General features: G+C 40.4%; 10 protein-coding genes across 16 annotated transcripts; 6 read left to right on the forward strand and 4 right to left on the reverse strand.

Annotated features, from left to right (window-relative positions):
- The first annotated feature begins 15585 nt into the window (after positions 1-15585).
- tenm4 (teneurin transmembrane protein 4) lies at positions 15586-196367 on the forward strand. 4 transcript variants are annotated; one of them, XM_087795860.1, is made up of 32 exons: positions 15586-15896; positions 66366-66658; positions 66733-67005; positions 98058-98307; positions 99598-99672; positions 99813-99899; positions 102214-102449; positions 109251-109412; positions 114746-114960; positions 117002-117212; positions 123308-123409; positions 124173-124367; positions 125113-125313; positions 133486-133671; positions 135075-135101; positions 139847-139993; positions 140917-141136; positions 146456-146575; positions 151533-151794; positions 151868-152135; positions 152207-152350; positions 155649-155898; positions 156032-156052; positions 159169-159401; positions 159474-159628; positions 165696-166573; positions 172841-173013; positions 177368-177603; positions 183841-184137; positions 185204-186818; positions 190029-190171; positions 193746-196367. In XM_087795860.1, exons 2-32 carry the CDS (start codon positions 66436-66438, stop codon positions 194502-194504), a joined length of 8364 nt encoding a protein of 2787 aa, XP_087651986.1. In that variant the 5' UTR covers positions 15586-15896; positions 66366-66435; the 3' UTR covers positions 194505-196367. The 4 variants fall into 4 exon arrangements, with proteins under 4 accessions (XP_087651986.1, XP_087651987.1, XP_087651988.1 ...); XM_087795861.1 differs by lacking the exon at positions 135075-135101; XM_087795862.1 differs by lacking the exons at positions 135075-135101; positions 156032-156052.
- Positions 196368-204315: 7948 nt separating this feature from the next.
- On the forward strand, positions 204316-211017 carry nars2 (asparaginyl-tRNA synthetase 2, mitochondrial). Its single transcript, XM_087795419.1, has 14 exons — positions 204316-204591; positions 205606-205715; positions 206010-206130; positions 207292-207432; positions 207563-207643; positions 207733-207824; positions 207983-208115; positions 208280-208378; positions 209212-209249; positions 209313-209379; positions 209449-209586; positions 209748-209845; positions 210762-210788; positions 210847-211017. Exons 1-14 carry the CDS (start codon positions 204433-204435, stop codon positions 210989-210991), a joined length of 1449 nt encoding a protein of 482 aa, XP_087651545.1. The 5' UTR covers positions 204316-204432; the 3' UTR covers positions 210992-211017.
- A 1116-nt stretch (positions 211018-212133) lies between these two features.
- Positions 212134-257563, forward strand: gab2 (GRB2-associated binding protein 2). Of its 3 annotated transcripts, XR_015711850.1 has the most exons (11): positions 212135-212354; positions 233141-233441; positions 245199-245421; positions 249472-250037; positions 250111-250208; positions 251266-251545; positions 251610-251700; positions 253445-253547; positions 253653-253775; positions 254711-255577; positions 255644-257563. XR_015711850.1 is itself a non-coding variant. In XM_087795531.1 (10 exons), exons 1-10 carry the CDS (start codon positions 212283-212285, stop codon positions 254852-254854), a joined length of 1998 nt encoding a protein of 665 aa, XP_087651657.1. In that variant the 5' UTR covers positions 212134-212282; the 3' UTR covers positions 254855-257563. The 3 variants fall into 3 exon arrangements, 2 of the variants coding, with proteins under 2 accessions (XP_087651657.1, XP_087651656.1); XM_087795531.1 differs by having other exon boundaries at positions 212134-212354; positions 253656-253775; positions 254711-257563; XM_087795530.1 differs by having other exon boundaries at positions 254711-257563.
- Positions 257564-260638: 3075 nt separating this feature from the next.
- On the forward strand, positions 260639-318494 carry maml2 (mastermind like transcriptional coactivator 2). Its single transcript, XM_087795882.1, has 5 exons — positions 260639-261571; positions 299353-300516; positions 316367-316501; positions 317438-317543; positions 317611-318494. Exons 1-5 carry the CDS (start codon positions 261176-261178, stop codon positions 318333-318335), a joined length of 2526 nt encoding a protein of 841 aa, XP_087652008.1. The 5' UTR covers positions 260639-261175; the 3' UTR covers positions 318336-318494.
- A 1951-nt stretch (positions 318495-320445) lies between these two features.
- yap1 (Yes1 associated transcriptional regulator) lies at positions 320446-344123 on the reverse strand. The gene is made up of 8 exons (XM_087795526.1): positions 343577-344123; positions 341587-341822; positions 330722-330840; positions 329648-329761; positions 325537-325670; positions 324443-324570; positions 323200-323312; positions 320446-323120 (listed from the first exon to the last, which is right to left on the reverse strand). Exons 1-8 carry the CDS (start codon positions 343775-343777, stop codon positions 322888-322890), a joined length of 1278 nt encoding a protein of 425 aa, XP_087651652.1. The 5' UTR covers positions 343778-344123; the 3' UTR covers positions 320446-322887.
- A 3214-nt stretch (positions 344124-347337) lies between these two features.
- LOC148075254 (uncharacterized) lies at positions 347338-352601 on the reverse strand. Its single transcript, XM_087795583.1, has 6 exons — positions 352287-352601; positions 351643-351729; positions 351423-351568; positions 351301-351370; positions 349290-349395; positions 347338-348488 (listed from the first exon to the last, which is right to left on the reverse strand). The coding sequence occupies exons 1-6, from the start codon at positions 352367-352369 to the stop codon at positions 347667-347669; spliced, it is 1314 nt and encodes a 437-aa protein (XP_087651709.1). The 5' UTR covers positions 352370-352601; the 3' UTR covers positions 347338-347666.
- Positions 352602-353145: 544 nt separating this feature from the next.
- Positions 353146-362661, reverse strand: LOC148075255 (uncharacterized). Its single transcript, XM_087795751.1, has 11 exons — positions 362430-362661; positions 361198-361317; positions 360793-360932; positions 360641-360710; positions 359641-359761; positions 357046-358564; positions 355966-356045; positions 355653-355719; positions 353437-353559; positions 353331-353365; positions 353146-353260 (listed from the first exon to the last, which is right to left on the reverse strand). Exons 1-11 carry the CDS (start codon positions 362453-362455, stop codon positions 353234-353236), a joined length of 2328 nt encoding a protein of 775 aa, XP_087651877.1. The 5' UTR covers positions 362456-362661; the 3' UTR covers positions 353146-353233.
- Positions 362662-367624: 4963 nt separating this feature from the next.
- Positions 367625-373148, forward strand: trpc6b (transient receptor potential cation channel, subfamily C, member 6b). The gene is made up of 12 exons (XM_087796484.1): positions 367625-367931; positions 368264-369019; positions 369349-369534; positions 369597-369761; positions 369883-370099; positions 370191-370418; positions 370599-370863; positions 370920-371115; positions 371221-371427; positions 371520-371570; positions 371695-371770; positions 371825-373148. Exons 1-12 carry the CDS (start codon positions 367800-367802, stop codon positions 371959-371961), a joined length of 2616 nt encoding a protein of 871 aa, XP_087652610.1. The 5' UTR covers positions 367625-367799; the 3' UTR covers positions 371962-373148.
- A 2538-nt stretch (positions 373149-375686) lies between these two features.
- Positions 375687-384526, forward strand: pgr (progesterone receptor). The gene is made up of 8 exons (XM_087796485.1): positions 375687-376281; positions 377533-377642; positions 379651-379767; positions 380612-380914; positions 381753-381897; positions 382733-382863; positions 383852-384009; positions 384080-384526. The coding sequence occupies exons 1-8, from the start codon at positions 375743-375745 to the stop codon at positions 384233-384235; spliced, it is 1659 nt and encodes a 552-aa protein (XP_087652611.1). The 5' UTR covers positions 375687-375742; the 3' UTR covers positions 384236-384526.
- Positions 384527-387455: 2929 nt separating this feature from the next.
- On the reverse strand, positions 387456-474563 carry arhgap42b (Rho GTPase activating protein 42b). 2 transcript variants are annotated; one of them, XM_087795865.1, is made up of 25 exons: positions 474308-474563; positions 447012-447107; positions 440090-440151; positions 418590-418661; positions 410455-410556; positions 410286-410396; positions 408904-409008; positions 407427-407556; positions 406330-406430; positions 403941-404050; positions 402256-402312; positions 400757-400835; positions 400025-400064; positions 399778-399840; positions 399644-399718; positions 398543-398627; positions 398418-398476; positions 398231-398336; positions 397992-398151; positions 396946-397090; positions 396393-396776; positions 395133-395289; positions 390563-390625; positions 388499-388578; positions 387456-388103 (listed from the first exon to the last, which is right to left on the reverse strand). In XM_087795865.1, exons 1-25 carry the CDS (start codon positions 474459-474461, stop codon positions 388015-388017), a joined length of 2685 nt encoding a protein of 894 aa, XP_087651991.1. In that variant the 5' UTR covers positions 474462-474563; the 3' UTR covers positions 387456-388014. The 2 variants fall into 2 exon arrangements, with proteins under 2 accessions (XP_087651991.1, XP_087651992.1); XM_087795866.1 differs by lacking the exon at positions 402256-402312.
- Between the last annotated feature and the right edge of the window lie 19788 nt (positions 474564-494351).

Raw genomic sequence — 494351 nt, forward strand, 5'->3', positions numbered from 1 at the left:
TGGGACTCTGGACTGAGTCTAAATGTGGGATTCTGGACTGCATCTAAAGTTCTCACAAACGTGTGGGACTCTGGACTGAGTCTAAACTTGGGATTCTGGACTGTGTCTAAAGTTCCCACACACGTATGGGACTCTAGACTAGTCTAAATGTGGGACTCTGGAATGAGTCTAAATGTGGGACTCTGGACCGTGTCTAAAGGACTCACACACGTGTGGGATTCTGGACTGCATCTAAAGTTCTCACACAATTGTGAGACTCTAAACTGTGTCTAAAGGACTCACACACGTGTGGGACTCTGGACTGAGTCTAAATGTGGGATTCTGGACTGAGTCTAAATGTGGGACTCTGGACCGTGTCTAAAGGACTCTCACACATATGGGACTCTAGACTAGTCTAAATGTGGGACTCTGGACTGAGTCTAAATGTGGGATTCTGGACTGAGTCTAAATGTGGGACTCTGGACCGTGTCTAAAGGACTCTCACACGTATGGGACTCTAGACTAGTCTAAATGTGGGACTCTGGACTGAGTCAAAATGTGGGACTCTGGACCGTGTCTAAAGGACTCTCACACGTGTGGGACTCTGGACTGAGTCTTAATGTGGGACTCTGGACTGCATCTAAAGTTCTCACACAATTGTGAGACTCTAAACTGTGTCTAAAGGACTCACACACGTGTGGGACTCTCGACTAAATCTAAATGTGGGATTCTGGACTGTGTCTAAAGGACTAACAAACGTGTGGGACTCGGGACTGAGTCTAAATGTGGGATTCTGGACTGTGTCTAAAGGACTAACAAACGTGTGGGACTCGGGAATGAGTCTAAATGTGTGATTCTGGACTGTGTCTAAAGGACTCACACACGTGTGGGACTCGGGACTGAGTCTAAATGTGGGATTCTGGACTGTGTCCAAAGGACTCACAAACGTGTAGGACTCGGGACTGAGTCTAAATGTGTGATTCTGGACTGTGTCCAAAGGACTCACAAACGTGTGGGACTCGGGACTGAGTCTAAATGTGTGATTCTGGACTGTGTCCAAAGGACTCACAAACGTGTAGGACTCGGGACTGAGTCTAAATGTGGGATTCTGGACTGTGTCTAAAGGACTCGCACACGTGTGGGACTCGGGACTGAGTCTAAATGTGGGACTCTGGACTGAGTCTAAATGTGGGATTCTGGACTGCATCTAAAGTTCTCACAAATGTGTGGGACTCTGGACTGAGTCTAAACTTGGGATTCTGGACTGTGTCTAAAGTTCCCACCCACGTATGGGACTCTAGACTAGTCTAAATGTGGGACTCTGGAATGAGTCTAAATGTGGGACTCTGGACCGTGTCTAAAGGACTCACACACGTGTGGGATTCTGGACTGCATCTAAAGTTCTCACACAATTGTGAGACTCTAAACTGTGTCTAAAGGACTCAAACACGTGTGGGACTCTGGACTGAGTGTAAATGTGGGATTCTGGACTGAGTCTAAATGTGGGACTCTGGACCGTGTCTAAAGGACTCTCACACGTATGGGACTCTAGACTAGTCTAAATGTGGGACTCTGGACTGAGTCTAAATGTGGGACTCTGGACCGTGTCTAAAGGACTCTCACACGTGTGGGACTCTGGACTGCATCTAAAGTTCTCACACAATTGTGAGACTCTAAACTGTGTCTAAAGGACTCACACACGTGTGGGACTCGGGACTGAGTCTAAATGTGGGACTGTGGAATGAGTCTAAATGGGGGTTTCTGGACTGTGTCTAAAGGACTCACACACCTGTGGGACTCTGGACTGAGTCTAAATGTGGGACTGTGGAATGAGTCTAAATGGGGGTTTCTGGACTGTGTCTAAAGGACTCACACACCTGTGGGACTCTGGACTGCGTTGCAGTGACTTCTTCTTCTGGACGAGTGAAGAGTTGAAGTTGGGGGGGCAGACTTCAGATGTGTCTCCAGATTGAACTTTTAAACACAAATGTCACATGCACGTCTCAGTTTCCTGTTCTTGGTCGTCATGGACACGTTTTTTTTTCTTCTCCATGACGGCTCGTAGCCTGGAGGGCTCTTGTGATACGACAGAATTAGACTATAAAAGACGGTAATAAGCAGGAGCGTCATGAATCCAACTCTCACGTCTCCCCTATCATTATGCAGTAATAATATCCAAACGGTCATTATCCGCCGACCGCACTTGAGCCGGTTCTGAACGATGACGTCCGTGACGTCGTGTAATTGCTGCACGTTTTCTTATTAAGTGCAGACAATCACGAGGCCCTCGGAGCCAGTGAAGGAGCAGGAATGAAGCTGGAACGTTCATGTGCCCACGTTAATATTCAGCTCAGGTTCAACTGCTTCTGCTGTGCTTGTGCTTTAATGACACTGTTTGTGTCTTATTTATTCTTCGCCTGAACAACACAACTGTTGGACTTGAGTCACAGGACTCACTTTAAGTTTGACTCAGTCCAGGGACTCTCTAGAAAACTACCTGTTTTTGACCTAGAAGTTCAACACGGTCACTTCAAACACCCCTGACCTGAACCGTCGAGTCACTTATTCTGACTCACTGTAACTGACTCTTAACAGGGACTCACTCGGAGCCGAAAGAGAACTTTGAGCAACAGGTGGAGATCCTGGTCAGATGCGATACCTTGAGTTTGATCTACTCACGAGAAATAAAGAAGATAATGAAGCTGGACTCGTTCAGTAGCTGCTGGATCTTTGAAGAGATTGACTAATGGAGGTAGATTGGTTTCTTTTTTATTCAATAAAAAAAATCGCTTCATTAAAAAATTGAAACCAACAGGTTTTGAACACTTTTATCAAAATTGTTTTTTTGATTTAAATTGTACTTATTTCGTCTTGTGTTTTTTGTGTCCCAGTTATTAAATCCCTAAAGTTTAGCTTGAATCAAGTGATATTTTTTTTTAATAAAAGTTGTTAAAAATGGATTAAAGTCTTTTTGTTTTAGTTATTATTAAAGCAACTTTTTTAAAACTGGAAACATAGATATACTGACTCACAAATGTGTGACTTCACGAGTCCAAGTTCTATAGCAACTCCAGTCGCTTGCTCTGATCTTGTGCATCCAGTGGGACCATTGCACATTTTTGGCCGGATTTCCCAGATCGGTTAAGAAGCTCTTATGTGCTTTGATCTTCTTAGGAGCGCTCTTAAGAACGCTGTGAACGAATGATGCGTTTCCCAGAGTTGCTCTTAGCTTAAGTATCAGGATATCTACCAGGCGAACCAAAGAGCTGGTGAGAGTAACCAGCAGACAACTTTTACTAAAATAATATTAATAATTAAGAAATAAACAACTATTTACTGAATAGAATCGACAAAACATTGAAAACCCAGAGTTCGAAATATCCATTTATTTCAACCGAACTGGGGAATAAAACAGGAAACAAAAGGGAACCTGGCAACAGAACAAAAACAAGGAGAAGAATGAAGAATGAAAAATAAACAGGCACTCAGGCAAAGAGACAAAAACACAAAAAATCCAACAGAAATACTCACACAAATTTCCCCTCCCCCATCATCTATTTGTCGTGCGTTGAATGTTTGTCAATGTTGATTCAACGACAGATTTTATAATCAATGGAAATGGGCGAAATGGTATCAAAGAGAACAGGAAGCGAGAGAAGGAAATAAAAGCAAAATAAATAACATTAAGTAGATATTTCACTGAAAAGAAAGTGTAAGTTCGACCCGCTCTTAATTTGACTCCTTAGCGACCAAATGCTCAATGATGGAAAATAACTTTGATTGTATATCACTATAACACAATACTAATATGACTAAACCGTTAAATATGAAATAACATTTATAAGTTCAATGAATCTGTTAAACATTAAACTCACCATTTGGATTTATATGCACATGAGACTGAAAGAAACACAATCTTTATCTCCACCCATTGTAATACGCAAATGATGCATTCGAGGGCATAGGAAATGTATAACAAATTTAGAAAACACACTATAACTAACGGTGTCCACTCCAAAAAAACAAGTAAAAAAAGGTTAAACGTATTGTTTTTCTAACAACTACATGATTAAAAAAACGTTCAGAACGGTGTGGAATTTCACAGATGTCAAGAAAACAGATTGTTCCGAATAGATTCTACCTTAAGATGGCGTTAACAAAGTCCACATGGAGATTTTAATGAAGCTTCTTTGGCTAAATCTGAAGGTTCTCCTAAGTAGGCAATTAAGAATGCGTCTGGAAACACCTGTATTTTTGACTTCCTTCTTAAGACCCTTCTTGAGAGTTACTTACTTAAGAACGAGTCTGGGAAATGTTTATGTATGTGTTCGTATGGAAAGTTTTGTCTCCACAATAGTGTATTCTCAGGTAAGACTAGTCGAGCCTCGATCGGTTTCTAGGGTGCCTCACAGTAAACGTGGTCAGCGGCTCTGAAGATTGTTTCTCCACATCCACTGAACCTCGACGGCACCAGAGGAGTGATTGTCGTCTTCTGTCTCTCGCCATGTTTCCAGCGACGTGGCCACAAAGAGCTCCGCGGGAGCCGAACGATCCTCTAATCTCGCATCAATCATTCTGCTCCTGATCCTCCCGATTGATCGGAGCGAGGGAGACGCTGCCGAAGTTTCCGTGAAAGTCGGGCGGGAAGTTTTTTGCGTGATTTGTTTTGCTGTTTAAGAATTTTCCTCGCCGAAAAACAAACAGAGCGTCTGTGCTCAGAGATCAGACGGACTGGAGGGTCCAGAAATTGTTTTCTTGGCGGTGAAATTGGCTAATCGGTGAGGCGAGAGGCAAATCTAATGCAAACTGTGAAATTACAAAGTTTCTTTCCACTTTGTGCCCCAAATGGATCGGAGCCACTCGGACGCTTCGCTGAGACGTGGACGACTGAAACGTTTTCTTCTTCTTCTTCTCTTCCTTATTTAGTTTTAGTCTTTACTTTATCATTGCTTTTAAGTAACAGTTCCAGTTCTTGTATTCTACAGTAGGTTTGGTGTTCTTGTTTTAGCTCTACTGCTGACAAAGTTAACTTTTGGTTGTAGAATTATTTATCTATTTAGATTAGATTAGATTAGACTTTGGGAAATGAAGTGCGGCCTTATGACTGTATTTATGTGGCCCTCGTAATGTCAAAGTATGATCATGTATAAATGGTTCTAATGCATTTAAAAAGTGTATTTTGTATTTATTATTCATTTACATTTTCACATAACTCTTATTCAATTTTTCTCTCCTTTTTGTGAGTAATTTTTTGAGTATATATTAAACCCTCAAAACATTTTTTTAAAGTCAGTTGAAGAAATGTTTTGAAAATACATACATAACAAACAACATATATACAAGAATAAAAGTGCAGCTTATTTAGCTTAATAAATGTTACGGCCTAATGACGAATGTCCTATTTTTTTTAGGGATTTCCTCGTCTTTCTTTTTGCTCGACGGCCCCTAACAACATTCACAGAATTGAATGTGGCCCCTGCGATAGATTCATAAAAAACAAGAACAAGAACAAAGTTTCTATAAAAAGACAATGTAAATCTAAAGATAAAGAACATAGATCCAAAGAAAAATAACAAAGGATACAAAGATAAACATGGAATAAAATCATCTTTTCACTCCACTCCTGCCCCCAAACTCAGAATTAAACAGCCTAAATGCACGAGGAATGAATGAGTCCCTGAGTCTATTAGTGTTGCATCATTGGAAGGAGCATTCGTGCGCTCCATCTGCTTCTCTGCTCACTGATGACAGTGTTCAGAGGATGACTGTCATCATCCATGATGGACAGTAGTTTGTCCAGTGATCTCCTCTCAGCAACTGTCACCAGTGAGTCCAGCTTCAACAGCAGAGCCAGTCCTTCTGATCTATCATCTACTGTTCGTAGGTTCGAGTTCTCCGACTGCACATGTCCACCTCCCAGGAGTCGCATGAACACCACTGACGTGTCACCACCGTCTTCGAAGTTGCAGGTTCAACTTCTTCAGGGACCTTGTCTTCCAGCAACTCTCCTAATCCCTCATTTCTTGGTGCGGAAGCTTTGACTTAAATTTTCCCATTAGGGGATTAGAAAATGTTCCCCCGGAGCCTTTGTGATCTTGTCCGACAGGATTTGAAACTCGGGAGCGCCGGGTTTTTGCTGAAATGAGGATTACATCTCTGCTTTTTTTTTGTGGATTATCTTCCCGCACTGATCTCTGCAATATCTCAATCGCTGTCGATGAGTTTCCCCGGAGAGGCCCTAAAAAAATAAAGCTTTGACTCAGGGAAGTGGACAAGGATGTGGAGTGAAATGTTTAGATCTGTAAGTGAATATCACAGAAGAGCTGATGATGAAATAAAGACTTCTACTGCTTCAAGGCTGGAAAAAATAAACAAATGAATCTTATTTAATGTGCAACAGGTTTTCAGGTCAACATGATAAAAAGGGGAATTTTTATTCACTTTAACACTTTCAGTTAGTAACCTTGTAGCTCAAATATATTTTTTTTTCTCATAAATAAATTAAAGGTTACAGCAGAAGACCTCAGCAAGACGTGTTCCAACAGAAAGTCATCATTCAAAATAATATGACCATCAGTGCCTTCATCGTCTTAGAACCTCTTAGCTTGTATGCTAGTGTTAGCTTTTACCCTTGTGTTTGCTCATCTTAGCATCTTTGCACTTGTGATGGTGTGGTGAAGCTTCATGAAGCAGTGTCAATTTTTTTTAGAGGTCAGTAGGTGGCGCCATCACTTTAAAATGATGTGATGTTTCATTAGAACAGTTGTTCAAAACAAAGGAAAATAGTGCAGAGACCGCCATCTAGTGGACTCTGAAAAAGAATGACGCTAGCTTGTGCACTTGTGTTGAATCATGTTAGCTTGTAGGTTCATTTTAACTCGTGTTTGTTTACTCATATAAGCTCATACACTCATGTTAGCTAGTCCGCTCGTGTCGGCTAATATTAGCTTGTACACTTATAATTGCTAATGTGAACTGTGGTTAGTTCTCGTTTACTCTTGTAAGACCATACACTTGTGTTAGCTCAAGTAAGCCTATACGCTGGTGTTAGCTTGTAACCTGGCTTTAGCTTGTACCCATGTGTTACCTCTTGTTATCTAGTACATTTGTGTGAGCTAATGTTAGCTTGTAGGCTCATGTTAGTCTACGCTAAATAGTATACTTGTGTTAGCTCATGTTGTAGCATGTTTATTTGTACCTATGGGTTAGCTGTTGTTATTTAGTACCTTTGTGTTAGCTAATGTTAGCTTGTATGCTCATGTTTGTCCACGTTAAATAGTATACTTGTGTTAGCTCATGTTAACCTGTGTGCTGGTGTTAGCTTTTAACCTGGCTTTAGCTTGTACCCATGTGTTACCGCTTGTTATCTAGTACATATGTGTGAGCTAATGTTAGCTTGTATGCTCACGTTAGTCCACGTTAAATAGTATACTTGTGTTAGCTCATGTTATAGCGGTTTATTTGTACCTATGTGTTACCTCTTGTTATCTAGTACATTTGTGTTAGCTAATGTTAGCTTGTAGGCTCATGTTAGTCCACGTCAAATAGTATACTTGTGTTAGCTCATGTTGTAGCATGTTTATTTTACCCATGGGTTAGCTCTTGTTATTTAGTACCTTTGTTTTAGCTAATGTTAGCTTGTAGGCTCGTTTTAGTTCATGTTAACTAGTATACCTATGTTAGCTCATGTTATAGCATATTTACTTGTACCTCTTGTTATCTAGTACAGTTGTGTTAGCTAATGTTAGCTTGTAGGCTCATTTTTGTCCACGTTAAATAGTATACTTGTGTTAGCTCATGTTAGCTTGTAGGCTCATTTTAGTTCATGTTAACTAGTATACTTATGTTAGCTCATGTTATAGCATCTTTACTTGTACCCATGTGTTACCTTATTTAATAGCTAACTTATGGTAGCCTATATTAGCTCCAGGTCAGAACTAAAACTAGTAAGTAAAATAAAAATGTATATAAAAAGTTTGCAGCCCTGACGTCCTATAAAATATTATTTAATAAAATATTAAAAAGGAATTCCAGACAGCGATCCAACGACTGTTTTCATCTAAACTGTTTATCCGAACAACAAAGCCTGAAACGCCTGGTGTGTTCTCAGCGTGGCCCTTCATTCACAGATGAAGGACGGCAACAAAGTGCAGAGCCAACAAACGAGTCGTCAATGTTGGAGTCACGACACGGATCGTTACCGAGTTTATTATAGACTGAAATCTCAGACTGAAAATAATCAGATCACTTGTATCGATGAAGCACGAGCAACCCAACACGGCTGATTATTTATTCATTAAACTGGATCAAACGCTCGTCACGGACGCTCAGATACTATTTAAAGTGCACTGGGGGGGGAGTCGAACCTTCCTACGACTCTTTTGCTGGTGACGACGGGAACGGTCGAGCGGTCGCGTCAACGCTGGCGTTTCTCTCGGCAGGATCCGTCAGTGGAACAGCTGCCGTCGTCTGAGAGCTGTTTTATCTAAACATGGCTGACGGAGTTCAAGCAACAGGAGTCGTAAAGCGACTCGTTTGAATATTGAGTCATGATTCATTTTACTTGCAGTGCAATCAGACTCACAAGTCGTCACTAAACCACATGGTGGCGCTGATCAAGAGAAAGAAGGAAGATCTGAGCAAGTCCCAGAGATATGGGTCGTAACATGTACCTGAGTTGCCTGACAGGAAGTAGGTTTGACTCATAAAAGCTTCAGGTCAAGAAGGTCCAGATTATTGGACAAGTCCGCCCTGAGTTAGAAAATGAACTAATGACTTTGTCATTAGTTCTTATATTGAGTCAGATCGATAGCAAATTTCGATTAATCTGTCCTAAATGTTATTTGTTGTAAGGGAGTAAAGCGATATTGTCATGAATGTTATGAATTAAAAGGAATTTGAAATCCGCAAATGTTGTTTTATTTTTTAAATTCAACTTACACGCTTTACTTTTATCACTTGTTTCCTTCCTGAATTAACATTTGATTATGGGGCAATCATCAATACGATGACCTACTTTTGAGGTTAATATAGTCGTGTGATTGAGTTGTTAGGGCAATAAATAATACCCTTTATCTTTTTATTCAGGCATTACTAATATAATAATAAGTGAGATTCTTGATTATATAGTTAATATTGGAAAATACTAGTGATGGTCTGATGAAGCTTCATGAAACAGTGTCATTATCTTCAGAGTCCACTAGATGGCGGTTTCTGCACTATTTTCCTTTGTTTTGAACGACTGTTCTAATGATGGCGCCACCTACTGACCTCTATACAACATGACACTGCTTCATGAAGCTTCATCAGACCATCAATATATTTTTTTGTTCAGACATGAATGATAAGAATCAGAATCAAAAACTTTAATTGCTAAAAATTGGATTTTTTTGTGGTGGCAATATTGTTTATTCTAAGGAATATTCTACCTACATTTTTTTTCTACTAGATGATATATAATACATTGTATTTCGTTTAAAATGTGTATATTAATACAGAACTCCTACAGATCATAATGTTGTGGATTTCGTTTGAATTGCTTAAGATAACTGAATATATTGCTTTTAAACACAAAGTTGTTCTCTAGTGTATTTGTTGGTAATTTACAAGTATATGAAGTTAAAAGCCTAAAAAAACTCTTGAAGAAAACTCGTAAAAGTGTTCTCTTTTTGGAGATTCTGAATATGGTCACCATGACTGAAAGGAGCAGACCATCTGGCAAACTAGTCGGCAAGTAGTATAGTAGAAATACTAAATGTTGGTTTTCTAAGACAAAATAATTGTGAGGCCCTTTCGGGCCCCTGAGCCTGGAGTCCGCGCTCCGACCAGCTGCTCCCGGCAACAGTAACTCCCTGTGAATCCCTGAAAAGGTGTTGACGCGAGGCAGCGTCTCAGCAAAGCATGTTGACGAGATGCGTGACGTCTCCGAGAAAAAAAAACAGATGAACTGGATCCAGACCGGCCTCTCACGTCGGCACAAAAGCAGTTTTACATCTGAAAGCGTATTTAGCTTCCTCGGCTCTGCTGAGACTTCGCCGGCGAAAGATTAGCTCCCGGGCGGACAATGTGGCGAATTAAAAAGGCCACACATGGCTCCGGCTCTTGTTCTGTGGGCGACCCAAACACACTTCCAGGGCCGGGAACTTTTGACTGGTCCTTTTGACCTGCGAGGCGAAGCTGCGACTCGGGTGAGTGTGTGTCGACGGATTTAAGGCTCAGAAACTCCGACAACAAAAGGCCGACAAGCTCATTTTCTTCACTTAACCCTTTGGAAGGGGGTGTCGGGGGGCTCTGGTGGAGGAGGGGGCGCTAGAGAGAAACTTGACTCCCATGAATGAAACTTTATTTATGTTGCACGTCAGACGGAGAAGAATCTCGACGAGAGGGGGAAAAGAAATCCGTCACAGGTGGATAACACACACACATGCACTCATGGACACACACACACAATTGGACGTAAAAACGCACACACACTCTTGGACACATTCACATAAATCATGGATACCCACACTCTCGGACAAATATCTACGCACTGTTGGACACACACATGCACACACTCTTGGATATACACACACTTTAACACACTCTAAAATATACACACACACACACACATGCTTTTATATACAGGCAAAACAAATCTGTAGACACACACATGCACACACTTTAACACATTAAGATATACACACACACACACACACACATACACACACCCAAATGCTTTTATATACAAGCAAAACAAATCTGTAGACACACACATGCACACACTTAACACACTCTAAGATATACACACACACACATGCTTTTATATACAGGCAAAACAAATCTGTAGACACACACATGCACACACTTTAACACACTCTAAGATATACACACAGACACACACACATGCTTTTATATACAAGCAAAACAAATCTGTAGACACACACATGCACACACTTTAACACACTCTAAGATACACACACACACACACATAGATGCTTTTATATACAAGCAAAACAAATCTGTAGACACACACATGCACACACTTTAACACACTCTAAGATATACACACACACACACACACACACATGCTTTTATATACAGGCAAAACAAATCTGTAGACACACACATGCACACACTTTAACACACTCTAAGATATACACACAGACACACACACATGTTTTTATATACAAGCAAAACAAATCTGTAGACACACACATGCACACACTTTAACACACTCTAAGATACACACACACACACATATATGCTTTTATATACAAGCAAAACAAATCTGTAGACACACACATGCACACACTTAACACACTCTAAGATATACACACACACACACACACACACACACACATGCTTTTATATACAGGCAAAACAAATCTGTAGACACACACATGCACACACTTTAACACACTCTAAGATACACACACACACACACACATGCTTTTATATACAAGCAAAACAAATCTGTAGACACACACATGCACACACTCTTGGATACACACACAAACAGACACTTCTAGGTTAACACGCACGTGTGCAACACATCCTTTGACCCACACACACACATACACACACCCTTAGATGTACACATACATTCACACACTTTAAGGTGTACAAAACCCAGCACATTCTTCTGCACTACACTAAGATATACACACATATGAAAAATATTCTTGGATACACAAATGAAAACACACACACAGTTTTAGCAACACACACACATGCAACACACTATTGGACACACACACACACTTTTAGATACATTCTCGGACAAAAAGAATGCACACGCTCTTGGCTAACTCACATTTTAGATACACACACGCAACACAATATTTGACACATATGCACACACACTTTTAGAAACATGCAAACACACAAACACATTTATAAGAGAATAAACTAAAGATAACACACAAAATTCCAATAGAAAAGCAGAACAAAGCAACAAGGTTTGCACACACTCTTGGCTAACTCACATTTTAGATACAGACGCAACACAATTTTTAACACATATGCACACACACTTTTAGATACATGCACACACACACACACACACACACACATTTATGAGACCACACAAGCAACACAATATTTGACACATATGCACACACACCTTTATATACATGCACACACACACACACAGTTGTTGGACTACACATGCAACAAATTATTAGACACATACACACACACATCAGAATCAGAATCTGAAACTTTTAATGCAAGTGTTGTAAACACAAAATGTTTTTTTTGTGTGGTGTCAGTAGAGAATAAACTAAAGATAACACACAACATAGCCATAGAAATACAGAACAAAGCACCAAGGTTTTGCACACACTCTTGGATATACACACTCACACTTTAAGATGCACACACACGCAACACATTCTTGAACACACACACACACGCACACACACACAAACACAGGTGCACCCGCATGTTGGAGACGACTGAACAGTCAGATGTGGGATGGGTAACAAACAAGATGGTGTCTCAAACCGAGCGCCCCCTAGTGGGGGAAGATCAAAGGTGATCATGAAAACCGAGGGAAAGACTCTATTAATAAAATACATTCTTACAAGCATTATGAACAATATTTTAACACAAGGAAAGTTAAAATTGTCAGAGACTATAGTTCAGTGATATCATTAAAATAATAATAAATATGTTCAAAGTTAATAAACATTTAAACTAAGTTAAAGTAAAACCCGAGAGTTAGTTCTTGTTTAAACACTTGTTATCTCTTCACTCAGGTATAGACTGTAATGACTAAAACTAGCTTCTTTGTGAGTCAATTCTTATCTGTCGTGTCTTCTCTGAACAAGTCACGACGTTATCAGTCTAAAGCGATGTCACGTGACCAGCTGAACTCGCTGTTTAGTTCCTGCTCCAAATAGTTACGTAAGACTTTGCTCCGGTCACTATGAAAAACAATCTGATCAAAATAAAATAGATCAAATCCAAGCATGCCCCGCCCCCTTTTCCAATCTTCTTATCATCTTTTCCAATCTCTCCACACGCTGAGCGAATATGTCTGTAGCGCTGAACCTTTTTGGTTTAGCGGAGCAAGGTCACGCAGAGGTCGAGCCACGAAGCTAATACCGACTCCGAGTCCGAGTATTCCCATTTGGGCCTCGGCAGATTACAGAGGCGGGACGTCTGCCAAAGATGTTCTTCCTGTCAGCCACAATAACTGTAAAGCTGTTTTTATTTATTCATCTTTCTCCCGCTGTTTATCCGGAGCGAGGTCACACCACGAAGTCCGGGACCTGAGAAGGCCGGAGGGACGCTCCATCACCGGCGCCGACGTATGAAGACGGACAGCTACTAGCGAGCCCGTTCGTACCTGCGGCGGTTTTTCTTCTTCTCACCTGGAGGGTGACGAGTGTTGATGGTTACGGGAAAATGTTGTTGGTCTAAGCAGCAGTTTGTCTCCTTAACGCATTGAAGGAAAAAAAAAGATTTTTGCGGCTTCTTTCGTGACAACAAACGAGATATATCTCAAGGATACAAGGACTCAAGATTCTTTTTATTGTCACTCACTCAGTCAGAAAGAAGCAGAGTCTGTCACCGAGGCAAGAATTATAAACAATACAAAGGATAAAACAATAAAAAATACTCATTAACCTCCATAGATGTGGAAAAATACTCATGGTCAGGTTAAAGGAGGGGTAGGTGGTCTTTGTGAGCCAATTGAATATGTTATAAAAAAAATGATTCTAGCTGCAGTGCTTACATTTTCTTTATGCTATCATAGTACATACAGATACGACATAAAACATTGATAAAATGTTGAAATACCTTTGAAAGTAAAATAAATATTTGATTCAAAAACATTTCCAAAAACATCTGGTGACAAAAAAACAATCAATTCAATTATTTTACTGACAGTTATCTCAATAAATACATTTATTTTAAAATATTCAAGCAATAATAGATATTCCATCCTTTCATTTTATACTAGAAATTATATTTTGTAATAATAATCAACATGTCAAGTTTGACGAGGTGGTAGATTTTATGTCACAGGAGCTAGCTTAGCTCAACTAGCAAGTATAGCTTACAGTTTAAAAGGTCCATCAGTTTACTTAAGAGTTAAAAAAAAAAAGTTATAACCATAATCTGTTACTGGGCGTTGAGTTAGTGCTTAGGGTTATCGCCACTATCTAACTAAAAATGAGACAAACTGTATGGCAACCTGCCTGCTGGAGACCTTGGCTCCTGTAAGAGTCATAATTAAAACTGAAGGACAAATTTGTTTTTATAAAAGTAATTCGTAATAACGTTTATTAAGTATCTAGCATAAGTGCATCCCACAAATGTATTTGGTATTTATTTATATTTTTCATTACCAGTTAAACTCAAAATATGGCAATAGTGTATTTATAAGTGATGGTCTGATGAAGCTTCATGAAACAGTGTCATGTTGTTTAGAGGTCAGTAGGTGGCGCCAAAAAAAAGATGTTTCATTAGAACAGTTGTTCAAAACAAAGGAAAATAGTGCAGAGACCGCCATCTAGTGGACTCTGAAGATAATGACACTGTTTCATGAAGCTTTGTTTTACGGTAGTGTTGCCTCTCAGAAAGGTTTAACCTTTGTGACCAGCTGGCCCGAAAAACAAACGTGTTTGAGGTATCCCTTGTGTTGTGTTGGTATCTCTCTGCAATTGCATATGAATTTATGGAAGCCGGGGAGGTCGTTCACTTTGGACCCGGATGCGACACAAGGGATACCACAAACACATTTGTTTTTCGGGGCTTCGGGTCACCTTGACCATGAGGCAACACGTGTGTTAAGTAGTTGTTTAAATTTTTATTTAATATCAGATTTAATAAGTAAACCATACATATAGTGTATAATACAATCAAATCTTATTTAAAAGATATTTAACTTGAATAAATTGGATTTATTTTCTAATTAGTTTCTGTTCTCAGCGTTATAAAATGTGGACCCCGAGGTAATGTTCTTGCCCCCCCCCATGATCTAATCAGTCTTTTATTAATGACATTTTTTTTTTTTTAATGTTAAGAGGGATAAAAACACATTTGATAGCCGGTACTGAAGGATATAATTGTTATACTTCTACTGTGACTTCACCTCCAGTTTCTGTAGATCATCTCCGGGGCCATGGATAAAAAAAATAGTATCTCAGAGACACGTTTTTATTTACATCACGACGTGAAAACAAGAATATTTGCGGGCAGTTCGTGAATCAGAGGCTTTGCTGCGGGGGACTTTATTCTATATTCTAGCACCAGAGGGGGCGACCACGCTCTCTCTCTCCCTCTCCCTCCCTCCCTCTCTCTCTCCCTTCTCTCTCTCTCTCTCTTCCTCTCTCTCCCTCTCTCTCTCCCTTCTCTCTCTCTCTCTCTCTTCCTCTCTCTCTCTCCCTTCTCTCTCGCTCTCTCTTCCTCTCTCTCCCTCTCTCTCTCCCTTCTCTCTCTCTCTCTCTCTCTCTCTCTCCCCCTCCCTCTCGCTCTCTCCCTCCCTCTCTCTCCCTCCCTCTCTCTCTCTCTCCCTCTCTCTCCCTCCACACTGGTGATGCGAGAACGTCGTTCCCCCGCACACACACACACGCGCACACTCGGCGCGTCACCTTCCCCTCCTCGCACCTCGTGCACGCGGAGTGTCTCCTCTCTCCTCCCGGAGGATCGTTCACCGCGTTCAATTAGGCGTGTTCGCGTTAATGAGCGCGTTTGGACGGAAGCCGCGAGCATCCATGTGAGGAGGAGAAGAAGCAGAAGAAGAAGAAGAAGAAGAAGAGGAGGAGGAGGATTTCTCCGCCGTGTCGAGCACACTCTGGAAATACCACTCCCGCGACTATCGCACCGAGAGAGAAAAAACAACGGAGGATCCAGTCCAGGGGATTTTATAAGGAGCATCTGGAGAGTCTAGCGTCGCCCGGACAGGCCTGACCGTCGTCACGATGGTACGTTTGTGTCGTTTTTTTTTGTCGGGGAGGTTTGGGGGTGTTTGTTGGGCGGGTGACGGACTCGCCCGTGTACCTGTCGTGGAGGACTGTGGGAGGAATACACACAAAAAAAAAGAAAAGTCCACAGTGTCTCCTCCAGTAGCAGGAGGAGCAGGAGGAGCGGAGGTGTCTCCTCCGCAGTGACGGACCTGGACACGCCGGGGATGATGGTCCTGCTGCAGGCGAGGACACCGTGTGTTGGTCCGGCGTCCAAAAAAACAAACAAACAAACAAACAACAACAAAAACACATCCATGATCCGTCATTCAACGGGTGACTCCATTAACTTTAGCGGGTGTTAGTGTCTTTAAAATGAGAAATTAAAAATGAAATAAATCACATTGAGTCGAGAGGAAAACACGATGTTGCGATGAAGGTGTGTGAGAGAAGCTTGATATAAAAGAAAGAAAGAATAAAAAAAAAGATAAAGAATTATGCTAATCACACTTAACGGTAAACACCTATTGAAGTGTGTGTGTGTGTGTGAACAATGAATGACCCCCTAGGGTCCACACACACACACACACTATTCAATTATGTTAATTCAAAAATATTGGACAATATTGACCTGTTTTTATATTTGTTAAAAAAATATAAAATAACCTTTTAATGTTTTATTTTTTAAAGTATGTAGCTGTGACCCCTCTAAAAATAGGACCGCAGCAGTTTAAGTGTGTGTCCCGTGAGGTCTTCATTCTGTAAAAACACAAGACACACACACACACACACACACACACACACACACCCTGCAGTAAAGACCAGCTCAGCACTTTTATTGATAAATTGGAGGATATTTGTGTCAAAACTCACCTGCAGCTAAATGCTAGCACTGGTGTTGTTGGCCCACAAACATAATTGTATTTTATTTTATTAAAAAAAAAGGATATTTCCATTGATTTTTGTGTAGCAATAAAGAATAAGCAAATAAATCAGAAATAATTACAACTTTAACCTTGGACACCATTGTGTTCCGAGGCTCACACGAACACACTCATAGTACTTTTATTAAAAAAAACAAACATGCACAGTAGCTGTCATGTGGCGTTAGCTCAGATGCTAACGATCAGTGGCTGTTGCTCTCATGAGTCAGTGTTGGGATATTATTGAGAACAGAATTTGAATGTTACATAAAAGCAGAGTTTCCGTTTGTTCTCTTGGAATGTATTTGTATTATTTTCTGCACACACTAGGGTCGTCACGATACTATTTTTTTTTTAACTCTCTACCGAAAATATTTGTTTCTTAATACATTTTTTAGTACCACAGTACATCTGTTAAAATAATCTTTTGAATTTTATTAATACATTTATTTACCAGAGAAATACGGAGACACACATATGGACACACATATAAATACATAGGGTATGGATACTTAAAAAAAACAAGTACTTTTGACAACCCTAGTACACACACAATACACAAGATGGCTGCGAAATGTACCATTTGTTGTATGAAACAGTGACTCTGTGACTCCTTGGGTGGAAATATCTGTGATTTCTGAAGTAACTCTGGATCTCGTAATGACTCACACTTTTTTTTTCTACTGTAGGGACTCATTAGAACATGCTAGCATTACTAAGCAACTCCACCTTTGACTCAACGTGACTCACGGGTTATTCTAACTCTCGCTGTAGAACTAAATAGAACTAAAAGACGCTTCACTGTGCCTCCTGTGGTGCGACTGACTCACACAAAAAGAGTCGTGGCTCTGGTACCGGAGCCGGGTCTGTAACCCAGAGAACAGCAGTCAACGACTCCTTTGTTTTCGGAACCGTGACTCTCTCTGAACAACGTAACACTCCGGCGATGACTCAGAGACGGAAGGTTCATGTTCTGCACCGACCAGGGGAGCTGGTCTGGATCTGTCATTCATTACAACCTCCATGTTGTTACAGATGTGAGTCTCGGAAACTCTTGCGTTGGTTCCGCGTGTCGCGTGTGTCGTGTCGCACCCGTCGAACCACTGAAGCCTTCAGAACATTTGAGTACCACCAGTGGGTCGATGAGGATTTTCATGGTGGGAGGTTGAGATCACACACACACACACACACAGAGCCAGAGCGGGGGGGATCAGCTCCGCTCCGTGATTGGCCGAGGTGTAAGATCAACACACACACACACACACTGGCTGTACAGATGTAGTGGTATTCTGGCAGCAGATTTCGGGGCTTTACCCTCCGAAGGATTACCGGCGCTACAGTCTGGACTGCGTTTCCAATTAAGGGGAGGGAGAGACAAACACAGGAGTTTCTGAACCAAAGTGCTTTAATGAGTGATTATCAAACGACAAAAGGGCTGATTTAAACAGATGTTCTGCCAGCTGCCGGTGTGTACTGTAGCGGTGCTGGAGTGAGCCCGTCACTGTTGGCAGGAACTATCGATCGTTCTCGCCTCTCGCTGACGTGACGTCACGGCCGTACACAGACCGGTGGATGTCAGTCTTTCTCCGGTTAAATGTTGAGTAGAACGCCAGAGGAGAACAGTCAATAAACACCTCTGCCAAGGAGGTCATGTGATCGGCATGTTCACCTGTTCCAGTAACAAGGAAACCCAGCATCGTAGGAACCTCGCAGTGATTCACTCTTTGACTACGTAGAAATATCAGCAACTCTTCGAATCACTAACTCTTTGTACGACTCGGTAGAACTCTCTGTAACCATAGTTACGATTCATGATGACTGTCGATTACAGGGACTTTTATTGTACGATTGAGAGGAACTCAGGTGGTGACTTTAAATTCCCAGTGTGTCTTGTTACAGTGACTCGTTGGCATTCTTTAGTGACTCTCGTTACAAAGACTTGTTAAAAATCTAAATGACTCTTGTTACAGTGACTCGTTGGAACTCTTTAGTGACTCTCGTTACAAAGACTTGTTAAAAATCTAAATGACTCTTGTTACAGTGACTCATTGGAATTCTTTAGTGACTCTTGTTACAAAGACTTGTTGGAACTCTTTTTTTAATTCACTCATTAAAAATCTCAATTACTAGTTACAAATCTATCTTGTTACAATAACTCGTTACAACTCTCTCTGACCCTTGTTACAATGACTCATTATAAATCTTTGACCCTCGTTACAATGACTCATTATAAATCTTTGACCCTCGTTACAATGACTCATTATAAATCTCTGTGATTTTTGTTACAATGACTCATAAATCTCTGTGACTCGTGTTACAATGACTCATTATAAATCTCTGTGATTTTTGTTACAGTGACTCATTACAAGTCTTTGACTCGTGTTACAATGACTCATAAATCTCTGTGACTCTTGTTACAATGACTCGTAACAACTCTCTCTAAATCTTGTTACAATGATATGATATTACTCTGTGACTCGTGTTACAATGACTCGTAACAACTCTCTCTAAATCTTGTTACAATGATATGTTATTACTCTGTGACTCGTGTAACAATTACTCGTCACAACTCTCTCTAAATCTTGTTACAATGATATGTTATTACTCTATGACTCGTGTTACAATGACTCGTCACAACTCTCTCCGGACTCACTAATGGGGGTCAACACACTGGTCAAGAGTATATTGACGACGATATAACACATGAAAACATTTTAAACCAAAGTAACCCTGATGAAGAATATTGACGAGAGTCTTAAGTTCGAGGGATCCTCAAGCTTGTGAGGAGCGTCTGAAGTTCTATTGGTCTGAAGTGGGGATTGTATTCTTCAAGGTCACAGTTGGTGGCAGCAGGACCCCCTGACCCCTGGTATTAGAGGCTAAAGCCAGGGCCCCCGCACCCTTCACAGCCTCAAGTTGTCGGGGTCGACCTCTGCTGCATTCTTCCACTTGTCTTTGTGGTGCTGATGAGCTCAGCAGAACCGAGCTTCGCTCGCTATTGTTGGCCACAGATGAAAAATATGTTGCGGGTCTTTCCTCCCTTTTGTGCCGCCTTGATTGCGAGAGAGAGCGACCGCGAGCGTTTTTTTCCTCCCGAGGCGAGCGGATCGCGAGTAAAAGAGTCCTCGTTATTTTCGGTGCGAAACGATTGTCGAGTTCCGGACTCATGTTTTCGTCCTACACGAGGCAACAATGGAGCGGCTGCGTCCCAGAGGAGCGTCTGTGTGGGACGTGGTGGGATTCAAGGCCCAACGGAGTGGTCATCAATGAAGAGGGATGTTGTGGGCGAGAGGGTTCTGTGGGATTTACTGCAGCTTTGCAGATGAAAGAAATAATGCTGGAAATGAAAAAAAAACAACATGACAACGAGAGCACGTGAACATGACAAAAGCTGATTACGATTCTAAACGTGATAATTCCCTGATGGCAGTTCGCGACTCCGTGTTACACAATATGAAATTGAATATTACAGAAGCCTCAGATGAATAAATAATTAAAAAAGAAAACACACACACACACACACGGCTTCAAACGAAGAGCCGACGAGCCGAAGAAAGAAAGAGAGATCAGCAAAGTAAAGGAGGACAAGAGCACATTTTACGCTTTTATTTTAGGATCTGTTTTTCACAATGTGCTGAATCATTTCAGGTCCAGAGGGTTTTGTTTCAGGAATAATTGAAAATGACATCTGAGAAATGATTTCTATGACCTATTCAAGTGGAGCTTCAGATTATGGAGTTTTTTTTTCGTGTGTCTGGGAAAGCGAGGAAAAGGATACTTTTTTTTTAGGAAAAAAAAAGGATTTTTAAAGATAGCTAGCCTGATCTAGTTATGTAATGAAGTGTAGGATAAGAAGAAAAATAAACAATTTCTGAAACGTGCAATTGATCATCATTGTTGGGAAATATAGTAAATTTGCAAGTTTAAATAATGAAACATTATAAAATACTAGATAAATATGTGCATTAAATATATTCCTCATGTAACCTACAAAATAAAATAATAAAAATAAAAATCATTCAAAACTTAGCGTTAGCTCGGCTAGCGTTAGCTCGACTAGCGTTTTCCTTCTTGTGGTCTGTCTTTAAATTTCAGGTTGTACTATTTGTAAGTGTTGTATCATGCACTGGGCGTTTAATTCTTTTCAACAATGTCTTTTGTTGTAAATGTATGCTAACCGAAACTATCCTGTTTTTAAGCTCAAAAGTTTTCAAACATTTTCTGGAATTTGGAAAAGTACGACGGAAGAAGTTTGGTTGAGTGACTGTTGAAGTTTCTGTGGAATTTTGTGTTAGAAATCACTTAACAACGTGTATAGTACTAGAAAAGTACGATATTACATTTTTAAACATCATTATATCAGTGCTAATATCAATCATGAATTCAATCCTGGTCTTACATTTTGGGATTTCCGAGACGGTTTGTTCAGGTTTCACGATGAGGTTCCTTCATTTCCAGTAGGTATTCGATTAGGATGTCAAAGCTTCGAAGTGTGTGCCCAGTAATCCAGGATGATTGTCGAAGGTGTGTGTTGGTGACGTAGGTGGTGACGTTGGTTAAGTGCCATTGAAAACGCAACAGATTTCCCTTCACATCTTTTGGATTTAGCAGATTTTTGTGCGAGACTTAGCGACCGACCGTATTTTACTTGCAGATCCTGCAAGAAAGAGGAGATTTTCCCTCCTGTGTGGCAGCTCTTCGAGCTGATCTCTCCTAATAAAATGGAATAATTCTGTGATATATTTTAAAAGCCGGTGAAATAATCTCAAAGGAAATAAACTGATTGAAGCCAAGCACTGTAGAAAAATCGCTATTCTTGAATATCAATGAATAATTGATCACCAAACACAAGTGATTCAAGCACATTATTGTTAATGATTAGAATCATTAACTACAAATAATTTGCGGTTAATGAGAGTCAGAGCTTCACACTTATTGTCCACTTGATGGCGCAGTAGAGCAAATGAAGCCTCATAAAGCCCAAGGATGAATTACTCTTCATCTAAGCTTCAGTGGTTCATGAGGCGTCATCTCGTCATCACTTATTTCCAGTGATCACTGAATAATGCTGTCTGTTTAAAAATGAAGTGGGGCTTCGACAGCGCCACCTAGTGGCCCTTTGAAATGAGTACACTGCGTCTTGAAACCTCATTTACCATTGTTTACCATTGGCCCGTTGTCCTGACAACCTCACAAGTCTAAGAGATTCTAAATCCGACTGGTCATAACTGTCAATTGATATATATATATATATATATATATATATATATCACAGTACAGATTAGAATCCAGTAGGATCTGGAATTCTACTAGTACAGATTGGAATTCTATACTGAACTGGGATCTGAATGTTGGAATTCCAATCTGTCCTAGGAGGCTTCCAGATTATACTAGTTAATTCCAATATCTACTAGGAGAGATTGCAATCCTACTACTGAACTGGCATCTTAATATTGATATGGGTTAGGGTTTGATACATCAAAATAACACCAGACTACAACAGAACCGCGGGGGTCGTGACCCCGACGTCATCGTACCTATTTGGCAAAGAAAACATTCATAACCGGAACAAAAAAATAAATAAATCGGAGCCAATATGGCGACAGCGTTAAGTTTCCGTCAAACTAGGAAAAAATCCGGAACAGAAACCAAATTTATCCTATTAGAATTGGAGATTGTCTTGGTAGACTTCCCATTTGTCCTAGGACAGATTGGAATTCCAATATTTAAATCCTAATACAGTAGTAGGATTCCAATCTCTCCTAGTAGAGATTGGAATTCTCTAGGAGAATCTGGAATTCTCCTAGGAGAGATTGGAATTCCAATATTCAGATCCCAGTTCAGTAGTAGTAAGGATTGGAATTCCAATCTCTATGAGTAGGATCTGGAATCCTCATAGTACAGATTGGAATTCCAATATTCAGATCCCAGTTCAGTAGTAGGATTCTAATCTGTACTAGTACAGATTGGTATTCCAATATTCAGATCCCAGTTCAGTTGTAGGATTCTAATCTGTACTGGTACAGATTGGAATTCCAATATTCAGATCCCAGTTCAGTAGTAGGATTCTAATCTGTACTAGTACAGATTGGAATTCCAAATTCAGATCCCAGTTCAGTAGTAGGATTCTAATTTGTACTAGTTCAAATTGGAATTCCAATATTCAGATCCCAATACAGTAGTAGGATTCCAATCTCTCCTAGATCCTACTGGATTCCAATCCGTACTCTAACATATATATTTTTTAAATCAGCCGCAATAGCAGTCATTGTGTAGCCATTAACACGGCAGTGTTAGCCGAGCATCAAAGCGAGGAGGTGACTGGTTGCGTAACACCTGGATTAGCATGTCAGCGAAGGTTTGCTCACGACTTTCTCCGGTGATTTTCCGTCTCCGAGGATGTATTCGCTCCGTAATCGGGTGTTTGTGCCTCGTCATTATTAAGAGTCTCACACCGAGGAGAGGTTTATTTATTTTTCTTTTCTTCTCGTGGCCCGCAGAGTTTAGTGGAAGCGGCGAGACTGTCATCTGATGATTTATCACACGCGCGGCTAATGGGTGGCTGTCACCATCACAGCCCTTCATTGGACATGAACGTCGGGCTGTAGCTCAGCCACACAAATACACACCCTGACGCTTGTTAGCGGCGTCTTCGCAACACGCGTGTGCAGCGAGTCCATGTGTGCGTCGTACGTCCTGGACTTCAATTACCCGGAGGTCATGAAAATTGATTCGTGGAAGTTAGATGAATAAACTGGTTGAAAAACAGGATAAAAATGTTTTTCTCGCAACGTTTGTTTTATGCGTTTCTAATATTAAAAAAATGTTTTTGATGTTGTTTTTCCGATCGATTTTTCTCGTCTTCTACCGCAAAGAAATTGATGAAACGTTCAGCTCAACAGTTGAGGCGTCATTACTAGTGTCGGTCCGACGGACTCGCTCGTGTTCTGGACGGTGTTTTGGGATGGAATTGATCGACTCCATGTGTGCTGATGGAGGAGAAGAGAAGATCCTCCATCACACGTCGCCACGGCGACTACCAGACCGTGATTGGAAGCATGTGTGAACACGCCTCTGAGGACTTGCACATGTATGTCCACGACGTGACTCGGGTCAGACTTGTTGATAATAAAAAATATATATATATATATAAGTAAGTAAATAAGTAATTCATTTTTATTTGTATAGCGCTTTTCCAGACCAGGGTCACAAAGCACTTAAACAATCAAAACAATATTCAATAAAGTATATACTTTAAAGGTCAAGATAAGACTGATAACACAACAGGAGTTCCAGAAAATCAAGGAAAAGCCTGAACAAATAAAAACGTCTTAAGATGTTTCTTAAAGGAGTCAGTAGATCCATCAAGCGCAAAGATGTTAATAGTCTGGACTATTGTAACAGTTTGTTTTCATGTCTTAACAAGAAGGATCTGATTCGCCTGCAGTTAATACAAAACTCTGCAGCCAGAATTCTGACCTGCTCTAGTAGAAGAACTCACATTTCTCCGATCCTTAAAACTCTTCACTGGCTTCCAGTTTCTTTCAGGATCAACTTTAAAATTCTGGTTCTTACTTTCAGATCTATTCATGGTCAGGCTCCTCCTTACATCAGTGATCTGATCCAGCCTTACACCCCAGCTCGGGCTCTGAGGTCTGTGGGTCAGAATATAACTACCAAAAACACAGTCATGTGCAAAGACATAAAGAATCGGTTAAAAAAGTAACACCAAAAAAAAAACCAACAAAATGTATTTACAATGTAAAAGTTATGCTGAAGTTATGTTCAAATATGCAATTGTTAACAAAATAACTTGGTTAAGAAAAACCCCGTCATGTGCAAGGAAATAAAGAATACATTGTTAAAATGAATATCGACCACAACAATATTATCGGAAAAAAAAACTAAAACAGATTTACTTACAAAATGGCAAAAAACAACTACTAATCAACAATAAAAACATAAGATAATCACATCAAAAGTTATGCTGAAGTGATGTTCAAAAATGCAATTGTTATTATAATAATAAGGTTAGGAAAAAAAAACAAAAATGTGCAAGGAAATTAAGATTAACTTGTCAAAATCTCAAAAAAATTAAATATCGACCACAACGTGAATAAATTGGGAAACCAAACTAAAACAGATTCACTTACAAAATGGCAAAAAAACAACTAATAAAAACATAATACAATCACATCCATCACAATAACAAATTACTTTATGATCCATTGACTTATTAAAGTAAAGTAAAGAAATGTTTTGGTGAAAAGGAAAACTTTGAAAAAAAGGGGACGAACTTATAATGATGTTTTCTCTGTTCTTTAATTCTCTTTAATCTTCTATAATCACAGTGGAAAATCGTGAACTGACAACAACATACAGGATGAGCTTGACATGAATAAATATGAATAATGAATAATATTTTGTTAAAAACTCGCTCATATCATTTGTTAAATTTGAAACCCACGTTTCCCGATGGCGTCCACTGAAGGTCGACCGCCGCCCGCCCTACTTCTCTGACTCAGGACCAAGAATCCCGGTTCATCCTTCTATTGTGTGATGTAACCATGAGAAGAACATCTGAGCTCCGGACTCGTCAGTTGACGTCTTTTGTGCTCCTTCTCTCTCTGGCTGTGTTTCCTGCACGACGTCTGCTCCAGACGTGCAATCTTACACCTGTTTGCACGAACACACTCACTTGAGGGGTCGAGTTCAGGGGTTCGGAATGATGCACCTCAGACTCTGGGCTCGGGAGTCGAGTTTCTCCTCCTGCTGGCGGTAGGAACAGACCCTCTTTTGTTCCCTGATACGGCTCCCGATCATGTCGGCTGTTACGACTCGTGCTGCCGCAGAGCCTAATGGCGACGGGGCTGGTTGTGGAACTCATTATGGGAAAGTGCTGCACTTTGATGCGCGGTTATGGACGTGACAGCAGAACAGCAGCTTGTTTAATCTTCCTCCCAAAGTCATGTTGTCCTTTTCTGGGTGGTTCGCGGCTGCTTTGGATACGACTTTTATTTTCCAATTCTGATAAAATGCTTTCACACTCTGCTCAGACGTGGAACGCTTGTTGTTGTTTTTTTTCGCTCCCGTCAGTGGAAGCGGCGGCGCAGAGGCACGTGTGTCACAATCCAAGTGTAACTCTGAGACTAAACAGGTTGTTTATACAACGGTGTCCTTCAAATGTGTAACATTCCAAACGTGGTGTGTGTTAAAACATTATTGCGACAGAGGATAGTTTAATGTCGGTATCGCTTTCACGGGCCTGACCTTGAGATCAAAACAGAAACAATAAAAATAGCACGAGTGGCAAAAAAAAGGAATGTTAAAAGCATGAAAAATACATAACGCTGAATATTGAACTTGTTTTTTTTCTAGTATAACCGTTTATTTATTGATCAAAAAAAATTAAAAAAGTTGCTTTACGTGAAGTCCTGTCCTTTTAAAAATAATACTAATTTCAGACGGTTATAATAAGGGGTGTAAAAAAAATCAATACACTTAAACAATAACACTAAAATCTTTAATAGATTTTTTATCATGGTTATTTTATGTTTTATAATTTAAAAAATTGTGAATACAATCATTATTATTTTTACAATTTTTAACAATTTAGAAGCAATTATTCACGCTGGCCGCTAGATGGCAGCAGTCGGTGCTTCCCTCGTAACGAAAGGAAAAATGAAAACCTGTGAGATCCAGGCAACGACTGAGGATGAGAGGATACAGTGGACTTTCAAAAACTGATGTTTGGATATATTCTGTAGACTACTTGAGAGTCAATTATTCAGACAATGTTAAAATCGTTACGTTTTTGCTCCAGTATTGCAACATATTAATATATTAATATATTAATATAAATATATTGTATTGTTGCCCATGTATAATGATGCGTATCGTATCACCAGATTTTAGCCAATACACACTCCTAATATTAATCAATACGACAGTAATGATATAAATGACAAGTTTCTTAAACTAAAATATAATCACAAAATTAAATAAAAGTACTTGCTCCACTTAAAAACACTTCAATGTACTCAAGACAAATGATTATACCGTCTGTATATCAATAATATAAGAATATAGAAATACATTTTATTGTTGTTTACACGTTTTTCTATTCATTAATAGTTAATTTCATGGGAAAAACACACATCCAGGTGAATTAATATTATGTTCCGCGTATTTGACGATAAAACATTTCCGCCATTTTGCTGAGACCACGACGATTTTTCCCCTCTAAACGTTCCTCTCTCCGCAGAACAAACAACATCCAGGTCTCCCCGGCGTTTACAACATTAATATTGACATTTCATTGAACCCTCTGCTAATCACGATCACGCTCGGCTGCGATCATAACACCAATAACACGCCGGTCTGGTATAATTCAGCGTGAAGGTGACGCGGCGCCGCCGTCTGCTTCATACATGTTTCACGGTGAAATCCTCAAGGGTTTAATTACCTCGCCATGATCTGTCATTTCACTTTCTTGCATAAGATTATCTCCATCATGATGAAACGCCACCGGGGACAGTGTTCTGACGGGCAGAGGAAACGCAAGTTTGTTAGTCTCGACTGTAATGTTTACGCCGCCATCCATCAACCTGAGACATGCCGGGCTTTAACGCCTGTCGTCTCCTGTGGCGGCTGTGAGGTCAGTGCAGAGGCAGGGATCAGAGGGATCATGTTTTCTCCTTCCATTCTCCTAGAAGAATCCACAGCCCTTGTGCTTGATTGAAGGTTCCGACAGAAAAAGTAGTTTGAAGGGCCAGCTCTGCTTGATGAGGTTTTTTAAGATACAGCTCTCAGTAGGTGGCGCTCTCATGAGTTTAGAGCAAACGGTGACATCTCGTGTCCTTTGGGAATGAGGAGAGTGGTTCCTGTACAGGTGTGAGGAAACAAGTGTTACACCTGTATATATATATTTATCTTTTTCATGTTACTGTATCCATATTCAGAGTCACTGCATCGTATACATATATTTATTCATTTTGGTGTTATTAAACTTCGGCTGCTAATAAAGCAGTCATACTGTCCTCTGCAGCAAAGGAACAATGAAGTGAGATCCCAGCGATGACTGAGGATGAGAGATAGAATTCAGTGTCTTCTAAAATTGCTTTCGAAAATGATGCAAGTGTATCGAAATATATCGTGTTGTGAGCTGGATATATTGTATTGAATGGTATCGTGAGCTGAATATATCGTATCATGAGCCGAATATATCGTATCGTGAGCCGAATATATTGTATTATATCGTATTGAATCATATCGTGAGCCGAATATATCGTATTGAATCGTATTGTGAGCCGAATATATCGTATCGTGAGCCGAATATGTCGTATTGAATCGGATCGTGAGCCGAATATATCGTATTGTGATCTAAATCTATCGTATTGAATCGTATCGTGAGCCGAATATATCGTATTGTGATCTAAATCTATCGTATTGAATCGTATCGTGAGCCGAATATATCGTATCGTGAGCCAAATATATCGTATTGAATCGTATTGTGAGCCGAATATATCGTATCGTGAGCCAAATATATCGTATTGAATCGTATCGTGAGCCGAATATATCGTATCTTGAGCCAAATATATCGTATTGAATCATATCGTGAGCCGAATATATCGTATTGAATCGTATTGTGAGCCGAATATATCGTATCGTGAGCCAAATATATCGTATTGAATCGTATCGTGAGCCGAATATATCGTATCTTGAGTCAAATATATCGTATTGAATCATATCGTGAGCCGAATATATCGTATTGAATCGTATTGTGAGCCGAATATATCGTATCGTGAGCCGAATATATCGTATCTTGAGTCAAATATATCGTATTGAATCATATCGTGAGCTGAATATATCGTATTGAATCGTATCGTGAGCCGAATATATCGTATTGTGATCTAAATACAGTATATCGTATTGAATCGTATCGTGAGCCGAATATATCGTATCGTGAGCCAAATATATTGTATTGAATCGTATTGTGAGCCGAATATATCGTATCGTGAGCCAAATATATCGTATTGAATCGTATCGTGAGCCAAATATATCGTATTGTGATCTAAATATATCGTATTGAATCGTATCGTGAGCCGAATATATCGTAATGTGATCTAAATATATCGTATTGAATCGTATCGTGAGCCGAATATATCGTATCGTGAGCCAAATATATCGTATTGAATCGTATTGTGAGCCGAATATATTGTATCGTGAGCCAAATATATCGTATTGAATCGTATCGTGAGCCGAATATATCGTATCTTGAGCCAAATATATCGTATTGAATCGTATCGTGAGCCGAATATATCGTATTGAATCGTATTGTGAGCCGAATATATCGTATCGTGAGCCAAATATATCGTATTGAATCGTATCGTGAGCCGAATATATCGTATTGTGATCTAAATATATCAAATCGTGAGCTAAATATATCGTATTGAATCGTAACCTTCAGCCGAATATATCGTATTGTGAGCTAAATATATCGTATTGAATCGTACCTTCAGCCGAATATATCGTATCGTGAGCTCAATATATCGTATCGTGAGCAAAATGTATCGTATTGAATCATACCCTGAGCCAAATATATCGATCATGATCTGAATATATCGCATCGTGAGCTAAATAGATCATATCGAATCGTAACATGAGCTGAATATATCGTATCTAATCATACAGTGAGCCTAATATATCGTATCATGAGCAAAATATATCATATCGTGAGCAAAATATATCGTATCTAATTGTGTCGTGAGCGATATATTTATCGTATCGTGAGCAAAATATATCGTAGTGAATTGTACCATGAGCCATATATAACGTATCATGAGCTAAATATATCGTATTGTGAGCAAAATATATCGTATCGAATTGTACCATGAGCCATATATATCGTATCGTGAGCTAAATATATCGTATCGAATTGTACCATGAGCCATATATATCGTATTGTGAGCTAAATATATCATATCGTATCGTACTGTGAGCCGAATATATCTTATCAAATTAAAATGATTCTGGTATCATCAGCTGTTTTGTGAGACCTTGACAACTATTTATAATAATGTTGATAATTTCTTTATTCCTATCAAGTGAATCATAAAACCTCCAGAGTCAAGTACTTGAAGAATACTACAAATCTATCGTTGAATCTACAGTATCACAATATATTGTAATGCATGTCAACATTGCAAGGTGTCATGACTGGCATCTAGAAATGACTAATACAATTAAAAAAAAGTGTACAAAAGCGAGCAATATATTTAAAAATAGTTTCCGTTCAATAGGTTTGGATGATGTATTTATACTGTGGTTCAGCTGCGGATGAAAAGATCCATTATATCAACAAAAAACGTTGTTTTCACAGGCTCGGAATTAGCCGAATATTAATATTCCAATATCATCCGTGAGCGACGACTTGTAGTAACGCTGACTCTGTGGATCTCAGCGGCGTCTTGGTGAGTGGCAGCAGCTTAGGAGGGGGCTCACTGATCTGAGCTCAGTTTGTGTTTATTGATGAGACATTATTCCTGCCAATGAGATGTGAAGCCGTGAAAGTCAACCGAGCAGTTGGTGGACTGAGTGTGTGTGTGTGTGTGTGTGTGTGTGAGGCACTGGTGTTTGTGCGGACAGGCTGTTAACCGCACACGGAAAACAAGACTTCAGTTGGTGTTGCGTCCGAAGGGACGACGGAAGTGGATGTCGGGGGCGTGTGAGGTACATCTGCTGCTGACAGTCGGAACACGGAAGTGTGTCGCGTGACATCCGTGTGGAAATTGCCGCTTCGCCGTTTAAATCATTCAAGCCCGGCGTGTTGTTTGTCATCGACGTCTCCGTTGCAAAAGGTGGAAGATTCACTTTCCTCAGACGGAGGTATCCTGTTGAACATTGACCTTTGACCCGTGCAGACGAAGACTTGAGATCAAATCTCCGCTGTTACTTCTATTGTTTGCGAGGACGAAAGGCAGTTGCCGACACAAAACTTGTATCACATGTTGGAATTAAACATTTCAAATGTTAATTATCTCTTTTTCCTTTTAAGCATTGAATTGTTTATTTGAATAATTAAATTCAGTCATTTATATATTGAGGTTTCATTTGTTTTTATTAAATAATTGAAATAAATTTGAATATAATTTGAATATTAAAAAATATATTATTATTCCTTTTATTATATTTTATAACGTAACTTATTCCAATAATTTATAAATAAATGTTCTTAATTAAATATCTTTTCATTAATGGCTTTTAAAAATTCAATAAAAAACACCTTTTTTTTTGGTATTACTACTAGAGTTTGTGATTTTTATTCCAATGATTAATGAATTTTGTAATTTGAATATATATATTTTTTGATTGCCTTTTGATTCAATATAAAAATGTTGGTTTAATAGTGCCACCAGACGATATTGAATTTTAAAGACTATGTATTAAAAAGTATTACATTTAGAATGATCAGATTCAATAGATCAAAGTCTATTTGCATTTTTTTTTAATTTTATTTAAAAAAGAAGCTGAAATAAAATCATCCTGTGTATATACAAAATCTTGAATTTGAGTATTTAACCAAAACGATTTCTCACTATAGAAATGATTTATTTGAATAACCAGAAATCTCTCAACAATAATTAAACGTGACATTATTTGAAAATTCAAATTCAACTATTAAATTTTCTGATCCACGTCCATGTGACCTGCGTGGGCACCTGCTGAGCTGGAAACCGGAATGACCTTGCAGTTCTATAAAAACCAGGCCCCGGTCACAGGAGCCTCTCTTCACACACTGTGGAATCGCGGCACATCTAACTCGCCGCCGAACAAATCAGTTCGGCTTTTATGAAGCACTAAAAACTCCGCTCGTCCGTGACCAGCGCCGTATCCTGGACTTTGTATTCCGCTCACACACGCTCGTCGACGACGTTGTTATTCCAGCGAGACAGCCTCGAATGAAGAACGCTTAAAAAACGCCAACCTTGGTTTTTTAATTACATTTTTTAAGGTCTGACAAAAAGGGCCACTTGTAAAAGTTAAACTTACCAGAGAAAAAGGCTTGTCGGAATCGCCGGCTAATTTGTTTCCGGGGCTAAACTGTCTAAAGTCAAACTTCAGAGAACAAATGAGCTGGTTCAGCCGCTGAATAAGTCGTTCTGCTCATTTAGCTCGTTCATGAATTCATCGTCGCCGCGTCTTAATGAGCTTCTCCGAGCCGTGTTCGTGAAGGACGAGTCCAGGTGTTTGGAAGACGATACCTGTATCTTTGTGAGTTTTCATTTAACTCCAATACTTTTTTGTGTCCTGACCAAAATCTCAGTGTCACTCCTGCAGCTCGACTCACTTGCTCACGCGACACACAATTAAGCCCCGTAATAATACTGACAGAATGAAGCTCTGTTACCATGGAAACCGTGTTCAAGGTTTAATTGCGCTAGGTTTTACCTCTCGGTTAATATGTTGTTTTTATCACCTGCTAATTGGTCTAAAAACATCTCACTCTTCCTGCTCAAGAAGGTGTTTGCCGTATTTTCCGGCTTTGAGAAACAGTGAAGGTCACATGATGGACCTTTTTTTTTCTGGAGCTCCATAGACTTAGAATATAAAACATCAAACTCAAACCAGGATATTCTTCTCAAACGTTCTTTTTTTTTCTTGGTTTTTCTTGGTCCAGTTATATTCCAAACTACAAAATCACAGTTTAACGAGACAGTAGAAGTTCTAAAATGTATATCCAAAATGAATCCTGTCGGATATAATTTCTGGTCGATTTAATTTGTTGTGGTTTTGACAAAGTAAGTAAATAAGTAAGTAATTTTTATTTATATAGCGCTTTTCCAGACCAGGGTCACAAAGCGCTTAAACAATCAAAACAATACTCAATAAAGTATATACTTTAAAGATCAAGATAAAACTGATAACACAACAGGAGTTCCAGAAAATCAAGGAAAAGCCTGAACAAATAAAAACGTCTTAAGATGTTTCTTAAAGGAGTCAGTAAAGTATGCATGTTTTTTCCGAGTATTATTTTGGAAAAGTAAACATCTGCACTGTTTTTCAGTACCTGTGAGGTAGATACCCCCATTCTTTTCGTCGAAGTATGTGGTGTAATTATAGAAAAAGGGAAAAAACTAACAACCGTCATTAATATACATCATTAAAACCGTTGTTTTTCCTGCAGGATGTTGGAATCACAATTGTCTTTTTTCTTCTGCCGCTCGTAATCCTTTAAATCTCCGGTGTCCTATTTTGACAAACTATGGGATTTGTTTTTTTCTTCCACGCTCCTCCTCCTCTTTCTCTACTCTTCTGTCTCTAGTTTGTTGAAGTGTGTCGTCCATTAAATCTCAGTTTTCTTGGATTTCATGGAGGTTAACAAATAAAGTTTCTCGTCGGTGGTCATAATGTAACGGCTTGATTTGTATCCATTTCCAGAAAAACAAAAGGATTTGTTTTTCCTCTTCTTAAATTCTTCAGCCGCGGTCTCGATGCCTGTCGAGATAATCTGCGATAATTGGGGATTTGTTCGGAAGCTTCGGATCCGCTCCGAGAACAAACCTTCCGACGGGTTTTTCTCTTCCAGGATGACTCGCTAAACGGCGTCCGGATCGTGTTTCAGCGCCGACAGTCCACTCCTCGCCGCCGGGCGTCTCTTTAGGACCAAAGCCGTGGTGAAGTCATCCTGAGGTTTTCTTCTTCTTCTTCTCTCGCGTCTTCGCTAATCCAAAGCAATCACACGGCGTTCCAGGAAGGAAACGAGCGTTTGCTTTGATCACGCCGCGGCGCCCGTCGCTTCACGTTAGCGCCGAGCTATTGTTTACATCGCGGGTTGACGAGCGACACCGGAGAAGTCGCCGACGGAGGCCCCCGGGGCCAAAAAAACTTTTGACTAGAAAACTGGCTGCGACCGGCCCGGAGACATCAGCCGCTGCCAACGGAGCTTGTTTTTATCATCGGAGCAGACGCCGGGGCGACATCTGTGACATGACATCATTTTTTTTTTTTTTTTATGATGGCGTAACAGCCATTGATCCATTTAGCGCTCGCCCTTCGGCGACGCTGGCTCTTCTAATGCGATTTTCCTGTTTGTGGATCAAAAAAAAATAACAGCGGCGTCTCGTTCCCGGGGTCACGAGGAGCACCGGCTTGTCTTGTCGATATATTTTTGCAAGTGTGATGCGGGAACGCGAAGCGATCGCTCTCGAGGGGACTGACCTTAAGCTCTTCTGCTAGCATAAATATTAATAAAGCCCACAAGCCCGCCTGGAAGGAAGCGGGAACCGCGGGCCGCCGACTCCTGCGCCGGAGTGACGGCTTGACAAAGAGGTGCTAGGATGACATTTGGTGACGGCTTTGTTTTTTTTGTTTTGTTTTTTCAAATATGAAATGCCAGCGAGGAAAAAAAACAAAACAGGAGCCGAGTCGCTGACCTCGTCTTTTTGAAGACGCTGACACGGCAAACAATGGCTAGCTATAGCGTAGCCGCGAAGCATTTACATATTTGTTGCCGCGACAACAATGTGGTGATATTTAGTGTAGCCTCGGAGGGCAAAGTGTGTTTTTGTTTCACGGCGACAATAACTCTGGCTTTAATATAGTTGAAGTCACGGAAATACATTTAACAAAAAACTCCAGAGAGGTTTTTTTTTTTATATATCCCTGATTGGATAATATTTATTTCCTTTCCAGGAAGGAGTGTTTAAATAACAGCTTGTGGTGTGTTTATCACGAAAAAACATGGGCAACAGTACGATATACTGTGATACTGGAGGAACAACTTGACTCTGGCATTTCACTAATTCAAACCGCTCGACTCGACTTTGTTTGAAATCCGCTTTAAAAACTCCTGGACTCGACTGTATCCTCTCGTCCTCAGTCATTACAGGGCAACTAGCACGTTCCTCGTTCCTGCTGCCATCCAGCGGCCGGAAGTTTAAATGCAACACAAAAATGAACGAACGCAGTGAATAATTGCTTATTATTGTTAAATAGAATTGGTTTTTTTTTGTATACATTATTAAAACATAAACCATTAAACAACTGTGATACAAATATAATATGATTTGAAAGCTAAAACACATAAAAAACTACATTAAAACCATTCTATTGAATATCGATAGTATTGTGAAAACAAAAATGTTGATATTTAAGTGTAAAATTAAAGAAGTTTTTTTTTTTTACACACAGTCCGTTCATAATACTAGTATTATTCGTTTAACAGCTGGGTTTACTTAATAAATAATAACAAGTTTTCCATCTCTGGCGCCTCAAAGGTCAACATAGAAGTACCTCTTGTGTAGAAGAACTAAATGTACATGAGAGAAGTTTTATGTCTATGTTATTATCGATCTCATCTCATGTTCTTGCAGACGTGTACATTTGTCTCCAACCACCTGAACACAGTCCAGTTTCATGGTTGTTGGTTCTAATGACCAGACTTGAGGAATTGTTAAGGAAAACTGAGAAAAACAACATCATAGGATTGTTGCTACATCGCTAACTAGCATTAGCTCACGTCTAAACTGAGTAGACAGTATAATACTATAATATTAATGCTGGTTAAATATTGTAACAAAGCAGTTACTTTTGTTTTAATAATCTCTGGAAAAAGGTTATGAATTCTCTTGTACATTCAATAAAGATATTTTTCCAATCCGGTACATGGAGAGAAATGGCTTTTTTTTTTTTTTTAAATCACTTACTCAGTTTGTTCTACTCAGTTTGTTTGGACGAACTCAGCCCCGGGAGCTTAACGTGTTGAAAGAGTGTTCGTCCGAGCGTGTAAGTGTGTCCTCCCTTCAGGTGATCATGAAGTTTTTTTGGCCGACGGATGTTTAGCTAAGAAGCTTTCAAATCATCAACAAAAACGCTGGGATTTCTGCGGACAGGAAGTCCAGCAGTGATTAGTGGTTACAAGTTTCCAGAGATGAATAATTCATGTCACCTCTCAGGGAGGGAAGTGGCGAACGCATCGGCGCGGCTTTTGTTTGTAATGACTGTAATTTCACGCCGTAATTTGTGTTTCTTTTTGGTCCCGTGTCGCCCCGACATCGAGATCCTCAAACATTTCTCGCTGTGCGCTTCGGCGGAGATTTTTTTTCGCTCGTCCCTTTAATCAGACGACTTTAATTCGCCGGCGTACAGCCGGGGAAACGAGCGCCGCTGGTGTGCGAGGAAGACGGAGAAGATTCACTTAGAGTCCGGCGCCGTCCGGGGAGATGTTGGGATGGAAGTGAGCGAGTGACTCGCACAGTAGTGACCAGACCTGGAAAGAATATTGTATTTTATTTCATAGTTAAGAAGAAAACCAACAAACTATCTCTTAAACGAAATGTAAAAAAGTAGCAATAGTCAATAAAAAAAATCATATACAGTATACGTAGAAAGAATTGAAGGATATGTCGAAATTTTGTAGTGTTTTAAATATTTTGCCTTTTTCCTGTTATTACAAATATTTATTTTAAATTAATATTATATTGTGTCTTTAGAGATTTATACTGTGCACTTTTGTTGGGGGAACAAAGAAAGAATTTCATGGTACACAGTACCTATGACAATAAACGCTTTGAATCTTGAACCTTGAATATACTGAGTATATTGGTAGTACAGAGTTGTTCTACTTTAAAGTTTACTTCTGTCACTATAGACTAACGTTATACCTAGTAGTAGTACACTTAGTATAAAGGTCAGTATTATTGAAGAAGGAACCAGAGGTTGTCGACTGGAAATGAGTGAACCCAGACCAGGTCAACGGGATGATGGATTTTATTAGCTGTGGGTCGAAGCCCAGCAGATAATTCACAAGCAATCCGTACAAGCTTAGAATCCAGAAATCATCAAAGTCTTACAACATTCACATTGACTTTATAAAGTAAGGTAAGGTAAGGTAAGGTAAAACTTTATTGATCCCTCAGGAGGTCTCCTTTGGGAAATTGTTTTTTTACAATAGCCAGCAATTTTTCATAAACAATAAAAAATAATACATAAAAAATAAAATAAGAAGAACATAAAGAGGAAGAACAAGATGACACAATCTAAGTCTAAAGACAAAGACAAAGAACATAGGTCAAGGAAAGAAAAACAACAAAGACAAAGATACAAAGACTAACATGGAACAGAACATCCAGATACTCTCACTCCACTCCTGCCCCCGAACTCAGAATTGTACAATTTAATAGCCCGAGGGATGAATGAGTCCCTGAGTCTATTAAATGATTCTATGAGTCCCTGAGTCTGTGTAGTCTATGAGTACACAGTGGGGTCCGCCTTCCGGACCTCCTCGGCATGACGATGCCTGGACACTCGGCCAAGGTGATTTCACAAGATGTTTCCCAATCTCATTATATAAGATGTTTGTCTCTCAAATGTGTGTGTGTGTATTTCTGGTTTCTCCAGTAGCTGGAAAAGTTATTAGGATGATGTCAGTGATTTTGGACCAATAACCCTTTACGCCACAACAGTATACTTGAAAGTATACTTCCAATAAAATGTTCCAATTTAGTCCGAAATTTTGTAGTGATTTAATAAAAGTAATTACATTGTGTATTTGTTTTCAGTAACAAAAAAATGTGTGTATTTTCTAATCATACACAATTCTTGTGTAGATGTAGTTACATCACACACTTACAATTGTATACATTTTCCAAGTACAATTAAATACACAAATTGGGCGTAATGGCCTAATTATAAAGTTTTGTATATTTTAATAACATGGTATTTTCTTTCTGATTCATGATTTTTTTCATACATTTTTAAGAAAACAATAAATACAAATAATTTGTTTTAATGAAAATCTAACAAATGTAACAAAAGTATGTTTTTTTTTCTTTTAAAAAATACATTTTCTAGTTATATTCATAGCTGACGTTAAGAAATTGTCTCACTTTTTCATCCTAAAATAAAATACACAATAACATTTTTTCACTTTTTCTATTTCCAAACAACGTAACAGGCATGAAAATGCACCGCAATTATATTTGACATTTTCTCATTTTTAAAATCGTCGTTTCAAACAACTTCAACTAAAATCATCCAAATTATTACCCCGAAAAAGTTTTGTGTTATAAATGTGTAAATATATAGCAGATAAAAATGACAAAGAATATCTTAAAAATAAATAAATGGAGTAAATACTATATAAAATCAAAAATAAACACATTCTAAAATGATTAGAATATTTTCAGTATTTTATTTGCTTTTCTATCCATAACACGATGAATCTCCATCGTCCAACTCGGAGGTGCTGATCCTCATCTCTGTTCATAAACGAGAGGTTTTGTTGCCGGAGCCGCTTCTTCTCGTGTGCGTTCCCTAAAGACGTCTGTTTGTAAGAAAGTTCTTTTGTTTCCGTCCGATTGCTCCTCAGCGACCAGGATGTCGTGTCGCCGCTTGGCTGCGCAGGAAATCGTCTGCACTCGTGCGCTTCGCTGCACGCCTTCCGATCTGATCCCTGCTCGGGCAGAAGAGAAGTGGCTTCATCCAATCACACCATGTCAGAGAGAACTGTGGCTTTCTTTCAATTCACTTCCCGCCGATCTGTCGTGATGATGGGTCGATGATTGTGGGTCTTTGCGCTCACTTCTGTTGTGCGTTTGTGTTCTAGAGAGAAGGATCGACTTCATTAATCCGTCTACAAACAGAGCTGAGTTTCAAATTTGGCATGAAGTTCTTCGACAGCTCTGTGGTCTAGTTGTTTGTTACCATCATGATAGTTATTTTTCATATACTACTACACCAGTGTATACACCGTACAACTTATTAAGTTTAAAAATGAAATTGAAGTACTATACTTGATGTTTACTCTTTACATCCCTTAGCAAAAACAAGTGTACTATGAGTAGACTTCATTTAAAATGAAATTGAAGTACTGTACTCGATGTTTACTTTTAACATACTACGTTTCAAAATAGTACACTGTATTTATACTTATAATTGTACTCAAGTATACTTGTGCTTCAAGTACAGTCTACTACTTTTTTTCTTTGAGCAACTCCATTATTGTTCTGATCCAGAAGTTAACTGTGCAAAGGATTATGGGAGATTAGGTGATGAGCGTCAGAAAACAAAAAAACCCAACATAAAAGTATACTATACTAACTACGGTTTTGAAAATGATCGAAAAGCAGCAAATAAGTATCAATACAAAAATGTTGTATCTTAGGACAATACTCAAAAGTAAACTTCATCAGTTACAGTTTATTTTTGTGTATTCGTTTTTGTGTTATAAATATTTTTGCATTTTTCATGTTATTACAAATATTTATTTTAAAATTGGTTAATATTGTGAGAACGCTTGTATATTGCTATATATATTCTGTGTCTTTAGATATTTATACTGTGCACTTTTGTTGGGGGAACTCATGGTACGCAGTACCTATGACAATAAACGCTTTTAAATCTTGAATCTTGAATGTATCGAGCACACTGGTAGTACAGAGTTGTTCTACTTTAAAGTTTACTTCTGTCACTATAGACTAACTGTATACATAGTAGTAGTAAACTTAGTAAAAAGGTCAGTATACTTGAAAGTATACTTCAGGTTAACATTAAATGTTCCAATATAGTCCGAAGAAGTATTAAATCGGTATACTTTAAGAACAATATAAGTACAAGTACTATGCTTACTTACTACGCTTATACTTAGGGGAACTTTAATAAAAATAAACTTTAAGTATACTCCTTTTTGATAAGGACATGTTTCACTGACCGTCTGATATTCTCTTCTCTATGAACTTATAATTGAGTCTTAAATTACAAATAATGGATACTTGTTGACTTTAAAGTAGTTTTTTTCTCCTTTACATACAAGTTTTTGTGGGCTAAGTAATGAAAATGTACCGCATTAATCTTGTTCCTATTAAAAGATGTTTAAAACACTGCTTCGTTAAAAAAACAAAACCAACAAAACTTTTAAATATGAAAAAAGCAAAAATAATAACAGTAATAAGTACATTTGTTCAGTGGTTACACAGTACACACGCATAAAAATACACAGCTGTAGCTACTGATGTTGTTTTCTTTCAGGCAGCGAAGGTTGGAACTGATTCTGGAATGTGTGGAAAAAAGAAAGTTTTTCTTCCTCTTTGTTGCTTCAGGGTCAGCAGAGAAACAGTCGATCACAAAGTTCTGAAGAGACTCGTTCTCGGTGTGAAGATGAATTCAGTTCAGCAGGTCACGGACACGAGTCAAACTCCACAGTTCTGTGCACGAGAGAAACCTTCCTGCAGAAGGTTCTGTTCTGCTCCAGTCCAGCATGTGTTCTGCTCGCCCGCCACCACAGCTTCTCACAGAAGGTTGTCGGTACGAATCGAGCCGAACCCTCGGTTTCTGGTCCGAGCGAAGCGGCGTAAACGTTGAGAAGCTGGAGCTCGTTCGAGTCCAGGGACGAATCACGACGACTTGGTTCTTCTGGCGTCGACGTGGTCTTGTTATCGTCCTCACGTGGTGCGTCCGGCGAGGCTCGAGTCGAGCGGGTCGGACGGAGCTGCAGAGACGGAGCTTTCATCAGCGTCTGTGACAGAACTGGAGCAGGATCCGAGCCAAGAAGGCTTCGGGCTCGTTATCGTGTTGCTCTGAGTCGGGCCGGACGGTTCTGACGACAAACGGTACCAGTCTTCTTCCTGCCCAGTGTTGAACCTATTCATGAGTGTTGAAGGTTGCAGCAGAATACCAGACAGTGATGAACCCTCTTTTTTGTTTTAGCAAATTTATTGTGTTTGTTTTTTGTCATCACATAGTTGTGTTCATGCTGCTGTTGTGTTCATGCTGCTGTTGTGTTCATGCTGCTGTTGTGTTCATGCTGCTGTTGTGCTGCATTAAAGCTTGTTGTGATTTATAGTGTTTTTATTTTGTGTATTCATAAAAGTTGTTGTTGTCATGTTGTTAGACATTTTGTGATATTTACTGTTGTGTACCTGTTGTTAGAGACACTGTTAAAGTGTTCATGTTGTTGTTGACACACATGTGTGTAGTTGTGTTGCTAGTGTAGCGTCTGTGTCACATATGAGTGAAAGTGTTCATGTTGTTGTTGACACACATGTGTGTAGTTGTGTTGCTAATGTAGCATCTGTGTCACATATGACTGCTAGTGTTCATGTTGTTGTTGACACACACAGGTAGTTGTGTTGCTAATGTAGCGTCTGTGTCTCGTACTGTATGACTAATGAAAATGTTCATGTAGTTGTTGACATATGTGTAGTTGTGTTGCTAATGTATCGTCTGTGTCTTATATGACCGAATGTGTTAATCTCATTTTTGACACATGTGTAGTTGTGTTGCTAGTGCAGCATCTGTGTCTCGTACTGTATGACTGATGAAAGTGTTCATGTTGTTGTGGACATACAAGTGTTTAGTTGTGTTGCGTCAGTGTCTAACATGACAATGATGAAAGTGTTCATGTTGTTGTTGACACATGTGTAGTTGTTTTGTTAGTGTAGCATCTGTGTCTTGGACTGTATGACCGATGAAAGTTTTCATGTTGTTGTGGACATACAAGTGTGTAGTTGTGTTGCGTCAGTGTCTAACATGAGACAATGATGAAAGTGTTCATGTTGTTGTTGACACACACGTGTGTAGTTGTGTTGCGTCAGTGTCTTCCATGAGACAATGATGAAAGTGTTCATGTTGTTGTTGACACACACGTGTGTAGTTGTGTTGCGTCAGTGTCTTACATGACAATGATGAAAGTGTTCATGTTGTTGTTGACACACACGTGTGTAGTTGTGTTGCATCAGTGTCTTACATGACAATGATGAAAGTGTTCATGTTGTCGTTGACACACACGTGTGTAGTTGTGTTGCGTCATTGTCTTACATGACAATGATGAAAGTTTTTATGTTGTTGTTGACACACACATGTGTAGTTGTGTTGCGTCAGTGTCTTACATGACAATGATGAAAGTGTTCATGTTGTTGTTGACACACACGTGTGTAGTTGTGTTGCGTAAGTCTCTTACATGACAATGATGAAAGTGTTCATGTTGTCGTTGACACACACTTGTGTAGTTGTGTCTTACATGACAATGATGAAAGTGTTCATGATGTTGTTGACACACACGTGTGTAGTTGTGTTGCGTAAGTGTCTTACATGACAATGATGAAAGTGTTCATGTTGTCGTTGACACACACTTGTGTAGTTGTGTCTTACATGACAATGATGAAAGTGTTCATGTTGTCGTTGACACACACTTGTGTAGTTGTGTCTTACATGACAATGATGAAAGAGTTCATGATGTTGTTGACACACACGTGTGTAGTTGTGTAGTTGTGTTGCGTCAGTGTCTGACATGAGACGATGGAAGCCAGAGTGAGCAACGACATCTTTCTTTGCTCTATATTTCCTCTGAAGACGTCTGACAGGAAATCACTGCGAGACGACGTTACAAGTTATTTAAAAGAGCTACACACATGTTCCCCATCACGACGCAACAATGACAACATTTACTCAGTCGGGCCTCAGAAGTAATGGAGCCCAGAAGTGCAGCTCAGAACCAGCAGCTGGGCTTCGTTTTGAGTTCCTGCTCCAGCCCGAGAGCACATGGTCAGATAATCCCAGTAATCCAAACGCCGCCGCTCCGCCCCAACATCCTCACCCGTTTTTATCTTTTAACTTCTGACTCACCGTGAAGGCCACGCCCGCCTCCTTAAGAGGGGGTCCTGGAGGGGGCACGGAGGCGGATCCTGAGTTGGAGGTCGTGAGGAGATCCACACAGAACATCTTTCAGCTACACATGGTCTAAAAAGTTATTTTCGCTTCTGAAAACTACAGAATTGTGTTATGTATCTGGACGAGATCGTGTCGTTGTGTCACTGAATAAGACACTTTACTCCGATTGCTACTGATGGTTCAGCTGGTGCGCTGGGTTGCAGCCTACTCCCATCAATGTGTGATGGTGTGTGAACATTTGAATGCGTAACTTAGTGTAAAGCGCTCTGGGTGTTGAATAAAATACAAATCGTTTTAATAGGATAATATATTATTAATATATAATATATTCATTCACGTTTCTTTAGTGAACAAAAAAGAATATATATATTATTAAAATAAAAAAATATATATAATAATGTCGGTCCTGTAAAAAATTGTATTATAATCACAGCTATTATTATTTATTATTATACTTATTTAATTGTATTAAATAACTATATAGTTATTAATTATACATGCTGTATTTTATTCAATAGTAAACAAAATTGTGTTAATAGTACCTCTGTAATAGTAATTCTGTATTTTCTAAGTTCTTTGAAATTGTATTTAAAAGTGTTTTACTTGTTCATATTCAACCTGGTTTCAAATTCTACCTGAACTTTCGAGGTCCTGCAGGAAAAGGTTCTGTTCTATTTGTGTTTTTGGCTCATCGCCGCTGTTCTGTTTGCTTCGGCTGCATCTAATCCTGGATGATTCTCCATGATCTCGACGACCTTTCGAGCTCAAATCTGACCGATGTCTCGGGCGAAAACCGAAACTCCGGTTCGTGCGACCTTTTTTTTGGGGGCGAAAACGATCACCGTGGTTTTTCACGAGCGTGTTGCTCTCGCTGATGCGGGGCGTTTACGATGTTGTTCTGGAGCTCTGCTGAATAAGTAATGGAGTCTCCATCACCGCATCCAACTCCCCGGCGACCTCATCAACCTCGCCGGCCCGGCGCTTACATAAGTCGTACATGCCAAGATCACACGGCACCCCGCAGAGACAAGCACCAGTATTTAGTGGATCAATCGCGCTGCTGCGTCGGCGCTTTTCACGCAGCCATGCTTGTGCGTCTCGAAGTCGGAAAGCAAAATAAAAGAAAAATCAATATTTGCAGCTTCTGGCAGAAAATATGTTGCACACGTTGCAACTGCACATGTTGGCGGTTTTTTGGGGGGATGTTGGCTGTACTCCACACGAAACACTTGATAACACGGTCATGGCTATTTTTAGACGCTGCTCACGATCATTTAATAATGCCAGAAAAAAGGAGAGACGTAAAGGATGGCAAGATTCAATACTGAGGTTGTTGTCATGACAATGCTGAGATACACAACAACAACACAAACATTTAACGATCCTACTAGTTTATGTTAACAAATTGGACTCAGTGAGGTCACAAAATAAATATTACAAAGTATTCTTAAACTCACAAAGCTAGTTAGCATGCTAGCTTTCTTTGGACAGTTGGAATTGCTCTGCTAATGGCTACATTTGAAAAAAAAAACCGGTATCTGTAAATTGGAAAGGTTTGTGTTGCATTATATTGAGTAATATTTAGAGGTCTGCTGGTGGACGTGCAGATAGTAATCTTGTTAGCGTGTTTTTAAGAACTACATTTCCGAACCGACTGGTCGTAATTATAACACCATGGCAGTGTTTTAATCATGAGGGAAGCGACGCTGGTGCGTCTCTGCACACTGTGACACCCACTCGCTGCCCGTCCTGCTCAGCGTCTCATTGTTCAGTGCAGCGTTCATGCAACGAGTGTCCAGGATGTGGGTGATTCTGGCTGCTGTCGGCTCACTGTTCTTGTTCGTCTTGTTTATGCTAACGCAGCTCAAGTACACTCAAACGGTGACGCTAATCAATAGCTACAACCTTATGTATGCACATAATCAAGGGGGGCGCGGGCGAGACAATTGGGCGAGACGTGTCACACCTGCAATAAATGTAGTTAAAAAAAATGTTGTCTCATCACTTGCTGTTGTCAGCTTAATGAATTCAAGCGTTTGGGAGAAAACACATAATATCTAGTTTTGTTTATAATGTATAGAATCACAATCACCCTCAGTACATGAAGGTTTCTAAACTTGACACTGAGATCACTGAATATATTGTTACAGAAAGATACTAGACATTACTAGAGCTTTATGTTATCAAAGCGTCATGTAACTGAAGCATCATGTTACTATAGCTTTATATTACAGAAGCATCATATTACTGAAGCTTTATGTTACAGAAGCGTCGTGCTACTGCATCTTCATGTTATCAAAGCGTTATGTAACTGAAGCGTCAGGTTACTGCATCTTTATGTTACTGAAGCGTCAGGTTACTGCATCTTTATGTTACTGAAGCGTCAGGTTACTGCATTTTTATGTTACTGAAGCTTCAGGTTACTGCATTTTTATGTTACTGAAGCGTCAGGTTACTGCATTTTTATGTTACTGAAGCGTCAGGTTACTGCATCTTTATGATACTGAAGCGTCAGGTTACTGCATCTTTATGTTACTTAAGCATCAGGTTACTGCATTTTTATGTTACTGAAGCGTCAGGTTACTGCATCTTTATGATACTGAAGCGTCAGGTTACTGCATCTTTATGTTACTGAAGCGTCAGGTTACTGCATTTTTATGTTACTGAAGCATCAGGTTACTCCATTTTTATGTTATTGAAGTGTCAGGTTACTTCATTTTTATGTTACTGAAGCGTCAGGTTACTTCATTTTTATGTTACTGAAGCGTCAGGTTACTGCATCTTTGTGACTGAAGCGTCAGGTTACTGCATTTTTATATTACTGAAGCGTCAGGTTACTGCATTTTTATGTTACTGAAGCGTCAGGTTACTGCATTTTTATGTTACTGAAGCGTCATGTTACTTCATTTTTATGTTACTGAAGCGTCAGGTTACTGCATTTTTATGTTACTGAAGCGTCATGTTACTGCATCTTTATGTTACTGAAGCATCAGGTTACTGCATCTTCATGTTACTGAAGCATCAGGTTACTGCATTTTTATGTTACTGAAGCGTCATGTTACTTCATTTTTATGTTACTGAAGCGTCAGGTTACTGCATCTTTATGTTACTGAAGCGTAATGTTACTTCATTTTTATGTTACTGAAGCGTCAGGTTACTCCATCTTTATGTTATTGAAGCGTCAGGTAACTTCATTTTTATGTTACTGAAGCGTCAGGTTACTGCATTTTTATGTTACTGAAGCGTCAGGTTACTGCATCTTTATGATACTGAAGCGTCAGGTTACTGCATTTTTATATTACTGAAGCGTCATGTTACTTCATTTTTATGTTACTGAAGCGTCAGGTTACTGCATTTTTATGTTACTGAAGCGTCATGTTACTTCATTTTTATGTTACTGAAGCGTCAGGTTACTGCATCTTTATGATACTGAAGCGTCAGGTTACTGCATCTTTATGATACTGAAGCGTCAGGTTACTGCATTTTTATATTACTGAAGCGTCAGGTTACTCCATCTTTATGTTATTGAATCGTCAGGTTACTGCATTTTTATGTTACTGAAGCGTCATGTTACTGCATCTTTATGTTACTGAAGCATCAGGTTACTGTATCTTCATGTTACTGAAGCATCAGGTTACTGCATTTTTATGTTACTGAAGCGTCATGTTACTTCATTTTTATGTTACTGAAGCGTCAGGTTACTGCATCTTTATGTTACTGAAGCGTAATGTTACTTCATTTTTATGTTACTGAAGCGTCAGGTTACTGCATCTTTATGTTATTGAAGCGTCAGGTTACTTCATTTTTATGGTACTGAAGCGTCAGGTTACTGCATTTTTATGTTACTGAAGCGTCAGGTTACTGCATCTTTATGATACTGAAGCGTCAGGTTACTGCATTTTTATATTACTGAAGCGTCATGTTACTTCATTTTTATGTTACTGAAGCGTCAGGTTACTGCATTTTTATGTTACTGAAGCGTCATGTTACTTCATTTTTATGTTACTGAAGCGTCAGGTTACTGCATCTTTATGATACTGAAGCGTCAGGTTACTGCATTTTTATGTTACTGAAGCGTCAGGTTACTCCATCTTTATGTTATTGAAGCGTCAGGTTACTGCATTTTTATGTTACTGAAGCGTCATGTTACTGCATTTTTATGTTACTGAAGCATCAGGTTACTGCATCTTCATGTTACTGAAGCGTCAGGTTACTGCATCTTTATGTTATTGAAGTGTCAGGTTACTTCATTTTTATGTTACTGAAGCGTCAGGTTACTGCATTTTTATGTTACTGAAGCGTCAGGTTACTGCATTTTTATATTACTGAAGCGTCAGGTTACTGCATTTTTATGTTACTGAAGCGTCAGGTTACTGCATCTTTATGTTACTGAAGCGTCATGTTACTTCATTTTTATGTTACTGAACCGTCATGTTACTGCATCTTTATGTTACTAAAGTGTCATATTACTGCATTTTTATGTTACTGAAGTGTAATGTTACTGGAACTTTTTTTTACCTAAGTGTCATTTCAGTGCAGCTTTATGTTATTAACGTGTCATGTTACTGCATCTTTATGCTACTGTAGCTTTATCTTAACAAAGTGTCATTTAAATGCAATTTTATATTACTGAAGCTTCATTTTACTGTAGCGTTATCTTACTTAAGCATCAAAACGTTACCAAAACGTCATATTCCACTCTTCCAGAAAAATTCTCTCCTTACCAAACTCCGAAGAAAATAGATTCTTTATCGTGATTTGAACATTTTGTGCCTCCACCGAGTTATGGCAGCGGTAGCTCTGTGTGTTTAAGAGGAACACAGGGTTACTGTGGGTACAGTATGTGCCGACTTCCACTGTTTGTCGCCGCAATGATCCGGCGTTCTTTGAGTCTGAACGCAAGCATGATAGTGGAGGTTTGTTTGAGGGCTGCTGAGCGGACAGGAAGAAAATCATCATAAAGGCACTTAAAGCAGGGATCGTACATCACAGGAGGAACTCTGATTAGTTTTGTGTTTGATGTTGAGTGGTGAGGGTCAGGAGATGATAATAGTTTATAGCCAATAATAAGATGGCTAGTTCTTGTTGAGCTGTCATTTGAACTTGAATTTGCCGGTTCATAACGGCTCGACTTTTAAGCTTTATGATGGTTGAGGTCAAAAGTTACTTGCGATCTTCAGAAGAATTCTGGTGCGGCCGATGATCTATGTTCAGATAGTTGTCTCTTTGCTGTCGAGCTAACATGTTGCATGTGTGAACTACACAACTGTGACTTTTTCATAAGAAGTGTTGGCTTTTATATTCATGAAAGACATGTATTACATAAATTAAATTGATGTTCTGCAACTACTATGGATATGGTAGCATTTGCTTGAGATAGTCTTTCAGCTAGGTAGTGTGTTAGCTAACTAGTGTGTTACAAGTGTTGACGGACCAGCGTGTTAGCTATCTTGAGTGTTAACTAAGAAGTGCGGTAGCCAGTCAGTGTGTTAGCTATCTGGAGTGTTAACTAACAAGTGCGGTAGCCAGTCAGTGTGTTAGCTATCTTGAGTGTTAACTAACCAGTGCGGTAGCCAGTTAGTGTGTTAGCTATCTTGAGTGTTAACTAACCAGTGCGGTAGCCAGTTAGTGTGTTAGCTATCTTGAGTGTTAACTAACCAGTGCGGTAGCCAGTTAGTGTGTTAGCTATCTTGAATGTTAACTAACCAGTGCGGTAGCCAGTTAGTGTGTTAGCTATCTTGAGTGTTAACTAACCAGTGCGGTAGCCAGTTAGTGTGTTAGCTATCTTGAATGTTAACTAACCAGTGCGGTAGCCAGTTAGTGTGTTAGCTATCTTGAGTGTTAACTAACCAGTGCGGTAGCCAGTTAGTGTGTTAGCTATCTTGAATGTTAACTAACCAGTGCGGTAGCCAGTTAGTGTGTTAGCTATCTTGAGTGTTAACTAGCCAGTGCGGTAGCCAGTTAGTGTGTTAGCTATCTTGAATGTTAACTAACCAGTGCGGTAGCCAGTTAGTGTGTTAGCTATCTTGAGTGTTAACTAGCCAGTGCGGTAGCCAGTTAGTGTGTTAGCTATCTTGAGTCTTAACTAGCCAGTGCGGTAGCCAGTTAGTGTTTTAGCTAACTTGAGTGTTAACTATCCAGTGTGTTACACAGTTTGTGTTTTATATTACTATATTGGTGTGTTAGTTATCTTGAGGGTTAACTAGCCAGGGTTTTTGGCCAGATAGAGTGTTATATAGTCATTGTGCTTATTAGCTTAGCTGTTATCTTGCTAGTGTGTTAACTGTTGTGTTAGCTAGTCTTGTGAGCCAGCTTTCCTGACATGTATTCTTAAACTAACTAGTTGTTGAATGACTTGGCAAAAACCGGAAGACACACTACAGACGTATATTCTCTGTTAAGCTGTTCTTGGAGTTGTACGGTCTTTGTTGCAGTCAATTGCAGCTGAAGTTGTGTGTGTTTGTGTGTGTGCGCGTGTATGTGTGTGTGTGGGTGTATGTGTGTGTGTTGGTGTGTGTGTGCGCGTGTGTGCGTGTGTACTTATGCATGCATGTGTATGGGTGTGTGTGTGTGAGTGTGTGTACATGCGTGTGTGTGTTTGCGTGTGTGTGTGTGTGCGTGTGTGTGTGTGCATGCGTGTGTGTGTGTGTGTGCGTGTGTGTGTATGCGTGCGTGTGTGTGTATGCGTGTGTGAGCATGTGTGTGTGTGTTTGCGTGTGTGTGTGTGCGTGTGTATGCGTGCGTGTGTGAACATGTGTGTGAGTGTGTGCGTGTGTGCGTTTGTGTGTATGCGTTTGTTGGGTGTACGTGTGCATGCAAGTGTGTGTGTGTGTGTGTGTGTGAATGTTTGCGTGCGTGCGTACGTGTGTGTGTGTGTGTGTCTTCCCGGTAAATGTTCCCACAAACGTAACTCACACTCTCCCCGCCCGAGGCGGCGAGGTTGATGACAAAGTGAGGCGCTCGGGCAGGTCGCACACAGTCTCATTTGCATTTTACAACACAAGGCCAAGTGAAGATCTGACCCGGACAAGAGCCGCTCAAGTGCATTTGTGTTGCATTTAAGTGATGTCGGACTCACAAAAGCGGGCAGTGGGAACATCTCCCTCTTCACCCCGGCATACCAAGCAGCCGTCGGCACAAAGACCACCTTCATGACGCTAGGAGTCTTTCGGGGGTTCATGTGCAAACACGAGCGGGAGAAAGAAAAACCAAACAAACGACTGTTAATTGAACTTGTGTGATTGGACGTCCGCGAGAAGAATCGCGTGGTTCCAGATGGCCGGCTGTTATTTCACCGTGGCCTGGTAATGCTGCAGGACCGGAGGCTTGTAACCCGAGCGTCCCCCCGAGCCTCCTGCACCAGGAGTCCTGATGCTGCAGGTTTAGGGGGGAGGTGTGTGTGTGCAGAGGAAGAGGGGGGTCTCACACCAACGCTGTGTTTAACAAGTTTTAACACAAGCAAGGTTTTCCCGAAAATCCTCGACAGCCTTTCGACAGCAGGCTGAAGCACAACATCCAGATCGAGCCGCGGCGTCGTCCTGAGACTTGGACGAGAGCGTCGGTCCAAAAAATACAACATTACGTTTCAAAAAGACAAATGTTAGGAGAACAAATGTTATTTTTATCAGGTCAACACGGAGAGGTTAGAGAGAAAAGAAATACACTTATTGTTTTATTAAAATATTGTTGAGCAAAAAGAAGATGTGATGAAATAATAATGAGATTTAACATCAATAATTCATTTAAAAACACTGAATAATGAACATTTGTTTATATACGACAGCAGGGTAGAGTCGTGGAATTCTACTCGAGTCGTAGGTTTGATTCCTGCTCTCTGCCCTGCGACAGTCCAGGGTATCCACGGCCTCTCACCCCGACTCACTGGGATATACCTCAGCTCTCTCATTAAGAAATAAGCTGAAGAAAATTGATTCATAAATATTCTGAAATTAAAACTAGTAAAGCACTGGGTGAGCGCAGAACCCTGCCAAGCTGCTCATTTACAACCTGATTTAGGATGTGAAAATAAATCATCGCTTAAATGAGTGTTTCTGCTGCTGCTGAAGTATTTTTCCTACTTGAATACATAAAACTATGGAAGTGAAACCAGATGATGACAATGTTCCCCCGTCAGCCCGTCGCAGACCGCCGTTCGTAATGTTTGGGTCACGGCCAGACGACGACGACGTGGCCTTTTCACCGCTAATGTTCATATCGCGCTGACTTTTATGAATCTGTCGCACAAGCAGTTCAGGTTAATGTTTTAATTAGATATTCAAAGGCTCACTTTTGTCGCTCTCAATCACCTTCGCCTTTGTCGTGGCGAGCGGCCATCTGTTCGCCCGCATTTACATGGAGTGACGAGCGGCGGGAGGAGAAAAAGTGCTGTGTGCTGGCCCGGTTCCAGCGATGTTGAGGTGATTTTTTCTTTTTTTCCTTGATATAAATCCTGCTCTCGGTGACAGATGTCAGCTGAGTGAGCTTTTATTGGCTCTCTAGAAAAACATCCAACAGACATACTTTGCAGCGTCGCTTTATCTCCTTTCCACATCTGACGCCGCCGATCCGACGAACGCCGTCGGGTCTGAGCGAAGGCGTGATCCTGGTTGAACGTGACGACGAGTTTTTTTACTCTGCGGAGTCAGAAACTGAAAACTCTACTGAAGGTTTTTCTACAATAGCAACACACTAACAGAATGAAGAAGAAAAACCCTCCAAAAAAGACAAAATACAACATGGTAACCGCTGGAATACATAGTTTCTTTATCGTAGCCATTAAATTACCGTTAGCTGACGTCCATATCGTCTCTTTATTTCTCTTTGTTCTTGTTCTTATTTTATTTTGATTAATTTTTTATGAAAAATTGCTGTATTTGCTGTGGCTAATTGGAAAAAAACAATTGAACTCAATAAAGTTCTACCTACCTAAACTAGCTTAAATTTGACCAGATCGATGTAAGTATGAGTTTGTTTCGGCTTTACTTTTAGGGCCCGAGCACTTCCTACGTGATGACATCACACGCTGCAAATGCGACAGCTTTTTAAAAACGTTTTTTTAGAAGTGAACAGAATTTCAACTGAAGGATTGAGGGACTGAACATTTATACTAATTAAAAACCAAAAGATCAACCCATCGGCTCTTTTTCATCTGTCCGAACGCCAATGATTAGCTGAAACTAGTTGACTAAAAATATAAACTTGCAACTGCACAATATAAACATTCAATTTACTAACGGGGATTACCGAATAAATAGCTGTTAATTCATAACTCAAAAGCACACAGTACATTTAAACAGTTTTCGTTTCATTAGGTGTCGTGCGACTAACTGTCGTACAATCGTGCAGCTGAAGTTTCTTTAACTTAAAACAAACAAAAAAATGAACATTAGCGAAAAAGATACTTACACCGTCGTCAACAACCTGTGAGTCGTTATATTTTGGACTGACTTACTCTTAATATTAATCCATTATTGTTAGTTGTTCGTTTTTCACAATGAGTTTTTTTTAAGTTTTCTATTTTTACCTTACTTTTGTGATTTAATTATGTGGTGACTTTTTGTTGTTATCCTTTCTTTTGTTGTCTCCTTGTTATCATTTTTTTCTTCTAAAGTGAGAGTTTTTTTTGCCGTTTTTACGTGATAAATAAATGAGTGTGTCGTTTTTGATCCTACTGAAGCGTTTTCAGTTGTTCCCGATTTTTTTCTAGTGCTCTCAATTCTTTCAAAACTTGTTTTTCCAACATGGCTGATGTAATAACAGTGGATTCCTTTGAAAACGCGCTTGTTTCACGGTTTGTGTGTGGAAACTGCAACGCTGTTGCTCACACGATGGAACATGAAACCCTCTCGTGGTGAAACAAACTTTTGCCCCGTCAGTCAGCGGCAGCTGTCCATCATCACTACGACTGCAGATCAATATCATATATTATAAATGTTGCAGGAAGAGATGTTGAAACGCTTCAACTGTCTGAGCTGCGTTAACAAACGTCAGGAGAACCTTGTTTACGGTCTCTTGAAAATCCCTGATAGAAAGTCTTTCTGGTTAATGAGAGTCTTGACGTGTAACTGCAGTTCATGAGCGTCTGACACGTGTTTAACCGTCACGTCCCTGCAGTAGAACACGAGAACGCAGTGGAATGACCTAAAAAGAACAAGAAAGAAGGAAAACGAAGAAAAAATTGGAAAAAAAGCACTTGTTAGCATCGGCTAACAAACAAGGACTGCTAGCTAGCATCAGCTTACAGGCAAATATCGCTCGCTGGCATCAGCTAAAGAAAAAAATCAGTTAGTTAGCATCGGCTAACAAACGATAATGGAGCTAAGAGCATAAGCTAACAAACAAAGAGAACAACTAGCTAGCATTAGCTTAAAGGAAAGACGGCTTGCTGGAATCAGCTAAAAAAAAATTATAGAGCTAGTTAGCATCAGCTAACAAACAGTACTAGAGCTATCTGGCATCAGCTATACAACAATAATGGAGCTAGTAAGCATCAGCTAACAAACAGTACTAGAGCTATCTGGCATCGGATATACAACAATAATGGAGCTAGTAAGCATTAGCTAACAAACAGTACTAGAGCTATCTGGCATCAGCTATACAACAATAATGGAGCTAGTTAGCATCAGCTAACAAACAGTACTAGAGCTATCTGGCATCAGATAAACAACAATAATGGAGCTAGTAAGCATTAGCTAACAAACAGTACTAGAGCTATCTGGCATCAGCTAAAAAACAATAATGGAGCTAGTAAGAATAAGCTAACAAACAGTACCAGAGCTATCCGGAATCAGCTAAAAAAGAAACACAGCTAGCTAGCATCAGCCTACGAGCAAACACGGCTTGTTGGCTTCAGCTTAAAGACAAAAGAAAATGGAGCTAGTTAGCATTAGCTAACAACAACACTGGAGCTAGCTAGCCTCAGTACACAACAACACTGGAGCTCTTTAGCGTAAGCTAACAGTAAAGCTAACTAATGTCAGAAAACAAACGAACATGGCTAGCTTGAATCAGCCTAAAAAACTAAAAATAACGCTAGCATGGATCAGATGAAAAACAGAAAATATCGCTAGTTAGCATCGGCTAACAAACAAAAGAGGATATACGGTAGCTAGTTCAAGCAAACAAACACAAAGCTAGCTAAACGGCTGCAGTTTAACCTCCGTAATTCAGGAAGAAGCTTCACACATCTTTTGGATCTTTTGTCTCTTTTCTTACGAAGAATCCATCTATTCTGTTCACTGTTGCCTCAGAACAGAAAAGTAAAGAACGATTATCTTTTTCAAACCTGCTGACTCGACACAAGCGAGAAAGTTTGTGTGCTCGTAGCTCATTGGCCGAGACTGAAGGTCGACCAGAGTTGACCGGTCGAGGTCAGAGGTCGCGCTGAACGGTGCCGAACGGCGGCGTTGTGTGGAAGCGTATTGTCGCTGCACATGTGGAAGTGTGTTGTTGCTCTGACAGCAGGTCAGCAGCATCCATTTACTTAATAGATCCATTAAGCGGCGCGGCGTGAGTGGATTGCGGCTGCTGGTGCGGCGCCGGATGACGCCTTAATTCAGGGTAATTTATTACCCGGGCGTCGTGGGGGCAGAGCAGCCTCTGGCAGCACCGGACCGTCGTTCAGCGCCGACTGAAGCACGCTGAGCTTCGAACAACTACGCCGTCGAAAACAGCGGCTTTAATGGCCGAGAGAGAAGGGGGAGAGTCACCTGCGAGGGACTCGGACCGGCTCACCGCTGTCACCGGTTTATTGATGTTAGTCTCGGCGTTTAGCTTCACCAGCACTTTTCTACACGTGGCGACACGAATGTGTACTTTTGTTGCCTCAAAGGTCAACTAATGTGTTGATTTAAGTGTCACTTGTACTCATCAGTATGTTTTTGTACAAAACTGTTTTTTTTCATTGAAATATTTACTCTTAAATCTTGTTTACCCACTCTGTTGTGATTTGTCAAGCACCGAGGTTTGTCACCGGGTGTCATCAATCCTGGAAACTTCCACCTCCAGCGGACTCCTGCTATAAACAAAGCTGGGCTTGATTACAGCTGGCAAAATCTTTGACTTCAAACGCACTTTATTGAAATACAAACAACAGAAAATATAAAAAACAAATAGATACATTGCTGTTAAATAGTTGTGTGTGTGTGATTGTTGTGTTGATTGACATGTTTGTTACTGTTGTAATTTGATGTTGTGTTCACTAATTTGGTGTTGTGTTTGTGATTTGAATGTTGTGTTTAAAGACTTTTAGTCATTGTGTTTTGTGGTCATGTTGATGTCATGCTATGTCTTTGTGAGTTTTTGTGTATTTATCACATGTGCAGTGATGTGTTGTTGTTAGTTGTCGTGTCTTTTCATTAGTTAGTATTTTGGCTTTTTGTTGTATTTGTTCTATGTACCATGTTTATTTGTTTTTTTTCTTAGTTTTAACACTGTCAGTTTTGATAATTTGTGGTTGTGTTTAAATGTATGTACGTAAATGCGTTTAGTGGCAGGAGGTGTGTAGTTGCAGGAGGTGTGTAGTTGCAGGAGGTGTGTAGTTGCAGGAGGTGTGTAGTTGCTGTAGGTGTGTAGTTGCAGGAGGTGTGTAGTTGCAGGAGGTGTGTAGTTGCAGGAGGTGTGTAGTTTAAGGAGGTGTGTAGTTTCAGGAGGTGTGTAGTTTCAGGATGTGTGTAGTTGCTGGAGGTGTGTAGTTGCTGGAGGTGTGTAGTTGCAGGAGGTGTGTAGTTGCTGTAGGTGTGTAGTTGCAGGAGGTGTGTAGTTGCTGTAGGTGTGTAGTTGCAGGAGGTGTGTAGTTGCAGGAGGTATGTAGTTGCTGGAGGTGTGTAGTTGCAGGAGGTGTGTAGTTGCTGTAGGTGTGTAGTTGCAGGAGGTGTGTAGTTGCAGGAGGTGTGTAGTTGCTGTAGGTGTGTAGTTGCAGGAGGTGTGTAGTTGCAGGAGGTGTGTAGTTGCAGGAGGTATGTAGTTGCTGTAGGTGTGTAGTTGCAGGAGGTGTGTAGTTGCTGTAGGTGTGTAGTTGCAGGAGGTGTGTAGTTGCTGCAGGTGTGTAGTTGCAGGAGGTGTGTAGTTGCTGTAGGTGTGTAGTTGCAGGAGGTGTGTAGTTGCTGGAGGTGTGTAGTTGCAGGAGGTGTGTAGTTGCTGTAGGTGTGTAGTTGCAGGAGGTGTGTAGTTGCTGTAGGTGTGTAGTTGCAGGAGGTATGTAGTTGCTGTAGGTGTGTAGTTGCAGGAGGTGTGTAGTTGCTGGAGGTGTGTAGTTGCAGGAGGTGTGTAGTTGCTGTAGGTGTGTAGTTGCAGGAGGTGTGTAGTTGCTGTAGGTGTGTAGTTGCAGGAGGTGTGTAGTTGCTGTAGGTGTGTAGTTGCAGGAGGTGTGTAGTTGCTGTAGGTGTGTAGTTGCTGGAGGTGTGTAGTTGCAGGAGGTGTGTAGTTACAGGAGGTGTGTAGTTGCAGGAGGTGTGTAGTTGCTGTAGGTGTGTAGTTGCAGGAGGTGTGTAGTTGCTGTAGGTGTGTAGTTGCTGGAGGTGTGTAGTTGCAGGAGGTGTGTAGTTACAGGAGGTGTGTAGTTGCAGGAGGTGTGTAGTTGTAGGATGTGTGTAATTGCTGCAGCAGAGACACGGTTAAAACTCAGGGATCGTTTCTGTGCAGGATTGCTGGTCGAGCTTTTCTTCTCTAATGATGGTGTTGTTGTGCAGCAGGTGGACTCGCTCCTGTGGTAGAACCACGACTGAAGACCTGATCTGAGAGAGTCCAGAAGATGCCCCTGTTGTGTACAGTCACTAATAGTTGTGTAGTGACAGATTTAATATAAGATATGAATGATTTAGGAGAACATGGAGAATCATTTTACATGAATGTTGACTAATCCAAGTCTTTCAAGAAGTCGCTACATCAGTGGATCTCCTCGCTGTAATCGTGTTTTTTATCGCCACAATTTTAGTCCTTCCTCGCTACATTTGTGCTTCTACTCGCTACGTTTTTAGTTCCGTTAGCAACGTTTGTGGTTCTGATCGCTACATGTGAGATTGTCTCTCTGCATTTGTAGTTCTCCTCACTACATTTGTGGTTTTCCTCGCTGTGCTTTTAGTTCTCTTAGTTACTTTTTTCTGTTCTGCTAGCAACATTTGTGGTTCTCCTGCTACGTTTTTAGTTCTCCTTGCTACATTTGGGATTCTACTTGCTACATGTGAGATTGTCTGACTACATTTGTGGTTCTCCTTGCTACGTTTTTAGTTTTCTTAGCTACTTTTTTTTAGTTCTCCTAGCTACATTTTTAAGTTCTCTCAGCTCCTTTTTTTAGTTCTCCTAGCTACGTTTTTAGTTCTCTTAGCTCCTTTTTTTAGTTCTCCTTGCTACATTTGTGGCTCTCCTTGCTTTGTTTTTAGCTCTCTTAGCTACTTTTTTTAGTCCTCCTAGCTACATTTGTGGTTCTCCTTGCTACGTTTTAAATCTTTTAGCTACTTATTTTTTTAGTTCTCCTCACTACTCCTTGCTACGTTTGTAGTTCTTTTAGCTACTTTTTTTAGTTCTCCTCACTACATTTGTGGTTCTCCTTGCTACGTTTTTAGTTCTTTTAGCTCCTTTTTTTAGTTCTCCTCACTACATTTGTGGTTCTCCTTGCTACGTTTTTAGTTCTTTTAGCTCCTTTTTTTAGTTCTCCTCACTACATTTGTGGTTCTCCTTGCTACGTTTTTAGTTCTTTTAGCTCCTTTTTTTAGTTCTCCTCACTACATTTGTGGTTCTCCTTGCTACGTTTTTAGTTCTTTTAGCTCCTTTTTTTAGTTCTCCTCACTACATTTGTGGTTCTCCTTGCTACGTTTTTAGTTCTTTTAGCTCCTTTTTTTAGTTCTCCTCACTACATTTGTGGTTCTCCTTGCTACGTTTTTAGTTCTTTTAGCTCCTTTTTTTAGTTCTCCTCACTACATTTGTGGTTCTCCTTGCTACGTTTTTAGTTCTTTTAGCTCCTTTTTTTAGTTCTCCTCACTACATTTGTGGTTCTCCTTGCTACGTTTTTAGTTCTTTTAGCTCCTTTTTTTAGTTCTCCTCACTACATTTGTGGTTCTCCTTGCTACGTTTTTTGTTCTTTTAGCTCCTTTTTTTAGTTCTCCTCACTACATTTGTGGTTCTCCTTGCTAAGTTTTTAGTTCTTTTAGCTCCTTTTTTTAGTTCTCCTCACTACATTTGTGTTTCTCCTCGCTACATTTGTGCTTCTCATTCCTATAATTGTGGTTATTTGTGCTACATTTGTAACGTGTATTCGCTATGTGAATATTACTTCCCGTTAAATTTGTGTTCCTACACATTAAATATGTGATTCTCCACATTAAGTATGAGATTCTCTTCACTAAATTTGTATTTCGCCTGATTTTTCCATTGTTCCTATACTTATAGTCCACCTATAGTAATCAGTAATCCTTCTCATGAAACGTGTGGTTCTCGCAGCTGCATCTATGGCAGTCTTCGCATAATCCTGGTCTGTGTTGAAGTCTTGATATTTACCGTGTTCTCCAGCTTCTTTTGTTGTGTTCCACTGATGTGCCCCCCCCCCCCCACCCAGCCAGGGTCCTCTCCATTGAAAACACCTTTCTGTTGAGCAAAGACTTTTTTTTCAATAGGCCTGGCATGTGAAAGATTTCCTGGAAAAGAAGCTTTTAAGGTCCCTTTCACTGCTGATACCCCACATTCTCTCCTGGTCTGTAAAGATCTGTGCGAGTCCTCAGACCGTCGAGTGGAGACGACAAATACGTTTCAACTATAAATGCAACACAACCCTGACACACACGCACACTCGCCAACATCCAGGTGAAACTGTGGTAATTACCTGTAGTAACAGGTAATTAGCTTCATTTATACATTAATGTTTACGATGACGATACTGTCAACAAGGTTCTGTTTTCATCATGGAGGTCCCTTGAAGGCTGCAGCATCCATGTTAGTCATGGTATTATGACACACGCGTGTGACGTGTTGAGCTTGCACACCTTCCGAAAATTCCGCCACGCCGTCCGTCCACACGCCTCACCCCTCACCCCTCGGAGTGACTTTCCTCCGCCCCCCCCCAGAATCCATCAGTCAGTCTCCCCGCCGCTGCCGTCCTCGACCACATTATTAGCTCGCAGCAGCCTCGGCAGACAAGAGAAGCGCCGAGTCGGCACTTGTTTGTAAAAGCAGCGGAAAAACACGCCATCCATCATCGCTTTGTTGGAGGAACACAGACCCGGATTGATTTTGGATCATCGCGCAGATGTGCAGCTGGTTCTGGCGGCTCCGCCGGGCCGAGCTTCTGTGGAACTTTTGTGTTTTTTGGGGGGATTCGATCGAGACGTTTTTTTTTCTTTCTTGGGAACAATGTCGGTCTTTGTTGCTCCGCGCTCACCTGCCGACTCGCCGGCTTTCTTGTAAAGAGTTCAAAGGTCACTCTACACTGACAAAACTAACTAAAAGATTTCCTTCCATCCATCTGTTCTACAGTAGTAAAGTCTTGGCCCCCGGACCTCCTCCTCCCAGTTGAACACCATAAGTGTTTTCTCTGGAAGCTGCAGAGGTTCTTCACCGAGTCTCTCCTGGATGACTGAGCTACACTTTTGATTCTCTTGTCATCCTCCCCTCACTTGTGAACAAGACTCCAGGATATTTGAACCCGTCCACCTACCGAAAAATCGTCCACCTGGATGAGACGTGAGAACCGTGGTCTCAGATTTTGACTTTTTTCATGGCAAAGTCGGCGTTACTTGTCAAGGTCATTAAAGCGACGTTGATGAGGAAGTAGAGCTGATGCACTACAACGCCATCTACAGGCCTGAAACTTACATCGTCTTCAAGGTCCTTTTTTTTTTAAAGTTTTTGACAGGAAGTTGTTTAAAACCAGTGATAACTACCAGGTCCCAATAGTGTTTTTTCTGCCGTCAAAGTCATGCCTTACAGAGAAAAAAACAACTATTTAGCAAAAAACCTCAAATAGAACGTCTGTACATGCTAATGTAAGCTTTTTGCTAATGTTAATTCCATGCTTATATAAGCTACATGCAAGTGTTAACTATTGAACATGCTAATGTTAGCTTTTTGCTAATGTTAATGACATGCTTATATAAGCTACATGAAAGTGTTAACTATTGAACATGCTAATGTTAGCTTTTTGCTAATGTTAATGACATGCTTGTTTATCTACATACATATCTAAATTCCTGTACATGATAATATTAGCTTTGCGCTAATGATAATCACATGCCAATATTAGCTACACGCAAGTGTTAACTATTGAACATGCTAATGTTTGCTTTTTCATAATGTTAATGACATGCTTGTTTATCTACATACAAATCTAAATTCCTGAACATGATAATATTAGCTTTGTGCTAATGTTAATTACATGCTAATATTAGCTACACGCAAGTGTTAAGTATTGAACATGCTAATGTTAGCTTTTTCCTTATGTTAATGACATGCTAATTTACTTACATGCTAATATAAATTCCTTAACATGCCAATATTAGCTTTTTGCTAATGTTAATGACATGCTAACTTATCTACATGCACATTTTAATTCCTGAACATGCTAATATTACTTTCATACTTACTTATTAGCTATGCGCTAATCGTAATTACATGCCAATTTGAGCTACATGCAAATGTTAATTACTCAACCTGCTAGTGTTGGCTCAGTGCTAATATTAATTATAGGTTAGTTTTAGCTTAATGCAAATGTTAACTACCGAACATGCTAATAATTGCTACATGCTAATGTTAATAAAATGTCAACTTTAGCTACATGCAAATATCAACTACTGATCATGCTAATGTTAGCTAAATGCTAATGTATACGATTAGATAAGATTGACTTTATTAATACCTATGGATCTCAATTGGGAAATTAGATAATATTTATAAAATAACATTAGATAAGAGCACGTCATCATTATAATCCTAATTTAAAGTATTTAAAAAAAAGTTCAAACATATAAGTTTAATTTTTCCAACATAGTTGTACACATTTTTGTAATAGAATGGAAAAATATGAGGTATTTTTTAAACTCCCAGCGTGTTCAAAGAAAAGAAAAGTGAATAATGATGTGATGATCATGAATGGACACGAAGATCATGGTGTGTCTCTGATCCAAGGACCAGCAGGATCTCTGGACACCCTGTGTGTGTGTGTGTGTGTGTGTGTGTGTGTGGTGTGTGTGTGTGTGTGTGTGTGTGTGTCTGTTGGCGGTCCTGCTATTGAGGCTGCAGTCATTAATCACAGGATCCTTTCAGCTGTCAATACACACAAAAAAACAACCCCCCAAAAAACCAACAATGGTGTTTTGAGCGGCGACCGGGGGCAAGTGCGGTTCAATGAGGCGATTGTTTACCGGCCCGTCTGGCTGGAATCTCCTCGTGATGATGAATTAATTTGTGTGCGAGTGAAACAGTCCTTGTGCGACCTGAGCGTGTTAAAGATTCATGGATTCTTCCAGTTTTTTATCTCTGAAGAGGCTTTTTTTTTTCCTCCTCTCTGCGCTGCTAGTCAAATACCTTCAAGAGCAGCGAGCGACAGCCTGGGGTGGGAGTGATAAAGTTTTTCAGGTCATGATACATAATTACAGATCCGAGCGGCGCCGCAGCAGCTCCACGGTGGCTCCGCCGCACATCATTAATTCAGCCTCCTCAGTGATTTAGCGTCCGAGTAAACAGTTACCCTGCTTTTAATCAACTTTATATCCACATTGACATTTGATAATCCCGCCTGATATCCAGGCAGGTGCAGGAGGTGTCACACACACACACACACACACACACACACACACACACACACACACACACACACACACACACACACACACACACACACACACACACACACACGTGTGTTGGATAACATTTGTATTGTCTCTAATTATGTCTTTATTTTTGATTTAAAAGGATTATATGATAAAACTATTTAATTAAATGTATAAATACCTGTATTATAGAATATATAAATAAGTACATCACTTTCATACATTTACTTTTTTTCTTTTTTTTAAGGTCATTCAGTAGATAACACAGTCATTTTCCGTTTCATGATGGTTATCCGCGTGTTGACATTTACAAACGTATATTATTGATCATTTACAGCTGAGGAAGTTACGTGAAATGTTTTTTCAATTGTCATTTGAAATGAAAACGAATTTAACATACAGATGTTTTTTTTAAGAAATGTATATAATATTCAAACAGCTATATAATATAATATTTTTTTATTATTATTTTTATATAATATTTTTTATTTTTTATTTAACAAACGTACATTATTGATAATTTCCCCCTGAAAAATTTTAGTAATTCTATTTCTTATTAGTTTATAAATTACAACTTTTCATTTTGCTTGTTTTCTAATTAATTCGAATTTTACTTTAAGAAATGTAAACAATTATTTATTGTTATATAACTCATAATTTATTTATTTTTAAGTTTTTCTTTCTGCTTTCTGCAGTTTATATGATGGTTACCGGCATGTTGAGTTTTACTAACATATATTATTGATCATTTACAGCTGATCAATTCTAGTAATTTTATTTAAAACTAGTTTCTAAACTAGAAGTTTAAATAAAAAGCACATTTTGGTCTTTGAAATTAATAACACATTTTCATACACGTGAATTCAAGAAGTATGAATAACATCTAAAATTACATATTTTTTTGTTCCAGATTGATCCTTGTAAACATACATCATCATCAACAACTCTTTTATAATTTTATTGTTTATTTAGAATGGTTTCACGTTTATTTTAATTTAGTTTTACATATTATATATAATTCAAACACTCATAACTTCCATATATCTGTTGACTTCAGACTGATTTTCAGTTTCTGTCCATTTTAACGGTCATTATTGATCATTTACAGCTGAGAAATTCTAATAATTTTAGTTTATATCTGTTTTTAAATGACACATTTACATAAAAATGTCATTTCGGTCATTTAAAATGAATAAGAATTTAACATACAGATGATTTTAAGAAATATAAACACATCTATTGCTACTTGTCATCATCATATCACACTCATTAGATTAATTAGTGTAATTATTTCTGCAATGCATGCTGGGTCGCACAGACCCTCTTGCATATTAAAATGTCAGGTTGTTAATGCGTGTCTTGATTATTTATATCACATGGAATATAAGTTTTTATAAAAAAAAACAGTTATTTATCCGTCAAACGACACAGTAATGATTCAAGAAAACAAGTTTAACAGCAGTTTCCATGTCAACGGAAGCTTCTACGATTTCTCGAGTGATAAATTGTCCTGGTTTGCACCTGAACGCACCACGGGACTAAAAAAAAAACTGGAGGAGAAACTAATTCCAGGACGAGTGTGAAGGACTCTGTGTCTCCTCTGGTCACTTCAGACACAGACGGAATCATCAAAGTCACTCGTGAAGCACCGACGGACGTCTCCGAGAATATTAAAGCTTTTTATTAATATGTTTTATTGGCCGCGGGGCCTCGGTCAATAAAGATGACCGATGTTAGAAGTGACTCTTTTCCATTTTCTCCTACTTTAATTATCCGTATATTTCTCCTTGTTTACTTTTTTCTTTCCAATACTTTTTGTAAGGATCAACTGTCAGCGCTGGAGGAAACAAGATCATTTTCATTCTCGTCTACCGGTTGAAAAGCGGCGTTTTTTTTATGCTTCCGACTTTAATCATGTGCGCTGGTTGTGTAGCTGCTCCAGGCCCCGCCGATGATTTGTAACTTATAAACAACACAACTCACACCAGGACATCTGCCACGCTCGCCCTCCGGGGCGCCGGCGTTTCCGCTCGCCACATAAAAAAAAGAAAATAAAAAAAAAAAAGCGAATATTTGTGGAGGACCTTCACTGTAAACGTTACAGGTGGAAGATTTGTCGAGCTGCGTTTTTATTAAACTTTAATCCCGCCGGGGCTTCGCCCGCTGCTGGGCGGAAACATGATTCTGCATTTTAGCTTCTTTTTTTTTTTTTCTGCGGCTAATGTCGCGCTGTGAGAGTTTTGTCTGATCTGAATCCTAATATCAGATAAAGAAGCTGGTCGGGGGAGAACATCAAATGAAAAAGATTGCGGTAGATTGTACCGTACATGACACTTGTTCTGTGAGTTTACTGGCTTGGATTTCCCTAAAACGATAAAGAAGAAATATTCAAAAGTCCAGGAAACACACTTCATAGTAGAAAACCTGTTTAAAGTTCAACTAATGTGTTGATTTAAGTGTGTCTTAAATAGATGTTGGTCTCTATTGTATCGTCAGTATGTGTCTGTTTGTACAAAACTCTCTTTTCATTGATATATTGTCTTATTTCATTCTTTTATTCTGTACTGACACCACAAGAATCCCATATTCTTCTGATATTAACTTAAGCCCCGCCCACTGAAAACACTTTTTCTTAAGATAAAAATCATTTTTACCAAAGCCACACCCACTCTGCTGTGATTGGTCAAATGTCGAGGTTTGTCACCGCATGTCGTCAATCCAGGAAGGGACTTGTATAATTGTATAAAGAAAGAAGCAGTGCGTTCTTCGCTGCTGCACTAGCCATTATTACATCATAATGGCGGAGTCCATCTCTCATATCTCGTAACCTCTTGTTCGCTGAGATTTCAGACGGGGGAGAACTTTATAAAGTAATAAGTTCAAAGCGTTGTCATGATGAGGGACTATATATCTTGGAGAGGAAGACTTTAATATTTGAACCATGTGAGTCAGGAGAGTGGGTTTTTCACATTAGTTGACCTTTAAAAACGTTAATTTTAACAATTTATTACAATCTGGCAATTTCAACGCTTTCAACAATAATATTATTCATACGATGTCAAACAGCTTGTGTTTTCAACTCGATTTTTTTTCTGCTTTTTAAACGAGTGCAACAACAGAGAATCGTGCCTGGTTTGTTCACTCTTGAGTTGGTTTATGGTCTGTTTGGCAGGTTTTTGGGGTTTTTGTGTTCAGGCTCAATCATGCATATCTGGCAACCCATCTTGGATGAGAACTTCTCTCCTGCGGCTCCTGAACTCACTCACTCACTCACTCACTCACTCACTCACTCACTCACTCACTCACTCACTCACTCACTCACTCACTCACTCACTCACTCACTCACTCACTCACTCACTCACTCACTCACTCACTCACTCACTCACTCACTCACTCACTCACTCACTCACTCACTCACTCACTCACTCACTCACACAAACTCAACCATTCTGGCTTTAAAAAATATGTTATTATCATGTCGGTTCTTTGGAGGCACCGACCGAAATTCTTTTGGTGATATCGAAACATGTCTTTCCGTGCCAAATTTCGGTACCCACGTGTGGCTCGGATTTTTCAAAAGAGAAAACTGAGGCAGTGAACATCAGATTGATTTTTCACTTGTGTGACTTTTAACCGGTTATTCTTATTTACTGTTTCAGTAAGAAAACGGCTTGAAATGTAGTTTACCAAAACAAAAAAAATTAACTTGAGACTTTTAACAAGTGTAATGTAATTTTCTTTCGGTTAGAATTGATTAATGAAACGAAATCTATGTATAATTCCGCTCATATTTTAAGAGGAAGAAGAAGTATAGCTACGTCATTTTGGGAACATTTTCAGTGGAAGAATAAAGATGAAGTTCTAAAACCATTAAAAAACATAAGGTTTCGCTCCGACTCCCTTCAAAGATGGCCGTGGGCGGCACGATGAGAAAAGTTGACGGTGAACTTTTTCGTATCTCAACGTGTGTTCGAGTCACGATTCCACTTTGTTGCGTCTTAGTTTCACCGAACGGCAGACGGCGGGGAAGGACCTTTGCCGGCTCTATTTTTCTTAGAGAGATACTTGCTCACCGGGCTGAACAAGAGCCTTGTCGTCCTCGCAGCTGTCGGTCTACAAAAACATAATTAAATACAATTAAAAACATGTTTGTCACCGACGACAACAAGTGAAGATAAGAGTGTGTTTTGTCTCACGTGTGGAACTGATGAGAGCAGATGAAGAAGAAGTGGGAAAAAAAAGGAAAAAATGCAACAACAACGTTCTAATATGATAATGATAGTAATAATGCATTTCATTTAAAGGTGACTTGAGAGACACTCAATATAACAATATAATATAACTATACAGATACTTCAAAACAAAACGAAAAGTAGATGAAATGGCTAAAAAGTGGGAAAAACCATCATTACAATGTCATTACTTTTATTCTGTACGGACACCACAAGAATCACATGTCAATAAAATGTCCTGATATTCTGATATTAACTCAAGCTCCGGCCACTGAAAACCCCTTTTCTTAAGATAAAATCATTTTTACCAAAACCAAACCCACTCTGCTGTGATTGGTTAAAATGTCGAGGTTTGTCACCGCATGTCGTCAATCCAGGAAGGGACCTATTCTATAAAGAAAGAAGCGGTTCATTCTTCGCTGCTGCACTAGCCATTATTACATCATAATGGACTCCGCTCTCGTAACCTCTCGTTCGCTCAGATTTCAGACGGGGAAAACTTATACTAAATATCTTGGAGAGGCTTTAACATTTGAAACATGTGGGAAGAAGTGGGAAAAAATGCAAATGCAACAACGACATTCTAATATAATAATGATAGTAATAATGCATTTCATTTAAAGGTGCCTTGCGAGACACTCAACTATCATTACAATGTGATTAATAAACATAATAATATAGGAATAAATGTGTGTGAAATATTATCAGTGAACTAAATTACAATTTTTTACATAATTTATCGTATTTGTTGCCAAAATAATTCAATTAAAAACATCTTTTTTAGGAAAATTAAGTGGCAAATTAAAAAAAAATGAATATAGTATAATATAGTATTTGTGTAAGAATCATAGAAGGTAAATTAACAAAGCAACTGTGAGAGACTCAAACATGTTTTGTTCTTTCTCTCCGCAGACGTTCTGGTCTTAACTCGCCCAGCGTTTGATGTCGGCCAACAGCAGCAGCAGCAGCAGCAGCAGCAGCCATGGAAGTGAAGGAACGTCGACCTTATCGCTCTCTCACCGCCCGGCAGGACTCGGAGCGTCGCTACACCAGCTCGTCGGCCGACAGTGAGGACGGCAAACCCAACACCAAATCCTACAGCTCCACCGAAACTCTCAAGGCCTTCGACCATGACCAGAGGATGGCGTACGGGAGCAGAGTCAAGGACCTGGTGCACCACGAGGCGGACGAGTTCGGCCGACAAGGTCAGTCTTTTCACTCCATGAGTTAGTTGTTTACGGTTCTTTCCCATGTTTGAGTCTATCGCTGCGTCCTGCAGGGGCGGAGTTCTCGCTCAGAGATCTGGGCTTTGCGGAGGCGCTGCCGACGCACGTCGCCACCTACAGGTCGGAGATGGGAATGCCTCACCGCGACTACTCGGTCAGCGTGGGCTCGGACGCCGACACGGAGACCGACGGCATCATGTCGCCCGAGCACGCCGTCAGGTTGTGGGGACGAAGCAACACCAAGTCGGGCCGGAGCTCCTGCCTGTCCAGCAGAGCCAACTCCAACCTCACGCTCACGGACACGGAGCACGAGAACACGGAGAACGGTAGGAAGACTTTGGACCGTTCTGTCACTCTCTGGAGTCAAGAGTGAACTAATGTCGGATTCATCTGAAGCTTTTCGTCCGAGTCATGTTTTGGTTTCTATTTCTGCTTGTGATTTTAAGAGTTATAAGTTATAACTCAACATACAACATCATGAGTGAAGTGACGACAGTCCAGTTAGTTAGTTAGTTAGTTAGTTGGTTAGTTATAGAGTGAGAGTTAATGAGAGAGTAGGTCAGAGAGTGAGAAAATTAGTGAGAGTTATACAGAGGGTGAACAGTTATTATATTTATTAAAAAGAGTGAATAGTTAGTTGGATAATTATTGAAAAGAGTGATCAGTTAGTTTGATAATTATTGAAAAGAGTGAGTAGTTAGTTTGATAATTATTGAAAAGAGTGAGCAGTTAGTTGGATAATTATTGAAAAGAGTGAGCAGTTAGTTGGATAATTATTGAAAAGAGTGAGTAGTTGGATAATAATTGAAAAGAGTGATCAGTTAGTTGGATAATTATTGAGAAGAGTGAGCAGTTAGTTGGATAATTATTGAGAAGAGTGATCAGTTAGTTTAATAACTATTGAAAAGAGTGAGCAGTTAGTTTGATAATAATTGAAAAGAGTGATCAGTTAGTTGGATAATTATTGAAAAGAGTGAGCAGTTAGTTGGATAATTATTGAGAAGAGTGAGCAGTTAGTTGGATAATTATTGAGAAGAGTGATCAGTTAGTTTAATATCTATTGAAAAGAGTGAGCAGTTAGTTTGATAATTATCGAAACGAGTGAGCAGTTAGTTGGATAATTATTGAAAAGAGTGATCAGTTAGTTTGATAATTATTGAAAAGAGTGAACAGTTTGTTGAATAATTATTGAAAAGAGTGAGCAGTTAGTTGGATAATTATTGAAAAGAGTGATCAGTTAGTTTAATAACTATTGAAAAGAGTGAGCAGTTAGTTTGATAATTATTGAAAAGAGTGATCAGTTAGTTTGATAATTATTGAAAAGAGTGAACAGTTAGTTGAATAATTATTGAAAAGAGTGATCAGTTAGTTGGATAATTATTGAAAAGAGTGATCAGTTAGTTTGATAATTATTGAAAAGAGTGAACAGTTAGTTGAATAATTATTGAAAAGAGTGAGCAGTTTGTTGGATAATTATTGAAAAGAGTGAACAGTTAGTTAGAGTTATTGGTTGAGTAAGTGAATTAGTGATATATTGAGCAAATGACTGAGGGAGTGAGCAAGTTAGTCAGAGTGAGGGAATTGACTGAGTTAAAGCAGTGAGAGTGTCAGTAAGAGTGAGTTATTGAGAGAGTTGGTTAACTGGTTAGAGAGAGTGAATAAAGGAGGTCATGAGGGAGTTTGTGAAATAGTGAGTGAATTGGTAAAGAGATGACGTTGGGATCAACAAAAGTGAGACAGTCCTCATAAATAGATCTCAGGTGTTGGTGATGTTTGTTTACGGCTCAGTGACTGTAGTTCACGAGACTCATGTCAGCGATGATGAAGACGTCCTGAACCATCTCCACCACAGTAGAAGAGATTCATGGTTCTGCTGGACGAGGCTCTGTGTGTGAATGAGTGATGAGAGCGAGTCTCTGTGGCCGATCCGAGGCGGCGCAGGACGTTCACTCGTGCTACATAATTAAAGAGACTCGGCTCACGGGTCGGTCCTGCTGCAGAATCGGAACCACATCTGCGAGAGACAATCAAGATTCTCAGCAGCTTGTTATTCCACTTGCTGGAGCAGAAAAGCTCTTGTGTTCGGCGTTTGCTTGTTTAAAGTCTGATAACCTACAATTTATATATGGCAAGTTAATTAAAATCCAGCGAGCCGGTCTGCTTGTGTGTGTAATCTCTTTAAATCAACAAACCGTTTACTCCGCTCTAATGTGTTCCAGCCTCTGGCCTCCTCACGTGCCACTTCCTGACCCCCCACTTAATGCATGCAAATGAGCTGCTGCCTCATCCTGTGAACCCTCAGACCCTGGTGGAGGCTCGGATCCACTTTAGTTTCTTTTTGAAATCACGTTTGACGTCGTCCACCATCCACTACCAATGTTTGCTAACATCGCAGGCTACCATCGACTGCTAATGTTGTCCATTTACATCAACTACTAATGTTGTCTGCTTAAATCGGCTACCAGTGATATGTGCTAGAATCATAGGCTACCATCGACTGCTAATGTCGTCCAATGACATCGACTACTAATGTTTTGTGCTATCATCGTAGGCTACCATCGACTGCTAATGTTGTCCGCTTACATCGACTACTAATGTTGTGTGCTAACATCGTAGGCTACCATCGACTGCTAATGTTGTCCGCTTACATCGACTACTAATGTTGTGTGCTAACATCGGAGGCTACCATCGACTGCTAATGTTGTCTGCTTACATCGACTACTAATGTTGTGTGCTAACATCGGAGGCTACCATCGACTGCTAATGTTGTCCGCTTACATCGACTACTAATGTTGTGTGCTAACATCGGAGGCTACCATCGACTGCTAATGTTGTCTGCTTACATCGACTACTAATGTTGTGTGCTAACATCGTAGGCTACCATCGACTGCTAATGTTGTCCGCTTACATCGACTACTAATGTTGTGTGCTAACATCGGAGGCTACCATCGACTGCTAATGTTGTCTGCTTACATCAACTATTAATGTTGTTTGCTAACATCGGAGGCTACCATCGACTGCTAATGTCGTCTGCTTACATTGACTACAAATGCTGTTTGCTAACATTGGAGGCTAACATCGACTTCTAATGTTGTCCACTTACATCAACTACTAATGTTGTGTGCTAACATCGTAGGCTACAATCGACTTCTACTGTCGTCCACTTACATCGACTATTAATGTTGTGTGCTAACATTGCAGTCTACCAATGACGGCTAATGTCGTCCGCTAACAATACTGATTTGGCAATGTTTTTCATTAATGCAATCCACTTCTCTTATTGATGCCATCCACTAATGTAGAACACTGATGTTGGTGGTAAAGTTGAAAGATCCTGCTGTTTCTTTACCTTTGACCATTAATGTGGTTTTGAACGTTCACCACTTGTCGTTTGTTACATCGATAGATTATGCCGTTTGCAACATTTCCGGCTAATGTTCACCAACGACGCTGAAGCTAGAAATCCTCTAAACCTTTTTGCTTCTTCGCCTCAGATTAACAGGTGAATAATTGATGTTCAGCTAATTTGTAGCGACACACAAGTCCATTTTATCTGATTGTGGGGAACAGGTTCCACACTGTGTGTGTGTGTGTGTGTGTGTGTGTGTGTGTGTGTGTGTGTGTGTGTGTGTGTGTGTGTGTGTGTGTGTGTGTGTGTGTGTGTGTGTGTGTGTGTGTGTGTGTGTGTGTGTGTGTGTGTGTGTGTGTGTGTGTGTGTGTGTTGTCGGCCCCCACAGAGACACACTCTCCTCCAGCTGAGTCGCTGGATCTAGAGAACATCAACCTTTTTCTCTCTCATGATGTCCAGCAGCAAACGCAATACAGAACACACAGATGTGAGCTCGCTCTCCTCTCACTGTCATGTGAAATTAAAATACCTGCCTGTGGTCGTTGCTCACCTGCAGAGCAGAAGAGCTGTAGCTTCTCTGTAGTTATATCTCCTGCACATTGATCTGAAGCTCTGGATCTCCAAAGTAACGTAAACACTACATGGTCAGATGTTGGTTCATTACATGTTTGCTTGTTCACATGACCGGCTCACCTTGTCATTTTTATGTGGCCTCAAAAGCAAAGTAGATAAATGTTCATGTCGATATTGTTAACTATAAGATGCCAAGATAAGATAAGATAAGGAACAGATATTATTAATGTCTGCGACTATACAGAGAATAACGGCAAAACTGATTTTGAATGATAGGAATTTGTTGGAAATTTAATAATCCTTATTAAAGATAGTTAAAGACCTGGCAGGGACAGATTCTTAGTTTTCTTTGTCTTAATTTCTTATATTAGCGAACATTTTAGATTAATTCCTGCTACGAGGGGCGAATAATGAGGGGAAAGAAGGGTATAATGAAATCTAACCCTTCATAGTAGCAACTTTGTGCTCCTGTAGGTTGATTCCACAGGTTAAAAATCCACAAATATACGTAAACATCAACAGGTGTTTCTTTCCTCAAACTAGAGCTGAAGCAAATTGTTCTGCAGATGGTTTTCTTGACCAAGATCTGTCACATGCTCCCTTAGATGTTTAGTTTCACATAAAACGATTCTTTCGCAACGCGTCGGACGGAACGTTGGCCCGAGGTAAACCGGATCCTGCCGTTTCCATGGCGACATCTTCAAGTCGGCTCCGACGGTCCGGCCGTCTTCTCCCTTCAGCTCACTTGTTCAAACATGTCGTCTCTCCGGCAGGATTTACTCCTCCTATGTTCAGAGACTTCTCTGAGTCACTGCTTCTGTCGCCGTCATCCCGCCTGCAGCTTAGTGAGACGAGATTTCTTATGAAGACGCAGCCTCCCTCTCTCAGGCTTCTGTGACCTGATCCGCTGCAACGAGTGACTCAGAACCCAGTTTTGGGTCTCATTGTTCTCGGAGACGATGAGTAGCTCCACTCCAGCTGAGCAACTTTCTTCTCTCAAAGTGTACGAGTCGAGACTGAACGTTCGAGCGCTGAGGGTCAAAGGCCTCATGGTGGCGCTCAGATCCTCTAAAGAGTCAGGGGAGGTGTGCCCCATTCCCCCCCCCCCCAGCCCCCCGACTGGGTTGAAAGCGAAGTTCAACTCCACGGTTGTTCTCGGACGAGCTTCTTCAAACACCCCAGAGAGAGAACGTCGAGCTCTTCCTCCTCCGTGTGGTGCTAAACAGATTCAATAAAAGATAAAACAGAATAATACACGACCATTCAGAGTTGCTGCAGCTTCATGTTTTCCTTCACACGCGCTGCACTTTCATTTTGTTGCTCGCAAAATTAAGTTCAATAATCGTAAAGCTCCGCTGTCGGCTCTAGGGCGCCGCAGGAGTCGCCGCATTCTTCACTCTTATGTGGTTCTGCTGAGGCCGTCGCTGTTGGAGGCGATCCACCTCACACTCTGTAACAATCCAGCAAACTTTTAGAAAAAGTTTCTGGAGGAAACATCTGATAGTCCTCAGGTGATCCTGGTGCAGCAGCAGAAGAAGAAGAATCGACCGCTCAGATTCCAGTTTATAACTCACCACAAGGTGTTACACGATGTTACGGTCAGAAAAGAAACAACCCAGTGAAGATGAGAGAGAAGAAGAAAGAAAGAAAGTAGACTGAGGTTTGTTTGCCCAAGATTATTGTCCCTTTTTCAGCAAGTACGAGTACACTTACGGTATTCCGTAGCATCCACTCACAATGAAGTTGCTTGAGCTGCTGTTGTGCCCTAACTTCTATCTAACTTGAAATAGTAATTAGCTCATTCCATCTGCTCATCTGCTTATGTTCACTGTCGTCGTACACTGTCGTCCTACACTGTTGTCGTTCACTATCCTCGTACACTGTCGTCCTACACTATTGTCGTACACTGTCGTCCTACACTGTTGTCGTTCACTATCCTCGTACACTGTCGTCCTACACTATTGTCGTACACTGTCGTCCTACACTATTGTCGTACACTGTCGTCCTACACTGTTGTCGTACACTGTCGTCCTACACTGTTGTCATACATTGTCGTCCTACACTATTGTCGTACACTGTCGTCCTACACTGTTGTCGTACACTGTCGTCCTACACTGTTGTCATACACTGTCGTCCTACACTATTGTCGTACACTGTCGTCCTACACTGTTGTCGTACACTGTCGTCCTACACTGTTGTCGTACACTGTCGTCCTACACTATTGTCGTACACTGTCGTCCTACACTGTTGTCATACACTGTCGTCCTACACTGTTGTCGTTCACTATCCTCGTACACTGTCGTCCTACACTATTGTCGTTCACTATCCTCGTACACTGTCGTCGTACACTATCCTCGTACACTGTCGTCCTACACTGTTGTCGTACACTGTCGTCCTACACTGTTGTCGTTCACTATCCTCGTACACTGTCGTCCTACACTGTCGTCGTTCACTATCCTCATACACTATCCTCGTACACTGTCGTCGTACACTATCCTCGTACACTGTCGTCCTACACTGTTGTCGTACACTGTCGTCCTACACTGTTGTCGTTCACTATCCTCGTACACTCTCGTCCTACACTATTGTGGTACACTGTCGTCCTACACTGTTGTCGTACACTGTCCTCGTACACTGTCGTCCTACACTATTGTGGTACACTGTCGTCCTACACTGTGGCCATACACTCTGGACGTGCGCTGTCGTTGTACACTGTTGTCGTACACTGTCGTCGTACATTGTCCTCGCACACTGTCTTCCTACACTGTCGTCGTACACTGTTGTCGTACACTGTTGTCGTACACTGTTGTCGTACACTGTCGTCCTACACTGTTGTCGTACACTGTCGTCCTACACTGTTGTCGTACACTGTCGTCCTACACTGTTGTCGTTCACTATCCTCGTACACTGTCGTCCTACACTGTTGTCGTTCACTATCCTCATACACTGTCGTCCTACACTGTCGTCGTTCACTATCCTCGTACACTCTCGTCCTACACTATTGTGGTACACTGTCATCCTACACTGTTGTTGTACACTGTCCTCGTACACTGTCGTCCTACACTATTGTGGTACACTGTCGTCCTACACTGTGGCCATACACTCTGGACGTGCGCTGTCGTCGTACACTGTTGTCGTACACTGTCGTCGTACACTGTCCTCGTACACTGTCTTCCTACACTGTCGTCGTACACTGTTGTCGTACACTGTTGTCGTACACTGTTGTCGTACACTGTGACCGTTAACTGTTGCAGTACACTGTGGCCATACGCTGTCGTCGTACTCTGTGGCCGTACACTCTGGATGTAGGCTGTCGTTGTATGCTGTCGTCGTACTCTGACGTCGTACACTATTGTAATAAACTATAATCTAGAAGTGTGTATTGGCAAGAATCGACGATACCATATGTATCACTATACAGGGGCAACAATATGATATATTGCGATATACTGTGATACCGTAGAAACAAGGATATATATTTAGTATTGTCGAGTACTTGATTCTGGCGTTGCAGAATTTACCACATGACTCTTGACAAAAGTCGTAACTGCTGTTTTGAAATCTGTGTTAAATGTTTAAACATCAGCTATCTTTTAGGTGTATTACTCTTTTTTTCAACCCTACTATCATAGTCCACTATCCTCATCTGCCAAAGTCTTTTCAAAACTTCATTTGCTCTGCTGGCGTAATTCTCTTAATAGCACACTGAAAAGTCTCTACATCTCCCCCTGGTGGTTCAGTAGCGCTCATACTGGATAAGATGCCAGTCTTGACTTCTCATGGGAGCAGCATCGGAGAGAGTGTCATAATTGTGATATCTAAACTCATGGAGTCTTCAGACGGATCACTGCGGGATTCCTCAGGCAAGCAGCCGCTTATTTCCGTCCCAGTGCTTCTCACAAGTTTATTTATTTGTCGACTTTGGCAGCGTCAGACTATGGATTAGCAAAGATCTTCTCCGGCTCATTTGCAGGCTAATTTTCTGGGTTTAGCGGTCCGGGCGGACACTTCTGGGCCGTTATCTGCGGAGCTGCACACGCGCTACCCCAGTGTTGCTGACTGAACCGACGGAGCAACCAGGACTCGTCATCCTGCTGGGGATCGGAGCCCGGCAGGATGAGCCGAGGTCCGCCGAGGAATCGAACCGGCGACCTCTCCGCCCCTCCTCCCTCCATTAGGAAACCTGCCAATTATCAACGCTCATGTTATATTTATGTGACTTTCAGGAAAGACGAGTATCCCGGCAAAATTGGATCAGGTTAAGAGGTCTTTCACGAGCTGTCAATCTTTGACGGGATTAAGAAGATGACCAGGCCCTGGTGGCGGCGGACATTGTTAGAGTGTACTTGGACACTTTTACACAATTACCTCTGCCAAGGAGTGGCCACAAGTTGTACGTGAATTTCATTGAGGTATTTGGGAATGGTTGGACGTGGACTAACTTGGCAGTGAGTAGATTTAGTTGGTGATGTGTTTGTCATCTGGACTCAGAAGGGTTTTGAAGGTTTCTTCAGTAATTCGTGTGGCATTATTCACTTAAATAAATAGGGGAACGTTCAGTCGGTGAAGTTGTATGAGGTGTCGTCATAAAGTCACGTGAAGTTTGGGCAATTTTTGGACTTAGAACATTTCATTCACACCAGCCATGACAGTCTTTCTCTTTCTTTCTTTCTTTCTTTTTCTTTCTCTTTATTCCTCTTTGTTCTTGTTCTTATTTTATTTTTATTGATTTTTTATGAAGAATTGCTGTATTGCTGTGGCTAATTGGAAAAAAAACAATTTATATCAAATCAATAAAGTTCTACCTACCTACCTACCTACATCAAGTCATGATTGACAGCTGGATTATCCAATAAATCGACAATGAAATCAACCCATTGTTTACCTTTCTAACTAATAGAGGCTTTAAAGATATTAAGTTGTACATTTACACAGAAATCTGACGATTAACTTTAAACTATGGTGGTCTTCACAACCAAAACATTTCACCGTAATATGGGATGCAGTCTTAAGTATTTTTTCCACAAAATAAAATTGACGTTTCTAAATATTTCCGATAAAAACAAATCTGTAAAACCGCAGGCAAAGAGCTGTCTGTCTTCCCGTTACTTTTGTTTTGAATTTCAACTTTTAAAAAGTCTTAAAAAACCCTCAGTTTATCACAAAAATATAGATTTTGGAAGTGCGAGGGAAACAAGGCTACATTTTCAAGGACTCCACGTGGGTTTTCTCATCAAACTCGGGTGTCAAGACTTGGAGATGTTCAAGGATACCTGACTTGGCGAGGAGTCGTGATGACTGTTACTAGATGATCTGGCTTGTTGACATGATTTACCAGAAGAACGAAAGTGATCAAGGACACGCAGAGACGAGGAGTCCAAGTCCTTTCTTCTCGTCCAATGGTTTGTTTGTTTCCAGATTCTGTGAATCTGACTCGAGGACCCCCCCCCTCTCCCCGCCTTCCAGTCAGACCAATTAGCGACTGTAATGAAGGCGGCGGAGGCAGAGATCAGAGGAGCTGCAGCCCAAGATAAGATAGAAAAATAATTATGAGGATATATTTTCTTTAATTAGTGGTCACCTCCGCTCCTGCGTGCTCTCCGAGGAGAATAAAACTTCCGCTTGGCTGCTCCGCAAAAGACTCGATACTTCATTCACGGACGACTTGATGAAGTCGCCGGTGAGACTCTCGGAATGTTTGGGTTGATGTCTAACGATCTGTTGATATGAAAACCTTTATGTAACGACCAGAACTCTTGCTGGTTATTTTTAAAACTAAAATGTGCCAGGCATTTCAAAATAAGATCAAATAACGTATAGAGATATAAATATGAAATTACTGAGATACCTTGTTAGTTTGGACGAGTGATGGTCGGATGAAGCTTCATGAAGCAGTGTCGTGTTGTTTAGAGGTCAGTAGGTGGCGCCATCAGTTTAAAAATTATGTTTCATTAAAATAGTTGCTCAAAACAAAGGAAGATAGTGCAGAGACCGCCATCTAGTGGACTCTGAAAATAATAACACTGCTTCATGAAGCTTCATCAGAACATCTCCAACAACAAAAACATCAATTACCAATAAAGTCGATTTTTTTCTAGTAAAAATGTTCTTGAGTGGCAGAAACAATAAGAATTTCCGTCTTTTTGTCTTTTAATTCAATTCATCTTCTAGAACAGTGGTTCCTGAAGTACCTGTCCGGACTAGTACCAGACCGCGAGGCATTTGTTAAGAGAAAGAGAAAATAATTGATATAATTTCTGTTCTATTGATTAATATTGTCTTAAAGGTGTTTTTATTAAATCGTATTTAATCTTAAGTAACGTTAGTCTCTGACTTTTGATACATTAAGATGCTGGTTTCAGTCAAGTTTACTGAAAAAATCAACCTGTTAAGTGGATAAATGTTTTTAAATGAAGGTCGCTCTGTGAATATAAAGCCCACATTAAACCAGTACGAGGTGCAAAATAGGTTGATGACCCCTGATCTAAAAGATTGTGTATCATTGTATGTAAACAAGTGTTTGTAAACTGTCAAAACTTGTGATTGAAATACATAATTTAATAGTTTATTCTGGAGCACTAAGGTGTCCGAGTTGAAGGTCAAAGTGTCAAAAGGTGTACATTTATCGGAGCCTTGATCTCATGTTTGTGGCGGGAACACAGCGGCCATGTTTGTTTTTTATCTTCCTGGAGGGCTGTGTGGATTTCTTGAGAGGAAATTGAGAATTGAATTTAGCGAGCGTAGCTGAAGCCTGGACACAAATCCGAGCTCAGAGGTGTTCGTGACATGATTGGAAAATAAGATTGCGGCCTCGTAACACGACTGGACAATCCGACAACACTCGCTGTTTCTCAAGGCCTTGAGAAATGTTCACCGTTCCCCCCCCCCCAGAGGAGTGAGCTCGGCAGCTGCCGGTTTGTTCGCGGGGTTCGAGGCTAATGCAGCGCTGTCACGCCGAACCGCCGCTCTTATCTCAGAGGCACAAATTGAAGGCTTTTAGAGCAGGTCACTCGCCGAGTCGCTTCACAGCTGGCTCGGAGTGGAACGAAGATTTCTCGAGGTTACTTCGACGATTTAGGACGTTTTATTAGAGGTGAAGTAATGTGGGTTCGTCTGTCACCGAGCCGGAGAAAAGAAATGTTCATCCCAAGATGATGACCGAACATCAAAAGAGGTATTCGGCGAAATCACTTTTCTTGTCTTTAGATTATTGCTCGATACATTAAAAAAATAAATTGTTTATTGATGTAAACAAAATATATATTTTTTCCCCATTATCCTTTTTTTTCCAATTAAAATATTGATTTACTTTCAAAGGTTGATCATGACATGAAATAATTTAGTAAGATCTATAAATATGACCCAAGCTTTTTTTATTTTCCTTTTAAAAAGGCTAAAAAAACTAATTCGCAAAACCATCATCTGACATTTGAATGTGTGTATTATGTTACAGCTGTTTCCTGTGGTCGTGCTAGCATGACGAACATTTAGCCTCTGATTCTGTTAGCAATAATGTGGCTAATTTAATTAGCAGTAGCTGTAGAATTTCTATTACCTGTAGTTATCATAATTAATATTTCGTCAACTCGTGATGGTTTGATGAAGCTTCATGAAGCAGTGTCATTATTTTCAGGGTCACCACCATCACTCAAATTGTTTTTTCACAATAAATATGAATATGGTTAGACTTAAGATACAGGTGTGTATTGACAAGAATCTGGCGATAAGAAACGCATAACAATACAGGGGCAAAAACACGATAAATTGCGATATACTATATCGTGATATACTACAATAATACAGGAGCATCGATGTATTTATAGTATTGTCGAGTACTTGACTCTAGTGTTGCAGAATTTGCAGAACACATCACACTTGATGAAGTCGTAACTGTTTTAATTCGTTATTAAACCAAAATATGGTTAAGCATAAGCTTTAAAAGTAAGTAAGTAAGTAAGTAAGTAATATTTATTTATATAGCGCTTTTCGAGACCAGGGTCACAAAGCGCTTAAACAATCAAAACAATACTCAAAAAAGTACATAATTTAAAGATCAAGATAATACTGAGAACAACACTTCAACTGTATCCTCTCGTCCTCAGTTATAGGTGGGATCTAGTGCGATTTCTTGGTTCCTCTATCTGCAGAGGACGTAATGAATTATAGTGGCTGGAAGTTAAATTTGAACACGAGTTGAATGTCAAGATACTTAGATTTTTAAAAACCTGTACTCCTGAGGTCCGGTGAACCCCTGGGGTACAGTCTTCTTGAGGCAGCAAAGACTCCCCTCCCCGTGTTGCTCACAGCTTTTCGAGTCTTCTTCGTCATTCCAGCAGCACAGGTTTTGACATCCATCTGACACGCTCGGTGGGATTCCAGAAGCTCCATCACTGCTCTTCAGCTTTGTCACCAGCAAGTGTTCCGGCATCAGTCATCTTCGGTTTTTGGCGCCAGGGATACGTGTCAGCGTGCGACCTGATAACGTCACCAGCTGACAGTTTGGATTTTTGACTCGACCAGGAAAGCAGCCGCCGTTGATGCTCAGCCACCGTGATTGTTACTGGAAGTTTTCCGTGAGTCACGCGTGTGTCGACGCCTCGAGTCCGACGCTGCAGGCGGCGTCAGCTGAATCTCGCAGACAAGACTCGGCGCGACGTTGCCCTATTTTTTTTAAATAAATGATCAGTGTTTTTAAACAGTTTATTTCACAGATTTGTTAAAATTATCTTTTCCTAACAGGTGGTCACGATCTTTTCTGTTTGTGCGCGTCCAGTGTTGGCTAATTAAGCTGGTCGTAATTGTGTGTTACGACGAGTGAACGTTGTTAAAAATTTAACTTGATTATTTCCGCCGAGCGAAGTAAACAGGTTTCAGCTCATTAGTGTGTCAGCTAATTTGATTAACATTAATTGTGATGGATTTTTAATTGTGTTCAGTTGTTACTGGCTAGAAATGAGTCGCCTCGATATCACCGTAACTGAAAGAGCGTTTTCCGTTGTTTTATTCCCCGATCGACGCGGCCAATTAGCACGTGATGCTAATGTGTAAGCGCAGTCGACGTCACACACTCAACTGACCTTTAACTGGTCACATGACAGGCTTCAGTTTTCTCGAATGGGACGAGCCTTTATGTTCCTGTATCCAAATGAATTTGAAACTTCAGGAGTGTTAGAAATAACCAACATGAGCAGTGATGTGTTAGTGTTGTCGTCTAGTTCATCTGGAGACGGGAAGGTTTTGAAGGTTGCTTCAGAAGGGCTGATCAAGCAACATCCCTGTTAATAACAATTGAACAGCGTAATCTGTGGTTCCATACGGTAAAGTTGTCAAAAGTATAAAACCTCAGAAACGTATCAATGCTAAAATGTTGTATCTGTGTACGATACTTTTTTTTTTCTCCAAGTATCATTTCCATCTTATTTTTATTGTTTATAAAATGTTGTATCCGGATACAATACTCGTTTTCAAAAGTAACTTTACCATTAAATGGTTATTGTTTATTTATTTTTTGCACTATAGCTGCAGTCATTACGTCCTCAGCAGCCAAAGTAACAAAGGAAATCTTTGAGATCCTGGCGATGCCTGAGGACGAGAGGATACAGTCGACCCCAGCAGCTTTTAAAGCTGATGTTTGGACATTTTTTTAATTTTTTTAAATGAAAGTAGTTACGACTTCGTCTAGAGTCATGTCTTCTGTAAGTTCTGCAACACCACTCGGCAATACTACAAATATATCCTTTTTACTACAGTACGGCAATGTATCGCAATATATGGTATCAGATTCTAAATTAACGATACCATCTGATTGTTCATCATTTATTTTGCACTACCTTAGACCTGATACTTTTTTTTTATCATAGTTGTAGTTTCCATGTTGTAACAGAAGTTTATTTTCGCATTTACTAAATATTTTGAATCAATATTCATATTCGGTTGAACATGTTAGTGTCGATACAAACTCTACCATCTGGACACAGGAATGTTTTGCAGGTTTCTCTTTCAAGAACTAGTTAACACGGTGTAATCTGTAGTTCCATCTAGAGAGTATGGCAACTCAATAAGCTGTCTATACTAAAATGTTACCATTATCAAGTTTTGATATTGCATGGAACTTAAACTAAACATGTTTCGATACTCTGTACTACTCTTGTACTAGCAAGTGATTTCAGTGCCACAAAATAACAAAAGTTTGATCCCCTCCTGGGAGCGAACACTTTTGTTTTATTAATTTGATTTTATGTTTTTATCAAGTCACATGAGCTGCTTGGCAGAGGTATGTGCGCTCGAAGTGCTGCTCTATTGTCCAGCGATTGTTCCACACGCGTGATCACCGAGGTCCTTCATCCGGGGAGTGGTCTTTGAAATGCGAAGGAAGTTCCAGAACCTTCGGAGGAGCGGGTGTGAAATTACCTCCGAAAACCATCAACGCAAAGTGTGTTACGTAAGCCAGGATGGAAGCGTTGAACTGTTGTGCTCTCGGCGGAGGCTGTGAGGCAAATCAATTCTTCATCTCGGCATCAACTCAAAGAGCTTTTACGTAAGAGAGTGAGAGGTGGAACATGTCATGGCGACAGTAGCTTCTCCTGATGCTCGGTTACACATCACAGCCTCACACAGACTCACAACACCATGTTTCAGATCCTGGAAAATAAAAACACATCTGATGATGAGTTTAGAGCTCAGTCATTTAACAGAGACCTGGAGTAGAGTAGATTGGAACCGTCAACTGTGCAACTCTGTTTTTGAACCGCTCAAGTTTTGTATGGAAGGTTCCAAATGTAGACACTAGGGGGCAGCAGAGAAGCTTATTGTGTACATTATATACACAAAATATAATTTGTCACTTTAATCAATCTTGGATCCTTGAATCAGCATTTAAAGACATTCAATTAATAATTCCAAAAATAAGGGCTTAATTGCTATTAAAATGTATTTTAATCATGTTTTGAAAAGTTTTAAAAACGTGATAAATAAGAGTTTACATCTCAAATTTGAAAATATTTGGCTAAAATGTATATTTTTTAAATATATATTAAAAGATTAACTATTGTTTTAAATGGCTTGAACTCAAAGTTAAGCTTGACAAATTAACATTTTACAATAAACCTTAAAGAACAGTTTGATGTTAAAATAAACATTTGGATAAATTTTCAATATTGATTTATGGTCGGATTGGTCCTGAATTGAGCATCAAATGGTACAAAAAGTTGAATTTAAACGCCACAATTACACTTTCACATCTCAACACAGTTTTGTTTTTTTTCCCTTAGACGATTCTTTAAAAAGTATTTATCGTGATCAAAAGTGTCAATCATTCGGAAACAGCTCTGAGTGTCAATCATTTGTCAGCGGAGACCCAGAGCTTCTTGTTTTCATCACTTTTGTGTCGTGGTGGGAATAAAAGCTGTCAACGGTTTTGAAAAAAAACGGGTCGTTTACCAGCAACTTCCTGCAACGGCCGACAGAAGCCTGCAGGATGTTGTTAGCAGTCGGGAGGTGGAGAGACCTGGACTCGGTGTCTCTGAACAAAGACCCGCCTGGAGGGACGGGGAGCGGATCACGGTTCTGCAGACGCCCGGCTCTGAAGTGGAGGCCGGCGGGACATGGGCCGGCGTCTGAGGGTCGGACTGGAGGTTCAGTGAAGCTCTAAGAGTTGATTTGAGAATCTGACCCAAATTTTTTTGTCTTGCTTTGAATTCACAAAATTATAATTTGAAGACGTTGCCTTTTAATTCATAACATTTTATCTTCTAGCGCTCTGAATCAATGGGCGGAGCTTATGTCAATGAATGCCGCCCATTGGATAATATTCTACTAGAGGGCTGGTCATTTACACAATAAGATACCAGAGTCAAAGCACAATTGACAATGTTATATTTAGTTAGAGTAAATGTATTTATTTTCATTCACCATCTTAGCATCCTCTTCATAAGCAGGATCTTTATTACAGCGGTGGGCAAATAAACTTCCTCAGGGGCCACATTTTATACACTGGTTTCTCGTTGGGCCATCGCATAAAAATAATTGGAGCGAAAAGTATAAAATCAAGTAATAAAAAGCAATAAATATGATATAAAGTATTATTTAATTATCCATTTACATAACTAAAACTACTTTTTATATTTACTTAAATGTTTTCAAGGGGAAAATAAATACGAGAATGACAAAAGCATAGGAAAAAAAAACCTAAAACAAAACAATAGAATAGAAATACAGTAAATGCAAAAATGAATTGTTACATGAACTTTGACCTCATTAGGGCCACATAAATACAGTCAAAGGGCTGCACTTTGCCGAGGTCTACCTTTTTTCATTTGAATCCGTCAGATGTGTTGGCGCCCCCTGCTGGACTGGGAAGTGCCCCCCTTAAAAGCAGTTCCTGGGGGTCTCAGGGGCGTCGGATCGGTGACGTGGTCGTCCGGTCCTGGCTACGGCTGCTTCAGCGACCCCGGCGTCGTCGGCCCGGATGTTGAACAGAAGAATTGATGAGTCTCCGGCAATTTAAAAGCTATTAAATATCCAATTAAGGCACCTTGTCTGACAGAGGAGCTCGTGGGCAAATAGAAGTCAATTAATAAAGCATTATTTGGATTAGCTGCGTCCTAACAGGCCGAGTCTTTAGGCTAACGGCGGCGTCTTCAGCAACAAATTAGCAACGACCACTTTCGGGCCGGACACCGAGACGGCGCCAGAGTTGCGGACGAAACGCGATATTGACGTGAAGCAGGTGAACGGACTCGCAACTGCTGCACAAATCAAAAGAGACAAAAAGCGACTCAGCCCTTGAGGAGAAAACCAGCGTTTGCTTTGAGCCCACACGAAAATAGATCCCCGTGTTCTCCTCGCGCACACACTCCGCCTTCCTGGTAAACAGCACGCGGTGAAATTTCCACGTTTGTCTCTGCAAATAAACGGAAGCTCCTGTAAGAACGAGAGCAAACAGCCTCCGTCCCGATTCCAGGCTCTGGTGGCTCGTCACTCAAACCCCGGCTTCTCTAAACGGGCTCGTGACAAAGACGACGTGATCCCGATCGGCCCTGAAAAAAAACAACTGACAAACCCGTCACTCAGTCAAACCTGCAGCTCCATCGTGGACTTTTGGGTTCTGGTTCTGGATCCAGTTGATGGTTAAGGATGTCTCTTCTCAGAGTTCTGGAGTTTGTATGTTCTCCCCCTTTCCTCCCACAGTCCAACAACATACAGAAGTCGATTAGGAAATTGTGTCTTGAGGCAGACTGGCGTCCTTTCCAGGGTGTCCTCTGCCTCTCGCCTGAAAAAACCGGGATAGGATCCAAGCGACCCCCATAAGGGAATCAATGGTAGAAAATGAATGAATGAATGAATAATTTTATAGTGTGTATCAAGTTTTTCCATTTCGCTCTTATTATATAGAATATTATATCTCGATTTTAAACATGTTTTGATCATTTAAATATATATATAGGGATGTATATATCCTGCATTCAATACAGCGATATGATACGGTGATATTCACTGAAAGTATTTGCTCACGATATGACTGATTTATAAGAGAATTGTTATAACTATTTGAGGAATGTATACACGGAAATAACCAAATGATATAATTCAGTATATTCAGGCTAGAGTACTCTAATGTATTCACAGCAGTTCCAATGGATTATATGAGATGAATAACAATATCGCCTGAATGATAACATTCGTACAACTTTTAACAATGTAAACAAAATAACTTCAAATACTGGCAATTAAACAATACTTGTTTACCTCAACGTGATCTTTTGAACGAGAAATATTCTGGCAGCACCGAGTTCAATTCTTAAAGAATTTCAATCGTTTCTTGTTACAATAAATACTTAAAGGGTATTTAAACGTGGTCTTCTGAATCAGTGTGTGGTTGAAGAAAGTCTCTGTAGAGCTTCAAGCTTCATCTCATGTTCGCGTCGGTTCTGATGATGAAACGCGAGACCGTGATTGAGGGAAGTTGTTGTTGGTGTTTTTCCACTCGTTCGACTCGTGAGTCAGCACTGCTGTACTCCGGCTCGACTTCACATTAATATACTTTTCTCACGACTCCACCGCGGGATTGTTCATCGCCGAAGAAAACCGTCTTTAGCGGTCTTTGTCCGTGAGCTCCTCCAGGGGGCGACGAAGTCCTGCCATATTAGTAAACAACGTCATGTTTGCTTTGCTCCCACAATTAGCTGCTTAATGAGGTTATGATGACGCTTGGATGCCCGGCGTCTGCTGTCAGGCCCGTCGGGAAGTGTCTGGAGACCAAAACCTGTTTCTACTGATGCGTGTCTGAAGATGCTGGACTGGTCTGTGGAACACCTGTAACAACAGGGGGAGGGGGGGGTTTGGTGACAGTTTTTTCACGGTTGATCGGTTGATGGTTCTCATGGAAGGTCCACTGAGAGACTCTTTTAGGTAATGATATTGTTTACATTGTTTTGTAAATAAAACCCATGATTATAATATATAATATTTTCTGTATATACTGTATTCATAGATTATATGAAAGGTAAACACTTAGTTGTATTCTTTTGAAAATGAACAACAGACTTGAGTATGAAAAACACATTAAGCCATACTTTTAAATTTAGTACCTTATAATGCTTGATTTGACTGAAACCTGCGTTTTACTTTGACTCTTTTATTACTTAAAGTGATTAAACTGGCAATGCTGTGACATATATCGACTTCTTAATTTGACGTCCATGAGCCGTAATATTGTCAATCTGTTAAAGATTGTGTTACTGATAGCAGTTAATTTCTGTTGGTGTTATTCAGTTGTCCTTCTGACGGAATAGTTAAAGCGATCAAATTACACTCATTTTCTACTCACACTGATGTCAACTAAGAGTTGGGATTATTTTCACAGTATTCTGTTCCTTTTTAGAGTTGAATTGATTTTAATTTGTTAATTTTAATTAGTTCATTCAAATCCATCTTGTATTGAAGCCTGAATGAGAGGAATTTCTCCAAAAAAAACGGTAAAAAGTTTTAAGCTTGTTTTTAGCAAAAAGTTTAAAGAATAACATGTGACTCAAACATAAAGTACTTTGGGTAAATATGGCACTTCCACAATGTAGACAGTACTTAAGTTGTCGTACTGCTCATGCCAGGACGACCTTGCAGATCGTGACGTCTGATGAAGCAGTGTCGTGTTGTTAAGCGGTCAGTAGGTGGAGCCATCAAGTTAAAAATGATGGGATGTTTCATTAGAACAAAACAAAGGAAAATAGTGTAGAGACCGCCATCTAGTGGACTCTGAAGATAATGACAATGCTTCATGAAGCTTCATTGGACCATCGCTACTTGTAGAGGAACTCTTGAGACCCCCTTGTAAACATTCTTGTGATGTTCGTGGTAGAACTCTGGTGAGCTCTTGGTACGAGTCTTGATGCTTGTGGTAGGACCCTTGGAAAACTTATGGTAGGATTGTTGTCGTTAAGCTATTATTTTCAATCTTCTAAATTCCGAATCTTCTCTCGAATCAACATCTTCTCACATCCCTATCCTTTTTGCTAATGGACTTGTTATCTCCAGCTCCTTGTCTTGACTTGTTTTCAATCCAAAAGGGATCCAGACACGAGACTTTCGTTGGGATGCTCATTAGCATTTGACCCATGTTGGCCCTGGTGTGTGTTTATATAGTGCAGCGAGTGGATCTCATTCTTTATCGGTCGATATCGCGAAATTTAAAGGAAATTGATTGAATCTATTTTTACCGATCCCTCGGCGTGTCGTAGCTACTAGCATGTTGCCGGGCACACGCCGAAGCTCGATATAAAGCTTGCTCAAGGGACTGACCGTCAAGGCGGCGATTAACCCATTTGTTGAACCCTCTGGCTCCGCGCAGGTAAGCTAGCAAGCGGAATTACTCCATTCGTCCAATTAGTAACAAAGAGCTCTTTGTCTTTTTTTGTTGGACCGGCTTGTCGGTCCACCGGAGACGCTCCTCCGGGACGGAGTGATGATCGTCTCGCGATTATAAATTCTCTCCGTGCGAAGTTAAAAAAAAAACACGGCCATGCTAGCTCTCTGAGCTACGACGGCGGCGCGCTAATAAAGAGCGTCTGCAGCAGGTACTTGTTGTTTGGGGATCACACCGGGGGATTGTGCCGGCGGCTCTAATGATTCTTTCCCGACGTTTCTTCCTCCCAGATGCCGTAAATTTCGGCGGCGATGTCACAGTCATTAACCTGCAGCGTCTTATATAGGAAGCGCCGGCGGAACCCTCGGCGGGACGGCGGTCATTTGTTGCTTCCGCTGAAGCCGCGGTTGATATGTTAATATCGCTAATTGTTTCCTAATTAGATGCGAGTCAATGAGTCGTATTTTAACGCTCTTCGGGGAGCGTCCGGGGAGAACTTATCTCACGCCGGGTGACAAGTCCAGTCAGCAGGAATCTTCCTGATGGAGGTAAAGCTAACACTTGCTGTGAGTCCAGAACCTTCAGGTTCAGTCCAAGAGAATCTGTCAATCTTTGTTTTTTCTCCTGATGACTTTTTAGTGACAAACATCTTGAGAACAAAACATGTCTATTTTTTTAAGGCTCATCTTTTAATTCATTACGAGAAATCAACAACAACGTTTAAATGTAGAAAAAAAAACATAATAATAATGTGTAACACAAAAGGCTCTTGAAATAGAAGAAGAAATACCAAATAATTGTTGGTGTAAAACTTAACCTTGGGCAAAAGGGAGGAAAAAATAATGATTAAAAAGACGATGTTGTAAAACAGGCGCATCCAAATAATAAAACAAAATGATCAAAAATAAATCAAATAAGTGAGCCTCACAACAACCTGTCGCTGAAACATAAAAAAAGACATTCAACTGTAGCCATTAAAAAATGGCCAAAAGAGATGGATAATTGTCAATTCATATTTATTATATTTAATAATATTAAATTTTATGTTATTTTATGTACTTATTGTAATTTAATTGTTGGTTGAATTTCATATTTTGTACTGTGTGCTGTAGGAATGTAGAGCCACTTGACTGTTGCGCTTAAATAATAAAGAAAAAATGGATTCTGACCCTATAGAGGAGACCTAGACAAAGTGCGGCCCTTCGACTGTATTTATGCGGCCCTTGTAATGTCAAAGTATGATCCTGTATAAATGGTTCCAATGCATTTAAAAGTGAATTTTGTATTTATTATTAATTTACATTTTCACATAAAACGTATTTACTTATCCCTCCTTTTTCATCTGTAATTTTAGGAGTATATATTAATTCCTCAAAATATTTTCGTAAAATTAGTTGAAGAAATGTTTTGAAAAAAACTCATCTATACAACAATAAAATTGCAGCTTATTTAGCTTAATAAATGTCACGGCCTACTGACGAATGTCCTTTTTTTTTTAGGGATTTTCAGGTCTTTATTTTTGCTTGACGGCCCCTAACAACATTCACAGAATTAATGTGGCCCTTGAAGAATTATAATTGCCCACCCCTGTTGTAGAGCAACTATAAAAACTAAAAAATATATATATATAAAGTGAGCATTATCCCCTAAATTACAAACAAAAATGGTCACAAAAATAATAGAACAAAATCTAAATAAAGCAGATTGAGGTGACGTTTGGGTCAAAGGTGGTGGAGAGGGTCAGTAGAGGTCACTGTAGGTCAGGGATTGCGTCAAGATGTCAACTGCCCTTTTTATCTCGTGTTCGTAAGAAAGACTCTAGTTTCCTCGCTCACTTTAATTCCAGTGGTGACCCGGGTCTGTGTGCGTCTGAGGGAAAAAGGAAAAACAATGTTTGGTTAATGGAGTCTCGTCGAGCGACGCCAGCTCCGTCTTCTGTCGCAGTCACTTCTCAGTTTGTGTCGGGCCGGAGCCAAGTGGAGGAGACAGATGTGCTCTGTTTGTTTTTCATTGTCAGACTTAACTCGGTGTGTGTGTGTGTGTGTGTGTGTGTCGTCGTGTGGTGGATAATAACATTAGTTTCAAACGAGAGATTCTTTGTGTTCTTCGCTGCTAGAAAGAAAAAGGTGGCATCAGGGAGACTCACCCTCTGAGTCACGGAGCCAACAGAACTCTGGATCGTGTTGATATTGAAAGTGTGTGATGGAACCATGATGTTTGAGGATGAGATAGTGACAAAGGTTAAGGAGCCAGAGTGACGCGCGGAAATGAAGGTGAAGAAGAGAGTGCAGGCAGGGTGACTGATATGATGTTTTTCTAGTTTTTCTAGAGATAAAGACACAAGTTCACTCGTTTATTCATATGAAAGGATAATGATTACAAACATGTGAAAGGTGTGTATTTGTGTATAAATATTGCTGAAGATATAAAGGTATTTTGCTGCATCTGCGGACGAAGCCACACATGGACGAACACGACAATAATACATTTGAATTGTCATCAGGAGAAAATATCATCTTCCCTACATTAGTTATTGATTCATTCATGGATTTCTGGAAGGTTTTTAATTTCCGCGTCTTCACAGTCGGACGAGTTTCAACCTTTAAGTACGAAACGATCTGGAAACAAACGTATTAAAAATACAGTTGTATGTTGAAACTGTGGAGCAGGATTCATGGAGCGTCCTGTGATCAGATGAATGTGTTTTACAGTCACCGCGATCAATGACTCATTAGCTATTCAATTACTGCGGTGTGGGTGTGTGTGTGTGTACTTGTGTGTTAGTGTGTGAGTTTGTACTCATGTGTGTGTGTGTACAAGTGTGTTTGTATGTTTGTGTGTGTGTACAAGTGTGTTAGTCTGTGTGTGTGTGTGTGTGTGTGTGTTTACTCGTGTGTATGTGTGTGTGTGTACTTCTGTGTGTGTGTTGAAAATGTGTGTTAGTGTGTGTACTCATTTGTGTGTGTGGGGGGGTTGCACTTGTGTGTGTGTTTTTACTCATGTGTGTGTGTTTGTACTCATGTATGTCTGTTGAACTTGTGTGTGTGTGTGTGTTTATACTAATGTGTGTGTTTGTACGTGTGTGTGTTTGTACTCGTGAGTGTGTGTGTGTGCGTGTACTCGTGTGTGTGTTAAACTCATGCATGTGGTTATGCACTAATTGTGTGTGTTTGTTTTTTGTACCCGTCTTTGTCTGTTTTCACCCATTTCCGTGTGTTTGTGCTCATGCCTGTGTGAGTCTGTTTCTATGAATGTGTGTTTGTGTTTGTACCTATGTTTGTTTCTACACATGTTTTGTACGCATTTGAGCTTGCATGTGCTTGTGTGTGTGTGTGTGTGTGTGTGTACCAATGAGTATGTTTGTGTTTGTTGTGTATTTTTGACTGTGAAAGAGAGTGTGTATGTGTGTGTGTGTGTCACTATGTGTGTGAGATATACAATTTGTACTTGTAGTTTGTTTCGTTATACATGTGTTTGTGTGTGTGTCTGTCTAAGAGCCTATTTTTGTGTGCAGTTGAAAGAGAGATAGGGTGTGTTTGTGAGTTGGTGTGTGTGTTTGTATGCGAGTGGGTGGGTGTGTGTGTGTGTGTGAGAGAGAGACAAAGAGTGTGTGTCGTCCAAGGTGAGCGCGTGTGGGTGGAAGAAAAAGTGCGTGTGTGTAGGTGTGTCTCAGCAAACGAGTGTGTATGTGTGAGACGGAGAGTGTGTGTGTCTGTGTTAGTATGTGTAGCTCGGGGTGTGGGTGTGTTCCCTCCCACTCGTGACATGTGTAGTGGTCCACAGGTCCTCAGCTGCATTGCCCCCCCCACTACTCCCCCACTACCCCCCCCCCTGCAGCTCTAATGCCCGCCCCCTTTCCCTTATCGACCAATCGCTGCAGTGAAAGGGTTGCTAGGCAACAGTGTGGCTCAGCCAGCCCGGGACTCTGAGGATGAGTTTGGCCCCGATTCATTGTGAGTTAGCACCGGCTCGGGGACCTGTTCACTGCTGCTGCTGCTGCTGCTGCTTCTGCTGATGGTGCTGATGGTGAGTTTGTCTCCGGACCTGCCGGGTCGGGTCACGCCGGATTTTCACTGAGAAAGTTTGGGTCGATATATAGCCGCGGGACAGAGAGTTGGAAGTTTGTGGAGTTCAGTCTTGACTCGTCCAGAGAGTTGAGAGAGTCACTGATGGTCGACTCCTGCTGCTGGTTCTGTTCTGGGCTCAGACGGGTCCCAGAACACTTGTGACAGAACACATGTTCAAGTCTTCTCCACAGACACTCTGGAGTGAAAAGTAAAGTTGTGTGAATCTACATCTCTAGCTTCATCACTAACACATAATGTGTTTTTAATTTACTACTGAATTATTCAAACATGTCACTGAGCTAAGTGTTGTTAGCATGCTAGCATGTTTGTCTAGCTTCTGCCTCTGAGTTGTTGTTGTTGTTGTTGTTGTTGTTGTTGTTGTTGTTGTTGTTGTTGTTGTCATGTCTGTCTAAACTGTTCTTGGATCTTGGATACCTCTGCCAAGGAGGTCATGCCATCGTTGCGATTCCCTGTCAGCAAAATAACTCTATTATTAGTCGTTTCCGAAAGTTTTTTAAAGAAACTCTTGGGAAGTGTTGAGACTGAGGAGCAGATTGTGTTTTGTTGTGTAGTTTCATCTGGATTTAAGGTGGTTTTTGAAGGTTTAATCAGGTAAATGGATTCTTAATACTTCTTCTCCAGAGAGGAGACAGAGAAGTATCTGTGAAACTTCATAAACACAAAAAAAATGAATCAGTGATAATACGTAAACAAATCAAAACATGTATTGTTTCTCGTCAACGTTGTTGCTAAGTAAGAGCTAAGCTAACATTTAGATTAGCTTGATAGCGCCTCCAAGAGGTTAAATTCCTAGAAGTACTTCTGCTTGAGTACCTTTCTATTGTCTAGTAGGGCAGAAGAAAACACAACATCTCATCACTGAGTGGACAAATCTTTTTGAAAAGAGATGATTTATCTTTGGCACTCCTTAAGCTAGGTAGCATGCTAACTAGCTAGCCACCGAGCTGCCATTGACAACATCACCTTCAAACCACCTGTCAGGATATAAAACACGTTTTGAGGATTCTTCGATCAAAGTGAAGTTTTGACAGTAAAAGTACATGTATATTTCCTCTGTTGGTCTACGACAAAAGCATTAGCGTTTGTCGTGTTTGTGATTCTTCCTCTGGTGGAAGTGATTTGTACGACAAGTGTCTCCTGATGCAAGACGATGAACAGAATCTCTCACGTCTGCACGACTTTCACTCAACACTTCAGTACGATAATTAAGCGCCGCACGCTCACCGTTGAGCGAAGAAGTCTTCGTTTCATGTGACAAGTCTTCCTTTGTCTTAAAAAACCGCCGGTGAATAATTGATCAAAGTTGCGGTTCCGCTCGACACGCCGCCACGTTTCTGTTTTGCCGCCACGCCGAAAACAAACGGCAGATCTGAGACGTGTTGAAAAAGTCTGCGGCGAGCGAGGTGTTCTCCGACGATCTTCTTTTTTTGTTTTTAAAAAGACGCACTCGTCTCCCAGCGGTGCGGCAAAACAAAATAAAAGGCGTTCAATTATTGATCGGCCGCACAAGTTGACGACCCTAAGGGTTGAATTACATCAAACTCCGAAAGTCGGTGCTGCTGGCTGGTGGTGGTGGTGCCAGGGATGAGTTATTAATGCTGCTGAAAGTTTCCCACAATCCACCACACCCCCACTCAGGGAGATGAGGGTGGTGGGGTCGGGGGGGGGGCGTCGCACATTTGCCTTTAAACAATGACACGGATTAGCAAAGCTAGCGTTTAAGTCGTGCCTCGGGCAGGAAATCAGAGTCAGATTCCTTCACGGTCCGAGCCGATGCACCGACGAGTCAATCTTACATCCTGTGTGCGTTTGTCACGGAGACGACACGTGTTGTGTTGTTGATGGATGTATTCAAACGGAATTGAAAAATGTTTAGTTTTTACAAGAAATGCATGTGCTAAAAAAAGAAAAGCAGAATTTAAGATACATAAAGTAATACCACAATATTTAACATTATATTATATTAATAAAAACATACTTTTAGTTTCAATTCAGAAAAAACCCAGATTATAATGACATATTTTTAATTTTGTATTGTTTAACTTCTTTTGTTAGCATGTTAACACCGATTTTTATATTCCGTATCAGAAACTTTATTGCCAGTGAAACACCACGTATACATCTGTGGTATATATTTCAATTTATATTTATGAAAAATAGCATACAATTATTATTTGTATTTTGTTTAAAATGCTAATTATACCGGAACATTTTACACTTCTATAGAAAAGAAAAAAGAAAATAAATATAAAAAAGTCCAATGTTCAGAGAAAAAAAGCAGCTTTACATGGATAAAAAAACATGAATTGTTTTTAATATTTGGGAATTTATATAAATATATATATAAATATATATAAATATATAAAATACTGATATAAATGTCTTTGAACAGGTCGCCAGCCTTTCTCAAGGCACACGGAGACACACAACCACAACTCATTTACGCACAATTGTGAGAGTTCAATGAGCCTCTGTATGTTTTATTGATGTTGTTTGTTGTTCGCATGTTAGCAGTAAGACTTGATGTTATTCTAAGTGCTGACTCGCCAGGTTCTGGTCTCGCCCCGCAGACTCGTGACTTGGGTTCTCATGAGTCTGCTCCTCTAGAGTTTTCGCTCCAGCCTTCTTGTTTAAAATGCAGAAGTGTCGTTGAATGAAGCTCGTTCTGTTGGATTAAGTCTCGCGGTCGCGTCGGCTCCTGTTTGCTTTCTTCCTCTGGTGTTTTTTTCGGGGGCGCTGAAGCCTGACGTCTTTTCTCCAGCATGTGTTCCTCCTGCGGCCCCTCCGGCTTTCTCTGAGGGGCTTCCACCCGGGGAGGCTTGCCAGTGGGGTCCCGTTAGCACGCTGGGTCCCCGAGATCTGAGCCCCGGAATTAGCATCTCTTAATTCGGAGCAGCAGGGGGTCGGGCCGGAGTCGGGGACCCCGCTGCAGCTGGACGCTCTGCTGCCGATGGTGGGGGGGGGGGTGCTGACCGAAAGCCTCACAGCTGACCAAGCAGGAATGCTGAGCCGCCCAGAAGGCTGGAGGAGAATTAGAAGTTTCACCCGAGCTCTTAATCACCCCCCTAATGTTTGCTGCCAGGCGAGGCGGAGTGGTTAAAGCAGGTCGCCCCAGAACGACCAGCAGCTTCCGAGGGCCCATAATAATTTCATGAGCAGCACATGGCGCCCTGTTTTCTCGCTCGGGTCCTCGTCTTTGTGAGGCACGCGTGAGCAAACTGAGACGTGGATGGAATTAACTTTATTAGCAGTGTCAAATACGAACACAGATTATACATTTATATTACATTTTATTGAAAGAAGGTTCAGACAAATGGAGGAAACACTCGTGCTCTTAGACTCAACCAGGTTTGACCGACTCGCTGAGGTCTAGAGGCGTCGTCACAAGTCTTTTTGAGTGACAGCTGATCTCACTCATGTTTTGAAGATGTTATTAAATTACATTATATCAACAATTTCACTTAAACAATGAAGCTTCAAAATGTGCAAACTTTTAATTCCAAAGTTGTACACTTCATAAATAAATAACCGATATAATTGACAAAAAAGAGAGAAAATATATTATTTTTCAACAGAAATGATGTTTACCTTGGAAAAACGACCTCAAATATGGATCAGTAAAATATATAAAAATAATTTGTGTAAAAAGGATCAATGAAAAGCATTTTAAAAGTAATTTTAATCATTTATTGATTTTAGAAATACTAATAAAATAATTGAATAAAGTATCAATTATCGTCAGGTACCATGTTGCACTTTTATTCTTCTACTGCTGTTATAAATGTTGTTATTTGATTAATTACTGTTTTTGTTATAAATATGTTTTCTATTCTTTTTTAATATTTTTATTTTATGTTTATTATTTTTGGTGAACTTAATTGTGTGACAATTCGAATTCGAAGACTTAATATCCATCAATCAATTAATGACAATTTAAAACAAAAACTAAACTTGAAAAAAATTATAAGATTCTTCAGAAAAATCATATGTTTGATAAAAAACTTTTTAATGAGTTGAAGTGAAAAGTCATGTTTGGTGCAAACTCTCACGTAAGAATTAAAACAAATTAAAGGTGAGCAAAAGAGCGTCATAGACGAACTGTTCCCAGAGTGTCGTCATCACTCAGACATTCCTGGCCTCGCCCCTGGTTCCGGGGGGTCACGGCCCCTCCTGGCTAACGAACTGGACTTAATTACAGGTCCGGAAAAAAGGGCCGATGGGAGGCAGTCAGCGGCCGTACATTTGTTATGAAGAAAAATGAATCGTGTGAATGGAGCCGCGGTTCCGAGCCGCCTGTGAAAGTTGAGCCTTTGTGGCGCGAGTCCTTCTTCTTCTGTCGCCGCCGTAACAAATGAGTCGCTCGCCTCGTCTCTTGTGCACGCAGGTCAATGGACGACCATTAATTTCTCTTCTGTCCTCGCCGTGGTGAGTAATTGATGCTGATTCAACACATCTGCCGGGGGATGGGAGGAGGGGACCCTTTATCTCAACTGTCCTCTGTTCACCTGGAGGTTGAAGGTTTGACGCCCAGAGTTCTCAAATGTCGGGACTCACCGATAAGATATATGTGAGCGCCAATGTGCTACGTGTGTTCCACACTCAAGTGGTTTTTCGCATTTTGTCACGAATTTCTTGTTCAGCACTTTTCTATTTTCGTTCTGAAGGATTAATTCAAGATACTTTTGTCTATTTAAGTTTTTACTTTTCCACTTTTCCTCTATTAGATTGCATTTTTGTCATGTTTTTTTGATTACCCTATTTTCCGCACTATAAGGCTCACTGGATTATAAGGCGCACCTACTGACTCCTTTAAGAAACATCTTAAGACGTTTTTATTTGTTCAGGCTTTTCCTTGATTTTCTGGGTTTTCCTGTTGTGTTATCAGTTTTATCTTGACCTTTAAAGTATATACTTTATTGAGTATTGTTTTGATTGTTTTGATTGTTTAAGCGCTTTGTGACCCTGGTCTGGAAAAGCGCTATACAAATAAAAATTACTTACTTACTTACCGTCAATGAATGGCCTATTTTAGAACCGTTTTAATAAATATGGCGCACCGAAATACAAGGCGGTATAGAATAAAAGATACAGTCAAACGTTTGACTGGGGTTGTGTTATGCATCCACTAGATAAAGCTGTGCTAAAGGGAAAGTCAACAAAACAATCAGATAAAGTCAAACTATATTAAGCGTTCTGACAACTCCGTTCATTCCCATGGTAACGCTGTTCAAATGATGTTTAAAACGCTTCAGGCAGCAGCGTGAGCAGACAAATGTTGAACGAGCAGCAGTGAAGTTGAGCGCATGTATGACAGCTAGAGCGCGACATGTTGAACGCACGTGTATGACTGGTTGAGCGTGTGTATGAGTGATTTTGCGCAAAAAAAAAAGTTTTTAGTGTACAACAAACAAGACACACTCGCTCAAAACGGTGGCAGTAATCTTACTCCATGATGTGATGCGAGTCATTAATCCCACCCTGTGATGACGCAATGACGTAATTCCGCCCACACCGTGTCGGTTGTGTTTCTAAACAAGTCACCCACCAGGTAATGTTCATATATAAGGCGCTCTGGATTATAAGGCGCACTGTCTTTTTTGAGAAATTTAAAGGCTTTTGAGTGCGCCTTATAGTGCGGAAAATACGGTACTTTAATATTTATTAGTTGAATTTATTTTAACGTCTTTATTGTCTCTTTTCTTTCCGGCTAGCACCATGCTAATTATGCTATACATTTCTGGAGATCTTTTGTTTCCAGGATTAGATTTTTTACTTAAGTTATTAGCAGGGCTGTCATTCAAAGTAAAAAAAATACTTTCAAATATTCCGGTTTTAAGTCAAGAGATTGCTATTGTCAGAGACGCTTATTCAAGTCACGAGATTGAAATATACCACGTCCGAGGAACAGCGTCAGTGAAACCACCAGCGGTCAAGTTTGTTTGACCGTAACTCGTCGCGTCAGGAAAAACGCCGCTGACGGGCTCGGAGACGGAGAGCGACCTCGGGGGGGTCTGAGGGGAAACACAAGATTGTTTTATGGCACCATAACTGAAGAGGGCCCTTCAGAACATATTGCATCGTGATATTAAGTGAGTAACGGGCCCCGGCAGGCCCCGGGCCAAGGGCCCACGAGCGCGTTGACGTCGTCGTAAACTCTTCAAGTCTTATGAGGCTCAGTGTTTCAGTGTTTGCTCGTAACTTAGACTTTGTCGCCATAAACCTCCAGGAGAAAAAAAACTCTCTTATTTCTGTTATTTTCTCGTGCCTGTTGTGCTGCGAGGCGGCGCAGGCGGTGGCGTGGAAGCTCCTCAGGAAACAACGTTCAGCACTTGTGTGTGTGATCTTTGAAGACAACCCGAGTGGCGGACGATCGAAAATGTTTCTCGTCAATATCTCGCTCTCGTCCCCCTCGATTGGCAATTTACCGCCGCGGATCTCGGCGAGGAGCAGCGCCGCCGTAAATAAACGTCTCTCCAGCCACCGCCGCCGCCGCCGAGGATTGATGGACGCCGGCAGATGTTGAAATGAATGGACACAAAGTGTGTCGCTGTCAATCATTGTTGTTAGAGCGGCGAGGTCATGTGACTCATCGCAGACTCCTCCCCCTCTCTCTTATCTCGATGCTTCGAGATCTGAGTCATGTCGCCGACTGTTGTCGAGTGATGAGACGAAGACGTCACTCGCTCTGACGTAGGAATGTCTTGTTAACTAAGGTTGTGAGTGAAGTAAAGTGACGTAGATGAGTCGAGGTTTTACTTTGTATGAGTAGGAGTGAGCATTGGTAAGAATTTGACGAAACGTATTACGATACAATGGCAATGGAATGTGATATATTTGTAGTCTGAGTATTGACTCTTATAGACCTCACGACTCTTGTGAAGTCATATCGATTTAATTTGTTTTGAAACCAAAAGATAACATCAGCTTTTAAGGGTCTGCTGGAGTTGAATGTATCCTCTCGTCCTCAGTCATCGCCAGGTAGCAGTGCTATTAAATATCAATACTGTAACGTAAAAGAAGTATTGCGATGTTTACGTGTATCTATATTTTTCTATGGTCTCATGTGTTGTTTCGTGACAGTCATCGTTGATGTCACTTCCTGTTTTGATCCCAAGTCAAAAAAAATCTGTCGACTGTATCCTCTCATCCTCAGTCATCGCTGAGGACGTAATGACTGCTGCCATCTAGAGATCAGAAGTTTAATTGCAATACACAAATATCTACCAACCTATTGAAAATTTGCATTTTGATTGTAAATTAAAAAATATAAATATTATATTTAATGCAAACTTTGTTGAAATAAGAGTGTTGTTTGAATATGGATACAGAATATTGTGTAAAAAAAAATTGAAATGTTCTTACACTTTCATTCACAGGTGTTAAATTGTGTTGTTAATTTTTGTCGATTGTGGTTCCGCAAACACTGATGTGTGCTATCACATAGTTTCTAAACAAATTACTCAAGAGTGATGTCACTTCCTGTAGTGACTTTGGTCCTCCTACTTCCAGACGCCGTGTTCCAGAACCACTCCCGTCTGCGAACGCCGCCGCTGCCGCTCTCGCACTCCCACTCGCCCAACCACCAGCACCATGCGGCCTCCGTCAACTCCCTGAACCGGGGCACCTACACGCCGCGCAGCAACCCCAGCCCCGCCCCCACCGACAGCTCCGCCCCCCCAGAGGGTCCGACCGGCCCCCAGGACTCGGGCAACGCGCAGGACAACTGGCTGCTCAACAGCAACATCCCGCTGGAAACCAGGTACGACTTCCCGCTCGGTCCTGGCCTGACGAGCACTCCGGCCTGCAGGGGGCGTTTGCATTTGTGTGGGACACGATCGTGAAACGAGAGAAAATCTGCTCCTAGTTTTTAGTTTTTAGTTTTTAGTTTTTGGTTTTTAGTTTTTAGTTTTTAGTTTTTAGTTTTTAGTTTTAGCAGAAGTCAAGCATGTGTGGAAACTGATGCGATCGAAGCGCTTAGTTGGTAACAAGGTTATGTGAGCAGGGGTTGTAGGAGAAATATGTGTTTATTAAACACACTTTACAAATATAAATTACTTACTTGCTACAAATATAAATGTATGAAAACATTATTTTAAATATTTTTATTTCTAAAATATGTTGATTTATTTACCTATTCATTAGATAAAGTACAATCAATAAAGTGAAACAATTATTTTAAATTTAAAAGTATTTTTTAATTAAATTTCATATTATCTTTTTTCTACAGTTTTTAGTATCTTATTATTTTCGCTTGCTATAATAATAAATATCATTTTATTTGTAAATTACGTTTAAGTGATTTTTTTTTATTTCATTTTTTTTACTGCTAGCTCAACGTTTATTTTATTAGTCTGAACATTTTATTTTATATTTGATTTGATTTTTATTTTATTTTATTATTTTTTCGTTATTATTGATAACATTTAATCTTTAGAATTATATAACACTAGAGTTGCTTTTCTATTTCATTTTTTCGAATTAATTAAGATATATATATATTAAGAATATCTGTGTTTAAATTGAGACTTTTTATGAGGAAAAATTACATGCACAAAAATGAAATAATTCATTAATTAAATTTTACAAGTATTAAAAATGCAATCAAGATTCTTCACTTATCAGGAGAAATAATACACAAAAAATATTTTTGTAATTCAAATTTTAATTTTAGTTTTCTTTTGCATTACGTTATTTATTTATTTATTTTTTAAATTGCTTTATTAAAGTATCGAACAAGTCAAATTAAGTCGTGTAATTAAGATTGTTCTTGTCTATTCATGAGTAGAAACCGTACTGAAATAATGAATAATTAAGATCCTATTAATGCTGATCGTTGACTTGATTGATCGGTTGATCAGTTGATCTGTTATGTAGATGATAAAGAGGTTTCCTCTCGTCACTGATCGTGTTCTCTCATCGCATGTGGACAGTCCCTCCATCGTTCTGCTTCCGAAGCGAGTGTGTAACGCTGTAAACGTGTAACTGACGATGTGCGTGAACGTTCTCCATGAGTGACGCCCTGTTTTCTCCCCATCACCCCCCTGGCCAGGAGCCAGAATACGCTAATGTTTATCAGAGAAGAGCAGGACGCCTGCCGAGAGGGGCAGGGCTCGTACAACACCAGGTACGCCCCGAAGTACTGTAGTCCAGAACTGTGTCGTAGAGCTAGATCCACCACCAGGTTACCCCGTCCACCGTCTTTGTCTGTCCCCCGCACGAGCGTCTCACCTGCCTCACCTGCCTCATCTCCATCTCTGTGTGTAGAAACGTAGCAAAGCAGTCATTCCTAGAGAGTTTTCAGGACAACCACATCGAGATGGACATCCTGGCGTCTTCGCGCTGCGGCGACGGGTAGGTGGCATGATTCTGTGGCTCGCTCTGCTCTGCCGTGGTCCACGTGGTTCCGATCCGCCCCGGAACCTCCGGGAAATCTGTCGTCATCACCCGACGCCGAACCTTAGACGCTCGATCAGACACGGCTGTATGATGAGTTCCCTGAGAGGGAGTGAGTCAAAGAGAGTTGTGGATTATTCATTTAAGTTTTGAAATAGTTTTTATTTCGTACTTAAAAACTATCGTAACAAAACTTTGGTTTAGTTTGAGTTACACGGAGCCACTTGAGTCATTGTCAAGAATCTGGCGATAAAACACGTATCATGATACACGGGCTACTGTACGATACATTGCGATACTTTAGGAATAACAATATATTAGTAGACTACATGGCACGATATTGAGAAACATTGGTATACAAGTTTCGTCGGCTGTATCCTCTAGTTCTCAGTCATCACTGTTCCTTTGTCGAGGATGTTGACTGCTGCCATCTAGTGGCCGGATGTTTAATTTTAACCAAAAAAATGAACAAATGCCGTGACGTTAATTGTACAAATAATTATTTTATTTTATTCACACTTATTATATTGAAATATAAACCATAAACTAACTATAAACAAAAAATGCTTTCTTTTTTTTAAATATAAGGTAAGGTAAGGTAGAACTTTATTGATTTGGATTGTTTTTTTTTCCAATAGCCACAGCAAATACAGCATTTTTTTATAAAAAATAAATCAAAATAAAATAAGAACAAAGAGAAATAAAGAGAAATGGTATCTATACAGTGCTGTAGATTACAGTATAGTATAAAAAAACATATTGTAATATATCTTACACAGCTACTGTGTTGCTTCGTGACAGTCATACTTCCTGTTTCGATTCCCAAATTGTCTCAGCATCGGTCACGTGACCAAGTGTCTCTGACTCGCCGACCGGTCGGCCTCGACCGCGACGCTCGCTCCCCATCGGACGCCGGCCTCCGAGTCTAGCTAGCCTGAGGCGGCGAGTGCTGCTCTTGAACCCGGTCGACTGGGACTCACTCCGACATGCATAAACAAGTCGGGCGGTCCTGTAAATGATCTGGTATTGATCCCAGGATGCTTTACTGTTCACGTCGGGGTTACCATGGCAGCGGTATTGGATTTGCCGGCGCACTTGCTGACCCTGCGAAGATAAGGACGAACAGTCAGACCTGATGAAACACCTCTTGAAGTCGACCATTATTGTGCGTTGATCACGACACAAAGCGGAGATTAGGAAAAACTCCTCTGATCCGAGGTCCAGACCAACCTCCTCACTCACAGAGTATTCCCTGGCTGTGTCCCGGGGCCTCCTCCCGGGTGTACACCTCTACTGCCTTCTATTGGAGGTGCAGATGTTCTACTCTGTGCAACCAAACTTTTGATTGTCTTTCTGTGTCCCAGCTACCTGGGTCATGAGGCAGGCGACATATAGAAGTATATCAGAGCCAGAATATATATCAATATTGAATGATTGAATTTATTATTTAAAAATATAATGGTTTTTGATATTTTTAAATTAAAGTGTTTTTTTCAAGCATTTAATTATTTTATTTAATAATTTAATTTGTCAATTTCTATGTTGAAATATTGAATTCGGTTAAAAAAATTAAACAATTGAATTAAAAACATTGTTTTACATAAAAAAAAAGCTTTTTAGACATGTAATTTGATATTCTAATTGCAAAATTATAATATAGATATATATTTTCCAAATTCAATATAATTTGTTCTTGGCCTTTTAAATTCAATGTTTATTTTTATTGCCACCATTTTTATATTGAATTTAAAAATCTAAAAATAAAAATAAAATTTAGAAACATTATTTTTATTAAAAGAAAATCAGACTTTTTTATTAACATTATAAAGAAAAATCAAACAAATTTAACCGCTTCAGAAAACAAATTATTAAATAAAATTATCCAATAAGAACTAATTAAACCTTTCAATAAACAAAGGCTTCAATTAGTAAAAATACATCAAAATAAATAAAAAAAGCAGCAACTTTTCAGAAGAAATATTGAATATTTAATTCAACCAGTCAATATTCTTATGGCTCTGATACACTTTTATATTCTAAATCGGTTGAGTAGCGATTTAACTCTTTCAACGTAAACATAATAATAAAAACGTTGTTAGTTCAGTAAAAGACATCGGAAAATTTGACCGCATGGTTATCAGAAAAAAAGAATTAAAAACACATCGACAACGAACAAAGTATCTTCTCCGTGAGTGATTGACGGGTCGGGTGATGACGACAGACCTGTTGTTGTCGTTGTCTTCGTCTACACTGACGTCTCTACCCTTCGCAGGCACTTCCTGTTCAAGCCCGGCGGCACCTCTCCGATGTATTGCACGACCTCGCCGGGGTACCCCCTGACCTCCAGCACGGTGTACTCGCCGCCGCCGCGTCCTCTGCCGCGGAACACCTTCTCCAGGCCCGCCTTCAGCCTGAAGAAGCCGTACAAGCACTGCAACTGGAAGTGCGCCGCTCTCAGCGCCATCTTGGTGTCCGTCACGCTGCTGTTCCTGTTGGCATACTTCATCGGTGAGTCCCCCCTCTGACCGGGTCCTGGTCCAGTAGACAACACTGCCCTGTATCCAGAGGACTTGTTCTGTCAACACAAGTCTGTTTAATGTGGTCCGCAAGACTTATAATCAATCAAAATCAGATCAAATACTAACTAGAAAAGCACTGAAACAGTGTATACATCTGCCAAGGAGCAAATAATTATCAAAAATGTATCTTAATTATACAAATTATATAATCCAAATTTTGCCCGAGACATGACAGCAACAATTGTGCCGTGAAAGTGCAGCAACTCAAAGACACAATGAAGAAACCTTCAAAAGCTTCTTGCATCCAGATGGACTACACAAGACTACGGCAGAATCAGTTCAATGTTCTAGAAGATCCAGTTCAGTTCAGTTCAGTTCATCCTGAAGGTTTCAGCTAAAACGTCTCCATAATTCAAATTTATTATTGTCTGGTGCATCTATTTAACAACCATTTTTATATTGAATTTAAAAGAATACCAATGAAAAAATACAGTATTTGGAAATTTTAATTTATTATTATTGGAATTAAAATATTGTTGTTTTTTTTAGAGCACTTAATTATTTTATTTAATACTGTTATTGATTAATCTATATTAAATCACATTTCTTATTCTAAATACAATTCTAAATTTTTCTATGTGTAAAAAAATAATTCATTTTTAAAATTAATTTATTAAATAAAACACATAATCGTTCAATATATTAATTATTATTATTCAATAATTTAAAAAAAAAAATTGAACATTCCAATACACTGACAGTATAGTATAATACAGTAAAACCTTTCAATACATAAAAAAAATGTAAATCAATTATTCAATAAAAACAAATAAGACCTTTAAATAAAGCAATTATTAACATTTTTAGATATTATTACATAATATGTCAATGCTTAAAAAAACAACATTTCCATTGAAAAAAAAATTAAACGTTCCAAAATTCTTTAGACAGTTGATGGTTCGACTCTACATGTACTTTGATTAGTAAAACGTTAGCTTGCTAGTTAGCTGCTAAGCTAGCTGTGAGAGTGTGTTTAGTGATGGTCTGATGAAGCTTCATGAAGGTGGCGCTTTAAAAATGAAGTGATGTTTCATTAGAACAGTTGTTCAAAACAAAGTAAAATAGTACAGAGACCGCCATCTAGTGGACTCTGACAATAACGACACTGTTTCATGAAGCTTCATCAGAACATCAGTAAGTCGTATGTTGTTCTGCCAAAAGCTTCCACAGTTACGATGAGTATTTCAAGAGCAAACGTTCGTCAGTGCGAGTCGCTCCGGACAAGAGACATCTCTGGTGGCTTCACCTCCTCACTCCAGTGCAGACGTCACATGACTCCTCGCTCCATTAGGTTTCCTTCTTCATGTGTTCTAATGGTGGTGAACGTGCCCTCGCTCCCTCTCCTGCTCGCCCACTCACACCCGTCCACAATAACATTATCGCTCCGTCTCAATCTGCCGGCTCGGCTCTAACGCCGCCGCTAACACGAAGGACGTCAGAGTTAAGAATCGTCCTGCGGTTGAAGGTCGACACACTCGGACGTTCTGTCGACGCACGTCTTTAGGGAACAGGAAGTGAGGTGCAGGTTCATGGTCGCCCTGCAGGTTGAACTGTGATGGAGATGATGAACATCCTCGACATCCATCATCTCAGACCAGGTTGAAGACTCTGCAGAGAAGTTTCACTTTCATGGTTGATTTGTCTGAAGGTTCTTCCTCTTTTGAAGCAGAAGAAACAAAGATGTCTTCTCTAGCCTTCTTCCATCAGAAACTACGTCAACATACATCTATTTTCGTTTAGATTAATTCATTTTTCTTTCGTCTCTAAAACGTATATATTTTTAAGTGAAACACATTTGTTGATATCTGGCAATTAACTGTTTTTTAAGTGGCCTCAAAGCAAGAATTTAAATTTACATTTAATGTACATTTTAAAATATATAAATTAAATCATTAAAAAAAATTCTAGTGAAATATTTAATTTTTACATATTTGTTAATATATATTTTAATATATATAAAATACAGAGAAAAAAACATTTACACATGTTACAATATTTCATTATCCTTTAGAATCAAATGAAATATATATTAATTAAAAGTGTATTTTTTAAACTGTGGTTAAGGTTTAAAATTAAGGATAAAAAAATTAAATTAATTAAATGTTAAGTTTTTAATTAAATTAAATTATAAAATTAATATAGAACTTTGATGTTATCATTTATTTACAAAGCCATTTCATGAAAAACTCATTAAAAAAAATGTATACGCTAAAAAGATCTATACAATTTTTTTTATAATTTAAACATGTTCATTTGTGAACTATATATTTTTACACTTCACCCATTATTTGGTTTCGTATTGTCATTGGTAAATCATTTTATATAAACTTAAAAAATATATTTTGAAATTGAATAATTTGTTTGTTTATAGGCTATTAAATAATCCTAGAATATCTATGTCACGCAAAAAAAAAACAAAGCCTGAAAAACTTTTAACGTTTCTATCGTTCATTCATCACAGCGCCACCTGCTGTCCTGGAGTCGTCCAACAACATTGTTGCATAGTATAGACGGGAGTCAGGGTGACCCGGAGAATGTGGTTGTGTGTGGTGAGGGGGGCGGAGATCAGAGCTGGACCAGTAATAGTTATAGTTATAGATATAGATGTCGGACTCTCGCCGCCACCAGTCAGATTAATGAAACCTCCGCTCAGGACGTTTGCTGTAGATCGGAATCACGCCGTAACAATTACCGCCGCTATCATTTCAGCTGCTGCTGGAGGACGAAGGCATTAAAATCTCCATTAATAACCATCATCCGTCTGATTTATGGAGATGATTTATGTCTTCGTTTAAGAAGTGGAAAAAAAAGGCTCCGCTGGTCGCTGTGGAATATTTCCATTTAGCAGCTTCAACAGAGAGAGAGCTTGGACGAGGAGTCGCTCCTGCTGGACAGATATGGAACTGACGGTGGTGAAACCTTTAACCTGGAAAACTAGTAATGTAAACATGACCTGGACGCTAAATAACTCACTTTAGATATACGTTCTGTTGTAGCCACGCAGGTCAGACCAGTAAAGAACACCAGGTGCTAGCTTATTAGCATCGTGGTGCTAATGGCTACATTCGATGCGCAAAATTAGTTTCTAATTTAAACTTGTTTATTGTAAGTGTGCTGTGTCTGTGTGCAGTTTTCTGTCCTTGTGGACTCACCTGTGTTGTAGCCATTAGCCCGGAGGTCAGCTCCAGCTACCTTTGGGACATATGCACTTTTGAGCTCATGGCTACACTCTAAGAATGCAATTTATCAAACCATAAAAGTTGAGTTTAAACATTGAAACAAATATATGGTGTCAAAGGATTTCCTAGATTACATTTTTGTATTGTACTATTGTATCATCAGTATGGGTCTGTTTGTACAAAACTCTCTTTTCATTGAAATATTTACATTAGAAAATCTTGTTTACTATAACCACGCCCACTCTGATGGGATTGGTCAAGCATTGAGGTTTGGCACTGCGCGTCATTAACCCCATGAGTCTCCAACTCTAAGGGACTTGTTGTATAAACAAAGTGGGGCATGATTACAGATGGCTGGATGACGAGTGAAGCCATGATTAATGGTCTCTGCTCTTGTAACCTCTTGTTCGCTAAGATTTCAGACGGGGGAGAACTTTATAAAGTAATAAGTTCAAAACATGGTCATGATGAGGGACTTTAGTTGACCTTTAAATCTTAAGAATAAACAAAACTCACTCACATCACACGGAAGCTATGCATCAAGAAACACCCATGATGCAACTGACCAACCTTTCTGTCGGGTTAAATTAATTAGTTAACAATGACAGTAATAGCAGCATTTAAAAAAAAAAGGAAATTCGACCCAAGATATCCAGGAACTCAAAAAAAATCTTTATGTAATATTTCACCCAAAATTCAAATTTCACTTTTTTTTCTACTCTGTAACTCCATACAATCCCATCTCAACCCTTTGTCGACATGAGGGTGAGTAGAAAATTAGTACAAATTTGAACTATCGCTTTAACATGAAACTCAAAAACCCTTTTCAATGATCGTCGGATATAATACCATTTTTATTTGACTTTGTCTTTGAGGGAACTCTGATCGTCGTCGCATTGTATCTCATATCCTCAGTGAGAACCATGTCCTCAGACTCGGGGAGACGCCCGATCCTCGTCCCTCCAGAGACGGACACGCATGAACGTCTGTTGCCCCGGCGCTTAATCAACGTGGTCATTAAGATCGTCCCGGGACGCGGCGCGAGTCGACGCGTGGAAAAAAAACGTCAGACCTCACACCAAGATCTGAATCCCGATCGAGGCCGAGGCCCCCGTTTAATTAACGACTGATGAGGAAATACATTAAATTTCAAGAGCGATTAATTATCGCCGCCTCGTAATTGGGCGCCCGGGTGAGACGGCTAATGAACCCAATTTAAGCCAGTGACAGCTGTTTTGAATTTCTGTTAGTTTCACGGTAACTCTCCGGCGACGCCAACGTTTGTTTTCGCCGGCCAAGGACGGAGAGTTCCGTAACATTCCTTTTTCTGCCAGATCTTCAAACGTGGGATTTTTTTTTTTTTTTTTTGTTGTTTGTCGTCCAGCGACTGCAGGTCCAGCTGCTCTTTTCAATTTGTCCGCTTTTCATTATCCCGGACGAGCTTGTCGATGCGGGAGTGATTCTAACGAGAGAAAGTGCTCCGTCGTCTCGTTTTCTCCTCCGAGGTCGTCTCCTCTCGGAGGAGCCGATAAAGATTCGTCTTGATCAATCCGGACACTTTTGTTGAGGGGCTCGCGGCGAGAGTGTAATGAGCTGCAGTGATCTGATTATCGACCGCCTCGGGGTGTCGTCGCACTAATAAAGAACCTTATAAAGTTTTGCGGCTCCTCGTCACCACCCTTGCTGGCTGGGACTGCACCAGACAAACACACGTGGCGAAGAAAGATGCTGGCAGGCGTCGGCTCTGGCTCGTGCCCGGGGAAACCGACTTCCTGCCAAAAAGTGAGCCCAGAGGAAGTCGCAGCGTGAGCTCAGGTGATGATGAAGCGCCGGCGTGCTGACGGGTCAAGCGAGGACTCCTGCCAACATCCTCGTCGGATGAAGCCGCTCGCGACCTCCTCTCGTCGCTCGCCCAGATTCGTTGGAAGAGAGTTCTGGGCTTAAAAAAACGAAACCAGGACCGCCGCGAAGCGCTCGGAGAAGCAGTCGCCCGCTGGAAGGAGAGCGAACAAATTACTTTGGGAGTTGAATAAACGAGACCATCTGCTTCTCCGGCAGTCGTCGTTCACGGGAGAACTTCTTCCAGATGCTCGACACCGGTCGGGTTTTGATCAACGACAAGAATTTTTTTAGTCACGCCTGCTCTTCGTACAGTGATATGAGCAGGATGTTCTGACGATAAAATACAAAATAAATGTATATTTATAACGGCATCAGTCCCATTATAACTGCTAGAAACTCTTCACACATCTAGACGTATATTAGTGTCATCAGATTGTTAATGTTTAAAATGTAACATTTAAGTTTTCTTTGAAATTTAATTATTATTATTATTATTATTTTCAATATTAAATTAAATTAATATTATTTAGACATTTTAAGGATAAAGTTGTCTTCATTGAATAATAGAATTTGATCATTTATTTTATTATAAAAGCATCTAATATTTTTTCAACACATTCCAATAATTCAAAAATGCATTTTTTAAATTCTGTTTTTTTTATTCAGTTTCAGTATTTTAAATATAAAATTTAAAAAAAAAGTAGGTGTTATATTGTGAACGTTTTTTATATTGAATTTAAAAGGCTTTAAATGAAAAATATTACATTTGGAAAATGCGTTTTTGAACTATTGGGTTAAGAATATTGAACAATTGAGTAAAAAAACAACAACATTCATTTAGTAAAGTTAAATATGTTTTAATTAAATTATTTAAAAAACTAAACAAAATGTAACCTTTCAATATATTGAATTGTAGACGCTTAATAACTCACTTGTCCACTCATGGCTTCAGACCCGTATATTGAATATATTGTTGAAATAAGTTATTCCAAAAATAATTAAACGCGTAAAAAAAGTCAAGAATATTAAAAGTAAAAAAAAAACAACCACAACAGTAACGGACAATGGTTTTCATTGTGTGCCTCACTTCCCTCTCGGAGGATCATTAAAACCTGACCAGCGTTGAGTTCAGTCACCTCGAGGTTCTCCTCTTTAGCACCGTGGAAATCCTTCTGAACCCTCCGTGGTCCGGCTCGTGGCCCCCGGGGTTGTCTTGTCTACCTGTCATCTCGGCGATGAAGAAACCAAGAGCTCGGCTCCGGAGCCGCTCTTGTTTGCCGGGGCCGGCGGAACAGAACCAGCGAAACCAATCAAAGCGCTCGATTGAGTTTCTTGGCGGTTTCTGCTGACTGGTGACTTCCCCGGTGGCTTTTGCCTTGCTAAGCTCGTCTTGTCCATTCTCTTATTGGTGATCTGTCATGGTCGACCCCCCTCGCCCCCCTACACACACACACACACACACACACTCCTTCACTCGCCCGCCATTGTTCCAGAGGACATTTCTTTTATCAACCTTGTAGAAATATCATCCAGTCGTGTTCTCTTTGAAAGACTCTGCTGACATTCTTTTGTGCCACACTTTGTCGGGGTATACGGGGGGTTTTGCAGGTGAGGGGGGGGTGTCCATAGAGATGTCCCCCTGGTCTCATCATCTCCTAATGCAGCGCCTGAACCCTGTTAAGCGTCTCACCTGAACCTCTGTGTTGCAGTCATGCACCTCTTCGGCCTGAACTGGCACCTGCAGCCCACCCAGAGACTGTACCAGCTGTCCGAGGACAACACCAGCGGCCTGTCCTTCCCCACCGACCTGAGCATGACGCCGCTGGGCAACACGGGCCTGGAGATCGCGGACCGGCGAGGGAAGGAGGACGGTGAGTGGGGACCCCCCGATCTGTTCTGGTGATTCTGATGGAGGCTCAACAACACGTGTTCTCACTGTCACGGTTCATTCATTCATTTTCTGTGACGCTTGTTCCTTTATGGGGGTCACGGTGGGAGGGGGTGGAGCCTATCCTATTTTTTTTCGGGTGAGAGGCGGGGGACACCCTGGACAGAACTACAGTCTGTCGCAGGACACACAACCATTCACACACACAATCATTCCTATGGAGAATTTTCCCAAGTTCCAAATCGACCTCTGTATGTTTTTGGAGTGTGGGAGTAAACCTGAGTATCCGGAGTAAACCCACACAACACGGCAAGAACATACAAACTCCACACTGTCATGGTTGCCGTCTTTCCCTCCAATTAGACAACAGGAAGCATGTATTGATGACATCATCAGCTCGGTGAAGCTGATAATAAGAATGAATACAAACTGTAACATATTATTTTTTTAAATGTATTTAATGAATAATGTTTATTACGATGATAATTATAAGACTTGTTCAAATCCTCGTTAGTATTTTATAAAAAATATTTTTTCAATAAAATATATTCTGAAAGATAAATAATCCAAATCAAATTTTTGTTTATGATAATAATCATCATTGTCATATTTTTTAAATTGAAGAACGTTTATTAGGATGATAATTATAAGACTTGTTCTAATCCTCATTAGTATTTTATAAAAAATATTTTTTCAAATAAAATGGATTTCAATAAAATATATTCTTAAAGATAAATAATACAAATCAAATGTTTTTTTAAATAATAATAATCATCATTGTCATTATTTTTGTCTTTTTTTTTTTTGTAAATCAGTGAATATCTTTCTTTTCATTGTGTTTTCCTTTATTTATTTGTAGTTTATTCGTTCTAAATAAATATCCGATTATTCATATTTTATAATAATCATGAATCTACTTGTATAAATATCTCTGTATCTATTTGTTTTGTTTTCAAATTCAGTTATTCATTGGAATTCTGTATTAGTTTCCTAAAATCTTGGCGACATAAAACTTTTTGTCGTCTGTAAATTTAAAGTAGTATTTGTGTCAGTTGGATTTCTAAACCTCTCACCAAAATTGCTTAAAAAATCTGCATGTAGACTCTCAGTGGAGGTTTTGAAAAGGGAGGGCAACTCGAGTCGAGGAAATGAGGAATAAGACCCCCGTGAAAATGCAATTTTTTATGACATTTAAAGTATTTGTATAACAAACTAAGTGAGGAAGATCTACAGAATTTTAGCTCCATTTGTTAATAGTAAGGGGTCGGAAAGGTGGTCAGAAGTTCACGTTAATTATTGACTGCAGCAGCTACAGCTAAAAAAACTGCTGAAAACTTTGATGGTAAAGTTTGCGTCAGTCGTTGTTGAAACATTTGCCGTCTGAGGAAAGCAACAACGTGGAGGACGGCGTATCCTCGCTGACATTTAGAAGCGGCAGTAAGTTTTGTTTTCCGCGGCGTCTCCAGATCTGCTTGGTAATCCCATAAAACTAGTTGTAAGTGGGAAAGTGGCGTTTGTTCCTGGAGGGACGGCTTAGGAGCGACCACGATGGGACTGGAGGAGGATTAGCTACTTCCTCCTCTTCAGCGGCGACGTGACGCTTTCATCAGCCGAGGCCGAAGCTCTCGGAAGCACCGGAGAGCTCGCGAGGCCGTCGTCGTCGTCGCCGGCGCCGCCGCGCTCACGAGGAAAGTTCAATTCTCCGACAATTGGGCCAAAAATGCAAGTGTGTGTGATTTGCCACAGGCGGACGACAATGGCTGCGAAGATTGAGCATTAACATATAGATGAATTCAGGACTCGTCTTTTTTCATTTAGAAACAGAGACAGCCGGAGCCGCGGCAGGCGTGTCGACGGAAATCAATAGTGATCTAAATAAAAGTCTCACTCTGCCGCCGCGATGATGAGATCTCTGACGCAGACGCTGATCGCCGCCTAATCTGAGCTCCAGAGTCTAACGTGACAATTAAGTCACAGATATTCCGGGGAGCGTTCAGGAATAAAACTTGGCTTTAGTGTCGCTGTTGTTCGCCTCTGACTCGGGGGGTGATGTCGGTGAGTTGACGATCCATATGTCCGGCCTCGCGTGAACCAATTATACTTTAATGTTTAAAAATATATTTCTTTTTACTGCGGCTTGTTGATTTCTAGCTGAAGTACACAACGTTGCCTGTTGTTTTTATAAGATACAAAACCGTTCATGAATAGTATTTCATGAACTAGTTCGTATATTGGACGACAGTGAACTGAATTTTGCCTGATGAAGGCTTTAATGTAAGAGGCCCTTATATTATTGTATTAAATTCATCTTATTTTATTTACATTTATTTCATGTATTCTATTCTTTACTCTATTCTACAGAAACGCATACAATTCCTGTGATGCTTTATTTCTTGTTATTGATTGTTTGTGATGTGACAATGAAATGAAATCTGACATAGTTATATATATAATACTATTACAGGCTTTTCCTTGATTTTCTGGAACTCCTGTTGTGTTATCAGTTTTATCTTGACCTTTAAAGTAAATACTTTATTGAATATTGTTTTGATTGTTAAAGTGCTTTGTGACCCTGGTCTGGAAAAGCGCTATACAAATAAAAATTACTTACTTACTTACTATTAAACAAATATAATAATCACTGACTTTTGAAAATGTTGACCTAAGAACGAGAAACTGAACTAGTTCATTTTAAGATAGGTGAACTGAACTTTGAACTAGTTCACATAGAGATTCAACTTTCCCAACGTTGTATTTAGTCGTGATGAAGCTTCATGAAACAGTGTCATGTTGTTTAGAGGTCAGTAGGTGGCGCCATCAGTTGAAACATGATGTGATGTTTCATGAGAACAAAGGAACATACCGCCATCTAGTGGACTCTGAAAATAATGGCACTGCTTCATGAAGCTTCATTAGTCCATCACCAGTATTTAACTCACAAACGTTTTCTGTCCTTTTGGCTTTTGCAGATCAATGAAGCCGAAAACGAATCATGCTAGGTCATGGCGGCCATTTTGAACCCATTAGAATCCCTGTAGCCAAACTCCAAAGTGACAATTACACTCCTTGAGAACGTTTTATAGCCGCAGAGTCATAATCATCATTGCCGTCTCGCCTCATGATTTATTCAAGCAGACGATCGACTCGTTAATGTTCGGCGTAAACGCTCGGCGACGAGTCCTTCGATGCCGCGTTATGCAGATTTTCGAGGGAGACGGATTTTTTTTTTTTTTTCCCGTAAATTCCGTCTGCGCTGCCGGACTCTTGACAAGGGAAGCCGCCATCTGCCGCCTCGCTCTCCTCACGGAACCGTTGGTGCCACGAGTCCTCGGGGCTCGCCGCGGCGTCGGCTCCGGTCGCCCTCGCCGCTCAAATGAGCTCATCGACACGAGCGAGCAGATGTCGGCGTTCCCTCCGAGTGTGATAGAACCCAGCCTTCGGCAACATATGTGCCACTTTTTTAAGTCGGCTGATGTTCCCGTACCTAAGTCGGCATCACAGCTTTAATTACCGTTAGCGCTGTCGAGTGTTCCGGCGTCGGTTCAGACGTCCAGATGTTGCTTGTTTCTCTTAGTGGGAGGAAAAGTAAAGTTACGTTGGTTTTAATAGTGACGTCATGTGGAACCCTGCGCTGGACTCGGTATCGTCCAGTCATTCATTTTCTGTGCAGCTTAATCCCTTATGAAGGGTCGCGGGGGGCCGTAGCCTATCAGAGTTCGTTCGGGCGAAAGGCTGGGGACACCCTGGACAGGACAAGTTCCTAAGGACTCCGGTTTCCTCCCACATAATCTTGACTTCTTCGTGACATTCTTACGATGTGTTCAGGGACAATTCTCGTGAAGATATGTTGAAGTCCGACAGTGGAACCGAAGGGTAGAACCGGAGAGTGGTGTGCGAAAAAAGTGATATATATATCGCAATATTTTATTAAATGTATCGATATTGCTTATAAAAAAAAGAAGATTTTATTTATTTGAATATTTTGGGGGTGGCTCTCACATCATATTTTGTTTTTCATTATACTTATTTCATGATTTATGCATTTATTTTTGCAATTAAAAACACTTTTATTTACATTTAACAAGCAAATATTTACTTCAGCATTCGTTCATTTTTGTGTTGCAATTTAACTTCTGGGCCGCTAGATGGCAGAAGTCACATTGCCATCTGTAGCTTAAGAATCAATAAAATCCTGTGACATCCTGTCGATGACTGAGGACGAGAGGATACAGTGGACTACTGCAGTTCTACCGAAGGGTAGAACCGGAGAGTAGTGTGCGAAATAAGTGATATATATATATATGATATATATATATATATATTGATATATATATATATATATGATATATATATACTGTATATATCGCAATATTTTATTAAATGTATCGATATTGCTTTAAAAATATATACTGTATATATTTATTTATTTGAGTTTTTGGGGGTGGCTCTCACATCATATTTTATTTTTCATTATGATTATTTCATGATTTATGTTGCAATTAAAACACTTTTATTTACATTTAACATGCAAATATTCACTTCAGCATTTTTTTTTTAATTTTTGTGTTGCTGTTTTACTTCTGGGCCTCTAGATGGCAGAAGTCACAATGCCCTATGTAGCTTAAGAATCAATAAATCCTGTGACATCCTGTCGATGACTGAGGACGAGAGGATACAGTGGACTACTGCAGATTTTAAAGCTGATGTTTTAAAATATGTTGGGTTTCAAAGCAAACAAAAGTAGTTACGACTTTGTCAAAAGTTGTAATAAGTAAGTAAGTAATTTTTATTTATATAGCGCTTTACCAGACCGGGGTCACAAAGCGCTTGAACAATAAGAACAATATTCAATAAAGTTGTGTGTTCTTTAATTTTGCAACACCAGAGACAAGTTCTCAAGTAATAGGACAAATACTGTATATTCTTGTTCCTACAGTATCACAATATATTGTATTATTGCCCCTGTATTTTGATGGTATCGCCAGATTCTTGCCAATAAGAAACAAAAGCACAAACGTTTTCTTCCTCTCTCAGACTTCTGTTAAGATTTTTTACCGTCGTTAAAACACCAAAGGAGAAGCTTCTCAGTGTCTTCTGAAAGTGTGATGTCATCAAACTGAGCCATTAGTTGCTGATTTGTCCTGCAGTTCTTCGTTATGATTGGAGCCTCCAACTCCTTATTCAAACCCTCAACACAGCGTCAGTTCTGGTTTGATAAGAATTCATTTTAATATCTGGTGCACGACGTTGACAGGTTGAATATCTCGCGACTCAGCAGCTTCTCGGGTCACGTCATGTCCACGTCTCGTCCCGCAGGCAAACTGGACGGCCTGTTCCCGGACGACAGCTACATCGACATGGGCGAGATCGATGTGGGGCGCAAGGTGGCGCAGCAGATCCCCGCCGGGATCTTCTGGAGGTCTCAGGTCTTCATCGATCACCCCATGTACCTGAAGTTCAACGTGTCCCTCAGCAAAGATGCCTTAGTGGGGATCTACGGGAGGAGAGGTCTACCTCCGACGCACACGCAGGTGAGGGGCGCTCAAGGTGTGAGAAGATGCCAAACCAGGAAGTCCTGCATTTAACCACGAGATCAGTGTTTAGCGAGACTCCAGAGCAAGACATATGACGCTAAAATAAATGAATTATTTCCTCATCAACTCTTAACATTTGGTAAATAATGTTGAGTTAAGACTGACTTATTAGTTTCCACTCAAAAGGTCTGTAAATTAATGAACAATATGTTAAAAAATACTTTTTTAAATCTCACTAAAATGCTGCTAATACTCACATGAATGAGTTAATATTTGTTCCATATATTTAAAACCAAAGTTCACTCTTGCATGAGTTATTTGATGTGTGTTTCCTGATAATCGGTTCTTTCTCCATCAATATTTGCCAAATATTACCATAATTCATAAGTCATTATCAGATCTTATTTCATAATAACGACATTAATATGTATAATAATGAACGACTTCTATTCAAAATGAGATTCAGAATCATAATTACAAGATCGTTCCTCATCCTGTGACCTCTGACCCTCCCCGCCCGCAGAACGATATTCTTGTCGGGAATATTCATCTTGTTATAACAAAAAGGCTTCTTTAGTGTGTTTCCTGATGATTTATGTATAAATCTAATCGAACCTCTGGAAAGTCAGTGATGGAGGCTCGACCTCGTCTTCGGCTCCGGGATACAAATGCAGACGCCGTTGCCGAAGATCTATCTCTCCGCCGTAGAGCGAGTGCTCGGCGAATACCAACCAATTCATAAACCTCTCCATTGTTCTGCACGTCGCCCCCAAAAAAAACAGGATTTACAGCAAGTTTGGTTCAGGTGCGATATCGTCCATGAATCACGGGAAGATTCCAGACTTTTGCGGGCTTAAGAGAGAGATTTTTCTTTGCACTAATTTCCCATCTATGTGCAGCTCAGCGCGAGCGCTATCGTGTTATTAATCATGTCTGACTGGCTGCTCCGCCGAGTTTAGCTTTGTCTGTAAATGGAACTCAACAATTTTTTCACGCCTGTTTTCTTTGTCTTTGAATTAATGTCCGACGTGATTTATTCCGCAGTCAAAGATCCGGTTTGTCTCTCGAGCGCAACAGAAATGTCTCGCGTCCTCCGCGCGGTCGCTAACGGCTTCTTGTTAGCGATCGTGTTCAAAGTGTCGTTGTACTTTCTTGCCGAAATATTGCTTTCATCGAGCTGAAAACCCCTCATAGAAACCTCGCTCATAAACATGTGCTAACGTTTTATAGACATTTTTGCATTAGCATTCAAAGAGCTATTCTGTGATCTTGGTAAATTTGCCACTTGATTGTAGCTTAGCGTCCTCCGCGCAGTCGCTACCGGCTTCTTGTTAGCGAGCGTGTTCAAAGTGTCGTTGTACTTTCTTGCCGTAGTATCGCTTTCATCGAGCTGAAAACCCGTCATAGAAACCTCGCTAAAAATATGTGCTAACGTTTTATAGCCATTTTTGCATTAGCATTCAAAGAGCTATTCTGTGATCTTGGTATGTTCGCCACTTGATTGTAGCTTAGCGTTGCTAACGGCTTCTTGTTAGCGATCATGTTCAAAGTGTCGTTGTACTTTCTTGCCGAAGTATTGCTTTCATCGAGCTGAAAACCCGTCATAGAAACCTCGCTAATAAATACGTGCTAACGTTTTATAGCCATTTTTGCATTAGCATTCAAAGAGCTATTCTGTGATCTTGGTAAGTTCGCCACTCGATTGTAAGTTAGCCGCTCAGCTAGCTTACTTTACTACATCTTTCGCGAGTCCATTCCTCGTTGGATGTTCCCGCGTCGGTTATTTTGTTTGAGGTGATTCATCCTCGCCGCGGTGAAAGTGGGTAATTTGAGGCGGCTGCAGATTACAGAGCGACAGGCGAGTCGACTCGTCCTTGTGTAGATAAAAAATGAAAGAGGCGCTCATTAGTATTCATGGAGAAGATATGAAGCCTTGTAGATATTATTTGGTAAATACCAACTTCATTTTAGCTAAAAAATAAAGCTTTCATGTCGGGGCGTGAGGAATTATTATCCACCGTTGTCTGTCCTCCCGCAGTTTGACTTTGTGGAGCTGCTGGACGGACGGCGGCTCTTGAACCAGGACGTCCACGTCCTGGAGGGCCCGGCGGCGCTCCAGAGGAGCCTGGTCCCGTTCACCACCCACGACACCGGCTTCATCCAGTACCTGGACTCGGGCATCTGGCACGTCGCCATCTACAACGACGGCAAGGAAACGGAGACGGTGTCCTTCCTCACGACGGCGATAGGTGAGCGGTCATTTGATGTCATGAAGGGGGGTTCAGGGGCGTAACTGATTCACAAGTCTTCCAAAAAACCTGATGCCAGCGCTGGTAATCCGTCTGTTGCTGCGGCTGCAGATTTCGGGATGAATCGGAGGATAATGGCCACAACAAGTGGCGGTTAATCAAGGTGAAGATGAGAAATCCAGAATCAGGACATCAACTCTCCGTCGTGCCCCAGAGTGAGGCGTCGCTGAATCCTAATGTCCTCATTAGCCCGAGTGTCTTCCATGCGAATCAGGGGTCCAGCCGGCTGAATCCATTTGCATACAATTGAAAGCGACTCCTTCCCTCCTGCCAGCGCCGTTTCTGATCACTCCTTTGTCCCAATTTTCCATCTTTGCTGGCGAAATGAAAGCCATCGTTCTTCCCCCGACTGCCCGTGAGTGGAGCCTCGTCGGAGACATAAGTCCTTCTTTTGTGGAGGTTACTCTGTTCCGCTCGCGTCTCTTTGTTCCTCCTCGAGCGTCTTTGATTAGCGCGGCGGCGTTCGCAGCAAGGTGCGACGCCGCCGTTGAGGTGTCGGGTTTCACGGCGCCGGCAGCTGCGAAGCATCGTCTCGCACACTCTTTAATTAAAAGCTTCCGAGGGCCGGAGTCCATCTGTGACGGCGGGGCCGCGCCAGGCAGATCGATGATACCTGTCCCAGGTGCTATACCCCTACCGACGCCCTGGACACAACATCTGGGAGTCGATATTTAACGCGATGCCGCACAAAAATGTGACACTTTTATTTTCTCCTGGACAAGGTGAGCTCGCACACTCCTGGGGTTTGCAGCAGACGACGCTAATAGAGGCAGGAGTTTTGTGCGATAAACAGATGTGGATGATGGCGGCGGAGAGGAGTGGGACGCCACTGAAAAACTTGTTGATGTCAAAGGGAAAAGTCTTTTTTGAGTGGATTGTGTTGCTGTTTACTTTGAAACATACCATTTCTCCGGAGCATGATGGGGAAAACTTGACCGTCAGGCCAAACATTTGTAGATCGCAGGGGCAGCAACTGTAGCAAAGAGGTCCAACTCAACCCCTCTCCCCCTAAAAAAAACTTCCATTACTTCTGGGTCGAACACAAAAGCACTCTAAGGTCAAGGGTCAGAACGGATCTCTCCAATGTTTTCCGGGTCTGCAACAGGGTCTACCCTCAATCACGAGGTCTTTGTATCATCTGTCTGGTGCATAAAGAGCTGAGCCAAAAGACAAGCTCTCCATCTATTTGTCCATCAATGTTCCAAGAACTCTCATCCCAGTTTCGGGATGACCTCCTGGAGAACCACCCTCGGCCAAATTGCAATTAAAAACACTTTTATTTACATTTAACAAGCAAATATTCACTTTTATACACTGTTTGTTCATTATTGTGTTGCAATTTAACTTCTCGGCCGCTAGTTGGCAGCAGTCACAATGCCCTCTGTAGCTTGAGAATCAATAAAATCCTGTGACATCCTGTCGATGACTGAGGAAGAGAAGATACAGTGGACTACTGCAGATTTTAAAGCTGATGTTTGAACATATTTTGGTTTCAAAACGAACCAAAGCAGTTACGACTTTTGTCAAAACCAAAACCAGGAGGAGACCTCTATTGTCACTCAAACATGTGGAGCCTAAACTTGTCATGGTAAAAAGAAAAAGAAATGTGTTGCCACAAAATCCTGTGGCCTGGAGAGCGGAGGTCTACTACTGCGGCCGCAACACAATAATATCACTATAATAACCTTGTAACAAGGTTTGACTGCAGGGATCGAACCTCTTTCAGATTTAAGAGTGGCCTCTACTAATGGAGGTATATAGGTAGTGATGACGTGGAAGTATATAAGACATAAATCAAATTATTATTAGTATATACCATATTTTCCGTACTATAAGGCGCTGTCACGGGTGGAACTCGGCAGGAGACCCAGAAGCGGAAGTGGACAAATATCCTCGGAGCAAATGTTCAAGCAAAAGTCTTTTAATATTCTAAGCGGTCAGAAGGGACCGAAACAAAAAACAAATCAGGAACTCGGGACGAAGGCAGGACGCGGCTGGAGATCGGGATCTCAGATCCGGAACTAAAACAAAAGAGCAAAAAGACTCACGTGAGCAAAACAAGGCGCTGACAACGTCAGGGGTCTTCAGGAAAAAGTTCATAGGGAACACGAGCAAAGAGAATCTACGAATGCCAACCTAGTCTGGAAACTCAATTCTCTGGCGAGTTCTTCAGGTCCGCGACGCTCCTTTTCTGTGGGAAGAACCCGCCATTCAATCACCCCCAGCCGCGCACCTGCCAGCGTCTGTCAAGACAAAAACAAAGACACAAACCAAAACAGGAAACCGACTACAAAATAAAACAGGAAAGCACCAAAATATGACAGGCGCACTTAAAAGCCTTTACATTTCTTGAAAAACAACGTGCGCCTTATAATCCGGTGCGCCTAATAGTGCGGGAAATACGGTCGTCTAATTGTTGTGTCCCACAATTTGGTTTTGTCCCCATAAAGTACTTTTTTTTTTGTAAACTGTGTGAGTCAGCTTGACTAGAACTTTACTTCGGGAAAAGAAAAAAACCTGCTTGTGTTTGAAGATTGTGTTTTCTTAGCCCACTGATGAGATTCGACCTCCTGAATCTGACTCCAGAAGCAGTCGGAGCTTCGAGCTCCGGGTTGAGACGACGCTCACCGGGGCGCCGGCGTCGGCGACGAGGCCCCGTCGGCGCCCCGGTCTCATGAATCCCGAAGCGAGCCGCCGCAGTGCAGGATTGCAGCTTCTCAATTGTTCTTCAATTTGTTTTCTGCTTCCACTGCAAGTGAAGCCGTTCCTGGTAAATTAGAACCGCACCGTCTTGTCACATGCGCTCTGGGAAGTCGTCCGTTTCCTCGGCGAAGCTGACCGAACGAAACCACGTTGCCCTCCTCGCTCGGGAGAGAGTTTTCAGCGCCGCTGTCCGTGGGTTGGAAGCTCTCCAGCGGTGCCGGGCAGCAGGCAGAGGAGGGCCAGCCTTCTTAAATGGGTCACTGGTTAAATGCCCTTCAGCAGAAATTGAATCTCCAATCACCTGAGTTGTATCGAGCCACGGAGGAATGGGTTGACCTTCAGCAGGAGCCACCTGAGGTGCGGAACGTAAGCCAGCAGAACCGCCTCCTCCTCGCCATCCCACCCCCCCCCCCCCCCCACAGCACACGGGCCGGACTCGATCAACGTTGCGTTTTCACGGCCCCTCGTGTCGCCTGACCCCTCATACATTTTCATATCAACACGTGAAGCCGGTCTTGATGCCACGTGGGTCGTCATGGAAACAAAAAAGAGATGGAAACAATTCCAACAGAATAAACATGAGAAAGAACACGGTACGATTACATATCTTGTTTTCTTCAAACAACGACTCCCTCGGATTGAAGACGAAAGACCCGGTCGTGGACTCTGACGATGAGCGACTCACAGGTTAATGCGGAGCGAGTCCTAATGACTCCGGGCGTCCTCCGGAGACGCGGAAGAATCTCCATATTTCCTGGGGAGCGTCCGAAGTCTTTAATCAGGCCTCTCCTCGTTACGCCGGCGTCATGGCAACAGCGAACGAGTCCCGCTGAAATGTTTGCGAAATCAAAGCCCTCTGAAGCATGAAGCCATTTGTCGGTGCCAGACTCCTCCGAGCCGCCGAGCATCTCTCTCTTCTTCAATCGTCTGTACACATGCGGCATCTTTCAGAGGGTTCGTGATGAGACCTGCCTGCCGAACACGCTCGCACAATAGTTAGCTCCCCTGATATGAGGTGAGGGTGGGGGGGGGGGGCAATGAATTTCAATGAAGCCCCTCGTGAATCCATCATTGACGCGAGCGAGCGGCTCGCAAGATATTCATGGTCGGCCGGAGCCGACGCAGGAGCGGAAACACTGGAAGTCCAGAGACCACGGATCAGCAAACATCGTTTTTGAGAATAAGAAAACCTGTATTCGTATAATTCATTCAGCCTTACATTGCAAAAATGTCTCGTGATACACGTCTGTGTTGTGATGTCACAGGTGTATTTATATGGTGCTCTTCAGAGTGAAGCAAAAAACTTGCTGCTTATTATTATCAATTACTATTTATATTTTATATTAAGATCATTAAAAGTATTTTATTTCAGACAAAATCATATTTTCTTTATATATACTGTAGCTTTTAATAATGCTATTTGCTATGTTGCTTGGGTTTACTCCGGGCACTCCGGTTTCCTCCCACAGTCCAAAAACATACAGAGGTTGATTGAAAACTTTGGGAAATTGTCCATAGGTATGAGAGCGTGTGTGAATGGTTTACTGCCTTTGTGTGCCCTGTGACAGACTCGGGTCCTGTCCAGGGTGTCCCCTGCCTCTCGCCCTATGATACTGGGATAGGCTCCAGTCTCCCCGTGACCCTGACCTTGGGATAAAGCGGTAGAGAATGAATGAATGAATGAATGAGTTGCAATACCACAGTTTAACTTCCCACTGTTTCGTGCGAGTATAATATTCCAAAATGTACTGTATATTTTAATATCAGTCAAGGAAGGAAAATATCCTTGTCATTGTTAACACTGTTTCAAACCTGTGATTTATTTGAACAGCAGATACTCCTCTACACTACTTGTGCGAGACGCTAATTACAGCACCCTCCTTACTTACGGCGCCAACAAAACAGTGAACTCCCATGAAGCCTTTCTACACACGGCTATATTTAGATACATAGATAAACTTTATTGATACTCGCTACAATACTGTACTAAAATTCCACATCTATTTCGGGGGGGGGGTCGAAAGTGACCGACAGCTGTGATCGGTCGGCTGGGCGGCAAAGCGTTACAAAGTGTGAAGGTGTTTCAGAGGGATGGAACTTCATGCGCCATGTTCAGTTTTAGCCAATTCGGATTAATGTTGTGAAATTTGAACGTTGTCGATCTACTTTTTGTAATTATTAAAGGGCAACTAATGTGTTGAATTTTTGAAGTTATTACTTTAAGGGGAACTAATGTGTTGATTTAAGTGTGTCTTAAAGTGATCTTGGACGTCTATTGTATCATAAGTATGTGTCTGTTTGTACAAAACTCTTAATTCAAATAGTTACATTAGTAAATGTGATTAAGCCCCGCCCACTGAAAAACACAACTTTGTTTTTCCGGAGATGAAATCTTGTTTACCATATCCACGTCCACTCTGCCGTGATTGGTCAAACATTGAAGTTTGTCACCGCATGTCCTCACTCCCATAAGTCTCCACCTCCAAGGTACTCGTTGTATAAACAAAGCGGGGAGGAGTGATTACAGCTGGCTGGAGGAGGAGTGAAGCCATTATTACATCATAATGGACTCCAGTCTCGTAACCTCTCGTACGCCGGGATTTCGGACGAAGGAGAACTTTATCGAGTAATAACTTCTAAACGTCTTCAAGATGATGGACTTACTGCGTTGAAGAATTGAATTGAATTGAATTGAATCTAATAAAAGATGTTGAGGTTGTTGCGAGTGTTTAAACTGTGAGAATGATAATGTGGCGTCTGGGTATCACCTCAGTCACTCCTGCTCCTCTCGCCTCCCTCCGCCGTTTGACTGCAGAATTTGTCACAAACCTTCACAAAATGAAGATTTGCCTCCACCAGGCCGGAGGATAATCCCACCCTCCCCACCCTCCCTTCCCTCCCTCACTCCCCCCCCCCTCAACAACACGGCGAGGAAAGCCTTCAGCTCAGAGGAACTTCTCCGTCTCTGCCTCCTCACTGATGTCGGCTCTCCGGCGAGAGGAGATGCTTCGGCTCACATTTCCAGCTCCCACTGCAGCACAAGAGAGTCTTTGTTCCGCAACTTTCTGCCCGAGAGTTTCTGGAGCCTGAAGGCGACGGACAAATGGAGAGTTTTGGCCGCCATTTCACGAGCCATTTAGCCGGGGAAGCTGGTTTAAAGTCTTCCGCTGCTTCTGGAGATAAATGCCTCCATCGTCCTCGTGGTGGTGGGAAGAGAGTGAGAAGGAATAAATAACAATGAATATTTTGTTTGGTAGCGAGTTATTATATGGATCTGTCATGAATAAACTACAGTTTCTCACCAGAGATAAACGTGTCCTTCTTTTCTTCAGAGTCCATCGACAACTGTCCCAGCAACTGCTTCGGCAACGGAGACTGTGTGGCCGGAACCTGCCGCTGCTTCCTGGGATTCAAGGGCCCCGACTGTGGACGAGGTGAGTCAGTTATTTCTGATTCGAATGGTGTGAGAAGTGGGATTGTTGAATCATTTAAAGTGGTGTAAGCATACAGTTTATTTTCATGTCTTAACAAGAAGGATCTGTCTCGCCTGCAGTTGGTTCAAAACTCTGCAGCGAGAATTCTGACCCGCTCAAGTAGAAGAACTCACATTTCTCCGATCCTTAAAACTCTTCACTAGCTGCCAGTTTCTTTCAGGATCAACTTTTCTGGTTCTTATTTTCAGAACTATTCATGGTCAGGCTCCTCCTTACATCACTGATCTGATCCAGCCTTACACCCCAGCTCGGGCTCTGAGGTCTGTGGATCAGAATCTACTTATGGTTCCTGAACACGGTTCAGGACCAGAGGAGAGAAATTTTTCCAGGCTGTTGCTCCTAAGCTTTGGAACGATCTTCCTCTGTGTTTGATGATCTACTGACTCCTTTAAGAAACATCTTAAGATCTTTTTATTTGTTCAGGCTTTTCCTTGATTTTCTGGAACTCCTGTTGTGTTATCAGTTTTATCTTGACCTTTAAAGTATATACTTTATTGAATATTGTTTTGATTGTTTAAGCGCTTTGTGACCCTGGTCTGGAAAAGCGCTATACAAATAAAAATAACTTACTTACTTACTTACTTAATAGGGGCGAAGGAAAACATCGATGCACTTTTTTTTAAATCAAATTTCTCTGCGGTTTGAAGCTGCCTCGACAAACTGTTTCAGAAGTAGGATGTCATTTTTTTTCGTCTTTCCTCAGCTGCCTGTCCGGTGCTGTGCAGCGGCAACGGTCAGTACCTGAAGGGTCGCTGCATGTGCCACAGCGGCTGGAAGGGCTCGGAGTGCGACGTGCCCACCAACCAGTGCGTGGACGTCACGTGCAGCAACCACGGGACCTGCATCGTGGGAACCTGCATCTGCAACCCGGGATACAAGGGAGACAACTGCGAAGAAGGTGAACATCGTGATCTTTGTTTGCGGGCGGAACCGCTTCGGTTTTTTAGGCCTCAGAACCGTCTTGAAAACGGGGCGTCGTCATTGTGACAGGAATGTAAATCGACCCCCACATTGACGCCAAAACAACCGTTTACATTGAATATCTCAAGCGAACCCGCGGTGAGCGTCAGCAGACGAGATTGACGGAGTCTTTGTGCGCGTCAGCTCTGGTTCTAAGATGACAAATGGAGTCGACGGTTTGATAAATGGGGGTTTCTGACATCCCGGAGCCCCCCATTCTATTCTGGTAAGGGGTGGGGCCACAGGGAGCGGAAAAGGGAACGCGCACCAGAGCCCTTTGGCTCCGTTACCTTTCTTCGGCGCGACCTTCAGGCGCGATGATTAATCGCCAGGAGAGAGTTGGGTGTCAGTCGGCCTCTGATCCCGGCGCCCCCCGGTGCACAAACCATCTGCTGGAGTCGGGTCTTGTCTCTATAACGGCCTCCGGAGCCATTTGTGTCACGCTAAAGGGCGGCTGCCACAACAGGACCCGCGGTTCAGAACCGTGTTCCCGCCGTCCATTCACCATCTGCGGCGGCGGCGACGCGGGGAAGAAACTGTCATTGTTGAGACAGTTTAACATGTTCTGATACTTTATCAGCCTCGACCGCCAAAATAAAAGTTATTCCCTCAAACCATGTTACAAATACACACAAGTTACACGACAATACACACTCGGTTGACCCGGTTTGCTCTTCTTCCAGTGGACTGTTTGGACCCCACCTGCGCGGGCCGAGGCGTCTGTGTCCAGGGCGAGTGCCACTGTTTCGTGGGATGGGGCGGTTCCGGGTGCGAGAGCCCGCGGGCCTCCTGCATGGACCAGTGCTCCGGACACGGAGCCTTCATGTCCGACACCGGAACCTGCAGCTGCGACAGCAGCTGGACCGGTCACGACTGCTCCACAGGTGAGTGCTTGATTTGGTTTGCTTTGGTTCTGACCCATCTTTTTTTTTTAGCTAAGCATCGACTGCTGACCCAAGCTCAGCTTCGGGTTTAAATATATTCTAGGTCCTCCTAGTCCCTCACATGGACGTTCAGGAACAAATATGGTCTAATGTTCAACTGCAGTAACTGCCTGCTCTGGTTCTTCAGAGAGGTGAGGGTAAAATACAGTGTGGGTTCTTAATAGTTTTGGGTCTTAAAGGTTTGGTCCTAAATAGTTTGGGTTCTGATCGTTTTGGATCCAAGTGTTTTGATTGTCAATTTTTTTGTTTCTGAAAGGTTTGGTTCTTAAGAAGTTTGGTTCTAAAGTGGTTAAGTTCTAAGGGAGTTTTTTTGTAAGAAGATTTTGTGCAAAGATTTTAATTTTAAGAGCTTTGGTTCTAAATAAGTTTGTTCTAAAGGGGTCTTGTTGCTATAGGCTTGGTTCTAAGAGTTTTAGTATTGAAGAGGTTTGGTTCTAAAGAGGTTTGGTTCTAAAGTGTTTGGTTCTAAATAGATTTGGTTCGAAGATGTTTGGTTCTAAAGAGGTTTGGTTGTAAAGAGGTTTGGTTCTAAGATGTTTGGTTCTAAAGAGGTTTGGTTCTAAGATGATTGGTATTAAAGAGGTTTGGTTCTAAGATGTTTGGTTCTAAATAGGTTTGGTTCTAAGATGATTGGTATTAAAGAGGTTTGGTTCTATGATGTTTGGTTCTAAGATGTTTGGTTCTAAAGAGGTTTGGTTCTAAGATGTTTGATTGTAAAGGGATTGGTTCTAAGATGTTTGGTTCTAAAGAGGTTTGGTTCTATGATGTTTGGTTTTAAAGATGTTTGGTTCTAAGATGTTTGGTTCTAAAGAGGTTTGGTTCTAAGATGTTTGATTGTAAAGGGATTGGTTCTAAGATGTTTGGTTCTAAGATGTTTGGTTCTAAAGAGGTTTGGTTCTAAGATGTTTGGTTCTAAAGAGGTTTGGTTCTGAGATGTTTGATTGTAAAGGGATTGGTTCTAAAGAGGTTTGGTTCTATGATGTTTGGTTTTAAAGATGTTTGGTTCTAAGATGTTTGGTTCTAAAGAGATTTGGTTCTAAGATGTTTAGTTCTAAAGAGATTTGGTTCTAAGATGTTTGGCTCTGAGATGTTTGGTTCTAAAGAGGTTTGGTTCTAAGATGTTTTGTTGGAAAGGGTTTGGTTCTAAAGAGCTGTGGTTCTAAGAGCATTGGTTCTGAAGAGAGATTTTGTTCAGAGAAAGGTTTTTGAGAGATTCAGTTCTGAAGAGTTTGGGTTCTAATGAGGTCTGGTTCTGAACAGTTTTGGTTCAAAAGAGCTTTGGTTCCAACGTGTTCTCTTGTTATTCAGACCTTCATTGTCGCTTGAATTAAAACCCTTCAGGTGATCAGGGGAAGTGTTGGCAGCTCGGGTTGTTTAAACGAAAGAACCATTTGTCGACGTGACATTTCATCAGCGGAGTGACGGCCCGTCAGTCACCGTGACTCTACTGGCGGCCATTTTAACTTTGATCCCCGCAGAAAATATTCTCCTCGTCCAGAGACGACTCGTATCTCGCGAGCGTCCGCGGCGGCGAGCAATCAAACCCTGATTGATTCCGCTGCGAATGCGTTTCCTCCGTCTGCATTTATTTGCAAGCGGCGGAAATGAGAGGAAACACGCGGCGATGTTGTCAGACGGCTGATCTGATGAAGTTAATAGTCTGTTTGTTTCTTCGCCGCTCGGTCCTGGCAGAGGCGGGCGACGGCCGCGGCATAACAATGTTCTCCACCGGTCGGGCGGAAGATTTAATTCCAGGAAAGATGCTCACCAGTCGCCCAAAAATTACGGTGAATTCGAGAGGGTCAGAGGAGGCTGACAGTTGTAGTCACGGCGACGCTGATTTGTGTCACGGCATCGGTGAACAGTTATTTTCCACTCTGAGAGTCACTCACGATGCGTATGATTTGAGATGTCATTTTTAGGGATTTGTTACTGACTTGCGCCACTTATTTTGACTCGGTTTTTTCCAACATACAGTAAATATATAGTTAGAATTTTAGTAATTAAAAAAAACAAGCATAAAACCTTATGCTTTTAAAAAATAAACAGATGGATAAGGGGAACAATAGCATTGAAAAAACCCTCAAATGCAAGATTATAGTGGTTTTTAACTGGTCTTGCTTAAGGACCCACCATCTATCTGTAATGACCCAATTCAAGAACAAACTTTATTTAAATACGTAAAAGGGAAAACAAGCTGTTATTGTAGATAAACATTAACAATAACATTGTAACTATATTATTATTATTATTATTATTCACAACACTTTTGAGTGATGCCGTTATATGGAACAATCACAGTTTTTCCTTTCTTAAAAAATAGTTAGATGACTTTTTTACGCTTAAAATTGTCATCACTGTTTTACAAGATGTAAAGTTATTTCAAATTAAAAGCATAACCTTTTCTAGCCTGTGAACCACTGAAGCATAAAAGTAGTAAAAAAAAACAAAAACGTATTGAGTGTCAAATCTGGACGGAACATTGTTGTTGAATTTGGTTGATTTACTTTTACTTAAAGAAATATCTGATCGAGCGGTAAAAGTGGTCGTAGTCAGCAGAAAAGTGGACTCATGGGTAATTACAAAACATGAAGACCAAATGTTTTTCTGACTTAAGTTCTACCTGCAAACAAATACTTGTGTGGGTCCGGTCCATTCAGGAAAGGATCCTCATAGGCCAGGGGTGGGCTAAATTAAATGTCCTCTGGGGCCACATTATATACTGTGACTGTTGTGAGGGGCCATCAATCCAAAGGAGAGGAGCCAAGAGCTACAATTTGACAGAAAAAATGATATGATATAATATGATGTCATTAATTTCGATGGGCAAGAAATCTTCATAAAAGTAAAAACAAAAACAATCAGAAACGAAACAAATATCTATATATATTTAAAGTTAATACAATAATAAACGCAATATTAAATTGTAAGCTGTCGGAAATATGTGGCCCTTGGGCCGCACTTTGCCCAGGTGTGTCTTAGTCTCTGGTTCTACTTCCTGTCACTCCCGTTATTAGCTAATTTTGTTTCAATGAGTTGGTTACATTTATGCTAACAAATTAGCCAAGTTAGTTCTAATAAATAAGCTAAATTTGTGCTGACGAATTAGCCAAGTTTGTGGCAATGAATTAGCAACATTTATGCGAATGCTTTAGCTAAATTTCTGCAAATGAATTGGCTACATTTGTGCTAACAAATTAGCCAAGTTTGTGCTAATGAATAAGTTACATTTGTGGTTACGAATCAGCCAAGTTTTTGCTAATGAATTAGCTACATTTGTGCTATCGAATTATCCAAGTTTGTGCTAATGAATTAGCCTAATTTGTGCTAACGAATTAGCCAAGTTTGTGCTAATGAATTAACTACATTTGTGCTAACGAATTAGTCAAGTTTGTGCTAATGAATTAGCTACATTTGTGCTAACGAATTAGCCAAGTTTGTGCTAATGAATTAGCTACATTTGTGCTAACAAATTAGCCAAGTTAGTTCTAATAAATTAGCCAAGTTAGTTCTAATAAATTAACTACATTTTTGCCAACGAATTAGCCAAGTTTGTGCTAATGAGTTAGCTACATTGGTGCTAACGAATTAGCCAAGTTAGTGCTAATAAATTAACTACATTTGTGCTAACGAATTAGCCAAGTTTGTGCTAATGAATTAGCAACATTTATGCGAATGGTTTAGCTCAATTTGTGCTAATGATTTGGCTTCATTTATGCTAACAAATTAGCCAAGTTAGTTACTTTGCCCAGGTGTGTCATAGGCTCTGGTTCTACTTCCTGTCACTCCCATTGACAGGAAGTATAAATGACTCAAAATATAGATTTAGGGTAGATAGTCGGTTGACTTAAATCGATTTGTTTTTGGTCGGACTACGATTCTCGCGGGGAGTCGTTAAGAAGCCCGGTGTTTATATTCCTGCCGCGGTGACCTATTAGGTAATCCCCGGGATTGCCAGGGAAATGGGCAGTTATTCTGAGCTCTGTAAACGATGATCATGAGTCGACTCTTTATCCGTCTTTATCCAGCTCATTGTGGACCGTCCTGTCGTCTAATGCGGGCGCTTAAGCTCGTCGCCGCCGCTCGCCGCGTCGTAACCTTGACGGGAGGGAGACTGAAAACCTTTAAAATTAATCTTTCGAGATTCTTTAATCTTCTTCCTCCTCGCCAACATGACTGACTCGTCTTCACGTGGGACTGGACGACCTGAGCAGCTGCCAGCACTGGTCGCCACACCAGCGTCCTCCGGTTTTTCTAGCTTGTGGCAGCTTCTGGAGCGTCCTGCCTCCCCGAGGAGAGTCTGTTTACTCGTCATCATTGTGCGAATGGTTAGTGGCGTCGTGGGGGGACGATAATGAGTGTCGGCCGCTCGACTGTCTTCATCGTGGGTTGTTGAGGCACACGGCCGGGTGTTGTAGAGTGTTAGTGTTCACGGTGAGTTGTGCTGTACATGATAAGATGTGTTTGTAGTATTTGTTTTATTATTTATTCATGATGTGATTATTGTACGTATCTTATCTCATAGTTTGTGCTAATGAATTAGCTACATTTTTGCGAAGGAATTTACCAAGTTTGTGCTAAAGATTACCTACATTTGTGTCAGCGAATTAGCCAAGTTTGTGCTAATGAATAAGCTACATTTGTGCTAACAAATTAGCCAAGTTTGTGATAATAAGTTACCTACATTTGCCCTAATGAATTAGCTAAGTTTGTGCTAATGAATTAGCTATATTTGTGCTAATGAATTAGCCAGGTTTGTGCTAATGAATTAGCTATATTTGTGCTAATGAATAAGCCAAGTTTGTGCTAATGAATTAGCTACATTTGTGCTAACAAACTGGTCAAATTTGTGCTAATGAATTACCTACATTTGTGTCAGCGAATTAGCCAAGTTTCAGCTAATGAATTAGCTATATTTGTGCTAACAAAATAGCCAAGTTTGTGCTAATGAATTAGCTACATTTGTGCTAACGAATTAGCCAAGTTTGTGCTAATGAATTAGCTACATTTGTGCTAACAAAATAGTCAAGTTTGTGCTAATGAATTACCTACATTTGTGTCAGCGAATTAGCCAAGTTTGTGCTAATGAATTAGCTACATTTGTGCTAACGAATTAGCCAAGTTTGTGCAAATTAATTAACTACATTTGTGCTAACAAATTAGCCAGGTTTGTGCTAATGAATTAGCTATATTTGTGCTAATGAATAAGCCAAGTTTGTGCTAATGAATTAGCTACATTTGTGCTAACAAACTGGTCAAATTTGTGCTAATGAATTACCTACATTTGTGTCAGCGAATTAGCCAAGTTAGTTCTAATAAATTAACTACATTTGTGCTAACGAATTAGCCAAGTTTGTGCTAATGAATTAGCAACATTTATGCGAATGGATTAGCTAAATGTGTGCTAATGAGTTAGCTTCATTTATGCTAACAAATTAGCCAATTTAGTTCTAATAAATTGGCTACATTTGTGCTAATGGATTAGGAAAGTTAACACGAACAAATGTGTCATGTCTCAACTGTTGTCATGCTAGCTCTGAAACAGCCGTTGTTATGTCACACATTTAAACAGCGGAGATGATTCAGAAACGCAGTGACTTCATAATTATTGACTGTAATTTGTCCAAAAGTTACTCGAGTATACGTACAATATTTGAAGATTAGGCTTTTTACATTTATCTATATAATTTAAATTTTATTTAAATTATATATATAATTAAATTAATTTGTAATCTAAAAACAAATGAGGTTATTTGTTTTGGCTTATTTTTTTTATTTAAAAACATTAGAAATCTTTCTGATCACATTAAGTTGTTAATTGCAAATATATATTTAGATACCTGTCAATATTACTTCCTTACTTACAGTTACAAACTTTAAAATCGAAATAAAAAATAACCATTTTTCAAATCTGGCTTACATTAAAAACTAATAGGTTGTATTTAATAATGACAAAAAAGGTGATTATTGGTGAACAGGATTTCAGATCTGTGTCCGACTGTCCCTGACCTCAGCTGCGTCCGTCTGTGACAGCGACGTAATCCGATGAAACCTCAGATTGAAAGTTTAACAAACAAGCCTCATTGGCGGTGAGTCATCATCATGTGACAAGAGTTCTGGTTCTGTGTTCCCACAGCTGGCGGGCTAAACACGCTCAAATTGAATTTGGGGCTAAATCGACACTGTAAAGGAGCTAATTGACTTATTAAAAGATTTTGCCTCCAGTTTGTGGCCCTCGGGGGCCAAAATCTGAAAGACTAATAATCCAAGAATGCGCATGCATTGTTCCCGCTAAGCCTCTTTTGTGAGGGGCTGGTTAATAAAGAGGGTTCTCTGAGTCTTTTCTAATCTTGGTGGCGTCTCTCATCCGTCCTCGGACACCTCGGAGTCCACCAGCCGTGCACGCTGGGTTTTTACTAATCACTTCCATTATGACAAAAAAGAAACATTTTTATTCCACTGAAGAAAAGAAACTACGGTGGCCCTGAAGTGCAACCCACGTAAAAAACATTATGATGATTTATTTTTTTCATTTTTCCAGTTAAGTAAGACTCTATATTTGCTAAAGTTTCTTGGTCAGTCAACAATGTTTTCTCTTCGCTCGATGAAGTTGTTACCACAGCTCATTTCTTTCCCCCGGAAAACCTGTGTTCTTTTTTTTTTTTTTTTTTTTTCCATTTCAATTTTGTCCACAGCGAAATGGTTTTTGTGTTTAGCACTTCAGGGCCCCGGAGAGAAATGGTAGAAAACCACGTCTTAAAAAAATACATTGGTAGAGACAAACATTTGACCACGGAAAAGACAACAGAGAAAACAAAACCTACAATAGTCAAATAGAGAACAAAGAGAAAAATAGGACAAGAAAATAGAGTAAAAGAGAGAAAAGTTTCAGCCACCTGCTTCTCTTTTGCATTATTGAGACATTTTGTGTTTGTATTTCTAATTTTTGCCATCATAAGAGCTTTTAGCCTCAAGGTCAACAAGCATCCAGTGATATTTTTCCTTCTTCTTTATTTAGTTCTTCAAGAAGAGCCTTTAAAGATCAACTAATGTGTTGATTTAAGTGTTTGTTGAATATATCTTGAACCTCTATTGTATCATCAGTATGTTTATGTTGGTTTACGTATGTTTATGTTTGTACAAAACTCTCTTTTCATTACATACATATATTTACAAAATGTGCTTAAGCTCCGCCTACTTACAACGCCTCAAGATGAACATTTGTTTACCGTAGCCACGCCCACTTTGATGTGATTGGTCAATGTTCACCGTACGTCATCAATCCTGGGAGTCTCCACCTCCAAGGGATTCTTTTTATAAACAAAGCGGGCCAGAGGAAGAGTGAAGCCATAATTAGGTCATAATTATTTTGTCTTATTTATTTATTTATCTTATTTTATTTTATCTTTAGACTTAGATTATATCATCTTGTTCTTTCTCTTTATTTCTCTTTGTTCTTATTTTATTTTGATTATTTTTTATGAAAAATTGCTGTATTTGCTGTGGATAATTTGAAAAAAAAAAAACAAGAGACCTCATGAGGGATCAATAAAGTTCTACCTACCTACCTACCTAATGGACTCCGCTCTCGTAACCTCTCGTTCGCTGAGATTTCAGAGGGGGGAGAACTTTATGAAGCAATAAGTTCAAAACATGGTCATGATGATAAACTTACTGCATCTTGAAGAGGAAGACTTTGAGTCAGGAGAGTTGCCCTTTAATAAGTAAACAAGTTTCACACATTATGGACAACGAAATACTGTAAAAAGACTTTTGACTCTTAATACATATGATTAAGTTTAAAAACTTGTTGACTTAAATGTAAAAAATCGCTCATAACAGGGACGTCACCAAGTTGAGGTGTCGTACGAGTTGAGGAATGTTTCGTGTGAAGAGGTTCTTGGGGTCTAAGGGAGTCAGAAGTCGTCCCCGTACTCTTTGTAACTTATCAGACTCGTATGTCACAAAAGGAGGTGCAAAAGGTAGCCGAGCGTGGACGCCGCTTCCTCGCACAATAACCACCGGCGTTTTGTCTCCTCGTCCTTTTTTTTTTCGCTCTCCCACCTCGTCCTACTAACTCCATTGTCCCTCCCTCCCTTGTGTCTCCCACAGAGATTTGTGCAGCCGACTGTGGGGGCCACGGCGTTTGCGTGTCGGGCTCCTGTCGCTGCGAGGACGGCTGGACGGGCCCCGGCTGCGACCAGAGGGCGTGTCACCCTCGCTGCACCGAGCACGGCACCTGCAAGGACGGGAAGTGTGAATGCAGCCCCGGCTGGAACGGAGAGCATTGCACTATAGGTGGGATGAAGGTTTTGGGTGAGGGGGTTGTGTGTGTGTTGGGGGGCCCCCAAAAGCTGTCCGTCTGCCTGCTGATGTATGACGGCTGTGACGAGTCCGGAGAAGGGGAAGCATGCTTAATTGAATTTGTGCAAGTCGGTAAAGCATGAGCGGGTTTTTTTTCCTGGAGGATCTGAGCCCTTCATGCATTTTAATGTGGGAATGTTGCTAAGGTGTCCTTTCTTTAACTCCATCCTCTTCCTCATCCCTTTCTTTCTTCCTCTTTTTGTTCAACAAGTGAGTGCGAGTCAGACTCAACACCATCTCTCACCAGCGACTTCCTTTTTCCCCTCAAGTCCCACCGCTTGATGGAAAACTTCCTCCGGCCCGACGTGTTTTTTTTACGGGCTCGCGCCCAAACAAACGACAATAGGGAAAAAAAAGAATGGATAGCGATCGTGGAAAAAATGAGTGACTGTAGAAAATAAAAAAAAAGAAGACATCGATAAGCGAAAACGATTCACCATAGAACAGATAAATCTACTGCAGAAACTAGTGTCTGACGGAGCAGACAAAACAAGAAAATAGAGTGACAATAAATAACTTTTCTTAAAGTAAAGTTTTATATTTTTGTTTGTTTTTTCACGTTTTTTTGCAAAAGTCCTGATTCTCCTCCAGTGTTATGGCTAGCGTAGCATCCCGCTAGCTTCGATGTTAGCGGCTATTAGCATGTGCTCGGGTTGGCTAGATTTTACCTGCTAGCGATGCTTCTTTTCTCACGTCTTACTTACTTTTTTACGTCTTTACTTTCATTTTCATCTTGTTCGTTATCGAGATATGAGTTCAATTTGACTTGTAAATGAGGTCAAAGAGCCATTAGCCTCCGCTCACCCAAAATCTGGAAAGGTCACGATGAGGTTGCGGTTATGTGTCGATATCCCGCCCTCCCATCCCCCCCTCTTACTGTACGGCCCGGAAGCCCCTGGACTGAATGTTTTATATCATGTCCATACATCATTGATGCGACTCTTACGACGGCCATATTGAAGCTCGCTCTCCCCCCCGTGTCGTCCATTACGGAGCAAAAGATCCTAAATCAACGTTTCGTGACGAGAGGTCCGTCTGTGGGGTCGCCGGGTCTCGTCTAGGGGCCTCGACACAATCACCTAGATCTACTGCTCTTTAACTGGGACCAGTTGGAAATGTTCTTCCCCTCACTTTCTGTTTCTGTGACCTCCCTCCCCCACTCCCGCCTCCCCCAAAGTCTTCCCCCCTCATCCTGTGGGCTGGTGTTGTGTTGCTCGAACTGCATGAGTGCCTCGTCGACTGCGCTTCTTTCTTTTTCGCCCTGTAAACTAACGCCGCTGCTGTCCTTGTCGTGGAACTTGTTCCTCCTTTACATGTCCTGTCTTTTATCTCCCAAGCTCACTATCTGGATAAGGTAGTGAAAGGTACGGCATTTCCTTCCTTCTCTCTCCTCCCATCGCGCCCCCCGTCCCCAACATCCGTCACCGGCCCGACATTCCCACCTTCACGACTGACGCCTCTCTTGTGGCCGCGCCCGCCTCACCATCAACGTTTTTTTTTCACCACCTTCACTTAGCACCTCTCACTCCTGTCTCTGCTTTGTTGTCCATGTCCTCGTAAACCATCGCCGGACCTAGAGGTCAGACAGAGTCTTACTCGCGGTCCTCCTGCTGAAGTTTTCAGTGTCGAAAAGCTGCGTAATGGTGTTTGCTCACAAAAAAGGGTCTTATATCGGAGTCAAAAAGGCGGATGTAACTTACGGATGTAAACACAAAACGTTGCCAAGTTTATTTTATTTCTCTTTTTGTTGAATTTTCTCTCTCCTTAAATTTCTTCTTTACGAGTTAAAGTAAAATTTCCGTTTTTTCCACAGTTTGTTAACCCTTGTATTTTATCTCAGGGTCAAGGTGACCCATAGGTACATAGACAGATGTGTTTGTGGTATCCCCTGTCAACAGCCTCCACCACTGCAGTTGTATTTTATGAAAACCAGGGAGGTCTTTCACCGTAACCCAGATACAACACAAAGTATACCACAAACACATTTGTTCAAGGCTTTGGGTCACCTTGACCCTGAGATAACGCAAGGGATACCACAAACACATTTGTTTGGAGCCTTCAGGTAACCTTCACCCAGAGACAACACAAGGGATACCACAAACACATTTGTTTGGGGCCTTCGGGTCACCTTGACCCAGAGACAACACAAGGGATACCACAAACACATTTGTTTTCAGGGCTTCGGGTCACCTTGACCCTGAGATAACACAAGGATTACCACAAACACATTTGTTTTTAGGGCTAAGGGTCACCTTGACCCTGAGATAATGCAAGGGTTAAGGGTTATTTTATTGGAACACATTTTAACATCTAATCTTCAGGTTAGAATAATACTATCATCGTGAATACACAGTATCATGTATGTAACAAGATTATAAGAAACAAATATGTTTTTACTTTCGCAGAAGTGTGTGTTTGTCAATGACTTCAAAGTGATTGATGAAGAATTCCTAACTCAAAATACAACGTTTAGTTTAACCCTTGTGTTATCTCAGGGTTAGAGTGACCTGGAGGCCTGAAAAAAATGTGTGTGTGGTATCCCTTGTGTTGTGTCTGGGTCCCTGGCTTCCTTAAATACATATGAAGCGGTGGAGGTCGTTACAATCGAGACCCAGAGACAACACACTGGTAATTTGTATTCTTATTTTCGGGACTCTGGGTCACCTTGACCCAGAGATAACACAAGGGTTAAACCTGAATCAAATGCACTTCTCCGATCCAAGTTTGATGGTGAAAACTCTCAACACAGTAGCTGACCTCATCTCGGGGTATTTATGTGTTTTAATACATGTAAAACTACGATTATAAAACCAAATTCCCTGAGATTTACTCATCTTTGGTGTCGACACACAAAGGTAAGAAAACCATACAAAGCTTCCTCCGGAGCTTACATTCACGAGGACCTCCTGGATGTAGTTCCTAGTTCCTGCTGTGTAAACGAACACGAAGAAAGTTTAGTCCAGGTTCTCAGTATTAAAAGAGTTCATACAGAGAAAAAAAAGAAAAGCTTTCATCTTGGATTAGTCAGTTCCAAGCGTGGATGTAGTTAAACAGGTGCAAGTGTGTTAATGAGTTCTGAGGGAGTGGAGCTCGGAGCCGCAACAGTGCCGGGTCACTAATTGAAAGGGTTCACGGTCCGACGGTCCGCGGTGAGTCGGCTCTTGATGCATCCGCTTTCAATGGAGCGCCTGGCGGGAGAGCGGCCCACATGAAGGGAGTCTTTGGAGCCCTTTTTCGGGCTCTTTCATGAGCAGTTTTTTTCGGCAGTACCGGTGGATCTCAGCGGGGGGGGGGGGTGCTGGATTTAAATCCGACTACCAATTAAAGTGATCCACCGGCAACACAGTCGTGAGGACTCACCGACAGACTTCAGTGTTTTCTCTTTGCTGGAATAAAATCAATCTCGGAGCCGACCAGCAGGAAAAAGGAAGCGACTTCCTGTGTCCACCGCTGGATCCAGAACAAGTGTGTGCTACTCGTCCCCTTGGCCTCCTTTCTGTGTCTACACACAACTGCACACACCTGTCACCACTGACTCATCCAGGTCAGGCCCCCTGGTCAGACTTCTTCCCTCGTACCCTTGAGCAACCGCACACTCACCTGCGTTTGTGTTACGGTACCTCGGCGGATACAAAAGATTTTCCATATTTATTAGGACATTTTTTTGCAGTCGGACAAGACTTTCTATTTGTGTCATAGATTCACAAACAAATTCAGCTCAGCGCAGTACGGCGGGAGAGGAAGTGGAGCATAGTTACAAAATAAAAGCTTCCAGTTACTCTTAAAATAAAATAAAAAACGCTCATCATACTTTTCTTTAAGCAGTTCTAGATTTGTTCTGTCTCTGTACACAATTTAATGAAAGAAATATCAACCCTACGAATTTTGAAAATTCTGTGAATATTTTAGATCAAACGCAACATTCATGTACTGCAACACGCGCACAAAGCAAGAGAATGCAACCAAAACAAATGGATTGAAATGTTGGGCAACTTTACTACGACTGAAACCACAAACTAATTTGTTTACGGGGCTTCGGGTCACCTTGACCCTGAGATAACACAAGGGATACCACAAATACATTTGTTTTCGGGGCTTCTGGTCACCATGACCCTGAAATAATGCAAGGGTTAAGACAGATATTTCATATTTTAGCGCAGTTTAATGTCGAACCACCATGTTGTCCATCTTGAGAGTGAACCAGTGTCAGGAAGACCCAACGTTATTTTATTGGAACACATTTTAACATCTAATCTTCAGTTTAGAATAATACTATCATCGTGAATACACAGTATCATGTATGTAGAGATAATAAGAGATATTTACTTGCGACAAATATGTTTTTACTTACTTAGAAGTGTGTGTTTGTCAATGACTTCAACAAAGTAATTGAAATGTTGGGCAACTTTAGTACGACTGAAACGTACACATAATGCAAGTAACTGCTAACAATTTTAACTAAAAGTAACAGTTACGCAACCAAAATAAAACTGCAACACAACTGTAACGTAAACACAAAGGAACCACAATAATCGGAAACTGTGCTGAAAACTGCAGTATCTTCCTCATCCAGGCCCGTCTAGTATTCCCTGACTCTACGTAGCTCCCAGAATGAATCCACTATCTATTTCTGGAAGAATCCCCGAGCTGGTGCAGGGGCGCCCCCTACCCCTGGATAAGGCATCCCCCCCTCTTTCATCTTGCCGCTTCAGAAGCCGCTGCTGCATTCCCGTCTCACCTCCTCTCCGTCTAATCCTGTTTCCAACAGGAAACAGGATTAGACATCCACGATACAAATCCGATGTACTCGTTTCTCTCTTTAGCGCCTCCTAATGACTGAACACCTTCTGATGGTTTTATCGAGTTCCAAACTGAACGGGAGGATGAATCACCGGAGGAGCAGCAGTCGTCGTCTCTGCACCGTTTTTTCCACGACTGATAACCGAGTTAGAACGTCTGGCCACAGCAGCAGGCGCTCATCACCCGAAGGCTAATCCGCGCTAACGACTGCATATCGATCCGGGAAGATCCCGCTCGTCTCGATTTGACTGTCGAGGATTATGAGGAGCTTCACAATAAGTGCATCAAGTCAATCAACTGTGGTTCTGGGTCGGTCGCTGGGGGTCATGGGTGAACTCTACTGGGAGGGTTTGTGGGTCCAGGGTGACGTCTTGCTGTCAACCCACTAGATCTACTGTGATCCGCAGTAACCTCTTCCTCCCGGGTTTCCCCATAGTCTAGAATACAAAGACTTATCCTGAGCCACAACTCAATGAGTTTGTCATCGTATGTTCACGAAACTTCAAACTTAAAGCATATTTACTGATTGTAGCCATTAGTGCTCCAGTGTTGTTATAGGTTATTTAAAGCAATAGTTCACCCCAAACTTTTCTACTCACCCTCATGTCGATTTAAGGGTTGGGATTATTTTCAGAGACAAAAGTGTGTGTTCGTTTAAACCAAGCAAGTTGTCGTCGTCTTTATATTCGTCCAAAAAGTTTAAACTTTTACCTCTTTGGTGCTCGTCTGTTCGGCGGCCATCTTGTATTGAAGCATCCACATGAGGAATTGTTCCAGAAAAATCTTAAATAAATCTACATTTCAAGATCGTTTGTAGCATTACATTTAAAGAATAACAAGAGATACAGACAGGAAGTACTCGGGGAAATATTGCGAGTGCTTCCAGAGTATATACAGTATACACTGGAAGCACTCGCAATATTTACCTTTAGCACTTTCTGTCATTCGCTACATTAAAATGAACATACATTTTCGTCTATAACTCTAAAAAAGAACGGATTACTCTGAAAATAATCCCAACCCTTAGTCGACATGAGGGTGAGTAGAAAATGAGTAAAGTTTGAATTTTAAGTGAACTATCGCTTTAAACTTATGTAGTTTTAAATGTGAGGACGAGTCATCTTGTTCCACTGAACCATCAGTCTGATGTGACTCTTCACTCCATCCAAAGTCGCACACACACACACACAACAACACACACACCCCCCCACACACACACACACACACACACACACACACCACTGACAAGTCGTCTCCTTCAGCATCTGCTCGTGGCTACAATGACGACCGTCTTCCGTCTGTCCCACAGAGGGCTGCCCCGGCCTGTGCAACGGCAACGGGCGCTGCACTCTTGGCAACAACGGCTGGTACTGCGTGTGTCAGGTGGGCTGGAGGGGCAACGGCTGCGACACCTCCATGGAGACGGCGTGCGGCGACGTGAAGGACAACGACGGAGGTGAGATCTCTCAGATGATGTTGGTGGGTGAGAGCTAATCGTTAGCTTGTTAGCTAACAGGTAAGTAAGTAAGTAATTTTTATTTGTACAGCGCTTTTCCAGACCAGGGTCACAAAGCGCTTAAACAATCAAAACAATATTCAATAAAGTATATATTTTAAAGATAAAGATAAAACTGATAACACAAAAGGAGTTCCAGAAAAGCTCAGGGGAAAACTTGAACAAATAATAACGTCTTAAGATGTTTCTTAAAGGAGTCAGTAGATCATCAAACACAGAGAGAGAGGAAGATCGTTCCAAAGCTTAGGAGCAACAGTCTGGAAGGATTTCTCTCCTCTGGTTCGGAAGCGTGTTCAGGAACCATCAGTAGATTCTGATCCACAGACCTCAGAGCCCGAGCTGGGGTGTAAGGCTGGATCAGATCACTGATATAAGGAGGAGCCTGACCATGAATAGATCTTAAAGTAAGAACCAGAATTTTAAAGTTGATCCTGAAAGAAACTGGAAGCCAGTGAAGAGTTTTAAGGATCGGAGAAATGTAAGTTCTTCTACTAGAGAAGGTCAGAATTCTCGCTGCAGAGTTCTGAATCAACTGCAGGCGAGACAGATCCTTCTTGTTAAGACATGAAAACAAACTGTTACAATAGTTCAGGCGAGAAGACACAAACGCATGGATTACAAGATCCAGATTCTCAGTTGAAGGAAACAGTTTCTGGTCAGTTTCCTGCAGTGTTGAACAAGAGACATGTCTTTATCAAATACAACACCCAGGTCTCTCAGGCTCAGTTTGACAGACTGACTTAAGTTAAGTTAAGTTAGTGTTAGTATTGATGCTCCTGTTGTAACTGGACAAGAACCTGAAGAACATTATCAGGAACCATCTTAAAGGGGTGTCTTCAGTGATGTCATGTCTCTCCTCTCAGACGGTCTGGTGGACTGCATGGACCCGGACTGCTGCCTCCAGTCCGCCTGCCACACCACGTCCCTGTGCGTGGGCTCCCCGGACCCACTGGACATCATCCAGGAGACACACGCGTCCTCCTCCAAGGCCAACCTGCGGACCTTCTACGAGCGGGTCCGCTTCCTGGTGGGCCGCGAGAGCACCCACGTGGTCCGGGCCGCCAACAACCCCTTCGACGGCAGGTGAGTAACGGGGGCTCCATCTTCACGTCTTTCACGCTCCAGCCTTCACTGGTGAACGCTCGGGCGGTGAGTTCGCTGTGTCGGGTGTTTTAATTGGCTCATTAACGGCGGGTGGGGTGACGGTTGGGGGTTTTAATGTCGACCACGCTCGGCCGCGCTCTCGCTCGCTCTCGTCACTTTGATCCGGTCTGAAGGTATGACAGCCTCGGCAGGCGCCGAGTGACTTTCAATATTAACGCTGATGTCGCGAGACGTGAATAAATAAATCAGACTTTCGCTGGTGTTTGAACCACTTAGGTAAAGCACATGCGCTTTAATGGGTCTGGCTGATTAAAATAACATCTCATTACAGGAAGCCATCAATTATGAAAAATGCAGCCCGAGTTTAACATCCCTGCGGCGGCCATTTTACACATTCGTTAATTAATGACCATTTTCATGTCGCTGGAAAAAAACAAGGAAGTTAAACTGCCGGACTCCGGCGGGTTCTTGATGACGTATTTTTGATGTTCAAAACACATTTTCCTATTTCTGTTTCTGCGGCTGGTTAATATGACGTGAGACGAATACGTTTTTATCCAAAATATATGACTTTTATTTAAACAATTCTAAAGGACAACGATCAAGAAGACAAAATAGAATAAATAAAATCATCTTGGAGACAAAAAAGGTCTAAAAATGTAATTTTTAAAAAAAATAATTGATGCAAAAAGATTAAGAGTGGAAAACAGAAGAAAAACTGTCTTACAAATAATTATTTTTATTTAGAAAATCTTGATGGAAGACTAGAAAAAAGGCATTACTGTAAAAAAAAACAACAGTTTTAACAAAATGTTAATACAGTGATGGTCTTGTGAAGCTTCATGAAGCAGTGTCATGTTGTTTAGAGGTCAGTAGGTGGCGCCGTCAGTGTACAAATTATGTGATGTTTCATTAGAACAGTTGTTCAAAACAAAAGAAAATAGTGCAGAGACCGCCATCTAGTGGACTCTGAAGATAATGACACTGCTTCATGAAGCTTCATCAGACCATCACTAGTATATTCAAGAGTACTATGAGTATTCTTTTTTTTATACTCAAATTGAGGTACTGACCTGAAGTTTACTTTTGACATACCTAAGTTAATACAAGGATATTCAAGGGTATTATGAGTAAACTTGTTTTTATACTCAAATTGAGGTAGTAAACTCAAAGTTAACTTTTGACATCCCCTTAGCAAAAAGTAATCTATTTAAAAGTAATATGAGTGTACTTATGTTATACTGAAATTAAAACACTAAACTTGAAGTTTACTTTTGACATTCCTTAGCTAAAATATCCATATTCACTAGTACTATGAATATTCTTATTTTTTAATAAAATGGAATTAGTATACTTACAAGTTTACTTTTGAAATACTTAGACGAATACGTTTTTATCCAAAATATATGACTTTTATTTATACAATTCTAAAGAAGGGCAAAGCTCAAGAAGTAAAAATAGAATAAATAAAATCATTTTGGAGACAAAAAAGGTCTAAAAATGTAGTGTTTTTTTTAACAAGAATTGATGCAAAAAGATTAAGAGGGGAAAAAAGAAGAAAAACTGTCTTACAAATAATTATTTTTATTTATAAAATCTTGATGTAAGACTAGAAAAAAAAGACATTACTGTCAAAAAAAATACTAGATGATAAGAGAATAAAAGTTCTAGACTGGATAAGAAAAACAAATAAATGAGAATACTTGGAAAAAACAAACAATTGTGGTCGTAGTTCAACATAAAAAAGATTCAAATGCAGACAGACGTCTCCTGACGATCCTCCAGAAACATCATGGCTTCTCCCCCGATGTGTCGTCACATCCCTGAAGTCTCGGTCGTCGCCTCCTCTTTCCTTTCATCTCTGATCTCTTGCGTATGAAAGTCCCTTCGCATCATCGCAACTTCGCCGACACAAAGAGTGGCTTCTGCTCTCCGGCGGTCGACTTCAAACGTCACCGACAATCAAATTCTTATTTCACTAATTTTCGTTTTTTCCACGAAAGCTCAAGGTCGCGGGAGTCTTCGTTTCTTCCAGACGAGAAAATCCAATACGTTTCGGCCGCGACGACTTACGACCTGAGCAGACGATGAAGCGTTTCATGTGTTAAATGTTTGTGTAAAAACAAAATACAATAACCTTTGAAACTCAAAAACCTTCAGAGAATGAAAGATGAATTTTTCAGAGTAAAATAAGTACAACTGACAATATGTAAGATAAATGCTTAGTTTGAGGGAAAGAAGTACCTTTTAAAATATATTGCAAAATTGAAAATCACAAATAAAGATAGACTAATACAATAAGTAGACAATAAATGAAAAAAAAAAAATTAAATAAATGAAATACATTTCATCTTGTTGAGTATATTTAGAAAAAAAAAGAAAATGCATCTTTTTTTTTAAAAAAAACTTTATTTATTGATCAACTCACAAGTATATTCAAGTGTATTATGAGTATATTCTTTTTATACTCAAATTGAAGTAGTAAACCCAAAGTTAACTTTTGACATCCCTTTAGCAAAAAGTAGTATATTTAAAAGTAATTTGAGTGTACTTATGTTATTCTGAAATTGAAGTACATTACTTAGCAAAACTAAATATATAATATTCTTATTTCTACTAAAATTGAATAAGTATTAGTAGTCATTGTAAGAAACTCACATTTACTTTGAGGTATTACCCCTCTTTTAAATCTACATGTATTTATAGCAAATAGTATACTATATGTGCTCATTTGCAAATACCTTTATGTACCTTAAAGACATACTTTACACACACAAAATAAACAATTTAACCTTAAGAAAGTACTTAAATACTTAAAATATTTACATAAATAATTTAACAGATGAACATGCCAAACATCCCACCTGAGAAGAAATATATTCAAACGTAGAAACACTTATTTAAAATAGGAAATCAACTCATAAATAAACAAAATACATTTTAAAAAGCATTCGTTTAAGAAATTAAAGATAAATCTAAGATTAAAATAATTATGTAAAACTCTAAATAAACTGGAATATTAATAATCAACACAAACAGAGTTGACAGAAAGAAAATATGATTTATTGATCTCCTCACTAGGATTTCTGGTGTGTTCCGGAAGCGCCTGACAGGAGCGTGGAAGTGTCTCGCTCCATAAATAAGTCACGCTTGAAATCCCCTAAAAATATGATTCATTTATTATTCATCAGCGCGTTTTACAAACACCGTCCACAGGGGGCGCTGAACCCGAAGACACGCCCGCGTATCAATCTCCGCTTCATCTTCTCATGGAATGCGGCAGAAGCCGGTTGATGCTCGCGGGAATAAAACCCGCAACTCCACAGTTTTTTTTCCGTAGGGGCCCGGGATTGATAGCGACGCATAAAGGAGCCCCTCGCTTCACTCACGGCCCCTTTTATCACAATATTTACAACTCTTTTAGCATTAGCGCCGCAACATTAGCGTCAGCAGAAACTCCTGTTTGTATATTTCAGCCGCTAATCATGTGACCGAGGAGGTTTTTATTTCACACTCCGGCGGCGACGAGCCGGAACATGAAAGAACAAACACATTTTACTCACTTGATCCGAACGCCATCTTTTTTCATCATTTAAATCAAATGTAAATAGAAACCCAAAAAAAAACGAACTTTTTTTTTTTTTTCAATTGTAGCCATTAGCGTAGCCGTTCAGCTGTGGCTAACATATCTTCCGAGTCCTCACTAGATGAACTTATGATTACATTATAAAAAGAGGAGTCGCTCACATGTACTCAGAGATTAATCGGGCTCTATGTAGATGAGTCTTGTTTACGGGGGCCCGGACCCCGGACAGCCAAGGTCCCCTGAAGGAGACTCATTAGCATACGGAGTGCTCCAGAGGGGGGTCGCGAGGACGTCTGGCCTGCGGTAAGGACGCGTGGAGGAGCCAACATGTTAATTGTTTTTCGGCGAGTCCAGGACCCAGAAAGATGTTTTCGGAGGGTGACGGACGGAGCGCCCGTTCATTAACGGTCCTGGACTTCCTGCCATCGATCGAAAAGGATCGGATCTAATTTATGCGGCGGGTGGAGACCTGGAGCGGCGCCGCGATCTTGATAACGGGACTCCTTTATTTCTGCCTCTTGTTGTGGGAAATGGAAAAAGATAAATCCTGGTTTTAATTAGAGCGACTGCAGGAGCGTTATCTTCTCATCCGGCGTCGCTTCTGCCCCCTTTAAACACCAGCGGCACTTTGAGTGGACCGGAGTCGGCCATAAGATTATGACCAGATGGCAAATACTGGAATTGATTCTCCTTATCAAAAAGATGTATATTCTAGTGATGGTCGGGTGAAGCTTCATGAAGTAGTTTCATGTTGTTTAGAGGTCAGTAGGTGGCGCCATCAGTTTAAAAATGATGTGATGTTTCATTAGAACAGTTGTTCCAGTAAAATAGTGCAGAGACCGCCATCTAGTGGACTCTGAAGATAATGACACTGCTTCATGAAGCTTCATCAGACCATCACTAATATACTCAATAGTACTATGAGTATCCTTTTTTTATACTCAAATTGAAGTAGTAAACTCAAAGTTAACTTTTGAAATCCCCTTAGCAAAAAGTAGTGTATTTAAAAGTAATATGAGTGTACTTATGTTATACTGAAATTGAAGTTCTAAACTTGAAGTTTACTTTAGACATTCCTCAGCAAAAAGAAGTATATTCTAGAGTACTGTGAATATTCTTACTTTTTACTAAAATTGAATTAGTATACTAATACATTTACGTTTGAAATACTATACTTCAAAATAATACTTTTTGGTGTCATTGAAACACACCTTTACTTTGAGGTATTACCCCTGTTTTAAATCTACATGTCTATGAACCTGTACTTGTGGGGTTCAGGTTTATAGCAAATGGTATACAGTAGTATATGTGCTCATTTGCAAATACCTTTATGTACCTTAAAGACATGGTGTTATGTACAGGTACATATGGGTGCTTTTTTTCTAAAATAAGTACTAGAAGTTTTTACCTAGTACATAGGTAGTATAGAGAATAGTGTAATTTGAGTATACTTCTGTAAACTAAACTATAGACTCGGATTGTAAACCTGGTACTTGTAGTATAGATATGAGTGTACTTGAAAGTATACTTCTGTAAACTTAAGATATATACAAATTTAGTCTGAAGAAGTCTCAAATGAGTTTACTTTTAGTACATTTAAATATATACCTTAATATACTTATACTGATAGTAGTTGATCAAATGAACTTTTTTTTTGTTTTCTCGTCTATTGCTATTATCAAGTTCTTCTAACTCTCCCTCCTCTTCCTCAGTCACGCCTGCGTCATCCGTGGTCAAGTGGTGACCTCTGACGGGACGCCGCTGGTCGGGGTCAACATCAGCTTCATCAACAACCCCAGCTTCGGCTACACGGTGACGCGCCAGGACGGGAGGTGAGACCACTGTTGCTGAGCTCGGCGGCGGCGGCGCTAACGATGCTAACCGCGCAGCCATTGATCCGCTTTGCTGCTTCATTCCGGCCAATTGTGGAGTTTCTCGGCTCAATTCCCAGAGAAATCAAACAAAGCCCTTCTGGTGCACTCATAAGTTCTGCTCCAGCAGCAGAGGGTCGGGGGAGTGGGGGGTGAAATATGCCAAATGAAAGAGGAGAAGGATCAGCGCAGATGGACGTTATTTATTTGTCGATTTAGAATCAGGCTGGAAATCTTCTACCGGAGCCTTGTTTTGTTCTTCCTCCGGGCGCTCGAGTCGCGCTCGTGAAGCCATGAGTTACTGCTCAAGGGTTTTTTTTTTAAAGCAAATTGTCCTTCAAGATGGAGAGACACGTTAGTCAGAGTTGATGTGTGTGTTTGTGGGCGGAGCAGGAGAGTTCATCACGGATTGTTAGAGGTCAAAACCAGACGTGAAGGTTGATGATGATGATGATGGTGATGATGATGAAGACTTGAAGGTTGAATAAGAGGATGAAGATGATGTTTCATTTGATATAGTGATGGTTTGAAGAAGCTTCATGAAGAGGTGTCGTGTAGTCTAGAGGTCAGTAGGTGGCGCCATCAGTTTATTGTTTCATTAGAATAGTTGAATACCAGCAGCACTTTGAGTGGACCAGAGTCGGCCATAAGATAATGACCAGATGGCAAATGCTGGTGTTGATTCTCCTTATCAAAGAGATCTTTATTCCAGTGATGGTCAGATGAAGCTTCATGAAGCAGTGTCATGGTGTTCAGAGGTCAGTAGGTGGCGCCATCAGTTTAAAAATGATGTGATGTTTCATTAGAACAGTTGTTCAAAATAAAAGGAAAATAGTGCAGAGACCGCCATCTAGTGGACTCTGAAAATAATGACACTGCTTCATGAAGCTTCATCAAACCAGCACTAGTATATTAAAGAGTACTATGAGTATTCTTACTATACTCAAATTGAGATACTGAACTGAAGTTTACTTTTGACATACCTAAGTTAATACAAGGATATTCAAGTTTATTATGAGTAAACTTGTTTTCATACTCAAATTGAGGTAGTAAACCCAAAGTTAACTTTTGACATCCCCTTAGCAAAAAGTAATATATTTAAAAGTAATATGAGTGTACTTACGTTATACTGAATTGAAGTACTAAACTTAAAGTTTACTTTAGACATTCCTCAGCAAAAATAATTTTTTTTGACATAAACACTGCAAATACAACATGAATTCAGTCTAAAATTAAACATGCACTGCTCCAAAATATTACGTACAACTCAGTTTCAACTTTTTTTACAGATTTAAAAGAACTAAAAATTGTCAGTTCTCTGTTGAAAACAGACAAAGTTTCATGTTATACACAATTATTGCATCCATTAAACTTGTATATATTATGCAGGGGTCATTTCCCCCCATTTAGGGGCCTTAAAGGGCCCTAAAATGTCATCTGTGTAATCGTCTGCAGGGTGTAGATGCGAGTGTTCAAAGATAAACACCAGAAGAAGAAAGTTTTTTTTTATCTAGGAATCATTTAAGAGATAAAAGTTGGTTCATTTCCGTGCAACAGTGACTGTGTTTCGAGGGGCCCCGGGGACGACCCGGAATCATTATTTGCTGCTCACTGTGTCAACTGGACGCTCTTATCTGGGGCTCTCGCTATCTTGAGGTTCTGGTTTACGGAGCTCCAGAGGTCCGGCTCCTCCTGACACTTATCAGTCACTGACACACATCCGGATCTCTCGCCTTTTTCTTCCCGTCGCTGTCGTCTTCCTCGACTGGTTTTACAGCCGAAGAGAAGTGGCTCGTGGTCACCTCGACCTCCTCCCCGATCCGCCTCTGAGCCTTTCTCTGCTCCTTCACTTTATTTCTGGCTCCTTCCTCCAGCTCTCCATCTTCTGTGTCCCACTTTCACCGCCCGTCTAACCAGGAGCATCTTTTATTAACCCGTTTAAAAAAAAAAAGAACGTGACATGAAGCTGATGATGTCGTCGTGTGCAGGACAGTCTGCAGAGAGAGTTCAGAGTCTTTGCATTTGAATTAAGTTGCTGTTCCTTAAAGAAGGAAATGGTTGAACCCTTGAGAACCCTGACATGAAGGCTCCTCTGGAGCTGGAGTCTCCTCCTGTGGCTCATCATCATGTCTCACTCAACACACAATCAGATTAATTCCTCACAACAAGTTCAGCATCAGGGTCAGGTCTGGGAGCGGGAAGCCTCCCCCGAGGGCTGATCCCCCCCCCCCCACACACACACACACACATACACACTAACACACACACACACACTCTCCCACCCACGCTTACACGTAGTGTACGTTCACATGACTGGCGGCTGTTGTCAGGATCGATAACCAGCTCTGAGTCTGTGGACCAGAGGTGTCACAGTATGAGGTGTCAGAGGAGGCTTGAAGCTTCTGAGCTCTGGTCAGCTGCTGCTTCATCTTCATCATCATCATTAATATTGTCTTCATCTTCATCATCGTCTTCATCATCATCATCGTCTTCATCATCATCTTCATCGTCTTCATCATCACCATTAATATTGTCTTTATCATGATCATCTTCATCATCATCATTAATATCGTCTTCATCATCATCATCATGAACACCTTCATCTTCATCATCATCATTAATATCGTCTTCATCATCATCATCATCAACACCTTCATCTTCATCGTCATCATCATCGTCTTCATATTCATCATCATCAACACCTTCTTCATCATCATCGTCTTCATCATCATCATCGTCTTCATCATCATCGTCTTCATCATCATCATCATCTTCATCATCATCAACACCTTCTTCATCATCATCGTCTTCATCATCATCATCGTCTTCATCATCATCAACACCTTCTTCATCATCATTGTCTTCATCATCGTCTTCATCATCATCATCGTCTTCATCATCATCAAACACCTTCTTCATCTTCATCGTCTTCATCATCATCATCGTCTTCATCATCATCAACACCTTCTTCATCATCATCGTCTTCATCATCATCATCGTCTTCATCATCGTCAACACCTTCTTCATCATCATCGTCTTCATCATCATCATCGTCTTCATCATCATCAACACTTTCTTCATCTTCATCGTCTACATAATCATCATCGTCTTCATCATCATCAACACCTTCTTCATCTTCATCGTCTTCATCATCATCATCGTCCTCATCATCATCTTCATCATCATCAACACCTTCATCATCATCATCATCGACTTCATCATCATCATCGTCTTCATCATCATCAACACCTTCTTCATTTTCATCGTCTTCTTCATCATCATCGTCTTCATCATCATCAACACCTTCTTCATCTTCATCGTCTTCATCATTATCATCGTCCTCATCATCATCTTCTTCATCATCAACACCTTCATCATCATCGTCGACTCCATCATCACCATCGTCTTCATGAAAACATTTGTCGTCGCCTCTCTCTTCTTCATCACCCTCTTCATCATCAACAACACCATCATCATTGTTTTTTTCATCATCATCATCTTCACCAGCTTCATCATCATCATCTTCGTCTTCTTCGTCACCATCATCATCATCACCATTATCATTGTCATTCTCTCCTTCTTCATCACTCTCTTCTTTCCTCTGAGGAGGGGATGAAGGATGAAGAGGTGTGAACTCTGCACTGACACCTGATACCTCAGACGAGATGTTTAGGAAATAGTTCATCATTCAAGCCGGTGTGATTCTCCAGCAGATATATTTATAGCAAAGGAAAAACAAGTCCCTCCTCTGAGGTCACAGGGACCCCAGGTAGCTGGCTGATAATTGGCTCCTAGCAAGAGTCGAGAGGTGTTGCAGTGTGTTGCAGGTTCACTTGTTGTTGCTCAGCTGCAGCTGATGAAATGAGGACGATGATGTCAAGTCTTCATTTACATTTTAAATTATTTTTTATTTTTTGAATGTATCTTTCAATACAAGTAATTAATTTATTAAATGACATGTAAAGCTCATTATTTAAAAGTAAATAAATAATATTTTTTTTAAATCAAATTTTCTCTAGTTTAATTGTGTCTTTTCTGCACATTTGATAACAACGGAACAGAATAAATATAATATATATAGTAAAATATCGTCTTCATCTTCGTCATAATCATCTTTATCTTCATCATCATTAATATTGTCTTCATCTTCATCATCATCATCATCATCATCACCACCATCATCATTAATATCGTCTTTATCATCATCATCCTCGTCTTCATCATCATCATTAATATCGTCTTCATCGTCGTCATAATCATCTTCATCATCATCATCATTAATATGGTCTTCATCTTCATCATTAATATCGTCTTCATCATCATCATCATCTTCATCATCACTAATATCATCATCATCTTCATCATCACTAATATCATCATCATTTTCGTCATAATCATCTTCATCATCATCATCATCATTAATATCGTCTTCATCATCATCATCATCATTAATATCGTCTTCATCATCTTCATTATCATTAATATCATCATCTTCATCATCATCATCTTCATCATTAATATCGTCTTCATCATCATCATCATTAATATCGTCTTCATCATCATCATCATCATTAATATCGTCTTCATCATCATCATCTTCATTATCATTAATATCATCATCATCTTCATCATCATCATCATCATCATCATCATTAATATCGTCTTCATCATCATTAATATCATCATCATCTTCATTATCATTAATATCATCATCATCTTCGTCATAATCATCTTCATCATCATCATCATCATTAATATCATCTTCATCATCATCAACACCTTCTTCATCATCATCGTCTTCATGAAAACATTACAGTACAGAATAATTATACTTTTTTTTTTTGTTCATTACCTATCAATGAATGTGTATATTTTAATTTGATATTTCAACTTTTATTTTCCTTTTTCCGTTCCTCAGTTTCGACCTCGTGTCCAACGGCGGCATCGCGGTGGCGCTACACTTCGAGCGCGCCCCCTTCATCACGCAGGAGCACACGCTATGGTTGCCATGGGGACGCTTCTTCGTCATGGACACCATCGTCATGCGCCACGAGGAGAACGACATCCCCAGCTGTGACGTCAGCAGCTTCAGCCGACCCGCTCCGCTCGTGTCCCCGGCGCCGCTCACCGCCTTCGCCGGCTCCTGCTCCGAGAGGGGCGCCATCGTGCCGGAGATCCAGGTGAGCGTCCGCCCCTCTTCCTGTGAGAGCGGCGCCACCCGATGGTGACTGACGACCCCCATGCGTCCCCCAGGCTCTGCAGGAGGAGGTCCTGATCCCGGGCACCGACATGAAGCTGAGCTACCTGAGCAGCAGGACCCCCGGCTACAAGTCCATCCTGCGGGTGACCCTCACTCACGCCACCATCCCCTTCAACCTGATGAAGGTTCACCTCATGGTGGCGGTAGAGGGTCGCCTGTTCAGGAAGTGGTTCCCCGCCGGTCCGAACCTATTGTACGACTTCGTGTGGGACAAAACGGACGTCTACAGCCAGAAGGTCTACGGCCTGTCCGAGGCCTTCGGTGAGCATCAGAGGGCGCCCCTGAAGACTTGAACCCCTTGACCTCTGACCCCTCCATCATCTCCTCGACAGTGTCGGTGGGCTTCGAGTACGAGTCGTGTCCGGACCTGATCCTGTGGGAGAAGAGGACGGCGGTTCTCCAAGGGTACGAGACCATGGCCTCCAAACTGGGCGGATGGACCATCGACAAGCACCACGCCCTGAACGTGCAGAGCGGTGAGTCATGGGGGTCACCTGGTCCACCTGAGGACGGAACCTCTGCCATCTGGGCCACCGGGTTTTCTTTTAGAATCCATTTTAGGTCTTATAATATTTATTTGCGCAAGTAGATTTAAATAATTTAAAATAAAATGATTGTTTCTCTAAATCTTATTTCCTACTTTATTGTAAAATATGATCATATTTAATAATAATAATATGATCATGAATATAACAACATTTGATTATGTAAAGTAGCCAAAACATAGGGTCAAACAGGTTTTAACAATTTTAACACATTTTAAAACATTTCAAATAAAAGGTGTTTTATAAAATGTAATATCGAAAAATTTTACCGAGAGAAAAAACACATTTTTAATTGAAGAAATTATAATTTAAAAAGTACCAAAAAAGCTAAAAAAAAAAAATTCAAATTAATGCAGGAAAAAAATTACAATTTGTAAAAAAAAAAAAAATATTAATTTAATTGTTAACAAATAATTTTAATTTGAAAAGAAAAAAATGGCGATTCTCTTCAATTATTTATCTAAAATCTAATCTTTTATTATTTGTGTAAAATATTTTATTTTATAATTCATGTATTCTATTATTTATCTTAAATCTAATGTTTTATTATTTGTGTAAAATATTGTATTTTATAATTCATGTATTCTATTATTTATCTTAAATCTAATGTTTTATTATTTGTGTAAAATATTGTATTTTATAATTCATGTATTCTATTATTTATCTAAAATCTAATGTTTTATTATTTGTGTAAAATATTGTATTTTATAATTCATATATTCTATTATTTATCTAAATTCTAATGTTTTATTATTTTTGTAAAATATTGTATTTTATAATTCATGTATTCTAATATTTATCTAAAATCTAATGTTTTATTATTTGTGTAAAATATTGTATTTTATAATTCCTGTATTCTATTATTTATCTAAAATCTAATGTTTTATTATTTGTGTAAAATATTGTATTTTATAATTCATGTATTCTATTATTTATCTTAAATCTAATGTTTTATTATTTGTGTAAAATATTGTATTTTATAATTCATGTATTCTATTATTTATCTAGTATCTAATGTTTTATTATTTGTGTAAAATATTGTATTTTATAATTCATGTATTCTATTATTTATCTAAAATCTAATGTTTTATTATTTGTGTAAAATATTGTATTTTATAATTCATGTATTCTATTATTTATCTAAAATCTAATGTTTTATTATTTGTGTAAAATATTGTATTTTATAATTTATGTATTCTATTATTTATCTAAAATCTAATGTTTTATTATTTGTGTAAAATATTGTATTTTATAATTCATGTATTCTATTATTTATCTAAAATCTAATGTTTTATTATTAGTGTAAAATATTGTATTTTATAATTCATGTATTCTATTATTTATCTAAAATATTGACGATATATTCATAGAACAACATTTAATTCAATATGATCTAAAAATGACGAGTCAACGCTATTTAAAGTTCATCGCTTTGTCGGATCTTGAAACTTTTATTCCAACCGCTCCGCCGGGTCCAGCCGGGTCAGTGTTCTGCTCCTCCGAGGCTGACAAGCAGCTTTTGTCACAAGTTTATTTCAGAACCAGGCCAGTCCATCAGAGCAGATGAAGGTGCATTTATGAGAGGGGGTTCTGGGCCGCGTGCCACTTTTCACCGGCCGCTCTGAACCTTCTGCCCGCCACAGTCCTCAGAACTTGATTTAATGAGACGTGAGACACTCGGCTGACCCTCCTGGCGCGATGGACGCTGCAGCTCGGGTCAGCAGACGAGTTCAGATGCAGAAAATATGTACATATGTGAACCCAGCGGGTCAGCGGAGTCACTCAGACGAGTTCGTTCTGCTCTTTTTGAGGTCATGGAGACGTTTGATCGGATCTTTTCGCCAGTTTAAGTGTTTCGACTCAACGGTTTCTGCTCCATCATTTAGTTTATTTCAGTCGCTGGACGAGACCATCGAGAGTCAGAACCGAAACTGACAATTCTCTTATTAAACAACTCGAGTCGGTTGATGAGTTTTAAGAGTGAGTTCGATGTGTCATGTTGCCGGACAGGAAGTGAGTCAGTCAACTTAAACGCTGACTTGAAGGATTCACCGTGACTCACATGACTCAAATGTGTGTCACTATGACTCAGATGGCTTGTTAGTGACTCAAATGAACAACATCAACTCGATCAATCTCTGTGTTGCTTATTTTGAGTCAGACATGAATCAGTAATGAGTCACAGAAATCTGAGTCAGTGGGTCAGTTGATGAGTGACAGACATCTGAGTCAGTGGGTCAGTTGATGAGTGACAAACATCTGAGTCAGTGGGTCAGTTGATGAGTGACAAACATCTGAGTCAGTGGGTCAGTTGATGAGTCACAGACATCAGAGTCAGTGGGTCAGTTGATGAGTGACAGACATCAGAGTCAGTGGGTCAGTTGATGAGTCACAGACATCAGAGTCAGTGGGTCAGTTGATGAGTGACAGACATCAGAGTCAGTGGGTCAGTTGATGAGTGACAAACATCAGAGTCAGTGGGTCAGTTGATGAGTCACAGACATCAGAGTCAGTGGGTCAGTTGATGAGTCACAGACATCAGAGTCAGTGGGTTAGTCGATGAGTCACAGACATCAGAGTCAGTGGGTCAGTGATGAGTCACATACATCTGAGTCAATGGGTCAGTTGATGAGTCACAGACATCAGAGTCAGTGGGTCAGTGATGAGTCACATACATCTGAGTCAATGGGTCAGTTGATGAGTCACAGACATCAGAGTCAGTGGGTCAGTGATGAGTCACATACATCTGAGTCAGTGGGTCAGTGATGAGTCACATACATCTGAGTCAATGGGTCAGTTGATGAGTCACAGACATCAGAGTCAGTGGGTCAGTTGATGAGTGACAGACATCAGAGTCAGTGGGTCAGTCGATGAGTCACAGACATCAGAGTCATTGGTCAGCTTGAATTATTGATTCAAATGACTCATTAACAAGAGTCACTTCAGAAGATTCTAGTTCAGACTCCTGTGGTTCTCCTCTCCGGTTATTAAAACTACATGAAAGTTACGACTCGCACCTGTTAGCTCCTCTTTAAAAGCCCATCAGCTGGTCCAGGAGACATAAAAATATGATTTGCAAACATATTTAAGGAGCCATCTGTGCTGCGGCGCCGACAGAAGGACGAGCGAGTCGGCGCTGCTCGTCTCTCACGCAACTCCTCACACTCACTCCCACATCACGAGTCCGAAACCACGGATCCATGAGTCGCTCGTGTCTGTCTTCCACCAGGAATCCTCCACAAGGGAAACGGCGAGAACGTGTTCATCTCGCAGCAGCCGCCGGTGATCGGCAGCGTGATGGGAAACGGGCGGCGCCGCAGCATCTCCTGCCCGAGCTGCAACGGCCTCGCCGACGGCAACAAGCTCCTGGCGCCGGTGGCTCTGGCCTGCGGCTCGGACGGCAGCCTGTACGTGGGCGACTTCAACTACGTGAGGAGGATCTTCAGCACCGGCAACGTCACCAGCGTGTTGGAGCTCAGGTACCAGAGAGACCCGGGTCGGGTCCGAACGCTTTACGGAGAATCTTCCCCTCGAAACTAACGACTTGTTTTTTTTCCTGCTTTCCTTCACTAACACTGACTCTTCTCTTCTCTTCTCTGCTGCTTCTGGCAGAAATAAAGACTTCAGACATAGGTAAGCTTCCTGCTCTTGCTCCACTAGGGGGCGCGAGTGAGAGAATCAAAAGGAAAAAAAAAAAACGAATCATTTGAAAGATTTGTTGCTTCGTTCTACCTCTTTATTCTCAAGTCTTTCTTAACGGAAACCTGTCGTGTTGAACAGGAAGTGATGTCGTCACTTCTCTGACATTAACTAGAGATGCTTCTCCAACACACACAAAAATATAAACACACGTACATATACACACATCTGACATATACACTATAAACACACATAAACGGAAATACAAACATACAAGCAGACGCAGAAAAACACCAACAAACTCATACACACATTTATTCAAACACACACACGTGCACACTTATAAACACATAAAAGACTCAGAGACACATACATATAAACAACAAATACACACATGAACACTGTCTACCTACACTCAAACATAGACACAAATTTAAACAAACACATGCACATAAATACACACAAACAAAAATGCACATTAACAAACACTTGCACACAAACACATAAACACATAAATAAATGTACACATATACACAAACATTGGGACACATAATTAAATAATTACATGACAAACATTTACAAACACATGCATACACACACATATACACACACATTTACAGAGGCAATCATACACACACATACAAGCATGCAGATAAACACACACCAACATTTACAGACACAATCATACGCACACAAACAAACACGCACACAAACATGAACAAAAACGTCAACAAACTTACACAGATAAACACACATTAAGACACACAAATAAATAATTAATACACACACATTTACTGACACAATAATACACACAACTGTACAGACACAAAAATACATACGCATATACACACATATACAGACAAAACATACAAAAATATACAGACACACACATGTGTACACACACACATACAGAGATAAAAATACACACACATACACACACATATACAGACAAAACATACACAAATATACAGACACACACATACACACACATGTGTACACACACACATACAGAGATAAAAATACACACACATACACACACATATACAGACAAAACATACACAAATATACAGACGCACACATACACACACATGTGTACACACACACAGATACATACATACAGAGATAAAAATACACACATACACACACATATACAGACAAAACATACACAAATATACAGACACACACACACACACATACATAACGACACAAAAATACACACGCATATACACACATATACAGACAAAACATGCACAAATATACAGACGCACACATACACACACATGTGTAAACACACACACAGATACATACATACAGAGATAAAAATACACACAAGGGGAAATTAAATTTGCGAAAACTTAGTGAAATAATTGAGCTTGTGATCTGAGGTGAGGAACTGGTCGTTCTGCCCTCGACCTCCTCGTCGCCGACACTCTCTCCGTGTGGATAAGAGGCAGCGACCAGGGAGATCCTGCTCTTTAGATCCTCGTCTGTGTCAGAAGGCGATTGATTGATTTTCCCTCATGAGGTCGTGACCTCGGCGCCGGGAACACAAGAGTCAAACTGGGGATGAAAAGATCGTTTGAGTCTGTCTGCCGCAGCTCTGATCCCGCACGTTACTTGAGATTCATGGAGGAACGCCGCGGCGTGTGTCTGAAGCTGCTTCCTGCTCGACGGCGCAGCCAGGTGGGCGACACGTGCGTTGACCCCCGAGCGAGGAGATCCTCCCTCCGCTCGCTGCTGCAGCAGAAAAATCTAATTATCCTTCTCGGCGAGATGTGTTCGCACGAGTCACGTGACCCGGTGACTCATAAACCGATCTGTTGATGTTTGACTGTTTTTCGCTCCGGAGACTCGAGTCGCCGCCGAAGAAAACTCGTTTGTCTGTCGTTCTTTTCGTTCTACCTCTTTATTCTCAAGTCTTTCTCTTCTGAAACCTGTCGTGTTGAACAGGAAGTGATGTCGTCACTTCTCTGGCATTAACTTGAGATGCTTCTCTAACACACAAAAATATAAACACACATACATGTACACACATCCGCACATATACAACATAAACACACATAAACGAAAATACAAACATACAAGTATACAAGCAGGTACAGAAAAACTCATACACACATTTATTCAGAAACACACATGCACACTTATAAACACAAAAATGAACATGAACACTGTATACGTACACACAAACATACACACAAATTTTAACAAACACATGCACATAAATACACAACAACAATCATGCACATTAACAAACACTTGCACATAAACACACACAAATACACATACATTTACAGACACAATCATACACACACATACAAGTATGCAGATAAACACACACAAACATTTACAGACACAATCATACACACACATACAAACATGCAGATAAACACACACAAACATTTACAGACACAATCATACGCACGCAAACAAACAAGCACATAAACACACACAAGCATGAACAAAAACGTCAACAAACTTACACACATAAACACACATTAAGACACACTAATAAATAATTAACACACACATATAAACAAACAAACACATTTACAGACACAAACATACACACACATGTACAGACACAAAAATCACACGCCTGTACAGACACAAAATTACACACGCATATACTCACATATACAGACACAAACATACACACATATACAGACACACACATATACACACACATGTGTATACACACACAGACATACATACAGAGACAAAAATACACACACATGTACACACACACATATACAGACACAAAAATACACACACATGTACACACACATATACAGACATAAAAATACACACACATGTACACACACATATACAGACATAAAAATACATACACATGTACACACACACATATACAGACACAAAAATACACACACATGTACACACACATATACAGACACAAAAAATACACACACATGTACACAGACATACAGACACAAACTTACACACGCATACCAATATGCAGATAAACACATACAAACATACACAGACATATAAACAAACATACACATAAACACACAAATAAACACACACTTACACACTCCTGAGTGTAACTGTATGGACTGTATCTTCACCGTGATCTTCTGTCCTCGCAGCAACAGTCCGGCCCATAAGTACTATCTGGCCACCAGCCCGGTGAGCGGCGTCGTCTACTTGTCCGACACCAGCAGCAAGAAGGTGTTCAAGGTCAAGTCCTTGAACGTGGTGAAGGACGTGGCCAAGAACCTGGAGCTGGTGGCAGGAACCGGCGACCAGTGTCTGCCGTACGACGACGCCCGCTGCGGCGACGGCGGCAAAGCCACGGAGGCCACGCTGACCAACCCCAGAGGTACCGACACCCTGACCAAAACTTTGGGTCAGAGGTCAGAGGTCACGCCTGACCCTTCCCTTCCGTCCGCAGGCATCACGGTGGACAAGTACGGCGTCGTCTTCTTCGTGGACGGGACCATGATTCGCCGGATCGATCAGAACGGGATCATCTCGACCCTTCTGGGCTTCAACGACTTGACCTCTGCGCGACCTCTCAGCTGCGACGCAGTGATGGACATCTCACAGGTACCATGTGACGCTCATATTATGACCCTGTAACCAACAACAACAACAGGGTCGACGCCGCCGCCGCACATGTCCGACACACGGGGGGGGGGGGGGAGGGGATGGGCGGGGCTGACCTATAGCTGCAGGCCGTTCATGAGCGTGACCTTTGACCTTGTCGAGTCTCCCCCGAGTTCGCTGGAGTCCACGTTGCCTCAGGCAAGGACGCCTCACCGAGGTCGCTCCACGTTTCCTCGTCGTTGAAATCATTTTCGTGCTGACGAAAGTGAGAGAACGTGGCGAGAATGCCGAGTCTCCCGGCGTCCGGTCCTCGTCCGGGAAACTCCGGCTGCTCACTGACACACACACACACACAAATATACACATACAGACACACACACATACACACACACACACACACACAAATATACACACACACACCTACAGCTGCGGCGATGGTGACAAATGGCAGCAGCTCAGCCAGAGACACTCAGACGGTAAAAAACTCCCATTAAAAATTCATCTGCAGCTTCTTACTGGAGGAGCGGTGACCTCTCACCCTCTTCTTCCACACTCACCCTCTTCTTCTACACTCACCCTCTTCTTCCACACTCACCCTCTCCATCCACACTCACCCTCTCCTTCCACACTCACCCTCTCCTTCCACACTCACCCTCTCCTTCCACGCTCACCCTCTTCTTCTACGCTCACCCTCTCCTTCCACACTCACCCTCTTCTTCTACACTCACCCTCTTCTTCCACACTCACCCTCTTCTTCCACACTCACCCTCTTCTTCCACACTCACCCTCTCCTTCCACACTCACCCTCTTCTTCCACACTCACCCTCTTCTTCTACGCTCACCCTCTCCTTCCACACTCACCCTCTTCTTCCACACTCACCCTCTTCTTCCACACTCACCCTCTCCTTCCACACTCACCCTCTTCTTCCACACTCACCCTCTCCTTCCACACTCACCCCCTTCTTCCACACTCACCCTCTCCTCCCACACTCACCCTCTCCTTCCACGCTCACCCTCTTCTTCCACACTCACCCTCTTCTTCCACACTCACCCTCTCCTTCCACACTCACCCTCTTCTTCTATGCTCACCCTCTCCTTCCACACTCACCCTCTCCATCCACACTCACCCTCTCCTTCCACACTCACCCTCTTCTTCTACACTCACCCTCTCCTTCCACACTCACCCTCTCCTTCCACACTCACCCTCTTCTTCTACACTCACCCTCTCCTTCCACACTCACCCTCTTCTTCTACACTCACCCTCTCCTTCCACACTCACCCTCTCCTTCCACACTCACCCTCTCCTTCCACACTCACCCTCTCCATCCACACTCACCCTCTCCTTCCACACTCACCCTCTTCTTCTACACTCACCCTCTCCTTCCACACTCACCCTCTCCTTCCACACTCACCCTCTCCTTCCACGCTCACCCTCTCCTTCCACACTCACCCTCTTCTTCCACACTCACCCTCTCCATCCACACTCACCCTCTCCTTCCACACTCACCCTCTCCTTCCACACTCACCCTCTCCTTCCATGCTCACCCTCTCCTTCCACACTCACCCTCTTCTTCTACACTCACCCTCTCCTTCCACACTCACCCTATCCTTCCACACTCACCCTCTTCTTCCACACTCACCCTCTCCATCCACACTCACCCTCTCCTTCCACACTCACCCTCTCCTTCTACACTCACCCTCTTCTTCCACACTCAAGGGGAAGGAAACAGTTAGTGATGGTCTGATGAAGCTTCATGAAGCAGTGTCATGTTGTTAAGAGGTCAGTAGGTGGCGCCATCAGTTTAAAAATAATGTGTTGTTTCATAGTAGTGCAGAGACCGCCATCTAGTGGACTCTGAAAATAATGACACTGCTTCATGAAGCTTCATCAGAAATTCACTAGTTACAGTGTGTGTTTCTCACCGCTGAGATCAAGTTGTACCACTCCCCTGATGTATTGTGTATTGAACTAATGTATTAACCTATGAGTCACTAACTCAGACTGTGTTCAGTGAATCTAATTGTAAAAGCACACATTTATTATGACTTAAAGGTTCAGTAACAACGGTGTCCACTTCGGGTGTTTATCGGCAAGAATCTGGTGATACGATACTTATCACGATACAGGTTCAACTATAGTACTATAGTAGTAGTATTGTGGTGTTGTCCGAGTACTTGACTCTGGTGTTGCAGTATTTACAGACCACATGACTCATGATAAAGTCGTAACTGATTTAATTTGTTTTGTAACCAAAATATGTTCAAACATCAGCCTTAAGAGATGCTGGAATCGACTGTATCCTCTTGTCCTTAGTCGTGGCCCAGATTTCATTGTTGTTGTGGCAGAGGATCACTGCTGCCATCTGGATGCCAGAAATTGTATTTAAACACAAAATGACAAACACTGTAATTACTTTTATTTTAATTGTCAAATCAAAATTTGAATTTGATATTTTATAAACAACTGTATTGAAATATAAACAATAAAATAACATTAATACAGATAAAACTTGATTTGAATGTAAAAATAAAATGCAAAAATGCAGTTCTGTTAAATATCAATACTGTATTGTTGAAAATAAAATTGCAATATATTGGTTTATTGATATTTCATAGTGTCCACCAGGGGGCTCCCTCGTGCAGAATAGCTTAGCAACAACGTCCGTCATGCTAGTAGCCTTAAACGACGATCCTCATCAGGAAGTGACTCAGATTCGTTAAAATCTCAAAAAGACTCAAATCTCTAAGTGAGTCACCGTGAGCAGGCTGAGTTGATCACAGTCTTGACCGGGTTTAACTTCTTCATCCGAGCCAAACACAACCTCAGGTTATCAGATCTTTTTAAAAACAGCGACTCTTTTCCGACTCACAAACAGAAAGTACTTTTTTACAAACACTTTAAACACCTGAGCTAACATGTCAGCACGACTACACTTCCGCGACCGCATGTTCAGATCTTATTCCTCAAAAGATGTTCGTTTCCATGGAAATCTATTGTGTGGTCTCCAGCATGCGTGGTGAGGTACATGGTTGTGGACGCGTTAGCGGCTTCACACGGATTTACGGGGCGTCCTGACGGCGACGTGGGATCTGTCAAACACAGATAAAGTCGTCGCCTCCGCCAGCCGCGAGCAAACACAAGCGTTAACGCAAACGTCGCTCCGCCGCTCATAAAAATAGTTCGAGTCGATGTAAATCCACGGATCACCGTCTCGGCTGACGGTCCGCCCGGCCGGCCTCTGACAGCTGCCCGCTAAATAAAGGGGAGGGTGTGATCCGGTTTCAGCATATGGGCCGGCAGCTCGGGAAATATCCTCTAATCAGTCAGAGTGGCGTGAAAACCTCCTTCCAGGCAGCTCCCCAGAGCCGCCGCTCATGAAATATTTAACCAGCAATGTTGACAAGAAATAGGTTTTAAGAAATTGAAAGTCTCCCCCCCCCCTCGATCTCACGGCGAATGCACTCTCGTGCGGAACGTCCGGAAGCCGGGGCCCGGTACCACAGATACATCTGGTTATGTAATCGAGCTGCTATGTTATTTTGGATTTTTTTTTTTAAAACCTCAATCTAGGTTTTCATGATTTTCTAAGCATCTTGCTTTTTTTGCATTTTTGTTTTCAAATCCTTTTTCCACCTTTCTTGAGTATCATTAGCTGCTTGTGACCCTGGTCTGGAAAATCGCTTTACAAATATAAATTACTTACTTACTTACTTACTTATAATGTTTATTCATCATGTAGTCAATATTTTATAATTTTAAAATATGTTTTCTAGGTGACACATTATTAAAATTAAAATAAAAATAAAAATAAACTTATCTAATTTTTGTTTTTGTTTTTGTGACACAGTTTTCTTTTTTCCTTTGTCTTTAAACAAAAAAACATTCTTGAAATTCCGTTTAAAAAAGGATAAGAAAAAAACCCACATATTTATTATTTTTGTTTGACATTTTTTGAAATACATTCTCTTTGTTGTCTTTTTAATATGGTTGTATTATGTTCTTTTGTGGAATTTGCTTGGTTTTATTTATTTTATTTTGTTTTATATCATTTTGTTTTGGGTCTTTTTAAATTATAAAACACTTTCTTTTTTTAATTGATTTATAATCAAGTTTTTTTTGCTTAAAAATAGTATACAATTTTTCTTCCCTTTTTTATAACATACATTTTTCGTTCTGCTTCTGAGCATTTTGCGTTTTCTATTTTTATTTTATAAGTTGTTGTTTTTTTTAAATTGTGACTTTTTTGTCGCCTTCCCTGAGATTTTTTTACCGACTTAAAATATTAACTAGTGATCAATATTTTATTATTTAAAAATATCGGGAAATATCTAGAAAAAAAGACAAGAAAAAATCTTTTTTTGTGTGTGTCAGACACAATTTTAATTTTCTTTTGTCTTTATAAAACAACTGCATATTTCTTTTTGTTTATGATATGTTTTACATTACATTAAAAAAAGGACAATCTTAAAATTATTTTTTTTATTTTAGACATGTTTTGTTAACATATTTTATACTTGTATTATAAATGTTTTTTTGTGGAATTGGGCTAAAATTATTTATTTTACTTTATTTAGTTTTATAACATTTTGTTTGTATCATTTTTTCCTTTATACAATACCTTTTTTTCAATTAATTTTCTAAAATCATTGTTATGTTTTATAATTTCTTTACCTATAATAAATAAATAGCAAACCATTTTTTTTTTTTTACAGTTTTTTAAACCCTTCATTTCTTGGCGTGCCTACGGTTCTCTTCTTTCCATCCTTTATTCTATCTTTATTATCTTTATTAGTCCAGTCGTGAAGCTCTCAGTCCAGGCGGTCATGTGACTGAACCCTCCTGCTCCCCGACTGTTGTCAGATGCTTGTGTACCTGAAGTGATAAACTTTTAAGTACATTTCCGGGGCAGGATGAGGAATTAGCATCTCCGCTGGTGGAGGTGCAGCGATCGATGCTGAGGCAGCACTTATCTAATAAGTTCTCTCAAATCTCGTCTCCGAGGTTTCGCATTAATCAGTTTGCGAGCTGGTTTTAAAATATGGGACTTAATATTCGGGTCTCCCCTGAGGGATGCTCAGGCAGTCGGAGGCGGGCTAAGTGGATGAATCCCTTTCGTCCCAATTTGTTAAAAGCCTGAAACACTGTTAGCAGAACAATAAGTCTTAATTCGGGAGGCCTGGCTCTCATTCCCGCCGTCGCCTCTTTTCAAAGACGATCTCATTACCAGACGACGGAGTCTCTCGACTTCTGATGCCAGCGACGGTCAGATAAACACTGCTGTTGTCTTCGGTGGGTGCTGCAGTAGGAGGGTCTGGGGATAGGTGTCAGGATACAGGGGCAACAATACCATACATTGCAATATATCCTAATACTGTAGGATATATTTGTAGTATTGTCCAAGTATTTAACTCTGATGTTGCAGATTTTACAGACACATGACTCTTGATGAAGTCGTAACAGACTTAATTTGTTTTGGAACCAAAATATGTTCATACATCAGCCTTAAGAGATGCTGGAATCGACTGTATCCTCTTGTCCTTAGTCGGGGCCCAGATTTCATCGTTGTGGACGTGACTCTTGACGAAGTCCTAAGTGCTTTCACTTGATTTGAAACCAAAATTTGTCCAAATATGAGTTTTAAGGGTTGATTGTATCCTCTTGTCCTCAGTCATCCCCGGTTTCTTGCTGGATTAAAATTGTTCCTTTAGCTGTGGAGGACGTAATGACTGCTGCCATCTACTGGCTGGAGGTTTAATTGCTACACAAAAATGAACAAACGCCATGAATATTTGCATGTTAATTGTAAATAAAATCGACTAATTGTATCCCCGATATATCGTGTATTGATATTAACTCACAACTCTATAAGATTGTTATAAAGTCTGATATAATTTAGATTAACTACAAATACTCTTCGGCAAATCACCGGTGTTCCTAGGATCTGGTCCAGAGAAGACCGAAGGTCACACAGAGGTCTCGTAGTCATCCTGGTAAAAGCAGATGTTCCTGCAGCTGTTTGCTCTCGGAGAAAGAATGCTGGATCAATGAAGTCTTTGTGCTCCTCAGGTGCGTCTGGAGTGGCCGACAGACCTGGCGGTGAGTCCGATGGACAACTCCCTCTTCGTCCTGGACAACAACGTGGTGCTGCAGATCTCCGAGAACCACCAGGTCCGCATCGTGGCGGGCCGGCCGATGCACTGCCAGGTCCCCGGGATAGACCACTTCCTGATGAGCAAGGTGGCGGTCCACGCCACGCTGGAGTCCGCCAACAGCCTGGCCGTGTCCCACACCGGCGTCCTCTACATCGCCGAGTCGGACGAGAAGAAGATCAACCGGGTGCGGCAGGTGTCCACCAACGGGGAGATCTCGCTGGTGGCCGGGGCGCCGAGCGGCTGCGACTGCAAGAACGACGCCAACTGCGACTGCTACTCCGGGGACGAAGGCTACGCCAAAGACGCCAAGCTGAACGCGCCGTCCTCCCTGGCGGTGTGTCCGGACGGGGAACTCTTCATCGCCGATCTGGCCAACATCCGCATCCGCTTCGTGAGGAAGAACAAGCCGTACCTGAACCCGCTCAGCATGTACGAGGTCTCCTCGCCCATCCACGACGAGCTCTACCTCTTCGACGCCAACGGCAGCCACGTCTTCACGCAGAGCCTGACCACGGGAGACCACCTCTACAACCTCACCTACACCGGCGCCGGCGACCTGACCGGCATCACCGACAAGAACAAGAACGTGGTGACCATCCGGCGGGACTCCACCGGGATGCCTCTTTGGCTGATGGTTCCTGACGGGCAGACCTTCTGGTTCACCATGGGCACCAACAGCGCCCTGAAGACGGTCGCGGCTCAAGGTCAGGAACTGGCCGTGATGACGTACCACGGCAGCTCCGGACTGCTCGCCACCAAGACCAACGACAACGGATGGACCACCTTTTTTGAGTAAGTTGCTTTTTTTTTGTCTTCCTCTGAAAACTGTTGAAGCGGTTTGATCGATCACCTGACAATGACCAGTCACATGACCAGTCACATGACCAGTCACATGACCAGTCACATGACCGGTCACATGACCAGTCACATGATCTCACGAACATGAAACATGTCGGCAACAGATCAATACATATCACACCACAAAAATCATCAAATTAATTAATTCAAAATGATAAAACATTCTTGTCGTTGGTAAAAACATTATTAGTTAAAGTCCATTATTATGGGAAGTTATTAGATTAAGTGAAGTAAATGTTAACAAATAAAAGGTTTAAATTAAAGGAAATAGGGAGGAAAAATTGGGGGAAAAAAAGCGGAAAAGAGAAAGTTTTTTATTAAATAATGCAGATTAAAGTGTAAATTCCTCCATTATTTAGATACAGCAAATGAATTGTTGTAAAGTGTTTAAAAATCTTGGTAAACAAAAAGGAAAATGATATAAAAATAAATCAATTCATTACAGAATGTTAATAACATTTCAAAAGTAAAAATAAAAATAAATAACTTAAATGTATTACTCAATTAATAATGCATACTAATACTGTATATATAAAATAATGTATAAAATATTCCTGTTAAAAACCTTATTTTGCTATTATTTTTGTCATTTAATTATTTATATTTATAACAGTAATACAAGATTTAAATGTGTTAAAACAAAAGAAAGGTGGAATTGTTCTTTTTGATCATTATATGATTATAATTGATAATAAGTCAGCCGTGAGCAATAGATGCTTCTACAAAGTCGGATTTTGTTAGATTTAAAATCCAATCTAAAAAGATAAATCCGCACTTATGTGATTAAAAAGTGAAAAATCTGACTTTCTTCGAGTAATTATGTGGAAAATTCAACTTGTTTTAAGATGCTGGTGAAGTTTGTGCTTCTCTCACGACGAAGATTAACTGTGTCTCTTCGTCTCCTCTGTATCAACTTCACTATGTCTTTTAAAAGTCCCAAAGTTGGCGTTAATCCTGCATCAGAACCATCTGGTTTGTGTCTAATCCATACGTTTACACACTGAGCTCCACAGACGTCTATTTAGTTTCAAGTGTTTTGATTCCTCCTTGGAAGAAAAAAAAACACAAAAAAAACACTGCGTCTCGCTGGAGCCTATTACGGCGTCGAGCCGATTGATCCGTTAAATCCCGCGAACAGTGTGAGGCGGCATTTCCAGACTAGATTAAGAGATGTTGTGATGCCGGCGTGATGCTAACTGACGCTCGGCTGCTTCGGTGCCTCGACTGCTTCAGCTTCACCTGCAGCGACAGGAGTCGTCACATGATCAATTAATCAACAATAGTCTTGATCAGAAATTCAGGAGTTAGCGATCTGCGGCGATACATATGTTGTGCTAATGGCTACGTTCCAGAAATGCGATTTTATGTTTTATTCCTTTTATTTGCTCATTTTAATTAGTATTGTAAATGTAAACATATTGTTTCATTGTTTATTTAACTTATTTAACGATAATATGATTTGTTATTGTATTATATTTTATTATAATGATTTATATAAAATAATGTTTATATTTTATTTATATTTTACTATTTATTACTATTATTTAATTAATATTATATTGAATTAACTAATTTAAATCAACATATTCACACAAAAATCTCCGTCTCTGATGCTAATTATTATGCTAATTATGTTAGCATTTTTTTTCTCTTTCGTTTTTCATTCATATTGTGTGAATTTATTTTTTTAAATAAAAGTTTCTCTCATCATTTAAATCAGGGGTCCCCAACTTTTTTTTGCACGGCATAGTCACAGACCGACCCTTCAATTTAAAACAGTAAAAATAGAGTTTGTGCTTCACTCATTTTCACTAGTTAGCAGGTTTATTTTTACTAGTTAACTCGACTGAAACGAGTGTCTTGACGTGTCAAGAGTCACAAGCTTGTCTTACTATAGAAAAAATATGATTTAAAAACAAAACAGCTTTCAGACAATAATAATCAATAGAACCCTGGACTGGTGGTTGGGTTTTAAATTATATATTTTTTAATTATAATTATAATTAAATTATAATTTTATAATATTACAAATTAAATACTTTTCATTATAATACAATGCAACGTGACATATTTTCCTAATATTAAATGTGAACTTTTCCATTTGATTTCAACGTCAAAACTATCACGGCAGTGACATCTTCACTCCAAATCGTTTTGAACACAGTTCGTGTCGCCCGTCTGTGATTGACAGCTGGTGTCAGCTCCGTGATCGGACCTCTCGTGCAAAGACCCAGAACCCCGGAGGCGACTCTGAGACCCGCTGCAGTTTGATGGACAGACGTCCGGTCAGGTGTTTCGCTCGCCGGCGTGACGTCAGACAGTTTAATCCGAGCGGACGTCGCTCACCTGTCTGGCACCTGCTGCCGCGTGCGGTGCGTTCAGGGACCTGCTGCTGCGTGCGGTGCGTTCAGGGACCGGCGGCGCTCGGAGACGCAGGTGTTAGTGACGGCGCGTGAAACCAGTTTCAGTGGCAGCTTCGTGACTCGTGTCAGAACCTTCTGTTGGCCGCTGACAGAAACATCAAGTTGTTAGATTGTTAAAGAATTAAAGGAGAGGAAAAGAACAATTAGACATTATGGAACATTGAACAATAGTTAAAATATATAAATAAATAAGTAAAATAAAGTGGTGAAAAAAAAGGTCATTAAAAAACAATAATATGTTGATGAATAAAGATTTAAATAAAAAAAAACTTAACCATCAGAAGTTTTAAGGTAGACAAAATATTTATAAAGAATATATAAAAAAAAAATTAAATACATTTAATTGAATCCCTCGGAAATTATTAAACAAATATGATGAAAAAACCTAAAGATTAAAGATCTATTATTGAAAATGTTGATTGAAAGAAAACTTGAATAACAATGAAATAAATTAAAAATTGAAATAATAATTTGAATATTTGTTTTACAACTAGTGATGGTCTGATGAAGCTTCATGAAGAAGTGTCATACTGTTTAGAGGTCAGTAGGTGGCGCCATCAGTTAAAAAAATTATGTTTAATGAAAACAGTTGTTCAAAACAAAGGAAAATAGTGCAGAGACCGCCATCTAGTGGACTCTGATATTAATGACACTGCTTCATGAAGCGTCATCAGAACAACACTAGTTCTTAGGATCCTCCTGTGTTTGTTAGTGTGTGTTTTCTGCATGTATGTGTTGTGAATATCTTATTTTGTGTGTGGATGTACAATTGTGTGAAAGTTACTTTGCTGTGTGTTTTATTTTAGCAATTATGTTTGTAAATGTGTCATTTATGTAGTGTAGGTGTGTGAGTGAGTGTTTAATGAGTGTGTAAATGTGGTGATAGGGTCAAACTAAAGGAAAATGGCGTATAGACCGCCATCTAGTGGACTCTGAAAATAATGACACTGCTTCATGAAGCTTCATCACTATTTAATACCTTCAACATAAAAAGAGCGCCTCCTAGAGTCGGCAAAATTAAAGAAGCAGCTTCTTCTTTTAATCACATTGAGAATAAATGAACCTAAACTAAGCCATTTATATTTTTAAATATATATATATATTTGTATTGTATATGTACATTATAAATAGAGTTGTTGGTCAGTGAAATTCACGAGCGTAAGTGATGGACAGTCGGTCTCTCATCCTCGCGTCCCGATTGGTGGAGAGCCGGCGCTCTGGACAGCTGCTGGACGGTTTTGCTGGGGGCGCAGAAACGCGGCGTCCAGCCGAGGATTGGGCGCGAAAGGTCAGAGTGTCGACATGTGACACAGACGTGACGCGATCCCACTGGACTTGAGCGACCGAAGGGGGGAACATGGGGGAGAGAGAGAGAGAGAGAGGGGGAGAAAAAGAGGGAGAGAGTCGATGCAGATCGGAGCGAGGAGGAGAAGACGAGCCTGGAGGCATTTAAGTGGAGAAGGAAATCTTCTGCAGTCGAGTCGCTCTGTGGATGAAAAATTCAAAAACAATCAGCATCAATATTTCACATTTAACCGAACTACTCCCTTTCAACCTTCATGTTTTTGTTGCATTGTCATTTCCTGTTAGTTTACTGTCTTCTTCTTCTTCTTCCCTGTGCTCCAAGAAACTTTATTTTTCCACCATTTACAGAGACATTGTTTGAAAGGTTTTATTAGGTGTTGTATCACTTTATAGAAACCCTTTTTTAAACCTTAAATTAAATTGTATTTATTTATTATTATAAGTCAAAACATATTATGACAATTTTTATTTTTCGTTGTTCATTCTGTGTTTCACCCTTTTCATAAAAACGTTTTTTCTTTATTTAAATATATTTTTGTGAAGACATTTTTGCAGTATGACAGAAAATGAAGACTTCAGATAAATAGTCATAAAATAAAAATCATCACATTTTATTTATTGATATTTATTAGTGACGTTCTGATGAAGCTTCGTGAAGCAGTGTCATTATCTTCAGAGTCCACTAGATGGCGGTCTATGCATAATTTTCCTTTAGTTTGACCCTATCACAACATTTACACACTCATTAAACACTCACACACCTACACTAAAGCTTTCATAAATAACAAATTAAACAAACATAATTGCCAAAATAAAACACACACTAAAGTAACTTTCACACAATTGTACATCCACACACATGCAGAAAACACACTAACAAACACAGGAGTAACCTATGAACTAGTGATGTTCTATTGAAGCTTCATGAAGCAGGGTCATTATTTTTAGAGTCCACTAGATGGCGGTCTCTGCACTATTTTTGTTTTGAACAACTGTTCTAATGAAACATCACATCATTCTTAAACTGATGGCGCCACCTACTGACCTCTAAACAACATGACACTGTTTCATGAAGCTTCATCAGACCATCACTAGTATTTATACAATCATAAACGATCATAGTTCTGGTTGAATAAAGGACATTTTTAAGTGTCAGTGTTGAAGTCAGACTTCCTGACCTTTGACCCCTCACGCCGACCTCCCCTCCATGACTCAACAGGGCTGCAGCAGCTCCGCGGTCACATGGTTGCGACTCATCAGTATTCTGGGAGCAGAGCCTGCAGTGAAGACAATCGTTCGCTCGTGCTGCTGAAATAATCTGCAGCCGAGAGAAGCTGCGTCGCCGCTTTCATCCGTCATGTGACGTTTTAATCTCCAGCGAGGCTCCTAAAATCTGGAGTGTCTCTGTCGACGGTTGCATAACCCAGAGTCTTCTCCCGCTCACTCTCTCTGAGATGTTCCTGAGCCAGAGAGATTAGATCAGATCTTTGTATTTTGTTCTTTTGACGTTCGTTTTATTTGTTTCTTTTTTTGGTTTCACCTGCTTTCCATCAAGTCTTTCATTGTTTATGTTATTTTCATTCCAATATTTCTGTCTAAAGTCTTTACATTTACATTTTTATTTAAAAAATATCCATAATAATAATGAATTACTAAAATATTTGTAATTAAAAATGAATAATTATTGTACTAAAAAAAATGAGCTGACGCTCAAACTCCTTATCCCACATGAGATTCTGATCCTTTCTTCATTTTAAATGCATTTTTCTACAAATATTTCTTATACCTGTAATAATGTTAAGTCTCTTTTCTGTTTGTACTTTATTTTACTTCATAATAATTCATTTCAAAATATTTATTATTATTTTCCAGTTCATTTAGATTTGTATTATGGTCTTTAAAACTTCCAAATATGTTTTATATTGTTATGCTTTTTTTAGTTACATATATTTTATTATATATCTCTATTATATTAATTGATTTACTTTTCGATTGTCCTCGTACAGTCATTATTCTTTTTTAAAGTAACTAATGATACATATATTTCTGATTTGACTGAGATGTTTTTAACAGTTTTATTTAATTTTTAAAATGCTTATTTTACTTCTTTTTTTTTTAATTAAAGATATCGCATTGATAAAGAATCTTGTTTTATTTTGTATTAGTTTGTCATTTATATCTTCACTTTTTCTTTTGTTTTTTACGTTTATTGACTTATTTATGACTTTTTCTTCTTAAATAACGTTTTTTTTTCAATTAAACACCAAACATTAATATTCTGCATCTGTTTAACTGCACCTCCAGGCCAGCAGGTGGCAGTAGTTCCCTTCAGAATCTTCTATTCAACAGTTGTATTTGTCCGTGATCTGTCACTGTGACATCATTCTCGGTACCAGACGATGGCGCCGCACACCAGAACGAGGTCAAAGGTCTTCAGTTTGTGATGCTCAACCGTCCTGGTGTCTCTCTGCAGGTACGACAGTTACGGGCGTCTCACCAACGTCACGTACCCGACGGGCCGCGTCAGCAGCTACCGCAGCGACGCCGACAGCGCCGTCCGGGTCCAGGCGGAGGGATCCAGCAAAGAAGACATCACCGTCACCACCAACCTGTCGGCCTCCGGGACCTTCTACACGCTCATGCAGGGTGAGTCCTCCACGCACACACACCTGTCCGGGTTAAGACGCGGGGACTCGTCGTATAAACAAAGCTGTGGAGGAGTGAACAATGGACTCTGCTCTCGTAACCTCTCGTTCGCCAAGATTTCAGACGAACTTTATGAAGTTGAAAACACGGTCATGATGAGGGACTGACTCTTGGAGAGGAAGATTCAACATTTGAAACATGAGAGTTTTCACATTAGTTGACCTTTAATGGTGCGACGTGATGAAGTGCAGCTGCAGCTGATCTATCGCTCTCTCTCTCCCTCTCTCCCTCTCTCTCTCTCTCCCTCTCTCTCTCTCTCCCTCCCTCTGGTTCGAGCGCTGCTTTAATCAAGCGGGTGTATTAAGCTGCCAGCGCTCCACTTACACACGGCTCTCAGCAGGAAGTCTTCGCACAAACAGTCGCTCACGCAAACAAATCAACAGTTTGTTGTAGAGACAAATAATTGCGTTCAATCAACGACTGAATGTTACACAAAACATCGTCGTCGTCGTCTTCATCAGTGACGTGTTTATAACTGTTATTTTGTCACCGTCATCATCTTCATTCTTATCATCGTCATCTTCATCATCTTCATTGTTATTACCATCATCATCGTCATCATCTTCATCATCTTCATCATCTTCATTCTTATCATCATCATCATCATCATCATCTTCGTTCTTATCATCATCTTCATCATCTTCATCATCCCCATACTTATCATCATAATCTTCATTCTTATTACCATCATCATCATCTTCATCATCTCCATTCTTATCATCATCATCATCTCCATTCTTATCATCATCATCTTCATCATCTCCATTCTTATCATCATCATCTTCATTCTTATTACCATCATCATCATCATCTTCATCATCTCCATACTTATCATCATCATCTTCATCATCTCCATTCTTATCATCATCATCTTCATTCTTATTACCACCATCATCATCTTCATCATCTTCATCATCTCCATTCTTATTACCATCATCATCTTCATCATCTTCATTCTTATAACCATCATCTTCTTCATCATTATATCATCATCATCATCTTCATCATGGTTGTCTCCATCATCATCTTCATCATAATATCATCATCATCTTCATCATTATACATCTTAATCATGGTGGTCTCCATCATCATCTTCATCATAATATCATCATCATCTTCATCATTATACATCTTCATCATGGTTGTCTCCATCATCATCTTCATCATTATATCATCATCATCTTCATCATGGTTGTCATCTTAATCATGGTTGTCTCCATCATCATCTTCATCATTATACCATCATCATCTTCATCATGGTTGTCACCATCATCATCTTCATCATTATACCATCATCATCTTCATCATGGTTGTCACCATCATCATCTTCATCATTATATCATCATCATCTTAATCATGGTTGTCTCCATCATCATCTTCATCATTATACCATCATCATCTTCATCATGGTTGTCTCCATCATCATCTTCATCATTATACCATCATCATCTTCATCATGGTTGTCACCATCATCATCTTCATCATTATACCATCATCATCTTCATCATGGTTGTCTCCATCATCATCTTCATCATTATATCATCTTCATCTTCATCATGGTTGTCTCCATCATCATCTTCATCATAATAACATTATTTTCATCATTATATATCTTCATCATGGTTGTCTCCATCATCATCTTCATCATAATATCATCATCAGCTTCATCATTATATCATCATCATCTTCATCATTATATCATCATCATCTTAATCATTATACATCTTAATCATGTTTGTCTCCATCATCATCTTCATCATAATATCATCATCAACTTCATCATTATACATCTTAATCATGGTTGTCTCCATCATCATCTTCATCATTATATCATCATCATCTTCATCATGGTTGTCTCCATCATCATTTTCATAATTATACCATCATCATCTTCATCATGGTTGTCTCCATCATCATCTTCATCATTATATCATCTTCATCATGGTTGTCTCCATCATCATCTTCATCATTATACCATCATCATCTTCATCATGGTTGTCTCCATCATCATCTTCATCATTATATCATCATCATCTTCATCATGGTTGTCTCCATCATCATCTTCATCATTATATCATCATCATCTTCATCATGGTTGTCTCCATCACCATAACCATTAATTATGAAGATGATGGCGATGATAACAGAATTGTTATTTTCCTTAATCATTATCAAAACCTTCTTCATCATCATTATTGTTGTCATCATCCTCATTGTCATCCTCACATCCTCTCCACCTGTATCATCTCCATGACGCTCTTCATCTTCATTATCATCATCATCACTGTCTCTTTTTATGGTCGGGCCCTGCAGCAGATTCATGGTCACCTCACATGATCCTCTCAGGTCAGCTCCTGCTGTCAGTTTCCCTCCCACTTGATACCTCCGTCCAGCCCTGAAGTGTCGTGGTGATGGAGGGGAGGAGGGCTGTGGAGCGAGGTCACACCTGCCTCCCCTCTCCTCCAGATCATTGTGACGAGAAATAGAAAACATCTCTCCCATACTTCAGGGGTTATAATTCAGGTTCGTTGAGGAGCTGCAGTGAGTGTGAGGATGAAGGTGTGTCCACTACACACCTCGACGGCGTCTGAACGTGTGAGATGTTCAACAGTTTTTGAAAATAGCAAAGTGGGTATGAGTGAAGCTCTAATGAGAACCAGCTTCATCCACCTGCTGGTCCATGACAGCAGAGAAGAACCAGCACCAGACGGAAACATTAATCACCAGAGCTGCCCGACATTCAGCCGTCGTCACCTGGGATGGTGAAACACACACTCGTGTGTGTGTGTCTGTAGGTGTGTGTGTGTCTGTAGGTGTGTGTAGCTCCGGGCTGCAGGCCAGCCGAGCAGATCTGGTGGTTTTCATTCCTCCGGTGTCCTGCGGCTGCTGCAGCGACTGTAAAAGTTTACTGGCTCCTCCATTGATCCCGGTTGTCACGGGCGCGACATTAACGCAGTCTCGGTTAAATACTGCCCCTCCTGGCTTTTTTTCTTCTGCTGAGCTTCTGTTTTTTTCCTCTTTAATTTGGGATGTTAACAACAGCAGGAGAGAAACATTAAGTCGACTCTACGAGTGCGACGACCCTGAGCGCCGCGAGGAGAGCGAGGATTTATAAACCATCATCGCTGTGAGCTTCACCACTGACTGCTGTGAAGGACCCCTCGCGCCGGCTGACGGAGGAGATAAACGACAGCCCTTAAAATGATGGAGGGTGTCGAAAAGCCTACATCTTTTCATTATTAAAATGAAACTTGTTATTAAACGACACGGTTTTCAAAATAAAAGTTTCACTTCGTCCATAAAGATCATCATTTACGTCCCTTCCTGCTGGTTCACAAGACGCCCTGTTACACTTTCATGCTCCGCTACGATGTCACTGTTACGACATCACACATCACAGACGGATGAGATCATTCAAGTGCGGCCCGGGGGCCACACGTAGCCCTCTGACTCCATCTATGCGGCACACATGAGGTCAAATACTAATGTAAAGCTGACCATTTAGAAATGTTTCTGAGGGCTATCAAACTACTGTATCACTAGTTCAACTCAAAACTATGTGTCTCCTCTTTTCTTACTTTTCTCTTTTCTTTTCATAGATATTGTTTTTATAATTTTCATACTGATTTTATATGATTTTTTTAAATTAAATGTATATTAGATTAGATAGACTCTATTAATCCCTCTGGAGATTAGAGAAATTAGGTTTATATTTCACAGCAGACAATAGAAGGTACAGTACAAGTTTTATAAAAAACAAGAACGAAGTGCAAATAAAAAAAGGAAAGTGCAAAGAGATAACAAAGTGCAAATATAAGAGCATAGATCAAGGCGAAAAACACAAAGGATACAAAGTTTAAAATAGAATATCATCATCATTTCACTCCACTTCTGCCCCCAAATTCAGAATTAAACATACTAATATCACGAGGAATGAATGAGTCCCTGAGTCTATTAGTGTTGTATCTGGGAAGAAGCATTGTAGCGCACCATCTGCATAACTATTACACAATTTATTTTATGGCATTTTAGCACTTTTTAATGTCATTTAAATGTTTAAATAAATGTACTATATAATGTTATTAATTTTAAACCTTTAAATAAAACAGAATTATATACATTCAAATGATGTCAAGAATAATTTACAATTTCCTTTATTTATTTATTCGTTTTTTATTGTTCCTTTCCTTCTTTTAGCTTGATGGCCGTATAAAACTTAAACTCCTACAGGAGCCAAGGTCTGAAGCAGACACTCGCTCACTAACTTAACCCTCCATGTGTTTTTCCTCCTCAGATCAAGTCCGCAACAGCTACTTCATCGGCCTGGACGGCTCCCTCCGGCTGGTGCTCGCCAACGGCATGGAGGTGTCGCTGCACACGGAGCCGCACCTGCTCGCCGGCACCGTCAACCCCACGGTCAGCAAGAGGAACATCACGCTCGCCATCGACAACGGCCTCAACCTGGTGGAGTGGCGTCAGAGGAAGGAGCAGGCCCGCGGTCAGGTCACCGTCTACGGGCGCCGGCTGAGGGTGAGTCGGGCGTCGCCCTCGGCGACACACGCATGCTTCATTTAGAAATACTTGAGTGTAATGTGAGGTAGTGGCCACCAGGGTTGGCGAGGTCAATGCTGCTAGAAGAGTGGTTCTTAACCTGGGTTCGATCTAGGGTTCGGTGAGTCGATCTCAGGGGTTCGGCAGAGCCTCCGCCGCGGAGGTTTCAGGAAAAACACCAGAATTATGGGGTAAATTCGTGATGACACGCTACACTGCTTGGCCAATCAGTGCCGAGGGGAATTTAGTGCGCTCAGTAGTCAACGTGTGACTGTCGTGGTAGAACGTCGTGTGATTTCCTTGTTAATATTTTAATCCATACTAACTATGTCGGGCAAAAGAAAGAAAGTGGTCGGACGAATATGTACAACATGGATTCACATTTCTCAGATCCTTAAAACTCTTCACTGGCTTCCAGTTTCTTTCAGGATCAACTTTAAAATTCTGGTTCTTACTCTCATATCTATTCATGGTCAGGCTCCTCCTTACATCACCGATCTGATCCAGCCTTACACCCCAGCTCGGGTTCTGAGGTCTGTGGATCAGAATCCAATGATGGTTCCTCGCACATGGTTCAGGACCAGAGGAGAGAAATCATGTTGCTCCTAAGCTTTGGAACGATCTTCATCTCCCTCTGTGTTTGATGGATCTACTGACTCCTTTAAGAAACATCTTAAGACGTTTCTATTTGTTCAGGCTTTTCCTTGATTTTCTGGAACTCCTGTTGTGTTATCAGTTTTATCTCGATCTTTAAAATATATACTTTATTGAATATTGTTTTGATTGTTTAAGCGCTTTGTGACCCTGGTCTGGAAAAGCGCTTTACAAATAAAAACGACTTACTTACTTTACTTACATGTATCACGGAACTGATGGTAGTGAGCGCCCTGTCTGAATGATTCGCCACGCCAAGTTGCGCAACTCCAGTCTAGCACTGGAAAAACTAAAGGAAGACTAATAGGGGTTTAGTGGATGCGCATATAAAACTGGTGGGGTTCGGTACCTCCGACAAGGTTAAGACCCGCTGTGCTAGAGACTCGCCAGAAAAGAAATCTTCAGGGACATTATTGTGGCGTCGCTGCAGGACGACGACAACAACCGCCGATCGGGCGCCTACACGCCGAATAAATTAGCTTGACGTCGCCAACATATGTGTTTGCGGCGAGGGTTTAAGCGCTCGCGCTGCCAGAGGCTGAGTCGCCACGTCCAGGATTTAGTGTCGCTCAAGATGTTTGCGATTTAAAAAAAAAAACAGTCCCAGCGGAGGTCTGACGATGATGAATAAAATATGTGTGGGTTTATTTAAGCGAGGGCCCCGGAATATCAACATGTCAGGTCGGATTAGAAGATAAACAGGCGGCCGCGGTGGTTTATTTAACATCCAGAGCTGCTGTGATATTAACAAGCTGGGTAATCACCACGTGTCGCACCTCGGATAAACACAACACTTTGTTGCTCCGCTGTCCTCGCGAGCGGAGGAGGGGAAGCTAAAAACACAGATTCTTGACTTAATAATAGTTTATTATTCTCAGGAGCAGATGCTAGAAGAGTAGCTTTTTCTGGTGGTGTTAGATTAAAACTGCCGGTGGATTGTTGTTAAATGTCTCAGTGTTTTACTGAAGCTGCCTGGTGCTCACGTAATAAATTACCTCTGCCAAGGAGGTGATGCTGTCATCTGACTGCTAAATAACTTCAAAACGTCCCGCTTATATCGCAATAAAGCTTTCAGGTAATGGTTATAAAGGAACATGGAAAAGATAATAGCATTTTTTGAGTTGTGTTTATTCAATAATAAATAAATAATATATAAATTGAGATATTATTATGATAAAAAATGAACAAAAACTGTAGGAACAAGGTAGTAGTATTGCTCGCGTACTTGATTCTGGCTTTGCAGAATTTACCGCATGACTCTTTATCAGCTATAAAAGCTGGAGGAGTCAGCTGTATCCCCTCGTCCTCAGTCATCACTTAAAATCTCACAAGATCGTCCTTTTCCCTTTAGCTGCGGAGGACATGCTGCCATCTTGCAGACGGAATTAAATTGCAACACAAAAATGAACAAACCCTTTACTGAAATATAAACAATATTTAACTATAGTAAAAAAAATAAAATGTGACTATAAGTTGGTGTTTTTAAGTAAAAAATAAATAAATAAAAAACAACCAAGAAACTGAAAAAGTAATGTTGAATATGGTGGAAATTTCTTTTGCTATACAACGGTGTATTGAAATTTTCTTTCACCCCTAACTGTGATGACTTGTTTATTCTACATTGTTACTATAAAAGATGGAATAGAGTTTTAGTAATAAGGAAAAAGAGGAAATTCATCTTTTACTCAAACCAACTCTAGGACGAGTCTAGGACATTTTATTGATTACATTCTTTCAAAATGTCATGTGATGTTAACTCCTTGGCAGATGTATGTACTGTTTTTTTATTTTTGTTTTTACATTTTAACATGTTGCTGCCTTCCTGGCTAGAGCTCTCTTTGACATTTATTCCCAACAAGGCCTAAATAAAGATTATTGAGATGTTCAGAAAAATAACATTTGGTCTTTAACATCCTAAATACATTAGTTATCTGAAGGTTCAAGATAAAGACGACGCTAGTTAGCTAAGTGAGCTAACAAATCCGCTGAAGTCGTCGAGGTCTCGAGGAGACAAAGGCGTTAATGGGAATCGGTCGTAGGCTCTTCACTTAACCCCCTCCCCGAAAGCGAACCCCTCTAATGCGGGCGTGAGAGGGCGGCCCCGGGGCATGATGGGAAACGGGAGCAGCCCTAATGGCGAGAGCAGAGGGGATGAGCGCAGTCATTGAGCGACCTTGAGTGGCCTGTCAAGTGTTGTTACGTGGGCGGGCGAGCGGCGCCGAGAAATCTTCAATCACGGAGACGACCGGCCGCCCGACCCTCACGTCCGCCGTCGGCCTGCATGAGCTGCTCCGGCAGTGAGACATCAGCGCCGCGGTGGACGACAACTCCCGTCTCCATGGAAACACAACCGTGTTCTCGAGCGGAGCCAATTGTTTACCTTCGAGGAAAAAACTACCCAGTTAACCTCGCTGAAGCACTGCTGAATGTGGCTTCTTAAAAATAAACTCACCAAATCTCTCAGGTGAAACTAAAAGTATTTGTTTGTGTTGATTAAAGGGTGAGGGATTATATTTCCTCAGGGGCCACGTTTTAAGCAAAAATGAAGTAGCAAAAGCTTTAATATACTGGGAACACTCACATGTTTCAAATGTTGAAGTCGTCAAGATGCAGTAAGTCCCTCATCATGAACATGTTTTGAAATTATTATTATATAAAATATCTCCATTGTCTGAAATCCCAGCGAACGAGAGGTTAAGAGAGCGGAGTCCATTATGACTTTATGTAATAATCTTCTTCAATTCTCCTCCAGCCAGCTGTAATCACGCCAAGCTTTGTTTATACAACGAGTCCCTTGAATGTGGAGACGTCTGGGATTGGTGACGCGTGGTGACAAACTTAGATGCTTGACCAATCACAGCAGAGTGGGCGTGGTTATTGTAAATAAGATTTAATCTCCAGAAATACCAAGTGTTTTCAGTGGGCGGGGCTTTTGATCATTTTCTAATGTAATTATTTCAATGAAAGGAGAGTTTTGTACAAACAGACACGTACTGATGTTTTGAACTTATTACTTTATGAAAATCTCCATTGTCAGAAATCTCAGCGAACAAGAGGTTATGAGAGCGGATTCCATTATGACAGAATAATGGTCTTCACTCCACCTCCAGCCAGCTGTAAACACGTCAAGCTTTGTTTATACAACGAGTTCCTTGAATGTGGAGACTTCTGGGATTGGTGACGCGTGGTGACAAACTTAGATGCTTGACCAATCACAGCAGAGTGGGCGTGGTTATGGTTAATAGGATTTACTCTCTAGAAACACCAAGTGTTTTCAGTGGGCGGGGCTTTTGATCATTTTCTAATGTAAATATTTAAAAGAAAATAGAGTTTTGTACGAACAGACACATACTGATGGTACAATAGAGTCTAACATCTATTTAATACACACTTAAATCAATACTTTAGTTGCTCTTTTAATCATATTGACTTGAAAAGTAACTCTGATCCATTTTTATGTTTTTGGTGCTCTGGTTTTTAGGTCAAGCATCAGTTCATGACTCAGCAGGTTTGGATAAAAGCGGTGTTAGATTGTGGATTTACTCGGCAATATTCTTCTTCAGCTCAGATAGAAGCTTCTCGGTTGAGCTGCAGGGTCTGCAGTGAAGCCCGGAGATCAGCCGGCGGCGATTTATGAATGTTTCGCGGCACTTCATCAGGTGACTCTGAAGAAACAAAGTCACATCATGAGAGGAAGAATTAATTATACGGAGAGCCTGAGGAACAACGCGTGAAACCTCGCTTTCAATCTCTTAACAAAACAAACCTGAAAACTTTAATATTGTTTTTTTTAGATTGTAATTAAAGTTGCTTCACTCTTGAGAAAATCCAATCTGTTTGTGTACCTCTGTTCCTGGTGCCTGTGAACTGTGTACTTTTGGGGAATTCTCGCTGACTGGCATTTGCAATGAAAAATAAAATTAGTTAATTTTATTTTACTCGGTGTGCTTTTATGTGGACAACCTCAAAATCAATTATTTAACAAAATAAGGAAGAATAGCCCAAGCTAGAACCTTGAAAACAGGTTAGCATTGCTGCTAAAGCTAACAAGAGCAATGACCGGATCGTAGATCTAATAGAAAATCTCTTAATTTTTAATTTTTGTGTTGTTCTTTGTAAATACTTGAGATCAAGTGTTTAGTCGCCAGGTTTTCCAACGCATCCTTAGAAAGTCTTAAAAGGAATTAAATTCGTGAATCTAATAAAATGGCCTTAATTGGCATGAATTTAAATGTCTTAAATCAAAATGCCAAACATACCTTAAATGTACACACAAGATAAATAGGTTTTTGTTAGTTTAAAATCTCAAAATATTGGGTGATCAATTTATTTTTATTATAGATGTATGTGTGACCACAATAACATTGCTATCATTTTGAGTAGACGCAGTGTATTTTGTACAAGAATGTTTTCGAAGTGATGATCGAATATGATCGAAGTAAAGTCTTTCAGTGGACATAGTTAATTTAATGTTAAAATAAACAATACAATTGTCTCTAATAAACATAGTTGATGTGATGGTTTCGTCATTTTTGTTGATGAATTTGAGTCGGTTTTAAAATGAATTTGAAACGGTATGATGAGGATGAAGAAGATGATGAGGATGAAGAAGAAGGTGTAACCTGGGGTTCATTTTCAGTTTGAGGCTCTGCTGATTTAGTCGCAGTAGGATCCCCCCCCACCCCCCACCTCCGGCCAGCACCCACTCATAAATGTGGTCCGGCAGTTTCTGGACCTTAAGTAACAATTGTGTTGTCATAATGTAGTTTGCGGTTCCTGCAGTAATGTTCCTGCAGTCAGTGTTGGAGCTCCCGCTGCTCTCTGTGGTCACCATCGCTGCAGGGGAGGTTCATGTGAGACCACTTTGAAACTAGCCAAGTTAGGGTTTCCATGGCAACTCCGGCTGCCTCCCGGCTCCATCAGTCCGTTCTTCTTCCTGGTTGTAGAATTGTTTTTGTTTCTGCTCGAGAACTAAACGTACACAGTTGGTAGCGTTAGCGGTAGTAGCGTTTAGAGTTCAGAGTTTTTGAAATGTATATACAGTATATATATATATAGTTTGAGCGTAATACCAACTGAAGTACCAAATATTTATACAGAAAAGCATCTTAAGTCCATGTAAATAAGTTTTAAATATTTAATTGTCCCTTTAGCATACATGGTTAAAAGGGTGCTAGCTTCATTTTTTAGCCGATTGCGACAAATTCCGAAATTGGGGCCGAAGCTGCTAATGGCTAAAGGGAAGTCAAAAGTTTTGCCGGAATTTTAACTAATGAAAGGGTGTAACTTACCTAATATCTGACTTACAAAAAGCTTAAAACCTTCCTTGAAACCAGACAAAAAAAATGTATCTATTCTCGCCGTTGCACTAATAATAAGAGAGTTCGGCCACGACTGTTTTTCTGCCAAAAACTAAGATATAGTCCAAACCAATCCAACTCAACTGTTCCTTATAGATATAGTATTTTATAATATAGTGAGCCAAGTGAGCCAAGTGTAGCCCTCCACTGGGACCAGAAGTCTTGATGGGACCAGCAGCTAAATGGTTCTCCTCTCTTGCAGGTCCACAACCGGAACCTTCTGTCGCTGGACTTCGACCGCATTACGCGGACGGAGAAGGTCTACGACGACCACAGGAAGTTCACTCTGAGGATCCATTACGACCAGGCGGGGCGGCCCACCCTTTGGGCGCCGAGCAGCCGCCTGAACGGGGTCAACGTGACGTACTCGCCCGGCGGGCACGTGGCGGGGATTCAGAGAGGAACCATGTCGGTGCGCATGGAGTACGACCAGAACGGCAGGATCATGTCGCAGACGTTCGCCGACGGCAAATCCTGGAGCTACACTTACCTGGAAAAGGTGGGTTGACGTGTCGCTCGAAAAAAAGTTGAGCAGAGAAGATCTGAGTAGGTCGTGATTACAGAAGAGAGTGAAGATGAGAAACTTCGTTAGCAAAGTCTGATGGAAAAGTTGAAGCTGAAATGGCTCCGGTGAGAATAATGGAGAAAATGTCACGGTCCGCTCTTTAAATGAAGCTCAAGTGAGGAATGAAGTGGAGAGGTGAGACTCGGAGGTGTCAGTCTATCTGTTAATAAAGATCCCTCAAGTCCGGGCTTGTTTCGCAGCGAGCAGTGAAGGATGTGGAGAGGTCAGAAGAGTCGAGATGTCCAGGCGCTGTGAAGGAATCACTGTAATTATGTGACTTGCTATTCTTGTCCCTAACTGAGTTGACTTTATTTGTTTTATGATCTTGATTAGTGGTGAAAATATTGATACTCTTAAATTTCGCAATATTCTTTCAAGATACTGCATCGATATTCAGCATCACTATATAAATATAGATTTTTTTGCCTTTAAATCTTATTTTATATGATCATAGTTCAATAGTGTGTTTAAGTGTGAGGAAAATAAAAGAATTCCATTAATTTTTTGTATTTACATATATTCACACCATTTTTGTCTTTCAATTACATTTTTGGCCACTAGAAAGTAGCACTCACCCACAGCTAAATGAGAAATATTCCCATGAGATAGTGGCGATGACTGAGGACGAGAGGATACAGTCGACTTCAGAAGCCTAAAGCTGATGTTTGGACATTTTATGGATTCAAAATGAATAAAATGACATTGTCAAGAGTCATGTGGTCTGTAAATTCTGCAATGCAACAGTCAAGTACTTGGTCAACACTAAAAATATATTCTATTTTCTACAGTATTACAATATATTATATTTCTGCCCCTGGATCGTGATACGAATAGCCAGATTCTTGCCAATACACACCCATAATTTTGATGCAAAACTTTCTTTTGTTTGTCAGATGATGCTAGTGCTAGTTTGATGCAGCTGGCTTTATCTCACGCTACATTAAATGTGTTGGCTTTTCTTCCGACGTTTGAGGCTAAATGTGTTGTTTGTTCTTTGCAGTCGATGGTCCTGCTGCTCTACAGCCAGAGACAGTACATCTTTGAGTTCGACAGAAACAACAGGCTGTCATCCGTGACGATGCCCAACGTGGCGCGGCAGACTATGGAGACGTCGCGCAGCATCGGCTACTACAGAAACACCTACCACCCGCCGGAAGGGAACGCTTCGGTGCTGCAAGACTACAGCGAGGAGGGCCAGCTGATCCAGACCACTTACCTGGGCACCGGCCGCAGGGTCATTTACAAGTACGGAAAGCTGTCCAAGATGCTGGAGATCCTGTACGACACCACACGCATCGGCTTCTCGTACGACGAGGTGGCCGGCATGCTGAAGACTGTGAACCTGCAGAGCGAGGGCTTCACCTGCACCATCCGCTACAGGCAGATCGGCCCACTGATCGACAGGCAGATCTTCCGGTTCAGCGAAGAGGGAATGGTCAACGCGAGGTTCGACTACGTCTATGACAACAGCTTCCGGGTCACCAGCATGCAGGCGGTCATCAATGAGACGCCGCTGCCTATAGACCTGTACCGCTACGACGACGTCTCTGGCAAAGCCGAGCAGTTTGGGAAGTTTGGCGTCATCTACTACGACATCAATCAGATCATCACGACGGCAGTGATGACGCACACCAAACACTTTGACGCCTACGGGCGAGTGAAGGAGGTGCAGTACGAGATCTTCCGCTCTCTCATGTACTGGATGATGGTGCAATACGACAACATGGGTCGCGTGGTTGCCAAAGAGTTGAAGGTCGGTCCTTATGCCAACACCACCCGCTACACGTACGAGTACGACGCCGATGGTCAGCTCCAGGTAGTCTCCATCAACGACAAGCCCCTGTGGCGCTACAGCTACGACCTCAACGGTAACTTGCACCTGCTAAGCCCGGGAAACAGCGCCCGCTTGACGCCGCTGCGCTACGACGTTCGAGACCGCATCACCCGACTGGGAGATGTCCAGTACCGAATGGACGAGGACGGCTTCCTGAAGCAAAGGGGGAACGAGTACTTTGAGTACAACTCAGCCGGGCTGCTGGTTAAGGTGTACAACAAGGTGAACAACTGGAACATTCGCTACCGCTACGATGGCGTGGGCCGGCGGGTGTCGAGTAGAAGCAGTGTGGGCCACCATCTGCAGTTCTTCTACGCAGACCTGTCCAGCCCAAACCGGGTCACCCACATGTACAACCACTCCAGCTCAGAAATCACCTCGCTCTACTACGACCTGCAGGGACACCTGTTTGCCATGGAGCTAAGCAGCGGCGACGAGTTTTACGTGGCCTGTGACAACATCGGGACCCCCCTGGCCGTGTTCAGCGGCTCGGGCCACATGATCAAGCAAGTCCTGCACACGGCTTTCGGAGAGGTTTACCTCGACACCAACCCCAGCTTCCATCTGGTTGTCGGCTACCAGGGAGGCCTGTATGAGCCTCTTAGCAAGTTGGTCCACATGGGCCGGAGGGACTACGACGTTCTGGCCGGACGCTGGACCACTCCTGACCATGACGTCTGGAAGAGACTCAACAGCCATCACATAGTTCCGTTCAACCTCTACATGTTTAAGAGCAACAACCCGCTGAGCAACAACAAAGAGATCAAGTGCTACATGACAGGTGAGTCTTTTTTTAAACCTTTTTCGACCTACTTCTTGAACATGAAGTGGTGAGTTCAATACAAGACTCTCCTTCAACTTAAGCTAATGTTAGCGTAAAGCCTCTCTGTCCTTGTTTAAAGCAATATTACACAGAATGGTTGGATAAGACTTGAATCTTAGATCAAAGGACATTGTTATTCTTTTTCCATCTTGGTGGTAAATGTCTTTCCCTGGCTGGCGGTTACGTCACTCACCTGCTGCGCTTCATCCTAGAAAGTCTTTACTATCATTAGGGGGTGGCCCACTGTTGAGCAACGGTGTTTGGATAGCTGACTGGAGGTACCTGAATATAAATAGCCGGGCTGACAGATGTTGAAGCGCCCCCCTCCAGAGCCATCAATAATGCATGTATGTTTTCTGGAGAATGACACGTCTCGGAGGACGCCTGCTTTATGTGCTCCCACCTCCTGAAGTGACTCATTTCAGAGTCCCTCTCCTCACTCACCTCTCGCAACAGAAAGACAGCGTGACAGAGATAGATCTTTATGTCGTCGTGACATGTTTCGGAGGCTGTCGGCTCTTTGTCTCCCAGTCACATCTTCAATCGTCTTTTTGTCCTTGTTAGCTGTTAACGGCTCACTCAGCCTATCAAGTGAGAGAAGGAACCAGTCATTGGATGAAAGTTAATGACCTGATGACTTTTAAATCCTTTTTTATTATCGTCATGAACCATGTTTAAAACATCTAGAGGGGCTCGATTTGTAGAGGTAGTTAAACCACGTCAACGGAGTGAGCGACTCACGTCCGCTTTGTAATTAAGTAAGTAATGGTTATTTGTAAAGCGCCTTTCTAGACCAGGGTAACAAAGCGCTTTAGCATTTAAAAACAATACACAGTTAAAATATATACTTTAAAGGGCCAAGCCACATAAGACAAATACTGGAGTCCCAGAAAATCAGGGAAAAGCACAAAAAAGAATGTCTTAAGATGTTTCTTGAAGGAGTCAGTAGATCCATCGAAGGTTATGATCGATCCAAAGCTTGTGTTCAGGAACCATCAGTAGATTCTGATCCATAGACCTCAGAGCCCGAGCTGGGGTGTAAGGCTGGATCAGATCACTGATGTAAGGAGGAGTCTGACCATGAATAGATCTAAAAGTAAGAACCAGAATTTTAAAATTGATCCTGAAAGAAACTCTCAGCCAGTGAAGAGTTTTAAGGATCGGAGAAATGTGAGTTCTTCTACCAGAGCGGGTCAGAATTCTCGCTGCAGAGTTTTGTATTAACTGCAGGCGAGACAGATCCTTCTTGTTTAGACACATAAATAAACTGTTACAAAAGTCTAAAATAGAAGACTTAAATGCATGGATTACAAGCTCCAGATCGTGTTCCTAAGTAATCACAAAATAGTCACTAAGACAAACCAAATTTGTTAGGATGGATTTATTGCCGGAGTTTGACAAGTGAACATTTATGGTGGAGTCATTGGTCTTCTGTGTGACTTAATGAGGTGACATCGAGAATGCACGAGTAACATTTTACAGTCTGGTTTATTTGGTTTCTTCTCCCGAACATGTAAGGTTTAAAAAACGCTTTGAATCGTGTTTGGGCTTGAAACTATCATTCATATCTGGCAACCCATCTTCAAAGAGAAATTCTCCATCTGCTCCTCGATTTGTGATGTTTTTAGGAAACTAAAACAAGCGTCTCCAATTTACCACAAAAACATGAAAAGTGTTTTCAAAGAGCTTTACTTTGACTGGGAGGAAGAAATGTTTTCTGTGATTGAAAACATCATTTTCGTGTTAACAAAACAAAGAAATGTCCGTGTTTTGTTGCACCTGTATAAACAACAAAGTCCTTGAGTCTTTGTCGATGTCTGTATTGTGTTTGTATGATGATGAACTGTAGATTCTTGATCCGCCTCCAACCATCATCACAGACTAAGATTTTATAAGTTTAAGAGCATCAGATAACATTAACGGTTTGCTAGTAATGATTGCTTAAAGCTTAGCAATGTCATTAACTAGCATTGCGTATGTCTCTAACTAGCATTAGCTATGTCACTAAATAGCATTAGCTATGTCACTAAATAGCATTAGCTATCTCACTAACTAGCATGGGATATGTCACTTACTAGCATTAGCTATGTCACTAACTATCAATGGTATTACCTATATCTAGCATTAGCTATGTTACTAACTACCAATAGCTTTGTTACGAACTAGTAGGAGCTATATTACTAACTTAAAGGACCTATGTTACAAACCAGCTTGAGCTATGCAACCAACTAGTATTAGCTATGTTACTTACTAGCATTAGCTAAATTAGTAACTAGCAGGAGGTATATTACTAACTAGCAGGAGCTATGTTACTAACTAGCATTAGCTTAGTTACGAACTAGCAGGAGCTATATTACTAACTTGCAGGACCTACGTTACAAACCAGCATGAGCTATACAACAAACTAGCATTAGTTTTGTCACTGACTAGGATAAGCTATGCCACTTCCTAGTATTAGCTATGTTACTTACTAGCATTAGCTATATTAGTAACTAGCAGGGGGTATATTACTAACTAGCAGGAGCTATGTTACGAACTAGCAGGAGCTATATTACTAACTTGCAGGACCTACGTTACGAACAAGCATGAGCTATACAACAAACTAGCATTAGCTTTGTCACTTACTAGCATTAGCTATGCCACTAACTAGTATTAGCTATGTTACTTCCTAGTATTAGCTATATTAGTAACTAGCAGGAGGTATATTACTAACTAGCAGGAACTATGTTACTTACTAGCATTAGCTATATTATTAACCAACAGGAGCTGTGTTACTTACTAGCAGGAGCTATATTACTAACTAGCATTGGTTATGTAACTAACTCGCAGGAGCTATGTTACTAACTAGTATTAGCTATGTTACTTACTAGCATTAGCTATATTACTAACTAGCATTGGTTATGTAACTAACTAGCAGGAGCTATGTTCCTAAGTAGCATTAGCTATTTCACGAACTAAAATAAAACAACTTTTAAACTTTTCAAACGTATGTTTAAACCATGTTTAAACACAAACACGTGGGTTGATAACTACCGTGAGAAGATTCAAGGTCGCATTAACAAGTACGTGGAGACATACTACAGTTGTCCACTTAGGCAAGTGTTCCGTGATAAGAAAGTGGCGAAGGACACAAACCTTGTGGTCTAATGTTCTCTCTCGTCCACACAGATGTCAACAGCTGGCTCGTCACCTTCGGCTTCCAGTTGTACAATGTCATCCCCGGATACCGCAAACCCAACACAGACAGCATGGAGCCGTCCTACGAGCTGCTGCGCACACAGATCAAGACCCAGGAGTGGGACAGCACCAAGGTAACACCTTCCTCCACACCATTAGCAAAGAGGACATAGCCAGAGTCCCGGAGGTGCTGGAACATGACCCGGTGATCCCGGTCCGACACCTCCTCGTGGGCTCGAGCTAAACAGCTCTTGTAATTGTCCTGCCATCAGGGAGATTCACTCGCTCCACCGCCGCGCATCGATTCCATCTCAGCCTTTCGCCTCCAGTCAGGTTGAGAGCCACGACCGCGTCAGAGTCGAGCACTCGTCAGCCTTTCAAGTCGCCGCTTCTGAATTATTAAACAGGTCGCTGTTGATGGCCGGAGTTGGGTTACACGGAGGCTCAGGAACGCCGCCAACCGCGGCGCCGCCAGCCTCTTGTCTGGTGTGATCCGGTTGACTGATGGTTCCTGTTCCAGCTGCTTAGTTACTCTTTTCACTTTGGCCCAACTAATTGATCAGAACTTCCTGTTATCAAAAAATATGTCACCTCAAACTTTCCTGACTCAGCTCACACATATTTGAGTCAAAAGTACTTCCTGTTAAACTGCAGGGAGTCACAAAGAGGTTTGTGAGTTTACAGTGATTTAAGGACGGGGAAAGCATAACGAATATGACCCAGATATATATTCAATTTGAGATTAAGATCTACTTCCTGTTTTATAACTTACGAAAGGGGACTCACTAAGATGAGGTACAGTGAACCCATCAGTTGCACCACCACCGAACGAAATTTCCATTGCTGTGTCCCAAATAGCGTTAATATTTTGAGTGCACAATGCGTCCACATCGAGCAGTGTCCGAAAACGAAGTGCTCAATGCGCACTTAATTGGTGCACTCAAACGGCCAGAACATCGAGTGTGGATCGATGGACACTCTCCACCCTCAACAGCCGCCATCTTAGTGACGTACATGTTTTAAACAGTAGCTACGTCAGTGTCGACTTTTCTTTGGAGCAGATACCGGCGTAAATGTCTTGAGAAAACACTTATTTTACCACAAAACCACACAACAACAATAACTTTCGACTGACAAAAAGCGTTGTCAAGTGTTGGTGATAGTTTTTCCAACGGCTGGTCGCAATCAGGCTTAAAAACCTGACCCACTTCCGGATTTGAGACAGTACTACCCTGTTGAAATTTTACCGTAAATCAGTGCACTCGGAGAAGTGTTTGATTTGAGACACAGAGCACTACTCACAGCAAAGTGCACTGTTTTCAATTGATTAATGAGAGTTTTCTCGAGACATTTACGCTGGTCGTCAGTGACGTAGCTTCTGTTTAGCATCATCGACGCCTCTAAGATGGCCGCCGTTAAGGGTGGAAAGTATCCATCGACACACTAGATTTTGTGTCTGTTTTTTACACACTGCTCGATGTGGACGCACTTGTGTACTCAAAATAATAAGTGTACGTGCAGAAGTGCGTGATTTGAGACACACCGGGAGTCTAAGCACTGTCGTGACTCTGAGTCTAAATAACTTCCTGTTTAGTGATAATGAATCAAGGGATCCAAGGATTTCATGACTCTGAGTCACTTCTGCTAAAACAAGTCCCTCAGAAGTTTTGAGCTTCTTACAGAGACTCCCTGGATGTTTGCATTAAGCAGCTTCACTACAAGTCAATCCATGTGTTGTTTAACAATTACAACCACTTCCTGTTTCGAATATTGATCTTTTAGATCTATTCATAAATGCTTCTCAGGGATGACTCAGTAACTTCTGCTGCTTAAGGTCACAAGACATTCCGTTATTTCCTTCTTTGAGATCGGAGCGGAACAAACCTCCTGGACCGAACCGTACGCATCATTCTTGCCTGCAGCGTTTTCTGAATCCAGCGAGAACGAGTGGAGAGATCTCCGCCAAGAGATCTCGTTTCAAATCTGTCAGCGTGCCAGTGAGGCAGCGTCTCATGGCAGGAAGAAGAAACGACTCATCAAATCTCGTGAAGAAGAAACATCAGCAGAGATTTGTGCTGTCGTCTTGGAGAAGATGTGACCTCTGGTGGTGACGTGAAGCAGAAACGTTTGCCAGAAAATACAGATTAATGTCCTGAAATAGATTTTCCACTTCATTTAAACTCCGGATGTGTAGCTGGTTTGGCTCAAAGGAAGTCTAGACTTGTACCTGTTACTGGATGAAATACTCTGAGCTGATGGGGTTTCCAGCCAGAATTGAAGGCTGATGTCACACTAACACACACTAACACACACACACTCACACATACACATGGGCTTAAACCAACAATTAAACACTTGCACACGGACTACAACACACACTAAATCACTCACTCACTAACACACACATTACTACACTCACTCACAAACGGACAATCACACACACTAAAACAGTCAATCACACTAAATCACTCTCACACTAAGACACGCATTAAACACTCAAGAAACAGACACACACACTCAAACACTAAATCACTCACACATGAACACATGAAAACATTTACTTGCAGACATACAAACACACTAAATCACAGTCACACATGGAATAAAACACACACTATTACAATTACACGCCAAAACATTCAATCACACTAAAACACTCTCACACTAAGACACACATTAAACACTCAAGACACGGACAGACACACACACTTTAAACACTAAATCACTCACACATAAACACACACATGAAGACATGTAATTGCAGACATACAAACACACTAAATCACAGTCACACATGGAATAAAACACACACTAAGACACTTACAGCCCAAAACAATCAATCACACTAAAACACTCTCACACTAAGACATACATTTAAACACTCAAGAAACATACATACACACTCAAACACTAAATCATTCATACATAAACACACCCATGAAAACATTTACTTACAGACATACAAACACACTAAATCACACTAACACATGGACTTAAACACACACTAAGACACTTACACCCCAAAACATACACATGGGCTAAAACCAACACTAAAACACTCACTCACAAACGGACAATCACACACACTAAAACCCTCCCACACTAAAACACACATTTAAACACTAAAGAAACAGACATACACACTCAAACACTAAATCACTCCCACACTAAGACACACATTAAAACACTCACCCAAGACACGGACAGACACACACACTCAAACACGAAGTCACTCCCACATAAACACACACATGAAAACATTTACTTACAGACATACAAACACACTAAATCACACTAACACATGGACTTAAACACACACTAAGACACTTACACGAAAAACATTCAATCACACTAAATCACACTAACACATGGACTTAAACACACACTAAGACACTTACACCCCAAAACATACACATGGGCTAAAACCAACACTAAAACACTCACTCACAAACGGACAATCACACACACTAAAACCCTCCCACACTAAAACACACATTAAAACACTAAAGAAACAGACATACACACTCAAACACTAAGTCACTCCCACATAAACACACACATGACACAAAACATTTACTTACAGACATACAAACACACTTAAACGCCAAATTATTCAATCACACTAAATCACTCTCACACTAAAACACTCTAAAACAACACACTCATCAGTGACCAGCCTCTGACTTCACGCCTGCTCTGTGTCCACAGTCTGTTCTGGGCGTCCAGTGTGAAGTCCAGCGGCAGCTCAAGGCCTTCGTGAAGCTGGAGCGCTTCGCTCAGATCTACGACGCCAAGAGCGCCGGCTGCCCTCAGTCCGAGGGCGAGAAGACGTTCGCCTCCGTCGGCTCCATCTTCGGGAAGGGGGTGAAGTTCGCCATCCGGGACGGCCGGGTCAGCACCGACATCATCAGCCTGGCCAACGAGGACGGGCGGCGCATGGCGGCGGTGCTGAACGACGCCTTCTACCTGGAGCACATGCACTACACGGTGGGCGGCGTGGACACGCACCACTTCGTCAAGCTGGGCTCCGTGGAGGGCGACCTGGCGCTCATCGGCATGACGGTGGGCCGGCGCACGCTGGAGACCGGCGTCAACGTGACGGTGTCGCAGGTCAACACGGTTCTGAACAGCAGGACTCGGCGCATCACCGACATCCAGCTGCAGTACGGCGCCCTGCTGCTGAACACGCGCTACGGCAGCAGCGTGGACGAGGAGAAGGCCCGGGTTCTGGAGCTGGCCCGGCAGAGAGCCGTGGCCCAGGCGTGGGCCCGGGAGCGCCAGAGGATGCGGGACGGCGAGGAGGGCTCTCGGGTCTGGACCGAAGGAGAGAAGCAGCAGCTGCTGGGAGCGGGGAAGGTCCAGGGCTACGACGGGTTCTACGTGGTGTCGGTGGACCAGTACCCCGAACTGGCGGACAGCGTCAACAACATTCAGTTCATGCGACAGAGCGAGATGGGTCGCAGGTGACATGACGGGAATGCGCCGCACGCCGGACTCGTTGCCAAAGACGGTGAGGTACACGACCACGCTCGTCCCCCGGTTCTGTACACAAGTGCCCGACGTCTCCCCCGGAGGACCGACCCGACTCCCTCCTGCTCCTCGTCGTCCTCGCCTCCCGACCCGGTTCGACCTTCGCTCGATTCATTCTGCCTTTCTCTGCGCCTCAGCCAAGGAGATTCTCTCGTCATCTTCTTTTGATACTTGAAAACCCACCCGGCGGCGGACCTGACCCGGCCCCTCCGCCCCAGGACCGGGACTTCTGACCCTCCCCCCCCAACCTCCCCCCGACTGTGCATGTCCACGGCCTTCAAGGAACTTCTCAGAGACGAGCTCCGGCCGTAAAAAGAACAAACGTCACACTCACGGTTCTGTTTTATAAATATCTATAACAGTATAGCAAAATGTGAACTTTGAGGTAAAAAAAAAAAAAAAATGTGAACAAGTGTCGCTCATCGTTAGTCGTCGTACTTGAAAAGTCGGTTTGAGTTGAATCTGCATCGAGTCAGTGTTTGTTCGAGCTTCGTCCAGTATTTTCCCAGAGTCCAATTAAAAGTCACGTGACGGCGCCGGAGGGGGGCCGGTCCTAATGTATTGTCGGAGACATCAGAGGTTTAAATCGGGTCCGGCCCGCGGCGCTGCCCGAGGGCGAGCGTCCGGTTGTTTTATTCCAGATCGACCGCTGGAGAAACTACGGAATATTTAAAAAAACATGGACGCTCCAGAAGTCATCGTCCACTTCCTGTTTTACATGTCGTCACACGAGACGTAACGTTTACACCCGACGTCGTGCCCGGTCCGGTCCGGAGGTCAGAACTGTGTTTAGTATTTATATTTATCCTCCATGTTTTTATGAAGTAGGGAGAGCGAGGAACACAAATCTTTGGTTTTGGTTGATTTTGGCGAAGATGGAACAGAGTTCTAAAGTAAAACAACACGTAAAATTTTACAAAAATGGACCAAATTCGTCACAAAAATCCATAAAATGTTACACAACTAAAGAAATATACGTTTTTTTGAAGTAAGTTAGTAAGTAAGTAATTTTTATTTATATAGCGCTTTTCCAGACCAGGGTCACAAAGCGCTTAAACAATCAAAACAATATTCAATAAAGTATATACTTTAAAAGACGTTAATAAAAAACAACAACCAAAAAAAAAACCACCAACCTGCGGCCCGGACTCCAAAAGTGTACAAAAACCAGTTGAGTTTGAGACCATGGGTCAAAAATTGTGATCCAAAAATGAAATGTAATTTTGTTTGAAAGAAAGACTTGGTGCTGGAGTCAAAAAAAAACAGTTTTGTATGAAACAAAAACGGTTTTGATTGACATTTCATTTATGTCAAACTGACCACTGCTGGACCGTCGTCACCCTGGACTCTTGAGTCGAAGCCCGTTTTTTTATTTTATGGTTTTTAAACTGGCGATATGAAATGTCGCGTCTTAGCAACGGTAACACAAAAGAAGTGCTGCCCCTCGTCAACACACAAGTGTCGTCGGTTTTTAATGTCCGTAAGTGTGTCTGAGGGCGAAAAAAACCCCGGAAAACCTTCACGATCCCAACTCTCGCCGTCCGACTGTATATGTGTTCGTTGAAGCATCTTATGAATGAAGGAAATGCATTGTGGACTGTTGCACTGACAACTGTTGTCGTTTTTTCTAAAAACCTTTTGAGTTTGTGTTGCCGACACTGTGTTTTTAGCGCTTCTCTGGCTGTGTACATACGGAGACGTCTGCTGTACATAGAAATGCAAATGTAGATACTTCTTAGCGCTACATCAGTGACGCTGTGTAGTCTGAAGGTAGAAAAAATAAAGGGAATATTTTGTGTCTATTGTGCGTCTTGTGTGTCACAGCCGCCGCTTTAACTCCTGGAGGAACTGGACGAACCAGCCGCAGTGAAAGTTATTCTTGTTTACACAATGATACACATCTGAAGTGAGTGTTTGTCTTTGTGTTTTAGTGTGTGTTTGGCAAACCTCAGTGCGTCTTTAATTCTTGTTTGTATTAGTGTGTGTTCTATGCATGTTCTTGTGTTTCTTTTTTTGTTGTATTTTCACCATGTGCATTTTTTAAACATCCACTCATGTTATAGAAATATTTGTTTGTCTTATCATTCTGTGTGTGTGTGTTTTTCTAAACATTTACTCAGGTTTTAGAAATATTTGTGTGTCTTATCCATCTGTTGTTGTGTTTTTTGTGCACCTTTGAATACTGTTGTGTTTCTTTATTAATGTTTGTCCATTATATTTGTGTGTTTTGTACACATGCTGCTGTGTGTGAACCATGTTCCTGTGCGTCCTCAAGCGTCTTATTTGTTTACTTATTTGCGCTGTTGTGTGTTTTTCTGTGCTACAGTATGTTTTAGTCTCTGTTTAGTGCACTTGTTTTATTTGCATTCTTGGAAACAAGTTTGTGTCTCGACGCATGGGCATTCATTTTTAGTGTGTCTTTGTGTGTGTAATATCTTTCTTTATTAGTGTGTCTTTGAGTGTGTATTATCTTTCTTTATTAGTGTGTCTTTGAGTGTGTAATATCTTTCATTTTTAGTGTGTCTTTGTGTGTGTAATATCTTTCGTTCCTAGTGTGTCTTTGTGTGTGTATTATCTTTCGTTATTAGTGTGTCTTTGTGTGTGTATTATCTTTCGTTATTAGTGTGTCTTTGTGTGTGTAATATCTTTCATTTTTAGTGTGTCTTTGTGTGTGTAATATCTTTCATTTTTAGTGTGTCTTTGTGTGTGTAATATCTTTCATTTTTAGTGTGTCTTTGTGTGTGTAATATCTTTCGTTATTAGTGTGTCTTTGAGTGTGCATTATCTTTCGTTCCTAGTGTGTCTGTGTGTGTATTATCTTTCGTTATTAGTGTGTCTTTGTGTGTGTATTATCTTTCGTTATTAGTGTGTCTTTGTGTGTGTATTATCTTTTGTTATTAGTGTGTCTTTGTGTGTGTAATAACCTTCATTATTAGTGTGTGTATTATTTTTCGTTATTAGTGTGTCTTTGTGTGTGTAATAACTTTCGTTATTAGTGTGTGTATTATCTTTCGTTATTAGTGTGTCTTTGTGTGTGTATTATCTTTCGTTATTAGTGTGTCTTTGTGTGTGTAATAACTTTCGTTATTAGTGTGTCTTTGTGTGTGCATTATCTTTCGTTATTAGTGTGTCTTTGTGTGTGTATTATTTTTTGTTCTTAGTGTGTCTTTGTGTGTATCCTGTGTTTGCATTCTTGGAAACAAGTTTGTGTCTCTTCGTATGGGCATTAATTCATAGTGTGTCTTTGTGTGTGTATCTTTCTTTATAAGTGTGTGTGTGCTGTGTACAAGTTGATGTGATTGTGTTGGAGAGACAAATGTTTTCTATCAGGTTCACCTGGACTCTCCCTTCACTTTTCCTTCCACTTCCATTCACTTGGAAGCTTTAACTTCACCTGCAAAATTCAAACTTAACTCATTTTCTTCTCACCCTCGTGTCGACTTAGAGTTGGGATTAAGGAAAGTAACAGTCATAAATGTATGTCCATATGTTGGTCCTGACCGGAGCTCACTTTTCTTCGTCCAAAAAGACAAACTTAAAAACATCCAAATACCTCCATGATGCTCGTCTGTAACGTCCATCTTGTATTGAAGCCTCAAGATGATGAATTGTCTTTATTTTACGTTTTTTTCTGTAGCAGAAGCTAAAATGCTAACATGCTACACACACAGGAAACGCTCTAAATATTGCGAGAACTCTCAGTGTAAACACTGTTCAGAAAAATGTCTCATGCTGAGGCTTCAATACAAGATGGACGTTACAGACGAGAACCATGGAGGTATTTGGATGTTTTTAAGTGTCTTTTTGGACGAGGAAGATGAAGAAAAGTTCAGTTAGCGACGGTTATAGAAACATGTTTGTCTATAACTGTAAAAAGATTACTCTGTAAATAATCCCAACCCTAAATCGACGCGACGGCGAGTAGAAAATGAGTGAAGTTTGAACTCGAGTTCTCTCTTCACACACCACCAGGGGGCGACACCACCGACCGCCGTGGCTGGTCCAAGAGCGAGATGTTTCTTATTCATTTTACGGTTTTATTCATATGCAGGTTTCCTCGCTCAAGCGTCAGGAAGACAAATATTGGTCCGTGTTTGACATTTGCGTGTTTGGTCAACCGTCCTCGCCATCCTCGCGCTCGCTGTCACAGTCTGTCGCCTCGGATGATCAGACCCTGTGAAGCGGCTGCTGAATAAACCGGGACCAGCGAAAGGTTGAAAACCTGCTGCGACGCGTTGCTACGTCTGTATATATAGATATACTGTAGAACATCTTCCTCAGCGACGCCTCGTCTTCTTCGGATCAAATCTTCTTCACTGAGACCTACTGTTTGTCCTGGGTCCGCCCCGGGGTCTCCTCCTTTCCCGTTTACGACTTGTCTTTGACGACCATTTCGATCACTTTCGCTCAGAGTTGGAATTGTTTTCGCACAAACTCTGGTGTTTCGTGATGAGCGCCGCACGCCTCATCAGCCGCTCCAGGTCTTTAAGCACTCCGGTCCAGGTTTCTCTCTCTCTCTCTCTCTCTCTCTCTGCCACGTTACGCAAATGGCGGCGCCATAATAAAAGCTAATGGAGCAGCCGGTGCTAAACCAACTGGCCATAGACGAGAGCCGTGAGGTGCCGGTCTCGTTTGGACGCCCGCCGCGATGATGACCAGTTTTTTTGCGGAGGGTCACGGGAAGGTCCCGGACCTGCAGCAGGAAACACATCACGGTTATTTTCCAGAAGAAAAAAAAGACACTTTAGATAATGACAACACATTTGGTCCGGCGGCACCGCTGGGGGGCCGACGCCCACGCGCCGGCTCGGAATGGATCCTCGGCGTTGATCACGGATAAACTGACGGCGTAGTTCCCGAGAAGTAGTTTTCCGGTCGTCACGGAATATCTGGGATTCGTCGCCATCGACCTGATACGATATAAAAACCTGATGAGAAGTCGTCGTCTCTGGTCCAGCGAATGGATGAAGACGACAGAAGGACGAAGATGAGGAATCGTGTTTCCTTCGATAATCGTTGTGATCGCTCGTATTTGTACCGTCTTTGTCGTCCATGATTATCAGTTGAGAATCCAACATGGCTGACCCTGGTTACATCGAAGCAAACCAGACAAAATCAACGACAAATTAAGAAATTATTAAGTAAGTAAATGTATATCTGTTCGTACCAACAAAACATCTTTTGTGCATTTTCTTCTTTATCCACAAGTGTCGGTTCTAATGTACCGTATTTTCCGGACTATAAGTCGCTGTTTTTTTCATAGTTTGGCCGGGGGTGCGACTTATACTCTGGAGCGACTTATGTGTAAAATTATTAACACATTATTACCGGTATATCATTTCACATGTTATTTTCACACTAAACCGCAAGAGGGCGCTCTAGGCCTATGTTGATAATTTCGACGTAGAAGAGGAAGCGCCGCATCTTCTACCTCCGGAGTTAGCGGAGTTGTTTAAAAGTGACACCGAGGATGAAGATTTCATTGGATTTTAGTTATTTGGAGTTAAACGGATGGTTTGGTAAACTTCTTAGCATGTTATTTATGCTATAGTTATCTGAATAACTCTTAAAATGTTATGTTTACATACCAGGCATGTTCTCAGTTGTGTCATGTAACGTAAGCGTACAATTATTCAGCCTGTTGTTGCCTCTATTCTATTTTTTATTTTAAATTGCCTTTCAAGATGACATGTCTGTTCTTGGTGTTGGATTTTATCAAATAAATTTCCCTCAAAAATGCGGCTTATACTCAAGTGCGACTTATATATGTTTTTTCCTTCTTTATTATGCATTTTATGGCTGGTGCGACTTGTACTCCGGGGCGACTTATAGTCCGGAAAATACGGTATTTTAAACCAGTCACGTGACCTTGAAACTTTTGTGTAGCAAACAGACGAAACAGCTTTTTTTGTCTTGAGTAGTTTGTAACTGTTGAGTCAGTTAGAAACAGATGTGAATTGATAAGTGGACAGTTTACAAGGAAGGACAAGTGAAGCTACATTTTCCCCCAGAACTAGCTTGTTCCTGTTGGACCCTGGACTTCGTTCAAGAACCCGAAGGCGTGGCGAGTCCGAGAAGAGACCGTGAGAGTTGAAACTTTAGGAGGTGGTTACGAGCGACTCACCGTCAGTAAGAAGCAGTGATCGTTCAATTTCATTTTCGGAGAGTTTACGTTAGCGACTGAGCTGTGGAGGAAACAATCGTCCGAAACAATGACTCTGAAATCCTCTCCGAGAAACTTTAACTTGACCTTTTCAATGGTTCATTAATTTTTTATCTTGTTATCTTAATGGTGGATCCACCCGCCTGTCATCGTGTTGTCACGGTGACAATCATGTGCACCCGAAATGAAACTCAAAATAACTCAAAAACAGGACAAATTTCACAGAAATCTTTTTGTAACACCGTCATTAAATCGTGTGAGTTCTGCAATTCTACTGCCCCCTACAGGTAAAAATAATAAAGAATAAACACATATATGAGATCAGATAAAAGTACCGCAACAAAACCAGCTGCTTGGCAGAGGTCTGTGCTCTCTGGGTGCTTTCCTAGTTTGCGAGGAAAACATACTTTTATCGTCACTTACAAGCATGTTTTAGTTTGTGTTGTCTTGTGTGTGCTTGGATTTGTTTTTGCAGGCTTAGATGTGCGTGTTATGGTTGTGTGTCTCTGGAGCTGTTTAGCTGCTATAAAGTGGTTATTTATGAAGTTGTGTGTGTTTTGTGTGACAAGAGTTCATAGTTGTGATGGTCTGATGAAGCTTCATGAAGCAGTGTCATGTTGTTTAGAGGTCAGTAGGTGGCGCCATCAGTTTAAAAATGATGTTTCGTTAGAACAGTTGTTCAAACAAAGGAAAATAGTGCAGAGACCGCCATCTAGTGGACTCGGAAGATAATGACACAGTTTCATGAAGCTTCATCAGACCATCACTAGTTCATAGGTTCCTCCTGTGTTTGTTAGTGTGTGTTTTCTGCGTGTATGTTGTGTTGTGAATATCCTATTTTGTGTGTTTTATTTTAGCAATTATGTTTGTAAATGTGTAATTTATGAAAGCCTTGGGGTAGTTATGTGTGTGAGTGTTTAATGAGTGTGTAAATGTTGTGAGAGGGTGCGCACTTTGGTGTGTGTGAGTGTGTACTGAAATTATTTGATTACGTTACTCTTAGCATATGTGTTGCACTTGGTTCTTTATGTGGTGAGGACTTTTATGTTAACAATGAATTATTCTTGCGTGTTATTGTACATGTAGGTGTATTTTTTGTGAAGTTCGTCTTACGAGTGTGGTTGTGTAGGAGTGTGTATTTTAGTGCTAGTTGGTGGTGGCATTTTAATGTAGAATATGTTTTTTTTGTGTGTGTGTTCAGAGACATGTTTTCTAAAGTTTGTTTTTGTATAGTTGTCTAAGAGCGTATCATCAATGAAAGAGTGTCATTTGTGTGTCTTTTGAATAATTTGATCCGTGTGTTGATGGGGTGTGTTTTTTTGTCTAAGTACATTGTGTGTTGAGACATTATAGTGTGTCTATGTGTGTCTATGTGTGTTTTGTGGCATCAAACCTGCAGTTGAACAGGGCTAACTTGTGCACTTCCTGTCCAGAGAGTTGGACTCACCTGAAGACAGATTTGACTTCCTGTCGTGTCCGCCCACTTGACGTGCGCGAACGTGTGCGACGGTCGTTGCTTCCGTTGGCCTGGTGTGCGTCCGCCCGTCACGAGGGCCGCTCCCTGGAACCACATCAGGATAATGGTGTGATCAGCACTTAACGAGCCGTGCGGCGCTAAATCGATGCTCCGGCTCTGAGGAGCTGACGTGTGTCACCGCTCAGGCTGACGAGCCGAGCACAGATTCAAAGCAGCTCGTCCGCCTTAAAGTGCCAAGTCTATCAACACAACAACAATGTGTTTGTGTGTGTGTGACCACAACCGTTTTGTGTGTCTTTAGGACTTTTCTTCTCACATTTTGTCACTCTGCTGCTTCACAATACACTTGTTTGTGAGTCTGTGTGTAATAACGACTGTGTGTGTTCGTGTTTGTGTGTGTTGCACACGTCTGTCTTTGTGTGTTTATGAATCACCATGTCGTCGCTCCCCCGGGATACAGTCTGTCGCCCTCTTGTGGTGGAAGTGAGGAAGCTCCTGCTCACGTCCTCCTGCTCGGGGTTCGGCGGTATCACCGCGGACCTGTTTGCTCCAACAGAACCAGAGAGAGAAGCGAACAATGGCGGCTCGTTTCCATCCCGCAGATGAATCGAATATCAGAGATGAAAACTGTGGTCGGCGAAGAGCAGCGATGGAGACACAGCTCCGCCTGCTGGTGGATCCTGCAACTGCGTCACTTAAAGCCTTTTTTTCTTTTTCATTTTGCTGAGCAGGTTTAAACTTCACTTTAAATTGTGTTTTTTACTATTGTACATTCAAAAGAGATAAAGTTTGTCCTCCACTCTTAAAGACTTACAGACCACACAACATTTTCTGGTGTGTCCATAAACCACTTGTGTTAGTTGTTCCATTGATATGATTGATTTTTTTTGACAGCAGCAAAGGTTCGGTGCTGCTGGATCTGCAAAACCATCATCCGGGTCTCTCTTGTAAAAGGTATAGTAATGACGGAGCAATGAAAACTTCTGCCTTTGCCCACTGGCTTGTAGAGAACATCTCAGATATTAATATGATGGAATAACTGCAAACCAAAGACCGTCTGTAAGTTAATTATTATAAATATATATATATATATATATATATATATATATATATATATATATATAAATTGCATATTGTTATGTTTAATACATTTTTCACAAATGACTTACGTGATAAAATAAGCAATATTTAAATTCGAACCAGTCATAAATAGTCAATTAAGTGCAAAGAAAAATAGTTTGACCTGAAAAAATATCTTTATGTCTTTTAATGTGAACTTACAAGGGCCACATAAATTCTGCCAAAGGGCCACACTTTTCCTCTGTCTGCTCTTACCTGTCTTCCTTGTACTATTTTCGTCTTGTTTTTTTCTCTCTTTACCCACTTTAGGTCCTTTATTCCTTAACTCTCATTCCTTGTTTAATTCAATTCCTTCCTCTTTTTTTCTTCCATGCTCACTTTTACAATTTATTGACCTACATATCTACACTTCCCTACTTATTATTCTCTCTCCTACACAAGTATTTTCTTATTTCCACAGTCCTGTTCCTCTATTTATCACCAGTATCTAGTCCCGGGTCAACTTGTTCTGCACCTTCTCTTTCTCACAGCCGTGTTTTCCTCCCTCGTTCTATTTTCTCCACTTTCTTTCTATACATCAAGTCGACCTACATGTTTGCCTCTCCTCGCCTGTCTTCAGCTCCCCCTGCTGGATTAATGCAGGAGTAACAGGTGATAGATTCATATCAGTTGTCAACGAAATGATCAATTATTTTCTTGATAACATTTTATTTTGTCAATAAAACAAACTGCTTAATTTATTGAACGCTTGTCAGAATAATTGGTATAAATAAAGCAATCTTTTGGTTTTTGTGAAGTCATTTTAATTATTAATAAATATATACATGTGTTTAAAACGATGGATAGAAGATAAGCATGAGGTAAAGTCTGGATTGAGGAGGGTTTGTTTTTTTTACACAAGAAATTACATCTACCATGAGTGGTCCTCGTAAAGCAAAAGCGACGCATGATGCGATTGGCTGCTTCGATACCACGTGAGTGAACTAGACCAATGGCGTGGGTCCGGATCCCGGAAGTGTAGCCTGCAGACAAGTGTCAACACAAAGTGAAAGTCAAGTCGAGTAGAAAAAGATGCTTGTAACATAATTTATTGCAATATTTTCGTTTTTATTTCTTGCTGCAGCCCATGATTTGTTTCCTAAAAGATGTTTCAAGCGGTAGTTAAAACGCTGAATTGCGCACACGTGCGTGTCAACCACAGGATATTAACTCATGTTCGGCTTTATTGTAAAAGAATCGCCGCGAAACTCAGAGTCTGCGAAGCGATAAGTGGAGCTGAGATTGGAGCGAATGTCAAAGTCCAGGTATGTCAACCGTGACAATGTTATTTAGTTCCTGCTGATACAGTGATTCTTGTGAGTTAGCATGAAGACGTTATGTGTAAGAGATGAGGGTGAAGAAGAAAGTGCAGGCAGGGTGGAGAAGAGTGGCGTCAAAACAGCTGGAGGGGAGAGAGAAAGAAGGATGAGAGACAAATGAGAGTCGTGATGTTTTTCTCAGAGAATTGAATGAAAAGGAAATAATAAATCAATACATCGAGACTTCAACTGAGAAAAATCTCTAAACTTAGGAAAATGTTGTCACAACATGATCTGGAGCTTGTAATCCATGCGTTTGTGTCTTCACGTCTGGACTACTGTAACAGTTTGTTTTCATGTCTTAACAAGAAGGATTTGTCTCGCCTGCAGTTGATTCAGAACTCTGCAGCGAGAATTCTGACCCGCTCTAGTAGAAGAACTTACATTTCTCCGATCCTTAAAACTCTTCACTGGCTTCCAGTTTCTTTCAGGATCAACTTTAAAATTATGGTTCTTACTTTCAGAGCTATTCATGGTCAGACTCCTCCTTACATCAGTGATCTGATCCAGACTTACACCCCAGCTCGGGCTCTGAGGTCTGTGGATCAGAATCTACTGATGGTTCCACGCACACAGTTCAGGACCAAAGGAGAGAAATCCTTCCAGGCTGTTGATCCTAAGCTTTGGAACGATCTTCCTCTCTCTTTGTGTTTGATGATCTACTGACTCCTTTAAGTAACATCTTAAGACGTTTTTATTTGTTCAGGCTTTTCCTTGATTTTCTGGAACTCCTGTTGTGTTATCAGTCTTATCTTGACCTTTAAAGTATATACTTTATTGAAAATTGTTTTGATTGTTTAAGCGCTTTGTGACCCTGGTCTGGAAAAGCGCTATATAAATAAAAATTACTTACTTACTTACTTACTTGCTCTTTATTTGAAGTCGTACTCAAACGCTCGATTGTGCTTCCAGGAATACTGTTTGTCTTCACTGCAGAAGTGTAACTTGTATCTGTCGCAGGGATGGGTTCGCTCCACCAGGGCTCAGAAGCAGAATCTGTTTCTGGACGTCAACGACGGAAGCTGCCTGCAGTCTTTGCAAGTCGTCGCCAGTCCAGAGCTGGACAACCCGTGAGTGACTGTGTTGGTACTGACACTTTCCTCTGAAGGACCAGGAGTCCTCCTTCTGCAAGTCCTGGAGCTACATGTTTACGACATATCTATAAAAAGACATGTTATGACGACATACGTTTACCTATAAATGTTACATCTGCTCACTGGATAAAATAAATTCTAACATGACATGACCAGTAGCTGGTTATCTCAAGATATATCTTTAACACAGCTTTTTAAATCGACTTTTTTATTTTCTTGTTATTATTCCGAAACAAATTCATTTTATTCTAACTCATTTTTCAAAACAAGGTCGCTGACCTTCGCCTGTGCTGTGGAGGTGACCGGCGTCCTGAAGAAAAGTCCCCATGCCCAACAGCTGGTCGAACTGGAGGCCGAGGAAATCAACGTGGTGGGTCAATGTGACCCAGTGGTGAGTGACACCTTCACTACATTATGATGGGATTCAATAGCCAGTGCTGTGTCTCAAATCGTATACTAGAAGTTAGTATGCATCAGGGTAGTGTACGTACTAACTAGTGTTCAAATTCTCGACAGATGGTTTGTCTCAAATCATATACTAGAAGTTAGTATGCATCAGGTTAGTGTACATACTAGCTAGTAGGCAAATTCTCGACAGATGGTATGTCTCAAATCGTATACTAGAAGTTAGTATTCATCAGGATAGTGTACATACTAACTAGTACGCAAATTCTCGACAGATGGTATGTCTCAAATCGTATACTAGAAGTTAGTATGCATCAGGATAGTGTACATACTGTACTAACTAGTACGCAAATTCTCGACAGATGGTATGTCTCAAATCGTATACTAGAAGTTAGTATGCATCAGGATAGTGTACATACTGTACTAACTAGTACGCAAATTCTCGACAGATGGTATGTCTCAAATCGTATACTAGAAGTTAGTATGCATCAGGATAGTGTACATACTGTACTAACTAGTACGCAAATTCTCGACAGATGGTATGTCTCAAATCGTATACTAGAAGTTAGTATGCATCAGGATAGTGTACGTACTAACTAGTACGCAAATTCTCAACCGATATTATGTCTCAAATCAAACACTGCTGCTACACACTAACAGCAAATGACGCGACAGTTTCTTCTTCTACTTCTATTTAACGATGGTTGCAACCAACTGTTGGAACACTATCGACACCTGCTGGCAGCACGTTTTGCAAGTTTGGAAGAAGAAATAAAGAAAAAATATAAGAAACGAAATATTCACGAGATATTTACGCCGGTATCAGCACCGAAGACGTGTCATCCTTCCACTGCTGCTGAAAATGCACCTGTAAGTATATGAATATATATGCATGTATATATATGAGGTAACTTCCCTTTACAACGTCAACGTCAATAAGATGGCGGCCGTATAGAGTAGATGGTGTCCATCGAACCATACTCAGTTTTGTGGGCGTACTAAGAATTGAGACGCACTAAAAATACTAACTTTGAGTACGCAAGTATGCGATTTGAGACACAGCTCCTGTGTGTCTTTTGAACAAGTTTCTGGCTCCCCCTGCTGTTCGAGCGGCGTAATTACAACGGTGTAAAACGTCTTCTCTCAGGACTTTCCTTTCAAAATCAAAGAACGACACGGACCCGAGTACCTTCGGCAGTTTCCTCACCTGCGGTGTCGAACAAACTTCTTCAGCTCCCTGCTGAGGATTCGCAGCGAAGCCACGTCAGCCATGCATTCCTTCTTCAAGGTGAGCGGACGAATGACGATGAAGGTGCGGTCAATCTGCTCGGGTTGGGTCTAATGTCAGTGGAGAGTCACGAATGCGGATGTACTTTAACTCAATATGGAAAAAAAATCATGTTTGTTTCTTTCTGCAGGACAATGGTTTCGTTCAGATTCACACTCCGATCATCACGTCCAACGACTGCGAGGGAGCAGGAGAACTCTTCCAGGTGCAGGTGAGGTCATGCACACACACACAGCCACACACGCACACACCCCCACACACACACACACACACAGACTTTCTCTTCTTCTATTTTCCTAGTCTCCGTGTGCCGACAGCAAGGACGACCACTTCTTCTCAGTGCCAGCGTTCCTCACCGTGTCGGGTCAGCTGCATCTGGAGGTCATGTCGGGGTGAGGTCGCGCGCATGTTAGCCGAGCTGAGTGTCACGAGGTAGTCCTTCTGTCACGCTTGGGTGTCAGAGGATCTTCACCTGCTCTGTGTGGCCTCGTTTATCAGCTGATTTCAAGCCCAGCGTCAGGCCTGAGTCAGCATGTTCTTGTCCCCCCAGGGCCTTCTCTCGGGTCTATACCTTCGGGCCGACTTTCCGAGCGGAGAACTCCCAGAGCAGACGACACCTGGCGGAGTTCTACATGGTGGAAGCCGAGGTCGCCTTCACTCGCTCACTCGAGGATCTCACTGAGGTACGAATGTTGAGGGTTTGGACTCATTTTCTAACTCCTCCTCACTCCCTCTCAGTGAACTCATTAGCATAGTTTTACTGTAATCTTGTTCTACATAAAATGACATTGTGATGATGATGATGATGATGATGATGAAGATGTCATTTCTCCTGGTTCTGGTTCAGCTGATGGAGCTTTTGTTCCGCCGGACCACGGAGCAGCTTCTGGCCCGCTGTGACCGCGACTTGGATCTGTTTCACAAATACGTGACTCGAGGGCACCGGGTGAGTCCCAACCTACTCTCATGTACCCCTGAACACTGCCTCACACACACCGAACGTGACTTCATCTAGCCATGAAAGTGAACACATGTACTCCTTAGTATGTGAATTAATTGACCACTGCATGTGACCTCATGTGCCCTCATGACCACATAGATAGATAGACTTTATTATTCCCCCGTGAAATCTCCTTCGGGTAATTGGGGTTCCAGTTCACAGCAGACAATAGGTTCAACAAGAACGAAGTGCAAATAAAAATAACAAAGTGCAAGGAGTGCCATGATACATGTACCCCTAAAAGGGACCTAATGTAGCCCTAAACGTGACCTTGTGTGCTCCTAACTGTGACCTCATGTACCCCTAACTGTGACCACATGTACCCCTAAATTTGATCTCAAGTAACCCACAAAGTGACCTAATGTACCCCTAAACATGACCTTGTGTGCCCCTAACTGTGACCTCATGTACCCCTAACTATGACCTCATGTACCCCTAAATTTGATCTCATGTAACCCTAAAAGTGACCTAATGTGCCCCTAACTGTGACCTCATGTGCCCCTAACTGTGACCTCATGTACTCCTAAGTTTGACCTCATGTTCCCCTAAATGTGACCATATGTATCCTTAAAAGTGAGCTAATATACCCTTAAACGTGACCTCTTGTGCCCCTAACTGTGAACTCATGTACCCCCAAATTTGCCCTCATGTTCCCCTAAAAGTGACCTAATGTACACTTAAATGAGACCTTGTGTGCCCACACCTGTGACCTCATGTAACCCTAAAAGTGACCACATGTGCCCCTGAATGTGACCTCATGACCTCTGTTTGTACGTCAGGTGACGCTGGACAAGATGATAGAGAGGAAGTTTCCAGTGTGAGTGTCTCAGGTATGAAAGTCTTGGAGGACGACGTGTCAAACATCTCCTTCATCCTCCAGGATCAGCTACAGTGAAGCCATCGACATCCTGAACCGGAGCCGTCAAGACTTTTCCTTCCCGACTCACGTAAGAGCTTCTGACGATCGATCCAGGCCGACAGACTCCAGAACTCTGACGTGTCCTTGGTCTCCTCAGTGGGGCTGCGACCTCCAGACGGAGCACGAGAAGTTCCTGGTCAAACACTGCGGCGACGTTCCCGTCTTCGTCACAGATTACCCGTTCGACCTCAAACCCTTCTACGCCAGAGACAACCAGGACGCTCCTCAGAGAACGGTCAGTCCAGCTGGAGTCTTGGAACTAATGTAGACCCTCGTGACAAAAGTCACCGGGGTCAAAGGTCGTGTTGCTCCCCAGAGTTGAAGGAGAAATAAGCCGAAGGGGACTTGATTTCACTTCATCTTGATTTCATGTGTGTGTTATTTGTGTGTCTGCAGGCTGCGGCCGTGGATCTTCTGGTCCCAGGGGTTGGGGAACTTTGTGGGGGGTCACTGAGGGAGGAGAGACTGGACCTGCTGAAGGCTCGACTGCAACAGTGAGAGAGTCATGACTTCAACTTTCTGTATCTGAATGTCAGTGTGTGTTTGTTTGTTTGTTATGATGTGTTTGTGTGTCTTTCTTTGTCAGTGTGTGTTTGTGTGTCCCTTTCTCTGTCAGTGTGTATTTGTGTGTCCCTTTCTCTGTCAGTGTGTATTTGTATGTCCATTTCTCTGTCGGTGTGTGTTTGTGTGTCCATGGACACAGTCAGTGTGTGTTTGTGGGTCCATTTCTCTGTCAGTGTGTGTTTGTGTGTCCCTTTCTCTGTCAGTGTGTGTTTGTGTGTCCATGGACACCGTCAGTGTGTGTTTGTGGGTCCATTTCTCTGTCGGTGTGTGTTTGTGTGTCCATGGACACCATCAGTGTGTGTTTGTGGGTCCATTTCTCTGTCAGTGTGTGTTTGTGTCTCCCTTTCTCTGTCAGTGTGTGTTTGTGTGTCCATTTCTCTGTCAGTGTGTGTGTTTGTTTGTTATGATGCGTTTGTGTGTCCCTTTCTCTGTCAGTATGTGTTTGTGGGATTTTATTCTTTGTCAGTGTGTGCTTGTTGTTATGTGTATGTTTGTTTGTTAGTGTGTCTCTGTGTGTTTATTTCTGCGTTTGTGTGTGTGCAAATGTCTCTGTCAGTTTGCGCACATATGCGTGTTTTCATTTCTGTGTTTGTGTTTGTCTTCATGTTAGTATCAGTGTGTATATTTGTATATTTGTATATAATGTAATGTGTGTGTGTTTCATCAGTAAAACACATTTCCTCCCTTTATTTGAGTAAGTGCCATGTATCATCAGCAGGGGGCAGCAAAACACAAGTTAAACACTAAAACTGTGATCAGGGTTCATTAGGAAATAAAAAGTTCCACCTGTTGTCACGTGACATCATCTTGTCTCTTCATCGCTCGCTCACCATCTTTCTCTTCCAGGGCCGGACTCGAAGACACGTACGACTGGTGAGTCTCTCGGTCCAGACATTCAGGAGCCAGCGAGTCACCATCTGTTTTTCCTCAGGTACCTGGACCTGAGGAGGTTCGGCTCGGTCCCTCACGGCGGCTTCGGGATGGGCTTCGAACGCTACCTCCAGTGCGTGCTCGGCGTGGACAACATCAAGGACGTGACGCCGTTTCCACGACACTCCCGCTCTTGTCTTCTGTGATTGACAGCTGTGAGGGAAATAAATGATGAATCTATGAAATCATTAATTACTTTTTTTTTGGGGAACTGTGTGGGGGGTCACTGAGGGAGGAGAGACTGGACCTGCTGAAGGCTCGACTGCAGGAGTGAGAGAGTTCTGTCGTGGCTTCAACTTTTTGCTTCTGAATGTGTGTGTTTGTTTGTTGTTATACGTTTGTGTCTCCCTTTCTCTGTCAGTTTGTGTTTGTGTGTCTATTTCTCTGTCAGTGTGTGTGTTTGTTTGTTATGATGTGTTTGTGTGTCTTTCTCTGTCAGTGTGTGTGTTTGTTTGTTATGATGTGTTTGTGTGTCTTTCTCTGTCAGTGTGTGTTTGTGTGTCTATTTCTCTATCAGTGTGTGTGTGTGTTTTTTTTTTTTTTTTTTTTTTTTAGAATCCATTATTGTTTGTTATGATGTGTTTGTGTGTCTATTTCTCTGTCAGTGTGTGTGTTTGGTTGTTATGATACGTTTGTGTGTCCCTTTCTCTGTCAGTTTGTGTGTCTATTTCTCTGTCAGTGTGTGTGTTTGTTTGTTATGATGTGTTTGTTTGTCTTTCTCTGTCAGTGAGTGTTTGTGTGTCTATTTCTCTGTCAGTGTGTGTGTTTGTTTGTTATGATGTGTTTGTTTGTCTTTCTCTGTCAGTGTGTATTTGTGTGTCCATTTATCTGTGAGTGTGTTTGTTTGTTATGATGCGTTTGTGTGTCTTTCTCTGTCAGTGTGTGTTTGTGTGTCTTTCTCTGTCAGTGTGTTTCTTTGTTTGTAATCTATAAAATCACTTTTTTTGGCTTTTCTTTTTTTTTTTTACCCCCATTGATTTTTAAGTGTTTTCTGATGTCATACTGGCTCGTGTCCACCAGATGGCGGTGTTACCCAATCTTTCCTGTCGGTTTAAATCTTTATCTTCTGATCCAAACGTCCGCAGGTTCCTGGAGAGAAGATGCTGAAAAAACAGTGTCGCTCCTTTTGTTTTTGTTTAAAGATGTGTCCTCGTCGGCGACAAACATCTTTGTTTGTGTGATAAGAGTTGTAAACACAAGTGTCTCCAGCCCTTCCCTCTCTTGTGGGCGGGGTGAGAGTTGGAAAACAAAGTGTGACACTTCCTCACCGCATCAGTCGACTCTCCCCGGGCTGCTCGGAGGTTCTTGGATATCTTTGACCGGTCCGGGTTTTTTCCTTCAGCGGATGGTGGGATTGGGGGGGTCGGGGATTTGGGAGATCCTGGGTCTTTTAACCTGCTCCGGTCCAGCGTCATGAGCCAGTGAGGAGGAGACACCATGAGCGGCGGAGAGATCGTCCTGCAGGGCTGGCTGAGGAAGTCACCGCCGGAGAAGAAGCTCCGCAGATATGTGAGTCTTTTTTTGTGTGTTGTTGTTGTGTTGTTGTTGTTGTTGTGGAGGCGTCCAGGTGAGGCAGGTGCACCTGAAGCTGGCGGACCTCCACACCTGTCGCTGTTGAACCACGTGACGGGTCCCCCCCCAAAACCCCAAATATCTCAAGAGAGTTACTTTCACTTTGAAACCATGAGTTACAATTTTACAACTTACAAACGATTAATCGATATCAGAATTAATTATCGACTCTATCGATGCATGATGACATCGAGGCCAACATCACGTCTTTGACACTATAAACAAAAACGGAAGATTTAAATCAAGATGAAGTGAAATATCGTGTTCGATAATCGTATCGTTATCAATATCGCGGTGTAGCTTGAGATTTAAATCCTCACCGTGATGTTGATTCACAAACATAAACTGCACTTGTTTTAGTTCGAGAAATTCTTAAAATCCTTCATTATTAATTCGGATGTTAACATTGTTGTCGCACATATTGCTGATAAAGTTACGATTCAAACGTTCTGAGATATTCTTGCACACCTGCCATATATAGTAAGAAAAAAACAACAACTACTACTGGGATGCTGTAGTGAAGCAGGTCCAGAACCATTGAGGAAAAATTGTAAGTAAGTAATTTTTAATTTGTATAGCGCTTTTCCAGACCAGGGTCACAAAGCGCTTAAACTATCTAAACAATATTCAATGAAGTATATACTTTAAATGGCAAGATTGTGTTTTGATCCCTGTTTCAAATCAAAACATCACATCAGGAGATCCTCCGCAAACCCCTCCTGACTGATGGTGCATTGTTGTACGCAACAAATGTGTATTTATTAAATGTAAAATACAGAAGACGACAACAATACACACCTTAAGACGGTCAATAATACCGCGTGGGTCATGTGATCTAACCATTGTTTTCGTGGAGATTTGGATCACATGTGAGAAGTAATGGTTGTTGTGAAGAGTCTGTTGTTGAGTAGTCACATGACAGGAAGTGATGCTAATAATGACATTATGGAGATAAGAGGCAGCGGTTGGTCATGTGATCAGCCTCTCGTTGTATAACTGGGACATGAAATGCTTAGTCATCTTTTTTTTATTTATTCTGAGCTGCAGATCTGTGTAGCGGGGTCCCGGGGATGGGGATGGGGATGGGGAAGGGGGTCTCGCTCTCGTAACGGCGTGCAGCTGTTGATGCTTTTGGTACGTCTGTAGACGACCGTTTGTCCCGATCCAAACCCCCCGTGATGTCATCAAAGCCAGACGCGTGTGCCCCTGATAAGAGTTTATTAGCTGGAGCTGCATCTGGCTGCTGCGGGTCCAGTAATAGGATTGGACGGAGAAGCATAAATACAGCTGTCCTCTGTTTGTGTGGAGTTACCGGGCGTCTTCCTGCGCCGCCATGATGTCATCGGTGTCATCTGGAAACCCACCGCGGTCCTCATTGTCTCCTACTTAACGCCGGACCATATTTACGCTCGGACGTCGGCGGCAGCTGCGACTGTACAGAGGAACAACAACAGAGGAAACAAACCTCCAGAAAACCTCCATCGCACTTTTCACGCCAATATTTCACGTCCGTCACGGTTGCAGGTCACGAGTCGGGGTCGTTTATCTTCAGGGGTCGGAAAGGTTCTCCTGGACGATCGGTCCGGTTTAATCGGTTCAAACGTGTGACTCTGGACCATTTGTTGTAGATGGAAATTAGTTTGATTTTTAGTTTTAATAACAATTTGCCTCAATAAATAAGAAGAAAGATGGTGATGAGAATTAAATGAAAAACACCTTTTTATTGTTTGGGCGATATTACCTGTTGTTTATTTATATTTTTGTCTTCTTTATTTAATGAATCCCAAAGAATTTTCATGGGGAAAAAAAGGAAATCAACAGCTTTTCTTTTACTGAAGTAAAAGGTTTTAAGCACCTTTTTACAATTGGAAAAACACAATTTAAAAAAGAATTATTAAAAATATTTGTGTTTGGAACATATTATGTGTAGGACATTTGTGTTGTGATTATTCAATCCATTAAATTGCGTTTGAATTAAAAGACCTTTTAACGTCTTTTTCTTCTTTTTAAGTACAAAAAAAGAGGTTTTGAAGTTGTTTTATTTATTGATGTGAAAAAGGTTTTGAAGCATTTGCTTCACTTCAAAACAAAGCGTTTAAAATACATTTTTAAATTTAAAATATTTTTTTGGTTGAAGCAACTTTTAGTTTGGATTGAAAATGTTTCCTTTTTTTAATTGATTTTTGTCTTCATTATTGCTTTGAATTTAAAGAAAAGGTTTGAAGTCGATTGTTTTATTGAAGTGAAAAAAACTTTAAATTGATGTGAAAATGGATTAAGAAAAGAAAGTCTTCAAAAACTAAAATTGAAAGTACTTTTGATAGACGCCACTTGAATGATAAAGGAAGTAAATATCTAAGAGTGCAGCACTACGCTGTGTACAGCTGCACCAGAGGCGTCAGGAAGAGACTCAGAGTAGAGCATCTTCAGAGCTCGAGAACCTTCAGCTCTTCTGATCCGGCAGCGAGTGCCTGGAAACATTACGACCAGCGGATCAGCGTCGACGTCGACAGGGAAGTGTGTCGCAAAAAACGCTGAAGCTGTTGTTGTTCTCGTCTCGTTGTTGACCTTTGCCCCCGGCTCTCTCTCTCTGCTGCGAGCGGTAAAACCTCCGGACGAGTGAGAGCGAAGCCGGAGATCAGCGTCATGAGATCGGCCGTCTCTGGAATTCCTTTCACTTAAGGCCCGAGCGTCGGACAATCACGACTATGTGCTCCGGGTCGCCGTCATCTGATCGGATATTTTCAGAGTCTCTCACGACCCAGCTAGTGTGTCGAGGGGCGTCAAGAACCTCCATTATTGTCTACATCGTCCTGAATTCCCGCTTCTCTGCGCATCTTCTGACCTGCTGTCAGTCTGAGCAGGTTTGACGGTGATGCTAGTGATGCTAACCGCTAGCTAGCGCTTCTTCGGGGTTGATTTCGTTGCGACTTTTACTGACGTAATTGGTCTTAAAAGCACAAAAAACATTGTATGTTTGTTTGTTGTTGTGTCTCCCTTTCTCTGTCAGTGTGTGTTTGTGTGTCCAGCGAAAGCTTGTTGCTAACAGTTAGCAAAAAACAAAAATGCTGACAGTATTCATGTAAAAGGTGATTTAATAGTATTTGTTCACAGTTCTTGTATTTTAGGCGTTTTAAAGCCAACTATTCAATACATTTTTCTTCAGACACATGTGTAACGTAGATGATAGTTAAGTTGTTTTACAAACTCTGTTAAAAATACGTAAATCCATGTACATATGAATCATCCTGTAACATTTACGATACTTTTATACCACAACAGTCGATGTTTTCGACTCGGTTTGAAATTATATTTTGTTATTTCGTTGAATATTTACACATCTTAATCTAAACATTAACAAAGCGTTACGCATTGGTACGCCAGCTAGCACTGTTAGCCCCCTAGCTAAGCAAGCACGTACAGCTAATTCACGCAACAATCTAGTTGGAGTTAAATGAACCCCTACTGCTTGAGACCTTGTCTCCTGCAAGGTTTCGATTGATGTCACTTCAAGAAAAGGTGTGTAAAGAAAATGTCATGGTGTGAAATGAAACTTTTTTTTTATTTTTTAAAAACATAGAAAAAATATCATATTTTTAATAATTAAATGCTAAATATTATGATTGTGTTCACTGATAACTCAGTTAATACTTATTTATTCTAATTTATTTAAAATCATAATGACACATTTTGACTTTTTGTATCGTTTTTAAATATTGACTTGAGTTCAGTCGAAGACAGGAATGTGTCGTCATGGATGATTGACAGGTGTCCGGACAGTCGTTCCTCGACACCTTCACTGGAGTTTCTCAATCAGTAGCTGCGTTCTGAAATGATTGACAGCCAGTGGAGTCGGCGAGGAGAAGGAGGTTGAAGGTTGAAATCCGGTTCAGGTGGTCACCTGGCTTGTATGCAAATCTCATGAAAACAGGAGCGACGGTTGAGGCAGGAGAGGACACGTCCACCCGAGAGTTTATAGATGAGATCAACTCTCAGCTCAGACTCAACACAAACACACCAGTGTGTGTGTGTTTGTCTGTCTGTCTGTGTGTGTGTGTGTGTGTGTGTGTGTTTGTGTGTGTGTTTGCGTGTCTGTGGCAGGGTCTGTTCAACGGACCCTGCCACAGACACGCGACAGTTGAGCAGCTTTACTGTCGAGTGTGAGTGACATCTGGTGGCAGCTGGAGGTTCAAACTGAATCCTCAAAGTTAAACTCTTTTCCTAAATTATACTTAAGTTTTTTTTATCACTGGTTAATTTATTTATTTTTCATCGTTTTGTTCTTGTTATTTCACACAAGATTCCGTTTCCAACTTCCATCTTTTTTAGTTCCCATTTGATTATTTAGCTCAAAATATATGTTATAGTTATTGATTTATTTAACTTTTTATATGTATCCTTTTTAGTTTTCTATAGCAATGGATTATTTATAATTTATATACATTTAAATGTAATTATTTTATTTACTTATTTTTATTTTATTTCGCCTTTCTATCTTTTTTATTTTTTAATTAAAAATGTATTTCGCATTATTTTGAAATGCACTACTTTAACAAATAAATATATATATAAAATAATCTTTTACATCATTATTCTTTTTGCAATATTCTGAATTTTAACCCTAATATTTCCGTGTATTAACGATATTTTTACATTTCATTTTTCATATTTAATTTGTACTTTTCTATTTAATTATTCCAGAGTTTAATCTCTTAACTTCTCCTGATGAATTTCTGCTCGAGGTGACGCTGACTTTGTTGTCGGTCGTCATGGAGACGGAAGAAGATAACTCAAGCTGACGTGTTTTCAAATCAAACTGAAGTGAGTCAACCGAGTCTTCGCGTCACGAACGCTCGTCTCTGCGCTCGACTCTCCGTCCTGCCAGGACGTCGTGTCCTTGTTTGCCGAGTGATTCCTCGGCGTCTCCCCGAGCCTCTGACTCGGCTGTTGACTCGTGTCAACAAGCGTCATGAGAGTCGCTCCTGAGTCACTTCGTCACGGTGCCAACGATCCTCTTCTGGATCAGGATCCAGGTCGGCGCTCGTCAAAACAGCCTGTTTTCCTCGCATTCCAGAACCGATGCTATCGCAGACGTCTGAGCCCATGTGGGCCTCGACACCAGACTCAACACCTGGAGGGACGAACTCTGGGACTCTGGACCCTTATTATCCGTTAGCATCGTTGTAATCTAGATCTGTAGCATCCCATGATTCTCCCGTCACTCACTCCCCTATAGATGTGTGACATCGGACTTTGAATATCATTTTTGGACACTGAATTTTTTTACAGCATCAAAATCTGACTTTAAATTTGAAAAACAATATCATACACTATTTTTTTTTGTCAATGCATGTTAAAATAAAATAAAAAATTCAATTTCAAAAAATGGAGTTTAAGAAATTCTATATGAAATATGTTACGAATGCAGTTAAAGTAAAAGAGACGCTTTGCCTGATGTCGTATCATAACATCGGGGATCAATTGCTTCTCCCTTGTTGCCGGTATGTTAACACTGAATTTAGTTCCCACCAAATCTTTAATACTTAATTTTTTTACACAGATTTCAAATTTTGATGACGTAAAAATCTGGCGTTTGAAATTCACGTTCAAGTCAATGGCACACGTTTACTTTCTTACTCGTCCACGAGCTAAAGTCGACCATTACGTCAACTGTTGGTTTGACACCGAAATAAACCCCCAAATAAATCTGAGAGAACAGTACATCACAACATTGTTACCAGTAAATTCAAAAATAACTTTCGTTGTAGTTTTTTCTTTGGAGACATTTTATCACATAATCAAGCTTTTTAAGGTTGTAAAAAAAATGTGTATGCCCCTCCCCTTTCCTGACTCAAGAGATATGATGGTTATCGTTTACTTAGGTCTGTCTATACTGTGTCTATGACATGAAAAGTTTTACCCCAAAATAATTCTGACAGAAAATAATGGAATCGGAGAATATCAAAATTTCCATTGTATTTAATTTTAAATTCTTAAGGTACTTTCCAAGTTAATCGATATCATGAAGAAGGTTATGATAGTTGTGTTGAGGTGTGTATAGATGTTGTGTAGCAAATGAGTGTCGACATGATGTGCGTCTGGTGTCGAACCTTTGATTGTTGAGATTTGAGTGAGACTTTTGTGTTGATATACGTGTGGTTTCGTGACCTGATGGTGATTCATAAATTGACCACGATATCGAAACATTCAAACCTGACATCATTTTCGTTGTCAGTCGTGTTCGTCTGCGTCGCTTCTTCTGTCCCGAACGAAATTATTGCAGCAACAGCAGATGCCAGACTTCCTGTGAGGGGGCATCAACAGGAAGTGTTGTGACACAGATCCCAGAGCAGGAAGAGACGACATGTGTCTGTGGAAGTCTTCTTGTGTTTACAACCTGAGCGTTTGTCGTCTCACGTGTTCACGCACGAGCACGAGGTCGAGCTGGTCGACGCTTCGAGCCACAGGCGACCGTCTCTTCACGCCGCCCGAAATAAACCGATGAAATTGATATTCACCACCGCAGAGTTTCACACTTCGGTTAAAAATGTCTTCAGATCATCTTGTTCTAATGAATATGTGACATTCCACAAATATTTAAAAAACAAACAACAAAACACAACAACTATAAAATTAGAAACAAGTAGAACAGCAACAATTAAAATGATATTTTTATTGAAATATCATAGCCTTTTAAATTGTAAATTATTAATTAAAGTCATAAATAAATTGATACAATACTGACATCAGACAAAACCAAAAGAGTTCAGATCTACTTGATCAAACTTACATCCAATCATGGAGCTAAAATAAACTCATTTTGATTTATATTTGACCGTTTTTATTCAATTATTCAATAATTTAATTAAATTCAATACAGAAAATATAACATGTAGTCATTAAAATGGTCTTTTAGAAGCTTAAAATTTTTTTTATAATTTATTTAACATTTTATATATTCTGGTGGCAAATATATATAAAATTCCATTCGTATCATAATCAAAATATTATTTTAAAAGAGCAGAAGTTGAACAGAAACGACTTAAAATGGACAATTAAAAAAAAAAGTTAAAAAATGAAATACATTTTTAAAAGCTGATCCAAAATTCCAAGAAATTCAATATATAAATGGTTTAAGATAACAGAAAATAATAATAATAATAATAATAATAATAATCTCTATTTATATAGCGCCTTTCTAGACCAGGCCAGACAAAAAAAAAAGAATAAATACAGTAAATCTAAATAAAATTAATAAAAATAAGCCTAAAATACTGTAATGTGAGCGAGTGATCCCTTCAGAAAATAAACACAAATATTCCCCTCCATCATGTTTTGATGCGTTTTATGAAGGTGGTTCTTCATGACGTCACATGACCTGCAGGATGGAACGCTTGAGGATCATGGATTTTCTATTTCTGCTTGTGGGTCGTTTACAGTCCATGGAGTCACGATCAGCTGATCGCTGCCTTCTGTCTGGAAAAACATGTTGATGTAGATGCTGAAGTGTAAAGAGAAGTGTCTCTTGACTGATCCTGGGTCAGTAGCTACTTTAGGTGTGATCAGGAAAAAGTCTTTTTGAACTAGCTTTAAAGGTCGTTGTGTATTTTGACGATACTCGTAACTCAAATCAAAAGAATTGAAAAACCTCATTTGACACATTATGACTTGAAATCCTCTCTTTAAATGTTTCTAAAGGCGAACAATTCTACAGTTTTAAGAAGTTTGTTTATAGTCTTTCTTCTTTTTTAGGGATTACTTTTTAAAATTGTGTTTTATGGCACATTTATTAATGAAACGTATGTTTACATTTATTTATCGATATCATGGCATAACTTCATTTCATGTTTTACATTTTTTGTTATTGTTGGAAAAGTTAACTTCAACATAAAAAGCTGATCCAACATTCCAAGAAACTTGATTATACTTGTTTAAAGTTATAGGAAAAATGATTAAAAAAATAAAAAACAAAGAAACTCAAAACAACATATAAGTTAAACGCCTTCAGAAAAAAAAATTCAAAAAGGGTCCTTCATTAAAATTACTAGAAAATGATATAATATACAATAAAATTACATCTTAACTTTATGTTATGTCCATTTTATTCTTATTTTTATATACATTTTTCATATTTAAGCTATTTTATTCGCCCCGTTCTTTCGAGGAATTTTATTTCTGCTGAGTCAAAACCATTTTCTCGAGTTTAAGGAAGTGATGTAATGAGTCTGAACCACTTCCTGTTCCCCAACATGATAACATTGACCCACTAATGTAGACCTAGTCCACGTTTTGTTGTCCGTCGTCTGCCAACTACACAACTGTGTTGGAAACATCCGTGTGTCCCACGCAGTGACTCGTGCCAGCAACTAGTTTGTGACTCACGGCTCTTCTAAGCTGGTCTGGATTTCGGCAAAGGAAGCTGAAATAAAACCTCTCGGAACTGAGGGAGTCGGCGATGGAACCGAGATAAGGAGGAACTTTGAGTAATCTTGTGTTCATCATCAGAAACCAGCAGTATCGAGTCATCTGAGGTCAGCTGACTCGAGTGAGGATCCAAATATAAACCCCTCGCGCTGCTGAGGTGAAGAACCGCATCCAGATGTTCATGTTTATGAAACAAAATGTTTTCCTGCTGCGGGTTAGCTCGTGATGCTACGCTAATCCCATTAGCATTACGCCAACGGGGACAAAAGGTCGACTCTGGCTTTTTTTCAAGAGAGGATCGACCGTCACATGACCTTCTCGCAGGACGAGCGCCGACATCATCTGGAAATGGATCAGAACCACGTAATCGATGCGGCGACGCTCCTCTGTGACGGTGACATAAGCGCTCGTACGCCGGTGATGTCACGGCAGCGTGACGCCGGCGGAGGTCGAGAGATGGGAGAGATGGAAGAGATGCGAGGATTTCTGGAGATAAATGACAGTTGATGTCGGCACCAGAGATGAGTCGCACAAATTTTGTTTTGGAGGCAAAAAAAATGATCACAGGGTTTTTCCCGAGCGAGGAAACTTTTTGCATTAATCTTAAAGGGAAGTGACCTTTACACACCGTAAGATAGTGACTAACTCTTGGGTTATAATTCCAAGAACACATTTAGTTTCTTTACCGTCTGATAAGATTCTTGTAACGTATATATTATATGAATTTAATATTATTTAATATTATAATGTAAAATAATCTGTTTATATTTCAGGTTTAAACTTGTATTTTTCTGTCTTCCTTGTTATGTTGATGTAAAAACCTTTCATGAAATGACTCAAATTTAAAAAGATTTAAACTTAACTCATTTTCTACTCACCCTCGACTAAAGGTTTGGATTATTTTGGTTAGGATTAGACTAGAGCTGGACCCAAGTGCAGATGCAAACAAGCAAACGACAGACACAAATGGAAATCACAATAGTTCATATTTAATAATTTAAAAAAAGGTCTTAAGTGTCTATATCACTGTCCAAAGGAAACTCAAAGCGCACCACAAATCGGGGGGAGAAAAAAAACATGAGGAGACAGGAGGTGAGGATTATAATCCGGCGCCTGTTGCTGCAGCAGAGGTGGCTTTAAGATCTGCTGCTGAGGCGGTAATTGTGTGACGAGCTGCAGCTGCTGTGAGAGCAACAGGCATCATGGGACTCAACATACAAAACAAGTTTCAAATTAAACCACGGGACATGACACATTTCAGAGTAATCTGTTCCTTTTTAGAGTCATAGGCAGAAATGTTTGTTCATTTTAATGTATCGACTGGAGCTCAGTTGTCTTCATCTTCGTCCAAAAAGACACGTAGAAACATCCAAATACCTGTTGCTGGTCTGCAATGTTGTATTGAAGCCTCGACATGAGAAATTGTTCAGGAAAAACTTAATTAAATCTATATTTTAAGATGGTTTATAGTAGAAGTTCTCAGTCTCTCAGGTCCTGCCAGACATCTTTCCTCAATGAAACACATTGTAAGTGTCAGTCAAGAGTTAAGCAGCTAGCCTAGCAGCTAACTGAGCATCATGCGCTAAAACAAGCTTAAAATATAGACTTTAAAAATGTTTTCTTTAAATCTTCAATACAAGATAGACCAAGAGAACCATTTGGATTATTTGAGTGTCTTTTTGGACAGAAATGAATTCGAAGACAACTGAGCTCCAGTCACTACATTAAAATGAACAAACATTTTTGTCTATAACTCTAAAAAGCAATTTATTTCTCTGAAAATAATCCAAATCAAACATGAGGGTGAGTAGAAAATGCGTACAATTTGAATTTTGGTTATCTTTAGACATATACTCAAAAATATGTGCAATTTTTTTTTAATTTCTATGAATATGAATATGAAATAATATGAATTGACATACTTTATTTATAAGGTCGTGACACAGAACATGATATTAAAAAAAAAGAGTGACCAAGTCGAGAGACATTATCTGTTGAAGCCACATTTCCGTCAAGTTGGAAATGTATGTTTTGTCACCACCACAAAAAAAACATTACCGACATTTGTTTTGTTCTGCCTTTCGCTGTCTTAAAAACAAACCTTGTAGTCGGTCAGAACTTTTTAGTTACTTGAGCTGTATATTAAATATTGTTTTTGGTGCAATTTAATATTTCATTTTTTGTGGAGTTACTTGAATTACCTCGAGATTATTTTCATGTATTATCTTATAATAATGGTGATATAATGATGGGATAACCTAAACTTACGAATAAATGCGCAAATAAATGTAACTGAACAGTTTCATGAGTACTTTTTTCACCAAGAGTGTACTTTTTCACTCTGATCATTTGGACGACTACACTTTACTTGAGTAATATTATTCTGACGTTACAGTACTTTTACTCGAGTACAATCTTGGGATTCAAAGTCGCTCCACTGTTAACTCGAAGATTTCCGCACCGAACTCACTCGACCAGTCCAGTCGTGTTGTTCGTAAACAGAACCCTAAACCCATCCATGTTCTGGACGTCTTCGTACACCAGAGCGACCGGCGACATCCAGGCAGGCGTAACCAGAGATGCGACCCGAAATTCTTCCAGCCGGGTCCGTCAAGCCGTCCGTCGAGGGAAGTTTTATCTTACAGTCCCACAGCTGCGTCTCTTCAAGGTCGACGCTGCGCCTGCGAGGAAACTCGAGCGACCTCGATCCTCTTCGCACGATGGTGGAGGGGAAGTCTCGGTGCCGTCGAGCGCCCGGGTCGGCTTTCTGGTCCACCTCGGAACATCTGGATCTCCTCCGGCTCCGATAATGAGCCGCTGAGAACACAAGAGACGGCGTCGGCACAGTCGGAGCTCCTGTTTGGTTTGCGATAACCTGGATTTACTGGAAGAGATCGTCTCGTAAAGTTTGCTCAAAGGCTGATGTCGGCACACGAATGCTGCGAGTTTGACTCCAGGCTCACACACTTGAATCTACACAATACTTCATCCATGGAATTTGTGTTTATTTATTTATTTTTAAAAGAAAATGTGAAGTGTAGTCCTTGGCGAAGCTATGTGCTTTTGTTAGTGCTTTTGTAGTTCTCTGTTAAAGAGTACTGTTGTTGTGTTGTCTGCTAATGTAGCCGAGGGCCTGCGGTCCTCTCCATGGTGTTAGCATGTTAGCACATCTGGACATTTTAAAGATTTCTCACAACATTTAAAAAAAAAAAAATAGATTCATTCTAGGCTTCATCCCTGGACTGACTGTGATGGTGAAGTTCTACTTCATATTGGTGCTCCGCCCTCTAACAGCTTCGCCTTGGGTTTAAACCAATAGCGAAGCTGTTTGAGGGCTTCGCACCAATTCGTAGAACCTGAGATTATGATAGATAACTCAGGGGTTCTAAAATTGTTTCACAGTTTTCCTGATCAACTTTCGCTGCGACAGAGACGACACGATGGAAACACAAAAACCTTCTTCTGCCTCAAAGTTTTCCTCCCAGAAAGTGACATGAATGGCAGGAGAAGAGATGGATTTGCTCGAACGACCGCTGTTCGGTCAGTGAACGCCTCGTCAGGTGGAAGCCGCTTCTGACTGTTGGCCTCACTTCCCAGAAGGCTTTTAAATCTGGGCTTCTGTCTGAGTGGAGTTTAAATGATGTCACTGTGGGGTCTCTTTGGACACTCTGGTTTCCTCCCACAGTCCAAAAACATTTATCGACAGCAAAGAGCGGTCGTTTGATTGTGCATTTCTGGTCTGCATGTGGTCGACATATTTATTTTAAAACATACTTTCTAATACCATCATTTGTTCAATGTTTTTTTCAATTTTTCTATTATTTTACTTACATTCCGATTTTGTAATATTATATATTTACAGTATATATACTGTATATAAATATATAATTTAAATTTGAATACAAAGCTTACATTATTTGTTTTAATATAAATCTTATCATTGACGTTTGTTCATAACTACTGATTGAAATAGAACATTTTTCTTTCACTTTATTGTTAATATTTGGCTTTTCTTATGGATCTTTTCTCTGCATTCTACCTTTTTCTCTGCAGACTTTAAACTGATACTTTGTCCAGGGTTCCCTCCTACCTGCAGTTTATTCAGCTCTGTAGACTTTACGATAGCAATGTCTCCTGGAGCATCTGAGGACTCCGGCGTCAGAGCGTGTTCATACGTTACTGACAGGTGAGGCAGCGTGACGCGTGAGAACATCATTTCCAGATGGTCACGGTGTTTACGCTCAGGAAGAACAGACTAGGACACGAGGCTCTTTCTATTGTGTTCACGTGGCCCTCATGAGGTCAAAGATCACGTAGAAGCGAACAATTTTATTTTGTATTTATTTTGATTATTCATTACTCATCTCTCAATACTAATTTTGTTGTAGGGCTTTTTCCTAAGATTTTATTGTATTTATTGGGGAAAAAAAGTGATTTTTGTATGACATAAATAAGAAGTTGAATAAAATTATAATTTTAATTTGGTTAATTTTATCATCTTGATTTATTATCTTGGCAACAGCCACGGTATAAGATGTGACCCCTGAGTAAATGTATCTCCCACCACTGCACTCACGTATAGTTGTGGATCAATATCTTCTCTGTGTGGTTGACGTCATTTTATCGAAGCGTTTGAATGATGTCATTCACCAAACTGCAGGAATGACCGACATGAGGATCTTCATATTAGAATTTATTTTTTTATTCTAAAAAAAAATGTTTAGTTTTGCACCAATAGTGATGATTTTAATCATGATATGATGAAAATTTGTGTTTGTATCAATATGTTTTTATTAATGTGACTAAAACATTTTTTATTTACATTTAAACATAGGTCATCCAACAGATTTCAATAAACAAAGTTCCGTTTAAATCCATTTTGAAAAATTCTGAAATTCTCCAAAATCATGAAATAGACGCCACCTTATGCACAGGTGTCATAGAGTTACACTAAAAGTTTGATCCGCTGGTTCTCAAAGCCACGCATGAAGGTCAATGTTACAGTCCTGGAACAGCTTTACACTAATAATACACGATAACAATGACGACGGTCGTCAAGCTGTCTGAGTGTTTGTGCAGCTGGACCGTGTGAGTCTGTGTGTACTCGTGTGTGCGGCTGCACGCTGTTGTGGGTTAATAGAAACGTTGTAAACAGAACCTTACCTGGAATTAATGTGTCGCTCGTGTTGTTTGCTCGCAGTCATTTGAAAACATGTTGACCGAGTCGTCGGCGTGTTTGTCGACGCCGGGCTACTACGACACGCACGCACGTACGTACGCACGCACGAACGCACACAGGTGAGGTGTGACGACACACCCCAGGTGATTGTTTTGCCTGAATCCATCGGTTGTAGACGAGGATCGTCCTCGAGTGGGAAGACATGCCCGCGGGCCGTGTTGCTCACAGACACTTGTTGTGTGTTCATGGTGTGACTCAGGTCTTTCACAACAACACAACACGGTCGAGCAAACACACAAAAGGTGAATCAACACTTTAGTTTGATGTAAAGATGTAGGACAAAGACGTGGCCTGCTCTATTACCAGCGTCAGTTTGACTGAGTAAAACCATTACTAATGTAAAGTAAGGAAATGTTTGAGATATTTAACAACCCTTCTGTAAATTCATTTTCCCTAAAGTATTTAAAAGTCTATAAATTACTTTTGTTTTTGGATTAGTTTTTTCCTTGTATTTTTAACCCAGAACTCCTGTATTAACATCAATACAAAAGTATACATAAATTCTATTTTTTTATTTTCCTTTTCATCTTGACATTCCGGTGACTACTCTTTTTAAATGTCCCTCAAAATGAAAAATACTTTAGTGTTTATGTCATATTTAAATGTTTGTCTGTAGTTGTTTCTCTGTGGACAAACAATTATTCGTATTATATCAATATATAAATGTATAAATGTTAATCTTTTTTGACATTGTGTTAATACTTCCAATTTTTTTTGTGAAGTACATTTGTTCGATCCATTTCAATTTCCTCAGGGGCCACATCATATGCTTTGACTGTTGTGAGGGGCCGCCGAGACAAAAACAACATGATGGAAAATGTACAGAAAAATAGATTAAATAAAAATAAATAAAGATGAACATAAGACACAAGAATGGCAATAATAAACCTTTCTGAAATAAGCTTTTATGAAAATGATCTTTTTATTTATTTATTGTTTTATTTAGTGAATTTATTTTTTATTTGTATTGATTTTTGCTTTTTTTTGTTATATATATATTTTGTAATGACACCACAACAAATTCCAATTTTGTGTGGACAACACTGGCAATACATTTTTTCTGATTCTGAATAAATATTCAGAAAAGGGACAAAGAAAAAAAAAAAAAATCAGGTTGCACATTGATTTTCTGACCACCAGGGGTAGTCAAGCGAAATGAGTGCTTCGGCATCCAGAGGTAGAAATGTGGAGGCAGGAAGAAGAGAAAATACTCAGAGGTGACTAGAGTTCCATCCAAAGTTACGCTACAGTTAATCTTCAAAAAGTTCAATTTAAGTTTCTAGTATTTTCTTGAACATACACAACGGTTGTGTCTGACGTGTATTTTAGATAATATTACTTACATTATGTTTAACCTGGTCATAAGTTCAACTGTGTTACCATCAAACTGTCACACGTTTGAAGGAAGCTTCGACTCTCCAGGTCACCTTTGCTTCTTTTTTTTTTTTCTTCCTGTGAACCAAAGAGTTTTGTTTGTTTTCTCTAAAACTCATTGTTGTCAGCAAAAAATAGATCCTGAACAAAAACAAACTCCATGTTTGATCCTTTTTTTTCCTTTTCTTTTAGAAGCTGAATATTGTTTCTGGTGGATTTGTTAGGAAAGCGCTTCCTTCCTCGGTTCTCAAATAGACCCGTTAGCTTCTTGACATGATGTGGACCTGTTCTGGCTCTTGTCTGGTCCTGGCTCTTGTCTGGCCTGGATCTGGATCTGGACCTGGTCCAGGTGAATCAGAGAAACAATCAATCTGTCAACGCCTGGATTTGCAGATGGCAGCCATGTTTGACTACAAACATGGCTGCCATCTTTAAGAAACATTGTTCCTGACCTCATCATTTGTTGACCTGCTGCCTTAAAGTCTCGGTCATTCCTCGTGTCTTCTTCAGCGTTTGAACTCAACGGTTCTCGCTTCAGACGTCGCTTCGATCGCACCGGATCCCGCAGTCCAGTTGTCAACGAGGGCAGCAGGCGTGTGAGTTTATCCTCAGACTTCACTTCCTTCTTTAAACATCTCCGAGACGCGTCTTCGAACCTCGGCGTCTCTGAGATGGTGATGTTTGAAAAGCGTGTCTTGTGTGTCTGATGATGGACAGTTTGAGGTCAGGAGGAGTGTGAGTGTAGAACATCTCTCTCTCTCTCTCTCTCTCTCTCAGTTTCTGTAAGAAAACCAGTTGTTTCTATTGGATTGTTCGCATCTTCGCTGCTGTTACTGGATCTGGAACGTTCTTATTAACACTCAGATCTTTTTTAACTTTCATTGTAATTCTTCCTGTTGAACTGAAGAACTAAGAAGAACTTCATCTTCAACATTGTACCACTGAGAAACTTAACTTCTCGTTTAGCACTTTGTCCTTAGAACGATACAACAGCTAATAGTTAAATACTAGTGATGGTCTGATGACGCTTCATGAGGCAGTGTCATGTTGTTTAGAGGTCAGTAGGTGGCGTTAGCAGTTTAAAAATGATGTGATGTTTCATTAGAACAGTTGTTCAAAACAAAGGAAAATAGTGCAGAGACCGCCATCTAGTGGACTCTGAAGATAATGACACTGCTTCATCCAAACCATCACTATTCAATAGCACTATAGTACGGAGCCCGGTGCTGTGTCTCAAATCGCATACTTGCGTACTCAAAGTTAGTATTTTTAGTGCGTTAGTGCGTCTCAATTCTTAGTATGCGAAATTTAGTGCGCCATGCACACTAAATTGCCGTACTAAAACATCCACAAAACTGAGTATGGTTCAATGGACACTAACCACCCTAAACGGCCGCCATCTTAATTACGTTTTAAACGGAAGTTACGTCATATATATATATATATATATATATATTCATATACTTACAGGTGCATTTTCAGCAGCAGTAGGAGGATGACACGGTGCTGATACCAGCTTAAATATCTCGCGAATATTTCGATTCTCATATTTTTTCTTTATTTCTTTATTACTTTTAAAACGTGCTGCCAGCAGGTGTCGCTAGTGTTCCAACAGCTGTTGAAACCATCGTTAAATAGAAGTAAACGAAGAAGCTGTCGCGTCATTTTACCGGTTAGTGTGTAGCAGCAATGTTTGATTTGAGACATACTATCTGTGGAGAATTTGCGTACTAGTTAGTACATACAGTATCTTGATGCATACTAACTTCTAGTATACTAAGTATGCGATTTGAGACACAGCACGGGTACACGAATGAATACTCTTACTAAATAAAGAAAGAACCAAGAGTGCAGGTCTACTACTGCAGCTGCAACATAGTAAGATCTAAAATAAATACGTGAAAATTGCAAAGTGACGTGCAGGGAATCGAACCTGCATCTTCGAAATGTCTAGTGGACTCTACCAACTGAGTATCCGGCATAATAAAGTAATAGAAGTTCCATGTCAAGTCTTGGGCTCCGTACTATGGTGCTAATGGCTACATGATATAGATTTCGTTTGCTTTGACTGAACCTTCAATGTCAGAAATGAGAAGAAAATGTCTGCAGCTGGAGGGCGGCTTTACTCTGTCAACATGTTTGCTGCTGCGGTGACGTCGTCGCGACTTCCTACAAAGCCGTTCGACGCGATGATCGCATGACGTGTGTCGACGCGGAGGCGGAGGAGGTGTTGAGAACCTGAACTTTGTCTTCAGGGGGCTTCTCAGTCGGCGGGGGTCGCGCTGACCTCTGGAAACTGGGCTCCGCTCCAAGTCTCGACTAAACAAGTCTATTTTTCACTCCCAGAAAAGGCAAAAAGAAGAAGAAAGGTTTGTAACTGGTGACGCGGTCGTGGCACTCGACCAAAAACGGACCAGAAGACAGACACCGTGTTCTGAAGCTGATGCTTAAATATTTAGAGAATGGAGAGATTTACAAGAGCAGACATGGAACTGAAACCCAACATTGTGGGAAAAACTTCGGAGCCGGAGTGAAGCCCACTGGTCCAGCTGAGGAGTTAATAGACTTTAACCTCATTTACACAAGTGTAGAGACAATATTTGGAATGTATGTACTTGTCCAAGTTTTGTCTTTTTAAGCTGCTAAAGATGTTGAAATAAACACTCTATAGATTCATGCAGGTGCCCTCGAGCGTGTCACACAGTTATACTAGAACCAATACTTTAAAGTTGCATGTAATTCAACTTTCAACACACGCTTTGTGTTTGGTATGAGCAGGATATTTTAGGAGTGCTAGTTAGCATGCTAGCTGCCGCCAATGCTAACAAACACCAGTGACCAGTGTGTCAAATTGCATACTTCTCTTAGTATACTAGAAGTTAGTATGCATCAGGATAGTGTACGTACTAACTAGTACGCAAATTCCAGACAGATGGTATGTCTCAAATCAAACACTTCTGCTACGCACTAACCGGAAATGACGCGACAGCTTCTTCTTCTACTTCTTTTTAACGATGGTTGCAACCAACTGTAGGAACACTAGCGACACCTGCTGGCAGCACGTTTTGCAAGTTTGGAAGAAGAAATAAAGAAAAAATATGAGAAACTAAATATTTGCAAGATATTTAAGCTGGTATCAGCACCAAAGACGTCTCATCCTCCTACTGCTGCTGAAAATGCACCTGTAAGTATATAAATATATATATATATATATATTTATATATATGATGTAACTTATGCTTACAATGTCAACGTCACTAAGATGGCGACTGTTTAGGGTAGATAGTGTCCATTGAACCTTACTCAGTTTTGTGGGTGTTTTAGTGCCAATTTAGTGTGCATGGCGCACTAAATTTTGCATACTAAGAATTGAGGCGCACTTAAAATACTAACTTTGAGTATGCAAGTACGCGATTCGAGACACAGCTCAGTTGAAGAAGGTGCTTTGAATCTCATCGAGATTCTTTCTCTTTCTGGAAAGTAACTTATACATTTTCTTGCCTTCTGTTTTCGAGGAAATGTCTCATGGTTTTGACTAGTGAGTCACAGCTGTGTGAGAGCGCCCCCTTTCTGCGGCCTTCAACAACAAGTTCGGCTGTGAAGCGGCGGCGGTTGCAGCAGTGAAAGGGGCTCCAGGAGGGGGGTCCGCAGGATCCTGCGTGTCAGAAGCCTGCATGTGTGAGACATCGCAGGGCGGAAGTGCATCTCTGGCAGATGTCCAACCGCACCCCCCACACCACCCCCTCATTTCTGCCGCCCACCCGGCCTCCATTTCCCTTCCTGGTCTCTCTTTCCTCTGCGAGGACGAGGGGCCCCTGAACGCCACACCGGAGGAACATCGTGGCCTTGTCGCGATGGAGTCGGTGTCGTCACTGATGCCCCGGAGACTCTGTGCTTGTTGACTCTGAGCGAGGAGAATCCTGCGAGACGTCGTGTTTGCACAAGTGACGGAGTTCTTCCACCTGTTCAGAACCAGTCCGGCTCCTCTGCTGGCTCACGTTGGGTCGGGGGCGGCAAGAGGGCAGAGCCTGGGGGGGGTCGCTATGGCAACGCGGTGGTTGAAATACGAAATGTCAAATTCACTCTTTATCTCTTTTGACAGGAAGTTTGAACCGAACCTGTGTCGGTGGTGAAGTTTCGCATCTTATCTGAGATCTGGTTTTCTTTAGATTCATTTATGACTATCTGGGCCTAAAGTGTCAGGTTTCACATGGTTTATGTTAGCAAAAAAAATAGATGGATCTCGAATAACATCTCTTTAGGGTACTCAGTCCCTTGAGCCGATCTAAAACAATGTAGGTGGGGCGTCTGTACTTAAGCTGCTGCCTCCTCGACCTCATAATAAAGAAAGGGTGTATAGATGAGTGAATATTTGGATTTTTTATTTTGATACAACTTTATTCTTCGCACTTTTGGGAAGATTTAAGAGAGAAGATTTAACATACTTACAGTACACATGCTTTTAAGACATACAGTACACAAAACAATAACAATAATTAACAATACAAATCATATAAACCATTCTAAAATATATACAATTTTAATGAATAGTAATGATAATAGATAACATGATATAAACAAATCATAATATAAACAAATGAACACAAATAATAATACATACATCAACAACAATAGTGATTCTTGTAGTATGAATTATAGTTTTATTATTTTTTAATTCACTCTTTGTTTATTTTTTTTCAGCACTTTTTGTTTGGCTTTAGTAAGAAAACAAGTCTCGATTAAATGTGGTCGTCAAATAAAGTGTTTTTCAAAAGAACAACAAATGTTGAAAAAGGTTGACAGTAAAATATTAAAGATTAAAAAAAACTAAAAACTCAAGGAACTAGAAAAGAAACAGTCAGAAAAAATAAAGAAGCAAATGTTGAGGAAGAAAACTAAACCTCAACAGACAAAATAAAAATAAAAATAAACTATTTTTCGACTAAAGTCAGCATTATATTTTTTTAAAGCTTTTTTTAAGCTCTTTGTCCAGAATATTAACTGTTTTAGAAAATACTTGACTTTTGTGTCAATAGATTTGGTTGTAAAAAAAACACATTTACATACTGAATAAAATACTTTACATACACAATACAGAACAAAGAAATTCAGATTTAGGTGATAATAATAAGTAACAGTATAAATACTACAAATGAACTCAAGGAACAATCATGTAAGAGTCAGAAAAGATAAATAATTATTATATAACTTAGTAAAGTTAGGGATAAAGAGAACCAGACAAAATAAAAATATTTGCTCAATAAAGTCCACAAAAGAATCCTTATTTTTCTTATTTTGAAGCTGATGCATTATAAAGTTGACAATAATATGTTTATCAATGCAGGAAGAATAAACGTGTATCAATGAATTATTGAACTGTCAAGTAAACAATCATGTGACTGACAGACACGGTAAATGAATAAATGTTGACAAAACTGATTACATAAATAAGAAACCTACCTAAATATTTGCCAACTAATGATAACTATTAAACACAAACTGAATAAAAAAAAAAAAAAAAAGTCATGCAGGGACATCAGGAAGTGTTGGATCCACCTGTAGACACACACCAACCCACACACACACACACACACGCACACACAACAACAACGGTGTCAGACTGGTTTCAGTTGTCTCGGCAGCAGCAGCTGGTCTCGTCCTCCCTGACTCTCTGGTCTCCCCTCAGGCCTGGAAGAAGCGCTGGTTCATCCTGCGCAGCGGTCGCATGAGCGGCGACCCTGACGTGCTGGAGTACTACAAGAACGACCACTCCAAGAAGCCCATCCGGGTCATCGACCTGCACTGCTGCGAGCAGGTGGACGCCGGGCTGACCTTCAAGAGGAAGGAGTTCCAGGACAGCTTCGTGTTCGACATCAAGACCTCGGACCGGACCTTCTACCTGGTGGCGGAGACGGAGGTGGAGATGAACAAGTGGGTTCGCTCCATCTGTCAGCTGTGTGGCTTCAACCAGTCGGACGACAACAGTGGTATGAGTCTCTCGCCTGAAACGAATGATGACACGTGTGAACTTCACAATGGTTTCTGCCTTTAAGAAGTTAATATCAACTGTTGTTTTCAATATACTTTGTCGTATACTACTTAAGCATCATCATGGTACCGTCATTTTAGCACTTGATGTCCCATCTTTAACCAGTAGCACTTCGGCTATGTTGCACAAGCTACATGGTACTGACACTAATGTTTACTTGTTGCTACAGCTTTATAAGCACTTTATTTATACTTCAAGCTACTCTGATAACTTTGTTATGGCCATACTTATTACCACATTAGCTACTCAGTTACTACAGCTATTAAGTATTTAGCACGTAAGCTAGGTTGTTGCTATAACATAATTAGCACTTCAACTACATTGTTGCTACAACTTTAATAGTACATGAGATACTTTGTTGCTACAACTTTATTAGCTGTTAGGTTTTATTAGCACTTTTGCTACATTGTTGCTACTGCTACATTAGCACTTTAGCTACATCGTTGCTACAACTACATCCGCTATTTAAAAGCATTGTTGCTACAACTTCATTAGTACGCCAGATACTTTGTTGCTACATTGTGGCTACGACTACATAAACTATTTGAGGACATTGTTGTTACAGCTTCATTAGCTTCTCAGCTATATTATTTTTTAAGCTTCATTCGCTCATCAGCTAAATTGTTGCTACAACTACATCAGCTATTCAAAAGGATTGTTGCTACAGCTTCATTAGGTTCTCAGCTACATTGTTGCTACAGCTTAATTTAGCTCGTCAGCTACATTGTTGCTACAACTTTATTTAGCTTGTCAGCTACATTGTTGCTTAAGCTTCCTTAGCTTCTCAGCTACATTGTTGCTACAGCTTTATTTAGCTTGTCAGCTACATTGTTGCTGCAGCTTCATCAGCACCACAGCTACACTGCTGCTACAGCTTCATTAGCACCACAGCTAGATTATTGCTACAGCTTCATTAGCACCACAGCTACATGGTTGCTACAGCTATATTAGCTTGTCAGCTACATTGTTGCTACAGCTTCATTAGCTTCTCTGCTACCTAGTTGCTACAGCTTTATTTAGCTTGTCAGCTACATTGTTGCTACAGCTTCATTAGCTTCTCTGCTACCTAGTTGCTACAGCTTTATTTAGCTTGTCAGCTACATTGAGGCTACAGCTTCATTAGCTCCTCTGCTAACTTGTTGCTACAGCTTTATTTAGCCTGTCAGCTACATTGTTGCTACAGCTTCATTAGCTCCTCTGCTAACTTGTTGCTACAGCTTTATTTAACTTCTCAGCTACATTGTTGCTACAGTTTCATTAGCACCACATCTACAATGTTGCTACAGTTTCATAAGCTTCTCAGCTACATTGTAACATGTCAGTTAAAATGTCACTTCCAAATCATTAGTACTTTATCTGCATAGTAATAAGCACATCTTCTACGTTAGTACAGCATCATTGGCACTTCAGTCGTGTTGGGATTCGTTTTCTCTATGAAAGCGAAATCGTGTTGGTGCGTCATGTGATGGTAACAATCCGCATAGACAGGAGTTGAGTTACTTCTTTGTTGTGATACTTGAGGGTCATCTCAGGGCACCAGGAGCTCCGCTGTAGGCATCTGGAAGCTGTGAGACGTTAGCGTCGGCACACATGGTCGATCATCTGTGAAGCGCGACACGTCCAGTGAAACTTGAAGAGTTAACTCGCGTCGGTTTTTAATCAGATAATGTTGTCGTTGTTGTGAAGACGATTCTTCACAAGTTTTTGTGACTCATGGGTCAGATCCGGGCTCATTTAACTTCGGGGTCACGGCGATCTGGATCTGAGGGAGCGACTCGAGTCTAGCGGAGCTTCCAGGAGGGGGAATCTTGAGAGGAATGTGTCTGCAGAGAAGAAGAAAGTCAGTCGTCTGTGACCGGCACGAGTCGGTTCTTCCCCTGAGGACACAACTGTTGCTTTTCAGTTACACACGTCACCCGCGACCAGACCTGTGCGGCAGCTGTGTGCGTTTGTTGTTGTGGATTCAAAGTCTGTATGAAGTTATAAGGACATTATTTGTCGCTCACTCCATGAAGATATTTAAAAAAAAATTCTGGGCCATTTAGATTTCGATGACTTGATAAAATAGCCTCACAGCCAGACGTTTGTTTTACAGGCATCATTAAAGTTAATACTACACACACACGGTGGTGCGTTCAAGGAACTCTGATTCAAGATAAATATATTCAAACGAAGCCTCGTAACCAGAAATTAACCACGGTTTGATGAAGCTTTCTGAAGAAGAATGACACATGGACATAGCAGTTCCCTGGAACTGAGCAAAAAAAATGTGGTTTCCAACAAAAGACCACAAAAACATTTTTACTATTATTATAGGTATAATCTCTCTTTAATATGTTTTGTCAATTCTATTTTTTTCATCAAATTTTGCTTAGTCAGGTTTTTCTTAGATTTATCTTAACTTTTGTTGAGTTGTCTTTCCTTTAACATTTGTAAAAGAAAGACTGAAAGTCGTTTATTGAACATATTTATGAGTTCAAAATTAGTTTTCTTGAACACCTTTTTTTTACTGAAAACGTTTTATGTCATTTATCAAATGTTCCTCCCATCAGGTATGTTATTCATTGCTTGAGACTTTTATTCATTTATTCTATTTTTTTATTGCACTGTGTTCTATTTTCTTTCTCTTGACGACCACATTTTTTTTATTTATTTGTTTGTTCTTTTGTAGGATTATTTTTTTAAGGATTTCCTTTTGTATAACAAAAATGCTTTTTTAAAAAATAACTTTGAATACTTTGAATAATCTGATTTTAAGTATTTTAAACATTAGTGGTTCATGACTATTGAGGTCGAAACTTGTGTCTACTGAAAGCTTGTGAGTTCCCGTCTGCTTAAGCCCACTTCCTGTTTAAAACATCCCACCCGCCGTGTGTCAACTAGAGATTAAATGTTTCTTCATGTATTTCTGCTAAATCAAACCATAGTTTGCCTCATTCTCACCGAATATTTCTCTTGAAACACTAGAAGAGGTTTGGTGACACGTTGGTTTCAACAGGTAGTGGTTTGTCACAACAAGTCGACTACGATGACTAGCCTTGATCCGACTCTCCAAAAGACCAATTATGTATTTTATTATAACAATTATTTCTTTCAAATGGTTGTTGAACATGTGTCGTAAAACTCTACATGTTTTAATGAAAACTTCAGTTATGTTGATCATGGGTTGGAGAACAATGATCAGATGTTAGTGTTTGTTGCTTGGTTTCATCTGGATCCAGGAAGGTGTTGAAGTATTAGTAACTTGCATCCCTTTCTATGCTGCTTCTCTGTTAAAAAAAAATATATATATACACAATAATCGACTTAAACAGCAACAATGGAATCATGAAGACAACTTGACTATACTATCGTGTCCAATAAAAAATATCTGCTCAAGTTGCATTGTGGGTCGCAGGTTTGGAAAGAAACACTATTTGTTGTTCAATCGTGTGGAGCATCTGTGGCGTTCAGATGAAGAGCAGCTGCTTTTCTCTCGCTCTGCCTTTTGTTGTTATTGATTTCCGTGGAATAATGACTCCACAGCTCGGAGGTCGAGTTTCAGCCTCCGCGGGCGTGTTGAGGAGCCGCTGCTGCCCGAACCACACATATCACAGACACACAACCATCACTCGTTTACATGATGTGTGTATCAGTGTTTGTGCGTCTGTCTTACAGTTTGTGTTTATACTTGTGTTTGTGTGTCAGTCGGGTTTATGTTTGCGTATATGTGTGTGTGTGTGTCACTCAGTCGGTGTTTATGTGTGCATGTCTGTCACTTTGTGTTTGTGTTTGTCTGTTTGCTTGTCTGTGTGCGTGTGTGTCAGTTTGTGTTTATGTGTGTTTGTCTGTCTGATTGTGTTTTTTCTGTGTCAGTCTGTGTGTATGCATGAATGTGTATATTTGAGAGTGTGTATGTGTATGTGCGTCCAACTGTGTGTTTGTGTCTGCGAAAACATGCACATATGAGCGTGTGTTTGTGTCTTTTTGTGAGCAGATGCCGTTTGCAAATGTGTGTTTGTGTACATTTGTGTGTGTTGTCTAATCTGTGTGACTGTGCATCTGTTTGTGTATGTGTGTTTAATGCCTTTGTGTCCATATATCTGTGTGTGTATGCATGAGTTTGTGCTTGAGTGTTTATGCATTTATTTGTTTCTGTGTGTGTGTGTGTGTGTATGTGTGTGTGTACTGGGGGAGACCCGCCCCTGAGCACAATCTAATGAATGGAACACTGTCGTCAATCACTGGCTTTGTTCAGTTCTTCATCGTTTGAACTCTAACACACGGACAAGCCCACACACACACACACACACTCACACACACACACACACACACACACACACACACACACACACACACACACACACACACACTCACACACACACTTGTCAGCGATCTTTTTGTTGTCCTTCTTTCACTCACGGTTGCTCGTCAGTTCTGTTTCCACTTCTGTTGTTCTGAAGTCGACATGTGCGGAGTCAGCACTTCAGCTGCAGAGGATGGAGCTGAGTCTCCGACCGCCTTCTTCCTTAAATCCTTCTTCATTTAGAATCAAAAGCATAATTTTTCACCGTCCCAGAAAATATATTTAATCAATTCCAACAGGTTTAAATCACACTAATGTTGGATATATTATTTTAAATAAAGGTTTTACTTTATTTTCAATAAATTGCTTGTGAACTCCACAATAACAGAGAGTCAGCGAGATCCTCCCAGTGGCCTTGGCAGGTATTGCCGGGTCTCTGGCAATATATACTATTAGATGTGGAGCCACATTACCAAAATAAAAGTATATGGTAATATTCTGCTTGTTCCAGCTTGTTTACTAATGTTTCAGCGCAAATGTTGATGTAAATGCGTTGCGAATTTTCATTATGTTTTCTATGTATTAATTGTATATAAATATATATTTTAATTGGTCCAATAGTGTAAATATGAATATAAATGACTTTACATATTTTACTATTTACAGTGGCTTCTAGTCCCGGTTCAACCAGTGTCGACATGATCAATGTAGGAAAATAATAATAATTATAATAATAATTTTGAAACATGGAAAACCATGGAGTTTAGAGTAGATTTACTTATCCTTTAGCAAGAGATTGCTTGTTCGATCTCGGCAGTTTTTTCGAGTTTGATACAAAGGCCTGTATTACTAAATGAACATTACTTTACCTCTCCTTTCATTCTGGATAGAACAGTGTTTGAAATATTGCTAGTATTAAATATTATTGTTAAAGTATCTCGTATACATTTATTTTTTATGATCTTTTGCAAATAATAAACTTTTCTTCCACCACTTATAAACATTATTTACCAGATAACCATCACATGTAAATACTATCCTTTTTTCTTTTTTTTAATTGAACTTTATCATAAACACACAAAAACACACAAAGACAGTTGATAAATGAAACGCAAAAACCCTCATAGAGTTAAAACACATAGAGCTTGATTTGAACCTACGAATCCCACATCAATTGACCAACTGAGCTTTATAACAATTGACATATTCAAAGTAAAGCATAATTAAAACTAGGAAAGAATGCTTGTAAAAAATGTCTAATTACAAAATAAAAGCCTTGGAAGCCGGATCGGCGCCCTCTATATGCGAGCAGCCACTGCCTGGTAGGCTCTGGCAGAATATCTGGCAACCCCTTACACACTGTGGCACTGCTAGCAAGTGTAACATGAAGATATTATCATAAATACATTTAAAACAAGTAATATTTCCAACACCGTTTCAACCGAAATTCATTGAAAATGGATTGAACACACAGTCTCTTGCATAAAGGTCATACACTAATAAGAAAATGTACTTTAGACTTTATAGTTTTTGATCCTCCGTGTTCCAAAATTGTTATTATAATTATAATTATATTATTATGATTATTTTCCTACATTGATCATGCCAACACTCTGGTTCGCCCTAGACTAGAAGCCACTGTGAATAGTGCAATATATTAAATTAATTTATATTCATATTAACACTTTTGGACCCATTTAAATATAGATTTATATACTATTAATACGTATAAAAATACAGAAAATTTGCAACGCTCTGCACAGTAACATTTGCACTGAAGTAAACACGCTGGAGCAAGCAGAAATATACCATATCCATCCATCCATCCATCCATCCATCCATCCATCCATGCATCCATCCATCCATCCATCCATCCATCCATCCATCCATCCATCCATCCATCCATCCATCCATCCATCCATCCATCCATCCATCCATCCATCCATGCATCCATGCATCCATCCATGCATCCATCCATCCATCCATCCATCCATCCATCCATCCATCCATCCATCCATCCATCCATCCATCCATCCATCCATCCATCCATCCATCCATCCATCCATCCATCCATCCATCCATCCATCCATCCATCCATCCATCCATCCATCCATCCATCCATCCATCCATGCATCCATGCATCCATGCATCCATCCATCCATCCATGCATCCATCCATCCATGCCCGAAGTGTCACGCCAATACCTGCGACTACTACCAGCAGGATCTTAGCGCTGCTGCAATAAAACATCAACTGAATTCTTTCCTTGCTCTTCTCTGTTCTTTACTCATGTGACTGACTGTGAAAACACCCGTTCATGTTTTATTACACCATCAAGCTAACGTGGTTAGTCGTCTTCAGTGAAACACTCTTTGTAGTTCAACGGTTCCCTTTCTCCATTAAAAACCCTCGACCAGGTCACGAACTCCCGACCTGAAGACACCGGGTCACACTCCCTGGTGGTCTCCGGCCTTTTAGCCGATTGATCCCCGTGTAGTTTCGTCGGAGGGCGATCACGTGATGGAGGTGTAGTCACCAGGGAGTGGGGGGTGAGTGGTGATCGTTCCCCTGATTAGCTCTTCTTCAATCCTCAGCCGCCACAACACAAACGACTTTGAGGCCAGACTCGAGTGAGTCGATGTTCAAACTGACTCCTCAACAACACATCTGCTCCTTTTAGCTGACGTCATTCTCATGATGTCGTCTCACGGCCGACCCTCCCCCATTCTGGCCGAATGGAACCACCCCTGGGCTGGAGTTTGCTGAGCTTGCACTTTGCCGGCGCTTCTGGATGCTCGACCGTCCAGAGATTAAAGTGTTCCGTGACCTTGGATGGTGATCAACATGTGAGAGGGTTCAGTGTTACGCGGTTGGAACAGATGTGTGTCCAGTGTTGTCGGTCATGATGACCTGCAGATGTGTAGATTTATTGGTTTAAGGAAACCATTACACAGGATTAGCTGTATTGCTAACTAGCATTAGCTCCACGATACATGTAGAAAAGGCAGTAAAAAGTGACAGCGACTTCTTCATTGAATGGTTATTTTCTACTTTAGTGTTCTCATGAGTAAATGTGTGTAGAGCTTCCAGGCTGTTGCTCCTAAGCTTTGGAACGATCTTCCTCTCTCTCTGTGTTTGATGATCTACTGACTCCTTCAAGAAACATCTTAAGACATTATCATTCGTGCAGGCTTTTCCTTGATTCTCTGGAACTCCTGTGATGTTCTCAGTGTTATCTTGAACTTTAAAGTATATCTTTTATTGAGTATTGTTTAGATGGTCTGGAAAAGTGCTCTATAAATATAAATTACTTACTTACTTACTAACTTACTGATGATCCAGTTAGCTAGCTAGTTATTCATCCGCTAGCCTCGCTGTCGGATCATAGATGAACTGCTGGATTAAAGTTGTTTTTTTTATGAGGAGATTCAATGCTTTTATCAGTTTTGATGTTCATATTTCCCGCCATCACATAGACAGGAAGTACCGTCCCCCATCCACCCGCCCGGCCTCCACAAAGACATCCTTGTGGTATCTTTCAGGGTTCTAAATTTAGCCTCCCGGGAAGAGCTTCTATTAGATTATGAGCAGAAAGAGATGAGGCAGTAGGTGATGGATTACGGTGGCTAATTGTAAAATTGCTCATGAACCGGGGAACTCTGTGACCCAGAATGGCCAGATGTTGTTGCACCACCTCAGGTTCTGTTTCGACTCGAGAATGTCATGGGAGGAACTCTCAGGCCCTGTTTGATGTGACGGTTCCAGTGAGTGGAAAATGTTATTCTGCGTCTCGCTCACATGACTTTTTAATTGTCTGTTGTTGTTCCCAACATGAGGCTAAACACAAGCAACCGCTGTCGAATCTAGGTTTTCCCTCAGTTGGGTTTTCTGCTCGGAAGGTGTTAAGGATTAGATGCTGCCAAGAAATTTGGGTTTAAACACCAGCAACAGCCTTGATGTGCGACTGCCACAGATGTGTTGTCAGGTTTACGATAGTAATTGTACTGTTACAATAACTAGGATATCTGGACGATTCACGATCACACTTTTTTGTTGACAGTGTAAATGACCACTAGGGGCATTAGGGTTTCATCTCAGCCAACACAAGTCATAGTTCTGAGGTCAAGGGAATACTTAATCTTTAGATTTTTGGTCTGCCAAGTCTCTAGCTTCTGTGTACAGCGGCGACAGAGAAAATGCATCTATGGTCTTGGGTCTTTGCTGAACTTGTGGCAGGTTCAATCGCTGCCTAAGGCACGAAGAGGCATTTGGGAGTTCCCAGAACCAGAAAGACATAAAGATGAAGCGATAAATGGATAGATGGGTGAATGGACGGATGGATAGATATATAGATGGATACGGTAGAGAGATAGATGTCATAGATGCCATAAATATATATATACCCGCAATGCAGTAGATACTGTAAATAGGTTGATGCCGTAGATGCTGTAAACAGATCGATAGATGGATGGATGGATGGGTGAAAGGATAGATGGGTAGATACAGTATATAGATGGATGTATAGTATAGATAGATCAATACCGTAGATGCTGTAAATAGATGAATACTGTTGATAGATAGACGTCATAGATGTCATAAATACTGTAAATAGATAGATGCCGTAAACAGATTGTTACCGTAGATACAGCAAATAAGTCGATACGGTACATGTTTTAAAAAGATTGATGCCGTATGTCGTAGATAACTTAAATACATAGATACCATAAATATATTGATACCGTAGGTGCTGGAGATTCTGTAGATGGCGTATATGGACAAATACAGTGAATAGATAGGTGCCGTAGATGCTTTAAATAGATACCCTAGACGCCGTAAATAGATGAATACTGTAGATAGATAGACGTTGTAGATTCCGTAGATACTGTAAATAGATAGATGCCGTAAATAGATTGCTACCGTAGATGCGCCAAATAAGTAGATACCCTAGATGTTTTAAATAGGCTGATACCGTAGGTGCTGTAGATTCTGTAGAAGCCGTAGATGGATTACTGCAGTAAATAGATAAATACCGTAGATGCCGTAAAGAGATGGATGCTGTAGATACCATAGATGTCTTAGATATACTGTATACTGTATATATATATATATATATATATCACCCACCTGGACCACGTCCCAGCCTCCATTGGGCCAATATATATATATATATATATATATATATATATATATATGCAGTAAATGGATACCGTAGATGCCGTAAATAAATTGGTACCTGCGATGATGTAAATAGACGGCTAAAACTTTATTGATCCCTTTGTGAAAATTAATTTAGGAAATTACGAGATGGATGAACAGGCTGGAGATGCACATTTGAGGATTGGTTGGACCAGATACTGTTGTGGAGACCATGTTCAAGATCAGAGGAATCAAAGGAGAGGTGGAACAAACTTAAGCCTCTGAGGGTCTCAATGACCTCCAAGACCCTCTCGTCCCACTTAGACTGGGGCAGCGAGATGAACCACGACCGTAAAAATACGACGCGCCTCGGAGAAGAAGCGTTATGTATGCGGTATCAGGGAAAACGTCTCGTGGTGGTTCCGTACATTAGAAGGTCCATTAGTGGCGGTTGTGAGGCGCGTGGAGGGCGGGTCCACTGCAGAAGAAGAAGAAGAAGAAGAAGAAGCTACAGTTGTGTTCCTGCAGTGGTGGAATGGTGTGTTTGTCGGAGCTGCTGGGATCAGACGCTGGGGGGAGGGAGGGCGTCTCTGCCCAACAGATCGATATATGTAGCGTGTTAGTGGGCCGGGCCGCAGCCAATGAAAGCTTTTACAAAGCTTTTGTGGAGGAAGACGAGGCCTGTGGAGAGTGGAGTCACTCAGAACAACGGCGTAAATGAGGATCATTAGGGAACAAGGGGGGTTGGTGGAGGGGGGAGTCCCAGCCGGCCGACATCACTGATGGACCGGACACCCCCACAGCACAGGCCCCGGTTCCCCCCCTCAGGCTGGATATGACCTCATTCAGCAAATGGGCACGAGCAAACCCGCCCCCCCCAACTGTCCTACACAAGCATGTGTACACACACTGATATTTACTGATGCAGTGTTTACAGGGATTACAAGTGGAATTCAGTTAATTTTAGATGATTAAGAGGAAGTAAAAAAAAAGATAATTTAAGTCATTTAAAAATAAATAGAACATTAAGAAAATGGGATCATGTACGAACTGTTAAATATACATTTACATTTGTGGATGTTATCTGACCTGAGTTTTAATTAAATATGTACATCAATTATTATATTTTAACTTTACATTATTTACTTGTAAACTAAACTAGAAACAGTAGCATATATAATATAAACATTTAAAGTTATTGTTCATAATTATACTTGCGAAATCCTTTTATTTTTTATTTTTTAAGTTTCACCAAAATTTGTTATCTTTAAAAAGGGTATTTTGTGTTTTAGCGACATTTAAATTCACAAAGAAAATCCCTCCCTCGCTCTCAAGCCGACTCCATCAAATCAACCTAAGCACTTGCCGGAATCCTCCTCCCAGCTCTCCTCTCTCCCACACACACTCCCTCCTTCCCTCCTTCCCTCCTTCACTCCCTCCTCCCTCGCTCCTCTCATCCTCTAAACAGCAGCAGGGCTATTTGCTTTCGTCCCGTGAGACTGATCCCTCTTCTTTATTGATCGGAAGTGGACTGAGAGCTGCTGAGTACAAGACAAGGTCGCGTTAGCGCTGCCGTTTTCAATCCACATAAAAAAACATGAACGTTAGCGACGCTGGACGGACACGTTTGAAAATACTGGATAAAACCTGTGTGTCATGTTTAGCTATTTGAGGATTAAGAAACAGTTGTGTTAGCGCTAACTCAGCAACACGGCTTTATTAGCGTATCAGTTATGTTAGCATGGCTGCTCAGTAGTTAGCTAGAAAATTACTTTCACGTTAGCTTGTATTTTACCGATGCTACCAAGCATTGATCATTCTTCTAAATAATTCTTATTATCTCGGAAACAACTCTCCTGGAATGTAAAAAAGGTACTACGCATTGATCCAAACAATGAGCTAGCATTAGCATATTTCATGCCAATCTGTTTTCGGTTATGATGCAACTCGCAAGTTTCCATAACACGTCTTTTGTGACGACTCCGAAGATTAGCATTTCATCAACGCTACACACCTGCTAGCATGAATGAAGCGGCTAGCTACAATAACAACATTTTCCCGAAACCAAAATATGAAAATATGTTGTTTAGCGCCTAAGCTAGCATTTTGCTCACATTACAACATATGGAATAATAATTTAAAGATTATAGCTAAGAAAATATTTAGCGTAAAGTTACGAGCATCAAATCGTGTATTAGCAAAAAAGGATGCTTTAGCACTCGAGCTATGTTAGCATCTTGACCTGAAGTAACCTCCAGTTTTTCGTCTCTACAGATGGACGCCTGCAACAACCGCCGCGGTCGGTCGGCGCCGACATCGGCGCCTCGCTGGCTCCACTGAACGGCGAGAGGAAGTCGTCGTCGTCCATCCACTCCAGCCAGCCGGTCCTCTTCACCTTCGACGTGCCGGTGCGACACCACAGCTCGCTGCCCCACAGCGCCCCCCAGGACTACCTCCTCCTGCACCAGTGCATGAGCAGGAAGACGGAGAGCACACGGTGAGGTCGCGACCCGCACACGTCCTGTTTCCTGTTATCACATAGAGCAGGTCACCGCGCAGGTTGCTGCCACTTCCTCGTCCACGCCGTCCCGCCGGAGCGCCGCGAACTTTGTGATGTCGTTAAAAAAAAAAAAATCTTCCGACAACTTTGTGCGTTTGTTGGTGCTACTGGAAAACACAGATGATGAGAACCTACGAATACACGCTGGAGTCAAACTACCAAACACTGATGCTAGAATATTAATGGAGGATAAACATAAACAGGTTTATTCACCGAGGTATCTTTTTTTTTTTTGATTTAGAAACACTCAAATCTGTTGCCGTTTTTTCGATTTTGTTTTCTTTTTCATGACTTAATGACTTATATTATCTAAGTTATAAATATATACATATATTTTAAACTCTGTGAAACCATCATTTTAAGATTACATCTTTAATTACATTTTTTGGGTTTTTTATTAATTTTATTAATTTTTGCTTACACAATTGAACACACACAAAGAACGAAAATAACATATACAACAACCAAAAAAAAACAAAAAAAACGTATATACATTCGGACAAATAAAAAAATAATCTCTGAGGAAAAAAAAATTCAGAGCTACTCTTTTACACTAGAAGTAAAAAACATTAATGCAACATGTATTTTTAAAATTCTATTTTAATGTGTTTCCTTTTTTTTATCTAGGTATGATTATTTTAATAATTTGAAAATGTATGTCTATATTACAAAATGTAAAAAAAGAAATGTACCTTCACCTAACCAAAAAACTAACAAAAATATAGATTTTTCGAAAAATTCTTTCATTAAGTGTATTTGAAATAGTTATATTTATGTTATTTACTTGATTAGAATTGACCTCTTCTCAGATTCATATGTTAACAAAGTCACAATTCTGTACTTCTATTTATTTCTAGTCGTTTGACAGTTTTGCTTAAGTTTCATACATGCTATGATGTCCATGTCCACTAGAGGGCTCCCTCCGCACACAAGCAACGGTCAACTCTTAAATCTGGGAAAGTTTAAACGAAGCATAAGCGATCACGGATAAAATACATATAATCACATATATATATATTTTGCGACAACAGGCTGGTTTCTCTGCTGGTTTCTCCTCCATCGACATTCCGGTCACGTCTCTCGGCTGTAATAACGATGCAGCAGATCGCCGCCGCGGTCGATGATCAATGAGGTTGACGCGGTGATTCATCAGCGCGATGGGGTTGGACTCGGCTTCGGGGTGGAAACGGCCCCGCAGTCACGTGGCCAGAACATAAATCTGCCGCGGGAGGAGGGAGAGAGAACGGAATCGAACCTTCACCCGTCTTTTTCGTCACTTTGGATACGTTGGATATTTGTAGGCTGACTCAGGCTCTTGGCTGCATCACAGTGATGTCATCATGATGTCATCGTGCGGGGGTCGTTATGGCTAACGCCCTGTGTACACGCAGGAGCCGCACGGCTTGATGGGAAAAAAAACAACAACGAATAAAGTAGAGAAAATCTGAAAAACACAGAAAGAAAACAATTTTAAAAACCAAAGTGGGAATACGATAAAGAGATTAGAATCCAATAGAGGGCGCTAAAAACAAAATCAACCACAGAGAATAACATAAACATGAACAATTAAAAAAGGGGTCTTCCAAAGTTAGTTCATCCGTCAAAAATGGCGCACATTTCCATTAGTGGGAGGAAACCCGAGGGTCTTCACTACAAAGCGTTGCCTGATGCTGGAGTTGAACTTGCAACTTTCCAGCTGTGAGGCAATAATGGTGAGTAGACGTTCTTCCTGGGAACTGGACCCTGGTGAACACTCGCCACTCCAACCGAACACTTAGAGCTTCAACTGACACGGAACAGGTCAGTGTCGAGCGAAGGTCACGAGTGGGCCTGAAGGAGGTCCAACGGTGGGAAACATGTGACGCGTGCAGAGGAACATGTAAACATCAGCGGAGATATGAGAGGTGTTGTGGCGACACCCAGTGGACAGTTGGAGTACACATGAGAAAGTTTATTTCTTCAATGATGAATAAATCTTGAAGAGAAATACTAATCTTTAAAATAATTGATGTATTGAGTCAGTATTAAATTATGTGAAATACTCTCACTCACTGTTCAAGTTCACTCTTTAATCTAATGTTCACTCTTATTTACTCTTATGTTCACTCTTCTTTTATATAATGTTCACTCTTCTTTAATCTAATGTTCACTATTCTTTTATTTAATGTTCACTCTTCTTTAATCTAATGTTCACTCTTATTTATTATTATGTTCACTCTTCTTTAATCTAATGTTCACTCTTATTTACTCTTATGTTCACTCTTCTTTTATCTAATGTTCACTCTTCTTTAATCTAATGTTCACTCTTCTTTTATCTAATGTTCACTCTTCTTTAATCTAATGTTCACTCTTCTTTAATCTAATGTTCACTCTTCTTTTATCTAATGTTCACTCTTCTTTAATCTAATGTTCACTATTCTTTTATTTAATGTTCACTCTTCTTTAATCTAATGTTCACTCTTATTTATTATTATGTTCACTCTTCTTTAATCTAATGTTCACTCTTATTTACTCTTATGTTCACTCTTCTTTTATCTAATGTTCACTCTTCTTTAATCTAATGTTCACTCTTCTTTAATCTAATGTTCACTCTTATTTAATCTAATGTTCACTATTCTTTTATCTAATGTTCACTCTTATTTAATCTAATGTTCACTCTTCTTTAATCTAATGTTCACTCTTCTTTTATCTAATGTTCACTCTTATTTAATCTAATGTTCACTATTCTTTTATTTAATGTTCACTCTTCTTTATTATTATGTTCACTCTTCTTTAATCTAATGTTCACTCTTATTTACTCTTATGTTCACTCTTCTTTAATCTAATGTTCACTATTCTTTTATTTAATGTTCACTCTTCTTTAATCTTATGTTCACTCTTCTTTATTATTATGTTCACTCTTCTTTAATCTAATGTTCACTCTTATTTACTCTTATGTTCACTGTTCTTTAATCTAATGTTCACTATTCTTTTATATAATGTTCACTCTTCTTTTATCTAATATTCACTCTTCTTTTATATTATGTTCACTCTTCTTTAATCCTATGTTCACTCTTCTTTAATCTAATGTTCACTATTCTTTTATATAATGTTCACTCTTCTTTTATCTTAATATTCACTCTTCTTTAATATTATGTTCACTCTTCTTTAATCCTATGTTCACTCTTCTTTAATGTAATATTCACTATTCTTTTATATAATGTTCACTCTTCTTTTATATAATATTCACTCTTCTTTAATATTATGTTCACTCTTCTTTAATCCTATGTTCACTCTTCTTTAATCTAATGTGCTCTCTTATTTACTTTTATGTTCACTCTTCTTTAATGTTATGTTCACTCTTATTTACTTTTATGTTCACTCTTCTTTAATCTAATGTTCACTCTTATTTAATCTAATGTTCACTATTCTTTTATCTAATGTTCACTCTTCTTTAATCTTATGTTCACTCCTCTTTACTTTTATGTTCACTCTTCTTTAATCTTATGTTCACTCTTATTTACTTTTATGTTCACTCTTCTTTAATGTTATGTTCACTCCTCTTTACTTTTATGTTCACTCTTCTTTAATCTTATGTTCACTCTTATTTACTTTTATGTTCACTCTTCTTTAATCTTATGTTCACTCCTCTTTACTTTTATGTTCACTCTTCTTTACCCTTATGTTCATTTTTTTTCTTCGTCTTCTTTACTGTTTGTTATCTTCGCTACCTCGCTTTCTCTTATGATCACTTTTATTTACCTTAATGTGAATCTTCCCTCTTATGTTTATTCGTCTTGACTCTTGTCTCTTTTGTCTTATTTTTCATTAGTACTATGTTCACTCTTTTTCACTTGTATTTTCACTTTTCTTCGCTCATATTTTGATTCATTTACTCTTCTGTCTTCAATCTTTTTATCAGTACACTCACACTCACACACATTGTATCTTTCATCTTTCAGTTTTTCTCCTCCCATCTTGACTCTGGTCTCACTCTGTGTGTCGCAGGAGTGCGAGCTTCTCTCAAGTCTCTCGCAGCAACCTGTTCATGGGCAGCGACTCTGCGGCTCAGAAACTGTCTCACGGCGTCTCCCACTGTCTGAACGGGATGGGGGGTCAGCTGCACGGCTTCTACAGCCTCCCCAAGGCGGGCAAGGTCCCGGCCAGCGACGACTCCCTGCAGGAGTCCTGCTACGTGTTCCCCCGGAGCTACGGCTCCGAGGCGTCGGCCCACAGCGAGCTGGAGCTGGAGAACGAGGAGGTCTACACCTTCCAGACGCCCTGCAACGCCCTCGCCGCCACGCACACCGACAACTACGACCTGCCCACGCCGCCCGGGTCCTTCTACCAGATCCCGCGCACCTTCGACAACAACCACAACTCGCTCACGCCGTCCAGCTCCGAGTCCTCCTGCGCCCCCCCGCCGCGGCCGCCCAAGCCCAGCCAGGGATCGGAGGGTCAGTGGGGGAGCCCGGGGTCCGTCGGCAGCCAGAACGGAGACTCGTCGAACGCCGTGTCGGTGATCCCGCGCAGGAACACGCTGCCCGCCGTGGAGAACGTCCGGCTGCACCGAGGTGACGATCCGTTGTGATGCTCGACCTTGATGATGAAGTTGTGCGTTTGTGACGTTGTGTCGCTCTTTCACAGGCTCGTCGTTTGAGACCAGCAACCATCACCGTCCGGTCCTCTTCAACAACTCGGGTCAGTCGGTGGAGTCGGTGAACGACGGCTTCAGCTCGTACCTGGTCAGTTTCTCTCTCACCACCGGGTCACATGGTTGCATCACACACAAATGAAGATCTACCAACACATGGAAACACACACTTTAACAAATCTAAAAACACACCATTGTTAACAAGTCTAAAGTCAAACACACAAACAAAATCATAATCATTTTCGTACAATAAGTAAGTAAGTAATTTTTATTTGTAGAGTGCTTTTCCAGACCAGGGTCACAAAGCGCTTAAACAATCAAAACAATATTCAATAAAGTATATACTTTAAAGATCAAGATAAAACTGATAACACAACAGGACAATAAACAGCTTTAATTATTCATGAACACAAACATTATTATATAATTTTCTATGCTATTTTTTCTGCTGGGAAGAACGTCCCAGCTACTTGGGGCGAGAGGCAGGGGAACGTCTGTGATCAGTCTGTGCTAATATTATTGTGTATAATATTATTATGGCAAGTGGCCCTCTCACTGTATTTATGTGGCCCTCATGAGGTCAAAGATCACGTAGAAACTAAAATATAATTTTAAAATTATTACAAATACTCCTTAGTAGTCTTTAAATATGACTTTAATGTTCCAATCTTGACAGTGTTGTGAGTATTTATTGCTACTAGAAAAGATTTGGTGAATTAAAAAATATATATTTTGGGGAAAAAGTGCTTTGATATGAGATTTAAGTTAATAATAGGTTATAAAAAATACAATAATAATCATAATAATTTGCTTTACGGCCCCTCACAACACACACTGTATAACATGTGGCCCCTAAGAAAATGTATTTGCCTACTACTGGTCGTGTGGGGTGTCACGTAAAAGTTAATTATTATTAAGTATATTCAAATATTTGTCTTCATTAAAGAGATAAATTCAAAAATGTAATCATTTTAAAAGAAAATAACCTTTTAATTTAAAACAGTGACTGCTAAGTATGTAGCGACAAAAGATAATTTATCATTAAAAACATAAAAATAATAAGGATATATTAGTTAATTCTTAATTATCACGGTAACATCATGTATGTTGCACACACAAGACTCACGCCGCCAGACGCTTCCCCACAGCGAGCCAGAACCCCCTTGACCCGGTCCGACAGCGGCAACTCGGAGGACAACTACGTTCCCATGAACCCCGGCTCGTCGCCGCTCAGCGCCGCTCTGGCCGACAGTCCGAAGAACGTCTACATCCCCATGAGTCCCGGGCCGCACCACTTCGACTTCCCGGGATTCTCCGCCACGCTACCGTCGCGTAAGGGCAGCGGCGCCTCCTCGTGTCACCGGCCCGGCCGGCTCAGCGACGTCACGCCGCCGCCCATCAACCGCAACCTCAAACCCAACAGGAAGTGTGAGTTTTTAAAAAAGTTGTCATTGTGGTCTTCAGTGTGTGTGACTCTGATGTGGTTCAACAGCTAAACCGACTCCTCTGGACCTGAAGAGTAACGGCTTCATCGACGAGCTGCCCTTCAAGAGCCCCGTCACCATGTCTTGGACACGCCCCATGTGAGAAAACACACACACACACACTCTCTGACGCACAACCTACTACACGCACATCACTTTAAGAATCACACACGTTTACAGGCTGTCAAGTGCAAACAATGTCACACACACAAACTAAAAACCACTGACCAACACATGTAGACCTTTTTAGAACACACACATACGCACACGTACACAAATGTATACACATAAAAGTATGTTGAAAAACAACAACCACATACAATCGGTTAAGAGGAGACACACAGACACTAATATATTTGTATCAGGACTGGGTGTATGTGTACACCAGACACACACACTAAAAGTTGTGTATCAGGACACACAGGCACACACACACATACTAACAGTTGTGTATCTGGACACACAGACATACTAACAGTTGTGTATCAGTACCCACAAACATACAAACAGTTGTGTATCAGGACACACACACAGACACACAAACAGTTGTGTATCAGGACACACGCACAGACACACTAACAGTTGTGTATCAGGAGACACACACAGACACACTAAAAGTTGTGTATCAGGACACACAGGCACACACACACATACTAACAGTTGTGTATCTGGACACACAAACATACTAAGAGTTGTGTATCTGGACACACAGACATACTAACAGTTGTGTATCTGGACACACACAGACACACAAACAGTTGTGTATCAGGACACATGCACAGACACACTAACAGTTGTGTATCAGGAGACACACACAGACACACAAACAGTTGTGTATCAGGACACATGCACAGACACACTAACAGTTGTGTATCAGGAGACACACACAGACACACTAAAAGTTGTGTATCAGGACACACAGGCACACACACACACAGTAACAGTTGTGTATCAGGACACACAAACATACTAACAGTTGTGTATCAGGACACACACAGACACATTAACAGTTGTGTATCAGGACACACACAGACACACAAACAGTTGTGTATCAGGAGACACGCACAGACACACTAAAAGTTGTGTATCAGGACACACAGGCACACACACACACAGTAACAGTTGTGTATCTGGACACACAAACATACTAAGAGTTGTGTATCTGGACACACAGACATACTAACAGTTGTGTATCAGGACACACACAGACACACAAACAGTTGTGTATCAGGACACATGCACAGACACACTAACAGTTGTGTATCAGGAGACACACACAGACACACTAAAAGTTGTGTATCAGGACACACAGGCACACACACACACAGTAACAGTTGTGTATCAGGACACACAAACATACTAACAGTTGTGTATCAGGACACACACAGACACATTAACAGTTGTGTATCAGGAGACACACACAGACACACTAACAGTTGTGTATCAGGACACACACAGACACACTCACAGTTGTGTATCAGGACACACGCACAGACACACTAACAGTTGTGTATCAGGACACACGCACAGACACACTAACAGTTGTGTATCAGGAAACACACAGACACACTAACAGTTGTGTATCAGGACACACACACACTAACAGTTGTGTATCAGGAAACACACAGACACACTAACAGTTGTGTATCAGGACACACACATACTAACAGTTGTGTATCAGGAAACACACAGACACACTAACAGTTGTGTATCAGGACACACACACAGACACACTAACAGTTGTGTATCAGGAAACACACAGACACACTAACAGTTGTGTATCAGGACACACACACACTAACAGTTGTGTATCAGGACACGCACTAACTCTCCTCTCCTGCAGGCCGGTGGGGAACTCCATGACCTCGGGTCAGTGTCGACCCGTCTCCACTCAGAGCATCACCAGTACAGACTCAGCGGACAGTGAGGAGAACTACGTGGCCATGGTGAGTCCAGGAGCGTGTAGGACACACACACACACACACACACACACACACACACACACACACACACACACACACTAAAGTCTAACAAGCTTCTCACCTCTACAGCAGAACCCGGTGTCGACCTCGCCTGCAGTGAGCGGCACCAGCAGTCCGGCGCTCAGGAAGAGCGGGAATGTGGACTATCTGGCTCTGGACTTCCAGCCCGGGTCTCCCAGTCCACACAGAAAAGTAAGACACACATTGGAACCTTTGGTACTAATATTGATACTTCGTGAGACTCTTGTGACGTGTAGAATTTAACTCGAGTTATTCGAGTACACTATGAGTATATTTATTTTCTACTGAAATGGAAGTACTATACTTTAATTTTACTTTTGACATAATTTAGCAAAAATAGGTATTTCTAACAGTACACTTTTTATACTGAAATGGAAGTAGTATACATGGAGTTTACTTTTGACATCCTTTAGCAAAAATAGGTATTTTCAAGTGTACTATTAGTACTCTGATTTTATACTTAATTTCTAAATAGTATATTTGAATTTCACTTTTGACATCCCTTAGTAAAAATAAGTATTTCCAACATTACACTTTTTATACTGAAATGGAAGTAGTATACATGGAGTTTACTTTTGACATCCTTTAGCAAAAATAGGTATTTTCAAGTGTACTGTTAGTACTCTTATTTTATCCTTAAATTCAAAATAGTATATTTGAAGTTCACTTTTGACATCCCTTAGTAAAAATAAGTATTTCCAACAGTACACTTTTTATACTGAAATGGAAGTAGTATACATGGAGTTTACTTTTGAAATACTTTACTTTAAAATAGGATACTGATGTTTACGGATACTCAAGTTTACTTTATGAAATGTAGTTCAGTATAGTATAGTTAAGTATAGTATACTATATGTTTCTTTTGGCAACTGTATTATTGTTGTGATCCAGAAGTACAATATACAAAGTATACTACACTATAAGTACATATACCTCGGTATACTTTCTGTACCTGTACTTGATAAAATGAACTTCAAGAATACTACTTTGCTAATGGAGGGTATTAAAACCTCATAAGGGATTATCTTAATATAAGGAATAGTTGAACGAGCAGACTTCACAAGGAAGTGCTGAGTCAGCATCTGACCCTCGATCTCCTCCCACAGCCGTCCACGTCGTCGGTGACCTCGGACGAGAAGGTGGACTACGTGCAGGTGGACAAGGAGAAGACTCAGGCGCTGCAGAGCACCATGCAGGAGTGGACGGACGTCCGGCAGTCCGCCGAGCCGGCCAAAGTGGTCAAGTCCTGACCAGCGATGTCCTCGTGGAAGACTGTTTCCTCTGTAAAGCCATAAGCTCTGCGACGACACGGCTCAGGACGTCGTCACGTGTGCGACTCACACCTTCATCCGTGTTGAGACGCTGACGAACATTTGTAAATACACGTCTCAGGAAGACGCACTCTCATCCTGGCATTACCACTTCTTTTTCTTTAACGTTTGCGCTGATGCAGCAGAAGCAGCAACGGATCACTGCAGCTTTCTCCGGAGCAGGAGGACCGGCCCGAGACCGGAGCGCCGCCACGCTTCAGTCAAGTTTCTGTTCGTACACGGACTGTACTTGTTGTCGACACACCAGCACGTATTGTGTTGTCATCACTGACGACGCTGCAGGATATGTGAGGGACTCAACAAGAGCCAAGTAACCGCTACTTTGGAGATGTATCACATCGTCAAAGGTTGATGAAGTTTCATGAAACAGTTGATGGAGTTTCATGATACAGCAGATGAAGTTTCATGATACAGCTAATGAGGTTTCATGAAACAGGTGATCAGGTTTCATGATACAACTAATGAGGTTTCATGAAACAGGTGATCAGGTTTCATGATACAACTAAAGAGGTTTCATGAAACAGTTGATGGGGTTTCATGATACAGCAGATGAAGTTTCATGATACAGTTGATGGGGTTTCATGATACAACTAATTTGGTTTCATGAAACAGGTGATCAGGTTTCATGATAAAGCTGATGAAGTTTCATGAAACAGTTGATGGGGTTTTACGAAAAAGGGGATCAAGTTTCATGATACAGCTGATGAGGTTTCATGAAACAGTTGATGGGGTTTCATGATACAGCAGATGACGTTTCATGATACAGCTAATGAGGTTTCATGAAACAGGTGATCAGGTTTCATGATACAGCTGATGAGGTTTCATGAAACAGTTGATGGGGTTTCATGATACAGCAGATGAAGTTTCATGATACAGCTAATGAGGTTTCATGAAACAGGTGATCAGGTTTCATGATACAGCTGATGAGGTTTCATGAAACAGTTGATGGGGTTTCATGATACAGCAGATGAAATTTCATAATACAGCTAATGAGGTTTCATGAAACAGGTGATCGGGTTTCATGATACAGCTGATGAAGTTTCATGATACAGTTGATGGGGTTTCATGAAACATCTGGTGAGGTTTCATCAAACCTCTGAGGTTTTATGAAAAAAGTGATCAGGTTTCATGAAACAGATGATGAGGTTTCATGAAACTTTGTCATGACTTCACAGCTCAGGAGGAGGCGCTCTCAGTTTCTTAAGCCCAGAGCCAAAGATCATAGAGCAAAGTGTCATTTAGTGTTTCACAAAACCACTCCATAGAGTTTAAAACCTTCTGCCTTCTGTTGCTCTCGTGTTGTGAGTCCCGACATAACAACTTGAGTGAGTGAGATCGTTGCTGGGATGTTTGTTAAGTTGGTCTTCAAAACTGATAGATCACAGCAACAATCTCACACAGTCTTATTGACAACGTTTTGTTTCTTACTCTTGAGGTATGAAGAATGACTACATTTGCTACCTTTATGAAGGAGTTGGTGACTGTTCTTCAAATGGGCTGCACCTCTTCTGTCAGCCATCTTGATTTTGACTATGAAGTTGTTTTTGCACTTACAACACCTGACCAGATGTGGCAGCGTACGACGTGTCCAGTCTAGCATCTGATGAACAAGCAAACTCTTTGTTGCCGAGTTCGCAAATCTCAACGCCGCAGCGAAAACTGTTAAAAAATGGTCGTCACATTTCATGGTGTTAGTCCTGTTAGCTAACATGTGACTACTGTAGCATCCGACAAGACACGCCTGCAGACCTTTCAACTCCTGTGACAAAACAAACTGAGGTATAAAGTTAACCATTTTTCCGCCATATGACTTTTATTTTGAAAGTCAGTTCAGCTCGTGAAAATGTTTTTGTTTTTTAAGAAATATCTCTCAACAACTTGAAATTATTCCTGGAAATCTTCGAGTCTGTGGTGATGACGTTGTTGTTACGCCACCAACCATCAGCCTTCAACAACGATGGAAGTCCAACAGTATGAAATCCAAATCCCAGCTACACGGGGCGGGAGGCAGGTCTGTCGCTGTTTATTTTGGAAAGGATCACGTGACCGCAGGTGTCTTTGAGTTGCCTTATGTTCCGATGAAATCATCATTTCTAAATGAAATATGAGCCGTGTTGTGTTCAGGGACGAGTGAATGATGCGTTCGAAGTCCAGTATTTCAGTGTGGGCTGGAACCACCGTCAGACCTTGATGCTGCGCTCCATGGTCTCACTGAGAATCACCTGTTTTCTACCATTTTTAAGGCTTTTTTATATTTTCTTATGGTTTTTTTTACAGACAGGTGAGACTTGTTGGTTAGTGAAGTTTTGAGTCGAGGAGCTGCACTGACGACAGGAGACGACCTCAGTGATGAAGACTAACTTATTATCTGGAGGAAGACTTGTGTGAGTGTGTTGTGTGTGTGTGAGCGTTTACGTGAATGTGAGTGTGTGTATGCGTGTACGTGTGTTTTTTAGTGTGAGTGTTTATGTTGTGTGTGTGTGTCTATGTTGTGTGTGTGAGCGTATGTGTGTGTGTCTTTTGTGCATTTGTGTTTATGTGGATGTGTGTGTTTTGTGTGTGGGTGACGTGTGTCTCTGTTTGTATGAGTGTTTGAGTGTGTTATGGGTGTATGTGTGTGTGTTTGTATTTAAAAAAAAATGTTAGTGTGTAAATGAGTGAGAATGTATCTGTTATTGGGAGTATGTAATTGTGTGTTAATGCATTTTTATGTGCGAGTGTCGATGTCTTTGGTTGGGTGCGTGCCGGAGTATGAAGGTGTTTGTGTGAGTGTGTGTGTACGGAGTGTGTTCAAGTGTGCATGTGTGTGTTTCAACCTGTCAGCCTGTATGTGCGTGTGTGTGTGTAGGTCTTATTAGTGTTCGACAAACGTCTGAAGTGTGTGTCACTGGGATGATGTACTGTACTCGTGAGGTTGTTTTAGCCACTGTTATGCTACTACTGTAAACTGCTTGAGTAATAACTTATTAATTTATTGTGTGTCGCCCGTGACGGTTGTTAAGAGGTTTGAAGAGAAGGAAGCTTCCTGACTAATATTGATGTGCGCTACTGTGTGAAGCAATATGACGGACGAAGCCAGAGAGATGGTCATGTGGTACATCTCCGAGATACTTTTCTTCCTGTATTATGGTGGACTAGAGAATAAACACACGTAAAAAAAAATAATTGTCGGAGCTTTATTGACCAACTGACAGATAATGTTTCAGCTGATGGTTTGCTTTGGTGGAGTGACAGTGGAAGTGACGCCTGGTGGCCTGAAGGGGTCATAGTTTCCCATACGAAGGAGCAACATCTGAAACATCTGGATTTAAACTACCCGCTTGTCTCGTGACGTCACCGGGCTCAAAGGTTTGTGGAGGTAAAGATGGAAACAGACTTGACGTAGTCATTTAAAATGAAACAAATTCAGGTCGATGCAACACATGAAAAACATGAATACGGTTGAAAAGACTTAACAACAGACATTAAACACAAATAAATTAAAAACCTCAACAATTAAAGACTTAAACAGACATCAATTAAGACATTAAATAAGAAATAATAATAAACAACCAACAAAAAGAAATAATCAAATGTAAAACTATCCAACTCTTGTATTCTTGAGTTGAGTTTTTATCAAGTATAATTGCAACTTATAAATTAATTAATTATTTAAAGTATATATAGTGTTTTAAACTACGTTGATGTTTACAATTAATTATTTACAACAACCTTTTAAAAATTAAATTAAAAGTTAGCCCACATCAATACAATCGTGTTTAGGCTATATGCTGATCCTGGATCTGTTCTTGCTACGCTTTCTTCAGCTTTTCGTATATTAGTCAGAGCAAACGCTGACTCAGGATCAGTAAAAAAATATATTAAAAAAAATAAGGGAACGTCAGTGCGCGGGAAGCGGAGCAACCCGGAAATGGAGCTTATCTTCAACGTAAACTCAAATAAAGAATTGATTCAAATTGAATGTATTTATCTTATGGTGAGCGATTTGTACGGTATTGGTCCTGCTCCCTAAGTTATAGTTTTTTCAAGTTGAAAAAACTATAACTTAGGCAGAATTATTTCCTTTTCTCTAGAAAGTTTCACATCAAAACCGTTTAAATCCGGGTTACGATGTAAACATATTTAGATTTGACATATGACTTATTTGTTGGAATCGCATTTGTCATACTTTGGGAATATGTACATTTTCATCTCACTTTTAAACAGCAGTTATCGTAAGTGACCAACAGAGAGCGACAAAGTCGAACTTTGATACACGTCTTTATTAAAAACAACACTATGGCACGATGACGTCATCATGCATCAATGATGGAATAATATAGTTTTTTCTAATAAATTGTTTTTTGTAGACGTGTTTCCCCCCTTTGGTGATATAGCAGCACTATTCAACCTTTGTGTTGTTGAAAAACTTTAGACGCTATACAAATAAGAATGACTTACTTACTTACTTACACTGCATATGTGTGGAAGCCAGGGATGTCACCTTGACCCAGAGACATCACAAGGGATACCACAAACACATTTGTTTTCAGGCCTTCGTGTTCGGCTTCACCCTGGGGTAACACAAAGGTTTACAATGTTTTCGAAGATTTAGTGATATGGGAAACCAAATATACATTTTAGTGTTCAATATTCATCTAGATGTCAAATCTTAATTAAAAACTTTGATTTGTTTTGCTTTATTTTTTTTCTTTGTAATCTCCACAGTTTTCAACAGCCATTGTAGTTTTGTTCGCCCCTTGAGTATTGTGTCACACTTTTCCCGTCAATATGTTGCGTTAAAAGTTTGTGTGTGTCATGACCAAAATTACTTTGTTTTTTCAATTGGCTACATTTGCTCCAGAGTGGAATCCTACTCCAGACGGGACTCATTTAAACCCAGTATTATATTGAGGGTAGTGCGAGGATTTATGTGTAGTATTTCCCGAGTATTTGACTCCGTTGTAACCTAATTTACAGACCACATGACTCTAACCGCTTTAATTTGTTTTAAAAAACAAAATACTGTATGTCCGAACATCACCTTAATAGCTGCTGGCATCGACTGTATCCTCTCGTACTCATTAATCGAAGGGATCTCCCTGGATTTCATAGCTCCTTTAAGGTGCGCCGCACGTAATGACTGCTGCCTAGTGGTCTGCAGTTTAATTGCAGCACAAATATGAACAAACCGAATTGTAAATAATATTAATAAAAAATATTATTTTATTTTATACAAACATAATGACATTAAAAAGCAAAAGAACCAAGATAAAAATAAAATATGGTTTGAACATGATCCTTTTTAAAATGTATTTAAACGACACAGTGTTGTTGAATATCCCGATTAAGCGTTAATTTATCACACCGCTACTACACAAGTACGAGTACCTTTTTCTATTATTTTTTTTTTTGCACATTGAATCACATTTTTGTTATTATAAAGCTGTCATTTTTGCAAACTATTTAATCAGATTCTTCTCTGAAGTGTACATTTTCTATTGAATATTAAATTAAATGTATATATTTTTAGGTATGTAATAGCTTGTTATTATAAAGCTGTCATTTTTGCAAACTATTTAATCAGATTCTTCTCAGAAGTGTACATTTTCTATTGAATATTAAATTAAATTAAATTAACATATTTTTAAGTGTGTAATAATGTGATTTTATATTTAACTGCACATTATAGGAAAAATTGGGGGCGTGTTTTCTCTCCTCGGTAGCTGCAGTTCTCCCACCGTCCACTAGAGGTCCCAGCAGCTCCCCGGGAGCTGGCAGTGAGCGGCTGATCTCCAGCGAGGAATGTTGATACAATGAGGGTCTGTGTGAAAAGCCCCGCTGTTGCCTCGGTGCACCACACGGACAGACGATTGTCTATGTCGGAGAATCTAATCGCCTCATGAAAGAAGCTCTTTGCTCTCCTCAACATTCTGCTCGTGTTATGGAGGGACTCGCACCGTGAGTCTTGAACTTCACTACATTTTTTTTTCTTCTCCTGGTGCTTTTTTTTTTCACCCACGACCGAGCCTTTTTGGAGGTTTTTTTTTTTGGAATCACGACGTGTGCGGGGATGTGAAGTTCCAGCTGTGGAGCTCTGAAGATCGTTGCACTTTCCATTGAAGCTGTCAGAGAAGAAGAAGAAGCGTGTGTGGAATAATCCATGTTCCAGATCCTCCACATGGGATCGTGACTGAGTTTTCCACGCAGTTTTCTTCTGGACCCATAACCGAGGTTCCAGATCTCAACTTCTTTCGGGGCATGGGAGAGGCGACCCCCGCGCAGTCCGCCGCAGGATCCTTCGTGCCTATGTTGGGGGTCGGTCTGGGATCCATGTCCGCGGCCGGCGTGGGCACCTCCAGGGGCTCCGCGGTGCCTCAGCTCCACAACGCCATCGTGGAGCGTCTGCGCGCCCGCTTCGAGCTCTGCAGGAGACACCACTCCACCTGCGAGAACCGCTACCAGCGGGGTCAGGCCGAGACCACCGACCGGGAGCACGAGAGCACCCTGCACCTCCTCAACATCGTCCAGCAGGGACCCGGGAACCGCAAGAGCAAGGCCAGCCGGGGCTCGAACCAGCAACCTCCGGAGTACAGCAGGGCCAATGGAGAGCCGAGGGGCCCGGATGGGGACCACAAGGCGTCGATGCGCATGGCGGTGAGTTGGGATGTTTTCGATCTTTCTCTGGTTCTAGCAGTGACTTCTTTAAATAGTTCAAACATATTTAGATTCTCTAATCTTTCTCTGTCCAAACTTTCTTTTTGCCGGGGGGCCATGTTTGAGCGAGGGCCAAATGTGAAGACAATTACCAAGAGTTTTCTCCTTCAGAACTTCCAAAATGAATTTTCATTTTATTTGAATTCACGTTGAAACTTATCAGACTTTGAGATGTTTTCCTTTAATATTGTCATCAAAATTGAGTGTAACATGTAAAAATATACATATTTTTCTAATATTTTACATCTTTGCGCTTGATGGATCTACTGACTCCTTTAAGAAACATCTTAAGACGTTTTTATTTGTTCAGGCTTTTCCTTGATTTTCTGGAACTCCTGTTGTGTTATCAGTTTTATCTTGATCTTTAAAGTATATACTTTATTGAGTATTGTTTTGATTGTTCAAGCGCTTTGTGACCCTGGTCTGGAAAAGCGCTATACAAATAAAAATTACTTGCTTACTTACTTACATTCTCTGGTAAAATAATCGTTTTATTACAAAGACCAGGGGCCACATGAAATCTGCTAAAGGGCAACAAATGCCCTCACGGGGCCACACTTTGTTAATGTATTTTTGTTAATGTTAAAGAGGCAAACGGCAAAGTGTCTAATCTGTTATTTAGAAGTAAATCCCAATGAATCATTGTGTTGAAATTAGTCTATTAATGTATTTTGTTCATCCTCCCTTTTCAATCCATTCTAGACCCTTCCATAAACATTTTTTTTTGTATTTCACAAACTCTAATTTAAACCCATGGTAAGGAAGGCAGGAGTCGCTCTAACTGCTGACCGGGTTTAACCTCTTCAACAATAATTATCATCAATATAGAATGAATAGATCGATCAATTCCTGCCTTAACCTTCTTTGAACTTTCATTTGCTGATATTGTTTCTGTGTGTAAATAAATGTACATGACATTAATCTGTAGTTCAAACATTCGTGAGGATGTTCCTGTTATGCTAAAAGCGAGAACGAACATGCTAGCACTGCTGGAGAAAAAAAGTAATGCTAGCAAGATAACATGCTAAAGTAGCTAACGCTAACAGTTCTCAAAGGCTTGCACGGATAGTTTGTTGTGGAGCTAAATTGATACAGTAAATGTGATCTGATAGCATCTTGGATGTGAACCCGGATGTGTTGTTTTGACGGTAATTCGTAGCGAACCGTAAAATGAAACACGAAGCAGAAAATGACGTCAACGACTCGTGCTGATACTCGCATTGTAGGTGGTGATGGTTCCTGGCATGTTGACCTGCTGAAATTTTAATTCATTTATCCACCCCCCGTTTTTCAAATCACCCAAAAACGTGAGTGTCAGAGAGTGTCAAAGTCGAACCCTCAAAGTGTTTCAATGGCATCCCAATGTTGCTGCACAAACCAGTCCGGCTAGAAGGAACGGTTAGGGGCCACTGGGTCGTAGCAACTGTGAGTGTGTGAGCTACCACCGCACATACTTGCTTGACTTTTGGTGGCTGGTTCAACCAGTTTCATGTGCTAAATCAGCAGAAATACAGTGTCAGAAAATGACCAGGTTCTATACGTTTTTGTACACTTTCCAGGCTACAGCACAAAAGGGACCCAAAAACGGACACACAATCCTAAAGCCACAACGATACAACATGATAGTACTTGACACAGTATCTAAGAGAAGAAGCTGGATTGACGTTGTAAACCGTCTTTATTTGCAGTATAAAGAAAATATAAATTCAGGACAGAGCCTAAGGGCCACCTGACACCTCATCAAAGGCCACCTATGGCCCCCCGGCCAGATTTAAGATGTGCTGGATCAAAGTTGAAATTTTATTTACATGTCTTTTATAACCATAGAAAATGAAAATGTTACTGGTTTAACTACAAGGAGGCCCCGGGTCACCCCCAGGACATGCTTGAGAGATGTTGAGCATCTCGGTGAAAAACTGGAGGAGTTTTCTGGAGAAAAGTGACCCCAGAGAGATGGATCTCACTTGTTCCTGTGTCTTCATGTTCAACTGGAAACACAGCTTTTTTTTTTATCTGTAAACAACCTCTGATTCTACCGCATCGCACACACTCTCCACCGAGATTGTCTTGATGATGCATCTGTTTAATAACAGACTGGATGGTCAACCGCCTATAGGACTGACTTCCTGTTACTGTCGAGGGCACACAAGGATTTATTTTTCCGCGTCCGGGCATCAGGGAGTTCAGCAGTTATTTCCCCAGCAGCGTTTCAATTATGTCAGCGGGTGAAAGCTTGCAGATGTTCTCTCTCCTCACTTGCTAGATGGAAAGTAAACAAAGCAATATTTGTTTCCAGAATAGCCATTAAAAGGCGACGATGATCGCTCCGTCAGACCACGTATTGTCACAGCCGCTGAGCCCCGCCGTGGGTTCACTTTCACAAGATTGACCCTGATTTTTCAATACGACTAAAGTACTCGTCACCGCTGTTTCAATCCTCTGATGGATCGAGTTTGTCTGTTTAAAGAGGTCAGTGGTGTTTCATTTCTCCGTCCACTCCAGAGATCTTCCTCTACATTACAGTGGCGAGAGGAAGTCCTGACGTAAACGTTTCTGTCCACCCTGAGGTGAATATGTTGGTTTCAAGTACTGTGTGTAACCCGTAAAATAACTCTCGGTAAAATATATGATGTAGTTAATCTGTCCTTAAAACCTTCTTAAGTGGTTGATGAGTACATTTTCTGGTCGACTTGTTTTATGTAAAGAATGGTTTATATTTTGTTCTATGTCTTATTTCAAATATTTTAATTTTCAAATTAAAATTGATATATATATTCAATACATTTTGTTTTTGTTAAAACAATTATGTTTAAATGAATGCGATATACCGTACAGCTAGGGCTGTTAGATAATATCAAGATGGCGATTTATCCAGATATTCTTTTCCACAATACTGTATTCAACAGCACTGTATGGATTTTTTTTTTTTTTTTTTTGGCTTGCAAATAATATTTTATGTGTTTCCTTAGTTTGATTATGGTTTATAGTTCAATAATGTTTGGTTTAAATGAAATTCTAAATTCTATTTGTTTTACAATTAATATGCAAATATTCATGGTGTTTGTTAATTTTTGAGTTGCAATTAAACTTCCGGCCACTAGATAGCAGCAGTCATCAAGCCCGCCGCAAAAGGACGAATTAAATCCTATGAGATGCTGTCGATGACTGAGGACGAGAGGATACAGTGGACTTCAAAACAAATAAAATGATGTACGACTTTGTCAAGAGTCATGTGGTCTGTAAATACTGCCGAGTCAAGTACAAATATATATCCTTGTTCCTTTAGTATCGCAATTAATAATGCAAAATATCGTATCGTTGCCCCCGTATCACGATTTGTATCCCATCGCCAGACTCTTGCCAATACACATCCCTGCAGAGAACTGTTTTTCTAACGCAAGAAAACAAACAAAATATTGGAGAAATATAGCGACATCTCACATAGTATTTGGCTTCAAGTACTTATTGTTTTATGTTAAAACCCAAGCAGCCATCAAGTTACTTCTGTAACTGTGATTATTATTATTATTCATGCATATATACAGATATATATGTGTATATAATATCTCATGTGTTACTTGATCACATTAGGATCTTCTCAGGATCCAAGAAACAAACCATCAGCGTCTTGTCGGAATCTTCCAGTCATGGTCGTCTGCACCAGGATCGAGCTGAATCGCAATCGTCCGTCTGTTATTGACCGTTTGCATTTTCAATCCAGAGAAAGGCAGCAGAGTGGATTAGGAGAGCACAGCGCCGCTCGTCCAGTCCAGATTAAGAGGAGGATATTTGAGAAATTGAAAAGATGCGGACGAGCACTTGCTGATCCTGCGATTTACAAAATGCTTTCCTTTTTTACTCCCCAACGTTTATATGTTAATTTCCTCAAGCTGACATTTACGTAGATTTGGGTCACGGTCTGCTGCAAAGTCAGCAACCCGACAACCGTCCGTTTGGTTTCTTGTATACCGCCCCCCAGAGGTCGCAGGTGGGATTGGTACTAGTCTGAATGAAGCAGCTCCACTAGATTCCAAAATCATTGAAGCCTCCAGTTTACGCTGTAGTCTCTCGAATGATGTTTTCAAAGACGCAAGAGTTGGGCATCTAAAATAATTCCTGCTTAACTTCTGGAAGTGTAGCTTACATGGGTTTCTTGCACTCCCCTCCCTCTAGCAACAATATATAGCATATAGTAAAGTAAAATGGATCAATGCATTATTTTGGGTCTTAGTTATGGATAAAAGAGGTTATGTCCAATGTGCATTTTCCTTATATTTCAATATTGTTACTTTTCTAAAAATACTCAGTAAAGACTTACACTTGTATAGTTTTATTTTTAACTGAGCCACTGATCCAAATATACTGAATAAAATGATTATCATCCCTGCTAATCTGTCAGCCAATAAATTGAAAATAAAATAAACAATTGACATGAAGAATTAGTCATTGATACAATAAGTAATCTTAAATATTATATATATTCTACCGAGAAAATAAATAGCGATATGATACAAATTTCCTAATTGGGTTTTCATCTTGTATTCTGAGTTTCATCTCTTGTGTTATCTTTCCAAGTTTACCTTTTGTGTTTTGCATTTCTTAAAAATCCTGCGTTTGTGACCAGCACGAGATATATGGAATTTCCTGTTGGCCAGACGGAGAAGAGGAAGTGAGAATTGCAGTTGCAGTGAAACCTATAGTTGTCGACAAGCACGCAAGGGTATTTTTCTAATTGTATATATATTGTTTGACAAATAGACTGTTTGTATTACTTCTGCCAAAGATGTTAAGTGATGGGAAGTGATTAGGTCTCTGAGTGAGCAAAAAACATTTTGGTGTTGTTTGGGGTACCATCTGGATCCCTGATAAATTTGAAGATTCTTCAACGTATCGGTTATGCCGCCTGTGGTCCGATTGAGTTCACTGCTATAGACAATATTTCAAATGCGTAAAATGTTTCAATTTCGTCAGTAGAATACTTTAATGTTGGTTCTATACAAAATAGTTCCTGGTTTTATGATTATAATTAATATAGTCACAACGAATTGAAGTACGATTGATGTACGGAGATCCCCTTACACTAATATGCTAGTGCTAACATGCTAACGCAAGTGGTAGTTGCGCCTCCGCATAGTGTAGCAGAACGACACCCACTGCACCTCTGCTGCGTAAGCGTTTTATGTGAAATCCCATAATTTAACCTGACAACTACACAACATCAGTAGAAAACACAAAAAGCTCATCCCTCATCAAAGCTAGCACAACTAGCTGTTAGCGTCTCACGTCAACGGTGTTGGGATACGGCTGATCTCTGGTTAGATTATTAATTCATTCACGCGGGTTCATATATCATAACGCTGGACAAAGCTGCGGTCCGGCCTCGCCGCTCGTAGCCCGCCACGCACTGTCATGCTCTATTATCCCGCTCGTAATAAATGGCTCACTAAGCGTCTTCTTGAAAGATGTGGCGGCCATGAAACGCTTGGAAGCACCACGGCCTCTTACAAATGTTTAGAGCCACTGAATACATTTCCGGCATGTGTTTACTTAAAGTCAAACGGGCCTTGAAAAAGTAATAGGCGAGGGATGCCTGCTGATTAACATTCTGTACGCTTGTGGAGGATTGTGTTATTCCCCAGCCTCGCTCCGGTGACAGATCTGGGAAGTGTACGGTCCGAGGGCAGCGAGAGTGTTGATCCTCAAAAGTGTAGTGTGTGTGAGTGTTTTCGCTCTCATAAGTCTCGGTGTTCAAGTCCACCACATGACAGCGGCTCTTGAGAAAAACAGGACGAGTTTGTCGTGCGGTTCTCCGACTCGTAAACCGTGTAAACCTCGTTGTTTGGATGTGTGTTTCCTCGCTGGAGTTTTTCCCAGCCTTGACCGGTGCCGAGCCGTAAATCACGTCGTCATTGTCTCGCCCACCATTAGAAGTATGGTCAGAAAACCCCAGCGATAAAGATACGTAAAATAATAGGGTTAAAGGTCAACTATTGTGAAAACCCAACTCTCCTGACAAGTATGTTTCTTCTAAGTCTTCCTCTCTAAAATGCAGTAAGTCCCTCATCATGACCATGTTTTAAAGCTATTATTTATATATTATTATTTATAAAGTTCTCCTGAAATCTTGGCGAACGAGAGGTTACAAGAGTGGAGTCCATTAGGACGTAATAATAGCGTCACTCCTCCTCTAGCCAGCTGTAATCAGGCCCCGCTTTGTTTATACAACGACTCCCTTTGAGATGGAGACCTCCGGGATTGATGACACGCGGCGACAAACCTTGACGATTGACCAATCACAACAGAGTTGTTATGGTAAACTACATTTCATCCCTAGAAAAATTAAGGGTTTTCAGTGGGCGGGGCTTAAGCACATTTTCTATTGTAAATATTTCAATGATCAATTACCAGTTCAAAAATATTCATGAACTTTGGTAAATAAAAGTCACATGTTTTTTCCTCCCAGTGCACTGTTAAGGTAATAGGTAAAGCACAACTTTGACGATCACAAGATCGTGTTTTATGTGATGGTGATTCTAGTATTTAAAGATTTTTATTGACTCTTCATTCAATATAAATGACGGACAGTTTTTGAGGCGTAGTAAGTAAGTAAATTTTATTTGTATAGCGCTTTTCCAGACAAGGGTCACAAAGCGCTTAAACAATCAAAACAATATTCAATAAAGTATATACTTTAAAGGGCAAGATGGTAATGACAGCAATACAACAGCACATGAAAAGTAACAGAACAGGATGGAATTAGTACTGAAAGTAGATTTATGCTCGACATACAACAAATATTTCACTTACTTTAGAATGAACTGTCACGTTTGGTGGAGATCTCTACTCATTGTTTGAATTTATTTGATAAATAAAGTTCACTAATAGCATTCTATTGATACGGTTATTCTATTGTTATTGTTTATATTCAATTATAAGAATTGTAAAATACATATAGTATAAATATTAATTTTTATATTTGCAAGAAGTAGTTTTCCGTAAAATCAACTTCTCCTCAATTAAAAAAAAAAAAAGTTTTTATTTACCTAATCAGCATTTTCCTCGTTGTAGCGAGACAACGGTGGACTTGATATTCAGCAGGACATTTGTTTGGACGCCGTGTTGATTGAGATGATGATGATGCTTCAGTATCCTCCGGCTAAATCATGCGTGAAATGAATGTCCTCCTCTTTTTTTTTTATCCCAGTAAACATATTTTTATGATAACATCAGCTCGTTATAAACAACATAGCAAACATAAATTCTCTTATCTTGATTGCTGGGTCCTCGGGGGGGAGAGCGAGGTTCAAGTATGTGCTCGTCCAGCAGAGAGAAGAGAAAACACTCTAATATTTCTGGATCACGTTATGATCGTCCGCCGCGTCTACGGCGACGTTTTAATCTAAAGAAGGGAATCGCATCGACTCGGAGTGATTTTCACTGGAGTACTTTGAATTAAAGCGGCAAACATTTGATCAACTCGGTGTCTTGTCGTCTCAACACTCCATCATTTAGAAAGAAACGCTCGTTGGTGACGTTTATTTTTTAATTCACATCAGAAATAATCTTCTCTTGTCTACAGACCTCACTTCAGAGTAACAGGGAACAGTTAAGATGGACACACATGGAGATATGATTTTTACTTGGTAAATATTGTCATCTATAACTACTGAGACGCTTCGTTACCCTAATATCTTTTAGATTTTTGGGGGTTTCTATATTATAGAAATCCCAGGGAAACACCTGGAACTTCATCTAGTTAACCCTTGTGTCAACCCAGGGTCAAGGTGACCTGAAGGCCCTAAAACAAACATGTTTTTTGTATCCCTTGTGTTATCTCAGGGTCAAGGTGACCCAAAAGCCTGGGAAAAAATGTGTTTCCTGTATGCCTTGTGTAGTCTCTGGATCAAGGTGAATGACCTCCTTGGCTTCCATAAATACATATACAATAAGGTTCACCTTGACCCAAATACAAAACAAGGGATACCACAAACGGATTTTGTTTTCGGGCCTCCGGGTCACCTTGACCCTGAGATAGCGCAAGAGTTAAAATTTAAATCTAGTTCCACGTTGATCCTCCCTCTCTTCACCAGCTCTCTATATCTCTGGCTTACGTCTACACAGAGTTAGAAATTAAGTTCATAATAGTTTCAACATTAATGATGATTTCCCGGTGGTATTTCACAATAAAAGCACGAACACTAAGCACCGACACAATTAACATAGAAATGTCTTTGTTGAATCAGACTCATGGTGACCTCGTCAGTCAGGCTTGTTTTATATTTTATTATATCTGGGAGTGAAGTTAGTGACTCTTGTCTACTTTGTTTTCATCTTCAGAACAAACTGAAAGTTCTATTGTATTTTCATATATATATTAATTATGTACCTAGTTTTTTCATTAACAGTTGATTTAACTATAAAAATAATTGTCTATATCTTTACTTGGTGCATACCTTACATGTTGAAAAGCCGGAGCGTATTGATGATTCTATAAAAGATGTTGGATTGAAAATTTACACAAAGAAATCTGGTATATTTATATATTTGTCGACTATTCGTTTATCAAAATAAACCTTTGTGGCAACGCTTGTTCAGAACCACTCACAAGCTCAAGGACCACTAGGCTTGTCAAAAGTATCGAAACTCAAAAAAGCATCAACACTAAAATGTTCTATACAATACTTATTTTAAGAGTATTGATAGCAATTCAAATATTATCATTGTTTATTTTATGTAATTATTTTTTGCACTGGTTTCCTTTTTTAACAGAGTTTCTGGCCTTTTTTCTTTTTGATGAAAATATATCTTTAACATTTGTGCGTCTTTTTTTTGTTTATCCATTGTTTAGAAAATGTATCGAGTACTGAGTGTTTTTCTAAGTATCAGCATCGAGTTGAAAATGTTAATATCGTGACAAGTTTAAAAGATAAAAGCCGTGAAAGTCCGTTGGATCATCGTCACGAGAGAACCTGTCAAAACACATCCTTTGTTGTCCGTGCTCGACAAACCCCAATAAGAAAAAGATACTCGGTGAGTGCATCTGAAAGCTGAAAATGGCGGTGAGCGAAGAGACAGAATCGGTTCGTCAGAAAACCACCGGCATCAGCAGATACAGTCTCAGCGGCACCTCGGAAATCTGGGACAACTCAGAACCTGGAAGTCTGCATTTGCATACCAGCGCTTCCTGAAATCAGCTCGCTTTCATTTTCCTTCCTGGACGTATTTAGGTTTGTTAACAAGTTTTCAAAGATAAACAACAACAACAACGGCTCACGGGGGAGAAACGAAAATCAACCGCACACACTCGGAAGACACACAAGAAAAAAGGAAGCGTAGATGAATCCAGCCTTCAGACGCCCAGCAGGGCTGCGTGCAAGTGTGTCATATCAAAGGAATTCAAGGATCTCTTACAGTCTCTCCATGGCACTCTCTGAAACCCCCCAAACCCCCCCCCCCCTTTAAAAAACTCTCATACACAACCAAGCGCACACACCTTATGTTTTATTCAGCAGCTACGCAATAGTCTTTGAAGAGCGATGTGTAGACTCATTACATCGGCGTCGTGAAGACACAAGCGGGTATACACTCGGTGGTGGTCCAGGTGGGCCCGCTTTAGCTTGGTGGAGGGCTTCGTGTAGACCCATATGGTCCATTTATAAACCGTAAAGTGCAACTAATGTGAAAACCCAGCTCTCCTGACTCACATATTGAAGTCTTCCTCTCCAAGATCCATTAAGTCCTTCATCATGACCAGGTTTGGAACTTATTAATTTATAAAGTTCTCCTGAAATCTCGACGAACAAGAGGTTACGAGAGTGGAGTCCATTATGGTGTAATAATGGCTTCACTCCTCCTCCAGCCGGCTGTAATCACGCCCCTCTTTGTTTATACAACGATTCCCTTGGAGGTGAAGACTTAGTTTTATTTAGCCACAGCAATACAGCAATTGATGACGTCTTGATGACGTGCGGTGACAAACCTTGATGCTTGACCAATCACAGCAGAGTAAACAATAACTTTTTTTAGTGGGCGGGGCTTAAGATCATTTTCTAATGTAAATATTTAAATGAAAAGATAGTTTTGTACAAACAGAAACATACTGATGCGTACAATATAATTCCAACATCTATTTAAGACACACTTAAATTAACACATTAGTTGAACTTTAGATCATCTTAATGTTATTTAAATATAGGAGATGGTCATAATCACCAGTCATCGTCTTCAAAAAAACGGCATTAAGCATTCAGCCTACTGAAAAACTTAGCAACACAGTATGTAGCGAGAAAACTCACTGAAAGATTTGTAACCAAGCACCAAAATATCCCACTGTCCCTGAAGCCGTCCTCGTCCTGATCTGCTGATTCAGCACGTCGGAGAGAAAGTGAGTGAAGGCGAAAACTGATGATGGCATAAATGATCTGGAAATAATCCATCCGAGCGCACACTCAAGGTTTCGTGCTCAAGACGTGTTTTCGTCAGCTCATGAATGTCGAGATATGCGGGAGATGTAAATCTGCCAGGAGACGGTCGTGATGGTAGTTTATACTTAGAAAAAAAAGAAAAGTCTTGTTAAAAAACAATTCATATATTTATAAATATTAGAGGATATAAAAGAACAATAATAAAAAGGCAGATACATAATTTTGCTTAAAATGTGATTAATGTCAATTATTATTTCATTGTAAAACATAAAAAATATTTCTTATTTAGATATATTTAAGTACACACAGATGATAATTAATAAAGTATAAATACAATAAAACATATTAGCAAAAAAAAGTTTTAATATTGTAGCAGGAACATTTCTATGGAAGTAAATAATTGCCATCAATATCATTTGTTTAATTTAACATTTAAAATGTTAATACTTTGAATTTTAAAATGAATGTTGTTGTTTTAATCATTTAATAATTTTATATAATAGTTTAATTCAATAATTTCTATAATGAAAGTTTTAATTTGTTGTTTTTCTTCAAAAGCTTAATTAAAACGTTTTTTTTTGCATATAGAGTTTATTTAATTCCAGTAATTAAAAAATAAACTTTCTAATTTATCTTCTTATTATTTCTAAGAGTAAATATTCAGGTTTCTCAACGTAAAAAAAAAACTTCAATATATTCAATAATACATATTCAATTAAACAGTTAAAAAATATATAAATTAACTGTTTAACAAAAAGTTTTTTTTAAAGATGTGTGATTTTCACAAGGGCCCAATTAATTCAAGCTAAAGGCTTCATGTGGCCCCTAGGCTACACCTTGCCCAAGAGCTTTCCCCAAACCTGGCACCTTAACATTAGCACTTGTGAGCTGATCCTCATGAGCAGAACCATAAAAACTTTGGATCTGGAACGTCTGAGAAACATGTCACTCTTGTCCGGTTATTCCTGCTCGACTGTATCGAAGAGAGGGATCGTGTGAGGGGGAAAGAAGGAGGGAGGGATGGGTGGAGTCTTTCCACAAGAGCTCTCCTGAAACTGGAACCCTGTGGGAAACAAACCCTCTCAGGTGTGTTTCAGGAGCACTGCAGGTGGAGCGAGGAAATAAAACAATCGTTGTTCGGTTGTCAATGTGTTCAGTGATGTCACGGGAGGTTTGTGGGAGCTCTGGAGCTCTGACTGGTTCTCTGACATCCAGTGAAGAGCTGGACTTGCACGGCGGCTCCTGGACAACTGGGTGTGGAGGTCCGCTGGTGTCACGCAACCCGTGTTGAGTTTCAGCGAAGCTGGGAACACGCTTGTGTACCTGTGTTTACACCAAACTTGTTTTCGGCACGCCATGTTTGTGTTTTCACACAAAGTCAATTGTAAGTTAGAGCTGCACTTGCTACTGTTGTTGAAGGTCTGTGAAGCTTCTTGTCTCTCATATCAGATCCAACACTAATATATATATATATATATATATATATATATATATAAACACAATCAGTATTAAACCATCTTCAACATATGTTTAAATTCTTTTTTGCATATTTATTTTTCTGGTTTAAGTATGTATTTATTTGTCGAATTTTAAATAATTAGTTTGAGATATTTGTTTATTTTATTTTTTTACATTTTTATTTCAATCATCATTTGTTATTGTACACCTTGTTTCTGCTTTTACATTCTGACATTTTAAACCCTTTTATTATTATTATTATTATCATATTATTATATTTACTATTATTATTATACAGGTTCTTATACTTGGAATAAATATTTGTATTATTAATTATACTTTGTATCTATTTTGTCTTTGTCATTTCCCCTTTAAATGTAAGGAAATGCTTAATTTTCATGTTTAAGTATTTGAAATATCCACTAATGTATTTTTCCTCAGCTTCTTTTTATGATATTTCTTTTTTTTTATGTTGTACTTCACACTTTTGTACACATTTCTTGATTTTTTTCTATTTTATTTTTTTAAAATGTTTTAAGAAAAGGGTTGATTTATCCGATGTAACACTTTGACAAAGATAGAAACTAAAGATTATCATGTTAAGATTTTCGTTGCGTGTCATCGTACATGTTGGATGTGTGTCGTGTAACACCGGCTCAGCAGAAACATGGCGGTGTGCCACTCTTACTCACACAAAGACATGTTTCTTGTGGATTTTTTTCCTAGTTTTGCCGCTCAAATGTCCAGGAATGTCTGGTCGCGACTTCTGTTACCTTCAGAACGAAGCGGAGCTGAAGCTCGACAAGGAGCCGTGGCTGATATCTGGTTTCAAATGGATGAAAGTACAATGACTCCGTCCAAGATCCTTCAGGAAAAGTTTCCTCCTGATGTCACCGGCCAACCTCGCGCTCAGGGCCGGGGGGTCAGCTGGGAGCGAGCTGGTGGGCAGGAGGGGCAGCGAGCAGAGAGTTCAGACATGTTTACATTACAGCTCGGGATATTTCTCAGAGCCGGGGCTGCCGAGGTTCCCAGGCTCCGGGGCCGCTGAGAAGAGTCACAGGCATTTATTGCTCTCGCTCTCCTCCCTCCTGAGTCTCTGAGGTCTTAGTCACAGTCCAGATCCATATGCTGCTCATGTTCCGCTGGACGAGGCTGTTGGAACCTCCCAATATATTCCCCCTCACACCAAAGTCAAAAAACTTTAAAAGGTAAAAACTGTGTAGAAGGTGTGACCTTGACTTCAGAACTCAAAGACATTTTGTTGTGGTCCCTAACTAAGGAAACCTCGTTCAGCTCTGTGGTCTGCTGGGGTCCCCCCTGCCCGACGTGTCTGGAGGTCCTGACGAGGAAGAAGTCTCGCCTATAAGACCAGTTCAGCTTCCTCTTTTTGACGTGGTTCTTCTAGACTCGTACCCACAGCATCCTTTCACTAACAGTAGTGCTATGTATTGGCAATAACCTGGCAATACGATACGTATCAAGCTACAGGGGCAACAATACGATATATTGCAATACTGAAGTAAAGAGGATACATTAGTAGTATTGTCGAGTACTTGACTCTGGTGTTGCAGAATTTACAGACCACATGACTCTTGTTGAAGTCGTAACTGTTTTTATTTGTTTTGAAACCAAAATATTTCCAAACATCAGCTTTAAAAGCTGCTGGAGTCGACTGTATCCTCTCGTCCTCAGGACTGCCTGTTTGTTGTTGTTCTTCTGGCTGCGAAGGACCTAATGCACGCTGCCATCTAGTGGCAGGAAGTTTAATCGCAACACATAAATGAACAAAGCTGTGATGTTTGCATGTTAATTGTAAATTTAAAAAAAAATGGAATTATACACATTTCCTTGAAAAATAAAATAAGTAAGTAATTTGTATTTGTATAGCGCTTTTCCAGATCAGGGTCACAAAGCGCTTAAACAATCAAATCAATACTCAATAAAATATATACTTTAAAGGTGAAGAAAAAACAAAAACTAACTTTGATATAAATAAATAAAAAATTTTAAAAGAAAAAAAAAGAAAGAAAAAAAGGATATTTCTTCATCGCAAGATATCGATCAATCAATATTTTCTCTAGGATCCAGATTGATGGATTTGAAAATACTTCTCTCTCGCCGAGGAGAAACCAACAAGGTGCTCATGATGATGAAAATGACTATAAGAGCATGTTCTAAAAAAAGGGAGGAGTCACATAATCAAGTTTTAGTTGACATTGTTTTGGTTCCTTGACCCGCAACGTATTTCGTTCTACAGCTGGGGTCTGTCGGTTGACGAGGTATTTTCATCCCCGTCACTTTTGTGAAAATAGTGGATTATTTAAAAAGATATTCCATTTCAGCGAGTCCACCTGTGCCGGTCACTTTTTTCCCTCCTGCCTCTTGTAATGTTAGAAGTTATTAGCTATAAGTCATGGAAACCAGTTAGCATGTCCGTGCTAGCACCCGAAGAAACGAAGAATAATAAAAAATAACACGTCTGGTTGAATCTCCTCCGATCTTCTCACGCGGGATCGTTTCCCTCGTGAGACTCCTTTGAGTGACTCTCAGACCGCGGACTTTGTTTTGCTGCTCAAATATCTGAGAGACCTTCGCTGAGGCCTTCAGACATCTTTTACAATCCAGTCGCTCCTTCTTTCTGCCGCACGTGTAACGGAATACTTTTATTTGGCCTCAGATCTCACGACCTTCCTCGCATACTTCCACTGGCACCTCGGGGTAAAGTCTCTCAAACGCATTCCAACATCTCAACTAGGGAACTAGTTATAATAGCTTGAACTGGATCAGTTAAACCCCTTGTGTTATCTCAGGGTCAAATTGACCCGGTGGCCTGGGAAACGACAAACGACCTCCCTGGCTTCTATTAATACATAGTCAGTGGTAGAGGTCGATCACCTTGACCCAGGGACACCACAAGGGATACGACAAACACATTTGTTTTGGGGGCGTTCGGGTCACCTTGACCCCGAGTTAACAGAAAGTAAGTAAGTAAGTCATTTTTATTTGTATAGCGCTTTTCCAGACAAGGGTCACAAAGCGCTTAAACAATCGAAACAATACTCAATAAAGTATATACTTTAAAGTTCAAGATACAACTGATAACACAACAGGAGTTCCAGGAAATCAAGGAAAAACCTGAACAAATAAAAATAAGAAAAGATAGATAAGAAATAAGATAAGAAAGGGTTAAATGCCCACAACACCGAGGTGCAGGATCGATTTCTTGTCACCCTTTTTGGGGGTTGACGGGGGGGGCGTGCCGTACAATGAAAGAATCATGGACGTTCATTTTTTAAAAATTGATTATTCCTTGTTGCTCCTTGGCAGAGGTATGTGCTGTCTCAGTGCTTTTCTAATTGCCTCAATATTGAGGGACCCAAACAAACCATGGTCTGAAAATGGAAGGTCCTTATCCTCATAGAACCCACAGAAGAGCTACTGGTTTTTGTCAATATAAATGAAGTTATTGTTGTTATTGTTGACGATCTGATGACTCATCATGTGAGCAGGAGTCTGTGGCGCTCTAGCACTTTATGGTGGTGCTCCCTGTTGCGACGGCGTCCGACGGTGTCGTCTGCGTCGGCCCGTCTGCCGCGTCTGGACCTGGAACATAGATGCACTTGTTTCCCCGCCGGAGCTCTGCAAACAAGAGCAGCTGGAATGTTGTTGGTGCTCTGCTGCGGTGAAGTGTCACTGCTCCCGACCCTCCTCCTCCTCCGCCTCGTCCTCGTCCTCCTCCTCGCCCTGCAGGACTGCTGAACGAGCACACACGGGAGTCCGTGGAGGACGCCCGCACCTCGACCCTCGGTTCCGTCCAATCGCAGCCGGAGTGTCGCCCGAGAGGCCGACTTTAAAAAACACCACACGGTTTTCCTGGCTCCACGGCGCGTGGATTGAAGGCAGAAATGTGCAAGGCAGCGTTTCCTCGGGCGTCTCACAGGATCGCTAATGAGCTCAGTCATCCGCAGAACACTCAGACAGAGCTGCCGCTGTGTGCCTGGCTCAGACACGACCGTCGCCGGCGACATATTTAAAAGGTCCCGCATTATCTCGGTGGACGATCTTGGACTCTTTACGAGCCGCTCAAAGGACTCTGACCACGCCCCCCTTTGTCGCGAGTGGTGGGGGGTTGTAAAAACGGGGTAGATGCTCCTCAAAACGTTGTCATCATGCTGCTTTTTAAAAATTAAAAAGTTTGTTTAAAAAATATATATAATCCTCAAAGTGGAAGCATCGATGTTAACCACGTCTCATGGGTATTTCGCAAAGAAGGGAGGGGCACAGTTTGATTGACATGTCATCATCCAATCAGTTCGTTCATAATGATTTCATGACATTTTTACACCAATGTTATAATCTTTATAATTTTCCTTAAATTTGATCATTTTAATACCTGCAATGATAGGTGTTCTTGAGCTGGAAAATGTTTTTTTTTACCTTGGACACAAAAATTATCCTTGAACAACAAATCAATGGACTGTTTTCTTTTTTTCTTTTCATGCTACAAGCATTATAGTACAAATATTACGACCAAAAAACCTGTACATGTACCAATTATAACTCAATAATAATAACAATCGTAATAATAATTTGATAATTTTCACATATCATAGTGTTTCTTATGGAACCATTTCAGAAACACTCGTCAGATTCCTCCATCTTAGAACTGTGTACTTCAGTTTTCAGGAAAAAAAGAGTTGAAAACAAAAATGCACAGGATAGCATTTTGATGCTAATTGCTGAATTGATAAATAAACTATACTTTACTTTTACCCATTTTCTTTGGTCAGAACCATTTAAATGTGAATTAATCCCCAACAAAAATAAGGTCGACTATAGCGAAAAAAATGAAATAAAATAAGAAAATACAAGAAAGACAATTTCTGTTTCTGAAAAAGTGAAAGTTATGACATTTATAGAATTAAAATTGTCCCTTTTACACACCAGGTGTTGAAAACCAGCCATGACTGGTCAAGATAAACGCCCTTAGAGAAAACCTCAGAAAAATAAGCAACCTTTACCAAATATGTATCATAACAAACTACAAATGAAGCGCAATAGATGTTTGAGAAGACGATTAAATCTGAGTCTAAACCGTGGCGCGATGAACGGTCGCACAACTGTTGTGTTGTAGCTTCAGTGGCTAATAAACGAGTCGGTCATTGTGTGATTTTGCAGAAGAAAGACAGGAAGCTATTAAAGGGAGGCGACTCCTTCTGTCCTTATGTAAGCTTTCGTTTTCACCTCCCTCTCGGACAGAACGCAGCTGCCATAGATCTGCTGCTCTTTGTGCGCCGTCCTCCCTCCGTAGTGTCGCTTTCTCGGTTCGAAACATCTGATGGAGTCTCAGAAAAACCCAGACGAGCGAAGTCCAAACACGTATGTGCAGCAGAGTCGTGGATGTCGTCCAAACAGGAAGCGGTTAAGTGCTTCAGTCTGCCAGTTTCCATTGTTGCAGCTGATAAACGTGCCTTTATAGTTCCACCACCAATGTCAGGAACCTCCAGATAGTCTTAATAATAATAATAATAATCTAGTTTTTATGGGACTCCTGTTTTTGTCTCTATGTTGTCTTGGCCATTAGGAGTTTTTTTTGGTATTTTTAATTGTGTATTGCTTCGCAGAACTATGAATTAAGTGAGCAAAAATGTATTATTTATTTCTTTTTAAATTTATCATGGATTTTAAATTTATTTTTATGATTTAATTGTATTAAATTAACAATTTATGAGTTAAATAATTGTGATAAAAATGAGAATTTTTACAACTTGAAAATATTTTAATATTTACGACTTAAAACATTTAGTAAAGTATTGCATTAGAAATAATACTTTATTATTAATTAAATGTTCATATTCCTATTTATTTAGATTAGGGCTGGGCAAGGATTAACATTTTTAATTGCGATTAATCGCATGATTTCCCAGATTAATCACGATTAATTGCACTGTATATGCAAAATCCAATAATGAATTAAAAAGAAGTGTACTTCAACTTTGATTTTGTGACATATCGTTTACTGAAATCGTAGCTAAAATCAATAAATCAATAAAATCAATAATACAATAACAGACATGTGATCAAAGGTGACCTCTGAGAATGAGGGTTCAGACAATATACAAAGATTGTCTATTGAAGAAGAGGACTCCCTCCTTTTGGAAAAAAAGTGTTTTCATTCTCACAAATTGCTGACGTTTGTCTCATAATCTGCTCGTCCATGTTTGTCTCGCTGACTTTCGGTGACGGAGTCAACAGGCTGAGATGATTATCTTGAGTTGCGATGGTGAGAAGAACGATAATCTTCCTGCGGCCGGACGGCGGCGTGACGCTGCGATCTGAGCGAGAGGAAGTACGAGGTTCTAATGCTTGATAACAAGGGGGCGAAAGGGAGCAGAGAACATTCCTTTCTCACTCCCACTCTCCACTGCCGCCCCCCCCCCCTCTCACTGCCACCCCACCCCCAGTTTCCTTCCTGTGCTTTTTTTAGAGTCTATTGGATGTTTTTCCCACATCCGGCAACAAAGCCAGCCTTTTTTTTTTTTTTTTCGTTGAGAGCCTGAACCGAACGGCTCGATCCGGACCAGGCCGACCACCATCTGAGACGCCTCACCTGATGATGTCACGCTGTCAGTTAAAGTGACAGGAGCTGATCTGTGATTGACAGTATTGATCCCGGAGACATTTAACCTCCGGCTCGTAATCGTTTTCGTCGACCAACTCCAGGATGGGCATGTGAGGCAGAAGTGTGATGTTTTCTTTCCTTCTGAAGTGTCAGGATGTGAAGTGCAGCTTTTTTTCTGGATTGAGCAACTTAGACTTCTGACCATGTGGTGTCCAGATCTGATCCGGAATCAAGATGGCAGTTTTATATTTTTAAATGTATATATATATTTTTTAACATATTTATTTAGTCTTAGATAATATCTATAAATTAGATTTTTTTTTTTTTTTGTTAAAAAAAAATAACCTTTTCTCTTATTATAAAATTAACTTTTATTTTATTTTTCATAGATGATAATTCATTTAGCTTTTTTGCTTTGACGTTTTCTACTTTTATCTTTTTTCTTTTTACTTATATCTGTCTCCTGAGTGTCAAGCTAATAATTGTACATTTTATTAACCCCATTTTAGAAGTGATAGTTGACCATTTAAGTTAGTTTTATTTGCTTTAACTCTTAGTCTTGAATAACTTCTCTTAATTAAAGTGTTATAATTTACTTTTAATATATATATATTCCATTTTATACACATGTTTGCTTTACCTTGTGTTTTACGGTTTGTTACCTATTAATTTAAAGCGCTATAAAAATAAAAATTACTTACTTACTTACTTGTGTAATCTGAGGGTCAAAGTGACCCGAGCAAATCTGTTTCAGGTATCCTTTGCGCTGTCTCTGGGTCAAGGTGAACGACATCCACCACTGTTATTTATGGAAGCCAGGGAGGTCTTTCCCCCCTGACACAGGGACAACACAAGGGATACCACAAACACATTTGTTTCGAGCCTTTGACTGAGATGACTGAAGGGTTAGTAGATTTATTAGTTTCCAGCGGACAGATGCAGAGTCGCATCAAAGTGTCGTCCGACAGAGAAGGTGTTCGCTAATGTCAGCAACATTACAGATGAACGATGTGTAAAAAAAGGTGATAAATCTTCTTCTATAATCGTCTTAAACTAGTCGCAGTGAAGCGGCTTCGCTCCGTGACAACTGCGGCTCTAAAGATTCACATTTTGTTTCATCAGCACAGTCACCTTAATCCCTCCTGAAATCTCCTCGCTTGTTTTCAATTTTAAACGATGGAAACATCCCATCATGGGAACGCTCCCTCCTCGCCTCCCTTCCCTCCCCCTCGCGGCGGCGCTCTCTCCCTCACCAGCCGGGACACGCTCCCAGACCAGGAGCCACCGGTTCACGGGGCCCACGTCTACAGGACGGCGTGTTAAAACTCGCTCCGCGTCACAGTCGACTAGCAGGCGGTTAGCCGAGAGCAAACATGAGTCCAAAACTTTTGGATCTGTTCAAACAATCGGCACCATGGTGTCGTCGAGACCGACGAGACCTGCAGACGCCTCGTAAGCTGGTTACCTGGTGACGCGTCAACATGGAGACGAGTTTCTTTGGTTCTCATGGACATATTTGGCTTTTCCTTAGCAAAGGAAATATATTCAAGTGCACTGTGAATATACTTAATTATACTAAAATTGAAGTAGTATAATTGAAGTTTACTTTTGGCATTCCTTATAAAAATGAAGTATACTGAAGTGTACTATGAGAATACTTACTGCAAGTTTTTGTGACTGTTTGGAAACGCGCTCTACAAATGTAAATTACTTACTTATTTACTTATGTTATACGTAGTATACTTGAAGTTTACTTCTGACAGTCCTTATTAAAATGAAGCATACTGATGTGTACCATGAGAATACTTAAGTTATGTTATAGATAGATAGATATGTAGTATACTTGAAGTTTACTTTGAGAATACTTAAGTTATGTTACAGGTAGTATAATTGAAGTTTACTTTTGGCATTTCTTATAAAAAAGAAGTATACTGAAGTGTACTATGAGAATACTTAAGTTATGTTATAGATAGATAAATAGATGGATAGATAGATAGGTAGATAGATATGTAGTATACTTGAAGTTTACTTTGAGAATACTTAAGTTATGTTACAGGTAGTATAATTGAAGTTTACTTTTGGCATTTCTTATAAAAAAGAAGTATACTGAAGTGTACTATGAGAATACTTAAGTTATGTTATAGATAGATAAATAGATGGATAGATAGATAGGTAGATAGATATGTAGTATACTTGAAGTTTACTTTGAGAATACTTAAGTTATGTTACAGGTAGTATAATTTAAGTTTACTTTTGGCATTTCTTATCAAAATGAAGTATACTGAAGTGTACTATGAGAATACTTAAGTTATGTTATAGATGGATAAATAGATGGATAGATAGATAGATATGTAGTATACTTCAAGATTACTTTGAGAATACTTAAGTTATGTTACACGTAGTATACTTGAAGTTTACTTTTGACCTTCCACTCCATATTAGACGCTATTCCTCAAAATAGTACACTGATGTATACTTTAAGTAAACTATCCACATTTTTTCCATTATTGTGGTGATCTGAAGTAAACTGTGCAAAGGATTATGGGAGTGGTTGATGGGCGGCAGAAAGCAGACCTTTGGTGTTATTGTTAGAAACATTTGCTTTCATGTATTACCTTCATTATACATGTGTATGATCATGTAGTGTTGGAGTTCAAGTTTATAGCAAATAGTATGTGTGATCATTTGTTTCAAATGTATGTACCTTTTTTTATTTTTTTTATTGATCAAGTTCTCGCACCTTTCTTAAGGGTTTGGCAATTATGCTATGTACAAATACATGATGCTTTGTACACATACATGATGCTATATGTATGTAGTACATATACCTTAGTATACAGTACCTGCCAAAAGTTTAGACAAACCCTTTCACTCTGTGTTTTTTTATTTTCCTGACTATTTCAGTTGTAGATCATCACTGATGGCATCAATGAATGAATACATGTTGAATTATGTCTCAACAAACACATTTGAAAACCAATGTCTTATAGTCTAGTTTCTTCAAAGTAGCACCTTTTTGTCTAAATACTGATTTATGGCTGATATGGTTTTCGATTAACAGGTGTGTCTTGTCTGGGTTACTTTGTAGAATTTCTGGACTTTTTAATGGAGTCGGTCCATCAGTTGTGTTGTGCAGAAGTCAGAATGAAACACAGCCTTATTGGACGACGATCAGAATTCAAACCAGTGACCATCGTTACTTTTATAAATGAAGGTCAGGCCAGAAAGTGGCAAAAACTTTGAATGAGCCCGTTAGGTTAGGTATGTCTAAACTCTCGGCCTGTACTGTACTTACTGTACTTATACTGAAGTATACTTGATGAAATGAAAACATTAAGAATACTGCTTTTTGCTCCGGGTTTCATGGACATCTTGCTTTAATGTATTCGATTCACAGGACCATCTTTGAGGTGTTAGAGTTAAAAATAAAAGGCTCAAGGTGATGCCTACAGGGGCAGGTCTTTACCTCTCAAACTTATTTAATGGTTTCACTCTGATGTCATTAGGGCCGCTTAAATACAGGCAAAGGACCGCACGTGGCCCCCAGGCCTCACTTTACCAATGTGTATTTTAGAGGACTTGTGTTTTCGCTCAACTAGTGATGGTCATGAAACTTCATGAAGCAGTGTCATGAATGAACCATAAGATCAACAGAAGGGGAAGTAGAGCGATACTGTAACGTAGCTACATACCGTAATGCTAGCTAGTGATGGTCTGATGAAGCTTCATGAAGCAGTGTCATTATTTTCAGAGTCCACTAGATGGCGACTCTCACTATTTTCCTTTGTTTTGATCAATTGTTCTAATGAAACATCACATCATTTTTTAACTGATGGCGCCACCTACTGACCTCTAAACGACAAGACACTGCTTCATGAAGCTTCATCAGACCATCACTTTGTTCCTAAAACAAAGCAGTGAAAAAGAAGACGGCAGCTCTTAAAAGCAGCGTCAGGATCAGAATCTGGGTCGACTCAGGACCAGAATCTCACTCCGATGTCTCTCGGAGGTCCTCCTCTCCTCCCTCACCTGCTGCGACTCCCCTCAGCCGCCGTAACTAGATAATGCGAAGCTCCGGAGAGGAAAACACATTTCAGACTGAATGAAGTTAGAGGATCTTAAAATAGCTGCTCGGAGGCGGCACTCGTTGTCCGAGCCACACCGACGGTTCTCCTCCAGTCAAGCTAGCTTCTGAAGTCCACCAGGAACAAAGAAGGCCTCAAAAAAACAACAGCAGGAAGTATTTCACAGGCCTCATCATGTGATGCTCGCTTCTTCTTCTGGGAAACGGTGATGAATCTTTTCGGGTCACATATTTTCTGCACCGTGATCCTCCGCTCCCACCGTTTCCTGGGTAGAAGTCGAGAGCGAGAGAGCGCCGCTGCACTTCCTGTCTCTGCCAGTCGACACAAACCTGGCTTGGAATGTCAGGAGTTGAAAAAACTCCCACTCGCTTGTTTTCACTCCAAGTCAAGTCCAGGGTCAGGCTGATCATCTGCTTGCTCGGGCTGGATGAAGGAAGGAAACCTGAGACACAACCGCAAGTCACATGACGGCCGAGAAACACAATCGTTTCCTCAGTCCGACCGAGATCCAAATTGAAGGCCACCAATTAAAAAAAAGGTACTCGATAAAATGTTGAATTATTTGTTCATGAACCGTTTTTATAGCTTCACTCTGACTCGGAATAAATGACCTAAGTCAGGCGTGTCGCGCTCAAACAAACACAAAAGACGTCATTCTCTAATCGTTGAAATTACGGTTCAAACGAAAATGTGTAATTTACCACAGGAAGTATGAGTCCGACATCGTCTTTTTGGAAAGTTGATCTGTCCTCCTCCGTAAATGTTCAAGTCAATAACCTTCGTTTTTATCTTATCCTGTCTTAAACCATAGAGTGGGCGACGGAAAATGACTTAAATTTGAGATGGATCATTATTGTTTAATTTTCATACATATGTATTAAATGATTCCTCATAATCTTTTCTCTTCATTTCATTTCTTTCCTCTTGCTTGCGCAAGTTGCGCACTGATTCCAGGATTCTACCTTCATGTGAGAGCTTTCATCCAATCATATTTGAGCAGCCGGTCATGTGTTACCCGAGGCCTTCAGTCGGCTTCAGAGCTGGCCCTTTCCCATTGAAATCAACGGCAGCCGAAGGATTGTGTTAACCAATCAGATTCGAGTTAACGACACAACTGGACGTTGTTAAGAAAGTTATGCTAACTCCGAGACGAGTCTTTCACAAGTTTAAAAGGATTCATTTATTTCCTCCATGAACTACGTGAGTAAATGCTATTTTTTCTTAATAATGTTGGCTTTATGAGAACAATAGTGAGATTCAATTTCTTATAATGCACTGATGTTCATTTGATGATGAACGTCTTATTGACCTATAACAGTACACACTCAGATCCCTGTTGTGTATAAAGAACCTTAAAGTAGTTATTGAGAGGTGGATTTATTCAAATGTGCGCCACTGAAGGCCTATGTGTGAAATGCACGGCCCGCCACTGGTAACAAACAAGGTAGAAAAATGTTGTGTTTGTACAAAAAAAGTACAGTTTTGAGTTCATGTACTTTATTATTATTAGTGTGTACTTGTACTCCACTAACTATGACGATAATTATTTTTGATTACTTTTATTTTTGCTACATTTCCTAGAACTAGTAATCTGCAACCAAACGTGTTAAAAAATCCTATAGCTGCCATCATCGTGCTTATGGCTACATTTACTGATTCAGTGTTTTTCATCTCACGATCCACACGCTCACTCAGTTTCTCAAGGGCCACACTATGTTCTGGGGCCAGGCAAACGGGGAACTTGGTACAGAGTCATAAATATTGACATGTTTTTATGTGAACGGATCTGTAGTTGTGTTTCGGCGGGACAATGTCTTCCAGCAGCTTCGGTGTAAAAAACTCTGAGAGCAGCAGCAGGCTTATCGGGACCCGGCGGAGTGAGGCAGCATTAACACCGCATTAACCACTCAGCTCAGGTTTCCCACGGGATATAAAATGGATCCTGGTTTCAGAACCGCCACAGAAACGCTGCTAAAAGGCACTTTGCTTCCTTCACATGAGTTATTGATATCACGGGCCGGACCCGGAGTCGAACAGATCCAACAACATCTCATCCTGCGATAGTGTAAACACTCATTAATGGCCGTTTCTGGGTCCACGTCGGGGCGGGGTGTGTGTTACAGGAAGAAGGGTTTCGGGTCTGTTGCTCAACACGACCGTGGCACTGCTGGCTCGGTCCGAGCTGCAGCTGCACGCTGTCGAGCGGCCAGATGTCGGAGACGCCAAATGAGCCTCGCAGGCAGGAAACGGCTCTGCGTGCCACAGGAGTCATCTTTGAAAACAGGAAGGGAGCGTGTTCCCTGCTTATGGCCCTTTTCCTGTGGCATGACCGGAGGCAGGACTCCAGGTTCTGAGCGTCGTGGAAAGAAAAAAAGTGCTGGTGGTCTTTGGAACGAGGCGTCTTTAAAGGCATCATGTTAATATTAGCACCGCTTGTACGACAGAAAGGCACAGGTCTGTGGTCCACACCCAGACCATAATAAGATTACAAAGGTCACTCCCACCTCATTGTACAACAATAGTTCTTGTAACGTGGTATGGACGAAGTTTTTTTTTCCTGAGTAAAAACCTGGCCAGCTTCACACTATGTAATGTTGTCTTCGTCCGATTTTTTAAATTATTATTATTCACATGTTTCACATTTATATTTTTTCTACATGTGAAGTTAAGGCTTGTAACAGTGTAACTGGTTACAAGCAGTTACACTATTAACCACCAGAGTGCCCTGTCTCCATTCATACACTTCCTAATCCCATTACAGCAAATCCCTTCCAGTAGTGACTCCTTCAGACCCACTTCCAATAGGCACTAAATTAAAGCTAACATAACATATAAATCACATATCTTGATCTTTAAAGTTTATACTTTATTGAATATTGTTTTGATTGTTTTAAGCGCTTTGTTACCCTGGTCTGGAAAAGCGCTTTACAAATAAAAATGACTTACTTACTTATGTAACTTAATTTACCGTATTAATAGGACTACAGTATTTGGCGCACTTAAAATCGAGAGTAGGCCTTTTTAGCTGATTTTATATGGTACACAGTTCTCAAACGCCTTCCAAAATGTTGATAAACTACGAAGCCTATTATACGAAGTATTACTCTGTAAGTCACCGTTGTATGACTACGCAACACTCCATAGTAATATTCAGTTCAGCTGTCGATCAAATCTGAAAATATGTATATTTTTTATGTGTGTATATATATATATATATATATATATATATATATATATATATACAGTACTGTGCAAAGGTTTTAGGCAGGTTTGAAAAAATGCTGTAAACTAAGATAATAGTTTATTTTAATCAATTAACAAAATGCAGTGAATGAACACAAGAGAAATGTAAATCAATATTTGGTGTGACCACCCTTTGCCTTCAAACCAGCATCAATTCTTCTAGGTACACTTGCACATAGTTTTTGAAGGAACTCGGCCTGTAGGTTGTTACAAACATCTTGGAGAACTAACCACAGATCTTCTGTAGATGTTTCTAAAATCATTCTATCTCTTCATGTGATCCCAGACAGACTCCATGATGTTGAGATCAGGGCTCTGTGGGGGCCATACCATCACTTTTCAGGTCCTTCGGGTCACTTTGACCCTGAGATAACGCAAGGGTTACATGCCTAAAAAGGTGTCAAAAGTAAAAAATGCATATCTCAGTCTTAAACATCTTCAATCAGCCTAAGTTTCTGTCTGTAATTCAATGTTTTTTATGAATCACACAGTTCTGACTGTGGGGCAAAGAAAACGTCAGATCAGTAGGAAACATTTATTTATGAAATTATTAATGAAATTAAGACCAGAAATGGTTTTAATTTAAATCTTATAAAACAGAGATAAGACTAAGAAAAATACCATAGAATATTTAAAAACTATATTTTGTCCTAAAATGAAATAATATATGTTTTTCTCACACTGATATTGACCTCTTTAAAACACAATATTTATCTTTTCTGACAATATTAACCAATCAGAAGCAACAAAAGTTAGGTCTATCTGTCATTACAGCACCTCTTGTCTAATGTCGTCGCTCCGGATTCTTCTCACTTGAGCCAAACTTAAATCTGGAGAGTTCTCGCTAAACTTTATGGTACTGTTTAAATCCAATGATCTGCCAGAGATATTAGATTAAAACGACCTAAGGTCGCTCGTTGTGAGTGACTTGACAAGACTGGAAGCGTTTGTTTCACTCCGATTTATTCCTGGAAGAGTCAGTTGTGTAACTAATATAATATGAACAAATACTTTTATTCTGTGAAGTTACTTAACATGAATTTTACAACTTAGTTTAGAAAAAAATCTTCTGGTTCAGTTGTTCTAGCAGTTAAGCTAGCATTATTGATGGGTCTAATTAAGCTTCATGAAACTGTGTCATGTTGTTTAGAGGTCAGTAGGTGGCGCCATCAGTTTAAAAATGATGTGATGTTTCATTAGAACGAAAATAGTGCAGAGACCACCATCTAGTGGACCCTGAAAGTAATGACACTGCTTCATGAAGCTTCATCAGACCATCACTAGCTAGCATCTAAGAGAATCTAAGACGTTGAGTCGTCGTGGCGACCGCGGAGATTAAAAGAACAGTTTAACACCGGGACGACGCCGAGGGTTCTCTCTCCGAACACACTTCCGTGGTCCTGATCGTCGCAGATGCTCCGTAACCTTCAGCAGCGCCTGCTCTTCCCGGGTCGCTTCCCGAGTCCAGGCTGCCTTCAGTCATCCTCGCCGAGCGCCTTTGAGAATGACGCATGGATGAGAGGCGACAGCGGTGTCAGGAGCTCGGCGAGCCACATGACCATTGGTGATGTGATGTGACGGCCTGTCACTGCGATGTTGGTGACCTGTGGTAGAACGCCGCGCTCCTGATGCTGCTGCCGCTGCCCCCCCCCCACCCACCACCACCGACACACACATTTCAATCGCACATTTTCTCTTGGTCTAATGAGACAGTAATGGTTACACAACTATTGCGGTATGAAGAGCATCTTATCAAAAAGGGTAGTGTAGTACTCATCTAGTAGACAGGTTTTGTTTTCCTTGACTGGGTGTGACCCCCCCCCCCCCCGGCCTGCTCCTGTTTCTAAGACCATGATGACCTCAGGGTTCCTTCTCTTAGACACCTCAAGATCCCTTGAGGAACACTGAAGTGCTACAAGGTCAAACCTCTCTAGTCATTCCTGGTTCTACCGCTAGCCCTCGTCCCATCGCGTTTCCATTTGTCGGCGCCTTCGCTTCTTGATGGTCCTGGTTCACAGGGGTTCAGAAGTCGAGAGGCGTTTTTGGATAGTGTGTGATGATCGGAGGCTTGGTAGGGCTAGCTAGCTAATGTTGCTAAACTGTGTTTGTAAAATGTAAACAATTCAATGTCAACACTTAAATTGAATTAAATCAATGACATATCGACAACAACCCAGTTGAATACAGAATAAGTTACTTTAATAAAAAAAGAAAATGTATACTTCAAATTTGTTTCACTTTATTTAAAAATAAGACTTCAATGGATGGAGGCCACTTATTATAGGAAACGTGTTACCCATAATATAGCCCTGCCACAAAAAAAGATCACTTCAATCAATAAACTAAGTACATTTAAGTAACTTATTTTTTATTTTAATATATATTTTTTATTATTAAAGTAACTTATTTTTTTGATTGCATAAAAAGACACAAATCTGCCTCCATACAGTGTTAGATTTATTTTTATTTGCAAAATGAGCTCCTTGGCAAAGTTGTGCGTTGCCGAGTGCTTTTCTGAGCTTAAATTCTGCTAACATGACGTGAACATTTACACGGTTGCAAGTTCACACTTGAGCAGCCCTGGGGGCCACATGTGGCCCTTTGACTTGGACCATAAGGGATGAAAATATGAATGTATCTGGCTTGGTAGGGCTAGCTAGCTAATGTTGCTAAACTCATGTTGTGTTTGTTAAATGCCAACAATTCAATGTCAACACTTAAATTAAATTAAATCAATGAAATATCGACAACAACCCAGTTGAATACAGAATACGTTTCTTAATTCAAAAAGAAATGCATACTTTAAAAGTTTTTTCACTTTATTTAAAAATAAGACTTCAATGGATGGAGGCCACTTATTTTAGGAAGCATGCTACACATAATATAGCCCTGCAACAAAAAAAGATCACTTTAATCAATAAAATTAGTAATTTGAAGTAACTTTTTTTTGATTGAATAAAAACACACATCTACCTCCATACAATGCAAGATTTATTTTTATCTGCAAAATGAGCTTTTTTGCAAAGTTGTGCGTTGCCGAGTGCTTTTCTGAGCTTAAATTCTGCTAACACGACGTGAACATTTACACAGTTGCAAGTTCACACTTTAGCATTTTTAAAAAAAAACCTCATATTTTCTCTTTTTTTTCGGTTTTGTTCCTTCTTTCTATTGGCTCGAGGTCCACTTACAACGGTCCCAGTATGAAACCCTGAGAAAGTGTGGTTGCTGAGGGTCGTCCAGGAGGTTGGAGGAGCTCCATCTGTGGTTTGATCCTAGAGTCACGTTGATCTCGTGAGTTTCTCAGACTCTCTTTCCCATGAATCCACAGCAGCCGACGTCACGTCTCCTCACGGAGCTTCTGTGGCTGGCGTTCAGTGGAGTGCGACGGAGAAGATACTCGGTGCTAGCATGTGTCCGGGGCCCCACATTTCTTTTTCCTCAAGTTCCTCTCATACCCCCCACCCCCTCTCCCTGCAGCCTCGGGGGGTTGGCATTAAAGGGCCTGACACCGAACAAAGGGCGCTCTAATGTCGGGCTGAGCGCTCCGTGTGGATAATGAAGAGTTTTAATTAGAGAACAGAATCTGGCTTTTTTTTTTTTTTTTTTGAGAAAATATGCTGGCAGTGTTTTTTTTAAGTGGACTTCCTCTGTTAGAGTGTCAGTTCAAAAACATCATCTTTCAGTAAACATAATGGACGATTTCTCTTCAAAGGCTGCTCTTATCATCTCTTCCCGCTACCCGGAGGCGTCGGCAGAAATGCTCCCTCCCTCCGTTTCTCCTTCTTTCTTCGCCCCATCTCTTCTTCCCCCGTCTCTCCCACTTACTCTTACGCTGTCTCTCCCCCCCTTCTCTTCCTCTGTCCCTCCTTTTGTCTTCCCCTCTATCTCACCCTGTCTCCTCCTCTGTCTCTCCATCCACCTCCTTCTTACTCTCCCTCTATCTCGCTTTATGCCATTCACTCTTTCATCTCCCTCCGTCTTCTCCTCTGTCTCGCCTTCTGTCTCCCACTCTCTATTCCTCTCTCTTTTTCTGTCTTTCTTCCTTCTCTCCCTCCGTTTTCTCCTGTCTCGCCTTCTGTCTCTCACACTCTATTCCTCTCTCTTTTTCTGTCTTTCCTCCTTTTCTCCCCCCATCTTCTCCTCTGTCTCCTCCCTGTGACCTCCTCTATCTTTCCCTCCTTCTCTCGCACTTTCTCTTCCTCCATCACCCCCTCTATCTTACTCCATCTATACCTTTTACCTCCATTCCTTCTACCTCTTTGTTTCTTTCCATTTCTTCATCCATTTCTCCCTTTGTCTTGCCTCCCTCCCTCGTCTCTGACTCTGTCTCTCCCTCCATCTCTCTTTCGGTCTTTCACTTTATCTCTCCTACTGTCCCCTCCTCTGTCTCTCCCTCCCTCGTCTTTCGCTCTATCTCTTCTTCTGTCCCCTCCTCTGTCTCTCCCTCCCTCGTCTTTCACTCTATTTCTCCTTCTGTCCCCTCCTCTGTCTCTCCCTCCCTCGTCTTTCACTCTATCTCTCCTCCTGTCCCCTCCTTTGTCTCTCCCTCCGTCCCTCCCTACATCTTTCCCTCTTTTTCCCACTCTGTCTCCCTCCTGTGCCTCCCTCGTCTTTCTCTCTCTCCGTCTCTTCCACTGTCTCTTTCCATGTGTACCTCATCCCTTCATCCATCTCTTCTTCCTTCTACCTCTGTTTTTCCCTTCATTCCGCCCTTCGTCTCTACCTCTTTCTCTTACTCTCTCCCTCTCTCTGTCTCTCCCTCCGTCCCTTACTCCACCGCTTGTCTCTGTCTTTCGCTCTGTCACTCACTCTGTCTCTCCCTCTTTCTTCTACGTCTTCCCCTCGTCTCTCGCCCTCCGGTTCCCGTCCCTCCCTCGCTCCGTCTCAGTGGGGGTTTTGGCCTCAATCTAATACAAGTGTGTCAGGAAGTGTGGGGATGCAAAGTGCTGATGAACCAGAAGTAGCCACCTCTGCACTGCATCCCAGAACCTGATTAGAGAAGCGCAGCGAGAGTCTTGGCTCTCGTCCGCGGGCAACACTCGGGAGCGTAGACAGATATTATCATGTTTGTGTTGAGATGGTTTCACACAGGTGCTGCTGCAGAAGCGCCAGGTACTGAGGTGGGGTTCCGGGGGCAGGTAGAAGAGCTTTAGGGGAAACATGAACCCCGACGAGTCTCGTGACCGTCCAGAACATGTGGTGTTTTTCTTTCGTTCTTCTCACGAGTCGCAAGTCGTCGTCTTCCTCTTACACTCTAATGTCATGATCGACACAAGTGTTTGATCTCGGCCCTGCCTGAGGCGGTTTCGACAATTTTCGGAGAAGTTAAAAGGTTTGAAAGATGGAAGACCTGATTGTATGAGTAGCTTGCGTTGTGAGTCGCTGGTGAGGGAGGATAATTTATGTGTTTCTACACAAACCACTGAGAAGCTTTGTGCTAAAATTACCCTTCGGTAATTAAAAGGGAGACTGATATTCTGCCTCCATGACTTTTTTTTCCTATAAGAGAATTCAGTCACGGGCTACTCAATAACGTGTTTGGCTCCACGACCTGTGGGACATTCTGGCTTGTTGTGTGGTTGAGTGTCGTAAGATGTTGTGACACGACTTTACTCACAATCCACTGAAACACATTTTTGCATAATGACACTTTGAGTTATCTGCTGTTGCTAGACTAGTTGTTTTAGCAGCCAAGCATTTCAAATGTTGAAAAGGAAACGACCTCCTGAATGTATTAGGAAAAAGTTGCAACACATTTTCTTATTATATTTTCCGAGAAAACATTCCATCATTACTGTACAAGCAAAACATCACAAGACACAGCTGCACACGACTCCATGTCAAAACTTTCAGATAGCTACACACTAACACAAACACTGACATGCAGGACTAGCTTTCACACATGGTACGGTGTTTCCACCTCGCAGAGCTCTTGTCCTCGCCGGCCTGGAAGTCTCCTGACGGATCTCTCATCGTCCGGAAATAGATTGTGTGATGAACATTTAATGAGCTCAGTAGCTCCAGACGTATGTATCACATACTGCATGAGACGGTGCCGCTTTCAAGGATTTCAATCTGCTGCCCAGTTCAGTACACAAGATGCTGTATAAATGATGACCAACTATCTTGTGTTGTGTACGTTATACCTGTTGCACAGTTGCACTAGTAGAAGAACTCACATTTCTACGATACTTAAAATTCTTCACCGGCTTCCAGTTTCTTTCAGGATCAACTTTAAAATTGTGGTTCTTACTTTCAGATCTATTCATGGTCAGGCTCCTCCTTCCATCAGTGATCTGATCCAGCCTTACACCCCAGCTCAGGCTCTGAGGTCTGTGGATCAGAATCTACTTATGGTTCCACGCACATGGTTCAGGAACGATCTTCCTCTCCCTCTGTGTTTGATGGATCTACTGACTCCTTCAAGAAACATCTGGTGATTCTCTGGAACTCCTGTGTTGTTCTCGGTGTTATCTTGACCTTTTTGGTATATATTTTACGGAGTATTGTTTTGATTGTTTAAGCGCTTTGTGACCCTGGTCTGGAAAAGCGCTCTATAAATATTACTTACTTACCTACTTACTTATAGTGGCACGGTGCTCATAGTGAACGCAAAGTTGTGTTAACCACTAATGGAAAGTCCTACTAGGTAGTAGTGTCACCTAGCTGTGTCTGCTGGGAGCACCTAGAGATTGGGGCGCAATCCCTGTTTTTCTGGGGACGTTAACTAGAAATCACCTTTTCAAAATCCGTTGACATTTCTAGGTTCTACTTGACCAAATTAATCCACTGAGCTTGTCCAAGTTGTGGACAACTGCTGCCCAGAAGGCTGCTGTGATGCTGAGCAGTGTGGACGACGCTCCGGGTGACCCGTCAGAGGGACGCGAGGCCGACTCTCCCGGTACCGTCTTGTCAGTCCAGAGAGACTCCAGAGTTTGAGGGTTTAAAGGTTTTGAATCGTTCAAAGAGTTTGTGTGTTGCAGCTTTAATCTATCCACCAGAGCCCCCGAAACATGTTGCAATCGGCTCTGCTGAGAGTTCCGAACTTCCCCCCTCAGCATCTGACGTGGAAATAAAAGAAGTAAATAGGACTATTGTGCTCCCTCGGAGACATAATGTTTATGCGCTTCTGCAGGTTACACTGATGCAAGAGCTATTGTAAGATAAGACACAAATTAGCTTCATAAGAATTCAGCTATTGTCGCGGGTTCAGCTTTATGAGCGTCTTCGTAGAGCGATGTATGTCGTGAAGTCAAATACAATATAAAAATATATATAAAAGTATCAATTACCACCTATAATTGAGATGAGAAACACATATAGGTTGATTTTGAATTACTTAAACAAAGCTGCGCAATCAAGATTTCAGCATTTTGCCAAAGTGTTTTGTTAAAAAAAGCTTCTCAATGTGATGGTTAACAACCAGCTAGTTGTTTTGCGGTGTAAAAAACAGGAGGTAACGGTAAGGAATGTTTGTCGATAAGAATGTCGTGAATCTGGACGAAAAAGAAAGTAGCATTATGTCATACTAACAGGAAGTAGTTGAGACTCACCTAAACAGGAAGTGGCTGCTAATACAAAGTAGCCCTTCAAAACAAATGTGAATGAATGATACTGATCTGTACAGGAGGTAACCAAATATTTGCCCAAAAAGAAAGTAAAAATACTTTGTACGAATAGGAAGTAGCTGATTTTCCCCAAAACCGGAAGTGACTTCTCTAACAGGAAGTGGGCTTTGATTGCCTAATAGAAAGTAGTTGAGTCTCACCTGAACAGCGCCAAGATTGGACTCAAACGGGAAGTAGCCCCCTGAACCAGAAGTAACAGAATGTTAGGCTATTCACGCCCCATCCGGTCGTGGTGGAATTTGCAGACTGATCATGCAAGCAAGGATCACGTTTACCGACATGTATATATATACACGATAGTGTGGTGCGTCCCTCGCTGGAATCAATGTTTCATGCCATTTGTAACATTGACTTTAAGCTTGTTCTTCCTGTCATGTTCGATGTCACGATCGTGTAACTGCTGACCTGGTATGGTTGTGTTTCATTGTGCTGATCGGGTGTCATGGTGTGTCTTTGTTGAGTGTAGCTGCAGGTTTGTGTTGACGCACAGGTAGGTCAAGTGTGTGTGTGTATTTTGGCGTGTGTCCCTCCGCACGGCTCGGATTTCACCTCGACTAAAACATGTAAAAGCAGCAGAAAGTGCGTCTTGTCTGCAGTCTATTTTTAAACGGCTCCTCAGCAGCGCTGAGGCAACACCGTTCCACGACGACTCGTCGGCCGCCGCTTCCATTATTCATGACGTGATTTCTCAGCCGCTGCCTTGAACCTCACCACGTACTCCATCAGTCTCCTCCATTTTTATTTTACCGCAGCGCGAGGTGTGTTCTTATCTGCAGAAGAAGGCTTGTGGTTGAAGTCCAGGTCTCACTGTGTTCATCAATCTCCTGGATGTTGTGACCCAGCAAACTTTCCTCCTCTAATTGATACAAACTAAAAATACTTCAGCAGTCCACATTTCAAATTTACATTTGCTACGTAGGTATCTAAGAACAATCTGGCTGCTGTGAAGTATCTTTTAAAAACGAGGTGACCATATTCTGAATCCACAAAAAAAGGACACTACTTTGCACCATTTCAAATTTTTTGGGGTTGGCTAAAGTGTTTTTTAAGGACTTCCAACTCCGCTTAATGCATATTTCTAAAAATACACTCATCCAGGCCTCAAAGTTGTGTTGATAAAAAGTATATTCACCCTTTTCTGAAGCATTTCACAACAAAATTATCAGAAAAAACATAAGAGTATGGTCTGTATTTAGTATGTATAAATATATAAAAATATAATATAATAACTCTATTCTAGTCTAACAAATCTTATAAATACTATGGTAATACATTCTTTAGAATAAACTCTCTGGTGTCAATAATGTAAGAATATAGAAAACAAACAAAAAAACAGTTTTTTTTTTTTTTTTTCGAAGTTGGCTAAAGTAAAAACATAAATAATAACACTAAACAAAAAGAAAAGCAGAGGTAGCATAAAGTGGTAGTTGTACAGAGTTCAAGCGACAATATGGGTATATACTGTATAACGTCGATACATTAGTCGTGTAACCACACTAAATGCCTTTAATAAATAAATAAAGATGCCCGGAGACCGCAAGTCCGCTACTGCAGCCGCAACAAAATAAAACGTTGTTTTATGACCTAATCATTATGAAGAATGTCGAACCCGCGTCTTTTAGATATCCATGTTAAAGACAAAATGGAAGTAAATTGTAAGAGATACATAAAAAAGATGGATAGGTGAAGCTGGCCCAGACAGCCCTCAAAAAGAAGACATCAAATCCGGGTAAACGACGACATGTGGTCACGTGGTTAAAAATGAGCATTAACGTATTAGCCTCATTGCCACACACTGATTCGCTGATGACGAAGGCCAATAACCCAAGAGTAATCCAAGACCCACCGGTTGAGAATCAATGGCGTAATTTATATAAACCTGAGACATCGATTGAGCTGGAAAACTTCATCTCCTCATCGACACAAACACTACGTTGGATGTTTGATTAAATCCGGTGCAGATGAAGCACACGCGAAAATGTCCAAGTGCAGTGAAGTGCAGGCGAGCCCTCGGGCCATGAATCATCCTAATGTAATGTGTGCCAGCTGGTAGAAATGACTCAAATTTGTTCTCACAGTGAAATATGCTGCTGACTCTCAGGTCTCTGCACAATCAGAGCCATTTTATTTCCCTGCCGGCGCCGCGGTAACAGTCGTACAGTATTTCTGTACGTTCGGCACATTTTTACTCTCCGTGTCGGTAAAAATCCACTTTAGTGGAGGGAGTTGCCGAAGCCGCGGAGTCTGAAGTCTGCAGCGACGCGAGCGGATCGAGGGAAGTGTAACGTATGCAAATGAGGCGACAGACAAAGACTCTGTTGTCTGATCAGATTTCTAGCTTCAGCTCGGTGACATGAGACTCAGCGGCGAGAAGCCCTCAATCACTTTCATTGAGTTTGAGTGAAAGGAGGGTCGTGGAAGTTTAGACAGGAAGTGAGATCATCGTCACACATGACCATCCTCGATGGTCACGTGACTGCTCAGGAACAAGTTGAATTGGGACACGAGTTAAATTTAAACTACAAAGAATCCAGTTAATAACTAAATGTAGTCTGTATGTAGCCATTAGCTCCAATAGAGCAACACTATGTAGCATATTTAACTGCTGTTATTTGTACAGTGCTTTTCAGTAGTGCTCTGATGAAGCTTCATGAAGCAGTAACATGTCGTTTAGAGGTCAGTAGGTGGCGCCATCAGTTTAAAAATGATGTGATGTTTTATTAGAACAGCTGCTTAAAACAAAGGAAAATAGTACAGAGACCGCCATCTAGTGGACTCTGAAAATGATGACACTCCTTCACAAAGCTTCATCAAACCATTACTAGTTTTTTTTGGGGGGCAACTTTTCCTGGCCAAAAACTGCTTTATAGCATCCGGTCAGAGGTGGTAGTTGAATTAATTTCCATATTAGCTAATGTACTGAGAAGACTTTCCTAAGCTTCCAGGAAGAGAGAAACAAACCAACAAGCTTATAACAGCTGGAGACGCTTCAGTTTTCACAACAGTTCCAATTATCCTGCTTTAACACTGATTTAGAATTTAGACTTTAAACTTTAGGCAGCTCCTGGAGGAACTTACATTTGCTATGCTGTTAACTAGCATGATGTTGACTCACTGCTGCTCTGTTGTTCAAATAAACTCTTTAGGACTGTCCATCAAACATATAAAATATAAGTAGAATGATGTCATCAATGGAACATAATTGTATTTATTAATCTTCAATAGTTTTAGTGAAACAGAAAGAAGTGAAAAAGTAATGATTCTTTACATATATACTTAAACAGGCTGCTATGGTTGTCACTGTGTTGTCATGGCCTTTTAAAGTTTTTTAATTTGTATGTATTTTTCACCGTGTTTAGTTTTGTGACCCTGGTCTGTGAAAGGCGCTGTACAAAGAAAAACGTACTTACTTTGACAACTAAAGCAATAATTAATCTTTGAAAAAACAACCTTAATCACTTGATACATTTTGTTACCGTCTACTACTGTAACCGCTGATTGTTCTGATGATTTAGAATTTCTTTGGTTCACAAGTGTATAATTCAGCAAGTTCTCTGTGTACCGGGTTTTATGTTTTCTGCAAGTTGTCTGAGGTTGGTGAGGTTTAACAGAGATATTTTTGGATTGAAGACAATAACCTGATTTTGATTTGTTGAGTTTGTAAAAGTTCTGAGCCATCTGACTGGTCTTGTCGTCTAGACAAGCTGAAACAGCACCTTGGCGTCTAGAGGCTAAGATTGGAAGGTATATCTGTGGGTCATCCACATAAAAAATGATAGGAGACATTTTGACAAGTTAAAACTCCCAAAGGGAAGCATATAAATGGACCGAAAACTGACACTTGCTGTACGCCAAAGGCAATGCTAGCCATAGAACTTGAGATTTGTCCCATGGTAGCCACAAAGGTCCTGTTTAAAAGGCAGGAGTGAAACCACCTGCTCTTTCTGTGATAAAAAACCTAGGTTCTCAGACAATTGAAAAAAAACTTTAAGTACAGTCTCTGTACTGTCTCTAAAACCAGCGTTAAATGTTTTAAATAAATCACAAGACAATTCAAATATTTGGTAAGACACCACCCTTTTCAAAGCCTTTGCTAAAGTCTAAATCGGCTAAAGCTAACTTGTCGCTTAAGACTTACCGTTGCATGGGAACATACCAAGCTAGTGGAGAACAAGTAGCAGAACACTGCCTTGCGAGGGAATGCCTTGGTTCTGTCCTCACATGTTTTCCCTGATCTGATGTTTGTTTTCGTGTTTTGCAGCTTCATGGATCGTTACGGAGAAAGATTGAGGGACAAGCTCCGAAGCAGAGCAACGTCTCCTGTGCTTTCCCTGGATCTAACTTCAAACGGGCCCGCATGGAGGGTGCCAATCTGGGACCAGGGCCCATGAACTTGAACCCATGTCACTCCTTCCAAGGTTCCTCAAATATGAACCCACAGAGGAAGAACTTCATGATGTCTCACGGAGTAGCGTCCGACGTCTTCAACATGACGCTGAAGGAAATGAAAAAGGAACCAATCGAGGTCCAATCCTGTGGTCAGTCCAGCGCCGATATGATCTTTGACTTTAAAGACGAAGGCCAGTTGGACCCGGAGCTGCAGGATCTGTTCGACGAGCTGACCAAGTCGGCTTCGCCTCTGAACGACCTGGAGTTCGAGAAGATGCTGAAGCAGGACGACACCTTTGGTTTGGATCTTGGACGGCCCAGTTCCGTCGGTGCGGTGGGAGGTTTGGTCTCCCCACTGGACAAGCCCATCAAGCTGGAGCACTCTCCGGACTTTGGTCACGTTAACTGCGGGTCGCCGCAGCTCCGGCCGGCATCAGCTGGACCCGCGTTCGCGCTTGCAGGCGCCTCCTCCAGCGGCACCTCACAGAAGGTCCAGTCAGGTCCTGCTCGATCGATGCCATGCTGGCCTGAAATATCCCATGCTGAACAGCTGAAGCAGATGGCGGCAGCCAACCAGCAGCAGCCGAACTCCCTGCTGCATCATCACCAGGCGCCGACAGCGACCATGTCCGGCTGGTCGCACTCCTCCTCCGCCTCCTTTCAGGACAACCTCCCCGGCCCGGCACCGCTCAGCCGGATCAGCCCTCAGAGCAAAGGCATCAACAACTGTCTGTTCAAATCCAACGGCCACAGTGGCGCACACCACCTGGACGTGAAGGCTCTCAGCACCAAGCCGACTTTGCACTTCAGTCCCAAACCTACACACGCCACCAGCCAGACCCTGACGGTCGACCCACTGAGCAAGAGCTCGACCCAGCAGCAGCAGCAGCAGCAGCAGCAGTCGTCGTCCTCCAGCCAACACTCGCTCCACTACCAGAACCAGCAGATCTCCACATCAGCATCGTTATGTCTACAGAACAAGACGACCGCGCTGCACGTAGGCGGACTGCCGTTCAAGATGTCTCAGCAGCGACAGGTAAGGGAGCGCGTCACTATGTTACCTTGTGTTCGCTTACTAGTTACAAACTACGAAACCTGTCCCAAAACATCGGTGTTTTGGTCTCGACTCTGATGTCGTAACCTCAGACATTTCTCACCGTCCTCGCTCCACGAGTCCGGTCCAGACAAGCTGGTTCGTCTCTGAAAATGTGATGTGACGGTGACACAGATTTCCTCTCGTCACAGTGATTTCCTGTCACGTCTGCACAGCGGGATGTTCTAATTGGAGGTTGTTAGGCTGCAGGGGACAAGTGGTGGAAGTGATGGTGATCCGCTGTGCCGGAGTGACTCTTACTTTCTCTGTGGAAAGGGGAATGAATGGAAATAAGGAAGGAAGAACAGAATATGAAGGAAGAAGAGGAACAAAGGAAGAAAAGGGGGAAGGATGGTTTAAAAGGAGGTGGGGGAAAAAAGTAGGAAGGAATGGAAAGGCGTAAAGATAGGGAAGAGGGATGAAATGAGGAATAAAAGGAAAGAAGGAAGGGTGAAAGAAAATGGTAAAGTAAAGATAAAGTAAAATGAAGGAGGGAGCAAGTAATGGATGGCTTACAGTAGGTGGAGAAAGTAGGATCGAAGGGAAAGGTCTAAAGATATAGAAGAGGGATGAATAGAGGGTGGGAAGGAGGAATGAAAAGAAGGAAGGATGGAGTAAAGTAATGGAACAAGGGAAGGAAAAGAGAGGGAAGGAGGGATGGAAGAAGAATAGGATAGAAGGGTAGGGGAAAGATAAGGAAGGAATTCACTTAAGGATGGATGAGAAGTCTAGAAAAGTGGGATGTAAAACAAAGGAAAAGAAAGAGGAAAGACGATATTGAAGGATTGATTTAAGGAGAGAGGGAAGGACGGGAAAGGAAGGATGGAGGGGAAAAAAGGAAGGAAGGAACAAGGATCATAAGAATGGATTGAAGAAAAGATTGAAGGAGAGGTGAAAGGATGGAGGGGGTAGAAGAGAAGGATAGAAAGGAGGGGGAAGAGAAGAAGGGAGGGTTGGAATAAGGATACGAAGGAGGGGTGGAGATGGAAAAAGGGAGTTTTCGTGAAACGGTTGTGACGTCACAAACCGGTCCGACAACTGACACAGCAAACACAAGTGAACTCTTCGAAGGAACCATGAAGACTATGACGCTTCATCATCACATGTCAGCTTCAGGAGCTCAGTCAGTCGGCAGAGACTCGGAGCAGAGCATCTTCTCCTCGGTATTAAACTGAGGGTGGAGGAAGACTTCATGTATCCAGAAGTTTGTCTTCAGACGTCGATACGATGCAGATCTTGAGGCGTGTGCGTTCAGAACACAGCCTCTAGTGGAGTCGATGGTCTTCTTGGTACCGAGTCAGTGAGAATCAGAACCAGGGCAGCGAGTCCCAGCCAACCAGGTCACTCTGGCAGCTCACTAAAGCAGCACTTGTTTCCTGGGAAAAGAAAGTTGCTGCCAAGTCCAGATGCCGAGGGGGTCCCCGGGGACGCTGTCCTGGGTCCAGGCCGGAGGAAGTGTTGTGAGAGCTGCTGGTCCTGGATCAGCCGCCTGCAGTACCAGAGTGGACCAGCGAGACACATGTGGTTTTCATTTACAAGCAGAACAAGAGACGAGGAGGGGGACGTGGAAAACTGCTTCATGACACATCGAGATGACAGGAGGACCTGCACAGACCAGCACTCTGGTCTCACTGGCAACCCTCAGCCAGGTTCTCAATCCAGATCAAAGCGGTCTTCAAAGCACCTTTATATGAGCAGAAAACTACTTTTAGTTTTACTCATTTATCACCAATAAACATTCATATTTTCCAGTTATATTTCCAAACACACAATGAATCCTTCTGTTTCGACACACGTGAGGATTAAACACGTTCACAGAAAGACACGCAGCTTCAGTTTCAACATCTTTACTTGGAAAGTGAAGAATCTTCTGTCCACATATGAACCGACAGGGATCCTATGGAGATACTTCACCGCCATCTAGTGGTCGTGGCGTGCAACGGCGGTTGCTGGCTCAGCACATTTTACGGGCTCTTTTCTTCAAAATCTAATCTTTAAAATGCTGATGAATCAGATTCGACCCAGAGAGCACGCGGAGTAAATGACCTTCTTTCAAAACATCTACTTGAAAGAACTCAGGGAGTGCAGAAATCCCCCGAGCAGCTCATTTACATTCATTTATATAGCAAAGATATTGCTCTAAATTTATCTATTTTAACATTTGGCACATGGATAGTGACGAGATGTAATTAAGTATAGTAGTAATATGAACCCTCCTGAAGTAATACTTTGAACCCTCCTGGAGTAATACTACGAATTCTCCTGGAGTAACTAACTAACTAAGTAAAGTGGTAATATGAACCCTCATGGAGTAAGTAAGTAAAGTAGTAATATGAACCCTCCTGGAGTAATACTATACACCCTCCTAGAGTCACTAATTAAGTGAAGTAGTAATATGAACCCTCCTGGTGTAATACTATGAACCCTCTTGGAGTAATACTATGAACACTCCTGGATTAATACAATGAACCCTCCTGGAGTATTTCTATTAAGACTCCTGGATTAATACTATGACCCCTCCTGCAGTAATACTATGAATACTCCTGGATTAATACTATGAACCCTCCTGGAGTAATACTATGAATACTCCTGGATTAATACTATGAACGCTCCTGGAGTAATACCATGAACCCTCCTGGAATAATACTATGAACCATCCTGGAGTAATACTATGAACCCTCCTGGAGTAATACTATGAACACTCCTGGATTAATACAATGAACCCTCCTGGAGTATTTTTATGAAGACTCCTGGATTAATACTATGGCCCCTCCTGCAGTAATACTATGAATACTCCTGGATTAATACTATGAACCCTCCTGGAGTAATACTATGAATACTCCTGGATTAATACTATGAACGCTCCTGGAGTAATACTATGAACACTCCTGGAGTAATACTATGAACCCTTCTGGATTAATACTATGAACCCTCCTGGATTAATGCTATGAACCCTCCTGGAGTAGTACTATCAACCCTCCTGGAGTACTTCTATGAACCCTCCTGGATTAATACTATGACCCCTCCTGCAGTAATACTATGAATCCTCCTGGAATAATACTATAAACCCTCCTGGAGTAATACTATGAACACTCCTGGAGTAATACTATGAACCCTCCTGGATTAATACCATGAACCCTCCTGGAGTAATACTTTGAACCCTCCTGGATTAATGCTATGAACCCTCCTGGAGTAGTACTATTAACCCTCCTGGATTAATGCTATGAACCCTCCTGGAGTAATACTATTAACCCTCCTTATATAATACTATGAACCCCCCGGATTAATATTTTGAACACTCCTGGAGTAATACTATGAACCCTCTGGAGTAATACTATGAACCCTCCTGGAGTAATACTATGAACCCCCTGGAGTAATACTTTGAACACTCCTGGAGTAATACTATGAACCTTCCTGGAGTAATTCTATGAACTCTCCTGGATTAATACTATGAACCCTCCTGGAGTAATACTATAAATACTCCTGGATTAATACTATGGCCCCTCCTGCAGTAATACTATGAATACTCCTGGATTAATACTATGAACCCTCCTGGAGTAATACTATGAATACTCCTGGATTAATACTATGAACGCTCCTGGAGTAATACTATGAACACTCCTGGAGTAATACTATGAACTCTTCTGGATTAATACTATGAACCCTCCTGGAGTAATGCTATGAACCCTCCTGGATTAATGCTATGAACCCTCCTGGAGTAGTACTATGACCCCTCCTGCAGTAATACTATGAATCCTCCTGGAATAATACTATAAACCCTCCTGGAGTAATACTATGAACCCCCTGGAGTAATACTATGAACACTCCTGGAGTAATACTATGAACCCTCCTGGATTAATACTATGAACCCTCCTAGAGTAATACTATGAACCCTCCTGGATTAATGCTATGAACCCTCCTGGAGTAGTACTATTAACCCTCCTGGATTAATGCTATGAACCCTCCTGGAGTAATACTAGTAACCCTCCTTATATAATACTATGAACCCCCTGGATTAATATTTTGAACACTCCTGGAGTAATACTATGAACCATCCTGGATTAATGCTATGAACCCTCCTGGAGTAGTACTATTAACCCTCCTGGATTAATGCTATGAACCCTCCTGGAGTAATACTATTAACCCACCTTATATAATACTATGAACCCCCTGGATTAATATTTTGAACACTCCTGGAGTAATACTATGAACCCTCTGGAGTAATACTATGAACCCTCCTGGAGTAATACTATGAACCCCCTGGAGTAATACTTTGAACACTCCTGGAGTAATACTATGAACCTTCCTGGAGTAATTCTATGAACACTCCAGGATTAATACTATGAACCCTCCTGGAGTAATACTATGGCCCCACCTGCAGTAATACTATGAATACTCCTGGAGTAATACTATGAACCCTCCTGGAGTAATACTATGAACCTTCCTGGAGTAATTCTATGAACACTCCAGGATTAATACTATGAACCCTCCTGGAGTAATACTATGGCCCCACCTGCAGTAATACTATGAGTACTCCTGGAGTAATACTATGAACCCTCCTGGAGTAATACTATGAATACTCCTGGATTAATACTATGAACGCTCCTGGAGTAATACTATGAACACTCCTGGAGTAATACTATGAACCCTTCTGGATTAATACTATGAACCCTCCTGGAGTAATGCTATGAACCCTCCTGGATTAATGCTATGAACCCTCCTGGAGTAGTACTATTAACCCTCCTGGAGTATTTCTATGAACCCTCCTGGATTAATACTATGGCCCCTCCTGCAGTAATACTATGAATCCTCCTGGAATAATACTATAAACCCTCCTGGAGTAATACTATGAACCCTCTGGAGTAATAATATGAACCCTCCTGGAGTAATACTGTGAACCCCCTAGAGTAATACTTTGAACACTCCTGGAGTAATACTATGAACCTTCCTGGAGTAATTATATGAACACTCCTGGATTAATACTATGAACCCTCCTGGAGTAATACTATAAATACTCCTGGATTAATATTATGAACCCTCCTGGTGTAATACTATGAAACCTCCTGGAGTAATACTATAAACCATTCTGGAGTAACACTATGAACAATCCTGGAATAATACTATGAACACTCCTGGATTAATACAATGAACTCTCCTGGAGTAATACTATGGCCCCACCTGCAGTAATACTATGAATACTCCTGGAGTAATACTATGAACCCTCCTGGAGTAATACTATGAACCTTCCTGGAGTAATTCTATGAACACTCCAGGATTAATACTATGAACCCTCCTGGAGTAATACTATGGCCCCACCTGCAGTAATACTATGAGTACTCCTGGAGTAATACTATGAACCCTCCTGGAGTAATACTATGAATACTCCTGGATTAATACTATGAACGCTCCTGGAGTAATACTATGAACACTCCTGGAGTAATACTATGAACCCTTCTGGATTAATACTATGAACCCTCCTGGAGTAATGCTATGAACCCTCCTGGATTAATGCTATGAACCCTCCTGGAGTAGTACTATTAACCCTCCTGGAGTATTTCTATGAACCCTCCTGGATTAATACTATGGCCCCTCCTGCAGTAATACTATGAATCCTCCTGGAATAATACTATAAACCCTCCTGGAGTAATACTATGAACCCTCTGGAGTAATAATATGAACCCTCCTGGAGTAATACTGTGAACCCCCTAGAGTAATACTTTGAACACTCCTGGAGTAATACTATGAACCTTCCTGGAGTAATTCTATGAACACTCCTGGATTAATACTATGAACCCTCCTGGAGTAATACTATAAATACTCCTGGATTAATACTATGAACCCTCCTGGTGTAATACTATGAACCCTCCTGGAGTAATACTATAAACCATTCTGGAGTAACACTATGAACAATCCTGGAATAATACTATGAACACTCCTGGATTAATACAATGAACTCTCCTGGAGTAATACTATGAACCCTCCTGGAGTAATTCTATGAACACTCCTGGAGTAATACTATGAATCCTCCTGGTGTAATACTATGAACCCTCCTGGAGTAATACTATGAACCCCCTGGAGTAATATTTTGAACACTCCTGGAGTAATACTATGAACCCTCCTGGAGTAATACTATTAACGCTCCTTATATAATACTATGAACCCCCTGGATAAATATTTTGAACACTCCTGGAGTAATACTATGAACCCTCTGGAGTAATACTATGAACCCTCCTGGAGTAATACTATGAACCCTCTAGAGTAATACTATGAACCCTCCTGGAGTAATACTGTGAACCCCCTGGAGTAATACTTTGAACACTCCTGGAGTAATACTATGAACCTTCCTGGAGTAATTCTATGAACACTCCTAGATGAATACTATGAACCCTCCTGGAGTAATACTATAAATACTTCTGGATTAATACTATGAACCCTCCTGGTGTAATACTATGAACCCTCCTGGAGTAATACTATAAACCATTCTGGAGTAACACTATGAACCCTCCTGGAATAATACTATGAACACTCCTGGATTAATACAATGAACTCTCCTGGAGTAATACTATGAACCCTCCTGGAGTAATTCTATGAACACTCCTGGAGTAATACTATGAATCCTCCTGGTGTAATACTATGAACCCTCCTGGAGTAATACTATGAACCCCCTGGGGTAATATTTTGAACACTCCTGGAGTAATACTATGAACCCTCCTGGAGTAATACTATTAACCCTCCTTATATAATACTATGAACCCCCTGGATTAATATTTTGAACACTCCTGGAGTAATACTATGAACCCTCTGGAGTAATACTATGAACCCTCTGGAGTAATACTATAAATACTCCTGGATTAATACTATGAACCCTCCTGGTGTAATACTATGAACCCTCCTGGAGTAATACTATAAACCATTCTGGAGTAACACTATGAACCATCCTGGAATAATACTATGAACACTCCTGGATTAATACAATGAACTCTCCTGGAGTAATACTATGAACCCTCCTGGAGTAATTCTATGAACACTCCTGGAGTAATACTATGAATCCTCCTGGTGTAATACTATGAACCCTCCTGGAGTAATACTATGAACCCCCTGGAGTAATATTTTGAACACTCCTGGAGTAATACTATGAACCCTCCTGGAGTAATACTATTAACGCTCCTTATATAATACTATGAACCCCCTGGATAAATATTTTGAACACTCCTGGAGTAATACTATGAACCCTCTGGAGTAATACTATGAACCCTCCTGGAGTAATACTATGAACCCTCTAGAGTAATACTATGAACCCTCCTGGAGTAATACTGTGAACCCCCTGGAGTAATACTTTGAACACTCCTGGAGTAATACTATGAACCTTCCTGGAGTAATTCTATGAACACTCCTAGATTAATACTATGAACCCTCCTGGAGTAATACTATAAATACTTCTGGATTAATACTATGAACCCTCCTGGTGTAATACTATGAACCCTCCTGGAGTAATACTATAAACCATTCTGGAGTAACACTATGAACCCTCCTGGAATAATACTATGAACACTCCTGGATTAATACAATGAACTCTCCTGGAGTAATACTATGAACCCTCCTGGAGTAATTCTATGAACACTCCTGGAGTAATACTATGAATCCTCCTGGTGTAATACTATGAACCCTCCTGGAGTAATACTATGAACCCCCTGGGGTAATATTTTGAACACTCCTGGAGTAATACTATGAACCCTCCTGGAGTAATACTATTAACCCTCCTTATATAATACTATGAACCCCCTGGATTAATATTTTGAACACTCCTGGAGTAATACTATGAACCCTCTGGAGTAATACTATGAACCCTCCTGGAGTAATACTATGAACCCCCTGGAGTAATATTTTAAACACTCCTGGAGTAATACTATGAACCCTCCTGGAGTAATACTATTAACCCTCCTTATAAAATACTATGAACCCCCTGGATTAATATTTTGAACACTCCTGGAGTAATACTATGAACCCTCTGGAGTAATACCATGAACCCTCCTGGAGTAATACTATGAACCCCCTGGAGTAATACTTTGAACACTCCTGGAGTAATACTATGAACCTTCCTGGATTAATTCTATGAACACTCCTGGATTAATACTATGAACCCTCCTGGAGTAATACTATAAATACTCCTGGATTAATACTATGAACACTCCTGGTGTAATACTATGAACCCTCCTGGAGTAATACTATAAACCATTCTGGAGTAACACTATGAACCCTCCTGGAATAATACTATGAACACTCCTGGATTAATACAATGAACTCTCCTGGAGTTATACTATGAACCCTCCTGGAGTAATTCTATAAACACTCCTGGAGTAATACTATGAATCCTCCTGGAGTAATACTATGAACCCTCCTGGAGTAATACTATGAACCCCCTGGAGTAATATTTTGAACACTCCTGAAGTAATACTATGAACCCTCTGGAGTAATGCTTTGAACCCTCCTGGAGTAATACTATGAACCCTCCTGGTGTAATACTATGAACCCTCCTGGAGTAATACTATAAACCATTCTGGAGTAACACTATGAACCCTCCTGGAATAATACTATGAACACTCCTGGATTAATACAATGAACTCTCCTGGAGTAATACTATGAACCCTCCTGGAGTAATACTTTGAACACTCCTGGAGTAATACTATGAACCTTCCTGGAGTAATTCTATGAACACTCCTGGATTAATACTTTAAACACTCCTGGAGTAATACTATGAACCCTCCTGGAGTAATACTATTAACCCTCCTTATAAAATACTATGAACCCCCTGGATTAATATTTTGAACACTCCTGGAGTAATACTATGAACCCTCTGGAGTAATACCATGAACCCTCCTGGAGTAATACTATGAACCCCCTGGAGTAATACTTTGAACACTCCTGGAGTAATACTATGAACCTTCCTGGATTAATTCTATGAACACTCCTGGATTAATACTATGAACCCTCCTGGAGTAATACTATAAATACTCCTGGATTAATACTATGAACACTCCTGGTGTAATACTATGAACCCTCCTGGAGTAATACTATAAACCATTCTGGAGTAACACTATGAACCCTCCTGGAATAATACTATGAACACTCCTGGATTAATACAATGAACTCTCCTGGAGTTATACTATGAACCCTCCTGGAGTAATTCTATAAACACTCCTGGAGTAATACTATGAATCCTCCTGGAGTAATACTATGAACCCTCCTGGAGTAATACTATGAACCCCCTGGAGTAATATTTTGAACACTCCTGAAGTAATACTATGAACCCTCTGGAGTAATGCTTTGAACCCTCCTGGAGTAATACTATGAACCCTCCTGGTGTAATACTATGAACCCTCCTGGAGTAATACTATGAACCCTCCTGGAGTAATACTATGAACCCCCTGGAGTAATATTTTGAACACTCCTGAAGTAATACTATGAACCCTCCTGGAGTAATACTATGAACCCTCCTGGTGTAATACTATGAACCCCCTGGAGTAATATTTTGAACCCTCCTGGAGTAATACTATGAACCCCCTGGAGTAATATTTTGAACACTCCTGAAGTAATACTATGAACCCTCCTGGAGTAATACTATGAACCCTCCTGGTGTAATACTATGAACCCCCTGGATTAATACAATGAACTCTCCTGGAGTTATACTATGAACCCTCCTGGAGTAATTCTATAAACACTCCTGGAGTAATACTATGAATCCTCCTGGAGTAATACTATGAACCCTCCTGGAGTAATACTATGAACCCCCTGGAGTAATATTTTGAACACTCCTGAAGTAATACTATGAACCCTCTGGAGTAATGCTTTGAACCCTCCTGGAGTAATACTATGAACCCTCCTGGTGTAATACTATGAACCCTCCTGGAGTAATACTATAAACCATTCTGGAGTAACACTATGAACCCTCCTGGAATAATACTATGAACACTCCTGGATTAATACAATGAACTCTCCTGGAGTAATACTATGAACCCTCCTGGAGTAATACTTTGAACACTCCTGGAGTAATACTATGAACCTTCCTGGAGTAATTCTATGAACACTCCTGGATTAATACTTTAAACACTCCTGGAGTAATACTATGAACCCTCCTGGAGTAATACTATTAACCCTCCTTATAAAATACTATGAACCCCCTGGATTAATATTTTGAACACTCCTGGAGTAATACTATGAACCCTCTGGAGTAATACCATGAACCCTCCTGGAGTAATACTATGAACCCCCTGGAGTAATACTTTGAACACTCCTGGAGTAATACTATGAACCTTCCTGGATTAATTCTATGAACACTCCTGGATTAATACTATGAACCCTCCTGGAGTAATACTATAAATACTCCTGGATTAATACTATGAACACTCCTGGTGTAATACTATGAACCCTCCTGGAGTAATACTATAAACCATTCTGGAGTAACACTATGAACCCTCCTGGAATAATACTATGAACACTCCTGGATTAATACAATGAACTCTCCTGGAGTTATACTATGAACCCTCCTGGAGTAATTCTATAAACACTCCTGGAGTAATACTATGAATCCTCCTGGAGTAATACTATGAACCCTCCTGGAGTAATACTATGAACCCCCTGGAGTAATATTTTGAACACTCCTGAAGTAATACTATGAACCCTCTGGAGTAATGCTTTGAACCCTCCTGGAGTAATACTATGAACCCTCCTGGTGTAATACTATGAACCCTCCTGGAGTAATACTATGAACCCTCCTGGAGTAATACTATGAACCCCCTGGAGTAATATTTTGAACACTCCTGAAGTAATACTATGAACCCTCCTGGAGTAATACTATGAACCCTCCTGGTGTAATACTATGAACCCCCTGGAGTAATATTTTGAACACTCCTGGAGTAATACTATGAACCCTCCTGGAGTAATACTATAAACCATTCTGGAGTAACACTATGAACCCTCCCGGAATAATACTATGAACACTCCTGGATTAATACAGTGAACTCTCCTGGAGTAATACTATGAACACTCCTGGATTAATACTATGAACCCTCCTGGAGTAATACTATGAACCCTTCTGGATTAATACTATGAACCCTCCTGGAGTAATGCTATGAACCCTCCTGGATTAATGCTATGAACCCTCCTGGAGTAGTACTATTAACCCTCCTGGAGTATTTCTATGAACCCTCCTGGATTAATACTATGACCCCTCCTGCAGTAATACTTTGAATCCTCCTGGAATAATACTATAAACCCTCCTGGAGTAATACTATGAACCCTCTGGAGTAATACTATGAACCCTCCTGGAGTAATACTGTGAACCCCCTGGAGTAATACTTTGAACACTCCTGGAGTAATACTATGAACCTTCCTGGAGTAATTCTATGAACACTCCTGGATTAATACTATGAACCCTCCTGGAGTAATACTGTGAACCCCCTGGAGTAATACTTTGAACACTCCTGGAGTAATACTATGAACCTTCCTGGAGTAATTCTATGAACACTCCTGGATTAATACTATGAACCCTCCTGGAGTAATACTATAAATACTCCTGGAGTAATACTATGAACCCTCCTGGTGTAATACTATGAACCCTCCTGGAGTAATACTATAAACCATTCTGGAGTAACACTATGAACCCTCCTGGAATAATACTATGAACACTCCTGGATTAATACAATGAACTCTCCTGGAGTAATATTATGAACCCTCCTGGAGTAATTCTATGAACACTCCTGGAGTAATACTATGAATCCTCCTGGTGTAATACTATGAACCCTCCTGGAGTAATACTATAAACCATTCTGGAGTAATATTTTGAACACTCCTGGAGTAATACTATGAACCCTCTGGAGTAATACTTTGAACCCTCCTGGAGTAATACTATGAACACTCCTGTAGTAATACAATGAACACTCCTGGAGTATTACTGTTGAGCCCACTGTAGTAATACTAGTACGAACCCTCCTGGAGTAATACTAGTACGAACCATCTTGGTGTAATACTATGAACCCTCCTCGTGTAATACTATGAACCCTCCTGGAGTAATACTATGAACCCTCCTGGAGTAATACTATGAACGCTTCTTGATTATTACGCTGGAAGCCACTCTAGTAATACTAGTACGAACACTCCTGGAGTAATATGATGAAGTCTATGTGGTAACACTATGAACCCTTCTGGAGTGATACTATAGGGTCTGCATAGTAATTCTATATATTGCACTGTCCTGGAGTAAAAATATGCAGCCTCTGTAGTAATACTATGAACCCTTCTGGATTAATACTATGAACCCTCCTGGAGTAATGCTATGAACCCTCCTGGATTAATGCTATGAACCCTCCTGGAGTAGTACTATTAACCCTCCTGGAGTATTTCTATGAACCCTCCTGGATTAATACTATGACCCCTCCTGCAGTAATACTTTGAATCCTCCTGGAATAATACTATAAACCCTCCTGGAGTAATACTATGAACCCTCTGGAGTAATACTATGAACCCTCCTGGAGTAATACTGTGAACCCCCTGGAGTAATACTTTGAACCCTCCTGGTGTAATACTATGAACCCTCCTGGAGTAATACTATAAACCATTCTGGAGTAACACTATGAACCCTCCTGGAATAATACTATGAACACTCCTGGATTAATACAATGAACTCTCCTGGAGTAATATTATGAACCCTCCTGGAGTAATTCTATGAACACTCCTGGAGTAATACTATGAATCCTCCTGGTGTAATACTATGAACCCTCCTGGAGTAATACTATAAACCATTCTGGAGTAATATTTTGAACACTCCTGGAGTATTACTATTGAGCCCACTGTAGTAATACTAGTACGAACCCTCCTGGAGTAATACTAGTACGAACCATCTTGGTGTAATACTATGAACCCTCCTCGTGTAATACTATGAACCCTCCTGGAGTAATACTATGAACCCTCCTGGACTAATACTATTGAGCCCACTGTAGTAATACTAGTACGAACCCTCCTGGAGTAATACTAGTACGAACCCTCTTGGTGTAATACTATGAACCCTCCTGGTGTAATACTATGAACCCTCCTGGAGTAATACTATTGAGCCCACTGTAGTAATACTAGTACGAACCCTCCTGGAGTAATACTAGTACGAACCATCTTGGTGTAATACTATGAACCCTCCTCGTGTAATACTATGAACCCTCCTGGAGTAATACTATGAACCCTCCTGGACTAATACTATTGAGCCCACTGTAGTAATACTAGTACGAACCCTCCTGGAGTAATACTAGTACGAACCCTCTTGGTGTAATACTATGAACCCTCCTGGAGTAATACTATGAAACCTCCTGGAGTAATACTATGAACCCTCCTGGAGTAATACTATGAACGCTTCTTGATTATTACGCTGGAAGCCACTCTAGTAATACTAGTACGAACACTCCTGGAGTAATATGATGAAGTCTATGTGGTATCACTATGAACCCTTCTGGAGTGATACTATAGGGTCTGCATAGTAATTCTATATATTGCACCGTCCTGGAGTAAAAATATGCAGCCTCTGTAGTAATACTAGTACGAACCATCTTGGTGTAATACTATGAACCCTCCTCGTGTAATATTTTGAACACTCCTGGAGTAATACTATGAACCCTCTGGAGTAATACTTTGAACCCTCCTGGAGTAATACTATGAACACTCCTGTAGTAATACAATGAACACTCCTGGAGTATTACTATTGAGCCCACTGTAGTAATACTAGTACGAACCCTCCTGGAGTAATACTAGTACGAACCATCTTGGTGTAATACTATGAACCCTCCTCGTGTAATACTATGAACCCTCCTGGAGTAATACTATGAACCCTCCTGGACTAATACTATTGAGCCCACTGTAGTAATACTAGTACGAACCCTCCTGGAGTAATACTAGTACGAACCCTCTTGGTGTAATACTATGAACCCTCCTGGTGTAATACTATGAACCCTCCTGGAGTAATACTATTGAGCCCACTGTAGTAATACTAGTACGAACCCTCCTGGAGTAATACTAGTACGAACCATCTTGGTGTAATACTATGAACCCTCCTCGTGTAATACTATGAACCCTCCTGGAGTAATACTATGAACCCTCCTGGACTAATACTATTGAGCCCACTGTAGTAATACTAGTACGAACCCTCCTGGAGTAATACTAGTACGAACCCTCTTGGTGTAATACTATGAACCCTCCTGGAGTAATACTATGAAACCTCCTGGAGTAATACTATGAACCCTCCTGGAGTAATACTATGAACGCTTCTTGATTATTACGCTGGAAGCCACTCTAGTAATACTAGTACGAACACTCCTGGAGTAATATGATGAAGTCTATGTGGTATCACTATGAACCCTTCTGGAGTGATACTATAGGGTCTGCATAGTAATTCTATATATTGCACCGTCCTGGAGTAAAAATATGCAGCCTCTGTAGTAATACTAGTACGAACCATCTTGGTGTAATACTATGAACCCTCCTCGTGTAATACTATGAACCCTCCTGGAGTAATACTATGAACCCTCCTGGACTAATACTATTGAGCCCACTGTAGTAATACTAGTACGAACCCTCCTGGAGTAATACTAGTACGAACCCTCTTGGTGTAATACTATGAACCCTCCTGGAGTAATACTATGAAACCTCCTGGAGTAATACTATGAACCCTCCTGGAGTAATACTATGAACGCTTCTTGATTATTACGCTGGAAGCCACTCTAGTAATACTAGTACGAACACTCCTGGAGTAATATGATGAAGTCTATGTGGTAACACTATGAACCCTTCTGGAGTGATACTATAGGGTCTGCATAGTAATTCTATATATTGCACCGTCCTGGAGTAAAAATATGCAGCCTCTGTAGTAATACTAGTACGAACCATCTTGGTGTAATACTATGAACCCTCCTCGTGTAATACTATGAACCCTCCTGGAGTAATACTATGAACCCTCCTGGACTAATACTATTGAGCCCACTGTAGTAATACTAGTACGAACCCTCCTGGAGTAATACTAGTACGAACCCTCTTGGTGTAATACTATGAACCCTCCTGGAGTAATACTATGAAACCTCCTGGAGTAATACTATGAACCCTCCTGGAGTAATACTATGAACGCTTCTTGATTATTACGCTGGAAGCCACTCTAGTAATACTAGTACGAACACTCCTGGAGTAATATGATGAAGTCTATGTGGTAACACTATGAACCCTTCTGGAGTGATACTATAGGGTCTGCATAGTAATTCTATATATTGCACCGTCCTGGAGTAAAAATATGCAGCCTCTGTAGTAATACTACACTGTGAACCCTCCTGGAGTAATACTATAAAGCTTGTGGAGTAATACAATGAACCCCTGAGTAATCTAGTCGTGCACCACAGCGCCACGACTCTTCAAAACATTTGTGGATGCAATAAGAGCATGATTTTTCACATGTATGTTCAAGTATTTGTTAAGAAATAAAGGTTGTATTAATGCACTTTGACAGGAGACAAGTGAAATAATAAACTAAAAACGTGGGTCAACATGTAATACTTGAGTGAAGTTACAGTGTGACATTAAACACTTAATTTTGAGATTTTAGAAGGAATATCTCAGTGAGTTTGTTCTGTGGTCGTCATTTGAGACTATGAACCATCTTGTTTTCAAGCAAATGTTCACATGGCTTCCTGTCTCCCTCTAGTGGTCGAGCAGGATCACTGCCTCTGCTGAGCAGAAGACCTTCAGTCTGACTCTCTTGCTTCTCCTGCAGGGTTCTCCGTCTGGTCCCAGGCAGCCTGTGAACGGAAGCTTAGTTCCTCCACCTCCTCGACCCCCTGCTGCAAACAGCCAGCTGAAGACCCCGACCCTGCAGAGACCGCTGCACCCTCCAGCACACCTCGGCCAGGTCAGCATTCGTACTCGCCGTGTCGACGTCTAAACGTGTCAACATTTACAACAACATTGACGTTTAAAATCCATACGTTTATTTTTCTCTCCTCTGTGTTCATTTGTTGTTGATGTGGGACTGACTCGGTCGACTCTGTTGTCCATTGAGATTTGACTTTTGACCACATATATGACAAGTACAACAAATTATATTTACAAGTTGTATTGTACTTTACTTTTTACTGTGTTTGAAATGTTTGTTAATTAAACAATTAATAAAGTGCGACTTCGTAGTATTTCTCCACGAGGCGAAGGAGTCTTGAGGAGAAATACTAGGAAACTAAAATATTTTTCATTTCATAAGTTTTAGTAATCACATAATAACACTATGGAGTTTCGAGGAGTATTACTACGAACCCTCACACAGTAATACTAGGAAGCATCATGGAGTAATACTACGCAGCATTGCGGTGTAATACTATTAATCTTCTCGGAGTACTACTACGGAAACTTGCGTAGTCATACTACAGAACCTCACAGAGTAATACTATGAACCCGGGCAGAGAAATACTTCGGAGCTTTGCAGTGTAATACTATGAATCCTCGCAGAGTGATACAAGGGAGTCTTGAGAGTAATACCATGTAACCTCAAGGAGTACTACTATGAAAACTATCGGAGTAATACTTGCATGGTAATTCTATGGAGTCTTTCAGAGTAATACCATGAACCCTCACAGTAATACTATGGAGCATTGCACAGTAATGCCATGGAGCCAGATTTTTGAGTGTTAATCTGTTGAGTTCGTCTCAAGAATAATGACTTTTTGTCTGATAACTTCTGGAAGAGCTTTAATGAGCCCTCTAGTGGTCGATGATGATAATGAAGGATGGTGACGATGATGATGACGATGATGATAATGAAGGATGATGATGATGACGATCTCTGTTCTGTCAGGACAAAGACGGGCCTCTGGACCAGTTCAGTCGTCACCTCACTCGACCACCGCCCGAGTACAAACACTCCAGGACTCTGGTCCAGCAACAAGGAAACATGTTCACAGGTCAGAAGGTCCGACTGCGTGTCCCACCGGAGAGAAACTCACTTCTGAACTTCTTCTTCCTCTAAAGGTCCAAACTCCGGGCCCGATAAGGAGCTGCCGTCGTGTCACGTCCCTCACAAGATGAACCCGTCTCCGGACCGCAGGTTCGACTGTCCCCCCGGCTCCTGCGCGGGTCAGTTCCAGCAACACAACGGCCAAAGACTTGGACCGGGTCAGAACAAACCTCGCTTCCTGAGTCCGAACGCTCCAGGAGGCCCGTTCGGGATCAACAACGTGCAGCAGTCCAGAGGCGCCGGAGAGCCGGGTCTCGGGGGCCTGATGACCAACATGAGTTGGGGTTCTGTGAGCAAACAGGCCGGACCCGTGAGGAGACCGTCGGGCCTGCTGCAGTCCTCCGGCGCACCGTCCGACTTGTACCAGCAGAGGCACATCGGACCTCCGAACCAGGTGGCGCCGGACCCCAGGATGCTGCCCGCCGGCATGAGAGACACCGGCTCCAGGCCCGGTCAAGCGGCGATGGGTTCTGCTCCCGCTGGACTCAGCCGGTCCTCCCCCGAGCAGCGGGTGCCGGCGGGAAACTTCCCAGAACCCGGTTCTGGCTCCGGCAACTTTCAGGGCGGCCGGGCCAACCGGGTCACCTTCGACTTCCTCCCCGAGGGCGACAACACGGTCCCGGGCATCAACACGGACTCGGACTTCATCGACTCTCTGCTCAAGTCCGGGTCCGGAACCGACGACTGGATGAAGGACATCAACCTGGACGAGATCTTGGGGAGCGGCTCCATCATCTAGGGTCACACTGTGAAGGACACACTGCTGCGTTCAAGTCCCCTCGTTATTTAGCATGACGTAGATATAAAGACTCTCACCTCCATGTCTGTCCGTCGCTCTTTAGACATTTAATGATGATGTAACCGTTTGTGATATTTAATAAACACGCCGAGAAAGTCACGTCTTTGCTGCCGAAGCCTTTTTTCACGTCTGGTGGCTCAGAACCACTGAACTGGACTCTGGAGACGAATGAGACTTATTGTCGTCTGTCCATCAGTTCTGTCCATCTGTCTGTCCGTCTTTCTCTCTGTCCATCTGTCTGTCCATTTTTCTGTCTGTCCTTTTTATCCCTTAAGAATCTGGATGAAAAACTACATTTTTTTAATTCAAAAAGTTAAAAAAACGTTTGGTCAGACCATGTGAACACAAATAAATGTTTCCTAAATAGAAAATAGGATTAAAAAAATAAACAATAAGATAAAAAACTTAGAGAAATTGCTCAAAAATCTAAAAAAAATGGAGAATAATGCTGCTGACCAGTGTTCATGTTCGAAGGACCATGTGAACACAAATAAATGTAACGCTTATTTTCAAAATGTGATTTTCGGAAGCATCAAAAATTTGAAGATAAAGCCAAATATCAATGTATCTAGAAATTGATAAAATTAACAAAACCAAAGTTCATGTTCAAGGCAGACCATTTGAACACAAATTAATTTAACCAAGATTTAAAAAAATATTTCTCTATAAAAATCTGGAATAAAATAAATCTTTTCACTAGAAAAAAGTTTTTTTTTTTTTTAAATCAAAAATCAATGCCTTTAAAATTTTGAAAAAAAAATGCGAAAGTTCACGTTCGGGCTGACGGTGTGAACACTGTTAAATTTTATCGAAATTTAAAAAACGTGATTATCTGGAGATTCCAACATCAGGTAAAAACAACTTCAAGTATTTTTTGTTTATTTTTTTAAAAAGGCCCAAAAATCGACATCTCGTAAAATGGAAAAAATGCTGCAAAACCAAAGATCATGTTCAGGGAGAACAAATAAATGCTGCAGAAATTTAGAAAATGTGATCGTAGAAGTCTCAGAAATCTGTAATATAAAGTTGTTTTTTTTCCCAAATCGTAAAAAGTGAAAAGAAATGCTCAAAAATCAACATCTCAAAAGATGGAAAAGTATGCCGCAAAATTAAGGATCATGTTCAGGGAGAGCAAATAAATGCTGCAGAAATTTAGAAAATGTGATTTTCTGAAGTCTCAATCTGGTTACAAATGACTTTCATTCGAAAAAAGTTGGAAAAATAAAGTTTTCTACTTATTGATGAAAAAAAAAAAAGCAAAACCAAAGTTAATTTTCATAAATAATGACACTTTTACCTATGCTGTGTCTCAAATCGCATACTAGCGTACTCAAAGTTAGTATTTTAAGTGCGTAAGTGGGTCTCAATTCTTAGTATGCGAAATTTAAATTTGCACACTAAAGTGGCATACTAACACACCCACAAAACTGAGCATGGTTCGATGGACACTAACCACACTAAACAGCTCCATCTTAATGACGTTTTAAACTGAAGTTACGTCATATATAAATGCATATATATTCATATACTTACAGGTGCATTTTCAGCAGCAGGAGGAGGATAAACACGTCTTCGGTGCTCATATTTTTTTCATTTCTCTTTCCAAACGTGCAGTCAGCAGGTGTCGCTAGTGTTCCTACAGCTGTTTGCAACCATCGTTAAATAGTAGTAGAAGAAGAAGCTGTCACCTTAATTCCAGTTAGTGTGTAGCAGCAGTGTTTGATTTGAGACATAGTATCTGTGGAGAATTTGCGTACTAGTTAGTATGTACACTATCCTGATGCATACTTACTTAGTATACTAAGAGAAGTATGCGATTTGAGACACAGCAATAGTGATGGTCTGATGAAGCTTCATGAAGCAGTGTCATGTTGTTTAGAGGTCAGTAGGTGGCGCCATCAGTTTAGAAATGATGTTTCATTAGAACAGTTGTTCAAAACAAAAGGAAAATAGTGCAGAGACTGCCAACTAGTGGACTCTGACAATAATGACACTGCTTCATGAAGCTTCATCAGACCATCACCATTATACAAACACACACACGCAGAAGTTACCACAAAAGTATACACTTTATTTCAAGCCAATTCCAAAGTTTGATAATGCAGATATAGACAAATATGATGTAACAGAGTTGATGCTGCTAACGTTCATGCACATTTCTATGAAAACAAGATCAAATGTATTTCATGTGCATCTGAAAAACTACATACAAAAAAAACAAAAAAAACAAAACAGCCTTTAACATTTGGTGAGAAGTTCTACTGCTAAAGACGACAAACACAATCGTCGCCGCCATGTCCAGCCGTCTGTTGCGACGCTGCAGCGTACCACTCGTGTGTTCCGTGATCTCAACACTGAATCACTCCCTCTTTAAAATCAGCTCCAAAAACAAAGTCTAGAAGAAAAGTTGTTCTCTAAAAACGGTCAGTTAGCATAAAAACTAGAGTCATCGTAGTGTAAACATTAAAAGTTCGCGATCGCATCTGTCAGTGTATTTTTTTTTTTTTTTTTCGGAGATGATGTAATCGTCGGAGCGCCTGAAAAGAGTCGCTCGTCTGTTTGGGGGAAACCTCGTTCGAAACGAAATCCCCAGGTTAGTCACTCAAAGTCATAAAAACACATTAGCTTATACGGTCATTGATACAAAGGCTAATTTACATCGGAATTGTAAAAATGGAAGTCATTTGCAAAAATACGATTCTTTGGAATTGGCAACTGATTGTTTCGATTCTCGCCGGTCGAACCCCGAGCCTCGCACGCCTGCACGTGACTCACGACCCGCTCAAACGCATCGGCAAAATTTGCGCAAAAAAAAAAAAAAAAGAAAAAAGTTAGCTTCATCACGTCAATAACCTAAAGTTTTCTGTTTAAAGTACGCATTTACATTTTTCCGAAGTTTCATCCTTCGTAGGCGAGCGCGGTCACGCTCGAACAGTAGTGTCGGCTAAAAAACGCAAATGTAACGCCGCTTAAAAACTTCGGCACTTTGTTAGATTTTATGTCGGAATAAGATCCTCGGACAGTTTAGTGTCTTTAGTGTTTGTACTTATAACATCGGAGTGTTGCGTAAGTGTTCGTGTGATCGTAGCTGATACATTTAAAAAGACAAACTATCTAAATAAAACAACCTTTAAAACAGCAACAGTTATATCAGCTATAAAAATAATAAAATAAAAACATCACAAATGTGGGAAAAATGCTTATGCGTCAGTTTTTGTTTTGTTCGGCGGTTCACGTACTGTTCGATTGAGAAGGTGCGTTGATTGTGATCGGAGTGTTTCAACGCAGAAAAGCGAAAAAGTAGTGGATGCATTTTACGATAATCAAGAAATATCTAGAAATACCTCAGTTTAGCAGTGAAGACCAAAAATACTCTGTTTACAGTCACATTATTTACATTTCATACTTTTTAAAAATCACATTAGCCTCATCTTTCCACTGCCGTTCCGCAGCCGCCGAAAAAAGCCAAAATAACAGGTTTGTCTAGAAATTTGACTCAAATCAAGACGTAATATATCGATCGGATTATGATCGTCGGAAACTGCTTTCACATCGTCACGTGCTCTGATCGGGCGTTAGCCACTTAAATGTGCGAGTATCTCCGAAGTTTCCTTGGTTGATTTGTCGGATTATCCGAGCCTTAGTCCAATATCTTTGCAACGTACAGAGCCGCCGTATTATCGCAACATTTCCGTCCATTTCCACCACATTTACGAACTTCTTTATAGCCATCTTAATTCAGATACGGTTAACAACTGTAGCTCGACTATGCAAACATGTTAGCATCTTAAACGGCAAACTTTTTTTTCTTTATTATTCGCGAACCATACGTTATAATTGTTGCACTTTGTAACCGTGTGACTTCCGATCTTTTCTCCGATCTTACGTTTTTTGTTGATTTTGACAACATCGGCTTAATGTAAAACGTCAAGTTTTTTGGTAACCGCGTGTGAAATACCGTCGTAAATACAGTGACTCGGAGATAGGTGGTTGTCCAGAAGCAAAGCATCATGGGTAAGGCCGAGACAGGGAAGAAGCTCAGACGTCCTCGGACGAGAAGCGTGATTTCACAGATGCCGATCAAGTCATTGTTTGCGGCGCTCGGCCAAAAGTTTTGAAGGCACTTTTGATGCATCATGAGTTTGCTGGCACAGCCGAGCAGCGACGTCGACCTTCACGCCCCAAATCAGTATCTTCAGACTCAAATACATCATTTTTGGTTGCCAGGCTCGTTGAAGAGGGAAGTATAAAAAAACAACTAAATAAAGCCGACCAGTGCCGAGGGAGTGGCTGCAGCGAGGGGGGGAGGTCCAGGGACCGCTGAACGTTTTCGGGGACCCTTTTTTTGCACAATTGTCAGTTCATGGTCCAGCCTTGAAGACAACACAGAAGCAGGAAGTCCTCGACGAGGGGTCCTCAGAAGGGGGGGGTCAAAAGAGGGAGGCCGGTGGGGGGGGAGGGAGGGAAGTGGAGCGGCGCCCGCGATGGCGTCCTATAACCACGTGAGGAAGCTCTCCTTGTCGATCTTGGTGGCGGCCAGGATCTCCATGTCGTTGAGGATGTCCGAGCTCAGCTCCTCCTGCAGACTCGGCATCAGCTCCTCGCCCTCCATCGCCATGCTCTCGCTCTCCAGCGTGCCCAAGTCCACGTCCGTGCCCGGGATGGCGTCCAGGTAGTCGGGGAAGCGGCTGGGCTGGGTCACCATCGAGGTCGGGAGCGGATCACCTGGAGGACAGAGAGAGGGGGGTGTTGGCGTCGGTTCCTACCACGACCCCCGAAACCAAAGCGCTCCCCCAAAACTCACCCGTGTCCATCTCGTCCACGCTGTTCAGGAAGTCGTCGGGGGTCCGCGGGACGCTGTAGCTGCTCATGCTCAGGCCGCTGTCGGTGCTCTCGTCCCGGGAGTGGTAGGTCCCGCTGAAACACACCAGATCTTTGACTCGCTGAACCTCTCCAGCCAGAGTTTGGCAACAAGACGGAGCGTCACGTTCGCAGCCGAGGGAGACAAACAGACCACATTTGACGAGTCTGCACTAATTCGCAGCAAAGTATGCGAGCGCAGCCTCGCCGTGAATGAGGCCATTGTTGAGGGGGGTGTGGGGGGGGGGGGGTCAGATCGCTCCCGTCTTCGGCCCACTTCCTCCTCACACTTTCCCATGATCCTCTCCAGGCCTCCATTACATTATCTCAGATTGACAACTTTCAGATTTCAACCGTGAAAAAACAGGAAGTGAAGGAAAAATTCTACGTTATGCTTTAATAAAATCATTATAATAAATAATATTAACAAATTAAATGTTTATTTGATAATGTTAACAAGGAATGAAAAGCATTTCCTTTTTTTTTAAAGAAAAAAATTAATCGAAAACCTCAGATATTTCACTTTTACGTATATATAAACTATAATAATATATACAACATATTTTAAAATATATATAAATGACTCATTAAATGCAAGCAAAATATAAAAAGAATGTGATAATAAACTGGATTTATGTTTGCAATAATTTGGGTTAACATTAACATATTACCGTTTACTTTATTACTATATTATATATAAAATATAATTAAAATGTTCTTCAGATGGTGGACGTTTTTATATGATAAAAAAAAAGATCAGAAATTAAATTAGTAAAATAAATAGTGTGAATAAGTGTCAAAACACCTTTTTTGATACTTTTGTACGGAAATGACAACTTTACTGTAATCAATCATCTAGATTTAACACACATTTCAAATAGTCACTTGATTAACTGATAATCTTACATATTTAATTCATATTAAATAATCCTTTTCTTGCATTGCACTCACTGACTGCAACAACTCACAGGCCCATGTAAATGTAAATATAACGTACCGTTTATAATTAAATAAATGAATTTATACATAATAAAAACATAAGACACATAAGAAAATAAATAACTGGTTAGAACTAGTAGAATACATTCAATTATTATCTTTTATTTGAATTACATTTTTTAAATGAATAAAATAAAACAGATCCATATAATTCGTCACCATTAAGACTTTCATTAAGGTGGACTCACCTGTTGAGGAACGGGTCGGAGCTGTTGGCCGTCATGGTGCGAGCGTCCTGGGCCATCGGCGAGGACACTTGGTTGCTGCCGCCATCTTGGTCCATGCTGACGGGCAGCTGAGTCCTCAGAGGAAGTTCCTGACGGACGAGAAAAACTTATAAGACAACTTTCTGGTATTTACGCTTTTGTTTTGTCTTTAAAGTTTTATTCAAATAAGTGAACGTTATACAAATAATTAGGTTTGCTTTGTTTTTTTTTCTTACATAAAACAATTTTCCTTTTATTATTTTCCTTTTGACCCAAATAATAGGAAACAAGGGAACTCCCGCCGCAGAGTGGAACAACTAACATGGACGACTATTGTTTCCTGAACGTCCGCCAAGATGGAGGACGTGAAGTCACCACGTCTTTTCCTGCACGACAGGAAGTTCTTCTGGATGCAACTTCCTGTTGCCGCCTCATTTAAGCTCCCTACATGGTTACATTTGTCGTCGCGTTGCATTTTTCTCATCTTTAATAGTATTTTGTTGCGATCGAGTGCGTGTCGTTTTGTCGTCATGCATTTTTCAACTTTGTTGTTGCATTTCATTGTCATTATTGTGTTCATTCATTTTTGTAATGTATTATTGTTGTTCTTTGTTTTGTGTATTGGTAGTGGCGTCACTATTGACAAGGAATAATGTGTTCACGATCTTGTTGTGTTGATCTTTTTGTGTTCATTTGTTGTAGTAATGATTTTCTCAGTTGTCGTCTGGTGTTGTGCGTTTATTTTGAGCGATTTATTGAACGACTTCTCGTCCGTTTGTCGTACATCTATTGTTGTGTGTAACTCTTCGCAGTGCTCACTGAAACTGAGCGAGCGCACAACGAGTACACAACTTCATAACTACTTCCTTCAGGTGTCACCCGTCAGGTGTGCGTGAACTTTGACTTCGTTCTGTGCCATAAATCTGCAGCAGTTGTGAAACAACCTTCAGTAAACTTGTGAACTCGTGGGCGGCAGGAAGTGATCCAGTTTGCACGGATGAGTCACGGGACTCGCTTGGGTGGCGGCTTGCATCTGAAAAAAAAAAAAAGGTGCACCGACTCGGGGTGGTCCTCACCTGGGGTCTCTGCCGCAGCAGCTCCTGCTTCAGTCTCAGCCGCTCCTTCTCCATCTGCTGCAGCCTCAGCTGGTTGTTGTTCAGGTGACCCGGCTTGACCGGAGCGCTCTGGCTGATCCGCTGCTGGTTCAGAGCTGCGGAGACACAACATGGACCGAGTCAAACGAGACCAACCACTCAGACGCGGATCCAGAGCGGCAGGTTCCTGTAAGACCTGATCCTCCGAGATCGAGACTTTTCTCTTTTGTTCCTGGATCGAAGTGACAAACGGACTCGTCCGGTTACACAACATCCAGATCATGCACTCAGACACACACACACTGATGTCTACACACCTGGGTTGAGCAGCAGCGACAAATAAATAACAACAAGCTGCTACACAATATTTTATATTAAAAAAACAACAACACAAAACGATAAAGCTGCAGGACAGTCAGGTTCCTGCGTCAGATTATCTTTTAGGATCGACATGGTGAAAGTTAAGTGTACACACAGACACACACACACAGACACACACACACCAGCTCTGACCGTCTGATCTGGTCCTGACCCGGGTCAGACCCCTCACGTTGGTGTGTGAGGCGGGCGGGGGTCTCACACACCAACGTAACAACACACCCTTTCAATCCAACACATCTCTCTCCGTGGGTGTGTGTGTGTGTGTGTGGAGACTTTTGTCCAGCAGGGCGGCGCCACTTGCCTTTATCAACCTCACTTCACTAAGTTGGACTGAAATGAGAAAATGACTGAAAAAAAGGGGATAAATGATCCTTAAAAGATCAAATGTGTGAAAATATTTCACACCATTTTTAAAAAAGAATAAGTTAAAGAAGATGATAACCAGACAGAGAAAAACTGTAGCAACAAATGTTCGATATATGGAGGCGTAACTAGAAAACAGGTTGAAGGTTCAGTTGCCTCACAACACTTGTGTGTAAGCAAGTGTGTAAGCAAGTGTGTAAACGTGCGATCTACAAAAATTCAGCTGCGAGGTCGAAGGCTCGACACAGACCAAACACAAAAATCCTGTTCTGTATCTGGAATAAGGACGAGTTCACTTCAGGGCCACGGAGATATCAGCGTGTCAGTGTGTGACTGTGTTATGTGTGTGTCTGTGTTTTGTATGCGTGTGTGTCAGCGACGCATACGGGTGTGGATATCTGCGGCCCACACAGATAAGAAGCTGAGGCCGTCTGCCTTTTGTCTTCTTCACGCTTCTCCACAGCAACAAGCAGCCGGCGACGAGCGGCTTATCAGAGCATCAGCGGATCACCTGAGGCAGGTGAGAGGAGTGTCCCGGGAGTTCCTCCAAGTCACTCCCTCAACGACTTCATCGGGACAATAGAGGAACCAGAGAGCAATAAAAACTAATGATTTTCTTTATTGATTTGTACTTTCAGTTTGGGCTACATTTATATTTTACTGCTGCAGACAATTTTGAGGGAAAATGATGTCCTTGGATTTGATTCAAGTATAGTTTATTATTATTTTGTAATAATTTAAACGTTTACCAAACATATACACACACACACACACACACTATTTATATATATATACTGTATATACATACACACATATCCATATACTGTACATACACAGTATACATGTTTTTTTAAGTCAATATATTACTTCTTTTTACTTGACACTCTTTTTATACACATTTGTACAAGAAAACATTAAATATTTTGTATGTTAAAGATTACATCAACTTTTTAAACTTTTTTTAAACAAGCTTTTACTTGATTTTCTGGAACTCCTGTTGTGTCATCAGTTTTATCTTGCCCTTAAAACTATATACTTTATTGAATATTGTTTTGATTGTTTAAGCGCTTTGTGACCCTGGTCTGGAAAAGCGCTATACAAAGAAAAATTACTTACTTACAATTTCAATTAAATAACTTGGAATATTTTTGCAATAAAATACAACTTTTGCAATATTATTTTATTTAATTAAATCCATTTTTTGGTAAATTTTCCTCTATACATTTCCTTCTATATTACACATAGATCTTTAGTATCTTAATATACTTTTTCGTTTAAACCCTCCACGGACCATCTCAGCAGGACGGTGGAAAAGTGAAGATGCTTCTCTCCTGACAGTGGGAGTGAAGGAGTTCCGATAAGAGAGGAGGAGGAGGAGATTGTTCTTCTCTCCCTCCCTCTTCTCTTCTCTGAATAGGTCTGGAACAGATTAGGGGTTGGAGGCAGAATAAAGAGTCTGGCAGAGAACCGGGTCTGTCTGGAGCAGAACGAACTGGGCCTCACGCAGGGGAAGCAGACGCAACAAGGCTGGTGTCGAGGCGTCGCTCGGCTCCACGACGCCCCGAAAAACCCACAAAGACGTGAGAAGCAACCGTGACCGAAACCTGCTGAAGTATCCGCGTAAAAGTTTTTAGGACGAAAGCAAAAGAAAGAAGTGAATGAGGAGGAGTGGACAAGGATGTCAGAATCAAACTTGGGTTTTATACATAAGGGTGTTTTTGTACAATAATAATCTGCAAAATAAGCATCTAAAGTTAAAACCCTTTATTTTTATTATTGAGTTTCCAGTTTAGGGTCATGACAAACAAACAAGTGTTTTTTATTATCATATCCATAAATATACTAATATAATGCTAATATGACTAGTAAAAAAGTAAGTAATGATTTTTCAAATCATATTCCATTTTTATATATTACATGTTATTGGTTTTGAGGACATTTTAACGTTAAGTTAATGGTTCCTTAAATAAACTTCAGAAAATTTAAAGTTATAACAATCTTAACCTTTATTTTGCAGGAAATTGATTTTCATTATGAGTCCAAATCCTTGTATCTTGGGGTCAAATAGGGGTCACAGGTATTAAATGAGTTGAACTACAACATATGACACTTTTTATCATCTGTAATCTGCCCCAAATAAGTATTTTATTCCGTTATATATATATATATTATTTTAAAGCTAACTTATTTTACTTATTAGACACAATTATTTTGTATGCGTTTTTTGCGGATTAGTTTTTTCTCATTTTTATGAATTAAATGTACGTCATCGTAGAAAAGCGAACTCTAGCTCCAGCTGCAGGAGGTGAAGGCTGTAGATCTGGCGAGTGTAGTTTGGCTACACAACGTTGTCGCCCTCCACAGGGCGGTTACACACTTGGGTGCGAGACTCGGCGCTGCAACGGTTAACTTCTCTCCCCCTGCGTCAGCAGACTTGTGCGTCCAAGACTTGTAAATCCTCTAAAGTCGTCTCTCGACGCACTGAGCTGTCCCAGCTAGTTGGGGGAACCGCCGCAAGAGTCCAGGGACCACATGCAGGTTGCCGTGCTCACACTTTCACAAACACACCGGCGTCACCACACTCACACTGCTGCGTTTGTGTCGCACTTTTGTTGAGGATTAATGACCAACTCAGCTGCTGCGACACTAAAATGGCCGACAAAAGGTGAGGTGCTCGATTCAGGGGGAGGAGGGGAAGAAGGGGGTTGTTGTGCAGCTCAACAATTTCAAAAACACAGTCTAGAAAATCCAACATGGACGAAGTGATCAGCGGGAGGAAAGTACACAATGTAAAACTAAACTTTTGACGGAGCAGTTAGTTATTCATTCTGTTAAAAAGTCATCAGAACAGAGCGACTTTGTAAGATGGCTGCCGTCACTTCTGAGCACACAAATCAATGTTGTGAGTCTTTACCGACGCCGGCTTAAATGGTACTGAAAAGAAAATCCACTCACAACGTCTCTAAAGAACCCGACCTCGTAGTATCGTTCATAAGCCGATGTATTTGGAACTTCTTACTTAAGAAGAGAGAGAAATACACACCTGTACCTGAATTTTCTAATAGTACACACACCTGCCTGACAGTTGTGTTGTCGTCATTCACGACACAAACGACTGGTCGGTTTTCAATGCAAGTTTCACCAACAAACTTAACCACTTTTCTCTTGACACAACAACACAACATCAACTTTACTAACAACAACAACCACAACGGCTAACCACAGCCAACAGGCTAATGCTAACAACAAAGTGCCGAGTAAGCTAGCTGTGGCTAAAAAAAAGGAACGGGTTTTAACTGTAATCGGGTGGGGGACGTCCATACATGCCGTACGGCGCCAACGTTCGTACCGTAGCGTGGGTCCAGTCGAGGGTCCAGCCATGAGGTGGACTTGTTCTTGTGGTTGATGTAGTAGATCTCGCCCTCGGAGGTGATGGCCTGTTCCCAGCCTTCAGGGAGAGGACCTGCAGCGAGGGGGGGGAGGAGTCAGAAGACCACAACAGTGACGCGTGTCCGTGATGAGCGAGTGTGTTTTATGAGGGTTTAAATGTGTTTTTTAAAAGTCTGTTTTTAGATTCACCTTCAGATTCTTCTGCGTTTGCAAGAGAAACGAAGCCAACAATAAATGCACTTGGAGGTCAAATACCTCTGCCAAGGAGTGCACATCACATGGCTTTGTTAGACTTAGGTGTGAGAATACTTTTAGTCAACAACAAAAATAGTTATTAAGGGTTAATGATTTTTCTCTAATTTTGGGTTTGCAACACTTGGTTTGCATAATAAGACGGAATCAAACGATTGCTCATTTTATAACAGTGATGGTCTGATGAAGCTTCATGAAGCATGTCATTATCTTCAGAGTCCACTAGATGGCGGTCTCTGCACCATTTTTCCTTTTCTAATGAAACATCATGTCACTTTGAAACTGATGGCGCCACCTACTGACCTCTAAACAACCTGACACTGTTTCATGAAGCTTCATCAGACCATCACTAATAACAGTGGCTAACACCCAAGTCAAGTCAATGTGGCCCCCTAGAGGTGTGTTGTGGAATTAAGCAGGGGGTGTGACCAAAGGGTTTCAACGTGATTTAAAACTTTAAAAAAAGTTATTTTAACTGGCTCGTCCTGCAAGATCTTCACTCCAAGCTCTGGACCGTCAGCCTTACATCCGACAACAGATCCGCCGCACGTCAAATAAAACCAGCCGGTCCACGTCACTGACAGAAGGTCCGCAGCAGAGACTGTGACTCACGCAGCCTCCCAAACATGTCAGACAGGACCCGTCACGTTCTACCGCCCGGCCTACCGCACCCCGGGCAAATTCCTGCAGCACAACCCGAGCCCAGCTGCACCGAGTCCAAGTGACAAGTAGGAACTAGACCGGATTCTACGACGGAAAAAGGACGGAGTCTTGTACGCACCGGTGGCCGGGTTCATGAGGTTCTGTTGCGGGACTGGCACGGTGCTGGGGGGCGGAGCCTGGTTCATCTGGAGGAGGGCCTTGCGGGGGTCCTGCCAAGTGGTGGTCTGCTCGATGTGACTGTGGAGAGAAGAGAGAGAGACGAGTCAGAGGAGGCAGATCACACTTTAACGTAAACATTTGTTAGACGAACATTTAAGTCCAAGTGACCGTGAAGGAGGCAGGTGTCAAATATTCAAAGAGAACTAGAGTCAGTATCAGAACATGTTTATTGTCAGTGTTCTTGCAAGACAAGAATGTCGATGACAGGATACAATAAAATTGAATTAAATATGATTAATGAAATAATTGACAAAGCGAGAAATAAGAAAAGTATCTCACTTTTTTAATATTATTATATATATATATATAAAATAGAACATTATTTTATGACGCTAAGACAACTTTTTTTTAATTATTATTATTACTTCTTTTTTTCTTTTTTTTAATAATCAAAACGTTTTAGTTTGATACACATTTAGAGATTCTCCATATCAGCTTGAAGATATAAGAAAAAGTAATGGACAAATATAAAAATAAAACAACAATATAAAACGGGACGTTAATTATTATATGTAGTTAAGAAAACTTTTTAAAAATTAAACTATTTTGTTTGATACACACGTATACAAAGGCTTTTTTCCTTGATTTTCTGATCTCCTGTTGTTTTATCAGTTTTATCTTGCCCTTTAAAGTATATATTTTATTGAATATCGTTTTGATTGTTTAAGCGCTTTGTGACCCTGGTCTGGAAAAGCGCTATAAAAATAAAAATTACTTACATACTAATATATATATATATATATATATATATATATATATAGAAAGGCGCTATATAAATAGAGATTATTATTTTTATTATTATTATTATTATATAAAATAACAAATAAAATTGAGTCCAGACTCATCACAGAGTGAACGTTCAAACCCGTGTCACAGTCCAGACTGTGTCGGGTTGTTTGTGTCGGGAGCTTTAAAAAAAAAAAAAAAAAAGACACTTTGAGGTGAAAACCCGGCCGCGTGGACGCGACTCTGTCAAAACAATCATGCGGTGAGTGACTGTTGATCATTTGTTCTTCAGGTCGGAGGCTTCTATTGTGACATCAAACAATGTTGCTCCATCTATTTTACGGCTCCTCTTGGCCCTGACAGGAGGGGGGGGGGGGGTGAGGAGGAGGGGGTGAGGAGGGGGTGAGGAGGGTCTTCTGCTGCGTTGTGTGAAGGCATTGATAATTAGAGCTTTGTTGGTACTTGTTGCTTGATTAAGATGGAAGGCTAATACAGGAAGCCCCCTCTCCCAGGCAGGACCCTCTCCATTGAGGGAGGGTCAGTCCCAGGGCTCAACGCAGGGGGTCCCCTTTTTTTTTTTCTTTTTTTTTTCCTGGAAGCGGCTCGGACACCGTGGAGTGTCAGGGGCTTTAACAATCTGGCGCCACATTTACAAAGCTTTCACCTGCTCCACAAAAGCGGCAGACTGAGCTACGACCTGGAGCACCGTCACTGAGCCGCCGCTGTTGTTTTGGTTTCCGACTGAGGGGACCCCTAGAGCCGGACCATGTGACCCAACTGTTGTTTCGGGAGGATGTTGACGCCACGAGTGTCGAATGTTACTGATGAAGCTCATTTACGCGTCACTTTTCAAAGTCAACTCTTGAATGGTTAGATGGATCAAATAGTCAGTAATCTTGCCCTTTAAAGTATATACTTTATTGAGTATTGTTTTGATTGTTTAAGCGCTTTGTGACCCTGGTCTGGAAAAGCGCTATACAAATAAAAAATACTTACTTGCTTAATATAAAAATGATTCAAGAAGTACACACGGAAATCGCGACCGGTTAAGAAATTGTAACAAAAGAATTGTTTTTGATATAAAAAGAAGAGTTGACAATTTTAAAACCTGAGAGTTTAGACAATTATTTTTAAATATTTCTCCAGAAAAAAATAAACCAATTGAACTCAAGCAAAATGTTTGTAAAGGCAAAAGAATAATAAATTAAATTCTAAACAGTTAGATTTCGTCGTGTACATGTTTTTATTATTTTCTATTTAATAGTTAAAAGCAAAATATATATATATTTTAATAACAGGGAATGCGGAACTAAAGGAATGACTTTAGATTTAAAGTGACTTTTGTCAAGAACAAATGCGTCGATCAATAGAACATCAACATGTTCATATTGTTTGTGTACTTTTGTATTGTCGTGAGTTTCGTGGTTTGCAGTTTCATCGTCCATCGACTCGGGATGGTCAAAGTATAAGGTGGTCTACGGTCATATTTCAGAACAGCTGGCTGAAGAGTTGTTCGGTAGCCGGACAGTCTGCCATGTCCCGGGCGAGAGAGGGAGAGAGAGAGGGAGAGAGAGAGGCCTGACTCAGCACACCCCTCCTCCCTCTTCAACACAATACAGCCCATTCTGAAGCCCCCTCTTGTTTATGCTTTACTGATCAAAGGAGCTGCCAAATCCACCCCCAACCTCACCCCCTCCCCGCCCGGCCCTCACACACACAAACAGCACAAACGGGGCGGAATGGCTGCTCAGACCGGAGGGGCCCCTTGAGAAACAGAGGTCACAGGAGCGGCTGATACCACCGCGGAGAAAGAGGGAAAATCTACGGAAGCCCCCCCACACACACCGACACCATTGGCTGAACCAGTTGCTGTGGTCCTGTTACACTTTGAGCCCACCCTCCCCTCCCTCTCCCCTCGGCGCCCCTCCTCGGACTCCCTCCCACTCTGGAAACTATGACATGCATTATATAGAGCAGGGCGAGGAGGAGGCCTGGACGACATCCTGCAGAAAGTGGAGCGTCCAAGTATCAGTGACTCACTGATAAAAATCCTCTTGGAAAGTTCCTCGACAAGTGCCGGGAGCCGCAGAACATTCCCCCCCTCGGATCCACGACCCTGAGCGCCTTGAGAACAAAACCTCTTCGCCCGGTCAATCCAGCGGAAATATTTTCAGAATAAAAGTCAGAAATCAGACGATAGGAAACTGTGGTATCGAGAAAAAAATATTAGGATCTAAGAACATGGAAGGAAAAGATCATGATAAGGAGAGGGCAAAAGGTCAACTTGTAAAGTAGGACATTAGGTCAGAATATGACATAAGAAGTTAAAACCCGTCAGTCAAATGCAAGAAGAAGGAAAAAAAAAAAAAAAGGTCTGAAGTCAGAACAAGGAGGCAAAAAGTCTAAATTGGAAGTCTGTGTTTCTAGTTCAAAGTCAAAGATAAGACTAATTTAAACACAATTAAAAGTCATAAATAAACAATAAATAATGAAAAAATATGGGTCAGAAATTAGGAAACAGGAAGTCAAATTTGGACGTCAAATTTTTGTATTGAAATAGCAAAAGTCAACATTCGTTTTCTAATCGAGTTCGTCTCAATAAGTTACATCAGGTTTAATCAAGTCAAACTTACAATAAACTTAAGTGACTCTTTGAAACCACCAGGTAAAACTTTGTATCTCAAATATGTAATCACTGTAAAAAACAGTAACAAAAACTATAATAAGTCGAATGATGTTTGGAAAAGTTTCCATTTTGTAAGAAAACAAAGAAAATATTTGATCCAAAAGTGATGAAAAAGTGAAAATTACAAGATGAATTTCGTTCAATTTAGAAGAAGTTTAATGCGTTAGGATGTCAAGTTCTAAAGTAGGGTGTCGACTCCAAATCTGAACATCGAGTGACACAAACCACTCTAAGAAGATCTTTAAATCTCTGGTCAACGTTCACGTATTGACTTTCACTCAGAGGCCGCCGACCAAACATGGTCGTGAGCTATACGTCGCTTCCTGCCGGAGCGCCGCAGAAACAAAAGTGCGACCAACTGTCGGGCGGAGGCACCAGTTGCCGGCAGGAATTGCTGATGATCCGCAACCTCTAGAGTCACAACTGCTCGCTGTTGTCTTTACACGTCTGTGGCACCGCGGCAGCCTCGGTGGGGTCCCCCGACCCTCCCCCACAACCCCCGGGGGGCAGACAGGCTTCATGACAATATAGACTCCATCTTCTCCCTCTCCTGTTGCTTCAGAAAACTAGTCTAGTTTCCATCAACACCCGCTGACTCGTCCTTGACTGACGGCTGCAATAAACAGAGACTCGATAATCGTGGCGAGTTATTTTTAAGTCTCTCGTCCGGACGCCGACGGCCTGTTTATTAAATAATATCAACGACAAGACGACGAATCCGTGACGGACATGTGGAGGACGAAAACTTGGCGCCATGTTGTGCGAGATCTTTTAGCAAAACTTGAAATGTACTTTTTGTCAAGTATACATACTAGTAAGTAAGTAAGTCATTTTTAATTTGTATAGTGCTTTTCCAGACCAGGGTCACAAAGCCCTTAAACAATCAAAACAATATTCAATAAAGTATATACTTTAAAGGGCAAGATAAAACTGATAACACAACTAACGTTTATGTACTTGTAGTGTACTAAAGGTCATTCGATACTGAGTAAATTAGAACATTCTTAGTAAACAGAAGCACACTTTCAAGTATAATAATCTCTTTACTGTTTATCGGTATACACTACAAGTCTATAGTTTAATTAAAATAAGTATATTCAAAGTACACCATTCCCTAAACTACAAATGTAATAGGAATGTACTTCTAGTAGGTATTTTGTCGTTCTGAGCCATGAACGTTGGACTCTAAAAAAAGTGTGTAGCTAACCTGTTGCTAAAATGCTAACGATGCTAGCTTAAATGCTACCATCTGATGAAAATCTTGACCCCTAAAGAGGCAAAATTTCTGTTCATAGTAGAAACGGAATTAATACAGAATTAAAAGTCACGTGTAAAAAGTTAATGTGATTCATCCGGAGCTAATAGGAAGGTCGGCGATCGGTTCTAGTCGAGGTGAACCCGTGTCGGGAAAGATCGCGAGAGGTTGAGGAACAGCGTGACTCCGGCTCACAGAGACTTCACGGAGGGAGGTCGGAGCTCATCAGGCTAGCGGTGATGCTCGGCTGCCTCTTCATCAGCAGGACATCATCAAGCCAGATTACCGGGCGACCTTGTGACCCCATTGTGGCTCCAAGTTCTGCTTTGAAGACGGGGTTTGTATCATGTCGCTTCCTAACGAAGTGTCGGGATGTTGCCGTTTGGAGATTAGCAAACAATCACGGCGGAGTAGATTAGCGGCTCACATTTGTCAGCGGAAGATCTTTAGCGACTTTTATTTTGAAACCAGGAAGTTCTACTCAAAACAATTTACTAGTTCATTGGAGAAAAGAGGGTTTGGTGAAACTGAAAGCAAACCAGGTTCTGTTCTTAAAATGCAATATCGGTAGCAAACCAGTCCCAGCTAGCATCAGCTAACAAACAAACAGAGCTAGCTAGCGGTAACTTCTACCTTATTTAAGCGCTTTGTGACCCTGGTCTAGAAAAGCGCTCTACAAATATTACTTACTTCATATTTGAGTATTAAACTTTGCATTTGACGCTTTAAAGCTCTTGACTCGTGCATCAGAACTTAACCCGACCAAGACCCGATATCTGTGTCCACGAGCGACAAACAGCCGGCGCTTTCATCCGTGAAAACCTGGCGCCGGGTCGTGCGGACTGGAGACACAGTTCTGGGGTCTCTGTGGAGATGCCCCCGGTGACAGCGCGGGCATTGATGTCTGGGACTGAGGTGTTACATCAAGACTTGGGTAAACACCAGCCCGACTTTCTCACAGTCATTTGTGTACCGAGCTGACGGCCCAGTGGAACAGGAAGCCTCTTGTCTGTGTGCGCTCAATAAAGCAAAAGTTTGTCAAACACAAAGTTTCTCGGAGCTTCACACGGACTCACTACCTGCTCCTCACTGGACCACTTGTGACTCGACTTGAGCGGCTCGGTGTGACTCGAACTCGGAAAAACCAACCCGCCACGTCAGAGGAGATTTGACCAACAAACGACAATTGAATCGACATAAAAACACATTTAAACTACTTTAAAATCAGTAAATGAAACCACTTAAACAAGATGCAACTCAACACAATTGTTTTAACAATAATTAACACTACCACACACACACACAAATAAGAATCACAACACATTATCATCGAACCACTGAAACAAATTCATCACAATTCAAGACACTGTTGAGTAACAACACAAACTATTTTGCTCATCAACAGACAAAACATATTCTGACCATTTTAAACGCCGTATCTCATGAAAGCAAACCAACAGACACACAAACATTTCAACACAATAAACTCAAGACGGATCAAATAAACAACACGTTGATTAAAAATAAACGTCTAAACACAGATAAACATGCGACACCCCTGACAATAAATGAAGAGCGGAACAATAAAAGTCTTTCAAATAACCAAAATAAGGCCACAACAAGTGTTACACAACTTGTCAATAAGAAAACCGTCAGAAATCTACAACATATTAATACAAGGCAACAGAAATCAACACCTACAAAACAAACATGGTTCACAAACAACAACAAGTGAAGACCAAATAAGCACAAAAGACCAACAACAATTAACACATAAAAACTACAGCTAAACACTAAATCAATCTAGAATTCAATAAGTAAATCCAACTATGACAACGCAAACAAACAAGAAAAATGAGGACAAACAAGAGGAGTGGATCGGACATCACTCTGGCAGGGGGACCTCTCATCACCCTGAGTGACTGATGGATATGGTCATCAAGTGACCATCAGTGACGTCTGAGTTTAGGTGTGGAGGCGCTGACGTGGGAAACAACCTAAACAGTTTAAAATCCAATCTAGTCAGCACTGAGCTCTACCTGCCCCCGAGGGCGGACAATGGTGCCCCCCCCGCGAGACCCCCCCCGCCCCAATGGCTTCGGGTCCACTTCCCACGGACTAAAAGCTCATTCAAAGCTGCGTTTAATAAGCGCCCGGAAACACCAATTACCCCTCCCGGTTGACCGGTGAGCCTAAATTAGAAACCTTCATTAGTTTATGACCCAGGGAGAGAACCCTGAACCCCCCCCCCACCAACCACCACAGAGCAAGGTGATCCCACCCCAACAACTGGAGATCACGTTTGACTTTTCTCACTTTTATGGACCAAAACGAGAAACATCATCACATCACATCACTGCTAGCAGGAAGTCGTTGATAACTTGTAACAAAAAGTTTGCAATTTCAGAAAACACGTGTCATTCTGCAGTGCGGTTTCCAAATGTTAGCCATGTTGTGATGTTAGCAGACTTTGTCGTGAAGTTAGGCATGTTGCGATGTGAGCTTTGTTATTACTGTAGCTAAATCGTGACGGTAGCTTTGTCGTGAAGTTAGCCATGTTGCGATGTTAGCTTTGTTGTTACTGTAGCTAAATCGTGATGGTAGCTTTGTCGTGAAGTTAGCCATGTTGCGATGTTAGCTTTGTTGTTACTGTAGCTAAATCGTGATGGTAGCTTTGTTGTGAAGTTAGCCATGTTTCGATGTTAGCTTTGTTATTACTGTAGCTAAAGTGTGACGGTAGCTTTGTCGTGGAGTTAGACATGTTGCAATGTTAGCTTTGTTATTACTGTAGCTAAAGCGTGACGGTAGCTTTGACGAGAAGTTAGCCATGTCTCGATGTTAGCTTTGTCATGACTGTAGCTTAAACGTGACGGTAGCTTTGTCGTTTAGTTAGCCATGTTTTGATGTTAGCTTTGACATGACTGTAGCTTAAACGTGACAGTAGCTTTTTCGTTTAGCTAGCCATGTTTTGATGTTAGCTTTGACATGACTGTAGCTTAATCGTGACGGTATCTTTTTCTTGAAGTTAGGCATGTTGCAATGTTAGCTTTGTCATGACTGTAGTTTAAACGTGACAGTAGCTTTGTCGTTTAGTTAGCCATGTTTTGATGTTAGCTTTGTCATCACTGTAGCTTAAGCGTGACGGTAGCTTTGTGGTGAAGTTAACCATGTTGCGATGTAAGCGTTGTCATCAAAATCCATAAACTGTCGTCTGTCAAAAATGGCTTAATAAAAAAGAACAATGTCAAACTAGTAACTTTTAAAATTCCTCTGTCAGAGGAAGATCGGGGGTGAAAGTGAACTCCGTCCTTAAAAACCTTTGAGAGCTTCAACGTAAAGAGCAACTGCCATCTTTACGCTTCATCGTCTATTTTCAGACGCTCACATGAGACCAGTGTGAATACACAGCACTGTTCCACTGCCGGGACAAAAGGGAGGAGTTCCCCTTCTTCCAGGAGACGTCGGGACAAGAGAGGGGTCGGCAGAAGGATCCTGAGTGAAGTGATCACCTCAGGTGAAACATAAGACCCTCCCCCCCACCCCCACCCTCTCTGTCAAGACGAAGTCTGCTTATGAAGGGTGGGGGAGTCACTTTGCCGTCGATCCAGACCCAGAATCTGGACTGAGGCGTGTGGAAGTCGTCTTCTGGACTTGTGTCTTTACTTGGGCATAAACAGAGGATGGTGTTTACACACACATCTGTGCGGCGAGGACGAGCACAGACGCTATCGGGACTAAATCAGTTGGACAGAGATTAGACTGTTGACTGGCGTTTCCACGGTGACACAGAGGACACGACTGTTTACCGCCGTCAACAACTTTGACTCTTCGGAAGCAGATCGAAACAATTAAAAATTCCAAAGATGTGAAAATCCAACGTTAAACGGTCATAAGAAGTATACATCACTTGTGATGTAGAGAAGAAAATGATTGGAAAGATTGAAATATTTGCAGAAAATGCCAATTAAATTATGTTTTAATAGCTAAATTAACAAGGTCCTTACATTTATGAGGCAATAATGGATTGCAATTACATTTTTAAATCATTCTTTAGTTTAAATAACAGTTTTTAATGATAAACAAAAAGATATAAGATTAAAGTATTAGATGGTTTAGATATTTTTGTTCAGATTTAAGTTGTATATGGAGGAAGTGGATACACACGTGGGTCTATATTAAAATCACTAAAACAACAATATTCATGACTCAATTAAAGCAGTAGAAATCCTTGACACGGACGTCCTGTGGTGGTCAAATACAACATTTCTGTGGTGCGAATGTCTGCCTTTATTGTGGCGAGCTCTCCGGGTTCTTGGCTCGGGTGACTCAGCTCGGAAGGACACGTAGGGAACAGTCACCAGACGACTTCTAAAAACTTGGAGCGCCGCTCCCGAACCGAGCCGCCCCCCCTCCCGCCTGTTTGTCCGAGTCCAAGAGAGCCTCCACAGATGTTCCCCAGATGCAAGACCTTCTCGACATCTGCCGACGCACCGTCATGACCGACGTCTCTAGTTTTAAGGCATCGCAACTCGGGGACGACCGGCTTGAACGAGGCCACAATGGAGGCTTGTTCTGATGTAACCCGACACTCGCAGCACTCGTCCCTCTGAAGACTTGTTAGCAGAAACCACCAGATTTAATAACCTACAATTTTAACTGCAGCAGTAGTCGCTCTTTTTTTCTCCCCCTCGACCAGACTTGTTGTCCTGCCGCAGACTCCGGGGTGTGACATGTGTAACCTTTGTTACACTCGCCACCACTGGAGGGTCCGTGAAGATCCTGAACGTGTGTCCACATGACTCACTCCACACTTCGCCTGCTGCAGACTCGTGGAACGAGCGAAGGCGGGGAGTGAAGCCGTCACGTGATGAACGTGGAAGACGTCAAGACCACAGCCCCGAACAGAGCTACGGCCCTTTCGACTTCATTCAAGAAGCCCGGGTGAGGGCAGAAATAAAAACAATTTTTTTTCTTTTTTTTTAATGAACCACTAGTTTTAAAAATATTTTCCTTCTTATTGCTGGATTTTTTTGAGTGAGAATTTCTCAATTAAATAGTCATTTCTACACATTTCATCCAAAATAATGTAAAATGTAATTACTAGACCTGAAGAAAGTAAATAAAATGTTTTTTTTTCTATTATGTGGCCCCTTATGTTATTTATTACACACCAGTGGCATTCATTATATATATATATATATATATATATATATATATATATACACACACACATACATACACACGCAAAATGTAATAACATATTTAAAAATATTATATTTATTCTTTGTCTGTTATTTTTCTTTCTGAGGTCTCATTTTCTAAGCTTTTTTCCCCAGAACCCTTAAGAATTGGGATCTCAATAAGTACTGAAAATGTTAACTTCTAGATAAACCAGGGCAAAGGAAGTCTAACTTTAATACAGCCAGTTTGCGCCCCTCGATCAGATGTTCTGCAGGACTTTCAGATTACCTTTTATATGAAACGTTATGGAAATTAAACGCTTCCAAAAAAAATACTCGTCGGCCCTAAAATTAGGACAGTCATGAGGCGTTAAACTACCAACATACTGAATTTATTGCTAGAAGAATTCGATATCGTTGTCAGGTTAAGACGTCATCACACAGTCAACACTAAGCAACCAACATGGCCGCCTAAGCGTCCCCACAAAACGTAGACGCTAATGTTAGCCCTAGCTTGATTAGCTTGAACCCCCTAATCAAGTCTGAATGCGTAACAACAAGTTTCTTCTAGATCCAAGTATTTTTCCGCCTTGCCTGACGTCTTAGCATAGGAGTTTGTGATGTACTTTTGAGTTAGCCACGAAGCTCTGGCGTGATCACGCGCAGCTAGCGGTCTTGCTAGCATAACAGTAAACGTTACAGTGAATAACACAGAGACTTCATCAAGTGAAAGTGTTTTTCTAACTCGCTGGAGAATCTTGGAATTGCTTTAAGTAATAAAAAGCAGAATAAACGTATGGAATGCAATAAAAGTCAAGACTCACGTTGAGAATCAAAACTCTCTGGTCGACACCAAGAGGCTTAAGGTATCATAAAAACAAGTATTTTGAAGGAATCTCAGTAGCGCAGACACTCACTTGAGGAAGTATCTCTGACCGGAGGGGGTCTTGGCCATCTCCCATCCCGGCGGCAGAGGAACGTCGTCCGAGATCTCGTAGGACGACTGGCGGAGGTGCTGCGGCGACACGCCCGGCGGGATCATGCCCACCAGAGAGCTGCCGGACACGGGGCCCATCTGAAGCGAGGCCGGGGACGAGTGGGCCCGGACGTGGTGGGGGGTCAGGGATCCTCCGCTGCCGGCGTCAGTGCTCGCCTGAAAAATAAAGTGACAAGTCTTAACAAAGGGGGGTCCACCATTTGTATCAAGTGAAAATTATGTTTTAAACTACATTTGAACTCTAAAAACATGCTAGTTAGCACCGAGCTACAATACATTTCAATTGGATATTTGACTTTAATGTAAGCTAGGTAGTAAACGTAACTTAAACCTTTGAGGGAATATCTTAGAATCTTTTTTAAATAAGCGACACAGTTCAAAAATGGTAACCGCTAGCTGCTAGGAGTTAGCATTACTAGCTAAACCGCTAGAAGAAACCAAAATTGTTATAATTGAGATCATTTTAAACTAAACTTTTCGTAACAACTGTAATATAAAAACAATAATTATTACAATAAACTTATTCATGTTTATAGAGAGAAGTAACTATATCCATACTTTGTTGTGACATACTGGGTGAAGCTAGGCTAGCTAGCAACTGGATGAATCAATTACCCGTTAGCATAATTTGATCTGAGTAACAACAGTCGGTTTTGAGTGAATCAAGTTCAGAGTTAAATAAAGTAGTTTGGCCACCATTTTAATTTCTCGCTATCGTTACCATCAGATAGATGCTCAAAGTAAACATTGCGTAGTTTGTTATCAAGGTTAGCGAAAGGTATATTTCGCGACAAACCAACCATCGCAAGCTCAAACATCTGCCCCCATAGGTGGCGCCACCGAGATACATTCTCTGTGCCAAACACAAAAGTTCAAAATGTAAACAAATAACATTGATGTCGCTGAAGTTAACCTTAATGTTTAAAGAAGATTCTGAATTCAACCATTTATTTGGATTACTTTATCATTATTCATACGGTGTTTACAAACTAACTTGGGGTTGACAGCAGTTTAGTCACAGTTGTAATGAATAACTGAGGGAAAGAAAAAGTTGATCCAACTCAAAATGCTGTATTTTGCTGTTGTTGTGATTTTGAAAGCAAGTTGTTCAACAGTTCAACTGACTTGATAAAACAAACAAACAAAAAAGTTTAATTAAAAAACAGTCTCGTCATCGAGTTTGTCCATCCGGGTCATTAAACCAGTGAGTCACCGTGATTCATAGTAACTGACAACTAATCTGTTTGGTAAACTTTTATAAAAATCGTTTGACTCTATTTATACACATTTACGTCTGTGTTCACTTTTTTTGTGCCATTTTTTATTGAAAATATACTAACATTGCGTTCAAATACGAAAAGCATGACCGCGCATCACACAAGTGTTTTTTTTTCTCCCTCTAGTTTCGCGTTAACCTCGTTAAAGAGTAACTTTATTCGAAGTTTAATGTTTAGTTGCGGGGCGGAAGGGGCGCATGCGCACTGCGGGATAAACTCCATCGACCACAAGCAACAGTTGTGGGAGACGGAATGAGGGTGGGGGAGGTGAGAGGGGGGGGTCAACAATCATATGATTTCTTGGTCCAAATATCTGCTGGAAAAGCTCGCACAACAGTGTTTGGACCTCAAAAGTTCTGCAAGTCGCGCGGTCCGGTTCGAGAGTTTCTGAAGTAAAAACTGGTTTTGAAAAGTTTTTTTTAGTTTTTTTTTAATCTAAAGCAGATTCAAAACTTTTGATAAAAGTTCATAAACAACAAAAGTGTCGACAACTCAAGGGCCAGAACCAGAGGCCCCGGAGGTTCGAGACTTTTAAGGCCCACCGGGGTTCTGGGCCCGGCTGGTTCTGGGAAATGACACGGAAGGTGTGTGTGTGTGTGTGTGAGGAGGGGGGAGATTGAGGGGGGGGCTTACTTGTCTGGAGTGGGACTTTGGTTCCGGAGGCTTGAAGAAGGAGTCCGGCAGCTTTCTCATCCTCATCGGAACCGACGGGGGCACGATCGTGTTTTTGGGGTTCATCACGGCGTTAAAAAGCGCCTCCAAGTCGGTCTCCGAGTCCCCCCGAACATGGACGATCTGGTGCCCCGCTGGAGGGTTGTGCTGGTTCGGATCCATTTTTTTCCCGACTTTAAAATCCGTTCAGAAGTTGAAAAAGTTAAAAAAAAAAACCCGATTTCTTAGAAGTGAAGAAAAAAGTGACGTCAGCAGGCGGCTCACTCCGCAGGTGAGAAGTTTAGCTGAGATCTGTCCCACTTTCCCTCATTCTTTCAGCAACAAAGCGCAGATATGCTCCGGAATCCGGGGTTCGGCCCGGTCCAGGACTAGTCCCAGGGACGACGAGGGGAAGTGCGGGGACGGAAAGTTTTCCCGACCGGGAGAGTTCCAGGGAGAGAATCACGGCAGACAGAAAATCTCAGCAGCTCACTTGGAGAGAAAAACAAGTTTGCGGCTGAAGTTTGGGCAGGACATCAAACTTTATGACTCATGGGACGTCTGTGTGGGGGGGCGGGGTCTGCCTCTAATTGGGACGGGAGCTTTTAAAGGGACCAGGACCGTGGAAGTTCTAAAATAAGTCGCGTCGGGATTCAATCAAAACACTGGATAAACAAAGCAGAACTTTTTAGTCAACATCTGAATAAAAAACATAACATTTTCCAGGAATATTTTACTTAAACTTGTTTGTTTTTTTCCTCTGTCGTTACTTTTTGTGATGTAAAAATAATTTGCCTTTATGAAACTGAACTTTTTTTATTTATCATATGACGAGAAACCCTGAGAAATAAGAAATATTTATTATTTTTGTTTTATGACCATTCGATTGGTGAAAAAAAAGAAGTAAAAACTATTAAATAGGTAATTAAATCATTGATCATTTAAAAGGAAAACTACTGACAATATTATTCATATTTTAGCGGTAACTATAGAAATTAAAAACGAAAATATTAATAAACACGTATAAAGTAAAGGAACACACACAAATATAATAAAAAAACACAAAAAAAAACATTGAAAGACTTATCAATAATAAGAATACACTGTTGTTGATGCGCATCAGGTGTTTAAAAAAATATTCAACCATAAGAAAACATTTAACATAATAAGTTCGGCATCATCCAGGTCAGAAATAAAGGAAATTAAAATTAAACGTAGTAGTAAAACTAACCTGTCAAGTTTAGTTAGCGAAAATTAAGCTACTAAAAAAAGACAAGAACTATCTTAAAAATGTAGAAAACAAATAAACTCGGATTTGTTATTTATTACAACAATAGGATGGTCCAATATGAGAAAAATATATTGTCATGAAAGAACAATTATATAATGTATATGTATTTATATATATAGTTATGGTCGTATACTTGTTGAAAGGACATGAACAAATGAAACATACTTGACAATAAAAGTAACATTTCAAATACACAATCAATATCAGGAGTAAAAAAAAAAAAAAAGTGTTTGATGTTGTGTACTTGTGTGTAGTGCAGACTTGTGTAGTGAACTATTACAGTGCTGATGAAAAGTGGATCCGTGCAGTTCCCACAATTGTCATGCTAATGAGGCCCCTCTCCCATTGAGGAATCATTTTGTCAAGATCCACTCTGTTTCCCAGACGCCCCGAATAACTGATGATGAAGACCTGCGCACACAAAGCCGCTTCGCTCTCGCACCAGCAGCCGCGACACAATCCACTTTTTATGACTCACAATGTTGCTGGAAACTGTGTAGACCGAGTACACAACAGGCGCCCTAGAGCACTCGTGTGTTACTGCAGTTGTTGTGTGTAGACACGTGGTAGGTGACATATTATTTAATGTGGTAATCAGTGTAGTATTGAACATAGTAGTTGACAAACTAGATTTATTGGTAGTTAATGTATTAATTAATAAAGCAGACGTATTATGAGTGAATGTCATAGGTCACATGGTATTTAACTAAGTAGTGGACGTGGTGGTATAAATACTATTTAATGTAATATAAGTATAAGTAGTCAACTTAGTAGTAAACAGTATTTTTTTGTATAAGTCGACAAAGTAGAAGTAGAAGTAATGAATTTGGTAGTACAAATTGTATTTCAACCAGTAGTCAACAGTGTTGTTTTACGCATAGTATTTAACACATTAGTTGACATAGTTTGAAGTATAAGTAGTCAATGTAGTAGTACACATATTATTAAACACAGTCGTCGACCTTGTAGAAGTATAAGAAGTCAATGCAGTAGTACAGATAGTATTTAACACAGTTGTCCACATAAAAGTATAAGTAGTCAATTAGTAGAACACGTAGTACTTAACACGGTCATCAACATAGTATAAGTAGTAAATGTGGTAGTACACATAGTATTTAACACAGTAGTTAACATAGTGTGAAGTATAAGAAGTCATTGTGGTAGTACACGTAGTATTTAACACAGTAGTCGACATAGTAGAAGTATTATTAGTAACAGTATTAGTAGTCCACAGCACTACACTAAAGGCAGTGGCAGCATCATATGCAGTAGTTGGTAGTAGAAGTCAAATACAAGCAGCAGTAGAAGACACATGTACTTGTGATAGTTTACTGAGTTAGTAACACCAGAAATATTATGTTTTAGAAAAATTATGCAAGATTGAAACAGTGGTTAATAGCAGAGTGACAACTACTGGCGGACACTTAGTAGTAGAAATACTTAAAGAAGACATAATAGTACTCAAAGTGGTAGTACAGATAGCAGCAACAAACACTAAAAAGTTATCATCGACAATAGTTGTAGAAGACAAAAACAACAAATGGATACTTCCCCCTGTATTTTCTTGTAGTATTTATTTGAAGTATTTGAAGTGTTAGTACTCTGGAAGTCGCCGCCAGTTCTTCCAATTGTTTTTGTTTTGGAGGCCGGACTGATGTTTGATCTCTGACACACACACACGGTCATCTTCACATCAGCCTAACACACTCAGACACACTAAAGAGATGGACGGGGGAGGGGCGGGTCTGAAGGGGAGGGGGTTGTGTGTGTGTGGGTGTGTGTGGTGTGTGTGGTGTGTGTGTGTGTGTGTGTGTGTGTGTGTGTGAGGGGGGGGGGTGACCACCCAGTTAGCAGACAGGTCGCTTTAGTCAACAGATCTCCACGTTTCTGCTGCTCATCCACTGGATTCATGCTGTCACACTCACTCACAACACATCCCGGGCCCTTATTATGGGATGTTAACACACACACTGGTTCAGTGAGAGGCGAGTGTGACCGCCCTCTATAGGAGGCGACATGTAGGAACAGCCTAGACAGACACAGACCTCGTGACTTTGTTGAGCTTAGAAGCTACAAGATGAACGGATGGTCCTCATTTGCAAGAAGACTTAAAAACTGTCGTTTTGACTTCTGGTGGCTCGTGAAGGTCTCGGTGACGGAGCTGGACATGGTTCCCTTCTCTGTACCGTGTGCAGGAATCTGTCGCAGCTCTGTAGTTACAGCAGGAACGTTTCATCACCTCCTGACAGACGAGCGAGTCCCAGCACGCCAGACACTGTGGCAGAACCAGACATGCAGGTGAGGGCGGGGCCACGAGACGCATCAATAGTCTCCTCAACTCTCTAGTGTACTCTCTAATAAGTACTTAATTTACTGACAAATGAAACTAAAGTTGAACTAAAATCCATCTTGAAAATGTAGGAAATTGAATTTTATGTGGCCCTCAGAAAATAAACTCTCATGAAACTACAAAACTGTTCCAGTGGAAATGTCTTTGACAAGGTTGACTTATAATTTTGATCATTCATTACTCAGTTTTTTTAACCTTATTGTATCAATCTTCCATTTTTTTGCAAGATACTTTTAAAATAAAGGGTCTTTAAGTAATATTTGCTTGTGGTCGCCCTCTCAGTGTGGAGTTTGTATGTCTTTGCTTTGTGTGGGTTTACTCTGTTTGGTCCCACAGTCCAAAAACATGATCAAAAAAGGTTAGATTATGGTACTACTTCATTTATATCTGTCTGTCATTTAATGGTGGTCATAATGAAGTGGTCATTTACTCTAGAAATGAACTCTCCCCTCAGACGACACAAAGCCTTTGTGGACGAAGTTCCAGAGTTCCGGGATTTTGTCGTTTATGTTGTAAATATGTTTCTCTTTGCCAGTCCTCTTCAGGTGGTTCTGCGGTCCTGGTCCAGACCCGCCGGCGTGTGAACTCTTGCCCGCTACAGTCGTGGCACTGGTGTGATGTGTCCCATGAAGGTAAAAACCTGCTTCTGACTCTCGTGGACTCGGTTTTTGCTCCGCCGAACGATTCCGGGAAGAATCCATGATCTTGGTCTCTGTGACCTCGGACTGGGGTCGTCCCACAAATCTCTGAGAGGGACCAGGAGTCCACCCGTCTCTGGTCAGACCCGCTCTCTGAGGGATCCTGGAGCCTTGAGTCCTGCTTAACGATGGAACCCCGACGTCTGCTTTCTTTGTAAAGTGATAACCGGGGGAGGGTGTGGTCCATCCTGAGACTAGAGTTCCACTTGGATGGTGGTCCTCTGAGCCGGGGACTTGCTCCGCGTTGGACTGGTATCGCATCCACGCCGTCTCCCCCCCACCCTTCTTCTTCCTCGCCCTCGTCAGGTCAACACTGTCCCGGACTGCCGAGGCCGCTTGAAACACCGAACCCGAGTCGCACGGATTGGACGTTTCCCTTCGCTCGTACCCACAGTCCCTCTTCAGGATCCCTACGATGAACCGAACTCTTCTCTCCGGCAGCTCTTCCGTCTTCACTCTTTCAGAAGCAACTGTTTTCTCAGGACTCAGTTTTTGGGGTACTTTGGAGCCAGGACTTGACCAGGGGTCCGGATCACAGCGGCGAGGATGGTTTTCCTAAAGGGAAAGAAGTAAAAAGAAAAACGTTTCTACAAAAGTATTCACCTCTTCTGTACAGGGATGAGTCGGATAAAGTTTTAATTCTTTAAGCACAGTTGTTGTGTACTTCACGATGACCTACTGACCCTTCTAGGCACTTCTAGGGATCTCTGAAGATGCGTCATCAGAGTCGCGTTTGGTGTCAACATCGGAAACGCAGCTTGACGACTTGATCTTGGTTCGGTCGGTTGAAAAATCCCTGTGACTCGCTCAGCTAAGCTGAACCAGATCTGCGACTCTTCAGCGCTGATCCTTCTACTGATAAACTTTCCTCATGAATACGACCTGCTGAGAACAATGACCTCATACTAGTAGGTTCTGATCGATATCATCGTTGCAGTTACACTGGAGCTTTTCAGATCGACCAGACAGACGGAGCCATCGGATCCGCACCATCAACACGAGGCAGCCGAGCCCCCGAAACAAACAAGCCCACCTCTCTCTACACCACAGCTCCTTTCTAGACCCCGGTTAAATCACCGGGACACGGAGGTCAATCGGGTCATTTGTGTTGTAAAAGAACGCAGTCAAACAACCCTGCAATCCTTATCTTTGTCGGATTAGCCCACAGGGGAAGCAGCCAAGCAACATCTTAGCAGGGGGTGCCTTTTTTTGTGGGGTTAAAAGTGCCAGCAGGTGAGTAGTACTGTAATAAAATGGAACTCTATTTTCTTCCAAGGCTGTTCTGGCGGAGGAACATGAAGACATTTGAGGGACGAACAAACGGTTTCATTGAAATAACAATTGAAACCAGCTCACCTGAACGGGGTTTACGTGGGTCTTCGTTCTACTGCTGACATTAGTGACATCTAGTGGCAGCCGCTTGGAGTGAGGCGAGTTCGATTCCATGGCAAGTTGATGGTTTCTACATGAGAAAAAAAACTGATTTTCTTTGAGTCACAGGATGTTGACGTGAACACAACAGCTCATTGAGTCTAGAGATGAAGTGAGATGAGTCTCTCGACATACAGGCTTGTATATACATTAGTTCCAGGAACATAACGTCCGCTACCCTGGTTAGAGATTCCACCGAACTGTGACATCATCAATCCATGTGTTGTACGCTCGGATATATCTGCAGATTGATCCAACTATTAACTGGATCATCGAGATACTTCAGTACAAAGAGTCCTACTTGGGTGCTCACATGCGTTTTATAAGTACAAGAGTGCGGCCCGGGAGCCACATGTGGTCCTTTGATTGTGTTTGTTCGGCCCTCAGGAGGTCAAAGTATGAATCTGCAGTTTTATTTGTAATTGATCGAATTCAACATATAACAACACTATAAAATGTTTATTTTTGTTTTTTAAGAAATATACCAAAACATGGCTTTTATTATATTTTATATTATATAGTAACTTAAGGAGGTGAAAGTATGAATCTGCATAGTGTACTGAAAGTTTTATTTGTAATTGATCAAATTCAACACTATAAAATGTTTTTTTTTTTTTTTTTAAATATACCAAAACATGGCTTTTATTATATTTTATTTTATATAGTAACTTAAGGGGGTCCAAGTAGGAATCTGCATCCCAACGGCACTGAAAGTTTTACTTGTAATGGATCAAATTCAACATATAACAACACTATAAAATGTTAATTTTAGTTTTTTAAGAAATATACCAAAACATGGCTTTTATTATATTTTATTTTATATAGTAACTTAAAATAACAGTTGTAGCTTATTTGGCTTTTCATGGCTAAATAAGCTTTAGGTTTTGAACCTTTTTACTAATGACCTTGGCCCTTTACAAAAGTCAGAGTATCTGCATCCATCCATCCATCCATCCATCCATCCATCCATCCATCCATCCATCCATCCATCCATCCCTCCCACCATTCCTCCATCCATCCATCCCTCCCACCATTCCTCCATCCCTCCCACCATTCCTCCATCCATCCATCCATCCATCCATCCATCCATCCATCCATCCATCCATCCATCCATCCATCCCTCCCACCATCCATCCATCCATCCATCCCTCCCACCATCCATCCATCAATCCATCCATCCCTCCCACCATTCCTCCATCCATCCATCCATCCATCCATCAATCCATCCATCCCTCCCACCATCCATCCATCCATCCATGGCCCTTTACAAAAGTCAGAGTATCTGCATCCATCCATCCATCCATCCATCCCTCCCACCATTCCTCCATCCATCCATCCCTCCCACCATTCCTCCATCCATCCATCCATCCATCCATCCATCCATCCATCCATCCATCCATCCATCCATCCATCCATCCCTCCCACCATCCATCCATCCATCCATCCCTCCCACCATCCATCCATCAATCCATCCATCCCTCCCACCATTCCTCCATCAATCCATCCATCCCTCCCACCATCCATCCATGGCCCTTTACAAAAGTCAGAGTATCTGCATCCATCCATCCATCCATCCATCCCTCCCACCATTCCTCCATCCATCCATCCCTCCCACCATTCCTCCATCCATCCATCCATCCATCCATCCATCCATCCATCCATCCATCCATCCATCCATCCATCCATCCATCCATCCATCCATCCATCCCTCCCACCATCCATCCATCCATCCATCCATCCCTCCCACCATTCATCCATCAATCCATCCATCAATCCATCCATCAATCCATCCATCCCTCCCACCATCCATCCATCCATCCGTGTTGACATTGATCATTTACCAACCATACACCAGGCCTAATAAAATGTCTAGGCAGACCAAATATTTTATAGTAGTTCAAAAGACAGATGAGGTCAAATGATGAGGTGCTCGTACCCTTGTGAGCCCAGACTGCTCTGGATCTCCACCAGAGCCTCCTCCATCGTCGGCACGGCCCTCCTGAAAACTGTCGACCAAAGTTATGACGGACAGGAGCCCGGACGAGAGGCGTGACTCACGATGCTGTCGCCTCTGAGCCTGACACAGGTGAGCTCTCTGGAACCTCTCCGTCACCTCCTGCAGCTTCTGGCGACGCAGCTGGAGGACGTTGTCTCGGCGTTGTTGCTGCTGCAGCTCCAACTGCTTCCGTTTGTCCTCCAGCGCTCTGCTCACCAGACGGCGGCACATGTGGATGAGTGGATGGGAGAAACAGATGGGTTGATGCGAGCGGCTACTTACTGTCGGCGGCGATTGGTCTCTTTCTTGAACAAGAGAGCTCTGGCTCGGCACAACTTCTGCTTCTCCCCTGGAGGCAACTGATAGTATCTGCATCAGAGCTCAGTTTTCTTTCAAGTTCATGATCACACAAACAATCAGATACTGCCAGGGTTGTGCGAACATCTATACTTTTTTTATATCCCTTTTTTACAATACTGTATCGATATTTATCAGTACTGTATCATTTTGAATAATAAAATTCTGTTTAAAATACAATAATTTAGTTATTTATTTACCATTAAAGTGCAGATATCTTTCAATTAAACTTCCAGCCGCTAGATTGCAGCAGTCATTACGTCCTCTGCAGCTAAAGAAACAATAAAACCCCATGAGATTCCGGTGGTGACTGAGGATGAGAGGATACATTATGTTTGGACACATTTTTGCTTACAAAAAATCGTCAAGAGACATGAGGTCTGTAAATTCTGCAACACCAGAGTCTCGACAATATTAGAAATATATCCTTGTTACTACAGTATCGCAATATATTGGATCGTGATATGTACCGTATCACTAGATTCTCGCAAATACACACCCTTAATACTGACCCACACATATTAGTGTGACACAAAGAACAACACGACACTGACACAGCTGAAGGATACGAGGGGTCAAAGTGGTAGAGGTTGACTTTGTCGCTCATGTTGTTCGGTTCTTTTCCTTCAGGGGAGATTGTGTTGATCTTCATGTGGATGATTGAAGTTGTTTTTTGTCATCTAAAGCTGAACCCACAACTGCGGCGACTTTCTTCTCCGTTAGTCCATAGCTTTCTTCACACAGTGACGTCACACAAACCACAGACTGCTGTGTCTTTTCTGACATCATCAATTATCTTTGTGACAAAGTTTATTCAACACTGAAGGAGGTGGAAACAATTGTTGTTGCTCGTCACGGGTTAATGAAGCTTCATGATGCTTTGGCTTCATTTTATACTCATTAGGTGGCGCTGTTGACCGCTCATTAAATGAACTGAAAATAGTATGACCTAAGGAAGCTTCATGAAGCAGTGACATTATTTTCAGAGTCCACTAGATGGCGGTCTTTGCACTATTTCCCTTTGTTTTGAACAACTGTTCTAATAGACATCACATCATTGTTAAACTGATGGCGCCACCTACTGACCTCTAAACAACATGACACTGCTTCATGAAGCTTCACCAGACCATTACTACAAAAAAGAGATCGGAGAGCAGGCAGTGCCATCTAGTGGTCTCTAAAAATGAAGAGACTGTTTTATGATGCTTCAACTGCTTTTGCTTTTGACGATATTTAAAATGCTAAAACAAAATGTAGCTCTCCTAGTTGCGAGCGTTGAACATGGAAGATCCTGACACCTACCACGTCAGGCTGGGAACAACCCTGGAGAGCTGGGATCTCACACAACATTTGTGATTTTTACATTCTGTTGTTACATACTATGAGGGCCAACACTTGGATTCCACTTGTAAAAAATACATAATTCGATTCAAGAAAATAAAGATTTTAATTAAAAATCTGTTAAGATTATACAGATATTAGTATTAACATAAGGAATCATCCTTTAAAGTGACAATTATTTGTTCCTGTTGTATTTGTCCGCCTAGAATGAAAACAAAAAAAACTTGATGATTAACTTCACCTGATGATTTAGGAGACACAATGCTACTCACAACTCGTGCTTCCAGCCCGGCCTGTTCGCACACGCCTGGAAACAGCAGGAGGGACATGAAGCAACAACACAGACGTCAGATACTATGGTTCATCCAAAGAGCTCACGGTGAAGCTGCTGGTCCAGTCGGTCCAGGGAGAGAAGGATTTTCCTTTCCTCTAACGACAGCGTCAAATGTTCGGTCTGTCGATGCTGCAGAATCGTTGCACTTTCTCGCCGCGGGACGGCAACTGTTGATAGATGTGCGTGTCAAGATTTGTCAATAAAAAAAATGTAGTTTCTGTCCTAGACAATTTAATCAGTATCAAGTGAGAATAAATAACAACATAGTTTGGCCACGAAAACATTCACCATTTCATTATAGAATGTTAAAAAAGCCACACAGTAATAGTGCGATGGTTCAAACCCTCTAAAGGGCCCAACTGTTAAACATCACTTAGGATTGTGGGAAATTTGTGTTCAAGTTCTCAAGGTCTGCAGCTCATTCCTCGTCACCACAGTGTAGTGAGAGCTTAAACATGAATCTAATTTGTTCCAGAGTGAATGAACCATTTCCTGCTGAAGTCATGAGAAACAATATAATAAAACAAACAAAAAAATGCATCGTAAAATAGAAATAAAACCAAAAAATTCCCAAAAGAAAAATAGAATTGAGGCTACAGGTTTAGAAGAGCAGTGACTGTCGGTAAATCTGCACGAAACAACACATGTTTAACATCTACAGGGACACAACCCATGACAAGAACACAATTCCGAACCTGTCATCTCCATCCTTCGCCTACTTTGATCTCTGTACACGCCCACTGCTGCGTTCAGGCACGTCGTAAAATCACCTTTGTTGTGTTGATAATTACACTGTGTTGTGCTGGAAAAAGTGGATCAGTTCTAGATCATGTTTTCTGGAGTTTACAGTTTGAATTTGGAAGGTTGCAGAGCTTTCCAGTTTGGAGACGTGGTGTAATATATATATATATATATATATATATATATATATATATATATATATATATATATATATCTTTTGAAATATAATGCAATATATCGTGGTACTTTAACTTATGATAGAGGCATTTCATCTTTTAGTTTCGATTTTTCAACTGGGTTGAAAGAAAAATATGACTTCCACACTCCAAAACACTAGATGGCGCCAAAGAAAACACAATGGAAAAGTTGTTTTTGTTTATATATCTTTTGAAATATAATGCAATATATCACGGTACTTTAACTTATGATAGAGGCATTTCATCTTTTAGTTTTCGATTTTTCAACTGGGTTGAAAGAAAAATGTGACTTCCACACTCCAAAACACTAGATGGCGCCAAATAAAACACAATGGAAAAGTTGTTTTTAACCAGATGGTTTTGACTTGCTTTGATTAATACTTAATAACGAGTCAAATTGTGTTTTTAGTTGTGTAGAATATGTCAAGATATTACAATATTGGGATATACTGTATGTCGTAATACTTTAGCAGACCTAGGCAAAGTGAATACCAAGGGCCACATGTGGCCCTTACCCTTTATATGTTCAAGTATGCATTTATCTGATAGGTAATTTAATTTTGTAGTTATTTATATTATTTTTATCAACATACAGGGGTCCCTCGCTTAAATATAACCCGCGATTGACCAAATCCGCGAAGAAATGAGCTTTAGTTTTTACAATAATTATAAATGTTTTAAGGCCATAAAACCCCTAACCACACACTTTATACACTTTTCTCAGACAGGCATTAACATTTTCTCACAGTTTTCTCTCTATTAAAACACTCAAAGTTCAAACTTTCACAGATTTGAAAAAAACAAGTACAATATAAGTAAATAAAACGTAATAAGGAGGAACACTGGCTGTATTTCTTTTTTGTGAACATTTCTTATTCCTAAAGTAAACTATCTTGACAGGCCCTTACAAAAGTCAGATTATATAATGTGGCCCCTGAGGATATTTAATTGTCTCACCTCTGTAAGGTAAGGTAAGGTAAGGTAAAACTTTATTGATCCCTCAGGAGGTCTCCTTCAGGAAATTGTTTTAAAAAAAAGTATACATTTAAAAAATTATAGTAAAAAAAATTAATAAAAACAGAAAATTATAGAAATTGCTGCGGAGCTACTGGAGAGGCAGCCGTCCCCGTCGGCGCCTTTAATCTGTACTCTACTATCGTGACAAAACTCTAAACAATTACATTAAAACCATCTCAAGATTTGACTTGAATTATTCATCCGTGGGTTGAGACGTTCATCATCAGCTGAGAAATGTGTGTTTTCACTTTCAGTATAAAACTCGGCCGCCTTCTACACACAGCAGCACAACTGAATCACAATACCTTCCTCTGTGGTGGTCTGGCAGGTGTGGGTCTCTGGTCTGGATGAGTCTGCTGCTTCTTTCCTTTGCTGCAGAAGACACAAGTAGAACAAACACCTGATTTTCTTAATTCTAGACCAGCACAAATAAACGTGAATCACCAAAATACACCCATAATTGACCTAAACAGTGTCACCATAAATGAGTTGACTAAATTATCCCAGCCTTGAAAAAACACTGAAGTTTGTCACTCTCAGCAGAGACATGTCAACAAGTCAAAACGAAACTAATCCTGACTAATAACTTCCTGTTCTTCACCAGAGGCTTGTGTGTACCTGAGACCAGCTTGGAGGTCTGTTGCTGATCTGGCCTGAGGGCGGTCGGACCTTCTCTCCTCCCACAGCACGACCGTCAGCTGGTAGAGAAGGAAAAGGTTTCATGAGGAATAAAGTACCATCATGTTGAAGAAAAATCATCACTTGTTATATAATTCAAAGTTCACTCTTGACACGCATGTGATGGTTTTGTTTGTGACATTAGAAGCAATTAATCTGCTGTGAACACCTTAAATAAAATAAAACTCCAACCTGGAGTTTGAACTTATATCATCATGAACTCTAAACATTACTGAAGGTCTGATGGAGCTTCATGAAGCAGTGTCATTATCTTCAGAGTCCACTAGATGGCGGTCTCTGCACTATTTTCCTCTGTTTTGAACGACTGTTCTAATGAAACATCACATCATTGTTAAACTGATGGCGCCACCTACTGACCTCTAAACAACATGACACTGTTTCATGAAGCTTCATCAGATCATCGCTACTAGACAGACATGAATAATCAAACTCAGATGACGTTTTGAACAATTTAAAATCGAGATATATAAGAAAAGAACATTTTCGCTTATTGTCAAGTCAGTATCCAGGTGCTTTAAGCTGCTGTTGTAGGACCTGAAACATTCCTTCCAACTCAAGTAGAATCCCTTTCAGACTCACCTTTTACCTAAATAAACACTCTCACCCCCTCTCAGTGATTTCAGCAGAACAGCTGTGCGTTTTAATCCCACTGATCATTCAGGAGTTATGATACTGTCTGTGTAATTCTTGACTCAACCACAGGTGAATCTGGTCTGGGTTTGGTTGGTCCTACTACCATAACAAAAGGCCCCAGTTTTGTTTTGTTTACCGTTATTTATATTAATTTAGTTTGTGTTGTGTAAAAGGAAACCAGTTGGTCAATAATTATTAATTGAATTTTGTGTGTGTGTTTCTATGGACTCTTTAACTACTGGAAAATATGCTTTTTAATGTCTGAATCAATGTTTATTTTCAAGTAAAATAGTGGATTACTAAACCATTGGATCACTCTAGTTTAACGTTCTAGTCAGGATATCAGAAGTCAACAAGTACATTTACCATTCTGGGAGGTCAAAGCGCTGCGGACCGAGTGCCACAGCTCTGAGATCTGCTCTTCGGTCGGAGTGCATTCTAAACAAATGCTTCTCCCGGCGCTCGCCTGCTCTGCTCGGTCTGCAGGGAACGACCTCGGCCTGACCTTCGGAGTGCTCTCAGACGGCCCGGACGGTGTGAGAGTATTCGAGTCGATGCCGGTCACGTGAGGAGGGCGAAGCGAGTCGTCTTGTTGACGGTCCGCGGCGGCAGAAGTCGTGCCATATGGAGGGGCGTGGCGGGTGCGAGGAGGAGGTGGGCGGGGCGCTATCATCTTCCCTTGCGTCTTGGCAATCCGACTCACCTCGGTGGCAGATTGGGGTCGCACGGCGATGCCCTTTCTGGTCCGCAGCGTAACCGAACCTTCCCTGGCTCTCTCGCAGCGCTCTCTCCAGGGGACCGAGGGGCCGTCGGTGCGGGCGACACACGGTTGCACCTTGACCTCGCCTGTGGGTTCCGGGGGCAAGTTGACTTGAACCCCAGCATCTGCCCATGCTTGCTTTGTAAAGTGATAACCGGTCGTGATGCCGCGCCCGTGTTTGGAACCCCCCGGGACCGTCCCTGCACGGTGGTCCTGCGACTGAGATGAATGACACAATTTCCCCGTCGTCTGTTCGTCCTCTTGCCCGCCATCGAACCAGCGCAGCTTCTTCTTCACCGCCCTCGCTCCGTCCTTCTCTTTCGCCCTGGCTCGGGTCAGTTCCACGCTGTCCCTGATCGCCAAAGCCACTTGCTGAGCGAACACGACGTCATCGCGAAAATGAACGGCGTCTTTCTGTAGCTGATTCCTGAGAATCCCTTTCATGAACTGGTCCCTGTCTGTTGGGTCACAGGTCGCCATGGCAACCGAGTATTTCCCCTCATCCTCCACGCATCTGACCGCTTCTGTAGCACGTGTTTGATGCAGCAGTGTTTTATGAACGGGCTTCTCGTTCTTGGCGCTGGATAGTCTGTTGAGGTCATTTTTAGGATGTTCTTGTTTAGTTTCTTGACCGGACGTGTTGTCGCTGCTGCTGTGACTCGACAAGATATTGGGGTGATGCACCAATATAGCGTCTTTTCCAGGTGATGGAAGAATCGGGGCCGACGGAAGTTTCAACGGCGTGTCGTTCCCGAGCATCTGCTGCTTCAAGTCCAGAATGCGCTCGTGAAGGGAGCCGCAGAATTCTCCGTTCCCACAAGCAGCTTTAATAGAGCGGACGACGGCGTCACTGTGTCCTGCATCGGCGCCCACAAGCGTGAAAAGTTGTTGTTTGTCCAAATAAGGCTGTGTATCGGATTTCCAGTTCTTGTTGTGGAGCTCCTCGGATTCCTCAAGTTTCCGCACGAAGAACGGAGTGAGGCCAGACGACGGGGAAGTGAAGTTCACTCTGTCCCGGTGAAGACGAGGCCTGTCGGCGTCGAACAGGAAGAAGGACGACGGACTCTCCAGACTGTCTTTCAACACAAGACTCTCAGAGTTCTTCCTGTTAGCAGGACGGTTGTTCTGTAAAAAAAACACCTTTTAGTTCATTCTCACACGAAAAGCCTTCAATAAATAACCTTGAATTAATTAAAAAAATTGATTACATAAACTTCTGTCTCTTTATAACTTGACTTATTCTAACCTTTAACCTTTTTCTTTTGGTCAATTATTCATGATTCACAATCGTTTCCTCAAACTCAAGAACACTTATTTTGCCCACAAAGACATTTTTGTGTTCACCAACACATGCTCAGACGCACAAGAATGTATTCAGTTTTATTTAGTTATTTCATGTCATGGGGTGGGGTCAGAGTTTTGGGTTGTCTCAGCTACTTAGGGTGACATGTCCATACACCTTAAACTATCTAGAGTCGTCCATTTCCCTGTGTCTGATAGATGTGGGAGGAAACAAGCGTATCCAGACGACAAGAACAACATGTACAATTATACGCTTGAATCTCTCTATCTTCTATTATGTCGATGCCTTGTTGACCAGCTTCTAATAGTTACAGTTCATTTAGTAACAACAAATTAAGTAAGAGTATGTTGTTGTGTTATTGAACCAAATAATATTTCCTCAGGGGCCACATTAAATACCTTGATTTTTGCAAGGCATTTAAAAAAAGGGGGGAATATCAATGAAAAATAAACACAATTGAATATTGTTTTGATTGTTTAAGCGCTTTGTGACCCTGGTCTAGAAAAGCGCTATACAAATAATAAATTACTTACTTATAATTATGCCAATTAAATATTTAGAAACCATTCATTTAAAAATTAATTAAAATAACTGTTCTTTTATAAAATATGAACTCAATAAATATTTACAAAAAAATAAAAGGCTGAAAGATGTTTAGAAAATTATAGTAAGAGTGATGAATAGATATAATAATAATAATAATAATAATAATAATAATAATAAATACAAATAAAATTGTTGCTGTCCACCAGAGGAACATTTGGAGAAGTGTGAAGACCAATCCAGAGACTATTTATAAAGTAATTAAGCAAGTAATTAAACTTTATATTATTTATATAAAAAATAACATGTTGCCAAACATGAAGAAAGAGTGTGTTGTGTTCATATGGACTCTTACATTTGTAACGTCCTTGTGTTTGTTGACATCAGTTTTCAGCCCTTGATGCTCGATCCCAGGAGACCGAGGCCGAGGAGACGAGTCGATCACCAGAGTGGTCTTTGACGGACTGTATCCGCTCCTGCAGAGAAGAATAGATGCGTGAATATTAATCTATTTGACTATGAACACTGAATAACAAAGTACTTTTGCTCCTACCTGAAGCATTTAATGAACTAAATTAAACTCCAAACTCTTACCTTCAAGTACTGCTTTTCAATTATTCATGTAAACATCACTACCAGCAATAAGAAAATTAAACGATGTATGGCGCCCTCTGTTGGTAAGTCATGTGTACCACATGTTACCATGTGTTAAAATGTTTCGATAAGCATCATTTCTATTCTTTTTTTAGGGACTATATATATATATATATATATATATTACATTTCATCATATATGCATAGGATTAATGACCCTGTATAAGACAAATATTGGCTTGTGGCAAGTTTTGGAATCTTTCAAAAACTTCATCAAATGAATGTTATCAAGAAAGTCATCCGTGTATTTTGTAAAATAAATAAATACATGGCTAATATCTGAGGTCAGGTCACAGTGGCAGCCGCTAGAGTCAAGAGGTCCAGACATCCCTTTCAAAAAACCCTTCTCTAGCACTTCAGAGAGATACATCAACCTTCCAGAGTCCTGGCTCGGACCCAGGGCCTCCTCCCTGATGAACACGTCAAAGGGACATCCTGACAACAACTGCCTTCTCTTGAAGGGTCAGAGGTTCTACTCCCAGTGTCGCCTGGAAGACTGAGCTTGAGTCAAGACAGAGAAACTCTTGATCTCCAGTTGCAGAACTCCTCAGCTTTTTCCCCTCACCGGAGCCTCAAGACGCTCACTTGTGAACCACAATCTTATGGACAGTGTTATACAATATCTTAGCATGAACAATCCTCATTCATTTACATGTTGATAGTAAACTCGTCGCACGAATATTGGTAAACATTGGTTTCACCTGTGCCCATTTAAGTTGCTTTTAATTTCATCCAGCGCCTCTTCGATGGTCGGGATGTTCCTTCCAAAGACTGCAACACAATGAAAGATAGTTTCAGAAAAAGCATATTAAAACGTTGCCTAGTTTTAGTTTTAGTTGGGGGATTTACGTACGTTGACGCTGAGAAGGCTGAAGATGAGCTTTTTGGAAGCGCTCGGTCGCCTCCTGTATTCGCTGTCGCCGCAGTTGGAGGACCTTCTCTCGCAGTTGTTGCTCACGAACGTCCCTCTGCTTCTGTTTGTCCTCCAGAGCCCTTGATCCACGGAAGAGATTCATCAGACGGAATTACTTCATGCATTCGTCACTTAGACAATCAGTTTGACTTCACATGAGCAACATTCATGACCATACATAGAAGCTTCCACTTGACTGAATTATCCTCAGTTAAATGTCCATTAATCACTAAAGATTAAGTGCTAACAGATAAAAAAGTCACTAAAGACGTCCGGTCACAAGTGATATAAATAAAAAGAACAAACAACAACAATATAAAATAGCAGAGCAGGAATATAACTGACCTCCTCCGTCGATTCGTCTCTAGGATGAGTCTCCTAGCTCGTGCTTTTCGCAGCTTCTGCTCGTCAGAGAAAAGTTGTTCCTTCGCTTCACATCCTTTATCTGCTGCTGAAATTGTATTTCTGGGAGAGAAGGCTGAGGAAAATTAGACTCACCTGAGTTCAGAGTTACTCTATGAAATTAAACTTAATCTGAGTTCTGCCAACCAGAATAATACAGTTTTGATTGACATGGATGAGGAGGAGAGAAGATGAGGAAGAGGTGGTGGTAAAGAAAGGTATACTAGGGGTCGGGGGTCATAGATCTAGAGAGTGTAGGTAGGGGGAACATAACTGCAGCAAGGATAGAACTCTGAAGTCATATGTTTGGAGACTCGTTTAAACGAAAGCTACTTTTTTAATTACAGTAACTTATTAAATTTAAAAAATCAAAGTGGGAAAGAAGACACACTTTAGTTGTTTCTGTTTGAAATGAGAGAAAGTGACTTTTAGGTTTATGTCACAGTATTAAGAGTCAAGAGTTAAAGCTGGTCAAGAGCTGAACACATCATGTGACTTGCCTTACAGGAATTAAAAAAAGACAACCAGCAAACTTGAAAAGAGTGAACAAAACGTAAACGAAAAAATATATAAATGCCAATAACATTTACAAATGAGTTGAAATGCATATTTTTTTCTAAATATGATCTTAATATTAACTCAAATAATTTTGAGCGGCAGGAATATTAAAAGACAAAGAAAAAAAAAAGAATAAAATAACTTTTTGTAAGGCATTTCAAAAAAGGGGGGAATATCAATGAAAAATAAACACAATTATGACATTTAAATATTTAGAAACCATTAAATTAAAATAAAGTTTCTTTGATAAAATATGAACTCAATAAATATTTACAAAAAAGTAAAAGGCTGATAGATGTTTAGAAAGTTATAGTGAGAGTGATGAATAGATATAATAATAATAATAATAAATACAAAATTGTTGCTGTCTTCCATCAGAGGAACATTTGAAGAAGTTTGAAGACCAAGTCAGAGAGTATTTATAAAGTAATACTGTATATTAATATGATTATTATACAGCACCAAACAATACATTGTGTATAGAAAACACACTATGTTGCCAAACAATAATAAAATACTGTAGTAAAAATCATCAAAACGAACAACAACTATGGTTGTATTATGAGATACTTTATAAAAACGTGAGGAACTAAATAAAATACCTCGATAAAGGATACGAGTGAAGGTAGAAGTTCTTTTGCATCTTGTTCTCGTCCGGCTGTGGAGGTAGCTCGGTGGCTAGCTTGCTAAGCTAACATCTATCTCTTCGCTAACTCTTCCATTCTACACGTACGACGTTTATATTTAATATTCTGACTTTTTAAGACTCAAAAACAAACGCAAAAGAGCAGGAGAAGACGACAATAACAGACGGTTGACGGTTCAACTCCGCGACAGAAACTAGGGACGCATTTCCTTGGCAACGACTTTTGGGCGCTACTGCCGCGTGTCCTGCAGGGGGCGCCACATCGGTCGCTGCCTTCAGGTGCGTTATATATTTGCGTGAATGCTTATGTAAGCGTTTTAAATGTGAATCAACACTAGTATATAGAACAATGCAGCAATTCAAGATAAATGTTCTTTTAGAAATGAAATATATTCGTCTTACAACATATTTTAGTTTTGCCATACATATAGTAAAGACACGTCTTTAATAATTTAGTTAGTGACTTATTCATTTACGTTTCACGTTTTTACCTTAACCACTATTTATTATTTATATTCATGTGATATTTTGTTTAGCGTATAAAAAACAGTTCTGGCTGATGCGTTCAAAGCGAAGAGAACAGGTTCGATAGCATGTGCAAATACCACCCCCTGCTGGTGTGAATAGGAAATTATTTAGCGCAACTCGGCAGTGCCTTATATATAAATATTTAGTTTAAATTATTCTTAAATTAAAGTTTAGATCCTACACTGTATCTGTACAACAAATCGTTTTATTGATTTAATAACATATGAAGTAAAACGCAACTGCACTTTTAGTTTAAATACTTCAGCTCAGATTAATTTATCAATATTTCATAGATTAGTATTTGTGCGACTGGGGGATTATGTTTTCAGGTCGTATTTATAATACAAATAAAGTACAACTTAATTATCCATATTTTCAGTGTTTTTCCTTAAAATATTTCAAGTATAGAACCGACTGATATGAGAAGTTCCCACTTCGACCAACACAAGCTCAATCATCTTCAAATGTTGAAACCACAAAAAAGAGGAAATTATTTTTTTTGGGTGGAATCAAAAACGATATTTGTTCAACTTTAAATCATTGTTCTAGGATGCGGATGAAAGTATGAGTTGAACCGAATCTTAAATGAGCCAATATACAGAGAACAACTTACGTTCATAAGTACACTGTGGTTTTAAAAGATTTATTGGCAAAAACTTTTGTACTTACAGTATTTCTAAATCTTCAAGGACCTCAGAGAAAAATATATTAAATGAAGTCGGAATTTTAAGTCTTTCAAAATGACAAATTCTACAAATAATCAATTTGAAGTCTTGATGAAGATGTCGAGTCAAAAGCTTAAATCAGAATATTTCGCCTTTTTAGAAGTTTCAATCTAAAGATAGTGACTTTACACTTTCAGTTCAAATTTGTCAAAATTTCGAGACAAGATGATGTTGAGTTTGGGTCACAAAACTTCTGGTTTTCAGTGTCGCTGTTGAGTCGTTATAACAAAAATGCAATAATGTTGAGAATGTTAAGAGTGAACTTCACATCATGTGACTGATCATGCTGTAATAAACACAAACAAATATTAACTGGTGGAACAAGTCAGAGAAAACAGATCTTCAAAACTCCAAAAACAGGTTCAGGTGGTCAGAGGTTCTTTTTAACGGTCTCTGAGAGAAACCTTGCTTTAGGGCTTCACACACGCTAACACAACTCTGGCTTCACTTATGAATATCAGGAGTGAGGAGTTTGAACCTGGTGGGGTTTTTTGGAAATCTGTGAATCACTGAGTTGCTTCCTTTCAGGATCTCAAAGTGGTCCAGTGCAAACATCTGCTCCGGGGTCTGAGAGTCTGAAAAGTAAAGATTGATAGAACTACCGAAGAGACAGAAGAAGCCTTTGAAGAACAGTTTGATGCTTTGATTTTTGTTACAGGCACAGATACAGTTGAACATTTGGATTTTATATTTTGTCTTGTTTATTCTACCAGACCATGTCTTCATCCTGCTGAAACTGAAGGACTTCCAATCATCACAACAAATATTCAGAGCTGAATTCGAGGTACTTAGCTCTGGTCCTATCAGGTCCAATATTCAATGAACCACAACAACAACGAAGCATACGTTTGTAATTTATGAAAAACTGTTGTCGGAAAATTGATACCTCACCCCAGGAAGAACGTAATACTATTACACCCCTGTCTGTTTGTAACTGGTGAAGGTATGTTAATAAAAAAGACAGTACAAAAGTAATTACTTGTAATTTTTTGTTGCTTGTGAATTTTTTTTATTCATCACTCCCTCAAAGAAACATCAATGTACCTGATTTTCACACCAAAACTTCATTCAACTTTTAAAAACACTTTACTTCTACTCTACTAATTGTACCATTTATTTTACTACTAATTCTAACCTACTTTTACCATGGGATGTTCAATTGTATTTGATACAGTTGCATTATGGGATGTCAAATTGTACTTGATACAGTTTTATTAAGGGATGTCCAATTCTACTGGATAAAGTTATATTATGGGATGTTTACAGATTCATCAGAAGCAGCATTAGCACTGCATTTTCTTCTGGAAATGCAATTTTCTAGTTAAATTTTATGATAAACTTGAAAATATTATTCAGATAAAAAGGTGACATTTATAAACAAGAAATACCCCTCAAAACAGAACTATATTATTATATTATTAATAGAAAATTGTGACATTTTTATGACAGTAATTGTCATATTTAATAATTTACATTTTAATTAAATAAAATGATGCAAGTTTGGTATGCCCATCTAATTGTGCTAAAACATGTTTTTTTTTTAAAATCAAATCAGTGTGAAATGTCGGCCATGCTTTTACAGAATTACCTAAGCCTGTATTATAATCTTATGCATAATTCATCACATTTAATGAAAATCACATTTGTGCAGCTCGGTCGAGCGCATTGTTGGTCAACAAAACCTGATGCCTGCAGCGCACAGAGATGAACCACCTTGGGTTGAAAGTGTTGCTGCTCGGGTCACACCCGGAAAGTTGTCAGGGCGCCGCCCACTGAGAAGACACCTACGTGAGGGAGCTCAGGTGGGACTCAGGACCAGAGAGTATTGGACGCTGGTGAGACACTGGAGGAGTCAATACAGCTCTGAGGTAAGTGAGAACAATTAGAAAAAAATAGAGAATTTTTATTGATCAATAAATAAGTAACATTCAGAATTAATCTGGTGAATGTGTTTGAACTATTAATAAGACATGCCTGACAACTGTTGTTTTTTTATTTTATCTGCTGGAGAGAAGACAACAACAGAAACATATGTCTCATAGTATTTAGCCTTTATATTGCACTAGTTCATGTTATATAAGCAGCCCTGTGTGCTCACCATCACTGAAGCAAATCTATTTAAGGCTAATTCAGAAGAACATTCATTCTCATCATCTGTCTACAGCAGGAACCTTGTTAGACATGGAATCTCTTGAAGAAATGACAGTACATTTATTATTAAAATGGACTTTTTTTCTACCGAGCTAAAGGGTATAAATGTGTGCGGAGTTGGAGGCGTGCCAGGAGGATGGTTCCGTGGGTGGCATCGCACATGTCAGGAGGTTTATAATTCAGCTCAGAGCAGCTGTCAGGTCTGCTGCTCTGTTGTTGCTCACACTGGTAGCAGCTCAACAGCCTCCATAGATTCACAAGAATCCAGTTTGAAGCTGTTGTTGTCACATTGAATCAAAGGAGATTATGAACTGACTTCATGTTGTGTTACACGGAACCAGTGCCATTTTGTACAATGAAATATTAACATTATATGATACCTCCGTGATTATCATACATCTATACACATAATGTTTTTATTGTGAGTCATTTTTCATTTAAGACGCAACTTATTCTTCTCAACATTTAATGTTTTCCTGTCAAATAAACCTCTCTATTCGATGTTGAATATTCAATTTTGTTATTTCATTTTAGACACAATTCAAATTCTCATCTTCAACATGTAGAAACTATGTTGCACGTGTCTGGTTCAGGCCCCGGGGCCAAATTTGGCCGACCAAGATATTTTTTGGTAGATATGAAATATTGAGATAGTAAAACACTAATTCTAGTTTAATAATCATAAAAAAGGAGTAAAACAAGTAGCTTATTATGCATGATGATATCAGATTTGTGATAGTTAAGTTTTGTTCTGAAGGAGTACAATTTCTGCACCTTTTTAGCACACTAAAGACCATATTTTTATTTATTTATTTTTGTTTTGCCATGTGAGTTACAAAAGTAAAACATTTGATGAAACTGTCAATTTACGAGAATAATCACATTCATATAGCACAGATGTCAAAATAAAAGCATAGGAAAGTATTCTTTCTAAACAGGCTAAATGTCATCAATTACTTAACCCAGATGAGGAAAAGAATAAAATTACAACGGCTGAAATGACATTAAATGATTAATTATTGTCATTTTTAGACATTATTAAATTGTGTTTATTTAATACAAAACAATGTGCAATACAACAAATGTCCAGCAGAAGGTGACAGTGTCACATGAGTCCCTTTTCTCCGTACAGAAACAACAATTATAAGTCCAACAATAGTCCATGAGTAAAAAGAGACAGTTCAGAGCGGACTTGGCTGCAAGTCGCGTGGTCCGTAGGGTTACAAGGACAACATGCCGACGATGAATCAGAGAAGTTTCCAGCCTTATTCTAGTAAGAACATAAGTAAGTAAGTAAGTAATTCATATTTATAAAGCGCTTTTCTAGACGAGGGTCGGTAAATATTTCCTGATTCCGTGATTGATTTTCAACCGCACAATATGTCCTTATATTAGAAAAAAATAATGCAGATGTTTCTGGTTACTGTCAAGTGTAGTTTTGCGTTTAGAAGTTTTGATCCCAAGTCAGTGAACTTAAGTCGCTGTGGTAGTTCTCTGTCCATCTTAGCGTAGAGCTAAGGTAAGGTAAGGTAAAACTTTATTGATCCCTCAGGAGGTCTCATTCGGGAAATTGTTTTTTTTACCAATAGCCAGCAATTTTTCCTAAACAATAAAAAATAATACATAAAAAATAAAATAATAAGAAGAACATAAAGAGGAAGAACAAGATGACACAATCTAAGTATAAAGATAAAGACAAAGAACATAGGTCAAAGAAAAACAACAAAGACAAAGGATACAAAGACTAACATAGAACAGAACATCCAGATACTCTCACTCCACTCCTGCCCCCGAACTCAGAATTGTACAATTTAATAGCCCGAGGGATGAATGAGTCCCTGAGTCTATTTGTTTTGCACCTGGGTAGGAGCATTCGTGCACTCATTCTGCTTCTCTGCTCACTGATGACAGTGTTCAGAGGATGACTTTCATCATCCATGATGGACAGTAGTTTGTTCAGTGATCTCCTCTCAGCAGCTGTCACCAGTGAGTCCAGCTTCATTCCAACCACAGAGCCAGCCCTCCTGATCAACCGGTCCAACCTGTTGAAGCTAGTGTTACCCTCTGAGGTACAGTAGGGGTTTCTCACAATGCTTACACGTGTCATTGTCTGACACTAAGTATTCTCATCTTGATCTTTAAAGTATGTACTTTTTTGAGTATTGTTTTGATTGTCTAAGCGCTTTGTGACCCTGGTCTCGAAAAGCGCTATATAAATAAATATTACTTACTTACTTACTAAGGTGGCTTTAATTATTTCCACTCTGTACCAAAAATGTTGCCATGAAAACTATTAAAAAGTGGACGACTTTAATACTCTCAGAATTTTTCTGAAATTCTTGCTGTGCCAATTTATGTCAGCTCAGTTCTCATCGCTCTGTTCTCATGTGTTTTATTGAAGTGGACTCGTCAAGGAAGACGGCGATCGGCGATGGCTAAACTTCGGAGACAGGTCTTGAGACCTGGTTACCTGTTCCACGCTCAGTCGTGCTCTAGTCTGTCCGCCGCAGAGGAGCACTTCCTCGTCTCCATCGAATACGGAAACGCACCTGAGGTGAAGAGGATGCTCGACGAGTTGCCACACCTGGACGTCAACTGCGTCAACTACATGGGTCAGAACGCTCTGCAGCTGGCGGTTTCCAACGAGCATTTGGAAGTTACCAAACTGCTGCTCCAGGAGAAACACGTGGCGAGGGTCGGCGACGCGCTTCTGCTGGCCATAAGTAAAGGATACATTCGTATCGTGGAGGTGCTGTTGAGCCACCAGGCCTTTTCTGACGTCCAGATCCTGGTCAACAGTCCCAGCCAGGTGGACGTCCAGGAGGACTTCTTCGCCTACGACGAGGACGGCTCGCTGTTCTCCCACGACATCACTCCCATCATCCTGGCGTCCCAGTGCCGAGAGTACGAGATGGTCTACATCCTGCTGACGAAGGGGGCTCTGATCGAGAGGCCACACGACTACTTCTGCCAGTGTGGAGCCTGCGGCGAGCAGCAGGGGCGAGACGCCTTCAGGCATTCACAGTCCCGCATCAACGCGTATAAAGGTCTGGCAAGTCCGGCGTATCTGTCCCTCTCCAACAAAGACCCAGTGATGGCGGCCCTTGAGCTGAGTAATGAGCTGGCTGTCTTGGCAAACATTGAGAAGGAGTTCAAGGTAGGTAGCACGATTGAAACTCACTGGCTTATAATTTTGAAATATGTTCTTGGTTCAGGTTTTAGACTTGTCCATTATGAAGACCAGAGACTCAATGTTAAAGATATTGACAGCAGTTCGAGGTAAGGTCAGGAGAGCTTTTGATAGATGGTGTAGAAAGTAGGGGGGACACCAGAGGTGTAATACATGTAAAGTAACCTCAGGGAAACTAATGCAGGACCAGCCAAGGAATCTGGAGGACTGAAGAGAATTCTTGTTTGAGAAAATCTAACTGAGAACTTTCTCATAGTGCAGTATGTAGTTTGACTACCTTCAACTTTGTGTTTCAGAATGATTACCAAAAACTATCAATGCAGTGTAAAGACTTTGTGGTGGGACTGCTGGATCTTTGCCAGAACACGGATGAAGTGGAGGCTGTCATCAACGGAGACACGGAGATATGTAAAAGCTGCGAACCTTTGGGCAGAGAAAACCTCATCAGGCTCAAACTGGCCATCAAGTACGAAGTCAAGAAGGTAAAAGAAAAAAAAGGAGCTTTTTTCGGTTGTGTTCCACCATCTCACTTTCTGTCGTGCAGTTCGTGGCACACCCCAACTGTCAACAACAACTTCTCTCCATCTGGTATGAGAACTGGTCAGGACTGCGACAGCAAACGACAGCTGTGAAAATCCTGCTGGTTCTCGGAATCGCTGTTGGGCTTCCAGTTCTGTCGCTGGTGTCCTGGGTCGCTCCTTCAAGCAAGGTCAGTTTGGCTCCTGTTGACCAATACAGTTCTGTTTGGTCAGGGGGTGAGATGTTACCTTCACTTGACCACTCTTGAGTCTCACTTGACAAATTCTTGCTGAATGGATGAAATCTTCCAGGTGGGGAAACTCATGTGCGGACCTTTCCTGAAGTTTGTATCCCACGCCGCCTCCTTCATGATATTTCTGTGCCTGCTGGTCTTCAACGCCGCGGACCGTTTTAATGGACCGTCGTTGCTGCCGAACATGACGACGCATGATTACCCCTCACAGCTGTTTCGCATGAAGACCACGCCGCTGACCTGGATGGAGATCCTAATTATTCTCTGGGTCGTAGGTGGGTTTTCACGGCACAAGACTTTGTGTTCTCTCTTGCACCTAAGTGAACTCTTTCTCAACTGTTTCTTCTGTCAAACATTTCCTTGTAGGTAAAATCTGGGAGGAATGTCAAGACATTTGGTCCCAGGATCTTAGAGAATATGTCTCTGATCCCTGGAACCTTCTAGACTTCAGTATTTTGGCCATTTTTATGACGTCGTTCGTTGCCAGACTGATGGCGTTTTGGCACGCCTGCTCGGCTCAGCGGTACGTCGACCTCCACGTCGCTGATCTGACCAGCACCTTGCTGCCCATTGAGGTCCAATACTTCCAGCTGCGTGAGTGAGCAAATTAACAGGAGGTTGAGAATTTAGATCTTGATAAAAAAATCTGTACTAGGAAAAGATTATTGATCCAAGTATTTTGATTCATAACTTATTAAAATAGTATTAATATTAAGCTGGCACAAAACCGTCTGATCCCTGCGTGACAGTAACACATTCTCTGTCTGGTTCTAGCTCGGTCCAGTTGGCTGCCCTCGGACCCTCAGCTCATTTCTGAGGGCCTCTACGCTATTGCTGTGGTGCTGAGCTTCTCCCGTATTGCCTACATCCTGCCAGCCAACGAAAGCTTCGGGCCACTGCAGATCTCTCTAGGGCGCACCGTGAAGGACATTTTCAAGTTCCTGGTGGTCTTCATCACCGTTTTTGTGGCGTTCATGGTGGGAATGTTCAACCTGTACTCCCACTACCTTGGGGCCAAGCACAACGACGCCTTCACCACGTGAGTAGTGAGAGGTTCTTACGTCGGACGGGAACGTGACGGTGTTGCTTCTCAAGGGTGGAGGAGAGTTTCAAGACCCTATTCTGGGCCATCTTTGGACTGTCGGAGGTGAAGTCCGTGGTGGTCAATGTGGACCATAAGTTTATCGAAAACACCGGCTACGTTCTGTTCGGAGTCTACAACATCATCATGGTCGTGGTCCTACTCAACATGCTCATCGCCATGTTCAACAGCTCCTTCCAGGAAATCCAGGTAGGGCTAGGGGATCATATGGATTCTCCCCAAAAAAAGTCCCACATTCACACATCAGAGAGACTTCACGAAAAAGACAGTAGCTTTCTTTCTTCTACTCACCAGAACGATGCAGACGTGGAGTGGAAGTTTGCGAGAGCTAAGCTCTGGTTCTCCTACTTCGAGTATCGAGGGACTTTGCCCGTCCCCTTCAACCTGGTCCCTAGTCCCAAGACTATGGTCTCCTTTCTAAACGGAATTACATCCTACATATGGGACGCACCCAGAGACCAGACCAACGACGGCTCGGCTGAGGAGACAGAAGTAGACAAGGTTAAGGAGAAGATGTCGATTTCGGTTCCTGTCGACCATGATGCTCTTCTTTATCAAGGCGGTCATAATGTAACGTATTCTATGCCTTTCAGCTAAAAGAAGAACAGAGTGAGGATGCATCCTTCAGCGAGACCCATCACCAAGTGAGTCGTCAAAGTAGAGCAGCGGTTCTAAACTGGTCTGGCTTTGAGAACCGCCATTAGCTCCAAAATGACTAGAACAGGTCCCCGACCCAACAGTTGATGAAGGATTTGTTGCTCCTGACAGAGGATCATGAATCGCCTCATCAAGAGATACGTGGTCAACGCCCGCCGGGAGAAGGAGAACGAGGACGTGAAGGAAGGTGAGTTCTGGTCGTGTTGTTCTGTTATCAGTTTTCACCGGCGACGCTCTGCAGGTGAGCTGAAGGAGATCAAGCAGGACATCTCAGGTCTTCGCTTCCAGCTGCTGGAGAAGGAACACCAGGAGATGGAGTCGCTGGCGGAGCTCGTGGGACAGCTGAGTCATGTGGTCCACCAGAGACAGAAGCTTTAGAAGCATTAGATCAAGTTTTCATCCTCGAAACTGTCTGATTGACAAAAGAAGAAGACATTTGTAGTAAATATTTGTGACTAATTTTATTATTTTTAACAGTTAAAGAAGGTCTGATGAAGCTTCATGAAGCAGTGTCATGTTGTTTAGAGGTCAGTAGGTGGCGCCATCAGTTTAAAAATGATGTGATGTTTCATTAGAACAGTTCAAAACAAAGGAGAATAGTGCAGAGACCGCCATCTAGTGGACTCTAAAAATAATGACACTGCTTCATGAAGCTTCATCAACATCCAGAGGGATCAATACAATTTATCACTACTTTTAATTATACAATTTTAGTTTTCATTTGCCTGTTTTTTTTCATTTAAATGTAAGAAAAGTCAAGCATTTTATAAAGTCATTCTTGACAAAAACATTAGTGGAGAGATTATATCAGTCGTTTCCAGAGTTAAATATTTTTTAGGACAGGTAGATAGTTTTTTTTTTTTTCATTTTTTAACAAAAGTCAAATTCATTTAGCTGCAATTGCATTTAATACAAATTAATTGTTTTAACCCTTTCCTCTTCATTAGCTAGTCACAAAATGAAAAGTAAATAACACAACTCAACACAACCGCAAGATGGCGCCATCACATCAGTTTAAAAACCCAGGTCAGAGCCACCAGAGGGCGCTGGAGCAGCCGTGTAGCCGCTGCTGTGATGTTTTCCAGCTGGATGCTGGACAGACACTCGAGATCATCTCCTGACGATAAATTATGGGCCTCGACTCCTCTGGTCCGAAATGTTTCCCCGCCGACATTAAATCCCCTCGATTAATTCCGTCTCCGCCGGAGTGCCGCGGCGCGAGAGGCTAATGGAGCTTTATGGTTCGTGAGAGCTCGGCAGCAGGTGCTGGAGTGCACTTACCCGCCTGCTGTGAGCAAGACAAACGTCTGAGAACACTCTGACCTGTCAGGAGGCTCCATCCAAGCTGTCGTGACTCGCCGAGGCGGCTTCAAACAGCCCAACACGTCGACCACAGAGAAGTGTTTTTCACTTTTTTCACAAGTCAATGATATCGTGAATGTGTCGGTGAAGCTTCGTGAAGCATCGCTTTACTCGCACTAACCACTAGATGGCTCTTTTGTCCTTTGAGCAGCAACATTAATGAGGATATATTTTAAAAACCGAGTCATAAATGGGCCCTAATCTGATGTCTTCAAACCACTAGAATCACAGAGTTGTTCCCTAAAACATATTCTTTAAGAGGAGACATGTGGAAAGTCCTGCTGAAAAAAAACGTAGCTTTACTTCTTCTTCCTGTTAACATCCCATTTGATCAGTTTCCCCTTAACACCAGTCAAGAATACCTTCTAAGTACAAAAACTTCTTTCCAATGAGCTATTATATCAACATCATGACGGTTAAAAACTGACTGGAAGCTGCAGTGATGAGTTCACTGAGAGGGAGTGAGACTTTATTTGAGTTTAAAGTCTGGTTCTTGTACAATTGCTTCACAATGTTTTGGCCTTTAGAGCTATTTTTGACACGCTTTAATCTTCCCAAACTTTCTCTCAGCAACAATTCAAGCAGAGTTTGTGGCTTTTGTTTTCATTACGAGAAGCTTAATCTGACCCAAGATACATTCTTTTTGAGATCCGATGTGACAAGGATACATTCAGAGTCAGTTGAGGGAGTTTTATCGCAGGAGAAACATGACGCAGGAGATCGGGTCAAGGCCGGCGAGCGCATCAGCCGATTAGCTCGAGCAGCAACGACGCTATCGAGCAGATACTGAACACAGACGCCAGTCTGAGGCGCCGCCGTAAGGAAGAGGAAGTGAGTCATGGAATTACTACACACACTTTCTACTCTAGATGTACACACAAATACATGTCAAATACATGTGCCAATAGAGTAATAATTATCAGGTATATATATATATATATATATATATATATATATATATATATAATTTACAGGCGACAAGGTGTTCAAATATTTTCAAGCTTCTTCTGGTTTTATATAAAGACGAAAATGGACATTAGGACAAGAACAAAGAATGTATAACTTTATGACAAAATTAAAAATGACGTCTTTTATGTTTGTGTTATGTCTTTTTTAGTCGATGATCAATTAAACTGATTTGAAACCTTTTCATTAAAAATTACTGTTCTGTCGCATCGGTGAATAGGGTTTAATACGGTGGCCCAGAGTGCAAAACTAATTTACAAACTTTGAAATACAATTTCTTGAAATTGTAAATATGTTTCAGAGTTTGTAAATTTGTTTCAGAGTTTGTAAATTTGTTTCAGAGTTTGTAAATTTGTTTCAGAGTTTGAACATTTGTTTCAGAGTTTGAACATTTGTTTCAGAGTTTGTAAATTTGTTTCAGAGTTTGAACATTTGTTTCAGAGTTTGAACATTTGTTTCAGAGTTTGTAAATTTGTTTCAGAGTTTGAACATTTGTTTCAGAGTTTGTAAATTTGTTTCAGAGTTTGAACATTTGTTTCAGAGTTTGTAAATTTGTTTCAGAGTTTGAACATTTGTTTCAGAGTTTGTAAATTTGTTTCAGAGTTTGTAAATTTGTTTCAGAGTTTGAACATTTGTTTCAGAGTTTGTAAATTTGTTTCAGTTTTTGTAAATTTGTTTCAGTTTTTGTAAATTTGTTTCAGATTTTGTAAATTTGTTTCAGAGTTTGTAAATTTGTTTCAGTTTTTGTAAATTGGTTTCAGAGTTTGAACATTTGTTTCAGAGTTTGAACATTTGTTTCAGAGTTTGAACATTTGTTTCAGAGTTTGCACTTCTGGGCCAGCGTAGTTTCACAGAACAGTTTATTCTTCTAATTAATTGTTCTACGCTGTGGTGTGTTGGGAATGTGTCCAGAACTATGCTCTTTATCTTTAGACTATGATTGTTTCATCTTGTCCTTTGTTTTTATAGAACCTTTGTTCTTATTCTTATGAATTATATTCCATGTTAATCTTTGTATCCTTTGTCTTTGTTATTTGTCTTAGATCTTTGTTCTTTATCTTTGTTCTTAGATTGCGTCATCTTGTTCTTTCTTTTTAAAGGAACATTATTCTTATTCTTTTTTTTATGAATTATAGGTAAGGTAAGGTAGAACTTTATTGATCCCTCAGGAGGTCTTCTTCGAGAAATCGTTTTTTTTTTCCAAATTATCCACAGCAAATACAGCAATTTTTCATAAAAAATAAAAATATATAGTCTGTATTGCTAATGAATAATAAAGTACTATAACTGCATCCACTGTAACCTGTGGTTCTTGTTCAACACAAACATAAACCATCATTTTAATTCAGAGAGCACAGTTTTTTTTAAGTGAATCAAAGACGTTTTCTTTGAAAAGATAAATTGAACATTTAAAATTGTTTCAGTGATCAAATCAACAACATTTATGTTTACCTTAAAAAAAAAAGTATTTAAAAATACATGTTCATAAATGTTGTTGTTTTTGATTAGTGAAAAAAAAGTTTTCTTCTTATCCTTAAGATAAATGAAAAAATAACAAATATGTTTGATAAAAAAAATGTCGGACCATCTATGGGATTAAATAAAATCGCGCCCCCTGGTGGAAGCTCTTCATCTGAGCCCTGATCACATCTGACTCTCAGTCCTGATGCAACAGGAGGGAGTCGCTGAGGAGCCTCGTCATTGGCTGAGGGAGTTCTTTAGTGACTCGGTCTGGGCTGATGCTGAGGTTACGTCACGTAGTCCGGGTCCACGGATCTCAAAAGACTCTTTCTGGACCCGAGGACGGACCGGGCGGAAGGTCCACGACAGGATGGTTTCATTCGCAGACTCCACCGACGCCAGAGTCAGCGACTTCATGGGTCCCGGGTTCGACTCCGGACACCTGCTCCCGGGCGACTTTCCCGACCTCCTCCTCGACGACGTGGCCCAGTTCGACTGCGACGACGTCCCATGGCCGGTCCAGACCCCCGCGGCGTCGGAACCTCTGCTCGCTTTTAAGTTCATCAAGGACGAGAAGGTGGTCCGGGACTCGCCCGCGGAGACCCTGGACAGGAGGATAGCGCAGGGTGGATTCGCCTCACCGGCTCCGGACGGTTCGCCGAACTTTGAACAGAACCCCCCGGAGCCGCTGGTGAGGACTGACTCCATGGGGTCTCTGATGGGCAACTTTGACCCCGGCGCGACCCAGCAGGCGTACAAGAGCTCGTGGCACGTGACCAAACCCGCCGAACCCCAGTACTGGTGCCAGTCCACGGGGGGTACCGAGGACCCGTACTCGCACTCGTACCACTTCATCCAGAACCAGAGTTTGTGTCCGAGGAATCCGTCCGCGTTCTCGACATATCCGGGGTGAATATTTCTGATCACGTGATCACCTTTTCACGTAAAATAACTCAATAATATTCAAACATATTTAAGTTAATTTTAATAGAAAAATAACGAGATTTACCGCTTATAGAGTTATAGAAATTATACTGAAAATGAAAAAAAAAATAGCAAGGAAAATAAATATAAAACATATCTTTTTATTTACAAAACAAAAGCTGGAGTGAAAGTATAAAGTATCATGACATTCAATTCGATGTTTATCTTTGTATCCTTTGTCTTTGAACTATCTTCTTTATCTTTAAACTATGATTGTTTCATCTTGTCCTTTGTTTTTATAGAACCTTTGTTCTTATTCTTATGAATTATCCTCTGTATTGCTGTGTTCTTATTGGAAAAACAATCTATCTATCTATCTATCTATCTATCTATCTATCTATCTATCTATCTATCTATCTATCTATCTATCTATCTATCTATCTATCTATCTATCTATCTATCTAAATTCAGTCAAAACATCGAAGAAAAAAAGATAAAAAACATTAAAATAAATTAAAGTTAATTTACAAAACGCAGCAATGAAGCTTCATATATTTGTGACCAAAAAAAACCACAACAATAAAATATTATTATACAAGGTCATATTATAAAAGGTTATTAAATAAAGGGGATATTTTAAGAACTGTAGCGATTGCGTTTTAAATGAGCAAATACAAAAAAGTGGAAAATATAAATTAAACACATGAACGGTGTAATATAATTTAATTATTTAAAATAATCGATCTACTGTGTAACATTTAGTTATTTTTAGTAATTTTTTTGTAAGATAAGTTTAACATTAGAAAAGGGAATGGTTTGAAATGGTGAATATTAAGACTTAAAAGAAGAAATTAAAAAGAAAATGTATATTAAATATAAATAATAGGTTAGGTTAGGTAGAACTTTATTGATCCCTCAGGTCTCCTTAATAATTAATAAGGTTAATAACAATTAACTTAACTTAATGATCTGTTTGTAATGTGTCAAATAAAATAATAATAATAAAATAAATAAATTAAAATGTTGCCAACATTACAACATGAATTCATCAAATATACTTGTAATGTTTAGTTTTACTAATACCTTTCTGAGAATTAAAGAAAGATTCAAACCATTTGACTTCATAAAAACACGTCTCCTGACATAAGATGATGGACAGGAGTCTGCTGGGGGCGTGCCCTGACAGTCGACCCCCATCTTTATGTGTAAATCTTTAAGTTGTGTGTGTCGGCGCAGGATGCCGCCTCGGCGGGTGTGTCTGATCTGCAGCGACGAGGCCTCAGGCTGTCACTACGGCGTGTTGACCTGCGGCAGCTGCAAGGTCTTCTTCAAGCGAGCGGTTGAAGGTGAGAAACTTTGAATCTACTTCTTAACTTTAAAGTATATACTTTATTGAGTATTGTTTTGATTGTTTAAGCGCTTTGTGACCCTGGTCTGGAAAAGCGCTATACAAATAAAAATGACTTACTTACTTACTTAACGTCTCCTCCGATCTGCTGACTCAGCGGTTTTTATTATCTCATTATTATTTCCATTTGTTATTGATTTGACTGGTTTGCAGTGAACTTTCTAGATGTTAAAATGTAAATAATACATTTATTTACAGTAGTTCTGTTCTTTACTGGAGCTTTTATTGATCTTATGTTATTTTTTTTACTTTTTCAAGAGTAGATTTTTTTTGGGTTAAAATATATTTTCACTTTTAAAAATCGATCATTAGTCATTTTTAATTTGGTTTGTATTGTTTGTATTTGTTTTATTTTTCACTCTTTTGTTGAATTTCTTTAGTGTTTCTTTTCATTGTTGAAATAATTTCAATTTTCCACTCTTTTGTTGATTTATTTTTAGTGTTTCTTTTTATTGTTGAAAGAATTTCAATTTTTCACTCTTTTGTTGAATTTTTTTAGTGTTTATTTTTATTGTTGAAAGAATTTCAATTTTTTACTCTTTTGTTGAATTTTTTTAGTGTTTATTTTTATTGTTGAAAGAATTTCAATTTTTTACTCTTTTGTTGAATTTTTTTAGTGTTTATTTTTATTGTTGAAAGAATTTCAATTTTCCACTCTTTTGTTGATTTATTTTTAGTGTTTCTTTTTATTGTTGAAAGAATTTCAAGAAGTTGCTGCTCTGTAAACAATTTGCTTAACGTGAGAATTCAGTGTCCGTCATGAGTGGTCATAATGTAATGGTCGACGAGTGTAACTTCGTGGTGAAGTAACTAAAGATGACTCGGTGAATGACTCGAATCCTTTGGCGAGTAGATTCATGTGAGTCATGTTTTGGTTTTCCGAGTCGTTCTGTGCTTGTTTTCGGAAGAGTCGGACCCATGACTCATGGGCAAGTGAAGATATCAGAGTCTTTTAAAAGTAGTGATGGTCTGATGAAGCTTCATGAAGCAGTGTCATTATCTTCAGAGTCCACTAGATGGCGGTCTCTGCACTATTTTCCTTTGTTTTGAACAACTGTTCTAATGAAACATCTTTCAAGCAAATTATTACTATTATTATTGTTTAAATGTACCCATTAGCATATCAGTGTGTACCCAAGGTTCAAGACTTAATGTTACAATTTTTATTAAATACACATCATTATATTAAATATACACATTTTTTAAATTTGAAGCATTATTTTACCAAATAATTCAATATAATACACGCCTGAAAGGTGTTGATGAAGCTTCATGAAGCAGTGTCGTTACTTTCAGAGTCCACTCGATGGCGGTCTCTGCACTATTTTCCTTTGTTTTGAACAACCGTTCTAATGAAATATCACATCATTTTTAAACTGATGGCGCCACCTACTGACCTCTAAACAACATGACACTGCTTCATGAAGCTTCATCAGACCATCACTTATTTAAAGACAAAAGAGACGCATGTGTCATTTGTGTTAAACCCGGGCAACAGTCTGAGCGACTTGTATCCACTAGACTCGAGTCCCATGGGACTTTAGAATCAGATTGACTTCCTGTCTGACAAAAAACCAAAAGAATCACTGTTTCAAAGAGAAACCATCTGTCACTTTAAAACCGTATAACAAACACAAAGGTTCATTTGAAAGAGTTTGGATTCTAACGTCAGCTTCCTGCGAGCGATGCTTCTGCTTCCTGCTCCTCACGGGAGTCACGACCTTCTATGGTTGCGCGTCGATGATATCAGCGTGTTCTTGTTTTCCCCTCGTTATCCGGTAATTGGAGATACAGACGAGCCGGCCGGTCTCGGCCGTGTCACGGCGTCCCGACAGGCGGCGGGGAACAGGCGGCGCAGGCGGCCATGTTAATGGACCCAGAACCCTTCAGAACCTTCATTACGTGACTCAACGGTTGCTTTTGTGTGTCTGGCTCTCGCTCCGCAGGCCATCACAGCTACCTCTGCGCCGGACGCAGCGACTGCATCGTGGACAAGATCCGGAGGAAAAACTGTCCGGCGTGTCGCCTCAGGAAGTGCTACCAGGCAGGGATGATGCTCGGAGGTAGGTGGTCAAAAAAAAGAAGAAATAATAGATAATAATAAATAAATAAAAATTGTAGTTAATAGTTCTTTTTTCAAGTACTCTAAAAATATTCATTTTTCAAAATCCCTTTTATTACACATTTGTTTTAATTATGTATAATAATGTTAAATTTAAGGTGGAATACATTAATTAAATTATCACTACTGTCCAGATCTTATAAATAATATTAGATATAAATGTGTTTATTTATTTTATACGGCTTTTATCCAATATCTCTTATTTATTGCATGTCATTCAGCTCATTTTATTTAACTCATATTTATTGTGTATTGTCATCAACATACATACATTCTCTACAAAACTGGCAATAAAGGCTGATTCTGATTCTAAAATAGGAAGAAAATAGAGGAAAAAAAGTAAAAGAAGGAAGTAAAAGAAACAACTTATATAAATTCATAATGACAAAAACAAAAGTGGTTGCAGTTAGAAACATGCACCTTGTCCACAGACAAAATTAAGAATTATTCTGTTGCATGATGGGTAATAAATTGTCCTCAATACCCTTTTTTTTTCTGTTTTGCAAGTGTATTACTAAACCATGTTCTTAAATTATTATTTTTTTAATTTCTCGTTTTTTTTTTTAATTTTAATAATGAAGTATAACGTAAAAGAAACATGAAATAAACACAAAAATATTTTTATAATTTTTCTTTTCTTCTATTTAAAAAAAAAATCAGATTTGAATCCAAGTTATATTAGAAAAAACTGAAGGCATTTTTTTAAATAAATATTTTTCCGATTCCTTGAAATGTTTTATACTTGGGGAGTTTTCACCGCACTGACCTCGTTCTCCTCGTCTCAGGCCGGAAGCTGAAACGCTTCGGCGCCTTGAAGGCTTTAGGTCTTCCCCCGACCTTCATGTTCCAGTCCCACCTGGCCATGTCCAACAACGGTCAGGCCTTGAGCGGCGTGTCCTGCATCCCGGGCATCCGCGAGGTCCAGTTCTCGCAGCTCATCAACGTTCTGGAGAACATCGAGCCGGAGGAGGTGTACTCGGGCTACGACAGCTCTCAGGGAGAAGTTCCTCATGTGCTCCTCAGCAGCCTGAACAACCTCTGTGACAAGCAGCTGCGGTGGGTCTTCGAGTGGTCCAAGTCCCTGCCAGGTGAGACCCTCAGTCGCCCCCAAGACCTGAAACTTTTCTGATATTTCGTTTTTTGTTTAAACTAGAAACCAATTCTTAGCTCGACTTGTATAGTTTTACAGTTTTCAGGAAAGTTTTTGATTTTCTATTGTATACATCATTTTTGGTTGTTGTTTATCATTAATTTGCTTTTTGGGATTTTAAAACATCTTTTTTCCCAGTTACTTTTCAACTGTTTGTTCTGAGAAAAAAAAAGTAGTACTATTTATCGTATTTATTTAATTCTCTTTTTCTTCACTAATTTCGCAAAATAGATGTTTTTTCTAATTAACAAAATATTCTTTATTAAAATTGTTTTGTTTTATGTCACACATGTGATTGACATATGTATATATATATATATATATATATATATATACAGTATATGATATATATGATTATCCACATTTCTGACCTGAAAATAGAAATAATACATTTGTTTTTTTATTCAATAATAATTGTTAAAACAACTGCATAGAAATAATCAACAATATTATATTGTTTTAAAATACTTTTCTAGACTTTTTCCTCTTTAAATCTTTAAATACTTTTAGTTTTTGTTTAACTAGAAATCTTTTTTTTAAATTCTAAATCTTTTATCGGAATCATTTTTGGTTTTATTTTATTATAATTTTTTTAATACACTTTTATTTTGTATTAGTACAATATTTTTGTTTGTTATTTACCATTTACCTGCTTTTTCTGCCTTTGGATTTAAAATATATTTTTGTACCATTTACTTTTGAACTGTTCTGGAAACAAAAATTTTCTAATGAAACATCGCATCAATTTTAAACTGAGTTTTTTTTTCGTTCCACAGGATTCCAGAACCTCCACATCAACGACCAGATGACGCTGATCCAGTACTCCTGGAATCACCTCTTGGTCTTCTATATGGGCTGGTGCTCCTTCCAGAACGTCACCAGTGAATTCTTGTACTTCGCCCCCGATCTGATCCTGAGCCAGTGAGTCACTGCCGAATGAATCCGAGTCGGCTCATTATGAACGTGACAATGAACACTGCATGAAGGTTTATGATGAAGCTTCATGAAGCAGTGTCATGTTGTTTAGAAATGATGTGATGTTTCATTGGAACAATTTTCCAATTAGGAAAATAGTGCAGAGACCGCCATCTAGTGGACTCTGAAAATAATGACACAGCTTCATGAAGCTTCATCAAACCATCACTAGTTTAATGATACATTCTCATCTAGACCACTAGATGGCAATCTTTAGGTTTAACCACTAAATTAATGAAACATCACGGTCAACACTGTATCATGAAACTGTATAATGGAACTGTATCATGAAACTGTATCATGGAGCTGTATCATTGAACTGTATCATGAAACTGTATAATGGAACTGTATCATGAAACTGTATCATGGAACTGTATCATTGAACTGTATCATGGAACTGTATCATGAAACTGTATCATGGAACTGTATCATTGAACTGTATCATGAAACTGTATCATGGAACTGTATCATGAAACCGTCACTGCTTCATGAAGCTTCATCAGACCATCACTAATAAAAAAAGGGGTATTTTAGGAGGAAGGGTGAGAGTAGCTACATTTGTATTCAGTGAGACAAGAGTGGAGATGATATCCTCTCCAGGTGTTCGTGTATTTGGGTTCACAAGTGAGGGGACGATCGAAAAGGACAGATGTGTCGGTGAGGAAAGAGCTGAGCCAGATGACAAAAATCTCAAAGCGTTGACAGCAGGAGCGCTTCACGTGACAGAGCGCACCTTAGGCGGGCGGGAAAAGGGAAGTCTGACCTAAGTTGTCGTCCTCAGGGAGCAGATGAGGAGGTCTCCAATCTACGACCTCTGCTTGGCGATCCAGTTCATCCCCCAGGAGTTCACCAACCTTAAGGTGACCAGAGAGGAGTTCCTGTGCATGAAAGCCATCATCCTCCTGACCACAGGTGAGCCACGCTTGCGTGTTTATGATTATACAAAACGTATTTTAATAGTTTAATAATAATTATACTGGAAAAGAGATTAAATACAATTTACAACAAATAACATTTAATGTAGACTAAATAAATGTGTATTGAATTTCTCATATTTATTTACCCCAAATATATGTTTTAAATCAAATTAATTGTCTTTTGATACATTATATAAATCAGTCATCCATGTTTATTTATCCACATTTCTTACCTAAAATCGACATAATTCTGGGGCGTCTTTTCTCAATAATAATAATAAAACTGTCAAAAAAAATAATCAACAATATTGTTTAGTAAATAACATTTACATGTAGCGGTAAAATATTTTTTTCTTCAAGTTTTTTTTACCCTTTTACCCTTTGTCCTTACCTCATTTACCCTCATTTCCCCTATAAATATATATTTTATAAAATTGATTGTCTTCAATACATCATACTTACTAAATATTTGTATTTATTTTGTCATCCATGTTTATGATTATATATATATATTTAAAATTGAATCCATATTTACAACCTAAAATAGACATACATTTTTTTTTCAAGCAATAATAATAATAATAAAAAGTGGGACATAAAATAATGATCAATAATAATGTTGTAAATAACTTTAGTACATTTAAAGTCCATTTTTATTTTCATTTTTTTTTTTCTAAATTATTTGGATTAAATTCTACAATTTTACCCAGTTTTTTTTTTTCCTTCCATTTCATAAAAAAAAAGAAAAGAAATTACTATTTAAAATATTTCCGTGTGCTTTTTTCTTCTTTTGTTTTTTGTTTACTTTTCTGTTTTAAAACAGCCATTTCTATATTTATTCTACAGCTGACATTTTCTTTGCACATTAAGGTTAGCATTATTAGCTTAGCATGAAAAACCTGACGTGGATTATAAGGTTGACGGTGAACAACCTCTCGATCCGTGTTTGGTTTTATACAAACGTTGCAACATTTTCTCCTCAGTGCCTCTGGAGGGTCTGAAGAGTCAGGGCGCCTTCGAGGAGATGAGGCAGAGCTACATCCGCGAGCTCACCAAGGTCATCCACAAGAAGGAGAAGAGCGTGGTCGCCACCTCGCAGAGGTTCTTCCACCTGACCAAGCTCATGGACGCCACCCACGAGGTGAGTTCGTCGTCGCACCCGTGAGCATTCAATTGAATGACCCCCCCCGTCCCTCCGTCCCCCCCTGCAGATCGTGAAGAAGGTCAACCTGTTCTGTCTGAGCACCTTCGTCAAGGCCGGGGCCATGAGGGTGGAGTTTCCGGAGATGATGTCGGAAGTTATTGCGTCCCAGCTACCCAAGGTGCTGGCCGGAATGGTGAGGCCTCTGATGTTCCACCACAAGTGATGCAAGTGAACGCACCGCGGGGCCCCAGGACATCGACCCCTCTCTGGCCCCTGCTTGCATAACTGCGTGACCGACGAAATCTGCCCCACGGAGAGTAACAAGGAATGTTCAACATCAGAAAATCCCATCAAGTGCTCGTGAACTTTCAACTGACAAACTGCTCAAACTCGGTCGTGAAATCAGATTGCAGTAGCGCTCGAGCTAACACTTGGGCGAATTTACGGAAGTTAACGTGTTTTAAGTTCAACTTCTGTTCTGGGATGCAAACAATAAAATAACTCCAAAGTTCAATGTTGGTTGATAAAGTGGAGTTGAATTTTCCCGCCAAATCGGAAATCTCAACTTATGTTTTTGACAATTTTACCAGCACGACGCTAGCATCAAATCGGAACTATCCAGATATCAATTGCTAATCCACATCATGGTGGTGTAAAAAATGACGACACGATGTTCAAAAACTTTACGAATTCATGACCGATATTAGCGATGCTAATCCAGCTAGCTAACACTGAAGGTCACTTTTCATAAAAAAAAAACATTCCAGATGAGAACCTTTCAAAACATTAGCGAACTTAAGCTGGAATGTGTTCATTTCTCATCTTACCATCGACAATTATTCAACAACCTACCTTTGTAAAAAATAGGCGACAGCGATAGAAATTCTCTTGTTGATAGCGTCATCGCAGCGGTACCTGGGTTCACACGTGTTTCTATCACTCTTTTTGAACGTTTTGTTATTAGGAATGACGTCTTGTTTCATGTGTGTAGGAGGACGGAGCAGATGTTGCCGACTTTACTTGTTTGTTAGTGTAAAAACAGGCGGTTGACGGTTCAATTCTTTCCGTTCACTCGCTCTCTTTGTCCCCTGCAACCACTCTCCACTGCCTCAATATTAAAGTGTGTGCACAACACCAACAAAGTGACTCATTCAGTGGTTCTACTACGAACTGTTGCCGCCACAAAATGGAAGCAGAGGACAATATTCAATGTGTTTCTATTATTTTTTTATACTTCCACATTATATAAAAGTACTATTCCGATTATGATCCACCATTTTTTCTCCACTAATCGAGATTGATCTACTTTCATAGATCAACCTAACCCTTGTGTTATCACTGGGTCAAGGTGACCCGGAGACCCCCAAACAAATGTGTTTGTGGTATCCCTTGTGTTGTCTCTGGGCCAAACACATTTGTTTTCAGGCCTCTGGGTCACCTTGACCCTTAGATAACGCAAGGGTTAAGAGAATGTGTAGAAGTAGTTTTGTGGACAGAAATCAAGCACCGTTACGAGTAGATTGCGGTTCTGAAAGGTGTATTTTTTGGGGTGTGAAAGTGCGGTTAAAAAGTTGCACTAGAGGTCACGAGTCCGTCGGTTTGTCGTAGAACCCGGGTGCGTCTATATATTATCGATTATTGCCGTCCCTGTCCAACGAGCGATCATATTTTTGTACTGCAACTTTGTAAATCAGCAGATAATATAATTTCAAACACTACGGGGGATCAGGAGTGTGCAATGAATCATGGGTAAGAGGGTCTGACCAGGATTTATCTACATTTCCAGTAACTTTATGTGCAATAAAGATGAAAGAAACAACTTTTTTTTTGTCATTTATATTTATAAAGGTTTTAGAAAATATAAAAGTGTTTCGATTTCGACGCAATGTACTACTTTATTCCTCTCATGCATGATGGTAAGAAAAATACAATTTTATTCTAGACTCAGTACATCAAATTGCGACAACTTCTAAGCGATGTTTGAAAGCATTTGTTGAAAATGTCATTGCGATGTTTGGATTTCTCTGAATTATTATTTGTTAAAACCTCCTCAGACTTTCACAGGACCTCAGAACACAAGAGCAGATCTTCAGCTCTGGAGCGCGAGGAAGCTCTCATTATTCCTGGACTGATGGCAGACAAGAGAAAAGTAACACCACCATATTGAATCTGAGAAGGAGTTTTATCCCGGGGAAACAAAAAAAAACAATCGCTGCTCAAGGACAGGCTGCCTTCGAGGTGATGGGAATGAACGTCCTGATCTTGGCCACGACACAAATATCTCTCGCAGGATGATTTCCATGTTCACTCTCTAATCTCCCATGATGCCAGAAACAGTAACAACTGGTGCATGACCTTTATTGTGAAACGCTCAAACTAAATATTCCCACATTAGTGACGAGAAGAATTTTCATGATACAGTTTCATGATACAGTTCCATGATATAGTTTCATGCTACAGTTCCATGCTACAGTTTCATGATACAGTTCCATGATACAGTTCCATGATTCAGTTTCATGATACAGTTTCATGATACAGTTCCATGATAGAGTTCCATGAGACAGTTCCATGAGACAGTTCCATGATATGGTTTCATGATACAGTTTCATGATACAGTTCCATGCTACAGTTCCATGATACAGTGTTGACCGTGATGTTTCATTAATTTAGTGGTTAAACCTAAAGATTGCCATCTAGTGGTCTAGATGAGACTGTATCATTAAACTAGTGATGGTTTGAGGAATCTTCATGAAGCAGTGTCATTATTTTCAGAGTCCACTTGATGGCGGTCTCTGCACTATTTTCACAACTGTTCTAATGACCTCTAAACAACATGACACTGCTTCATGAAGCTTCATCAGACCATCACTAGTTTAATGATAGTCTCATCTAGACCACTAGATGGCGATCTTAAAGTTGAACAACTAAATTGATGAAACATCAAATAATTATCAAACTGATGGCGCCACCTACTGACCTCTATAAAACATGACACTGCTTCATGAAGCTTCATCAGATTATCACCACATTAAACCCACCCAACAGCGGATTCATGAAGCCTCTAGGCACAGAGCGGTTGTAGCTAGCATTAGTTAGCAGTAAAAACTTTTTTTTCTGTACATGAATAGCAGGTAAAAATGTGTTGCATCTTTCTTGCAACTATAATGCAGTGTTGTCGACGTATTGATAAAGTTGTGTAGTGCCTTTAGGGAGCAGGTTTTCTCGTTATTGTTTCGTCAGGTACAAATAAGCTCGGTTGTAAAAGAGCCATCGCGGAGGCGACGCCTCAACGAGCGAGGTCGTGTTTGCGGGACAAAACACTAAATCACATCGGAGCGACTTCCTCTTTTGCGTCTCGTCAAACAATAACTACAAATGGAATATATATGTAAACGTGTCAGGAACACATGGTAAGAAGTGGTTTCTACTGGAGCTGCCAAATGTAACATTTTTTATATTTATTTGTTTACGTCAATTGAGCGGACAGTTCATACAAGAGTAGAGTTAGCTAGATTGCTAAACCTGCAGAGATGTTCTTCAAAACATACACAAAAGTCTGTCAAAATACAAGAATTACAAAACACCCTTAATCTAAAATTTTAACATAGAAAACTATTGTATATTGACTAATAAAACTTTTGAGTGACATCTTGTAAAACATGAAAAGTCATAAAGAGTCAACACTGACTTTTATTTTGAAAAAAAACATCCGTAGAAACAGGAAGTGATTTCATGAGAAGTTGATTAAAGTTGAAAGTTAATAAAGAGTCGTTAATTATGATGAGTTACAGCAGTCTGTCCCAGCTACTTAGGGCGAGAGGCAAGGGGTCGCCACCGGAGAAGTCTCCAGTCCATCACAGAGTACATGTGCACAGAAGTAAGTTTATATTTAGTGTTTGAACTACAGTAAGAATGTCTGCAGTAGAGCAGGTGCTACTTGAATCAGTTATCTGTTGAACAAGCGTTCGTCTCCATGGATACCATGAAAGCCATGTTCACCTGTCACAGGTAGACGACATAGTTCTCCGGGATAAGACCCGTCTTCCCTTCGCGGGTCGCCTGGAGCCAGCCCGGTTCCACGGACGCGTAGACTGGAGGGAAAAGAGGAGAGCGAGGTGAGATGGATGTTCAGGTTACACCAGTCGAAACACACAGCCGAGGAGGAAACATTTGGACCCGCAGGTCACGCTGCTCCGGGCCCCGGCGTCATTAATCACACATGTGCGTCGATCATTATCAGGATGGTTGAAACTGGAGATGACTGTGATAATAAAGGCTGCACTTAAATGGCGGCGAGCTTTTGTTGACGTTCCTCGGTGAGACGCGGGCGCCTTCCACCGCCCCGGGTCAGCCTGACCTGCTGGTGCCGGTCCAAATCATTTCAGGGAAGATTGAAGAGGCGGCGAAAAACGAAGCACCAGCAGACTCTGTTACGTAATCCACCGTGGGTCACGTGATCGCCTCAATCAAGAAGCTTTCTACTCACCCCCGGAGAAGAGCGCCCCCTGGGGGAAGCTGAGCTCGTGGCTGTGCTCGGCCTCGCAGGAGTAGATGGCTTTGGCGTCGCTGTTCGAACAAAGAAAAATATTTTTATTAAGAAATATTTTCTTTGTTTTGTCACTTCTGAACTGCAAATGTATTTTTTAAATTTAAAATATACACACTTAATGTCTTTAAAAATCATCTTCTGTGTGGTTTTACAACCATTTTATTATGTATATATTAGTATAGTTATTGAGATATCAATATAATTGCGACACAAGTTTGACCGTTTTATCAGAGTTTTATCATTTTTAAATGCAGCTGTTGCTATGCCACCTAGCTTGATGTTAGCTTAACAAGCCGCAACCGCTTTTAAATGAACATACATCAGCGAATGACACATTGTTTGTTTCAGAAAAGACACATATTTTGTTTCAGAAAAGACACATTCACGCTCAAAAGTCTAACTTATTTGTTTATAATCATTCTCACAAGTGTGTTGTTGGAGCTCTCAATGCTATCAGGCTAGCTAGCTGAGTTAGCATGTTGAGTCAGCTCTTGCTACCCACTTGCTTCAACACTAGTACCGGAATATTTGGTAACACTTGGGGATCACATGTCCACTATTAATAATATACTTATTCACATGTGTATATACAGAAAATTAACCACGTAATAACCACTATTGTGACTATGTTCCCTTCATAGCATGAGTTTACGCTCTAAACATTAAATAAAGAACTAACCATAGACTAATTTTGGTGAAAACCAACTTATCTCTATTAAACTCTTATTGGGTGTAAATACCATAAGAATAGTAACTCACTATAAATAATATTGTCTTTTATAAAGGAAAAAAAAAGTGTAAAAAGTATGAATAGCAACTTTAATAAATCAATATTTGCAATTGTGAGTATGTTCTCTATTCTAAAGTGGCAGCATATTCATACTTTATTCACAAGTATTTGTTATATTCTAGTAAAGTTTGGCTTTTCTTTGCTTTTAAAGAGAAAATATTATTACCACTGAATTACTTCTCTCATGGTATCGACACCAAATAAGAGGTTAATAGAGAGAAGTTAGTTTTAATTACTTTTCCTGTTAATAGCAAGTACTTTCAATTTTGTTTCAATATCAGATATCAATGTATTTTTGCCATCAGGGATATAGACAGTGAACAAGGTGTAAGTTAGTACTTAATAATGGTTAATAAATAACCAATTTTCTGCTAATGCTGACCCGCTCTAGTAGAAGAACTCACATTTCTCCGATCCTTAAAACTTAAAATATTTTAAGACATTCTTATTTGTGCATCTTAATTTTCTGGGACTCCTGTGTTTGTCGTATGTGTCTTGATCTTTTAAAGAATATATTTTAACTGTGTATTGTTTGTGATTGTTAAAGCGCATGGTGACCCTGGTCTAGAAAGATCTTTACAAATAACCTTTACTTACTTACTTACTTACATGTGAATAAGTAGCTTAGTAATAGTTTACATGTGTTCCTCATTCTAAAGCGTTACCAAATATTTATATGATTAATCTATCATCACTTTTTAAAACAATTATCAACTGAAATTGAAAATGTATATATTAAATATTATTGAATGAAGCATGAAGTTTGAAAGATTTCTTGCACAAAATATACAGAGTTTCTTACACGTTTCCTGATATCACTTTCAGTCACGAAGAAAATTATAGGGCAGACAATTCTTATTAAATGTTTTAATCTTGCTACATGTATTTTCTGTTTGCTATCTGTGCATCAATTATCGTGATCTTCTTTTATATAAACGAATATATGTTATCAGATTTTTTTAGATGTTTTTTCATGTCAAAAACACTCATGAGGATTTAAAATCTTCAACGTCGTTCCTGGAATTTTCTAATCTGAAGCTTAACGAACACACACACACACACACACACGCACGCACACGCACACACACACACACACACACACACACACACACACACACACACACACACACACACACACACACACACACACACACACACACACACACACACACACACACACGAAGAAGGTGAGGGTTTACGAGTCTGTTTACCGTCCTGCTGGAGTCAAGTGCTGCGAGGAGGCGTTCTGGAAGAGCTGAGCTCTGGCAGCGACTCTGCGAGGAAGAGCAAACAAGTGTGGGTCAGAGGTTACATCACACATCTGGAATTTTACGTAACCGCAAATAGATGTGTCCAAATGTTGAGATTCAATCCAACAAGGCTTTGTTAAAATTGTTCCATGATCGGGAAAGTCAGATATGTTTGCTACTGTTCACGTCCAGGTTTTTACACTCTCTGGTTGAAGTCTGTTTCTCTGCCTTTAGAGTTAGTTTTTCTTTTTATTTGGCTTTAAGTTTTTACTGGATTTACAAAACGGCTCATAATTATTCTTCTTTCTTCTTCTTTTACTTACTTACCACCTCCCCCTTTTCTCTATTCTCTTTCTTTGCCTTTACCATCCATGTCTTGTTATGCTCTTCATCTTCTTTTTACACTTCTCTACCATCATCTCCTTCACCATCCTCGTCTTTACTTCTTCTTTTCCTTTGTCACCGTCTTTTTTCATGCCCGCTCCTTCATTTTTTTTTTCATATTTTCCCCCGTCTTTGTCCACAGTTATTACCCTCTCCATCTTCCTCCATTTCTACACCATATTCATATTTTTCATGATGTTTTTCTTATTCTTCATCATCCTCTTTTTTTTCTATCCTCTCCTTTTCTACCATCTTTGCTTTTTCTCTGCTCCTCACCTTCTTTAGCTTCTTCTTTAACGTTTTCTTCCACTTCATTACCATCTTCATCTTCCTCCCTTTCAACACCATCTTTATTTTTTTCTTCTTCTTATCCTTGATCTTCATCATCCTCTTTTTTTTTTTAATCACATTTGCTTTATTTCTGCTCTTCGCCTTCTTTAGCTTGTTCTTTAATGTGTTCTTCCACTTCCTAACCTTTTCAACACCATCTTCATCTTCTTCATCTTATCCTTCTTCTTTATCATTGTCTTTTTCTCTATCCTCTCCTTTTTCTGCTCCACACCTTCTTTAGCTTCTTCTTTAAAGTTTTTTTTTCCCACTTCTTAACCATCTTCATCCCTTTTAACACCAACTTTATCTTTTTCATCATGTTTTTCTTCTTCTTATCCTTCTTCTTCATCATCCTTTTTTCTCCATCCTCTCCTTTTCTACCATCTCCCCCCCCCATTACCTTCTTTATCTTCTTTTTTAATGTTTTCTTCCACTTCATTACCATCTTAATCTTCCTCCCTTTCAACACAATCTTTATTTTTTTCTTCTTCTTCTTATCCTTGATCTTCATCATCCTCTTTTTTTTAATCACATTTGCTTTATTTCTGCTCTTCGCCTTCTTTGGCTTGTTCTTTAATGTGTTCTTCCACTTCCTAACCTTTTCAACACCATCTTCATCTTCTTCATCTTATCCTTCTCCTTTATCATTGTCTTTTTCTCTATCCTCTCCTTTTTCATCATATTTGCTTTTTCTGCTCCTCACCGTCTTTAGCTTCTTCTTTAAAGTTTTTTTTCCCACTTCTTAACCATCTTCATCCCTTTTAACACCAACTTTATCTTTTTCATCATGTTTTTCTTCTTCTTATCCTTCTTCTTCATCATCCTTTTTCTCTATCCTCTCCTTTTCTACAATCTTTGCTTTTTCTCTGCTTCTCACCTTCTTTAGCTTCTTCTTTAACGTTTTCTTCCACTTCATTACCATCTTCATCTTCCTCCCTTTCAACACCATCTTTATTTTTTCTTCTTCTTATCCTTGATCTTCATCATCCTCTTTTTTTTAATCACATTTGCTTTATTTCTGCTCTTCGCCTTCTTTAGCTTGTTCTTTAATGTGTTCTTCCACTTCCTAACCTTTTCAACACCATCTTCATCTTCTTAATCTTATCCTTCTTCTTTATCATTGTCTTTTTCTCTATCCTCTCCTTTTTCATCATATTTGCTTTTTCTGCTCCTCACCGTCTTTAGCTTCTTCTTTAAAGTTTTTTTTCCCCACTTCTTAACCATCTTCATCCCTTTTAACACCAACTTTATCTTTTTCATCATGTTTTTCTTCTTCTTATCCTTCTTCTTCATCATCCTTTTTCTCCACCCTCTCCTTTTTTTAATCACATTTGCTTTTTTCTGCTCTTCGCCTTCTTCAGCTTCGTCTACTTCAACTACCATTTTTTTCATCTCTTCTAATTTCATCCTTGCGATCCATTTTTTCTCCACTTCTTCACCATCTTTCATGTCGTTGTCACAGCTAACCCTCCACCTCTACCTACCACGATCATCTTCCCTCTCTCACTTCTGCTCTTCGTTTTCCACATCCATGAACGTCATCCTCTTCTCCGACATTCCTCAGTTAAAACCAAGTTCAACTGTCGTGCGAGTGTTTACTCTGAACTAAATTAGGACTTTGTTGCAACAATATTGTTAAGATTAAAAATATCTCGGACCACAATTCACCCTGAAGTACCATTCGATGGGTGCAAAGCTGAATGAGTGTAAAAATAAGACGTCTCCATGAAGCCTGAAGAGTCTCCGTGACCTCTGCTCACCCGCCTGCCTGCATTCGTCATTGTTTAGAAGCAGGTGAAAGGCAGAACGACGCCAGGGAGGTTGTCTCAACGAGTCCAAAAACACACTCGCAAACCGATCTTGACCCCTTTCGTGGAGCTGCAGGAGAGTGCAACGGTCCGAGGAGGCGGAGGAGGAAGGTGCACGTCTGCTGGGTCACAACAACCCGCAGCAGCGAGAGTGTAATTAAAGCCAGAACTCCCCCGACCGAGCAGAGACATAAATCTCCGACACGTCGAAACAGAGGAGGGAGGAGACGAACACGGGAGAAAGTGGCTGCACTATTGTCTGCCTCTTGACACACACAATATTATATAAAAAGATTAACACCAAACAATGTCGAGACATTCTTCATAACAAAAACGGCATCTCTATTACCTACTTCCTGTCCATGTTTCTGCAACTTCCTGTCTACATTTTCCAACTTCCTGTCTATATTTTCATACAGACGCATTGTCAGCTTTTGGCTTCAAAAATAAACTTCGAGTGAAGCCCCAAGATATCCTACAATATGGATGACCCTTGAACACACCATCCCTGATTACAATTTTACTGATGTTCCTCAGCTCTAGAGCAGGGCTAAAGTTGTTGCAGTACTGTTTGGGGAAAAAGCAGTTGTAACAATTTTTGTAGTCTTTTTTATGGATGGTGGTACAAGATTGGCAGGGCATTAGAGGAAGTTAGTTAGTCATTATTGTTCTAGCTGTACTGGTTTAGCAGCAGTGGTAACTGTTGTAGTAGCCATAGTACAGTAGAACTACTGTAAGATCAGTTATTTTTGTGGAAGTCGTAGTACTGGAAATAATAGTATGTGTAATGTCAGTGGTACTATAAGTTGAACTGAATTAGGAAAATAAGTTGTAGTAGGTGTAGTGGACTTTGAGCGGAACACCTCAAAGACCAAGGAGCTGGTCTTGGACTTCGGGAGGTCCAGGACAAAGCCAGGTCCATGTCCATCAGAGTCGACGAGGTGGAGATAGTTGACAACTATAAGTACCTCGGTGTGTGGATGGACAGTAAACTGGACTGGTCCTGCAACACAGACCATGTATATAAGAAAGTTCAGAGTAGACAGTACTTTCTGAGGAGGCTTCGATCATTTAACATCTGAAGGAAGTTCCTCTGCATTTTCTACCAGTCTGTGGTGGCCAGTGTCCTGTTCTATGCTGTAGTGTGTTGGGGTGGGAATGTGTCCAAGAGGAGTGTCAACAGGTTGGACAGGTTGATCAGAAGGGCTGGTTCTGTGGTTGGAATGAAGCTGGACTCTGAGCTGAGAGGAGATCATTGAACAAACTACTGTCCATCCTGGATGATGACAGTCATCCTCTGAACACTGTCATCAGTGAGCAGAAAAGCAGATGGAGCACGAATGCTCCTACCCAGATGCAACACTAATAGACTCAAGGACTCATTCATTCCTCATGCATTTAGATTGTACAATTCTGAGTTCGGGGGCAGGAGTGAAGCGAAAGTATCATGATGTTCTATTCTATTTTAGTCTTTGTATCCTTTGTCTTTGTTATTTTTCTTTGATCTATGTCCTTTATCTTTAGACTTAGATTGTATCATCTTGTTCTTTCTCTTTATTTCTCTTTGTTCTGGTTCTTATTTTTATGAATAATTGCTGTATTGCTGTGTCTAATTAGAAAAAAAACAATTTCCCAAAGGAGACCTCCTGAGGGATCAATAAAGTTCTACCTAACCTAACCTAACCTAGTGCTACTGGTGGTACCAGGAATAAGCAGTACTTTGTCGTAGGGAAAGATGCTGTGGTGCTTTTAGCTTAGGTGGTCATAATGACAAAAGTTGTAATAGTTGTAATAGTGTTTTTGTTGATGTAGTAGTGGGACTACTGGTACCTTTAATACAACCAGTAGTTTTTGTAGTACTTGTGGTATTTACAACTGTACTGTAGGAGTGGTGATGATAGCAGTAGTGGAGGCAGTAACATAATAATGAAGTAGTGGTAGATGTTCTTCAACTGAATTGACCAGCACAACATGTTCTCCAGTGTCTGTGGACAGCGACGGGTTCTTACAGCGAGCAGGGTCTCTGATAGCCGTTGCTGGTGGAGGCCTCCGTCCTGTGTGGCGTCGCATGTTTCTGAGGAAGTTCTGGCTGTTCCGCAGCCTTCAAACTATCCTTGACCTCCGGTGTGGACAGACTGTGGATGGATCCCGAGCAGCCCCGGAGACCTTCAGGAAAGAACACGGAGGCTGCTTTCAAAATGCTGGGTCATGCTGGTCATAATGTTTTCAACACGTGAAGCTCTGAGTCTCAATATGAACAACAACCCAAAGACATATTTTCAGTATAAACTGACACTCGGGATGAACCAGACCAGTAGCTCAACACTGCTCTCTAGGGCTACAGCCTGCAACTACATCACAATCCTTGTGACGCTTCCAGTTTCATCGTTAGATAAACATTTATATATATATATTAGTACATCTAACCTAAGATTAGCTTCTGTTCATCAACTAGTGATCTTCATGTTGATCCAACAAGCTTCAGAAGTTATTTGGTGCTAGTTTTGTGATTTCTGTGTCAGTGGTTTTGACAAAACTGCAGTAAAAGGGATTTAGTATTACTATTGCAAGAGAAAAGTCAAGTAATGCTGCAGTAGTTTGTTGGTATTGTAGTAATGGAAGCTCTCTAGTGGTTCTCTGAGTATTATGAGAGGTGGTAAGAATAACAGTTTTACGAATTTAATGTTTATTTAACAACTTTATTTTGAGTAGGAATAACAGTTCATTCATGTTTATTATTAAAATGTATTAGTATTTGTTGTGGTATTGACATCTGTATTAATGGTAGATGAGGTGGACCCTTAAACATGATCTGAAGTGGTGGTTGTAGTATTAGTACAAGTAAGTAAGTAAGTAAGTAAGTCATTTTTATTTATATAGCGCTTTTCCAGACCAGGGTCACAAAGCGCTAAAACAATCAAAACAATATTCAATAAAGTATATACTTTAGCTGTTGGCAGTTGATTGTTGGGGGTCAACGTCAGTAAGATCATAATTTAGTAGTTTTATTAGTAGTTAAAGGAAGTAGCGTATTGAGTATTAGTGGTTGCTGATGGTATTCCAACTACACATTTTAATCTAGTATTTGAAACTGGGCTTGTTAGTAAAAGTATTTGTGTTGACACTTGTAGTAGTACTCATCCAACAATAGTTCCACTGTCAGTTGTAGCAGTACTACGATGTGAAGTAAAAGTATAAATAGCATTGATCTCGACTACCTGTACATGAGTGAAGCCGTGAGACTGAACAGAACCTTCTATGATCCCCACCTTCATACGTGTGCAGAGACTTGATGGAGGGGGCAGCGGTCTGCGTCAGCCTGAAGCTGTCATGGCAGTGCGGGGCCTTCTTGGGGGCCGGCAAGAGCCAGGAGGAGGTGCTCAGCGACGACAGGCTGACGGCGTCGTCCGACTCCCCGTCCGTGCGTCCGGCCTCCTCCCTGGAGCTGGAGTCCGGTCCGCTGACGCACGAGGAGCTCCCGGGCCCGTTCAGGAGCTGTGACGCGCTTCTGTGGACGTCCAGAGAAGGTTTCTCCCTGACCTCGGTGGACGAGGTCGGTTTGGAGGAGAAGACGTTCCGCTCCGAGGAGTGGGAGGAGAGCGACTCCAGGCTGCCCACGGGGGTACTGCCGGGGGAGCTGCTGAAGTTGTCGCCTGTGCAGGGACCAGAGAAGAAGCCCATCAGGGCCTCATTACAATCTGAGAGGCTAGTCATGTGACACAACAGTGGGGTCACTCTACGACACCATATTGAGGACCTCAACACGTGTGACCTACAGAACTCTTGTAGTGGTGTAGACTCTGCTGCTGCTTCGGTACTCACTTTCTGCATCAGCCAGACAGAGCGTGGGCTTGTAGACGCTGCGAGGCTTCCTCTGGCCTCCGCTCAGACACACGGCACGACTCCGGCGAGACGGTGCCCTGCTCTGAGGCTGAGGCACGTTCGGGTCTGGGAGTTGATGGAAGATCTGGTGGATGCGAGCAGAACCAGAGTGTGAGCTCAATGTGTACAATTCTTCCTTCCCTCTGTAGTCAAGTGTGTAACCGCTCGATATAACCACCAGAGGGTTCTGTCCTAATTCAAACACCTCATAATCCTATTACAACAAAGCCCTTCAAGTAGTTATCCGACACAAATCATTTATTCTTGTAGACCCACTTCAAATAGGTACTAAATTGTAGCCAAAATCACAAATAAATCACATACCTTAATTTACCATATTTTTCGGACTATAAGGCACAATCAAAATCCTTAAATTTTCTCAAAATAGACAGTGCACCTTATGTATTGATTCTGGTTTTACTTTCTGACCATGAAGGTCCAAGAGGCTCCTTAGTACTACTTTGTGAGGCTCTGTAGTATTACTTCGAGAGGTTCCGTAGTATTACTGCACGAGGTTCCTTAGTATTACTCCGCGAGGCTCTGTAGTATTACACCGAGAGGCTCCATAGTAATACTCCATTAGGTTCTCAAGTATTACTCCGCGAGGCTCCGTAGTATTAATCCATTAGGTTCTTGGTATTACTCCGCAAGGCTCCGTAGTATTACTCCGCGAGGCTCTCTTGTACTAGTGGTATCTTAAACAAGTTTGTAAAAGTTTGTGAGTTGTCACTGTTAATAAAGTCTCAAAACTTTATTGATTAATGAATATTTTCATCATCACCAAAACATAGACGCCTCATTGGTCGACAGCTACGCCACATGACTTACAGGCATCAGTGAGAAATGAACACAGAGAAGGAAAAGAGAAAAATATAAAAGTGTAAAAAGTTATTGATTTTTCTAAATGGTTATGGTTCGATATCTGTGTAACTCTTTACAAGAAGTTGAAACAACTAGTGTGCGCTGCTGGCAACATGTTGACTCACCTTACTGTAGTTCTCGATGAGAATCTCCACCACGATGTTCTGGAACTTGATGTTCATCATGGCCGCCACCGTCTCCTCCTGCGACCTCATCAGCGTCGGCCCGAAGATCACGCCCAGGTTGGACACGGTCATCAGGTTGGCCTGGTTCTGTGTGGAAACTCTGTGGGGGACAGTCAAAGGACGACCCTGTAACTCAAAGGGTCCCACAAGTCACGTGGTTCTGGGGAGTTTCTACAGACGTGGCCAGATGTTTGATCAGAAGCTCCAGCATCTCTCGGTTCCTCTCCGGGAGCTTGTGGACCAACGCGTGGACCGCACAGACTCTGTAGTTCTGGTCGTCAGACTCTGAGGAAAATATAAAAAGTCTGTGTAGAGCTTCATGTCTCATCCACACATGTGGCAGAGACGAGGAGGAACGAGACTCACTGACGGCCAGGAGGAAGTCCGTGTGGAGCTTGAAGGTCATGAGAGGCTCAGACAGACATCTGCAGATCACAGGAGGAGAAGGTTCATTGGCTGACAGCAGGTGGTGAAGTGAGGGCCGAGCTCACCTCAGGTAATTCTTCAGACCGCTGGTGATGGTTTTGTTGTCCCACGTCTCTGGATCCAGATCCACGTCTGCGGCGGCTTTTGGCGCTGATGGAAGCAACATTTAACACCGTTTTATTGTACAAATTTGAGCAGGTCATAGTTACAGCTTATTTAAATATAACATCCGAAACCTTACTGTTTACAGAATAAAAGACCTGACTAATGTAAGTCTTTCAAAAAAAATCTGAAAGTACAGAGAAGAGTCGAGACATAAGTAAAAACTTCAACCATGAGCAGCTGACGGCCCCAATGAGCAAGAAAGGAGTAAATGAAGGAAGAATAAGAGAGGAAACAAGAAAGAGAGAAACAAAGGGAGTGAGAAAGTAAGAAAAAAAGGAAAAAAGAAAGAAAGAAAAAACATCCATAGATAGATAGATAGCAAGAAAAAAGAAAGGGAGGAAGGAAAAACGATATGAAAGAATGAATGAAAGTAATAGGAACAAAAGAAAGAAAGAACAATTAAGAATAAAATTAAGATGTAGAGAAAGGAAGAGGGAAGATAAAAAAAGAAGAACGATCAAAGGAAAGAAATTAGGAAAGAAATGAAGGGGGTAAAGAATTGAACCATTTAAAGATATAAATAAACAAAGGGAAAATAAAGAACTAATAAAAAAAGGGAGGAAGGAAAAATGAACAAAAAAGAAAGACAGAAAGAAAAATGAAAAAATTAGATAAAGAAAGGGAGAAAGGGAAGAAGAATAAGAAAGAAAGGAAGAATAAGAAAAAGACAAAGATTGAAAGTAAGAAATAAACAAAGAAAAAAAATTTGAGGAACAAAGTTAGAACAAGAAAGAATAGAATAGGATGAATAATAAGAAAGAAAGAAAGAAAGAAAGAAAAAAGTAAAGAAAATAGACGGGAGGAAGGAAGAATAAAAAAAAGAGAAAGAAATGGCCATAAGGAAGGATCTCTAATAAAAAAAAAAGGTAGAAAGAAGAGTTAGAGTTTCTCTCTAAATTAATTTAGGTCTGATTCACGTGAGTTGAGAAGAGAAGAAGCGTAACGTCGCCCCCTTCAGGCAGCCTCCGTCACTACATGCGTGAAGGAAGTAAAGAACTCACAGAACACTGTGGTCATCAGTTTCTGCACTTTAGAGTTGACCCCTCCAGTGCGGTACAATCCCATGGTGTTGATGCCTGCAGCAGAAGAACAGGTGAGCGGCGGTCCAGGCCTGGAGACGACCACTCGTCCTCACCTCGACTCTCGACCAGGTGGATGCACCTGCGCACGAAGTTGAATCCTGCCGCGTTGAGGAAAGCTGTGGACGAGACTCTCCTGGTGTTGGTTACCATGGCAACCGTGACTTTCATGACATTCTGACAGCAGATTTGTTTGTGATATGACATGTCTTTGTGACAGTTACACTCTTGTTACCATCAGTATGTTAACATTCTATCTAGTTTATATGACGACAAACAACCACAACTTATAAGAACACTTACTTTCTTCCTTTTTGCTTAAAATGGCAGGTAAGTTGTAAATCTAGAGGAATGTCAATGAAAAAAAAGATGGTAACAGACAGAGGAATTAAATTAAAATGAACAAAACTGAAAACAAACACAAATAGATAAAAGACAGAGGAATTAAATTAAAATGAACAAAACTGAAACTAAACATAAATAGATAAAAGACAGAAGAATTAAATTAAAATTAACAAAACTGAAAACAAAAATAAAATAGATAAATGAGAGAGGAATTAAATTGAAATTAACAAAACTGAAAACAAACAAATAGATAAAAGACAGAGGAATTAAATTAAAATGAACAAAAGATAAAACAAATATATATAGATAAAAGACAAAGGAATTAAATTGAAATGAACAAAACTGAAAACATAAATAACTAAATGACAACTCTTTGAATAAAGAATGAAACATGATAAAGTCGACATAGAACAAAAAGCATAATAATGAAGTATACAATATAATTATGTGATATGAAATGAATTAAGATTATTAAGAGATTGTCTATTAACTTTTTAAAACAAAAATAAATAAATTATTGACACTACATTTGCTTCACTGCTGTGTTTTGACAATAAAAGAAAGTCTAAAGTCTAAAGTCATTGTTCATGTTCACGCATGTGATGTGCTACACTCGCCACACGGTGGCGCCCTATGATCGGTCAGAGGACTGAGAAGAAGAGGAAGAAGAGGAGAAGGCGGGTTCCTCACCGGTTCTTTACCATCCATGGCCTCGAGCCACAAGCGTCTGTTGGCCTCAGACAGCGCCTGCAGAGTCGTGACTCCATGTCTGTCGGAGAATCAAACGCACTGAACGACTCATGGCAGGAAATATGCTTGTGATCGAATTACTAGTGATTCTCACGTGTGTCGACCGTTACATTATGACCACCTGAGGACACACTAGTCAGTAGGTGGGGTGGTCATAATGTTACGGCAGATTACCTTGATCATGTAGATTCACCCAAACATGCAGAAACTTCAGTGACTTTCATCCTGAGATCCTGCGATACGATTGGCTCGAGTGTGATGATTAAACTTTATGACAACCTCGAGTGACTTTGACTCACTTTATTTTGACTTTTTGATTTAAAATAAAACAACTATGTTTTTTTTCTACCTTCAACATGTTCTATTATTGTCATTTCAAACTCCTTTTTTTTACGTGAAGTTACACTTTTTGAAATGTGTCAATTCATCTGTAAATAAGGCATTAAATACTGAATTTAGAACATAAGGAAGACATAAAATATGTAATAATGTCAAAATAGATAAAATATCTGTATATACAATGTAAAAAATTAGAAAAAAATATATAAATACTGTGGAGAAATGACAAAATCACTTTGTAAAAAGTAAAATACAATTAAATTATCTTTTCAATCCTCAATATGAAATACTTAAAAAACATATATAGTATATAATCTGCAAGAGTGTAAAATTAAATTAAAAAAAAATTGAAATGAAAATACATAATTACAAAAATATCAATACAAAAAAGTATGCAAAAAGCATGTTTTTTGAACCAATACACTGTCGAACTCTCACTGAATAGACTTTTTTATGAAAAACAAATTAGATTTTATTTTTTACTGTACTGTATTTCTACTATTTTCTCTATTATTGTCATTGCCGCTTCTTTTTTTTCACGCCAAGTTACACTTTTTGAAATCAATGTGTCAATTTCTCTCTTTCTATCATAAAATAAAAATCTTTTTTTTGGTTAAATACCTTTTGATCTGTATATATTTTGACAAATGGGAAAAAACCCATAATCTTTTATGTAGAAACAAAGAGTAAAAAAGAGTAAAATGGATATTTCAATTGTAAATTATTGTAATCAAATCATTTTTTTTTATTACGTCTAACTGTTAAATAATTCAATTTAATTATTTAAATAATTGGACATTTATCTTTAGATAAATATTATTTTAATATTCATTTAAAAAAATGGCAAAAGTTCAAAAAGTGCATTTTTAACACAAACATATGTTTTCTTATATCTTCGACATTGTAATCTTAGTCAATTGTTTTTGAAGAGAAGATTTAAGGATCAGAATCAGATGACGTTCACTCTTCATCTCAGACATGATGGCGAGTCTCAGCGTGAAGCCAAGATTCTCTCAGAGCAGCAGCAGAAAAGTGAGCGAAGCTAAGACACAAGAGTTCAGCCACGATCAGCTCATGCAGCCGACGGTTGCTTCACATACCGGACTTTACAGAAAAACTGAAGCGGCCTGAAAAGAGTTCCACGACAGACGTCACGTCTACGTCGACACAGAGAGAGAGAGAGAGACGTGAGACGTCGACATGCAGGACACGTGCAGCTGTCACTCAAAGCCCATCAGGAGCTGTCACTCAAACCCCAGCACGTCTGGACAAGGACGGGTTAATGTTCGGGTCGAACAGAACAGACTCACAAACGTTCAGGACGACAACGACAACATGCAGACGAGTCGTCGCACAAGACAAATACAGATGTTGTGATGAGCAGCAGACAAGTCAGTGTGACAGTAAAACTATGAACAAATAAATCAATAATATTAATTTTAAATATACCAACAATTAATGTTTCATGACTTAATGTTTTTTTTGTTCCTTTGTTTTTCAATAATAAAGAGAATACAGAAAAAAGAATCCCCCAAAGACATAATAAATGTTAAATATATTAAAGGATTCTGCTTCAATATCTTAACATCATTAATATAAAAAAAAAAACACATTAACATTTAAATACATCAATAGACAAAATTAAGCAAGAAGTAAATCCCATAAACACAAACTCAAAGATTTCAGAAAAAAATAGTTCTAAGAGTTTATGTTAATAATAATAATAAAAAAACATAATAGAAAAAGATCAAATAAAAGTCATAAAGAGTAAAAGGTCAAAAATAAGCAGAAATTAAGATTAGAAAGAGTAGAAAAACACAAAATATTGTATAACAATAAATCCAAATAAAAAGTTGGAATATATATAGTTTGTATATATATATATATATATATATATATATATGTATATATTTTTTTCCTTTGTTTATTAATAAATGTAGTGAATGTAGACGCTGCTTTATTGTAAACTGATATATATATATATATATATATATATATATATATATGTATAACTAAATGAATGTGTCAAAAGTATGATACATTATCTTTTAAATCCTCAGAATGAAATGTTTTTAGAAAATATAACCTGGATGAGTGTGAAATGAAAATAGAAAAATTATTTGAAATGAAAATTTATAAATGTAAAGATTCCAATAAATCAAAGATTAATATACATTTTAAACTAACACAATATTAGAAAAATAATTTAATTCAAATCTACAATATATTAACAGTACAAAAATACTAAATTAATACATGTAAAAAGTATAATACAATAAAATTATCTTTTAAATCCTAGAATAGATCTGGAATGAATGTAAAATAAAAAATAAAATAAAATAACCTGACATGAAAATATAATTAACAATCAATTTAAAATAAGTTGAAAAAAAGGGTAAGTTTGAAGAAAAATAAGTTAAAAGTTTGTCATTGAACAAAAATATATAAAAACTCGTCATATTGTCATATTAACAAAAAAAACAAGACATCAATTAAGAGAAAAGAGTAAAAACAATTGGAAATAAAAATGAATCCGATAATAAATTAATATTAGAAAGATAGAGGAAAATGTAACATAGTAAATAATTACTGTATATATACTGTATATATAAAATTATAAAAATAAATTAGTAAAAGCACGATACAATACAATTATCTAATAAATCCTCACTCTGAAGTATTTGAAGAGAATAAAATCAAGTGAAACACTGACTATACATGTGTAGAATGAAGAAAACGCTTCACGTGAACAGTCTCGTGAGCTCAGATGCCCGGAGTGACCCACCTCTCCACCACTTGGATGTCGAAGCAGAAGCGCTTGTCGATGGAGTCGGTTTTCCTGCGAACGCATGACTTGAGCTTGAACATCTCTGGCTGGTGCAGGACGAGTCCGTTCTAAAAATAGAAAAACACATGAAGAGAACCGACACCGAGAAACAACTGGCCTCATTAGGATTCTGTCAGTTTACAATAAAGCAGCGTCTCGCAGACGTTCACTACATTTTGGAATCTTTAAGAAGAAAAAGAAAGGAGTCTGTCGCTCTTTCATGCGCTCGTCTGTCTCTTTGGAGTTATTTGTGGAGAGTGTGATCTTTGAACAACCGAGCTAACAAGACTGAGTCTCCCTGAGGAGTGAGACGTTCACTCCAGCTCTTCGTCTCACCCTCACAGAACCCCCCGAAACTTTTCTTCTTCGGTTCATCATCCAAACCATTGATGGAAAATCTTTAATAGATATAAATATACTTTACTTTTCATCCACTTGTTGTTTGTGTTTACTACTTTTACTACTTTTACTTCTCGTTTTTTTTTCATTTTGTTTCTTCTTCGATGTGGTTTCCACGCTAAACTCTCTTTTTCTCACATTAAACTCTTTTTTTTCCACACTAAGCTCTCATCCATCCACACTAAACTCTCATCTTTCCACACTAAACTCTCATCTTTCCACACTAAACTCTCATCTTTCCACACTAAACTCTCATCTTTCCACACTAAACTCTCATCTTTCCACACTAAACTCTCATCTTTCCACACTAAACTCTTATTTTTCCACACTAAACTCTCATCTTTCCACACTAAACTCTCATCTTTCCACACTAAACTCTTATTTTTCCAAACTAAACTCTCATCTTTCCACACTAAACTCTCATCTTTCCACACTAAACTCTTATTTTTCCACACTAAACTCTCATCTTTCCAAACTAAACTCTCATCTTTCCACACTAAACTCCCATCTTTCCACACTAAACTCTCATCTTTCCACACTAAACTCTCATCTTTCCACACTAAACTCTCATCTTTCCACACTAAACTCTTAGTTTTCCACACTAAACTCTCATCTTTCCACACTAAACTCTTATTTTTCCACACTAAAATCCCATCTTTCCACACTAAACCTTATTTTTCCACACTAAACTCTCATCTTTCCACACTAAACTCTTATTTTTCCACACTAAACTCTCCTCTTTCCACACTAAACTCTTATTTTTCCACACTAAACTCTCATCTTTCCACACTAAACTCTCATCTTTCCACACTAAACTCTTATTTTTCCACACTAAACTCTCATCTTTCCACACTAAACTCTTATTTTTCCACACTAAACTCTCATCTTTCCACACTAAACTCTCATCTTTCCACACTAAACTCTTATTTTTCCACACTAAACTCTCATCTTTCCAAACTAAACTCTCATCTTTCCACACTAAACTCCCATCTTTCCACACTAAACTCTCATCTTTCCACACTAAACTCTCATCTTTCCACACTAAACTCTCATCTTTCCACACTAAACTCTTAGTTTTCCACACTAAACTCTCATCTTTCCACACTAAACTCTTATTTTTCCACACTAAACTCCCATCTTTCCACACTAAACCTTATTTTTCCACACTAAACTCTCATCTTTCCACACTAAACTCTCATCTTTCCACACTAAACTCTTATCTTTCCACACTAAACTCTCATCTTTCCACATTAAACCTTATTTTTCCACACTAAACTCATCTTTCCACACTAAACTCTTATTTTTCCATACTAAACTCTCATCTTTCCACACTAAACTCTCATCTTTCCACATTAAACCTTATTTTTCCACACTAAACTCTCATCTTTCCACACTAAACTCTTATTTTTCCACACTAAACTCCCATCTTTCCACACTAAACCTTATTTTTCCACACTAAACTCTCATCTTTCCACACTAAACTCTCATCTTTCCACACTAAACTCTTATCTTTCCACACTAAACTCTCATCTTTCCACATTAAACCTTATTTTTCCACACTAAACTCTCATCTTTCCACACTAAACTCTCATCTTTCCACATTAAACCTTATTTTTCCACACTAAACTCTCATCTTTCCACACTAAACTCTTATTTTTCCACACTAAACTCTCATCTTTCCACACTAAACTCTCATCTTTCCACACTAAACTCTTATCTTTCCACACTAAACTCTCATCTTTCCACACTAAACCTTATTTTTCCACACTAAACTCTCATCTTTCCACACTTAACTCTCATCTTTCCACACTAAACTCTCATCTTTCCACACTAAACTCTCATTTTCCCACAGTTGTGTCTGTTGTAGTGAAGATAATCCAGCTTCTAAAACACCATTAAAGCTACACAGCTGCGCTCCTGAAAGATCTGCAGTAGAAAAGTGAAGGACCTGCTTCCCCGTGGACTTGACCTCAGTGTTGATCATGGTGAAGGTTTTGCTGCTTTTGTCGTACGTGCAGTAGTGACGGACCCACGTGCAGCCCAGAGGACCTGGGAGGAAATCAGAGGAAAATGGTCAATGAGAGTGACACAAACACACATTATTCAGCATCTGTGTGTGTGTGCGTGCCTGTGTAGGTGTGTATATGCGTATAGGTTTCTGTGTGCATGTGTGCTGTGCATGCGTGTGTTTGTGCATGTTTGTATGTTTGTGTGTTTGGCGTGAGTGTGTGTAGGTTTGCGTGTGTAGGTTTGCGTGCGTGTCTGAGAATGTGTGTAGGTGTGTCTGTATGTGTGTGTGTGTCTGTATGTGTGTGTGTCTGCATGTGTGCGAGTGCGTGTGTGCATGTGTGTCAGCATGTGTGCGAGTGTGTGTGTGTCTGCGCGAGTGTGTTTGTCTGCATGTGTGCGAGTCTGCTGGTGTGCGTGTGTGCGTATATGCAAGCTTGTGTGTCTGCATATGTGTCTGAATATGCATGTGTGAGTGTCTGCATGCGTGCGAGTGTGTGTGCCTGCGTGTGTGAGAGTGTGTTTGTCTGCCTGTTTGCGTGTGTGCAAGTGTGTTCATGTATGCAAGTTTATGTGTCTGTATGTTTGTGTCTGCATGTGTGTGCGTGTCTATAAGTGTGTGCGTGTGTGTCTGCATGTGTGTGTGTGTGTGTGTCTGCATGTGTGTGTGTGTGTCTGCATGTGTGTGCGTGTCTACATGTGTGTGTGTCTGCATGCGTGTGTGTTTGTGTCTACATGTGTGTGTGTGTGTGTGTCTGCATGTGTGTGTGTGTCTGCATGTGTGTGTGTGTCTGCATGTGTGTGTGTCTGCATGCGTGTGTGTTTGTGTCTACATGTGTGTGTGTGTGTCTGCATGTGTGTGTGTGTGTGTGTCTGCATGTGTGTGTGTGTCTGCATGTGTGTGTGTCTACATGTGTGTGTGTGTGTCTGCATGTGTGTGTGTGTGTGTGTGTGTCTGCATGTGTGTGTGTGTGTGTGTCTACATGTGTGTGTGTGTGTGTGTGTCTGCATGTGTTTGTGTGTGTGTGTCTCACTCACGTTTCTCCTGCACGTACAGAAACCCCTCCATGGTCCACTGACCGGGAGGTTTGTAGTCCTGATCCGCGGACCTGATCCTCATCATCAGCTTCTCCACTTCCTGTTTGGTGCTGATGAAGTTGTTCCGCGTCTGCTTCCGACAAAGTAGACGTAAGAACTCACGACAGGTTCAGGTGACATTTTGTCACAGGGTGCGACAGCAGAAGTGACACAAGATGGCGCCAAGATGCTTTATGTTCAGATGACAGAAGACTTTCAGAGCTCCAGCTTTATGAAGAATTAAGGTAGAGATAAACTGAACCTAAACCTACATAAATTAATTATTAAAAAAAAAAAACAACAACTCAGAATCGGAAATAAAATGTTAACACAAACCAAACAGTGACCAAGTAGAGCTAAGCTAATGCTAACTGACCAAAATAAACACATAAAAGTCTAAATTGAATAGAATAAAATATATTTTGTGGGACATTAGTTCTTCTAGAAAAGATAAATGTCAGTCATTGATCGTAAATTGTGATGAATATACAGTAGATTTATAGCAACATAAACATTATTATCTCTGACAATGACATATGAGTCAAAGCTAACATTTTAAGCTAAATTAGTTTTAAAAAATCAATAGATATGGGACAAAATAATTAATAATAACAAAAAATAAATTAATAAATAATTACTGCGTTTTAAACAGTAGAGTATATGATAAACAATTACACTGTTATAATGTTATAATGTTACATCTTTATAATAAACAATTACAAGACAGAAGCAGATGATTAAATGCTCTTAATTTGAAACTGTATCTGCTACTTCTGAACAGCATTTCGGTGAAAAAAAAAAAAAAGGCATTGAAGTTAAGCAAGAAAATCTTCATCATGACTGGAAAAACCCGAACTCCAGAATAGCTTGACAAGGGTACGATAGTTGGCGTTGTTGCGTTTCTTTTAATTGGTTAATATTGTGTAGTGCCTTCTGTACAACAAAAAAAATGTATTATCTTTAAAAAAAAAAATTGCATTGGTAAATATAAGAGTGAGAAATGTCAAGTGTTTACGAGGGGCTGGTTTGTCACATCAACCCTAATGCTGTGTTTAAGCTAACGCTACGCTAACACACCAAACGTACAGGAACAGCCGACAGTTCCGATGCATGATTTTCAAATAAACAACACTGCAGCTGAAAACTACAAACTCTCTTCCTCTGAAAAAAAAACCTCTGGTCACCTTCAGCCCGACAAACTTCAGCTCCACAGAAAAGACACGCGTCTGTGGAGTCGAAATTATCCGCGCCGTGACTTTGACTTTTGGGGTCAGACAGAAATTTGGACGCCGCGGGCTGCAAAGTGGCGAGGTCATGACGGGGGAAGTCGGGGGAGCGAGGCCTAAATGGTGAACTAGGTGTGTTTGTGTGGGTGTGTGTTTTTATGTGTGTGTGTGTGTGTGTGTGTGTGTGTGTGTGTGTGTGTGTGTGCGCTCACGTTCTGTAGGTTGAACTGCAGCTGCTGCTTGTACGGCTCGAACTCGTGAGCCAGCTCGTATCCTTCGTGGTAGAAGGTGAACAAGCCCTGGAGGAAAGCCAGGAGCTGAACGAGACAAGTGAGTAAATAAACAGACATTTAATCATGAGCATTAATGTAGGGCGAGACAAAAGTTTTATTTTTACATCTTTGCACCGTTTCCATCTTGGAAGCTTTTGAGCTCAGAAAACAAGTATGTTCAAGAAACAACATTTAAGATAAACTAATGTGTTGATTTAAGTGCGTCTTAGATATATGTTAGACTCTATTGTATCATCAGTGTCTGTTTGTATAAAACTCTCTTTTCATTTAAATATTTACATTAGGAAATGTGCTTAAGCCCCGCCCACTGAAAACACTTAGCTTTTCTGGATATTAAATCTTGTTCACCATGAAATTACTTCCCGTATTTCCTGCACTATAAGGCGCACTTAAAAGCCTTTAAATTTCTCAACAAAAAAAAAAACGACAGTGTGCCTTATAATCCGGAGCACCTTATTATGAACATTACTTAGTGGGTGACTTGTTCACAAACACTTTCATGACTCTGCGCCGACTGATCGCACACGCCGTGGGCGGGATTAAGGTAAGGTAAGGTAGAACTTTATTGATCCCTCAGGAGGTCTCCTTCGGGAAATTGTTTTATGTTTGTTTTAAGTTGTTATTGTTTTATTTATGTCATTCCATCACCATGGGGGTAGGATTAACGACGCACGTCACATCATGGCGGAGTGATATTACTACCACCGGTTTGAGCGAGTGTGTCTTGGTTGTTGTCCACTCAAAACTTTTTTTTTTTCTTTATCTAGTGGATGCATAACGCAACCCCAGTCCAACGTTTGACTGTATCTTTCATTCTGTGCGCCTTATAATCCGTGCGCCCTATTTGTGAAAACAGTTATAAAATAGGCCATTCATTGGAGTTGTGCCTTATAATCCGGTGCACCTAATACTGCGGAAAATACGGTAAGTTACTTTACAACAACTCAGAGTCGGAAATAAAATGTTAACACAAACCAAACAGCGACCAAGTAGAGCTAAGCTAATGCTAACTGACCAAAATAAACACATAAAAGTCTACATTGAATAGAATAAAATATATTTTGTGGGACAGAAGTTCTTCTAGAAAAGATAAATGTCAGTCATTGATCGTAACTTGTGATGAATAAACAATACACGCAAACATTACTTTTAGAATTTAAAATTGTATTGATGTTTGACATTTTAATTCTAGTGATGGGACAGCAGGTGGCAGTAGTGCTCTACATTCTCAGCCTTCAAAAAGTATTGTGGATCCAGATGGTAATTCAGGCGAGCAGCAACCAGGCAGACATTGTTCTCACCGGTTCGACAAACTCAAACTTCTTCTTCTCTTGCACTTCCTGGATTTTGAAGACGTACTCGAGCGACGCGTCGTAGAAGAGCTGCCTCTCTCTGTCGATCTGCGTGTCGGCCTGAGGGAGTGAAGAGAGTTAGTCTCCTCAAACATCTCCACTCGACGGAGCTCTGGACCTCCTGCAGGTACGCCTCCTTCTTCTTGGACGATAGGCTGAGGTGGCGCTCCAGCGTGGAATAGTATCTCTCCGTCTCCTTGTCAAACTTCTTCTTCCCTTCCTACAATACAAGGCCAACACACGTCAGAGTGGGCCACAAGGTGGAGCTGTTGCAACACCTGCTTTGAGCTGAAGGCCACTTGAGTTTGGGTCCAGGGGGGAGAGACAAAACTTCAAAAGGTCAAATCTGAAGGGATCAACTCTTTAAAGGCTTTTAACTTTTTAAGGAATGATGTTTGAGCAGAAAACTTCTGTTTAATCTCTCACAATTATTCAACACACTTTACATTCTAAACACTGCCCCCTAGTGGTTCATAGCGAACATTGATGTTCATTTTTTAGTAGGTATTTATGATGACAAACACAAAGACACAGATGCGCACACACATCAACATACACTTATATACACACACACACACACACACACACACACACACAATCTCAGACAAACACATGTACACACACACACACACACTAACATACTAGCCAACACAGTCAGACTCACACATACATATGCATGCACACACACTCTAAGACACACACACACACACTAAGATACTAGTCCACACTCAAACTAAAACGCACACACACACTCACACATTTTAACACACACACACATACACTCGCACACACACTGAGAAACGCTCCCCCATCCAACACACACATGCACATACATTGTAAGACACACACGCCCACAAGCACAGAGAGACACACACATCTAGAGATGCACACACAAACACACATCATCACTCACACTTGCTCAGCCAGAAACGCACATGTACACACGGACCCACTCACACCAACAGACACACATTGTCACATGCACACACCTACAGACACACATTAAATGCACGTTAATACACACTCGCACAGACGCACCCGAACACACACACACACACATGCACACACACACACACACACCAGAAGAAGACTTCAGGGTCTGCAGGCGCAGCAGGCGTCTTCATCTCTGCTGACTGCAGCTAAACTGGACAAGTGTTCCGAGCCGCAGTCGGACTGAACCGGATTACCAAGTGATCCTTACAGGAAATTAAATGTCACAAAAAGCGTCGAGTCCGGGACAAGAAGATGGAGATCAATAGAAAGAGAAATGATTGGCCGACGTGCGATGATGTCATTATTGGTCTCTCGAGGCTGAGACCGTCGTGTCTGGACGCGGCCGAAGACAAAGTGCGGCTGTTACTGTCGGAGCGTTGCAGCTCCTCATCGTTCTGCTGACAGTAAAACACATTAAAACCTTGACGTTTATTTCCCTCCATTACTCCGGTGTCCAGCCGACACACTCGCCGAGCACAGGCCATAATACCCTCCGCGGGAAGTAATTGCCTTTGTTGCAGAAATCAAAATCATCGTCGTCGTATTTTTAACAACACTGTCATCGAGTCACGACTGTCGCTGCTCATTAATCTCGTCACGACTCGTGTCTTACTGTTGGAGCTTTGTTTCTTAGAAAGGAGGTCAAGCCCTTCTTCACTCTCGCTACAAATCACTATGTCATCGGCAAACATCACAGTCCGTTGACACTCCTGACCTCATCTGTCAGTCTGTCAATCATCCTTCCAAACAAATCTGCTGGACTGAAAAAAAGAGTTTTCCCTATTTATGTGATTCAAACATCTAAATGATTTAAATAGAAAAGCACTGAGAAAGCACATACCTCTGCCAAGGAGCTGTAAAAAAACAGCTTGTAAAATTGAAAGAATAAAAAAATTATACTACTATAAGTTTGCCTCGTATAACGTTGTTGCTTGTTTGGTCATACACCTTCACAAAGACACAGAAGTGCACACACATGAACATGAACTTTACATACACACATTTACACACACATTCTAAGACACACACGCAATATAAACGTACAAACACACGCCCACAGACGCATAGACAGACAAACGCACATCGTCACTCACACACACCCACAAACACACATGCATGCACAGACTCTAACAGACAAATTCACACTTACACACACACACACAAAAACCCAAATGTCGCATACACAAGCACTCTAAGACACAGAAGCAGCTAGATACACACCCACACATACACAAACATTCTAGAAAAAAGAACACATGCACATATTTTCAGACACACATACACCCATGCACACACTCACCCACAGACACATGCACAATAACACACTGTCACACACCTAGAGACATTGATAAACACTGGACGCACAGGAATATACACACGCAGACACACACAAACGAACACACAACTGCCTTATATAACGTTTTCGCTAGTTTGTACACTTTAATGAACTCAACAAGTTTCTTGGTTTCAAGGTTAATATTACACTAAATAACACATTTCAGACGGTAATAAATATCTATTTAAACTAATGTTTTCTTTCTGTGCAGCCCAGTAACAAATGCATTAGTCAGAACAAGTTGTTAATTTATTGTTTTTTTTAATATACGTTAGCTCTGAAATAAGCTAGTTTGAAAGCAGCAGCGTTGAGAAGCCATACGATTGAATGAAAACTGACTGAAAACTGACCAAATGTAACTTCTTTGGCAGAGGTAATATCAAACCTTGACAGTGGAGAAGGATCAGACCCGGTGTCCTTCCCCTCTGCAGAGGTGAGATCTTCTCTCGACCCTCCTCCTCTCCCAGGCTCCCCTGAGAGCCGATCTGGCTCAGACCTACATTCAAGTCTTTCGTCTGGCAGTGTAGAGAACGCGTCTGAAGATTTCTCTCTCACTGCAGCTCACATTAGGTGCAGCTATAAGATCAGATGCAGGAGAGAAAACCTTTGTTCTGCAGACTTGAGAGGACGTGAGCGACTCTTGACTAGGCGAGAGCTCCGGAACACGAGGCGTGGCGAGGCAGCTTTGATGAAAGTAACCCGATAAAAGAGAAAGAAGAGACTCTTGTTTGACGTCACTTTCCATTAAAAGGGTCGTTTGTCAAAGTTCAAAGAGGGAAGTATCGAACTTGTTTACACTGGTTGATTCACTCGCTCTTGTAGGTTCATCGTTCTTCCTCTTCTTCTCTAAGGTCGAGGGGGCAGCAGCTAACGTAAACAAGTCCCAAATCCCCGTCCTCCGCTAACCTCTTTCAACTCTTCATCTCCTAGATAGTCCTGGGTCTGCCCTGAGACTTCCTCCTACCACTCACATATCCTGGAAACATCCATTCAAGGACTACTTCTCTAGGCGGAGTTTCTACTCCGAGTCTGTCATGGATGAATTTACCCTTGTGATGGTCTGTTAAAGCTTCATGAAACAGTGTCATGTTGTTTAAAGGTCAGTAGGTGGCGCCATCGGTTTAAAAATTATTTGATGTTTCATTAGAACAGTGGTTCAAAACAAAAATAGTGCAGTGACCGCCATCTAGTGGACTGACAATAATGACACTGCTTCATGAAGCTTTATCAGACTGTCACTACAAGATCGCCACATGGTTGAAAATTCACAACCTCCCCCTCCCCCCCTCACTCGTGAACAAGACTCCTCCTTCATTTTTCTTTCTATGGCAGACATGGGCAAAGTGCGGCCCTTTGTTTGTATTCATGCGGCCCTTTTGAGTTCAAAGTAGAACTGATAATAACAGCTAATAGTTATATTATATTAACAATTACTGGTTCGGCTGTAAATAATAACTTGATAAAGTTTTTTGTTTTAGGATTTATGAAAGAAAAACGAGGAGAAAATCCTCAAAACAAAAAACTTTATTGAGTCGAGTTGAACCAATAATTAATAACAAAATGTTTGTATGCATGTATATATATATATATATATATATATATACTGTATATAGCTATAAATTACCATTTAACGATATTTAGGTTAATATTTTTTTTATTTATTTTATATTATTATTTATATTTATATTATTTATTTATTTATTTTTAAATGGTGTTTTATGTTGTTCCCAAACATATTCTGGTTCCATGTTCCTTTATTCTTGCTTGACGATCCCTTACAACACTCGCACTACATAACGTGGCCCCTGAATATAGTCATCTACCCACCCCAGGTCTGGTGTAAAGCATCAGGACCAGCGTCAGTACTTCCTCCAACACTTCATTTTTAGTGTTCTTTGTGGTCTGACGAGGCTCAGGGAGGTTTGGGGGCGTCTCCGTCTGTGCAGGCGTTTTAACTGGGAGTCACTTCTCAAGAGTTTGAACTGTGAAGAGGCTGCAGGGTGAGGCTGTGAAGAAGCTGCCGGGGGGAGGACAGGGTCGTGGGTGGCTGCTGCACCATCTTAAATTCTCTTTCAAGTCTCCAACTTAGGAGGCCCGTAGGGGTCCTGGCTGGCTGGGAATTAATGCCGACCGGGGGTCGAGATGACCGCTGGTAATTCAGGCCGGTCGCTCTACAAAAGTCTGACCAGACATCTGATGATTCTCCGCCACTTAAGGTCTCCAGAGGTGGCGCCGACATTTGCCTCGACGCTGATGAATCCCAGAGTGTGCAGAGCAGGACGATCAGAGGAGGGCGAGGGGTTTGTTCGTCGGCTGAACTTTCAATGAAGCTTCTCTTGTCGTCTCCCAACTTTGCTGCGAGACTGATCGCCGAGGCAAAACATTATGACCACCGCTAAATAATGAGTTTAGAATCTTAAGTAATAGATCATTTGCTTAACTAATGAATGTAGACATAGTTTAATATTTTATTATTATTTAATCTATTTATTATTTATTTAATGTAATCATAATATAGATAATATGATGATTCATAAAAAGATTTTCCTTTTTACTTTATTATTTTTTAAACTATTAATTAACCATACATTAAATAAACTATACATTTCATTATAATCCATTTTTATTGTTTCATGATTTATATACACAGACATATTTATCTCACAATATATCTATTATTTGATTGTAATCCATTTTATGTTCTTTTATTTTATATATTTTGTTATATCCATTTATAGTTCCAATCCAACTGAATCAATAAGACAAAACATATGTCTATGTCTCTCCTATTCTTTATTTATTATAAATTCAATTTCCATTATTGTATGCCAACTGCAGTTTTATAAAGTATATATATATATATAATACATATATATATATATATATATATTTATAAATAAAGTTGAGATATGTTGATTAATAAAACAAATGTAAATAATATATGTTGTAACCTCAATTATTTTAAATAAAAAGGTTTGATTAACAAGTTAACTTCAATGGTTTGCTTGTATTTATTTATGTTAATGTTAAGAATTTACAAGTGCAACATATTTGAAACTTTACTTTTTGCTTTCCTGGTAGCGTTTTTGCTCCAAAATGTATTGTAGTAATTTGTCAAAAGATCCTATTTGGATTTTTACATAAAATACTTTTAATTTAAATATTTGGATGAAACATTTTTGCTAAACTAAACGAAAACAAATAATGTTGACGCAGACTGAGTTTCCTGCTCCTGAGGCTAAAAGTCGACGCGCTGAAGTTAAAGTCAACAGAAAGCGTGACTGCTGTGACAGCGAGCCCGTACAGACAGTGCCACTCCGAGAACAGCGATGTCATCTCGAGACCTCCTGACTGAGAAACGTCTGTGGTTTCCAGCACTGAGGTCTTGTGTGGAACTGGAGCTGCTGCTCCGAACACACACTCTCACTTCTACCCAAATAAGGCAAAAGCTGGACTTCAGAGTCGCTGAGAGGGTCAGGACTCTCTCAGAGGAGTGGAAAGTTGCTCAGCCGCTCGTAACGTGGCCTTTTATCTCCGGTTGACTAATGTGGAGCCGGTGGAGCAACATCAGGAGATGGAATCGAATGTGGGGGGGGGGGGGGTTCTGGACCGTCAGTAAACACATCACCAGCTGAGAAGCTGCGGGCAAGAAAGAACTTCCCAGAAACCCTCTCAGACTAAATAAGATTGTGACCCAAAAACATTCCATTGACCATCGCGAACTAGTTCAGAAGCTAAAGATACTTTATGTGATGATGACTGTGGAGCGAAAGTCGAGGAAAAAAATGTACAGAGCCAACACTAGTGCTGTCATCAACTCTATCTCTATATTGAAACAGCGACATCAGTGTATTATTTATTACCATAGTTTTTAAGGTTATATTTTATTAAAGTGTGTGAAAATACAAATATAAATAATTTGATTTTTAATTTACAATCAACACGCAAATATTTTTTGGTTTGTTTGTGTTGCAATTAAACTTTCGGCCGCTAGATGGCAGCAGTTATAACAGCCTCGGCGGCTAATGGAACAATGAAATCCAGCGAGATCCCGGCGAAGACTGAGGACGAGAGGATACAGTCGAATCCAGGAGCTTTTAAAGCTGATGTTTGGACATATTTTGGTTTCAAAACCAATTAAATTAGTTATGAATTCGTCAAGAGTCATGCGGTCTGTAAATTCTGCAACACCAGAGTCGAGTACTTGACAATATATTGCTTTGTTACCGTTGTATCGTGATACGTATCGCCAGATCATTGCCGATACACACCCTCTTAGTTTCACCCCAGACCACTAGATGGCGATAACACGCTTCTAATACAGACCTGTGTGGATGTATTTTACGTGGCTTCCATGAGGTCATGACAATTGGGTTCTTGTCATTGTCTTGAGTATTTTCTGTCAATCAAAAAGATGAAAAATATTTTTTGGACAAATGTGCTTTGATTTAAGATTTTAAAAATGTATCTTTAAAAACAAATAAATAATTAATTAAATAATTAATATAATATGATTTTAAATTATATTAAGGCTTTTTTCGCTCTTATTTTTCTTAATGGCCCCTAAAAAAACATTGTTAACAAAATGTGGCCCCTGAGGAAATGTAACTGTCCATCTCTGATCTATTACCATTTAGAAATGTCTGCAAAGGTTGTTCACCATTGAGAGATTCTTTCTGACTCGGGCGTATTTAAGCTAGTTTGTGTCTCGTTAAAGAAAAGTCTGTCAGGAAAGGATCGGTGGGTTGTTATGATTTTGGATTTCAGCCAGAGGAGCATCAAGACGGCACCAGGCCCAGCATGAAGGAGCCGGGCTCAGCCGGACCTCCGGACCCCGCTGCCTTGGAAAGGCGTGCAAATGACTCCCAGCCGTCCAGCCGCGAGTTTTTGAACCCGGTTCGTGCTCCGGCGTGTCTGATCCGACCGAGGGAGCGAAACAAACAAGACGCTTCGCTTTCATATCGTGCCTTTTCGCGCTCCACAGACATGAAAGCGCTCGCTTGTAGCAACAAACCCGCACTCGGGCCGATGCTGGACCTTCAGCTCCAACAGCGCATCTGCAGCACATATCTCCAGGCAGGAACCTCCAGAGATCCTGATCCTTTAGGTCCACCAGAACCATAGACGAGTGTGTTGAATATGACTTGTGAAGATCGACTTTTAAACAAAATAGAAAAATTTTATATATCAATATATCAACACAGCTGCAGATGAAATAAGCAAAAACAGCTAAAGGACCTTAACTAGCTGCTCATTAAACTTCATACAAGTTCATTTTTAACGCTATATTATTCCTCACCCATCCAATCATCCATCCTTTAATCCATTCATCCATCTATCTTCCACCTTTTTCCAATTGCAGGGGTTTCCCCTGGAGCAAATAAGTCCACACTTTCTTTCACCAGAATTCTCCTACTGCCCTTATGGGAGACATTATTGCCTCTCCTGGGTCTGCCCCGAGGCCCCCGCCATGTTGGCCATGCCTTGAAGAACTCATAACCATATTTTTAAAGGACCGTCCGGATGGAAAGAAGTCCTTTTGGGTTGTTTTTTTTCCCCATAATCTTGCTCTTTGTGTATCAAAGATGGTGAACATAGCCGGGAGTATGTACATGGATTTGTCTTTTAGCTTAGCTCTTTCTTCACCAGAACAGATGATGGAGACCTCATGAGGATAAAATCAATCAAAGTTCATCCTCCACTTCGTGGACATCCCACCCTTTTCCTACCAATTTAGAGTTTCTACTGAATCCACACATCTTCCCCAGAGACACATCGTTCAGACACACCACTGACACGAATCAGGACTTCGACAAACTCCCGACAGTCTGTCAAAACTTTGAGTGACACGCAGGGTTTTTTCCCGGGATCCTGATCCCGGGTGTGTGTGTTTGCGATGATTGCACGAGGAGGTGGGCTCTTACCTTCGCAGCGCCGATCTGCTCTTTGCGGAACTTCTCCAGAGGCGTAATCAAAACATCGTCAGCGTTCTGAATCTGAAACGGAGGGAAACAAAAGGGAAGCGGCAATCAGAGCCGAGCGGGAATAACAGAGCGAAATCAAGAGCATTCAGAATAGAACCATCACGCTACAGGTGGGCGGACAAAAAGACACCTCAACAGCCCGGCTTCATATGACAAAGGCGATGAGCTGCAGTTTCAACCCTGCTACGATTATCTTTCCTAGTGTCTCAAAAAACCTCAACTCCCTCAGTTATTAACAGAGACCTTTATGTACGGTATGTCTATATCTTTTTGTTTTTGATCACAAGATCTTGAACATTTTCTACATGCACAAAAGAACCATGTCTCTGAAATATTGTTCACAAATATGTCAGTATCTAGTGTGACCACCATTTGCTTCACGCAGTGCAACACAACTTTTTGCTGCTGGATACGGGCAGGAAGTGGAACACGCTACGCCGATCCATAGCATCCCTCTCTAGCATCATGTCTTGTGAGAATGCTGGCCATGCAAGAACTGGTGTGTCTTCAGCTTCCAAGAATTGTGTACAGATCCTTGCAACATGGGGCATTACGATGCTGCAACATGAGCTGACGTTCTTGGATGTACATAACGTCCATAACATACGCACTGCCCGCCGCCAACATTGCGATCCGGAAACCCACACGGGTGCCAGACATGCCGTCTACCACCTGCCCTGAGCAGTGAAAATCGTGATTGATCGGTGAAGAGAACACCTCTTCATCTCGACGTGCCAGACGGCGTCCGATGTGAGCATTTGCCCACTCAAGTCGGTAACGACCACAAACTGGATTCAGGTCGAGACCCCGATGACGATGACGAGCATGAAGACGAGCTTCCCTGAGATGTTTTTTTGACAGTTTGTGCAGAAATTCCTTGGTTATGAAAACCGATTGTTGCAGCAACTGTCCTGAGTGGCTGGTCTCAGACGATCTTGGAGGTGAACATGAACTCTGCAGCTCTAGTAGAAGAACTCACATTTCTCCAATCCTTAAAACTCTTCACTGGCTTCCAGGATGAACTTTAAAATTCTGGTTCTTACGTTCAGATCTATTCATGGTCAGGCTCCTCCTTACATCAGTGATCTGATCCAGCCTTACACCCCAGCTCGGGCTCTGAGGTCTGTGGATCAGAATCTACTGATGGTTCCAGGCACACGGTTCAGGACCAGAGGAGAGAAATCCTTCCGAACTGTTGCTCCTAAGCTTTAGAATGATCTTCCTCTTCCTCTTTGTTTGATGATCTACTGACTCCTTCAAGAAACATCTTAAGATATTTTTTCCGTTCAGGCTTTTCCTTGATTTTCTGGAACTCCTGTGTTGTTCTCTGTGTTATCTTGATCTTTTTAGTATATATTTTATTGAGTATTGTTTTGATTGTTAAAGCGCTTTGTGACCCTGATCTGGAAAAGCGCTATATAAATATAATTGACTTACTTACTTACTCTAGTGGACATTCCTGCTGTGTATATATATATATATATATATATATATATATATATACACATCAGTATCTGATTACATTTTTATAGTTTAAAGTTTCAGTTATTTCTGACACAAAATGTAAAAAACTAAAATCATGTCATTATTATTCCTAAACTAACTGAAATAATGTAAAATAAACGTAAAAGTGATGCGAGGCTGATGATTGTTTACATTTACTGAGCAACACCTTCGCTGTAACAGGTTGAGGTTGGAGACGACGCTGTAGGTGTGACCTTCATCCGAGGGAGAGAAGGACGAGAGCCGTGATTTAAAGTTCTGTATCTGTGTGGCTGGCATGTGTGATAAACCATCTGGGCTCCGTCATACATCTACGCTAGCGCCGCTAATTTAGAGGTGTCAGCACAGACGGACTCCGCCGCCACAATCCTCCCGAGCGCTCGCCGCCGCCGCAGCGTGAGCCTTTTTTTTTTGTTATGAGCCATTAATCACTGAGAAATTTTCATCGTCCCAAAATAGCCCTGTCACCGGAGCAAATAGAGGGAGTTAAAAATGAAGACAGAGTCTGGGGCGAGCCGGAGAGGCTGCGTCGTCTTTGGCCGCTTTTTAGAGGTCACTCGGTCTCCGGGTTCGTTCGCTGCTGGAGGAGGAGGTAATTGTGTCTCAGTACAATAAACTCCTGAGCTCGTCATGCTAAAGTCTCATTTTTAAATGGTCAATTACCAGCTAATATCCTGCTCAACACTTCAATTCAATTAATTTTTCATTTTTTCTCTTCAAAACTATTCTCAGAACATCCGTCACCTACAGAATGTCTTAAATACATTAGAAGAAGAAAGTTTTAACACAAAATAAATCACTTTCTGTTGAGGACCCTTGTGCTAGGTAAAGAAGAGAGTGCAGCCCTGTTGGAGTCGACTGTGCTTTATAACAGTAACAGTCATGTCAGATATAAGTTCAAAGAGAATGTGTGTTGAGGTTTCATGATACAGTTGAAGTTTCATGAAACAGTTGATGAGGTTTTGTGATGCATTTGATGATGTTTCATAATACAGTTGATGAAGTTTCATGATACAGTTGACGAAGTTTCATGATACAGTTGATGAGGTTTTGTAAGTAAGTAAGTAATTTTTATTTATATAGCGCTTTTCCAGACCAGGGTCACAAAGCACTTAACTAATCAAAACAATATTCAATAAAGTATATACTTTAAAGATATGCATTGTGATGCATTTGATGAGGTTTCATAATACAGTTGATGAAGTTTCATGAAAACAGTTGATGAGGTTTTGTGATGCATTTGATGAGGTTTCATGATATAGTTGATGAAGTTTCATGAAACAGTTGATGATGTTTTGTGATGGATCTGTTGAGATTTTATAATACAGTTGATTAAGTTTCATGATACAGTTGATGAAGTTTCATGATACAGTTGATGAGGTTTTGTGATGCATTTGATGAGGTTTTATAATACAGTTGATGAAGTTTCATGAAACAGTTGATGCGATTTTGTGATGGATCTGATGAGGTTTTATAATACAGCTGATTAAGTTTCATGATACAGTTGATGAAGTTTCATGATACAGTTGATGAGGTTTTGTGATGCATTTGATGAAGTTGTATAATACAGTTGATGAAGTTGATTGAAACAGTTGATGAGATTTTGTGAAGCATTTGATGAGAATCAATGATAATTGATGTGGTTTTGTAAAATAGTTTATTAGGTTTCTTGATATAATTGACAAGGTTTCATGATACATTTGATGAGGTTTCATGAAACCTAATAAAATGTATCAAGAAACCCAATCAACATGATACAGTTTATTAGGTTTCTTGATATAATTGACAAGGTTTCATGATATATACTATTTAAATGATACAAAGGTACATTATATAAATACAATTAAATATGTAAATATTAACATTCATTAATGATTATATAGTTTCAGAACAGCTTTTAAAATATAGTATAGTTTGCGTCTTCTTTCGCAAACATGCCGAGCTGCGATGGATCAATGGCAGTCGAATATAAACAGAATATAAACATGTTTTTGCTTCTTTAAATTACTGCCGAGTCTCTTCAGAGACGTTATTCCAGAGATTAAACGAGGTAAACAAACAACAACAAGTCTCTCCTGGTCAGACCAGAACTCAGAAAACACTTCATCAACTACAGGAGCTACAGTTTGTCCTGGTGTGCTCTACAGCAGGTGTCCCTGAACATTATTTTTAAAAAGCCGACCTTCAGTACAACGGAAATAAACCAGCATGACCAGCGGACCTAGTAGAAGCAACAAGATGGACTCATATAGAGTTTGTGGTTCTACCAGGTCAGACTCTGGTTCCATCACAGGATGGACCCAATACTATTATAACCGTCTTTTTTTCCATCTCTCTCTCTCTCTTTGTCTCTTGGCAAAAACGAAATAAAAATCTCCAACAAAACAAAGTGTTTTCAATGGGCATATTTTCCAACGTAAATATTTCAATTAAAAGCTCTACAATAATAATCCAATATCACTTGAATAGACAAAGCAATGCAATACTTGCGTTGTGTTTGTTTTTCCTGAATAATAAAGCAAATCTCAGACGTTGAATTATTAAAACCACAGAAATAAGACACGAGTTCCGGGAGTTCTTGTCGCAATGGTGGACTTCTCAGATGCTCCAGGTCAAAGGTCGAACCCAAAGGCAGCAGCCATCTTGACATACCGAGTCGCCGATGTAGGTACAATTTCGGTCCCCCTACAATATGGCTTAAAAATATTTTTTATGGGTTAAAGAAACGTCAACAGAACGTTTACATGATGCCTTTTTACCACATAAAACATTTATATTGACAAAAAGTCGATCTTCGTCAACATAATCACTTTCCGTTCTTTCATTTCCTGGTTTGACGATCATGTGACTTAGACGCCAACAGGAAGTGCCCGCGCTACATGTGACGAAGCTGCTGATTAGCTGAAGCCGTTTTACTAATATTAACGCACAACTGTACAATACAATACAATCATTCGAGTTCCGAAATAATTTTCTTATGAACATTTAATAATTGATTTAAATCGGGAAGAAAAAACATTGAAATGAAAAATAAATAATTACTGAGGTGTTTATGATCCGAACTACAGACGGGTAGAATAAGTTATTGAAAGGGGAATATTCTAACATTTTTGTTATTTGAAAAGAATCAGAAGAATCATTTCGGTACTCAAATGTTTGTATTGCATTGTACAGTTGTGTATTATTATTAGTTAAACGGCTTCAGCCAATCAGCAGCTTCGTCACATGTGGCGCGGGCACTTCCTGTTGGTGTCAAAGTCACATGATCGTCAGACCAGGAAATGAAAGAAAGTGATTATGTTGACGAAGATCGTCTTTTTCTCAATATAAATGTTTTATGTGGTAAAAAAGTATCATGTAAACGTTCTGTTGACGTTTCTTTAACCCATAAAAAATATTTTTAAGAGACGTTCGCATATGCAGCGTGTGACGTCATCACGTAGGAAGTGGGGGGACCGATATTGTAGGGGGGGGCCAGAAATTGTACCTACACCGGGAAGACGTCGGGGTCACTGAAACTCATCTCCCAGGATCACACCTTCAAATCCATGCGTGGAGATCAGGAGAATCAAACTTTGCCTTGTGAAGAAGCGGAACAAATCCTTCGGCGTCATTTTTCCATTTCCTTGGCCCCACGAGTGGCAGCCCCCCCGCTCAACCCCCCGCCTGCACCTCCAAGTCTCAGCATAAAACCCTCATTTGCAGGCTCACCGCGACCCTCTCAATCTCCTTAAGTGAAACAGAATAATGACATTACAAGTCTGGAATTACGGGCGAGGACATGTTTTAGGCTCAATTAGAGCAGATGCGTGGAGGAGAAGGAAATGAGTCCGTCACTCTGGCGCAGGAGTCTCATTCTCAGGAGTGTTGATACAGCAGATCGCGTGATGACCCGAGGATTAGAGTCGCTGCTTTCATGACCGTCACGTATCCTTCACGCTCCGAACCCTCTCACTTACTTCCTCGCTTCAGCAGAGATGTATTCATGGAAGTGATGAGCTTGAATTCACTTTCTTTACATACATTTAAAGCTTTTCATTTGGAGTGTGTTCTCACTGACGGTGCAGAGTTTTTAGCGAATATTAAAGCTCAGCCAAAAATCTGGAGAACCTGAAGAACCACAAACACCAGCAAAACGTTCGAGGTGAAAACAATTCAATGTAAACAATAATAACAATAAAAGGAAACGAAGAAAAACAAATGGCAGTTGTGTTTGATTGACATATTAATATCTTTAAAGCCTCAGTTAATAAATCCATACCCTTGTTTTTTTTATTTGTTTTTTTCAACTGTACCCCAGGGGTGCTCTGTACTATACCATCAACTCAACTGATCCATGGGTTGATGTCGGTCATGACTTTCTTGCTTATTTGTTGGTGGAGACACTTGTCACTCAACCATGTCTGACCAATCGGGGCGCAGCCCACGACACGTGGAATGTTTGTCAAAATTATTAAATAAAAAAAATAGTTTTCAAAGTTTTTTTCATCATGCGGAAAAAAATAAATACATTAAAAACTATTACCACTAAGGAAAAAACAACAACTTTAATACTTAAAACTCTAACTGTTCACTTCAATCCAAAACATATATATATATTTTAGTGGGGTTAAACAATTAAGACAACAAAAAAAAAAAGTTTTTGGATTGAAAATCAATAAAAAGTTTTGGTTCAAGTAACTTTTTTGTGAGGAACCTTTTGGGGTTGAACCAAGTAGGTAAGTAAGTAAGCAACTTAAAAATATATTTTTAGGATATAAATCCTTTTATTTAAATTATTTAATGAAATTGATTTTTGTCATTGAAGCTACTTTAGATTTATATTCGATTACAATATATATTTTTCTATTGAAAATGATTTCTTTGATTTGAATACATTTTTGATTTCAAAAAGGATGTTTTGATTAAAGCAATTTATTGAACATTATTTTTTTGGTGAATCAAGGTTTTTTTTTATTTTTATAAATCACATTTTTTTTATTGGAATGGAATATTTTGTTTGACTGGAGCAACTTTTTGTATTGAATAATAAAGAAAGAAAATCTCCTCTATATAAAACTCTGGTGCGTTTGCGACGACATCACCGCCTTAAACAGACTCACACTCATCGACAACTCAACGTGTGATATTGTCGTACCACTACACAACAATAACACACATAATGAACGCACACCTTCAGGTCATCAATCAAAAAAGTTAATTGTGGTGAACAGGAAAACATTTTCTCTCCGGATCTGTGTGTAAATCACGGTGAGACACAGAGCAGCTGATTGGATACACAACTGTGGATTGTCAGACGACAACAAGTTCAGCGGAGGAATGTTAATATGCGCCGTCGGTGAGGATTCCAGGTCTGGATTACACACAAACACACTTCTGTTGGAGTGAGTTTTAGTGGCGGAGGGTGTTACGGGTAATAGTACCCCGAGGCAGTAATATTTGTAACCTGACAACAACAACAACAACACTGCAAAGTAAGTGAAGCCCTCGCAACATAATTAAAGTTATACAAGTGTAATACACAATATTGCCTCATGACACTCGTGCTGTTGGAGTCGTGTAACCTTTATTAAAAGATGTGTTGATGAGTTCTGCACCACGTGTGTGTGTCTCTGTGTGTGTTTGTATGAATATATTTGTCTCTGTGTGGTTATGTGTGACTACATGCGTGTTTGTGTGCGTGTCTGCGTGCAAGAGTTTGTGTCTAAATACTGCATAGACCTGTGTGTGTGCTTGTGCATTTTTGTGTGTGTAAATGTGTGTAATTGCATGTGTATGTTTTTGTGTTTTTGTGCCCTTTATATTCATGTGTATCTTTGTGTGTCTGCTTGTGTGTTTGTTTTCTTTTTAAATATGTATGTGTACCTTTGCATATGTGCTTATGTATGTATATCTTTGTTTTTTTTGTGTGTGTGTCTGATTGTTACGGCGAGTGTGTATGTGTATATATATATGTTGTGTACATCGGTGTACAATAGTGTATGAGTGTGTTTACTGTTGTACGAATTTATGTACGTTTCCTATCTTTGTACGTTTGTGTATCTGTGTTTGTGTGTATACCTGTGTCTTTGTGTGTGAACGTGTACTGTACAACTGTTTGTTTGTATATCTGAGTTTTAGTGTGTTGACTGTTTGTGTGTATTCCTGTGCATCTTTTGTGAGTGTATCTTTGTAAATATATATTTTTGTCGGTGCATCTCTATCTTATGTGTGTATCTTTATGTGCGTGTATATATCTTTGTCTCTATGTTTGTGTGTATACCTTCGCCTGTGGATCCTGTTGTGTGTGTCCATCTTCTTTTTTTTGTTTGTTTGTATATCTGTGTTTTAGTGTGTGCAACGCCGTGAGTGAGCCTTTGCGTGTATGCTTGTATGTGTATCTGTGTGTATATTTGCCTTTGATTTTTTGTGTGTCTGCTTGTAACTGCAATGTGTATATAGTTGTTTGTGTATATCGTATGTTTTCTTGACTGTTTCCTGGTAATCTTTTGTGTGTGCATCTTTGTAAATATATGTGTGTCGGTGCATCTCTATCTTATGTGTGTATCTTTATGTGCGTGTATATATCTTTGTCTCCATGTTTGTGTGTATACCTTCGTCCGTGTATCTTTGTGTGTGAACGTGTGTGCATCTTATTTTTCTGTTTGTTTGTATATCTGTGTTTTTGTGGTTGCAACTGTGTGTGTGCTCTAATGTGTGTAGATATGCATCAGTTTGTGTGTCTGCTTATTAATACAAGTGTGTACGTTTTTAATGTGTGTTTGTGTGTGTTTGTGTTCTATATCTGTGTAGCTTTTTTGCGGTCTGTGTATCTTTATGTGTGTGTTTATCTTCAAGTCTTTTGCGTTTTGTGCATATATTCCAGCATGTGTATGTGTGTGTGTGTGTTTACTTGTGTGTGTCCATGAGTGTGTTCAAAGCTCACAAAGTGGCATCATTGTTTGCTGCAGCTTCAGTGAGCGACACATTCATCTTGGTAAACTTTCATGAGCCGGTGTATGAAAGCGAGGGCGTGCGAGGCGCAGACGCCACTCTCTCACCTCCACGTGGAGCTGAGGAGCAGCAGCTTAAGTGGAGGGAGATTTCTGCAGAGAAGAAAGAAGCTTGATGGTCCCAGGAGGACGTTGTTTGTTGTCTGTTTCATGTGCCGTTTGTGAGTCTTTGTGCGCTTGTTACAGGGCGAGTCGTGAAAACTTTCTACAAAAACGCTCTGAGAATATTTCGCTCTCAAGAGCAGAAAAGTCCTCCAGTGCGAGTCTGAGGATCCACCGGGCGAGTGAAGAAAAGTTGAACTTCAGTTCAAACACACACTCGTTGGACTCGCACACACACACACACACACACACCGATGAGTGTCGTCGTCTGTTGTTGTCTGACTTCCTGCCAACACAACTCGACACACAAGTGCAACAACTTACAAGTTTGTGAAGCACGATTGTTGATTTTCTTCTTTTAGTTCTGATCCAAAACTGTGACGCAAGCATCACTAGAACCATATGTCACATGACCTCGTCACATGACCACTTTGTGTTGGACAGTGAGTATGTGCATGTGCTTATGGACATTTGTATGTGTATCCGCTTTCGAGTGTTCAAGTGTGTGTGTTATGGCCCATGTATGTTTGTGTGTAATGTTTTGCGTGAGTTAATGTTTGTATGTGTGTAAATTTGCATGTGTGCTTATGTGTTTGTATCCGTGTGTTTGTATATCTGTGTTTTTGTGTCTGTAACTGTATGTGTGTAAATTTGCATGTGTGCTTATGTGTTTGTATCCGTGTGTTTGTATATCTGTGTTTTTGTGTCTGTAACTGTATGTGTGTAAATTTGCATGTGTGCTTATGTGTTTGTATCTGTGTGTTTGTATATCTGTGTTTTTGTGTCTGTAACTGTATGTGTGTAAATTTGCATGTGTGCTTATGTGTTTGTATCTGTGTGTTTGTATATCTGTGTTTTTGTTTCTGTAACTGTATGTGTGTATATTGGCATGTGTGCTTATGTGTTTGTATCTGTGTGTTTGTATATCTGTGTTTTTGTTTCTGTAACTGTATGTGTGTATATTGGCATGTGTGCTTATGTGTTTGTATCTGTGTGTTTGTATATCTCTGTTTTTGTTTCTGTAACTGTATGTGTGTATATTTGCATGTGTACTCATGTGTTTGTATCTCTGTGTTTGAATATCTGTGTTTTTGTGTCTGTAACTGTATGTGTGTAAATTTGCATGTGTGCTTATGTGTTTGTATCTGTGTGTTTGTATATCTGTGTTTTTGTGCCTGTAACTGTATGTGTGTAAATTTGCATGTGTGCTTATGTGTTTGTATCTGTGTGTTTGTATATCTGTGTTTTTGTGTCTGTAACTGTATGTGTGTAAATTTGCATGTGTGCTTATGTGTTTGTATCTGTGTGTTTGTATATCTGTGTTTTTGTTTCTGTAACTGTATGTGTGTATATTGGCATGTGTGCTTATGTGTTTGTATCTGTGTGTTTGAATATCTGTGTTTTTGTGTCTGTAACTGTATGTGTGTTTATTGGCGTGTGTACTTATGTGTTTGTATGTGTGTGTTTGTATATCTGTGTTTTTGTGTCTGTAACTGTATGTGTGTCTATTGGCGTGTGTGCTTATGTGTTTGTATATCTGTGTTTTTGTTTCTGTAACTGTATGTGTGTATATTTGCATGTGTGCTTATGTGTTTGTATCTGTGTGTTTGTATATCTGTGTTTTTGTTTCTGTAACTGTATGTGTGTATATTTGCATGTGTGCTTATGTGTTTGTATCTGTGTGTTTGAATATCTGTGTTTTTGTGTCTGTAACTGTATGTGTGTATATGGGCGGGTGTGCTTATGTGTTTGTATCTGTGTGTTTGTATATCTGTGTTTTTGTGTCTGTAACTGTATGTGTGTATATGGGAGTGTGTGCTTATGTGTTTGTATCTGTGTGTTTGTATATCTGTGTTTTTGTGTCTGTAACTGTATGTGTGTATATGGGCGTGTGTGCTTATGTGTTTGTATCTGTGTGTTTGTATATCTGTGTTTTTGTGTCTGTAACTGTATGTGTGTATATGGGCGGGTGTGCTTATGTGTTTGTATCTGTGTGTTTGTATATCTGTGTTTTTGTGTCTGTAACTGTATGTGTGTATATGGGCGGGTGTGCTTATGTGTTTGTATCTGTGTGTTTGTATATCTGTGTTTTTGTGTCTGTAACTGTATGTGTGTATATGGGCGTGTGTGCTTATGTGTTTGCATATCTGTGTTTTTGTGTCTGTAACTGTATGTGTGTATATAGGCGGGTGTGCTTATGTGTTTGTATACATTTGTTTTTGTGTCTGTAAATGTATGTGTGTATATTGGCGTGTGTGTTTATGTGTTTGTATCTGTGTTTTTGTGTCTGTAACTGTATGTGTGTATATTTGCATGTGTGCTTATGTGTTTGTATCTGTGCGTTTGTATATCTGTGTTTTTGTGTCTGTAACTGTATGTGTGTATATGGGCGGGTGTGCTTATGTGTTTGTATCCGTGTGTTTGTTTATCCGTGTTTTTGTGTCTGTAACGGTATGTGTGTATATTGGCGTGTGTGCTTATGTGTTTGTATATCTGTGTTTTTGTTTCTGTAACTGTATGTGTGTATATTTGCATGTGTGCTTATGTGTTTGAATCTGTGTGTTTGTATATCTGTGTTTTTGTGTCTGTAACTGTATGTGTGTATATTGGCATGTGTGCTTATGTGTTTGTATCTGTGTGTTTGTATATCTGTGTTTTTGTGTCTGTAACTGTATATGTGTATATTGGCATGTGTGCTTATGTGTTTGTATATCTGTGGTGTTGTGTCTGTAACTGTATGTGTGTATATTGGTGTGTGTGCTTATGTGTTTGTATATCTGTGTTTTTGTGTCTGTAACTGTATGTGTGTATATTGGTGTGTGTGCTTATGTGTTTGTATCTGTGTGTTTGTATATCTGCGTTTTTGTGTGTGTAAGTGTATATCGTTAAATGTATGTGTTTGACTGTGAGTGTGTGCGTATGTGAGGATCCAATTGTGTGTATTCTTTGTTTAAGTTTGTCTGTATTGTGTGTAATGTTTTGTTTGTGTGTAAGTGAGTGTGTGCGATTGTGCTAGTTTGGGAAGGTGTCAGTATGTTAGTGTGTAAATTTGTGTGTGTGTGTGTGCATGGGTTTCAAGCTTATGTTTGTTCAGGACTCTTTGCGAGTATGTGTTTGTGTACATTTATGTCAGTGTGCATGTGTGTCTGAATGTATGTGTGTGTGTGCGTGTGCGGGTATGAGTCTATTTGAGTTTGTACACTTGTCGATGTGTGTGTATATACTACATATGTAGGTTTATGCGTTTGTGTGTTTGTATTATAAATTAATCTTACCTCATCAGCAGATGTAATTTTGTGTGTAAGTTGTTTATAAATGTGTAGTTAATAGTTGAATGTGTGTGTGTGTGTCGAGCAGAGAAGGTTGAGTTCTGGCTGAGCTGGTTTCAGGGGAGGAGGGGGTCACCGAGGGGGGGGTCACAGAGGTCGGTGTGTTCCAGATACTCCTCAGACTTTCATTAGAGCCGCTCGGTGGCTGCAGCCGCGAACAATGACCGTCTTTATTTAACTCCGTTGTTTCAGGGTCAGCGGGACATTCCTCACTCCGGCGAGCAGAACGCTCCGGCTCGTCCCTGAGAACATGCCGTTAATCCTCGCCGCGCAAACACTTTTGTCATCGCCCGGTTTCGGTCTCGCGGCCCAGATCGCAATTCATGAAACGTCGTCCAATCACAGAGCTCTCACTCACGCGTACTTTAAATGTTGCATCGTAACTTCGGTCAGTGTATTCTTGTCGTGAGCAATATCGCCAAAATACCGTTAAGGCGCCAAATGAAAGAATTAAGAAAATTCAAATTTCGGCAAATAAGGAGTCAATTTTTCAGGTACAACAATTTAACCTTAACAAACCCCAATCTGAGAAAAGGAAACTAATTATACAAAAGGGTACTGGGGAAACAAAAATCAAGCAAGAACATAAAGACAAATAATAGGCACAAATATTTATACTATATTGCACAATTTTTAACTTATTAATATTTATACTTTTATATACCTCCATTCTAAAAAAATAAAAACATTATTTATTTATTCCGTTTATACTATATTGCACTATTTTTAAGTTATTAATATTTATATTTATACTTTTATATATACATTCACTCTATGCCGTGTTTTTTAACGGTTGCCAAGCAACGAAATTTTGTTGCCATTTTCACTTATGTGTTTTTTATGCGCAATGACAATAAAAGAAAGTCTAAAGTTTAAAATATGATAACAATATTAACAATAAATCTCAAAAACTTGACCCTAGAGAAGTGAGTGTATAGTAAATAATAAGCTCAATTGTAATAAATTGGCTGCAAAAATAAAAACTTTATCGTCACCAAAAATATGTACAGGAGACATATTAGAGGAGAGTAGATACTTAAGAAGGTCAAAAGTAAAATAAAGAAGATGCTTGAGGAATGGGAGACACAATTGGCAAACAAAAATACCTAAAAAACTATTGCCATTACAGTAAAAAGTAAAAATGTGTGTGAGAAGAAAAACGTGTTTGTTCGAAATCAACCAAAAGTTGATGTCAAAAGATAATGTAAAGTAAATAGAAGGAGATGATGAAAAAAATGTGGATTAAAACAAATACCTGGAAAAATAGGTTAAAAAGAAAAACTGGAGCAGAAATGAAAACGCTCAGCCCAGTCCACTGGAGCGGAACCAGAAACACATGCAATCTGGACAGACGTCTGGGAATTAAAGCGGAGAGCTTCTCCTTAAGTCTCTGCATTTGGGAGAATCCCACTTTGGAAAATCTCTGTGGAGCTCCAGTAAAGCAATCAGAGGGATTTGAGCTTGAACCTGCCAACCGTCCGGGCACAATGGAAAGGCTTCATGCTCGACGGGTCCAGGAGAAATTGGACCAGCAGTTCTGAGTCTATCTGGAGCAGCACTGGAAGCTCAGAAGTCTGTCGTAAAGGAAAAAAAAGAAGATTTTTACTGTCTATTTTTAGCTTCCAGACCTGGTCCAGATGTGGAGCAGGAGAAGTTTATTTCAGGAGTTTCAAGATGTTTGTTGTGTCTCCAGCTTTGACTGCACATCTGTTATTAAATCATTTATTTAATATTCCTATGAAGTCAGTCGGTACCACAGACCGTCACTCACTGGAGCTGAAGTTGAACTTTGAACCTCGGCGGTAAAAAACTTAAACGATTCATATCAAAAAATAACTTTAAATAACTGATGTTGAGTATTGACTGAGAAAATAAATGTAAATAATTTATAGCCATATTATATTAAGTAGCCACTTTTTGACGAATGTTGGCTTAAATTCAGCAATGCTTATACTTTGAATCATCCACAGGTGCGTACAAATTTAGCCACATACTGGCTAATAAATCCGCCATGTTTGTGCTAATAATTAATATATTTAAGCTAACAAATCAGCCACCACTGTACTCGTGAATTAGTAACTTTGAGGTAACATAGCATCCAGCTAATGAATTAGCCATATTAAGGCTAACAAACCAGCAACATTTGTAATTATGAACTAGCCACTTTGTGCTAAGAAAATGGCCACATTTGTGCTAGTGAATTAACTATGTCTAAGCGAACAAATCGTTTACAATTGTATTTATTAATTAGCATTTTTTGTGCTAATGCAATAGCCATATTTGTGTTCGTATTCATGAATTAGCCAATTTGAGCTAACAAATTAGTCACATTTGTGCTAATGAATACACAACAACAACACAACAACAAATCAGCTATAATTGTATTTATGAATTAGCATTGTTTGTGCTAATACATTAGCCAATTGGAGCTAACAAATCAGCCACATTTGTAAGTAAGTAAGTAATTTTTATTTGTATAGCGCTTTTCCAGACCAGGTCACAAAGTGCTTAAACAATCAAAACAATATTCGATAAAGTATATATTTTAAAGATCAAGATAAAACTGATAACACAACAGGAGTTCCAGAAAATCAAGGAAAAGCCTGAACAAATAGAAACATAAGCCATATTTAGGCTAACAAATCCGCCCATGTTCATAATTGGCCCACAGCCCACTTTGTTCTTTCAAACTAGCCAAGTTTTTACTTATGGATTAGCCATTTTGAGCTAATAAATCAGCCAAATTTATGCTAATGAATTAACTATATCTAAGCGAACAAATCAGCTATAATTGTATTCATGAATTAGCATTGTTTGTGCTAATACATTAGCCAATTTGAGCTAATAAATCAGCCACATTTGTGTTAATGAATAAGCCATATTTAGGCTAACAAATCTGCCATGTTCATAATTGTGAACTGGCCATATTGAGCTAACAACTCAACCATGTTTGTGCTAATGAATTAGCCATATATAGGCTAACAAATAAGCCATATTTCTAATTATGAATGAGCCACTTTGGGCTAACACATTGGCCACATTTGTGCTAAAGAACAAGCTATATGTAGGCCAACAAATCAACCATGCTTGTATTTATGAATTAGCCACACCTATGCTAATACATTAGCCATATTTGTGCTAACAATTTGTGCTAACCTCTTAGATACTTTTGAAACACGATTAAACATGTAATTGTGCAACGTTTCCATCCAAAAATTTGTCCTGGTTTGGACTTCGAATCACATGGAACTCAGGACCTCAATGGCGGGAAAGAAAATCTTAATAGTGGAGCCTCAGTACCAGGTTCTAGTGAGGATTAAGTCCACAGAGATGCTTCTCAACTAAAACGTAGACCGTATGACATCGTCTAGATGGCGAGACTCGTCCGACGAACACGAGGCTGCAGCTACGTTCAAAAATCTGACTCAAATGTGATTAGGGATCTCTGGAGTCTGAAAACAATCAGATGATGCAAAGAGAGCTTTTGAAACCAGGGAGGGAAGGAAGAGGGGAGTGTCTGCCTGTGCTATGAATAGTTTTCTTCTTATTAAATCCGTCAGCATCAAGTCCAGCTCTGCACCCTTGTGACCGCTCGTCACGCCTGCTTTGATTTCTCAGCTTCATTTGCTTCCCTGTGCAATCCTGCCTTCTGTCGTGTCCCTGTTCTCGGTCCAGAACCATCCCCAGTCTGGAACCAGACCTGGGCAACGTACTGTATTCCTGTGGCCCTCATGAGGCCAGAGACAATTTCGTCTAGATGTTTTTCTACAGGGTTGATACAGTTAAAGGAAGAGTTTTTAATACCATTTCAAATTTATTAAAACCAAAATAAAATAGATAAATAGCTTTATGAAAGAATTTTCAAGTATCCAGTACTGTGTCCATTATTTATTACCAGTGTTGTGATTAACTTGTTATTAAGAGACGAGTTACAGTAACTACAATAGTTGCTGAACTACATAAGAACTGTAACTAAATACTGTGTCACACGTTAGTTGTTTCTATCATTTTAACAGCCTCATTACTCGTCGTAGCATAAACTTACTTTCCCTATTAACTAGCGACTTTGGAAGTAACCCCCACAAAACACTTCCCCTATTAACTAGCTACTTTGGAAGTATCATAACAAAAGTCACTTTCCCTATTAACTAGCTACTTTGGAAGTGTCATAACAAAAGTCAGTTTCCCTATTAACTAGCTACTTTGGAAGTGTCATAACAAAAGTCACTTTCCCTATTAACTAGCTACTTTGGAAGTGTCATAACAAAAGTTAGTTTCCCTATTAACTAGCTACTTTGGAAGTGTCATAACAAAAGTCACTTTCCCTATTAACTAGCTACTTTGGAAGTGTCATAACAAAAGTTAGTTTCCCTATTAACTAGCTTCTTTGGAAGTGTCATAACACAAGTAAGTTTCCCTATTAACTAGCTACTTTGGAAGTATCATAACAAAAGTCACTTTCCCTATTAACTAGCTACTTTGGAAGTGTCATAACAAAAGTTAGTTTCCCTATTAACTAGCTTCTTTGGAAGTGTCATAACAAAAGTTAGTTTCCCTATTAACCAGCTACTTTGGAAGGATCATAACAAAAGTCACTTTCCCTATTAACTAGCTACTTTGGAAGTGTCATAACAAAAGTTAGTTTCCCTATTTACTAGCTACTTTGGAAGTATCATAACAAAAGTCACTTTCCCTATTAACTAGCTACTTTGGAAGTGTCATAACAAAAGTTAGTTTCCCTATTTACTAGCTACTTTGGAAGTATCATAACAAAAGTCACTTTCCCTATTAACTAGCTACTTTGGAAGTGTCATAACAAAAGTTAGTTTCCCTATTTACTAGCTACTTTTGAAGTATCTTAACAAAAGTCACTTTCCCTATTTACTAGCTACTTTGGAAGTATCATAACAAAAGTCACTTTCCCTATTAACTAGCTACTTTGGAAGTGTCATAACAAAAGTTAGTTTCCCTATTTACTAGCTACTTTTGAAGTATCTTAACAAAAGTCACTTTCCCTATTAACTAGCTACTTTGGAAGTATCATAACAAAAGTCACTTTCCCTATTAAGTAGCTACTTTGGAAGTGTCATAACACAAGTTAGTTTCCCTATTAACTAGCTACTTTGGAAGTGTCATAACACAAGTTAGTTTCCCTATTAACTAGTTACTTTGGAAGTAACTTAATAAAAGTTACTATCCCTATTAACTAGTGACATTGGAACTAACTTACTTTTGGAAAAAGTAACTAATCATGTAAGTAAGTTACTATTTTAAAACTGTTCATTACTAGTCCCTGGTATCCAATGCTCTCTCTAAACTGCAGATCGGGTCTCAACGCACATTTCTTGGTTGCGAACAAAAAAAAGATCCAACCTTAGATTTGGGTTTGTCTTTTTTTTTTAAAAATGGATGACATTTGTCATCAGGTGGCGGCAGTGAATTTTATAAACATGGGGTGCGGGCGTCCTAGTCAAGCACGAACCAGAGTTGTCAAGTGTCACACTTTGAGACACTCTCACGCCACACGTTTATATTTACCAATTTAATACTCTTGTTTGTTCTTAATGTTGATAAACTGTGGCCAATCACAGAAGGCACCGCTCAATATGAACCAATCAGTAGCAACGTAAGGCGGGTCTTGGCGTCTCTAACTATTCATGGCACACAGACCAGGGTCACAAAGGGCTAAAAGTAGGAAATGAGCTTCGTCTTCCAAATTAAGAGCAGCGCGTCAGCTCCGCCTGCCTTAAGATCCTTCATTATCAGGGTCATACTCTGTACTGTTTAAAATGCACATTTGTTATTCATTCATGTATTATTACTCACCAAAATATTATTTTTTAGAAGTTTTAAATTGTCAGCCAGTTAATAGGTTTTACATCATTTAAACGGTAAATTTAAGATTGTGATAAATCAATACTTTCCATGGGTAACAATCATGGACTGACATGAAATCCCACAAAATATCATATCATTTGAATTATAATTCATAATTAAATCATAATATTGTAGCTAGGACTTGTATAATTAATTGCCAAAGATGATAACTCAATAATTATCCCCAAGTTAATATTCAATGGATGTGATACCAACCTGATGACGGAACGTCTGATGTTGCAACAAATTAGAGCGAACACTACTGGAATATATACAGTTCAGTTTTTAATAGACTTCTACTTTTTCAGATTTAAGTGACTATCAGAACATATTTGGAAATGAAGTGCTTTTACATCAGATTTATGAAAAAAGTTATAAGGAAAAATGAAAATACATTTTTTAGCTTGATTTATTTATCATTTGATTTTTATGCTTTTCATAAAGGTATTTTTTGCCCACGGATGTGCTTCAGGGGACAAATTCAAGGTTTAATAGAAGCTGGATCCTGTCGAAACAGAGTTTGTCTGGTTCAGGCGCCCTCGGGTCAGATCCAGCAATGATTTAATGGAACCTCACCAAACTAATCCAACGCTTCATTTTCATGCAGATGAGGCGCCGGTTCTGATTGTGCTCGCTCCGCTTAATTGATATTTAGCATTTTTAAGACATGCTGATTAGGACGCATTAGAAAGACTGACACAGAATTATTTATTAAATCAAGCACATTCCTCGCGCGTGGAGAAAATACTCCTAAGCTCCGCATCATTTACTTAATTAGCTACATTTTACAAGCCGGGGCTGCGAGGCGGCACTTTAATGATTTACAAGGATCAGAAGTAACCGGCGCGCTCGGCGGGTGATGTGAATTTATGAGAGCTTGTCAAATTGATTGGGATGATGCAACGTTGGACTGAGAGTGTTCGGAGAGATCACAGGAGGGGATGGAAGACGAAGATTGAGATAAAAGCAGCAAAGAGGGTCTCAACTGTTTCACCCAATCCCCCCCCTGGAAGTAACCCGTGGAGCAGAGCTATATAAAAAAAAGTGCGTCCCCATCATCATCTTCATCTCCTCCTGAAGATGATGATGATGGTTGTTTCCGCTTGTGGCGTAGCCTGTGATCGGATCCTCCTCAAGTCCTGCTATTGAGTGTTTAAAAAACTTGTTTTAAGGACTATTTATGCAGATTTTTTTGCTCATTTCACTATGGATATGCCTGAAGCCTTACGGATCTATGATCGTGACTCTCTGTTTAGCATCAGAAAGTCGATGGAGGACTTTTACACACGGGACAGTTATGATCGAGCGTTTCCTCCTCCGTTTCTCATCGACACGGATTCCCCGGAATATCGGCTGCTCTGTCCGATACCAGGCGAGTTCAACAAGGAGAAAAGTACACTGTTGTGGTTCTCTTGGATCTGTCCTCAGCCTTTGACACAGTTGATCACCAGATCCTGCTGAGAAGACTGAGGGATGAGGAGGGACCGTCTGGGTCTGTGTTACAGTGGTTCTTGTCATACCTTTCTGGGCGCAGTTTCAGTGTATTTGTGCCAATCAAACAAGGTCTGAATTAGCGGATCTGTTGTGTGGAGTACCTCAAGGTTCTGTTTTGGATCCTTTTATTATTTTTTCTGTACTTGATTCCCCTCGGTAAAATCATTCATAAATTTCCTGATGTTTTTCACCACATCTTTGCTGATGACATCAAGCTCTACTACTCTTTTGATCCAACTAAGCTTAGTCATTTGTTTGCTAGAAATCAAACTATGGCTGGGTGAAAACACTTTGCAGCTTAATATGGAAAAAAATTAAAACTTTGGTTATTGCTCCTGTTGATAAGGTTCCAGGGTTGAGTCAGTACTTGGGTGACTTAGGCCAATCTGTCAAACTGAGCCTGAGAAACCTGGGTGTTGTATTTGACTAAGACATGTCTCTAGTTCAACACTGCAGAAAACTGACCAGAAACTGTTTCCTTCAACTGAGAAAAATCTCTAAACTTGGAAAAAATTATGTCACAACATGATCTGGAGCTTGTAATCCATGTGTTTGTGTCTCGTCTGAACTACTGCTACTAGTCCTACTACTAACAGTTTATTTTCATGTCTAAACAAGAAGGATCTGTCTCGCCTGCAGGTTATACATAACTCTGCAGCAAGAATTCTGATCCGCTCTAGTAGAAGAACTCACATTTCCCCCGATCCTTAGAACTCTTCACTGGCTTCCAGTTTCTTTCAGGATCAATTTTTAAAATTCTGGTTCTTACTTTCAGATCTATTCATGGTCAGACTCCTCCTTACATCAGTGATCTGATCCAGCCTTACACCCCAGCTCGGGCTCTGCGGTCTGTGGATCAGAATCTACTGATGGTTCCTGAACCACTTCAGGACCAGAGGAGAGAAATCCTTCCAGGCTGTTGCTCCTAAGCTTTGGAACGATCTTCCTCTCGCTCTGTGTTTGATGATCTACTGACTTAAGACATTTTTATTTGTTCAGGCTTTTCCCTGATTTTCTGGGACTCCTGTGTTTGTCTTATGAGTCTAGATCTTTTAAGTATATTTTTTAACTATGTATTGTCTGTTGTACATATTTGATTATTAGAGCACTTGGTGCTCTAGAAATAACCATTACTTACTTACTTATTTACTTGCTTTCTCCTCCTACTCATCACATCATCACCATCTTCATCTCCTGGTATCTCTTGCCTTGTGTCGCTTTGAACCAGAGGCAACACAAGGGATACCACAAACACATTTGTTCCGGGTCACTGTGACCCTGAGCTAACACAAGGGTTAAATAAATCCCAAAATAGATTGTATCGCATCACCAGAAGACTTTCCGTACCCAAGTGAAATATCTGAAGTGTCCCTGGCATTACATTTTTTAAATTTACAAACAATTTTGATTAACAACGTTAACTAAATCATGCACTAGTTAGCATAATAATATTGCAGTAAAATAAGTTAAAATGGGTTGACATTCATCTACTACCTTTAGAAAGATTCTTCCTCTTTCTGAATATAAGTATATAATACATTACAGGACATAAAGCATCTGTATATCTGCAACCACAACAGTATCCTCCGTGTTGAATAGTCAACCTGCGATTTATTCATTGTATTCTCCATTCTGATTGGCTTACGCAAAATTGCCCTCGCAAATTGAACCTGGAGTTACGATTATTCAACTTCGGCATCAGATGCCGCCGGCGTCCATTGATCTGAACACTGTGATGGTGAACACGGGACTGAACCACACAGATGGGAGCCCATCAGTCATTTCTTCTTTTACTGCGCCCCTATGCTGACTCTTCATGTAAACCATTCGCTCGACACGTTTGGTTCGAACCCCCTCTAGAGCTCCTAAACAAGTGTGAACGCTTCGGAAAAAAAAAAAAAACCTTCTTGTCCACATCTAACATCTGCATGTCTTTGGGAGGAGACTGGAATGCCCCGAGGCTCTGGGAAGAGCTACAAACAAAGAAAGGAATTGAACCCGGGACCTCGCTGTGAGGCTCTACGCCACCGTGCTGTGAAAGTACTTGTAGAACCATATTTTTAGATCCCCTGAGAGGCAGACGCCCCCACAGGTCCAGTCTCTCCTCTTCAAAAGACACACACAAAAAAAGAAAGAGTCCTACCAAACGCCTTCGCTCCTCTTCCACGGTGCTGAGCAGCTCCGAGAATTCCTTGAAGGACTGTGCTGGAATATAAAAGAGAGAAATGAGTACATTTCATTTACATTCCTGCGTCTTAGGATAGTAAAAAGAAAAAAAAAACAACCCTTAAGGTACAAGACAATATGCTCGCCATCCAGCAGGTCGTGGGTTCGCGTTCTGCCGCGGCGCGGTCGTTAAACGTCAGATGTTGCCCCCCCGCCCCCCGTGAGCGCCAGAGTGCTAAAATGTTTATTTCCACTGCAGCGTCGCAGCTTTCAGCACAACACACTTTAGAAGCTAATAAAATCATGCAGCTGTCCAATTCAGAGACAGGAGCGGCGGTAAAAACAATACATCAACCGGATGGGAACTCTGATTGCTTCCCTGTTATTTGCTCCCACTGCCAAGAGACGGCGTTCCGTGAAGTTGATGAAGAGTCGAGCGCGGGAGTGTGACGGCCTGATCCGATGGTGAGTGACTGGTTCATATCTGACGCTCACACACAGTCGCAGATAAGGTCCGGCCGATCATTATCAACGACCGGTGCCAGACGAGGATAGGGTCGGTCCAGCAGGATTCGGAGTGGACCAGACTAGACCATTATTAGCGGACATGAGCTGCTCTTTCTACAGAGGAACTCTGTAAGAACTCACAGCAGCACATGAGGCGGATAAAGAAAGATGGAGCAGAGATTGTTACCTTTAACCCTTAAGCTACGATCCTGTTGTAACTAATTTAGCATGAATGCGACTCCTCCGGGTTTTGTAATCTTTGAATAATTTGTTCCATTTTCCTGCCAAATCATAACTCACTCGAAGACACAACATCTGCCTGATTTCTCAACAGAAGTTAAAACAATGTACATCATAAGAAGAATTATATTTGCCTTCGTAAACAAGATTTATTTCAGGATTCCTACAGCTTAGTTAAATTATTTTTTTTATATTAATTAAGTAGTTTTAGTAAGTAAGTAAGTAAATGTTATTTGTAATGCACCTTTCTAGACCAGGGTCACAAAGCACTTTAACAATCAAGAACAATACACAGATAAAATGTATACTTTTAAAGGCCAAGACACATGAGACAAACACAGGAATCGCAGAAAATCAGGGAAAAGCACAAATAAAAATGATGCTCAGAGCCCGAGCTGGGGTGTAAAACAGGATCAGATTACTGATGTAACGGTTTTAAGGATCAGAGAAATGTGAGTTCTTCTACTAGAGCGAGTCAGAATTCTCGCTGCAGAGTTTTGTATTAACTGCAGGCGAGACAGATCCTTCTTGTTAAGACACGAAAATAAACTGTTACAATAGTCTTAATGAGAAGACACAAACGAATGGATTATAAGATTCAGATCGTTTAGTTCAAAGTTAAGAGATTTTTCTCAGTTGATGGAAACAGTTTCTGGTCAGTTTTCCGCAGTTTTGTAAAGTTTAGGAACAATTTAACCCAAATGTTTATTTTAACATTAAATGGTTGGTTCAACCCAAATTTGACACAATTTCTACTCACCGTCATGTCGACTAAGTTTTGGGATTATTTTCAGAGTAATCTGTTCCTTTTTTGAGTCATTTACAAAAATGTATGTTCATTGTCTTCATCTTCGTCTAAAAAAAACACTCAAAAACATCCAAATACCTCTGTGGGGTTCGACTGTAACACTGTAACTTGGTCCAAAAAGTCACCCAAAGAAAACTATCCCAGTACCTCCAAACTGCTCGACTCTAATGTTCCTTTTCTGTAGAAGCACTGACATGACAAATGGTTCAGAAATGACTGAATATGCAACGTTAAGATAGTTTGTAGCTGAAGAAAGTCTCAAATCACGGCTCTGCTGGTGTCACTGCTCATTTATCTGTTCTCAAAGTGGACAACTGTGTTGAAGTAGAACCGCGACGTGAATCTGCAACGACGTCCCAGTTTTGTCAGTTATGCTACTGTGATTGGCCGTCAAAGTATTTCCATTTAAACTAGAGCACATTGTCTGAGTATTTTCTCTAGAAGTTGTAGTTATTCTCAGCTTAACCACCACCAGGAACATCAATGAGGACGTCAACAGTGACATCTGTCCACTGTCGGGAAGTCAAGAAAAGTTATCGCACAGGTGACCCAAAATGAACAATAAAAAGCGATCATGTCCCCGTATGAGGTAAATGTCTTACTAGCTAAAGGTTGTCAGGTCCCTGACGACGCCGCCACGAGAACCGTCGACAAATATTAGATCTGGAGTTCCAGACTTCCTCCAGAGACTCAAGAAAGACTCGACCTTCTGAAAGAAGGGCAGGAAGCTCTGACTGAAAATGTAAATTTCCAGATCAATCTCTGGGTTCCATTGATTCTCAGATAACTGTCATGAAAAGTGAATGTCACCGCAGCAAGTCGCGGAGTGAAATCGATAAAGGTCAGACGGACCGGTCCGGCGGTGTCGACCGGATCGGAACTCATCAAAAGTACAGATGTACGGTGTCAGGATTCGACTGGCATCTTTACAAAAGGTGTGGCTACACGGGTCAAAAAACCTTTCTTTGACAAGACGACAAGACAAGTTTTATACTTTTGTAGTTTCATTGAGGGATTAAAGAGATCCCTAGAGGAATTTATGCTATCAATCAATCAATCAATCAATCAATCAATCTAACTATCTATCTATCTATCTATCTATCTATATTCAGTCAAAACATCAAAGAAAAAAAGATAAAACACATGAAAATAAATTAAAGTTAATTTACAGGAGATCATGTAAAACGCAGCAAAGAAGCTTCATATATTTGTTAACAAAAAAACATAACAATAAAATATTATTATACAAGGTAATATAATAAAAGGTTATTAAAAAATGGGATATTTTAAGAACTGGAGCGATTGCGTTTTAATCTATCCATCCATCTATCTATGTACGCCACATTAATGAAGTGAAGAAAAAGCAAGGTAAGTAAGTAAGTAATTTTTATTTGTAGAGCGCTTTTCCAGACCAGGGTCACAAAGCGCTTAAACAATCAAAACAATATTCAATAAAGTATATTATGAGTCAAGACATCTAACCAAGAGTTATCTCACCCAGAAGTTCAAAGTTAACAAGTTCAAAAATAACGATTTAGTAATTATCAAAATCACTTTACATTCGATTTCTTTACTTTGTGTTCTTTCCATTGGACTTGTGTGGCATTAAAACATTTTATCTTTACCATTTATTATTATTATTTTTTTTAATGTCTCTTGTTGAATCATACAGTTTGTAATAAACCTCTAAAAATGGCCCCTAGGGTCTGACTTCGGACATGCCGGTGTAGGTACAAATTTTGTCCCCCCACTTCCTACGTGATGACGTCACACGCTGCATATGCGAACGTCTCTTTAAAATATTTTTTATGGGTTAAAGAAACGTCAACAGAAGGTTTACATGATACTTTTTTACCACATAAAACATTTATATTGACAAAAAGACGATCTTTGTCAACATAATCACTTTCCTAAATAATTACTGAGGTGTTTATGATCCGAACTACAGACAAGTTATTGAAAGGGGAATATTCTAACCTTTTTTTTATTTGAAAAGCGAATTATTTTGGAACTCGAATGATTTTTATTTAATTGTACATTGTTGTGCGTTATTATTAGTAAAACAGCTTCAGCCAATCAGCGGCTTCGTCACATGTAGCGCGGACACTTCGAGCCCCAGAGGCTGAACAGCTTAGTCAATTGTTTGCTAGAAATCAAACAATGGCTGAGTGAAAACACTCTACAGCTAAATGTGGACAAAACTGAAACACTGGTGATTGCTCCTGATGATAAGATTCCAGGGTTGAGTCAGTACTTGGGTGACTTAGGTCAGTCTGTCAAACTGAGCCTGAGAAACCTGGGTGTTGTATTTGATAAAGACATGTCTCTTGTTCAACACTGCAGAAAACTGACCAGAAACTGTTTCCTTCAACTGAGAAAAATCTCTAAACTTAGGAAAATGTTGTCGGAACAGGATCTGGAGCTTGAAATCCATGCGTTTTTGTCTTCTCGTCTGGACTATTGTAACAGTTTGTTTTCATGTCTTAACAAGAAGGATCTGTCTCGCCTGCAGTTGATTCAGAACTCTGCAGCGAGAATTCTAACCCGCTCAAGTAGGAGAACTCACATTTCTCCGATCCTTAAAACTCTTCACTGGCTTCCAGTTTCTTTCAGGATCAACTTTAAAATTCTGGTTCTTACTTTCAGATCTATTCATGGTCAGGCTCCTCCTTACATCAGTGATCTGATCCAGCCTTACACCCCAGCTCGGGCTCTGAGGTCTGTGGATCAAAATCTACTTATGGTTCCACGCACACGGCTCAGGACCAGAGGAGAGAAATCTTTTCAGGCTGTTGCTCCTAAGCTTTGGAACGATCTTCCTCTCTCTTTGTGTTTGATGGATCTACTGACTCCTTTAAGAAACATCTTAAGACGTTTCTATTTGTTCAGGCTTTTCCTTGAATTTCTCGAACTCCTGTGTTGTTCTCAGTATTATCTTGATCTTTAAAGTATGTACTTTTTTGAGTATTGTTTTGATTGTTTAAGCGCTTTGTGACCCTGGTCTCGAAAAGCGCTATATAAATAAATATTACTTACTTACTTACTTACACTTCCGTTGGTCTTAAAGTCACGTGTGTCGTCAGACCAGGAAATTAAAGAAAGTGATTATGTTGACAAACATCGTCTTTTTGTCAATATAAATGTTTAATGTGTGGTAAAAAGAATCATGTAAACGTTCTGTTGACGTTTCTTTAACCCATAAAAAATATTTTTAAGAGACGTTCGCATATGCAGCGTGTTACGTCATCACATAGGAAGTGGGGGGACAAAATTTGTACCTACACCGGCTGTACGTGTTTATATGTTCGTACACGTTCTGATCCAACAGTCACGCCCAGACAGAAGCGATGACATCATCATAGCCGATGTTTAATCAGCGTTCAAGAACTTTTTTTTTTTTTTAAATTGAAGCCCACTCTATTCTAATGAGGCTTGAATTTTTGTGGTGAGGATTATTCCGGCGAGTGTAATTGGCCTGCAGCTCTGCAGACGGGCCCCGGAAAAGAACAAGGACTTCTTCATTAGGCATTCATACGGACGCGCCTCACGCCGAGGAGGTCGATACGCGGCCCAGCCCTTCGCAGATGGACAGTAATTCAGTCGTCTCTGGCTCTGCCGAGCTCGGCACTCCGAGGATAATGAGCAGGAGCGAAGAGGAGGGTGAGGCCGGGGCGGCCCATTAGAGCCGGCGTGGCCTCGCCGCGGCTGCTTTGGCGTTTCCCCCGCCGCACGCCGGCGAGGGTGCGCACCTCCATTAATCTCTGACACTGATCACAATTACTCGCCGTGATCTCTGCGGAGACGGAGGCGAAGCATCAGGAGCGATCGATGGCATCAATTATGCAACGACGTGCATCTCTTCGCTTTATGAGTTGGTTTCTTTCGCGTCGGAGAGAGATTCTGTTGCGAGTCGCCGGGGGTCAAGAGACGCTTTTTAAACTTGAGATGCATTCAATATTGATGAAGTTTAAACCACATGTATAATAGGGCGTTGTACTGGCAAGAATCGGACGGTACGTATACCATACATGTGTATATTGTGTATATACATGTATGTATATTGCCATATATTGTGATGTATTGTTTCCTTTAAAGAAACAACACATTTTTTTTAAATGAGCAAATAATTTCTCCAATAAAATGTGAAAGTGCTTGTAGCTCAAAAAATATTAACAAAAACATTTAATCTTATATTAACAATGAAGTGTCAAACTACCTGGAGTAACACGCAACATCAAGTATCTGTCATTTATTTTTGTTTTAAAGCCAAAATGAGTCCAAACATCCGCTTTAAAAGCAGCTAGAGCTTGTGCATCCTTTCTTTTTCACTCATACTGCCATTTTACCGGTTCTGTTGTTACTTTGGCACAGGAGGAAATTACGAATGTTGCCATCTAGTGGCCGGAGGTTTAATTGCGCCACACAAATGAATTAACGCTGTGATAATTTAAGTGTTAATTGTAAAAATAAATATTGAAAATAAATTTGAATTAAAATTAAAATGTTATTTCAAATGTAAAATAAAAAAAATAAAAAGTTCTTTAAATATCGATACAGTGCTATTGAATATCAATACAGTATCGAATAATAATTTTGAGATGTATTGTTATATCGACATTTTCTTACACCTGTAATGTAAACATAGATAGTAAGGGAGATTTCAAGAATGTCAGCTCCTTCTTCAAAATGTAAAGTGGTGAAAAGGAAGGCCCCTGAAGATTCAAAAAGGTCAAATTTCAATTTATAGCATGTGTAATACATATTAAATAAGGATGATGAAGCTTCATAAAGCAGTGTCATGTTGTTTAGATGTCAGTAGGTGGCGCCATAACTTTAAAAATGATGATTCATTAGAACAGTTGTTCAAACAAAGGAAAATAGTGCAGACACCGCCATCTAATGGACTCTGAACATAATAACACTGCTTCATGAAGCTTCATCAGACCATCAGTACCTGAGATTTTTGGATTATTTGCTCCTAAAAGGTATGTCTTCAAAACCGGAAGAGATATTTGAAGCGGTTTGGACTTGAGAAAGTTCTACTAAACTGACCAGTGAGTTAAAGGATCAGAGAACATGCGTTGCCAAGAAACTGAATTTCAATTACAAATCTCATTTACCAGCCCGACCGGTTGTAAAGGCTGAGTGAAAGAATATAATAATTGGAGTGTTTGCTTTTTTTGCTTTTCTGAAAAGCCCATCGAGGTCCGCAGCCTTCGCTGAAGAGAACCGTCTCCCGGCAACCGGAGCTTGTCACGAGCACTCGACTTCATACATTCTGACCGGGGCGTCAAGCATTTCCTTTCATTGCCGACGTCAAACAAACGCGACCACCATGACTCACCGATGCTCACTTCGTCATCCGTCTCGACATCACCGATGCACTCGAACTGGAACTCCTGCAGCGACTGCGAGAACTTCTGGACGGCGGCAGATAGATCTGTACGAGGAAGAAAAGAAAGTTGAAGCAGAAAAGTTTTTAATGAGTTATTAATCACAGACGGACTTTTTTTATTTTATTTTGTTCAGGATCTGCAGCTTTTAACTTGTTTTGCTGACTCTGACTCTTCGCTGACATTCAAGTTCCCACCAGAGAGTCCAACGACTACGTTCTTTCATTGATCACCATCAATGAAGAGCTGCGTCGACTTCCCTCACGTTGTCGAAGCTGATGAATGCCGAGTCTCTCGGAGCAAGGACACTCCGGCGATGAGGAATTATCAACAGACGAGCAGCAGGATTAATGAGTCCCAAAACAACAAAACATCAGCAACAATCTAGTAAAATATACACACCAGAGCAGAATGCAAGCCGAAAATCGAATAACGTTATATATTTCTCTTACATCAGGGGGCGCCATCTTCACCGTTCCTTATCGTCCTCTAGTCAAGAACAATGCAACATGTGACTCTTTGTCAAAACTGATCACGTATAATTGTTTTTTAATTTAATTATATTGTTTAATACAAGTTCAACATGTAAAAATATAATTTTTTCATTTGTTTTTGTCCTTTTTTTTGTTGATCCATTAAAAATGTATGTAAGGAAAAAAAAAAGTATTTTATATTAGATTTATAAATAAATAAATAATATACATTATGAAAATGTAATACATATTTTTGCTACTGGCTTGACAGACCCTCACAGCAGTGAGAAAGTTAGCAAACGCTTCCTCCGGTCACACCTTAACATGGTGTCGGTGAAAACCACTATGTCATCAGCAAACATCATGGTTAATGGTTCAGTTTAAAATGTAAAAAATGCTTTCCGACTCTAACTCGCACCAGGCGTGTTAACCAAGACGCCATCAGGTAGTTTTTTTCAAGTCGGTAGCATTCTCGAGTTGTCAAGGCGCTAACAACTGCATAATAATGGTTTATTTATAGGAAGTTTCTTGATGTTTTATGAAGTGGGTTTTAGTGGGAAGAGCTGGATGTGTGAGCAGGAGCGGTTTAAGGCCATACAAGTGAACAACAACACCTTCCTGAATCCACATGAATAACACAAACACAAAATAAGGGGGCGCTAACACTTTAAAGGTCAAGCTTTCTTTGCGTAAGTGGTCCAAAGTCAAAGACGATAGATCGCTAACATTCACTGTACGTTTATAACAAAGGACTAACTTTCACTGCAGTTTCAATTTTATTGATACATGTTCCTCCTTGGCAATGGAAAAAAAAGCCAGAATAGATTTCAAATAAATCAGAAGTGGAGTCGTGTTCTGACCCTCGTCTGACCGAAGCCTCCTCTGAGTCCGGGAGATTACAAAGACTCTTATTCTGGCGGGGTGAACCAGCGGGAAGGCTGGTTGTTTGTCTTGATGAGCGTTTACGTCCGTCCGCCAATCAGAGCCGTCCCCGGTGGCCACAAACCACATAACAACCCAGAGTTTATAAAAAAAAAAAGAAGTTTCATTTCCTCGACCCGTCTCGCCTGCACAGCACCTTCACCTTCGCTTTTCTGAAACTATCCAGAAAAAACACACGAGTGAAAGACGAAATGGGCCGGAAATAATGCGGCGTTCCGTGACCTGATCGTGTCCAGACAGAAATAGTCGATCTCCCGCTGAGCAGTGGACGTGGTTCCAGAGTAAAGATGTTTCAAAGATTTTCTGATGTTATGACTCATACGTGGCGCCAGATTATAATCTCGAGAATGATAAGGTTTGTTGCACAATCTTTTTTCTCCAGAACAGGAGAGATTCTCAGGATAAAGTCTGTGGATCCACGTTTCCACAGACTTTATGAAATTCTGTGGCAACGGAAGATGCTAACCCAGTTTAACCAGTGCTGTGTCTCAAATCGCATACTAACGTACTAAAAGTTAGTATTTTTAGTACGTTAGTGTGTCTCAATTCTTAGTATGCGAAATTTAGTGCGCCATGCACACTAAATTGGCATACAAACACGCCCACAAAACTAGCATGGTTCGATGGACACTAACCATACTAAACAGCCGCCATTTTAGTGACGTTTTAAACGGAAGTTACGTCATATGTAAATGCATATATATGCATATACTTAAATGTGTATTTTCAGCAGCAGTAGAAGGATAAACACGTCTTCGCTGCTGATACCAGCTTAAATATCTCGCGATTATTTAGATTCTCATATTTTTTCTTTATTTATTTTTCCAAAGTTGCAATACGTGCTGCCAGCAGGTGTCGGCGATAGCAGTTCAAACAGCTGCTTGAAACATCGTTAAATAGAAGTAGAAGAAGAAGCTGTCATGTGATTTCCGGTTAGTGTGTAGCTTCAGGGTTTGATTTGAGACATACTATCTGCGGAGAATTTGCGTACTAGTTAGTATGCATACTAAACTGATGCATACTAACTTCTAGCATACTAAGATTAGTATGCGATTTGAGACACAGCACTGGTTTCTTTCTTGGACCAATTTATTTTTTCTTTGAATAATAACACATTTTAAATCTATCTATCTCAGGAATTAGCATGACCATGAGAACCAGTATTGTGTTTTTTTAAATTCAGGAATATGGAGTTATGAGCTAGCACTGTGTTTGATCAGATGCTAAGGCTAGCTAGCTCTGGTTTGATGCAGGCAGGTCAATAACTTATGTTGGATTTTATTTCAAGCAAAAAAAAGCTTCGATTAACTAGAGACGTTAATGTTTAAGAGATCAGGATCGTGTCAAGAGCAGGTTCTGCTGGTGTGAATAAAAACATGCTTTGTCATTCCTGCACCAAACCAGCGCTAGCTAGCGTTAGCAAAACAAACTTCACACAAGTGCAGTATTTTACCTTCATTTTTTTTTTGGATGAAACTTTACACATGAAGTTAAGAATCATTTTTCAGCTTCTTCTACTGGTTTTTGAGTCCGTTCTTGGGGGTAAGACAAAGCTTTTGTCTCAATATAGAGCAAGAAAATAAACATTTTGCCTGTTTGAACCTTGAAACAGGAAGTGGAAATATTGGTTTGTTATTATACTTGAATGTTGCTCAACTCACTGAATGCTTATAGTTTTTTTGTTTATTTCATTATAAAAAAAAATAGATGTTTACATCGTCACTATTTAAATGTGAAATGATTGGTTGTTGGTTTTGTTATTTAATAAAGTTATGTACTTATAAAAGTATTTTTTTTATCATCGGAGGGAAGTGAAGAATCCAAAACAATTCTGTTATTTTTTTTTATATTGTGACAAACCTGGTTGTTTATTAAACTCTATTATTATCTTTCGTTCTCTGTTAAAGGAGAGCCAGTAAGGGAATGAAAATTGAGAATGATTTTTTTCGATTTCTAACCAAATAAATGACCTCAAAGCACACACAGATTAATTAAGTACTGTAAGAATTTTAATAAAATCTTATCTTTATACACAAAAGCTCATCTTCTTCTCTCCAGAATCAGTTTTTCTCCTACAAAACAAACTCCCTCGACTCCTGGGCTGCGGCCTCTGCCGTCACTGAAGATTTCAGCGGTTACTCATCAGGCAGAACCAGTGTCGTACAAACGTATCGCGCTTCCATCAGAACCATTATTAAATCAAAATCAAAGAAATATTCATATCTACGTCTGAAGGACTGATCTGCATCAAACAATAGCACACAGATTGAGTAACTGGATAATTGGGAGCGAAAAGGAGATGGATAATGAGAACCAGCCGGACATTTTATACGACGGCCCACTCGCTCGTCTCGTACCTGCTGTTGACGGTGACTCAGTAATTGCTTCTTATATGGACGGCTGTGATGAATCTACTTTCTGCCAAGAAAGATTCATCAACATGAACTGCAGTAATTTCACATCTACTGCTCAGACAGTGACTCGCGTCGTCTCGTGTTTGATTTAATTGCGGTTTGTTTTCTTGATGGAGTTTGCCACTGTGCACGTGGGTGACGGTCCTCAGAGGCTTGATCGTGAAGTTTTCATTCAAGTGCTGACAAGTGGTCTTTGAAATGGAGTATACGGTTTTATGAAACCTCTTCAGCTGCTCCATGAAACATCCATCAGCTGTTGCATGAAACCTTAACTACTTTATGAAACACCGATCAGCTGTTTCATTTCATGTAACAATATCAACTGCCTTATGAAACCTCATCAGCTGTTGCATGAAACAATATCAGCTGTTGCATGAAACAATATCAACTGCTTTATAAAACCTTCATCAGTTGTTTCATGAAACCTCATCAGCTGTTTCATGAAACAATATCAACTGCTTTATAAAACCTTCATCAGCTGTTTCATGAAACCTCATCAGCTGTTGCATGAAACAATATCAACTGCTTTATAAAACCTTCATCAGCTGTTTCATGAAACCTCATCAGCTGTTGCATGAAACAATATCAACTGCGTTATGAAACCTCCGTCAGCTGTTTCATGAAACAATATCAACTGCTTTATGAAACCTTCATCAGCTATTTCATGAAACCTCATCAGCTGTTTCATGAAAAAATATCAACTTCTTTATGAAACATCATCAGCTGTTTCATGATAAAATATCAACTGCTTTAAGAAACCTTCGTCAGCTGTTTCATAAAACAATATAAACTGCTTTATAAAACCTTCATCAGCTGTTTCATGAAACCTCATCAGCTGTTGCATGAAACAATATCAACTGCGTTATGAAACCTCCGTCAGCTGTTTCATGAAACAATATCAACTGCTTTATGAAACCTTCATCAGCTATTTCATGAAACCTCATCAGCTGTTTCATGAAAAAATATCAACTTCTTTATGAAACATCATCAGCTGTTTCATGATAAAATATCAACTGCTTTAAGAAACCGCCATCAGGTGTTTCATAAAACAATATAAACTTCTTTATGAAACATCATCAGCTGTTTCATGATAAAATATCAACTGCTTTATGAAACCTTCGTCAGCTGTTTCATGAAACAATATCAACTACTTTATGAAACCTCCATCAGCTGTTTCATGAAACAATATCAACTGCTTAATGAAACCTTCGTCAGCTGTTGCATGAAACAATATAAACTGCTTTATGAAACCTTCGTCAGCTGTTTCATGAAACAATATCAACTACTTTATGAAACCTTCGTCAGCTGTTGCATGAAACAATATAAACTGCTTTATGAAACCTTCGTCAGCTGTTTCATGAAACAATATCAACTACTTTATGAAACCTTCATCAGCTGTTTCATGAAACAATATCAACTGCTTTATGAAACCTCCATCAGCTGTTTCATGAAACAATATCAACTGCTTAATGAAACCTTATCAACTGCTTCATGAAACCTCATCAGCCGTTTCATGAAACAATATTAACTGTTTCATGAAACCTCATCAACTGCTTCATGAAACCTTATTAACTACTTAATGAAACCTAATCAGCTTTTTCATGAAACATCATCAGCCGTTTCATGAAACAATATCAACTGCTTCATGAAACCTCATCAGCCGTTTCATCAAACAATATCAACTACTTCATGAAACCTCATCAGCTGTTTCATGAAACAATAAACGACTTCATGAAACCTCATCAGCTTTTTTATGAAACAATATTAACTGTTTCATGAAACCTAACCAGCCAATCGCTACAACACAATAACCACTAATGAACTAGGTATGCTAACATATTAACACTAGAAGAGAACTGTCAAACCTCTGCTACAGAGTACTCCCCACCCGAAGACCTCATGACCAACAAGATCTACTGAACCGTCAGGGAGGAGCACCCTCACTACAGACTGAGGCATATTTCAAGAGGCAAACTGCAGGAACTTGAAGATCTGTGAGACACAATTCTCACCTTCTCTGGAGTGGATTTTGATCCAAACCTTTACTTATAAAAGAGAAATTCTGGGCCCGGAGAGTGTCAAAGCTCACACATCTGTCCTTCTTCCCTCCGTCCTCACTGCCAGCAGAATTCTGAACCTTCTTCTGCAGCAGTAAATTGATCTGCTGCTTCCCATCTGGCGACGTGTCAGACTCCTAAACCTCTGCTGCTCCGGCACGACCCTCATCACGGGAGCAGCGTCTTCATTTCCTGACTTGAATCCAGCGCTGCTCACCATGTGGAGACGAGCTGACTCACTTACTGCCTCGTTTTAACACTCGAGGTCAGAGAAGCTCATTCTGATGCTTTATAATGGATTTTAGATCAGCTTTCTATACATGAAATAATGTGGAACGATCATCCGCAGCTGTTTAATAAAAATCTGTGAAAGAGATGACACTCATCACAGTGTGACACCAAGCAAGTGACTCAACACCCAAATCAATGCCATTTCACTTCTACAATCACACATTAAGCTTTGATTTTTGGTGGCGTTTTTCTTTTTTCCGTTCTTTTAATCATGAGCCGCACCATCTTTTGATTTTAATTTCATTCATATTTTGTTGTTCAATGTCGTCCATTTGGACCTTTTTGTCCAATTTGTGTGTGTTTATTTTTAAATGTAATTTATTCCAAATATATAACAAAAGTTTTGATATTTGATGTGATGATGTTGATTAATTAAAGGTCAATTGTTAAATTCTTCCTCGACAAGACCCTCATCATGACCATGTTTTGAACTTATTACTTTATAAAGTTCTCCCCCGTCTGAAATCTCAGCGAACGAGAGGTTCAAGAGCAGAGTCCATTATGACTTTATAATGGCTTCACTCCTCCTCTAGCCAGCTGTAATCACACCCTGCTTTGTTTATACATCGAGTCCGTTAGAGGTGGAGTCTTCAAGAACTTATGACGCGCAACGACAAACCTTGATGCTTGACCGATAACAGGTGGGTGTGGTTATGGTAAACAAGATTTCATCTCCAGAAAAATAAAATGTTTTCATTGGGCGGGGCTTGAGCACATTTTCTAATGTGTATATTTTAATGAAAGGAGAGTTTTGTACAAACAGACACAAACTGATGAGTACAATAGAGTTCCAAGATCAACTTAGGAGACACTTAAATCAACAGATTATTTGTCTTTTAACCATCTGACAGTGTACAAAGATTGGACCGTCCGGACGTAATGTCTGTACATCTCTCTCTGTAAGATTAATAAAGAATTAACCTCCATTAGTCACGGTCACAATTTTTAATAGTCAAGGGTTGTAACGAATTTGTGCAATTTAGCCTAGTGGGTTGTGTCTCCATTCAAACACCTCCTAATCCCATTACATCAAAGCCCTTCTAGTAATGATCGGAGAAATAATATTTATTTTTGTAGACTCACTTCCAATAGTTACTATCTGGTTTCACTAACAGACTTGAACAGATTGTTTGTGGTTCACGACACTCCAGAATCTGTCATAATATTGGTATATATGTTTTCACGGAGTAATACTTGAAGCCGGACTACATTTATTTGTAATTTACAAACATTTTAACAATCTATAACTACAACAATCACTTATGTATGAATACATTGTTGGACTAGTCGTGTTTTTTAACAATATCAAACGCCGTTAAATTCTCAAAACTGAATCCAGAATCCAACACCACATGACCAGAACACAAAAGCCTCAGTGGTCAACGACAGCTCCGGGTCAGGTATATATATCGGTCAGAAATGAACGAGGAGGAGGAGAGAAAGAAAAGTGTAGACGGCTATTGATTTTTCTAAATGGTTTTGATCCATTATCTGTGTAACCATTTACTCATGTAGACGTTGACAGCCGTACTACCCATCTATCTCAAAACAAAGACAGGCTGTAAATGTTTGATCCCAAAAACTACCTTTTTTTCTTGAACAAAATCTATTTATATTATTTTTAAAATTGACTTCTGAATGTTCGAAATCAATCAATTCCAGAAACTGATAAAACGTTCCTTCTACAGCCCCGATGGCGAGATTTATTGTTTACAAGATGCAGTAAAGCTGGAAACTTTTATATCCATAAAGGAAAAGTACATTTTATCAATCGAAGAACAAACACGATGTAGCTTAAGGTGATATGATTGGTCTCAATCGTTTATCAACATTCATGACAGCAGCAGCTCATCCCAGCCCTTGATGGCAAAGGACGTCGAGGACGATCTTGAATCTCGTGTCCATCACGAAGATGCATCATCCAGACATCGTCCTCAAGTCTTGCTCTGACCCCGGAGCTGCCGAATCTGGATCAATATCAGACAGAAGTTGTCGAGATGCGCTCGCTGAACCATCAATTATTGATGATTCTTATTTCTCTCCGACGCCGTTTGCAAAATAAACTATTAGCCACCAACACAGGAATCAATGCGAGGAGAAGCAAAACCACATTCACACCTTTACGCTTGTAAAACTTATCGACTCCACTCGGAAAAGTCTGGTTTTAAAAAGTAAAGCGAATGTACAAGAGCCAAAGGTCACAGTTTTCCAATTGTCAGCTTGCGGCTGGTTGTCCAGAAGTCACAAGAACACCTTCAACTCCTTCTTAAACTCATCAACTGTTTCATGTCGGCTCATCAAGCATCACTAAAAAATAAGGAATGTCGAATGTTGAAAGATGCAGAAACAAAGAATAATTTCCCTTGTCAAGTTTAATTGGTATGTTTGTACATTTTCGATTTTTTAGAATTAGCTACGAAATTTATTTATTTTCTGACAAGAAATACTTGATTCCCCTATCCAGTAAAACGTTTTTTTTAGAAAAAAAATGACATCCTGGAAAAAATCCCATTATATCAAAGCCCTTCTAGTAATTATCAGAAAATATTTATTCTTGTAGACCCAATCCAAATAGGTAGCCAACATAGCAGATAACTTAATTTACCTTGTTTTTTTATTTCTATAAAATGAAAAAAGAATCCTGGAAAATAAACTAAACAAAACAGCATTGAGTAGTGTCAACTTAACAGATGCAGACTGCATTTCCAAGATGGCCGCCACTGAAAATTGGATTTAAATTAGATTCGAATTGACTTAAATGACATCCCATATATAATTTCCATATAATGTACCAGAACTGGGTAAGGTTGTGGCCGGGAAGCAACGTGCTTCCCCTAAACTTTGGAGGCCCTCAAAACCGAGTCTTGTTCTGCGCAAGGTTTCAGAAATCAGAAATCCTTTATGTGTCCCGCGAGGGGAAATTCAGTTTAAACAACAGCAAGCGCAATACCTCAACTAAAAAACACCCAGAAATAGAATAATACAATGAAAAGAAAGATCTAAATAGAATATAATAAAAATCTGCCCTATATTATATATACACTATCATATTTACAAAAATAACAAGAAGAAAAGGTGCTGTTAAATATTTATCTTGCTGTGTTCTTATTGTGGAATCTGATGGCAGCGGGGAGGAAGGACCTGCGGTACCTCTCCCTCACACACCTGGGATGGAGTTTCTGCCTTCTAAAAGATTTTCCTCGCAAATGTCACACTGTGTTTCACTCATTGTTGACTCACTAGGATCCATTTTTATTTTCTCACATGTAGTTTTCCTTAACCCTTGTGTTATCTCAAGGTCAAGGTGACCCAAAGGCCCTAAAATGAATGAGTTTCTGGTATCCCATGTGTTGCCTCTGGGTGAAGGTGAATAACCGGGTCAACTTGAACCCGAGACAACACAAGGGTTAAACTCTAAAGAGTCTTGAGATTACTTTGTAATAAATTGACACTTATAATTGAGATCATGTAGAAACTAACAAAATGTTTGGATTTATTTATATTATTCATTCCTAGTAATTATGACTATAGAGCTTTTGTTTTAGGACTTTTGTCTGCGCTTTGGTCATTTTTGTGAGTATTAGTTGACCCTTGAAAGGTTTAAAATGTTTGGAAATATTTAGATATTAGATAAAAGAAGACCAAGTGATACATCATTTATTTTTGATGGTCCCTCATAACAACCACTGTATAAACTCTGGCCCCTGAAGAAATGTAATTACCCACCACTTTGTTATATGAAGTCTATGTTCAGAACCGTTTTGACAGCACAGTGAAGGTTCTGAGATTATAATCAGTCTGTAGAAAAGTTCCAGCAACAGTCTAGACTTCAGTGGTTCCTTCAAAACCTTCTCTGGTTCCTCACTCGTCCTACTCTCCTGACTTTACCAAAAGGTCCAAAAGCTCGTCCAGTGGGGACCATGAAACTTTGGAAAGTTTTCCCAACTCCACACGTGCAACTTATCATTCGGCCTGTTAATCACCATCAATGATTTGAGGACATTCGCTCATTAGTGGCTCCAACATTCCAGTAACGACTCGTGAAGATAAATGGAAGGAGTGAGCAGATAAAGGAAGATAAATTCAGCGCTTGAAGGAGCCGTGAGAGCTTAATCAGTGTAAACGATCCCGAGGTTGTAAATCTGAAAGTTTCAGGAGGAAACAACGTGGACGGAGACTTTTTTTGTTTTATTGGTCGGTGGTCGAGGACGTTCACTCCCGCCTCGGATCATAACACACTCGGGCAGGTGCGGAGATGAAAACCGATAACACAGATGCTCTTAACTAACGCTCCGCTGTTGTAAATCTGAAAATCCATATTCACTTTCTTTAGCATCGACGCCGCCGCCGCCGCGCTTGACTGGACAACATCATCGCCATCATCACGGAGGCAAACAAACACTTTTGAGGCAAAGCAGACGGAAGGAGAGAAAGACGGCATCAACCTCTCTGGTGCAGAGGGAGGAAAAAGAGGTGAGCTGCTCGTGGAACTAATAAAAAGGAAGAAGATGAAGGTGTTTTTTCACCGCGTGAATGGAAACAGGAATCCTGACACATACAGACGAGGGCGAATTCACGCTCGAATACCACGGCGAGATTTTCTGCAACAGATCAGCTTCATTATTTTTTAACGTGCACGTCGTGGAAAACCAAAGACAATGCCGAATGTAGAATCAAAGTAGAGGTTTTATTACGAACGGTTACAATTCAAACACATCGGAGACAAGATACATCCGCCATTTTGACTCTCCACTAACATGAGACCCGCCCACAGCAGATTGACCCAAAATTTGAGCTCCGACAAGAAAGTATTTTTGTCGCCAGAACCACACTCGAGTGAGATTAGATCAAGTACCTTGAAACAAATTGTATTTTAAATAGTTTGTTTTTATGGGGAAGCACTTTAATTTCATTGTTTAAAACTTGTTTCAAAACCGTAAAAGCAACATCAAATCATTTTATTTGGTCATTTAGAACTGACTGGATATTGATACGTCAATCAAACCCAAAACCCTCTTCTTTCTGTGAGTCACGAGGAATAGAGTTAGATTTAAGGAACATTCCAAGTGAGCTTCATTAAAATGTTTTTTCAAAGGTCTTTTACATTTCAATAAAGTGTGTGTAATGTCTACGTTTTATTTATTTTTTATAATTAACATGTAAATATTCAAAGCTAATTTTTGTTCATTTTTTTTGTTAGCTTAAACCTCCAGTGAGAGAATGGCGATGACTGAGGATGAGAGGATACGGTCGACTCCAGCGGCTTTTAAAGCTGATGTTAGAATACGTTTGGTTTTGAAAGAAATAAAAGCAGTTACGATTCAAGTAATCAACAATAATACACAAATATCGTTGTTCCTTGCTGCTTACATGAGGCAGTGTCATCACTTTTAGAGTCCACTAGATGGCGGTCTCTGCACTATTTACCTCTGTTTGAACAACAGCTCTAATGAAACATCACATTATGTTTAAACTGATGGCGCCACCTACTGACCTCTAAACAACATGACACTGCTTCATGAAGCTTCATATCAGACCATCGCTACATATATTTGGTCCTGTATCGTGATGTATCGCCGGATTCTTGTCAGGTAAACCAAAAACACTGTACTTCTATATTTTTGGCTTTCAATATTAATCTCAGCAAAAATAAATGCAACTGAACATCCTGTTGTTCGTAAATCAAAGCCAGGAAATCCTGCAATTAACTTGTTAAATCTAGCTTCGGAGGATCACTCGTGGTCTTCAGTCCAGGTGCCCCCTCGTGTGAAATCAACCCCAAGAATAAAAACTAATGGGTGTTAATGCCACGACATGAGACGCTCGTGGTAACCGCTGTTTTTCTTATTAAAGTATTCTTTACACTCAGGCTGGCTGGCGAGGATCCGTCACAGCGGACTGGGAACAATAATTGCGGCTCGCCGTCAATCTGGGACGGATTTAATCAAAGAGAGGGAGCTCTGAGCGGCCAGACGTGACCGGACCGAGCCGAGGCTGGCCGGGGTGAGAGACGGGAGCCAGGACAGAGTCTGTCAGTTTTTCACATCGCACAGCTCCCCGGGGTAAGAGCCTTTATCTGGTCTCCACGGCAACCGCATACTTCTACAAATCCACTGCCTTTGATTCGGGCGGAAGAAGAGTCCGCTGCATTCATGCAGGAACGTTGAGTGTTGCTGCCTCGATGTTACGACTCAGGACCAGACAGGGTTTAAATTCTGTAGTTCCACGACTTGTACGGTAAATATCGGCAAGTTCCTGGACGACGGTCCAAATCCAGAAAGTCGGAAAAATCCACAACTCAGCTCACAAACACACAGTAGAGCTGGCGAACAACAACAACTGACAACATCAGATTGAAGAATGAGATCGAAGATAAAAAGTGTTTGTGACTTTTTATTTCAGCCTGTATCTCAGTCTCTTTTATCCTTTTAACTTCACGCGACTAATGTATTTAACTGAACGCTTACATGCTAACAAGTTTATCAAAGTAGTTTCTATCCAATTAAAGTGAAACATCAACAGTTCAAGTCACAAGCTCTCTTTTTTTAATGTTTGAACTGTCCCTCCTTTCACAGGAAGTCTTCACAGAAAATGAGCTTTCGTTTTTACTAACGTTAGCATTAAGCAATTGGGTTCTTGTCACATGAATCGAATCCGCCTCTTAACACAAGAGACTCTGGTTATTCACCATCGTGTTTCAATGAATCCCTTTCAATTTCACTCTCATTTTGGTCTTTTCAGAAAAATAAACCGAGAAGTAGAAGAAAGAAAACGATTAATCATCTTTTCTGTTGAATACTACTGCCTGAGAGGGCTTTCATTTTGTGAAATAACATTAGCATGTGACTTGACTCATGAAAAAGAGTGAAACACAAACTCTTTGGAAATAAAACTTTGGCACAAAGTCTCTAGAGCTACACACACATACACAGAACGCCATCGTCGGCATAAAATCGAACATACATCGATGCAAACACATCTTGTTGTAACCAGTCCAGAGCTCTTGCTGATTCAGCGTTACAGCCAGATGTTTATGTCATGCACTTAATTGTAGTTTTTTCTGCAGGTCATGCTATTTTATCTTTTACTTCCTTCTATTTGAACGTTGGTCCATCAATTTAATCCCGATATTTAACTGGTCCGTGGCACAAAAAAGGATTGGGACCACAAGACATCCAGTTTACCAAATGTGTTTGTGATTTTGGACTTGATAGTTAAAGTCTATTTCAGACGACTAGTTTACCAAATCTTTCTTGTTATTTTTCAAAAAGTCCATTACTGTCTACTCCATATCGTCTTTTGTTGTACTTCACCAAGTCTGATCATACTCTTGTTGCCGAGTCCGTCCTGAACCAGTTTCTTATTCTACTCACATCTTTTCCTGAGAAAAGCCATATTCGCACGGGATAAGTATCACCTGTGGACCTTGGTGTTTTGTAAATTCCCCCCCTCTGCGTTATTTTAAGTGCATTCACACAGGATAAGCGACGTCTGTAAAATAGTCATATTTACTGACATTACCTAGAGATACAGATCTTAAAAGGAGCCCAACTGGAACTGGAACTTAGTTTGTAGCTGTGCAGCGCGCAAGTCTTCTTTACTTTCGTCATGTGGAACACACCCCCCCCAACAACAACAACAACAAACTCAATCTACTTCCTTTTCAACCCTTACAAAATAAAACAGCGGAAGTAAATATTAACACAATGGCGAGTGCCTAAAAGTCCGTTACAGTTGCATAAATGCGGCATTCAGAATTACAAACACAGGATTCACACGTGATTAGTATTATCACCCCACGTCTGTGTTTTGTGAATTAAAGTATGTAATTTGCGGTGGAATTATTACATTACAAATCACAGACATGACACATTCACACCGGATAAAAACTAAAAAATTCTCTGCAATACTTACAAATTACCAGAGATTCCCAGGTAATACTTATCCCGGGTAAATCGGACAAAAGTGAACTTTAAGTTTAGGACATCAATCAACACCAGGTTGGAAGGTGTTGTGTCATCTATTGTTAGGGCCAACAGTGACTTTAACTGGTTCTGAAATCAACAACGCTATTCAGTTTTATCTATCTATCTATCTATGTATCTATGTAGCTACAATCCTCTATCTGGTGTTAGCATGTTAGCATGTTAGCAGGTAAAAACATCCACAACTGTGTGTGAGCTCGACAGTTTCGTTCAAGAATATCAGCTTCAACACAAACGAAAGTTAAGTCGAGTGTCGGCCCCTTGGCGACGAAAAAATGTCCTCGTTCCCTGTTTTTTTTACGACTCCAGCGAGCAGATCAGTGAAGAAACTGCTGATCGCACCATTAATTTTTAACAGTATTTACGAATCTGCTTCCACATCAGCAAAGTTGCTCGTAGCAGCATTAGCAGCAATTAACAGCGTTTGTCCGTTAATGGTTGTGTTTTTTCATCGCAGAGCGAGAAAACGCCTCCGAGAAAGCAAACGCATCTGCTCGCCAAGATGGGTCATTGGCCGTAATTAGTCCTGCGTCGGCCAATTAAAGACTCTCCGTCATAAAGAGGTTTGCACCAGAGTCTCATGGGTAATGAAGCTAACCGAGGACACGTGTACTGAGTAAACACCATTTGACTTCAACTGTGGACATTCTCGCGCCAGATCGCACTGAGAGGCTGAAGTGTCTGAAAGTAATTCTATGAAACTGTGACGATTCATTTTATTACACTTACATATTTGAGTGTATTTAGTTCGGTTAAGAAAATAAAAGCTTCATGTTCTCTCCACAATAAAATTTAAGTGTGACGCAACACAAATGAAACAACAACACAACACAACTGCAACACAAAGTAAACACAGGTGGAACAGCAACATTACACAATTACAATATAAACTAACCAACACAAATGAAACACAACACGAATCAAATTTGACAACAACACAATTGCAATACAATTTTTAAAAACACAAATCGACTTAACACAAATCTAACAGCAACACAACATAATTGCAACACAACAAATTAAACACAATCACAACACAAATTACCTAAATCATGAATCAAACACAACACAAATGCAACAACCACACAATTGCAACACAAACTAAACAACACAAATGCAACAGAACACAAATGTAACAGCAACACAAGACAATTGCAACACAAACTAAACAACACAAATGCGACAGAACAGAAATTTAACAGCAACACAAGACAAGAGCAACACAAACTAAACAACACAAATGCAACAGAACACACATTTAACAGCAACACAAGACAATTGCAACACAAACTAAACAACACAAATGCAACAGAACAGAAATTTAACAGCAACACAAGACAATTGCAACACAAACTAAACAACACAAATGCAACAGAACAGAAATGTATGAGCAACACAAGACAATAGAAACACAAACTAAACAAGACAAATGCGACAGAACAGAAATTTAACAGCAACACAAGACAAGAGCAACACAAACTAAACAACACAAATGCAACAGAACACACATTTAACAGCAACACAAGACAATTGCAACACAAACTAAACAACACAAATGCAACAGAACACAAATTTAACAGCAACACAAGACAATTGCAACACAAACTAAACGACACAAATGCGACAGAACAGATATTTAACAGCAACACAAAACAATTGCAACACAAACTAAACAACACAAATGCGACAGAACAGAAATTTAACAGCAACACAAGACAATTGCAACACAAACTAAACAACACAACCAAAATGCTAAATAGTTGCAACACAACTCATCTCAAACACAACATGAATAAAAAAGCTGAAGTGCAACACAACGAAAATAGACTACAAATCTAACACAAAGGCAACCCCAATGAAAGAAAGTTACGGAAACACAACACAATTGTAACAAAATGAAACAGAAAACAAATACAACAAGACACAACAAAATTGCAAAAATAAGCAACAGCAACACAATTTCAATACAATAGTAAATAGAATGAATGTTGTTACCTCAGTGTTAAAGAGTTTATTAAACATGTCATGAGTCATGTGATCACCTTCTCTAATGAAGAACTTCACACTTCAATGACGAGGAAAAATCCTTGAAGACGATGTCGTCGTATTCCGTCAACATTTCTGAAAATTCCTCAAGACATACCAGGAAAATCTGGTTCAATTCCGAACATCAAAGACGCCGGAGCGTTTCTTCTCATTCCTCAGAGCGAGATCTCAGACACATCCTAAAGATCGGAGTTTTTTTTGGGGCAAATAAACAAAGACAAAAGCGACTTATTTCGTCGACGCGTTGCAGGCGAGACACGTCGGCTCGGTCGTGTTGTCAGCGAGACTGAAGACGAGCGGCTGCTTCAAAGCGAAACTCGCTCGCGGCCTAACAAGAGGAACTTTGATGCAACAGTGGGGGGGCATCGTGCCACTTTGATTCAATTTGGAGGGATTGTAACGGAGAGCAGGCCTTCAGGTGAGACCCCCCCACACCCCCCCACAGTGGGAAGACGTGACTCCCTGAGCTACAAACTTTTTCCTCACCTCCCAGCTGATGCCAGGAGGAAAGGAAGCCAAGTCTAATAAGTTCATACCTGCTGCCTCGGTCGCCGGCTCTCGTCACACACACACACACACACACACACACACACACACACACACACACACACACACACACACACACACACACACACACACACACACACACACACACACACACACCTGGGAGCAAACAAACGTTGTTCGTCGCGAGGAGAGTCGTGATGAAGCTGCGGAAGACGATCTCTCAAGAGTTCCGGCGAGAATCGCAATCACCGTTTCTAGTTCAAAGTGTCCCCAGGAAGTGAGTTCTGAGAGCCGATCCAACCCCCGTCACAACTTCAACGACGTCAAGATCCGATTGTTTGTTGATGGTAATACTGCTTAATGTACAAGGTCACCACTAGAGCGAGGTAACTTAAGAGGAGTAAAAACCTCAAGTGCGTTGCTCTCCTGAGAAAAACAAATGCAGTACACATGCCAGGTCTGAAGGTGGCGCTGTGACGAGGAATGAGACGAGAAGCTACTTAAATATCTCAATTTTTTATTTTATGATACAAATTGCTTTGAGTTGACGTTTTTTTTTATCGTTTTTAATGGTTTATATTTTAAAGTGTGTGAAATGATTTGTATTTAAAATTAACATGCAGATATTCACAGCATTCATTTTTGCGCCTCAATTAAACCTCCATCCACTAGATGGCAGCAGTCACAACGTACTTCTCAGCTAAAGGAACAATGAAATCTCTTGCGATGACCGAGGAGTGTCTGGATATTGGAAAGCACTGTTATTCATGGTTTATACTTCAGATTAGTCTGTTATAAACTAAATAATTCGACTTTTTTATTTATTATTAATTACGATTTACATGCAAATATTCATTATTTACGTTGCAATTACACTTCTGGCCGCTAGATGGCAGCAATCATGACGTCATACGCAGCTAAAGCTACAATGAAATCCTGCGATGACTGAGGACTGTCTCGATATTTAACAACACTGTATCCATTTTTAAAATGTTTTACCATTTATTTCATTTGGGTTTTCAAATACACATTTTTTATTTCATAATGATTGCTTGTTTTATATTTCAGTAACAGGTGTTTAAAACAATAAAATTACTTTTTTTTTCATATACGATTTAAATGCAAATATTCTTTTTTTGTGTGTTGCAATTCAACTTCTGACCATTAGATGGCAGCAGTAATGACACAGCTATAGTAACAAATAAATCCCACGAGATCCTGGCAATGACTGGGGACGAGAGGATACAGTCGACTCCGGTAAGTACATGTTTAGGTTTCAGTACAAATGATATCAGTTTCGATTTCATCAAGAGTCATGTTATCTGTAAATTCTTCAACACCAGAGTCAAGTACCCGACAATACTACACATATATCCTTGTTACTGCAGTACCGAAATATATTGTATTGTCGACCCCGTGTTGTGATACGTATCCCATCGCCAGATTTTTACCAATACACAACCCTTGTTGTGATGCTTACACTTCACTCGTTAAGTTCACTGAGAAGGTGTGAGACGATGAGAGTATTAATAATATAATAATAATAATAATAATAATAAAAAGAGTGATGTTTTAGAGATGTGTCATATTGTTGAGTGAAAAAAAGTCTATACAAGTTCATTGTAAGAATGTTTCAAGTCTCACCACAGCAGCCATAAAACTGACTTGTCAACAACTGGTGACTAATGTGTTATTTTGCGACATAGTTCTCAGTTTGATTATTCATGTCTTAAACTCTTCTTGTTTTACTGTCAACAACAAGAACTGCAGATACAGAATCTTGCAAGAAGTAAAACCCGACTCAGCACATTTTTTAACAATCAAGACGCAGTAGATCCAGGACACTCGTGAGCGATCGTCGTCATAAAAAGGAATAATTGTGTCCATACATCAGTCCGGAGTGTCGACGCCACACTCGACAGGCGTCAACAACAACAACAACAACATCGGCGGCGAAACGACACTCTGGCCGAGGTGCGTTCACTGCCTCGCTGTCTCTGGAGAAAATCTCATTTCCACTACACAAGTACAGATTCATCAAAGCGCCCGCGATACATTATAGATGATATAATCCTGACTCGGCTCTCCTTCTCGCAGGAGTCCCACACACACTCTGGCGGAGTGATGTCAGAGTGGGGGAGGAGTAGGAGGAGGAGGAGGAGGAGGTGGGGGTTATACAAGCGTGTTTACAGGCCACTTCCTGTGGCTGAGCCTCGGAAACATCATCTGGGCTTAGAAAAACAAATGAAGTCTCCACGACTGAGATATGACTTCTGACAGAGACTAGTCTTGTCTGTTCATTAACAGCTACTGTCGGCAGGAACAAGCGGAGCAGACAGAGGAGCAGACAGAGGAGCAGACAGAGGAGCAGACAGAGGAGCTGACAGAGGAGCTGATAGAGGAGCAGACAGAGGAGCTGATAGAGGAGCAGACAGAGGAGAAGACAGAGGAGCTGACAGAGGAGAAGACAGAGGAGAAGACAGAGGAGCAGACAGAGGAGCAGACAGAGGAGCAGACAGAGGAGCAGACAGAGGAGCAGACAGAGGAGCTGACAGAGGAGTAGACAGAGGAGCAGACAGAGGAAAAGACAGAGGAGCAGACAGAGGAAAAGACAGAGGAGCAGACAGAGGAGCAGACAGAGGAGCAGACAGAGGAGCTGACAGAGGAGCTGATAGAGGAGCAGACAGAGGAGAAGACAGAGGAGCTGACAGAGGAGAAGACAGAGGAGAAGACAGAGGAGCAGACAGAGGAGCAGACAGAGGAGCAGACAGAGGAGCAGACAGAGGAGCAGACAGAGGAGCTGACAGAGGAGTAGACAGAGGAGCAGACAGAGGAGAAGACAGAGGAGCAGACAGAGGAGCTGACAGAGGAGCTGATAGAGGAGAAGACAGAGGAGAAGACAGAGGAGCTGACAGAGGAGCAGACAGAGGAGCTGACAGAGGAGCTGACAGAGGAGCAGACAGAGGAGCAGACAGAGGAAAAGACAGAGGAGAAGACAGAGGAGCAGATAGAGGAGCAGACAGAGGAGAAGACAGGGGAGCAGACAGAGGAGCAGACAGAGGAGCTGACAGAGGAGCAGACAGAGGAGCAGACAGAGGAAAAGACAGAGGAGCTGACAGAGGAGAAGACAGAGGAGTAGACAGAGGAGCAGACAGAGGAGCAGATAGAGGAGCAGACAGAGGAGCAGACAGAGGAGCTGATAGAGGAGAAGACAGAGGAGCAGACAGAGGAGCAGACAGAGGAGCTGATAGAGGAGCAGATAGAGGAAAAGACAGAGGAGCAGACAGAGGAGCAGATAGAGGAAAAGACAGAGGAGTAGACAGAGGAGTAGACAGAGGAGCAGACAGAGGAGCAGATAGAGGAGCAGACAGAGGAGCAGACAGAGGAGCAGACAGAGGAGCTGATAGAGGAGCAGACAGAGGAGCAGACAGAGGAGCAGACAGAGGAGCAGACAGAGGAGAAGACAGAGGAGCTGATAGAGGAGAAGACAGAGGAGAAGACAGAGGAGAAGACAGAGGAGCAGACAGAGGAGCAGATAGAGGAGCAGACAGAGGAGCAGACAGAGGAGCAGACAGAGGAGCTGATAGAGGAGCAGACAGAGGAGCAGACAGAGGAGCAGACAGAGGAGAAGACAGAGGAGCTGATAGAGGAGAAGACAGAGGAGAAGACAGAGGAGAAGACAGAGGAGCAGACAGAGGAGCAGACAGAGGAGCTGACAGAGGAGTAGACAGAGGAGCAGACAGAGGAGAAGACAGAGGAGCAGACAGAGGAGCTGACAGAGGAGCTGATAGAGGAGAAGACAGAGGAGAAGACAGAGGAGCTGACAGAGGAGCAGACAGAGGAGCTGACAGAGGAGCAGACAGAGGAAAAGACAGAGGAGAAGACAGAGGAGCAGATAGAGGAGCAGACAGAGGAGAAGACAGGGGAGCAGACAGAGGAGCAGACAGAGGAAAAGACAGAGGAGCTGACAGAGGAGCTGACAGAGGAGCAGACAGAGGAAAAGACAGAGGAGAAGACAGAGGAGCAGATAGAGGAGCAGACAGAGGAGAAGACAGGGGAGCAGACAGAGGAGCAGACAGAGGAGCTGACAGAGGAGCAGACAGAGGAGCAGACAGAGGAAAAGACAGAGGAGCTGACAGAGGAGAAGACAGAGGAGTAGACAGAGGAGCAGACAGAGGAGCAGATAGAGGAGCAGACAGAGGAGCAGACAGAGGAGCTGATAGAGGAGAAGACAGAGGAGCAGACAGAGGAGCAGACAGAGGAGCTGATAGAGGAGCAGATAGAGGAAAAGACAGAGGAGCAGACAGAGGAGCAGACAGAGGAGCAGATAGAGGAAAAGACAGAGGAGTAGACAGAGGAGCAGACAGAGGAGCAGATAGAGGAGCAGACAGAGGAGCAGACAGAGGAGCAGACAGAGGAGCTGATAGAGGAGCAGACAGAGGAGCAGACAGAGGAGCAGACAGAGGAGAAGACAGAGGAGCTGATAGAGGAGAAGACAGAGGAGAAGACAGAGGAGAAGACAGAGGAGTAGACAGAGGAAAAGACAGAGGAGCTGACAGAGGAGAAGACAGAGGAGTAGACAGAGGAGCAGACAGAGGAGCAGATAGAGGAGCAGACAGAGGAGCAGACAGAGGAGCAGACAGAGGAGCAGACAGAGGAGCTGATAGAGGAGCTGATAGAGGAGCAGACAGAGGAGCAGACAGAGGAGAAGACAGAGGAGCTGATAGAGGAGAAGACAGAGGAGAAGACAGAGGAGAAGACAGAGGAGCTGACAGAGGAGCAGACAGAGGAGCTGACAGAGGAGCTGACAGAGGAGCAGACAGAGGAGCAGACAGAGGAGCAGACAGAGGAAAAGACAGAGGAAAAGACAGAGGAGCAGATAGAGGAGCAGACAGAGGAGAAGACAGGGGAGCAGACAGAGGAGCAGACAGAGGAGCTGACAGAGGAGCAGACAGAGGAGCAGACAGAGGAGCAGACAGAGGAAAAGACAGAGGAGCTGACAGAGGAGAAGACAGAGGAGTAGACAGAGGAGCAGACAGAGGAGCAGATAGAGGAGCAGACAGAGGAGCAGACAGAGGAGCTGATAGAGGAGAAGACAGAGGAGAAGACAGAGGAGCAGACAGAGGAGCAGACAGAGGAGCTGATAGAGGAGCTGATAGAGGAGCAGACAGAGGAGCAGACAGAGGAGCAGACAGAGGAGCAGACAGAGGAGAAGACAGAGGAGCTGATAGAGGAGAAGACAGAGGAGAAGACAGAGGAGAAGACAGAGGAGAAGACAGAGGAGTAGACAGAGGAAAAGACAGAGGAGCTGACAGAGGAGAAGACAGAGGAGTAGACAGAGGAGCAGACAGAGGAGCAGATAGAGGAGCAGACAGAGGAGCAGACAGAGGAGCAGACAGAGGAGCAGACAGAGGAGCTGATAGAGGAGCTGATAGAGGAGCAGACAGAGGAGCAGACAGAGGAGCTGATAGAGGAGAAGACAGAGGAGAAGACAGAGGAGAAGACAGAGGAGAAGATAGAGGAGAAGACAGAGGAGAAGACAGAGGAGAAGACAGAGGAGCAGACAGAGGAGAAGACAGAGGAGCTGATAGAGGAGAAGACAGAGGAGAAGACAGAGGAGAAGATAGAGGAGAAGACAGAGGAGAAGACATAGGAGAAGACAGAGGAGAAGACAGAGGAGAAGACAGAGGAGAAGACATAGGAGAAGACAGAGGAGAAGACAGAGGAGAACAGATGGTAGAGTGGTTGCCTGCAGTCCAAAAGGTTGCAGGTTCAATCCCAGCTCCAGACAAGCTTGTGTCGTTGTGTCCCTGAGCAAGACACTTTACCCTGATTGCTCCTGATGGTGAACTTGGCGCAAGTGTGCAGCCTACTCCCATCAGTATGTGTGAATGGTTGAATTTCCCCTCGCGGGACTAATAAGGGATTCTAAAAAAAAAAAAAAAAAAAAAAAAAAAAAAAAAAAAAAAAAGAAGATAGAGGAGAAGACAGAGGAGAAGACAGAAGAGCAGACAGAATATTTGTTTCAATGTTTGCCCATTTTATTGTTAACTATTTGGGAGTTTTTTATTTGAATCATTAAATTATAAAAATAATCTTTTGTTTCTCCTGTGGTGGTGAAGAAAGAGCTGAGTCAGAAGACATAAACTTCTTCTCTCACTCTGGACTCAAGAACAAGATCAAAGACATGAAAGAAGTTCAGTCATTCAGGAGAGACTCGGAGTAGAACCTTTGCACCTCCTTCAACGAGTGGACAGTAGTTTTTGTCAGGATGTCTACTTGACATTCCACAAAGACATGATCCAAGTGGGAGTGGTTTGGTTTTCTTTTACTTTAAATTAAGGACAAAAAAATAGAAAACTTTATTTTTGTATTTTAGTTTTTTGATAGGAACGTTTTACTTCTCTTTATCTTTATTCCCTTTTATTATTACTTGATCTGTTATTTTTTTGTTGATGTTTCATATTTGGCATAAATAATTAAAATAAAATGAAAGATGTAAAGGTAAAAAATGTAATGATTATTCCAAAAATCTTTTTATTTTAGTTTTTCCTGTTGCTGAAAAGAAAGAGCTGAGCCAGAAGACAAAAACACTATTAATTGTAAGTAAGTAACTAATTTATATTTGTCGAACGCTTTTCCAGAATTGTGGAAAATCCATTCTTCAAGGACACTCGGGGAAAAATAATCTAAGGCGGAACGTTTAAGTTAAGGACAAGAACCACCAAAACTTTTCTTACAATTTTTATATTCGTTTTTTATCAAATAGTTTTTGTTTTCTTTCTTTAGTCTGTTGGATTTCAATTCCACTGCGGTTTTTTTTTTCTTTTTGGTTATTTATATATTTAAATAGTTTTTAATTAACCCTTTACCCCATTTTTATTTGACTCACTTTACATTTTTTTGCGTATTCCTTTTCTTTTGTGTGTACTGGTGAAGAAAGAGCTGAGCCAGAAGACAGAACTCGGGCAAACATTGACGTTGGGCTCAAAAACATGTTTAAAGACGCGAGAAAGTCGTCCAGGAGAGACTCGGAGTAGAACCACAGCTCCTCGACGCAGTTAAAGTGCTTCGACTGGGAGGAGGTCCAGGGTCGGAGCCAGCGACTCGGAGGCTTTCATTTGGGAGTTCATTGGATTCAATAAAGAGCCGCGATCAACATGTGAAGCTACTCGTGTAAACAATAACAGACACTTCAGAGCCACAACAGTAAATATTTACCTCGCGCACGTCCATGCTTGTTTGTTTATTTCCTGACAAAAAAGGATCAAAGCTACGAAGCCGCTAAAGATAGACGCTAGAAAAAAAAGCCGCATTCCATTCCCTAACTTTGTATTTACCCTCAGTCTTCTCCTCAGTCACACATTAACAAGAGCGTCCACCGGTTGAAGCCGAGGATGATGGGAAAACGATTCAATCCTGAAGCACGGAGTCATTACTGGGGAAAAGGTCGGCCCCGACGGAGGGGTCAGCGCGGGTCACAAACCCTCAGTTCACCACCATCAATTATTGATTTCCACCCGAGCCCGAGCGTTTTCCTCGACCTTTCCTGAAAGTGGAAGGAGACGCCGCTTTCTTTCATTTCACTTCCGGGGAAAGAGTTTAATGACCTCAATCTTTAGCTAATTGACCGGTTTCGTTAAGACGACGTCGCTCAAGTCGTGGAGACGAACTTCCTCGAATAAAAAGGACGGAGGCGGATCTTTTATTTTTCCGCCGAGTCAGGACTTTCAGCGTTTCACATCCTCTTCTCCAGCTACTTTCCATTTTTATGAGAGCCATATTTCTAATCTCCCCCGATTTCACACGAGCACTCGTGACGTTAACGGACCCCCGGGTCTGGGATCCAGGCAGAACAGGAAGTTGACTTTATCAGCGCTGTGGAATCTGGGAGGACGGCGACCCCGGCTTTCCAGACGGAATGAGATCATCCTCAGCGTTTATTAAAGGAGCGCCGTGTTTTCATTTCGCTGCGAGAGACGATGATGCCTCTATGAACACGAGAGATGCTGCTTCTATGAACACGAGAGATGCTGCTTCTATGAACACGAGAGATGAAGCTTCTATGAACACGAGAGATGAAGCTTCTATGAACACGAGAGATGAAGCTTCTATGAACACGAGAGACGAAGCTTCTATGAACACGAGAGACGAAGCTTCTATGAACACGAGAGACGAAGCTTCTATGAACACGAGAGACGAAGCTTCTATGAACACGAGAGAAGAAGCTTCTATGAACACGAGAGACGAAGCTTCTATGAACACGAGAGACGAAGCTTCTATGAACACGAGAGACGAAGCTTCTATGAACACGAGAGACGAAGCTTCTATGAACACGAGGGATGAAGCTTCTATGAACACGAGAGATGATACTTCTATGAACACGAGAGATGGTGCTTCTATGAACACGAGAGATGATGCTTCTATGAACACCACAGATGATGCTTCTATGAACACCACAGACGATGCTTCTATGAACACCAGAGATGATGCTTCTATGAACACCAGAGATGATGCTTCTATGAACACCAGAGATGATGCTTCTATGAACACCAGAGATGATGCTTCTATGAACACCAGAGATGATGCTTCTATGAACACGAGGGATGATGCTTCTATGAACAAGAGAGATGAAGCTTCTATGAACACGAGAGATGAAGCTTCTATGAACACGAGAGATGATGCTTCTATGAACAAGAGCGATGAAGCTTCTATGAACACGAGAGATGAAGCTTCTATGAACACGAGAGATGGTGCTTCTATGAACACGAGAGATGAAGCTTCTATGAACACGAGAGATGAAGCTTCTATGAACACGAGAGATGAAGCTTCTATGAACACGAGAGATGAAGCTTCTATGAACACGAGAGATGAAGCTTCTATGAACACGAGAGATGATGCTTCTATGAACACGAGAGACGATGCTTCTATGAACACGAGAGACGATGCTTCTATGAACACGAGGGACGATGCTTCTATGAACACGAGAGACGATGCTTCTGTGAGAGATGAAGCTTCTATGAACACGAGAGATGAAGCTTCTATGAACACGAGGGATGATGCTTCTATGAACACGAGAGATGATGCTTCTATGAACACGAGTGATGATGCTTCTATGAACACGAGAGACGATGCTTCTATGAACAAGAGAAACGATACTTCTATGAACACGAGAGACGATGCTTCTATGAACACGAGAGACGATGCTTCTATGAACACGAGAGACTATGCTTCTGTGAGAGATGAAGCTTCTATGAACACGAGAGATGAAGCTTCTATGAACACGAGAGATGATGCTTTTATGAACACGAGAGATGATGCTTCTATGAACACGAGAGATGATGCTTCTATGAACACGAGAGATGATGCTTCTATGAACACGAGAGATGGTGCTTCTATGAACACGAGGGACGATGCTTCTATTAACACGATAGAGGAGAAGCTTGTGTGCGATTGTGAGTCTCTCAACATTAGTGTAGCACTTAAAAATATATTTCTTAAATGTAATTGTATTATTCTTACAATAAATGCGCTGCAGGAAATATACACTATTTTTCCAAAAGAATATTGAACATTAAATATTTTGTTTATTACATAAAAATGCGTTTATTATGTATTCAATTAAATAAAGTGAACACTGAATCAACTTTGTAATCACTTTAACAAAACAGTTTATGTTTATCAAGTTATTATTAGTTAGAGTGTTTGAAAAATGGAGGTTTAAACTAAGAGAAAAAGGAAAAAACATTAAGTAAAAATGTCGATCATTGAATATCAGTAGAAGAAATTTGTTATTACGTGTTCCTTGTGGAAAATAAAATAAATGTATTTTTAATTTGAATCTAGTTATGAAAAGTGGAAGAAATATATACAATTTCAAGGGAAAGAAAATTAGTGAAATTGTCAGAGAGATGAAGAAAATAATACTGATTAAAAACGTTAAAAAAAACGTTGAAAATGAATTCTAAGAATACATATAATTATTTTTATAAACACACACAAAAACATGCTCGAGTCATCTTGAACTGTGTAATACCTTCAACAAAACAGATCAAGAAAGTCAACAAAAATAATGAATAATATGAATCCGATCTAAATCAATCATAATACAAAAGGAGGAAAACGATAAAGGACAAGTTTGAGCTTTTAAAACAAACAAAATAAAATTACATCTAGGGGTAAAAAATGTTAAGTTAAGAAATATTTTACAGTAGAAAAACTTTACAATTGGGTATATTTTAAAATACTTTTCAACAAAATTATTTTGTAGTTTTGTTTATACGCAATGAAGTTAATTCAAGCAGTTATTTATCATAATGTAACTTTTGTTTGTTGTTGATAATTTAATGGTACCGGCTGGTTTGTTCTGGTCTCTTGAAAGACAAAAGCAGCGTCAACTATCGAGCAGCAACAAACATAGACAGATTTAAGGAGGTCTTCACTGACTAGACATGCTTGAGTCACAGGTGAGTCACAGGTGAGACACTCAGGTGAGACACTCAGGTGAGACCCAGAAGAACAGATGAACTCACTCTTGAGCGCAGTCGTCAACATGTTCCCATCCTTGATCAGCTCCTTGATGAACTTGTTGGTTCTGTCCAGCTCCACCTCATGACACTTGAGTCTGTCCCTGAAGTCCGGGCTGTCCAGGAACGAGTCGCTGAACTCCAGGGTCGGTAGTCCCATCGCAGCGGCTCAGAGTCTGGAGGAACAACAGGCGACGAGTCTCATCCAAAACTTTTCCACAAGTTTGTGCGAGAAGAAGAAAAAAAAAATCCACTTCCTGCTTCTTCACCTTTTTTTTTTTAGGCACGACAGTGAGACTCCTGGTGGTTAGTTTGGGGGCCTGCCAGCGCCTGGACCACGAGAATATTTACACTTTTTTTAAAAATAAAAACAAAAGTTGAAACTCTTCCAAAGCGAAACATTGATACATCAAATAAAATTCGTAATAAATAAAATAAATAAAAAAATTTAAATGTTTTTTTTTTTCTTTCGATGAAAAAAATAGACATGTGAAAGTACGGCACGGGGGCTACATGCAGCCCTTTGGCTGTATTTACGAGGCCCTCATATCAGCAAAGAACTGATCCAGTTACAGTTAACTCATAAATAATTCAAAAATGTTTTTTTTTATGTTTTAATGATTTATTTTCTGTTTTTAGTGAATGTTACCTTACCCTCAAATTATTTGACCAATCAAACTATATATATATATATATATATATATATATATATATATATATATATATATATATATATATATATATATATATTTATATATATATATATATATATATATTAGTTTGATCGGTTTTGATATATATACAGTATATATATATATAGTTTGATAATTTGGATAAGATAATGATGTTTGTTTATTTTAATGTAGTGACTGGAGCTCAGTTGTCTTCATCTTCATCCAAAAAAACACTTAAAGACATAGATAATAAAAAAACAATACCACAGACCAAAAAAAACAAAACAATAACAACTACTATATATAAATATAAATATAAATATATACTGCATTTCTGTCAGGGAAAACACTTGATAATAACTAAATCAACGTGATATATACTGTATATATATATATATATATATATATATATATATAAATGTATTTGGCTTTTTAAAATTTGATTTAAAGATTGAATTCCTCTCATTCCCGTCTTGATAGGGAGAGTGACCGTTATGATCTTAATGATCTTAAGACTTTAAAGTTTAATTTGATGAGACCATGGGATGGTTCGCTCTGATCAACTTACTTTCATGTTGATATTGTTACCTGTGAAGACACCAGTCAAGACAAGATAAAGAAGAAGAAATGATTGATGTCAACAATTATGAACTTGAATGTGAAAAATACTGTGTAAACATACTGTTTAGGTGTTTAGGGAAGGAGGACAAACCTAAAGATTACAGATTACAGAAATAGTTCAGCTTTGAAGAATGAAAACAGACGGACTCGCACTTCCTGTTGGTGAATATAAAATGTCTTCTCCCTGTAACCTCGACTGATGAAAGATATTAGCTTTTTTCGAGTTAAAGATAAAAATGTTTGTTCATTTTAATGTAGCAACTTGAGCTCATTCGTCTTCGTCTTCGTCCAAATAGACTTAAAAACATCCAAATACCTCCATACTGCTCGTCATATTTTAGGCTTGTTTTTGGGCCCTCAGAGTAAATATTAATGAGAGCTTAAAATATAAACTTAATTAAGTTTTTTTAAGACAATTCCTCTTGTCAAGGCTTCAATACAAGATGTTACAGACGAGCAGTATTGAAGTATTTGGATGTTTTAAAGTGTCTTTTTAGAGTAAGACAAAGACAACTGAGCTCTGGTTGACGTGCATTTTTGTCTCTATCTCTAAAAAAGAACAGATCACTCTGAAAATAATCCAAACCCTCAGTCGACATGAGGGCGAGTAGACACTGAGTTTGGATTAACTATGACTAAGGTTCACAGAGTTGCGAGTGTGTTTCCTCCCTGGAGCACTCGGACCTGCTGCTGCTGCATATAATATTTATTCAATTCTTCGACATTCAAAACCAGTTCACGGACTCGTCTGTTGCCTAAACGGAGCGAGAACCCCGAGGATTCCCCCCCGTCTGGTCCTCATTAGCTGCCGCTCCATCGTGGGTCCAGACGTCCTCGTATCAATAATCTCAGCAGCAGCTGCATCGATCGGCTCGGCGGGGAGTCGCATGTGCACGTCAGGAGGCTTCAGATGAGATCCAGGGCCTCGTCTCCGAACACAACATGTCGTAGGCGGGAGCTGTCTGGTCTTGTCGTGGTGGGAATGGCCGGGGTTGGGGGGGAGGGGGGGGGGGGGTGTCGCCCCAGGGGTGTCGTTTGTTACATGTCGAGGAATGTGAGATGTCGGCCAAGGCCTTGTTGCTCTCGGTTAATGACTGCGTTCACACTGATGCGGGTTATTGAGCCAAGTATGACTATGATCGTGAATGGATGCTCGGAGGAGACGCCTGCACTCGAGCCGTGCAGTCAGAGGCCGAACCAACTACACAACAGACACACACACACGTGGACCAGACAACACAAACTGCATTCTGGACACACACACACACATCTATAATACAAATTGTGTTTAATTGTACGATACAATTTAACACAGACTTGCACTGTGTTATTCAAAATCACATTAAAACAGATTCACTTGAATCTGAGGTTGAGTAAAACCTTATATACACGTATTTAAATTAAATTAAATGAAGGGAAAGATAAATTCATATATAACTAAATAAGTTAGTACGTAAGTAATGGTCAAGTGGTAAAATAATCTTTATTCAGTGAGTAAAATAAAACACAAAAAGTCACTTTTGACAAAATAGAAAAATAACATATTATAGGTAAGTGTTTATATATTAAGTGTCTTTTTATTTATTTATCTATATATTTTTTATTAAATACATATTATTTGGAGTATAGTACCACTAAATTATATATACACTGTATATATATAAATATAGACACATTTTATGTGAGAAAAAAAGTAAGGTAAACTAAATTGTTGTTTTCCAATAGCCACAGAAAATACAGCAATTTTTTAAATTCTATTAAAAGGTAATGATCTTTTTTTTTACATTTTTATTTATATGCCATTTTATGGTAATGTCTCTTAATTTATTTGATTCATCTCTTTTTATATCATTTATATTCTGCAACATTGGCAATAAACGTTTTTTCTTATTGTGAAACTGTCATGGGATCATGGAAGGGACTGAAGTACCGCTGCATGTCCTGTAGGGGCGCTACTCCTTCTTACTCGCTCCACGGATGAACGTGAAAGTGTTTTTCCTCAAAAGCGCATCCTCACTAATGTTGCTCTCCAGGACCAAAAAGCTGCGAGAGTACAATTAAAAAGACGTCGAAGTGAAGTGTAATTTCGCGTCTTACTCAAACAGCACCGACGGGATCGAATGACTCGACTCCTTGTTACGGCAATTACGGCGTCATAATGGGAGCTGGAATTAACAGTTGACACTGTCGCACTCTCGACTGTTAAATCAGGTATTAAGCTAATTGCACAATTTCCAGCCGCCATTCCGGAAGCTCTCCCGACGCTCCAGACCTGTCAGTGTTGTTCTCCGCGGCTGATGAACGAGCCTCATTTACCAGCTTTTTTTTTTTGAAAACACAATCAAGTCGTGACAGTTCCTATCAAGGGTCCGATCGCTCCGACGGGTTTTTTACGTCCGAGTGTCGGCGTTGCAGGAAGTCTCCGCCATTTTGAGCTGTCAGAGAAAATGAAGATGAGGAGCTTCCTTAGTCGGGAACGACAGAAGTGCTTCGGCGACGTGACAGTGGATCGACCGGCGCCGCGTTAAGTCATGTGACGCAAACATTTCCCGACATATTGAAATCTCAAACTGATGGAACACGAGCAAAAGGAAAAACTTTTCATGAAAAAAAGGGTGTATTTTTCTTGGTTTTGTTGCACAAAAAATATACAACAGACATTATTAATCGAGTCAAGATAAAATGCTAAACATTGCTAGTGAACCATTCTGATTTATGAACTGAAATGTTTAAAACAAAAAACATGATTGTGTTTAAAATAAACATTCTTTTTTAAGTTTGTCGAATCTTGGTATCTTGGCTCGACTTGTGACTCTTGTATTTCTCTTTTGATTTGAACTTTTTCATGTGATCATGTGTTCACTGATTTAAGAAATACAAAAAGGTTTGTCTTTTGTGACTTTTTGTGTGGCCAACTAGAGTTAAACATCATATTGTTTCATCCAAATTTGATAAAAACTCAATCAAAGCACCATAAACTAGCTAACCTTTAGAGCATCTACAGTGTTTTTTTTAATGTTTTTTTTTAGATGTAAATTTCTCATCCATAAAGAAAAAAATTGATGAAGCGGGAGTAAGTCATTTTTTTCTTTTGAAAAAATACATATTTTTTTTTAATACTATGACGAACATATTGTTATTATTTATATTAAAAAAAAACAAAAACAAGGCTTCATGTACGAAGAAGTTTGAGGATCTTCTACTAAAAACGGTCGTACACTCAAATCCAGAAAATGGTGCGCGTACAAAAATTCATATCGGCGGTCCGATCTTTTCAACACTCTTTTCCTTATTCATACGAACTTTGACGAGGAAAAGTAGGCCCGCATGTTTTTTGCACTTACGACCCCTTATTACATGAGGCCCCTGAACTTTTACTATATAATTAAATATTGATGTTAAGACACAGTGACAAATTTATACTTGACTAAAATCTACTTGTTCTCCAACTCCAACAAGCAGTTTTTTAAAGAACTCAAACACGTGTTTACAAATTAAGTTGATTTGAGAAAAACCCTGGATAGCTGGGACTACCACTGTACACACCAGAAACTTCTGTTTCTACCTTTTGACTAGGGATGGTCCAATGAAGCTTCATGAAGCAGTGTCATTATTTTCAGAGTCCACTAGATGGCGGTCTCTGCACTATTTTCCTTTGTTTTGAACAACTGTTCTAATGAAACATCACATCATGTTCAAACTGATGGCGCCACCTACTGACCTCTAAACAACATGACACTGTTTCATGAAGCAAGAATAAAACTTAAACTGTTTATTGTATGTTCATTATAATAACAATACACCTGAACCACTGTGAACTCTTTGACAACTTTATTTACAGCGTACTCGTAACATCACGCCAAAAACATAACAGGAAGTAACATCCACTCTGTTGTCTTTATCATGCTCTTCCGCAAGCTCTCTGGTCCCTATGGTAACGTGTAAACATACCTTCAAAATAAAATGATACAGGTAAAATACTGATACAAGTATAAAGTGCATGTTTCACTCACCATAACACTGCTAACATATCACGTGACCCAAACTTTTCAAAATAAAACATCGCGACACTATTTTCCTTTGTCTTGAACAACTGTTTTAATGAAAGATCATTTTTAAACTGATGGCGCCACCTACTGACCTCTAAACAACACGACACTGCTTCACGAAGCTTCATCCGACCCTCAATAGTTTTGACCTTCAGCCTCCTCCTGAGGAACCTTCCCAAGGTGACCCAGAGGGTCCACGGGCCTGGACAGCGGTTCTGGTGATGAATCCCTGCAGCCGCGGCACCAGCTCAGCGGCGAGCGAGTGCGTCACCGTGACTTTAAGTCGGAGCAGCAGGGGGGCGAGGAAAGACGAGCCATCAGCCGAACACTCGGGCCCCTGTCAGAGCGAATCAAGCACGCCTGGGAGCCGCCGCAGCATTAGCTCAACACCGCGGAGGATGTTGACCGCAGCACCGAAGGCGGTCGGGAAACGGATTTCATAAAAGTGTCGGCTCGTCTGCTTCTATTCAGAGTTCACTCCATTAAATAAACGACGTCAGCAGAGTCGACCGAAGCTGGAGATTCGAACGTCATGTTCTTTCCCTTTTCTCTGAAGGAAGGTCGCAGGGGCAGCATCAGGGACAAAGACATCCGGAAACCTCCTTGTTCTCCAGTCACCACAAAGATGCTGAGAGTAATAATTGTAAATTAGTGGAGAGATTTGACTTCTCAGCTCGTGAAAGTGAAATGTAAGAAGTGCAGAAAGTTTTATGTAGGCATTAGCTCCTCAATGATTCTGACAGAATAATGAGGGAAAACACACAAAACACATTAATGCTTCTGTTCAGCTCACATGTGGTGGTCATGTGTCATTTTAATACACTTAAATATGAGTGTATCGATATTCAAAAATCACTCTAAGTACGTATTTATATTTATGGAGCAGTTTTCTAGACCAGGGTCACAAAGTCCTTAAACAGTCAAAAAACATTTATTTTTAAATTTAAAAAATATACAAAAAATACTGTATACATTTAATAACTCTAATATTCAGTACAATACAATACAGTTCAACTCATTCAGGTATGTTCTGCACTTAAATATTCCAAAGTTTTTTCCCCCAAAAGGTTTAATCATAATAGTTCCAAAAATAAATGCAATGAAAAAAAGAAATTCTCAAGTGTCCAGTTCAATGTCCAAAGAAAACTCGAAGCGGAACACAAAACTAAAGCAGAATGAAAAAGCAGAGATAGTGGCAATATATGACAAAAAGTAGGAGGACAAAAACTGTACGAAACAGAAAAATGTAATCCACGACGGGAGAAATGTAGACCGTACATACCAGGGAGTGAGGATTATAATCCGGCGCCTGTTGCTGCAGGAGATGAGGCTTTAAAATCTGCTGCTGAGGTGTTGATTGCTAGACGAGCTGCAGCTGCTGTGAAAGCAACAGGCGCCGTTGAACTCAGGGAACAAAAAGGTGTAACAAAAGAAAAAAACTTTCAAAAGAAAATCAGGAGACAAGTCAACTTGCTTATATTTTTCTACGTTTGCTCATTTTTGTGTTGCAATTAATCTGGTCACAATGACAAATGAAATTTCGCGAGATAAAAGCGATGACTGAGAACGAGAGGATACAGTCACCTCAATGGGTTTTTAAAGCTAATGTTTGGACATATTTTGGTTTAAAAAACAACTGAAAGTACTTCTAAGTCTACTAAGTCATGTGGTCTGTACGTTCTGCAACACCAAAGTACTCGACAATACTACTACTACTACTCTTGTTCCTACAGTATCACAAGTTATCATATAGTTTACCTGTATCATGATATCTATTGTATCTCCAGATACTTTCCAATACACACATCCTGTCTGTTGTAGTCGTGAATTTGAACTACATCATCTTTAATTCAACATCAAAGCCTCATCCAGGTTTATTTGCTGTGTGAGCTTCTCCTGCTTTTTTTTTTTTTTTTACCGATCATCATAAACCTTGACTGTTAGAAATGTTTTCATCGAGAGGCTGATCATTAAAATGGAGATCCTTAACCGCTCGCGGCCCGGACGACCCTGGCGGGCCGCCGCGTCATGATTCCAGGCAGCCGGAGGTCGGCCATTATTGACCGTGAAGCTTGAGATTCATGGCGGCGCCGAAGAGGCAGGTAATGATCCGGATTGGCTGTTTGTCATCCGCGTGACGACGGCGCAGATTTAGCGTCTCTTCTTTCTCTCGCCTCCCTCGCTGCGATACGCATCACAATGAGGCGGGAAAAAACTTTATTGAAATGCATCGCGGCGTCGATCCATTCGTTTTAACGGTTCGCCGGTTTTCGGAATTGAAGACGCCGCCTTTATCTGGGCTCTGTGACGGTAACAGGAGACTGTGGTTCACCGTCACCTCGATATGTCACGATAATGACACTTTTGAACATTCACTGACCACTGTCTGCTCGCTTCGTTCCTAAGAGGAAACCAGAGGATTGTGAAGGATATAATTTAAAGTTTTATCACATAATCTATATATTCTCCCTTTGTTTTTTAAAGTATTTATAAATTAATGTACATATTTTTTCTTGCACATATTACGATTAACCTTTCTTCCAGTCTTTTGTGCATTTAAAATTATTTCTTTAACGTATATATTTATTTATTTTAAATGAAATGCATCTAATGTTAATCAGAATCAGATTGAAGCCAGTATTGTAAACACAACACAGGATGTTTGTAGTGGCAAAACACAATAAAAGAATGTAAATAAAATGAAAGAAGATTAATAAAATAAAACACATTCAATTTAATTCAATAATATTCATGATTGAGACAGTAGACGGGTATAAAGAGTTCTTAACATGTAATATATAATAATAATAAAAAAGCAGTTTATTTTAAAGACAACTTAATGATGTATACATTTTTATAAATACTGTATATGTAATACTATTCTCAAATAAGTATGTATTTATTATGCAATGTCACTTACTAAATGACAACTTAACATTTAAAATAAATGTCATAAATACTTTTCACTTTTGGTGTAAATGTTTTTTATTATTATTTTTTATTTATTTATTTATAACAGTTTTTATGGTGAATCCTCTAGCAATGTTTTTTTTTTAATTTATTCTTTTTAATAATTTAATTGTTTTTTAGTCGGCACTGACTTCTTTGTCGGTTTATTTCTGACACTGAATAAAGATTGTTCCCCACTTATTTTAGTAAAGGTTTATTGATCGTTAAATGATTCATTTTTTAAAGGGTTTATAATGTTTTACTCAACCTCGAATTAACTCACATAAACACTAAGAACGTGTTTTTTAATCATACATGTATAAAAGATTGTAAATCTGAAAATATACAAATATTACTCAAATACATACATGTACAAAATAATTTAAGCCGTGTATATATGAGATGACACCACCTAGTGGTTACAGTGTGTAATGGATGTGGCTGATTAACACACAAGTGTTGGCTCTTAAATATAAACCCTGGTCAAGAGGTGACGCTTCAAAGGGTTCATTTAGTTCCATCCAGAGTTGTGTTGGTCACAGTCGCAGAAGAAAACGACTGATCAGAATTCCAGCCAGAAACCCCCAACTCAAATAGCTTCTTCTTCTTCCTTTTTTTCTGGTTCAATTACGAGCTCAAGGCCGGCGACCCCCGGAGAGCAAACAAAGCTTCCGTCCGTCAATCACCGGCGCCGGTGTGAGTCTCTGGAAGTGAGAGATCTTTCAAAGCATCCCTGCCAAGCAAACAACAAAACAGAGGCGAGCCTCGGCTGCAGTTCATCCTCAATAATGACTCTGTTCTGAGTCACATCCACATGAAAATCCTCGCCTGCACCTGCACAGGTAAATTGATATTTACTGTTCCACGCACATCAACCTCAACGATGCGACGAAGTTGAGGAACGACTTTTTTCTTCCCAAACCGGGTGAAACCGTGGCGGTTAAGACTAATGAGCGACGTCCACTTCCTGCGTCCACGAGGGTGAACGAGGAGATGGTCGCCGACAGGAGCTCGATAATCCAAGGGCAGGACATTCGACAGACGAAGACAAAAGGCTTATCCGACCAGATCGGCTCCGTCCCTCATCGGCGGTTGACGTGGTCGGACCTGATGAGCGACGGCGTCCGATTTAAAGATTTATGCTAACGCCGAAGGTTGCGTTGAGCTCGATCGTCCTGACGTAGGTGAAGAAGTGAAGCCTGTTCGGGCCACACTAGATAAAAGGGCGGCTCGATAAATCGTGTAGAGGTCTTTAAATACGTGTATTACACGGTTATATAACTTTGTTTTGTAACACAAAATCAATATTTTCTCAAAATGTACCCACAATAACAACGTCAATGGTAACATTTACTCACTTTTTCCTCGTTAATAAACAACCGGATATTCCAAACCAAGCCATGGAGCTGCTGCTATCTATCCAGTGCTGATCAGAATACACCAAATTATTTAAACGAAAACTATAGGAAAATTATTAAAAATCTTTCTATTCACCAGGACATAAGAGACACTTTCTACCCACTTCATCATCATCACTATCTCACACAAAGACACTGCAAAAAAATGTAATTAAAATGAAAAAAAAGAAGAAAATGTGGTCGGGAATGGGAATCGAACTCATGTCTTTAAGGTTTATTAGACTTGTGCGCTATCAAATGAGCTTAAGCAGGGGTCCCCAACCACTGGGCCGTGGCCCGGTAGAGGTCCGTAGGTACCGGTCCGCAGAGAATGGATAACAATTTACATAATCTCTGCTTTTTTTAATTATCCGAGTCACGATGTTTTATTTTGAAAAGTTACCGAATTCTCTTCTCGCATCTGGGTCACGTGATATGTTAGCAGTGTTATGGTGATTAAAATATGCACTTCATACTCGTTTCATGGTGAATGGGTATTTTACCTTTATCATTTTATTTTGAAGGTATGTTTACATGTTACCATAGCGACCAGAGCATGCGGAAGAGCATGATAAAGACAACAGAGTGGATGTTACTTTCTGTTATGTTTTTGGCGTAATGTTACGAGTAAGCTGTTAATAAAGTTGTAAAATAATTCAAAGTGGTTCAGTTGTATTGTTATTATATTGAACATACTATAAACAGTTAAAGCTTATATAGTAGAGTTTCAACAAATTCTTGCTTTGTGAAACAGTGTCATGTTGTTTAGAGGTCAGTAGGTGGCGCCATCAGTTTAAACATGATGTGATGTTTCATTAGAACAGTTGTTCAAAACAAAGGAAAATAGTGCAGAGACCGCCATCTAGTGGACTCTGAAGATAATGACACTGCTTCATGAGTGTTTATAGTATCACTAAACCATTAATTAATATATATATTGCATATATTGTATTTATGTATATTACTGTGTTTGTATTATTTCAATACTAGAATTCAAACTAATAGTTGGTAATAACATTTTATAAACACATGAAAAATGTGGTTTACAAACTAGATCCTCAACAAAAAACAAGATCTTGTTTAAATGATCTTGATATGATCTTGCCTAGAAGGTCATGTGATGGTCAGGGTTTATCTGAGCGACCAGGATTGTGGTTCATTCACTCAGCGAATAAAAACACAAGGGCTGTCGATGTGACGCCCGGAGGCTCATGACAATCATGGTTTTCCCTGCGGACACGGATCCCTCCCCGGCCCGGTCGATACACCTCCTTCATCTCCACGTTCTCATTACAATATGTAGCGCCGCCGCCTTCGCCTCGCTATGATGCGACATCCACTTAAAGTCCAATTTAACCGGAGCCGACAAACTTTGCGGAGCGACTTCGCTAACAGGATACTGGAGAGAAATCCCTCGTATCGATCTCAAATACTATTTCGTGGAGGAGGAAAAAAAAAAAAAAGGTCAGAAGTTAACGCTCATTTTCCTGCACCTATTGATTCCTTTCTGCCTGAAACCTCAGTGATCCGGTGCGAGAAAACAGAACCTGGAGAGGAGCGATCTCTGAGGAGACACTCGCACATCATCAGCATCAATAAAGGTTTTTGTTTAACGCTCGTGACCCACCTCAACACGCACGACGGTTTTGATTTCAACGCCTCGCTAGGTCGCCGTGACCTCATGAGTCGCTACCCGAGTGATGAATGTCAGCCGCGATGGGAAAAACTCCCTTCGGTGAGTGAAATGGGTTTTTCAGAACCGTCTGAGCTTCATCTTGAGTAAGGATGTAATGGTTATTTGTAAAGCGTCTTTCTAGACCAGGGTCACAAAGCGCTTTAACGATCAAAACAATACACAGTTTAAATATATACTTTAAAAGATCAAGACACATAAGACAAACACACTAATGAAAATGTCTTAAGATGTTTCTTGAAGGAGTCAGTAGATCATCAAACACAGAGGAAGATCGTTCCAAAGCTTAGGAGCAACAGTCTGGAAGGATTTCTCTCCTCTGGTCCAGAACCGTGTCCAGGAACCATCAGTAGATTCTGATCCACAGACCTCAGAGTCCGAGCTGGGGTGTAAGGCTGGATCAGATCACTGATGTAAGGAGGAGCCTGACCATGAATAGATCTGAAAGTCAGAACCAGAATTTTAAAGTTGATCCTGAAAGAAAATGGCAGCCAGTGAAGAGTTTTAACGATACAAGAAATGTGAGTTCTTCTACTAGAGCAGGTCAGAATTCTTGCTGCAGAGTTTTGTATTAACTCCAGTCGAGACAGATCCTTCTTGTTAAGACACGGAAATAAACTGTTACAATAGTAACAGTGATTGGTTATGAAACAGCTGATGAGTTATCATGATACATTTCCGCCACTTTGAAAGGCCACTAGATGGCACTCTCTGTGAGAAATGATGTTTACTGATTGAGTAGATCAGAGCTAGTGATGGTCTGATGAAGCTTCATGAAACAGTGTCATGTTGTTTAGAGGTCAGTAGGTGGCGCCATCCGTTTAAAAATGATGTTTCATTATAACAGTTGTTCAAAACAAAGGAAAATAGTGCAGAGACCGCCATCTAGTGGACTCTGAAGATAATGACACTGCTTCATGAAGCTTCATCAGACCATCACTACCGTTGGGTGTGTCCAAAGTTCTCTTCTGTACTGTACATATGACAGTGAATATTTTTAAATTGTTACTTATTAAGGAAATTAAAATGGACTATCGGGGAATTTCCCTGAAGAAATTCTCATAATTGTTGTGTAACTGAACGACAAAACATGTTCACTCACATATCGTGTGGCGGCCTGAGAGTGTAGCACAGACAAATCTCGCTGTTCGCCAAAACTGGAAAAAAAACTCTCGGTCCAGTTGAGCCGAAGCTTACAAGCTCTCGTTCACAGATGGACATCACGACATATTGTGTTGCAAATGTCTACAACAGCTCTTGGGCAAAAGGAAATGCTAAACTGCGATTAGTCAGGCGGGCTTTGCTCCGGACACCCCGGCTGAACTTGTTCAATCTCCCTGAAGACGAGATTAGCTAAACCCGGCTAGAAGATTCCTGGTTTTCCATCCACTGTCCCGGGATAAACAGGAGTTTTTGCATCAGGAGAAACAAACGCCATCCATCAGACTCCGTCATGCGACACCTTTTAAAACAATTTCCATTTCAGGAGCGTCAGACTCGACTAACATACAGGAGGTGTATCCATAAATCACTCCTGCAAATTGTTTTTCTCGGCGCGAGATGAGACTCCTCACTTGATAAAACGGATAAATGGTTTCTCAGCTCGGCTTCTCATGCGCCGCGACGAACACAAGGAGCGGCGTCTCATTTAACGCTCTCGGTTAGCGTGCTGTGAAGTGCGGCGACGGCTCTGACAGGTTCTCGCTATTATTTCCTGATTTATTCCGACCTATTTTGTTTTTTATAAATCTCTCGCTTTCGGGAAAATCGGAGACGAGTCCGTACGTCTCGAAGAAGCTCCACGTGTCGGGAAGTACGTTCAGTAAATATCTTCTCGATGAGTCGGGATAACCTGTGGACTGTTCGTTCAAGTGTGTTACAGTGTTTCCTTTTTTTTTTTCAAAATAAAACAGCTTCGAGCAACAGCTGAAACATTTAACTTACTTCTTTATAGTGATACGAGGAAAGCCAACAAAGCTTCAAGAGGTTTCTTGATACAGTCGTCGTTTTTAAAACTCAATAGGTGGCGCTCTCTGTTTTTAAAAAATGTTGTGAGGTTCAATTAATCGATCAAAAAGTGCAATCTTTAAAAAAGTAAACAAGTCTATATTTTAAGTTTGTTTTTAGCGGACGTCGCTAGGTTAGCTGCTAGGTTAGCTGCTAGGCTAGCTTCCTCTTTGTCCAAAATGACACACTTTGCAGCGGCTAGCAGGGACACTTGCAGCATGTTTCACTAAAGAAAAAACATCAGGCAGGAACTGAGAGACTGAAAACTTACACTTCATGCTAACTTTAAATATACAAACATACAGACTTACAAATTTCAGAACAATTCCAAATGTTGCTGGATGTGTTGGCAGCAACAGAAGTACGAAATTCCTAAACATCACCAAGGCCACCAAACACCATAAGCCACTATCATAAAAATATAACATTTTTTTCCTAACTTTTTATTCACCTTTCAATATTTATTTTTTGTTAAGCCTCTTATGTGGCCATTTTTCTGTTTGGCTCTAAAACCCCATCAGAAACTTGAAAGTCCGAAGATCAAGTCAGTTTGCATGTTGGAAAAATGTTGTTCATCAGATTATATGATTCCATTCAACACATTCCCTCCAGTTTTCTGAAGCCCCCACACTTTAAAAACCACGGATCTACTCAGGGGCACTCTGAGCTCATTTTAAACCAATCCTGAGAATTTAAAATGAACTTTTAACAACTTTTAGATTCATTCTACTGTATTCACCACAAACAGACGGAAGTCAAACATGAACCTCCAAAGTTGAGGTAAATATAATAAAGACTACAGTTGTCAAAACTATTGATACTCATGACGACCATGTTTTGAACTTATTACTTCATTTAGTTCTCATCGTCTGAAATCTGGGCGAACGAGAGGTTAAAAGAGCGGAGTCCATTATGACGTAATAATGGCTTCACTCCTGCTCCAGCCAGCTGTAATCACGCCGGCTTTGTTTATACCACGAGTCCCTTGGAGGTGGAGACCTCAGGGATTGATGACGCTGCGTGACAAACCTGGATGATTAACCAATCACAGCAGAGGGGGCGTGGTTATAGTAAACAAGATTTCCTTTCCAGAATAAGAAGCATTTTAGTGGGCGGGGCTTAAGAACATTTGATAGTATGCATTATTTTTAAATAGCTATAATACACTGTCAACAACAATATATATAAAAACACTAAATAAAATACAAGTAAGTATGAATCACATGTTGACCAAACATAAGAACAGCTAAAAGGGAAAATAAAAAAGCTGAAAATGAATTAAACGTTTTCCATTGGTTTGAAGTAATGTAGCTGTGAGCAGCCTCCGGGCCAATCGAGCTTCAGACCCTTGATTGTGAATGTTTATTCACCACGATTCACTGGTTCTGTAGGTTTGGTTTGAAAAGACGTGGATTTAAGTTCAACTCAAATGTAACCACTAAAAACAAACAAAACAAAAAACAGTTCTTAACTTATGTCCTTGTTTTTGTAAAGAGCTTTATAAAATAGTTATTTTCTTAATAATTTCAGTTTAACCCTTGTTTTTTCCCCAGGGTCAAGGTGACCCGTAGGCCCGAAAACAAATGTGTTTGATGTATCCATTCATGAAACAGTGTCATTATCTTCAGAGTCCACTAGATGGCGGTCTCTGCACTACTTTCCTTTGTTTTTAACAACTGTTCTAATGAAACATCATTTTTTAACGGATGGCGCCACCTACTGACCTCTAAACAACATGACACTGCTTCATGATCATCAGACCATCAGTAATACATGCATGTGCAGTGGTGTAGGTTGGTCACTTTGACCCGGACAACACAAGGTATACCTCCAACACATTTGTTTTCAGGGCTTCGGGTCACCTTGACCCAGAGATGAGACAAGATGACCTGAGAACTGATTATTTTATTAGGTTTTGATTAAAAAATGTTACAGGTTGTCTCGAATTATTGTTTTACCTGGAAATCTATAGCTTCCCTTTAACGAAACAGGACGAGCACAAAAAAAACATGAATTATTGAATCTTATGTCAATTTTTAAATACAGTTCGATTTTGTATCTTCCTCCGCCTCCGCTTTGAGAAGGAAATCCTTCAACCTTCTCTCGATATACGAGTCGACAAAAGAGCGGCGAGCATTAATTCCAGCGTTCATCCATCACACGTCCGAGACATGGGAAACCTGTCCGGGGCTGCGGTCCGACTGAAGGCTAAAGTGCGTCGATCCTGACGGCGGCGTCGTCCCCGTCAATGAGGTCAAAACGTGGGACATTAATCACCGACTCTAAAGCTCCACAAACAGCTCTCTGTGGGAAACCTACATCTGCATGTCATTACCCGGCTGAAGGATCAGTATTCACCTCGGCTGTTGAGGCACTTCTGGCTTCCAATTAAAGGAAACATTTACACGTGGAAGCCAATTTGAGCGGCGCCGTCAGCCCCCGGTGCCGTTCATTCATCACGCTCACATCAGCCGACTCCTCGGCGCGGCCCCCCCCATGTGTCGCCGCTCGGACCCCTAGCAGCTGCCGGGCTGCGATAGTGTGACTCGTAGGTGAGATTTCCGAGGTGAATGATTGAAGCCCTCAGCCGGGTGATGGTGTGACATTGATTGGCGTCTGGCGGGTGAAGGAAAGTGACCGGCGTTGCCGATAACAAGAGACGGTACGACGCTTGTCTTTCGCTTCCTCCAGACAAGCCTCGTGTCGACCTTTTTATCGTCGATCCACAGCCACGGAAGTCAGAAATCTACATCCACGTCGACACGTGACCTTTTTCGTGAACCTGGACATGTGTGTGTGGTCCTGTTTGGAATGAGATCACGAAACAATTCCTGAAATTCTGGACTGTCCAGGCAGGAGATGAGATGGAAGAGTCTAAAGTTCAACTAATGTGTTGATTTAAGTGTGTCTTAAATAGATGTTGGGCTCTATTGAATCATCAGTATGTGTCTGTTTGTACGATGTATCTTTTCATTAGAAAATAATCTTAAGCCCCGCCCACTGAACACACTTAGTTACCATAACCACGCCCACTCTGCTGTGATTGGTCAAACATTGATATTTGTCACCGTACGTCATCAATCCCGAAAGTCTCCACCTTCAAGGGACTCGTTGTATAAACAAGGCAGGCGTGATTAAAGCTGGCTGGAGGAGGAGTGAAGCCATTATTAAGTCATAATGGACTCCGCTCTTGTAACCTCTCGTTCGCCGAGATTTCCGACGGGGTAAAACTTTATAAAGTAATAAGTTCAAAACATGGTCATGATGAGGGAATTACTGCATCTTGGAGAGGAAGACTTCAACATTTGACTCTTTCTCGAGTGAGGGAAGGTACGAAGATGAACACAGATTAGTCGGTGGTGATGGAGATAAGAGCTGAGCAAGAAGACAAAATGATACTTCGAGTTTTGAGTATTCTATTAAGAGTTTTCTCTGATAGAGATAGAAGATGAGATTATTTAAAATATATTCCGTTCTGTCGATTATTTCTGAAAAGGTTCTTTTTTGGCTCTTGACACGTCAGGAAAATTGTTCTAGTGAAGATCACTTAAAAAAAAAGAAACCCATAAACTAGTAAAAATTAATAAACACAAACTTTATATAATTTACTTTTACTTTTTTGATCTAAAGATTATTGGATTATATTTATCTGGACGTCTTAACTTCAGCTGCTGCCCCTTTGACTTGAACTTTTATGCCAGGAAGAACAATATGTTTATTAAATTGGTATTCTTTTGTTATATGGGAGTAAACTAGTGATGGTCTGATGAAGCTTCATGAAGCAGTGTCATTATCTTCAGAGTCCACTAGATGGCGGTCTCTGCACTATTTTTCTTTGTTTTGAACAACTGTTCAAATGAAACATCACATCATTTTATTAAATGATGGCGCCACCTACTGACCTCTAAACAACATGACACTGCTTCATGAAGCTTCATCAGACCATCACTAGAGTAAACTTAAACATTCCTTGTTTTGTTTTTCTTTTTGTCTTTTTGTTGCGTATTAAATTATGTTTTTGTAAACTAATTTTGATTGTTTACAATTAATGATAAATACAACTGTTTTCTGCTTCTTATATTCAACTGTTAGATTACTTTGTCCTTCTTTAAATCATTTATTTATAATTTCCTCACAAAAACAACAGTTTTAAAGATTCATATTGTTTTGTAATTAACTCTCAAAAAACCACACAAACTAATTTCCAGCTTCATCGCACAACTTTCAAGGTTCGCCTCCAACAACACACACAAATTTTGCCACAATTCAATCGGGATGATTAAAACACGTTTGAATCCACCTTAAACTTACTATGATGCACCTGAACTAACTTTTCATGTTTACTTCATGATGCCTTCAGGTGCTGTTAGGAGCGAAGGAAACTTCCTCTCGTTTATAATCCAGACTCAGAAACAGATTCTAAAAATGTAACGAGCACCGTTTGAACCATCCCGGCGCGGTCGTTTACGTTTCTCCGTCCTGTCGTCTCGTCTCACGATACGAGAGTCGAAGGGGGCGTCGAACGAGTCCCTCGCCCGTCTGCTCCACGACGCAGCATCGCGGCGAACGAATGAAGGCCATTAAATCATGTTTCTAATCACGGGGGTCTTAGGTTTCGAAGTTTATTCTGCTCCCCCTGACACCGTTGTCACGACTCGTGGCGACTCTAAAGAAACCTGACGATGACAACAACGACTCCAGTGAACCGTTTAGCAAGAGCTTCTCAACCTTTATCAACACTGCAGAAAACTGACCAGAAACTGTTTCCTTCAACTGAGAAAAATCTCTAAACTTAGGAAAATGTTGTCACAACATGATCTGGAGCTTGTAATCCATGCGTTTGTTTCTTCTCGTCTGGACTATTGTAACAGTTTGTTTTCATGTCTTAACAAGAAGGATCTGTCTCGCCTGCAGCTGATTCAGAACTCTGCAGCGAGAATTCTGACCTGCTTTAGTAGAAGAACTCACATTTCTCCGATCCTTAAAACTCTTCACTGGCTTCCAGTTTCTTTCAGGATCAACTTTAAAATTCTGGTTCTTACTTTCAGATCTATTCATGGTCAGGTTCCTCCTTACATCACTGATCTGATCCAGCCTTACACCCCAGCTCGGGCTCTGAGGTCTGTGGATCAGAATCTACTGATGGTTCCTGAACACGGTTCAGGACCAGAGGAGAGAAATCCTTCCAGACTGTTGCTCCTAAGCTTTGGAACGATCTTCTTCTCCCTCTGTGTTTGATGATCTACTGACTCCTTTAAGAAACATCTTAAGACGTTTTTATTTGTTGAGGCTTTTCCTTGATTTTCTGGATCTCCTGTTGTGTTATCAGTTTTATCTTGACCTTTAAAGTATATACTTTATTGAATATTGTTTTGATTGTTTAAGCGCTTTGTGACCCTGGTTCTGGAAAAGCGCTATACAAATAAAAATCACTTACTTACTTACCTACCTTATATGGTCACATCCTTGTGGAGAGTTGCTTTGTGTAGCATTTAGCTTCAACTTTTTAAATTCGAGGAACCAAACGAGTCAGACAGCTGCACCTCCTCTCAGGCCCCTGGATGTTTCCCTGAGACCTGAAGACGTTCTGGAGAATCTTTGCTACCAGAGTAAATAAGAAAACATGTTTTCATTAACCTTCTACATTTCACCGTTCCCGAGATAATCGCCACGCACTGTACGAGCGAGACGATCCCGACCGGAGCCAGATTGCAGTCGGTGTTTTAATTGCCCGACACCGGAGCTCCTGCCTCAGGACCAGGAGCAGGAAACATCATCCATTATCATAAATCAGACAGGTGCTGCATGAATAATTAATGGTCGCTACATTAGCGCTCTGGCCCGGGTTCTTGTTTGGACCGACGTCGCTGAAGAGGCTAAAAGCTTCGCCGGAAAAAAAAACAAACCTCGACATCAAACCGCTTAGTGCCGCGGAAAAAATTGCGGCGAGAGAGCAGGGGGGGGGGGGGCCCGACCTCGGCACCCTCGCATCGACCGGAACGGGAGAGGTCGAAGAGCAAGGGGAGGTGTAAACAGCTCGCGGCGTCTCCGGCGCTGTGAGGTCCGATCTCCGGCGGCGGAAGCCCTCGTCTGAACCTGAGTGGGTGAGTCAGTCCGAACTGGTAATGGACGAGTCTGGGGAAGGAAAGGTCCGCGTTGCAAGTGCAAATCTTCCCGAGAAACATTAATTACACTCAAGGCTCTTGGATCGGAGCCCGGCCCCGAAGATAAGCAGCATCAGCGGCGGTGAGGCGAGCGAGAAGCCTGCAGGGACTCGGTCCTCGCTGCCCCGGCTCTTTATCGCCTTAGTCTCGTGGCTTTTCGTAAGAATTCAATCAACCTGCACTTTATGAAACCAAGTAGAGAGCGCGGTGATATTTGAAAGTTAGACACGTGTCGCTGTGGGAGAAGAATGGCAACGAACAAGCGTAGATCATCAGCCAATGAAAGCACTCGTGGAGTCGCAACTGTGCGAACTTTACCACTTGCAGTCGTAATCATTCACTTAATGTAAATCTTTATCTGTTTATTACCTTCATTTCAAACCACATTTTCTCACAGTTCCTCGAAACGACATATCTTTAAAGGGTCAAAGTGAAAACAAATGTGTTTGTGGTATCCCTTGTGTTGTCTCTGGTTCAAGGTGAATACCAAGGTGAT

Source organism: Callionymus lyra, chromosome 7 (genome assembly GCF_982586985.1).
Source record: "Callionymus lyra chromosome 7, fCalLyr1.hap1.1, whole genome shotgun sequence".
Taxonomy (NCBI): Eukaryota; Metazoa; Chordata; class Actinopteri; order Syngnathiformes; family Callionymidae; genus Callionymus; species Callionymus lyra.

Excerpts from the sequence above, each read along its gene's own strand:
- pgr (XM_087796485.1), top strand. The coding sequence starts at position 375,743 with ATGGTTTCATTCGCAGACTCCACCGACGCCAGAGTCAGCGACTTCATG. Across the intron at positions 377,643-379,650 it reads CTTCAAGCGAGCGGTTGAAG|GCCATCACAGCTACCTCTGC; the intron begins GTGAGAAACTTT and ends CTCGCTCCGCAG. Across the intron at positions 379,768-380,611 it reads GGCAGGGATGATGCTCGGAG|GCCGGAAGCTGAAACGCTTC; the intron begins GTAGGTGGTCAA and ends TCCTCGTCTCAG.
- gab2 (XM_087795530.1), top strand. The coding sequence starts at position 212,283 with ATGAGCGGCGGAGAGATCGTCCTGCAGGGCTGGCTGAGGAAGTCACCG. Across the intron at positions 212,355-233,140 it reads AGAAGAAGCTCCGCAGATAT|GCCTGGAAGAAGCGCTGGTT; the intron begins GTGAGTCTTTTT and ends GTCTCCCCTCAG. Across the intron at positions 250,209-251,265 it reads ACGGCTTCAGCTCGTACCTG|CGAGCCAGAACCCCCTTGAC; the intron begins GTCAGTTTCTCT and ends GCTTCCCCACAG.
- LOC148075254 (XM_087795583.1), bottom strand. The coding sequence starts at position 352,369 with ATGAAGATCAACACAATCTCCCCTGAAGGAAAAGAACCGAACAACATG. Across the intron at positions 351,371-351,422 it reads GGCTCAGAGGCGACAGCATC|TTTTCAGGAGGGCCGTGCCG; the intron begins GTGAGTCACGCC and ends TTTGGTCGACAG. Across the intron at positions 349,396-351,300 it reads AGCAGTCTGGGCTCACAAGG|AAACCATCAACTTGCCATGG; the intron begins GTACGAGCACCT and ends TTTCTCATGTAG.
- trpc6b (XM_087796484.1), top strand. The coding sequence starts at position 367,800 with ATGATGGACAGTAGTTTGTTCAGTGATCTCCTCTCAGCAGCTGTCACC. Across the intron at positions 370,864-370,919 it reads CACAACGACGCCTTCACCAC|GGTGGAGGAGAGTTTCAAGA; the intron begins GTGAGTAGTGAG and ends TTGCTTCTCAAG. Across the intron at positions 371,571-371,694 it reads TCAGCGAGACCCATCACCAA|AGGATCATGAATCGCCTCAT; the intron begins GTGAGTCGTCAA and ends TGCTCCTGACAG.
- yap1 (XM_087795526.1), bottom strand. The coding sequence starts at position 343,777 with ATGGATCCGAACCAGCACAACCCTCCAGCGGGGCACCAGATCGTCCAT. Across the intron at positions 330,841-341,586 it reads GGTCAGAGATACTTCCTCAA|TCACATCGAGCAGACCACCA; the intron begins GTGAGTGTCTGC and ends TTCTCTCCACAG. Across the intron at positions 325,671-329,647 it reads TCGACTGGACCCACGCTACG|CTCTGAACCAGCAGCGGATC; the intron begins GTACGAACGTTG and ends GTGTCTCCGCAG.
- tenm4 (XM_087795860.1), top strand. The coding sequence starts at position 66,436 with ATGGAAGTGAAGGAACGTCGACCTTATCGCTCTCTCACCGCCCGGCAG. Across the intron at positions 141,137-146,455 it reads AACAACCCCTTCGACGGCAG|TCACGCCTGCGTCATCCGTG; the intron begins GTGAGTAACGGG and ends CCTCTTCCTCAG. Across the intron at positions 190,172-193,745 it reads AGGAGTGGGACAGCACCAAG|TCTGTTCTGGGCGTCCAGTG; the intron begins GTAACACCTTCC and ends CTGTGTCCACAG.
- LOC148075255 (XM_087795751.1), bottom strand. The coding sequence starts at position 362,455 with ATGCAAAAGAACTTCTACCTTCACTC. Across the intron at positions 358,565-359,640 it reads AACACAAGGACGTTACAAAT|AACAACCGTCCTGCTAACAG; the intron begins GTAAGAGTCCAT and ends TTTTTTTTACAG. Across the intron at positions 353,560-355,652 it reads CCAGACCACCACAGAGGAAG|TTGCCGTCCCGCGGCGAGAA; the intron begins GTATTGTGATTC and ends ATCTATCAACAG.
- nars2 (XM_087795419.1), top strand. The coding sequence starts at position 204,433 with ATGTTTCAAGCGGTAGTTAAAACGCTGAATTGCGCACACGTGCGTGTC. Across the intron at positions 207,644-207,732 it reads GAGAACTCTTCCAGGTGCAG|TCTCCGTGTGCCGACAGCAA; the intron begins GTGAGGTCATGC and ends CTATTTTCCTAG. Across the intron at positions 209,380-209,448 it reads ACTTTTCCTTCCCGACTCAC|TGGGGCTGCGACCTCCAGAC; the intron begins GTAAGAGCTTCT and ends TGGTCTCCTCAG.
- arhgap42b (XM_087795865.1), bottom strand. The coding sequence starts at position 474,461 with ATGGGACTACCGACCCTGGAGTTCAGCGACTCGTTCCTGGACAGCCCG. Across the intron at positions 404,051-406,329 it reads TCAAGTCCACGGGGAAGCAG|AACGGACTCGTCCTGCACCA; the intron begins GTCCTTCACTTT and ends TTCTATTTTTAG. Across the intron at positions 400,065-400,756 it reads CCATGGATGGTAAAGAACCG|ATTTACAACTTACCTGCCAT; the intron begins GTGAGGAACCCG and ends ACATTCCTCTAG.
- maml2 (XM_087795882.1), top strand. The coding sequence starts at position 261,176 with ATGGGAGAGGCGACCCCCGCGCAGTCCGCCGCAGGATCCTTCGTGCCT. Across the intron at positions 300,517-316,366 it reads AGATGTCTCAGCAGCGACAG|GGTTCTCCGTCTGGTCCCAG; the intron begins GTAAGGGAGCGC and ends CTTCTCCTGCAG. Across the intron at positions 317,544-317,610 it reads ACAAGGAAACATGTTCACAG|GTCCAAACTCCGGGCCCGAT; the intron begins GTCAGAAGGTCC and ends CTTCCTCTAAAG.